A 481,430-nucleotide genomic window follows, 5' to 3' on the forward strand; every position below is an offset into this window, starting at 1 on the left:
GACTTTCAATTGTTTATCGCTTTTAAGCACCGGAATCATTTGAAACAAAAAAAGAAATCTTGGCAAAATGTTCATCTTAACTGCTGCTATTCTTCCAAGTAGAGACAGCTGCAGTTTTTTCCAAGTCTCCATGTCTTTCTGCACCTCTCGCCATAACACCTCATAATTATTTTGACACAATTTCATGTTTGATTCTGCAACCTGAACTCCTAGATATTTTACCTTTGGTACAATCTCAAAACCTGCCCTCCTTTCAAGCTCGTGTTTACGATCTTGTGTCATGTTTTTAGCTATCATTTTAGTCTTTTTTGAATTCAGTCTAAAACCTGAAACTTTACCATAGTCTTGTATAATGTCCTTCATCAGGATTATTGATTCCATTGGCTGTGATAGGGTAACAACCAGATCATCTGCAAATGCCTTTATTCTGTAATCCTCTTGCCTAATCTTTATACCTTTCAGGATATTAGAGTCCCGTATTGTATTTAGCAAGACTTCTAGTGTTAAAATAAATAAAAGTGGGGACAGCGGACATCCCTGTCTTGTTCCTTTTTCAATTTTAAACTCTGTTGTCAAACTTCCATTAATAATGATCTGTGCCTTTTGCTCTTGATAAATTGCTGAAATCGCCTGTATAAATTGATCCCCAAAGTCCATCTTTTTTAAAGTCTTTAGTAGAAAATTCCAATCCACTCTATCAAAGGCCTTCTCTGCATCCAAAAAGACCAGCACTGCAGGAATCTGTTTATTCTTCTCAAGATATTCCAATAAATCTATTACTTGCCTTACATTATCCTTCATGTATCTGCCCTCGATAAATCCCGCTTGATCATCATGAATCACCTTTTGGATTACTGGCATCAGCCTGTTGGCTAATACTTTCGCATAGATTTTATAGTCTGTATTCAAAAGAGATATTGGTCTGTAATTCTCTGGTTTTTTAGGACCGACTTGTTCTTTTGGTATCAAAGATATATAAGCTGTTGTCCATGATGGGGGTATTTTACCCCCTTGTTGTATATTACAAAATAAATCTCTAAGTTGTTCCACCATTTCAGCTTGCAAAGTTTTGTAATACACTGCGGTCAAACCATCCGTGCCAGGAGCTTTGGCTGTTTTTAACTGTTTAATTGCTACTATTATCTCCTCCTCTGTTATAGGATAATTCATTCTTTCCTTTTGTTGATCAGTAATTTTTGTAACTCTTTTATCGTTTAAATATTTTTCTATAAGTCCATTCTGCACCTCCTCTTTGGCGTATAGTTTGGTATAATAGTCCACAAAAGCTTCTTTAATTAATTTTTGTTGAAAAATTTCTTTCCCTCCAATATCAATACTATCAATAGTCCGTATACTCTGTTTTTTCCTCAATGTGTAAGCCAACCATCTGCCCGGTTTATTAGCGTTACAAAATGTATTGTGCTTCGCATATTGTATGTTTGTTGCAACTTGTTCCGCCATAAGCATTTGAAATTGATCTTTCAAAAGTTTTATAGCACCGCATATTCTTTCATCTGTTGGATTTTTAATAAGTAACTGTTCTTTATTCTTTATTTCTATTTCCAATTCAGATCTTTTCTTTTGTCGAATCAGTCTATGTTTAGAGTTCATGTAGATAAGCACCCCTCTCATATAAGCTTTGCTTGCATCCCACACAATTTCTATTGGGGTACCTTTATTCAAATTTATTTCAAAAAATTCTTTCAAGTGCTTTTTAAGTTCTATTGTGTTTTTTTCATATCTGAACAAGTTCTCATTTAATCTCCAAGAACGTCTCTCAATCTTATCCATCTCAATTTCTATCCATACTGGGCTATGGTCAGTCAAAGTCCTTGGAAAAATCTTTGTTCTTTTTGTCTTGACAAGTAAATCATCTGACAACAAAATAAAATCAATCCTAGAGAAGGATCTATGTCTATCTGAAAAAAAAGTATAGTCCAGTTCTTTTGGGTTATGTATTCCTACAAATATCTTTTAGTTCCAAATCTTCTTTCATATCAAAAAAGGTCTGAGGTAACCTAATCCTAGATTTCGCTGAACTCCTTTTGTCTAATTTAGAGTCTATTACTCCATTCCAGTCTCCCATGATTAAAATAGATCTATAATCCCATTGTAGTATTTTGGTATGTAACATTTTATAGAAATAATCCTGTTGTTGGTTGGGAGCATAAATTCCTATCAAAAGAATTTGGCCATATGTTGTAAGTAATTCAATTGCTACAAACCTACCATCTTCATCTGTTTCTATAACTTTAGCCATAAATTTCTTATTTACATAGATAACCACACCATTCTTTTTTTGCAACGTTGAAGATATAAAATGTATTCTTAGTTTGGAGTTTATCAAGTATTTTTGATCTTGAACTGTAATATGCGTTTCTTGTAGACAAATTATATCATTATTAAATTGTTTCAAATATGTAAATAATTTCTTCCTTTTCTGTGCTGAATTCAACCCATTCACATTCCAAGATAAACACTTAAGCGTCATCTTCATCTTTCTGGAGCAAAGAGCAGAATAACCGAATATCATCCAAAATCTTCGGAGTCGCTCCCCCCATGGCTCCAGTCTCTTGTATAGTAGTCTTAGCTCCCTTCTTGTCTTGTCTTTCCTGTTGTTGTTGTTGCTTTTGTTTAAGTAACTTAGATTGAGCTCGAGTTATACGTTGATCCTTAACTTCGATCATCCGAACCGGGTCCAAGATTGGAGAAGATTCCAGCAAAGGCTCATCCAGAAAACCTCCTTCTGCGCCTTGCATTTCCTCTGGTTCCTGCTTAGACTGTTCTTGCAATTCTCGTTGAGGTTGCTTCTCATCACTCTCCTTAATCTCCAAAACTGTAGATGTACGTGGGGATGGTGTTCTTTCCTTAAGAGTAGTAGTGTAGAAGTGCTCTGCCTTCTCCACGGTATTCAAACGATATCTTTCTCCCTTGTATCTCAAAATTATACCAACTGGGGCGTCCCACCGAAATGGTATCTGTTGATTTTGCAATTCTTTAACAAGAAAGCCAAAGTCTTTTCTGGTTTTCAACATTTTAGGAGGTAATTCTTTATAGACTCCAATTTGTGAGCCCCCCACTTGCACAGAAGTGTAAAAGGATTTTTGCAGGATATCATTTCTTATTTCTCTGTCTGTAAAATATATGACCACATCTCTGGGCAATTGTCTTTGTCTGGCCACCCAAGAATTCACTCTGTAAATTTTATCTATTTTGTGAAAAACCACATCAGGATTAACTTTTAAAATCTTAGCCAGAGCCTCAGAACAGACCTGTCTCAAATCCTGTCTATCCTCTTCTCGAATTCCTCGAAGCCGTATTGCAAACTCCATTGCCCTGAATTGTACCATCACGATTTCGTTTTCAACTCTCTGCATTTTATTGTCAACATCAGCAATTTTATAATCATTATCTTTCATCTTATCATTAACTTCTGATTTAAATTCTTCAACTTTAGAATCAACTTTAATAATAAATTCTGCCAGGCCAGACGCCACTTCTGATATTTTTTTGGTCACCTTGTTTTGATTCTGTTTCACCATATCTTTAACTTCATTAATTTCCTGCATAAATTCCTGATGTGACTTTTGAAGTTTGTCATCTATCTCCTGTTGAGATTTTTGAAATTTATCATCCAAAATTTTAGAAATAAATTCTTTTAAATCTCCCACATCAAAATCTTTTTTCTGAGTCTGTGTCTGTTGTGCAGGGGGAGGCTGTGTTTTATGTGTGGGAGATCCACCTCCTGTTGCCTTCGCTTCCTGCTTCTTTGAGGCCATCCTGCCACGTAGGCTGGTTTTACTAAAAAGGGAAGTTCTTCTTCCTCTCCCACCTCCACAAAGACTTCTGAAAAAGTCCCCCAGATTTAATCAAATAAGAACTAAAGTAAAGCAAAGTCCAATATTGAAAAAGGAGAAATTTCTCTCTTATTTCTCTTGTTACAAGCGAAGCAACTTCGTAACAGTTTAGAAACTTTGTGACAAAGCAAGATGAGTTCAGCAATCCACACTCGCCAGCTCGTTAACTCTGAGGCTAAGCGCCATGTTTTTACAGTTCACTTTCACTCATCCGCATTTTTTCACTCAGATTAGAAAGCCAAGAAAACTCTAATACTTGCGATTCCGAGTTTCAGGGTTCAAGTAAAAATATGCTGCTTATTAAGGCTGGTTCCTTTCCTTTCAGTTTGAAGTTTCCTGTAGCCGGCTTGTTCTGCAAAAGCAGACTTGTCCCACGCCGCCCGGAGTTCCAGCAGGTTGAATGGGAGCCGCTCCTGTTCCCTCCCCAGAAACTATTCCCTGGGGGGGTTGCAGGGGCTCAACCTGTGCCCTGCGATCTCTCTTCAAAAATCCTAGGGATTTTGAAGTTTTCAAGCTGCTTCTTAGTCGCGAAGCGGCTCTACAAGCGGCGGGGCTGGCGGAGCTTCAAAAGGCACCGCCGCCGCCCAAGACGAGGAAACCGGAAGTCGAAATAAGCAGTTATTAAATAAGCAGTTTATAAGAGCCAGTTTTTAAAAAGCAGATTTTTTTACATATATAAAATCAAGCTTCTGAATAATTCATCTCCCTCAAAGAGAGGTTCTGGGCAGTGTACAATTTAATTAATAAATTAAAATATTAAAACCTGAATAATTTAGGATTAAAAAATTTAAAAGATGTAAAGCATTATAAAATTACAAAAAAATGAAGAGTTCCAAATGGGGAGACTAGGGGTCTCAGTTAATACCACACTTGTTTTACCTTGTCTTTGCTTGTTATTGCACCTAAAATGTAGTTGTTTCAAATTTTTATACATCCTTACTACCACTCTAACAGTCTAACATACAAAGAATGCAATTTAGAGAAATGACACAGCAGACTAATTCTGATAGAAATATAGGTGAAGATAAGTTTCCAATACAGCTTTGTAAAATACTAATGTATACCAGAGTAGAGACCTTTAGTAGGAAAAAGCCAAGATAACTAAGTACAAATGTAATTTTTTCCCACCCATTTAGAACGTTATTGAACTTTAAAATGGTGCTAAAGTTACAAGACGAGACTGTCCTTGGAAATGAACGATCAGAAAAGACGTAAAGACTTGCTGTAACCATTAACTAGACTGAGCAAGATTTTTAACTTCTATATTTACATGTTTAAGAATCCTGTTTAATGCTACCATTTAAAGAAAATCAAAGGATAAAGTTTATATGCCCAGATTTATAGGAATTTAAATATTTACATTATTTTCCTATTCTGTCAGTGGAAAATATTCTGAATATTTTAAGAAATCATAAGCTTGCATAGTAACTCTACTACATCTGCTGAAGAGAAAAGAACAGAAACAAGCATTTTCATTATTGAGGATTTAATACTTATTTTGTTTTTTTCAAGAGTCTAGTAACCAACATTACCAACCTTAGGGATAATTAAGAGTATAATGGGACCAGTTTTAGTCACCTGTAATGCAACTTGGAACACTCTTAGGTCAATATCATTTTGTTATTTAAAAATCTTGGTTAAACAATGAACAAATATAACATCTGAAGTTATTTTTATACCATCACGTGTTGCAGGAAAGACACATAGACATTAAAAATGTAATTATATGTTATAATCTTCTCACTTTCTATTGCGACATTTTATAAGCAATTCAATTTAAAAGAAGCCGACATGGTTCAGTAGCAAATCTTTTTCATGCTATTATTCCCAGAATTCACAACAGATAAGCAGAATTGACAGTAGACACTTGGATATAAAACATAAAACGTTTTTATTGGAATATGTCAGGAGCAAAGAACTCTTTGTCTGCACGTTATCTAACAGATCTGCAAAGCCTGAAAATTGGACAAGCTGACATAACAATCTCTTCAGTCAACATACTATATACCAAAAACTCAGTTTTAAAGTTTCACTTTTTAAATATAGTTCAGAGGCATTCCTTGTTCAAATATATATCCAAATAATAAAAATGCATAGAAATGTGTATTACTTCAAGACTCTTAGTTGTCCTATGTCAAATGTGCAAATCACAAACAAGAGACTCCCAACCCAACATCAAATTAAAAACAAGTACTGTTCAGGAGACTCATTCATTTTATTCTAGAAACTGGGTTACATTCTCAATTTTTTCAATGTGAACATTCCTTCATCTTGTCTTGATGCTGACTAAGCATTGTCATGATTAGTAGCAGTTCTGGTCTTTTGGAGTAATCCCTTTCAGAAGTTTTCCCGAAGATCAAGGTTTACATTTTACAATTTACACTACCAAATCTTGGAGGAAGCAGGTATCTTGATTTGAAATTCAATGTGAGACAGAATGTATTTTAATAACATATCCCACCCCCAAAGCACAAAACCCACCTAAACTTTGGGAACAAGAAATCTCACAGGCTGACAGATACAGCTCTGGCTGGGCACAAAATTGATTTAAGAACATTTTCCACCCATGAATAAATAACAAAGAATTTAATGTTTTTGACAAATTAGTATCCTGTAAAAAATAAAACACAGAATATTACTTTCAGAAAAGTAAAGAAATGTAAGAAGACTTCTCTTCTGAATCTATTTATTTTAATCCAATCCGGGAGAAAATTCAGAAGTGATGTGTTCATAGTCACCTACTTTCAGACAGGGTTGGGAAGGAGGCAACAATTTCACTCTTTTCTGTCAGGAATTTTTAGAACGAGCATGTACAACAGCAAATGTATGGACGGAAAGTCTTGTGTTTGAGCCCCTGTCCAAAATATCGCAAGATGAGATGACATTTTGCAGAGCCTGAGCATACACTGAAAGAGAAATTAGCTTTATTGGGATATATACAGTTTTGAAGGCAAAAACAATGGAAAGCATGATGTTATGTGCTATTTGGAAATTAAACATTTTGTCCTCTACAATAGTAGAGGCTATACAATCAATGTAGTAGTTCAAACAATGTTTATGGATTTTACTACCAAAAGGTACAATCACAGGTTAATCATTGTTTTATATATATATATATATATATATATATATATATATATATACACACACCGTATTTTCCGGCGTATAAGACGACTGGGCGTATAAGATGACCCCTGACTTTTTCTGTTAAAATATAGGGTTTGGGCTATACTCACCGTATAAGACTACCCCTCTTCCAACATACACCAAATAAAAATTAAAAAACATCAACTGGCTCACCCACAATGTAAAAGCAGCTGTGCTAGACCCAAAATGGCCCCTGTAACAAGCAGGAACCTCACACAGCCACAAAAAGCCCAAAAAAACAACTTTCACACTTTACACACACACAACACAACAGGCTCACCCACAATGTAAAAGCAGCTGTGCTAGACCCAAAATGGCCCCTGCAACAAGCAGGAACCTCACACAGCCACAAAAAGCCCAAAAAAACAACTTTCACACTTTACACACACAAAATTTCACATACAGCTTTGTGAGATTTTGTGTGTTTGTGTAGTTAGAGTGAAACACTACAGAAACACATTAAATCTCAGAAAGCTGCACAAATATTATTTTATTTTTATATGAAAACTAAATTTAAAACTTCCTAAACTTTAAATGGCTAGGTCTAAAAAAGAACAACTAAAACAAAAACCCAATTAACTATTTTTTTTAAAGCTCCCAAAGGGGAAAAAAACTTACCCAATATATCAGGGGTCTCCAACCTTGGCAACTTTAAGACTTGTAGACTTCAACTCCCAGAATTCCTCAGCCAGCTTTGTTTTGCTGGCTGAGGAATTCTGGGAGTTGAAGTCCACAACTCCTGCCTGCTTGATTGCAGGCAGGGAGTGGCTTGCTGATGGAATGGATTCAGGCAAGCGAAGCAAGGCAAGCATTGCGATTAGCAGCTAAGGTAAGCAAGCTGGAGGGGGAAAACTTTTTTCCTTTTACAGGGCTCTGGCGATCCCAGCTGAGTGGGATCGTCAGAGCTTGGATAGATGGCTCTGGCGATCCCAGCTGCATTGCCTGATTGGCAGGCAACTCAGCTGGGATCATCAGAGCTTGCAGAGCCACGTAAAAGGAAAAAATTTTTTTCCTTTTACATGGCTCTGGCATCCCAGCTGAGTTGCCTGATTAGCAGGCAAAGCTGGGATCGTCAGAGCTTGGATCGCCAGAGCCATTTAAGGGTCGTCAGAGTCTTTCGGGCCGGTCTGCCTGGTTATAGGAGAATGACACCCGGCGTATAAGACGACCCCCGACTTTTGAGAAGATTTTCATGTGTTAAAAAGTCATCTTATACGCCGGAAAATATGGTATCAGTATATATATATACATATATATATATATCCCAAAGAGCAGCACAGAATTGCTGTTTGTCAGCAGAAAAAAAGCCCAGAAACTTGACTCAACATGGCAATTTATTTATTAAGAAAATTTATACGGCCACACAACTCACGCATCCTGACTCTAAGACAGTTCAGAGAATTTCTTATCTAACTGCAAGGCTGTGAATTTTATCAGTATGATACAGCAAAATTGTTTCTTTCTTTACATTGCAATGCTTGTCCGTAAGAATCACAATTCAAAGTCTTTGTATTATACACAAAGTCAGGTATTAAAATCTTTTTTTATACAAAGGAGTTTCTTCAAAGGAGAGAACAATAATTAAAAATATTTACTACAGTATGAAGCAGCAGGGATTTTGTGTGACCAAACAGAATGTACAGCTGTAGATAGGCAAAGAATGAAAGTTAAGTTTGAGCAACTTCTATTGTGAAGTACAGTATCCCATCTTCTTCACTTCATTTCAGGAGCTTTGAAAAGATATATTGCTTTAAGTTCTGAATTAACAATACCTGATCACAGCAGGCAATCTTGGGACCTATCTTTGTTTATAATGTACATCTACAGATTTAGAATCTGTCTGTTCAGTTCTTTATGTGGTATTTAATTGCCAATGTTTTTAAGCTGGTTACTGCAACTGTAACTTAGGTTCAAAGCTCTCCCTTTCACAGAACTGAAATACTCTCAAACTGAGCAGAAGTCAAATTTGTTTCAAATCTTATATCTACAATTGCAAGAGAAAAGTGTGGAAGAAAATATTTCCACACAAACTGTAATTAACAATACTTTGCCCAAAGTTATGGCAGATTAGAAAAATTATCTCACTCAATGTCAGTTTGCACATCTGTCACGGACAGTGACATCACCTGTGGTGCACTGAGTTGCCTTCTCTATTGCACCAGCTGTTTTAAAACACACTGAATCAAATCCAAATGAGGAGGGCCGGTACTGAAAGTAATGGAACAAGGGGGACTTCCAAATATGATACCTTTGTGGTTTTTGTAGAACATACAGTTGTTGGCACAGCTATCGGGGTGAGTGTCCCAGAAATCTGACCCACAAAAGCACAAGGGAGGCAAATGTATATTATACATGTCAATCTTCTCTCGCATCTGGGCTCGTAATGCTTCCACATATCTGCAAAACACATTTTTTTCCCTGTTCAGCAACAATTTTAAAGCCTTAGTGCTATAACCAAATTTCCTGGCTGAAATCTGTTCAACATATTTCAACTATTTTTCTTCTGCAACAAACAAACAAACCAAACCAAACCAAACCAGGAGCTATAAGGTCACTTAGGTTTACTGGGACACAAGCTTTTATGGACTAGAATCAAGTTTGCAAGATTCATAAAGTGTCATTTTCAATCGGTGTGCAAATTAACATAAGCTCTTGAAATGTTTAATGATTAAAATTAAAGTAATTAAAGTATTAACATTAGATAATTTAATTTTAATTGTTTTTTAAAAAATACTCTACATCATTACATAGGACATCTTCAATCACATAGTTACAGAAAAGGTATTGAAACCTAATATAACTACAGTAAATTCAAAATACAAGCCTCAGATAAGAATCAGCAATATAATGAAGCCTGGATTTAATAGTTCAGGAAGATGAGACTTATTGTATTTTCATCCGATGTTATATCCAATTTAATGGGCATTCAGAAATAACGGACATTCCCTCTCCCCTACTGTGATCTTTTAAACCTGGGTATACTGCATATCTGAAATGCTTGAAAAAATTCAGGAAGGTCTGTCTTTTATTGATAGCTTCCTCAATTCTAATCATCTGGAGGCCCACAGAAGAGAGCTGCAAGTAAATTGATAGGCTCACAGAGGCAGCCATTTCTCCAAGTGCTTCTTGTATTAATGTTCTACAGTGGATGTGGAGCCTCAGGTGGCCTCTGGTCATTCTGCTTGTCCATAATCACATGCTGCTGCTGCTGCTGTGCCTGACCAATGGGACCATTCCTACAACTGTCAATCCAACAATTATCACCAACTTATTGTAATATCCTGGAGCAAGATAACCAAGTGAAAAGGTTGGTTGGAAGCATCTGCAAGTATTTTGACCAGGTACTGGTTATGTTTGCTGGTTTAGCAACTTGATAGAACTCTTAGAAATATAGGTAGTCCTCGACTTACAAATTTGTTTAGTGACCGTTTGAAGTTTCAATGGCACTGAAGTGACTTATGACCGTTTTTCACACTTACAACCATGAGGCATCCTCATGGTCACGTGATCAAAATTCAGATGCTTGGCAACTGACTCATTTATGACGGTTACAGTGGTCAGGGTCATGTAATCAACTTTTGTGACCTTCTGACAAGCAAAGTCAATGGGGAAACCAGTTTCACTTAACAAATGTATTACTAATTTACCAACAATGGTGATTCACTTAATAACCATGGCAACAAATGTTGTAAAATGGGGCAAAACTCACTTAATGAATGTTTCACATAATGACAGAAATTTGGGCTCAATTGTGGTCGTAAGTTGAGAACTACCTGTACTCAATACCTGGAGAAGTTCAGCTGCCTTTGGTTGTACTGGTGGTGCTCCCCATCATTTATCTCCCAAATAGATACTAGGGACTAAGAAAGACCTTGGCCTTTAGGCTTTATCAGGAGACTGGACTAGGTGAATGTTTGTTCTGGTCTGGCAGTGCTTGTAAATGCATGTTTATTGGATTCCAAACTTTAACTCACCTAGAATATTCTTTATTTTTTTGTACTCTTTCCACTATTTTTTTCTTTTCTTCTGGCTCTTCCAGTTTCAGTTGTTGCAGTTTTTCACAGGCTTTTCCCCTGGGGTTAGCATTTTTTTGTGACGCCATCTCCTGTGTCCTTTTCTCCTTTGCTCGCTGTGCCTCCTGTATCCTCTGTTCCTCTGCACGGCGCTGATACTCCTTTTCTTTCCTAATTCTGTAGCAGACAAAATTTCCAATCATTCAGAATTAGTTATTGGAGTACAGAATCAAATATTAGAGGAACACAGCTGTCCATTCTGTTATGCTATCAAATTTCTATATGAAATAAAAGGAAGATTATAAAATCTGGTTAAAGGCATATTATTGTTACTTTAGTTTCAGCAGACTGAAAACATAACAATCAGCTTGGCATCTTATTTAGCAAGTTTCTGCATGGTATACTTGACTGTGTATTCCACATTACAACTTTTTTCCCCCTTTACCTGCAAATGTTTGGTTTCTAACCAACTATACATTAGAACAAAACAAAAAATCTCCAAACAATAATTAGTATAAAAGAGCTAGGGACAGTGCAAAAGAAAACTGAAGAGAAATAAGAGGTTTCTAACAAAAATATTGACAAAAAGAGTATATCAGCTAGAGAATTCTGTATACAGGTAGTCCTCAACTTACATCAGTTCATTTAGTGACTGTTCAAAGTTACAATGGCACTGGAAAAAGTGACTTATGACCATTTTTCACACTTATGACCGTTGCAGCATCCCCGTGGTCACATGATTTACATACAGATGCTTGACAACTGGTTCATATTTATGACGGTTGCAATGTCTCAGGGTCATGTAATCAACTTTTATGATCTTCTGACAAGAGAAGTTAATGGGGAGACCAGATTCACTTAACAAGTGGGTTACTACCATATTTTTCGGAGTATAAGACGCACCTACCTTTTTTGGTGAGGAAAAGAAGAAAAAGAAATCTCCCTCTGCCTCTGAGCAATTTTGCCTCATTGCAGCAAACAGCCAACAGCCTGCTTTACTTTCATTTTCGTTTTCAGCATAGCTTGATTAGCACAAGGAAAAAAAAATCTGCTCCAGCAATTTGCCTCTTTGCACCAAGCAGCAGAGCCCTGCACAAAACAGCTGAGAACAAATCAGCTGAGAGTCGGGAGGCCGATCCAATCAACTTGTGCTAATTAGTCTGTGCTGAAGCTGAAAGGAGCTGTTTTTTCTTGCTGTTTGCTTGCAAGGAGGTAACTGCTGCAAGGCACAGGCCAAAGGGTAGGGGCCAGTGGGTGGGCGGGGGAAACCTAAATTTTCACCCCCTTTTAGGGGGGAAAAAGGTGTGTCTTATACTCCCAAAAATACGGTAATTTAACAATTGCAGTGATTCATTTAACAAATGTGACAAGAAAAGCTGTAAAAGGGGGCAAAACTCACTTAACAAATTTCTCACTTAGCAACATAAATTCAGGGCTCCATTTTGGTCAAGGACTACCTGTACAGGAATGGTACAAGAGAGCTTTCATTATAAAATCATAAAAGTTCATTCAAATTCAGTCTCTCACAACAGTCTTCAGTCACATAATTAATGGAAATAGTCATATTCAGAAAAAAGATATTCCCAAATATTAGTCAATAGGGCACAAACAAGTTGTTGTGTTTATGCCATATCTAGACTTCCTAGAGGGGTCTGGTTAGTCACTGCATGAAAACAGAATGGTGGGTGAAATCGACCTTCAGCCCAAATCATCAGAGGGTAATTGCGTAGCTGCTGCCAGCTTACTAAATCAAAAGCTCTTCAAATCAATGGAAAAATACAAGAATTTAAAAGGAAAAATATTTGTTTTAGAAAACCACGCTGCTTAAGAAAACGTAGCCATTTAACTCTGTTGTTTTTCTCCCTTGGGCAATCTCTTTAAAACTCAATATTTGTCCAGACTTTACTGCATCATTGTAAAGTTTTCACTAGTAAAACGCTATGGGAGCAAGGGTAAGTTAACCAAAAACTTACAATAAAAGACAGCATTCTCTCCTGCATAAAAAGGCTCTGCCAAGTAATTTATAAGAGAAGATTCCTCATAAGGCAATATATCAGCAACAAACAGCACAAGTAATAATTAATGGTAGTTTAACGGAAACCTTTAATATAGAAAAGGGAACAAGACAAGGATGTCCTTTATCTCCATTGTTTATTATTATTATCCATTATTATTATTGTTTATTTTGACTTTGGAAATTTTGTTGAATAAAATACGTGGTTCAGATAAAATAAGGGGAATTAAAATTAGGAATGAGGATTATAGGGTACGAGCATTCGCAGACGACCTGGTTGTGACTCTGACCCAACCAATAAATTCAGTTATAGGTTTAATGGATATAATTAACCAATATGGACAAGTCTCTGGATTTAAAATTAATGCAGGGAAAACGAAGATAATAATTAAAAATATGGTTACAAGTCAAAAAGAAGAAATTGAAAGAATAACAGGATTTGAATCAGTTAAGGAGGTTAAATATTTAGGGGTTTACAACATCAAAAGCGGGTTTACAACATCAAATGCGAAATTATACAAGTATAATTATGAAGTACTGTGGCAAAAAATCCAGAAAGAGATGGAAAGTTGGAAAAAATTGCAATTATCATTCCTGGGAAAGATAAATATTAAAAAGATAAAGATGAATATTTTGCCAAAATTTTTATTTCTTTTCCAAATGATACCAATACTGAAAAAAGATGGAAATTTGAATGAATGGCAGAAGGGTATTACCAATTTTGTGTGGGCAGGAAAGAGACCAAGGATAAAATGGAAAATAATGCAAGACATACGTGAAAGAGGAGGTCTCAAAATGCCTAATTTAAGATTGTATTATGAGGCAGCTGTGCTCTCAGCAATTAGTGATTGGATTAATTTAACAGAAGAGAGAATATTGAATATTGAAGGGTATGATTTGTTATATGGATGGCATGCATATTTACTATATGATAAAAAGGTGGATAAGAATTTTAAAAGTCATATATTAAGAAATGCATTGTTACGTGTATGGAAAAAGTATCAATATAAATTAAATAACAAATTACCTGTTTGGACAATACCTAGACATATGATAGAAAATATAAGTGTGGAGCAGAAACAAGATGTGACTACCTATAAAGAGCTTCTTATTTTGGAAAGAGGTATATTGCAATTAAAATCTTTAGAGGTATTAAAGGAAGAAAGGAAAATTCAAACCTGGTTTCAATATGGGCAATTGTATACTAGGTGGAAAGAAGATCAGAAAATTGGTATTGTGCAAAATGAAGAAAATTTAATAAAACAAATCAGAGATCAAAGTCCAATGCATATTAAAAGGTTGTATAATGCACTGATAGAAATAGATTCAGAAACTGAGTTAGTGAAGGATTGTATGATAAAATGGGCACAAAACTTTGGGGAATCAATATTTATGGATGTATGGGAGAAAATATGGGTTAGAAATGTGAAGTTTACTCAAGCCCAAAATCTAAGAGAAAATTTTTATAAAATGTTTTATAGATGGCACTTAGATCCCCAAAAGTTAGCCTATATGTACCCGAATTTACAACCTACATGTTGGAGATGTAAATGTGATGATGCAATGTATTTTCATGTATAGTGGACATGTAAGAAAATTAAGGCATTTTGGATTAAGATATGGTGGATTATACAAAATATTCTTAAAAGGAAGATAAAATTTACTCCACAGTTGTTTTTACTGGGTATAATTGAAGGATGTACAGTTATAGAGGCCAATTTGATTTTGAATGTAATAACGGCAGCCAGACTTTTGGTGGCGCAATACTGGAAGAAGGAAGAAATACCTACTATTGAAGAATGGACATTAAAAATAGCCAATCTGGTGGAGATGGCTAAAATTTCTGCATATTTGAAGGACAGTTCGAATGAAAGATATGTACTGGAATGGAGAAGATGGATTGACTATATACAAAACAAATACGGGACTAAAAAGTTGCAAATAGTTTATGAATGAAATATTCAGATGATTTCTTTTCTCTCTCTCTCTCTCTCTCTCTCTCTCTCTCTCTCTCTCTCTCTCTTCTACTTTGACCCATGGTGGAGTTAAAGAGTAAGGGGAAGTTAAGAGTTTATAGTTTGCTGACTTCCGCCGGTGACGTCAACGTGTTAGGGACGAAAGGAACGGTGCTCCGTTTCCAAAGCCCCTAATATCCTCGCTGCGGGCGCTGATTTCAGCGCTACCGACCCCGTAGAGGTCGGTAGAAGAAATTTCTGAGGACCTCGGGGAGGGCGGCAATCCCCCCGAAGGTTCAGGATAACTCCTCTAACTCGGAACGAGGAAGAACCAGCCACCCGGCTGGCCAGAAACGCTGACAGCTGTTAAGAGGGAAGCGAAGATTGAAAAAGAAAAGCATCGGTGAAAACAGAAGTGAGGATTAAAGATTGAAAAGGTATACCTGCATTTTCTAACGGTTGGGAGAAAGCGGGTGGAAGGAACCCTTGAGTAAAAGAGGAGAAAGAGAAGCGGCGACTGATAAGTGGAGTGAAGGGGAGGAATCCATATTGAAAGTGACAGCGCGTAATTTGGTAGTCAGTGGAATCCGAAAGAATCCAGAGGGAATACGGTTGAACGAAGTGTGTGATTGATAACCAGAGCTTCATAACAAAAAGCTGGGAGAGCGAAGGTCTCTGAAAACTTAAAAGACTTAACGGGAGGACTTTTAGAGCCCCGGATATCCATAGAAGAAAGGACGGTGAAGCCATATTGAGCAACAGCAGGGAGAACACAGTCAACTTAGAACTTATAACATTGTTGCCGATACTTACTGGACAATCCAGATAAAGGCTTCCTTAACAGGATCAAGTTTATTGATCGAGTTAATTGGATAATTGGATAATAAAGCAACGGGACTATTGGATTGTGTTATTTGGGGAAGCAGATGCTTGATACTTTTGGCACACGATCGGTGTGTATTGGACAAAAAGTAAAGTAAAGGGAGGAAAAAGTACGATCGGACGTGAAATACATTGGATTTATAATTTTTGTTTCTGCCACGGCTTATCCCGATGAGGACTTGAACTGAGGATTATGGAACAAGTGGATAATACATGGACATATTATATTGAAACTATTGACAGTTGAAAGGAAGTGGACTTGAACTATAATTGGATATTTGATATAAAGATTGCCAGAATACAAGATACTACCAAGACCAACTACTAATTACCAACAGTGACTAAGAAGTAATATTTGGTGTATATATACTCACTGCTTTGGAAATCTATATTTATATGACTGCATAACATTACCTTATACTTATCTTGTACCCATTAAGTGAATTATTGCCTTATTAATTTGTTTTTATATATTTATATACGTAGAATCAGAGATATAGATTTTATTATAGCTAAATATAATTTCTATTAATTTGTCTTTATATAGTTAGAATCTCAATGATTTGTTAATTTGTCTTAATACAACTAGAATCAAAGATCCGGATTATATTATACTTATCATAGCTATATTATAATTACAAAAGTATATCCATATACGTATGTTATATAAATTAAAATAAATTGGATAAATTAGATAAGTAAGATAAATATTTAGACAATTGCTTAAGGAATCTACGTTTGACATTTGATTGCATAGTATGACCTTATTTATAAGAAGTGTATATTTATTTTTTATTTTTATTTTATTTTATTTTATTTTGAATTTGTATACCGCCCTTCTCCCTGAGGACTCAGGGCGGTGAACAGCCAAGTAAAAACATCAAGTACAAATATTAAAATACAGTTAAAATATACATATATAAATTTGGCCCCATTAATTAAAAACAATAAACAAAACACTTAAAAACACTTAAAAAATTAGGCCAGCCCGGCTTGCTGGAAAAGGAAGGTTTTAAGGGCACGGCGGAAGGCACTGAGGTCTTGGATTCTCCTTATCTCTGGAGGCAATTGATTCCAGAGGGTAGGTGCCCCCACAGAGAAGGCCCTCCCCCTGGGGGTCACCAGCCTGCACTGTTTGGCTGATGGCACCCCGAGGAGGCCCTCTCTGTGGGAGCGCACGGGTCGATGGGAGATCGTCGGTGGCAGCAGGCGGTCTCGAAGATAGCTAGGCCCTATGCCATGGAGCGCTTTAAAGGTGATAACCAACACCTTGAAGCGCACCCGGAAGACCACTGGGAGCCAGTGCAGCTTGCGCAGGAGCGGTGTTACATGGGAGCGCCAGGCTGCTCCCGTCACTACCCGCGCTGCTGCATTCTGGACCAGTTGGAGCCTCCGGTTGCTCCTCAAGGGGAGCCCCATGTAGAGAGCGTTGCAGTAGTCAAGGCGAGAGGTGATGAGGGCATGAGTGACTGTGCACAGGGAATCCCGATCAAGAAAGGGCTGCAACTGGCGGATCAGGCGAACCTGACAAAAGGTCCCCCTGGTTACAGCCGTCAGATGTTCCTCCAAGGACAGCTGCCTATCCAGGACGACTCCCAGATTGCGAGCCCTCTCTGTGGGGGCCAACGACTCGCCCCCAATAGTCAGTGATGGAGTCAACTGACTATATCGGGATGCCGGGAGCCACAGCCACTCAGTCTTGGAAGGGTTGAGCCTGAGCCTGTTCCTCCCCATCCAGATCCGCACAGCCTCCAGGCACTGGGACATCACTTCAAGGGCATCGTTGGGGTGGCCTGGGGTGGAGATGTACAGCTGGGTGTCATCAGCGTACTGGTGGTATCTCACCCCAAAGCCACGGATGATCTCGCCCAGCGGCTTCACATAAATGTTGAACAGGAGGGGCGAGAGGACCAACCACTGAGGCACTCCACATATAAGAGGCCTTGAGGTCGACCTCTGCCCCCCTGCCAACACGAACTGCGACCGGTCCGAGAGAAAGGAGGAGAACCACCGTAATACGGTGCCCCCCATCCCCAACTCTTCCAACCGGTGCAGCATGATACCATGGTCGATGGTATCAAAAGCCGCTGAGAGGTCTAACAGGACCAGAACAGAGGAACAACCCCTGTCCCGAGCCCTCCAGAGATCATCAACCAACGCGACCAATGCCGTTTCCGTGCTGTGTCCAGGCCTGAAACCCGACTGGAGGATGTTTCCTCCAAGAATTGTGGAAACTGTCGCGCGACCACACTCTCAACAACCTTCGCCAGGAAGCGAAGGTTGGAGACAGGATGATAGTTGGCCAATATTGCCGGATCCAGGGACGGCTTCTTGAGGAGAGGCCTCACCACCGCTTCTTTCAAGGTGGCAGGGAAGTGACCCTCACTCAACGAAGCGTTGATAACACCCTGGAGCCAGCCTCGTGTAACCTCCCGGGAGGCCAGTACCAACCAGGAGGGACACGGGTCCAGTAAACATGTGGCCGCACTAAGTCTCCCCAAAATCCTGTCCACATCATCCGGAGTCACAGCATCAAACTCCTCCCAGGTAACATTCTCAAGACTATTCCTCGTCACCCTGCCCTGATCTACCCAGTCAGAGTCCAAATCCCCCCGGATCTGACCGATTTTGTCATACAGGTATTGTCCGAAATCCTCCGCCCTGCCTTCCAAGGGATCCTCCCGCGCTCCCGGATGGAGCAGGGAGCGGGTTACCCTGAACAGGGCGGCCGGACGATTCCCTGATGACGCAATAGAGGCGGAAAAGTAGTTAAACTTTGCCGTCTTTATCGCCACTAGGTAGGTCTTAATATGCTACCTTACCAGTGTTCGGTCAGATTCAGCGAGACTGGCCCTCCAACCGCTCTCTAGGCATCTTTTCCGGCGTTTCATCTCCCTCAGCTCCTCGGTGAACCAAGGAGCCGCGAGGGATCGACACCGGGTCAGAGGCCGCAAAGGCACGACTCGATCCAAGGCCCCACCAGCCGCCCGATCCCAGGCAGCTACCAGGTTCTCTGCCGAGTCGTGTGCCAGATCTTCAGGAATTGGCCCAAGCTCCGTCTGGAACCTATCAGGATCCATCAGGCGCCTGGGGCGGATCCATCTAATTGGGTCCGCCTCCCTGCGGCGGGGTGTAGCGGTTCGAAGGTCCAGACGAAGGAGTGAGTGATCTGACCATGACAAGGGTTTCATGTCTATATCCCCTATAATAAGACCACTCAACCACTGGCCAGAGACAAAAATCAGGTCCAGCGTGTGTCCCCCCCCGTGAGTGGGGCCATGAACTAACTGGGTCAGGTCCATGGCCATCATGGAAGCCATGAACTCCCGAGCCATCTCTGACGTTTCACCAACGGACGGCAGATTGAAATCACCCATGACCATAAGCCTGGGTGTATCAACTGCCACCGTGGCTATCACGTCGAGTAGCTCGGGCAGGGCCGTTGCCACACGGCAGAGAGCCAGGTACGTAAGCAGCAAGCCCATCTGAACCCCATGACCCCATCTCACAAAGAGGGACTCACATCCGGCAATCTGAGGCACAGTGGTCTCCCTCGGACCCAGACCTTCGTTAATAATAACCGCCACCCCCCCCTCCCCTCCCCTGGGCCCACGGCTGATGGAATGCTCTGAAGCCTGGTGGACACATCTCAACCAGAGGGACCCCTCCCTCTGGGCCCAACCAGGTCTCCGTAATACCCGCCAGGTCCGCTCCCCCCTCTTGAATAAGATCGTAAATGAGGGGGGCCTTATTTACCACGGACCTGGCGTTGCACAGCATCAGCCGGAGGCCCAGGTCCTGAGTATCTGAGCCACCTAGTATCTGAGGGAAGCCTTGAGGACCGGGGCGTGCAATCGCTCTCAAGTAGCGAGTGCGCACCCCCGGCACAAGATACTAATAGATTAAGTGATATATTAATTTGATCTATATATAGTTAGTATTAAAGATTTAGTCCATAGTATATTAGATACATTTATATTAACTACATCCCTTTACCTTCTGAGAGAAATCATATTGCACTTACTCCCTACTTACTAATATACCACTTACTCAAATACTTAATACCAGGGAGAATTAGCTGATGGATTGCTAGAACGTTACATTTTTCCCTCGACCCTCCCACTTAGCTTCCCATGCTGATTGATTTATAAGTACAAAGGAGCCTGGAAAAAAGCGAAAAATAAATTTGGGTGAAATTCTAAAACAGACCTAGAAATATTGACCAGTATATGAAAATCTGGGAAAGAATAAAAAAAGAGATGATAATGGCGACCACAAGTATAACGACAACAGCTAAAATAAGTAAGAAAACACCATCGGGCCAAATGATACTTATGACCTCACCAGCTCAACAGAAAGTAATTGAAACCACAGAAAAGGAGAAGACGAACCCTGTCCTACAGAACATCCACTCCGCATTAGCAATGATCCAGGAAGGCATGAATAGAATGCAGGAAACCATGGCACATAATCATGAAGAGACCAAGAAAAATCATGAAGAATTGAGGTCAGATGTGAGGGAAATTAAAGATAACATTAAAAATATGGATGAGAAGATAGAACAAATTCAGCAAAACATAACAGAAAACGAGCAGAGGATCCAAAAGGTGGAAGAAAGAGTAGAATATGCGACCAACAGAATGGAAAGAATGGAACAAGATCAAGGGGCATTTAATAAGGAAACTGAGGACGCGTTAACCTATCTGGAAATGGAAAAGGCATCATTCTACTTACGGTTTCAAAATGTAGAAGAGCAGAAGGATGAGGATCTAAGTGAAATAATGATTGAGATACTGGCAAAGGCAACCCAGGTGGATAAGGATGAACTGCGAAACGGAATGGATTAAATATATAGGGTGTACACGAACTACGCAAGAAGAAACAAATTACCCAAAGAAATTCACATAAGATTCACGAAAAAATCTATTAAGGAAGAGATCTACAGGAAGATGAGGGAAGAGACAATCATGCACAAGGGAAGAGAAATCATAACTCTCAAACAAATACCAAGAAGAACGAGAGATCAAAGAAGAAATTATAATTTCCTGACCACCCAGCTAAATAAATTTAAAATAAAATTCCGCTGGCTACTACCGGAAGGCCTACTTATCTCCTGGGATGAAAGAAAGTACAAGATTGATAATCTGGAAAAGGCTCAAGAATTCTTTGACCAGCACTTTACAATGGAAGAGGAACAGGAGACAAGGAGAGAAGCGGAACCCGGGACACGGCGGATGGAGAAGGAAGAAAAAGATCAGGAAGAGGCAAAAAGATTGGAGAGAGAAAGAATGGAGAGAGAGGGAGCGAGGGAAAAGACTCAAAGAGTTACCAGAAACACAACAAAGTTGAAAATCACAAATAGATAAACTCGATAGAGATGGAAGGAGAAATAAAAATTATATCAATTAATATAAACGGACTCAACTCCCCAAGGAAAAGGAAATATATATTTACGAAATTGCAAAAATTGGACTTAGATGTGATAACTTTACAAGAAGTACACATTAAAAGACAGCAACAAATATTGTTGGAGAATCAAAAATTAGGAAAATTATTCACATCCCTAGGAGATAATAAGAAGAGAGGAGTGGCAACTTATGTCAAAAACCATTTAAAAGCTAAACAGATATATACAGATTCGGAAGGACGTATTTTAATAACTGAAATACAAACAGAAACAAGGAAAATATTGCTAGCTTCTATCTATGCACCTAATGGAAACCAGAGAGAATTTTACAAGAAACTACATGATACAATTAAAGATTTGGAGTACGAAAATATCTGTGTTGTCGGAGACTTCAACGCAATCGTGAATATACAAGATGACTATCGAAGTAATAAACAAAGTAAGACTCGAAAAAGAATCTTACCGGATACATTTAAGGATATGACTGAAGAATTGCAATTACATGATGGATGGAGAGAGGCCAACAAACAAACCAAACAATATACCTTCTACTCAAACCCACACCAGTCATGGTCTCGGATTGACATGGCCTGGATGACGCCAGACCTCAGGAAGGATCTACAAGACATCGAAATTATACCGAATACATGGGCCGATCATAATCCTATAAAAATAACATGGAGAGGACAGCGAAAGCAGAAGAGGTGGATGATGGACACCGGAATAATAAAAGATAGAGATTATGTGCAGATGATGGAGAACGAACTTAGAATATTTTATCAAATAAACACAAAGGAGCAGACTTCAGTACAGAATCTGTGGGACACTACTAAGGCCTATATAAGAGGCCTCACAATAGCATACACAGCAAAAAAAAATAAAGATAAACAACAAAAGAGGAAAAAATTAATGGAAGAACTCAACATATATGAGTCACAATTACAGAAACAGCCTGACGACAAAACAACAAGGGAAAAATTGAATCGTACTAAACATGAGTTGAACTTAATTTCACAAGCAGAAATCGCACAGAAAATGAAAATGGTCAAGCAGAAATACTTTGAATATGCAAACAAAACAGGTCGCTGGCTGGCATACAGACTGAAGAAAGAGAGGGAAAAAAGAATAATATACCAATTGCAGGATGAAACAGGACAACTATATAGTATGAATTTAGATAAAAAACGTATAGTAAGGGAATTCTATCAAAACCTCTACACACAAGAAGAGACTCAAGACCAAGATATCATGGAATACCTACAAAAAGCAAATATCCAGAAATTAGAGGAATCCCACAGAGAAATACTGAATAAACCAATAACAATGATGGAGTTGATGGAAGCCCGAAAGAAACAGAAGAACAACAAAGTCCCAGGTCCGGATGGAATTCCAACGGAATTTTATAAAAACTGCCAGTCTGCAATAGACGAACTACTACTACAAGTTCTCAATGAGGCACTGCTGGAAGCAGAAACACCTAAATCTTGGGCCGAAACAATTATCTCACTCATCCCCAAAGAAGATACGGATCCGACTAAAGTCCAAAATTATAGACCCATCTCGCTGTTAAATGTAGATTATAAACTATTCACGACAATTATAGCACAGAGGCTGAAAACAATTATACATAATTATATACACCCCGACCAAAATGGTTTTGTCCCAAGGAGACAAATAAAAAACAACATGAGGACAATAATAAACGTTCTCGAATACTACGAGCAAAACATCAATAATCAGGTAGCGCTAATCTTTCTCGACGCGCAAAAGGCGTTCGACAATTTGAATTGGAAATTCCTTATAGCACAACTGCAGATTATGAATTTCGGCGACAAATTCCTGAAAATGATTAAGAAAATATATTCTTCCCAGACAGCGAGAATTATAATTAATGGAGATATGACCGAAAAAATAAGCATCCAAAAGGGGGTAAGACAAGGATGCCCGATATCGCCTCTACTGTTTATAATCTCACTGGAAGTCCTTCTAAAGGAAGTAAGAAAGGAAGAAGAAATAAAAGGACTGAAGATAAGGAATGAGGAGTATAAACTACAGGCTTTCGCGGATGATGTGGTCTTCATAGTGGAACAACCGGAAGTAGCGGGAGTCAAATTATTAGAGAAGATAGAGGAGTATGGCAAAGTGGCGGGGCTTAAGATCAATAAACAAAAAACCAAAGTCTTGACCAAAAATATGACAATGACACAAGAGGAAAAATTAGAAGAAGAATTAGGAATGCAAATTGCGAAGAAAGTAAAATATTTGGGAATCTGGCTTACTACAAAAGCAACAACTATTAGAGAGGACAATTACACTAAATTGATGAAGCAAATTAGAAAAGACTTGGAAAGATGGAATAAGGTACAACTATCATTTCTTGGCAGAATAGCGTCTGTAAAGATGAACATATTACCAAGACTCCTGTATCTCTTCCAAGTGATACCAATTGGTCCGGGAAAAGATTTCTTTAAGGATCTCAACAAGACAATAATGAAATACATCTGGCAAGGAAAGAAAGCTAGAATTAAAATAAGATGCTTACAGGACACAAAGGAGAAGGGAGGCCTAGGTCTACCAGACTGGGAGCTATATTACAAGGCGGCGGCATTGAATTGGATCAGAGAATGGATAGATCTATCAAATAGGAGAACGCTATACTTGGAGGGATTTGATCTGAGTCGAGGTTGGCATGCCTTTCTGTGGGAAGGCACAGACAAGCAACATCCGTACTTCCAGAGACATGTAATAAGAGGTGCACTATATAAAACATGGCAAGATATCAGAAGGCAACACTATAGTAAAATCCCACGATGGTTGTCGCCTATGGAGGCGCTAATTTATCCAAACACTATAGAAATAGGAAAGATGCGGAAATATCAAGAATTGTTGAGTAGTGAGGGAGACCTACTTACGAGACAAGAACTGGAAAGACGAGGCATTATGATTGATTGGTGGCCATATCTTCAAATTGAGTCAAAATATACAGCAGACCGGAGACATTATGATTTTCAAAGCCAACCAAGTGAACTAGATAAAATTTTAAAAGGCACAGATGAGAAAATAATATCTAAAATTTATGGATATTTAATAAGGTATAAATTAGAGGAGGAAACAGTGAAAGAAAACATGGTAAGCTGGGCAAGAAATATAGGTCACAATATAGAGTTGGATAGATGGGACAAGCTATGGGCAGAAAATTATAAGATGACACTGTCGATTCCATACAAAGAAAATTTATACAAGATATTTTATAGATGGCACCTTCCTCCGGCACGTTTGGCTAAAATGTTTCCAAACACATCACCAATGTGTTGGAAGTGCAAGACACAAATGGGGACATACTACCATCTCTGGTGGTCTTGCAGGAAGGCACAACGCTACTGGCAAGAGATTAAGAGAATAATCGAAGAAACAACGAGGCAAAGTGTAGAAATGAAACCAGAATTCTTTCTATTTGGAATGACAACATCACAGTGTACCAAGGAGATAAAATATCTTACCATCCACATATTGACAGCGGCACGTATAGTGTACGCTCAGAATTGGAAATCCGAGATAATACCAACAGAAGAAAAAATAATAACAAAAATAAATGAATGCGCAGAGATGGATAGGCTCACAAAAGAGCTCCAAGATAAAGAGAACACTGACTTTTATTTAGTTTGGCAAAAATGGTACACATGGTTAGAAAGAAGGATAGGGCCAACAACATAGGACATTAGGAGAACATAACTCAAGAATTGTAGAAATAGATACATGAGATGAGCCGTAGGATTGTATAAATAAATGGTTAATATGTTTGTAGAAAGATACTGCTGAACTTCAATGAATATATTAAGGTATAAGCAAGTGAATTTGTAAATAGTATGATTAAGGAAAATTGGTTAAATGGACATTAATCACCGATGCGAAGGTTTTCTAGAAGTTAGTCGATTGACTCTTTGTTAATGTATAAGTGTTTACATGTATTTGTGTTTTATGTTTGTTTATGTTAATAAAATTAAAAAAAAAAGAGTTTATAGTTTGCTTATGTTAGATTATGTTTGTTAAATGCAATACCCTGTATTTTGCTCTGGGAAGTCGGGGGGGGAGGGGAGGGAGAGGGGAAGGGGGAGGGGAAGGGGTGGGAATTTGTTTGTAAAACATTTTAAAACTTTTCAATAAAAAAAAAAAAGAGAGAAGATTCCTCAGATGTTATGAGAAAGTGAATCTCTGCTTCAATGTACAACTTGCCCAGGTGACCTCTCTAAGATTCTTTACCACTTCATTTTTTAAAAATATATCCAATAAAAAAAAATTCCCCTGGAGCCCAGATATGCTTTTAAAAAATGACAATGGCATAGCTTGGCACCATTTTTTAAAACTTCATTTTACTATAGTTCAAGTGAGATATTATAGCACCAAGGCCCCATAACTATGACAGGAAAAGGAAAGCTATAGGTCAGAACAGCTGTGTTGCCAGCTGTCAGTTATTTCTGACACTCTCCTGGCCACTAAAATTAATGAAATGAGAAGCTGGTATGGTGAACAGTAAAATACCAGTTTCATCTTTATTTTTGAGCTCCATAGAGATATTTTTAGAAATCAAAAATGAGTGGCTACCACCCAATAATTCCTTAGACTTTTTGCTTTCAAAAGTATAGAGCAATGTTAGCAATCATTTTTTTATATTCAAGAGATTATAGGCAAAAAAGAATGGTCATCTACTGAATGTGTACTTGTCCATTTTCCTCTGCCACTCCTTCTGTCTTTGCTGCTCCTTCACTTGCTCTCTTTCGATATCCATGAAGAGGCGCCTATACCTCAGATACTGGCTTTGGTGCTACAGAAAAAGAAGAGTTTCAGTTGGATCCTAATGCTGTATCGTGCTATTCCACGTACCACCAAGGAAATTTTTACTTTATTCTTCTTCCTGACCACAGCAAAGGCAAATAAATACAGCGTGGCCCATACCAGTGATTTAACCTGGACCACCTATCATTTGTGTTCTCAATAGTTGCATTTAGAGTATATTCGCATGAAATAATTAAATGAAGAATTAATACATGATGAACCAGTATATTTTTTTGTTCCTTCGAATCTCATCTGAATCCTATTAGATTGCAAGTCAGTGGACTATGTTTTAAAAATTTTTGCAAGGTTTCTCAAATCATTAAACTCAGACATAATACACAATCTATCTCTAGCTCTATTAACACAAAAATGTAAAATTTTATCTCTTTTTTCCTCCAACCAAGGAACCTGGACATTTCACATATAAGATAGAAAATTTGGAAGTTAAATCTGGCCTATTTTCAAAAATAAAAATTGTCTATTGACAGTTTGGATTTGTTTTTTACATACCTGCTCACACACATGCATGAATTGGGACATTAGCTATCTCTGTGTTATCTTACAGTGTAAGATTTCAGTTTACAGTGTAAGCACTTTTTAGTGCTTGCTCTTTTTAGCGTTCCATAATTAGGGAGTTTCATTGTTACATATTACAAGGTTATACTTGTACTTATATTGTTATAATTTATTGGAGAAGTTCACCAAACAGATCTCTTCAGGTAGACTTCATTCTGCTGGCTTGTAATTAGGCAATTAAATAAAGACACACACAAATCTACTCCTAGCAACTGCACACAGGAATTGTTACAAAAAGTTTTCATATATATTATATATATAAATTTTTCACTATCCGGCCTTGGAATTTTCAGACAGCCTATCCAAGTTGACCTATGCTGATTTTGGTAACATCTGGGATTAGATCAGGCTGCCTAGTGCTGCCACCTATGGATAGAAACAATAATTCTAATCTTTACTCAGGGATCAGCAATGAGATACATAATAAGGTACCTGATCAAAGAATCTCCCTTTCAGTCATGATAGCACTGAATAAGGTGAATTAATGTAAGATTATATACCTGCTTCTTTGATTGTTCCTCCTCTATTCCAGGCCAGAATAAATGAACAGCACGAGTCTCAGTATTAGCTGGATTATTATCTTTCAAGGTATCACTATTTACCTGGAAGAAAAAACAGAGAGTAAACTTTTGAAATAATCATACATGTGATCATAAAAAACTACCATTGAAACCTGGATAGCTTTTTTCATAATTTTTTCAAAATGTTTCTTCTTGCCTGTTATGTAACAGTGCAAGCTTTAACATACCCACACTATCAAGCAAAGAATAAGATCCTGCATCCTATTACTATTATTGGTGACTAAAAATAACTTTTTTTTGGTTTTGATAAAGAGCTATACAGAACTGTACCAAATCCCCAATCTCCGGACAACAGCCTAAAATATGTATGAGAAATAACATGGAAAGCAAAATAGAACACTCCTCTGCACCCCACCAGATTAATTTTTCCCTGAAAAGTGTCTTTATGTTGTGAAGAACACAACTATAAAAACTTTGGTGGCAATCTCATTATATATGAAGGGTCAATTCAGAAAATCTCTTATAACCTTCAGCCCTAACCATGATGTATTTCACTATTATGTTGCAAAATTGTCCATGCAATTTACCTAATATTTACCATATAAAAAGGGTTATATCAGCAATATGCAATTATTGTTATAGGGCAAAAGAAAAATTAATGCATAAAACTTCTGCAATACATCAATAAATGCCTAAATCACATTTCTTGGACCTGTTTTGTTAGGACTAAAAAAAATTGAAAGGTTTTTATATTATAACTGAGCTACAGTAATTTAGCCATATATTGTTTGAATCTTGAGCTACTTGTCTGTACTAAAATAGAAAGCATTTTAATGTTCAGTTCAAGAATTCACAGGCAAATAAGAGAAGCAGCTTTTCACTTCAATAATACAGTCTCTCAACAAAGGTACCAAGAATGCCAATATTTTGCCAAAAGTGTTTAACATAATTCAGATTATTTATTTATATATCAAATTTACATGGCTATTCATCTCACAAGAAATGAGTGTAAATAATAAAACAGAAGATATATATAACATACATATATATAAAACCATCATTATAAAAATTAAAACATATATTAAAATATTATTAAAAATTAAAATATACATTTTAATGGTATTTAATGGTGTGGAGTGATCATATCAACCACAATAGTGGAGCCATCTTAGAATGTTATTGGTTCCCTGAGACTCCCAAGCCTGGTGATATAACCAGATATTGAGGGATTTTTGGAATATTAACAGGGATAGAGTTAACTGAGGGTGGGGCGGGGAGTTGCATAAGGCAGATGACATGGCAGAGAAGGCCCATTTCCTTGGAACTATCAAATGTAAAGCCCTAGCAGATGGTTAGTTGAACTAGATGTTAGTTACAAATCTCATAATTGAGAAGTCTTACTTTTTGAAATTCTGTGTTGTCCCAATTTCCTACCTCTTGTTCTTGAAGTTCAGCTGGAAGATCATGGTGTCCCTTCAGAGGAAGTTCTCCCATATCACCCTCTTTTGGGCTTAGAGTAGTTTTGTTGCAAGGTTCTGCTTGCTGTTAAAAAGCAGGATATAGATATCTAAACAAACATTCAGGTTCAGTAAGGAACTCCTTTGAATCCTGTCTAGGTTTGGGCATAATGAAAGCAAATCAAGCAAATAAAATCTAATGACAGACCTCTGTTCATTGAGGTTTTTTTGCAAATCATGTGGAAATGTGTCCCTCCAAGCTTGCATAATTATTTTGGTGCAAGAAAAATCCTTCTCTAACCTAATAACTTCCACTTGATTTTCAGCTGCATTTGCCAGAATTCTCAACCAGGATATCCACACCTATATTTAGGAGCCATAGTGGTGCAGTGGTTAGAATGCAGTATTGCAGGCTAAATGCCAACAGCCAAGAGTTTGATCCTCAACAGCTCAAGGCTGACTCAGCCTTCCATCCTTCTGAGGTCAGTAAAATAAGGACCCAGATTGTTGGGGGCAATAGGCTGACTGTAGGGTTTGCTTAGAGAGGGTTTTAAAACAGTATGAAGTGTTATATAAGTCTAAGTGGTATTCAAAATGTTCCATTTTCTTGCCATGTCTTGATTTACTGTTTTTAGGGAAAACATAGTAAATGGAAATTTAATTCCCTGCTTTACATGCAAACAAATACTACAGTTCTTAGCATTCATGACATTATAAGCATTTTTGTGCTAATGACCTGTCTTCTTGGAGGATTTTGATGAGCACCTCCTGGATGTTCTGGAGGTTCATTTCCTTCTGGAACAGCTTTTCGAGAAGCTAGTTTGTGACGGACCTGTTGCACCGTTTTCCTTACCTGAAAGAAGAGATTTATACAAAGAAGCAGATAGCACACATTATAAACAGGGTTTACTTGTCATTAGTGTATTAAGTCAGAGAACTGAAAACAGAAAAAAACATTTACTGTTTTGGCTAGCTCCGAAAACTGCTCCGGCATGTAATCAGCTTGCTGTATGTAGGTGACTTTGTCATTAGAATTGCCAATAGCAGAATCTCTGGTATATCTGTAGAGACATGTATTTTTCTTAGGGGTCAACTGCAAAGCAGAATCTGAAAATCCTATAATAACAGAGCTTTCTTTCAGGGCCTGTCAAGAGAAAAAAAGTGTGAAAATGAGATGCATACAAGCTTAAAATGACAATGGAAAAGAAATAGGTATCAAATGATGGAAAAGCATAAATACACTGTATGAAGAGATCACCGATTAAAAATAATCCTTGAAATATTGATTTATTGACAAATGGAGTCCATTAAATTATTTTCTAAAAATTTGGAAAAAAGATAGATATCTGAAAGTTAGATTGCAGTAAATATGAGCTAAAATAATCTCAAAAAGGCTTAACAGCAATAGAATTGCTGTTACATTGAAATATGTAATTAAGTAGCCTGTGGAACTAAGGAGTGGTGTCTTTTAAAATTCAAAAACCAAGATCACCCAACAATTTTGTTATTTATATTAAAATAATTTCATTTATAGGAAAAGAAACAGGCAGATTAAAATAACTACTCTCCAAACTAAATTGATGTTTTTTTTATTGCACAGAAATTCAGCTTTCAAGAAATTCACATTTAAAAGAAATAGAACCTTACAGCTTCGTAAGATGTCTTCAACTGTTGTTTCCTCTTTAGATTAACACATTGGTTCACCCTGCGTTTTACCTCCTGCTGAAAATGTTTCAGTGTTTTCTCTTTTTCTTTTTGTTGTTCTTTGTATTCTTTTTCAATCTGAATAGCTGTAGCCTGTAGAAATAATTAGCATTAAAACAGATAAACAGATCACAAGGGAACCATATTTCAGAACAGCATCAAGCTTGCTGTTAATGCTTACTAAGTTTTGTTAATACAGCACACTTGTCTTCATGAAAGCATTCTTAGGATCACTTTGTATAGATAGATTCTATTGATACTGAAGACACATATTAAGTATATACTTTTGATTTGTACCACTAACACAATGAATAAGGGTTCTAATTAAAACATAATAGCAATTAGTGGCCTTCCAGATGTTAGATTCCAGTATCTCTGGGTCCTACCCAGAATGGCCTATTATCAGAGATGACAGGAATTGCAGGGCCACAGGCACCCCAATTAGCTTAATTAAAAGAAAAGGAATAAATCACAGCCTAAAAGCTATAAGTTGTTTTGATGTTTACCATTCAAAACTATACTACCATTACAGAATTCCTCAGAACAGAAATAGTTGTTAGATAACTACTACAACCTGAAGAAGTTTTAGATTCCATCTCCAACATCTGGAGATTTCAGTGAACCACTGCCAGTTAGAGTAGAAAGTGAACCAGGTGGTTTAATAGTCTGAATTTTTGATATTGATTTAGGTAATTTGAAACTTAATACTCACAAAAACTGGACTCTCTTCTCCATTATCTTGGGCGCTCTCCACCCAGGCCCCAACAGGTGCTATGCACTGAGTTCTTCCTGCTAATACATTCCAGTTGACTGATGGAGGCCTCAAATTAGGCTGGGCAATTTTCTGGGAACCGTGTTGTTGTAGCCCCTTCTTGGGTGGTACCATCTCAGCAACAGGACAGTAAGGCCAAGATTTCCTATGGAAAGACACTGTCATGCTTAATAAGCATTAATTTATAAGAAAAAACCTCTAGCTCTATTTATGTGCCAGAATCATCCTTTAAAGATAACTGCTGCTAATTTAACTGGAAATACAAACTTACTAAAAAAAATAAAACCTGTCTTGCCCTGTTTCTCTCAAAGCCAGCAAAGTTTCTTGTGACATTTTCTAAGAGATCAAGTAGCCCTACAATGCTGAGATCGCCAGAGTCCTCTTATTGCCCTAAAATCATTTTCCTACACGTTAAAATTTAATTTTTCTTGCATAATCATTACAAATATTCACACAATCCCTTGTTTACTTAGTATCATCTATCAATAAAGTCTGTCTCTTATATGAATTCCCCTTAAAAGCTTTAATTAAAGCAGAATTAAGTGTCTCTATCTGGCTGGAACAAAAAAAAATGGGGGTGAGAAGAAGGTATTTTAGTTTTCTCCTGAGTTTTCATCAGCGATTTAAAGATTATGGTTATGGAACTAGAGCTAAATACAATTCTCTTCTTTGTTTGGTAGTGTGTCCTTCTTCCATGTTGTGCTCTATGGCAAAAAGATGGGATGTAACAATTAAAAATTACATAGATGCATTGCTCATTTGCTTGACCGTCTGCAGGTCTGTCCATACACCTGTAAACATCTGAGCAATTCTTAGCATTAAAGGTGACTCTTTCTGCAAGGAACTTTATGAAAGGTGGGGTATATCATATAAATATAGGTAGTCAGGTAAGGACAAGCAGGTGCGGTTGTCACTACATTGGGCCTTCATACTGTTCTGGAACCCCTCAATTACCTCCTTTTGGCCCCCACGCCACCCATCCGAAGTTCTTAAATATGCTTCCTGCCAACCTTTTTAATACCGTAAGGCCATTTTGGCGAGGCTGTAGAATCGTCGCCATCACCAGCCACGGCTCCCGCCGCCCAGAGAACCCACTGGGGAGCCCCTCATTCCGGTCTCAGGCCCGCGGGGAACCTTCCCACCTGTTGGCAACAGCCCCCGCAGGAAAGATCGCGTCCCTCCGGGTTCACACCATCCCAGAGGCCAACCTCCGTCCCGCACCTTCCCGGCTTGGCTAGGATTCGGACTCAACCGCTACCATGGCAACCCCTCCTCCCGCGAGATTTGGCACCGGTACCGCTTGATCTGTAGCGCCGCTGCCATGGCAACCAGCTCCCCCTCCTTTTGTCTCCACGCGCTCACGTCTCTTTCCTCACCCTCAGAAAAAGCCCGCTTGGCTTCTCTCTGCAACCGTCGTTTTAAAACCTCGCGCCGCTTCCGCTTCAACTGCGCGATGGCTCCTCCCCGTCTTTCCCCGGGCACCAATCCGAGCGTAGAAGCGGCAGTGATGTCATAGTAAGACAGGCCGGCCGTGTGATTGGTGGATATTCTTACAGCCTTTGGCCGTGCTTTGGAAGGAGGGTCCGTTTGAAGTTTAACCCCGCCCTTCAACTCAAGGCCGCTCCTATTAAATATTGGTTGCGCCAATCAGCTGCCTGGGTTTAAATTAAAGGCCACATCCCACTTTCGCTGTTGAAGCTGTTAAGTGGAGCTGAGAGGCTTGGTAAGCCCGAAAGCGCAGAGATATTTGGAGATGCTTTAGGAAGGGCGGCAAAAATACAGGCGGCCGCTAGAGGGGACTAGAGAGATTCGGAAAAGTCTCTTGGTCGCCCTCTAGGCATGATTTGGAGTTTTGCAATGCAGCCCAGATTTATTTGCCCCGGTAGAAGTCAGGCATATAAATCATAATTATAACCCTGAATCAGTCTGCTACATAATGCAAATCTCAAGTTGTGTTTCAATTGCTTTGACATCTTGATTCCAGCTAGTATCGTTGAATTGAACTGGACATCATATGCCCAGCATTGCCTGGGACTTTTAAGATCACTTGGTATCTAATTGAAAATTGATGTCCAGTATTGATATGTTTATTTATTTAATTTATTTATTTAATCTAATTTTTATACCACCCTTCTCCCGAAGGACTCAGGGTGGTGCACAGCCAAAGATAAAAACAAGTACCCATATAAAATTTAAAAACAATTTAAAAACACATTAAATAATTTGGCCCCAATGTCATCAAAACATAAACAACCCATTAAAATTAATGTTTAGGCCAACCCAGCTTGTTGGAACAATAATGTCTTGAGGGCACGGCGAAAGGTGCGTAAGTCAGGGATCATCTGTATCTCTGGGGGCAATTCATTCCAGAGGGCGAGTGCCCCCCACAGAGAAGGCTCTCCCCCTGGGTGTCGCCAGTCGACATTGTTTGACTGACGGTACCCTGAGGAGTCCCTCTCTGTGGGAGTGCACTGGCCAGTGGGAGGCTATCGGTAGCAGAAGGCGATCTCGTAAGTACCCAGGTCCTAAGCCATAGAGCGCTCTAAAGATGGTAACCAACACCTTGAATCGCACCCGGAAGACCACCGGGAGCCAGTGCAGCTCGCGCAGGAATGGTGTTACATGGGAGCGCCGTGTCGCTCCCATAATCACCCGTGCGGCTGCATTCTAGACCAGTTGGAGCCTCTGGGTGCTCTTCAAGGGGAGCCCCATGTAGAGAGCGTTACAGTAGTCCAGACGGGAAATGATGAGGGCATGAGTGACTGTGTGCAAGAAGTCCCGATCCAGAAAGAGACGCAACTGGTGAATCAGGCGAACCTGATAAAAAGCCCCCCTGGCCACAGCCGTCACATGATCTTCTAGAGACAGCTGTGCATCCAGGAGGACACCCAAGTTACGAGCCCTCTCTGAGGGGGGCTAAGATCTCACTCCCAATAGTCAGCGATGGAACCAGCTGGCTATAACGGGACGCCAGAAATCACAGCCACTCGGTCTTGGAGGGGTTGAGTCTGAGCCTGTTTCTCCCCATCCAGATCCGCACGGCCTCCAGGCACCGGGACATCACGTCAAGGGCATCATTGGGGTTATGTTGTGCAATGAATGCTGCATTTCCATTTCCTTGAATCTTTTGCTGCGCCTTGGTGGCGCAGCTGACTAAGTGCTGTTAAAGTAGCACCAGCTGCCTGCAATTACTGCAAGTTCAAATCTCACCAGGCTCAAGGTTGAATCAGCCTTCCATCCTTTCGAAGTAGGTAAAATGAGGACCCGGATTGTGTGGGCAATAAACTGACTTTGTATATATATAAAAAAAGAACATTGCTTAGGGGGGGGCGAAAGCCCTACTAAGCAGGTATATACAAAAGTATGAAGGCTATTGCTTAACGCATTGTAAGCCGCCCTGAGTCTCCGGAGAAGGGCGGCATATAAATTGAATCAATCAATAAATAAATAAATAAATTATGTGACATTTTTCTATTGTAGATTGGGATCTATAAATATAAATCCATATATTTCTTTTCTTGTCATGTTTCCTAAACCTAATCCTGTCAGGCATATGTAATTGATTTTATCCTGTTATCTATTGTCTCTAGCCTAGCCTGTCTTTCTTAATGGACTGGTATTGTTTCCACTTTGCTCAATGAATGGGGATAAGGTCCTGTCCTGTCCTTAATCCCATCACCTGGAGCTGAAGTTGTTTTGTTTGTGAATAAGCACATTAAGAAGACTGGGGCTGCTTTCTGCCTCTTAGAACATGTTTTTCCATTTTTCGTTTGGGAAAATATAATATTCTGCCTCTTTTAATTTTCCCCAAAATATTTAATTCTTCTCAGGGGAGAGACTTCCTACAGTATAATATTTCTAAGTCATTGCCTCCTTTTCAGAGGCAATCTTATTACTTTAGGACACTTCTAGGGGAACAGCAGTTAAGCAGATTAAACTCATAGATCAAGATATAATTTTAAAGCATTTGTTCCTGCTGAGTGGCACGCTTATTATTTGGACCAAAGCTTTAGTTACGGTATTTATATCCTCTATTTCTATCCATTTGTACTATCTGGTTGCCTCCACCTTTTCTATCATAATATCTGTGAGATGTGTCAAAGTAGGAGATGACCGTGCCAAATTGTCTCACTGGAGGAGACAAAATCTGAAAGCAGCTTCATTGTAATCCTCTAAGTCTATGCTACATCATGTGCAGTGTTTCCATTTCTACATTGTGGTTTCCTTCTTAGTTCTGGGAATGGGATTTAGTTCATTATACAATCAGAAATACTTTTACCAAAATATTGATAAACTAGTTGAATGCAACTTTCAACAGGATGCTTTACTGTCTTCCTTTGCTATTGACTATGAGTCCCTGACTCTGTGGAGGTACGGTTGCAAATTTCAGTTGGATAAGGTAGCTGTTTCTACAGAAACCTCTGAATAAAATTGAAAAAAAAAGATCTTTCTTCAACAGTCTCTCATAGTTCAAAACATTTGGAAATGGGTTCAGCATCTTGTAAAAGGAAATATTCCCACAGAAGAGACCTTTTACTGCTGGAATTTGGAAGATGTACATAATAAACAATGTTAAGTCAAATGAAGGACATTTGTATCCCCTTTCCCTTTTCTTCTTTTCTTTTCATCAACCATTTTTGAAGAATTGGTATTTTTGCTTGTGCACTAAATATTGAATGTCATTAACGTCAACAAAGCTGCAATCAGCTGGGTTCATTTCAGTCATTGGCACTATCTGCTAACAAGGCCTTATTCAAAAGTTTGGGGATAACAAAAGGAATCTAATTGGCACCCCAAATCTGGAATGCTGGCCTTCTTAGGAAGATGTAGGATTAAGGACTGTGGAAGCAGAGCTGACAATAGAAAAGGTTTAAGGGAGAGAACAACTATATTAAGGTGGCTTTTCTGGCTAGCTACTTGGCAATTGCTTGACATTGCAAAACATTGAAATCTGGAGCTGGCACATGTTGTTTCTAATAACTTCTCAAAGATAGCTGTTTTTATTTTGTTCTTATGAACATTGTTTTCTTTTTAAGATACTTCTAGAATCAATTAACTAGTGAGTGTGGAAATAGGGTTTAGTCAGTGGTGAAATCCTACCGGTTCGCACCAGTTCGGGCGAACCAGTAGTGATAAAAGCTACTGGTTCAGTGAACTGGTAATAAAAAAAAGCTACCGGTTGGTCCAAACCAGTATTTCCGACAATCAGCTGTGACGCGTCATTTATATTCGCTAGAAAGTAGAAAATCCTGCTTTCTAGCAAATCTAAATAGCGCGGGACAGCTGTTCCCCCCCTTGCTGTTCTACTTACCTTGTTAAGTGTCCTTTTTCCACATGAAGTGTGCGTTTGGCGCACACTGTGCATGCTCACGCAGGGTGCGTTTGGCGTGTACCACCCATGCGCAGACAGCGAACAGGTGGCAAACTGCGGAGAATTTCACCACTGGGTATAGTGCTGGAAAGCATAATCTTTTCTTATGCCAAATCCACTTTTTGGGGGTGAATCCTTTGTAATAAAGACCAAGATAAGCCAAGTTTTTCTCAACCTCATTCTGGGCTACGTATGCAAAACATTGAAGGCTGAACTGAGGCCGTAACAAATATACCTACATTTTAAAGCCACAAAATCCAAGCAATTATTTGTTATGTCACATATTGTTGGTACAATGTGACATGCATTTAAGTACTTTTGAAATATAAACTAGGATAGCCTTCTCTGATGTGATTCAATCTAGTACTTCTCAACATATGTGAGACTGTGTAACTTCATCTTGGTTGGGAATGGTTGTGGGGTTTATTCCAGAAGAAGGTGCACTGGGAAAATCTGCTACTGCAGTAATCAGAAATCTTGAGTTTCTGGGTTTTTCTACAATTTTAAATCAGGAATTTCCTGTGAAGCTGCCTTTGAAAGTCAGAAATACAATCTGTGTTGCTTTTAAATATGATTAGCAAATCCTTTGGCACTAAGAATCTCAGCTCACCAAGTCTTAGGTCTGACCCAAAGGAAAGAAAAAAAGGGTAAAAACATAAAATCCAACAAACCCTTCCACAGCAATCCACAACAACACACAGGGCTCTGTCTATTGAAAGGGGACTTGGCAGAGTTCAGTGGTAGCAGAACAAACTCCAAGCCGTACTAAGGGACGTGCTTGGAGTGGACAAAACATGCTAATTGTGTGTGAGAAGGATCTAAAGCTAAACCCAAAATGAAGAGAGAAAGAGAAGCTTTGTCCAGAGTTCTCAGCACTCTGGGTTTCGTACATATCGTTTGCCTTTTTGTAATCTACTATGCAGGTAGGAAACTAGCCTTCTTAAAAACATTTGGGCAAAAGGTATTTGAGTTATGGATCGAGCAATTGCTCCTGTGAAAGCGAGGAAGGTTCTCTTTGGATGCTGAATGCCTGGATGCGAACTGCCCAGCTTCTAGGCAGAGACGTTAGAATGGTCCGAATACCTACTCTTCCCTTCACAGCTCTGTCCCTGAAACGAGATGGCTTTAAATGCATTTCAGTGTCTGTTTTAAAAAATGAGTTTTACACTGTTCTTTATAGAATAGATCTGTGCATCTCTAAACCTAGGGAAGTCTTTGAAGGAATGCATCTTGAATACTGGTTCTGCTCAGGTATGTTTTTAAAACAAGGCAGTTTCGACTTTCAAGCTACACTGGTAATATTTACAGAAAAAGGACTGATAATGGCATAAATAAAAGGATGGATTTTAGCAGTATTTAAATTTCTTATGTGTGTATACAGTACAATATACACCTTGAAGCTTCAGTGAATTTAGTAGAATTTTCTCTTGAATCAGTATGTGGAGGAACTGTGTCTACTTGCTTATTTGGACATTAGGTTTATTGAATTCAGTGGGAGTTCCACTTCTGAGCAATTGTACACAGTGTTGCACTGCTGATTTTGTGATTTGGACTTCCTGGATTATGGAATATGTTAAAATTAAGTTGCTGAGGAGTGGGAAACTATAAAATCCCAATTGTATAGTGAAGATACTTTTTCAGTAGTTTTCCAAGTAGTCTAGTTAGAATTGATATGTGAAAGATTAACATGGAGATAATAACTACTCTGTAATCTGTGGCAGACTTTCCTGGTTGGGATCATTAGCTGGAGAGGATGTTAATCTGTAGGACACTAGCCTCGAAAAGCTGGTTGGTTGGTTGATTGGATGGATGGATGGATGATGGATGATGGATGGATAGATAGATAGATAGATAGATAGATAGATAGATAGATAGATAGATCGATCCTTTAAAGGTAATTATATAATTACACTACACTATAACATATTATGTCAATCTATAATTTAGAAATGTCACTTATCTTGGACACGGAAAAAACATTGCACCAGATTATTTAATGCACATTTCCTTCTTTCCATGCTTATATACTTCTGTAGTCTTTCTATTTATGATGTTTAGGAAAGGAAAAAGCTATTTTTAATTTGAAGTTTATTCAACCTTAACATGATTGTCTCAGGTGAATTATAGGCACCACTAGCCATAATTAGTCAATGAATTATATTATTTCAAAAAGTGTCAGTATTCATTAAGCCATCATTTGTTGCATTCACATAACATACAATCATAAACCATGCATTAGAAGCTGCAATGGAGGAGATACATTCATGTAGCTTTTTATACACCCGGTCTTCCAGGTTGCCAAGTTAATGCTTAGGATTTGTGGCTTTTGCCCTTGAAAGTACTAGATTTGTTTGTTCCTATGTAGTTATGAACAGGTGTAGTCAGGTGGTCTGTTTCTGGGGGAAGCAAACAAGCTAGGAAATTTTCAAATAAATCTCAGGTAGGATCACACCTGAAGAAACAAACAAATTTAGCTCTTTGAAGAGTGAAAGCCACAAATCCTATGCATTAACTCAGGTAAATTAGAAGACCGGGTGCGTAACAAGCCATATGAGCATATTTCTTCACTGCAGTTCCTAACACATGGTTTATGGCTTAGTGTTGTGTGAATCCAGAAAATGAAGGCTTAATGAATATTGGGGCTTTTCTGAAATAATAGCTACATAGGTCGTAGGATCAAGTCTATTCCATTACATGAAATGTTAAAGAAAAAGGCTTCCTTGATTTAAGCAGGATTCCTAACAACTTCATGGACATGTCCATGGCATTTTTTTTGGCAGTGATATGGAAGTGGTCTACCATTGTCTTCTGAATTCCTAGTCCTTTTGACTTTCCAGTATAGTGATAACTCTGGGATTTGCTAGTAGTCCCTCATCCTTGTATTAATCAGGCCCAACCCTTCTTAGCTTTTGTGAAGGCTTAGTCAAGGTAAGCTAGATATTTCCATCAGCTATGTAGTATATTTCTGTTTTTATTACAGTAATTATTCCATGCTAACTAACTAAGATCAATAAATCATCACATTCATTTTATGCAGATTAATGTCTTTTTGTAACCTGGATTATTAAGATTGAATTGCTTTTAATTAATATAATGGGGCATTCCCATCTTTTCTTGGCCAGTTTTAAATTACTTCCTTTTTAGGACTCCAACCTTGTTTTATTTGACCAGCATACGATTTGGGGGAATTTTTTTATTTTTTTATTATTTTTATTAATCATATTTCTATGCCGCCTACTCTCTGAGGACTCTGAGCGGCTTACAACAATCGACAGTATACTAAATAGCATATTGCCCCCAACAATCTGGGTCCTCATTTTACCCACCTCAAAAGGATGGAAGGCTGAGTCAACCTTGAGCCGGTGAGATTTGATCCGCTGATCTGCTGAACTAGCAGTCAGCTGAAGTAGCTGCAGTATAGCACTCTAACCACTGCGCCACCTCGGCTCATATGAAAGTGCATATGAAATGTGCCCTAGGGAAAGGTAACTTGTCTGGATTGCGTATATTCATTACTACAATACAGTAATATAGATGGACTAGAATTCTCTAGGGTAGAAGGACATCAACTTGAAAAACCCAGACTTGAAGCTAAGTGGACCTCAACAGTCTAAATTCTCAGAAACCTATATGGGAACTCACACATTCCTAAAATAGTAGATATGATGAGTGGGAAGCTCTAGCTCACGGATGTCAAACTCGCCACATCATGTTGCCGTCATGTGACGTTTCACAATGTTTTTTCCATTTGTGGAGCTGGGGTGGGTGTGGCCTGCATGTGACGCATCCGGCCCATGGGCCACGAGTTTGAAACCCATGCTCTAGCCTGATGCTTTGTTTTGAACTAGAGCCCCCTTCCCTCTTCAGAAGGGAAAAAAGAACCAAAGAAAACGTTGTAGGCAAGATGACTTTGTGCAGAACTAGACCTAATTTAGCCACCATTTTGATATGACATGCTCTCAAAATTCCAAATGCGTTCATTGGATCAAAACGATTGCCTATTTACACTTCTTCTGATTTAGTTAATGCTAATTTAGCAAATTTAACACTCTCATATTCCCAACAGTGGCTGCTAAAAGCCACGAGCAGGTGCATCGCTCCTAACAAGGCCATTTTGGGTTCTATTGAAGCCACGCCAAACCAGAAGCATCCCTATCTGAGGCTGCCTCTGCTTCCTTTGTCTGGCTGGTGATGTTGCCAAGCCTTTCATGTAACTTGATGAATCAGAAATGCTGCTGTTCCTTATACTACAGCCTTTTAAATTAGAGCCAGGAAGGAGCTAAGCCCCACAACCAAAAGCTTTGTCCTTGGCTCCTGGCAGTCTCGAGTCTGCCCCCAAATGCTGGATCCGATGCCTAGGAGACCAGCACGCCCTCCCTGTTTCCAGCAAAGAAGCTCCTTTGCCCAGGATACAAAATGTACTGGAAGTACACATCTTTCAAAACTTGAATGACTGCCAACTGTTTCCAAACGTCTTTCAGCGAACAAACACTCCTGATTCTATTCATAGTGTCCCAACCCTAGAAGAATTCCCTCAAAGGAACATCTAGGGGGCTAGCTTAGCCCACCTGCAGTGAAGCAGAACCACCCAGTTATTTTGACCTCCCTTCCTCCAGTCGTCTAAACTAGTTTTCTCAACCAGACACCCTCCAGATGGGTTGGGACATCAATTCCCATAACATACAACCAATGGAGAGCATTAGATTGGAGGGAATTAATTGAAGACAAAGCTAGATTTTCTTTATTTAGCCTATGGCATCTACAGAGGTCATTCAATCACTGATATACAGTACATCTATAAATTTAAATAAAGCGTCAGGATGGATGGATGGATGGATGGATAGATAGATAGCTAAACAGCTATCTATTTAGATAGCTAGATACAGTTTTCTGTGTCTCTGTCTGTCTGTCTGTCTATCTATCTATCTATCTATCTATCTATCTATCTATCTATCTATCATCTATCAGCTATCTAAATAGCTAAATAGCTAAATACAATAGCTAGCTAGGTAGATAGCTAGATCAGGGGTCTGCAACCTTAAATACTCAAAGAGCCATTTGGACCCGTTTCCCACAGAAAAGAAAACACCGGGAGCCACAAAACCTGGGTGGGCGTGGCCAACTCAATATCACTCACTTCCACCAGTCACATGACCCCCTAGCCACGCCTATCCAGCTGGACATTATGGCAAAGAACCCATTGTTAAAAAACACCGGGTACCACAAAATCCATTTGACATCTCTCTCCCCTCCCTTTCTCCCCCCTGTCTCCCTCTCTCTCTGTATCTCTCTATGTCTCTCTCTCTCCCCCCCTCTCTGTATCTCCCTGTCTCTGCCCTGGCTGCTTCTCCAACCCCCACTGCCACCCTAACCTTCTCAGGCCAGGCGAGGAGTGACTGGGAGGGGAGGGCGAGGGGTGGGGCCAGCCAATGGTGGGATCACCTGATAAGGAGCCACAGCAGAGGGCCCAAAGAGCCGCATGCGACTCCGGAGCCGCAGGTTGCTGACCCCTGAACTAGATACAGTAGCTAGCTAGGTAGCTAGATGATAGATAGATAGATAGATAGATAGATAGATAGATAGATAGATAGATAGATAGACAGACAGACAGACCGACCAGGGGTGAAATGCTCCTGGTTTGGACTGGATCGCTCGATCCGGTAGCGATGGAGGCGGGTGGTTCGGAGAACTGGTAGCAAAAATCTCTGCCCCCCCCATGCCCAGCTGAGCCGCACAATCATTAGAGGCTTTTTTTTTACTTTTAAAAGCATTTTTTCTACAACCTCTTCGGCCGAAAAAATTCTTTTAAAAGTAAAAAAAAAAGCACCTCTGATGATCATGCGGCTCAGCTGGGATCATCAAAGGCTTTTAAAAGAAAAAAACTTTTTTTTCTTTTAAATGCCTCTAATGATCAGACAACTCAGCTTGGATCGTCAGAGCCTTTTGAAAACTTTTTTTACAATCTCTTTGCCGAAGAGGTTGTAGAAAAAATGGTTTTAAAAGTAAAAAAAAATGGCCACGCCCACCCAGTCACATTACCCCCACACCAAGCCACGCCCACAGAATCAGTAGTAACAAATTTTAGATTTCACCATTGAGATAGACCCTCTCCCAGCTGAGACCCCTGAATGCCATCCGTCCTTCTCAGAGGAGCCTTTCCCCCTGGGGATGATCTGCTTTGAGTTCTTTCTTATAGGGACAGAGAAGAAATCTGTCACCAAGACCCTGGAGACTGAGATTGGCCATGTCCCAGACAAAAGCCACACCTCAATTCTTCTAATTCTAAACGCCTGTAGAAAACAGCATTTTCTGGAAAGATGAATCTTGAATGAAAGCATGACTTAGAAAACTCAATGTTTTTGAACATGTATGAGAAATGTTTGCCTTCTTTAAAGAATATACATGGCCATCACCCAGTCATGGAGTGCGATTTAATAAATAAGCTTTAAAATTGGTTCTTCCCCCCCCATGCACTCACTATTCCTTTCCTTCCTGTGATTAGAATCTTATACTTTGAGCTTATAAATACGACCCAACTTTTCCCCCGATATATGCCACTTGATTTTTAGCTGAATGGCAGGGGAAAAAAATCTATTAATAAATAATTCAATAGGATTCAAATTAGAGAGAAGCAGGTGTTACCAGACAGATAGCAGAGCTCTGGCTGGTGTATCATTTAACACTTCCTAGCAAGAGTAGAAAGACAACTGGTGGTGCTACACAGGAGACAGGATCAACTACTATCTGAAGTTAAAACAGTTTGAGAGTAGTTGATCTTACTTCTGGCTTAGTTATGCCCTCACTAGTAAGTAAAAAAAAGTATTTCTAAAGGTAGAAGGAACTGTATAGTAAAGTCCTTTTTCCTGTTAGATTTATGGAAATCATGCTATAGCCTGAAAATCTGTTTTAATACAGCTGATGAGAAGCATCATTGTTAACTGATCAGGGCTAATAATAAATATGGAATAATATGGAATAATAAATAATAATATTATTTAATAATAAATTAATAAATAATAAATTAATAAAAATGGAATAATAAAAAAAGCAAAATGGCAGCCATGATGCCCATAAAAGAGGCAAGGCTTCAATTACACAATTACATCTTTATTTATTCTTTTACCATGCCCCGTGGATTACTATGCAGTAATTGATTCGGTCTTTGGATGGTCTGAATTTTAAGAGACTTGGAATAAAATTACATACCCCAATAACAAAGTCAGATACTTTGCATCTTTAATGCAATATATATTTTCTCCACTGTACATTTCTGTGAGTTCTACAAACATATACCTTGAGGGTTTTTATAAAAAAACCTAGTTCTATGTTTGCCGTGACTATAAAATTCAAACAGAAATATCAAGGATGTGCACTGATGTAGATCTCTTCTCCTCTTATTCCTGATGATAAGCTATCATACAGCTTATTAGAAAAATTAAAATATTTGTGTAATTTGTAGAATCCTAAAGCTACTATTGACTATCAAGGAACACGTGCATTACTACTCCTTAAAAGTGCCCATCTCATCCTTACTACTTATCATATATTAGTTATATAATGTAATCAAAGCTGCCCTTGATTAATATTCTATGTGTGACCAGTGCTTGTTCTTGGCATTTCTTGGTGAAAGAGACCAATGATTCATTATAAATTGCTAGCTTTGGACTAATAAACAGTGGTTTGAACCCTCTCTGACCAGTTCATTTCCTTTGTGTGTTATTTTGACCACAACACTGTCAATCTTCCATAACCAGGTAAGGAGTACGGTGGCTCGAGTGGTTGGAACATTGGGCAGGAGGTTAACAAGCTCACGTTCGAGACCCATGAGCTGCTGTGGGGCAGGTTTGAGCTCTTCTCCATCACTCCAGTTCTTGCCAAGGACATGAAAAGAGCCCCCAACTGGGCATCCCCAGGGCCACAGTGATGTCACCGTCTAATTCTTTCAACCCAGAAGCCCCTCGGAATTTCTGACATGAATGCAATTGTTGTTGTTAATTGCGAAGTCGTGTCCGACCCATTGCGACTCCATGGACAATGTTCCTCCAGGCATTCCTGTCCTCTACCATCCTCTGGAGTCCATTTAAGCTCATGCCTACTGCTTCAGTGACTCCATCCAGCCACCTCATTCTCTGTTATCCCGTTCTTCTTTTGCCCTCAATCTTTCCCAGCATTAGGCTCTTCTCCAGTGAGTCCTTCCTTCTCATTAGGTGGCCAAAGTATTTGAGTTTCATCTTCAGGATCTGGCCTTCTAAAGAGCAGTCAGGGTTGATCTCCTCTAGGACTGACCAGTTTGATCACCTTGCAATCCAAGGAACTCTCAGGAGTCTTCTTCAGCACCAGAGTTCAAAGGCCTCCATTCTTTGGAACTAAGCCTTTCTTATGGTCCAACTTTCACAGCCATACATTGCAACTGGGAAACCCATAGCCTTGACTATAAGCACTTTTGTTGGCAGGGTGGTGTTTCTGCTTTTTAGTATGCTGTGCTTTAGTATGAGTGCAATAGAAATAAATAAATAACCAGGTAAATCAGAGGGCTAGACCTCTCTTCATGTAAAGAAGGATAGATATCTTTTTGAGGTCCTTTTGAAACAGGTATTGTTACATATCAATACATTGTCTGTTGTTGTACATTTATGTTCCAGTGGTGGAACATGACTGTAAAGGCAATGTTGGCTGAAGTTACGTACAAACATGGCAAGATATATGGAGACCACATAGATCTAAGAAAATAAACCTTAAAAAGCCAATGTTGAGAATGTGGGAAAGTGTCTGGAAAAGTATACATACCAGTGAGTAATTAAAAGCTAAAGATGTCCTTGAGCTGAGCTGAACTCTGGTGAGTCCATTCATTCAGGGGTGGGTTTTTAGTATATTTTTAAACTTCCCAATCTGGCACCTAGCTGTCCTTAGCTGATCTCAAAGTTATCCGGGGTGAAGCTTAGTAGTTGTATGACCTACCTCTTGAGGGAAACCCAGATTGTTTTTTTCCCTTCTTCTAAGAAAAGCCCCAAATAGATCCGAATAAAAGAAAAGCAGCATGAATGAGAGGACACTGCTTTGATTTGCTTTTCCTCCACTGTTTGACATTATTTGTTCTCAACCCAATTGCTTTTGTTCCTGTGCTTCTCCCTGATCTGTGCCCCTTCCACATGGGTGCTTTTACAGAAAGGAAAAAGGAGATCTCCTCAGAAATTTCCCATGATGCAACAAGGAAGTCAATTTAAATCAGAAATGTGGGTTTCCGCACTTTTTTTTTATTGAAAAAGTTTTTCAAATACAGATTTTCCCCCCTTTTCCCCCCCTCCTCCCTAACCCTCCCTCCCCCTCCCCTCCCCCTGTGGCTTCTCCAGAATAAAACCCAAATTAATAACAGATTATATAATACTTTACCATCCTTTTTTGCTCCACCCCCCATATGCTGACCCTTTCTTTCTAACAATATTATTATATACCCCTTATACTATACATTCTAAAGCAACATTCAGCTGTAAAATTATATAACAAATCCTAATTTGGCAATTTCAGCTCATAATCTATCCATTTCCTCCTCCCCCATGCATATATCTCTTAATTCAAATCTTGTATGTATATTAATATAGCATAACATCCCTTTTCCTAAACGAAACAGTCAGTAAGCTAACCTATCTCCACCCTTCTAACAATATCATTATATCCCCCTTATACTATACATTTCAAAGCAACATTCAGCTGTAAAATTATATAATAAATCCTAATTTAGCAATTTCAACTCATAATCTATCCATTTCCTCCTCCCCATGCATATATCTCTTGATTCAAATCTTTTACATATATTAATATAACATAAAATCCTTTTACCTAAACTAAACAATCAGTAAGCTAACCTATCTCCACCCACTTTCCTACAGGTCTACCATACATAATATTTTTGATATCTTTGTTCTTCTGCCCACACCACTAAAATTTTTTTCCATATATAAATAAAATTCTCAAATGACTTAAGCTTGTAATCCATATAATATCTTCTGTGATGTCTTTCAACTGGATTGTTAATTTCATCACCCATGTTAGGGTAACATCAAATTCTAGTTCCAACAGTATGTTCAGTATCTTCAATTACCATCTGCCCCCATCTATAGTAAGTATTTTCGTATAGCAAACAACCACCCGAGTGACTTTATATTTGTATTCCATATAGTGTCTTTTATAATGTCTTTCATCTAGATTATTCATTCCAACCACCGTATTAGGGTAACAACCAGATCTTCTGCATGCCCCAATCCCATAATTCTTTTGCCTTGTAGCTCAGCATAAACGTAATCCATTTGTCAAAAAGTCCAAAATAGAAAGTTCCAATCCACTCAATTTAAGGCCATCTTCCACATCCCAAGAGTACAGCACTGCAGAGATCTGTCACTCTCCTCAAGATAATATAAACCAATACTTTGCCTCAACTATATTTTCATATATTCAATCATCTCTTAAGTAACTGGCATTACACTGTTGTTTAGTCTAAAAATTTTTATTTTTGTAGGACCTGCTTCTTCTTTTCTTAACTTTTTGTGGCTTAGATCTCCATCCTGGTTTCCTTTCTATGAGTTGTATATCAACTGTTTGATTTCCATGCTGGTCTGTAGCTTGTCATCACATTAGAATCCAAAGCTGCCTCTCTTGTATTTATAGGTAATCCAACTATAACCTCTGAAGGAGAATCCAGAAGCGGCTCGTCCACAAAGGCCTCTGTAGCTTGTTGTTTTTCCGTTACCTCCACCACCATTTGCTTAGCCTGAATTTCAATCTCTTGTTGATTTTGCTTTTCTTTATTCCCCTCGTGTGTTATACATGGAGATGTTAAACCCATTTTAAAAACCTTATAGTAAAATTCTTCTGCTTTTTCAACAGTATTTAGTTGATATCTGTGACGAAATGGGGTTGAGGGGTACCCCGGACCGTGAACCAGCTCATGAGTAAACACACTGAGACTGAAATAATTCTGACAGAGGCGTCTTGTGTAAAAATATAATTTACTTTAAAACATTTAAAAAGCACTATGTCTTTAAGAAAACACATTAAAAACAAAGTCTTATCTGGGTATGTGAAGCAAGGCTATCTCCCTAGATCCCTCTCCACAATACCAAAACAGTTCACAAATGAATAAAGCTAGCATGAAGGTAAGCAGCTTCAGCGTCGATACATCATCAAGGCAATCATAATGGGAGCAGCACGAGCTTCACAGCTGAAAGTCACCTGAAGTAAAAACAGTTCAAACAGCAAACATTTCTTGAAGCTTGTGGGAGGAAGAAGGTCCAGCAACAGCAGTCCCGATGATAGCTTGCGTGCTACAAAACAGCAAAAGGCAAGCATCCGTGGGAGTCTCTCTGTAGCGACGTCTGGAGTCCTTATCTGCATTCTTCTCCCATCTGCGGCGTTGCACCAAGCTTCCTGCAGGAGCTGTGCATTTAGGCCTAGAAGACTAGGCCCGAGTAGCAAGCAAAAGGTCCTTGCTTATATAGGGAGTTAACCTGCAATTAACTAGGGCGGGGAAGGCTTGCAGGTAATTGCCAACAGTAGATGGCTTGATTAAAACCATACTGTTTGTGAGTAGGCAGATAGCCACAGCAATCCTGGAAACACTCGTGACAATATCTTTCTCCTTGATATCTCAATATTATACCAACTGGAACATCCCACCTAAATGGGATGTTTTGTTTCTTTAGCTCAGTCAGCAAAAATCCAAAATCCTTTCTATCTTTTAACATCTTGGGCGGTAGCTCTTTAAATATCCAAATCTTCCTTCCATGCATTTCAAGGGTGGAGTTAAAAGACTTTTGCACAATATCATTTCTTATTTCTTTATCAGTAAAGTAGATCACCACATCTCTAGGCAGCTGCCTTTGCTTTGCCACCCAAGAATTAACCCTGTAGGCCTTATCAATCTTGCAGGATATCTCTTCAGGACTAACCTTTAAAATCCCAGCCAGAACTTCAGCAGACATCTTTCTCAAATCTTCTCTTTTATCTTTCTGTATTCCCCTAATTCTGACCACAAATTCCATAAATCTGAATTGCATCATTATGACTTCATTTTCAATCCTTTGTTTTATATTATCTGCATTGTAAGTCTTGTAGTCAGCTTCCTTTATTTTTGGCTCTACTTCTGAGCTATTTTCTTGAATCATTATTAAATCATTTTCAATTCTTTGTATTTTATTATCCAAATTATGAATCTTGTAATCAACTTCCTTCATATTAGACTCTATTTCTGAATTAAACTTTTCATCCATCTTTATCATTGCGTCTAAGAAACTTATCATATGTTGCTTGAATTTATCATACTTTTGTTGAACCAACTCTTTAATTTCCTGTCTAAATTTTTCAAGGTTCTGGTTCACAATCTCATCATGTCTTGCCATCTCCTCCAATACAAATTGCGTTAGATCTTTAAGCCATTCCTCTGCATTTGCAAACTCAAAGCTTGTTCTTGTGGTTTGTGAATGGGGGAGCCCCCCCCACAGCTTCCGGTCTGGCTTCCGTTGCCGCCAGATGGTCCTCTGAGACCGCCAGCCCCGTTGCCTGTAAAGAGCTGCCTTTACACCTGAAAGGCGGCTTGAAAAACTCCGTTTCCGTAAGAAAACGTGAGACAGAGCCGGCGAGGGCAGGTAGAGCCCTCTGTGAAGTCCCCAGAGTTCTTTTTTACCTCTGGGGAGGAAGCAGGATGAGGCTCCCTATTCTCCTTGCCGCTGCTCCGGGCTTCGGGCGAACTCTGCGCTTTGCAGAGCCAGGCGATGGGACCAGACCAACCAACGAAAACTAACAGACTTTCTGAATAAGAAGGATGAAATCTGGACTTGGGACCCTAAACTGCAAGTACTTCTAACAACCCTAAGATTGATTTTAAAAACAAAGAAGAGTGGAAGGGGGGAAAAAAGAAAGTTTAAAATGGCGGCTGGCTGAGGCTTGAGAAGAGCTGAAAGCGAAAGTCCTTCCGTTTGACTAGTTTAATATGTTACAAAGTAACTGAGATAACAGCGCTGGCTAGAAGTGAAGAGAAAAATTCTTATTTCATGCTTCTTTCTTCTTAGAGACTTGATATTGATATTGTTTGGAGAGAAGTTTTCTTCTTTAAAGGGGAAAAAAGGAAAAAAATAAAATAAAATCTGCTTGTGTGGCAGGATGGCGTTAAAACTCACAAAGCCGCACATTTTTTTTTAACCATGTCATTCTTGAGCATTGGATTGCCTTCTGCTTGCCCTGAACTGATAATGTGAGATAAAACAATAGAAGTTTGGGTATCGATAGATCTGATGATCTTGGGATTTATTTAGTCCTTTCCATGCTACATACATAGTTCCTAGTTTAGGACTTGATGGTCCCCCAAACAATCCATATTTCTATCTGCTACATACAGGTCAGGGGTGAAATGCTCCCAGTTCGGACCGGATCGCCTGATCTGGTAGTGATGGTGATGAGTGGTTCAGAGAACCGGTAACAAAAATCCCTGCCCCCCCCATACCCAGCTGAGTCACGCGATCATCAGAGGCTGTTTTTTTACTTTTAAAAGCATTTTTTCTACAACTTCTTCGGCCGAAAAAATGCTTTTAAAAGTTTAAAAAAAAGCCTCTGATGATCGTGCGGCTCAGCTGGGATTGTCAGAGGCTTTTAAAAGCATTTTTTCTGCAACCTCTTCGGCTGAAGAGGTTGTAGAAAATAAAATGCTTTTAAAAGCCTCTGGCGATCCCAGCTGAGTTGCCTGATCGTCAGAGGCTTCTAAAAGCATTTTTTTCTGCAACCTCTTAAGGTTGTAGAAAAAATGCTTTTAAAAGTTAAAAAAAAAAAGTTGGCCACGCCCACCCAGTCACATTATCTCCCCCACCAAGCCACGCCCACAGAACTGGAAGTAACAAATTTTAGATTTCACCCCTGATACAGGTAGTCCTTAACTTTCAATGGTTCATTTAGTGACTGTCCGAAGTTACAACAGCACTGAAAAATGTGACTTATGACCGGTTTTCACATGTACGGCCTTTGCAGCCTCCCCATGGTCACATGATCAAAATTCAGACACTTGACAGCTGTTTCTTTTTTTTTCTCATTAAAAGTTTTTATTTTATAAACAAACAGACAATACATAAACAATCATTCAATATATCTTCTGAATACTTTTTTGTATCTTCTTTTTACTCTTCCAATATTTATCATATCTTAATATTATCATTTCCTTTATTATGACATTTCCCCCACATTTCTTACTTCTCTATTAATACATTTATCTATCTTTTAGTTTTATTAAAAATTAAACAACAATTTTATCCCCAACAACCTTCAACCCCCTCTCCCCTCCCCCACCCTGACTTCCCAGAGCAAAAACAGGGTGTAACATTAAACAAACATAGGCTAAAATATACTAACTTACTACAAGATTCAAAACTCCCTCAAACTCTTTAACTCCTCTTTTAAAAATTATTCATCAGCCTCCCCTTTTAAAATTCTAAATGAAACATTTTAAAACTTTCTTTAAAACATATCTTTTTAAAAGAAAAGAAAAAAATATATTATTTTAAGTTAAACCTTTTAAAATCTCTTAATACCTTTAATAAAACGTTCTTCAAGATATAAGTTTCAAAACTTTTTTTTCCTTCAAAAGGCTATCCATATAATCGTAAAAACACTAATAATCCATTGAGTTAAATTATTTCTAACTCTTGAGTTCATTTTTCAAAATAACAATTTCAAAGCTTTCAGAAAGTTATCAATTAAGTTTAAAGTTAAGCATTTTAATACCTTAATAATTTTTTTTAAAAGCTATCCATTTTTAGTTAAATATTTTTACTTAAACTTAAAAAATCAGTAAACTTTTCAAATTTATTATTAAAATCCTCCCCAAAAGAAACTAATCTTCAATTCTTCCTTTCTTTCTATATTTTTTCCAGTCCTTCTTCTTTAATAGTACTTTCTTCTTCAACATTGCTCCTCCCCCTGCTTTTATTTTTGAAAATTTATGAATATAGATTTGAGGCTGATGCATCTTTAGAAATCGTTCTCTTCTAAAAGTTATCTCCTTCAATTTGAAACCTCCATTTCAACTCTTCCTGCTTATATAATCAGTCACTTCCTTCCTTGAAAATTGATTCTGTCTATCAAGTCAAAAATTGTCACGATAAAGTTTATCAGTCTGCAGGAAAGAGTCTATTTGCTGCTTTTCAGTTAACTGCATAGAAGCTTCTGCCAAAACCTCCATTTTCAGTGTGCTAAATTTCATCGTGATCCTGACAGCCTCTTTTTCCTGCTCCAAAGTCGAAATAGCTTGATTTTCTTCCTCTTTTCCAGCCAGCAAATCATTGTTGTTCTCTAGATTATAATTTTGAATAATCCTTTCAACTGATTCCAATATAACAGAAGTATAAAAATTTAAGAGTTCTTGTAAAACCTTTACAGTCACAACTTGTGAATTTGCTGGCTCATATAATAATGATCCTCCATCCTTGATGTCAGCCATATTTCAATTTCCACTTTAAATTTATTCAGCTGTCAGGTCAATAAGTCCAATAATTTTCCACACAATTTAGAAGTATAAAGTAGTTGGGATCAGTACCATAGACTTTTTCATTCCACTAGCACTTTAAATCTTTTTCTTGCCGCGTAATCCAGTAGCTTTTACAATGTTGCGCTTTAACGATCACTTTCACTAGTAAATTTCGTTTCAATGTCCTTAAGCGCCATCTTTTTTCTTTTAAACGGAGTTAAAGTTTAGTACTTGCATTTTCTGTTCTCCTGATTTTGCTCTGCCAGCGTCCAGGTTCAAATTTTCTCATAATCCTTAAAATTGCTCTGCTGGTGTGGTTGCGACCCATTGTTCTGCATAAAGCAGAATCGTCCCGGATCCGGAGCTCTGAAGGGCTTTCAGGGAGCTCTCACCCTGCAAACCCCAGGCTTAAAAAAAAAGCCTGGGGGTCTAGGGGAGCTCTACCCAGACCCTTCTGCTCTTCTCTCCCCCTTTTTCCCTGGGGGAGAGTTTCGAGCTGCTAGAACAGCTGATTTTCGCTGTTCTAGCGGCAAACGGAATCACAGGGCTGGAGCTCCTAAAGGAGCGTCCATTTGGGGAACGCGGAGCCACCGGAAGTCCTGACAGCTGTTTCATATTTATGACGGTTGCAGAGTCCCATGATCCCCTTTGGCAACCTTCTGACGAGCAAAGTCAATTGGGAAGCCAGATTCACTTCACAACCAGGTTATTGACTTAACAAACGCAGTGATTGACTTAACAACTGTGGCAAGAAAAGTCATAAAATGGGACAAACTCATTTAACAAATTTTTCACTGAGCAAACAGAAATTTTAGGCTCAACTGTGGTCGTAACTCGAGGACTACCTGTATTGCTTCTTGGGCAGCTGAAACTTTCCAAAAATGACACATATGACACTAAATGTGTTTTCTGTCTCAACCTTGTGGTCAAATCTATCCTGGTTTCTTGACTCTCCTTCCATTGTAGGGATATACAGGTAGTCTTCGACTTACGACCACAGGGGAACCCAAAATTTCTGTTTTTTTTTTTATTGCAAAAGTTTTACAATTACATTTTCACCCCTTTTCCCCCCCCCCCCTCAACCCACCCCAGCCTTCCCAACCTCCCTAACCCTCCCTAACCCTCCCCTCCCCCCGGACTTCCACACAGTATACTCATATCAAGTAAAAAAAAAAAACCCTTTGTATAAAACTTATATAAAACTTGAATCCCTCCCTCCCCCATATAATTTTCTTTTTTATCTTCATTACATTAACATATTTCTATCTTAATATATCATTTTCAAATGAAAGCTATTTGATACTTCCTAGTTTGGTATTTGTTCTGAACATAATCTATCCACTTTTTCCATTCCCATTCATAAGTCTCTTGTAAACAGTCTTTTAGATATGCTGAAATCTTCGCCATCTCTGCAAAACTGGCCATCTTCATAGTCCATTCCTCGATAGTGGGCAAAGCTTCATTTTTCCAGTATTTACCTATCAATAATCTTGCTGCTGTTATCATATACAATATCAACTTTGTTTCACCCAATGTAAAACCCTTAACTATACCCAATAAAAACAGTTGTGGAGAAAATTGAATTTTTTTCTTTAAAACATTCTGCATAACCCACCAAATTTTTATCCAAAAAGCCTTAACTTTCCTACAAGTCCACCAAACATGATAATATGTAGCATCTAAACAGTCACATCTCCAACATTTTGGCTGAACATTAGGGTACATACACGACAATTTCTTAGGGTCTAAATGCCATCTATAAAACATTTTATAGAAATTTTCCCTCAGATTTTGCGACTGTGTAAATTTTACATTCTGAACCCAAATTTTTTCCCATGTTTCCAACATCACTGGTTCTTCAAAATTTTGTGCCCACTTAATCATACTATCTTTAACTAACTCTGTTTCTGAATCCCTTTCTAACAAAACATTATAAAGCCTTTTAATATGCATTGGACCTTTCTCTTTTATATGTCTAACCAATTCTTCCTCATGCAACATAATACCAGTTTTTTGGTCCTCTTTCCATCTCAATTGTAGTTGATTATATTGTAGCCAAATTAAGTTAATCCCTTCAGCCAACAGTGTCTGTAGTGTCTTCAGCTGCCATCTGCCCGTATCTGTAAAAAGAACCTCTTTGTATAAACCCCCCCCGAGTGACATTATATTTGTATTCCACAAAGTATGACCAAGATCCAGCCATAGCGGTATTTTATAATCCCATTTGAATCGGTGCTTCTTCCAAACTCTCATCAAAGAGTCTCTAAGTATATGGCTTTTAAATACTTTATCCACTTTGTTGTCATAGAATAAGTAAGCATGCCATCCAAATTCAAGATCAAAACTTTCTATATTCAATATTCCAGTCTTTTTCCTTCCAAACCAATCACTTGTTAGAGTCAAAGCTGCTGCATCATAATATAACTGTAGGTTTGGAAGTTTAAGACCTCCCCTTTCTGGAACATCTTGCATAATTTTCAATTTCACTCTCGGTTTTTTCTCGTTCCAGACAAACTTATTCACTCCAGTTTGCCACACTTTCAGTTGTTTATCACTTTTAAGCACCGGAATCATTTGAAACAAAAAAAGAAATCTTGGCAAAATGTTCATCTTAACTGCTGCTATTCTTCCAAGTAGAGACAGCTGCAGTTTTTTCCAAGTCTCCATATCTTTTTGCAACTCTCGCCACAACACCTCAAAATTATTTTGAAACAATTTCGTGTTTGATTCTGCAACCTGAACTCCTAGATATTTTACCTTTGGTACAATCTCAAAACCTGCCCTCCTCTCAAGCTCGTGTTTATGATCTTGTGTCCTATTTTTAACTATCATCTTAGGTTTTTTTTGATTCAGTCTAAAACCTGAAACTTTACCATAGTCTTGTATAATATCCTTCATCAGGATTATTGATTCCATTGGCTGTGTTAGGGTAACAACCAGATCATCTGCAAATGCCTTTATTCTGTAATCCTCTTGCCTTATCATTATACCTTTCAAGATATTAGAGTCCTGTATTGTATTTAACAAGACTTCTAGTGTTAAAATAAATAAGAATGGGGACAACGGACATCCCTGTCTTGTTCCTTTTTCAATTTTAAACTCTGTTGTCAAACTTCCATTAATAATAATCTGTGCCTTTTGCTCTTGATAAACTGCTGAAATCGCCTGTATAAATTGATCCCCAAAGTCCATCTTTTTTAAAGTCTTTAGTAGAAAATTCCAATCCACTCTATCAAAGGCCTTCTTTGCATCCAAGAAAACCAGCACTGCAGGGATCTGTTTATTCTTCTCAAGATATTCCAATAAATCTATTACTTGCCTTACATTGTCCTTCATGTATCTACCCTCGATAAATCCCACTTGATCATCATGAATCACCTTTTGGATTACTGGCATCAACCTGTTGGCTAATACTTTTGCATAAATTTTGTAATCAGTATTCAGAAGAGATATTGGTCTATAATTCTCCGGTTTTTTAGGACCTGCTTGCTCTTTTGGTATCAGAGATATATAAGCTGTTGTCCATGATGGGGCTATTTTACCCCCTTGTTGAACATTACAAAATAGATCTCTGAGTTGTTCTACCATTTCTGCTTGCAAAGTTTTATAATACACTGCAGTCAAACCGTCCGTTCCAGGAGCTTTGGCTGTTATTAATTGTTTAATTGCTACTAATATCTCCTCCTCTGTTATAGGATAATTCATTCTTTCCTTTTGTTGGTCAGTAATTTTTGTAACTCTTGTATTAACTAAATATTTTTCTATAAGTCCATTCTGCACATCCTCTTTAGCATATAGTTTGGTGTAATAGTCCACAAAAACTTCTTTAATTAATTTTTGTTGAAAAATTTCTTTCCCTCCAATATCAATACTATCAATAGTCCGTATACTCTGTTTTTTCCTCAATGTATAGGCCAACCATCTGCCCGGTTTATTGGCATTACAAAATGTATTATGCTTCGCATATTATAAGTTTGTTGCAACTTGTTCCGCCATAAGCATTTGAAATTGGTCTTTCAAAATTTTTATAGCACCATGTATTCTTTCATCTGTTGGGTTTTTAATAAGTAACTGTTCTTTATTCTTTATTTCTGCTTCCAATTCAAATCTTTTCTTTTGTCGATTCAGTCTATGTTTAGAGTTCATATAAATAAGCACCCCTCTCATATAAGCTTTGCTTGCATCCCACACAATTTCAATTGGGGTACCTTTATTCAAATTTATTTCAAAAAATTCTTTCAGGTACTTTTTAAGTTCTATTATATTTTTTTCATATCTGAACAAGTTCTCATTTAATCTCCAAGAGCGTCTTTCAGTCTTGCCTATCTCAATTTCTATCCATACTGGGCTATGGTCAGTCAAAGTTCTTGGAAAAATCTTTGTTCTTTTTGTCTTGACAAGTAAATCATCTGACAACAAAATGAAGTCAATCCTAGAGAAGGATCTGTGTCTGTCAGAAAAAAAAGTGTAGTCCAATTCTTTTGGATTATGTATTCTCAAAACATCTTTTAGTTCCATATCTTCTTTCATGTCAAAAAAGGTCTGTGGTAATCTGATTCTAGACTTTGCCAAACTCTTTTTATCTAATTTAGAATCAATTACTCCATTCCAGTCTCCCATAATTAAAATAGATCTGTAGTCCCATTGCAGTATTTTAGTATGTAACATTTTATAGAAATGGTCCTGTTGTTGATTGGGAGCATAAATTCCAATCAAAAGAATTTGGCCATTTGCTGTAAGCAATTCAATTGCTACAAACCTACCATCTTCATCTGCTTCTATAACTTTAGCTGTTAACTTTTTATTTACATAAATAACCACACCATTCTTTTTTTGCGAAGTTGAAGATATAAAATGTGTTCCTAATTTGGAATTTATCAAATACTTTTGATCTTGAGTTGTGATATGCGTTTCTTGTAAACAAATTATATCATTATTAAATTGTTTCAAATATGCAAATAATTTCTTCCTTTTCTGTGCTGAATTCAACCCATTCACATTCCAAGATAAACACTTAATCGTCATCTTTATCTTTCTGGAGCAAAGAGCAGAATAACTGAATGTCTTCCAGAATCTTCGGTCTTGCTCCCCCCATGGCTCCAGTCTCTTGTGTACTACTCTTAGCTCCCTTTTTATCTTGTCTTTCCTGTTGTTGCTTTTCTTTAAGTTGCTTAGACTTAGCTCGAGTTATACGCTGATCCTTAACTTCAACCATCTGAACCGGGTCCAAGATTGGAGAAGATTCCAACAAAGGCTCATCCAGAAAACCTCCTTCAGCACCCTGCGTTTCCTCTGGTTCCTGCTTAGACTGTTCTTGAGATTCTTGTTGAAGTTGCTTCTTATCACTCTCCTTAATCTCCAGAACTGTGGATGTACGCGGAGATGGTGTTCTTTCTTTAAAGATAGTAGTATAAAAATGCTCCGCCTTCTCCACAGTGTTCAAACGATGTCTTTCTCCCTTGTATCTCAAAATTATACCAGTTGGGGCATCCCACCGAAATGGTATCTGTTGATTTTGCAATTCTTTAACAAGAAAGCCAAAATCTTTTCTGGTTTTCAACATTTTAGGTGGTAATTCTTTGTAGACTCCAATTTGTGAGCCCCCCACTTGCACAGTAGTATGAAAAGATTTTTGCAGGATGTCATTTCTTATTGCTCTGTCCGTAAAATATATGACCACATCTCTAGGCAGTTGTCTTTGTCTGGCCACCCAAGAATTCACTCTGTAAATTTTATCTATTTTGTAAAAAACCACATCAGGATTAATTTTTAGAATCACAGCCAGTGCCTCAGCGCAGACCTGTCTCAAATCTTGTCTGTCATTTTCTCTGATTCCTTGAAGCCTTATTGCGAATTCCATTGCCCTGAATTGCATCATAACAATTTCATTTTCAACTCTCTGCATTTTATCATCAACATCAGAAATTTTATAATCATTGTCTTTCATCTTAACATTGACTTCTGATTTAAATTCTTCCACTTTAGAATCAACTTTAATAATAAATTCTGCAAGGCCAGACACCACCTCTGATATTTTTTTAGTCACCTTGTTTTGATTCTGTTTCACCATATCTTTAACTTCATTAATTTCCTGCATAATTTCCTGTTGAGACTTTTGAAGTTTATCATCTATTTCCTGTTGGGATTTTTGAAATTTATCATCCAAAACTTTAGAAATAAATTCTTTTAAATCTCCCACATCAAAATCTTTTTTCTGAGTCTGTAACTGTTGAGCAGGGGGAGGCTGCATTGCATGTTTGTGTGTGGGGGATGCCCCCCCTGCTGCCTTCCCTTCTTGCTTCTTTGAGGCCATCCTACCATGTAAGCTAGTTTTTCTGAAGAGGGAAGTTCCTTTTCCTTTCCCACCTCCACAGAGACTTCTAAAAATGTCCCCCAGATTTAATCAAATAGGAACTAAAGTAAAACAAAGTCAAGTATTAAAAAGGGAGAAATTTTTCTCTTGTTTCTCTTGTTACAAGCGAAGCAACTTTGTAACAACTTGGTAACTTTGTAACAAAGCAAGATGACTTCACCAATCCACACTCGCTGGCTCGTTAACTCTAAAGCCGAGCACCATGTTTTTTCAAATCACTTTCACTCATTCACATTTTTTCTCAAGTTAAAGAATCAACAAAGCGCTAATACTTGCAATTCCGAGTTTCAGAGTCCAAGTAAATTTTCGCTACTTATTAAGGTTGGTTCCTTTCGCTTTAAATGTTTCCTGCAGCCGGCTTGTTCTGCAAAGGCAGAATCGTCCCACGCCGCCCGGAGTTTCAGCAGGTTGGGAGGGAGCCGCACCTGTTTCCTCCCCAGAAACAATTCCCTGGGGGGTTACAGGGGCTCGACCTGTGCCCTGCGATCTCTCCTCCAATAATCCTGTGGATTTTGAAGTTTTCAAGCCGCTTCTCGATCGCGAAGCGGCTCTACAAGCGGCGGGGCTGGCGGTCTTTCAAAAGGCACCGCCGTCACCGAAGACAAGGAAACCGGAAGTCAAAATTTCTGTTGTTAAGTGAAACATTTATTAAGTGAATTTTGACCCATTTTACCACATTTCTTGCCTTAATTGTTAAGTGAATCGCTGCAGTTGTTAAATTAGTAACATGATTGTTAAGTGATTCTGGCTTAATGGGGGCATTGACTGTGTGTCAGAAGATCACAAAAGGGGATCACGTGATCTTGGGACACTGCAATGGTCATAAATACGAGTCAGTTGCCAATCCCATGACCATGAGGACACTGCAATGGCTGTAAGTGTAAAAAACGGTCATAAGTCATTTTTTTTCAGTGTCGTTGTAACTTCGAACGGTCACTAAATGAACGGTTGTAAGTCAAGGACTTCCTGTATCCTGCATTCCTCATTCCATCTATGGAAACAGAGTCATAGGAATCAATCCTTCTGAAACTTCAAGATATTCGTTCCAAATGATGTTGGACTGAAAAGCTGACTTAAAACAATAGAATCTCTTTTCTCCCATTCATCTCCCTGTAACATTAAAACATGAGAAACCAGACAAGTTTTGCCTCATCAAAAATTTTAGCCTTTCCAGTCCTGCAGTACTCAGGCAGTACATCAAATCAGAATTGACACTTGTCATGATTTCTTGTACTTTCAATTAAATGTTTCCTCCTCTCCACCTCCATTTTTAACTTCTTCAGTTTAGTGTTCATAGTGAAGCTGTTTCCTTAATTATATCCATATATATGGGATATCGAGTAAATGGGATCAAACTTCACTTCTTACATTTCAGCTGATATCAGCAGAAGGCTGGTGAGATCCACCTTCTAAAAAGAGGTTCAGCAAGTGGTAGGGATGGAGAATAGATTTCACTACCAGTTCTTAATTTAGTTTGAAGGACATTCACCCACTGCTGACTTTTCCTGCAAGACACACGAAGGGTAATCCAGCTCAATCTTTACCAAAGCCTATTGAAATGAAGGAGAGCTTCAGAAAAGCATGTATACGATTAGGTATTTCCAAACAACGTGGAAAAGTTCGAGGCATATAGAATTTTTTGTGGTGCTGGATGCAAAACCTCTGAGCAAATATCTTCTTTTGCCTGTCTTTTTGTCATACTTGTCCATTTGTTTGCTATCGTTCTGACACTTAGCCTAAATGTCAGTGAACTCATTCTTTTACACAAAAGCACACTTCCGAGCCAAGACTGTGACAGTCACCGCATTTCACAGTCTCACTCTTCTGGGTGCTAAGGAAAGGAAAGGTCAACCGTGTTCTATCTCTGACTCTCTTTAAATTATATCAATCCCTGAAGTTAAGAAAGCGAGTTCTGGCAAGTGTCTGAACAGGGTTTAAATTATGTTGCATTTAGGCAGAGTGAATTAATTGTTTGTGCAGCACCCATCAGCACAATCTAGCGTTCAGCCCTTCTGGCTCTTTGCGGCAGGGTCTCATTAAGGCTTCTGTTAGGGAGCTGTAGAAACTCCTGTTAATTAGCCAGTTACATTACCAGCCCTGGAATGAAATGTATGGTCTATAATTAGTGGCTGTGGTTCCTGGCATCCCGATATAGTCAGTTGACTCCATCACTGACTATCGAGGGTGAGTCTTTGGCCCCCGCGGAGAGGGTGTGCCATCTGGGAGTTCTCCTGGATACGTAGCTGTCCTTGGAGGAACATCTGACGGCTGTAGCCAGGGGGACCTTCTGTCAGGTTTGCCTGATTCGCCAGTTGTGGCCCTTTCTTGATCAGGATTCCCTGTGCACAGTCACTCATGCCCTCGTCACCTCTCGCCTGGACTACTGCAACGCTCTCTACATGGGGCTCCCTTTGAAGAGCACCCGGAGGCTCCAACTGGTTCAGAATGCGGTCGCGCAGGTAGTCACGGGAGCCGCATGGCGCTCCCATACAACACCTCTCCTGCGTGAGCTGCACTGGCTCCCAGTGGTCTTCCGGGTGCGCTTCAAGGTGTTGGTTATCACCTTTAAAGCGCTCCATGGCATAGGACCTAGTTATCTTCGAGACCTCCTGCTGCTACCGACGGCCTCCCATCGACCTGTGCACTCCCACAGAGAGGGCCTCCTCGGGGTGCCATCAGCCAAACAATGTAGGCTGGTGACCCCCAGGGGGAGGGCCTTCTCTATGGGGGCACCTACCCTCTGGAATCAGCTGCCCCCATAGATAAGGAGAATCCAAGACCTCGATGCCTTCTGCCATGCCCTTAAAACCTTCTTTTTCCAGCAAGTTGGGCTGGCCTAACACTTTTTAAAATGTTTTTAATTGTTTGTTATTGTTTTTAATCATGGGGCCAAATTTATATATATCTTTTTAATTGTATTTTAATGTTTGTAGTTTATGCTTTTACTTGGCTGTTCACTGCCCTGAGTCCTCAGGGAGAAGGGCGGTATACAAATTTAAAAATAAATAAATAAATAAATTAAACAAGCATGCTGTAATGAACACATCATGCAATGCCAACCGTATCCTATGGCATTCATTAGTGTTTACACTTGAGCATGCACATGACTGCAACCTAAACCTTTATTTTCTATTGAATTAAATTAATTATCCAATGACTTGGTAGACCTCATCCTTGCTCTTTTTCTCCTTTGCATTAATAACACAGATCCTTAAGCCCATCTGGTGATGTTCACACAACAAAAGCTCTATTCATCCAATATTGGTCTCAGTAAGCTTGTAGTTAAATTGGTGCTATGATTTTTAAATGAAATATGAACAACGTGGTACTCCAGTTTTATGTTAGGATATACACTAAGATCAAACATTATATACTTACAGGACAGCAGTGAACTGGGCCCTCACAACTCAACCCTCTTTTCCAAGTGAGTTGCCTTCTGGGTATGTTGGACTGCAGCTCTGTCATCCACATTCAGCATGGTCTTTCTAATTGGGGAGCTCTTGATTATAATCTTATCAGTTCTGGATATTCTCTTGGCTAGCAAGTATTAGTGACTTCAAATAATACATGAAAGCATGTATTAGTGACTTCAAATGAGTTGACAATAGCTATAGTGCTTGGATTTATATGCTGCCCCTTAGTGCTTTACAGCACCCTCTGAATGGTTTACAACCTTAGCATATTGCCTCCAACAATCTGGGTCCTCATTTTATCGACCTTGGAAAGATGAAAGGCTGAGTAAACCTTGAACCAGTCAGGATCGAACTCCAGACCGTGGGCAGAGTTTGCCTGCAATACTGCATTCTAACCAGTGCATCATCAAGGTTCCTTTTTAATGTCAGTTATATTTTCATTTCTTTTTCCCCATTAGAGCTGATAGACGGAGTCAATATCACCAGTCCGGTATTACTGATTCATGGTACAGTCGGGAAGCCCACCCTGCTCTCTGTGAAATACACCAGCACAAGCAATGACAAGCCTGTGATCAAATGGCAAGTGAAACGCAACAAGGCAGCGACAGTGGTGCAATCCATCGGCACAGGGATCATTGGGAACCTACGCCCAGAATATAGAGATCGGATAAAAATCTTTGAAAATGGCTCCCTTCTGATCGATGAGTTGCAGTTATCCGATGAAGGGACCTATGAAGTGGAAATCTCCATCACGGATGACACTTTTACGGGCGAGATGAACATTAATCTTACAGTGGATGGTAGGTTGGTCTTAGAAAAACTAGATTGATTGATTTATATTTACCTTACATACATCCTTGGCCCAAACAACACATCAATTTATTTATTGATTAGATTCTTATCATGCCTTTATTAATTAATTAATTAATTTTATTTGATTTTTATACCGCCCTTCTCCAACAAGACTCAGGGCGGTGAACAGCCGAGATAAAACATAACATATAAAATTTAAAAAACAGTTTAAAAGACATTAAATAATTTCGGCCCTCAATTTAAAACAACCCAGTTAAAACCAATTTCAAATTAAAACCGAAAGGATGGGATCAAGCCAGCCCGGCTAGATGAAATAGATGAGTTAACGAACATACCTAATATTTCTTCCTCCTTCTGTTTTCCCCACAACAACAATCCTGTGAGGTGGGTTGGGCTGAGAGAGAATAGTCTAGGTAACTGATGATGTTACCTACTAGGGTAATGAAATGTCTACAACAAAACAACCAAGGTCAAAGAACCCCAAGTACCCCTCATTTCACACCTTAGCTACAAATATTCTCCTTTACTGAGAGAGAATGACTAGCCCAGAGTCAAGATCGAAGTGGTAGGTAGTCCCTCAAGTAACCAGTTCCTATGCCATATATGGCTTTATAGGTAACACCTGCAGCATGAATCACAACCAGAAGCAAACTGGTAACTGGTGCAGCTTGCAAAGTGGAGCTGTTACATGGGCTTATTGAGATACTGCATATCCATCACTGTTTGTGCTGCTACATTCTGGACCAGTTGGGTGACAGCCCCATGTAAAATGCATTGCAGTAATCAAGTCATGAGGTGTTGTGGGAAGCCCCCCCCCCCCGAAGAATGAAATATTTTGGGAAATATTAAAAAAGGCAGAATATTATATTTCCCTAAAGAAGAAATGGAGAAACGTGTTTTAGAGGCAGAAAGCAGCCCCCAGTCTTTCTCAATAGCCCACAGCAGATGCCAGCACTCAGGAGATAAAGTGCTTATTGAAAGAAGAAGCCAGCTATCTAGATGGCTCTATTCATAAGCAAAGCAAATACTGCAGGCAGAAATCCATTTAAGACAGAATATTTCAAAACTCCTCGCAGCAAAGTTTGACAGAATGGTAGGATTAGTACAGCAGCCCCTCACCCAAGATCCAGCACAGGACGAAAGCCATTAGCCACAATAGGAATTGCCCAATACCCTTTCAGAACACAAATCCCTTCATTGCACAACCCCCTCCCCCTCCTCCAGCAACATTTCAGGACCTGTATAAAAATCCTGGCACTGATCTAGCTAATTGTTCAGCTTACCCAGAACCACAAACCCTGGTGGTTCTGTTCACCAATAAATGGACCTTCTTTCCAATCAGCCTCCAGCCTCCATGTTGTTTCCAGCGTCTTTCTCCCAGTTTGGAACTGAACCAGATGGATTTTCCTTCCAACAGGTGACTAGGGCATGGCTAACTGTCTGAATATACAGTTTATTTCTTGGTGCGTATGGAGTGGATGAGTTCAGAATTGTCTGTTGTTATTTTAGCTTTCCACATTTTTTCTCAACAGTTTTTAATCTGATCTCTGACTCTCAGTATGTGTGTCAACTGATTTTTAATCTCCCTGGTGCATATGTTACCCCATCTTTGGATGAGGATCTCTTGTCCCTCTTTTTAATGTTGCAACAGCTTTTGCACTTCAGAAAGAATCAAATTTATATTGCACATATTAGGAGTCATCAGTCTTTCCCAGGTATGGTATCAGAAGGAAATGCTGTTCCAGACGCTGCAACGAAGCAGCATGTTTTATCTGTTACTCCATGGGAAAGTCATTCTATGTTTCATCAAAATGCCAAGGCTTTAGCGAAACAATTTCACATTCCTTTCGATCATGCTAGAGCGATTATACAACAATGTCCTCAGTGTTCTCAAATCACCCCATCTCCTTCCATTGGGGTGAATCCAAGAGGGCTTAAAGCAAATGAACTTTGGCAAATGGATGTAACTCGATATCCCTCTTTTGCTCCTTGGAAATATCTTCATGTAACCATTGATACTTTTTCTCATTTTATTTGGGCTACTCCTCAGAAAGGAGAAGCCACTAAATATGTTGTTAATCATTGTATTCGAACATTTGCTGTCATGGGTCTGCCTTCTACGTTAAAAAGACAATGGCCCTGCATATTGTAGTTGCTCCTTTGCTGAATTTTGTGGCACATGGCAAATTAAACATCTTTTTGGCATACCTTTTAACTCTACAGGACAACCCATAGGGGAGCGCACAAATTTTACATTAAAGTCTGCTTTGGATAAACACAAACAAACAGGAGGGATTCCTATAGGTCTCCCTGGTAAACAGGAATGGTTAAATAAAGTTCTGTTTACTCTGAATCATCTTAATATCACAAATTTATCAACTCCAGTAGATGATCATTTTGGAAGTAGAATAAGTCATCCCCAGCCACCGGTAATGTATAGATTATTGCCTAACCCCGAATGGCATGGACCTGTTCCCTTATTGATGTGGGGACGGGGCTACGCACTGTGCTTACGCCTACAGGTCCGGTGTGGATCCCTGCTCGGTGTGTGAAACCGTGGAAGGATGGCGTGTCACCAAGGACTGAAAAACCCGATCCTGAACTTCTCACTCAGCCTGCAGAACCCTCAGCAGGATCGGGACCGAGCACCTCGCCAGGCTCATCAAGTGACCTGGGGACAGATTAAAGCCCTTTCTGTTCAATCCACAAAATTGCTACAGGAAAAGAATGTGCCACAGATGCCAGAGAACTTTTTAGTAGCGGCTTTTGCTTGTTTAAATGCTAATTCTGTAACTATTATAATGTGTATTCTTTTTATGTGTATTTTCCCTCCTTGCGCGGCTACGATGACTTTGCAACATGGAATTCCAGAACAAGGTCTTTGGGATCAAAATTCCTATATATGGGATGTGCAGAATATCTCTCGATTAATAGGTAAAACTGATTGCTGGATCTGCATGCACGTTCCCCCACATGCCAGAGGAGGACTTTTAATACATGCTATTCCTTTTAATGAAGCCGGATGGAATTAACATCCTTGGATCCCTGGAATGCTATGAAATGAAAATGTTAATTATCCTATTTAGTTATGCTTTAGATATTATTTTAGCAGCCAAGGGTGGTGTATGTGCTTTGATTCATTCGCATTGTTGTATGTATATTACTGATCATAAAGCAAATATTTCAGCTACAATTGAGCACATGGAAAACATGATTGCAGATAATCCAATTGGCTCCACTATTCCACAATCCCCACGAGAGTGGTTATGGTCTTGGCTCCCAGATTTTGGATGGGTGCGACAAATAGTATCCATTGTTATACTAGTCATCATTGCTTTGATTTGTTGTTACTGTTGCATACAATGTTTGCCTGGGTTATTAGCGATATTTCGTCCAAGAATTCGGCCCTCCAAATCTGAAATTATGTATGCTTGCAAAATATTAAAAAATAAAAAATAAAATAAAAGAGGAGGACATGTGGGGATGGGGTTATCTCAGTGGTTGGCAAACCACGCTGAGTAAACAATGTCAGCACAAAGTCCTAATCTCATCAGGAATGTAAAGACAGGATGTCTGGCAGAGACCCTATCTCAGATATGTAAGGCATGGGGACCCAGCATGTAGACATCATTTGTCACAGGAAGAACATGAGGGAAACACAAGGGGTTCACATGGAATTCACGAGCCTTCTTTAGCCAATCAGTACAAGTAAACGTTGATTAATGTTTTGCCATGGTAGTTGTAAAATGACAATAAAAGGGAGCCTTTTGAATGGGGTCAGTGTGCCTTCCACAAGGTGCCATCCCACCGAGGGGCCTTCCCGTGAATCATCTTCCTGCGTACGGGTCTTTCTTCATCAAAACAACACTGATATAACTTCCACTTGCAAATATTTAATTGGGGTCTTCCATCATCGGAGTTGCATAGTTAGAGATTATGCTAACTATAGTAATGGGTGAGTCCAGGAGAGGAGATGAGGGTAGGTCTTGAGAATATTATCTGGGAGGAGTTTGATCCTGTGGCTCCCGAGGATGTGGACAGGGTTCTGGGTAGGATTAGTGCCGCCACATGTTTATTGGACCCGTGTCCCTCCTGGTTGGTACTGGCCTCCCGGGAGGTTACACGAGGCTGGCTCAAGGAGATTATAAGTGCTTCTCTGAGTGAGGGTGCCTTTCCTGCTGCCTTGAAAGAGGTGGTGGTGAGGCCCCTCCTCAAGAAGCCTTCCCTGGACCCAGCTGAATTAGTCAACTACCGTCCGGTCTCCAACCTTCGTTTTGTGGCAAAGGTTGTTGAGAGTGTGGTGGCACAACAACTGCCCAGGCACCTGGATGAAGCTAAGTATCTGGACCTGTACCAGTCGGGCTTCAGGCAGGGGTACAGCACAGAAATGGCATTGGTCGCATTGGTGGATGATCTCTGGAGGGCTCGGGACAGGGGTTGCTCCTCTGTCCTGGTCCTGTTAGATCTCTCAGCGGCTTTTGATACCATCAACCATGGTATCATGCTGCAGCGGTTGAGGTGGTTAGGAATAGGGGGCACCGTTTTGCGGTGGTTCTCCTCCTTCGTCTCCGACCGCTTGCAGTTCGTGTTGACAGGGGGTCAGAGGTCGACTTCGAGGCGCCTTGCATGGGGAGTGCCACAGGGGCCGGTCCTCTCGCCCCTTCTGTTCAACATTTATGTGAAGCCGCTGGGCGAGATCATCCATGGTTTTGGGGTGAGAGTCCATCTGTACGCTGATGATACTCAGCTGTACATCTCCACCCCAGACCACCCCAACGATGCCCTTGAAGTGATGTCTCACTGCCTGGAGGCTGTGCGGGTCTGAATGGGGAGAAATAGGCTCAGACTCAACCCCTCCAAGACCGAGTGGCTGTGGTTCCCGGTGCCGCGATATAGTCAGCTGGTGCCATTGCTGACTATTGGGGGTGAGTCTTTACCCCCCACAGAGAGGGCCCACAATCTGGGCATCCTCCTGGATGCACGGCTGTCTTTAGAAGAACATATGATGGCCGTGGCCAGGGGAGCTTTTTATCAGGTTCGCCTGATCAGCCAGTTGTGGCCCTTTCTGGACCACGACGCTTTGCGCACAGTCATTCACGCCCTTGTCACCTCCCGACTGGACTACTGCAATGCTCTCTACATGGGGCTCCCCTTGAAAAGCACCCGGAGGCTCCAACTGGTCCAGAATGCAGCCGCACGGGTGGTTATGGGCGCAACTCATTGTGCCCACGTGACACCACTCCTGCGCGAGCTGCACTGGCTCCCAGTGGTCTTCCGGGTGTGATTCAAGGTGTTGGTTACCACCTTTAAAGCGCTGCATGGCATTGGACCTGGAAAACTTCGAGACTGTCTTCTGCCACCAGTAGCCTCCCACCGGCCAGTTCGCTCCCACAGAGAGGGTCTCCTCAGGGTGCCGTCGGCCAAATTATGTCGGCTGGCAACACCCAGGGGGAAGGCCTTCTCTGTGGGAGCCCCTGCCCTTTGGAATGAACTGCCCCCAGAAATCTCTGCCCCCAGTAAAATCTCTGATCTCCGTGTATTTCGCTGTGCCCTCAAAACCATGTTGTTCCGCCAGGCTGGGCTATCAATGTCAAGATTTTAATTGGTTTTAAATGGGATTTTAAATTTGGGGTTTTATAAATTGGGACTATTATTTAATAATTTTAATTATTTTTAAATTTTGTCTGTCTTTGTTTTTTTAATTAGGCTCCCTGAGTCCTTCGAGAGAAGGGCGGTATAGAAATTAAATAAATAAATAAATAAATAAATAAATAAATAAATAAATAAATAAATAAATAAATAAATAACAAGTGCTTTCAGAATATATATTTGAAAAACTGGTACAGTGAAAATATAATGAACATTATTACCAGCACATGCCAGCTGAGAGAAAGGCTGGAGACACCAGACTACTTTGTTTCCTAGATTAGATCCTACAACTGACTTGGCTTTAATTGTAAAAGGTCCATCTGGAATCAGTTTCTGCTCAGCAGACTACATACAATCAAGGTCAATTAAACAATGGCTTTGTGAATTATTGTCTTTCTCTTGGTGATTGGTGAATAATCTATAACGGAAGCAAAAAAAAAAAAAAAGCCTGAATGATTTCACTAAACATGTTTCCCATCAACCCTCTTCCTCATCCATTATCTGCATCTTCAAGACCAACGAGATGCCATTTTATTTCTTTGTTGATTCTAGTTCCGGTTTCAAAGCCTCACGTTGCCTTGGCCTCCTCAACTGTGCTGGAGCTGAGTGAATATTTCTCTTTCAATTGTTCCCACGAGAATGGCACTAAGCCCAGCTATACATGGATGAAGGACAACAAGCCTCTTAGCAATGACTCTCGGCTGATCCTCTCCCATGACCAGAAGATCCTCACCATCACTAGAGTTCTGATGGCCGATGATGACACTTACAGCTGTCTGGTAGAGAACCCCATCAGCAAAGGACAAAGTGTTCCTGTAAAACTGACAGTGTACAGTAAGTATGGGATGCACAAGTCTATACACATGGCAGTAGCACAAAATCTTGAATTTTAATATTGTTATTATTGTTTTAAATTGTTTTTATTATAATATTTATGTATCGTTTTTATGTTTTTCTATATCTATATATCTATATTTCTATATTTGTTCACTGCCCAGAGTCACTCTGTGATGAAGATGGGCAGTAGATAAATGTTATAAAAATATTTTTGGAATAAGTTTTTATTATGTTTTATGTTAGGATAAAAATTAAACAAAAATTAGAAAGAGAAGAGAGAAAAGAGCAAAGAGAGAAAATAAGGAATGACTTCCAATTTTCTTTGGTGCAGTAGATTTCAAAAATAATACAATCTCAACCTTTCGTTACATTTCACAACATTTCAAGCCATTTCTGTAACAATAAAATCATCCTAATCACCAAAACCTAAAATCAAGGTTTCATTTTTTTCAGTTCTGAGAAAAGTCCAGAAGCGGATTCCTAGTAGAAACAAAGCCAAATAAATTCTTTTCTTTAATTAAAGCACTCAATTTCACCATCTCTGCTAACTCCATCACCTTTATCATCTACTCTTCCATTGTGGGAATGACTGTCTTTCCATCTTCATGTTAAGAAATGTTAAGAAAGATATATAAAGACAAAGATAACAATGATGGTGATAATAATGACTTAGAGACTTGGCTAGCTGTTCTGGTAAACTCAGATTAATAAAGTGGTCCTTCTTAATGATACTTCAAATTTGGATTCTGTCTTCTGTTTGTTACTTTCCTCCTCAGCCAGGCCTTTTGAATTGAGGTAATGATGATTATTTAAGTGATGTTTATTGTTTTGAACTAGAGTCTGACTGTTTAATAGCTCTGTGCGAGTGTAGTTTTTATGTATATATTTTGATCTTTTGCTACTTGGAAAGCCTTTGAAAAGACATTTGCAAATTGAAAATAATAGAGTAATGAGAAAGGAGATGCTGTGAGAAGAGTAAAGATTATAGTGGGAGATAAATCTAAAGAATAAAACAGGGGAAACCTTGAGTTGGAAATCAACTTTGGCATTAGCAAAGCGCTTTGGTACCATTGCCAAAAAAACAACAGTGTCTGCATGATTAACAGGAATCAAGTTTGATTCAAGGAAGAATTTATTTTATTGCTCACTTTGCCTTCTTCTCCTAAACCAAAGGTGCTTTTTCAAAAAGCAAGTGGACTTTTCTTTGTTTTTTTCCCTTGAAGAGGTTTTATCTCTCATGCAAGAAGTTTCTTCAGAGCTGAAAAATCTTCTTGGATGAGATGCGAAACATCTTCAAGGAAAAAATAAAGAAAAATTCAGTTGCCTTTTGAAAAAGGACCTTTGGGACAACCATGGCTGGGATGACTGAGAATCTCCATAGACTTCTTCTCCTCACTCACATCCCATGATCATTCCTACGTTTTGTTGCTTTGTGAGAACTTGGAATCTATATAAATATGTATAGAAAGAGAATCTCTGTCAGACCTTCATAACTCTGATATAGCAATAAAGTTCCAGTGCTTATGCAGAGTCTGTTTCCTGACTAAAAGAATTAGAATAGAATAGAATAACAGAGTTGGAAGGGATCTTGGAGGTCTTCTAGTCTAACCCCCTTCTTAGGCAGGAAACTCTACACCACTTCAGACAAATCCAACATCTTCTTAAAAATTTCCAGTGTTGGAGCATTCACAACTTCTGGAGGCAAGTTGTTCCATTGATGAATTGTTCTAACTGTCAGGAAATTTCTCTTTAGTTCTAAGATGCTTCTCTCCTTGATTAGTTTCCACCCATTGCTTCTTGTCCTACCCTCAGATGCTTTGGAGAATAGCTTGACTCCCACTTCTTTGTGGCAGCCCCTGAGATATTGGAACACTGCTATCATGTATCCCCTAGTCCTTCTTTTCATCAAACTAGACATACTTAGTTCCTGCAACCGCTCTTCATATGTTTTAGCCTCCAGTCCCCTAATCATCTTTGTTGCTCTTCTCTGCACTCTTTCTAGAGTCTCAAATCTTTTTTACATCGTGGTGGCCAAAACTGAATGCAGTATTCCAAGTGTGGCCTTATCAAGGCATTATAACGTGGTATTAACATACAGTTGATACAAGCATTTGATGGTTGCATTTGCATTATGGCATCACTGCACAGATACCATCATGTTGGCACCAACCTGATTTGCTGCATTCATTGCAACTTCCATGGAGAAGTGCCCACTCAGCTTTCCACAACTTTCTGTTCTTTTTTTTAAAAAAACAAGTTTTATTTTTTAAAAAATCCTTTCATCATACATATTTTATGAACAGAGTGTTGACCAGGTCAAATCTTATACATCTTATACATAATCAAAATCATCATTATAATATATCTTAATCTTCTTGTTTTTTTCCAATATTTATCTTTTGTGTAGCCTTTATCACAAATTTATCATTTTTCTCCATCTCTTCTTATTTCAACTTCTGCCATATTATTTTCTTTCCATCATTTTTTATCATTTTCAATTTTATATTTAAATCACATCACTTTATGCCTTATGCTTCTTCTCAATTACAATTACTGCAGTTGTTTACATTCTTTCTTCATTTCTGGAAGTGTCTCTCTAATTCCTTCTACCCACTCGTTAACAGTAAAATATTCATCTTAATTTATATTGTTATCAAAATTAATGATATTCTTAGATTACTTATTTTCACCTTTCCATCTGCTGTGGTTTATCACAAACATGTTCTATTCCATCTTCTTTGCAAACATAGTCACTTTCATAATTTCAACATTGTTATTCTCTTTACAATTAACATTTTAAATATTCATTTTAATTTACATTCCTATCAAAATTAATAATATTGTCAAATTGCTTATTTTCACATTTCTGTCTATCTATTTAATGTAGACAAACTCTATTCATTCATCTTTATCATATATTCACTTATAATCATTTTCTGCCATATCATATTTTTTCAACTTCTACCATATTATTCTTGCACATTTCTTTATCATTTCATTTTCACTGCTTTCATCTAGTAACATCACAGTATATTCTATAATTCTTCTACTTACCACTACTATTTTTATCAGGTTCGCCTGATAAGCCAGTTGCGCCCCTTTCTGGATCGGGTCTCCTTATGCACGGTCACTCACGCCCTCGTTACTTCCCGCCTGGACTACTGTAATGCTCTCTACATGGGGCTCCCCTTGAGGAGCACCCGGAGGCTCCAACTGGTCCAGAATACAGCCGTGCTGGTGATTATGGGGGCGACATGGCTCTCCCATGTAACACCTCTCCTGCGCGAGCTGCACTGGCTTCCGGTGGTCTTTGGTGGTAGGACTCAATTCAGCCAGAAAACGAAACTTTTGACACAGAGCTCAGATTTGAAAAGGAAACACATATTCATGTTCCCCACAGTCTGAAAAGCCCAAAACACATTCAATTTTCAAAGGCGAACTTTCCCTAAGGAGTTAGACCAAGCTGTATCTCACAATTACAAGTAGAACTCAATTCAGCCAGAAAACATATCTTTTGACACAGAGCTCATATTTGGAAAAGAAACACATATTCATGTTCCTCAGAGTCTGAAAAGCCCAAAACACATTCAATTTTCAAAGGCGAGCTTTCCCTGAGGAGTTAGACCAAGCTGTATCTCAGAATTACAAGTAGAACTCAATTCAGCCAGAAAACATCAATTGTGAGGTACAGCTTGGTCCAACTCTTCAGGGAAAGCTGAAAATTGAATGTGTTTTAAGCTTTTGAGATTCTGAGGAACATGAATATGTGTTTCTTTTGCAAATCTGAGCTCTGTGTCAAAAGATATGTTTTCTGGCTGAACCTTTCCCTGAGGAGTTAGACCAAGTTGTACCTCAAAATTGGCAGTAGTACTCAATTTAGCCAGAAAACTTAATTGTTGGCACAGAGCTCATATTTGCCAATGAAATACAGATTCATGTTCCTCAGAATCTGAAAAGCAAAAACACATTCAATTTTCAAAGGTGAGCTTTCCCTGTGGAGTTAGACCAAGCTGTATCTCAGAATTACAAGTAAAACTCTATTTAGCCAGAAAACGTAACTGTTGACACAGAGCTCAGATTTCCAAAGGAAACACATATTCATGTTCCTCAGAGTCTGAAAAGCCGAAAACACATTCAATTTTCAAAGTCAAGCTTTCCCTGAAGAGGTAGACCAAGCTGTATCTCAGAACTGGTGTAAGGACTCACTCAATTCAGCCAGAATTGACACAACTTCTGTGTCAAAAGATATGTTTTCTGGCTGAATTGAGTCCTACTGCCAATTGTGAGATACAGCTTGGTCTAACTCCTCAGCGAAAGCTCGCCTTTGAAAACTGAATGTGTTTTGGGCTTTTCAGACTCTGAGAAACATGAATATGTGTTTCTTTTCCAAATCTGAGCTCTGTGCCAACAATTAAGTTGTCTGGCTAAATTGAGTCCTACTGCGAATTCTGAGATACAGCTTGGTCTAACTCCTCAGCGAAAGCTCGCCTTTGAAAATTGAATGTGTTTTGGGCTTTTCAGACTCTGAGGAACATGAATATGTGTTTCTTTTGAAAATCTGAGCTCTGTGTCAACAGTTACATTTTCTGGCTGAATTGAGTTCTACTGCTAAATATGAGTTACAGATTGGTCTAACTCCTCAAGGAAAGCCCGTATTTGAAAACTGAATGTTTTTTTGTGCTTTTCAGACCGTGAGAATAAATATGTCTTTCTTTTGCAAATGTGAGTTCTGTGTCAAAAGTTACGTTTTCTGGCTGAATTGAGATCTACTGCTAAATATGAGTTAGAGATTGGTCTAACTCCTCAGGGAAAGCTCGTATTTGAAAATTGAATGTGTTTTTGTGCTTTTCAGACAGTGAGGAGCCTAAATATCTCTTTCTTTTGCAAATCTGAGTTCTGTGTCAAAACTCAATTCAGCCAGAATTGACACATCTTCTGTGTCAAAAGATATGTTTTCTGGCTGAATTGAGTCCTGCTGCCAATTGTGAGATACAGCTTGGTCTAACTCCTCAGCGAAAGCTCGCCTTTGAAAATTGAATGTGTTTTGGGCTTTTCAGACTCTGAGGAACATGAATATGTGTTTCTTTTGAAAATCTGAGCTCTGTGTCAAAAGTTACGTTTTCTGGCTGAATTGAGTTCTACTGCTAAATATGAGTTACAGCTTGGTCTAACTCCTCAGGGAAAGCTCGTATTTGAAAATTGAATGCGTTTTTGGGCTTTTCAGACCGTGAGGAGCATAAATATGTCTTTCTTTTGCAAATCTGAGTTCTGTGTCAAAACTTACAAATATGAGATATAGATTGGGCTAACTCCTCAGGGAAAGCTCGTATTTGTAAATTGAATGTGTTTTTGTGCTTTTCAGACCGTGAGGAGCCTAAATATGTCTTTCTTTTGCAAATCTGAGTTCTGTGTCAAAACTTACAAATATGACTTACAGATTGGTCTAACTCCTCAGGGAAAGCTAGTTTTGAAAATTGAATGTGTTTTTGTGCTTTTCAGACCGTGAGGAGCAAGAATATGTGTTTCTTTTGCAAATCTGAGTTCTTTGTCAAAAGCTACAAATATGAGATATAGATTGGTCTAACTCCTCAGGGAAAGCTCGTATTTGAAAATTGAATGTGTTTTTGGGCTTTTCAGACCATGAGGAGCATAAATATGTCTTTCTTTTGCAAATCTGAGTTCTTTGTCAAAAGCTACATTTTCTGGCTGAATTGAGTCCTACCACCAATTGTGAGATACTGCTTGGTCTAAGTCGTCAGGGAAAGAACGTATTTGAAAATTGAGTGTGTTTTTGTGCTTTTCAGACCGTGAGGCGCAAGAATATGTGTTTCTTTTGCAAATCTGAGTTCTGTGTCAAATGTTACAAATATGAGTTACAGTTTGGTCTAACTCCTCAGGGAAAGCTCGTATTTGTAAATTGAATGCGTTTTTGGGCTTTTCAGACCGTGAGGAGCATAAATATGTCTTTCTTTTGCAAATCTGAGTTCTGTGTCAAAACTTACAAATATGACTTACAGATTGGTCTAACTCCTCAGGGAAAGCTAGTTTTGAAAATTGAATGTGTTTTTGTGCTTTTCAGACCGTGAGGAGCAAGAATATGTGTTTCTTTTGCAAATCTGAGTTCTTTGTCAAAAGCTACAAATATGAGATATAGATTGGTCTAACTCCTCAGGGAAAGCTCGTATTTGAAAATTGAATGTGTTTTTGGGCTTTTCAGACCATGAGGAGCATAAATATGTCTTTCTTTTGCAAATCTGAGTTCTTTGTCAAAAGCTACATTTTCTGGCTGAATTGAGTCCTACCACCAATTGTGAGATACTGCTTGGTCTAAGTCGTCAGGGAAAGAACATATTTGAAAATTGAGTGTGTTTTTGTGCTTTTCAGACCGTGAGGCGCAAGAATATGTGTTTCTTTTGCAAATCTGAGTTCTGTGTCAAATGTTACAAATATGAGTTACAGTTTGGTCTAACTCCTCAGGGAAAGCTCGTATTTGAAAATTGAATGTGTTTTTGTGCTTTTCAGACCGTGAGGAGCATGAATATTGTCTTTTGCAAATCTGAGTTCCTTGTCAAAAGTTACGTTTACTGGCAAAAGTGATTTCTACTGCTAAATATGAGTTACAGATTGGTATAACTCCTCAGGGAAAGCTCGTATTTGAAAATTGAATGTGTTTTTGGGCTTTTCAGACCGTGAGGAGCCTAAATATGTCTTTCTTTTGCAAATCTGAGCTCTGTGCCAACAATTAAGTTTTCTGGCTAAATTGAGTCCTACTGCCAATTCTGAGATACAGCTTGGTCTAACTCCTCAGGGAAAGCTCGTATTTGAAAACTGAATGTGTTTTGGGGCTTTTCAGACCACGAGGAGCATAAATATGTGTTTCTTTTGCAAATCTGAGCTCTGTGGAAAGCCCAAAACACATTCAATTTTCAAAGGCAAACTTTCCCTGAGGAGTAAGACCAAGCTGTATCTCCGTATTGGTGTAAGGAGTCAATTCAGCCAGAAAACATAACTATTGACACAGAGCTAAGATTTGCAAGGGAGACACATATTCATGATTCTCACAGTCTGAGAAGCCCAAAAAACATTCAATTTTTGAGGCAAGCATTCCCTGAAAAGTTAGACCAAGCTGTATCTCAGGATTCCAAGTAAAACACAATTAAGCCAGAAAACATTATCTTTTGACAAAAAGCTCAGAGTTGCAAAAGAAAGACATATTTATATTCCTGAGTCTGAAAAGCCCAAAAAACATTTAATTTTAAAAGGCAAGCTTTCCCTGAAGCATTAGACCAAGCTGTATATCCCAATTGGTGAAAGACTCAATTCAGCCAGAAAACGTAAGTGTTGACAAAGAGCTCAGATTTGCAAAGGAAACACATATTCATGATTCTCACATTCTGAAAAGCCCAAAACACATTCAATTTTCAAAGGCAAGCGTTCCCTGAAGAGTTAGACCAAGCTGTATATCTCAATTGGTGAAAGGACTCAATTCAGCCAGAAAACTTAACTGTTGGCACAGAGTTCAGATTTGGAAAAGAATTGGTCTGAGATCACAGATCTGAGTTCTGTATCAAAAAATATGTTTTCTGGCTGAATTGAGTTCAACCAAGCTTTATCTCAGAATTCCAAGTAAAACACAATTCAGCCAGAAAACATATCTTTTGACACAGAGCTCAGAGTTGCAAAAGAAACACATATTCATATTCCTCAGAGTCTGAAGAGGCCAAAACACATTTAATTTTCAAAGGCAAGCTTTCCCTGAAGAGTTAGACCAAGCTGTATCTCAGAATTGGTGTAAGGACTCAATTCAGCCCGAAAACTTAACTGTTGGCACAGAGCTCATATTTGCCAATGAAATACAGATTCATGTTCCTCAGAATCTGAAAAGCAAAAACACATTCAATTTTCAAAGGTGAGCTTTCCCTGTGGAGTTAGACCAAGCTGTATCTCAGAATTACAAGTAAAACTCTATTTAGCCAGAAAACGTAACTGTTGACACAGAGCTCAGATTTCCAAAGGAAACACATATTCATGTTCCTCAGAGTCTGAAAAGCCCAAAACACATTCAATTTTCAAAGGCAAACTTTCCCTGAAGAGTTAGACCAAGCTGTACCTCAAAATTACAAGTAGAACTCAATTCAGCCAGAAAATATATTTTTTGACAGAGAGCTCAGATCTGTGATCTCAGACCAATTCCCAATTCAGCCAGAAAACATAACTGTTTTTTTTTTTTTTTTTTTTTATTGAAAAAGTTTTCAAATACAAATTTTTCCCCCTTTTTCCCCCCCCCTCCCCCCCCTCCCTAACCCCCCCTCCCCACCCTTCCCCCCCTGTGACTTCTTCGTAACAAAAAAAAAAACCCTAATTCATAACAGATTACTTACTCCCTCCTCAAAATACTGACCTTTACTTACTAAAAGTATTATAAATCCCCCTTTATCCATACATCTCAGAAAAGAAGAAGAGAAAAAAACAAAACAAAAAACAAACACATTATACTATAACTATTATAAAATAACTTCTAATTTAGCATAATAGTGTTTTATATCTATACATTATTGCAACAATTCAAAACCACCTTCCACTTTAAAACTATACGATAAGTCCTACTTTAATAACATTTCAAAGCGGGCTCCCCATAAAATCTAATTTAACATTTATTCCACTCTATCCATTTCCTCCACTCCCCTAAATGTATCACTTAAAAATCCCTTTTCTTAAACTAATCAATCTGTAGCTAGCTTATTCACCCACTGTCTTACAAATTTACCATACACAACAATTCTTGATATCTTTAATTCACTGCCCACACTACTTAAAAATATATATATATATATATTCCATTATATCTAAATAAAAAAAGAAAAGACAATAACTTTAAATTTATAGTCCATATAATATCTTCTTGAAGTCTTTCCACTGGATTGTTAGAACCAACATCCATAATAGGGTAACATAGCTTGCTGATGCAACAGTTTATTCAAGGTCTCCAATCATATCTGCCCCCATCAGTAGTAAACATCTTCTTATATATATAAAAGTAAAAACAACCACCCGAGTGACATTATAATTATATTCCATATAATAATAATTGTGGGTTTCATCAGGATTATTAATTTCCATCATCGTATTGGGTAACAACCCGATCTTCTGCATGTCCCAATGTGATTCTCTTGCCTTATAATTCAAAATAATTATAATATATTTATCAACACAAAAAGAAGTTTCAAAGTAGATAATTCAAAACCATCAATTTGAGGCTCTTTCCATGTCCCAAAATTACGGCAATGCAGAGATCTGCCACTATCCTCAGGATGATATTGACCAATGTGTCGCCTCCTCTATGTTTTCACATAATCATTCATATTTTAAAATCACTGGCTTCACTGTTGCTTGGGTTAGAAATTTCTATTTTTGCACAACCTATTTCTTTTTTTTGTTTTCTTTTTGTGGGTTTGACTTCCATCCTAATTTTTTGTGTCTCGCGTTTCTTTTTTATCCCTTGTATATCCTCTAATTGGTTTCCATGCTTGTCCTTGCCTTGATAAGTCATCACATTAAAATCAGATGGCACTTCTCTCGAATTTGTAGATAATCCAGCTGGGGTATCCGATAAATCCAAAGGCAATTTATCTGGTACAGTCTCTGTCTTTAGTTCCAGCTCCTTCTGCTTATCCTGTATTATATCTGAAGACGTTAAATTCATTTTCAACCTATTTTGATAAAATTCTTCCGCTCTTTCAACAGTATTTAACTGGTATCTTTCTCCTTGATATCTCAATATAATACCAACTGGGACGTCCCACCGGAATTGAATATTTCTCCTTTTTAACTCAGACACCAGAAAGCCAAATTTCTTCCTTTCCATTAATATCTTAGGTGGGAGTTCCTTGTAAATCCAAATCTTTCTTCCATACAATTGCAAATTAGAATTGAAGGAATTTTGCACAATTTTATTCCTAATTTCTTTATCTGAAAAATAGATTACCACATCTCTAGGCAATTGCCTTTGCTTGGCAGTCCAGGAGTTTATTCGATAAGCTCTGTCAATCCTACAAAACACTTCCTCAGGTTGAATCTTTAAAATCCCAGCTAGAAATTCAGAAGATATTTTCCTTAAGTCATCTCTGTTATTTTCCTGCAAACCTCTAAGTCTTATTGCATATTCTGTAAAATTATATTGTATCTTTAGAACCTCTTTTTCAATCCTCTGTTGCAGAGTTTCTACATTACCAGACTTTTGATCAGCATCCATTTTAAATTTTTCTTCTGAACTATAATCCTGAATATTTAACAAATCATTTTCAATTTTTTGAATTCTATTGTCCAATTTGTCTTGAATTTCATCCATTTTTGACTCTAGTAAATTAGCATTTGTTTCCAACCGAATCATGAATTCTGACATTTTTAAAATTTTTTGCTGCAAAAAGTCAAACTTGGATTTCACCAATTCCTTAGTTTCCTGCTTAAATTTTTCAAGTTGCTGATTCACAATCTCATCCCTTCTTTCAATCTCCTCTAAGAGAAATTCTATTATATTAAAATCAGGTTTCTGGGACTGAAGAGTTAAAACTTGTTCCTTTAAATTCTTAGTGGGGGAATCCCCCCCACCTATTTTTTTGTCTGACTTCACAAGCCTCAGTGCCATGTTTCCGCCTAAGCAGGCTTTGTTAGAAGAAAAAAAAAAACAAGACAAAAGACTTCCAGCCAGCAACAATCAGGCCTCCAGGGGAAAAAGAGAAAAACAAAAACAGGAGCGGAGTTTTGTCTACAAATGTAGCCAGTGGTATTTATTCCGCTACATTGTAAGAATAAAAAACGGAAGAACTTTCCCTCTCAAACTCTTCTCCAGCCGCGGCAGACGCCATTTTAAAAAAAACCTTTTTTCCTCTTTCTCTTCCTCTATTCTCTTAAGTAATTTTTAAAAGATAAGTAAAATACTTGCGCTTCAGTATTACAGGTCCAGCTCACATTTTCTTTGAGTAATCTGTCAAATTCGCAGGCTTGCTTTTGACGCCTAGCTCTGCATTAGCAGAGGTCTCCCAAAGCCCGGAGCAGCGGCTGGGGATATGGGGCATCTCATCCGCTCCATCCCAAAAGTAAAAGAAAAACTTTTGGGACTCTGCAGAGAGTTCTACCCACCCCTGCCGGCTCTATCTCCGTTTCCTCATGGGAACGGAGTTTTTTCGAGCCGCCGTTCCGTTGTGAAGGCGGCTCTGACAGGCTATGGAAGCTGACGATCCCAAAGGAACGTCTGGCGGCGGCCAGCAGCAAACAGGAAGTCCAGAAAACATAACTGTTGACACAGAGCTCAGATTTGCCAATGAAATACATATTCATGTTCCACAGAATCTGAAAAGCGCAAATCACATTCAATTGTCAAACGTGAGCTTTCCCTGAGGAGTTAGACCAAGCTGTACCTCATAATTACAAGTAGAACTCAATTCAGGCAGAAAACATATTTTTTGACAGAGAACTCAGATCTGTGATCTCAGACCAATTCTTTTCCAATTTTCAAAGGTGAGTTTTCCCTGTGGAGTTAGACCAAGCTGTATCTCAGAATTACAAGTAAAACTCTATTTAGCCAGAAAACGTAACTGTTGACACAGAGCTCAGATTTCCAAAGGAAACACATATTCATGTTCCTCAGAGTCTGAAAAACGCAAAACATATTCAATTTTCAAAGGCAAACTTTCCCTGAGGAGTTAGACCAAGCTATATGTCAGAATTACAAGTAGAATTCAATTCAGCCAGAAAACGTATCTTTTGACACAGAGCTCATATTTGCAAAAGAAACACATATTCATGTTTCTCAGAGTCTGAAAAGCCCAAAACACATTCAATTTTCAAAGGCAAGCTTTCCCTGAAGAGTTAGAACAAGCTGTACCTCAAAATTACAAGTAGAACTCAATTCAGCCAGAAAATATATTTTTTGACAGAGAGCTCAGATCTGTGATCTCAGACCAATTCTTTTCCAAATCTGACCTCTGTGCCAACAGTTAAGTTTTCTGGCTGAATTGAGTCCTTTCACCAATTGGGATATACAGCTAGGTCTAACTCTTGAGGGAATGCTTGCCTTTGAAAATTGAATGTGTTTTGGGCTTCTCAGACTGTGAGAATCATGAATATGTGTCTCCCTTGCAAATCTTAGCTCTGTGTCAATAGTTATGTTTTCTGGCTGAATTGAGTCCTTACACCAATAGGGAGATACAACTTGGTCTAATGCTTCAGGGAAAGCTTGCCTTTTAAAATTAAATGTTTTTTGGGCTTTTCAGACTCAGGAATATAAATATATCTTTCTTTTGCAACTCTGAGCTTTTTGTCAAAAGATAATGTTTTCTGGCTGAATTGTGTTTTACTTGGAATCCTGAGATACAGCTTGGTTTAACTTTTCAGGGAATGCTTGCCTCAAAAATTGAATGTGTTTTGGGCTTCTCAGACTGTGAGAATCATGAATATGCAAGATTTGTCCCTTGCAAATCTTAGCTCTATGTCAAGCTGTGTCCGTATTGGTGTAAGAACTCAATTCAACCAGAAAACATAACTATGTTTTCTGGTTGAATTGAGTCCTTACACCAATACGGAGATACAGCTTAGTCTAACTCTTCAGGGAAAGCTTGCCTTTGAAAATTAAATGTGTTTTGGCCTTTTCAGACTCTGAGGAATATGAATATGTGTTTCTTTTGCAACTCTGAGCTCTGTGTCAAAAGATATATTTTCTGGCTGAATTGTGTTTTACTTGGAATTCTGAGATAAAGCTTGGTAGAACTCAATTCAGCCAGAAAACATATTTTTTGACACAGAACTCAGATCTGTGATCTCAGACCAATTCTTTTCCAAATCTGAGCTCTGTGCCAACAGTTAAGTTTTCTGGCTGAATTGAGTCCTTTCACCAATTGGGATATACAGCTTGGTCTAATGCTTCAGGAAAAGCTTGCCTTTTAAAATTAAATGTTTTTTGGGCTTTTCAGACTCAGGAATATAAATATGTCTTTCTTTTGCAACTCTGAGCTCTGTGTCAAAAGATAATGTTTTCTGGCTGAATTGTGTTTTACTTGGAATTCTGAGATACAGCTTGGTCTAACTATTGAGGGAATGCTTGCCTTTGAAAATTGAATGTGTTTTGGGCTTTTCAGAATGTGAGAATCATGAATATGTGTTTCTTTGCAAATCTGAGCTCTTTGTCAACACTTACGTTTTCTGGCTGAATTGAGTCCTTTCACCAATTGGGATATACAGCTTGGTCTAATGCTTCAGGGAAAGCTTGCCTTTTAAAATTAAATGTTTTTTGGGCTTTTCAGACTCAGGAATATAAATATGTCTTTCTTTTGCAACTCTGAGCTCTGTGTCAAAAGATAATGTTTTCTGGCTGAATTGTGTTTTACTTGGAATTCTGAGATACAGCTTGGTCTAACTCTTGAGGGAATGCTTGCCTTTGAAAATTGAATGTGTTTTGGGCTTCTCAGACTGTGAGAACCATGAATATGTGTCTCCCTTGCAAATCTTAGCTCTGTGTCAATAGTTATGTTTTCTGGCTGAATTGACTCCTTACACCAATACGGAGATACAGCTTGGTCTAACTCTTCAGGGAAAGCTTGCCTTTGAAAATTAAATGTGTTTTGGCCTCTTCAGACTCTGAGGAATATGAATATGTGTTTCTTTTGCAACTCTGAGCTCTGTGTCAAAAGATATGTTTTCTGGCTGAATTGTGTTTTACTTGGAATTCTGAGATAAAGCTTGGTTGAACTCAATTCAGCCAGAAAACATATTTTTTGACACAGAACTCAGATCTGTGATCTCAGACCAATTCTTTTCCAAATCTGAGCTCTGTGCCAACAGTTAAGTTTTCTGGCTGAATTGAGTCCTTTCACCAATTGGGATATACAGCTTGGTCTAACTCTTCAGGGAATGCTTGCCTTTGAAAATTGAATGTGTTTTGGGCTTTTCAGAATGTGAGAATCATGAATATGTGTTTCTTTGCAAATCTGAGCTCTTTGTCAACACTTACGTTTTCTGGCTGAATTGAGTCCTTTCACCAATTGGGATATACAGCTTGGTCTAATGCTTCAGGGAAAGCTTGCCTTTTAAAATGAAATGTTTTTTGGGCTTTTCAGACTCAGGAATATAAATATGTCTTTCTTTTGCAACTCTGAGCTCTGTGTCAAAAGATAATGTTTTCTGGCTGAATTGTGTTTTACTTGGAATTCTGAGATACAGCTTGGTCTAACTCTTCAGGGAATGCTTGCTTTTGAAAATTGAATGTGTTTTGGGCTTCTCAGACTGTGAGAACCATGAATATGTGTCTCCCTTGCAAATCTTAGCTCTGTGTCAATAGTTATGTTTTCTGGCTGAATTGACTCCTTACACCAATACGGAGATACAGCTTGGTCTAACTCTTCAGGGAAAGCTTGCCTTTGAAAATTGAATGTGTTTTGCCCTTTTCAGACTCTGAGGAATATGAATATGTGTTTCTTTTGCAACTCTGAGCTCTGTGTCAAAAGATATGTTTTCTGGCTGAATTGTGTTTTACTTGGAATTCTGAGATAAAGCTTGGTTGAACTCAATTCAGCCAGAAAACATATTTTTTGACACAGAATTCAGATCTGTGATCTCAGACCAATTCTTTTCCAAATCTGAGCTCTGTGCCAACAGTTAAGTTTTCTGGCTGAATTGAGTCCTTTCACCAATTGGGATATACAGCTTGGTCTAACTCTTCAGGGAATGCTTGCCTTTGAAAATTGAATGTCTTTTGGGCTTTTCAGAATGTGAGAATCATGAATATGTGTTTCCTTTGCAAATCTGAGCTCTTTGTCAACACTTACGTTTTCTGTCTGAATTGAGTCCTTTCACCAATTGGGATATACAGCTTGGTCTAATGCTTCAGGGAAAGCTTGCCTTTTAAAATTAAATGTTTTTTGGGCTTTTCAGACTCAGGAATATAAATATGTCTTTCTTTTGCAACTCTGAGCTTTTTGTCAAAAGATAATGTTTTCTGGCTGAATTGTGTTTTACTTGGAATCCTGAGATACAGCTTGGTCTAACTTTTCAGGGAATGCTTCCCTCAAAAATTGAATGTGTTTTGGGCTTCTCAGACTGTGAGAATCATGAATATGCAAGATTTGTCCCTTGCAAATCTTAGCTCTATGTCAAGCTGTGTCCGTATTGGTGTAAGGACTCAATTCAACCAGAAAACATAACTATGTTTTCTGGTTGAATTGAGTCCTTACACCAATACGGAGATACAGCTTAGTCTAACTCTTCAGCGAAAGCTTACCTTTGAAAATTAAATGTGTTTTGCCCTTTTCAGACTCTGAGGAATATGAATATGTGTTTCTTTTGCAACTCTGAGCTCTGTGTCAAAAGATATGTTTTCTGGCTTAATTGTGTTTTACTTGGAATTCTGAGATAAAGCTTGGTAGAACGCAATTCAGCCAGAAAACATATTTTTTGACAAAGAACTCAGATCTGTGATCTCAGACCAATTCTTTTCCAAATCTGAGCTCTGGGCCAACAGTTAAGTTTTCTGGCTGAATTGAGTCCTTTCACCAATTGGGATATACAGCTTGGTCTAACTCTTGAGGGAATGATTGCCTTTGAAAATTGAATGTGTTTTGGGCTTTTCAGAATGTGAGAATCATGAATAACTGTTTCCTTTGCAAATCTGAGCTCTTTGTCAACACTTACGTTTTCTGGCTGAATTGAGTCCTTTCACCAATTGGGATATACAGCTTGGTCTAATGCTTCAGGGAAAGCTTGCCTTTTAAAATTAAATGTTTTTTGGGCTTTTCAGACTCAGGAATATAAATATGTCTTTCTTTTGCAACTCTGAGCTCTGTGTCAAAAGATAATGTTTTCTGGCTGAATTGTGTTTTACTTGGAATTCTGAGATACAGCTTGGTCTAACTCTTCAGGGAATGCTTGCCTTTGAAAATTGAATGTGTTTTAGGCTTCTCAGACTGTGAGAATCATGAATATGTGTCTCCCTTGCAAATCTTAGCTCTGTGTCAATAGTTATGTTTTCTGGCTGAATTGAGTCCTTACAACAATACGGAGATACAGCTTGGTCTAACTCTTCAGGGAAAGCTTGCCTTTGAAAATTAAATGTGTTTTGGCCTCTTCAGACTCTGAGGAATATGAATATGTGTTTCTTTTGCAACTCTGAGCTCTGTGTCAAAAGATATGTTTTCTGGCTGAATTGTGTTTTACTTGGAATTCTGAGATAAAGCTTGGTTGAACTCAATTCAGCCAGAAAACATATTTTTTGACACAGAACTCAGATCTGTGATCTCAGACCAATTCTTTTCCAAATCTGAGCTCTGTGCCAACAGTTAAGTTTTCTGGCTGAATTGAGTCCTTTCACCAATTGGGATATACAGCTTGGTCTAACTCTTCAGGGAATGCTTGCCTTTGAAAATTGAATGTGTTTTGGGCTTTTCAGAATGTGAGAATCATGAATATGTGTTTCCTTTGCAAATCTGAGCTCTTTGTCAACACTTACGTTTTCTGGCTGAATTGAGTCCTTTCACCAATACGGAGATACAGCTTGGTCTAACTCTTCAGGGAAAGCTTGCCTTTGAAAATTAAATGTGTTTTGGCCTCTTCAGACTCTGAGGAATATGAATATGTCTTTGTTTTGCAACTTTTAGCTCTGTGTCAAAAGATAATGTTTACTGGCTGAATTGTGTTTTATTTGGAATTCTGAGATACAGCTTTGTAGAACTCAATTCCGCCAGAAGACATATTTTTTGACACAGAACTCAGATCTGTGATCTCAGACCAATTCTTTTCCAAATCTGAGCTCTGTGCCAACAGTTAAGTTTTCTGGCTGAATTGAGTCGTTTCACCAATTGGGATATACAGCTTGGTCTAACTCTTCAGGGAATGCTTGCCTTTGAAAATTGAATGTGTTTTGGGCTTCTCAGACTTTGAGAATCATGAATATGTGTCTCTCTTGCAAATCTTAGCTCATTGTCAATAGTGATGTTTTCTGGCTGAATTGAGTCCTTACACCAATACGGAGATACAGCTTGGTCTAACTCTTCAGGGAATGCTTGCCTTTGAAAATTAAATGTGTTTTGGGATTTTCAGACTCTGAGGAATATGAATATGTGTTTCTTTTGCAACTCTGAGCTCTGTGTCAAAAGATATGTTTTCTGCCTGAATTGTGTTTTACTTGGAATTCTGAGATAAAGCTTAGTAGAACTCAATTCAGCCAGAAAACATATTTTTTGACACAGAACTCAGATCTGTGATCTCAGACCAATTCTTTTCCAAATCTGAGCTCTGTGCCAACAGTTAAGTTTTCTGGCTGAATTGAGTCCTTTCACCAATTGGGATATACAGCTTGGTTTAACTCTTGAGGGAATGCTTGCCTTTGAAAATTGAATGTGTTTTGGGCTTTTCAGAATGTGAGAATCATGAATATGTGTTTCCTTTGCAAATCTGAGCTCTTTGTCAAAGCTTACGTTTTCTGGCTGAATTGAGTCCTTTCACCAATACAGCTTGGTCTAATGCTTCAGGGAAAGCTTGCCTTTTAAAATTAAATGTTTTTTGCGCTTTTCAGACTCAGGAATATAAATATGTCTTTCTTTTGCAACTCTGAGCTCTGTGTCAAAAGATAATGTTTTCTGGCTGAATTGTGTTTTACTTGGAATTCTGAGATACAGCTTGGTCTAACTCTTCAGGGAATGCTTGCCTTTGAAAATTGAATGTGTTTTGGGCTTCTCAGACTGTGAGAATCATGAATATGTGACTCCCTTGCAAATCTTATCTCTGTGTCAATTGTTATGTTTTCTGGTTGAATTGAGTCCTTACACCAATACGGAGATACAGCTTGGTCTAACTCTTCAGGGAAAGCTTGCCTTTGAAAATTAAATGTGTTTTGGCCTCTTCAGACTCTGAGGAATATGAATATGTGTTTCTTTTGCAACTCTGAGCTCTGTGTCAAAAGATATGTTTTCTGGCTGAATTGTGTTTTACTTGGAATTCTGAGATAAAGCTTGGTTGAACTCAATTCAGCCAGAAAAAATATTTTTTGACACAGAACTCAGATCTGTGATCTCAGACCAATTCTTTTCCAAATCTGAGCTCTGTGCCAACAGTTAAGTTTTCTGGCTGAATTGAGTCCTTTCACCAATTGGGATATATAGCTTGGTCTAACTCTTCAGGGAATGCTTGCCTTTGAAAATTGAATGTGTTTTGGGCTTTTCAGAATGTGAGAATCATGAATATGTGTTTCCTTTGCAAATCTGAGCTCTTTGTCAACACTTACGTTTTCTGGCTGAATTGAGTCCTTTCACCAATACGGAGATACAGCTTGGTCTAACTCTTCAGGGAAAGCTTGCCTTTGAAAATTAAATGTGTTTTGGCCTCTTCAGACTCTGAGGAATATGAATATGTCTTTGTTTTGCAACTTTTAGCTCTGTGTCAAAAGATAATGTTTACTGGCTGAATTGTGTTTTATTTGGAATTCTGAGATACAGCTTTGTAGAACTCAATTCCGCCAGAAGACATATTTTTTGACACAGAACTCAGATCTGTGATCTCAGACCAATTCTTTTCCAAATCTGAGCTCTGTGCCAACAGTTAAGTTTTCTGGCTGAATTGAGTCGTTTCACCAATTGGGATATACAGCTTGGTCTAACTCTTCAGGGAATGCTTGCCTTTGAAAATTGAATGTGTTTTGGGCTTCTCAGACTTTGAGAATCATGAATATGTGTCTCTCTTGCAAATCTTAGCTCATTGTCAATAGTGATGTTTTCTGGCTGAATTGAGTCCTTACACCAATACGGAGATACAGCTTGGTCTAACTCTTCAGGGAATGCTTGCCTTTGAAAATTAAATGTGTTTTGGGATTTTCAGACTCTGAGGAATATGAATATGTGTTTCTTTTGCAACTCTGAGCTCTGTGTCAAAAGATATGTTTTCTGCCTGAATTGTGTTTTACTTGGAATTCTGAGATAAAGCTTAGTAGAACTCAATTCAGCCAGAAAACATATTTTTTGACACAGAACTCAGATCTGTGATCTCAGACCAATTCTTTTCCAAATCTGAGCTCTGTGCCAACAGTTAAGTTTTCTGGCTGAATTGAGTCCTTTCACCAATTGGGATATACAGCTTGGTTTAACTCTTGAGGGAATGCTTGCCTTTGAAAATTGAATGTGTTTTGGGCTTTTCAGAATGTGAGAATCATGAATATGTGTTTCCTTTGCAAATCTGAGCTCTTTGTCAAAGCTTACGTTTTCTGGCTGAATTGAGTCCTTTCACCAATACAGCTTGGTCTAATGCTTCAGGGAAAGCTTGCCTTTTAAAATTAAATGTTTTTTGCGCTTTTCAGACTCAGGAATATAAATATGTCTTTCTTTTGCAACTCTGAGCTCTGTGTCAAAAGATAATGTTTTCTGGCTGAATTGTGTTTTACTTGGAATTCTGAGATACAGCTTGGTCTAACTCTTCAGGGAATGCTTGCCTTTGAAAATTGAATGTGTTTTGGGCTTCTCAGACTGTGAGAATCATGAATATGTGACTCCCTTGCAAATCTTATCTCTGTGTCAATTGTTATGTTTTCTGGTTGAATTGAGTCCTTACACCAATACGGAGATACAGCTTGGTCTAACTCTTCAGGGAAAGCTTGCCTTTGAAAATTAAATGTGTTTTGGCCTCTTCAGACTCTGAGGAATATGAATATGTGTTTCTTTTGCAACTCTGAGCTCTGTGTCAAAAGATATGTTTTCTGGCTGAATTGTGTTTTACTTGGAATTCTGAGATAAAGCTTGGTTGAACTCAATTCAGCCAGAAAAAATATTTTTTGACACAGAACTCAGATCTGTGATCTCAGACCAATTCTTTTCCAAATCTGAGCTCTGTGCCAACAGTTAAGTTTTCTGGCTGAATTGAGTCGTTTCACCAATTGGGATATACAGCTTGGTCTAACTCTTCAGGGAATGCTTGCCTTTGAAAATTGAATGTGTTTTGGGCTTCTCAGACTTTGAGAATCATGAATATGTGTCTCTCTTGCAAATCTTAGCTCATTGTCAATAGTGATGTTTTCTGGCTGAATTGAGTCCTTACACCAATACGGAGATACAGCTTGGTCTAACTCTTCAGGGAATGCTTGCCTTTGAAAATTAAATGTGTTTTGGGATTTTCAGACTCTGAGGAATATGAATATGTGTTTCTTTTGCAACTCTGAGCTCTGTGTCAAAAGATATGTTTTCTGCCTGAATTGTGTTTTACTTGGAATTCTGAGATAAAGCTTAGTAGAACTCAATTCAGCCAGAAAACATATTTTTTGACACAGAACTCAGATCTGTGATCTCAGACCAATTCTTTTCCAAATCTGAGCTCTGTGCCAACAGTTAAGTTTTCTGGCTGAATTGAGTCCTTTCACCAATTGGGATATACAGCTTGGTTTAACTCTTGAGGGAATGCTTGCCTTTGAAAATTGAATGTGTTTTGGGCTTTTCAGAATGTGAGAATCATGAATATGTGTTTCCTTTGCAAATCTGAGCTCTTTGTCAAAGCTTACGTTTTCTGGCTGAATTGAGTCCTTTCACCAATACAGCTTGGTCTAATGCTTCAGGGAAAGCTTGCCTTTTAAAATTAAATGTTTTTTGCGCTTTTCAGACTCAGGAATATAAATATGTCTTTCTTTTGCAACTCTGAGCTCTGTGTCAAAAGATAATGTTTTCTGGCTGAATTGTGTTTTACTTGGAATTCTGAGATACAGCTTGGTCTAACTCTTCAGGGAATGCTTGCCTTTGAAAATTGAATGTGTTTTGGGCTTCTCAGACTGTGAGAATCATGAATATGTGACTCCCTTGCAAATCTTATCTCTGTGTCAATTGTTATGTTTTCTGGTTGAATTGAGTCCTTACACCAATACGGAGATACAGCTTGGTCTAACTCTTCAGGGAAAGCTTGCCTTTGAAAATTAAATGTGTTTTGGCCTCTTCAGACTCTGAGGAATATGAATATGTGTTTCTTTTGCAACTCTGAGCTCTGTGTCAAAAGATATGTTTTCTGGCTGAATTGTGTTTTACTTGGAATTCTGAGATAAAGCTTGGTTGAACTCAATTCAGCCAGAAAAAATATTTTTTGACACAGAACTCAGATCTGTGATCTCAGACCAATTCTTTTCCAAATCTGAGCTCTGTGCCAACAGTTAAGTTTTCTGGCTGAATTGAGTCCTTTCACCAATTGGGATATATAGCTTGGTCTAACTCTTCAGGGAATGCTTGCCTTTGAAAATTGAATGTGTTTTGGGCTTTTCAGAATGTGAGAATCATGAATATGTGTTTCCTTTGCAAATCTGAGCTCTTTGTCAACACTTACGTTTTCTGGCTGAATTGAGTCCTTTCACCAATACGGAGATACAGCTTGGTCTAACTCTTCAGGGAAAGCTTGCCTTTGAAAATTAAATGTGTTTTGGCCTCTTCAGACTCTGAGGAATATGAATATGTCTTTGTTTTGCAACTTTTAGCTCTGTGTCAAAAGATAATGTTTACTGGCTGAATTGTGTTTTATTTGGAATTCTGAGATACAGCTTTGTAGAACTCAATTCCGCCAGAAGACATATTTTTTGACACAGAACTCAGATCTGTGATCTCAGACCAATTCTTTTCCAAATCTGAGCTCTGTGCCAACAGTTAAGTTTTCTGGCTGAATTGAGTCGTTTCACCAATTGGGATATACAGCTTGGTCTAACTCTTCAGGGAATGCTTGCCTTTGAAAATTGAATGTGTTTTGGGCTTCTCAGACTTTGAGAATCATGAATATGTGTCTCTCTTGCAAATCTTAGCTCATTGTCAATAGTGATGTTTTCTGGCTGAATTGAGTCCTTACACCAATACGGAGATACAGCTTGGTCTAACTCTTCAGGGAATGCTTGCCTTTGAAAATTAAATGTGTTTTGGGATTTTCAGACTCTGAGGAATATGAATATGTGTTTCTTTTGCAACTCTGAGCTCTGTGTCAAAAGATATGTTTTCTGCCTGAATTGTGTTTTACTTGGAATTCTGAGATAAAGCTTAGTAGAACTCAATTCAGCCAGAAAACATATTTTTTGACACAGAACTCAGATCTGTGATCTCAGACCAATTCTTTTCCAAATCTGAGCTCTGTGCCAACAGTTAAGTTTTCTGGCTGAATTGAGTCCTTTCACCAATTGGGATATACAGCTTGGTTTAACTCTTGAGGGAATGCTTGCCTTTGAAAATTGAATGTGTTTTGGGCTTTTCAGAATGTGAGAATCATGAATATGTGTTTCCTTTGCAAATCTGAGCTCTTTGTCAAAGCTTACGTTTTCTGGCTGAATTGAGTCCTTTCACCAATACAGCTTGGTCTAATGCTTCAGGGAAAGCTTGCCTTTTAAAATTAAATGTTTTTTGCGCTTTTCAGACTCAGGAATATAAATATGTCTTTCTTTTGCAACTCTGAGCTCTGTGTCAAAAGATAATGTTTTCTGGCTGAATTGTGTTTTACTTGGAATTCTGAGATACAGCTTGGTCTAACTCTTCAGGGAATGCTTGCCTTTGAAAATTGAATGTGTTTTGGGCTTCTCAGACTGTGAGAATCATGAATATGTGACTCCCTTGCAAATCTTATCTCTGTGTCAATTGTTATGTTTTCTGGTTGAATTGAGTCCTTACACCAATACGGAGATACAGCTTGGTCTAACTCTTCAGGGAAAGCTTGCCTTTGAAAATTAAATGTGTTTTGGCCTCTTCAGACTCTGAGGAATATGAATATGTGTTTCTTTTGCAACTCTGAGCTCTGTGTCAAAAGATATGTTTTCTGGCTGAATTGTGTTTTACTTGGAATTCTGAGATAAAGCTTGGTTGAACTCAATTCAGCCAGAAAAAATATTTTTTGACACAGAACTCAGATCTGTGATCTCAGACCAATTCTTTTCCAAATCTGAGCTCTGTGCCAACAGTTAAGTTTTCTGGCTGAATTGAGTCCTTTCACCAATTGGGATATATAGCTTGGTCTAACTCTTGAGGGAATGCTTGCCTTTGAAAATTGAATGTGTTTTGGGCTTTTCAGAATGTGAGAATCATGAATATGTGTTTCCTTTGCAAATCTGAGCTCTTTGTCAACACTTACGTTTTCTGGCTGAATTGAGTTCTTTCACCAATACGGAGATACAGCTTGGTCTAACTCTTCAGGGAAAGCTTGCCTTTGAAAATTAAATGTGTTTTGGCCTCTTCAGACTCTGAGGAATATGAATATGTCTTTCTTTTGCAACTTTTAGCTCTGTGTCAAAAGATAATGTTTACTGGCTGAATTGTGTTTTACTTGGAATTATGAGATACAGCTTTGTAGAACTCAATTCCGCCAGAAGACATATTTTTTGACACAGAACTCAGATCTGTGATCTCAGACCAATTCTTTTCCAAATCTGAGCTCTGTGCCAACAGTTAAGTTTTCTGGCTGAATTGAGTCGTTTCACCAATTGGGATATACAGCTTGGTCTAACTCTTCAGGGAATGCTTGCCTTTGAAAATTGAATGTGTTTTGGGCTTTTCAGACTTTGAGAATCATGAATATGTGTCTCTCTTGCAAATCTTAGCTCTTTGTCAATAGTGATGTTTTCTGGCTGAATTGAGTCCTTACACCAATACGGAGATACAGCTTGGTCTAACTCTTCAGGGAATGCTTGCCTTTGAAAATTAAATGTGTTTTGGGATTTTCAGACTCTGAGGAATATGAATATGTGTTTCTTTTGCAACTCTGAGCTCTGTGTCAAAAGATAATGTTTTCTGGCTGAATTGTGTTTTACTTGGAATTCTGAGATACAGCTTGGTCTAATGCTTCAGGAAAAGCTTGCCTTTTAAAATTACATGTTTTTTGGGCTTTTCAGAATGTGAGAATCATGAATATGTGTTTCCTTTGCAAATCTGAGCTCTTTGTCAACGCTTACGTTTTCTGGCTGAATTGAATCCTTTCACCAATTGGGATATACAGCTTGGTCTAATGCTTCAGGGAAATTTGCCTTTTAAAATTACATGTTTTTTCGGCTTTTCAGACTCAGGAATATAAATATGTCTTTCTTTTGCAACTCTGAGCTCTGTGTCAAAAGATAATGTTTTCTGGCTGAATTGTGTTTTACTTGGAATTCTGAGATACAGCTTGGTCTAACTCTTCAGGGAATGCTTGCCTTTGAAAATTGAATGTGTTTTAGGCTTCTCAGACTGTGAGAATCATGAATATGTGTCTCCCTTGCAAATATTAGCTCTGTGTCAATAGTTATGTTTTCTGGCTGAATTGAGTCCTTGCACCAATACGGAGATACAGCTTGGTCTAACTCTTCAGGGAAAGCTTGCCTTTGAAAATTAAATGTGTTTTGGCCTCTTCAGACTCTGAGGAATATGAATATGTGTTTCTTTTGCAACTCTGAGCTCTGTGTCAAAAGATATGTTTTCTGGCTGAATTGTGTTTTACTTGGAATTCTGAGATAAAGCTTAGTAGAACTCAATTCAGCCAGAAAACATATTTTTTGACACAGAACTCAGATCTGTGATCTCAGACCAATTCTTTTCCAAATCTGAGCTCTGTGCCAACAGTTAAGTTTTCTGGCTGAATTGAGTCCTTTCACCAATTGGGATATACAGCTTGGTTTAACTCTTGAGGGAATGCTTGCCTTTGAAAATTGAATGTGTTTTGGGCTTTTCAGAATGTGAGAATCATGAATATGTGTTTCCTTTGAAAATCTGAGCTCTTTGTCAACGCTTACGTTTTCTGGCTGAATTGAGTCCTTTCACCAATTGGGATATACAGCTTGGTCTAATGCTTCAGGGAAATTTGCCTTTTAAAATTACATGTTTTTTGCGCTTTTCAGACTCAGGAATATAAATATGTCTTTCTTTTGCAACTCTGAGCTCTGTGTCAAAAGATAATGTTTTCTGGCTGAATTGTGTTTTACTTGGAATTCTGAGATACAGCTTGGTCTAACTCTTCAGGGAATGCTTGCCTTTGAAAATTGAATGTGTTTTAGGCTTCTCAGACTGTGAGAATCATGAATATGTGTCTCCCTTGCAAATATTAGCTCTGTGTCAATAGTTATGTTTTCTGGCTGAATTGAGTCCTTGCACCAATACGGAGATACAGCTTGGTCTAACTCTTCAGGGAAAGCTTGCCTTTGAAAATTAAATGTGTTTTGGCCTCTTCAGACTCTGAGGAATATGAATATGTGTTTCTTTTGCAACTCTGAGTTCTGTGTCAAAAGATATGTTTTCTGGCTGAATTGTGTTTTACTTGGAATTCTGAGATAAAGCTTAGTAGAACTCAATTCAGCCAGAAAACATATTTTTTGACACAGAACTCAGATCTGTGATCTCAGACCAATTCTTTTCCAAATCTGAGCTCTGTGCCAACAGTTAAGTTTTCTGGCTGAATTGAGTCCTTTCACCAATTGGGATATACAGCTTGGTTTAACTCTTGAGGGAATGCTTGCCTTTGAAAATTGAATGTGTTTTGGGCTTTTCAGAATGTGAGAATCATGAATATGTGTTTCCTTTGAAAATCTGAGCTCTTTGTCAACGCTTACGTTTTCTGGCTGAATTGAGTCCTTTCACCAATTGGGATATACAGCTTGGTCTAATGCTTCAGGGAAAGCTTGCCTTTTAAAATTAAATGTTTTTTGCGCTTTTCAGACTCAAGAATATAAATATGTCTTTCTTTTGCAACTCTGAGCTCTGTGTCAAAAGATAATGTTTTCTGGCTGAATTGAGTCGTTTCACCAATTGGGATATACAGCTTGGTCTAACTCTTCAGGGAATGCTTGCCTTTGAAAATTGAATGTGTTTTGGGCTTCTCAGACTGTGAGAATCATGAATATGTGTCTCCCTTGCAAATCTTAGCTCTGTGTCAATAGTTATGTTTTCTGGCTGAATTGAGTCCTTACACCAATACGGAGATACAGCTTGGTCTAACTCTTCAGGGAATGCTTGCCTTTGAAAATTAAATGTGTTTTGGGATTTTCAGACTCTGAGGAATATGAATATGTGTTTCTTTTGCAACTCTGAGCTCTGTGTCAAAAGATAATGTTTTCTGGCTGAATTGTGTTTTACTTGGAATTCTGAGATACAGCTTGGTCTAATGCTTCAGGGAAAGCTTGCCTTTTAAAATTACATGTTTTTTGGGCTTTTCAGACTCAGGAATATAAATATGTCTTTCTTTTGCAACTCTGAGCTCTGTGTCAAAAGATAATGTTTTCTGGCTGAATTGTGTTATACTTGGAATTCTGAGATACAGCTTGGTCTAACTCTTCTGGGAATGCTTGCCTTTGAAAATTGAATGTGTTTTGGGCTTCTCAGACTGTGAGAATAATGAATATGTGTCTCCTTTGCAAATCTTATCTCTGTGTCAATTGTTATGTTTTCTGGTTGAATTGAGTCCTTACACCAATACGGAGATACAGCTTGGTCTAACTCTTCAGGGAAAGCTTGCCTTTGAAAATTAAATGTGTTTTGGCCTCTTCAGACTCTGAGGAATATGAATATGTGTTTCTTTTGCAACTCTGAGCTCTGTGTCAAAAGATATGTTTTCTGGCTGAATTGTGTTTTACTTGGAATTCTGAGATAAAGCTTGGTTGAACTCAATTCAGCCAGAAAACATATTTTTTGACACAGAACTCAGATCTGTGATCTCAGACCAATTCTTTTCCAAATCTGAGCTCTGTGCCAACAGTTAAGTTTTCTGGCTGAATTGAGTCCTTTCACCAATTGGGATATACAGCTTGGTCTAACTCTTGAGGGAATGCTTGCCTTTGAAAATTGAATGTGTTTTGGGCTTTTCAGAATGTGAGAATCATGAATATGTGTTTCCTTTGCAAATCTGAGCTCTTTGTCAACACTTACGTTTTCTGGCTGAATTGAGTTCTTTCACCAATACGGAGATACAGCTTGGTCTAACTCTTCAGGGAAAGCTTGCCTTTGAAAATTAAATGTGTTTTGGCCTCTTCAGACTCTGAGGAATATGAATATGTCTTTCTTTTGCAACTTTTAGCTCTGTGTCAAAAGATAATGTTTACTGGCTGAATTGTGTTTTACTTGGAATTCTGAGATACAGCTTTGTAGAACTCAATTCCGCCAGAAGACATATTTTTTGACACAGAACTCAGATCTGTGATCTCAGACCAATTCTTTTCCAAATCTGAGCTCTGTGCCAACAGTTAAGTTTTCTGGCTGAATTGAGTCGTTTCACCAATTGGGATATACAGCTTGGTCTAACTCTTCAGGGAATGCTTGCCTTTGAAAATTGAATGTGTTTTGGGCTTCTCAGACTTTGAGAATCATGAATATGTGTCTCTCTTGCAAATCTTAGCTCTTTGTCAATAGTGATGTTTTCTGGCTGAATTGAGTCCTTACACCAATACGGAGATACAGCTTGGTCTAACTCTTCAGGGAATGCTTGCCTTTGAAAATTAAATGTGTTTTGGGATTTTCAGACTCTGAGGAATATGAATATGTGTTTCTTTTGCAACTCTGAGCTCTGTGTCAAAAGATAATGTTTTCTGGCTGAATTGTGTTTTACTTGGAATTCTGAGATACAGCTTGGTCTAATGCTTCAGGAAAAGCTTGCCTTTTAAAATTACATGTTTTTTGGGCTTTTCAGAATGTGAGAATCATGAATATGTGTTTCCTTTGCAAATCTGAGCTCTTTGTCAACGCTTACGTTTTCTGGCTGAATTGAATCCTTTCACCAATTGGGATATACAGCTTGGTCTAATGCTTCAGGGAAATTTGCCTTTTAAAATTACATGTTTTTTGGGCTTTTCAGACTCAGGAATATAAATATGTCTTTCTTTTGCAACTCTGAGCTCTGTGTCAAAAGATAATGTTTTCTGGCTGAATTGTGTTTTACTTGGAATTCTGAGATACAGCTTGGTCTAACTCTTCAGGGAATGCTTGCCTTTGAAAATTGAATGTGTTTTAGGCTTCTCAGACTGTGAGAATCATGAATATGTGTCTCCCTTGCAAATATTAGCTCTGTGTCAATAGTTATGTTTTCTGGCTGAATTGAGTCCTTGCACCAATACGGAGATACAGCTTGGTCTAACTCTTCAGGGAAAGCTTGCCTTTGAAAATTAAATGTGTTTTGGCCTCTTCAGACTCTGAGGAATATGAATATGTGTTTCTTTTGCAACTCTGAGCTCTGTGTCAAAAGATATGTTTTCTGGCTGAATTGTGTTTTACTTGGAATTCTGAGATAAAGCTTAGTAGAACTCAATTCAGCCAGAAAACATATTTTTTGACACAGAACTCAGATCTGTGATCTCAGACCAATTCTTTTCCAAATCTGAGCTCTGTGCCAACAGTTAAGTTTTCTGGCTGAATTGAGTCCTTTCACCAATTGGGATATACAGCTTGGTTTAACTCTTGAGGGAATGCTTGCCTTTGAAAATTGAATGTGTTTTGGGCTTTTCAGAATGTGAGAATCATGAATATGTGTTTCCTTTGAAAATCTGAGCTCTTTGTCAACGCTTACGTTTTCTGGCTGAATTGAGTCCTTTCACCAATTGGGATATACAGCTTGGTCTAATGCTTCAGGGAAAGCTTGCCTTTTAAAATTAAATGTTTTTTGCGCTTTTCAGACTCAGGAATATAAATATGTCTTTCTTTTGCAACTCTGAGCTCTGTGTCAAAAGATAATGTTTTCTGGCTGAATTGAGTCGTTTCACCAATTGGGATATACAGCTTGGTCTAACTCTTCAGGGAATGCTTGCCTTTGAAAATTGAATGTGTTTTGGGCTTCTCAGACTGTGAGAATCATGAATATGTGTCTCCCTTGCAAATCTTAGCTCTGTGTCAATAGTTATGTTTTCTGGCTGAATTGAGTCCTTACACCAATACGGAGATACAGCTTGGTCTAACTCTTCAGGGAATGCTTGCCTTTGAAAATTAAATGTGTTTTGGGATTTTCAGACTCTGAGGAATATGACTATGTGTTTCTTTTGCAACTCTGAGCTCTGTGTCAAAAGATAATGTTTTCTGGCTGAATTGTGTTTTACTTGGAATTCTGAGATACAGCTTGGTCTAATGCTTCAGGGAAAGCTTGCCTTTTAAAATTACATGTTTTTTGGGCTTTTCAGACTCAGGAATATAAATATGTCTTTCTTTTGCAACTCTGAGCTCTGTGTCAAAAGATAATGTTTTCTGGCTGAATTGTGTTATACTTGGAATTCTGAGATACAGCTTGGTCTAACTCTTCTGGGAATGCTTGCCTTTGAAAATTGAATGTGTTTTGGGCTTCTCAGACTGTGAGAATCATGAATATCTGTCTCCCTTGCAAATCTTAGCTCTGTGTCAATAGTTATGTTTTCTGGCTGAATTGAGTCCTTACACCAATACGGAGATACAGCTTGGTCTAACTCTTCAGGGAAAGGTTGCCTTTGAAAATTAAATGTGTTTTGGCCTCTTCAGACTCTGAGGAATATGAATATGTGTTTCTTTTGCAACTCTGAGCTCTGTGTCAAAAGATATGTTTTCTGGCTGAATTGTGTTTTACTTGGAATTCTGAGATAAAGCTTGGTTGAACTCAATTCAGCCAGAAAACATATTTTTTGACACAGAACTCAGATCTGTGATCTCAGACCAATTCTTTTCCAAATCTGAGCTCTGTGCCAACAGTTAAGTTTTCTGGCTGAATTGAGTCCTTTCACCAATTGGGATATACAGCTTGGTCTAACTCTTGAGGGAATGCTTGCCTTTGAAAATTGAATGTGTTTTGGGCTTTTCAGAATGTGAGAATCATGAATATGTGTTTCCTTTGCAAATCTGAGCTCTTTGTCAACACTTACGTTTTCTGGCTGAATTGAGTTCTTTCACCAATACGGAGATACAGCTTGGTCTAACTCTTCAGGGAAAGCTTGCCTTTGAAAATTAAATGTGTTTTGTCCTCTTCAGACTCTGAGGAATATGAATATGTCTTTCTTTTGCAACTTTTAGCTCTGTGTCAAAAGATAATGTTTACTGGCTGAATTGTGTTTTACTTGGAATTCTGAGATACAGCTTTGTAGAACTCAATTCCGCCAGAAGACATATTTTTTGACACAGAACTCAGATCTGTGATCTCAGACCAATTCTTTTCCAAATCTGAACTCTGTGCCAACAGTTAAGTTTTCTGGCTGAATTGAGTCGTTTCACCAATTGGGATATACAGCTTGGTCTAACTCTTCAGGGAATGCTTGCCTTTGAAAATTGAATGTGTTTTGGGCTTCTCAGACTTTGAGAATCATGAATATGTGTCTCTCTTGCAAATCTTAGCTCTTTGTCAATAGTGATGTTTTCTGGCTGAATTGAGTCCTTACACCAATACGGAGATACAGCTTGGTCTAACTCTTCAGGGAATGCTTGCCTTTGAAAATTAAATGTGTTTTGGGATTTTCAGACTCTGAGGAATATGAATATGTGTTTCTTTTGCAACTCTGAGCTCTGTGTCAAAAGATAATGTTTTCTGGCTGAATTGTGTTTTACTTGGAATTCTGAGATACAGCTTGGTCTAATGCTTCAGGGAAAGCTTGCCTTTTAAAATTACATGTTTTTTGGGCTTTTCAGAATGTGAGAATCATGAATATGTGTTTCCTTTGCAAATCTGAGCTCTTTGTCAACGCTTACGTTTTCTGGCTGAATTGAATCCTTTCACCAATTGGGATATACAGCTTGGTCTAATGCTTCAGGGAAAGCTTGCCTTTTAAAATTACATGTTTTTTGGGCTTTTCAGACTCAGGAATATAAATATGTCTTTCTTTTGCAACTCTGAGCTCTGTGTCAAAAGATAATGTTTTCTGGCTGAATTGTGTTATACTTGGAATTCTGAGATACAGCTTGGTCTAACTCTTCTGGGAATGCTTGCCTTTGAAAATTGAATGTGTTTTGGGCTTCTCAGACTGTGAGAATCATGAATATCTGTCTCCCTTGCAAATCTTAGCTCTGTGTCAATAGTTATGTTTTCTGGCTGAATTGAGTCCTTACACCAATACGGAGATACAGCTTGGTCTAACTCTTCAGGGAAAGGTTGCCTTTGAAAATTAAATGTGTTTTGGCCTCTTCAGACTCTGAGGAATATGAATATGTGTTTCTTTTGCAACTCTGAGCTCTGTGTCAAAAGATATGTTTTCTGGCTGAATTGTGTTTTACTTGGAATTCTGAGATAAAGCTTGGTTGAACTCAATTCAGCCAGAAAACATATTTTTTGACACAGAACTCAGATCTGTGATCTCAGACCAATTCTTTTCCAAATCTGAGCTCTGTGCCAACAGTTAAGTTTTCTGGCTGAATTGAGTCCTTTCACCAATTGGGATATACAGCTTGGTCTAACTCTTGAGGGAATGCTTGCCTTTGAAAATTGAATGTGTTTTGGGCTTTTCAGAATGTGAGAATCATGAATATGTGTTTCCTTTGCAAATCTGAGCTCTTTGTCAACACTTACGTTTTCTGGCTGAATTGAGTTCTTTCACCAATACGGAGATACAGCTTGGTCTAACTCTTCAGGGAAAGCTTGCCTTTGAAAATTAAATGTGTTTTGTCCTCTTCAGACTCTGAGGAATATGAATATGTCTTTCTTTTGCAACTTTTAGCTCTGTGTCAAAAGATAATGTTTACTGGCTGAATTGTGTTTTACTTGGAATTCTGAGATACAGCTTTGTAGAACTCAATTCCGCCAGAAGACATATTTTTTGACACAGAACTCAGATCTGTGATCTCAGACCAATTCTTTTCCAAATCTGAACTCTGTGCCAACAGTTAAGTTTTCTGGCTGAATTGAGTCGTTTCACCAATTGGGATATACAGCTTGGTCTAACTCTTCAGGGAATGCTTGCCTTTGAAAATTGAATGTGTTTTGGGCTTCTCAGACTTTGAGAATCATGAATATGTGTCTCTCTTGCAAATCTTAGCTCTTTGTCAATAGTGATGTTTTCTGGCTGAATTGAGTCCTTACACCAATACGGAGATACAGCTTGGTCTAACTCTTCAGGGAATGCTTGCCTTTGAAAATTAAATGTGTTTTGGGATTTTCAGACTCTGAGGAATATGAATATGTGTTTCTTTTGCAACTCTGAGCTCTGTGTCAAAAGATAATGTTTTCTGGCTGAATTGTGTTTTACTTGGAATTCTGAGATACAGCTTGGTCTAATGCTTCAGGGAAAGCTTGCCTTTTAAAATTACATGTTTTTTGGGCTTTTCAGAATGTGAGAATCATGAATATGTGTTTCCTTTGCAAATCTGAGCTCTTTGTCAACGCTTACGTTTTCTGGCTGAATTGAATCCTTTCACCAATTGGGATATACAGCTTGGTCTAATGCTTCAGGGAAAGCTTGCCTTTTAAAATTACATGTTTTTTGGGCTTTTCAGACTCAGGAATATAAATATGTCTTTCTTTTGCAACTCTGAGCTCTGTGTCAAAAGATAATGTTTTCTGGCTGAATTGTGTTTTACTTGGAATTCTGAGATACAGCTTGGTCTAACTCTTCAGGGAATGCTTGCCTTTGAAAATTGAATGTGTTTTGGGCTTCTCAGACTGTGAGAATCATGAATATGTGTCTCCCTTGCAAATATTAGCTCTGTGTCAATAGTTATGTTTTCTGGCTGAATTGAGTCCTTGCACCAATACGGAGATACAGCTTGGTCTAACTCTTCAGGGAAAGCTTGCCTTTGAAAATTAAATGTGTTTTGGCCTCTTCAGACTCTGAGGAATATGAATATGTGTTTCTTTTGCAACTCTGAGCTCTGTGTCAAAAGATATGTTTTCTGGCTGAATTGTGTTTTACTTGGAATTCTGAGATAAAGCTTAGTAGAACTCAATTCAGCCAGAAAACATATTTTTTGACACAGAACTCAGATCTGTGATCTCAGACCAATTCTTTTCCAAATCTGAGCTCTGTGCCAACAGTTAAGTTTTCTGGCTGAATTGAGTCGTTTCACCAATTGGGATATACAGCTTGGTCTAACTCTTCAGGGAATGCTTGCCTTTGAAAATTGAATGTGTTTTGGGCTTCTCAGACTTTGAGAATCATGAATATGTGTCTCCCTTGCAAATCTTAGCTCTTTGTCAATAGTTATGTTTTCTGGCTGAATTGAGTCCTTACACCAATACGGAGATACAGCTTGGTCTAACTCTTCAGGGAATGCTTGCCTTTGAAAATTAAATGTGTTTTGGGATTTTCAGACTCTGAGGAATATGAATATGTGTTTCTTTTGCAACTCTGAGCTCTGTGTCAAAAGATAATGTTTTCTGGCTGAATTGTGTTTTACTTGGAATTCTGAGATACAGCTTGGTCTAACTCTTCAGGGAATGCTTGCCTTTGAAAATTGAATGTGTTTTGGGCTTCTCAGACTGTGAGAATCATGAATATCTGTCTCCCTTGCAAATCTTAGCTCTGTGTCAATACTTATGTTTTCTGGCTGAATTGAGTCCTTGCACCAATACGGAGATACAGCTTGGTCTAACTCTTCAGGGAAAGCTTGCCTTTGAAAATTAAATGTGTTTTGGCCTCTTCAGACTCTGAGGAATATGAATATGTGTTTCTTTTGCAACTCTGAGCTCTGTGTCAAAAGATATGTTTTCTGGCTGAATTGTGTTTTACTTGGAATTCTGAGATAAAGCTTGGTAGAACTCAATTCAGCCAGAAAACATATTTTTTGACACAGAACTCAGATCTGTGATCTCAGACCAATTCTTTTCCAAATCTGAGCTCTGTGCCAACAGTTAAGTTTTCTGGCTGAATTGAGTCCTTTCACCAATTGGGATATACAGCTTGGTCTAACTCTTGAGGGAATGCTTGCCTTTGAAAATTGAATGCGTTTTGGGCTTTTCAGAATGTGAGAATCATGAATATGTGTTTCCTTTGCAAATCTGAGCTCTTTGTCAACGCTTACGTTTTTTGGCTGAATTGAGTCCTTTCACCAATTGGGATATACAGCTTGGTCTAATGCTTCAGGGAAAGCTTGCCTTTTAAAATTAAATGTTTTTTGGGCTTTTCAGACAGGAATATAAATATGTCTTTCTTTTGCAACTCTGAGCTCTGTGTCAAAAGATAATGTTTTCTGGCTGAATTGTGTTTTACTTGGAATTCTGAGATACAGCTTGGTCTAACTCTTCAGGGAATGCTTGCCTTTGAAAATTGAATGTGTTTTGGGCTTCTCAGACTGTGAGAATCATGAATATCTGTCTCCCTTGCAAATCTTAGCTCTGTGTCAATACTTATGTTTTCTGGCTGAATTGAGTCCTTGCACCAATACGGAGATACAGCTTGGTCTAACTCTTCAGGGAAAGATTGCCTTTGAAAATTAAATGTGTTTTGGCCTCTTCAGACTCTGAGGAATATGAATATGTGTTTCTTTTGCAACTCTGAGCTCTGTGTCAAAAGATATGTTTTCTGGCTGAATTGTGTTTTACTTGGAATTCTGAGATAAAGCTTGGTAGAACTCAATTCAGCCAGAAAACATATTTTTTGACACAGAACTCAGATCTGTGATCTCAGACCAATTCTTTTACAAATCTGAGCTCTGTGCCAACAGTTAAGTTTTCTGGCTGAATTGAGTCCTTTCACCAATTGGGATATACAGCTTGGTCTAACTCTTCAGGGAATGCTTGCCTTTGAAAATTGAATGTGTTTTGGGCTTTTCAGAATGTGAGAATCATGAATATGTGTTTCCTTTGCAAATCTGAGCTCTTTGTCAACACTTACGTTTTTTGGCTGAATTGAGTCCTTTCACCAATTGGGCTATACAGCTTGGTCTAATGCTTCAGGGAAAGCTTGCCTTTTAAAATTAAATGTTTTTTGGGCTTTTCAGACTCAGGAATATAAATATGTCTTTCTTTTGCAACTCTGAGCTCTGTGTCAAAAGATAATGTTTTCTGGCTGAATTGTGTTTTACTTGGAATTCTGAGATACAGCTTGGTCTAACTCTTCAGGGAATGCTTGCCTTTGAAAATTGAATGTGTTTTGGGCTTCTCAGACTGTGAGAATCATGAATATGTGTCTCCCTTGCAAATCTTAGCTCTGTGTCAATACTTATGTTTTCTGGCTGAATTGAGTTCTTTCACCAATACGGAGATACAGCTTGGTCTAACTCTTCAGGGAAAGCTTGCCTTTGAAAATTAAATGTGTTTTGGCCTCTTCAGACTCTGAGGAATATGAATATGTCTTTCTTTTGCAACTTTTAGCTCTGTGTCAAAAGATAATGTTTACTGGGTGAATTGTGTTTTACTTGGAATTCTGAGATACAGCTTTGTAGAACTCAATTCCGCCAGAAGACATATTTTTTGACACAGAACTCAGATCTGTGATCTCAGACCTATTCTTTTCCAAATCTGAGCTCTGTGCCAACAGTTAAGTTTTCTGGCTGAATTGAGTCGTTTCACCAATTGGGATATACAGCTTGGTCTAACTCTTCAGGGAATGCTTGCCTTTGAAAATTGAATGTGTTTTGGGCTTCTCAGACTTTGAGAATCATGAATATGTGTCTCCCTTGCAAATCTTAGCTCTTTGTCAATAGTGATGTTTTCTGGCTGAATTGAGTCCTTACACCAATACGGAGATACAGCTTGGTCTAACTCTTCAGGGAATGCTTGCCTTTGAAAATTAAATGTGTTTTGGGATTTTCAGACTCTGAGGAATATGAATATGTGTTTCTTTTGCAACTCTGAGCTCTGTGTCAAAAGATAATGTTTTCTGGCTGAATTGTGTTTTACTTGGAATTCTGAGATACAGCTTTGTAGAACTCAATTCCGCCAGAAGACATATTTTTTGACACAGAACTCAGATCTGTGATCTCAGACCTATTCTTTTCCAAATCTGAGCTCTGTGCCAACAGTTAAGTTTTCTGGCTGAATTGAGTCCTTTCACCAATTGGGCTATACAGCTTGGTCTAATGCTTCAGGGAAAGCTTGCCTTTTAAAATTAAATGTTTTTTGCGCTTTTCAGACTCAGAAATATAAATATGTCTTTCTTTTGCAACTCTGAGCTCTGTGTCAAAAGATAATGTTTTCTGGCTGAATTGTGTTTTACTTGGAATTCTGAGATACAGCTTGGTCTAACTCTTCAGGGAATGCTTGCCTTTGAAAATTGAATGTGTTTTGGGCTTCTCAGACTGTGAGCATCATGAATATGTGTCTCCCTTGCAAATCTTAGCTCTGTGTCAATAGTTATGTTTTCTGGCTGAATTGAGTCCTTACACCAATACGGAGATACAGCTTGGTCTAACTCTTCAGGGAATGCTTGCCTTTGAAAATTAAATGTGTTTTGGGATTTTCAGACTCTGAGGAATATGAATATGTGTTTCTTTTGCAACTCTGAGCTCTGTGTCAAAAGATAATGTTTTCTGGCTGAATTGTGTTTTACTTGGAATTCTGAGATACAGCTTGGTCTAATGCTTCAGGGAAAGCTTGCCTTTTAAAATTACATGTTTTTTGGGCTTTTCAGACTCTGAGGAATATGAATATGTGTTTCTTTTGCAACTCTGAGCTCTGTGTCAAAAGATAATGTTTTCTGGCTGAATTGTGTTTTACTTGGAATTTTGAGATACAGCTTTGTAGAACTCAATTCCGCCAAAAGACATATTTTTTGACACAGAACTCAGATCTGTGATCTCAGACCTATTCTTTTCCAAATCTGAGCTCTGTGCCAACAGTTAAGTTTTCTGGCTGAATTGAGTGGTTTCACCAATTGGGATATACAGCTTGGTCTAACTCTTCAGGGAATGCTTGCCTTTGAAAATTGAATGTGTTTTGGGCTTCTCAGACCTTGAGAATCATGAATATGTGTCTCCCTTGCAAATCTTAGCTCTTTGTCAATAGTGATGTTTTCTGGCTGAATTGAGTCCTTACACCAATACGGAGATACAGCTTGGTCTAACTCTTCAGGGAATGCTTGCCTTTGAAAATTAAATGTTTTTTGCGCTTTTCAGACTCAGGAATATAAATATGTCTTTCTTTTGCAACTCTGAGCTCTGTGTCAAAAGATAATGTTTTCTGGCTGAATTGTGTTTTACTTGGAATTCTGAGATACAGCTTGGTCTAACTCTTCAGGGAATGCTTGCCTTTGAAAATTGAATGTGTTTTGGGCTTCTCAGACTTTGAGAATCATGAATATGTGTCTCTCTTGCAAATCTTAGCTCTTTGTCAATAGTGATGTTTTCTGGCTGAATTGAGTCCTTACACCAATACGGAGATACAGCTTGGTCTAACTCTTCAGGGAATGCTTGCCTTTGAAAATTAAATGTGTTTTGGGATTTTCAGACTCTGAGGAATATGAATATGTGTTTCTTTTGCAACTCTGAGCTCTTTGTCAAAAGATAATGTTTTCTGGCTGAATTGTGTTTTACTTGGAATTCTGAGATACAGCTTGGTCTAATGCTTCAGGGAAAGCTTGCCTTTTAAAATTACATGTTTTTTGGGCTTTTCAGAATGTGAGAATCATGAATATGTGTTTCCTTTGCAAATCTGAGCTCTTTGTCAACGCTTACGTTTTCTGGCTGAATTGAATCCTTTCACCAATTGGGATATACAGCTTGGTCTAATGCTTCAGGGAAATTTGCCTTTTAAAATTACATGTTTTTTGGGCTTTTCAGACTCAGGAATATAAATATGTCTTTCTTTTGCAACTCTGAGCTCTGTGTCAAAAGATAATGTTTTCTGGCTGAATTGTGTTTTACTTGGAATTCTGAGATACAGCTTGGTCTAACTCTTCAGGGAATGCTTGCCTTTGAAAATTGAATGTGTTTTAGGCTTCTCAGACTGTGAGAATCATGAATATGTGTCTCCCTTGCAAATATTAGCTCTGTGTCAATAGTTATGTTTTCTGGCTGAATTGAGTCCTTGCACCAATACGGAGATACAGCTTGGTCTAACTCTTCAGGGAAAGCTTGCCTTTGAAAATTAAATGTGTTTTGGCCTCTTCAGACTCTGAGGAATATGAATATGTGTTTCTTTTGCAACTCTGAGCTCTGTGTCAAAAGATATGTTTTCTGGCTGAATTGTGTTTTACTTGGAATTCTGAGATAAAGCTTAGTAGAACTCAATTCAGCCAGAAAACATATTTTTTGACACAGAACTCAGATCTGTGATCTCAGACCAATTCTTTTCCAAATCTGAGCTCTGTGCCAACAGTTAAGTTTTCTGGCTGAATTGAGTCCTTTCACCAATTGGGATATACAGCTTGGTCTAACTCTTCAGGGAATGCTTGCCTTTGAAAATTGAATGTGTTTTGGGCTTCTCAGACTTTGAGAATCATGAATGTGTGTCTCCCTTGCAAATCTTAGCTCTTTGTCAATAGTGATGTTTTCTGGCTGAATTGAGTCCTTACACCAATACGGAGATACAGCTTGGTCTAACTCTTCAGGGAATGCTTGCCTTTGAAAATTGAATGTGTTTTGGGCTTCTCAGACTGTGAGAATCATGAATATGTGTCTCCCTTGCAAATCTTAGCTCTGTGTCAATACTTATGTTTTCTGGCTGAATTGAGTTCTTTCACCAATACGGAGATACAGCTTGGTCTAACTCTTCAGGGAAAGCTTGCCTTTGAAAATTAAATGTGTTTTGGCCTCTTCAGACTCTGAGGAATATGAATATGTCTTTCTTTTGCAACTTTTAGCTCTGTGTCAAAAGATAATGTTTACTGGCTGAATTGTGTTTTACTTGGAATTCTGAGATACAGCTTTGTAGAACTCAATTCCGCCAGAAGACATATTTTTTGACACAGAACTCAGATCTGTGATCTCAGACCTATTCTTTTCCAAATCTGAGCTCTGTGCCAACAGTTAAGTTTTCTGGCTGAATTGAGTCGTTTCACCAATTGGGATATACAGCTTGGTCTAACTCTTCAGGGAATGCTTGCCTTTGAAAATTGAATGTGTTTTGGGCTTCTCAGACTTTGAGAATCATGAATATGTGTCTCCCTTGCAAATCTTAGCTCTTTGTCAATAGTGATGTTTTCTGGCTGAATTGAGTCCTTACACCAATACGGAGATACAGCTTGGTCTAACTCTTCAGGGAATGCTTGCCTTTGAAAATTAAATGTGTTTTGGGATTTTCAGACTCTGAGGAATATGAATATGTGTTTCTTTTGCAACTCTGAGCTCTGTGTCAAAAGATAATGTTTTCTGGCTGAATTGCGTTTTACTTGGAATTCTGAGATACAGCTTTGTAGAACTCAATTCCGCCAGAAGACATATTTTTTGACACAGAACTCAGATCTGTGATCTCAGACCTATTCTTTTCCAAATCTGAGCTCTGTGCCAACAGTTAAGTTTTCTGGCTGAATTGAGTCCTTTCACCAATTGGGCTATACAGCTTGGTCTAATGCTTCAGGGAAAGCTTGCCTTTTAAAATTAAATGTTTTTTGCGCTTTTCAGACTCAGGAATATAAATATGTCTTTCTTTTGCAACTCTGAGCTCAGTGTCAAAAGATAATGTTTTCTGGCTGAATAGTGTTTTACTTGGAATTCTGAGATACAGCTTAGTAGAACTCAATTCAGCCAGAAAACATATTTTTTGACACAGAACTCAGATCTGTGATCTCAGACCAATTCTTTTCCAAATCTGAGCTCTGTGCCAACAGTTAAGTTTTCTGGCTGAATTGAGTCCTTTCACCAATTGGGATATACAGCTTGGTTTAACTCTTGAGGGAATGCTTGCCTTTGAAAATTGAATGTGTTTTGGGCTTTTCAGAATGTGAGAATCATGAATATGTGTTTCCTTTGAAAATCTGAGCTCTTTGTCAACGCTTACGTTTTCTGGCTGAATTGAGTCCTTTCACCAATTGGGATATACAGCTTGGTCTAATGCTTCAGGGAAAGCTTGCCTTTTAAAATTAAATGTTTTTTGCGCTTTTCAGACTCAGGAATATAAATATGTCTTTCTTTTGCAACTCTGAGCTCTGTGTCAAAAGATAATGTTTTCTGGCTGAATTGTGTTTTACTTGGAATTCTGAGATACAGCTTGGTCTAACTCTTCAGGGAATGCTTGCCTTTGAAAATTGAATGTGTTTTAGGCTTCTCAGACTGTGAGAATCATGAATATGTGTCTCCCTTGCAAATATTAGCTCTGTGTCAATAGTTATGTTTTCTGGCTGAATTGAGTCCTTGCACCAATACGGAGATACAGCTTGGTCTAACTCTTCAGGGAAAGCTTGCCTTTGAAAATTAAATGTGTTTTGGCCTCTTCAGACTCTGAGGAATATGAATATGTGTTTCTTTTGCAACTCTGAGTTCTGTGTCAAAAGATATGTTTTCTGGCTGAATTGTGTTTTACTTGGAATTCTGAGATAAAGCTTAGTAGAACTCAATTCAGCCAGAAAACATATTTTTTGACACAGAACTCAGATCTGTGATCTCAGACCAATTCTTTTCCAAATCTGAGCTCTGTGCCAACAGTTAAGTTTTCTGGCTGAATTGAGTCCTTTCACCAATTGGGATATACAGCTTGGTTTAACTCTTGAGGGAATGCTTGCCTTTGAAAATTGAATGTGTTTTGGGCTTTTCAGAATGTGAGAATCATGAATATGTGTTTCCTTTGAAAATCTGAGCTCTTTGTCAACGCTTACGTTTTCTGGCTGAATTGAGTCCTTTCACCAATTGGGATATACAGCTTGGTCTAATGCTTCAGGGAAAGCTTGCCTTTTAAAATTAAATGTTTTTTGCGCTTTTCAGACTCAGGAATATAAATATGTCTTTCTTTTGCAACTCTGAGCTCTGTGTCAAAAGATAATGTTTTCTGGCTGAATTGTGTTTTACTTGGAATTCTGAGATACAGCTTGGTCTAACTCTTCAGGGAATGCTTGCCTTTGAAAATTGAATGTGTTTTGGGCTTCTCAGACTGTGAGAATCATGAATATGTGTCTCCCTTGCAAATCTTAGCTCTGTGTCAATAGTTATGTTTTCTGGCTGAATTGAGTCCTTACACCAATACGGAGATACAGCTTGGTCTAACTCTTCAGGGAATGCTTGCCTTTGAAAATTGAATGTGTTTTAGGCTTCTCAGACTGTGAGAATCATGAATATGTGTCTCCCTTGCAAATATTAGCTCTGTGTCAATAGTTATGTTTTCTGGCTGAATTGAGTCCTTGCACCAATACGGAGATACAGCTTGGTCTAACTCTTCAGGGAAAGCTTGCCTTTGAAAATTAAATGTGTTTTGGCCTCTTCAGACTCTGAGGAATATGAATATGTGTTTCTTTTGCAACTCTGAGTTCTGTGTCAAAAGATATGTTTTCTGGCTGAATTGTGTTTTACTTGGAATTCTGAGATAAAGCTTAGTAGAACTCAATTCAGCCAGAAAACATATTTTTTGACACAGAACTCAGATCTGTGATCTCAGACCAATTCTTTTCCAAATCTGAGCTCTGTGCCAACAGTTAAGTTTTCTGGCTGAATTGAGTCCTTTCACCAATTGGGATATACAGCTTGGTTTAACTCTTGAGGGAATGCTTGCCTTTGAAAATTGAATGTGTTTTGGGCTTTTCAGAATGTGAGAATCATGAATATGTGTTTCCTTTGAAAATCTGAGCTCTTTGTCAACGCTTACGTTTTCTGGCTGAATTGAGTCCTTTCACCAATTGGGATATACAGCTTGGTCTAATGCTTCAGGGAAAGCTTGCCTTTTAAAATTAAATGTTTTTTGCGCTTTTCAGACTCAGGAATATAAATATGTCTTTCTTTTGCAACTCTGAGCTCTGTGTCAAAAGATAATGTTTTCTGGCTGAATTGTGTTTTACTTGGAATTCTGAGATACAGCTTGGTCTAACTCTTCAGGGAATGCTTGCCTTTGAAAATTGAATGTGTTTTGGGCTTCTCAGACTGTGAGAATCATGAATATGTGTCTCCCTTGCAAATCTTAGCTCTGTGTCAATAGTTATGTTTTCTGGCTGAATTGAGTCCTTACACCAATACGGAGATACAGCTTGGTCTAACTCTTCAGGGAATGCTTGCCTTTGAAAATTAAATGTGTTTTGGGATTTTCAGACTCTGAGGAATATGAATATGTGTTTCTTTTGCAACTCTGAGCTCTGTGTCAAAAGATAATGTTTTCTGGCTGAATTGTGTTTTACTTGGAATTCTGAGATACAGCTTGGTCTAATGCTTCAGGGAAAGCTTGCCTTTTAAAATTACATGTTTTTTGGGCTTTTCAGACTCAGGAATATAAATATGTCTTTCTTTTGCAACTCTGAGCTCTGTGTCAAAAGATAATGTTTTCTGGCTGAATTGTGTTATACTTGGAATTCTGAGATACAGCTTGGTCTAACTCTTCTGGGAATGCTTGCCTTTGAAAATTGAATGTGTTTTGGGCTTCTCAGACTGTGAGAATCATGAATATCTGTCTCCCTTGCAAATCTTAGCTCTGTGTCAATAGTTATGTTTTCTGGCTGAATTGAGTCCTTACACCAATACGGAGATACAGCTTGGTCTAACTCTTCAGGGAAAGGTTGCCTTTGAAAATTAAATGTGTTTTGGCCTCTTCAGACTCTGAGGAATATGAATATGTGTTTCTTTTGCAACTCTGAGCTCTGTGTCAAAAGATATGTTTTCTGGCTGAATTGTGTTTTACTTGGAATTCTGAGATAAAGCTTGGTTGAACTCAATTCAGCCAGAAAACATATTTTTTGACACAGAACTCAGATCTGTGATCTCAGACCAATTCTTTTCCAAATCTGAGCTCTGTGCCAACAGTTAAGTTTTCTGGCTGAATTGAGTCCTTTCACCAATTGGGATATACAGCTTGGTCTAACTCTTGAGGGAATGCTTGCCTTTGAAAATTGAATGTGTTTTGGGCTTTTCAGAATGTGAGAATCATGAATATGTGTTTCCTTTGCAAATCTGAGCTCTTTGTCAACACTTACGTTTTCTGGCTGAATTGAGTTCTTTCACCAATACGGAGATACAGCTTGGTCTAACTCTTCAGGGAAAGCTTGCCTTTGAAAATTAAATGTGTTTTGTCCTCTTCAGACTCTGAGGAATATGAATATGTCTTTCTTTTGCAACTTTTAGCTCTGTGTCAAAAGATAATGTTTACTGGCTGAATTGTGTTTTACTTGGAATTCTGAGATACAGCTTTGTAGAACTCAATTCCGCCAGAAGACATATTTTTTGACACAGAACTCAGATCTGTGATCTCAGACCAATTCTTTTCCAAATCTGAGCTCTGTGCCAACAGTTAAGTTTTCTGGCTGAATTGAGTCGTTTCACCAATTGGGATATACAGCTTGGTCTAACTCTTCAGGGAATGCTTGCCTTTGAAAATTGAATGTGTTTTGGGCTTCTCAGACTTTGAGAATCATGAATATGTGTCTCTCTTGCAAATCTTAGCTCTTTGTCAATAGTGATGTTTTCTGGCTGAATTGAGTCCTTACACCAATACGGAGATACAGCTTGGTCTAACTCTTCAGGGAATGCTTGCCTTTGAAAATTAAATGTGTTTTGGGATTTTCAGACTCTGAGGAATATGAATATGTGTTTCTTTTGCAACTCTGAGCTCTGTGTCAAAAGATAATGTTTTCTGGCTGAATTGTGTTTTACTTGGAATTCTGAGATACAGCTTTGTAGAACTCAATTCCGCCAGAAGACATATTTTTTGACATAGAACTCAGATCTGTGATCTCAGACCTATTCTTTTCCAAATCTGAGCTCTGTGCCAACAGTTAAGTTTTCTGGCTGAATTGAGTCCTTTCACCAATTGGGCTATACAGCTTGGTCTAATGCTTCAGGGAAAGCTTGCCTTTTAAAATTAAATGTTTTTTGCGCTTTTCAGACTCAGGAATATAAATATGTCTTTCTTTTGCAACTCTGAGCTCTGTGTCAAAAGATAATGTTTTCTGGCTGAATTGTGTTTTACTTGGAATTCTGAGATACAGCTTAGTAGAACTCAATTCAGCCAGAAAACATATTTTTTGACACAGAACTCAGATCTGTGATCTCAGACCAATTCTTTTCCAAATCTGAGCTCTGTGCCAACAGTTAAGTTTTCTGGCTGAATTGAGTCCTTTCACCAATTGGGATATACAGCTTGGTTTAACTCTTGAGGGAATGCTTGCCTTTGAAAATTGAATGTGTTTTGGGCTTTTCAGAATGTGAGAATCATGAATATGTGTTTCCTTTGAAAATCTGAGCTCTTTGTCAACACTTACGTTTTCTGGCTGAATTGAGTCCTTTCACCAATTGGGATATACAGCTTGGTCTAATGCTTCAGGGAAAGCTTGCCTTTTTAAATTAAATGTTTTTTGCGCTTTTCAGACTCAGGAATATAAATATGTCTTTCTTTTGCAACTCTGAGCTCTGTGTCAAAAGATAATGTTTTCTGGCTGAATTGTGTTTTACTTGGAATTCTGAGATACAGCTTGGTCTAACTCTTCAGGGAATGCTTGCCTTTGAAAATTGAATGTGTTTTAGGCTTCTCAGACTGTGAGAATCATGAATATGTGTCTCCCTTGCAAATATTAGCTCTGTGTCAATAGTTATGTTTTCTGGCTGAATTGAGTCCTTGCACCAATACGGAGATACAGCTTGGTCTAACTCTTCAGGGAAAGCTTGCCTTTGAAAATTAAATGTGTTTTGGCCTCTTCAGACTCTGAGGAATATGAATATGTGTTTCTTTTGCAACTCTGAGTTCTGTGTCAAAAGATATGTTTTCTGGCTGAATTGTGTTTTACTTGGAATTCTGAGATAAAGCTTAGTAGAACTCAATTCAGCCAGAAAACATATTTTTTGACACAGAACTCAGATCTGTGATCTCAGACCAATTCTTTTCCAAATCTGAGCTCTGTGCCAACAGTTAAGTTTTCTGGCTGAATTGAGTCCTTTCACCAATTGGGATATACAGCTTGGTTTAACTCTTGAGGGAATGCTTGCCTTTGAAAATTGAATGTGTTTTGGGCTTTTCAGAATGTGAGAATCATGAATATGTGTTTCCTTTGAAAATCTGAGCTCTTTGTCAACGCTTACGTTTTCTGGCTGAATTGAGTCCTTTCACCAATTGGGATATACAGCTTGGTCTAATGCTTCAGGGAAAGCTTGCCTTTTAAAATTAAATGTTTTTTGCGCTTTTCAGACTCAGGAATATAAATATGTCTTTCTTTTGCAACTCTGAGCTCTGTGTCAAAAGATAATGTTTTCTGGCTGAATTGTGTTTTACTTGGAATTCTGAGATACAGCTTGGTCTAACTCTTCAGGGAATGCTTGCCTTTGAAAATTGAATGTGTTTTGGGCTTCTCAGACTGTGAGAATCATGAATATGTGTCTCCCTTGCAAATCTTAGCTCTGTGTCAATAGTTATGTTTTCTGGCTGAATTGAGTCCTTACACCAATACGGAGATACAGCTTGGTCTAACTCTTCAGGGAATGCTTGCCTTTGAAAATTAAATGTGTTTTGGGATTTTCAGACTCTGAGGAATATGAATATGTGTTTCTTTTGCAACTCTGAGCTCTGTGTCAAAAGATAATGTTTTCTGGCTGAATTGTGTTTTACTTGGAATTCTGAGATACAGCTTGGTCTAATGCTTCAGGGAAAGCTTGCCTTTTAAAATTACATGTTTTTTGGGCTTTTCAGACTCAGGAATATAAATATGTCTTTCTTTTGCAACTCTGAGCTCTGTGTCAAAAGATAATGTTTTCTGGCTGAATTGTGTTATACTTGGAATTCTGAGATACAGCTTGGTCTAACTCTTCTGGGAATGCTTGCCTTTGAAAATTGAATGTGTTTTGGGCTTCTCAGACTGTGAGAATCATGAATATCTGTCTCCCTTGCAAATCTTAGCTCTGTGTCAATAGTTATGTTTTCTGGCTGAATTGAGTCCTTACACCAATACGGAGATACAGCTTGGTCTAACTCTTCAGGGAAAGGTTGCCTTTGAAAATTAAATGTGTTTTGGCCTCTTCAGACTCTGAGGAATATGAATATGTGTTTCTTTTGCAACTCTGAGCTCTGTGTCAAAAGATATGTTTTCTGGCTGAATTGTGTTTTACTTGGAATTCTGAGATAAAGCTTGGTTGAACTCAATTCAGCCAGAAAACATATTTTTTGACACAGAACTCAGATCTGTGATCTCAGACCAATTCTTTTCCAAATCTGAGCTCTGTGCCAACAGTTAAGTTTTCTGGCTGAATTGAGTCCTTTCACCAATTGGGATATACAGCTTGGTCTAACTCTTGAGGGAATGCTTGCCTTTGAAAATTGAATGTGTTTTGGGCTTTTCAGAATGTGAGAATCATGAATATGTGTTTCCTTTGCAAATCTGAGCTCTTTGTCAACACTTACGTTTTCTGGCTGAATTGAGTTCTTTCACCAATACGGAGATACAGCTTGGTCTAACTCTTCAGGGAAAGCTTGCCTTTGAAAATTAAATGTGTTTTGTCCTCTTCAGACTCTGAGGAATATGAATATGTCTTTCTTTTGCAACTTTTAGCTCTGTGTCAAAAGATAATGTTTACTGGCTGAATTGTGTTTTACTTGGAATTCTGAGATACAGCTTTGTAGAACTCAATTCCGCCAGAAGACATATTTTTTGACACAGAACTCAGATCTGTGATCTCAGACCAATTCTTTTCCAAATCTGAGCTCTGTGCCAACAGTTAAGTTTTCTGGCTGAATTGAGTCGTTTCACCAATTGGGATATACAGCTTGGTCTAACTCTTCAGGGAATGCTTGCCTTTGAAAATTGAATGTGTTTTGGGCTTCTCAGACTTTGAGAATCATGAATATGTGTCTCTCTTGCAAATCTTAGCTCTTTGTCAATAGTGATGTTTTCTGGCTGAATTGAGTCCTTACACCAATACGGAGATACAGCTTGGTCTAACTCTTCAGGGAATGCTTGCCTTTGAAAATTAAATGTGTTTTGGGATTTTCAGACTCTGAGGAATATGAATATGTGTTTCTTTTGCAACTCTGAGCTCTGTGTCAAAAGATAATGTTTTCTGGCTGAATTGTGTTTTACTTGGAATTCTGAGATACAGCTTTGTAGAACTCAATTCCGCCAGAAGACATATTTTTTGACATAGAACTCAGATCTGTGATCTCAGACCTATTCTTTTCCAAATCTGAGCTCTGTGCCAACAGTTAAGTTTTCTGGCTGAATTGAGTCCTTTCACCAATTGGGCTATACAGCTTGGTCTAATGCTTCAGGGAAAGCTTGCCTTTTAAAATTAAATGTTTTTTGCGCTTTTCAGACTCAGGAATATAAATATGTCTTTCTTTTGCAACTCTGAGCTCTGTGTCAAAAGATAATGTTTTCTGGCTGAATTGTGTTTTACTTGGAATTCTGAGATACAGCTTAGTAGAACTCAATTCAGCCAGAAAACATATTTTTTGACACAGAACTCAGATCTGTGATCTCAGACCAATTCTTTTCCAAATCTGAGCTCTGTGCCAACAGTTAAGTTTTCTGGCTGAATTGAGTCCTTTCACCAATTGGGATATACAGCTTGGTTTAACTCTTGAGGGAATGCTTGCCTTTGAAAATTGAATGTGTTTTGGGCTTTTCAGAATGTGAGAATCATGAATATGTGTTTCCTTTGAAAATCTGAGCTCTTTGTCAACACTTACGTTTTCTGGCTGAATTGAGTCCTTTCACCAATTGGGATATACAGCTTGGTCTAATGCTTCAGGGAAAGCTTGCCTTTTTAAATTAAATGTTTTTTGCGCTTTTCAGACTCAGGAATATAAATATGTCTTTCTTTTGCAACTCTGAGCTCTGTGTCAAAAGATAATGTTTTCTGGCTGAATTGTGTTTTACTTGGAATTCTGAGATACAGCTTGGTCTAACTCTTCAGGGAATGCTTGCCTTTGAAAATTGAATGTGTTTTAGGCTTCTCAGACTGTGAGAATCATGAATATGTGTCTCCCTTGCAAATATTAGCTCTGTGTCAATAGTTATGTTTTCTGGCTGAATTGAGTCCTTGCACCAATACGGAGATACAGCTTGGTCTAACTCTTCAGGGAAAGCTTGCCTTTGAAAATTAAATGTGTTTTGGCCTCTTCAGACTCTGAGGAATATGAATATGTGTTTCTTTTGCAACTCTGACTTCTGTGTCAAAAGATATGTTTTCTGGCTGAATTGTGTTTTACTTGGAATTCTGAGATAAAGCTTAGTAGAACTCAATTCAGCCAGAAAACATATTTTTTGACACAGAACTCAGATCTGTGATCTCAGACCAATTCTTTTCCAAATCTGAGCTCTGTGCCAACAGTTAAGTTTTCTGGCTGAATTGAGTCCTTTCACCAATTGGGATATACAGCTTGGTTTAACTCTTGAGGGAATGCTTGCCTTTGAAAATTGAATGTGTTTTGGGCTTTTCAGAATGTGAGAATCATGAATATGTGTTTCCTTTGAAAATCTGAGCTCTTTGTCAACGCTTACGTTTTCTGGCTGAATTGAGTCCTTTCACCAATTGGGATATACAGCTTGGTCTAATGCTTCAGGGAAAGCTTGCCTTTTAAAATTAAATGTTTTTTGCGCTTTTCAGACTCAGGAATATAAATATGTCTTTCTTTTGCAACTCTGAGCTCTGTGTCAAAAGATAATGTTTTCTGGCTGAATTGTGTTTTACTTGGAATTCTGAGATACAGCTTGGTCTAACTCTTCAGGGAATGCTTGCCTTTGAAAATTGAATGTGTTTTGGGCTTCTCAGACTGTGAGCATCATGAATATGTGTCTCCCTTGCAAATCTTAGCTCTTTGTCAATAGTTATGTTTTCTGGCTGAATTGAGTCCTTACACCAATACGGAGATACAGCTTGGTCTAACTCTTCAGGGAATGCTTGCCTTTGAAAATTAAATGTGTTTTGGGATTTTCAGACTCTGAGGAATATGAATATGTGTTTCTTTTGCAACTCTGAGCTCTGTGTCAAAAGATAATGTTTTCTGGCTGAATTGTGTTTTACTTGGAATTCTGAGATACAGCTTGGTCTAATGCTTCAGGGAAAGCTTGCCTTTTAAAATTACATGTTTTTTGGGCTTTTCAGACTCTGAGGAATATGAATATGTGTTTCTTTAGCAACTCTGAGCTCTGTGTCAAAAGATAATGTTTTCTGGCTGAATTGTGTTTTACTTGGAATTCTGAGATACAGCTTGGTCTAACTCTTCAGGGAATGCTTGCCTTTGAAAATTGAATGTGTTTTGGGCTTCTCAGACTGTGAGAATCATAAATATGTGTCTCCCTTGCAAATCTTAGCTCTGTGTCAATAGTTATGTTTTCTGGCTGAATTGAGTCCTTACACCAATACGGAGATACAGCTTGGTCTAACTCTTCAGGGAAAGCTTGCCTTTGAAAATTAAATGTGTTTTGGCCTCTTCAGACTCTGAGGAATATGAATATGTCTTTCTTTTGCAACTTTTAGCTCTGTGTCAAAAGATAATGTTTACTGGCTGAATTGTGTTTTACTTGGAATTCTGAGATACAGCTTTGTAGAACTCAATTCCGCCAGAAGACATATTTTTTGACACAGAACTCAGATCTGTGATCTCAGACCAATTCTTTTCCAAATCTGAGCTCTGTGCCAACAGTTAAGTTTTCTGGCTGAATTGAGTCGTTTCACCAATTGGGATATACAGCTTGGTCTAACTCTTGAGGGAATGCTTGCCTTTGAAAATTGAATGTGTTTTGGGCTTCTCAGACTTTGAGAATCATGAATATGTGTCTCCCTTGCAAATCTTAGGTCTTTGTCAATAGTTATGTTTTCTGGCTGAATTGAGTCCTTACACCAATACGGAGATACAGCTTGGTCTAACTCTTCAGGGAATGCTTGCCTGTGAAAATTAAATGTGTTTTGGGATTTTCAGACTCTGAGGAATATGAATATGTGTTTCTTTTGCAACTCTGAGCTCTGTGTCAAAAGATAATGTTTTCTGGCTGAATTGTGTTTTACTTGGAATTCTGAGATACAGCTTGGTCTAATACTTCAGGGAAAGCTTGCCTTTTAAAATTACATGTTTTTTGGGCTTTTCAGACTCAGGAATATAAATATGTCTTTCTTTTGCCACTCTGAGCTCTGTGTCAAAAGATAATGTTTTCTGGCTGAATTGTGTTTTACTTGGAATTCTGAGATACAGCTTGGTCTAACTCTTCAGGGAATGCTTGCCTTTGAAAATTGAATGTGTTTTGGGCTTCTCAGACTGTGAGAATCATGAATATGTGTTTCCTTTGCAAATCTGAGCTCTTTGTCAACACTTACGTTTTCTGGCTGAATTGAGTCCTTTCACCAATTGGGCTATACAGCTTGGTCTAATGCTTCAGGGAAAGCTTGCCTTTTAAAATTAAATGTTTTTTGGGCTTTTCAGACTCAGGAATATAAATATGTCTTTCTTTTGCAACTCTGAGCTCTGTGTCAAAAGATAATGTTTTCTGGCTGAATTGTGTTTTACTTGGAATTCTGAGAAACAGCTTGGTCTAACTCTTCAGGGAATGCTTGCCTTTGAAAATTGAATGTGTTTTGGGCTTCTCAGACTGTGAGAATCATGAATATGTGTCTCCCTTGCAAATCTTAGCTCTGTGTCAATACTTATGTTTTCTGGCTGAATTGAGTTCTTTCACCAATACGGAGATACAGCTTGGTCTAACTCTTCAGGGAAAGCTTGCCTTTGAAAATTAAATGTGTTTTGGCCTCTTCAGACTCTGAGGAATATGAATATGTCTTTCTTTTGCAACTTTTAGCTCTGTGTCAAAAGATAATGTTTACTGGCTGAATTGTGTTTTACTTGGAATTCTGAGATACAGCTTTGTAGAACTCAATTCCGCCAGAAGACATATTTTTTGACACAGAACTCAGATCTGTGATCTCAGACCTATTCTTTTCCAAATCTTAGCTCTGTGCCAACAGTTAAGTTTTCTGGCTGAATTGAGTCGTTTCACCAATTGGGATATACAGCTTGGTCTAACTCTTCAGGGAATGCTTGCCTTTGAAAATTGAATGTGTTTTGGGCTTCTCAGACTTTGAGAATCATGAATATGTGTCTCCCTTGCAAATCTTAGCTCTTTGTCAATAGTGATGTTTTCTGGCTGAATTGAGTCCTTACACCAATACGGAGATACAGCTTGGTCTAACTCTTCAGGGAATGCTTGCCTTTGAAAATTAAATGTGTTTTGGGATTTTCAGACTCTGAGGAATATGAATATGTGTTTCTTTTGCAACTCTGAGCTCTGTGTCAAAAGATAATGTTTTCTGGCTGAATTGTGTTTTACTTGGAATTCTGAGATACAGCTTGGTCTAATGCTTCAGGGAAAGCTTGCCTTTTAAAATTACATGTTTTTTGGGCTTTTCAGACTCAGGAATATGAATATGTCTTTCTTTTGCAACTCTGAGCTCTGTGTCAAAAGATAATGTTTTCTGGCTGAATTGTGTTTTACTTGGAATTCTGAGATACAGCTTGGTCTAACTCTTCAGGGAATGCTTGCCTTTGAAAATTGAATGTGTTTTGGGCTTCTCAGACTGTGAGAATCATGAATATCTGTCTCCCTTGCAAATCTTAGCTCTGTGTCAATACTTATGTTTTCTGGCTGAATTGAGTCCTTGCACCAATACGGAGATACAGCTTGGTCTAACTCTTCAGGGAAAGCTTGCCTTTGAAAATTAAATGTGTTTTGGCCTCTTCAGACTGGAAGCGAAGATTGCAGAGAGAAACATCGGTATTTGGACTAAACCATCTGAAAAGTGAAGGTATATTTATAAAGATTTAAGGACTTAAAACATCGGCGAAAAGAGGACTCCTAAAAGCGGCGGTAAGATCGCCAGGCAAGCGGCGAGAGACAGTGATCGGAGCGGAAACTAACACTCACAGTGACAGCGCAGATTTGACTGGCGAAAGGACGAGAGACGGAAGGAAAGGATTACAAGCAAGCGGTGGATTATAATTTTATAAATAACGCGTTTTGATTTAACAAGAACAAAGACTATTTGAGAAAGTGATAGTAGAAAGTGAATCTTAAGAATTAAGACTCTTTAAGACTGTTGCGGGCAAAAGGGAATCAGCTGAACGGAGTGGAAGGTGGACTGAGGATCGAGGACTTGGTGAAGGAGGGTTTTTTTTACTTTGTATCCAGCAGTAATAATAAATCCAAACCACAGATAAAGGACTTGTAATAAGACATTGGACACATTTATGCTGTTGGCAGAGGAGTTACAATTTGCTACAAATCGGAACAATTATCTTACTGTTTCAACGGAAGTTATTGCAACAGAACTGTGAAAGCTGGGCGAACTGAAGGCGAACTGAAAAACGAAGGAAGAAGGAAAAGGAAGTAATTCTAATTGGTCTGAAAGTGATTTAATGGAGAACTTTTAACATCAATTATCAAAGATAGTTATTTTATTTATATCACAAAATCCAACTACAGTTTAATTAACTTTGCCTAAATAATACTAATACCAACTTTGAAGTTAATATAATATATATCAAATTGACTTAAGATTAATCTTTTTTTTTTTTCCTTTCTTTATTGTCCTATGGTTTCCCACTCCACTGAAATAAGATAATAGATTCTATAGTAATATATTGATTAAGAGAATTATATTGTGTATTGATTGGAAATTTAGATATTAACATAGACATTGTAAAGAGACTGTTATAGATAATATTAAGGAATAATAAGGAATAATAATTGTGATAATTAATATAAGTACTACATATTGGCAACTGTGATATAACTTAAATACATATAGAACCTAATAGAATATTTTATATGATTTATAGGGAATCTTAGACTACATAGGCTTATTACATAAAGGTATATATGAATTGTTTAGGCTTGAAGTGAATTTAAGTATTGGGAATAAGTATGAGCATTAATGTGATTCAGTATTAATATAACTTTGCATTTAAACATTGACGATATTATACTGCTTAGGAATAAGAATAGGAAAATGAATTGCTAAAACACTGTATTTCCCCTTAACCCCACTGAATTAATCAATTTGACTTCTATATAACGATATTTCAAATACCCCCAATCAGTGTATGAAAATTTGGAAAAAAATAATACAAAAAACGATGGCAACATCCTCAATAACAATAACTAAACAAGGGAAAAAACCAGCACCCATACAATCTTCACCTGCACAACAAAAAACCATAGACACGATGCTAACTACAGACAAGGATAAAGCTGCTACTGCACACAACATACAGAATATACAATCTATATTGGCTATGATTCAGGAGGGGATGAATAAGACCCAAGAAACAATTGCGAATAACCATGAAGAAACAAAAAAGAATCATGAGGAACTGAAATTAGAAGTAGGACAAATAAACGACAATATAAAAAAAATGGACGATAAGATTGAAAGAATACAACAAAACATAGTTAAAAACGAAGAACGAATTCAAAATATGGAAGCCAAAATGGTCCAATCGGAGAAGAAGATGGATAATATCGAACAAAATCAAATGGAGGTAAACAGAGAACTTGAAGAATCAATTACCCATTTAGAATTAGAAAAGGCATCTTTCTTTTTACGGTTTCAAAATATCGCAGAAACAAAGGGAGAAGATCTAAGAGACCTGATGACAGAGATATTAGTTGAGGCTTCCCAAAAGGAAAAAAACGATATTAGTAGGGAAATCGACGAAATTTATAGAGTGCATACGAATTATGCCCGTAGGCACAAACTACCTGGAGAAATACATGTCAGATTTGCACGTAAAACTGTAAAAGAAGAGATTTATACACTAATGAGAGAGGAGAAACCATGCTACAAAGGGAAAGAAATAATAACTTTAAAACAAGTTCCAAGAAGAATAAGAGAATATAGGAAAAACTACAATTTCTTGACAACCCTACTGAACCAACATAAAATAATGTTCCGCTGGCTGGTGCCAGAGGGAATTCTAATATCCTGGGATGACAAAAAATATAAAATTGATACGATAGAGAAGGCACAAGAATTTTTTGACACACATTTCATAATAGAAGAAGAACAGGAAACTAGGTGTGACTCAGATAATACAAACCAGGACCACCCCACGGGGGAAACAAAAAAAGGAAAGGAAGAAAAGGAGTCTAGGGAAAGGGAGAGGATTGAAAGAGAAGGGGCTAGGGGGAAAACACAAATGGTAACAAGAAACACAAGTAAACTCAAACTAACAAAGGGAAACTAAAGGAAATGGGACAAGAGTTGAAATTAATTTCAATTAACATAAATGGCCTTAATTTACCAACCAAAAGAACACATACCTTTAAAAAACTTCAAAAATTAGATACAGACATTATCAACTTACAAGAAGTACATATTAAAAAACAACACAAACAATTATTAGAAAACAGAAAACTTGGATCATTATTTACCTCACTATCAGACCAAAAAAAAAGAGGCATTGCAATATACATTAAAAACCATATTCAGGCAAAACAAATTTACACAGACGGAGAGGGTAGGATATTAATGGTCAACATCAAGACGGAGGCCCGAAATATGCTACTAGTATCAATATACGCTCCAAACGGGAACCAAAAAGAATACTTCAAAAGGCTACACGACAAAATTAAAGAATTAGACTACGAACACATATGTATAATAGGGGACTATAACGCAATTGTAGATATGGACTATGACTACCAAAGTAACAAAAAAAACAAATCTAAGAAAAAGACACTACCGGACACTTTTAAGGACATGACTCAAGAGTTACAACTGAAAGATGCCTGGAGAGAATTGAATAAAACCAAAAAACAGTATACATATTATTCAAATCCCCATCAGTCTTGGTCCAGACTAGACATGGCCTGGATGACGGCAGAACTAAGAGAAAGCATAAAAGAAATTGAAATCACACCGAACATATGGGCGGACCACAGTCCTATAACAATAGTCTGGAAAGCCCGGTTAAAGAGAGGAAGATGGATGATGGATAGAGAAATTACCCAAGACAAAGAATACATAGAGATGATAAAGAAAGAGATGGAGATATTTTTTCAAATAAACAAAAAGGAGCATACATCATTACAAATTCTATGGGATGCCACAAAAGCATATATAAGAGGATTAACAATTTCATTCAAGGTGAAGAAAAACAGAGAGAAACAGCAAAGAAGGAATAACCTAATGGCTGAGCTCGGAAAACAAGAAGCAGAATTACAGAATAGACCAGATGGGAAAGAGATTAAGGAAAAAATAAACCATATCAAACATGAAATAAACTTAATAACAACAACAGAAATAGCTAGGAAGATTAGAATGGCAAAGCAAAACCAATTTGAATTCGCTAATAAAACAGGACGTTGGTTGGCATATAAACTAAAGAAAGAAAAGGAGAAAAGACTAATACACCAACTACAAGACGAACAAGGGCAACTACAGCATATGAATGAGGCAAAAAAGCGAATTGTAAGGAATTTCTATCAGGAACTATATACGCAGGAGGAAATCCAATTGGAGAAAGTAAAAGAATATATAAACAAAGCCAATATCCAAGAAATAAAAGAAACTCAAAGAGAACTCTTGAACAGACCAATATCGATGTTAGAATTAATTGAAGCGAAGAAGAAGCAGAACAACAACAAAACACCAGGCCCAGATGGTATCCCGGCAGAATTCTACAAAATCGAGAATCAGCCAATGGATGACATTCTATTACAAGTCCTGAATGAAGCGATTTTAGAAGCTAAAATTCCCAAATCATGGATAGAGACAATCATTACACTGATACCTAAAGAAGACTCAGACCTAACTCAAACTAAAAACTACAGACCCATATCACTTCTAAACGCAGACTATAAATTATTTACATCGATCATGGCTCAGAGAATGAAGAGAATTATTGTGAACTATATCCATCCAGACCAAAATGGTTTTATTCCAAATAGGCAAATCAACAAGAACACAAGAACAATAATTAATATACTGGAATATTATGAGCAAAAATCAGATGAAAAGATGGCCTTACTCTTCCTCGACGCACAGAAAGCCTTCGACAATCTTAACTGGGGGTTTTTAATATTGCAACTAGAAAAAATGGGAACTGGCGAGAAATTTCTTAATATGATCAAAACAATATATTCAGATCAAATTGCAAGAATATGGATAAATGGAGAGACAACAGACCAATTTAAAATATCCAAAGGAGTGAGACAAGGATGCCCCATCTCTCCTATACTATATATATTAGCACTAGAGCCCCTATTGAATGAAATTAGGAATGACAATGAAATAAAAGGATTAAGAACCAAAAACCAGGAATATAAACTACAAGCATTCGCAGACGACGTAGTATTTATATTAGAGCAACCGAAACATTCAGGATTGAATTTATTAAGGAAGATAGAACAATATGGCAAAGTGGCAGGTTTGAAAATTAATAGACAAAAAACTAAATTACTAACTAAAAATTTGACAAAACCCCAGGAGGAAGAATTGGAAGAGGCACTAGGAATACAAACAACAACCAAAATAAAATATTTAGGAATTTGGCTCACCAATAAAGTATCATCATTAAAAGAAGATAACTACATTAAATTGGCTAAACAGATACAGAAGGACTTAGAGGCATGGAGTAAATTAAAACTATCATTATTAGGCAAAATTGCTTCAATTAAAATGACTATTCTACCAAAAATGTTATATTTATTCAGAACAATACCGATAAATCCGGGGAAAACATATTTTAAAGACCTCGATAAAATGATATCCAAATATATATGGCAGGGGAAGAGAGCCAGGATTAAATTGAAACACCTGCAAGATACCAAAGAAAGAGGCGGCCTGGGATTGCCAGATTGGCAAACCTATTACATTGCAACAGCCCTAACTTGGATCAAGGATTGGATGACACTCAAAGACAAACGAATATTAGCTCTAGAAGGATTCGATCTGTTCAAAGGTTGGCACGCATTCCTATGGGAGGAAAAGCCTAGACAGCATGAGCACTTTAGGAGACACTACATTAGAGGAGCACTGGCAAAAATCTGGATTGAAATAAGAAGGAAACATTATGATAAAATTCCAAGATGGATATCAACCATGGAAGCACAAATCTACCCGAACACAATGGATATGAATAAAATGAAGACCTATGACGAACTGCTGAATACAGAGGGAGATATAAAAACAACAGAGGAATTGAGACAACAGGGCACGGACATTGATTGGTGGACGTATTTACAGATAAAATCAAGATATAAAAGCGATATGAAAAAATTTGGAATCCAAAAAGAAAGAAACGAATTAGACAAAATTATAATGCAATCAGATGATAAATTAATAACTAAAATATACAATTATTTGCTTAAATACAAACTGGAAGAAGAAGTGGTGAAGGAAAATATGATTATTTGGGCTAAAAATTTTGGATATAATATTAATCTAGAAAAATGGGAAAAAATGTGGAAAGTCAATACTAAACTGACAATGTCCGTGCCCTATAAGGAAAATACATATAAGATGTTTTACAGATGGCATCTCCCCCCTGCACGGCTGGCAAAGATGTTCCCCAACACTAATCAGAACTGCTGGAAATGCAAAACACAGAAGGGGACTTACTACCACATGTGGTGGTCATGTCCAAAAGTTAAAAAATTTTGGAAAACAATTCAAAGTCAGTTGGAAGAAATCACCACCCAAAAAGTACCCCTCAGACCGGAAACATACTTATTAGGAATACTCACAAAAGATTATAAAAAAGAGACACAATACCTAATCATACACATCCTAACCGCTGCCAGAATCGCCTTTGCACAGATGTGGAAATTGGAAAATACGCCAACAGAGGAAAAAGTAATACAAAAAACAATGGAATGTGCGGAAATGGATAAACTGACCAAAGAAATTCAGGGAAAAGAAGACTCAGACTATTACCTAATTTGGCAAAAATGGTATAACTGGTTAGAAAAAAAGGACATGAATTAAGGAAATACCATCCAACTATATCCAAATACAGAAATAAAATGAAATATCGTTATATAAATACTGATATATGATGAAGTATAATATGTACAGATATATTGATATATAATTACCGAAGTAACTCTACTTCAAAGCTCAAGTCCCAGGACTTGATTTCATTGTATAGTTAGTTTATGTATAGTTTGTTTAAATGTTTGTGTCTGTCTGTGTATGTTGGACTATAATAAAAATTTAAAAAAAAAAAAAAAGATAATGTTTACTGGCTGAATTGTGTTTTACTTGGAATTCTGAGATACAGCTTTGTAGAACTCAATTCCGCCAGAAGACATATTTTTTGACACAGAACTCAGATCTGTGATCTCAGACCAATTCTTTTCCAAATCTGAGCTCTGTGCCAACAGTTAAGTTTTCTGGCTAATTGAGTCCTTTCACCAATTGGGATATACAGCTTGGTCTAACTCTTCAGGGAAAGCTTGCCTTTGAAAATTGAATGTGTTTTGGGCTTTTCAGAATGTGAGAATCATGAATATGTGTTTCCTTTGCAAATCTGAGCTCTTTGTCAACACTTACGTTTTCTGGCTGAATTGAGTTCTTTCACCAATACGGAGATACAGCTTGGTCTAACTCTTCAGGGAAAGCTTGCCTTTGAAAATTAAATGTGTTTTGGCCTCTTCAGACTCTGAGGAATATGAATATGTCTTTCTTTTGCAACTTTTAGCTCTGTGTCAAAAGATAATGTTTACTGGCTGAATTGTGTTTTACTTGGAATTCTGAGATACAGCTTTGTAGAACTCAATTCCGCCAGAAGAAATATTTTTTGACACAGAACTCAGATCTGTGATCTCAGACCAATTCTTTTCCAAATCTGAGCTCTGTGCCAACAGTTAAGTTTTCTGGCTGAATTGAGTCGTTTCACCAATTGGGATATACAGCTTGGTCTAACTCTTCAGGGAATGCTTGCCTTTGAAAATTGAATGTGTTTTGGGCTTCTCAGACTTTGAGAATCATGAATATGTGTCTCCCTTGCAAATCTTAGCTCTTTGTCAATAGTTATGTTTTCTGGCTGAATTGAGTCCTTACACAAATACGGAGATACAGCTTGGTCTAACTCTTCAGGGAATGCTTGCCTTTGAAAATTAAATGTGTTTTGTGCTTTTCAGACTCTGAGGAATATAAATATGTCTTTCTTTTGCAACTCTGAGCTCTGTGTCAAAAGATAATGTTTTCTGGCTGAATTGTGTTTTACTTGGAATTCTGAGGTACAGCTTGGTCTAACTCTTCAGGGAATGCTTGCCTTTGAAAATTGAATGTGTTTTGGGCTTCTCAGACTGTGAGAATCATGAATATCTGTGTCCCTTGCAAATCTTAGCTCTGTGTCAATACTTATGTTTTCTGGCTGAATTGAGTCCTTGCACCAATATGGAGATACAGCTTGGTCTAACTCTTCAGGGAAAGCTTGCCTTTGAAAATTAAATGTGTTTTTGCCTCTTCAGACTCTGAGGAATATGAATATGTGTTTCTTTTGCAACTCTGAGCTCTGTGTCAAAAGATATGTTTTCTGGCTGAATTGTGTTTTACTTGGAATTCTGAGATAAAGCTTGGTAGAACTCAATTCAGCCAGAAAACATATTTTTTGACACAGAACTCAGATCTGTGATCTCAGACCAATTCTTTTCCAAATCTGAGCTCTGTGCCAACAGTTAAGTTTTCTGGCTGAATTGAGTCCTTTCACCAATTGGGATATACAGCTTGGTCTAACTCTTGAGGGAATGCTTGCCTTTGAAAATTGAATGTGTTTTGGGCTTTTCAGAATGTGAGAATCATGAATATGTGTTTCCTTTGCAAATCTGAGCTCTTTGTCAACGCTTACGTTTTCTGGCTGAATTGAGTCCTTTCACCAATTGGGATATACAGCTTGGTCTAATGCTTCAGGGAAAGCTTGCCTTTGAAAATTAAATGTGTTTTGGCCTCTTCAGACTCTGAGGAATATGAATATGTCTTTCTTTTGCAACTTTTAGCTCTGTGTCAAAAGATAATGTTTACTGGCTGAATTGTGTTTTTCTTGGAATTCTGAGATACAGCTTTGTAGAACTCAATTCCGCCAGAAGACATATTTTTTGACACAGAAATCAGATCTGTGATCTCAGACCAATTCTTTTCCAAATCTGAGCTCTGTGCCAACAGTTAAGTTTTCTGGCTGAATTGAGTCGTTTCACCAATTGGGATATACAGCTTGGTCTAACTCTTCAGGGAATGCTTGCCTTTGAAAATTGAATGTGTTTTGGGCTTCTCAGACTTTGAGAATCATGAATATGTGTCTCCCTTGCAAATCGTAGCTCTTTGTCAATAGTTATGTTTTCTGGCTGAATTGAGTCCTTACACCAATACGGAGATACAGCTTGGTCTAACTCTTCAGGGAATGCTTGCCTTTGAAAATTAAATGTGTTTTGGGATTTTCAGACTCTGAGGAATATGAATATGTGTTTCTTTTGCAACTCTGAGCTCTGTGTCAAAAGATAATGTTTTCTGGCTGAATTGTGTTTTACTTGGAATTCTGAGATACAGCTTGGTCTAATGCTTCAGGGAAAGCTTGCCTTTTAAAATTACATGTTTTTTGGGCTTTTCAGACTCAGGAATATAAATATGTCTTTCTTTTGCAACTCTGAGCTCTGTGTCAAAAGATAATGTTTTCTGGCTGAATTGTGTTTTACTTGGAATTCTGAGATACAGCTTGGTCTAACTCTTCAGGGAATGCTTGCCTTTGAAAATTGAATGTGTTTTGGGCTTCTCAGACTGTGAGAATCATGAATATCTGTCTCCCTTGCAAATCTTAGCTCTGTGTCAATACTTATGTTTTCTGGCTGAATTGAGTCCTTGCACCAATACGGAGATACAGCTTGGTCTAACTCTTCAGGGAAAGCTTGCCTTTGAAAATTAAATGTGTTTTGGCCTCTTCAGACTGGAAGCGAAGATTGCAGAGAGAAACATCGGTATTTGGACTAAACCATCTGAAAAGTGAAGGTATATTTATAAAGATTTAAGGACTTAAAACATCGGCGAAAAGAGGACTCCTAAAAGCGGCGGTAAGATCGCCAGGCAAGCGGCGAGAGACAGTGATCGGAGCGGAAACTAACACTCACAGTGACAGCGCAGATTTGACTGGCGAAAGGACGAGAGACGGAAGGAAAGGATTACAAGCAAGCGGTGGATTATAATTTTATAAATAACGCGTTTTGATTTAACAAGAACAAAGACTATTTGAGAAAGTGATAGTAGAAAGTGAATCTTAAGAATTAAGACTCTTTAAGACTGTTGCGGGCAAAAGGGAATCAGCTGAACGGAGTGGAAGGTGGACTGAGGATCGAGGACTTGGTGAAGGAGGGTTTTTTTTACTTTGTATCCAGCAGTAATAATAAATCCAAACCACAGATAAAGGACTTGTAATAAGACATTGGACACATTTATGCTGTTGGCAGAGGAGTTACAATTTGCTACAAATCGGAACAATTATCTTACTGTTTCAACGGAAGTTATTGCAACAGAACTGTGAAAGCTGGGCGAACTGAAGGCGAACTGAAAAACGAAGGAAGAAGGAAAAGGAAGTAATTCTAATTGGTCTGAAAGTGATTTAATGGAGAACTTTTAACATCAATTATCAAAGATAGTTATTTTATTTATATCACAAAATCCAACTACAGTTTAATTAACTTTGCCTAAATAATACTAATACCAACTTTGAAGTTAATATAATATATATCAAATTGACTTAAGATTAATCTTTTTTTTTTTTCCTTTCTTTATTGTCCTATGGTTTCCCACTCCACTGAAATAAGATAATAGATTCTATAGTAATATATTGATTAAGAGAATTATATTGTGTATTGATTGGAAATTTAGATATTAACATAGACATTGTAAAGAGACTGTTATAGATAATATTAAGGAATAATAAGGAATAATAATTGTGATAATTAATATAAGTACTACATATTGGCAACTGTGATATAACTTAAATACATATAGAACCTAATAGAATATTTTATATGATTTATAGGGAATCTTAGACTACATAGGCTTATTACATAAAGGTATATATGAATTGTTTAGGCTTGAAGTGAATTTAAGTATTGGGAATAAGTATGAGCATTAATGTGATTCAGTATTAATATAACTTTGCATTTAAACATTGACGATATTATACTGCTTAGGAATAAGAATAGGAAAATGAATTGCTAAAACACTGTATTTCCCCTTAACCCCACTGAATTAATCAATTTGACTTCTATATAACGATATTTCAAATACCCCCAATCAGTGTATGAAAATTTGGAAAAAAATAATACAAAAAACGATGGCAACATCCTCAATAACAATAACTAAACAAGGGAAAAAACCAGCACCCATACAATCTTCACCTGCACAACAAAAAACCATAGACACGATGCTAACTACAGACAAGGATAAAGCTGCTACTGCACACAACATACAGAATATACAATCTATATTGGCTATGATTCAGGAGGGGATGAATAAGACCCAAGAAACAATTGCGAATAACCATGAAGAAACAAAAAAGAATCATGAGGAACTGAAATTAGAAGTAGGACAAATAAACGACAATATAAAAAAAATGGACGATAAGATTGAAAGAATACAACAAAACATAGTTAAAAACGAAGAACGAATTCAAAATATGGAAGCCAAAATGGTCCAATCGGAGAAGAAGATGGATAATATCGAACAAAATCAAATGGAGGTAAACAGAGAACTTGAAGAATCAATTACCCATTTAGAATTAGAAAAGGCATCTTTCTTTTTACGGTTTCAAAATATCGCAGAAACAAAGGGAGAAGATCTAAGAGACCTGATGACAGAGATATTAGTTGAGGCTTCCCAAAAGGAAAAAAACGATATTAGTAGGGAAATCGACGAAATTTATAGAGTGCATACGAATTATGCCCGTAGGCACAAACTACCTGGAGAAATACATGTCAGATTTGCACGTAAAACTGTAAAAGAAGAGATTTATACACTAATGAGAGAGGAGAAACCATGCTACAAAGGGAAAGAAATAATAACTTTAAAACAAGTTCCAAGAAGAATAAGAGAATATAGGAAAAACTACAATTTCTTGACAACCCTACTGAACCAACATAAAATAATGTTCCGCTGGCTGGTGCCAGAGGGAATTCTAATATCCTGGGATGACAAAAAATATAAAATTGATACGATAGAGAAGGCACAAGAATTTTTTGACACACATTTCATAATAGAAGAAGAACAGGAAACTAGGTGTGACTCAGATAATACAAACCAGGACCACCCCACGGGGGAAACAAAAAAAGGAAAGGAAGAAAAGGAGTCTAGGGAAAGGGAGAGGATTGAAAGAGAAGGGGCTAGGGGGAAAACACAAATGGTAACAAGAAACACAAGTAAACTCAAACTAACAAAGGGAAACTAAAGGAAATGGGACAAGAGTTGAAATTAATTTCAATTAACATAAATGGCCTTAATTTACCAACCAAAAGAACACATACCTTTAAAAAACTTCAAAAATTAGATACAGACATTATCAACTTACAAGAAGTACATATTAAAAAACAACACAAACAATTATTAGAAAACAGAAAACTTGGATCATTATTTACCTCACTATCAGACCAAAAAAAAAGAGGCATTGCAATATACATTAAAAACCATATTCAGGCAAAACAAATTTACACAGACGGAGAGGGTAGGATATTAATGGTCAACATCAAGACGGAGGCCCGAAATATGCTACTAGTATCAATATACGCTCCAAACGGGAACCAAAAAGAATACTTCAAAAGGCTACACGACAAAATTAAAGAATTAGACTACGAACACATATGTATAATAGGGGACTATAACGCAATTGTAGATATGGACTATGACTACCAAAGTAACAAAAAAAACAAATCTAAGAAAAAGACACTACCGGACACTTTTAAGGACATGACTCAAGAGTTACAACTGAAAGATGCCTGGAGAGAATTGAATAAAACCAAAAAACAGTATACATATTATTCAAATCCCCATCAGTCTTGGTCCAGACTAGACATGGCCTGGATGACGGCAGAACTAAGAGAAAGCATAAAAGAAATTGAAATCACACCGAACATATGGGCGGACCACAGTCCTATAACAATAGTCTGGAAAGCCCGGTTAAAGAGAGGAAGATGGATGATGGATAGAGAAATTACCCAAGACAAAGAATACATAGAGATGATAAAGAAAGAGATGGAGATATTTTTTCAAATAAACAAAAAGGAGCATACATCATTACAAATTCTATGGGATGCCACAAAAGCATATATAAGAGGATTAACAATTTCATTCAAGGTGAAGAAAAACAGAGAGAAACAGCAAAGAAGGAATAACCTAATGGCTGAGCTCGGAAAACAAGAAGCAGAATTACAGAATAGACCAGATGGGAAAGAGATTAAGGAAAAAATAAACCATATCAAACATGAAATAAACTTAATAACAACAACAGAAATAGCTAGGAAGATTAGAATGGCAAAGCAAAACCAATTTGAATTCGCTAATAAAACAGGACGTTGGTTGGCATATAAACTAAAGAAAGAAAAGGAGAAAAGACTAATACACCAACTACAAGACGAACAAGGGCAACTACAGCATATGAATGAGGCAAAAAAAGCGAATTGTAAGGAATTTCTATCAGGAACTATATACGCAGGAGGAAATCCAATTGGAGAAAGTAAAAGAATATATAAACAAAGCCAATATCCAAGAAATAAAAGAAACTCAAAGAGAACTCTTGAACAGACCAATATCGATGTTAGAATTAATTGAAGCGAAGAAGAAGCAGAACAACAACAAAACACCAGGCCCAGATGGTATCCCGGCAGAATTCTACAAAATCGAGAATCAGCCAATGGATGACATTCTATTACAAGTCCTGAATGAAGCGATTTTAGAAGCTAAAATTCCCAAATCATGGATAGAGACAATCATTACACTGATACCTAAAGAAGACTCAGACCTAACTCAAACTAAAAACTACAGACCCATATCACTTCTAAACGCAGACTATAAATTATTTACATCGATCATGGCTCAGAGAATGAAGAGAATTATTGTGAACTATATCCATCCAGACCAAAATGGTTTTATTCCAAATAGGCAAATCAACAAGAACACAAGAACAATAATTAATATACTGGAATATTATGAGCAAAAATCAGATGAAAAGATGGCCTTACTCTTCCTCGACGCACAGAAAGCCTTCGACAATCTTAACTGGGGGTTTTTAATATTGCAACTAGAAAAAATGGGAACTGGCGAGAAATTTCTTAATATGATCAAAACAATATATTCAGATCAAATTGCAAGAATATGGATAAATGGAGAGACAACAGACCAATTTAAAATATCCAAAGGAGTGAGACAAGGATGCCCCATCTCTCCTATACTATATATATTAGCACTAGAGCCCCTATTGAATGAAATTAGGAATGACAATGAAATAAAAGGATTAAGAACCAAAAACCAGGAATATAAACTACAAGCATTCGCAGACGACGTAGTATTTATATTAGAGCAACCGAAACATTCAGGATTGAATTTATTAAGGAAGATAGAACAATATGGCAAAGTGGCAGGTTTGAAAATTAATAGACAAAAAACTAAATTACTAACTAAAAATTTGACAAAACCCCAGGAGGAAGAATTGGAAGAGGCACTAGGAATACAAACAACAACCAAAATAAAATATTTAGGAATTTGGCTCACCAATAAAGTATCATCATTAAAAGAAGATAACTACATTAAATTGGCTAAACAGATACAGAAGGACTTAGAGGCATGGAGTAAATTAAAACTATCATTATTAGGCAAAATTGCTTCAATTAAAATGACTATTCTACCAAAAATGTTATATTTATTCAGAACAATACCGATAAATCCGGGGAAAACATATTTTAAAGACCTCGATAAAATGATATCCAAATATATATGGCAGGGGAAGAGAGCCAGGATTAAATTGAAACACCTGCAAGATACCAAAGAAAGAGGCGGCCTGGGATTGCCAGATTGGCAAACCTATTACATTGCAACAGCCCTAACTTGGATCAAGGATTGGATGACACTCAAAGACAAACGAATATTAGCTCTAGAAGGATTCGATCTGTTCAAAGGTTGGCACGCATTCCTATGGGAGGAAAAGCCTAGACAGCATGAGCACTTTAGGAGACACTACATTAGAGGAGCACTGGCAAAAATCTGGATTGAAATAAGAAGGAAACATTATGATAAAATTCCAAGATGGATATCAACCATGGAAGCACAAATCTACCCGAACACAATGGATATGAATAAAATGAAGACCTATGACGAACTGCTGAATACAGAGGGAGATATAAAAACAACAGAGGAATTGAGACAACAGGGCACGGACATTGATTGGTGGACGTATTTACAGATAAAATCAAGATATAAAAGCGATATGAAAAAATTTGGAATCCAAAAAGAAAGAAACGAATTAGACAAAATTATAATGCAATCAGATGATAAATTAATAACTAAAATATACAATTATTTGCTTAAATACAAACTGGAAGAAGAAGTGGTGAAGGAAAATATGATTATTTGGGCTAAAAATTTTGGATATAATATTAATCTAGAAAAATGGGAAAAAATGTGGAAAGTCAATACTAAACTGACAATGTCCGTGCCCTATAAGGAAAATACATATAAGATGTTTTACAGATGGCATCTCCCCCCTGCACGGCTGGCAAAGATGTTCCCCAACACTAATCAGAACTGCTGGAAATGCAAAACACAGAAGGGGACTTACTACCACATGTGGTGGTCATGTCCAAAAGTTAAAAAATTTTGGAAAACAATTCAAAGTCAGTTGGAAGAAATCACCACCCAAAAAGTACCCCTCAGACCGGAAACATACTTATTAGGAATACTCACAAAAGATTATAAAAAAGAGACACAATACCTAATCATACACATCCTAACCGCTGCCAGAATCGCCTTTGCACAGATGTGGAAATTGGAAAATACGCCAACAGAGGAAAAAGTAATACAAAAAACAATGGAATGTGCGGAAATGGATAAACTGACCAAAGAAATTCAGGGAAAAGAAGACTCAGACTATTACCTAATTTGGCAAAAATGGTATAACTGGTTAGAAAAAAAGGACATGAATTAAGGAAATACCATCCAACTATATCCAAATACAGAAATAAAATGAAATATCGTTATATAAATACTGATATATGATGAAGTATAATATGTACAGATATATTGATATATAATTACCGAAGTAACTCTACTTCAAAGCTCAAGTCCCAGGACTTGATTTCATTGTATAGTTAGTTTATGTATAGTTTGTTTAAATGTTTGTGTCTGTCTGTGTATGTTGGACTATAATAAAAATTTAAAAAAAAAAAAAAAGATAATGTTTACTGGCTGAATTGTGTTTTACTTGGAATTCTGAGATACAGCTTTGTAGAACTCAATTCCGCCAGAAGACATATTTTTTGACACAGAACTCAGATCTGTGATCTCAGACCAATTCTTTTCCAAATCTGAGCTCTGTGCCAACAGTTAAGTTTTCTGGCTAATTGAGTCCTTTCACCAATTGGGATATACAGCTTGGTCTAACTCTTCAGGGAAAGCTTGCCTTTGAAAATTGAATGTGTTTTGGGCTTTTCAGAATGTGAGAATCATGAATATGTGTTTCCTTTGCAAATCTGAGCTCTTTGTCAACACTTACGTTTTCTGGCTGAATTGAGTTCTTTCACCAATACGGAGATACAGCTTGGTCTAACTCTTCAGGGAAAGCTTGCCTTTGAAAATTAAATGTGTTTTGGCCTCTTCAGACTCTGAGGAATATGAATATGTCTTTCTTTTGCAACTTTAAGCTCTGTGTCAAAAGATAATGTTTACTGGCTGAATTGTGTTTTACTTGGAATTCTGAGATACAGCTTTGTAGAACTCAATTCCGCCAGAAGAAATATTTTTTGACACAGAACTCAGATCTGTGATCTCAGACCAATTCTTTTCCAAATCTGAGCTCTGTGCCAACAGTTAAGTTTTCTGGCTGAATTGAGTCGTTTCACCAATTGGGATATACAGCTTGGTCTAACTCTTCAGGGAATGCTTGCCTTTGAAAATTGAATGTGTTTTGGGCTTCTCAGACTTTGAGAATCATGAATATGTGTCTCCCTTGCAAATCTTAGCTCTTTGTCAATAGTTATGTTTTCTGGCTGAATTGAGTCCTTACACAAATACGGAGATACAGCTTGGTCTAACTCTTCAGGGAATGCTTGCCTTTGAAAATTAAATGTGTTTTGTGCTTTTCAGACTCTGAGGAATATAAATATGTCTTTCTTTTGCAACTCTGAGCTCTGTGTCAAAAGATAATGTTTTCTGGCTGAATTGTGTTTTACTTGGAATTCTGAGGTACAGCTTGGTCTAACTCTTCAGGGAATGCTTGCCTTTGAAAATTGAATGTGTTTTGGGCTTCTCAGACTGTGAGAATCATGAATATCTGTGTCCCTTGCAAATCTGAGCTCTTTGTCAACGCTTACGTTTTCTGGCTGAATTGAGTCCTTTCACCAATTGGGATATACAGCTTGGTCTAATGCTTCAGGGAAAGCTTGCCTTTGAAAATTAAATGTGTTTTGGCCTCTTCAGACTCTGAGGAATATGAATATGTCTTTCTTTTGCAACTTTTAGCTCTGTGTCAAAAGATAATGTTTACTGGCTGAATTGTGTTTTTCTTGGAATTCTGAGATACAGCTTTGTAGAACTCAATTCCGCCAGAAGACATATTTTTTGACACAGAAATCAGATCTGTGATCTCAGACCAATTCTTTTCCAAATCTGAGCTCTGTGCCAACAGTTAAGTTTTCTGGCTGAATTGAGTCGTTTCACCAATTGGGATATACAGCTTGGTCTAACTCTTCAGGGAATGCTTGCCTTTGAAAATTGAATGTGTTTTGGGCTTCTCAGACTTTGAGAATCATGAATATGTGTCTCCCTTGCAAATCGTAGCTCTTTGTCAATAGTTATGTTTTCTGGCTGAATTGAGTCCTTACACCAATACGGAGATACAGCTTGGTCTAACTCTTCAGGGAATGCTTGCCTTTGAAAATTAAATGTGTTTTGGGATTTTCAGACTCTGAGGAATATGAATATGTGTTTCTTTTGCAACTCTGAGCTCTGTGTCAAAAGATAATGTTTTCTGGCTGAATTGTGTTTTACTTGGAATTCTGAGATACAGCTTGGTCTAATGCTTCAGGGAAAGCTTGCCTTTTAAAATTACATGTTTTTTGGGCTTTTCAGACTCAGGAATATAAATATGTCTTTCTTTTGCAACTCTGAGCTCTGTGTCAAAAGATAATGTTTTCTGGCTGAATTGTGTTTTACTTGGAATTCTGAGATACAGCTTGGTCTAACTCTTCAGGGAATGCTTGCCTTTGAAAATTGAATGTGTTTTGGGCTTCTCAGACTGTGAGAATCATGAATATCTGTCTCCCTTGCAAATCTTAGCTCTGTGTCAATACTTATGTTTTCTGGCTGAATTGAGTCCTTGCACCAATACGGAGATACAGCTTGGTCTAACTCTTCAGGGAAAGCTTGCCTTTGAAAATTAAATGTGTTTTGGCCTCTTCAGACTCTGAGGAATATGAATATGTGTTTCTTTTGCAACTCTGAGCTCTGTGTCAAAAGATATGTTTTCTGGCTGAATTGTGTTTTACTTGGAATTCTGAGATGAAGCTTGGTAGAACTCAATTCAGCCAGAAAACATATTTTTTGACACAGAACTCAGATCTGTGATCTCAGACCAATTCTTTTCCAAATCTGAGCTCTGTGCCAACAGTTAAGTTTTCTGGCTGAATTGAGTCCTTTCACCAATTGGGATATACAGCTTGGTCTAACTCTTGAGGGAATGCTTGCCTTTGAAAATTGAATGTGTTTTGGGCTTTTCAGAATGTGAGAATCATGAATATGTGTTTCCTTTGCAAATCTGAGCTCTTTGTCAACGCTTACGTTTTCTGGCTGAATTGAGTCCTTTCACCAATTGGGCTATACAGCTTGGTCTAATGCTTCAGGGAAAGCTTGCCTTTTAAAATTAAATGTTTTTTGGGCTTTTCAGACTCAGGAATATAAATATGTCTTTCTTTTGCAACTCTGAGCTCTGTGTCAAAAGATAATGTTTTCTGGCTGAATTGTGTTTTACTTGGAATTCTGAGATACAGCTTGGTCTAACTCTTCAGGGATTGCTTGCCTTTGAAAATTGAATGTGTCTTGGGCTTTTCAGACTGTGAGAATCATGAATATCTGTCTCCCTTGCAAATCTTAGCTCTGTGTCAATACTTATGTTTTCTGGCTGAATTGAGTCCTTGCACCAATACGGAGATACAGCTTGGTCTAACTCTTCAGGGAAAGCTTGCCTTTGAAAATTAAATGTGTTTTTGCCTCTTCAGACTCTGAGGAATATGAATATGTGTTTCTTTTGCAACTCTGAGCTCTGTGTCAAAAGATATGTTTTCTGGCTGAATTGTGTTTTACTTGGAATTCTGAGATAAAGCTTGGTAGAACTCAATTCAGCCAGAAAACATATTTTTTGACACAGAACTCAGATCTGTGATCTCAGACCAATTCTTTTCCAAATCTGAGCTCTGTGCCAACAGTTAAGTTTTCTGGCTGAATTGAGTCCTTTCACCAATTGGGATATACAGCTTGGTCTAACTCTTCAGGGAATGCTTGCCTTTGAAAATTGAATGTGTTTTGGGCTTCTCAGACTTTGAGAATCATGAATATGTGTCTCTCTTGCAAATCTTAGCTCTTTGTCAATAGTGATGTTTTCTGGCTGAATTGAGTCCTTACACCAATACGGAGATACAGCTTGGTCTAACTCTTCAGGGAATGCTTGCCTTTTAAAATTAAATGTTTTTTGGGCTTTTCAGACTCAGGAATATAAATATGTCTTTCTTTTGCAACTCTGAGCTCTGTGTCAAAAGATAATGTTTTCTGGCTGAATTGTGTTTTACTTGGAATTCTGAGATACAGCTTGGTCTAACTCTTCAGGGAATGCTTGCCTTTGAAAATTGAATGTGTTTTGGGCTTCTCAGACTGTGAGAATCATGAATATCTGTCTCCCTTGCAAATCTTAGCTCTGTGTCAATACTTATGTTTTCTGGCTGAATTGAGTTCTTTCACCAATACGGAGATACAGCTTGGTCTAACTCTTCAGGGAAAGCTTGCCTTTGAAAATTAAATGTGTTTTGGCCTCTTCAGACTCTGAGGAATATGAATATGTCTTTCTTTTGCAACTTTTAGCTCTGTGTCAAAAGATAATGTTTACTGGCTGAATTGTGTTTTACTTGGAATTCTGAGATACAGCTTTGTAGAACTCAATTCCGCCAGAAGACATATTTTTGACACAGAACTCAGATCTGTGATCTCAGACCAATTCTTTTCCAAATCTGAGCTCTGTGCCAACAGTTAAGTTTTCTGGCTGAATTGAGTCGTTTCACCAATTGGGATATACAGCTTGGTCTAACTCTTCAGGGAATGCTTGCCTTTGAAAATTGAATGTGTTTTGGGCTTCTCAGACTTTGAGAATCATGAATATGTGTCTCTCTTGCAAATCTTAGCTCTTTGTCAATAGTGATGTTTTCTGGCTGAATTGAGTCCTTACACCAATACGGAGATACAGCTTGGTCTAACTCTTCAGGGAATGCTTGCCTTTGAAAATTAAATGTGTTTTGGGATTTTCAGACTCTGAGGAATATGAATATGTGTTTCTTTTGCAACTCTGAGCTCTGTGTCAAAAGATAATGTTTTCTGGCTGAATTGTGTTTTACTTGGAATTCTGAGATACAGCTTGGTCTAATGCTTCAGGGAAAGCTTGCCTTTTAAAATTACATGTTTTTTGGGCTTTTCAGAATGTGAGAATCATGAATATTTGTTTCCTTTGCAAATCTGAGCTCTTTGTCAACGCTTACGTTTTCTGGCTGAATTGAGTCCTTTCACCAATTGGGATATACAGCTTGGTCTAATGCTTCAGGGAAAGCTTGCCTTTTAAAATTACATGTTTTTTGGGCTTTTCAGACTCAGGAATATAAATATGTCTTTCTTTTGCAACTCTGAGCTCTGTGTCAAAAGATAATGTTTTCTGGCTGAATTGTGTTTTACTTGGAATTCTGAGATACAGCTTGGTCTAACTCTTCAGGTAATGCTTGCCTTTGAAAATTGAATGTGTTTTGGGCTTCTCAGACTGTGAGAATCATGAATATCTGTCTCCCTTGCAAATCTTAGCTCTGTGTCAATACTTATGTTTTCTGGCTGAATTGAGTCCTTGCACCAATACGGAGATACAGCTTGGTCTAACTCTTCAGGGAAAGCTTGCCTTTGAAAATTAAATGTGTTTTGGCCTCTTCAGACTCTGAGGAATATGAATATGTGTTTCTTTTGCAACTCTGAGCTCTGTGTCAAAAGATATGTTTTCTGGCTGAATTGTGTTTTACTTGGAATTCTGTAATAAAGCTTGGTTGAACTCAATTCAGCCAGAAAACATATTTTTTGACACAGAACTCAGACCTGTGATCTCAGACCAATTCTTTTCCAAATCTGAGCTCTGTGCCAACAGTTAAGTTTCCTGGCTGAATTGAGTCCTTTCACCAATTGGGATATACAGCTTGGTCTAACTCTTGAGGGAATGATTGCCTTTGAAAATTGAATGTGTTTTGGACTTTTCAGAATGTGAGAATCATGAATATGTGTTTCCTTTGCAAATCTGAGCTCTTTGTCAACGCTTACGTTTCCTGGCTGAATTGAGTCCTTTCACCAATTGGGCTATACAGCTTGGTCTAATGCTTCAGGGAAAGCTTGCCTTTTAAAATTACATGTTTTTTGGGCTTTTCAGACTCAGGAATATAAATATGTCTTTCTTTTGCAACTCTGAGCTCTTTGTCAAAAGATTATGTTTTCTGGCTGAATTGTGTTTTACTTGGAATTCTGAGATACAGGTTGGTCTAACTCTTCAGGGAATGCTTGCCTTTGAAAATTGAATGTGTTTTGGGCTTCTCAGACTGTGAGAATCATGAATATGTGTCTCCCTTGCAAATCTTAGCTCTGTGTCAATACTTATGTTTTCTGGCTGAATTGAGTCCTTGCACCAATACGGAGATACAGCTTGGTCTAACTCTTCAGGGAAAACTTGCCTTTGAAAATTAAATGTGTTTTGGCCGCTTCAGACTCTGACGAATATGAATATGTGTTTCTTTTGCAACTCTGAGCTCTGTGTCAAAAGATATGTTTTCTGGCTGAATTGTGTTTTACTTGGAATTCTGAGATAAAGCTTGGTAGAACTCAATTCAGCCAGAAAACATATTTTTTGACACAGAACTCAGATCTGTGATCTCAGACCAATTCTTTTCCAAATCTGAGCTCTGTGCCAACAGTTAAGTTTTCTGGCTGAATTGAGTCCTTTCACCAATTGGGATATACAGCTTGGTCTAACTCTTGAGGGAATGCTTGCCTTTGAAAATTGAATGTGTTTTGGGCTTTTCAGAATGTGAGAATCATGAATATGTGTTTCCTTTGCAAATCTGAGCTCTTTGTCAACACTTACGTTTTCTGGCTGAATTGAGTCCTTTCACCAATTGGGATATACAGCTTGGTCTAATGCTTCAGGGAAAGCTTGCCTTTTAAAATTAAATGTTTTTTGGGCTTTTCAGACTCAGGAATATAAATATGTCTTTCTTTTGCAACTCTGAGCTCTGTGTCAAAAGATAATGTTTTCTGGCTGAATTGTGTTTTACTTGGAATTCTGAGATACAGCTTGGTCTAACTCTTCAGGGAATGCTTGCCTTTGAAAATTGAATGTGTTTTGGGCTTCTCAGACTGTGAGAATCATGAATATGTGTCTCCCTTGCAAATCTTAGCTCTGTGTCAATAGTTATGTTTTCTGGTTGAATTGAGTTCTTTCACCAATACGGAGATACAGCTTGGTCTAACTCTTCAGGGAAAGCTTGCCTTTGAAAATTAAATGTGTTTTGGCCTCTTCAGACTCTGAGGAATATGAATATGTCTTTCTTTTGCAACTTTTAGCTCTGTGTCAAAAGATAATGTTTACTGGCTGAATTGTGTTTTACTTGGAATTCTGAGATACAGCTTTGTAGAACTCAATTCCGCCAGAAGACATATTTTTTGACTCAGAACTCAGATCTGTGATCTCAGACCTATTCTTTTCCAAATCTGAGCTCTGTGCCAACAGTTAAGTTTTCTGGCTGAATTGAGTCGTTTCACCAATTGGGATATACAGCTTGGTCTAACTCTTCAGGGAATGCTTGCCTTTGAAAATTGAATGTGTTTTGGGCTTCTCAGACTTTGAGAATCATCAATATGTGTCTCCCTTGCAAATCTTAGCTCGTTGTCAATAGTGATGTTTTCTGGCTGAATTGAGTCCTTACACCAATACGGAGATACAGCTTGGTCTAACTCTTCAGGGAATGCTTGCCTTTGAAAATTAAATGTGTTTTGGGATTTTCAGACTCTGAGGAATATGAATATGTGTTTCTTTTGCAACTCTGAGCTCTGTGTCAAAAGATAATATTTTCTGGCTGAATTGTGTTTTACTTGGAATTCTGAGATACAGCTTGGTCTAATGCTTCAGGGAAAGCTTGCCTTTTAAAATTACATGTTTTTTGGGCTTTTCAGACTCAGGAATATAAATATGTCTTTCTTTTGCAACTCTGAGCTCTGTGTCAAAAGATAATGTTTTCTGGCTGAATTGTGTTTTACTTGGAATTCTGAGATACAGCTTGGTCTAACTCTTCAGGGAATGCTTGCCTTTGAAAATTGAATGTGTTTTGGGCTTCTCAGACTGTGAGAATCATGAATATCTGTCTCCCTTGCAAATCTTAGCTCTGTGTCAATACTTATGTTTTCTGGCTGAATTGAGTCCTTGCACCAATACGGAGATACAGCTTGGTCTAACTCTTCAGGGAAAGCTTGCCTTTGAAAATTAAATGTGTTTTGGCCTCTTCAGACTCTGAGGAATATGAATATGTGTTTCTTTTGCAACTCTGAGCTCTGTGTCAAAAGATATGTTTTCTGGCTGAATTGTATTTTACTTGGAATTCTGAGATAAAGCTTGGTAGAACTCAATTCAGCCAGAAAACATATTTTTTGACACAGAACTCAGATCTGTGATCTCAGACCAATTCTTTTCCAAATCTGAGCTCTGTGCCAACAGTTAAGTTTTCTGGCTGAATTGAGTCCTTTCACCAATTGGGATATACAGCTTGGTCTAACTCTTGAGGGAATGCTTGCCTTTGAAAATTGAATATGTTTTGGGCTTTTCAGAATGTGAGAATCATGAATATGTGTTTCCTTTGCAAATCTGAGCTCTTTGTCAACACTTACGTTTTCCCCCTGAATTGAGTCCTTTCACCAATTGGGCTATACAGCTTGGTCTAATGCTTCAGGGAAAGCTTGCCTTTTAAAATTAAATGTTTTTTGGGCTTTTCAGACTCAGGAATATAAATATGTCTTTCTTTTGCAACTCTGAGCTCTGTGTCAAAAGATAATGTTTTCTGGCTGAATTGTGTTTTACTTGGAATTCTGAGATACAGCTTGGTCTAACTCTTCAGGGAATGCTTGCCTTTGAAAATTGAATGTGTTTTGGGCTTTTCAGAATGTGAGAATCATGAATATGTGTTTCCTTTGCAAATCTGAGCTCTTTGTCAACACTTACGTTTTCTGGCTGAATTGAGTTCTTTCACCAATACGGAGATACAGCTTGGTCTAACTCTTCAGGGAAAGCTTGCCTTTGAAAATTAAATGTGTTTTGGCCTCTTCAGACTCTGAGGAATATGAATATGTCTTTCTTTTGCAACTTTTAGCTCTGTGTCAAAAGATAATGTTTACTGGCTGAATTGTGTTTTACTTGGAATTCTGAGATACAGCTTTGTAGAACTCAATTCCGCCAGAAGACATATTTTTTGACACAGAACTCAGATCTGTGATCTCAGACCAATTCTTTTCCAAATCTGAGCTCTGTGCCAACAGTTAAGTTTTCTGGCTGAATTGAGTCGTTTCACCAATTGGGATATACAGCTTGGTCTAACTCTTCAGGGAATGCTTGCCTTTGAAAATTGAATATGTTTTGGGCTTTTCAGAATGTGAGAATCATGAATATGTGTTTCCTTTGCAAATCTGAGCTCTTTGTCAACACTTACGTTTTCTGGCTGAATTGAGTCCTTTCACCAATTGGGCTATACAGCTTGGTCTAATGCTTCAGGGAAAGCTTGCCTTTTAAAATTAAATGTTTTTTGGGCTTTTCAGACTCAGGAATATAAATATGTCTTTCTTTTGCAACTGTGAGCTCTGTGTCAAAAGATAATGTTTTCTGGCTGAATTGTGTTTTACTTGGAATTCTGAGATACAGCTTGGTCTAACTCTTCAGGGAATGCTTGCCTTTGAAAATTGAATGTGTTTTGGGCTTTTCAGACTGTGAGAATCATGAATATGTGTCTCCCTTGCAAATATTAGCTCTGTGTCAATAGTTATGTTTTCTGGCTGAATTGAGTCCTTGCACCAATACGGAGATACAGCTTGGTCTAACTCTTCAGGGAAAGCTTGCCTTTGAAAATTAAATGTGTTTTGGCCTCTTCAGACTCTGAGGAATATGAATATGTCTTTCTTTTGCAACTTTTAGCTCTGTGTCAAAAGATAATGTTTACTGGCTGAATTGTGTTTTACTTGGAATTCTGAGATACAGCTTTGTAGAACTCAATTCCGCCAGAAGACATATTTTTTGACTCAGAACTCAGATCTGTGATCTCAGACCTATTCTTTTCCAAATCTGAGCTCTGTGCCAACAGTTAAGTTTTCTGGCTGAATTGAGTCGTTTCACCAATTGGGATATACAGCTTGGTCTAACTCTTCAGGGAATGCTTGCCTTTGAAAATTGAATGTGTTTTGGGCTTCTCAGACTTTGAGAATCATCAATATGTGTCTCCCTTGCAAATCTTAGCTCGTTGTCAATAGTGATGTTTTCTGGCTGAATTGAGTCCTTACACCAATACGGAGATACAGCTTGGTCTAACTCTTCAGGGAATGCTTGCCTTTGAAAATTAAATGTGTTTTGGGATTTTCAGACTCTGAGGAATATGAATATGTGTTTCTTTTGCAACTCTGAGCTCTGTGTCAAAAGATAATGTTTTCTGGCTGAATTGTGTTTTACTTGGAATTCTGAGATACAGCTTGGTCTAATGCTTCAGGGAAAGCTTGCCTTTTAAAATTACATGTTTTTTGGGCTTTTCAGACTCAGGAATATAAATATGTCTTTCTTTTGCAACTCTGAGCTCTGTGTCAAAAGATAATGTTTTCTGGCTGAATTGTGTTTTACTTGGAATTCTGAGATACAGCTTGGTCTAACTCTTCAGGGAATGCTTGCCTTTGAAAATTGAATGTGTTTTGGGCTTCTCAGACTGTGAGAATCATGAATATCTGTCTCCCTTGCAAATCTTAGCTCTGTGTCAATACTTATGTTTTCTGGCTGAATTGAGTCCTTGCACCAATACGGAGATACAGCTTGGTCTAACTCTTCAGGGAAAGCTTGCCTTTGAAAATTAAATGTGTTTTGGCCTCTTCAGACTCTGAGGAATATGAATATGTGTTTCTTTTGCAACTCTGAGCTCTGTGTCAAAAGATATGTTTTCTGGCTGAATTGTATTTTACTTGGAATTCTGAGATAAAGCTTGGTAGAACTCAATTCAGCCAGAAAACATATTTTTTGACACAGAACTCAGATCTGTGATCTCAGACCAATTCTTTTCCAAATCTGAGCTCTGTGCCAACAGTTAAGTTTTCTGGCTGAATTGAGTCCTTTCACCAATTGGGATATACAGCTTGGTCTAACTCTTGAGGGAATGCTTGCCTTTGAAAATTGAATATGTTTTGGGCTTTTCAGAATGTGAGAATCATGAATATGTGTTTCCTTTGCAAATCTGAGCTCTTTGTCAACACTTACGTTTTCCCCCTGAATTGAGTCCTTTCACCAATTGGGCTATACAGCTTGGTCTAATGCTTCAGGGAAAGCTTGCCTTTTAAAATTAAATGTTTTTTGGGCTTTTCAGACTCAGGAATATAAATATGTCTTTCTTTTGCAACTCTGAGCTCTGTGTCAAAAGATAATGTTTTCTGGCTGAATTGTGTTTTACTTGGAATTCTGAGATACAGCTTGGTCTAACTCTTCAGGGAATGCTTGCCTTTGAAAATTGAATGTGTTTTGGGCTTTTCAGAATGTGAGAATCATGAATATGTGTTTCCTTTGCAAATCTGAGCTCTTTGTCAACACTTACGTTTTCTGGCTGAATTGAGTTCTTTCACCAATACGGAGATACAGCTTGGTCTAACTCTTCAGGGAAAGCTTGCCTTTGAAAATTAAATGTGTTTTTGCCTCTTCAGACTCTGAGGAATATGAATATGTGTTTCTTTTGCAACTCTGAGCTCTGTGTCAAAAGATATGTTTTCTGGCTGAATTGTGTTTTACTTGGAATTCTGAGATAAAGCTTGGTAGAACTCAATTCAGCCAGAAAACATATTTTTTGACACAGAACTCAGATCTGTGATCTCAGACCAATTCTTTTCCAAATCTGAGCTCTGTGCCAACAGTTAAGTTTTCTGGCTGAATTGAGTCCTTTCACCAATTGGGATATACAGCTTGGTCTAACTCTTCAGGGAATGCTTGCCTTTGAAAATTGAATGTGTTTTGGGCTTCTCAGACTTTGAGAATCATGAATATGTGTCTCTCTTGCAAATCTTAGCTCTTTGTCAATAGTGATGTTTTCTGGCTGAATTGAGTCCTTACACCAATACGGAGATACAGCTTGGTCTAACTCTTCAGGGAATGCTTGCCTTTTAAAATTAAATGTTTTTTGGGCTTTTCAGACTCAGGAATATAAATATGTCTTTCTTTTGCAACTCTGAGCTCTGTGTCAAAAGATAATGTTTTCTGGCTGAATTGTGTTTTACTTGGAATTCTGAGATACAGCTTGGTCTAACTCTTCAGGGAATGCTTGCCTTTGAAAATTGAATGTGTTTTGGGCTTCTCAGACTGTGAGAATCATGAATATCTGTCTCCCTTGCAAATCTTAGCTCTGTGTCAATACTTATGTTTTCTGGCTGAATTGAGTTCTTTCACCAATACGGAGATACAGCTTGGTCTAACTCTTCAGGGAAAGCTTGCCTTTGAAAATTAAATGTGTTTTGGCCTCTTCAGACTCTGAGGAATATGAATATGTCTTTCTTTTGCAACTTTTAGCTCTGTGTCAAAAGATAATGTTTACTGGCTGAATTGTGTTTTACTTGGAATTCTGAGATACAGCTTTGTAGAACTCAATTCCGCCAGAAGACATATTTTTGACACAGAACTCAGATCTGTGATCTCAGACCAATTCTTTTCCAAATCTGAGCTCTGTGCCAACAGTTAAGTTTTCTGGCTGAATTGAGTCGTTTCACCAATTGGGATATACAGCTTGGTCTAACTCTTCAGGGAATGCTTGCCTTTGAAAATTGAATGTGTTTTGGGCTTCTCAGACTTTGAGAATCATGAATATGTGTCTCTCTTGCAAATCTTAGCTCTTTGTCAATAGTGATGTTTTCTGGCTGAATTGAGTCCTTACACCAATACGGAGATACAGCTTGGTCTAACTCTTCAGGGAATGCTTGCCTTTGAAAATTAAATGTGTTTTGGGATTTTCAGACTCTGAGGAATATGAATATGTGTTTCTTTTGCAACTCTGAGCTCTGTGTCAAAAGATAATGTTTTCTGGCTGAATTGTGTTTTACTTGGAATTCTGAGATACAGCTTGGTCTAATGCTTCAGGGAAAGCTTGCCTTTTAAAATTACATGTTTTTTGGGCTTTTCAGAATGTGAGAATCATGAATATTTGTTTCCTTTGCAAATCTGAGCTCTTTGTCAACGCTTACGTTTTCTGGCTGAATTGAGTCCTTTCACCAATTGGGATATACAGCTTGGTCTAATGCTTCAGGGAAAGCTTGCCTTTTAAAATTACATGTTTTTTGGGCTTTTCAGACTCAGGAATATAAATATGTCTTTCTTTTGCAACTCTGAGCTCTGTGTCAAAAGATAATGTTTTCTGGCTGAATTGTGTTTTACTTGGAATTCTGAGATACAGCTTGGTCTAACTCTTCAGGTAATGCTTGCCTTTGAAAATTGAATGTGTTTTGGGCTTCTCAGACTGTGAGAATCATGAATATCTGTCTCCCTTGCAAATCTTAGCTCTGTGTCAATACTTATGTTTTCTGGCTGAATTGAGTCCTTGCACCAATACGGAGATACAGCTTGGTCTAACTCTTCAGGGAAAGCTTGCCTTTGAAAATTAAATGTGTTTTGGCCTCTTCAGACTCTGAGGAATATGAATATGTGTTTCTTTTGCAACTCTGAGCTCTGTGTCAAAAGATATGTTTTCTGGCTGAATTGTGTTTTACTTGGAATTCTGTAATAAAGCTTGGTTGAACTCAATTCAGCCAGAAAACATATTTTTTGACACAGAACTCAGACCTGTGATCTCAGACCAATTCTTTTCCAAATCTGAGCTCTGTGCCAACAGTTAAGTTTCCTGGCTGAATTGAGTCCTTTCACCAATTGGGATATACAGCTTGGTCTAACTCTTGAGGGAATGATTGCCTTTGAAAATTGAATGTGTTTTGGACTTTTCAGAATGTGAGAATCATGAATATGTGTTTCCTTTGCAAATCTGAGCTCTTTGTCAACGCTTACGTTTCCTGGCTGAATTGAGTCCTTTCACCAATTGGGCTATACAGCTTGGTCTAATGCTTCAGGGAAAGCTTGCCTTTTAAAATTACATGTTTTTTGGGCTTTTCAGACTCAGGAATATAAATATGTCTTTCTTTTGCAACTCTGAGCTCTTTGTCAAAAGATTATGTTTTCTGGCTGAATTGTGTTTTACTTGGAATTCTGAGATACAGGTTGGTCTAACTCTTCAGGGAATGCTTGCCTTTGAAAATTGAATGTGTTTTGGGCTTCTCAGACTGTGAGAATCATGAATATGTGTCTCCCTTGCAAATCTTAGCTCTGTGTCAATACTTATGTTTTCTGGCTGAATTGAGTCCTTGCACCAATACGGAGATACAGCTTGGTCTAACTCTTCAGGGAAAACTTGCCTTTGAAAATTAAATGTGTTTTGGCCGCTTCAGACTCTGACGAATATGAATATGTGTTTCTTTTGCAACTCTGAGCTCTGTGTCAAAAGATATGTTTTCTGGCTGAATTGTGTTTTACTTGGAATTCTGAGATAAAGCTTGGTAGAACTCAATTCAGCCAGAAAACATATTTTTTGACACAGAACTCAGATCTGTGATCTCAGACCAATTCTTTTCCAAATCTGAGCTCTGTGCCAACAGTTAAGTTTTCTGGCTGAATTGAGTCCTTTCACCAATTGGGATATACAGCTTGGTCTAACTCTTGAGGGAATGCTTGCCTTTGAAAATTGAATGTGTTTTGGGCTTTTCAGAATGTGAGAATCATGAATATGTGTTTCCTTTGCAAATCTGAGCTCTTTGTCAACACTTACGTTTTCTGGCTGAATTGAGTCCTTTCACCAATTGGGATATACAGCTTGGTCTAATGCTTCAGGGAAAGCTTGCCTTTTAAAATTAAATGTTTTTTGGGCTTTTCAGACTCAGGAATATAAATATGTCTTTCTTTTGCAACTCTGAGCTCTGTGTCAAAAGATAATGTTTTCTGGCTGAATTGTGTTTTACTTGGAATTCTGAGATACAGCTTGGTCTAACTCTTCAGGGAATGCTTGCCTTTGAAAATTGAATGTGTTTTGGGCTTCTCAGACTGTGAGAATCATGAATATGTGTCTCCCTTGCAAATCTTAGCTCTGTGTCAATAGTTATGTTTTCTGGTTGAATTGAGTTCTTTCACCAATACGGAGATACAGCTTGGTCTAACTCTTCAGGGAAAGCTTGCCTTTGAAAATTAAATGTGTTTTGGCCTCTTCAGACTCTGAGGAATATGAATATGTCTTTCTTTTGCAACTTTTAGCTCTGTGTCAAAAGATAATGTTTACTGGCTGAATTGTGTTTTACTTGGAATTCTGAGATACAGCTTTGTAGAACTCAATTCCGCCAGAAGACATATTTTTTGACTCAGAACTCAGATCTGTGATCTCAGACCTATTCTTTTCCAAATCTGAGCTCTGTGCCAACAGTTAAGTTTTCTGGCTGAATTGAGTCGTTTCACCAATTGGGATATACAGCTTGGTCTAACTCTTCAGGGAATGCTTGCCTTTGAAAATTGAATGTGTTTTGGGCTTCTCAGACTTTGAGAATCATCAATATGTGTCTCCCTTGCAAATCTTAGCTCGTTGTCAATAGTGATGTTTTCTGGCTGAATTGAGTCCTTACACCAATACGGAGATACAGCTTGGTCTAACTCTTCAGGGAATGCTTGCCTTTGAAAATTAAATGTGTTTTGGGATTTTCAGACTCTGAGGAATATGAATATGTGTTTCTTTTGCAACTCTGAGCTCTGTGTCAAAAGATAATATTTTCTGGCTGAATTGTGTTTTACTTGGAATTCTGAGATACAGCTTGGTCTAATGCTTCAGGGAAAGCTTGCCTTTTAAAATTACATGTTTTTTGGGCTTTTCAGACTCAGGAATATAAATATGTCTTTCTTTTGCAACTCTGAGCTCTGTGTCAAAAGATAATGTTTTCTGGCTGAATTGTGTTTTACTTGGAATTCTGAGATACAGCTTGGTCTAACTCTTCAGGGAATGCTTGCCTTTGAAAATTGAATGTGTTTTGGGCTTCTCAGACTGTGAGAATCATGAATATCTGTCTCCCTTGCAAATCTTAGCTCTGTGTCAATACTTATGTTTTCTGGCTGAATTGAGTCCTTGCACCAATACGGAGATACAGCTTGGTCTAACTCTTCAGGGAAAGCTTGCCTTTGAAAATTAAATGTGTTTTGGCCTCTTCAGACTCTGAGGAATATGAATATGTGTTTCTTTTGCAACTCTGAGCTCTGTGTCAAAAGATATGTTTTCTGGCTGAATTGTATTTTACTTGGAATTCTGAGATAAAGCTTGGTAGAACTCAATTCAGCCAGAAAACATATTTTTTGACACAGAACTCAGATCTGTGATCTCAGACCAATTCTTTTCCAAATCTGAGCTCTGTGCCAACAGTTAAGTTTTCTGGCTGAATTGAGTCCTTTCACCAATTGGGATATACAGCTTGGTCTAACTCTTGAGGGAATGCTTGCCTTTGAAAATTGAATATGTTTTGGGCTTTTCAGAATGTGAGAATCATGAATATGTGTTTCCTTTGCAAATCTGAGCTCTTTGTCAACACTTACGTTTTCCCCCTGAATTGAGTCCTTTCACCAATTGGGCTATACAGCTTGGTCTAATGCTTCAGGGAAAGCTTGCCTTTTAAAATTAAATGTTTTTTGGGCTTTTCAGACTCAGGAATATAAATATGTCTTTCTTTTGCAACTCTGAGCTCTGTGTCAAAAGATAATGTTTTCTGGCTGAATTGTGTTTTACTTGGAATTCTGAGATACAGCTTGGTCTAACTCTTCAGGGAATGCTTGCCTTTGAAAATTGAATGTGTTTTGGGCTTTTCAGAATGTGAGAATCATGAATATGTGTTTCCTTTGCAAATCTGAGCTCTTTGTCAACACTTACGTTTTCTGGCTGAATTGAGTTCTTTCACCAATACGGAGATACAGCTTGGTCTAACTCTTCAGGGAAAGCTTGCCTTTGAAAATTAAATGTGTTTTGGCCTCTTCAGACTCTGAGGAATATGAATATGTCTTTCTTTTGCAACTTTTAGCTCTGTGTCAAAAGATAATGTTTACTGGCTGAATTGTGTTTTACTTGGAATTCTGAGATACAGCTTTGTAGAACTCAATTCCGCCAGAAGACATATTTTTTGACACAGAACTCAGATCTGTGATCTCAGACCAATTCTTTTCCAAATCTGAGCTCTGTGCCAACAGTTAAGTTTTCTGGCTGAATTGAGTCGTTTCACCAATTGGGATATACAGCTTGGTCTAACTCTTCAGGGAATGCTTGCCTTTGAAAATTGAATATGTTTTGGGCTTTTCAGAATGTGAGAATCATGAATATGTGTTTCCTTTGCAAATCTGAGCTCTTTGTCAACACTTACGTTTTCTGGCTGAATTGAGTCCTTTCACCAATTGGGCTATACAGCTTGGTCTAATGCTTCAGGGAAAGCTTGCCTTTTAAAATTAAATGTTTTTTGGGCTTTTCAGACTCAGGAATATAAATATGTCTTTCTTTTGCAACTGTGAGCTCTGTGTCAAAAGATAATGTTTTCTGGCTGAATTGTGTTTTACTTGGAATTCTGAGATACAGCTTGGTCTAACTCTTCAGGGAATGCTTGCCTTTGAAAATTGAATGTGTTTTGGGCTTTTCAGACTGTGAGAATCATGAATATGTGTCTCCCTTGCAAATATTAGCTCTGTGTCAATAGTTATGTTTTCTGGCTGAATTGAGTCCTTGCACCAATACGGAGATACAGCTTGGTCTAACTCTTCAGGGAAAGCTTGCCTTTGAAAATTAAATGTGTTTTGGCCTCTTCAGACTCTGAGGAATATGAATATGTCTTTCTTTTGCAACTTTTAGCTCTGTGTCAAAAGATAATGTTTACTGGCTGAATTGTGTTTTACTTGGAATTCTGAGATACAGCTTTGTAGAACTCAATTCCGCCAGAAGACATATTTTTTGACTCAGAACTCAGATCTGTGATCTCAGACCTATTCTTTTCCAAATCTGAGCTCTGTGCCAACAGTTAAGTTTTCTGGCTGAATTGAGTCGTTTCACCAATTGGGATATACAGCTTGGTCTAACTCTTCAGGGAATGCTTGCCTTTGAAAATTGAATGTGTTTTGGGCTTCTCAGACTTTGAGAATCATCAATATGTGTCTCCCTTGCAAATCTTAGCTCGTTGTCAATAGTGATGTTTTCTGGCTGAATTGAGTCCTTACACCAATACGGAGATACAGCTTGGTCTAACTCTTCAGGGAATGCTTGCCTTTGAAAATTAAATGTGTTTTGGGATTTTCAGACTCTGAGGAATATGAATATGTGTTTCTTTTGCAACTCTGAGCTCTGTGTCAAAAGATAATGTTTTCTGGCTGAATTGTGTTTTACTTGGAATTCTGAGATACAGCTTGGTCTAATGCTTCAGGGAAAGCTTGCCTTTTAAAATTACATGTTTTTTGGGCTTTTCAGACTCAGGAATATAAATATGTCTTTCTTTTGCAACTCTGAGCTCTGTGTCAAAAGATAATGTTTTCTGGCTGAATTGTGTTTTACTTGGAATTCTGAGATACAGCTTGGTCTAACTCTTCAGGGAATGCTTGCCTTTGAAAATTGAATGTGTTTTGGGCTTCTCAGACTGTGAGAATCATGAATATCTGTCTCCCTTGCAAATCTTAGCTCTGTGTCAATACTTATGTTTTCTGGCTGAATTGAGTCCTTGCACCAATACGGAGATACAGCTTGGTCTAACTCTTCAGGGAAAGCTTGCCTTTGAAAATTAAATGTGTTTTGGCCTCTTCAGACTCTGAGGAATATGAATATGTGTTTCTTTTGCAACTCTGAGCTCTGTGTCAAAAGATATGTTTTCTGGCTGAATTGTATTTTACTTGGAATTCTGAGATAAAGCTTGGTAGAACTCAATTCAGCCAGAAAACATATTTTTTGACACAGAACTCAGATCTGTGATCTCAGACCAATTCTTTTCCAAATCTGAGCTCTGTGCCAACAGTTAAGTTTTCTGGCTGAATTGAGTCCTTTCACCAATTGGGATATACAGCTTGGTCTAACTCTTGAGGGAATGCTTGCCTTTGAAAATTGAATATGTTTTGGGCTTTTCAGAATGTGAGAATCATGAATATGTGTTTCCTTTGCAAATCTGAGCTCTTTGTCAACACTTACGTTTTCCCCCTGAATTGAGTCCTTTCACCAATTGGGCTATACAGCTTGGTCTAATGCTTCAGGGAAAGCTTGCCTTTTAAAATTAAATGTTTTTTGGGCTTTTCAGACTCAGGAATATAAATATGTCTTTCTTTTGCAACTCTGAGCTCTGTGTCAAAAGATAATGTTTTCTGGCTGAATTGTGTTTTACTTGGAATTCTGAGATACAGCTTGGTCTAACTCTTCAGGGAATGCTTGCCTTTGAAAATTGAATGTGTTTTGGGCTTTTCAGAATGTGAGAATCATGAATATGTGTTTCCTTTGCAAATCTGAGCTCTTTGTCAACACTTACGTTTTCTGGCTGAATTGAGTTCTTTCACCAATACGGAGATACAGCTTGGTCTAACTCTTCAGGGAAAGCTTGCCTTTGAAAATTAAATGTGTTTTGGCCTCTTCAGACTCTGAGGAATATGAATATGTCTTTCTTTTGCAACTTTTAGCTCTGTGTCAAAAGATAATGTTTACTGGCTGAATTGTGTTTTACTTGGAATTCTGAGATACAGCTTTGTAGAACTCAATTCCGCAAGAAGACATATTTTTTGACACAGAACTCAGATCTGTGATCTCAGACCAATTCTTTTCCAAATCTGAGCTCTGTGCCAACAGTTAAGTTTTCTGGCTGAATTGAGTCGTTTCACCAATTGGGATATACAGCTTGGTCTAACTCTTCAGGGAATGCTTGCCTTTGAAAATTGAATATGTTTTGGGCTTTTCAGAATGTGAGAATCATGAATATGTGTTTCCTTTGCAAATCTGAGCTCTTTGTCAACACTTACGTTTTCTGGCTGAATTGAGTCCTTTCACCAATTGGGCTATACAGCTTGGTCTAATGCTTCAGGGAAAGCTTGCCTTTTAAAATTAAATGTTTTTTGGGCTTTTCAGACTCAGGAATATAAATATGTCTTTCTTTTGCAACTCTGAGCTCTGTGTCAAAAGATAATGTTTTCTGGCTGAATTGTGTTTTACTTGGAATTCTGAGATACAGCTTGGTCTAACTCTTCAGGGAATGCTTGCCTTTGAAAATTGAATGTGTTTTGGGCTTTTCAGAATGTGAGAATCATGAATATGTGTTTCCTTTGCAAATCTGAGCTCTTTGTCAACACTTACGTTTTCTGGCTGAATTGAGTTCTTTCACCAATACGGAGATACAGCTTGGTCTAACTCTTCAGGGAAAGCTTGCCTTTGAAAATTAAATGTGTTTTGGCCTCTTCAGACTCTGAGGAATATGAATATGTCTTTCTTTTGCAACTTTTAGCTCTGTGTCAAAAGATAATGTTTACTGGCTGAATTGTGTTTTACTTGGAATTCTGAGATACAGCTTTGTAGAACTCAATTCCGCCAGAAGACATATTTTTTGACTCAGAACTCAGATCTGTGATCTCAGACCTATTCTTTTCCAAATCTGAGCTCTGTGCCAACAGTTAAGTTTTCTGGCTGAATTGAGTCGTTTCACCAATTGGGATATACAGCTTGGTCTAACTCTTCAGGGAATGCTTGCCTTTGAAAATTGAATGTGTTTTGGGCTTCTCAGACTTTGAGAATCATCAATATGTGTCTCCCTTGCAAATCTTAGCTCGTTGTCAATAGTGATGTTTTCTGGCTGAATTGAGTCCTTACACCAATACGGAGATACAGCTTGGTCTAACTCTTCAGGGAATGCTTGCCTTTGAAAATTAAATGTGTTTTGGGATTTTCAGACTCTGAGGAATATGAATATGTGTTTCTTTTGCAACTCTGAGCTCTGTGTCAAAAGATAATGTTTTCTGGCTGAATTGTGTTTTACTTGGAATTCTGAGATACAGCTTGGTCTAATGCTTCAGGGAAAGCTTGCCTTTTAAAATTACATGTTTTTTGGGCTTTTCAGACTCAGGAATATAAATATGTCTTTCTTTTGCAACTCTGAGCTCTGTGTCAAAAGATAATGTTTTCTGGCTGAATTGTGTTTTACTTGGAATTCTGAGATACAGCTTGGTCTAACTCTTCAGGGAATGCTTGCCTTTGAAAATTGAATGTGTTTTGGGCTTCTCAGACTGTGAGAATCATGAATATCTGTCTCCCTTGCAAATCTTAGCTCTGTGTCAATACTTATGTTTTCTGGCTGAATTGAGTCCTTGCACCAATACGGAGATACAGCTTGGTCTAACTCTTCAGGGAAAGCTTGCCTTTGAAAATTAAATGTGTTTTGGCCTCTTCAGACTCTGAGGAATATGAATATGTGTTTCTTTTGCAACTCTGAGCTCTGTGTCAAAAGATATGTTTTCTGGCTGAATTGTATTTTACTTGGAATTCTGAGATAAAGCTTGGTAGAACTCAATTCAGCCAGAAAACATATTTTTTGACACAGAACTCAGATCTGTGATCTCAGACCAATTCTTTTCCAAATCTGAGCTCTGTGCCAACAGTTAAGTTTTCTGGCTGAATTGAGTCCTTTCACCAATTGGGATATACAGCTTGGTCTAACTCTTGAGGGAATGCTTGCCTTTGAAAATTGAATATGTTTTGGGCTTTTCAGAATGTGAGAATCATGAATATGTGTTTCCTTTGCAAATCTGAGCTCTTTGTCAACACTTACGTTTTCCCCCTGAATTGAGTCCTTTCACCAATTGGGCTATACAGCTTGGTCTAATGCTTCAGGGAAAGCTTGCCTTTTAAAATTAAATGTTTTTTGGGCTTTTCAGACTCAGGAATATAAATATGTCTTTCTTTTGCAACTCTGAGCTCTGTGTCAAAAGATAATGTTTTCTGGCTGAATTGTGTTTTACTTGGAATTCTGAGATACAGCTTGGTCTAACTCTTCAGGGAATGCTTGCCTTTGAAAATTGAATGTGTTTTGGGCTTTTCAGAATGTGAGAATCATGAATATGTGTTTCCTTTGCAAATCTGAGCTCTTTGTCAACACTTACGTTTTCTGGCTGAATTGAGTTCTTTCACCAATACGGAGATACAGCTTGGTCTAACTCTTCAGGGAAAGCTTGCCTTTGAAAATTAAATGTGTTTTGGCCTCTTCAGACTCTGAGGAATATGAATATGTCTTTCTTTTGCAACTTTTAGCTCTGTGTCAAAAGATAATGTTTACTGGCTGAATTGTGTTTTACTTGGAATTCTGAGATACAGCTTTGTAGAACTCAATTCCGCCAGAAGACATATTTTTTGACACAGAACTCAGATCTGTGATCTCAGACCAATTCTTTTCCAAATCTGAGCTCTGTGCCAACAGTTAAGTTTTCTGGCTGAATTGAGTCGTTTCACCAATTGGGATATACAGCTTGGTCTAACTCTTCAGGGAATGCTTGCCTTTGAAAATTGAATATGTTTTGGGCTTTTCAGAATGTGAGAATCATGAATATGTGTTTCCTTTGCAAATCTGAGCTCTTTGTCAACACTTACGTTTTCTGGCTGAATTGAGTCCTTTCACCAATTGGGCTATACAGCTTGGTCTAATGCTTCAGGGAAAGCTTGCCTTTTAAAATTAAATGTTTTTTGGGCTTTTCAGACTCAGGAATATAAATATGTCTTTCTTTTGCAACTGTGAGCTCTGTGTCAAAAGATAATGTTTTCTGGCTGAATTGTGTTTTACTTGGAATTCTGAGATACAGCTTGGTCTAACTCTTCAGGGAATGCTTGCCTTTGAAAATTGAATGTGTTTTGGGCTTTTCAGACTGTGAGAATCATGAATATGTGTCTCCCTTGCAAATATTAGCTCTGTGTCAATAGTTATGTTTTCTGGCTGAATTGAGTCCTTGCACCAATACGGAGATACAGCTTGGTCTAACTCTTCAGGGAAAGCTTGCCTTTGAAAATTAAATGTGTTTTGGCCTCTTCAGACTCTGAGGAATATGAATATGTCTTTCTTTTGCAACTTTTAGCTCTGTGTCAAAAGATAATGTTTACTGGCTGAATTGTGTTTTACTTGGAATTCTGAGATACAGCTTTGTAGAACTCAATTCCGCCAGAAGACATATTTTTTGACTCAGAACTCAGATCTGTGATCTCAGACCTATTCTTTTCCAAATCTGAGCTCTGTGCCAACAGTTAAGTTTTCTGGCTGAATTGAGTCGTTTCACCAATTGGGATATACAGCTTGGTCTAACTCTTCAGGGAATGCTTGCCTTTGAAAATTGAATGTGTTTTGGGCTTCTCAGACTTTGAGAATCATCAATATGTGTCTCCCTTGCAAATCTTAGCTCGTTGTCAATAGTGATGTTTTCTGGCTGAATTGAGTCCTTACACCAATACGGAGATACAGCTTGGTCTAACTCTTCAGGGAATGCTTGCCTTTGAAAATTAAATGTGTTTTGGGATTTTCAGACTCTGAGGAATATGAATATGTGTTTCTTTTGCAACTCTGAGCTCTGTGTCAAAAGATAATGTTTTCTGGCTGAATTGTGTTTTACTTGGAATTCTGAGATACAGCTTGGTCTAATGCTTCAGGGAAAGCTTGCCTTTTAAAATTACATGTTTTTTGGGCTTTTCAGACTCAGGAATATAAATATGTCTTTCTTTTGCAACTCTGAGCTCTGTGTCAAAAGATAATGTTTTCTGGCTGAATTGTGTTTTACTTGGAATTCTGAGATACAGCTTGGTCTAACTCTTCAGGGAATGCTTGCCTTTGAAAATTGAATGTGTTTTGGGCTTCTCAGACTGTGAGAATCATGAATATCTGTCTCCCTTGCAAATCTTAGCTCTGTGTCAATACTTATGTTTTCTGGCTGAATTGAGTCCTTGCACCAATACGGAGATACAGCTTGGTCTAACTCTTCAGGGAAAGCTTGCCTTTGAAAATTAAATGTGTTTTGGCCTCTTCAGACTCTGAGGAATATGAATATGTCTTTCTTTTGCAACTTTTAGCTCTGTGTCAAAAGATAATGTTTACTGGCTGAATTGTGTTTTACTTGGAATTCTGAGATACAGCTTTGTAGAACTCAATTCCGCCAGAAGACATATTTTTTGACACAGAACTCAGATCTGTGATCTCAGACCAATTCTTTTCCAAATCTGAGCTCTGTGCCAACAGTTAAGTTTTCTGGCTGAATTGAGTCGTTTCACCAATTGGGATATACAGCTTGGTCTAACTCTTCAGGGAATGCTTGCCTTTGAAAATTGAATATGTTTTGGGCTTTTCAGAATGTGAGAATCATGAATATGTGTTTCCTTTGCAAATCTGAGCTCTTTGTCAACACTTACGTTTTCTGGCTGAATTGAGTCCTTTCACCAATTGGGCTATACAGCTTGGTCTAATGCTTCAGGGAAAGCTTGCCTTTTAAAATTAAATGTTTTTTGGGCTTTTCAGACTCAGGAATATAAATATGTCTTTCTTTTGCAACTCTGAGCTCTGTGTCAAAAGATAATGTTTTCTGGCTGAATTGTGTTTTACTTGGAATTCTGAGATACAGCTTGGTCTAACTCTTCAGGGAATGCTTGCCTTTGAAAATTGAATGTGTTTTGGGCTTTTCAGAATGTGAGAATCATGAATATGTGTTTCCTTTGCAAATCTGAGCTCTTTGTCAACACTTACGTTTTCTGGCTGAATTGAGTTCTTTCACCAATACGGAGATACAGCTTGGTCTAACTCTTCAGGGAAAGCTTGCCTTTGAAAATTAAATGTGTTTTGGCCTCTTCAGACTCTGAGGAATATGAATATGTCTTTCTTTTGCAACTTTTAGCTCTGTGTCAAAAGATAATGTTTACTGGCTGAATTGTGTTTTACTTGGAATTCTGAGATACAGCTTTGTAGAACTCAATTCCGCCAGAAGACATATTTTTTGACACAGAACTCAGATCTGTGATCTCAGACCAATTCTTTTCCAAATCTGAGCTCTGTGCCAACAGTTAAGTTTTCTGGCTGAATTGAGTCGTTTCACCAATTGGGATATACAGCTTGGTCTAACTCTTCAGGGAATGCTTGCCTTTGAAAATTGAATATGTTTTGGGCTTTTCAGAATGTGAGAATCATGAATATGTGTTTCCTTTGCAAATCTGAGCTCTTTGTCAACACTTACGTTTTCTGGCTGAATTGAGTCCTTTCACCAATTGGGCTATACAGCTTGGTCTAATGCTTCAGGGAAAGCTTGCCTTTTAAAATTAAATGTTTTTTGGGCTTTTCAGACTCAGGAATATAAATATGTCTTTCTTTTGCAACTGTGAGCTCTGTGTCAAAAGATAATGTTTTCTGGCTGAATTGTGTTTTACTTGGAATTCTGAGATACAGCTTGGTCTAACTCTTCAGGGAATGCTTGCCTTTGAAAATTGAATGTGTTTTGGGCTTTTCAGACTGTGAGAATCATGAATATGTGTCTCCCTTGCAAATATTAGCTCTGTGTCAATAGTTATGTTTTCTGGCTGAATTGAGTCCTTGCACCAATACGGAGATACAGCTTGGTCTAACTCTTCAGGGAAAGCTTGCCTTTGAAAATTAAATGTGTTTTGGCCTCTTCAGACTCTGAGGAATATGAATATGTCTTTCTTTTGCAACTTTTAGCTCTGTGTCAAAAGATAATGTTTACTGGCTGAATTGTGTTTTACTTGGAATTCTGAGATACAGCTTTGTAGAACTCAATTCCGCCAGAAGACATATTTTTTGACTCAGAACTCAGATCTGTGATCTCAGACCTATTCTTTTCCAAATCTGAGCTCTGTGCCAACAGTTAAGTTTTCTGGCTGAATTGAGTCGTTTCACCAATTGGGATATACAGCTTGGTCTAACTCTTCAGGGAATGCTTGCCTTTGAAAATTGAATGTGTTTTGGGCTTCTCAGACTTTGAGAATCATCAATATGTGTCTCCCTTGCAAATCTTAGCTCGTTGTCAATAGTGATGTTTTCTGGCTGAATTGAGTCCTTACACCAATACGGAGATACAGCTTGGTCTAACTCTTCAGGGAATGCTTGCCTTTGAAAATTAAATGTGTTTTGGGATTTTCAGACTCTGAGGAATATGAATATGTGTTTCTTTTGCAACTCTGAGCTCTGTGTCAAAAGATAATGTTTTCTGGCTGAATTGTGTTTTACTTGGAATTCTGAGATACAGCTTGGTCTAATGCTTCAGGGAAAGCTTGCCTTTTAAAATTACATGTTTTTTGGGCTTTTCAGACTCAGGAATATAAATATGTCTTTCTTTTGCAACTCTGAGCTCTGTGTCAAAAGATAATGTTTTCTGGCTGAATTGTGTTTTACTTGGAATTCTGAGATACAGCTTGGTCTAACTCTTCAGGGAATGCTTGCCTTTGAAAATTGAATGTGTTTTGGGCTTCTCAGACTGTGAGAATCATGAATATCTGTCTCCCTTGCAAATCTTAGCTCTGTGTCAATACTTATGTTTTCTGGCTGAATTGAGTCCTTGCACCAATACGGAGATACAGCTTGGTCTAACTCTTCAGGGAAAGCTTGCCTTTGAAAATTAAATGTGTTTTGGCCTCTTCAGACTCTGAGGAATATGAATATGTCTTTCTTTTGCAACTTTTAGCTCTGTGTCAAAAGATAATGTTTACTGGCTGAATTGTGTTTTACTTGGAATTCTGAGATACAGCTTTGTAGAACTCAATTCCGCCAGAAGACATATTTTTTGACACAGAACTCAGATCTGTGATCTCAGACCAATTCTTTTCCAAATCTGAGCTCTGTGCCAACAGTTAAGTTTTCTGGCTGAATTGAGTCGTTTCACCAATTGGGATATACAGCTTGGTCTAACTCTTCAGGGAATGCTTGCCTTTGAAAATTGAATATGTTTTGGGCTTTTCAGAATGTGAGAATCATGAATATGTGTTTCCTTTGCAAATCTGAGCTCTTTGTCAACACTTACGTTTTCTGGCTGAATTGAGTCCTTTCACCAATTGGGCTATACAGCTTGGTCTAATGCTTCAGGGAAAGCTTGCCTTTTAAAATTAAATGTTTTTTGGGCTTTTCAGACTCAGGAATATAAATATGTCTTTCTTTTGCAACTCTGAGCTCTGTGTCAAAAGATAATGTTTTCTGGCTGAATTGTGTTTTACTTGGAATTCTGAGATACAGCTTGGTCTAACTCTTCAGGGAATGCTTGCCTTTGAAAATTGAATGTGTTTTGGGCTTTTCAGAATGTGAGAATCATGAATATGTGTTTCCTTTGCAAATCTGAGCTCTTTGTCAACACTTACGTTTTCTGGCTGAATTGAGTTCTTTCACCAATACGGAGATACAGCTTGGTCTAACTCTTCAGGGAAAGCTTGCCTTTGAAAATTAAATGTGTTTTGGCCTCTTCAGACTCTGAGGAATATGAATATGTCTTTCTTTTGCAACTTTTAGCTCTGTGTCAAAAGATAATGTTTACTGGCTGAATTGTGTTTTACTTGGAATTCTGAGATACAGCTTTGTAGAACTCAATTCCGCCAGAAGACATATTTTTTGACACAGAACTCAGATCTGTGATCTCAGACCAATTCTTTTCCAAATCTGAGCTCTGTGCCAACAGTTAAGTTTTCTGGCTGAATTGAGTCGTTTCACCAATTGGGATATACAGCTTGGTCTAACTCTTCAGGGAATGCTTGCCTTTGAAAATTGAATGTGTTTTGGGCTTCTCAGACTTTGAGAATCATGAATATGTGTCTCTCTTGCAAATCTTAGCTCTTTGTCAATAGTGATGTTTTCTGGCTGAATTGAGTCCTTACACCAATACGGAGATACAGCTTGGTCTAACTCTTCAGGGAATGCTTGCCTTTGAAAATTAAATGTGTTTTGGGATTTTCAGACTCTGAGGAATATGAATATGTGTTTCTTTTGCAACTCTGAGCTCTGTGTCAAAAGATAATGTTTTCTGGCTGAATTGTGTTTTACTTGGAATTCTGAGATACAGCTTGGTCTAATGCTTCAGGGAAAGCTTGCCTTTTAAAATTACATGTTTTTTGGGCTTTTCAGAATGTGAGAATCATGAATATGTGTTTCCTTTGCAAATCTGAGCTCTTTGTCAACGCTTACGTTTTCTGGCTGAATTGAGTCCTTTCACCAATTGGGATATACAGCTTGGTCTAATGCTTCAGGGAAAGCTTGCCTTTTAAAATTAAATGTTTTTTGGGCTTTTCATACTCAGGAATATAAATATGTCTTTCTTTTGCAACTCTGAGCTCTGTGTCAAAAGATAATGTTTTCTGGCTGAATTGTGTTTTACTTGGAATTCTGAGATACAGCTTGGTCTAACTCTTCAGGGAATGCTTGCCTTTGAAAATTGAATGTGTTTTGGGCTTCTCAGACTGTGAGAATCATGAATATGTGTCTCCCTTGCAAATCTTAGCTCTGTGTCAATAGTTATGTTTTCTGGCTGAATTGAGTCCTTACACCAATACGGAGATACAGCTTGGTCTAACTCTTCAGGGAAAGCTTGCCTTTGAAAATTAAATGTGTTTTGGCCTCTTCAGACTCTGAGGAATATGAATATGTCTTTCTTTTGCAACTTTTAGCTCTGTGTCAAAAGATAATGTTTTCTGGCTGAATTGTGTTTTACTTGGAATTCTGAGATACAGCTTTGTAGAACTCAATTCCGCCAGAAGACATATTTTTTGACACAGAACTCAGATCTGTGATCTCAGACCAATTCTTTTCCAAATCTGAGCTCTGTGCCAACAGTTAAGTTTTCTGGCTGAATTGAGTCGTTTCACCAATTGGGATATACAGCTTGGTCTAACTCTTCAGGGAATGCTTGCCTTTGAAAATTGAATGTGTTTTGGGCTTCTCAGACTTTGAGAATCATGAATATGTGTCTCCCTTGCAAATCTTAGCTCTTTGTCAATAGTGATGTTTTCTGGCTGAATTGAGTCCTTACACCAATACGGAGATACAGCTTGGTCTAACTCTTCAGGGAATGCTTGCCTTTGAAAATTGAATGTGTTTTGGGCTTTTCAGAATGTGAGAATCATGAATATGTGTTTCCTTTGCAAATCTGAGCTCTTTGTCAACACTTACGTTTTCTGGCTGAATTGAGTCCTTTCACCAATTGGGCTATACAGCTTGGTCTAATGCTTCAGGGAAAGCTTGCCTTTTAAAATTAAATGTTTTTTGGGCTTTTCAGACTCAGGAATATAAATATGTCTTTCTTTTGCAACTGTGAGCTCTGTGTCAAAAGATAATGTTTTCTGGCTGAATTGTGTTTTACTTGGAATTCTGAGATACAGCTTGGTCTAATGCTTCAGGGAAAGCTTGCCTTTTAAAATTACATGTTTTTTGGGCTTTTCAGACTCAGGAATATAAATATGTCTTTCTTTTGCAACTCTGAGCTCTGTGTCAAAAGATAATGTTTTCTGGCTGAATTGTGTTTTACTTGGAATTCTGAGATACAGCTTGGTCTAACTCTTCAGGGAATGCTTGCCTTTGAAAATTGAATGTGTTTTGGGCTTCTCAGACTGTGAGAATCATGAATATGTGTCTCCCTTGCAAATCTTAGCTCTGTGTCAATACTTATGTTTTCTGGCTGAATTGAGTCCTTGCACCAATACGGAGATACAGCTTGGTCTAACTCTTCAGGGAAAGCTTGCCTTTGAAAATTAAATGTGTTTTGGCTTCTTCAGACTCTGAGGAATATGAATATGTGTTTCTTTTGCAACTCTGAGCTCTGTGTCAAAAGATATGTTTTCTGGCTGAATTGTATTTTACTTGGAATTCTGAGATAAAGCTTGGTAGAACTCAATTCAGCCAGAAAACATATTTTTTGACACAGAACTCAGATCTGTGATCTCAGACCAATTCTTTTCCAAATCTGAGCTCTGTGCCAACAGTTAAGTTTTCTGGCTGAATTGAGTCCTTTCACCAATTGGGATATACAGCTTGGTCTAACTCTTGAGGGAATGCTTGCCTTTGAAAATTGAATATGTTTTGGGCTTTTCAGAATGTGAGAATCATGAATATGTGTTTCCTTTGCAAATCTGAGCTCTTTGTCAACACTTACGTTTTCTGGCTGAATTGAGTCCTTTCACCAATTGGGCTATACAGCTTGGTCTAATGCTTCAGGGAAAGCTTGCCTTTTAAAATTAAATGTTTTTTGGGCTTTTCAGACTCAGGAATATAAATATGTCTTTCTTTTGCAACTCTGAGCTCTGTGTCAAAAGATAATGTTTTCTGGCTGAATTGTGTTTTACTTGGAATTCTGAGATACAGCTTGGTCTAACTCTTCAGGGAATGCTTGCCTTTGAAAATTGAATGTGTTTTGGGCTTTTCAGAATGTGAGAATCATGAATATGTGTTTCCTTTGCAAATCTGAGCTCTTTGTCAACACTTACGTTTTCTGGCTGAATTGAGTTCTTTCACCAATACGGAGATACAGCTTGGTCTAACTCTTCAGGGAAAGCTTGCCTTTGAAAATTAAATGTGTTTTGGCCTCTTCAGACTCTGAGGAATATGAATATGTCTTTCTTTTGCAACTTTTAGCTCTGTGTCAAAAGATAATGTTTACTGGCTGAATTGTGTTTTACTTGGAATTCTGAGATACAGCTTTGTAGAACTCAATTCCGCCAGAAGACATATTTTTTGACACAGAACTCAGATCTGTGATCTCAGACCAATTCTTTTCCAAATCTGAGCTCTGTGCCAACAGTTAAGTTTTCTGGCTGAATTGAGTCGTTTCACCAATTGGGATATACAGCTTGGTCTAACTCTTCAGGGAATGCTTGCCTTTGAAAATTGAATGTGTTTTGGGCTTCTCAGACTTTGAGAATCATGAATATGTGTCTCTCTTGCAAATCTTAGCTCTTTGTCAATAGTGATGTTTTCTGGCTGAATTGAGTCCTTACACCAATACGGAGATACAGCTTGGTCTAACTCTTCAGGGAATGCTTGCCTTTGAAAATTAAATGTGTTTTGGGATTTTCAGACTCTGAGGAATATGAATATGTCTTTCTTTTGCAACTCTGAGCTCTGTGTCAAAAGATAATGTTTTCTGGCTGAATTGTGTTTTACTTGGAATTCTGAGATACAGCTTGGTCTAACTCTTCAGGGAATGCTTGCCTTTGAAAATTGAATGTGTTTTGGGCTTCTCAGACTGTGAGAATCATGAATATGTGTCTCCCTTGCAAATCTTAGCTCTGTGTCAATAGTTATGTTTTCTGGCTGAATTGAGTCCTTACACCAATACGGAGATACAGCTTGGTCTAACTCTTCAGGGAAAGCTTGCCTTTGAAAATTAAATGTGTTTTGGCCTCTTCAGACTCTGAGGAATATGAATATGTCTTTCTTTTGCAACTTTTAGCTCTGTGTCAAAAGATAATGTTTTCTGGCTGAATTGTGTTTTACTTGGAATTCTGAGATACAGCTTTGTAGAACTCAATTCCGCCAGAAGACATATTTTTTGACACAGAACTCAGATCTGTGATCTCAGACCAATTCTTTTCCAAATCTGAGCTCTGTGCCAACAGTTAAGTTTTCTGGCTGAATTGAGTCGTTTCACCAATTGGGATATACAGCTTGGTCTAACTCTTCAGGGAATGCTTGCCTTTGAAAATTGAATGTGTTTTGGGCTTCTCAGACTTTGAGAATCATGAATATGTGTCTCCCTTGCAAATCTTAGCTCTTTGTCAATAGTGATGTTTTCTGGCTGAATTGAGTCCTTACACCAATACGGAGATACAGCTTGGTCTAACTCTTCAGGGAATGCTTGCCTTTGAAAATTAAATGTGTTTTGGGATTTTCAGACTCTGAGGAATATGAATATGTGTTTCTTTTGCAACTCTGAGCTCTGTGTCAAAAGATAATGTTTTCTGGCTGAATTGTGTTTTACTTGGAATTCTGAGATACAGCTTGGTCTAATGCTTCAGGGAAAGCTTGCCTTTTAAATTTACATGTTTTTTGGGCTTTTCAGACTCAGGAATATAAATATGTCTTTCTTTTGCAACTCTGAGCTCTGTGTCAAAAGATAATGTTTTCTGGCTGAATTGTGTTTTACTTGGAATTCTGAGATACAGCTTGGTCTAACTCTTCAGGGAATGCTTGCCTTTGAAAATTGAATGTGTTTTGGGCTTCTCAGACTGTGAGAATCATGAATATGTGTCTCTCTTGCAAATCTTAGCTCTTTGTCAATAGTGATGTTTTCTGGCTGAATTGAGTCCTTACACCAATACGGAGATACAGCTTGGTCTAACTCTTCAGGGAATGCTTGCCTTTGAAAATTAAATGTGTTTTGGGATTTTCAGACTCTGAGGAATATGAATATGTGTTTCTTTTGCAACTCTGAGCTCTGTGTCAAAAGATAATGTTTTCTGGCTGAATTGTGTTTTACTTGGAATTCTGAGATACAGCTTGGTCTAATGCTTCAGGGAAAGCTTGCCTTTTAAAATTACATGTTTTTTGGGCTTTTCAGAATGTGAGAATCATGAATATGTGTTTCCTTTACAAATCTGAGCTCTTTGTCAACGCTTACGTTTTCTGGCTGAATTGAGTCCTTTCACCAATTGGGATATACAGCTTGGTCTAATGCTTCAGGGAAAGCTTGCCTTTTAAAATTACATGTTTTTTGGGCTTTTCATACTCAGGAATATGAATATGTGTTTCTTTTGCAACTCTGAGCTCTGTGTCAAAAGATAATGTTTTCTGGCTGAATTGTGTTTTACTTGGAATTCTGAGATACAGCTTGGTCTAACTCTTCAGGGAATGCTTGCCTTTGAAAATTGAATGTGTTTTGGGCTTCTCAGACTGTGAGAATCATGAATATGTGTCTCCCTTGCAAATCTTAGCTCTTTGTCAATAGTTATGTTTTCTGGCTGAATTGAGTCCTTACACCAATACGGAGATACAGCTTGGTCTAACTCTTCAGGGAAAGCTTGCCTTTGAAAATTAAATTTGTTTTGGCCTCTTCAGACTCTGAGGAATATGAATATGTGTTTCTTTTGCAACTCTGAGCTCTGTGTCAAAAGATATGTTTTCTGGCTGAATTGTGTTTTACTTGGAATTCTGAGATAAAGCTTGGTAGAACTCAATTCAGCCAGAAAACATATTTTTTGACACAGAACTCAGATCTGTGATCTCAGACCAATTCTTTTCCAAATCTGAGCTCTGTGCCAACAGTTAAGTTTTCTGGCTGAATTGAGTCCTTTCACCAATTGGGATATACAGCTTGGTCTAACTCTTGAGGGAATGCTTGCCTTTGAAAATTGAATGTGTTTTGGGCTTTTCAGAATGTGAGAATCATGAATATGTGTTTCCTTTGCAAATCTGAGCTCTTTGTCAACACTTACGTTTTCTGGCTGAATTGAGTCCTTTCACCAATTGGGCTATACAGCTTGGTCTAATGCTTCAGGGAAAGCTTGCCTTTTAAAATTAAATGTTTTTTGGGCTTTTCAGACTCAGGAATATAAATATGTCTTTCTTTTGCAACTGTGAGCTCTGTGTCAAAAGATAATGTTTTCTGGCTGAATTGTGTTTTACTTGGAATTCTGAGATACAGCTTGGTCTAACTCTTCAGGGAATGCTTGCCTTTGAAAATTGAATGTGTTTTGGGCTTCTCAGACTGTGAGAATCATGAATATGTGTCTCCCTTGCAAATCTTAGCTCTGTGTCAATAGTTATGTTTTCTGGTTGAATTGAGTTCTTTCACCAATACGGAGATACAGCTTGGTCTAACTCTTCAGGGAAAGCTTGCCTTTGAAAATTAAATGTGTTTTGGCCTCTTCAGACTCTGAGGAATATGAATATGTCTTTCTTTTGCAACTCTGAGCTCTGTGTCAAAAGATAATGTTTACTGGCTGAATTGTGTTTTACTTGGAATTCTGAGATACAGCTTTGTAGAACTCAATTCCGCCAGAAGACATATTTTTTGACACAGAACTCAGATCTGTGATCTGAGACCTATTCTTTTCCAAATCTGAGCTCTGTGCCAACAGTTAAGTTTTCTGGCTGAATTGAGTCGTTTCACCAATTGGGATATACAGCTTGGTCTAACTCTTCAGGGAATGCTTGCCTTTGAAAATTGAATGTGTTTTGGGCTTCTCAGACTTTGAGAATCATGAATATGTGTCTCCCTTGCAAATCTTAGCTCGTTGTCAATAGTGATGTTTTCTGCTGAATTGAGTCCTTACACCAATACGGAGATACAGCTTGGTCTAACTCTTCAGGGAATGCTTGCCTTTGAAAATTAAATGTGTTTTGGGATTTTCAGACTCTGAGGAATATGAATATGTGTTTCTTTTGCAACTCTGAGCTCTGTGTCAAAAGATAATGTTTTCTGGCTGAATTGTGTTTTACTTGGAATTCTGAGATACAGCTTGGTCTAATGCTTCAGGGAAAGCTTGCCTTTGAAAATTACATGTTTTTTGGGCATTTCAGACTCAGGAATATAAATATGTCTTTCTTTTGCAACTCTGAGCTCTGTGTCAAAAGATAATGTTTTCTGGCTGAATTGTGTTTTACTTGGAATTCTGATTTACAGCTTGGTCTAACTCTTCAGGGAATGCTTGCCTTTGAAAATTGAATGTGTTTTGGGCTTCTCAGACTGTGAGAATCATGAATATCTGTCTCCCTTGCAAATCTTAGCTCTGTGTCAATACTTATGTTTTCTGGCTGAATTGAGTCCTTGCACCAATACGGAGATACAGCTTGGTCTAACTCTTCAGGGAAAGCTTGCCTTTGAAAATTAAATGTGTTTTGGCCTCTTCAGACTCTGAGGAATATGAATATGTGTTTCTTTTGCAACTCTGACCTCTGTGTCAAAAGATATGTTTTCTGGCTGAATTGTGTTTTACTTGGAATTCTGAGATACAGCTTTGTAGAACTCAATTCCGCCAGAAGACATATTTTTTGACACAGAACTCAGATCTGTGATCTCAGACCAATTCTTTTCCAAATCTGAGCTCTGTGCCAACAGTTAAGTTTTCTGGCTGAATTGAGTCGTTTCACCAATTGGGATATACAGCTTGGTCTAACTCTTCAGGGAATGCTTGCCTTTGAAAATTGAATGTGTTTTGGGCTCTCAGACTTTGAGAATCATGAATATGTGTCTCTCTTGCAAATCTTAGCTCTTTGTCAATAGTGATGTTTTCTGGCTGAATTGAGTCCTTACACCAATACGGAGATACAGCTTGGTCTAACTCTTCAGGGAATGCTTGCCTTTGAAAATTAAATGTGTTTTGGGATTTTCAGACTCTGAGGAATATGAATATGTCTTTCTTTTGCAACTCTGAGCTCTGTGTCAAAAGATAATGTTTTCTGGCTGAATTGTGTTTTACTTGGAATTCTGAGATACAGCTTGGTCTAACTCTTCAGGGAATGCTTGCCTTTGAAAATTGAATGTGTTTTGGGCTTCTCAGACTGTGAGAATCATGAATATGTGTCTCCCTTGCAAATCTTAGCTCTGTGTCAATAGTTATGTTTTCTGGCTGAATTGAGTCCTTACACCAATACGGAGATACAGCTTGGTCTAACTCTTCAGGGAAAGCTTGCCTTTGAAAATTAAATGTGTTTTGGCCTCTTCAGACTCTGAGGAATATGAATATGTCTTTCTTTTGCAACTTTTAGCTCTGTGTCAAAAGATAATGTTTTCTGGCTGAATTGTGTTTTACTTGGAATTCTGAGATACAGCTTTGTAGAACTCAATTCCGCCAGAAGACATATTTTTTGACACAGAACTCAGATCTGTGATCTCAGACCAATTCTTTTCCAAATCTGAGCTCTGTGCCAACAGTTAAGTTTTCTGGCTGAATTGAGTCGTTTCACCAATTGGGATATACAGCTTGGTCTAACTCTTCAGGGAATGCTTGCCTTTGAAAATTGAATGTGTTTTGGGCTTCTCAGACTTTGAGAATCATGAATATGTGTCTCCCTTGCAAATCTTAGCTCTTTGTCAATAGTGATGTTTTCTGGCTGAATTGAGTCCTTACACCAATACGGAGATACAGCTTGGTCTAACTCTTCAGGGAATGCTTGCCTTTGAAAATTAAATGTGTTTTGGGATTTTCAGACTCTGAGGAATATGAATATGTGTTTCTTTTGCAACTCTGAGCTCTGTGTCAAAAGATAATGTTTTCTGGCTGAATTGTGTTTTACTTGGAATTCTGAGATACAGCTTGGTCTAATGCTTCAGGGAAAGCTTGCCTTTTAAATTTACATGTTTTTTGGGCTTTTCAGACTCAGGAATATAAATATGTCTTTCTTTTGCAACTCTGAGCTCTGTGTCAAAAGATAATGTTTTCTGGCTGAATTGTGTTTTACTTGGAATTCTGAGATACAGCTTGGTCTAACTCTTCAGGGAATGCTTGCCTTTGAAAATTGAATGTGTTTTGGGCTTCTCAGACTGTGAGAATCATGAATATGTGTCTCTCTTGCAAATCTTAGCTCTTTGTCAATAGTGATGTTTTCTGGCTGAATTGAGTCCTTACACCAATACGGAGATACAGCTTGGTCTAACTCTTCAGGGAATGCTTGCCTTTGAAAATTAAATGTGTTTTGGGATTTTCAGACTCTGAGGAATATGAATATGTGTTTCTTTTGCAACTCTGAGCTCTGTGTCAAAAGATAATGTTTTCTGGCTGAATTGTGTTTTACTTGGAATTCTGAGATACAGCTTGGTCTAACTCTTCAGGGAATGCTTGCCTTTGAAAATTGAATGTGTTTTGGGCTTCTCAGACTGTGAGAATCATGAATATGTGTCTCCCTTGCAAATCTTAGCTCTGTGTCAATAGTTATGTTTTCTGGCTGAATTGAGTCCTTACACCAATACGGAGATACAGCTTGGTCTAACTCTTCAGGGAAAGCTTGCCTTTGAAAATTAAATGTGTTTTGGCCTCTTCAGACTCTGAGGAATATGAATATGTCTTTCTTTTGCAACTTTTAGCTCTGTGTCAAAAGATAATGTTTTCTGGCTGAATTGTGTTTTACTTGGAATTCTGAGATACAGCTTTGTAGAACTCAATTCCGCCAGAAGACATATTTTTTGACACAGAACTCAGATCTGTGATCTCAGACCAATTCTTTTCCAAATCTGAGCTCTGTGCCAACAGTTAAGTTTTCTGGCTGAATTGAGTCGTTTCACCAATTGGGATATACAGCTTGGTCTAACTCTTCAGGGAATGCTTGCCTTTGAAAATTGAATGTGTTTTGGGCTTCTCAGACTTTGAGAATCATGAATATGTGTCTCCCTTGCAAATCTTAGCTCTTTGTCAATAGTGATGTTTTCTGGCTGAATTGAGTCCTTACACCAATACGGAGATACAGCTTGGTCTAACTCTTCAGGGAATGCTTGCCTTTGAAAATTAAATGTGTTTTGGGATTTTCAGACTCTGAGGAATATGAATATGTGTTTCTTTTGCAACTCTGAGCTCTGTGTCAAAAGATAATGTTTTCTGGCTGAATTGTGTTTTACTTGGAATTCTGAGATACAGCTTGGTCTAATGCTTCAGGGAAAGCTTGCCTTTTAAATTTACATGTTTTTTGGGCTTTTCAGACTCAGGAATATAAATATGTCTTTCTTTTGCAACTCTGAGCTCTGTGTCAAAAGATAATGTTTTCTGGCTGAATTGTGTTTTACTTGGAATTCTGAGATACAGCTTGGTCTAACTCTTCAGGGAATGCTTGCCTTTGAAAATTGAATGTGTTTTGGGCTTCTCAGACTGTGAGAATCATGAATATGTGTCTCTCTTGCAAATCTTAGCTCTTTGTCAATAGTGATGTTTTCTGGCTGAATTGAGTCCTTACACCAATACGGAGATACAGCTTGGTCTAACTCTTCAGGGAATGCTTGCCTTTGAAAATTAAATGTGTTTTGGGATTTTCAGACTCTGAGGAATATGAATATGTGTTTCTTTTGCAACTCTGAGCTCTGTGTCAAAAGATAATGTTTTCTGGCTGAATTGTGTTTTACTTGGAATTCTGAGATACAGCTTGGTCTAATGCTTCAGGGAAAGCTTGCCTTTTAAAATTACATGTTTTTTGGGCTTTTCAGAATGTGAGAATCATGAATATGTGTTTCCTTTACAAATCTGAGCTCTTTGTCAACGCTTACGTTTTCTGGCTGAATTGAGTCCTTTCACCAATTGGGATATACAGCTTGGTCTAATGCTTCAGGGAAAGCTTGCCTTTTAAAATTACATGTTTTTTGGGCTTTTCATACTCAGGAATATGAATATGTGTTTCTTTTGCAACTCTGAGCTCTGTGTCAAAAGATAATGTTTTCTGGCTGAATTGTGTTTTACTTGGAATTCTGAGATACAGCTTGGTCTAACTCTTCAGGGAATGCTTGCCTTTGAAAATTGAATGTGTTTTGGGCTTCTCAGACTGTGAGAATCATGAATATGTGTCTCCCTTGCAAATCTTAGCTCTTTGTCAATAGTTATGTTTTCTGGCTGAATTGAGTCCTTACACCAATACGGAGATACAGCTTGGTCTAACTCTTCAGGGAAAGCTTGCCTTTGAAAATTAAATTTGTTTTGGCCTCTTCAGACTCTGAGGAATATGAATATGTGTTTCTTTTGCAACTCTGAGCTCTGTGTCAAAAGATATGTTTTCTGGCTGAATTGTGTTTTACTTGGAATTCTGAGATAAAGCTTGGTAGAACTCAATTCAGCCAGAAAACATATTTTTTGACACAGAACTCAGATCTGTGATCTCAGACCAATTCTTTTCCAAATCTGAGCTCTGTGCCAACAGTTAAGTTTTCTGGCTGAATTGAGTCCTTTCACCAATTGGGATATACAGCTTGGTCTAACTCTTGAGGGAATGCTTGCCTTTGAAAATTGAATGTGTTTTGGGCTTTTCAGAATGTGAGAATCATGAATATGTGTTTCCTTTGCAAATCTGAGCTCTTTGTCAACACTTACGTTTTCTGGCTGAATTGAGTCCTTTCACCAATTGGGCTATACAGCTTGGTCTAATGCTTCAGGGAAAGCTTGCCTTTTAAAATTAAATGTTTTTTGGGCTTTTCAGACTCAGGAATATAAATATGTCTTTCTTTTGCAACTGTGAGCTCTGTGTCAAAAGATAATGTTTTCTGGCTGAATTGTGTTTTACTTGGAATTCTGAGATACAGCTTGGTCTAACTCTTCAGGGAATGCTTGCCTTTGAAAATTGAATGTGTTTTGGGCTTCTCAGACTGTGAGAATCATGAATATGTGTCTCCCTTGCAAATCTTAGCTCTGTGTCAATAGTTATGTTTTCTGGTTGAATTGAGTTCTTTCACCAATACGGAGATACAGCTTGGTCTAACTCTTCAGGGAAAGCTTGCCTTTGAAAATTAAATGTGTTTTGGCCTCTTCAGACTCTGAGGAATATGAATATGTCTTTCTTTTGCAACTCTGAGCTCTGTGTCAAAAGATAATGTTTACTGGCTGAATTGTGTTTTACTTGGAATTCTGAGATACAGCTTTGTAGAACTCAATTCCGCCAGAAGACATATTTTTTGACACAGAACTCAGATCTGTGATCTGAGACCTATTCTTTTCCAAATCTGAGCTCTGTGCCAACAGTTAAGTTTTCTGGCTGAATTGAGTCGTTTCACCAATTGGGATATACAGCTTGGTCTAACTCTTCAGGGAATGCTTGCCTTTGAAAATTGAATGTGTTTTGGGCTTCTCAGACTTTGAGAATCATGAATATGTGTCTCCCTTGCAAATCTTAGCTCGTTGTCAATAGTGATGTTTTCTGCTGAATTGAGTCCTTACACCAATACGGAGATACAGCTTGGTCTAACTCTTCAGGGAATGCTTGCCTTTGAAAATTAAATGTGTTTTGGGATTTTCAGACTCTGAGGAATATGAATATGTGTTTCTTTTGCAACTCTGAGCTCTGTGTCAAAAGATAATGTTTTCTGGCTGAATTGTGTTTTACTTGGAATTCTGAGATACAGCTTGGTCTAATGCTTCAGGGAAAGCTTGCCTTTGAAAATTACATGTTTTTTGGGCATTTCAGACTCAGGAATATAAATATGTCTTTCTTTTGCAACTCTGAGCTCTGTGTCAAAAGATAATGTTTTCTGGCTGAATTGTGTTTTACTTGGAATTCTGATTTACAGCTTGGTCTAACTCTTCAGGGAATGCTTGCCTTTGAAAATTGAATGTGTTTTGGGCTTCTCAGACTGTGAGAATCATGAATATCTGTCTCCCTTGCAAATCTTAGCTCTGTGTCAATACTTATGTTTTCTGGCTGAATTGAGTCCTTGCACCAATACGGAGATACAGCTTGGTCTAACTCTTCAGGGAAAGCTTGCCTTTGAAAATTAAATGTGTTTTGGCCTCTTCAGACTCTGAGGAATATGAATATGTGTTTCTTTTGCAACTCTGAGCTCTGTGTCAAAAGATATGTTTTCTGGCTGAATTGTGTTTTACTTGGAATTCTGAGATACAGCTTTGTAGAACTCAATTCCGCCAGAAGACATATTTTTTGACACAGAACTCAGATCTGTGATCTCAGACCAATTCTTTTCCAAATCTGAGCTCTGTGCCAACAGTTAAGTTTTCTGGCTGAATTGAGTCCTTTCACCAATTGGGATATACAGCTTGGTCTAACTCTTGAGGGAATGCTTGCCTTTGAAAATTGAATGTGTTTTGGGCTTTTCAGAATGTGAGAATCATGAATATGTGTTTCCTTTGCAAATCTGAGCTCTTTGTCAACACTTACGTTTTCTGGCTGAATTGAGTCCTTTCACCAATTGGGCTATACAGCTTGGTCTAATGGTTCAGGGAAAGCTTGCCTTTTAAAATTAAATGTTTTTTGGGCTTTTCAGACTCAGGAATATAAATATGTCTTTCTTTTGCAACTGTGAGCTCTGTGTCAAAAGATAATGTTTTCTGGCTGAATTGTGTTTTACTTGGAATTCTGAGATACAGCTTGGTCTAACTCTTCAGGGAATGCTTGCCTTTGAAAATTGAATGTGTTTTGGGCTTCTCAGACTGTGAGAATCATGAATATGTGTCTCCCTTGCAAATCTTAGCTCTGTGTCAATAGTTATGTTTTCTGGTTGAATTGAGTTCTTTCACCAATACGGAGATACAGCTTGGTCTAACTCTTCAGGGAAAGCTTGCCTTTGAAAATTAAATGTGTTTTGGCCTCTTCAGACTCTGAGGAATATGAATATGTCTTTCTTTTGCAACTCTGAGCTCTGTGTCAAAAGATAATGTTTACTGGCTGAATTGTGTTTTACTTGGAATTCTGAGATACAGCTTTGTAGAACTCAATTCCGCCAGAAGACATATTTTTTGACACAGAACTCAGATCTGTGATCTGAGACCTATTCTTTTCCAAATCTGAGCTCTGTGCCAACAGTTAAGTTTTCTGGCTGAATTGAGTCGTTTCACCAATTGGGATATACAGCTTGGTCTAACTCTTCAGGGAATGCTTGCCTTTGAAAATTGAATGTGTTTTGGGCTTCTCAGACTTTGAGAATCATGAATATGTGTCTCCCTTGCAAATCTTAGCTCGTTGTCAATAGTGATGTTTTCTGCTGAATTGAGTCCTTACACCAATACGGAGATACAGCTTGGTCTAACTCTTCAGGGAATGCTTGCCTTTGAAAATTAAATGTGTTTTGGGATTTTCAGACTCTGAGGAATATGAATATGTGTTTCTTTTGCAACTCTGAGCTCTGTGTCAAAAGATAATGTTTTCTGGCTGAATTGTGTTTTACTTGGAATTCTGAGATACAGCTTGGTCTAATGCTTCAGGGAAAGCTTGCCTTTGAAAATTACATGTTTTTTGGGCATTTCAGACTCAGGAATATAAATATGTCTTTCTTTTGCAACTCTGAGCTCTGTGTCAAAAGATAATGTTTTCTGGCTGAATTGTGTTTTACTTGGAATTCTGATTTACAGCTTGGTCTAACTCTTCAGGGAATGCTTGCCTTTGAAAATTGAATGTGTTTTGGGCTTCTCAGACTGTGAGAATCATGAATATCTGTCTCCCTTGCAAATCTTAGCTCTGTGTCAATACTTATGTTTTCTGGCTGAATTGAGTCCTTGCACCAATACGGAGATACAGCTTGGTCTAACTCTTCAGGGAAAGCTTGCCTTTGAAAATTAAATGTGTTTTGGCCTCTTCAGACTCTGAGGAATATGAATATGTGTTTCTTTTGCAACTCTGAGCTCTGTGTCAAAAGATATGTTTTCTGGCTGAATTGTGTTTTACTTGGAATTCTGAGATACAGCTTTGTAGAACTCAATTCCGCCAGAAGACATATTTTTTGACACAGAACTCAGATCTGTGATCTCAGACCAATTCTTTTCCAAATCTGAGCTCTGTGCCAACAGTTAAGTTTTCTGGCTGAATTGAGTCGTTTCACCAATTGGGATATACAGCTTGGTCTAACTCTTCAGGGAATGCTTGCCTTTGAAAATTGAATGTGTTTTGGGCTTCTCAGACTTTGAGAATCATGAATATGTGTCTCTCTTGCAAATCTTAGCTCTTTGTCAATAGTGATGTTTTCTGGCTGAATTGAGTCCTTACACCAATACGGAGATACAGCTTGGTCTAACTCTTCAGGGAATGCTTGCCTTTGAAAATTAAATGTGTTTTGGGATTTTCAGACTCTGAGGAATATGAATATGTCTTTCTTTTGCAACTCTGAGCTCTGTGTCAAAAGATAATGTTTTCTGGCTGAATTGTGTTTTACTTGGAATTCTGAGATACAGCTTGGTCTAACTCTTCAGGGAATGCTTGCCTTTGAAAATTGAATGTGTTTTGGGCTTCTCAGACTGTGAGAATCATGAATATGTGTCTCCCTTGCAAATCTTAGCTCTGTGTCAATAGTTATGTTTTCTGGCTGAATTGAGTCCTTACACCAATACGGAGATACAGCTTGGTCTAACTCTTCAGGGAAAGCTTGCCTTTGAAAATTAAATGTGTTTTGGCCTCTTCAGACTCTGAGGAATATGAATATGTCTTTCTTTTGCAACTTTTAGCTCTGTGTCAAAAGATAATGTTTTCTGGCTGAATTGTGTTTTACTTGGAATTCTGAGATACAGCTTTGTAGAACTCAATTCCGCCAGAAGACATATTTTTTGACACAGAACTCAGATCTGTGATCTCAGACCAATTCTTTTCCAAATCTGAGCTCTGTGCCAACAGTTAAGTTTTCTGGCTGAATTGAGTCGTTTCACCAATTGGGATATACAGCTTGGTCTAACTCTTCAGGGAATGCTTGCCTTTGAAAATTGAATGTGTTTTGGGCTTCTCAGACTTTGAGAATCATGAATATGTGTCTCCCTTGCAAATCTTAGCTCTTTGTCAATAGTGATGTTTTCTGGCTGAATTGAGTCCTTACACCAATACGGAGATACAGCTTGGTCTAACTCTTCAGGGAATGCTTGCCTTTGAAAATTAAATGTGTTTTGGGATTTTCAGACTCTGAGGAATATGAATATGTGTTTCTTTTGCAACTCTGAGCTCTGTGTCAAAAGATAATGTTTTCTGGCTGAATTGTGTTTTACTTGGAATTCTGAGATACAGCTTGGTCTAATGCTTCAGGGAAAGCTTGCCTTTTAAATTTACATGTTTTTTGGGCTTTTCAGACTCAGGAATATAAATATGTCTTTCTTTTGCAACTCTGAGCTCTGTGTCAAAAGATAATGTTTTCTGGCTGAATTGTGTTTTACTTGGAATTCTGAGATACAGCTTGGTCTAACTCTTCAGGGAATGCTTGCCTTTGAAAATTGAATGTGTTTTGGGCTTCTCAGACTGTGAGAATCATGAATATGTGTCTCTCTTGCAAATCTTAGCTCTTTGTCAATAGTGATGTTTTCTGGCTGAATTGAGTCCTTACACCAATACGGAGATACAGCTTGGTCTAACTCTTCAGGGAATGCTTGCCTTTGAAAATTAAATGTGTTTTGGGATTTTCAGACTCTGAGGAATATGAATATGTGTTTCTTTTGCAACTCTGAGCTCTGTGTCAAAAGATAATGTTTTCTGGCTGAATTGTGTTTTACTTGGAATTCTGAGATACAGCTTGGTCTAACTCTTCAGGGAATGCTTGCCTTTGAAAATTGAATGTGTTTTGGGCTTCTCAGACTGTGAGAATCATGAATATGTGTCTCCCTTGCAAATCTTAGCTCTGTGTCAATAGTTATGTTTTCTGGCTGAATTGAGTCCTTACACCAATACGGAGATACAGCTTGGTCTAACTCTTCAGGGAAAGCTTGCCTTTGAAAATTAAATGTGTTTTGGCCTCTTCAGACTCTGAGGAATATGAATATGTCTTTCTTTTGCAACTTTTAGCTCTGTGTCAAAAGATAATGTTTTCTGGCTGAATTGTGTTTTACTTGGAATTCTGAGATACAGCTTTGTAGAACTCAATTCCGCCAGAAGACATATTTTTTGACACAGAACTCAGATCTGTGATCTCAGACCAATTCTTTTCCAAATCTGAGCTCTGTGCCAACAGTTAAGTTTTCTGGCTGAATTGAGTCGTTTCACCAATTGGGATATACAGCTTGGTCTAACTCTTCAGGGAATGCTTGCCTTTGAAAATTGAATGTGTTTTGGGCTTCTCAGACTTTGAGAATCATGAATATGTGTCTCCCTTGCAAATCTTAGCTCTTTGTCAATAGTGATGTTTTCTGGCTGAATTGAGTCCTTACACCAATACGGAGATACAGCTTGGTCTAACTCTTCAGGGAATGCTTGCCTTTGAAAATTAAATGTGTTTTGGGATTTTCAGACTCTGAGGAATATGAATATGTGTTTCTTTTGCAACTCTGAGCTCTGTGTCAAAAGATAATGTTTTCTGGCTGAATTGTGTTTTACTTGGAATTCTGAGATACAGCTTGGTCTAATGCTTCAGGGAAAGCTTGCCTTTTAAATTTACATGTTTTTTGGGCTTTTCAGACTCAGGAATATAAATATGTCTTTCTTTTGCAACTCTGAGCTCTGTGTCAAAAGATAATGTTTTCTGGCTGAATTGTGTTTTACTTGGAATTCTGAGATACAGCTTGGTCTAACTCTTCAGGGAATGCTTGCCTTTGAAAATTGAATGTGTTTTGGGCTTCTCAGACTGTGAGAATCATGAATATGTGTCTCTCTTGCAAATCTTAGCTCTTTGTCAATAGTGATGTTTTCTGGCTGAATTGAGTCCTTACACCAATACGGAGATACAGCTTGGTCTAACTCTTCAGGGAATGCTTGCCTTTGAAAATTAAATGTGTTTTGGGATTTTCAGACTCTGAGGAATATGAATATGTGTTTCTTTTGCAACTCTGAGCTCTGTGTCAAAAGATAATGTTTTCTGGCTGAATTGTGTTTTACTTGGAATTCTGAGATACAGCTTGGTCTAATGCTTCAGGGAAAGCTTGCCTTTTAAAATTACATGTTTTTTGGGCTTTTCAGAATGTGAGAATCATGAATATGTGTTTCCTTTACAAATCTGAGCTCTTTGTCAACGCTTACGTTTTCTGGCTGAATTGAGTCCTTTCACCAATTGGGATATACAGCTTGGTCTAATGCTTCAGGGAAAGCTTGCCTTTTAAAATTACATGTTTTTTGGGCTTTTCATACTCAGGAATATGAATATGTGTTTCTTTTGCAACTCTGAGCTCTGTGTCAAAAGATAATGTTTTCTGGCTGAATTGTGTTTTACTTGGAATTCTGAGATACAGCTTGGTCTAACTCTTCAGGGAATGCTTGCCTTTGAAAATTGAATGTGTTTTGGGCTTCTCAGACTGTGAGAATCATGAATATGTGTCTCCCTTGCAAATCTTAGCTCTTTGTCAATAGTTATGTTTTCTGGCTGAATTGAGTCCTTACACCAATACGGAGATACAGCTTGGTCTAACTCTTCAGGGAAAGCTTGCCTTTGAAAATTAAATTTGTTTTGGCCTCTTCAGACTCTGAGGAATATGAATATGTGTTTCTTTTGCAACTCTGAGCTCTGTGTCAAAAGATATGTTTTCTGGCTGAATTGTGTTTTACTTGGAATTCTGAGATAAAGCTTGGTAGAACTCAATTCAGCCAGAAAACATATTTTTTGACACAGAACTCAGATCTGTGATCTCAGACCAATTCTTTTCCAAATCTGAGCTCTGTGCCAACAGTTAAGTTTTCTGGCTGAATTGAGTCCTTTCACCAATTGGGATATACAGCTTGGTCTAACTCTTGAGGGAATGCTTGCCTTTGAAAATTGAATGTGTTTTGGGCTTTTCAGAATGTGAGAATCATGAATATGTGTTTCCTTTGCAAATCTGAGCTCTTTGTCAACACTTACGTTTTCTGGCTGAATTGAGTCCTTTCACCAATTGGGCTACACAGCTTGGTCTAATGCTTCAGGGAAAGCTTGCCTTTTAAAATTAAATGTTTTTTGGGCTTTTCAGACTCAGGAATATAAATATGTCTTTCTTTTGCAACTGTGAGCTCTGTGTCAAAAGATAATGTTTTCTGGCTGAATTGTGTTTTACTTGGAATTCTGAGATACAGCTTGGTCTAACTCTTCAGGGAATGCTTGCCTTTGAAAATTGAATGTGTTTTGGGCTTCTCAGACTGTGAGAATCATGAATATGTGTCTCCCTTGCAAATCTTAGCTCTGTGTCAATAGTTATGTTTTCTGGTTGAATTGAGTTCTTTCACCAATACGGAGATACAGCTTGGTCTAACTCTTCAGGGAAAGCTTGCCTTTGAAAATTAAATGTGTTTTGGCCTCTTCAGACTCTGAGGAATATGAATATGTCTTTCTTTTGCAACTCTGAGCTCTGTGTCAAAAGATAATGTTTACTGGCTGAATTGTGTTTTACTTGGAATTCTGAGATACAGCTTTGTAGAACTCAATTCCGCCAGAAGACATATTTTTTGACACAGAACTCAGATCTGTGATCTGAGACCTATTCTTTTCCAAATCTGAGCTCTGTGCCAACAGTTAAGTTTTCTGGCTGAATTGAGTCGTTTCACCAATTGGGATATACAGCTTGGTCTAACTCTTCAGGGAATGCTTGCCTTTGAAAATTGAATGTGTTTTGGGCTTCTCAGACTTTGAGAATCATGAATATGTGTCTCCCTTGCAAATCTTAGCTCGTTGTCAATAGTGATGTTTTCTGCTGAATTGAGTCCTTACACCAATACGGAGATACAGCTTGGTCTAACTCTTCAGGGAATGCTTGCCTTTGAAAATTAAATGTGTTTTGGGATTTTCAGACTCTGAGGAATATGAATATGTGTTTCTTTTGCAACTCTGAGCTCTGTGTCAAAAGATAATGTTTTCTGGCTGAATTGTGTTTTACTTGGAATTCTGAGATACAGCTTGGTCTAATGCTTCAGGGAAAGCTTGCCTTTTAAAATTACATGTTTTTTGGGCATTTCAGACTCAGGAATATAAATATGTCTTTCTTTTGCAACTCTGAGCTCTGTGTCAAAAGATAATGTTTTCTGGCTGAATTGTGTTTTACTTGGAATTCTGAGATACAGCTTGGTCTAACTCTTCAGGGAATGCTTGCCTTTGAAAATTGAATGTGTTTTGGGCTTCTCAGACTGTGAGAATCATGAATATCTGTCTCCCTTGCAAATCTTAGCTCTGTGTCAATACTTATGTTTTCTGGCTGAATTGAGTCCTTGCACCAATACGGAGATACAGCTTGGTCTAACTCTTCAGGGAAAGCTTGCCTTTGAAAATTAAATGTGTTTTGGCCTTTTCAGACTCTGAGGAATATGAATATGTGTTTCTTTTGCAACTCTGAGCTCTGTGTCAAAAGATATGTTTTCTGGCTGAATTGTGTTTTACTTGGAATTCTGAGATAAAGCTTGGTTGAACTCAATTCAGCCAGAAAACATATTTTTTGACACAGAACTCAGATCTGTGATCTCAGACCAATTCTTTTCCAAATCTGAGCTCTGTGCCAACAGTTAAGTTTTCTGGCTGAATTGAGTCCTTTCACCAATTGGTATATACAGCTTGGTCTAACTCTTGAGGGAATGATTGCCTTTGAAAATTGAATGAGTTTTGGGCTTTTCAGAATGTGAGAATCATGAATATGTGTTTCCTTTGCAAATCTGAGCTCTTTGTCAACGCTTACGTTTCCTGGCTGAATTGAGTCCTTTCACCAATTGGGCTATACAGCTTGGTCTAATGCTTCAGGGAAAGCTTGCCTTTTAAAATTAAATGTTTTTTGGGCTTTTCAGACTCAGGAATATAAATATGTCTTTCTTTTGCAACTCTGAGCTCTGTGTCAAAAGATAATGTTTTCTGGCTGAATTGTGTTTTACTTGGAATTCTGAGATACAGCTTGGTCTAACTCTTCAGGGAATGCTTGCCTTTGAAAATTGAATGTGTTTTGGGCTTCTCAGACTGTGAGAATCATGAATATGTGTTTCCTTTGCAAATCTGAGCTCTTTGTCAACACTTACGTTTTCTGGCTGAATTGAGTTCTTTCACCAATACGGAGATACAGCTTGGTCTAACTCTTCAGGGAAAGCTTGCCTTTGAAAATTAAATGTGTTTTGGCCTCTTCAGACTCTGAGGAATATGAATATGTCTTTCTTTTGCAACTTTTAGCTCTGTGTCAAAAGATAATGTTTACTGGCTGAATTGTGTTTTACTTGGAATTCTGAGATACAGCTTTGTAGAACTCAATTTCGCCAGAAGACATATTTTTTGACACAGAACTCAGATCTGTGATCTCAGACCAATTCTTTTCCAAACCTGAGCTCTGTGCCAACAGTTAAGTTTTCTGGCTGAATTGAGTCGTTTCACCAATTGGGATATACAGCTTGGTCTAACTCTTCAGGGAATGCTTGCCTTTGAAAATTGAATGTGTTTTGGGCTTCTCAGACTTTGAGAATCATGAATATGTGTCTCCCTTGCAAATCTTAGCTCTGTGTCAATAGTTATGTTTTCTGGCTGAATTGAGTCCTTACACCAATACGGAGATACAGCTTGGTCTAACTCTTCAGGGAAAGCTTGCCTTTGAAAATTAAATGTGTTTTGGCCTTTTCAGATTCTGAGGAATATGAATATGTGTTTCTTTTGCAACTCTGAGCTCTGTGTCAAAAGATAATGTTTTCTGGCTGAATTGTGTTTTACTTGGAATTCTGAGATACAGCTTTGTAGAACTCAATTCAGACAGAAGACATATTTTTTGACACAGAACTCAGATCTGTGATCTCAGACCAATTCTTTTCCAAATCTGAGCTCTGTGCCAACAGTTAAGTTTTCTGGCTGAATTGAGTCCTTTCACCATTTGGGATATACAGCTTGGTCTAACTCTTCAGGGAATGCTTGCCTTTGAAAATTGAATGTGTTTTGGGCTTTTCAGAATGTGAGAATCATCAATATGTGTTCCCTTTGCAGATCTGAGCTCTTTGTCAAAAGATCATTTTTTCTGGCTGAATTGTGTTTTACTTGGAATTCTGTGATACAGCTTGGTCTAACTCTTCAGGGAATGCTTGCCTTTGAAAATTGAATGTGTTTTGGGCTTCTCAGACTTTGAGAATCATGAATATGTGTCTCCCTTGCAAATCTTAGCTCTTTGTCAATAGTGATGTTTTCTGGCTGAATTGAGTCCTTACACCAATACGGAGATACAGCTTGGTCTAACTCTTCAGGGAATGCTTGCCTTTGAAAATTAAATGTGTTTTGGGATTTTCAGACTCTGAGGAATATGAATATGTGTTTCTTTTGCAACTCTGAGCTCTGTGTCAAAAGATAATGTTTTCTGGCTGAATTGTGTTTTACTTGGAATTCTGAGATACAGCTTGGTCTAATGCTTCAGGGAAAGCTTGCCTTTTAAATTTACATGTTTTTTGGGCTTTTCAGACTCAGGAATATAAATATGTCTTTCTTTTGCAACTCTGAGCTCTGTGTCAAAAGATAATGTTTTCTGGCTGAATTGTGTTTTACTTGGAATTCTGAGATACAGCTTGGTCTAACTCTTCAGGGAATGCTTGCCTTTGAAAATTGAATGTGTTTTGGGCTTCTCAGACTGTGAGAATCATGAATATGTGTCTCTCTTGCAAATCTTAGCTCTTTGTCAATAGTGATGTTTTCTGGCTGAATTGAGTCCTTACACCAATACGGAGATACAGCTTGGTCTAACTCTTCAGGGAATGCTTGCCTTTGAAAATTAAATGTGTTTTGGGATTTTCAGACTCTGAGGAATATGAATATGTGTTTCTTTTGCAACTCTGAGCTCTGTGTCAAAAGATAATGTTTTCTGGCTGAATTGTGTTTTACTTGGAATTCTGAGATACAGCTTGGTCTAATGCTTCAGGGAAAGCTTGCCTTTTAAAATTACATGTTTTTTGGGCTTTTCAGAATGTGAGAATCATGAATATGTGTTTCCTTTACAAATCTGAGCTCTTTGTCAACGCTTACGTTTTCTGGCTGAATTGAGTCCTTTCACCAATTGGGATATACAGCTTGGTCTAATGCTTCAGGGAAAGCTTGCCTTTTAAAATTACATGTTTTTTGGGCTTTTCATACTCAGGAATATGAATATGTGTTTCTTTTGCAACTCTGAGCTCTGTGTCAAAAGATAATGTTTTCTGGCTGAATTGTGTTTTACTTGGAATTCTGAGATACAGCTTGGTCTAACTCTTCAGGGAATGCTTGCCTTTGAAAATTGAATGTGTTTTGGGCTTCTCAGACTGTGAGAATCATGAATATGTGTCTCCCTTGCAAATCTTAGCTCTGTGTCAATAGTTATGTTTTCTGGCTGAATTGAGTCCTTACACCAATACGGAGATACAGCTTGGTCTAACTCTTCAGGGAAAGCTTGCCTTTGAAAATTAAATGTGTTTTGGCCTCTTCAGACTCTGAGGAATATGAATATGTCTTTCTTTTGCAACTCTGAGCTCTGTGTCAAAAGATAATGTTTACTGGCTGAATTGTGTTTTACTTGGAATTCTGAGATACAGCTTTGTAGAACTCAATTCCGCCAGAAGACATATTTTTTGACACAGAACTCAGATCTGTGATCTGAGACCTATTCTTTTCCAAATCTGAGCTCTGTGCCAACAGTTAAGTTTTCTGGCTGAATTGAGTCGTTTCACCAATTGGGATATACAGCTTGGTCTAACTCTTCAGGGAATGCTTGCCTTTGAAAATTGAATGTGTTTTGGGCTTCTCAGACTTTGAGAATCATGAATATGTGTCTCCCTTGCAAATCTTAGCTCGTTGTCAATAGTGATGTTTTCTGCTGAATTGAGTCCTTACACCAATACGGAGATACAGCTTGGTCTAACTCTTCAGGGAATGCTTGCCTTTGAAAATTAAATGTGTTTTGGGATTTTCAGACTCTGAGGAATATGAATATGTGTTTCTTTTGCAACTCTGAGCTCTGTGTCAAAAGATAATGTTTTCTGGCTGAATTGTGTTTTACTTGGAATTCTGAGATACAGCTTGGTCTAACTCTTCAGGGAATGCTTGCCTTTGAAAATTGAATGTGTTTTGGGCTTCTCAGACTGTGAGAATCATGAATATCTGTCTCCCTTGCAAATCTTAGCTCTGTGTCAATACTTATGTTTTCTGGCTGAATTGAGTCCTTGCACCAATACGGAGATACAGCTTGGTCTAACTCTTCAGGGAAAGCTTGCCTTTGAAAATTAAATGTGTTTTGGCCTTTTCAGACTCTGAGGAATATGAATATGTGTTTCTTTTGCAACTCTGAGCTCTGTGTCAAAAGATATGTTTTCTGGCTGAATTGTGTTTTACTTGGAATTCTGAGATAAAGCTTGGTTGAACTCAATTCAGCCAGAAAACATATTTTTTGACACAGAACTCAGATCTGTGATCTCAGACCAATTCTTTTCCAAATCTGAGCTCTGTGCCAACAGTTAAGTTTTCTGGCTGAATTGAGTCCTTTCACCAATTGGTATATACAGCTTGGTCTAACTCTTGAGGGAATGATTGCCTTTGAAAATTGAATGAGTTTTGGGCTTTTCAGAATGTGAGAATCATGAATATGTGTTTCCTTTGCAAATCTGAGCTCTTTGTCAACGCTTACGTTTCCTGGCTGAATTGAGTCCTTTCACCAATTGGGCTATACAGCTTGGTCTAATGCTTCAGGGAAAGCTTGCCTTTTAAAATTAAATGTTTTTTGGGCTTTTCAGACTCAGGAATATAAATATGTCTTTCTTTTGCAACTCTGAGCTCTGTGTCAAAAGATAATGTTTTCTGGCTGAATTGTGTTTTACTTGGAATTCTGAGATACAGCTTGGTCTAACTCTTCAGGGAATGCTTGCCTTTGAAAATTGAATGTGTTTTGGGCTTCTCAGACTGTGAGAATCATGAATATGTGTTTCCTTTGCAAATCTGAGCTCTTTGTCAACACTTACGTTTTCTGGCTGAATTGAGTTCTTTCACCAATACGGAGATACAGCTTGGTCTAACTCTTCAGGGAAAGCTTGCCTTTGAAAATTAAATGTGTTTTGGCCTCTTCAGACTCTGAGGAATATGAATATGTCTTTCTTTTGCAACTTTTAGCTCTGTGTCAAAAGATAATGTTTACTGGCTGAATTGTGTTTTACTTGGAATTCTGAGATACAGCTTTGTAGAACTCAATTTCGCCAGAAGACATATTTTTTGACACAGAACTCAGATCTGTGATCTCAGACCAATTCTTTTCCAAACCTGAGCTCTGTGCCAACAGTTAAGTTTTCTGGCTGAATTGAGTCGTTTCACCAATTGGGATATACAGCTTGGTCTAACTCTTCAGGGAATGCTTGCCTTTGAAAATTGAATGTGTTTTGGGCTTCTCAGACTTTGAGAATCATGAATATGTGTCTCCCTTGCAAATCTTAGCTCTGTGTCAATAGTTATGTTTTCTGGCTGAATTGAGTCCTTACACCAATACGGAGATACAGCTTGGTCTAACTCTTCAGGGAAAGCTTGCCTTTGAAAATTAAATGTGTTTTGGCCTTTTCAGATTCTGAGGAATATGAATATGTGTTTCTTTTGCAACTCTGAGCTCTGTGTCAAAAGATAATGTTTTCTGGCTGAATTGTGTTTTACTTGGAATTCTGAGATACAGCTTTGTAGAACTCAATTCAGACAGAAGACATATTTTTTGACACAGAACTCAGATCTGTGATCTCAGACCAATTCTTTTCCAAATCTGAGCTCTGTGCCAACAGTTAAGTTTTCTGGCTGAATTGAGTCCTTTCACCATTTGGGATATACAGCTTGGTCTAACTCTTCAGGGAATGCTTGCCTTTGAAAATTGAATGTGTTTTGGGCTTTTCAGAATGTGAGAATCATCAATATGTGTTCCCTTTGCAGATCTGAGCTCTTTGTCAAAAGATCATTTTTTCTGGCTGAATTGTGTTTTACTTGGAATTCTGTGATACAGCTTGGTCTAACTCTTCAGGGAATGCTTGCCTTTGAAAATTGAATGTGTTTTGGGCTTCTCAGACTGTGAGAATCATGAATATATGTCTCCCTTGCAAATCTTAGCTCTGTGTCAATAGTTATGTTTTCTGGTTGAATTGAGTCCTTACACCAATACGGAGATACAGCTTGGTCTAACTCTTCAGGGAAAGGTTGCCTTTGAAAATTAAATGTGTTTTGGCCTTTTCAGACTCTGAGGAATATGAATATGTGTTTCTTTTGCAACTCTGAGCTCTGTGTCAAAAGATAATGTTTTCTGGCTGAATTGTGTTTTACTTGGAATTCTGAGATACAGCTTTGTAGAACTCAATTCACACAGAACACATATTTTTTGACACAGAACTCAGATCTTTGATCTCAGACCAATTCTTTTCCAAATCTGAGCTCTGTGCCAACAGTTAAGTTTTCTGGCTGAATTGAGTCCTTTCACCAATTGGGATATACAGCTTGGTCTAACTCTTCAGGGAAAGCTTGCCTTTGAAAATTAAATGTGTTTTGGCCTTTTCAGACTCTGAGTAATATGAATATGTGTTTCTTTTGCAACTCTGAGCTCTGTGTCAAAAGATATGTTTTCTGGCTGAATTGTGTTTTACTTGGAATTCTGAGATACAGCTTGGTCTAACTCTTGAGGGAATGCTTGCCTTTGAAAATTGAATGTGTTTTGGGCTTTTCAGAATGTGAGAATCATGAATATGTGTTCCCTTTGCAGATCTGAGCTCTTTGTCAAAAGATCATTTTTTCTGCCTGAAATGTGTTTTACTTGGAATTCTGAGATACAGCTTGGTCTAACTCTTCAGGGAATGCTTGCCTTTGAAAATTGAATGTGTTTTGCGCTTCTCAGACTGTGAGAATCATGAATATGTGTCTCCCTTGCAAATCTTAGCTCTGTGTCAATAGTTATGTTTTCTGGCTGAATTGAGTCCTTTCACCAATTGGGATATACAGCTTGGTCTAACTCTTCAGGGAATGATTTCCTTTGAAAATTGAATGTGTTTTGTGCTTTTCAGAATGTGAGAATCATCAATATGTGTTCCCTTTGCAGATCTGAGCTCTTTGTCAAAAGATCATTATTTCTGGCTGAATTGTGTTTTAGTTGGAATTCTGAGATACAGGTTGGTCTAACTCTTCAGGGAAAGCTTGCCTTTGAAAATTAAATGTGTTTTGGCCTTTTCAGACTCTGAGTAATATGAATATGTGTTTCTTTTGCAACTCTGAGCTCTGTGTCAAAAGATATGTTTTCTGGCTGAATTGTGTTTTACTTGGAATTCTGAGATACAGCTTGGTCTAACTCTTGAGGGAATGCTTGCCTTTGAAAATTGAATGTGTTTTGGGCTTTTCAGAATGTGAGAATCATGAATATGTGTTCCCTTTGCAGATCTGAGCTCTTTGTCAAAAGATCATTTTTTCTGCCTGAAATGTGTTTTACTTGGAATTCTGAGATACAGCTTGGTCTAACTCTTCAGGGAATGCTTGCCTTTGAAAATTGAATGTGTTTTGCGCTTCTCAGACTGTGAGAATCATGAATATGTGTCTCCCTTGCAAATCTTAGCTCTGTGTCAATAGTTATGTTTTCTGGCTGAATTGAGTCCTTTCACCAATTGGGATATACAGCTTGGTCTAACTCTTCAGGGAATGATTTCCTTTGAAAATTGAATGTGTTTTGTGCTTTTCAGAATGTGAGAATCATCAATATGTGTTCCCTTTGCAGATCTGAGCTCTTTGTCAAAAGATCATTATTTCTGGCTGAATTGTGTTTTAGTTGGAATTCTGAGATACAGGTTGGTCTAACTCTTCAGGGAATGCTTGCCTTTGAAAATTGAATGTGTTTTGGTCTTCTCAGACTGTGAGAATCATGAATATGTGTCTCCCTTGCAAATCTTAGCTCTGTGTCAATAGTTATGTTTTCTGGCTGAATTGAGTCCTTACACCAATACGGAGATACAGCTTGGTCTAACTCTTCAGGGAAAGCTTGCCTTTGAAAATTAAATGTGTTTTGGCCTTTTCAGACTCTGAGGAATATGAATATGTGTTTCTTTTGCAACTCTGAGCTCTGTGTCACAAGATATGTTTTCTGGCTGAATTGTGTTTACTTGGAATTCTGAGATAAAGCTTGGTAGAACTCAATTCCTGCCAGAACACATATTTTTTGACACAGAACTCAGATCTGTGATCTCAGACCAATTCTTTTCCAAATCTGAGCTCTGTGCCAACAGTCAAGTTTTCTGGCTGAATTTAGTCCTTTCACCAATTGGGATATACAGCTTCGTCTAACTCTTCAGGGAATGCTTGCCTTTTAAAATTGAATGTGTTTTGGGCTTTTCAGAATGTGAGAATCATGAATATGTGTTTCCTTTGCAAATCTGAGCTCTTTGTCAACACTTACGTTTTCTGGCTGAATTGAGTCCTTTCACCAATTGGGCTATAGAGCTTGGTCTAATGTTTCAGGGAAAGCTTGCCGTTTAAAATTAAATGTTTTTTGGGCTTTTCAGACTCAGGAATATGAATATGTCTTTCTTTTGAACTCTGAGCTCTGTGTCAAAAGATATGTTTTCTGGCTGAATTGTGTTTTACTTGGAATTCTGAGATACAGCTTGGTCTAACTCTTCAGGGAATGCTTGCCTTTGAAAATTGAATGTGTTTTGGGCTTCTCAGACTGTGAGAATCATGAATATATGTCTCCCTTGCAAATCTTAGCTCTGTGTCAATAGTTATGTTTTCTGGTTGAATTGAGTCCTTACACCAATACGGAGATACAGCTTGGTCTAACTCTTCAGGGAAAGGTTGCCTTTGAAAATTAAATGTGTTTTGGCCTTTTCAGACTCTGAGGAATATGAATATGTGTTTATTTTGCAACTCTGAGCTCTGTGTCAAAAGATAATGTTTTCTGGCTTAATTGTGTTTTACTTGGAATTCTGAGATACAGCTTTGTAGAACTCAATTCACACAGAACACATATTTTTTGACACAGAACTCAGATCTTTGATCTCAGACCAATTCTTTTCCGAATCTGAGCTCTGTGCCAACAGTCAAGTTTTCTGGCTGAATTTAGTCCTTTCACCAATTGGGATATACAGCTTCGTCTAACTCTTCAGGGAATGCTTGCCTTTGAAAATTGAATGTCTTTTGGGCTTTTCAGAATGTGAGAATCATGAATATGTGTTTCCTTTGCAAATCTGAGCTCTTTGTCAACACTTACGTTTTCTGGCTGAATTGAGTCCTTTCACCAATTGGGCTATAGAGCTTGGTCTAACGCTTCAGGGAATGCTTGCCTTTTAAAATTGAATGTGTTTTGGGCTTTTAAGAATATGAGAATCATGAATATGTGTTCCCTTTGCAGATCTGAGCTCTTTGTCAAAAGATCATTTTTTCTGGCTGAATTGTGTTTTACTTGGAATTCTGAGATACAGCTTGGTCTAACTCTTCAGGGAATGCTTGCCTTTGAAAATTGAATGTGTTTTGGGCTCCTCAGACTGTGAGAATCATGAATATATGTCTCCCTTGCAAATCTTAGCTCTGTGTCAATAGTTATGTTTTCTGGTTGAATTGAGTCCTTACACCAATACGGAGATACAGCTTGGTCTAACTCTTCAGGGAAAGGTTGCCTTTGAAAATTAAATGTGTTTTGGCCTTTTCAGACTCTGAGGAATATGAATATGTGTTTCTTTTGCAACTCTGAGCTCTGTGTCAAAAGATAATGTTTTCTGGCTGAATTGTGTTTTACTTGGAATTCTGAGATACAGCTTTGTAGAACTCAATTCACACAGAACACATATTTTTTGACACAGAACTCAGATCTTTGATCTCAGACCAATTCTTTTCCAAATCTGAGCTCTGTGCCAACAGTTAAGTTTTCTGGCTGAATTGAGTCCTTTCACCAATTGGGATATACAGCTTGGTCTAACTCTTCAGGGAAAGCTTGCCTTTGAAAATTAAATGTGTTTTGGCCTTTTCAGACTCTGAGTAATATGAATATGTGTTTCTTTTGCAACTCTGAGCTCTGTGTCAAAAGATATGTTTTCTGGCTGAATTGTGTTTTACTTGGAATTCTGAGATACAGCTTGGTCTAACTCTTGAGGGAATGCTTGCCTTTGAAAATTGAATGTGTTTTGGGCTTTTCAGAATGTGAGAATCATGAATATGTGTTCCCTTTGCAGATCTGAGCTCTTTGTCAAAAGATCATTTTTTCTGCCTGAAATGTGTTTTACTTGGAATTCTGAGATACAGCTTGGTCTAACTCTTCAGGGAATGCTTGCCTTTGAAAATTGAATGTGTTTTGCGCTTCTCAGACTGTGAGAATCATGAATATGTGTCTCCCTTGCAAATCTTAGCTCTGTGTCAATAGTTATGTTTTCTGGCTGAATTGAGTCCTTTCACCAATTGGGATATACAGCTTGGTCTAACTCTTCAGGGAATGATTTCCTTTGAAAATTGAATGTGTTTTGTGCTTTTCAGAATGTGAGAATCATCAATATGTGTTCCCTTTGCAGATCTGAGCTCTTTGTCAAAAGATCATTATTTCTGGCTGAATTGTGTTTTAGTTGGAATTCTGAGATACAGGTTGGTCTAACTCTTCAGGGAAAGCTTGCCTTTGAAAATTAAATGTGTTTTGGCCTTTTCAGACTCTGAGTAATATGAATATGTGTTTCTTTTGCAACTCTGAGCTCTGTGTCAAAAGATATGTTTTCTGGCTGAATTGTGTTTTACTTGGAATTCTGAGATACAGCTTGGTCTAACTCTTGAGGGAATGCTTGCCTTTGAAAATTGAATGTGTTTTGGGCTTTTCAGAATGTGAGAATCATGAATATGTGTTCCCTTTGCAGATCTGAGCTCTTTGTCAAAAGATCATTTTTTCTGCCTGAAATGTGTTTTACTTGGAATTCTGAGATACAGCTTGGTCTAACTCTTCAGGGAATGCTTGCCTTTGAAAATTGAATGTGTTTTGCGCTTCTCAGACTGTGAGAATCATGAATATGTGTCTCCCTTGCAAATCTTAGCTCTGTGTCAATAGTTATGTTTTCTGGCTGAATTGAGTCCTTTCACCAATTGGGATATACAGCTTGGTCTAACTCTTCAGGGAATGATTTCCTTTGAAAATTGAATGTGTTTTGTGCTTTTCAGAATGTGAGAATCATCAATATGTGTTCCCTTTGCAGATCTGAGCTCTTTGTCAAAAGATCATTATTTCTGGCTGAATTGTGTTTTAGTTGGAATTCTGAGATACAGGTTGGTCTAACTCTTCAGGGAATGCTTGCCTTTGAAAATTGAATGTGTTTTGGTCTTCTCAGACTGTGAGAATCATGAATATGTGTCTCCCTTGCAAATCTTAGCTCTGTGTCAATAGTTATGTTTTCTGGCTGAATTGAGTCCTTACACCAATACGGAGATACAGCTTGGTCTAACTCTTCAGGGAAAGCTTGCCTTTGAAAATTAAATGTGTTTTGGCCTTTTCAGACTCTGAGGAATATGAATATGTGTTTCTTTTGCAACTCTGAGCTCTGTGTCACAAGATATGTTTTCTGGCTGAATTGTGTTTACTTGGAATTCTGAGATAAAGCTTGGTAGAACTCAATTCCTGCCAGAACACATATTTTTTGACACAGAACTCAGATCTGTGATCTCAGACCAATTCTTTTCCAAATCTGAGCTCTGTGCCAACAGTCAAGTTTTCTGGCTGAATTTAGTCCTTTCACCAATTGGGATATACAGCTTCGTCTAACTCTTCAGGGAATGCTTGCCTTTTAAAATTGAATGTGTTTTGGGCTTTTCAGAATGTGAGAATCATGAATATGTGTTTCCTTTGCAAATCTGAGCTCTTTGTCAACACTTACGTTTTCTGGCTGAATTGAGTCCTTTCACCAATTGGGCTATAGAGCTTGGTCTAATGTTTCAGGGAAAGCTTGCCGTTTAAAATTAAATGTTTTTTGGGCTTTTCAGACTCAGGAATATGAATATGTCTTTCTTTTGAACTCTGAGCTCTGTGTCAAAAGATATGTTTTCTGGCTGAATTGTGTTTTACTTGGAATTCTGAGATACAGCTTGGTCTAACTCTTCAGGGAATGCTTGCCTTTGAAAATTGAATGTGTTTTGGGCTTCTCAGACTGTGAGAATCATGAATATATGTCTCCCTTGCAAATCTTAGCTCTGTGTCAATAGTTATGTTTTCTGGTTGAATTGAGTCCTTACACCAATACGGAGATACAGCTTGGTCTAACTCTTCAGGGAAAGGTTGCCTTTGAAAATTAAATGTGTTTTGGCCTTTTCAGACTCTGAGGAATATGAATATGTGTTTATTTTGCAACTCTGAGCTCTGTGTCAAAAGATAATGTTTTCTGGCTTAATTGTGTTTTACTTGGAATTCTGAGATACAGCTTTGTAGAACTCAATTCACACAGAACACATATTTTTTGACACAGAACTCAGATCTTTGATCTCAGACCAATTCTTTTCCGAATCTGAGCTCTGTGCCAACAGTCAAGTTTTCTGGCTGAATTTAGTCCTTTCACCAATTGGGATATACAGCTTCGTCTAACTCTTCAGGGAATGCTTGCCTTTGAAAATTGAATGTCTTTTGGGCTTTTCAGAATGTGAGAATCATGAATATGTGTTTCCTTTGCAAATCTGAGCTCTTTGTCAACACTTACGTTTTCTGGCTGAATTGAGTCCTTTCACCAATTGGGCTATAGAGCTTGGTCTAACGCTTCAGGGAATGCTTGCCTTTTAAAATTGAATGTGTTTTGGGCTTTTAAGAATATGAGAATCATGAATATGTGTTCCCTTTGCAGATCTGAGCTCTTTGTCAAAAGATCATTTTTTCTGGCTGAATTGTGTTTTACTTGGAATTCTGAGATACAGCTTGGTCTAACTCTTCAGGGAATGCTTGCCTTTGAAAATTGAATGTGTTTTGGGCTCCTCAGACTGTGAGAATCATGAATATATGTCTCCCTTGCAAATCTTAGCTCTGTGTCAATAGTTATGTTTTCTGGTTGAATTGAGTCCTTACACCAATACGGAGATACAGCTTGGTCTAACTCTTCAGGGAAAGGTTGCCTTTGAAAATTAAATGTGTTTTGGCCTTTTCAGACTCTGAGGAATATGAATATGTGTTTCTTTTGCAACTCTGAGCTCTGTGTCAAAAGATAATGTTTTCTGGCTGAATTGTGTTTTACTTGGAATTCTGAGATACAGCTTTGTAGAACTCAATTCACACAGAACACATATTTTTTGACACAGAACTCAGATCTTTGATCTCAGACCAATTCTTTTCCAAATCTGAGCTCTGTGCCAACAGTTAAGTTTTCTGGCTGAATTGAGTCCTTGCACCAATTGGGATATACAGCTTGGTCTAACTCTTCAGGGAAAGGTTGCCTTTGAAAATTAAATGTGTTTTGGCCTTTTCAGACTGAGGAATATGAATATGTGTTTCTTTTGCAACTCTGAGCTCTGTGTCAAAAGATAATGTTTTCTGGCTGAATTGTGTTTTACTTGGAATTCTGAGATACAGCTTTGTAGAACTCAATTCAGACAGAAGACATATTTTTTGACACAGAACTCAGATCTGTGATCTCAGACCAATTCTTTTCCAAATCTGAGCTCTGTGCCAACAGTTAAGTTTTCTGGCTGAATTGAGTCCTTTCACCAATTGGGATATACAGCTTGGTCTAACACTTCATGGAATGATTGCCTTTGAAAATTGAATGTGTTTTGGGCTTTTCAGAATGTGAGAATCATCAATATGTGTTTCCTTTGCAAATCTGAGCTCTTTGTCAACGCTTACGTTTCCTGGCTGAATTGAGTCCTTTCACCAATTGGGCTATACAGCTTGGTCTAATGCTTCAGGGAAAGCTTGCCTTTTAAAATTAAATGTTTTTTGGGCTTTTCAGACTCAGGAATATAAATATGTCTTTCTTTTGCAACTCTGAGCTCTGTGTCAAAAGATAATGTTTTCTGGCTGAATTGTGTTTTACTTGGAATTCTGAGATACAGCTTGGTCTAACTCTTCAGGGAATGCTTGCCTTTGAAAATTGAATGTGTTTTGGGCTTCTCAGACTGTGAGAATCATGAATATGTGTTTCCTTTGCAAATCTGAGCTCTTTGTCAACACTTACGTTTTCTGGCTGAATTGAGTTCTTTCACCAATACGGAGATACAGCTTGGTCTAACTCTTCAGGGAAAGCTTGCCTTTGAAAATTAAATGTGTTTTGGCCTCTTCAGACTCTGAGGAATATGAATATGTCTTTCTTTTGCAACTTTTAGCTCTGTGTCAAAAGATAATGTTTACTGGCTGAATTGTGTTTTACTTGGAATTCTGAGATACAGCTTTGTAGAACTCAATTTCGCCAGAAGACATATTTTTTGACACAGAACTCAGATCTGTGATCTCAGACCAATTCTTTTCCAAACCTGAGCTCTGTGCCAACAGTTAAGTTTTCTGGCTGAATTGAGTCGTTTCACCAATTGGGATATACAGCTTGGTCTAACTCTTCAGGGAATGCTTGCCTTTGAAAATTGAATGTGTTTTGGGCTTCTCAGACTTTGAGAATCATGAATATGTGTCTCCCTTGCAAATCTTAGCTCTGTGTCAATAGTTATGTTTTCTGGCTGAATTGAGTCCTTACACCAATACGGAGATACAGCTTGGTCTAACTCTTCAGGGAAAGCTTGCCTTTGAAAATTAAATGTGTTTTGGCCTTTTCAGATTCTGAGGAATATGAATATGTGTTTCTTTTGCAACTCTGAGCTCTGTGTCAAAAGATAATGTTTTCTGGCTGAATTGTGTTTTACTTGGAATTCTGAGATACAGCTTTGTAGAACTCAATTCAGACAGAAGACATATTTTTTGACACAGAACTCAGATCTGTGATCTCAGACCAATTCTTTTCCAAATCTGAGCTCTGTGCCAACAGTTAAGTTTTCTGGCTGAATTGAGTCCTTTCACTATTTGGGATATACAGCTTGGTCTAACTCTTCAGGGAATGCTTGCCTTTGAAAATTGAATGTGTTTTGGGCTTTTCAGAATGTGAGAATCATCAATATGTGTTCCCTTTGCAGATCTGAGCTCTTTGTCAAAAGATCATTTTTTCTGGCTGAATTGTGTTTTACTTGGAATTCTGTGATACAGCTTGGTCTAACTCTTCAGGGAATGCTTGCCTTTGAAAATTGAATGTGTTTTGGGCTTCTCAGACTTTGAGAATCATGAATATGTGTCTCCCTTGCAAATCTTAGCTCTTTGTCAATAGTGATGTTTTCTGGCTGAATTGAGTCCTTACACCAATACGGAGATACAGCTTGGTCTAACTCTTCAGGGAATGCTTGCCTTTGAAAATTAAATGTGTTTTGGGATTTTCAGACTCTGAGGAATATGAATATGTGTTTCTTTTGCAACTCTGAGCTCTGTGTCAAAAGATAATGTTTTCTGGCTGAATTGTGTTTTACTTGGAATTCTGAGATACAGCTTGGTCTAATGCTTCAGGGAAAGCTTGCCTTTTAAATTTACATGTTTTTTGGGCTTTTCAGACTCAGGAATATAAATATGTCTTTCTTTTGCAACTCTGAGCTCTGTGTCAAAAGATAATGTTTTCTGGCTGAATTGTGTTTTACTTGGAATTCTGAGATACAGCTTGGTCTAACTCTTCAGGGAATGCTTGCCTTTGAAAATTGAATGTGTTTTGGGCTTCTCAGACTGTGAGAATCATGAATATGTGTCTCTCTTGCAAATCTTAGCTCTTTGTCAATAGTGATGTTTTCTGGCTGAATTGAGTCCTTACACCAATACGGAGATACAGCTTGGTCTAACTCTTCAGGGAATGCTTGCCTTTGAAAATTAAATGTGTTTTGGGATTTTCAGACTCTGAGGAATATGAATATGTGTTTCTTTTGCAACTCTGAGCTCTGTGTCAAAAGATAATGTTTTCTGGCTGAATTGTGTTTTACTTGGAATTCTGAGATACAGCTTGGTCTAATGCTTCAGGGAAAGCTTGCCTTTTAAAATTACATGTTTTTTGGGCATTTCAGACTCAGGAATATAAATATGTCTTTCTTTTGCAACTCTGAGCTCTGTGTCAAAAGATAATGTTTTCTGGCTGAATTGTGTTTTACTTGGAATTCTGAGATACAGCTTGGTCTAACTCTTCAGGGAATGCTTGCCTTTGAAAATTGAATGTGTTTTGGGCTTCTCAGACTGTGAGAATCATGAATATCTGTCTCCCTTGCAAATCTTAGCTCTGTGTTAATACTTATGTTTTCTGGCTGAATTGAGTCCTTGCACCAATACGGAGATACAGCTTGGTCTAACTCTTCAGGGAAAGCTTGCCTTTGAAAATTAAATGTGTTTTGGCCTTTTCAGACTCTGAGGAATATGAATATGTGTTTCTTTTGCAACTCTGAGCTCTGTGTCAAAAGATATGTTTTCTGGCTGAATTGTGTTTTACTTGGAATTCTGAGATACAGCTTTGTAGAACTCAATTCAGCCAGAAAACATATTTTTTGACACAGAACTCAGATCTGTGATCTCAGACCAATTCTTTTCCAAATCTGAGCTCTGTGCCAACAGTTAAGTTTTCTGGCTGAATTGAGTCCTTTCACCAATTGGTATATACAGCTTGGTCTAACTCTTGAGGGAATGATTGCCTTTGAAAATTGAATGAGTTTTGGGCTTTTCAGAATGTGAGAATCATGAATATGTGTTTCCTTTGCAAATCTGAGCTCTTTGTCAACGCTTACGTTTCCTGGCTGAATTGAGTCCTTTCACCAATTGGGCTATACAGCTTGGTCTAATGCTTCAGGGAAAGCTTGCCTTTTAAAATTAAATGTTTTTTGGGCTTTTCAGACTCAGGAATATAAATATGTCTTTCTTTTGCAACTCTGAGCTCTGTGTCAAAAGATAATGTTTTCTGGCTGAATTGTGTTTTACTTGGAATTCTGAGATACAGCTTGGTCTAACTCTTCAGGGAATGCTTGCCTTTGAAAATTGAATGTGTTTTGGGCTTCTCAGACTGTGAGAATCATGAATATGTGTTTCCTTTGCAAATCTGAGCTCTTTGTCAACACTTACGTTTTCTGGCTGAATTGAGTTCTTTCACCAATACGGAGATACAGCTTGGTCTAACTCTTCAGGGAAAGCTTGCCTTTGAAAATTAAATGTGTTTTGGCCTCTTCAGACTCTGAGGAATATGAATATGTCTTTCTTTTGCAACTTTTAGCTCTGTGTCAAAAGATAATGTTTACTGGCTGAATTGTGTTTTACTTGGAATTCTGAGATACAGCTTTGTAGAACTCAATTTCGCCAGAAGACATATTTTTTGACACAGAACTCAGATCTGTGATCTCAGACCAATTCTTTTCCAAACCTGAGCTCTGTGCCAACAGTTAAGTTTTCTGGCTGAATTGAGTCGTTTCACCAATTGGGATATACAGCTTGGTCTAACTCTTCAGGGAATGCTTGCCTTTGAAAATTGAATGTGTTTTGGGCTTCTCAGACTTTGAGAATCATGAATATGTGTCTCCCTTGCAAATCTTAGCTCTGTGTCAATAGTTATGTTTTCTGGCTGAATTGAGTCCTTACACCAATACGGAGATACAGCTTGGTCTAACTCTTCAGGGAAAGCTTGCCTTTGAAAATTAAATGTGTTTTGGCCTTTTCAGATTCTGAGGAATATGAATATGTGTTTCTTTTGCAACTCTGAGCTCTGTGTCAAAAGATAATGTTTTCTGGCTGAATTGTGTTTTACTTGGAATTCTGAGATACAGCTTTGTAGAACTCAATTCAGACAGAAGACATATTTTTTGACACAGAACTCAGATCTGTGATCTCAGACCAATTCTTTTCCAAATCTGAGCTCTGTGCCAACAGTTAAGTTTTCTGGCTGAATTGAGTCCTTTCACCATTTGGGATATACAGCTTGGTCTAACTCTTCAGGGAATGCTTGCCTTTGAAAATTGAATGTGTTTTGGGCTTTTCAGAATGTGAGAATCATCAATATGTGTTCCCTTTGCAGATCTGAGCTCTTTGTCAAAAGATCATTTTTTCTGGCTGAATTGTGTTTTACTTGGAATTCTGTGATACAGCTTGGTCTAACTCTTCAGGGAATGCTTGCCTTTGAAAATTGAATGTGTTTTGGGCTTCTCAGACTGTGAGAATCATGAATATATGTCTCCCTTGCAAATCTTAGCTCTGTGTCAATAGTTATGTTTTCTGGTTGAATTGAGTCCTTACACCAATACGGAGATACAGCTTGGTCTAACTCTTCAGGGAAAGGTTGCCTTTGAAAATTAAATGTGTTTTGGCCTTTTCAGACTCTGAGGAATATGAATATGTGTTTCTTTTGCAACTCTGAGCTCTGTGTCAAAAGATAATGTTTTCTGGCTGAATTGTGTTTTACTTGGAATTCTGAGATACAGCTTTGTAGAACTCAATTCACACAGAACACATATTTTTTGACACAGAACTCAGATCTTTGATCTCAGACCAATTCTTTTCCAAATCTGAGCTCTGTGCCAACAGTTAAGTTTTCTGGCTGAATTGAGTCCTTTCACCAATTGGGATATACAGCTTGGTCTAACTCTTCAGGGAAAGCTTGCCTTTGAAAATTAAATGTGTTTTGGCCTTTTCAGACTCTGAGTAATATGAATATGTGTTTCTTTTGCAACTCTGAGCTCTGTGTCAAAAGATATGTTTTCTGGCTGAATTGTGTTTTACTTGGAATTCTGAGATACAGCTTGGTCTAACTCTTGAGGGAATGCTTGCCTTTGAAAATTGAATGTGTTTTGGGCTTTTCAGAATGTGAGAATCATGAATATGTGTTCCCTTTGCAGATTTGAGCTCTTTGTCAAAAGATCATTTTTTCTGCCTGAAATGTGTTTTACTTGGAATTCTGAGATACAGCTTGGTCTAACTCTTCAGGGAATGCTTGCCTTTGAAAATTGAATGTGTTTTGCGCTTCTCAGACTGTGAGAATCATGAATATGTGTCTCCCTTGCAAATCTTAGCTCTGTGTCAATAGTTATGTTTTCTGGCTGAATTGAGTCCTTTCACCAATTGGGATATACAGCTTGGTCTAACTCTTCAGGGAATGATTTCCTTTGAAAATTGAATGTGTTTTGTGCTTTTCAGAATGTGAGAATCATCAATATGTGTTCCCTTTGCAGATCTGAGCTCTTTGTCAAAAGATCATTATTTCTGGCTGAATTGTGTTTTAGTTGGAATTCTGAGATACAGGTTGGTCTAACTCTTCAGGGAAAGCTTGCCTTTGAAAATTAAATGTGTTTTGGCCTTTTCAGACTCTGAGTAATATGAATATGTGTTTCTTTTGCAACTCTGAGCTCTGTGTCAAAAGATATGTTTTCTGGCTGAATTGTGTTTTACTTGGAATTCTGAGATACAGCTTGGTCTAACTCTTGAGGGAATGCTTGCCTTTGAAAATTGAATGTGTTTTGGGCTTTTCAGAATGTGAGAATCATGAATATGTGTTCCCTTTGCAGATCTGAGCTCTTTGTCAAAAGATCATTTTTTCTGCCTGAAATGTGTTTTACTTGGAATTCTGAGATACAGCTTGGTCTAACTCTTCAGGGAATGCTTGCCTTTGAAAATTGAATGTGTTTTGCGCTTCTCAGACTGTGAGAATCATGAATATGTGTCTCCCTTGCAAATCTTAGCTCTGTGTCAATAGTTATGTTTTCTGGCTGAATTGAGTCCTTTCACCAATTGGGATATACAGCTTGGTCTAACTCTTCAGGGAATGATTTCCTTTGAAAATTGAATGTGTTTTGTGCTTTTCAGAATGTGAGAATCATCAATATGTGTTCCCTTTGCAGATCTGAGCTCTTTGTCAAAAGATCATTATTTCTGGCTGAATTGTGTTTTAGTTGGAATTCTGAGATACAGGTTGGTCTAACTCTTCAGGGAATGCTTGCCTTTGAAAATTGAATGTGTTTTGGTCTTCTCAGACTGTGAGAATCATGAATATGTGTCTCCCTTGCAAATCTTAGCTCTGTGTCAATAGTTATGTTTTCTGGCTGAATTGAGTCCTTACACCAATACGGAGATACAGCTTGGTCTAACTCTTCAGGGAAAGCTTGCCTTTGAAAATTAAATGTGTTTTGGCCTTTTCAGACTCTGAGGAATATGAATATGTGTTTCTTTTGCAACTCTGAGCTCTGTGTCACAAGATATGTTTTCTGGCTGAATTGTGTTTACTTGGAATTCTGAGATAAAGCTTGGTAGAACTCAATTCCTGCCAGAACACATATTTTTTGACACAGAACTCAGATCTGTGATCTCAGACCAATTCTTTTCCAAATCTGAGCTCTGTGCCAACAGTCAAGTTTTCTGGCTGAATTTAGTCCTTTCACCAATTGGGATATACAGCTTCGTCTAACTCTTCAGGGAATGCTTGCCTTTTAAAATTGAATGTGTTTTGGGCTTTTCAGAATGTGAGAATCATGAATATGTGTTTCCTTTGCAAATCTGAGCTCTTTGTCAACACTTACGTTTTCTGGCTGAATTGAGTCCTTTCACCAATTGGGCTATAGAGCTTGGTCTAATGTTTCAGGGAAAGCTTGCCGTTTAAAATTAAATGTTTTTTGGGCTTTTCAGACTCAGGAATATGAATATGTCTTTCTTTTGAACTCTGAGCTCTGTGTCAAAAGATATGTTTTCTGGCTGAATTGTGTTTTACTTGGAATTCTGAGATACAGCTTTGTAGAACTCAATTCACACAGAACACATATTTTTTGACACAGAACTCAGATCTTTGATCTCAGACCAATTCTTTTCCGAATCTGAGCTCTGTGCCAACAGTCAAGTTTTCTGGCTGAATTTAGTCCTTTCACCAATTGGGATATACAGCTTCGTCTAACTCTTCAGGGAATGCTTGCCTTTGAAAATTGAATGTCTTTTGGGCTTTTCAGAATGTGAGAATCATGAATATGTGTTTCCTTTGCAAATCTGAGCTCTTTGTCAACACTTACGTTTTCTGGCTGAATTGAGTCCTTTCACCAATTGGGCTATAGAGCTTGGTCTAACGCTTCAGGGAATGCTTGCCTTTTAAAATTGAATGTGTTTTGGGCTTTTAAGAATATGAGAATCATGAATATGTGTTCCCTTTGCAGATCTGAGCTCTTTGTCAAAAGATCATTTTTTCTGGCTGAATTGTGTTTTACTTGGAATTCTGAGATACAGCTTGGTCTAACTCTTCAGGGAATGCTTGCCTTTGAAAATTGAATGTGTTTTGGGCTCCTCAGACTGTGAGAATCATGAATATATGTCTCCCTTGCAAATCTTAGCTCTGTGTCAATAGTTATGTTTTCTGGTTGAATTGAGTCCTTACACCAATACGGAGATACAGCTTGGTCTAACTCTTCAGGGAAAGGTTGCCTTTGAAAATTAAATGTGTTTTGGCCTTTTCAGACTCTGAGGAATATGAATATGTGTTTCTTTTGCAACTCTGAGCTCTGTGTCAAAAGATAATGTTTTCTGGCTGAATTGTGTTTTACTTGGAATTCTGAGATACAGCTTTGTAGAACTCAATTCACACAGAACACATATTTTTTGACACAGAACTCAGATCTTTGATCTCAGACCAATTCTTTTCCAAATCTGAGCTCTGTGCCAACAGTTAAGTTTTCTGGCTGAATTGAGTCCTTTCACCAATTGGGATATACAGCTTGGTCTAACTCTTCAGGGAAAGGTTGCCTTTGAAAATTAAATGTGTTTTGGCCTTTTCAGACTGAGGAATATGAATATGTGTTTCTTTTGCAACTCTGAGCTCTGTGTCAAAAGATAATGTTTTCTGGCTGAATTGTGTTTTACTTGGAATTCTGAGATACAGCTTTGTAGAACTCAATTCAGACAGAAGACATATTTTTTGACACAGAACTCAGATCTGTGATCTCAGACCAATTCTTTTCCAAATCTGAGCTCTGTGCCAACAGTTAAGTTTTCTGGCTGAATTGAGTCCTTTCACCAATTGGGATATACAGCTTGGTCTAACACTTCAGGGAATGATTGCCTTTGAAAATTGAATGTGTTTTGGGCTTTTCAGAATGTGAGAATCATCAATATGTGTTCCCTTTGCAGATCTGAGCTCTTTGTCAAAAGATCATTATTTCTGGCTGAATTGTGTTTTAGTTGGAATTCTGAGATACAGGTTGGTCTAACTCTTCAGGGAATGCTTGCCTTTGAAAATTGAATGTGTTTTGGTCTTCTCAGACTGTGAGAATCATGAATATCTGTCTCCCTTGCAAATCTTAGCTCTGTGTCAATACTTATGTTTTCTGGCTGAATTGAGTCCTTGCACCAATACGGAGATACAGCTTGGTCTAACTCTTCAGGGAAAGCTTGCCTTTGAAAATTAAATGTGTTTTGGCCTCTTCAGACTCTGAGGAATATGAATATGTGTTTCTTTTGCAACTCTGAGCTCTGTGTCAAAAGATATGTTTTCTGGCTGAATTGTGTTTTACTTGGAATTCTGAGATAAAGCTTGGTAGAACTCAATTCAGCCAGAAAACATATTTTTTGACACAGAACTCAGATCTGTGATCTCAGACCAATTCTTTTCCAAATCTTAGCTCTGTGTCAATACTTATGTTTTCTGGCTGAATTGAGTCCTACACCAATACGGAGATACAGCTTGGTCTAACTCTTCAGGGAAAGCTTGCCTTTGAAAATTGAATGTGTTTTGGGCTTCTCAGACTGTGAGAATCATGAATATCTGTCTCCCTTGCAAATCTTAGCTCTGTGTCAATACTTATGTTTTCTGGCTGAATTGAGTTCTTTCACCAATACGGAGATACAGCTTGGTCTAACTCTTCAGGGAAAGCTTGCCTTTGAAAATTAAATGTGTTTTGGCCTCTTCAGACTCTGAGGAATATGAATATGTCTTTCTTTTGCAACTTTTAGCTCTGTGTCAAAAGATAATGTTTACTGGCTGAATTGTGTTTTACTTGGAATTCTGAGATACAGCTTTGTAGAACTCAATTCCGCCAGAAGACATATTTTTGACACAGAACTCAGATCTGTGATCTCAGACCAATTCTTTTCCAAATCTGAGCTCTGTGCCAACAGTTAAGTTTTCTGGCTGAATTGAGTCGTTTCACCAATTGGGATATACAGCTTGGTCTAACTCTTCAGGGAATGCTTGCCTTTGAAAATTGAATGTGTTTTGGGCTTCTCAGACTTTGAGAATCATGAATATGTGTCTCTCTTGCAAATCTTAGCTCTTTGTCAATAGTGATGTTTTCTGGCTGAATTGAGTCCTTACACCAATACGGAGATACAGCTTGGTCTAACTCTTCAGGGAATGCTTGCCTTTGAAAATTAAATGTGTTTTGGGATTTTCAGACTCTGAGGAATATGAATATGTGTTTCTTTTGCAACTCTGAGCTCTGTGTCAAAAGATAATGTTTTCTGGCTGAATTGTGTTTTACTTGGAATTCTGAGATACAGCTTGGTCTAATGCTTCAGGGAAAGCTTGCCTTTTAAAATTACATGTTTTTTGGGCTTTTCAGAATGTGAGAATCATGAATATTTGTTTCCTTTGCAAATCTGAGCTCTTTGTCAACGCTTACGTTTTCTGGCTGAATTGAGTCCTTTCACCAATTGGGATATACAGCTTGGTCTAATGCTTCAGGGAAAGCTTGCCTTTTAAAATTACATGTTTTTTGGGCTTTTCATACTCAGGAATATAAATATGTGTTTCTTTTGCAACTCTGAGCTCTGTGTCAAAAGATAATGTTTTCTGGCTGAATTGTGTTTTACTTGGAATTCTGAGATACAGCTTTGTAGAACTCAATTCCGCCAGAAGACATATTTTTTGACACAGAACTCAGATCTGTGATCTCAGACCTATTCTTTTCCAAATCTGAGGTCTGTGCCAACAGTTAAGTTTTCTGGCTGAATTGAGTCGTTTCACCAATTGGGATATACAGCTTGGTCTAACTCTTCAGGGAATGCTTGCCTTTGAAAATTGAATGTGTTTTGGGCTTCTCAGACTTTGAGAATCATGAATATGTGTCTCCCTTGCAAATCTTAGCTCGTTGTCAATAGTGATGTTTTCTGGCTGAATTGAGTCCTTACACCAATACGGAGATACAGCTTGGTCTAACTCTTCAGGGAATGCTTGCCTTGGAAAATTAAATGTGTTTTGGGATTTTCAGACTCTGAGGAATATGAATATGTGTTCCTTTTGCAACTCTGAGCTCTGTGTCAAAAGATAATGTTTTCTGGCTGAATTCTGTTTTACTTGGAATTCTGAGATACAGCGTGGTCTAATGCTTCAGGGAAAGCTTGCCTTTTAAAATTACATGTTTTTTGGGCTTTTCAGACTCAGGAATATAAATATGTCTTTCTTTTGCAACTCTGAGCTCTGTGTCAAAAGATAATGTTTTCTGGCTGAATTGTGTTTTACTTGGAATTCTGAGATACAGCTTGGTCTAACTCTTCAGGGAATGCTTGCCTTTGAAAATTGAATGTGTTTTGGGCTTCTCAGACTGTGAGAATCATGAATATGTGTCTCCCTTGCAAATCTTAGCTCTGTGTCAATACTTATGTTTTCTGGCTGAATTGAGTCCTTGCACCAATACGGAGATACAGCTTGGTCTAACTCTTCAGGGAAAACTTGCCTTTGAAAATTAAATGTGTTTTGGCCTCTTCAGACTCTGACGAATATGAATATGTGTTTCTTTTGCAACTCTGAGCTCTGTGTCAAAAGATATGTTTTCTGGCTGAATTGTGTTTTACTTGGAATTCTGAGATAAAGCTTGGTAGAACTCAATTCAGCCAGAAAACATATTTTTTGACACAGAACTCAGATCTGTGATCTCAGACCAATTCTTTTCCAAATCTGAGCTCTGTGCCAACAGTTAAGTTTTCTGGCTGAATTGAGTCCTTTCACCAATTGGGATATACAGCTTGGTCTAACTCTTGAGGGAATGCTTGCCTTTGAAAATTGAATGTGTTTTGGCCTCTTCAGACTCTGACGAATATGAATATGTGTTTCTTTTGCAACTCTGAGCTCTGTGTCAAAAGATAATGTTTTCTGGCTGAATTGTGTTTTACTTGGAATTCTGAGATACAGCTTTGTAGAACTCAATTCACACAGAACACATATTTTTTGACACAGAACTCAGATCTGTGATCTCAGACCAATTCTTTTCCAAATCTGAGCTCTGTGCCAACACTTACGTTTTCTGGCTGAATTGAGTCCTTTCACCAATTGGGATATACAGCTTGGTCTAATGCTTCAGGGAAAGCTTGCCTTTTAAAATTAAATGTTTTTTGGGCTTTTCAGACTCAGGAATATAAATATGTCTTTCTTTTGCAACTCTGAGCTCTGTGTCAAAAGATAATGTTTTCTGGCTGAATTGTGTTTTACTTGGAATTCTGAGATACAGCTTGGTCTAACTCTTCAGGGAATGCTTGCCTTTGAAAATTGAATGTGTTTTGGGCTTCTCAGACTGTGAGAATCATGAATATGTGTCTCCCTTGCAAATCTTAGCTCTGTGTCAATAGTTATGTTTTCTGGTTGAATTGAGTTCTTTCACCAATACGGAGATACAGCTTGGTCTAACTCTTCAGGGAAAGCTTGCCTTTGAAAATTAAATGTGTTTTGGCCTCTTCAGACTCTGAGGAATATGAATATGTCTTTCTTTTGCAACTTTTAGCTCTGTGTCAAAAGATAATGTTTACTGGCTGAATTGTGTTTTACTTGGAATTCTGAGATACAGCTTTGTAGAACTCAATTCCGCCAGAAGACATATTTTTTGACTCAGAACTCAGATCTGTGATCTCAGACCTATTCTTTTCCAAATCTGAGCTCTGTGCCAACAGTTAAGTTTTCTGGCTGAATTGAGTCGTTTCACCAATTGGGATATACAGCTTGGTCTAACTCTTCAGGGAATGCTTGCCTTTGAAAATTGAATGTGTTTTGGGCTTCTCAGACTTTGAGAATCATCAATATGTGTCTCCCTTGCAAATCTTAGCTCGTTGTCAATAGTAATGTTTTCTGGCTGAATTGAGTCCTTACACTAATACGGAGATACAGCTTGGTCTAACTCTTCAGGGAATGCTTGCCTTTGAAAATTAAATGTGTTTTGGGATTTTCAGACTCTGAGGAATATGAATATGTGTTTCTTTTGCAACTCTGAGCTCTGTGTCAAAAGATAATGTTTTCTGGCTGAATTGTGTTTTACTTGGAATTCTGAGATACAGCTTGGTCTAATGCTTCAGGGAAAGCTTGCCTTTTAAAATTACATGTTTTTTGGGCTTTTCAGACTCAGGAATATAAATATGTCTTTCTTTTGCAACTCTGAGCTCTGTGTCAAAAGATAATGTTTTCTGGCTGAATTGTGTTTTACTTGGAATTCTGAGATACAGCTTGGTCTAACTCTTCAGGGAATGCTTGCCTTTGAAAATTGAATGTGTTTTGGGCTTCTCAGACTGTGAGAATCATGAATATCTGTCTCCCTTGCAAATCTTAGCTCTGTGTCAATACTTATGTTTTCTGGCTGAATTGAGTCCTTGCACCAATACGGAGATACAGCTTGGTCTAACTCTTCAGGGAAAGCTTGCCTTTGAAAATTAAATGTGTTTTGGCCTCTTCAGACTCTGAGGAATATTAATATGTGTTTCTTTTGCAACTCTGAGCTCTGTGTCAAAAGATATGTTTTCTGGCTGAATTGTGTTTTACTTGGAATTCTGAGATAAAGCTTGGTTGAACTCAGTTCAGCCAGAAAACATATTTTTTGACACAGAACTCAGATCTGTGATCTCAGACCAATTCTTTTCCAAATCTGAGCTCTGTGCCAACAGTTAAGTTTTCTGGCTGAATTGAGTCCTTTCACCAATTGGGATATACAGCTTGGTCTAACTCTTGAGGGAATGCTTGCCTTTGAAAATTGAATGTGTTTTGGGCTTTTCAGAATGTGAGAATCATGAATATGTGTTTCCTTTGCAAATCTGAGCTCTTTGTCAACGCTGACGTTTCCTGGCTGAATTGAGTCCTTTCACCAATTGGGCTATACAGCTTGGTCTAATGCTTCAGGGAAAGCTTGCCTTTTAAAATTAAATGTTTTTTGGGCTTTTCAGACTCAGGAATATAAATATGTCTTTCGTTTGCAACTCTGAGCTCTGTGTCAAAAGATAATGTTTTCTGGCTGAATTGTGTTTTACTTGGAATTCTGAGATACAGCTTGATCTAACTCTTCAGGGAATGCTTGCCTTTGAAAATTGAATGTGTTTTGGGCGTCTCAGACTGTGAGAATCATGAATATGTGTCTCCCTTGCAAATCTTAGCTCGTTGTCAATAGTGATGTTTTCTGGCTGAATTGAGTCCTTACACAATACGGAGATACAGCTTGGTCTAACTCTTCAGGGAATGCTTGCCTTTGAAAATTAAATGTGTTTTGGGATTTTCAGACTCTGAGGAATATGAATATGTGTTTCTTTTGCAACTCTGAGCTCTGTGTCAAAAGATAATGTTTCCTGGCTGAATTGTGTTTTACTTGGAATTCTGAGATACAGCTTGGTCTAATGCTTCAGGGAAAGCTTGCCTTTTAAAATTACATGTTTTTTGGGCTTTTCAGACTCAGGAATATAAATATGTCTTTCTTTTGCAACTCTGAGCTCTGTGTCAAAAGATAATGTTTTCTGGCTGAATTGTGTTTTACTTGGAATTCTGAGATACAGCTTGGTCTAACTCTTCAGGGAATGCTTGCCTTTGAAAATTGAATGTGTTTTGGGCTTCTCAGACTGTGAGAATCATGAATATGTGTCTCCCTTGCAAATCTTAGCTCTGTGTCAATACTTATGTTTTCTGGCTGAATTGAGTCCTTGCACCAATACGGAGATACAGCTTGGTCTAACTCTTCAGGGAAAGCTTGCCTTTGAAAATTAAATGTGTTTTGGCCTCTTCAGACTCTGAGGAATATGAATATGTGTTTCTTTTGCAACTCTGAGCTCTGTGTCAAAAGATATGTTTTCTGGCTGAATTGTATTTTACTTGGAATTCTGAGATAAAGCTTGGTAGAACTCAATTCAGCCAGAAAACATATTTTTTGACACAGAACTCAGATCTGTGATCTCAGACCAATTCTTTTCCAAATCTGAGCTCTGTGCCAACAGTTAAGTTTTCTGGCTGAATTGAGTCCTTTCACCAATTGGGATATACAGCTTGGTCTAACTCTTGAGGGAATGCTTGCCTTTGAAAATTGAATATGTTTTGGGCTTTTCAGAATGTGAGAATCATGAATATGTGTTTCCTTTGCAAATCTGAGCTCTTTGTCAACACTTACGTTTTCTGGCTGAATTGAGTCCTTTCACCAATTGGGCTATACAGCTTGGTCTAATGCTTCAGGGAAAGCTTGCCTTTTAAAATTAAATGTTTTTTGGGCTTTTCAGACTCAGGAATATAAATATGTCTTTCTTTTGCAACTCTGAGCTCTGTGTCAAAAGATAATGTTTTCTGGCTGAATTGTGTTTTACTTGGAATTCTGAGATACAGCTTGGTCTAACTCTTCAGGGAATGCTTGCCTTTGAAAATTGAATGTGTTTTGGGCTTTTCAGAATGTGAGAATCATGAATATGTGTTTCCTTTGCAAATCTGAGCTCTTTGTCAACACTTACGTTTTCTGGCTGAATTGAGTTCTTTCACCAATACGGAGATACAGCTTGGTCTAACTCTTCAGGGAAAGCTTGCCTTTGAAAATTAAATGTGTTTTGGCCTCTTCAGACTCTGAGGAATATGAATATGTCTTTCTTTTGCAACTTTTAGCTCTGTGTCAAAAGATAATGTTTACTGGCTGAATTGTGTTTTACTTGGAATTCTGAGATACAGCTTTGTAGAACTCAATTCCGCCAGAAGACATATTTTTTGACACAGAACTCAGATCTGTGATCTCAGACCAATTCTTTTCCAAATCTGAGCTCTGTGCCAACAGTTAAGTTTTCTGGCTGAATTGAGTCGTTTCACCAATTGGGATATACAGCTTGGTCTAACTCTTCAGGGAATGCTTGCCTTTGAAAATTGAATGTGTTTTGGGCTTCTCAGACTTTGAGAATCATGAATATGTGTCTCTCTTGCAAATCTTAGCTCTTTGTCAATAGTGATGTTTTCTGGCTGAATTGAGTCCTTACACCAATACGGAGATACAGCTTGGTCTAACTCTTCAGGGAATGCTTGCCTTTGAAAATTAAATGTGTTTTGGGATTTTCAGACTCTGAGGAATATGAATATGTGTTTCTTTTGCAACTCTGAGCTCTGTGTCAAAAGATAATGTTTTCTGGCTGAATTGTGTTTTACTTGGAATTCTGAGATACAGCTTGGTCTAATGCTTCAGGGAAAGCTTGCCTTTTAAAATTACATGTTTTTTGGGCTTTTCAGAATGTGAGAATCATGAATATGTGTTTCCTTTGCAAATCTGAGCTCTTTGTCAACGCTTACGTTTTCTGGCTGAATTGAGTCCTTTCACCAATTGGGATATACAGCTTGGTCTAATGCTTCAGGGAAAGCTTGCCTTTTAAAATTAAATGTTTTTTGGGCTTTTCATACTCAGGAATATAAATATGTCTTTCTTTTGCAACTCTGAGCTCTGTGTCAAAAGATAATGTTTTCTGGCTGAATTGTGTTTTACTTGGAATTCTGAGATACAGCTTGGTCTAACTCTTCAGGGAATGCTTGCCTTTGAAAATTGAATGTGTTTTGGGCTTCTCAGACTGTGAGAATCATGAATATGTGTCTCCCTTGCAAATCTTAGCTCTGTGTCAATAGTTATGTTTTCTGGCTGAATTGAGTCCTTACACCAATACGGAGATACAGCTTGGTCTAACTCTTCAGGGAAAGCTTGCCTTTGAAAATTAAATGTGTTTTGGCCTCTTCAGACTCTGAGGAATATGAATATGTCTTTCTTTTGCAACTTTTAGCTCTGTGTCAAAAGATAATGTTTTCTGGCTGAATTGTGTTTTACTTGGAATTCTGAGATACAGCTTTGTAGAACTCAATTCCGCCAGAAGACATATTTTTTGACACAGAACTCAGATCTGTGATCTCAGACCAATTCTTTTCCAAATCTGAGCTCTGTGCCAACAGTTAAGTTTTCTGGCTGAATTGAGTCGTTTCACCAATTGGGATATACAGCTTGGTCTAACTCTTCAGGGAATGCTTGCCTTTGAAAATTGAATGTGTTTTGGGCTTCTCAGACTTTGAGAATCATGAATATGTGTCTCCCTTGCAAATCTTAGCTCTTTGTCAATAGTGATGTTTTCTGGCTGAATTGAGTCCTTACACCAATACGGAGATACAGCTTGGTCTAACTCTTCAGGGAATGCTTGCCTTTGAAAATTAAATGTGTTTTGGGATTTTCAGACTCTGAGGAATATGAATATGTGTTTCTTTTGCAACTCTGAGCTCTGTGTCAAAAGATAATGTTTTCTGGCTGAATTGTGTTTTACTTGGAATTCTGAGATACAGCTTGGTCTAATGCTTCAGGGAAAGCTTGCCTTTTAAAATTACATGTTTTTTGGGCTTTTCAGACTCAGGAATATAAATATGTCTTTCTTTTGCAACTCTGAGCTCTGTGTCAAAAGATAATGTTTTCTGGCTGAATTGTGTTTTACTTGGAATTCTGAGATACAGCTTGGTCTAACTCTTCAGGGAATGCTTGCCTTTGAAAATTGAATGTGTTTTGGGCTTCTCAGACTGTGAGAATCATGAATATGTGTCTCTCTTGCAAATCTTAGCTCTTTGTCAATAGTGATGTTTTCTGGCTGAATTGAGTCCTTACACCAATACGGAGATACAGCTTGGTCTAACTCTTCAGGGAATGCTTGCCTTTGAAAATTAAATGTGTTTTGGGATTTTCAGACTCTGAGGAATATGAATATGTGTTTCTTTTGCAACTCTGAGCTCTGTGTCAAAAGATAATGTTTTCTGGCTGAATTGTGTTTTACTTGGAATTCTGAGATACAGCTTGGTCTAATGCTTCAGGGAAAGCTTGCCTTTTAAAATTACATGTTTTTTGGGCTTTTCAGAATGTGAGAATCATGAATATGTGTTTCCTTTACAAATCTGAGCTCTTTGTCAACGCTTACGTTTTCTGGCTGAATTGAGTCCTTTCACCAATTGGGATATACAGCTTGGTCTAATGCTTCAGGGAAAGCTTGCCTTTTAAAATTACATGTTTTTTGGGCTTTTCATACTCAGGAATATGAATATGTGTTTCTTTTGCAACTCTGAGCTCTGTGTCAAAAGATAATGTTTTCTGGCTGAATTGTGTTTTACTTGGAATTCTGAGATACAGCTTGGTCTAACTCTTCAGGGAATGCTTGCCTTTGAAAATTGAATGTGTTTTGGGCTTCTCAGACTGTGAGAATCATGAATATGTGTCTCCCTTGCAAATCTTAGCTCTTTGTCAATAGTTATGTTTTCTGGCTGAATTGAGTCCTTACACCAATACGGAGATACAGCTTGGTCTAACTCTTCAGGGAAAGCTTGCCTTTGAAAATTAAATTTGTTTTGGCCTCTTCAGACTCTGAGGAATATGAATATGTGTTTCTTTTGCAACTCTGAGCTCTGTGTCAAAAGATATGTTTTCTGGCTGAATTGTGTTTTACTTGGAATTCTGAGATAAAGCTTGGTAGAACTCAATTCAGCCAGAAAACATATTTTTTGACACAGAACTCAGATCTGTGATCTCAGACCAATTCTTTTCCAAATCTGAGCTCTGTGCCAACAGTTAAGTTTTCTGGCTGAATTGAGTCCTTTCACCAATTGGGATATACAGCTTGGTCTAACTCTTGAGGGAATGCTTGCCTTTGAAAATTGAATGTGTTTTGGGCTTTTCAGAATGTGAGAATCATGAATATGTGTTTCCTTTGCAAATCTGAGCTCTTTGTCAACACTTACGTTTTCTGGCTGAATTGAGTCCTTTCACCAATTGGGCTATACAGCTTGGTCTAATGCTTCAGGGAAAGCTTGCCTTTTAAAATTAAATGTTTTTTGGGCTTTTCAGACTCAGGAATATAAATATGTCTTTCTTTTGCAACTGTGAGCTCTGTGTCAAAAGATAATGTTTTCTGGCTGAATTGTGTTTTACTTGGAATTCTGAGATACAGCTTGGTCTAATGCTTCAGGGAAAGCTTGCCTTTTAAAATTACATGTTTTTTGGGCTTTTCAGACTCAGGAATATAAATATGTCTTTCTTTTGCAACTCTGAGCTCTGTGTCAAAAGATAATGTTTTCTGGCTGAATTGTGTTTTACTTGGAATTCTGAGATACAGCTTGGTCTAACTCTTCAGGGAATGCTTGCCTTTGAAAATTGAATGTGTTTTGGGCTTCTCAGACTGTGAGAATCATGAATATGTGTCTCCCTTGCAAATCTTAGCTCTGTGTCAATACTTATGTTTTCTGGCTGAATTGAGTCCTTGCACCAATACGGAGATACAGCTTGGTCTAACTCTTCAGGGAAAGCTTGCCTTTGAAAATTAAATGTGTTTTGGCCTCTTCAGACTCTGAGGAATATGAATATGTGTTTCTTTTGCAACTCTGAGCTCTGTGTCAAAAGATATGTTTTCTGGCTGAATTGTATTTTACTTGGAATTCTGAGATAAAGCTTGGTAGAACTCAATTCAGCCAGAAAACATATTTTTTGACACAGAACTCAGATCTGTGATCTCAGACCAATTCTTTTCCAAATCTGAGCTCTGTGCCAACAGTTAAGTTTTCTGGCTGAATTGAGTCCTTTCACCAATTGGGATATACAGCTTGGTCTAACTCTTGAGGGAATGCTTGCCTTTGAAAATTGAATATGTTTTGGGCTTTTCAGAATGTGAGAATCATGAATATGTGTTTCCTTTGCAAATCTGAGCTCTTTGTCAACACTTACGTTTTCTGGCTGAATTGAGTCCTTTCACCAATTGGGCTATACAGCTTGGTCTAATGCTTCAGGGAAAGCTTGCCTTTTAAAATTAAATGTTTTTTGGGCTTTTCAGACTCAGGAATATAAATATGTCTTTCTTTTGCAACTCTGAGCTCTGTGTCAAAAGATAATGTTTTCTGGCTGAATTGTGTTTTACTTGGAATTCTGAGATACAGCTTGGTCTAACTCTTCAGGGAATGCTTGCCTTTGAAAATTGAATGTGTTTTGGGCTTCTCAGACTGTGAGAATCATGAATATGTGTCTCCCTTGCAAATATTAGCTCTGTGTCAATAGTTATGTTTTCTGGCTGAATTGAGTCCTTGCACCAATACGGAGATACAGCTTGGTCTAACTCTTCAGGGAAAGCTTGCCTTTGAAAATTAAATGTGTTTTGGCCTCTTCAGACTCTGAGGAATATGAATATGTCTTTCTTTTGCAACTTTTAGCTCTGTGTCAAAAGATAATGTTTACTGGCTGAATTGTGTTTTACTTGGAATTCTGAGATACAGCTTTGTAGAACTCAATTCCGCCAGAAGACATATTTTTTGACACAGAACTCAGATCTGTGATCTCAGACCAATTCTTTTCCAAATCTGAGCTCTGTGCCAACAGTTAAGTTTTCTGGCTGAATTGAGTCGTTTCACCAATTGGGATATACAGCTTGGTCTAACTCTTCAGGGAATGCTTGCCTTTGAAAATTGAATGTGTTTTGGGCTTCTCAGACTTTGAGAATCATGAATATGTGTCTCTCTTGCAAATCTTAGCTCTTTGTCAATAGTGATGTTTTCTGGCTGAATTGAGTCCTTACACCAATACGGAGATACAGCTTGGTCTAACTCTTCAGGGAATGCTTGCCTTTGAAAATTAAATGTGTTTTGGGATTTTCAGACTCTGAGGAATATGAATATGTCTTTCTTTTGCAACTCTGAGCTCTGTGTCAAAAGATAATGTTTTCTGGCTGAATTGTGTTTTACTTGGAATTCTGAGATACAGCTTGGTCTAACTCTTCAGGGAATGCTTGCCTTTGAAAATTGAATGTGTTTTGGGCTTCTCAGACTGTGAGAATCATGAATATGTGTCTCTCTTGCAAATCTTAGCTCTTTGTCAATAGTGATGTTTTCTGGCTGAATTGAGTCCTTACACCAATACGGAGATACAGCTTGGTCTAACTCTTCAGGGAATGCTTGCCTTTGAAAATTAAATGTGTTTTGGGATTTTCAGACTCTGAGGAATATGAATATGTGTTTCTTTTGCAACTCTGAGCTCTGTGTCAAAAGATAATGTTTTCTGGCTGAATTGTGTTTTACTTGGAATTCTGAGATACAGCTTGGTCTAATGCTTCAGGGAAAGCTTGCCTTTTAAAATTACATGTTTTTTGGGCTTTTCAGAATGTGAGAATCATGAATATGTGTTTCCTTTACAAATCTGAGCTCTTTGTCAACGCTTACGTTTTCTGGCTGAATTGAGTCCTTTCACCAATTGGGATATACAGCTTGGTCTAATGCTTCAGGGAAAGCTTGCCTTTTAAAATTACATGTTTTTTGGGCTTTTCATACTCAGGAATATGAATATGTGTTTCTTTTGCAACTCTGAGCTCTGTGTCAAAAGATAATGTTTTCTGGCTGAATTGTGTTTTACTTGGAATTCTGAGATACAGCTTGGTCTAACTCTTCAGGGAATGCTTGCCTTTGAAAATTGAATGTGTTTTGGGCTTCTCAGACTGTGAGAATCATGAATATGTGTCTCCCTTGCAAATCTTAGCTCTTTGTCAATAGTTATGTTTTCTGGCTGAATTGAGTCCTTACACCAATACGGAGATACAGCTTGGTCTAACTCTTCAGGGAAAGCTTGCCTTTGAAAATTAAATTTGTTTTGGCCTCTTCAGACTCTGAGGAATATGAATATGTGTTTCTTTTGCAACTCTGAGCTCTGTGTCAAAAGATATGTTTTCTGGCTGAATTGTGTTTTACTTGGAATTCTGAGATAAAGCTTGGTAGAACTCAATTCAGCCAGAAAACATATTTTTTGACACAGAACTCAGATCTGTGATCTCAGACCAATTCTTTTCCAAATCTGAGCTCTGTGCCAACAGTTAAGTTTTCTGGCTGAATTGAGTCCTTTCACCAATTGGGATATACAGCTTGGTCTAACTCTTGAGGGAATGCTTGCCTTTGAAAATTGAATGTGTTTTGGGCTTTTCAGAATGTGAGAATCATGAATATGTGTTTCCTTTGCAAATCTGAGCTCTTTGTCAACACTTACGTTTTCTGGCTGAATTGAGTCCTTTCACCAATTGGGCTATACAGCTTGGTCTAATGCTTCAGGGAAAGCTTGCCTTTTAAAATTAAATGTTTTTTGGGCTTTTCAGACTCAGGAATATAAATATGTCTTTCTTTTGCAACTGTGAGCTCTGTGTCAAAAGATAATGTTTTCTGGCTGAATTGTGTTTTACTTGGAATTCTGAGATACAGCTTGGTCTAATGCTTCAGGGAAAGCTTGCCTTTTAAAATTACATGTTTTTTGGGCTTTTCAGACTCAGGAATATAAATATGTCTTTCTTTTGCAACTCTGAGCTCTGTGTCAAAAGATAATGTTTTCTGGCTGAATTGTGTTTTACTTGGAATTCTGAGATACAGCTTGGTCTAACTCTTCAGGGAATGCTTGCCTTTGAAAATTGAATGTGTTTTGGGCTTCTCAGACTGTGAGAATCATGAATATGTGTCTCCCTTGCAAATCTTAGCTCTGTGTCAATACTTATGTTTTCTGGCTGAATTGAGTCCTTGCACCAATACGGAGATACAGCTTGGTCTAACTCTTCAGGGAAAGCTTGCCTTTGAAAATTAAATGTGTTTTGGCCTCTTCAGACTCTGAGGAATATGAATATGTGTTTCTTTTGCAACTCTGAGCTCTGTGTCAAAAGATATGTTTTCTGGCTGAATTGTATTTTACTTGGAATTCTGAGATAAAGCTTGGTAGAACTCAATTCAGCCAGAAAACATATTTTTTGACACAGAACTCAGATCTGTGATCTCAGACCAATTCTTTTCCAAATCTGAGCTCTGTGCCAACAGTTAAGTTTTCTGGCTGAATTGAGTCCTTTCACCAATTGGGATATACAGCTTGGTCTAACTCTTGAGGGAATGCTTGCCTTTGAAAATTGAATATGTTTTGGGCTTTTCAGAATGTGAGAATCATGAATATGTGTTTCCTTTGCAAATCTGAGCTCTTTGTCAACACTTACGTTTTCTGGCTGAATTGAGTCCTTTCACCAATTGGGCTATACAGCTTGGTCTAATGCTTCAGGGAAAGCTTGCCTTTTAAAATTAAATGTTTTTTGGGCTTTTCAGACTCAGGAATATAAATATGTCTTTCTTTTGCAACTCTGAGCTCTGTGTCAAAAGATAATGTTTTCTGGCTGAATTGTGTTTTACTTGGAATTCTGAGATACAGCTTGGTCTAACTCTTCAGGGAATGCTTGCCTTTGAAAATTGAATGTGTTTTGGGCTTCTCAGACTGTGAGAATCATGAATATGTGTCTCCCTTGCAAATATTAGCTCTGTGTCAATAGTTATGTTTTCTGGCTGAATTGAGTCCTTGCACCAATACGGAGATACAGCTTGGTCTAACTCTTCAGGGAAAGCTTGCCTTTGAAAATTAAATGTGTTTTGGCCTCTTCAGACTCTGAGGAATATGAATATGTCTTTCTTTTGCAACTTTTAGCTCTGTGTCAAAAGATAATGTTTACTGGCTGAATTGTGTTTTACTTGGAATTCTGAGATACAGCTTTGTAGAACTCAATTCCGCCAGAAGACATATTTTTTGACACAGAACTCAGATCTGTGATCTCAGACCAATTCTTTTCCAAATCTGAGCTCTGTGCCAACAGTTAAGTTTTCTGGCTGAATTGAGTCGTTTCACCAATTGGGATATATAGCTTGGTCTAACTCTTCAGGGAATGCTTGCCTTTGAAAATTGAATGTGTTTTGGGCTTCTCAGACTTTGAGAATCATGAATATGTGTCTCTCTTGCAAATCTTAGCTCTTTGTCAATAGTGATGTTTTCTGGCTGAATTGAGTCCTTACACCAATACGGAGATACAGCTTGGTCTAACTCTTCAGGGAATGCTTGCCTTTGAAAATTAAATGTGTTTTGGGATTTTCAGACTCTGAGGAATATGAATATGTCTTTCTTTTGCAACTCTGAGCTCTGTGTCAAAAGATAATGTTTTCTGGCTGAATTGTGTTTTACTTGGAATTCTGAGATACAGCTTGGTCTAACTCTTCAGGGAATGCTTGCCTTTGAAAATTGAATGTGTTTTGGGCTTCTCAGACTGTGAGAATCATGAATATGTGTCTCCCTTGCAAATCTTAGCTCTGTGTCAATAGTTATGTTTTCTGGCTGAATTGAGTCCTTACACCAATACGGAGATACAGCTTGGTCTAACTCTTCAGGGAAAGCTTGCCTTTGAAAATTAAATGTGTTTTGGCCTCTTCAGACTCTGAGGAATATGAATATGTCTTTCTTTTGCAACTTTTAGCTCTGTGTCAAAAGATAATGTTTTCTGGCTGAATTGTGTTTTACTTGGAATTCTGAGATACAGCTTTGTAGAACTCAATTCCGCCAGAAGACATATTTTTTGACACAGAACTCAGATCTGTGATCTCAGACCAATTCTTTTCCAAATCTGAGCTCTGTGCCAACAGTTAAGTTTTCTGGCTGAATTGAGTCGTTTCACCAATTGGGATATACAGCTTGGTCTAACTCTTCAGGGAATGCTTGCCTTTGAAAATTGAATGTGTTTTGGGCTTCTCAGACTTTGAGAATCATGAATATGTGTCTCCCTTGCAAATCTTAGCTCTTTGTCAATAGTGATGTTTTCTGGCTGAATTGAGTCCTTACACCAATACGGAGATACAGCTTGGTCTAACTCTTCAGGGAATGCTTGCCTTTGAAAATTAAATGTGTTTTGGGATTTTCAGACTCTGAGGAATATGAATATGTGTTTCTTTTGCAACTCTGAGCTCTGTGTCAAAAGATAATGTTTTCTGGCTGAATTGTGTTTTACTTGGAATTCTGAGATACAGCTTGGTCTAACTCTTCAGGGAATGCTTGCCTTTGAAAATTGAATGTGTTTTGGGCTTCTCAGACTGTGAGAATCATGAATATGTGTCTCTCTTGCAAATCTTAGCTCTTTGTCAATAGTGATGTTTTCTGGCTGAATTGAGTCCTTACACCAATACGGAGATACAGCTTGGTCTAACTCTTCAGGGAATGCTTGCCTTTGAAAATTAAATGTGTTTTGGGATTTTCAGACTCTGAGGAATATGAATATGTGTTTCTTTTGCAACTCTGAGCTCTGTGTCAAAAGATAATGTTTTCTGGCTGAATTGTGTTTTACTTGGAATTCTGAGATACAGCTTGGTCTAATGCTTCAGGGAAAGCTTGCCTTTTAAAATTACATGTTTTTTGGGCTTTTCAGAATGTGAGAATCATGAATATGTGTTTCCTTTACAAATCTGAGCTCTTTGTCAACGCTTACGTTTTCTGGCTGAATTGAGTCCTTTCACCAATTGGGATATACAGCTTGGTCTAATGCTTCAGGGAAAGCTTGCCTTTTAAAATTACATGTTTTTTGGGCTTTTCATACTCAGGAATATGAATATGTGTTTCTTTTGCAACTCTGAGCTCTGTGTCAAAAGATAATGTTTTCTGGCTGAATTGTGTTTTACTTGGAATTCTGAGATACAGCTTGGTCTAACTCTTCAGGGAATGCTTGCCTTTGAAAATTGAATGTGTTTTGGGCTTCTCAGACTGTGAGAATCATGAATATGTGTCTCCCTTGCAAATCTTAGCTCTTTGTCAATAGTTATGTTTTCTGGCTGAATTGAGTCCTTACACCAATACGGAGATACAGCTTGGTCTAACTCTTCAGGGAAAGCTTGCCTTTGAAAATTAAATTTGTTTTGGCCTCTTCAGACTCTGAGGAATATGAATATGTGTTTCTTTTGCAACTCTGAGCTCTGTGTCAAAAGATAAGTTTTCTGGCTGAATTGTGTTTTACTTGGAATTCTGAGATAAAGCTTGGTAGAACTCAATTCAGCCAGAAAACATATTTTTTGACACAGAACTCAGATCTGTGATCTCAGACCAATTCTTTTCCAAATCTGAGCTCTGTGCCAACAGTTAAGTTTTCTGGCTGAATTGAGTCCTTTCACCAATTGGGATATACAGCTTGGTCTAACTCTTGAGGGAATGCTTGCCTTTGAAAATTGAATGTGTTTTGGGCTTTTCAGAATGTGAGAATCATGAATATGTGTTTCCTTTGCAAATCTGAGCTCTTTGTCAACACTTACGTTTTCTGGCTGAATTGAGTCCTTTCACCAATTGGGCTATACAGCTTGGTGTAATGCTTCAGGGAAAGCTTGCCTTTTAAAATTAAATGTTTTTTGGGCTTTTCAGACTCAGGAATATAAATATGTCTTTCTTTTGCAACTCTGAGCTCTGTGTCAAAAGATAATGTTTTCTGGCTGAATTGTGTTTTACTTGGAATTCTGAGATACAGCTTGGTCTAACTCTTCAGGGAATGCTTGCCTTTGAAAATTGAATGTGTTTTGGGCTTCTCAGACTGTGAGAATCATGAATATGTGTCTCCCTTGCAAATCTTAGCTCTGTGTCAATAGTTATGTTTTCTGGTTGAATTGAGTTCTTTCACCAATACGGAGATACAGCTTGGTCTAACTCTTCAGGGAAAGCTTGCCTTTGAAAATTAAATGTGTTTTGGCCTCTTCAGACTCTGAGGAATATGAATATGTGTTTCTTTTGCAACTCTGAGCTCTGTGTCAAAAGATAATGTTTACTGGCTGAATTGTGTTTTACTTGGAATTCTGAGATACAGCTTTGTAGAACTCAATTCCGCCAGAAGACATATTTTTTGACACAGAACTCAGATCTGTGATCTGAGACCTATTCTTTTCCAAATCTGAGCTCTGTGCCAACAGTTAAGTTTTCTGGCTGAATTGAGTCGTTTCACCAATTGGGATATACAGCTTGGTCTAACTCTTCAGGGAATGCTTGCCTTTGAAAATTGAATGTGTTTTGGGCTTCTCAGACTTTGAGAATCATGAATATGTGTCTCCCTTGCAAATCTTAGCTCGTTGTCAATAGTGATGTTTTCTGCTGAATTGAGTCCTTACACCAATACGGAGATACAGCTTGGTCTAACTCTTCAGGGAATGCTTGCCTTTGAAAATTAAATGTGTTTTGGGATTTTCAGACTCTGAGGAATATGAATATGTGTTTCTTTTGCAACTCTGAGCTCTGTGTCAAAAGATAATGTTTTCTGGCTGAATTGTGTTTTACTTGGAATTCTGAGATACAGCTTGGTCTAATGCTTCAGGGAAAGCTTGCCTTTTAAAATTACATGTTTTTTGGGCATTTCAGACTCAGGAATATAAATATGTCTTTCTTTTGCAACTCTGAGCTCTGTGTCAAAAGATAATGTTTTCTGGCTGAATTGTGTTTTACTTGGAATTCTGAGATACAGCTTGGTCTAACTCTTCAGGGAATGCTTGCCTTTGAAAATTGAATGTGTTTTGGGCTTCTCAGACTGTGAGAATCATGAATATCTGTCTCCCTTGCAAATCTTAGCTCTGTGTCAATACTTATGTTTTCTGGCTGAATTGAGTCCTTGCACCAATACGGAGATACAGCTTGGTCTAACTCTTCAGGGAAAGCTTGCCTTTGAAAATTAAATGTGTTTTGGCCTCTTCAGACTCTGAGGAATATGAATATGTGTTTCTTTTGCAACTCTGAGCTCTGTGTCAAAAGATATGTTTTCTGGCTGAATTGTGTTTTACTTGGAATTCTGAGATAAAGCTTGGTTGAACTCAATTCAGCCAGAAAACATATTTTTTGACACAGAACTCAGATCTGTGATCTCAGACCAATTCTTTTCCAAATCTGAGCTCTGTGCCAACAGTTAAGTTTTCTGGCTGAATTGAGTCCTTTCACCAATTGGTATATACAGCTTGGTCTAACTCTTGAGGGAATGATTGCCTTTGAAAATTGAATGAGTTTTGGGCTTTTCAGAATGTGAGAATCATGAATATGTGTTTCCTTTGCAAATCTGAGCTCTTTGTCAACGCTTACGTTTCCTGGCTGAATTGAGTCCTTTCACCAATTGGGCTATACAGCTTGGTCTAATGCTTCAGGGAAAGCTTGCCTTTTAAAATTAAATGTTTTTTGGGCTTTTCAGACTCAGGAATATAAATATGTCTTTCTTTTGCAACTCTGAGCTCTGTGTCAAAAGATAATGTTTTCTGGCTGAATTGTGTTTTACTTGGAATTCTGAGATACAGCTTGGTCTAACTCTTCAGGGAATGCTTGCCTTTGAAAATTGAATGTGTTTTGGGCTTCTCAGACTGTGAGAATCATGAATATGTGTCTCCCTTGCAAATCTTAGCTCTGTGTCAATAGTTATGTTTTCTGGCTGAATTGAGTCCTTACACCAATACGGAGATACAGCTTGGTCTAACTCTTCAGGGAAAGCTTGCCTTTGAAAATTAAATGTGTTTTGGCCTCTTCAGACTCTGAGGAATATGAATATGTCTTTCTTTTGCAACTTTTAGCTCTGTGTCAAAAGATAATGTTTTCTGGCTGAATTGTGTTTTACTTGGAATTCTGAGATACAGCTTTGTAGAACTCAATTCCGCCAGAAGACATATTTTTTGACACAGAACTCAGATCTGTGATCTCAGACCAATTCTTTTCCAAATCTGAGCTCTGTGCCAACAGTTAAGTTTTCTGGCTGAATTGAGTCGTTTCACCAATTGGGATATACAGCTTGGTCTAACTCTTCAGGGAATGCTTGCCTTTGAAAATTGAATGTGTTTTGGGCTTCTCAGACTTTGAGAATCATGAATATGTGTCTCCCTTGCAAATCTTAGCTCTTTGTCAATAGTGATGTTTTCTGGCTGAATTGAGTCCTTACACCAATACGGAGATACAGCTTGGTCTAACTCTTCAGGGAATGCTTGCCTTTGAAAATTAAATGTGTTTTGGGATTTTCAGACTCTGAGGAATATGAATATGTGTTTCTTTTGCAACTCTGAGCTCTGTGTCAAAAGATAATGTTTTCTGGCTGAATTGTGTTTTACTTGGAATTCTGAGATACAGCTTGGTCTAACTCTTCAGGGAATGCTTGCCTTTGAAAATTGAATGTGTTTTGGGCTTCTCAGACTGTGAGAATCATGAATATGTGTCTCTCTTGCAAATCTTAGCTCTTTGTCAATAGTGATGTTTTCTGGCTGAATTGAGTCCTTACACCAATACGGAGATACAGCTTGGTCTAACTCTTCAGGGAATGCTTGCCTTTGAAAATTAAATGTGTTTTGGGATTTTCAGACTCTGAGGAATATGAATATGTGTTTCTTTTGCAACTCTGAGCTCTGTGTCAAAAGATAATGTTTTCTGGCTGAATTGTGTTTTACTTGGAATTCTGAGATACAGCTTGGTCTAATGCTTCAGGGAAAGCTTGCCTTTTAAAATTACATGTTTTTTGGGCTTTTCAGAATGTGAGAATCATGAATATGTGTTTCCTTTACAAATCTGAGCTCTTTGTCAACGCTTACGTTTTCTGGCTGAATTGAGTCCTTTCACCAATTGGGATATACAGCTTGGTCTAATGCTTCAGGGAAAGCTTGCCTTTTAAAATTACATGTTTTTTGGGCTTTTCATACTCAGGAATATGAATATGTGTTTCTTTTGCAACTCTGAGCTCTGTGTCAAAAGATAATGTTTTCTGGCTGAATTGTGTTTTACTTGGAATTCTGAGATACAGCTTGGTCTAACTCTTCAGGGAATGCTTGCCTTTGAAAATTGAATGTGTTTTGGGCTTCTCAGACTGTGAGAATCATGAATATGTGTCTCCCTTGCAAATCTTAGCTCTTTGTCAATAGTTATGTTTTCTGGCTGAATTGAGTCCTTACACCAATACGGAGATACAGCTTGGTCTAACTCTTCAGGGAAAGCTTGCCTTTGAAAATTAAATTTGTTTTGGCCTCTTCAGACTCTGAGGAATATGAATATGTGTTTCTTTTGCAACTCTGAGCTCTGTGTCAAAAGATATGTTTTCTTGCTGAATTGTGTTTTACTTGGAATTCTGAGATAAAGCTTGGTAGAACTCAATTCAGCCAGAAAACATATTTTTTGACACAGAACTCAGATCTGTGATCTCAGACCAATTCTTTTCCAAATCTGAGCTCTGTGCCAACAGTTAAGTTTTCTGGCTGAATTGAGTCCTTTCACCAATTGGGATATACAGCTTGGTCTAACTCTTGAGGGAATGCTTGCCTTTGAAAATTGAATGTGTTTTGGGCTTTTCAGAATGTGAGAATCATGAATATGTGTTTCCTTTGCAAATCTGAGCTCTTTGTCAACACTTACGTTTTCTGGCTGAATTGAGTCCTTTCACCAATTGGGATATACAGCTTGGTCTAATGCTTCAGGGAAAGCTTGCCTTTTAAAATTACATGTTTTTTGGGCTTTTCATACTCAGGAATATGAATATGTGTTTCTTTTGCAACTCTGAGCTCTGTGTCAAAAGATAATGTTTTCTGGCTGAATTGTGTTTTACTTGGAATTCTGAGATACAGCTTGGTCTAACTCTTCAGGGAATGCTTGCCTTTGAAAATTGAATGTGTTTTGGGCTTCTCAGACTGTGAGAATCATGAATATGTGTCTCCCTTGCAAATCTTAGCTCTTTGTCAATAGTTATGTTTTCTGGCTGAATTGAGTCCTTACACCAATACGGAGATACAGCTTGGTCTAACTCTTCAGGGAAAGCTTGCCTTTGAAAATTAAATTTGTTTTGGCCTCTTCAGACTCTGAGGAATATGAATATGTGTTTCTTTTGCAACTCTGAGCTCTGTGTCAAAAGATAAGTTTTCTGGCTGAATTGTGTTTTACTTGGAATTCTGAGATAAAGCTTGGTAGAACTCAATTCAGCCAGAAAACATATTTTTTGACACAGAACTCAGATCTGTGATCTCAGACCAATTCTTTTCCAAATCTGAGCTCTGTGCCAACAGTTAAGTTTTCTGGCTGAATTGAGTCCTTTCACCAATTGGGATATACAGCTTGGTCTAACTCTTGAGGGAATGCTTGCCTTTGAAAATTGAATGTGTTTTGGGCTTTTCAGAATGTGAGAATCATGAATATGTGTTTCCTTTGCAAATCTGAGCTCTTTGTCAACACTTACGTTTTCTGGCTGAATTGAGTCCTTTCACCAATTGGGCTATACAGCTTGGTGTAATGCTTCAGGGAAAGCTTGCCTTTTAAAATTAAATGTTTTTTGGGCTTTTCAGACTCAGGAATATAAATATGTCTTTCTTTTGCAACTCTGAGCTCTGTGTCAAAAGATAATGTTTTCTGGCTGAATTGTGTTTTACTTGGAATTCTGAGATACAGCTTGGTCTAACTCTTCAGGGAATGCTTGCCTTTGAAAATTGAATGTGTTTTGGGCTTCTCAGACTGTGAGAATCATGAATATGTGTCTCCCTTGCAAATCTTAGCTCTGTGTCAATAGTTATGTTTTCTGGTTGAATTGAGTTCTTTCACCAATACGGAGATACAGCTTGGTCTAACTCTTCAGGGAAAGCTTGCCTTTGAAAATTAAATGTGTTTTGGCCTCTTCAGACTCTGAGGAATATGAATATGTGTTTCTTTTGCAACTCTGAGCTCTGTGTCAAAAGATAATGTTTACTGGCTGAATTGTGTTTTACTTGGAATTCTGAGATACAGCTTTGTAGAACTCAATTCCGCCAGAAGACATATTTTTTGACACAGAACTCAGATCTGTGATCTGAGACCTATTCTTTTCCAAATCTGAGCTCTGTGCCAACAGTTAAGTTTTCTGGCTGAATTGAGTCGTTTCACCAATTGGGATATACAGCTTGGTCTAACTCTTCAGGGAATGCTTGCCTTTGAAAATTGAATGTGTTTTGGGCTTCTCAGACTTTGAGAATCATGAATATGTGTCTCCCTTGCAAATCTTAGCTCGTTGTCAATAGTGATGTTTTCTGCTGAATTGAGTCCTTACACCAATACGGAGATACAGCTTGGTCTAACTCTTCAGGGAATGCTTGCCTTTGAAAATTAAATGTGTTTTGGGATTTTCAGACTCTGAGGAATATGAATATGTGTTTCTTTTGCAACTCTGAGCTCTGTGTCAAAAGATAATGTTTTCTGGCTGAATTGTGTTTTACTTGGAATTCTGAGATACAGCTTGGTCTAATGCTTCAGGGAAAGCTTGCCTTTTAAAATTACATGTTTTTTGGGCATTTCAGACTCAGGAATATAAATATGTCTTTCTTTTGCAACTCTGAGCTCTGTGTCAAAAGATAATGTTTTCTGGCTGAATTGTGTTTTACTTGGAATTCTGAGATACAGCTTGGTCTAACTCTTCAGGGAATGCTTGCCTTTGAAAATTGAATGTGTTTTGGGCTTCTCAGACTGTGAGAATCATGAATATCTGTCTCCCTTGCAAATCTTAGCTCTGTGTCAATACTTATGTTTTCTGGCTGAATTGAGTCCTTGCACCAATACGGAGATACAGCTTGGTCTAACTCTTCAGGGAAAGCTTGCCTTTGAAAATTAAATGTGTTTTGGCCTCTTCAGACTCTGAGGAATATGAATATGTGTTTCTTTTGCAACTCTGAGCTCTGTGTCAAAAGATATGTTTTCTGGCTGAATTGTGTTTTACTTGGAATTCTGAGATAAAGCTTGGTTGAACTCAATTCAGCCAGAAAACATATTTTTTGACACAGAACTCAGATCTGTGATCTCAGACCAATTCTTTTCCAAATCTGAGCTCTGTGCCAACAGTTAAGTTTTCTGGCTGAATTGAGTCCTTTCACCAATTGGTATATACAGCTTGGTCTAACTCTTGAGGGAATGATTGCCTTTGAAAATTGAATGAGTTTTGGGCTTTTCAGAATGTGAGAATCATGAATATGTGTTTCCTTTGCAAATCTGAGCTCTTTGTCAACGCTTACGTTTCCTGGCTGAATTGAGTCCTTTCACCAATTGGGCTATACAGCTTGGTCTAATGCTTCAGGGAAAGCTTGCCTTTTAAAATTAAATGTTTTTTGGGCTTTTCAGACTCAGGAATATAAATATGTCTTTCTTTTGCAACTCTGAGCTCTGTGTCAAAAGATAATGTTTTCTGGCTGAATTGTGTTTTACTTGGAATTCTGAGATACAGCTTGGTCTAACTCTTCAGGGAATGCTTGCCTTTGAAAATTGAATGTGTTTTGGGCTTCTCAGACTGTGAGAATCATGAATATGTGTCTCCCTTGCAAATCTTAGCTCTGTGTCAATAGTTATGTTTTCTGGCTGAATTGAGTCCTTACACCAATACGGAGATACAGCTTGGTCTAACTCTTCAGGGAAAGCTTGCCTTTGAAAATTAAATGTGTTTTGGCCTCTTCAGACTCTGAGGAATATGAATATGTCTTTCTTTTGCAACTTTTAGCTCTGTGTCAAAAGATAATGTTTTCTGGCTGAATTGTGTTTTACTTGGAATTCTGAGATACAGCTTTGTAGAACTCAATTCCGCCAGAAGACATATTTTTTGACACAGAACTCAGATCTGTGATCTCAGACCAATTCTTTTCCAAATCTGAGCTCTGTGCCAACAGTTAAGTTTTCTGGCTGAATTGAGTCGTTTCACCAATTGGGATATACAGCTTGGTCTAACTCTTCAGGGAATGCTTGCCTTTGAAAATTGAATGTGTTTTGGGCTTCTCAGACTTTGAGAATCATGAATATGTGTCTCCCTTGCAAATCTTAGCTCTTTGTCAATAGTGATGTTTTCTGGCTGAATTGAGTCCTTACACCAATACGGAGATACAGCTTGGTCTAACTCTTCAGGGAATGCTTGCCTTTGAAAATTAAATGTGTTTTGGGATTTTCAGACTCTGAGGAATATGAATATGTGTTTCTTTTGCAACTCTGAGCTCTGTGTCAAAAGATAATGTTTTCTGGCTGAATTGTGTTTTACTTGGAATTCTGAGATACAGCTTGGTCTAACTCTTCAGGGAATGCTTGCCTTTGAAAATTGAATGTGTTTTGGGCTTCTCAGACTGTGAGAATCATGAATATGTGTCTCTCTTGCAAATCTTAGCTCTTTGTCAATAGTGATGTTTTCTGGCTGAATTGAGTCCTTACACCAATACGGAGATACAGCTTGGTCTAACTCTTCAGGGAATGCTTGCCTTTGAAAATTAAATGTGTTTTGGGATTTTCAGACTCTGAGGAATATGAATATGTGTTTCTTTTGCAACTCTGAGCTCTGTGTCAAAAGATAATGTTTTCTGGCTGAATTGTGTTTTACTTGGAATTCTGAGATACAGCTTGGTCTAATGCTTCAGGGAAAGCTTGCCTTTTAAAATTACATGTTTTTTGGGCTTTTCAGAATGTGAGAATCATGAATATGTGTTTCCTTTACAAATCTGAGCTCTTTGTCAACGCTTACGTTTTCTGGCTGAATTGAGTCCTTTCACCAATTGGGATATACAGCTTGGTCTAATGCTTCAGGGAAAGCTTGCCTTTTAAAATTACATGTTTTTTGGGCTTTTCATACTCAGGAATATGAATATGTGTTTCTTTTGCAACTCTGAGCTCTGTGTCAAAAGATAATGTTTTCTGGCTGAATTGTGTTTTACTTGGAATTCTGAGATACAGCTTGGTCTAACTCTTCAGGGAATGCTTGCCTTTGAAAATTGAATGTGTTTTGGGCTTCTCAGACTGTGAGAATCATGAATATGTGTCTCCCTTGCAAATCTTAGCTCTTTGTCAATAGTTATGTTTTCTGGCTGAATTGAGTCCTTACACCAATACGGAGATACAGCTTGGTCTAACTCTTCAGGGAAAGCTTGCCTTTGAAAATTAAATTTGTTTTGGCCTCTTCAGACTCTGAGGAATATGAATATGTGTTTCTTTTGCAACTCTGAGCTCTGTGTCAAAAGATATGTTTTCTTGCTGAATTGTGTTTTACTTGGAATTCTGAGATAAAGCTTGGTAGAACTCAATTCAGCCAGAAAACATATTTTTTGACACAGAACTCAGATCTGTGATCTCAGACCAATTCTTTTCCAAATCTGAGCTCTGTGCCAACAGTTAAGTTTTCTGGCTGAATTGAGTCCTTTCACCAATTGGGATATACAGCTTGGTCTAACTCTTGAGGGAATGCTTGCCTTTGAAAATTGAATGTGTTTTGGGCTTTTCAGAATGTGAGAATCATGAATATGTGTTTCCTTTGCAAATCTGAGCTCTTTGTCAACACTTACGTTTTCTGGCTGAATTGAGTCCTTTCACCAATTGGGCTATACAGCTTGGTCTAATGCTTCAGGGAAAGCTTGCCTTTTAAAATTAAATGTTTTTTGGGCTTTTCAGACTCAGGAATATAAATATGTCTTTCTTTTGCAACTGTGAGCTCTGTGTCAAAAGATAATGTTTTCTGGCTGAATTGTGTTTTACTTGGAATTCTGAGATACAGCTTGGTCTAACTCTTCAGGGAATGCTTGCCTTTGAAAATTGAATGTGTTTTGGGCTTCTCAGACTGTGAGAATCATGAATATGTGTCTCCCTTGCAAATCTTAGCTCTGTGTCAATAGTTATGTTTTCTGGTTGAATTGAGTTCTTTCACCAATACGGAGATACAGCTTGGTCTAACTCTTCAGTGAAAGCTTGCCTTTGAAAATTAAATGTGTTTTGGCCTCTTCAGACTCTGAGGAATATGAATATGTGTTTCTTTTGCAACTCTGAGCTCTGTGTCAAAAGATAATGTTTACTGGCTGAATTGTGTTTTACTTGGAATTCTGAGATACAGCTTTGTAGAACTCAATTCCGCCAGAAGACATATTTTTTGACACAGAACTCAGATCTGTGATCTGAGACCTATTCTTTTCCAAATCTGAGCTCTGTGCCAACAGTTAAGTTTTCTGGCTGAATTGAGTCGTTTCACCAATTGGGATATACAGCTTGGTCTAACTCTTCAGGGAATGCTTGCCTTTGAAAATTGAATGTGTTTTGGGCTTCTCAGACTTTGAGAATCATGAATATGTGTCTCCCTTGCAAATCTTAGCTCGTTGTCAATAGTGATGTTTTCTGCTGAATTGAGTCCTTACACCAATACGGAGATACAGCTTGGTCTAACTCTTCAGGGAATGCTTGCCTTTGAAAATTAAATGTGTTTTGGGATTTTCAGACTCTGAGGAATATGAATATGTGTTTCTTTTGCAACTCTGAGCTCTGTGTCAAAAGATAATGTTTTCTGGCTGAATTGTGTTTTACTTGGAATTCTGAGATACAGCTTGGTCTAATGCTTCAGGGAAAGCTTGCCTTTTAAAATTACATGTTTTTTGGGCATTTCAGACTCAGGAATATAAATATGTCTTTCTTTTGCAACTCTGAGCTCTGTGTCAAAAGATAATGTTTTCTGGCTGAATTGTGTTTTACTTGGAATTCTGAGATACAGCTTGGTCTAACTCTTCAGGGAATGCTTGCCTTTGAAAATTGAATGTGTTTTGGGCTTCTCAGACTGTGAGAATCATGAATATCTGTCTCCCTTGCAAATCTTAGCTCTGTGTCAATACTTATGTTTTCTGGCTGAATTGAGTCCTTGCACCAATACGGAGATACAGCTTGGTCTAACTCTTCAGGGAAAGCTTGCCTTTGAAAATTAAATGTGTTTTGGCCTCTTCAGACTCTGAGGAATATGAATATGTGTTTCTTTTGCAACTCTGAGCTCTGTGTCAAAAGATATGTTTTCTGGCTGAATTGTGTTTTACTTGGAATTCTGAGATAAAGCTTGGTTGAACTCAATTCAGCCAGAAAACATATTTTTTGACACAGAACTCAGATCTGTGATCTCAGACCAATTCTTTTCCAAATCTGAGCTCTGTGCCAACAGTTAAGTTTTCTGGCTGAATTGAGTCCTTTCACCAATTGGTATATACAGCTTGGTCTAACTCTTGAGGGAATGATTGCCTTTGAAAATTGAATGAGTTTTGGGCTTTTCAGAATGTGAGAATCATGAATATGTGTTTCCTTTGCAAATCTGAGCTCTTTGTCAACGCTTACGTTTCCTGGCTGAATTGAGTCCTTTCACCAATTGGGCTATACAGCTTGGTCTAATGCTTCAGGGAAAGCTTGCCTTTTAAAATTAAATGTTTTTTGGGCTTTTCAGACTCAGGAATATAAATATGTCTTTCTTTTGCAACTCTGAGCTCTGTGTCAAAAGATAATGTTTTCTGGCTGAATTGTGTTTTACTTGGAATTCTGAGATACAGCTTGGTCTAACTCTTCAGGGAATGCTTGCCTTTGAAAATTGAATGTGTTTTGGGCTTCTCAGACTGTGAGAATCATGAATATGTGTCTCCCTTGCAAATCTTAGCTCTGTGTCAATAGTTATGTTTTCTGGCTGAATTGAGTCCTTACACCAATACGGAGATACAGCTTGGTCTAACTCTTCAGGGAAAGCTTGCCTTTGAAAATTAAATGTGTTTTGGCCTCTTCAGACTCTGAGGAATATGAATATGTCTTTCTTTTGCAACTTTTAGCTCTGTGTCAAAAGATAATGTTTTCTGGCTGAATTGTGTTTTACTTGGAATTCTGAGATACAGCTTTGTAGAACTCAATTCCGCCAGAAGACATATTTTTTGACACAGAACTCAGATCTGTGATCTCAGACCAATTCTTTTCCAAATCTGAGCTCTGTGCCAACAGTTAAGTTTTCTGGCTGAATTGAGTCGTTTCACCAATTGGGATATACAGCTTGGTCTAACTCTTCAGGGAATGCTTGCCTTTGAAAATTGAATGTGTTTTGGGCTTCTCAGACTTTGAGAATCATGAATATGTGTCTCCCTTGCAAATCTTAGCTCTTTGTCAATAGTGATGTTTTCTGGCTGAATTGAGTCCTTACACCAATACGGAGATACAGCTTGGTCTAACTCTTCAGGGAATGCTTGCCTTTGAAAATTAAATGTGTTTTGGGATTTTCAGACTCTGAGGAATATGAATATGTGTTTCTTTTGCAACTCTGAGCTCTGTGTCAAAAGATAATGTTTTCTGGCTGAATTGTGTTTTACTTGGAATTCTGAGATACAGCTTGGTCTAACTCTTCAGGGAATGCTTGCCTTTGAAAATTGAATGTGTTTTGGGCTTCTCAGACTGTGAGAATCATGAATATGTGTCTCTCTTGCAAATCTTAGCTCTTTGTCAATAGTGATGTTTTCTGGCTGAATTGAGTCCTTACACCAATACGGAGATACAGCTTGGTCTAACTCTTCAGGGAATGCTTGCCTTTGAAAATTAAATGTGTTTTGGGATTTTCAGACTCTGAGGAATATGAATATGTGTTTCTTTTGCAACTCTGAGCTCTGTGTCAAAAGATAATGTTTTCTGGCTGAATTGTGTTTTACTTGGAATTCTGAGATACAGCTTGGTCTAATGCTTCAGGGAAAGCTTGCCTTTTAAAATTACATGTTTTTTGGGCTTTTCAGAATGTGAGAATCATGAATATGTGTTTCCTTTACAAATCTGAGCTCTTTGTCAACGCTTACGTTTTCTGGCTGAATTGAGTCCTTTCACCAATTGGGATATACAGCTTGGTCTAATGCTTCAGGGAAAGCTTGCCTTTTAAAATTACATGTTTTTTGGGCTTTTCATACTCAGGAATATGAATATGTGTTTCTTTTGCAACTCTGAGCTCTGTGTCAAAAGATAATGTTTTCTGGCTGAATTGTGTTTTACTTGGAATTCTGAGATACAGCTTGGTCTAACTCTTCAGGGAATGCTTGCCTTTGAAAATTGAATGTGTTTTGGGCTTCTCAGACTGTGAGAATCATGAATATGTGTCTCCCTTGCAAATCTTAGCTCTTTGTCAATAGTTATGTTTTCTGGCTGAATTGAGTCCTTACACCAATACGGAGATACAGCTTGGTCTAACTCTTCAGGGAAAGCTTGCCTTTGAAAATTAAATTTGTTTTGGCCTCTTCAGACTCTGAGGAATATGAATATGTGTTTCTTTTGCAACTCTGAGCTCTGTGTCAAAAGATATGTTTTCTTGCTGAATTGTGTTTTACTTGGAATTCTGAGATAAAGCTTGGTAGAACTCAATTCAGCCAGAAAACATATTTTTTGACACAGAACTCAGATCTGTGATCTCAGACCAATTCTTTTCCAAATCTGAGCTCTGTGCCAACAGTTAAGTTTTCTGGCTGAATTGAGTCCTTTCACCAATTGGGATATACAGCTTGGTCTAACTCTTGAGGGAATGCTTGCCTTTGAAAATTGAATGTGTTTTGGGCTTTTCAGAATGTGAGAATCATGAATATGTGTTTCCTTTGCAAATCTGAGCTCTTTGTCAACACTTACGTTTTCTGGCTGAATTGAGTCCTTTCACCAATTGGGCTATACAGCTTGGTCTAATGCTTCAGGGAAAGCTTGCCTTTTAAAATTAAATGTTTTTTGGGCTTTTCAGACTCAGGAATATAAATATGTCTTTCTTTTGCAACTGTGAGCTCTGTGTCAAAAGATAATGTTTTCTGGCTGAATTGTGTTTTACTTGGAATTCTGAGATACAGCTTGGTCTAACTCTTCAGGGAATGCTTGCCTTTGAAAATTGAATGTGTTTTGGGCTTCTCAGACTGTGAGAATCATGAATATGTGTCTCCCTTGCAAATCTTAGCTCTGTGTCAATAGTTATGTTTTCTGGTTGAATTGAGTTCTTTCACCAATACGGAGATACAGCTTGGTCTAACTCTTCAGTGAAAGCTTGCCTTTGAAAATTAAATGTGTTTTGGCCTCTTCAGACTCTGAGGAATATGAATATGTGTTTCTTTTGCAACTCTGAGCTCTGTGTCAAAAGATAATGTTTACTGGCTGAATTGTGTTTTACTTGGAATTCTGAGATACAGCTTTGTAGAACTCAATTCCGCCAGAAGACATATTTTTTGACACAGAACTCAGATCTGTGATCTGAGACCTATTCTTTTCCAAATCTGAGCTCTGTGCCAACAGTTAAGTTTTCTGGCTGAATTGAGTCGTTTCACCAATTGGGATATACAGCTTGGTCTAACTCTTCAGGGAATGCTTGCCTTTGAAAATTGAATGTGTTTTGGGCTTCTCAGACTTTGAGAATCATGAATATGTGTCTCCCTTGCAAATCTTAGCTCGTTGTCAATAGTGATGTTTTCTGCTGAATTGAGTCCTTACACCAATACGGAGATACAGCTTGGTCTAACTCTTCAGGGAATGCTTGCCTTTGAAAATTAAATGTGTTTTGGGATTTTCAGACTCTGAGGAATATGAATATGTGTTTCTTTTGCAACTCTGAGCTCTGTGTCAAAAGATAATGTTTTCTGGCTGAATTGTGTTTTACTTGGAATTCTGAGATACAGCTTGGTCTAATGCTTCAGGGAAAGCTTGCCTTTTAAAATTACATGTTTTTTGGGCATTTCAGACTCAGGAATATAAATATGTCTTTCTTTTGCAACTCTGAGCTCTGTGTCAAAAGATAATGTTTTCTGGCTGAATTGTGTTTTACTTGGAATTCTGAGATACAGCTTGGTCTAACTCTTCAGGGAATGCTTGCCTTTGAAAATTGAATGTGTTTTGGGCTTCTCAGACTGTGAGAATCATGAATATCTGTCTCCCTTGCAAATCTTAGCTCTGTGTCAATAGTTATGTTTTCTGGCTGAATTGAGTCCTTGCACCAATACGGAGATACAGCTTGGTCTAACTCTTCAGGGAAAGCTTGCCTTTGAAAATTAAATGTGTTTTGGCCTCTTCAGACTCTGAGGAATATGAATATGTGTTTCTTTTGCAACTCTGAGCTCTGTGTCAAAAGATATGTTTTCTGGCTGAATTGTGTTTTACTTGGAATTCTGAGATAAAGCTTGGTTGAACTCAATTCAGCCAGAAAACATATTTTTTGACACAGAACTCAGATCTGTGATCTCAGACCAATTCTTTTCCAAATCTGAGCTCTGTGCCAACAGTTAAGTTTTCTGGCTGAATTGAGTCCTTTCACCAATTGGTATATACAGCTTGGTCTAACTCTTGAGGGAATGATTGCCTTTGAAAATTGAATGAGTTTTGGGCTTTTCAGAATGTGAGAATCATGAATATGTGTTTCCTTTGCAAATCTGAGCTCTTTGTCAACGCTTACGTTTCCTGGCTGAATTGAGTCCTTTCACCAATTGGGCTATACAGCTTGGTCTAATGCTTCAGGGAAAGCTTGCCTTTTAAAATTAAATGTTTTTTGGGCTTTTCAGACTCAGGAATATAAATATGTCTTTCTTTTGCAACTCTGAGCTCTGTGTCAAAAGATAATGTTTTCTGGCTGAATTGTGTTTTAATTGGAATTCTGAGATACAGCTTGGTCTAACTCTTCAGGGAATGCTTGCCTTTGAAAATTGAATGTGTTTTGGGCTTCTCAGACTGTGAGAATCATGAATATGTGTTTCCTTTGCAAATCTGAGCTCTTTGTCAACACTTACGTTTTCTGGCTGAATTGAGTTCTTTCACCAATACGGAGATACAGCTTGGTCTAACTCTTCAGGGAAAGCTTGCCTTTGAAAATTAAATGTGTTTTGGCCTCTTCAGACTCTGAGGAATATGAATATGTCTTTCTTTTGCAACTTTTAGCTCTGTGTCAAAAGATAATGTTTACTGGCTGAATTGTGTTTTACTTGGAATTCTGAGATACAGCTTTGTAGAACTCAATTTCGCCAGAAGACATATTTTTTGACACAGAACTCAGATCTGTGATCTCAGACCAATTCTTTTCCAAACCTGAGCTCTGTGCCAACAGTTAAGTTTTCTGGCTGAATTGAGTCGTTTCACCAATTGGGATATACAGCTTGGTCTAACTCTTCAGGGAATGCTTGCCTTTGAAAATTGAATGTGTTTTGGGCTTCTCAGACTTTGAGAATCATGAATATGTGTCTCCCTTGCAAATCTTAGCTCTGTGTCAATAGTTATGTTTTCTGGCTGAATTGAGTCCTTACACCAATACGGAGATACAGCTTGGTCTAACTCTTCAGGGAAAGCTTGCCTTTGAAAATTAAATGTGTTTTGGCCTTTTCAGATTCTGAGGAATATGAATATGTGTTTCTTTTGCAACTCTGAGCTCTGTGTCAAAAGATAATGTTTTCTGGCTGAATTGTGTTTTACTTGGAATTCTGAGATACAGCTTTGTAGAACTCAATTCAGACAGAAGACATATTTTTTGACACAGAACTCAGATCTGTGATCTCAGACCAATTCTTTTCCAAATCTGAGCTCTGTGCCAACAGTTAAGTTTTCTGGCTGAATTGAGTCCTTTCACCATTTGGGATATACAGCTTGGTCTAACTCTTCAGGGAATGCTTGCCTTTGAAAATTGAATGTGTTTTGGGCTTTTCAGAATGTGAGAATCATCAATATGTGTTCCCTTTGCAGATCTGAGCTCTTTGTCAAAAGATCATTTTTTCTGGCTGAATTGTGTTTTACTTGGAATTCTGTGATACAGCTTGGTCTAACTCTTCAGGGAATGCTTGCCTTTGAAAATTGAATGTGTTTTGGGCTTCTCAGACTGTGAGAATCATGAATATATGTCTCCCTTGCAAATCTTAGCTCTGTGTCAATAGTTATGTTTTCTGGTTGAATTGAGTCCTTACACCAATACGGAGATACAGCTTGGTCTAACTCTTCAGGGAAAGGTTGCCTTTGAAAATTAAATGTGTTTTGGCCTTTTCAGACTCTGAGGAATATGAATATGTGTTTCTTTTGCAACTCTGAGCTCTGTGTCAAAAGATAATGTTTTCTGGCTGAATTGTGTTTTACTTGGAATTCTGAGATACAGCTTTGTAGAACTCAATTCACACAGAACACATATTTTTTGACACAGAACTCAGATCTTTGATCTCAGACCAATTCTTTTCCAAATCTGAGCTCTGTGCCAACAGTTAAGTTTTCTGGCTGAATTGAGTCCTTTCACCAATTGGGATATACAGCTTGGTCTAACTCTTCAGGGAAAGCTTGCCTTTGAAAATTAAATGTGTTTTGGCCTTTTCAGACTCTGAGTAATATGAATATGTGTTTCTTTTGCAACTCTGAGCTCTGTGTCAAAAGATATGTTTTCTGGCTGAATTGTGTTTTACTTGGAATTCTGAGATACAGCTTGGTCTAACTCTTGAGGGAATGCTTGCCTTTGAAAATTGAATGTGTTTTGGGCTTTTCAGAATGTGAGAATCATGAATATGTGTTCCCTTTGCAGATCTGAGCTCTTTGTTCAAAGATCATTTTTTCTGCCTGAAATGTGTTTTACTTGGAATTCTGAGATACAGCTTGGTCTAACTCTTCAGGGAATGCTTGCCTTTGAAAATTGAATGTGTTTTGCGCTTCTCAGACTGTGAGAATCATGAATATGTGTCTCCCTTGCAAATCTTAGCTCTGTGTCAATAGTTATGTTTTCTGGCTGAATTGAGTCCTTTCACCAATTGGGATATACAGCTTGGTCTAACTCTTCAGGGAATGATTTCCTTTGAAAATTGAATGTGTTTTGTGCTTTTCAGAATGTGAGAATCATCAATATGTGTTCCCTTTGCAGATCTGAGCTCTTTGTCAAAAGATCATTATTTCTGGCTGAATTGTGTTTTAGTTGGAATTCTGAGATACAGGTTGGTCTAACTCTTCAGGGAATGCTTGCCTTTGAAAATTGAATGTGTTTTGGTCTTCTCAGACTGTGAGAATCATGAATATGTGTCTCCCTTGCAAATCTTAGCTCTGTGTCAATAGTTATGTTTTCTGGCTGAATTGAGTCCTTACACCAATACGGAGATACAGCTTGGTCTAACTCTTCAGTGAAAGCTTGCCTTTGAAAATTAAATGTGTTTTGGCCTTTTCAGACTCTGAGGAATATGAATATGTGTTTCTTTTGCAACTCTGAGCTCTGTGTCACAAGATATGTTTTCTGGCTGAATTGTGTTTACTTGGAATTCTGAGATAAAGCTTGGTAGAACTCAATTCCTGCCAGAACACATATTTTTTGACACAGAATTCAGATCTGTGATCTCAGACCAATTCTTTTCCAAATCTGAGCTCTGTGCCAACAGTTAAGTTTTCTGGCTGAATTGAGTCCTTTCACCAATTGGGCTATACAGCTTGGTCTAATGCTTCAGGGAAAGCTTGCCTTTTAAAATTAAATGTTTTTTGGGCTTTTCAGACTCAGGAATATAAATATGTCTTTCTTTTGCAACTGTGAGCTCTGTGTCAAAAGATAATGTTTTCTGGCTGAATTGTGTTTTAGTTGGAATTCTGAGATACAGCTTGGTCTAATGCTTCAGGGAAAGCTTGCCTTTTAAAATTACATGTTTTTTGGGCTTTTCAGAATGTGAGAATCATGAATATGTGTTTCCTTTGCAAATCTGAGCTCTTTGTCAACGCTTACGTTTTCTGGCTGAATTGAGTCCTTTCACCAATTGGGATATACAGCTTGGTCTAATGCTTCAGGGAAAGCTTGCCTTTTAAAATTAAATGTTTTTTGGGCTTTTCATACTCAGGAATATAAATATGTCTTTCTTTTGCAACTCTGTGCTCTGTGTCAAAAGATAATGTTTTCTGGCTGAATTGTGTTTTACTTGGAATTCTGAGATACAGCTTGGTCTAACTCTTCAGGGAATGCTTGCCTTTGAAAATTGAATGTGTTTTGGGCTTCTCAGACTGTGAGAATCATGAATATGTGTCTCCCTTGCAAATCTTAGCTCTGTGTCAATAGTTATGTTTTCTGGCTGAATTGAGTCCTTACACCAATACGGAGATACAGCTTGGTCTAACTCTTCAGGGAAAGCTTGCCTTTGAAAATTAAATGTGTTTTGCCCTCTTCAGACTCTGAGGAATATGAATATGTCTTTCTTTTGCAACTTTTAGCTCTGTGTCAAAAGATAATGTTTTCTGGCTGAATTGTGTTTTACTTGGAATTCTGAGATACAGCTTTGTAGAACTCAATTCCGCCAGAAGACATATTTTTTGACACAGAACTCAGATCTGTGATCTCAGACCAATTCTTTTCCAAATCTGAGCTCTGTGCCAACAGTTAAGTTTTCTGGCTGAATTGAGTCGTTTCACCAATTGGGATATACAGCTTGGTCTAACTCTTCAGGGAATGATTTCCTTTGAAAATTGAATGTGTTTTGTGCTTTTCAGAATGTGAGAATCATCAATATGTGTTCCCTTTGCAGATCTGAGCTCTTTGTCAAAAGATCATTATTTCTGGCTGAATTGTGTTTTAGTTGGAATTCTGAGATACAGGTTGGTCTAACTCTTCAGGGAATGCTTGCCTTTGAAAATTGAATGTGTTTTGGTCTTCTCAGACTGTGAGAATCATGAATATGTGTCTCCCTTGCAAATCTTAGCTCTGTGTCAATAGTTATGTTTTCTGGCTGAATTGAGTCCTTACACCAATACGGAGATACAGCTTGGTCTAACTCTTCAGGGAAAGCTTGCCTTTGAAAATTAAATGTGTTTTGGCCTTTTCAGACTCTGAGGAATATGAATATGTGTTTCTTTTGCAACTCTGAGCTCTGTGTCACAAGATATGTTTTCTGGCTGAATTGTGTTTACTTGGAATTCTGAGATAAAGCTTGGTAGAACTCAATTCCTGCCAGAACACATATTTTTTGACACAGAATTCAGATCTGTGATCTCAGACCAATTCTTTTCCAAATCTGAGCTCTGTGCCAACAGTTAAGTTTTCTGGCTGAATTGAGTCCTTTCACCAATTGGGCTATACAGCTTGGTCTAATGCTTCAGGGAAAGCTTGCCTTTTAAAATTAAATGTTTTTTGGGCTTTTCAGACTCAGGAATATAAATATGTCTTTCTTTTGCAACTGTGAGCTCTGTGTCAAAAGATAATGTTTTCTGGCTGAATTGTGTTTTAGTTGGAATTCTGAGATACAGCTTGGTCTAATGCTTCAGGGAAAGCTTGCCTTTTAAAATTACATGTTTTTTGGGCTTTTCAGAATGTGAGAATCATGAATATGTGTTTCCTTTGCAAATCTGAGCTCTTTGTCAACGCTTACGTTTTCTGGCTGAATTGAGTCCTTTCACCAATTGGGATATACAGCTTGGTCTAATGCTTCAGGGAAAGCTTGCCTTTTAAAATTAAATGTTTTTTGGGCTTTTCATACTCAGGAATATAAATATGTCTTTCTTTTGCAACTCTGAGCTCTGTGTCAAAAGATAATGTTTTCTGGCTGAATTGTGTTTTACTTGGAATTCTGAGATACAGCTTGGTCTAACTCTTCAGGGAATGCTTGCCTTTGAAAATTGAATGTGTTTTGGGCTTCTCAGACTGTGAGAATCATGAATATGTGTCTCCCTTGCAAATCTTAGCTCTGTGTCAATAGTTATGTTTTCTGGCTGAATTGAGTCCTTACACCAATACGGAGATACAGCTTGGTCTAACTCTTCAGGGAAAGCTTGCCTTTGAAAATTAAATATGTTTTGGCCTCTTCAGACTCTGAGGAATATGAATATGTCTTTCTTTTGCAACTTTTAGCTCTGTGTCAAAAGATAATGTTTTCTGGCTGAATTGTGTTTTACTTGGAATTCTGAGATACAGCTTTGTAGAACTCAATTCCGCCAGAAGACATATTTTTTGACACAGAACTCAGATCTGTGATCTCAGACCAATTCTTTTCCAAATCTGAGCTCTGTGCCAACAGTTAAGTTTTCTGGCTGAATTGAGTCGTTTCACCAATTGGGATATACAGCTTGGTCTAACTCTTCAGGGAATGCTTGCCTTTGAAAATTGAATGTGTTTTGGGCTTCTCAGACTTTGAGAATCATGAATATGTGTCTCCCTTGCAAATCTTAGCTCTTTGTCAATAGTGATGTTTTCTGGCTGAATTGAGTCCTTACACCAATACGGAGATACAGCTTGGTCTAACTCTTCAGGGAATGCTTGCCTTTGAAAATTAAATGTGTTTTGGGATTTTCAGACTCTGAGGAATATGAATATGTGTTTCTTTTGCAACTCTGAGCTCTGTGTCAAAAGATAATGTTTTCTGGCTGAATTGTGTTTTACTTGGAATTCTGAGATACAGCTTGGTCTAATGCTTCAGGGAAAGCTTGCCTTTTAAAATTACATGTTTTTTGGGCTTTTCAGACTCAGGAATATAAATATGTCTTTCTTTTGCAACTCTGAGCTCTGTGTCAAAAGATAATGTTTTCTGGCTGAATTGTGTTTTACTTGGAATTCTGAGATACAGCTTGGTCTAACTCTTCAGGGAATGCTTGCCTTTGAAAATTGAATGTGTTTTGGGCTTCTCAGACTGTGAGAATCATGAATATGTGTCTCTCTTGCAAATCTTAGCTCTTTGTCAATAGTGATGTTTTCTGGCTGAATTGAGTCCTTACACCAATACGGAGATACAGCTTGGTCTAACTCTTCAGGGAATGCTTGCCTTTGAAAATTAAATGTGTTTTGGGATTTTCAGACTCTGAGGAATATGAATATGTGTTTCTTTTGCAACTATGAGCTCTGTGTCAAAAGATAATGTTTTCTGGCTGAATTGTGTTTTACTTGGAATTCTGAGATACAGCTTGGTCTAATGCTTCAGGGAAAGCTTGCCTTTTAAAATTACATGTTTTTTGGGCTTTTCAGAATGTGAGAATCATGAATATGTGTTTCCTTTACGAATCTGAGCTCTTTGTCAACGCTTACGTTTTCTGGCTGAATTGAGTCCTTTCACCAATTGGGATATACAGCTTGGTCTAATGCTTCAGGGAAAGCTTGCCTTTTAAAATTACATGTTTTTTGGGCTTTTCATACTCAGGAATATGAATATGTGTTTCTTTTGCAACTCTGAGCTCTGTGTCAAAAGATAATGTTTTCTGGCTGAATTGTGTTTTACTTGGAATTCTGAGATACAGCTTGGTCTAACTCTTCAGGGAATGCTTGCCTTTGAAAATTGAATGTGTTTTGGGCTTCTCAGACTGTGAGAATCATGAATATGTGTCTCCCTTGCAAATCTTAGCTCTTTGTCAATAGTTATGTTTTCTGGCTGAATTGAGTCCTTACACCAATACGGAGATACAGCTTGGTCTAACTCTTCAGGGAAAGCTTGCCTTTGAAAATTAAATTTGTTTTGGCCTCTTCAGACTCTGAGGAATATGAATATGTGTTTCTTTTGCAACTCTGAGCTCTGTGTCAAAAGATATGTTTTCTGGCTGAATTGTGTTTTACTTGGAATTCTGAGATAAAGCTTGGTAGAACTCAATTCAGCCAGAAAACATATTTTTTGACACAGAACTCAGATCTGTGATCTCAGACCAATTCTTTTCCAAATCTGAGCTCTGTGCCAACAGTTAAGTTTTCTGGCTGAATTGAGTCCTTTCACCAATTGGGATATACAGCTTGGTCTAACTCTTGAGGGAATGCTTGCCTTTGAAAATTGAATGTGTTTTGGGCTTTTCAGAATGTGAGAATCATGAATATGTGTTTCCTTTGCAAATCTGAGCTCTTTGTCAACACTTACGTTTTCTGGCTGAATTGAGTCCTTTCACCAATTGGGCTATACAGCTTGGTCTAATGCTTCAGGGAAAGCTTGCCTTTTAAAATTAAATGTTTTTTGGGCTTTTCAGAATGTGAGAATCATGAATATGTGTTTCCTTTGCAAATCTGAGCTCTTTGTCAACGCTTACGTTTTCTGGCTGAATTGAGTCCTTTCACCAATTGGGATATACAGCTTGGTCTAATGCTTCAGGGAAAGCTTGCCTTTTAAAATTAAATGTTTTTTGGGCTTTTCATACTCAGGAATATAAATATGTCTTTCTTTTGCAACTCTGAGCTCTGTGTCAAAAGATAATGTTTTCTGGCTGAATTGTGTTTTACTTGGAATTCTGAGATACAGCTTGGTCTAACTCTTCAGGGAATGCTTGCCTTTGAAAATTGAATGTGTTTTGGGCTTCTCAGACTGTGAGAATCATGAATATGTGTCTCCCTTGCAAATCTTAGCTCTGTGTCAATAGTTATGTTTTCTGGCTGAATTGAGTCCTTACACCAATACGGAGATACAGCTTGGTCTAACTCTTCAGGGAAAGCTTGCCTTTGAAAATTAAATATGTTTTGGCCTCTTCAGACTCTGAGGAATATGAATATGTCTTTCTTTTGCAACTTTTAGCTCTGTGTCAAAAGATAATGTTTTCTGGCTGAATTGTGTTTTACTTGGAATTCTGAGATACAGCTTTGTAGAACTCAATTCCGCCAGAAGACATATTTTTTGACACAGAACTCAGATCTGTGATCTCAGACCAATTCTTTTCCAAATCTGAGCTCTGTGCCAACAGTTAAGTTTTCTGGCTGAATTGAGTCGTTTCACCAATTGGGATATACAGCTTGGTCTAACTCTTCAGGGAATGCTTGCCTTTGAAAATTGAATGTGTTTTGGGCTTCTCAGACTTTGAGAATCATGAATATGTGTCTCCCTTGCAAATCTTAGCTCTTTGTCAATAGTGATGTTTTCTGGCTGAATTGAGTCCTTACACCAATACGGAGATACAGCTTGGTCTAACTCTTCAGGGAATGCTTGCCTTTGAAAATTAAATGTGTTTTGGGATTTTCAGACTCTGAGGAATATGAATATGTGTTTCTTTTGCAACTCTGAGCTCTGTGTCAAAAGATAATGTTTTCTGGCTGAATTGTGTTTTACTTGGAATTCTGAGATACAGCTTGGTCTAATGCTTCAGGGAAAGCTTGCCTTTTAAAATTACATGTTTTTTGGGCTTTTCAGACTCAGGAATATAAATATGTCTTTCTTTTGCAACTCTGAGCTCTGTGTCAAAAGATAATGTTTTCTGGCTGAATTGTGTTTTACTTGGAATTCTGAGATACAGCTTGGTCTAACTCTTCAGGGAATGCTTGCCTTTGAAAATTGAATGTGTTTTGGGCTTCTCAGACTGTGAGAATCATGAATATGTGTCTCTCTTGCAAATCTTAGCTCTTTGTCAATAGTGATGTTTTCTGGCTGAATTGAGTCCTTACACCAATACGGAGATACAGCTTGGTCTAACTCTTCAGGGAATGCTTGCCTTTGAAAATTAAATGTGTTTTGGGATTTTCAGACTCTGAGGAATATGAATATGTGTTTCTTTTGCAACTATGAGCTCTGTGTCAAAAGATAATGTTTTCTGGCTGAATTGTGTTTTACTTGGAATTCTGAGATACAGCTTGGTCTAATGCTTCAGGGAAAGCTTGCCTTTTAAAATTACATGTTTTTTGGGCTTTTCAGAATGTGAGAATCATGAATATGTGTTTCCTTTACGAATCTGAGCTCTTTGTCAACGCTTACGTTTTCTGGCTGAATTGAGTCCTTTCACCAATTGGGATATACAGCTTGGTCTAATGCTTCAGGGAAAGCTTGCCTTTTAAAATTACATGTTTTTTGGGCTTTTCATACTCAGGAATATGAATATGTGTTTCTTTTGCAACTCTGAGCTCTGTGTCAAAAGATAATGTTTTCTGGCTGAATTGTGTTTTACTTGGAATTCTGAGATACAGCTTGGTCTAACTCTTCAGGGAATGCTTGCCTTTGAAAATTGAATGTGTTTTGGGCTTCTCAGACTGTGAGAATCATGAATATGTGTCTCCCTTGCAAATCTTAGCTCTTTGTCAATAGTTATGTTTTCTGGCTGAATTGAGTCCTTACACCAATACGGAGATACAGCTTGGTCTAACTCTTCAGGGAAAGCTTGCCTTTGAAAATTAAATTTGTTTTGGCCTCTTCAGACTCTGAGGAATATGAATATGTGTTTCTTTTGCAACTCTGAGCTCTGTGTCAAAAGATATGTTTTCTGGCTGAATTGTGTTTTACTTGGAATTCTGAGATAAAGCTTGGTAGAACTCAATTCAGCCAGAAAACATATTTTTTGACACAGAACTCAGATCTGTGATCTCAGACCAATTCTTTTCCAAATCTGAGCTCTGTGCCAACAGTTAAGTTTTCTGGCTGAATTGAGTCCTTTCACCAATTGGGATATACAGCTTGGTCTAACTCTTGAGGGAATGCTTGCCTTTGAAAATTGAATGTGTTTTGGGCTTTTCAGAATGTGAGAATCATGAATATGTGTTTCCTTTGCAAATCTGAGCTCTTTGTCAACACTTACGTTTTCTGGCTGAATTGAGTCCTTTCACCAATTGGGCTATACAGCTTGGTCTAATGCTTCAGGGAAAGCTTGCCTTTTAAAATTAAATGTTTTTTGGGCTTTTCAGACTCAGGAATATAAATATGTCTTTCTTTTGCAACTGTGAGCTCTGTGTCAAAAGATAATGTTTTCTGGCTGAATTGTGTTTTACTTGGAATTCTGAGATACAGCTTGGTCTAACTCTTCAGGGAATGCTTGCCTTTGAAAATTGAATGTGTTTTGGGCTTCTCAGACTGTGAGAATCATGAATATGTGTCTCCCTTGCAAATATTAGCTCTGTGTCAATAGTTATGTTTTCTGGCTGAATTGAGTCCTTGCACCAATACGGAGATACAGCTTGGTCTAACTCTTCAGGGAAAGCTTGCCTTTGAAAATTAAATGTGTTTTGGCCTCTTCAGACTCTGAGGAATATGAATATGTCTTTCTTTTGCAACTTTTAGCTCTGTGTCAAAAGATAATGTTTACTGGCTGAATTGTGTTTTACTTGGAATTCTGAGATACAGCTTTGTAGAACTCAATTCCGCCAGAAGACATATTTTTTGACACAGAACTCAGATCTGTGATCTCAGACCAATTCTTTTCCAAATCTGAGCTCTGTGCCAACAGTTAAGTTTTCTGGCTGAATTGAGTCGTTTCACCAATTGGGATATACAGCTTGGTCTAACTCTTCAGGGAATGCTTGCCTTTGAAAATTGAATGTGTTTTGGGCTTCTCAGACTTTGAGAATCATTGAATATGTGTCTCTCTTGCAAATCTTAGCTCTTTGTCAATAGTGATGTTTTCTGGCTGAATTGAGTCCTTACACCAATACGGAGATACAGCTTGGTCTAACTCTTCAGGGAATGCTTGCCTTTGAAAATTAAATGTGTTTTGGGATTTTCAGACTCTGAGGAATATGAATATGTCTTTCTTTTGCAACTCTGAGCTCTGTGTCAAAAGATAATGTTTTCTGGCTGAATTGTGTTTTACTTGGAATTCTGAGATACAGGTTGGTCTAACTCTTCAGGGAATGCTTGCCTTTGAAAATTGAATGTGTTTTGGGCTTCTCAGACTGTGAGAATCATGAATATGTGTCTCCCTTGCAAATCTTAGCTCTGTGTCAATAGTTATGTTTTCTGGCTGAATTGAGTCCTTACACCAATACGGAGATACAGCTTGGTCTAACTCTTCAGGGAAAGCTTGCCTTTGAAAATTAAATGTGTTTTGGCCTCTTCAGACTCTGAGGAATATGAATATGTCTTTCTTTTGCAACTTTTAGCTCTGTGTCAAAAGATAATGTTTTCTGGCTGAATTGTGTTTTACTTGGAATTCTGAGATACAGCTTTGTAGAACTCAATTCCGCCAGAAGACATATTTTTTGACACAGAACTCAGATCTGTGATCTCAGACCAATTCTTTTCCAAATCTGAGCTCTGTGCCAACAGTTAAGTTTTCTGGCTGAATTGAGTCGTTTCACCAATTGGGATATACAGCTTGGTCTAACTCTTCAGGGAATGCTTGCCTTTGAAAATTGAATGTGTTTTGGGCTTCTCAGACTTTGAGAATCATGAATATGTGTCTCCCTTGCAAATCTTAGCTCTTTGTCAATAGTGATGTTTTCTGGCTGAATTGAGTCCTTACACCAATACGGAGATACAGCTTGGTCTAACTCTTCAGGGAATGCTTGCCTTTGAAAATTAAATGTGTTTTGGGATTTTCAGACTCTGAGGAATATGAATATGTGTTTCTTTTGCAACTCTGAGCTCTGTGTCAAAAGATAATGTTTTCTGGCTGAATTGTGTTTTACTTGGAATTCTGAGATACAGCTTGGTCTAACTCTTCAGGGAATGCTTGCCTTTGAAAATTGAATGTGTTTTGGGCTTCTCAGACTGTGAGAATCATGAATATGTGTCTCTCTTGCAAATCTTAGCTCTTTGTCAATAGTGATGTTTTCTGGCTGAATTGAGTCCTTACACCAATACGGAGATACAGCTTGGTCTAACTCTTCAGGGAATGCTTGCCTTTGAAAATTAAATGTGTTTTGGGATTTTCAGACTCTGAGGAATATGAATATGTGTTTCTTTTGCAACTCTGAGCTCTGTGTCAAAAGATAATGTTTTCTGGCTGAATTGTGTTTTACTTGGAATTCTGAGATACAGCTTGGTCTAATGCTTCAGGGAAAGCTTGCCTTTTAAAATTACATGTTTTTTGGGCTTTTCAGAATGTGAGAATCATGAATATGTGTTTCCTTTACAAATCTGAGCTCTTTGTCAACGCTTACGTTTTCTGGCTGAATTGAGTCCTTTCACCAATTGGGATATACAGCTTGGTCTAATGCTTCAGGGAAAGCTTGCCTTTTAAAATTACATGTTTTTTGGGCTTTTCATACTCAGGAATATGAATATGTGTTTCTTTTGCAACTCTGAGCTCTGTGTCAAAAGATAATGTTTTCTGGCTGAATTGTGTTTTACTTGGAATTCTGAGATACAGCTTGGTCTAACTCTTCAGGGAATGCTTGCCTTTGAAAATTGAATGTGTTTTGGGCTTCTCAGACTGTGAGAATCATGAATATGTGTCTCCCTTGCAAATCTTAGCTCTTTCTCAATAGTTATGTTTTCTGGCTGAATTGAGTCCTTACACCAATACGGAGATACAGCTTGGTCTAACTCTTCAGGGAAAGCTTGCCTTTGAAAATTAAATTTGTTTTGGCCTCTTCAGACTCTGAGGAATATGAATATGTGTTTCTTTTGCAACTCTGAGCTCTGTGTCAAAAGATATGTTTTCTGGCTGAATTGTGTTTTACTTGGAATTCTGAGATAAAGCTTGGTAGAACTCAATTCAGCCAGAAAACATATTTTTTGACACAGAACTCAGATCTGTGATCTCAGACCAATTCTTTTCCAAATCTGAGCTCTGTGCCAACAGTTAAGTTTTCTGGCTGAATTGAGTCCTTTCACCAATTGGGATATACAGCTTGGTCTAACTCTTGAGGGAATGCTTGCCTTTGAAAATTGAATGTGTTTTGGGCTTTTCAGAATGTGAGAATCATGAATATGTGTTTCCTTTGCAAATCTGAGCTCTTTGTCAACACTTACGTTTTCTGGCTGAATTGAGTCCTTTCACCAATTGGGCTATACAGCTTGGTCTAATGCTTCAGGGAAAGCTTGCCTTTTAAAATTAAATGTTTTTTGGGCTTTTCAGACTCAGGAATATAAATATGTCTTTCTTTTGCAACTGTGAGCTCTGTGTCAAAAGATAATGTTTTCTGGCTGAATTGTGTTTTACTTGGAATTCTGAGATACAGCTTGGTCTAACTCTTCAGGGAATGCTTGCCTTTGAAAATTGAATGTGTTTTGGGCTTCTCAGACTGTGAGAATCATGAATATGTGTCTCCCTTGCAAATCTTAGCTCTGTGTCAATAGTTATGTTTTCTGGTTGAATTGAGTTCTTTCACCAATACGGAGATACAGCTTGGTCTAACTCTTCAGGGAAAGCTTGCCTTTGAAAATTAAATGTGTTTTGGCCTCTTCAGACTCTGAGGAATATGAATATGTCTTTCTTTTGCAACTTTTAGCTCTGTGTCAAAAGATAATGTTTACTGGCTGAATTGTGTTTTACTTGGAATTCTGAGATACAGCTTTGTAGAACTCAATTCCGCCAGAAGACATATTTTTTGACACAGAACTCAGATCTGTGATCTGAGACCTATTCTTTTCCAAATCTGAGCTCTGTGCCAACAGTTAAGTTTTCTGGCTGAATTGAGTCGTTTCACCAATTGGGATATACAGCTTGGTCTAACTCTTCAGGGAATGCTTGCCTTTGAAAATTGAATGTGTTTTGGGCTTCTCAGACTTTGAGAATCATGAATATGTGTCTCCCTTGCAAATCTTAGCTCGTTGTCAATAGTGATGTTTTCTGCTGAATTGAGTCCTTACACCAATACGGAGATACAGCTTGGTCTAACTCTTCAGGGAATGCTTGCCTTTGAAAATTAAATGTGTTTTGGGATTTTCAGACTCTGAGGAATATGAATATGTGTTTCTTTTGCAACTCTGAGCTCTGTGTCAAAAGATAATGTTTTCTGGCTGAATTGTGTTTTACTTGGAATTCTGAGATACAGCTTGGTCTAATGCTTCAGGGAAAGCTTGCCTTTTAAAATTACATGTTTTTTGGGCATTTCAGACTCAGGAATATAAATATGTCTTTCTTTTGCAACTCTGAGCTCTGTGTCAAAAGATAATGTTTTCTGGCTGAATTGTGTTTTACTTGGAATTCTGAGATACAGCTTGGTCTAACTCTTCAGGGAATGCTTGCCTTTGAAAATTGAATGTGTTTTGGGCTTCTCAGACTGTGAGAATCATGAATATCTGTCTCCCTTGCAAATCTTAGCTCTGTGTCAATACTTATGTTTTCTGGCTGAATTGAGTCCTTGCACCAATACGGAGATACAGCTTGGTCTAACTCTTCAGGGAAAGCTTGCCTTTGAAAATTAAATGTGTTTTGGCCTCTTCAGACTCTGAGGAATATGAATATGTGTTTCTTTTGCAACTCTGAGCTCTGTGTCAAAAGATATGTTTTCTGGCTGAATTGTGTTTTACTTGGAATTCTGAGATAAAGCTTGGTTGAACTCAATTCAGCCAGAAAACATATTTTTTGACACAGAACTCAGATCTGTGATCTCAGACCAATTCTTTTCCAAATCTGAGCTCTGTGCCAACAGTTAAGTTTTCTGGCTGAATTGAGTCCTTTCACCAATTGGTATATACAGCTTGGTCTAACTCTTGAGGGAATGATTGCCTTTGAAAATTGAATGAGTTTTGGGCTTTTCAGAATGTGAGAATCATGAATATGTGTTTCCTTTGCAAATCTGAGCTCTTTGTCAACGCTTACGTTTCCTGGCTGAATTGAGTCCTTTCACCAATTGGGCTATACAGCTTGGTCTAATGCTTCAGGGAAAGCTTGCCTTTTAAAATTAAATGTTTTTTGGGCTTTTCAGACTCAGGAATATAAATATGTTTTTCTTTTGCAACTCTGAGCTCTGTGTCAAAAGATAATGTTTTCTGGCTGAATTGTGTTTTACTTGGAATTCTGAGATACAGCTTGGTCTAACTCTTCAGGGAATGCTTGCCTTTGAAAATTGAATGTGTTTTGGGCTTCTCAGACTGTGAGAATCATGAATATGTGTTTCCTTTGCAAATCTGAGCTCTTTGTCAACACTTATGTTTTCTGGCTGAATTGAGTTCTTTCACCAATACGGAGATACAGCTTGGTCTAACTCTTCAGGGAAAGCTTGCCTTTGAAAATTAAATGTGTTTTGGCCTCTTCAGACTCTGAGGAATATGAATATGTCTTTCTTTTGCAACTTTTAGCTCTGTGTCAAAAGATAATGTTTACTGGCTGAATTGTGTTTTACTTGGAATTCTGAGATACAGCTTTGTAGAACTCAATTTCGCCAGAAGACATATTTTTTGACACAGAACTCAGATCTGTGATCTCAGACCAATTCTTTTCCAAACCTGAGCTCTGTGCCAACAGTTAAGTTTTCTGGCTGAATTGAGTCGTTTCACCAATTGGGATATACAGCTTGGTCTAACTCTTCAGGGAATGCTTGCCTTTGAAAATTGAATGTGTTTTGGGCTTCTCAGACTTTGAGAATCATGAATATGTGTCTCCCTTGCAAATCTTAGCTCTGTGTCAATAGTTATGTTTTCTGGCTGAATTGAGTCCTTACACCAATACGGAGATACAGCTTGGTCTAACTCTTCAGGGAAAGCTTGCCTTTGAAAATTAAATGTGTTTTGGCCTTTTCAGATTCTGAGGAATATGAATATGTGTTTCTTTTGCAACTCTGAGCTCTGTGTCAAAAGATAATGTTTTCTGGCTGAATTGTGTTTTACTTGGAATTCTGAGATACAGCTTTGTAGAACTCAATTCAGACAGAAGACATATTTTTTGACACAGAACTCAGATCTGTGATCTCAGACCAATTCTTTTCCAAATCTGAGCTCTGTGCCAACAGTTAAGTTTTCTGGCTGAATTGAGTCCTTTCACCATTTGGGATATACAGCTTGGTCTGACTCTTCAGGGAATGCTTGCCTTTGAAAATTGAATGTGTTTTGGGCTTTTCAGAATGTGAGAATCATCAATATGTGTTCCCTTTGCAGATCTGAGCTCTTTGTCAAAAGATCATTTTTTCTGGCTGAATTGTGTTTTACTTGGAATTCTGTGATACAGCTTGGTCTAACTCTTCAGGGAATGCTTGCCTTTGAAAATTGAATGTGTTTTGGGCTTCTCAGACTGTGAGAATCATGAATATATGTCTCCCTTGCAAATCTTAGCTCTGTGTCAATAGTTATGTTTTCTGGTTGAATTGAGTCCTTACACCAATACGGAGATACAGCTTGGTCTAACTCTTCAGGGAAAGGTTGCCTTTGAAAATTAAATGTGTTTTGGCCTTTTCAGACTCTGAGGAATATGAATATGTGTTTCTTTTGCAACTCTGAGCTCTGTGTCAAAAGATAATGTTTTCTGGCTGAATTGTGTTTTACTTGGAATTCTGAGATACAGCTTTGTAGAACTCAATTCACACAGAACACATATTTTTTGACACAGAACTCAGATCTTTGATCTCAGACCAATTCTTTTCCAAATCTGAGCTCTGTGCCAACAGTTAAGTTTTCTGGCTGAATTGAGTCCTTTCACCAATTGGGATATACAGCTTGGTCTAACTCTTCAGGGAAAGCTTGCCTTTGAAAATTAAATGTGTTTTGGCCTTTTCAGACTCTGAGTAATATGAATATGTGTTTCTTTTGCAACTCTGAGCTCTGTGTCAAAAGATATGTTTTCTGGCTGAATTGTGTTTTACTTGGAATTCTGAGATACAGCTTGGTCTAACTCTTGAGGGAATGCTTGCCTTTGAAAATTGAATGTGTTTTGGGCTTTTCAGAATGTGAGAATCATGAATATGTGTTCCCTTTGCAGATCTGAGCTCTTTGTCAAAAGATCATTTTTTCTGCCTGAAATGTGTTTTACTTGGAATTCTGAGATACAGCTTGGTCTAACTCTTCAGGGAATGCTTGCCTTTGAAAATTGAATGTGTTTTGCGCTTCTCAGACTGTGAGAATCATGAATATGTGTCTCCCTTGCAAATCTTAGCTCTGTGTCAATAGTTATGTTTTCTGGCTGAATTGAGTCCTTTCACCAATTGGGATATACAGCTTGGTCTAACTCTTCAGGGAATGATTTCCTTTGAAAATTGAATGTGTTTTGTGCTTTTCAGAATGTGAGAATCATCAATATGTGTTCCCTTTGCAGATCTGAGCTCTTTGTCAAAAGATCATTATTTCTGGCTGAATTGTGTTTTAGTTGGAATTCTGAGATACAGGTTGGTCTAACTCTTCAGGGAATGCTTGCCTTTGAAAATTGAATGTGTTTTGGTCTTCTCAGACTGTGAGAATCATGAATATGTGTCTCCCTTGCAAATCTTAGCTCTGTGTCAATAGTTATGTTTTCTGGCTGAATTGAGTCCTTACACCAATACGGAGATACAGCTTGGTCTAACTCTTCAGGGAAAGCTTGCCTTTGAAAATTAAATGTGTTTTGGCCTTTTCAGACTCTGAGGAATATGAATATGTGTTTCTTTTGCAACTCTGAGCTCTGTGTCACAAGATATGTTTTCTGGCTGAATTGTGTTTACTTGGAATTCTGAGATAAAGCTTGGTAGAACTCAATTCCTGCCAGAACACATATTTTTTGACACAGAATTCAGATCTGTGATCTCAGACCAATTCTTTTCCAAATCTGAGCTCTGTGCCAACAGTCAAGTTTTCTGGCTGAATTTAGTCCTTTCACCAATTGGGATATACAGCTTCGTCTAACTCTTCAGGGAATGCTTGCCTTTTAAAATTGAATGTGTTTTGGGCTTTTCAGAATGTGAGAATCATGAATATGTGTTTCCTTTGCAAATCTGAGCTCTTTGTCAACACTTACGATTTCTGGCTGAATTGAGTCCTTTCACCAATTGGGCTATAGAGCTTGGTCTAATGTTTCAGGGAAAGCTTGCCGTTTAAAATTAAATGTTTTGTGGGCTTTTCAGACTCAGGAATATGAATATGTCTTTCTTTTGAACTCTGAGCTCTGTGTCAAAAGATATGTTTTCTGGCTGAATTGTGTTTTACTTGGAATTCTGAGATACAGCTTGGTCTAACTCTTCAGGGAATGCTTGCCTTTGAAAATTGAATGTGTTTTGGGCTTCTCAGACTGTGAGAATCATGAATATATGTCTCCCTTGCAAATCTTAGCTCTGTGTCAATAGTTATGTTTTCTGGTTGAATTGAGTCCTTACACCAATACGGAGATACAGCTTGGTCTAACTCTTCAGGGAAAGGTTGCCTTTGAAAATTAAATGTGTTTTGGCCTTTTCAGACTCTGAGGAATATGAATATGTGTTTATTTTGCAACTCTGAGCTGTGTGTCAAAAGATAATGTTTTCTGGCTTAATTGTGTTTTACTTGGAATTCTGAGATACAGCTTTGTAGAACTCAATTCACACAGAACACATATTTTTTGACACAGAACTCAGATCTTTGATCTCAGACCAATTCTTTTCCGAATCTGAGCTCTGTGCCAACAGTCAAGTTTTCTGGCTGAATTTAGTCCTTTCACCAATTGGGATATACAGCTTCGTCTAACTCTTCAGGGAATGCTTGCCTTTGAAAATTGAATGTCTTTTGGGCTTTTCAGAATGTGAGAATCATGAATATGTGTTTCCTTTGCAAATCTGAGCTCTTTGTCAACACTTACGTTTTCTGGCTGAATTGAGTCCTTTCACCAATTGGGCTATAGAGCTTGGTCTAACGCTTCAGGGAATGCTTGCCTTTTAAAATTGAATGTGTTTTGGGCTTTTAAGAATATGAGAATCATGAATATGTGTTCCCTTTGCAGATCTGAGCTCTTTGTCAAAAGATCATTTTTTCTGGCTGAATTGTGTTTTACTTGGAATTCTGAGATACAGCTTGGTCTAACTCTTCAGGGAATGCTTGCCTTTGAAAATTGAATGTGTTTTGGGCTCCTCAGACTGTGAGAATCATGAATATATGTCTCCCTTGCAAATCTTAGCTCTGTGTCAATAGTTATGTTTTCTGGTTGAATTGAGTCCTTACACCAATACGGAGATACAGCTTGGTCTAACTCTTCAGGGAAAGCTTGCCTTTGAAAATTAAATGTGTTTTGGCCTTTTCAGACTCTGAGGAATATGAATATGTGTTTCTTTTGCAACTCTGAGCTCTGTGTCAAAAGATAATGTTTTCTGGCTGAATTGTGTTTTACTTGGAATTCTGAGATACAGCTTTGTAGAACTCAATTCACACAGAAGACATATTTTTTGACACAGAACTCAGATCTGTGATCTCAGACCAATTCTTTTCCAAATCTGAGCTCTGTGCCAACAGTTAAGTTTTCTGGCTGAATTGAGTCCTTTCACCAATTGGGATATACAGCTTGGTCTAACACTTCAGGGAATGATTGCCTTTGAAAATTGAATGTGTTTTGGGCTTTTCAGAATGTGAGAATCATCAATATGTGTTCCCTTTGCAGATCTGAGCTCTTTGTCAAAAGATCATTATTTCTGGCTGAATTGTGTTTTAGTTGGAATTCTGAGATACAGGTTGGTCTAACTCTTCAGGGAATGCTTGCCTTTGAAAATTGAATGTGTTTTCGTCTTCTCAGACTGTGAGAATCATGAATATGTGTCTCCCTTGCAAATCTTAGCTCTGTGTCAATAGTTATGTTTTCTGGCTGAATTGAGTCCTTACACCAATACGGAGATACAGCTTGGTCTAACTCTTCAGGGAAAGCTTGCCTTTGAAAATTAAATGTGTTTTGGCCTTTTCAGACTCTGAGGAATATGAATATGTGTTTCTTTTGCAACTCTGACCTCTGTGTCACAAGATATGTTTTCTGGCTGAATTGTGTTTACTTGGAATTCTGAGATAAAGCTTGGTAGAACTCAATTCCTGCCAGAACACATATTTTTTTGACACAGAACTCAGATCTGTGATCTCAGACCAATTCTTTTCCAAATCTGAGCTCTGTGCCAACAGTCAAGTTTTCTGGATGAATTGAGTCCTTTCACCAATTGGGATATACAGCTTCGTCTAACTCTTCAGGGAATGCTTGCCTTTGAAAATTGAATGTGTTTTGGGCTTTTCAGAATGTGAGAATCATGAATATGTGTTTCCTTTGCAAATCTGAGCTCTTTGTCAACACTTACGTTTTCTGGCTGAATTGAGTCCTTTCACCAATTGGGCTATAGAGCTTGGTCTAATGTTTCAGGGAAAGCTTGCCTTTTAAAATTAAATGTTTTTTGGGCTTTTCAGACTCAGGAATATGAATATGTCTTTCTTTTGAACTCTGAGCTCTGTGTCAAAAGATAATGTTTTCTGGCTGAATTGTGTTTTACTTGGAATTCTGAGATAAAGCTTGGTCTAACTCTTCAGGGAATGCTTGCCTTTGAAAATTGAATGTGTTTTGGGCTTTTCAGACTCTGAGGAATATGAATATGTGTTTCTTTTGCAACTCTGAGCTCTGTGTCAAAAGATATGTTTTCTGGCTGAATTGTGTTTTACTTGGAATTCTGAGATACAGCTTTGTAGAACTCAATTCACACAGAAGACATATTTTTTGACACAGAACTCAGATCTTTGATCTCAGACCAATTCTTTTCCAAATCTGAGCTCTGTGCCAACAGTTAAGGTTTCTGGCTGAATTGAGTCCTTTCACCAATTGGGATATACAGCTTGGTCTAACGCTTCAGGGAATGCTTGCCTTTTAAAATTGAATGTGTTTTGGGCTTTTAAGAATGTGAGAATCATGAATATGTGTTCACTTTGCAGATCTGAGCTCTTTGTCAAAAGATCATTTTTTCTGGCTGAATTGTGTTTTACTTGGAATTCTGAGATACAGCTTGGTCTAACTCTTCAGGGAATGCTTGCCTTTGAAAATTGAATGTGTTTTGGGCTTCTCAGACTGTGAGAATCATGAATATATGTCTCCCTTGGAAATCTTAGCTCTGTGTCAATAGTTATGTTTTCTGGTTGAATTGAGTCCTTACACCAATACGGAGATACAGTTTGGTCTAACTCTTCAGGGAAAGCTTGCCTTTGAAAATTAAATGTGTTTTGGCCTTTTCAGACTCTGAGGAATATGAATATGTGTTTCTTTTGCAACTCTGAGCTCTGTGTCAAAAGATAATGTTTTCTGGCTGAATTGTGTTTTACTTGGAATTCTGAGATACAGCTTTGTAGAACTCAATTCACACAGAACACATATTTTTTGACACAGAACTCATATCTTTGATCTCAGACCAATTCTTTTCCAAATCTGAGCTCTGTGCCAACAGTCAAGTTTTCTGGCTGAATTTAGTCCTTTCACCAATTGGGATATACAGCTTCGTCTAACTCTTCAGGAAATGCTTGCCTTTGAAAATTGAATGTGTTTTGGGCTTTTCAGAATGTGAGAATCATGAATATGTGTTTCCTTTGCAAATCTGAGCTCTTTGTCAACACTTACGTTTTCTGGCTGAATTGAGTCCTTTCACCAATTGGGCTATAGAGCTTGGTCTAATGTTTCAGGGAAAGCTTGCCTTTTAAAATTAAATGTTTTTTGGGCTTTTCAGACTCAGGAATATGAATATGTCTTTCTTTTGAACTCTGAGCTCTGTGTCAAAAGATATGTTTTCTGGCTGAATTGTGTTTTCTTTGGAATTCTGAGATACAGCTTGGTCTAACTCTTCAGGGAATGCTTGCCTTTGAAAATTGAATGTGTTTTGGGCTTCTCAGACTGTGAGAATCATGAATATATGTCTCCCTTGCAAATCTTAGCTCTGTGTCAATAGTTATGTTTTCTGGTTGAATTGAGTCCTTACACCAATACGGAGATACAGCTTGGTCTAACTCTTCAGGGAAAGGTTGCCTTTGAAAATTAAATGTGTTTTGGCCTTTTCAGACTCTGAGGAATATGAATATGTGTTTCTTTTGCAACTCTGAGCTCTGTGTCAAAAGATAATGTTTTCTGGCTGAATTGTGTTTTACTTGGAATTCTGAGATACAGCTTTGTAGAACTCAATTCACACAGAACACATATTTTTTGACACAGAACTCAGATCTTTGATCTCAGACCAATTCTTTTCCAAATCTGAGCTCTGTGCCAACAGTTAAGTTTTCTGGCTGAATTGAGTCCTTTCACCAATTGGGATATACAGCTTGGTCTAACTCTTCAGGGAAAGGTTGCCTTTGAAAATTAAATGTGTTTTGGCCTTTTCAGACTGAGGAATATGAATATGTGTTTCTTTTGCAACTCTGAGCTCTGTGTCAAAAGATAATGTTTTCTGGCTGAATTGTGTTTTACTTGGAATTCTGAGATACAGCTTTGTAGAACTCAATTCAGACAGAAGACATATTTTTTGACACAGAACTCAGATCTGTGATCTCAGACCAATTCTTTTCCAAATCTGAGCTCTGTGCCAACAGTTAAGTTTTCTGGCTGAATTGAGTCCTTTCACCAATTGGGATATACAGCTTGGTCTAACACTTCAGGGAATGATTGCCTTTGAAAATTGAATGTGTTTTGGGCTTTTCAGAATGTGAGAATCATCAATATGTGTTCCCTTTGCAGATCTGAGCTCTTTGTCAAAAGATCATTATTTCTGGCTGAATTGTGTTTTAGTTGGAATTCTGAGATACAGGTTGGTCTAACTCTTCAGGGAATGCTTGCCTTTGAAAATTGAATGTGTTTTGGTCTTCTCAGACTGTGAGAATCATGAATATGTGTCTCCCTTGCAAATCTTAGCTCTGTGTCAATAGTTATGTTTTCTGGCTGAATTGAGTCCTTACACCAATACGGAGATACAGCTTGGTCTAACTCTTCAGGGAAAGCTTGCCTTTGAAAATTAAATGTGTTTTGGCCTTTTCAGACTCTGAGGAATATGAATATGTGTTTCTTTTGCAACTCTGACCTCTGTGTCACAAGATATGTTTTCTGGCTGAATTGTGTTTACTTGGAATTCTGAGATAAAGCTTGGTAGAACTCAATTCCTGCCAGAACACATATTTTTTTGACACAGAACTCAGATCTGTGATCTCAGACCAATTCTTTTCCAAATCTGAGCTCTGTGCCAACAGTCAAGTTTTCTGGCTGATTGAGTCCTTTCACCAATTGGGATATCCAGCTTCGTCTAACTCTTCAGGGAATGCTTGCCTTTGAAAATTGAATGTGTTTTGGGCTTTTCAGAATGTGAGAATCATGAATATGTGTTTCCTTTGCAAATCTGAGCTCTTTGTCAACACTTACGTTTTCTGGCTGAATTGAGTCCTTTCACCAATTGGGCTATAGAGCTTGGTCTAATGTTTCAGGGAAAGCTTGCCTTTTAAAATTAAATGTTTTTTGGGCTTTTCAGACTCAGGAATATGAATATGTCTTTCTTTTGAACTCTGAGCTCTGTGTCAAAAGATAATGTTTTCTGGCTGAATTGTGTTTTACTTGGAATTCTGAGATAAAGCTTGGTCTAACTCTTCAGGGAATGCTTGCCTTTGAAAATTGAATGTGTTTTGGGCTTTTCAGACTCTGAGGAATATGAATATGTGTTTCTTTTGCAACTCTGAGCTCTGTGTCAAAAGATATGTTTTCTGGCTGAATTGTGTTTTACTTGGAATTCTGAGATACAGCTTGGTCTAACTCTTCAGGGAATTTGAAAATTGAATGTGTTTTGGGCTCCTCAGACTGTGAGAATCATGAATATGTGTTCCCTTTGCAGATCTGAGCTCTTTGTCAAAAGATCATTTTTTCTGGCTGAATTGTGTTTTACATGGAATTCTGAGATACAGCTTGGTCTAACTCTTCAGGGAATGCTTGCCTTTGAAAATTGAATGTGTTTTGGGCTCCTCAGACTGTGAGAATCATGAATATGTGCCTCCCTTGCAAATCTTAGCTCTGTGTCAATAGTTATGTTTTCTGGCTGAATTGAGTCCTTACACCAATAGGGAGATACGGAGATTGGTCTAACTCTTCAGGGAAAGCTTGCCTTTGAAAATTAAATGTGTTTTGGCCTTTTCAGACTCTGAGGAATATGAATATGTGTTTCTTTTGCAACTCTGAGCTCTGTGTCAAAAGATAATGTTTTCTGGCTGAATTGTGTTTTACTTGGAATTCTGAGATACAGCTTTGTAGAACTCAATTCACACAGAAGACATATTTTTTGACACAGAACTCAGATCTTTGATCTCAGACCAATTCTTTTCCAAATCTGAGCTCTGTGCCAACAGTCAAGTTTTCTGGCTGAATTTAGTCCTTTCACCAATTGGGATATACAGCTTCGTCTAACTCTTCAGGAAATGCTTGCCTTTGAAAATTGAATGTGTTTTGGGCTTTTCAGAATGTGAGAATCATGAATATGTGTTTCCTTTGCAAATCTGAGCTCTTTGTCAACACTTACGTTTTCTGGCTGAATTGAGTCCTTTCACCAATTGGGCTATAGAGCTTGGTCTAATGTTTCAGGGAAAGCTTGCCTTTTAAAATTAAATGTTTTTTGGGCTTTTCAGACTCAGGAATATGAATATGGCTTTCTTTTGAACTCTGAGCTCTGTGTCAAAAGATATGTTTTCTGGCTGAATTGTGTTTTCTTTGGAATTCTGAGATACAGCTTGGTCTAACTCTTCAGGGAATGCTTGCCTTTGAAAATTGAATGTGTTTTGGGCTTCTCAGACTGTGAGAATCATGAATATATGTCTCCCTTGCAAATCTTAGCTCTGTGTCAATAGTTATGTTTTCTGGTTGAATTGAGTCCTTACACCAATACGGAGATACAGCTTGGTCTAACTCTTCAGGGAAAGCTTGCCTTTGAAAATTAAATGTGTTTTGGCCTTTTCAGACTATGAGGAATATGAATATGTGTTTATTTTGCAACTCTTAGCTGTGTGTCAAAAGATAATGTTTTCTGGCTTAATTGTGTTTTACTTGGAATTCTGAGATACAGCTTTGTAGAACTCAATTCACACAGAAAACAAATTTTTTGACACAGAACTCAGATCTTTGATGTCAGACCAATTCTTTTCCAAATCTGAGATCTGTGCCAACAGTTAAGTTTTCTGGCTGAATTGAGTCCTTTCACCAATTGGGATATACAGCTTGGTCTAACACTTCAGGGAATGCTTGCCTTTTAAAATTGAATATGTTTTGGGCTTTTAAGAATATGAGAATCATGAATATGTGTTCCCTTTGCAGATCTGAGCTCTTTGTCAAAAGATCATTATTTCTGGCTGAATTGTGTTTTAGTTGGAATTCTGAGATACAGCTTGGTCTAACTCTTCAGGGAATGCTTGCCTTTGAAAATTGAATGTGTTTTGGGCTTCTCAGACTGTGAGAATCATGAATATGTGTCTCCCTTGCAAATCTTAGCTCTGTGTCAATAGTTATGTTTTCTGGCTGAATTGAGTCCTTACACCAATACGGAGATACAGCTTGGTCTAACTCTTCAGGGAAAGCTTGCCTTTGAAAATTAAATGTGTTTTGGCCTTTTCAGACTCTGAGGAATATGAATATGTGTTTCTTTTGCAACTCTGACCTCTGTGTCACAAGATATGTTTTCTGGCTGAATTGTGTTTACTTGGAATTCTGAGATAACGCTTGGTAGAACTCAATTCCTGCCAGAACACATATTTTTTGACACAGAACTCAGATCTGTGATCTCAGACCAATTCTTTTCCAAATCTGAGCTCTGTGCCAACAGTCAAGTTTTCTGGCTGAATTGAGTCCTTTCACCAATTGGGATATACAGCTTCGTCTAACTCTTCAGGGAATGCTTGCCTTTGAAAATTGAATGTGTTTTGGGCTTTTCAGAATGTGAGAATCATGAATATGTGTTTCCTTTGCAAATCTGAGCTCTTTGTCAACACTTACGTTTTCTGGCTGAATTGAGTCCTTTCACCAATTGGGCTATAGAGCTGGGTCTAATGTTTCAGGGAAAGCTTGCCTTTTAAAATTAAATGTTTTTTGGGCTTTTCAGACTCAGGAATATGAATATGTCTTTCTTTTGAACTCTGAGCTCTGTGTCAAAAGATAATGTTTTCTGGCTGAATTGTGTTTTACTTGGAATTCTGAGATAAAGCTTGGTCTAACTCTTCAGGGAATGCTTGCCTTTTGAAATTGAATGTGTTTTGGGCTTTTCAGACTCTGAGGAATATGAATATGTGTTTCTTTTGCAACTCTGAGCTCTGTGTCAAAAGATATGTTTTCTGGCTGAATTGTGTTTTACTTGGAATTCTGAGATACAGTTTGGTCTAACTCTTCAGGGAATGCTTGCCTTTGAAAATTGAATGTGTTTTGGGCTCCTCAGACTGTGAGAATCATGAATATGTGTTCCCTTTGCAGATCTGAGCTCTTTGTCAAAAGATCATTTTTTCTGGCTGAATTGTGTTTTACATGGAATTCTGAGATACAGCTTGGTCTAACTCTTCAGGGAATGCTTGCCTTTGAAAATTGAATGTGTTTTGGGCTCCTCAGACTGTGAGAATCATGAATATGTGCCTCCCTTGCAAATCTTAGCTCTGTGTCAATAGTTATATTTTCTGGCTGAATTGAGTCCTTACACCAATAGGGAGATACGGAGATTGGTCTAACTCTTCAGGGAAAGCTTGCCTTTGAAAATTAAATGTGTTTTGGCCTTTTCAGACTCTGAGGAATATGAATATGTGTTTCTTTTGCAACTCTGAGCTCTGTGTCAAAAGATAATGTTTTCTGGCTGAATTGTGTTTTACTTGGAATTCTGAGATACAGCTTGGTCTAACTCTTCAGGGAATGCTTGCCTTTGAAAATTGAATGTGTTTTGGGCTTCTCAGACTGTGAGAATCATGAATATATGTCTCCCTTGGAAATCTTAGCTCTGTGTCAATAGTTATGTTTTCTGGTTGAATTGAGTCCTTACACCAATACGGAGATACAGCTTGGTCTAACTCTTCAGGGAAAGGTTGCCTTTGAAAATTAAATGTGTTTTGGCCTTTTCAGACTCTGAGGAATATGAATATGTGTTTCTTTTGCAACTCTGAGCTCTGTGTCAAAAGATAATGTTTTCTGGCTGAATTGTGTTTTACTTGGAATTCTGAGATACAGCTTTGTAGAACTCAATTCACACAGAACACATATTTTTTGACACAGAACTCAGATCTTTGATCTCAGACCAATTCTTTTCCAAATCTGAGCTCTGTGCCAACAGTCAAGTTTTCTGGCTGAATTTAGTCCTTTTACCAATTGGGATATACAGCTTCGTCTAACTCTTCAGGGAATGCTTGCCTTTGAAAATTGAATGTGTTTTGGGCTTTTCAGAATGTGAGAATCATGAATATGTGTTTCCTTTGCAAATCTGAGCTCTTTGTCAACACTTACGTTTTCTGGCTGAATTGAGTCCTTTCACCAATTGGGCTATAGAGCTTGGTCTAATGTTTCAGGGAAAGCTTGCCTTTTAAAATTAAATGTTTTTTGGGCTTTTCAGACTCAGGAATATGAATATGTCTTTCTTTTGAACTCTGAGCTCTGTGTCAAAAGATATGTTTTCTGGCTGAATTGTGTTTTCTTTGGAATTCTGAGATACAGCTTGGTCTAACTCTTCAGGGAATGCTTGCCTTTGAAAATTAAATGTGTTTTGGCCTTTTCAGACTCTGAGGAATATGAATATGTGTTTATTTTGCAACTCTGAGCTCTGTGTCAAAAGATAATGTTTTCTGGCTTAATTGTGTTTTACTTGGAATTCTGAGATACAGCTTTGTAGAACTCAATTCACACAGAAAACATATTTTTTGACACAGAACTCAGATCTTTGATCTCAGACCAATCCTTTTCCAAATCTGAGATCTGTGCCAACAGTTAAGTTTTCTGGCTGAATTGAGTCCTTTCACCAATTGGGATATACAGCTTGGTCTAACGCTTCAGGGAATACTTGCCTTTTAAAATTGAATGTGTTTTGGACTTTTAAGAATATGAGAATCATGAATATGTGTTCCCTTTGCAGATCTGAGCTCTTTGTCAAAAGATCATTTTTTCTGGCTGAATTGTGTTTTACTTGGAATTCTGAGATACAGCTTGGTCTAACTCTTGAGGGAATGCTTGCCTTTGAAAATTGAATGTGTTTTGGACTTCTCAGACTGTGAGAATCATGAATATATGTCTCCCTTGCAAATCTTAGCTCTGTGTCAATAGTTATGTTTTCTGGTTGAATTGAGTCCTTACACCAATACGGAGATACAGCTTGGTCTAACTCTTCAGGGAAAGCTTGCCTTTGAAAATTAAATGTGTTTTGGCCTTTTCAGACTCTGAGGAATATGAATATGTGTTTCTTTTGCAACTCTGAGCTCTGTGTCAAAAGATAATGTTTTCTCGCTGAATTGTGTTTTACTTGGAATTCTGAGATACAGCTTTGTAGAACTCAATTCAGACAGAAGACATATTTTTTGACACAGAACTCAGATCTTTGATCTCAGACCAATTCTTTTCCAAATCTGAGCTCTGTGCCAACAGTTAAGGTTTCTGGCTGAATTGAGTCCTTTCACCAATTGGGATATACAGCTTGGTCTAACGCTTCAGGGAATGCTTGCCTTTTAAAATTGAATGTGTTTTGGGCTTTTAAGAATGTGAGAATCATGAATATGTGTTCCCTTTGCAGATCTGAGCTCTTTGTCAAAAGATCATTTTTTCTGGCTGAATTGTGTTTTACTTGGAATTCTGAGATACAGCTTGGTCTAACTCTTCAGGGAATGCTTGCCTTTGAAAATTGAATGTGTTTTGGGCTTCTCAGACTGTGAGAATCATGAATATGTGTTTCCTTTGCAAATCTGAGCTCTTTGTCAACACTTACGTTTTCTGGCTGAATTGAGTCCTTTCACCAATTGGGCTATAGAGCTGGGTCTAATGTTTCAGGGAAAGCTTGCCTTTTAAAATTAAATGTTTTTTGGGCTTTTCAGACTCAGGAATATGAATATGTCTTTCTTTTGAACTCTGAGCTCTGTGTCAAAAGATAATGTTTTCTGGCTGAATTGTGTTTTACTTGGAATTCTGAGATAAAGCTTGGTCTAACTCTTCAGGGAATGCTTGCCTTTGAAAATTGAATGTGTTTTGGGCTTTTCAGACTCTGAGGAATATGAATATGTGTTTCTTTTGCAACTCTGAGCTCTGTGTCAAAAGATATGTTTTCTGGCTGAATTGTGTTTTACTTGGAATTCTGAGATACAGTTTGGTCTAACTCTTCAGGGAATGCTTGCCTTTGAAAATTGAATGTGTTTTGGGCTCCTCAGACTGTGAGAATCATGAATATGTGTTCCCTTTGCAGATCTGAGCTCTTTGTCAAAAGATCATTTTTTCTGGCTGAATTGTGTTTTACATGGAATTCTGAGATACAGCTTGGTCTAACTCTTCAGGGAATGCTTGCCTTTGAAAATTGAATGTGTTTTGGGCTCCTCAGACTGTGAGAATCATGAATATGTGCCTCCCTTGCAAATCTTAGCTCTGTGTCAATAGTTATGTTTTCTGGCTGAATTGAGTCCTTACACCAATAGGGAGATACGGAGATTGGTCTAACTCTTCAGGGAAAGCTTGCCTTTGAAAATTAAATGTGTTTTGGCCTTTTCAGACTCTGAGGAATATGAATATGTGTTTCTTTTGCAACTCTGAGCTCTGTGTCAAAAGATAATGTTTTCTGGCTGAATTGTGTTTTACTTGGAATTCTGAGATACAGCTTGGTCTAACTCTTCAGGGAATGCTTGCCTTTGAAAATTGAATGTGTTTTGGGCTTCTCAGACTGTGAGAATCATGAATATATGTCTCCCTTGGAAATCTTAGCTCTGTGTCAATAGTTATGTTTTCTGGTTGAATTGAGTCCTTACACCAATACGGAAATACAGCTTGGTCTAACTCTTCAGGGAAAGGTTTCCTTTGAAAATTAAATGTGTTTTGGCCTTTTCAGACTCTGAGGAATATGAATATGTGTTTCTTTTGCAACTCTGAGCTCTGTGTCAAAAGATAATGTTTTCTGGCTGAATTGTGTTTTACTTGGAATTCTGAGATACAGCTTTGTAGAACTCAATTCACACAGAACACATATTTTTTGACACAGAACTCAGATCTTTGATCTCAGACCAATTCTTTTCCAAATCTGAGCTCTGTGCCAACAGTCAAGTTTTCTGGCTGAATTTAGTCCTTTTACCAATTGGGATATACAGCTTCGTCTAACTCTTCAGGGAATGCTTGCCTTTGAAAATTGAATGTGTTTTGGGCTTTTCAGAATGTGAGAATCATGAATATGTGTTTCCTTTGCAAATCTGAGCTCTTTGTCAACACTTACGTTTTCTGGCTGAATTGAGTCCTTTCACCAATTGGGCTATAGAGCTTGGTCTAATGTTTCAGGGAAAGCTTGCCTTTTAAAATTAAATGTTTTTTGGGCTTTTCAGACTCAGGAATATGAATATGTCTTTCTTTTGAACTCTGAGCTCTGTGTCAAAAGATATGTTTTCTGGCTGAATTGTGTTTTCTTTGGAATTCTGAGATACAGCTTGGTCTAACTCTTCAGGGAATGCTTGCCTTTGAAAATTAAATGTGTTTTGGCCTTTTCAGACTCTGAGGAATATGAATATGTGTTTATTTTGCAACTCTGAGCTCTGTGTCAAAAGATAATGTTTTCTGGCTTAATTGTGTTTTACTTGGAATTCTGAGATACAGCTTTGTAGAACTCAATTCACACAGAAAACATATTTTTTGACACAGAACTCAGATCTTTGATCTCAGACCAATCCTTTTCCAAATCTGAGATCTGTGCCAACAGTTAAGTTTTCTGGCTGAATTGAGTCCTTTCACCAATTGGGATATACAGCTTGGTCTAACGCTTCAGGGAATACTTGCCTTTTAAAATTGAATGTGTTTTGGACTTTTAAGAATATGAGAATCATGAATATGTGTTCCCTTTGCAGATCTGAGCTCTTTGTCAAAAGATCATTTTTTCTGGCTGAATTGTGTTTTACTTGGAATTCTGAGATACAGCTTGGTCTAACTCTTCAGGGAATGCTTGCCTTTGAAAATTGAATGTGTTTTGGGCTTTTCAGACTGTGAGAATCATGAATATGTGTTTCCTTTGCAAATCTGAGCTCTTTGTCAACAGTTACGTTTTCTGGCTGAATTGAGTCCTTTCACCAGTTGGGATATCCAGCTTGGTCTAACGCTTCAGGGAAAGCTTGCCTTTTAAAATGAAATGTGTTTCGGGCTTTTCAGACTCAGGAATATAAATATGTGTTCCTTTAGCAACTCTGAGCTCTGTGTCAAAAGATCATGTTTTCTGGCTGAATTGTGTTTTACTTGGAATTCTGAGATACAGCTTGGTCTAACTCTTCAGGGAATGCTTGCCTTTGAAAATTGAATGTGTTTTGGGCTTCTCAGACTGTGGGAATCATGAATATGTGTCTCCCTTGCAAATCTGAGCTCTTTGTCAATAGTTATGTTTTCTGGCTGAATTGAGTCCTTACACCAATACGGAGATACAGCTTGGTCTAACTCTTCAGGGAATGCTTGCCTTTGAAAATTAAATGTGTTTTGGGCTTTTCAGACTCTGAGGAATATGAATATGTGTTTCTTTTGCAACTCTGATCTCTGTTTCGAAAGATACGTTTTCTGGTTGAATTGTATTTTACTTGGAATTCTGAGATACAGCTTGGTAGAACTCAATTCAGCCAGAAAACATATTTTTTGACAGAGAGCTCAGATCTGTGATCTCAGACCAATTCTTTTCCAAATGTGAGCTCTGTGCCAACAGTTAAGTTTTCTGGCTGAATTGTGTTTTACTTGGAATTCTGATATACAGCTTGGTCTAACTCCTCAGGGTAAGTTCGCTGTTGAAAATTGAATGTGTTTTGGGCTTTTCAGACTGTGGGGAACAGAAATATGTGTTTCTTTTGCAAATCTGAGTTCTGTGAAAAGCCCAAAACACATTCAATTTTCAAAGGTGAACTTTCCCTCAGGAGTTAGACCAAGATATATCTCAGAATTACAAGTAGAATTCAATTCAGCCAGAAAACATATTTTTTGACAGAGAGCTCAGATTTGGCAAAGAAACACATATTCATGCCCTTGGAGTCTGAAAAGCCCACAACACATTAAGAGTTAGTCGAAGCTGTATCTCAGAATTGGCAGTAGGACTCAAAGAAAACCTAATTGTTGGCACAGAGCTCAGATTTGCAGAGGAAACACATATTCTTGTTCCTCAGAGTGTGAAAAGCCCAAAACACATTCAATTTTCAAAGGCGAAGTTTCCCTGAGGGGTTAGACCAAGCTGTACCTCAAAATTACGAGTAGAACTCAATTCAGCCAGAAAACATATTTTTTGACAGAGAGCTCAGATCTGTGATCTCAGACCAATTCTTTTCCAAATCTGAGCTCTGTGCCAACAGTTAAGTTTTCTGCTTGAAGTTGAGTCCTTACACCAATTCTGAGATACATCTTGGTCTAACTCTTCAGGGAATGTTTGCCTTTGAAAATTGAATGTGTTTTGGGCTTTTCAGACTGTGAGAATCATGAATATGTGTTTCCTTTGCAAATCTGAGCTCTTTGTCAACAGTTACGTTTTCTGGCTGAATTGAGTCCTTTCACCAATTGGGATATCTAGCTTGGTCTAACGCTTCAGGGATAGTTTGCCTTTTAAAATGAAATGTGTTTGGGGCTTTTCAGACTCAGGAATATAAATATGTGTTCCTTTAGCAACTCTGAGCTCTGTGTCAAAAGATAATGTTTTCTGGCTGAATTGTGTTTTACTTGGAATTCTGAGATACAGCTTGGTCTAACTCTTCAGGGAATGCTTGCCTTTGAAAATTGAATGTGTTTTGGGCTTCTCAGACTGTGGGAATCATGAATATGTGTCTCCCTTGCAAATCTTAGCTCTTTGTCAATAGTTATGTTTTCTGGCTGAATTGAGTCCTTACACCAATACGGAGATACAGCTTGGTCTAACTCTTCAGGGAATGCTTGCCTTTGAAAATTAAATGTGTTTTGGGCTTTTCAGACTCTGAGGAATATGAATATGTGTTTCTTTTGCAACTCTGAGCTCTGTGTCGAAAGATACGTTTTCTGGTTGAATTGTATTTTACTTGGAATTCTGAGATACAGCTTGGTAGAACTCAATTCAGCCAGAAAACATATTTTTTGACAGAGAGCTCAGATCTGTGATCTCAGACCAATTCTTTTCCAAATGTGAGCTCTGTGCCAACAGTTAAGTTTTCTGGCTGAATTGTGTTTTACTTGGAATTCTGATATACAGCTTGGTCTAATTCCTCAGGGTAAGTTCGCTGTTGAAAATTGAATGTGTTTTGGGCTTTTCAGACTGTGGGGAACAGAAATATGTGTTTCTTTTGCAAATCTGAGTTCTGTGAAAAGCCCAAAACACATTCAATTTTCAAAGGTGAACTTTCCCTCAGGAGTTAGACCAAGATATATCTCAGAATTACAAGTAGAATTCAATTCAGCCAGAAAACATATCTTTTGACAGAGAGCTCAGATTTGGCAAAGAAACACATATTCACGCCCCTTGGAGTCTGAAAAAGCCCACAACACATTAAGAGTTAGTCGAAGCTGTATCTCAGAATTGGCAGTAGGACTCAACTTAGCCAGAAAACCTAATTGTTGGCACAGAGCTCAGATTTGCAGAGGAAACACATATTCTTGTTCCTCAGAGTGTGAAAAGCCCAAAACACATTCAATTTTGAAAGGCGAAGTTTCCCTGAGGGCTTAGACCAAGCTGTACCTCAAAATTACGAGTAGAACTCAATTCAGCCAGAAAACATATTTTTTGACACAGAACTCAGATCTGTGATCTCAGACCAATTCTTTTCCAAATCTGAGCTCTGTGCCAACAGTTAAGTTTTCTGCTTGAAGTTGAGTCCTTACACCAATTCTGAGATACATCTTGGTCTAACTCTTCAGGGAATGCTTGCCTTTGAAAATTGAATGTGTTTTGGGCTTTTCAGACTGTGAGAATCATGAATATGTGTTTCCTTTGCAAATCTGAGCTCTTTGTCAACAGTTACGTTTTCTGGCTGAATTGAGTCCTTTCACCAATTGGGATATCCAGCTTGGTCTAACGCTTCAGGGAAAGCTTGCCTTTTAAAATGAAATGTGTTTGGGGCTTTTCAGACTCAGGAATATAAATATGTGTTCCTTTAGCAACTCTGAGCTCTGTGTCAAAAGATAATGTTTTCTAGCTGAATTGTGTTTTACTTGGAATTCTGAGATACAGCTTGGTCTAACTCTTCAGGGAATGCTTGCCTTTGAAAATTGAATGTGTTTTGGGCTTCTCAGACTGTGGGAATCATGAATATGTTTCTCCCTTGCAAATCTTAGCTCTTTGTCAATAGTTATGTTTTCTGGCTGAATTGAGTCCTTACACCAATACGGAGAGTCTAACTCTTCAGGGAATGCTTGCCTTTGAAAATTAAATGTGTTTTGGGCTTTTCAGACTCTGAGGAATATGAATATGTGTTTCTTTTGCAACTCTGAGCTCTGTGTCGAAAGATACGTTTTCTGGTTGAATTGTATTTTACTTGGAATTCTGAGATACAGCTTGATAGAATTCAATTCAGCCAGAAAACATATTTTTTGACAGAGAGCTCAGATCTGTGATCTCAGACCAATTCTTTTCCAAATGTGAGCTCTGTGCCAACAGTTAAGTTTTCTGGCTGAATTGTGTTTTACTTGGAATTCTGATATACAGCTTGGTCTAACTCCTCAGGGTAAGTTCGCTGTTGAAAATTGAATGTGTTTTGGGCTTTTCAGACTGTGGGGAACAGAAATATGTGTTTCTTTTGCAAATCTGAGTTCTGTGAAAAGCCCAAAACACATTCAATTTTCAAAGGTGAACTTTCCCTCAAGAGTTAGACCAAGATATATCTCAGAATTACAAGTAGAATTCAATTCAGCCAGAAAACATATCTTTTGACAGAGAGCTCAGATTTGGCAAAGAAACACATATTCACGCCCCTTGGAGTCTGAAAAGCCCACAACACATTAAGAGTTAGTCGAAGCTGTATCTCTGAATTGGCAGTAGGACTCAACTTAGCCAGAAAACCTAATTGTTGGCACAGAGCTCAGATTTGCAGAGGAAACACATATTCTTGTTCCTCAGAGTGTGAAAAGCCCAAAACACATTCAATTTTCAAAGGCGAAGTTTCCCTGAGGGCTTAGACCAAGCTGTACCTCAAAATTACGAGAAGAACTCAATTCAGCCAGAAAACATATTTTTTGACAGAGAGCTCAGATCTGTGATCTCAGACCAATTCTTTTCCAAATCTGAGCTCTGTGCCAACAGTCAAGTTTTCTGCTTGAAGTTGAGTCCTTACACCAATTCTGAGATACATCTTGGTCTAACTCTTCAGGGAATGCTTGCCTTTGAATATTGAATATGTTTTGGGCTTTTCAGACTGTGAGAATCATGAATATGTGTTTCCTTTGCAAATCTGAGCTCTTTGTCAACAGTTACGTTTTCTGGCTGAATTGAGTCCTTTCACCAATTGGGATATCCAGCTTGGTCTAACGCTTCAGGGAAAGCTTGCCTTTTAAAATGAAATGTGTTTGGGGCTTTTCAGACTCAGAAATATAAATATGTGTTCCTTTAGCAACTCTGAGCTCTGTGTCAAAAGATATGTTTTCTGGTTGAATTGTATTTTACTTGGAATTCTGAGATACAGCTTGGTAGAACTCAATTCAGCCAGAAAACATATTTTTTGACAGAGAGCTCAGATCTGTGATCTCAGACCAATTCTTTTCCAAATGTGAGCTCTGTGCCAACAGTTAAGTTTTCTGGCTGAATTGTGTTTTACTTGGAATTCTGATATACAGCTTGGTCTAACTCCTCAGGGTAAGTTCGCTGTTGAAAATTGAATGTGTTTTCGGCTTCTCAGACTGTGAGAATCATGAATATGTGTTTCCTTTGCAAATCTGAGCTCTTTGTCAACAGTTACGTTTTCTGGCTGAATTGAGTCCTTTCACCAATTGGGATATCCAGCTTGGTCTAACGCTTCAGGGAAAGCTTGCCTTTTAAAATGAAATGTGTTTGGGGCTTTTCAGACTCAGAAATATAAATATGTGTTCCTTTAGCAACTCTGAGCTCTGTGTCAAAAGATATGTTTTCTGGCTGAATTGTGTTTTACTTGGAATTCTGAGATACAGCTTGGTCTAACTCTTCAGGGAATGCTTGCCTTTGAAAATTGAATGTGTTTTGGGCTTTTCAGACTGTGAGAATCATGAATATGTGTCTCCCTTGCAAATCTGAGCTCTTTGTCAATAGTTATGTTTTCTGGCTGAGTTGAGTCCTTACACCAATACGGAGATACAGCTTGGTCTAACTCTTCAGGGAATGCTTGCCTTTGAAAATTAAATGTGTTTTGGTCTTTTCAGACTCTGAGGAATATGAATATGTGTTTCTTTTGCAACTCTGAGCTCTGTGTCGAAAGATACGTTTTCTGGTTGAATTGTATTTTACTTGGAATTCTGAGATACAGCTTGGTAGAACTCAATTCAGCCAGAAAACATATTTTTTGACAGAGAGCTCAGATCTGTGATCTCAGACCAATTCTTTTCCAAATGTGAGCTCTGTGCCAACAGTTAAGTTTTCTGGCTGAATTGTGTTTTACTTGGAATTCTGATATACAGCTTGGTCTAACTCCTCAGGGTAAGTTCGCTGTTGAAAATTGAATGTGTTTTGGGCTTTTCAGACTGTGGGGAACAGAAATATGTGTTTCTTTTGCAAATCTGAGTTCTGTGAAAAGCCCAAAACACATTCAATTTTCAAAGGTGAACTTTCCCTCAGGAGTTAGACCAAGATATATCTCAGAATTACAAGTAGAATTCAATTCAGCCAGAAAACATATCTTTTGACAGAGAGCTCAGATTTGGCAAAGAAACACATATTCATGCCCCTTGGAGTCTGAAAAGCCCACAACACATTAAGAGTTAGTCGAAGCTGTATCTCAGAATTGGCAGTAGGACTCAACTTAGCCAGAAAACCTAATTGTTGGCACAGAGCTCAGATTTGCAGAGGAAACACATATTCTTGTTCCTCAGAGTGTGAAAAGCCCAAAACACATTCAATTTTCAAAGGCGAAGTTTCCCTGAGGGGTTAGACCAAGCTGTACCTCAAAATTACGAGTAGAACTCAATTCAGCCAGAAAACATATTTTTTGACAGAGAGCTCAGATCTGTGATCTCAGACCAATTCTTTTCCAAATCTGAGCTCTGTGCCAACAGTTAAGTTTTCTGCTTGAAGTTGAGTCCTTACACCAATTCTGAGATACATCTTGGTCTAACTCTTCAGGGAATGTTTGCCTTTGAAAATTGAATGTGTTTTGGGCTTTTCAGACTGTGAGAATCATGAATATGTGTTTCCTTTGCAAATCTGAGCTCTTTGTCAACAGTTACGTTTTCTGGCTGAATTGAGTCCTTTCACCAATTGGGATATCTAGCTTGGTCTAACGCTTCAGGGATAGTTTGCCTTTTAAAATGAAATGTGTTTGGGGCTTTTCAGACTCAGGAATATAAATATGTGTTCCTTTAGCAACTCTGAGCTCTGTGTCAAAAGATAATGTTTTCTGGCTGAATTGTGTTTTACTTGGAATTCTGAGATACAGCTTGGTCTAACTCTTCAGGGAATGCTTGCCTTTGAAAATTGAATGTGTTTTGGGCTTCTCAGACTGTGGGAATCATGAATATGTGTCTCCCTTGCAAATCTTAGCTCTTTGTCAATAGTTATGTTTTCTGGCTGAATTGAGTCCTTACACCAATACGGAGATACAGCTTGGTCTAACTCTTCAGGGAATGCTTGCCTTTGAAAATTAAATGTGTTTTGGGCTTTTCAGACTCTGAGGAATATGAATATGTGTTTCTTTTGCAACTCTGAGCTCTGTGTCGAAAGATACGTTTTCTGGTTGAATTGTATTTTACTTGGAATTCTGAGATACAGCTTGGTAGAACTCAATTCAGCCAGAAAACATATTTTTTGACAGAGAGCTCAGATCTGTGATCTCAGACCAATTCTTTTCCAAATGTGAGCTCTGTGCCAACAGTTAAGTTTTCTGGCTGAATTGTGTTTTACTTGGAATTCTGATATACAGCTTGGTCTAATTCCTCAGGGTAAGTTCGCTGTTGAAAATTGAATGTGTTTTGGGCTTTTCAGACTGTGGGGAACAGAAATATGTGTTTCTTTTGCAAATCTGAGTTCTGTGAAAAGCCCAAAACACATTCAATTTTCAAAGGTGAACTTTCCCTCAGGAGTTAGACCAAGATATATCTCAGAATTACAAGTAGAATTCAATTCAGCCAGAAAACATATCTTTTGACAGAGAGCTCAGATTTGGCAAAGAAACACATATTCACGCCCCTTGGAGTCTGAAAAGCCCACAACACATTAAGAGTTAGTCGAAGCTGTATCTCAGAATTGGCAGTAGGACTCAACTTAGCCAGAAAACCTAATTGTTGGCACAGAGCTCAGATTTGCAGAGGAAACACATATTCTTGTTCCTCAGAGTGTGAAAAGCCCAAAACACATTCAATTTTGAAAGGCGAAGTTTCCCTGGGGGCTTAGACCAAGCTGTACCTCAAAATTACGAGTAGAACTCAATTCAGCCAGAAAACATATTTTTTGACACAGAACTCAGATCTGTGATCTCAGACCAATTCTTTTCCAAATCTGAGCTCTGTGCCAACAGTTAAGTTTTCTGCTTGAAGTTGAGTCCTTACACCAATTCTGAGATACATCTTGGTCTAACTCTTCAGGGAATGCTTGCCTTTGAAAATTGAATGTGTTTTGGGCTTTTCAGACTGTGAGAATCATGAATATGTGTTTCCTTTGCAAATCTGAGCTCTTTGTCAACAGTTACGTTTTCTGGCTGAATTGAGTCCTTTCACCAATTGGGATATCCAGCTTGGTCTAACGCTTCAGGGAAAGCTTGCCTTTTAAAATGAAATGTGTTTGGGGCTTTTCAGACTCAGGAATATAAATATGTGTTCCTTTAGCAACTCTGAGCTCTGTGTCAAAAGATAATGTTTTCTAGCTGAATTGTGTTTTACTTGGAATTCTGAGATACAGCTTGGTCTAACTCTTCAGGGAATGCTTGCCTTTGAAAATTGAATGTGTTTTGGGCTTCTCAGACTGTGGGAATCATGAATATGTTTCCCCCTTGCAAATCTTAGCTCTTTGTCAATAGTTATGTTTTCTGGCTGAATTGAGTCCTTACACCAATACGGAGAGTCTAACTCTTCAGGGAATGCTTGCCTTTGAAAATTAAATGTGTTTTGGGCTTTTCAGACTCTGAGGAATATGAATATGTGTTTCTTTTGCAACTCTGAGCTCTGTGTTGAAAGATACGTTTTCTGGTTGAATTGTATTTTACTTGGAATTCTGAGATACAGCTTGGTAGAACTCAATTCAGCCAGAAAACATATTTTTTGACAGAGAGCTCAGATCTGTGATCTCAGACCAATTCTTTTCCAAATGTGAGCTCTGTGCCAACAGTTAAGTTTTCTGGCTGAATTGTGTTTTACTTGGAATTCTGATATACAGCTTGGTCTAACTCCTCAGGGTAAGTTCGCTGTTGAAAATTGAATGTGTTTTGGGCTTTTCAGACTGTGGGGAACAGAAATATGTGTTTCTTTTGCAAATCTGAGTTCTGTGAAAAGCCCAAAACACATTCAATTTTCAAAGGTGAACTTTCCCTCAGGAGTTAGACCAAGATATATCTCAGAATTACAAGTAGAATTCAATTCAGCCAGAAAACATATCTTTTGACAGAGAGCTCAGATTTGGCAAAGAAACACATATTCACGCCCCTTGGAGTCTGAAAAGCCCACAACACATTAAGAGTTAGTCGAAGCTGTATCTCTGAATTGGCAGTAGGACTCAACTTAGCCAGAAAACCTAATTGTTGGCACAGAGCTCAGATTTGCAGAGGAAACACATATTCTTGTTCCTCAGAGTGTGAAAAGCCCAAAACACATTCAATTTTCAAAGGCGAAGTTTCCCTGAGGGCTTAGACCAAGCTGTACCTCAAAATTACGAGAAGAACTCAATTCAGCCAGAAAAGATATTTTTTGACACAGAACTCAGATCTGTGATCTCAGACCAATTCTTTTCCAAATCTGAGCTCTGTGCCAACAGTTAAGTTTTCTGCTTGAAGTTGAGTCCTTACACCAATTCTGAGATACATCTTGGTCTAACTCTTCAGGGAATGCTTGCCTTTGAAAATTGAATGTGTTTTGGGCTTTTCAGACTGTGAGAATCATGAATATGTGTTTCCTTTGCAAATCTGAGCTCTTTGTCAACAGTTACGTTTTCTGGCTGAATTGAGTCCTTTCACCAATTGGGATATCCAGCTTGGTCTAACGCTTCAGGGAAAGCTTGCCTTTTAAAATGAAATGTGTTTGGGGCTTTTCAGACTCAGGAATATAAATATGTGTTCCTTTAGCAACTCTGAGCTCTGTGTCAAAAGATAATGTTTTCTGGCTGAATTGTGTTTTACTTGGAATTCTGAGATACAGCTTGGTAGAACTCTTCAGGGAATGCTTGCCTTTGAAAATTGAATGTGTTTTGGGCTTTTCAGACTGTGAGAATCATGAATATGTGTCTCCCTTGCAAATCTGAGCTCTTTGTCAATAGTTATGTTTTCTGGCTGAATTGAGTCCTTACACCAATACGGAGATACAGCTTGGTCTAACTCTTCAGGGAATGCTTGCCTTTGAAAATTAAATGTGTTTTGGTCTTTTCAGACTCTGAGGAATATGAATATGTGTTTCTTTTGCAACTCTGAGCTCTGTGTTGAAAGATACGTTTTCTGGTTGAATTGTATTTTACTTGGAATTCTGAGATACAGCTTGGTAGAACTCAATTCAGCCAGAAAACATATTTTTTGACAGAGAGCTCAGATCTGTGATATCAGACCAATTCTTTTCCAAATGTGAGCTCTGTGCCAACAGTTAAGTTTTCTGGCTGAATTGTGTTTTACTTGGAATTCTGATATACAGCTTGGTCTAACTCCTCAGGGTAAGTTCGCTGTTGAAAATTGAATGTGTTTTGGGCTTTTCAGACTGTGGGGAACAGAAATATGTGTTTCTTTTGCAAATCTGAGTTCTGTGAAAAGCCCAAAACACATTCAATTTTCAAAGGTGAACTTTCCCTCAGGAGTTAGACCAAGATATATCTCAGAATTACAAGTAGAATTCAATTCAGCCAGAAAACATATCTTTTGACAGAGAGCTCAGATTTGGCAAAGAAACACATATTCACGCCCCTTGGAGTCTGAAAAGCCCACAACACATTAAGAGTTAGTCGAAGCTGTATCTCAGAATTGGCAGTAGGACTCAACTTAGCCAGAAAACCTAATTGTTGGCACAGAGCTCAGATTTGCAGAGGAAACACATATTCTTGTTCCTCAGAGTGTGAAAAGCCCAAAACACATTCAATTTTCAAAGGCGAAGTTTCCCTGAGGGGTTAGACCAAGCTGTACCTCAAAATTACGAGTAGAACTCAATTCAGCCAGAAAACATATTTTTTGACAGAGAGCTCAGATCTGTGATCTCAGACCAATTCTTTTCCAAATCTGAGCTCTGTGCCAACAGTTAAGTTTTCTGCTTGAAGTTGAGTCCTTACACCAATTCTGAGATACATCTTGGTCTAACTCTTCAGGGAATGCTTGCCTTTGAAAATTGAATGTGTTTTGGGCTTTTCAGACTGTGAGAATCATGAATATGTGTTTCCTTTGCAAATCTGAGCTCTTTGTCAACAGTTACGTTTTCTGGCTGAATTGAGTCCTTTCACCAACTGGGATATCCAGCTTGGTCTAACGCTTCAGGGAAAGCTTGCCTTTTAAAATGAAATGTGTTTGGGGCTTTTCAGACTCAGGAATATAAATATGTGTTCCTTTAGCAACTCTGAGCTCTGTGTCAAAAGATAATGTTTTCTGGCTGAATTGTGTTTTACTTGGAATTCTGAGATACAGCTTGGTAGAACTCTTCAGGGAATGCTTGCCTTTGAAAATTGAATGTGTTTTGGGCTTTTCAGACTGTGAGAATCATGAATATGTGTCTCCCTTGCAAATCTGAGCTCTTTGTCAATAGTTATGTTTTCTGGCTGAATTGAGTCCTTACACCAATACGGAGATACAGCTTGGTCTAACTCTTCAGGGAATGCTTGCCTTTGAAAATTAAATGTGTTTTGGTCTTTTCAGACTCTGAGGAATATGAATATGTGTTTCTTTTGCAACTCTGAGCTCTGTGTTGAAAGATACGTTTTCTGGTTGAATTGTATTTTACTTGGAATTCTGAGATACAGCTTGGTAGAACTCAATTCAGCCAGAAAACATATTTTTTGACAGAGAGCTCAGATCTGTGATCTCAGACCAATTCTTTTCCAAATGTGAGCTCTGTGCCAACAGTTAAGTTTTCTGGCTGAATTGTGTTTTACTTGGAATTCTGATATACAGCTTGGTCTAACTCCTCAGGGTAAGTTCGCTGTTGAAAATTGAATGTGTTTTGGGCTTTTCAGACTGTGGGGAACAGAAATATGTGTTTCTTTTGCAAATCTGAGTTCTGTGAAAAGCCCAAAACACATTCAATTTTCAAAGGTGAACTTTCCCTCAGGAGTTAGACCAAGATATATCTCAGAATTACAAGTAGAATTCAATTCAGCCAGAAAACATATCTTTTGACAGAGAGCTCAGATTTGGCAAAGAAACACATATTCACGCCCCTTGGAGTCTGAAAAGCCCACAACACATTAAGAGTTAGTCGAAGCTGTATCTCAGAATTGGCAGTAGGACTCAACTTAGCCAGAAAACCTAATTGTTGGCACAGAGCTCAGATTTGCAGAGGAAACACATATTCTTGTTCCTCAGAGTGTGAAAAGCCCAAAACACATTCAATTTTCAAAGGCGAAGTTTCCCTGAGGGGTTAGACCAAGCTGTACCTCAAAATTACGAGTAGAACTCAATTCAGCCAGAAAACATATTTTTTGACAGAGAGCTCAGATCTGTGATCTCAGACCAATTCTTTTCCAAATCTGAGCTCTGTGCCAACAGTTAAGTTTTCTGCTTGAAGTTGAGTCCTTACACCAATTCTGAGATACATCTTGGTCTAACTCTTCAGGGAATGCTTGCCTTTGAAAATTGAATGTGTTTTGGGCTTTTCAGACTGTGAGAATCATGAATATGTGTTTCCTTTGCAAATCTGAGCTCTTTGTCAACAGTTACGTTTTCTGGCTGAATTGAGTCCTTTCACCAACTGGGATATCCAGCTTGGTCTAACGCTTCACGGAAAGCTTGCCTTTTAAAATGAAATGTGTTTGGGGCTTTTCAGACTCAGGAATATAAATATGTGTTCCTTTAGCAACTCTGAGCTCTGTGTCAAAAGATAATGTTTTCTGGTTGAATTGTGTTTTACTTGGAATTCTGAGATACAGCTTGGTCTAACTCTTCAGGGAATGCTTGCCTTTGAAAATTGAATGTGTTTTGGGCTTCTCAGACTGTGGGAATCATGAATATGTTTCTCCCTTGCAAATCTTAGCTCTTTGTCAATAGTTATGTTTTCTGGCTGAATTGAGTCCTTACACCAATACGGAGAGTCTAACTCTTCAGGGAATGCTTGCCTTTGAAAATTAAATGTGTTTTGGGCTTTTCAGACTCTGAGGAATATGAATATGTGTTTCTTTTGCAACTCTGAGCTCTGTGTCGAAAGATACGTTTTCTGGTTGAATTGTATTTTACTTGGAATTCTGAGATACAGCTTGGTAGAATTCAATTCAGCCAGAAAACATATTTTTTGACAGAGAGCTCAGATCTGTGATCTCAGACCAATTCTTTTCCAAATGTGAGCTCTGTGCCAACAGTTAAGTTTTCTGGCTGAATTGTGTTTTACTTGGAATTCTGATATACAGCTTGGTCTAACTCCTCAGGGTAAGTTCGCTGTTGAAAATTGAATGTGTTTTGGGCTTTTCAGACTGTGGGGAACAGAAATATGTGTTTCTTTTGCAAATCTGAGTTCTGTGAAAAGCCCAAAACACATTCAATTTTCAAAGGTGAACTTTCCCTCAGGAGTTAGACCAAGATATATCTCAGAATTACAAGTAGAATTCAATTCAGCCAGAAAACATATCTTTTGACAGAGAGCTCAGATTTGGCAAAGAAACACATATTCACGCCCCTTGGAGTCTGAAAAGCCCACAACACATTAAGAGTTAGTCGAAGCTGTATCTCTGAATTGGCAGTAGGACTCAACTTAGCCAGAAAACCTAATTGTTGGCACAGAGCTCAGATTTGCAGAGGAAACACATATTCTTGTTCCTCAGAGTGTGAAAAGCCCAAAACACATTCAATTTTCAAAGGCGAAGTTTCCCTGAGGGCTTAGACCAAGCTGTACCTCAAAATTACGAGAAGAACTCAATTCAGCCAGAAAAGATATTTTTTGACACAGAACTCAGATCTGTGATCTCAGACCAATTCTTTTCCAAATCTGAGCTCTGTGCCAACAGTTAAGTTTTCTGCTTGAAGTTGAGTCCTTACACCAATTCTGAGATACATCTTGGTCTAACTCTTCAGGGAATGCTTGCCTTTGAAAATTGAATGTGTTTTGGGCTTTTCAGACTGTGAGAATCATGAATATGTGTTTCCTTTGCAAATCTGAGCTCTTTGTCAACAGTTACGTTTTCTGGCTGAATTGAGTCCTTTCACCAATTGGGATATCCAGCTTGGTCTAACGCTTCAGGGAAAGCTTGCCTTTTAAAATGAAATGTGTTTGGGGCTTTTCAGACTCAGGAATATAAATATGTGTTCCTTTAGCAACTCTGAGCTCTGTGTCAAAAGATCATGTTTTCTGGCTGAATTGTGTTTTACTTGGAATTCTGAGATACAGCTTGGTAGAACTCTTCAGGGAATGCTTGCCTTTGAAAATTGAATGTGTTTTGGGCTTTTCAGACTGTGAGAATCATGAATATGTGTCTCCCTTGCAAATCTGAGCTCTTTGTCAATAGTTATGTTTTCTGGCTGAATTGAGTCCTTACACCAATACGGAGATACAGCTTGGTCTAACTCTTCAGGGAATGCTTGCCTTTGAAAATTAAATGTGTTTTGGGCTTTTCAGACTGTGAGAATCATGAATATGTGTTTCCTTTGCAAATCTGAGCTCTTTGTCAACAGTTACGTTTTCTGGCTGAATTGAGTCCTTTCACCAACTGGGATATCCAGCTTGGTCTAACGCTTCACGGAAAGCTTGCCTTTTAAAATGAAATGTGTTTGGGGCTTTTCAGACTCAGGAATATAAATATGTGTTCCTTTAGCAACTCTGAGCTCTGTGTCAAAAGATAATGTTTTCTGGTTGAATTGTGTTTTACTTGGAATTCTGAGATACAGCTTGGTCTAACTCTTCAGGGAATGCTTGCCTTTGAAAATTGAATGTGTTTTGGGCTTCTCAGACTGTGGGAATCATGAATATGTTTCTCCCTTGCAAATCTTAGCTCTTTGTCAATAGTTATGTTTTCTGGCTGAATTGAGTCCTTACACCAATACGGAGAGTCTAACTCTTCAGGGAATGCTTGCCTTTGAAAATTAAATGTGTTTTGGGCTTTTCAGACTCTGAGGAATATGAATATGTGTTTCTTTTGCAACTCTGAGCTCTGTGTCGAAAGATACGTTTTCTGGTTGAATTGTATTTTACTTGGAATTCTGAGATACAGCTTGGTAGAATTCAATTCAGCCAGAAAACATATTTTTTGACAGAGAGCTCAGATCTGTGATCTCAGACCAATTCTTTTCCAAATGTGAGCTCTGTGCCAACAGTTAAGTTTTCTGGCTGAATTGTGTTTTACTTGGAATTCTGATATACAGCTTGGTCTAACTCCTCAGGGTAAGTTCGCTGTTGAAAATTGAATGTGTTTTGGGCTTTTCAGACTGTGGGGAACAGAAATATGTGTTTCTTTTGCAAATCTGAGTTCTGTGAAAAGCCCAAAACACATTCAATTTTCAAAGGTGAACTTTCCCTCAGGAGTTAGACCAAGATATATCTCAGAATTACAAGTAGAATTCAATTCAGCCAGAAAACATATCTTTTGACAGAGAGCTCAGATTTGGCAAAGAAACACATATTCACGCCCCTTGGAGTCTGAAAAGCCCACAACACATTAAGAGTTAGTCGAAGCTGTATCTCTGAATTGGCAGTAGGACTCAACTTAGCCAGAAAACCTAATTGTTGGCACAGAGCTCAGATTTGCAGAGGAAACACATATTCTTGTTCCTCAGAGTGTGAAAAGCCCAAAACACATTCAATTTTCAAAGGCGAAGTTTCCCTGAGGGCTTAGACCAAGCTGTACCTCAAAATTACGAGAAGAACTCAATTCAGCCAGAAAAGATATTTTTTGACACAGAACTCAGATCTGTGATCTCAGACCAATTCTTTTCCAAATCTGAGCTCTGTGCCAACAGTTAAGTTTTCTGCTTGAAGTTGAGTCCTTACACCAATTCTGAGATACATCTTGGTCTAACTCTTCAGGGAATGCTTGCCTTTGAAAATTGAATGTGTTTTGGGCTTTTCAGACTGTGAGAATCATGAATATGTGTTTCCTTTGCAAATCTGAGCTCTTTGTCAACAGTTACGTTTTCTGGCTGAATTGAGTCCTTTCACCAATTGGGATATCCAGCTTGGTCTAACGCTTCAGGGAAAGCTTGCCTTTTAAAATGAAATGTGTTTGGGGCTTTTCAGACTCAGGAATATAAATATGTGTTCCTTTAGCAACTCTGAGCTCTGTGTCAAAAGATCATGTTTTCTGGCTGAATTGTGTTTTACTTGGAATTCTGAGATACAGCTTGGTAGAACTCTTCAGGGAATGCTTGCCTTTGAAAATTGAATGTGTTTTGGGCTTTTCAGACTGTGAGAATCATGAATATGTGTCTCCCTTGCAAATCTGAGCTCTTTGTCAATAGTTATGTTTTCTGGCTGAATTGAGTCCTTACACCAATACGGAGATACAGCTTGGTCTAACTCTTCAGGGAATGCTTGCCTTTGAAAATTAAATGTGTTTTGGTCTTTTCAGACTCTGAGGAATATGAATATGTGTTTCTTTTGCAACTCTGAGCTCTGTGTTGAAAGATACGTTTTCTGGTTGAATTGTATTTTACTTGGAATTCTGAGATACAGCTTGGTAGAACTCAATTCAGCCAGAAAACATATTTTTTGACAGAGAGCTCAGATCTGTGATCTCAGACCAATTCTTTTCCAAATGTGAGCTCTGTGCCAACAGTTAAGTTTTCTGGCTGAATTGTGTTTTACTTGGAATTCTGATATACAGCTTGGTCTAACTCCTCAGGGTAAGTTCGCTGTTGAAAATTGAATGTGTTTTGGGCTTTTCAGACTGTGGGGAACAGAAATATGTGTTTCTTTTGCAAATCTGAGTTCTGTGAAAAGCCCAAAACACATTCAATTTTCAAAGGTGAACTTTCCCTCAGGAGTTAGACCAAGATATATCTCAGAATTACAAGTAGAATTCAATTCAGCCAGAAAACATATCTTTTGACAGAGAGCTCAGATTTGGCAAAGAAACACATATTCACGCCCCTTGGAGTCTGAAAAGCCCACAACACATTAAGAGTTAGTCGAAGCTGTATCTCAGAATTGGCAGTAGGACTCAACTTAGCCAGAAAACCTAATTGTTGGCACAGAGCTCAGATTTGCAGAGGAAACACATATTCTTGTTCCTCAGAGTGTGAAAAGCCCAAAACACATTCAATTTTCAAAGGCGAAGTTTCCCTGAGGGGTTAGACCAAGCTGTACCTCAAAATTACGAGTAGAACTCAATTCAGCCAGAAAACATATTTTTTGACAGAGAGCTCAGATCTGTGATCTCAGACCAATTCTTTTCCAAATCTGAGCTCTGTGCCAACAGTTAAGTTTTCTGCTTGAAGTTGAGTCCTTACACCAATTCTGAGATACATCTTGGTCTAACTCTTCAGGGAATGCTTGCCTTTGAAAATTGAATGTGTTTTGGGCTTTTCAGACTGTGAGAATCATGAATATGTGTTTCCTTTGCAAATCTGAGCTCTTTGTCAACAGTTACGTTTTCTGGCTGAATTGAGTCCTTTCACCAACTGGGATATCCAGCTTGGTCTAACGCTTCAGGGAAAGCTTGCCTTTTAAAATGAAATGTGTTTGGGGCTTTTCAGACTCAGGAATATAAATATGTGTTCCTTTAGCAACTCTGAGCTCTGTGTCAAAAGATCATGTTTTCTGGCTGAATTGTGTTTTACTTGGAATTCTGAGATACAGCTTGGTAGAACTCTTCAGGGAATGCTTGCCTTTGAAAATTGAATGTGTTTTGGGCTTTTCAGACTGTGAGAATCATGAATATGTGTCTCCCTTGCAAATCTGAGCTCTTTGTCAATAGTTATATTTTCTGGCTGAATTGAGTCCTTACACCAATACGGAGATACAGCTTGGTCTAACTCTTCAGGGAATGCTTGCCTTTGAAAATTAAATGTGTTTTGGTCTTTTCAGACTCTGAGGAATATGAATATGTGTTTCTTTTGCAACTCTGAGCTCTGTGTTGAAAGATACGTTTTCTGGTTGAATTGTATTTTACTTGGAATTCTGAGATACAGCTTGGTAGAACTCAATTCAGCCAGAAAACATATTTTTTGACAGAGAGCTCAGATCTGTGATCTCAGACCAATTCTTTTCCAAATGTGAGCTCTGTGCCAACAGTTAAGTTTTCTGGCTGAATTGTGTTTTACTTGGAATTCTGATATACAGCTTGGTCTAACTCCTCAGGGTAAGTTCGCTGTTGAAAATTGAATGTGTTTTGGGCTTTTCAGACTGTGGGGAACAGAAATATGTGTTTCTTTTGCAAATCTGAGTTCTGTGAAAAGCCCAAAACACATTCAATTTTCAAAGGTGAACTTTCCCTCAGGAGTTAGACCAAGATATATCTCAGAATTACAAGTAGAATTCAATTCAGCCAGAAAACATATCTTTTGACAGAGAGCTCAGATTTGGCAAAGAAACACATATTCACGCCCCTTGGAGTCTGAAAAGCCCACAACACATTAAGAGTTAGTCGAAGCTGTATCTCTGAATTGGCAGTAGGACTCAACTTAGCCAGAAAACCTAATTGTTGGCACAGAGCTCAGATTTGCAGAGGAAACACATATTCTTGTTCCTCAGAGTGTGAAAAGCCCAAAACACATTCAATTTTCAAAGGCGAAGTTTCCCTGAGGGCTTAGACCAAGCTGTACCTCAAAATTACGAGAAGAACTCAATTCAGCCAGAAAACATATTTTTTGACAGAGAGCTCAGATCTGTGATCTCAGACCAATTCTTTTCCAAATCTGAGCTCTGTGCCAACAGTTAAGTTTTCTGCTTGAAGTTGAGTCCTTACACCAATTCTGAGATACATCTTGGTCTAACTCTTCAGGGAATGCTTGCCTTTGAAAATTGAATGTGTTTTGGGCTTTTCAGACTGTGAGAATCATGAATATGTGTTTCCTTTGCAAATCTGAGCTCTTTGTCAACAGTTACGTTTTCTGGCTGAATTGAGTCCTTTCACCAACTGGGATATCCAGCTTGGTCTAACGCTTCAGGGAAAGCTTGCCTTTTAAAATGAAATGTGTTTGGGGCTTTTCAGACTCAGGAATATAAATATGTGTTCCTTTAGCAACTCTGAGCTCTGTGTCAAAAGATAATGTTTTCTGGCTGAATTGTGTTTTACTTGGAATTCTGAGATACAGCTTGGTAGAACTCTTCAGGGAATGCTTGCCTTTGAAAATTGAATGTGTTTTGGGCTTTTCAGACTGTGAGAATCATGAATATGTGTCTCCCTTGCAAATCTGAGCTCTTTGTCAATAGTTATGTTTTCTGGCTGAATTGAGTCCTTACACCAATACGGAGATACAGCTTGGTCTAACTCTTCAGGGAATGCTTGCCTTTGAAAATTAAATGTGTTTTGGTCTTTTCAGACTCTGAGGAATATGAATATGTGTTTCTTTTGCAACTCTGAGCTCTGTGTTGAAAGATACGTTTTCTGGTTGAATTGTATTTTACTTGGAATTCTGAGATACAGCTTGGTAGAACTCAATTCAGCCAGAAAACATATTTTTTGACAGAGAGCTCAGATCTGTGATCTCAGACCAATTCTTTTCCAAATGTGAGCTCTGTGCCAACAGTTAAGTTTTCTGGCTGAATTGTGTTTTACTTGGAATTCTGATATACAGCTTGGTCTAACTCCTCAGGGTAAGTTCGCTGTTGAAAATTGAATGTGTTTTGGGCTTTTCAGACTGTGGGGAACAGAAATATGTGTTTCTTTTGCAAATCTGAGTTCTGTGAAAAGCCCAAAACACATTCAATTTTCAAAGGTGAACTTTCCCTCAGGAGTTAGACCAAGATATATCTCAGAATTACAAGTAGAATTCAATTCAGCCAGAAAACATAATCTTTTGACAGAGAGCTCAGATTTGGCAAAGGAAACCATATTCACGCCCCTTGGAGTCTGAAAAGCCCACAACACATTAAGAGTTAGTCGAAGCTGTATCTCAGAATTGGCAGTAGGACTCAACTTAGCCAGAAAACCTAATTGTTGGCACAGAGCTCAGATTTGCAGAGGAAACACATATTCTTGTTCCTCAGAGTGTGAAAAGCCCAAACACATTCAATTTTCAAAGGCGAAGTTTCCCTGAGGGGTTAGACCAAGCTGTACCTCAAAATTACGAGTAGAACTCAATTCAGCCAGAAAACATATTTTTTGACAGAGAGCTCAGATCTGTGATCTCAGACCAATTCTTTTCCAAATCTGAGCTCTGTGCAACAGTTAAGTTTTCTGCTTGAAGTTGAGTCCTTACACCAATTCTGAGATACATCTTGGTCTAACTCTTCAGGGAATGCTTGCCTTTGAAAATTGAATGTGTTTTGGGCTTTTCAGACTGTGAGAATCATGAATATGTGTTTCCTTTGCAAATCTGAGCTCTTTGTCAACAGTTACGTTTTTCTGGCTGAATTGAGTCCTTTCACCAACTGGGATATCCAGCTTGGTCTAACGCTTCAGGGAAAGCTTGCCTTTTAAAATGAAATGTGTTTGGGGCTTTTCAGACTCAGGAATATAAATATGTGTTCCTTTAGCAACTCTGAGCTCTGTGTCAAAAGATAATGTTTTCTGGCTGAATTGTGTTTTACTTGGAATTCTGAGATACAGCTTGGTAGAACTCTTCAGGGAATGCTTGCCTTTGAAAATTGAATGTGTTTTGGGCTTTTCAGACTGTGAGAATCATGAATATGTGTCTCCTTGCAAATCTGAGCTCTTTGTCAATAGTTATGTTTTCTGGCTGAATTGAGTCCTTACACCAATACGGAGATACAGCTTGGTCTAACTCTTCAGGGAATGCTTGCCTTTGAAAATTAAATGTGTTTTGGTCTTTTCAGACTCTGAGGAATATGAATATGTGTTTCTTTTGCAACTCTGAGCTCTGTGTTGAAAGATACGTTTTCTGGTTGAATTGTATTTTACTTGGAATTCTGAGATACAGCTTGGTAGAACTCAATTCAGCCAGAAAACATATTTTTTGACAGAGAGCTCAGATCTGTGATCTCAGACCAATTCTTTTCCAAATGTGAGCTCTGTGCCAACAGTTAAGTTTTCTGGCTGAATTGTGTTTTACTTGGAATTCTGATATACAGCTTGGTCTAACTCCTCAGGGTAAGTTCGCTGTTGAAAATTGAATGTGTTTTGGGCTTTTCAGACTGTGGGGAACAGAAATATGTGTTTCTTTTGCAAATCTGAAGTTCTGTGAAAAGCCCAAAACACATTCAATTTCAAAGGTGAACTTTCCCTCAGGAGTTAGACCAAGATATATCTCAGAATTACAAGTAGAATTCAATTCAGCCAGAAAACATATCTTTTGACAGAGAGCTCAGATTTGGCAAAGAAACACATATTCACGCCCCTTGGAGTCTGAAAAGCCCACAACACATTAAGAGTTAGTCGAAGCTGTATCTCAGAATTGGCAGTAGGACTCAACTTAGCCAGAAAACCTAATTGTTGGCACAGAGCTCAGATTTGCAGAGGAAACACATATTCTTGTTCCTCAGAGTGTGAAAAGCCCAAAACACATTCAATTTTCAAAGGCGAAGTTTCCCTGAGGGGTTAGACCAAGCTGTACCTCAAAATTACGAGTAGAACTCAATTCAGCCAGAAAACATATTTTTTGACAGAGAGCTCAGATCTGTGATCTCAGACCAATTCTTTTCCAAATCTGAGCTCTGTGCCAACAGTTAAGTTTTCTGCTTGAAGTTGAGTCCTTACACCAATTCTGAGATACATCTTGGTCTAACTCTTCAGGGAATGCTTGCCTTTGAAAATTGAATGTGTTTTGGGCTTTTCAGACTGTGAGAATCATGAATATGTGTTTCCTTTGCAAATCTGAGCTCTTTGTCAACAGTTACGTTTTCTGGCTGAATTGAGTCCTTTCACCAACTGGGATATCCAGCTTGGTCTAACGCTTCACGGAAAGCTTGCCTTTTAAAATGAAATGTGTTTGGGGCTTTTCAGACTCAGGAATATAAATATGTGTTCCTTTAGCAACTCTGAGCTCTGTGTCAAAAGATAATGTTTTCTGGTTGAATTGTGTTTTACTTGGAATTCTGAGATACAGCTTGGTCTAACTCTTCAGGGAATGCTTGCCTTTGAAAATTGAATGTGTTTTGGGCTTCTCAGACTGTGGGAATCATGAATATGTTTCTCCCTTGCAAATCTTAGCTCTTTGTCAATAGTTATGTTTTCTGGCTGAATTGAGTCCTTACACCAATACGGAGAGTCTAACTCTTCAGGGAATGCTTGCCTTTGAAAATTAAATGTGTTTTGGGCTTTTCAGACTCTGAGGAATATGAATATGTGTTTCTTTTGCAACTCTGAGCTCTGTGTCGAAAGATACGTTTTCTGGTTGAATTGTATTTTACTTGGAATTCTGAGATACAGCTTGGTAGAATTCAATTCAGCCAGAAAACATATTTTTTGACAGAGAGCTCAGATCTGTGATCTCAGACCAATTCTTTTCCAAATGTGAGCTCTGTGCCAACAGTTAAGTTTTCTGGCTGAATTGTGTTTTACTTGGAATTCTGATATACAGCTTGGTCTAACTCCTCAGGGTAAGTTCGCTGTTGAAAATTGAATGTGTTTTGGGCTTTTCAGACTGTGGGGAACAGAAATATGTGTTTCTTTTGCAAATCTGAGTTCTGTGAAAAGCCCAAAACACATTCAATTTTCAAAGGTGAACTTTCCCTCAGGAGTTAGACCAAGATATATCTCAGAATTACAAGTAGAATTCAATTCAGCCAGAAAACATATCTTTTGACAGAGAGCTCAGATTTGGCAAAGAAACACATATTCACGCCCCTTGGAGTCTGAAAAGCCCACAACACATTAAGAGTTAGTCGAAGCTGTATCTCTGAATTGGCAGTAGGACTCAACTTAGCCAGAAAACCTAATTGTTGGCACAGAGCTCAGATTTGCAGAGGAAACACATATTCTTGTTCCACAGAGTGTGAAAAGCCCAAAACACATTCAATTTTCAAAGGCGAAGTTTCCCTGAGGGCTTAGACCAAGCTGTACCTCAAAATTACGAGAAGAACTCAATTCAGCCAGAAAAGATATTTTTTGACACAGAACTCAGATCTGTGATCTCAGACCAATTCTTTTCCAAATCTGAGCTCTGTGCCAACAGTTAAGTTTTCTGCTTGAAGTTGAGTCCTTACACCAATTCTGAGATACATCTTGGTCTAACTCTTCAGGGAATGCTTGCCTTTGAAAATTGAATGTGTTTTGGGCTTTTCAGACTGTGAGAATCATGAATATGTGTTTCCTTTGCAAATCTGAGCTCTTTGTCAACAGTTACGTTTTCTGGCTGAATTGAGTCCTTTCACCAATTGGGATATCCAGCTTGGTCTAACGCTTCAGGGAAAGCTTGCCTTTTAAAATGAAATGTGTTTGGGGCTTTTCAGACTCAGGAATATAAATATGTGTTCCTTTAGCAACTCTGAGCTCTGTGTCAAAAGATAATGTTTTCTGGCTGAATTGTGTTTTACTTGGAATTCTGAGATACAGCTTGGTAGAACTCTTCAGGGAATGCTTGCCTTTGAAAATTGAATGTGTTTTGGGCTTTTCAGACTGTGAGAATCATGAATATGTGTCTCCCTTGCAAATCTGAGCTCTTTGTCAATAGTTATGTTTTCTGGCTGAATTGAGTCCTTACACCAATACGGAGATACAGCTTGGTCTAACTCTTCAGGGAATGCTTGCCTTTGAAAATTAAATGTGTTTTGGTCTTTTCAGACTCTGAGGAATATGAATATGTGTTTCTTTTGCAACTCTGAGCTCTGTGTTGAAAGATACGTTTTCTGGTTGAATTGTATTTTACTTGGAATTCTGAGATACAGCTTGGTAGAACTCAATTCAGCCAGAAAACATATTTTTTGACAGAGAGCTCAGATCTGTGATCTCAGACCAATTCTTTTCCAAATGTGAGCTCTGTGCCAACAGTTAAGTTTTCTGGCTGAATTGTGTTTTACTTGGAATTCTGATATACAGCTTGGTCTAACTCCTCAGGGTAAGTTCGCTGTTGAAAATTGAATGTGTTTTGGGCTTTTCAGACTGTGGGGAACAGAAATATGTGTTTCTTTTGCAAATCTGAGTTCTGTGAAAAGCCCAAAACACATTCAATTTTCAAAGGTGAACTTTCCCTCAGGAGTTAGACCAAGATATATCTCAGAATTACAAGTAGAATTCAATTCAGCCAGAAAACATATCTTTTGACAGAGAGCTCAGATTTGGCAAAGAAACACATATTCACGCCCCTTGGAGTCTGAAAAGCCCACAACACATTAAGAGTTAGTCGAAGCTGTATCTCAGAATTGGCAGTAGGACTCAACTTAGCCAGAAAACCTAATTGTTGGCACAGAGCTCAGATTTGCAGAGGAAACACATATTCTTGTTCCTCAGAGTGTGAAAAGCCCAAAACACATTCAATTTTCAAAGGCGAAGTTTCCCTGAGGGGTTAGACCAAGCTGTACCTCAAAATTACGAGTAGAACTCAATTCAGCCAGAAAACATATTTTTTGACAGAGAGCTCAGATCTGTGATCTCAGACCAATTCTTTTCCAAATCTGAGCTCTGTGCCAACAGTTAAGTTTTCTGCTTGAAGTTGAGTCCTTACACCAATTCTGAGATACATCTTGGTCTAACTCTTCAGGGAATGCTTGCCTTTGAAAATTGAATGTGTTTTGGGCTTTTCAGACTGTGAGAATCATGAATATGTGTTTCCTTTGCAAATCTGAGCTCTTTGTCAACAGTTACGTTTTCTGGCTGAATTGAGTCCTTTCACCAACTGGGATATCCAGCTTGGTCTAACGCTTCAGGGAAAGCTTGCCTTTTAAAATGAAATGTGTTTGGGGCTTTTCAGACTCAGGAATATAAATATGTGTTCCTTTAGCAACTCTGAGCTCTGTGTCAAAAGATCATGTTTTCTGGCTGAATTGTGTTTTACTTGGAATTCTGAGATACAGCTTGGTAGAACTCTTCAGGGAATGCTTGCCTTTGAAAATTGAATGTGTTTTGGGCTTTTCAGACTGTGAGAATCATGAATATGTGTCTCCCTTGCAAATCTGAGCTCTTTGTCAATAGTTATATTTTCTGGCTGAATTGAGTCCTTACACCAATACGGAGATACAGCTTGGTCTAACTCTTCAGGGAATGCTTGCCTTTGAAAATTAAATGTGTTTTGGTCTTTTCAGACTCTGAGGAATATGAATATGTGTTTCTTTTGCAACTCTGAGCTCTGTGTTGAAAGATACGTTTTCTGGTTGAATTGTATTTTACTTGGAATTCTGAGATACAGCTTGGTAGAACTCAATTCAGCCAGAAAACATATTTTTTGACAGAGAGCTCAGATCTGTGATCTCAGACCAATTCTTTTCCAAATGTGAGCTCTGTGCCAACAGTTAAGTTTTCTGGCTGAATTGTGTTTTACTTGGAATTCTGATATACAGCTTGGTCTAACTCCTCAGGGTAAGTTCGCTGTTGAAAATTGAATGTGTTTTGGGCTTTTCAGACTGTGGGGAACAGAAATATGTGTTTCTTTTGCAAATCTGAGTTCTGTGAAAAGCCCAAAACACATTCAATTTTCAAAGGTGAACTTTCCCTCAGGAGTTAGACCAAGATATATCTCAGAATTACAAGTAGAATTCAATTCAGCCAGAAAACATATCTTTTGACAGAGAGCTCAGATTTGGCAAAGAAACACATATTCATGCCCCTTGGAGTCTGAAAAGCCCACAACACATTAAGAGTTAGTCGAAGCTGTATCTCAGAATTGGCAGTAGGACTCAACTTAGCCAGAAAACCTAATTGTTGGCACAGAGCTCAGATTTGCAGAGGAAACACATATTCTTGTTCCTCAGAGTGTGAAAAGCCCAAAACACATTCAATTTTCAAAGGCGAAGTTTCCCTGAGGGGTTAGACCAAGCTGTACCTCAAAATTACGAGTAGAACTCAATTCAGCCAGAAAACATATTTTTTGACAGAGAGCTCAGATCTGTGATCTCAGACCAATTCTTTTCCAAATCTGAGCTCTGTGCCAACAGTTAAGTTTTCTGCTTGAAGTTGAGTCCTTACACCAATTCTGAGATACATCTTGGTCTAACTCTTCAGGGAATGCTTGCCTTTGAAAATTGAATGTGTTTTGGGCTTTTCAGACTGTGAGAATCATGAATATGTGTTTCCTTTGCAAATCTGAGCTCTTTGTCAACAGTTACGTTTTCTGGCTGAATTGAGTCCTTTCACCAATTGGGATATCTAGCTTGGTCTAACGCTTCAGGGATAGCTTGCCTTTTAAAATGAAATGTGTTTGGGGCTTTTCAGACTCAGGAATATAAATATGTGTTCCTTTAGCAACTCTGAGCTCTGTGTCAAAAGATAATGTTTTCTGGCTGAATTGTGTTTTACTTGGAATTCTGAGATACAGCTTGGTCTAACTCTTCAGGGAATGCTTGCCTTTGAAAATTGAATGTGTTTTGGGCTTCTCAGACTGTGGGAATCATGAATATGTGTCTCCCTTGCAAATCTTAGCTCTTTGTCAATAGTTATGTTTTCTGGCTGAATTGAGTCCTTACACCAATACGGAGATACAGCTTGGTCTAACTCTTCAGGGAATGCTTGCCTTTGAAAATTAAATGTGTTTTGGGCTTTTCAGACTCTGAGGAATATGAATATGTGTTTCTTTTGCAACTCTGAGCTCTGTGTCGAAAGATACGTTTTCTGGTTGAATTGTATTTTACTTGGAATTCTGAGATACAGCTTGGTAGAACTCAATTCAGCCAGAAAACATATTTTTTGACAGAGAGCTCAGATCTGTGATCTCAGACCAATTCTTTTCCAAATGTGAGCTCTGTGCCAACAGTTAAGTTTTCTGGCTGAATTGTGTTTTACTTGGAATTCTGATATACAGCTTGGTCTAACTCCTCAGGGTAAGTTCGCTGTTGAAAATTGAATGTGTTTTGGGCTTTTCAGACTGTGGGGAACAGAAATATGTGTTTCTTTTGCAAATCTGAGTTCTGTGAAAAGCCCAAAACACATTCAATTTTCAAAGGTGAACTTTCCCTCAGGAGTTAGACCAAGATATATCTCAGAATTACAAGTAGAATTCAATTCAGCCAGAAAACATATCTTTTGACAGAGAGCTCAGATTTGGCAAAGAAACACATATTCATGCCCCTTGGAGTCTGAAAAGCCCACAACACATTAAGAGTTAGTCGAAGCTGTATCTCAGAATTGGCAGTAGGACTCAACTTAGCCAGAAAACCTAATTGTTGGCACAGAGCTCAGATTTGCAGAGGAAACACATATTCTTGTTCCTCAGAGTGTGAAAAGCCCAAAACACATTCAATTTTCAAAGGCGAAGTTTCCCTGAGGGGTTAGACCAAGCTGTACCTCAAAATTACGAGTAGAACTCAATTCAGCCAGAAAACATATTTTTTGACAGAGAGCTCAGATCTGTGATCTCAGACCAATTCTTTTCCAAATCTGAGCTCTGTGCCAACAGTTAAGTTTTCTGCTTGAAGTTGAGTCCTTACACCAATTCTGAGATACATCTTGGTCTAACTCTTCAGGGAATGTTTGCCTTTGAAAATTGAATGTGTTTTGGGCTTTTCAGACTGTGAGAATCATGAATATGTGTTTCATTGGAAATCTGAGCTCTTTGTCAACAGTTACGTTTTCTGGCTGAATTGAGTCCTTTCACCAATTGGGATATCTAGCTTGGTCTAACGCTTCAGGGATAGCTTGCCTTTTAAAATGAAATGTGTTTGGGGCTTTTCAGACTCAGGAATATAAATATGTGTTCCTTTAGCAACTCTGAGCTCTGTGTCAAAAGATAATGTTTTCTGGCTGAATTGTGTTTTACTTGGAATTCTGAGATACAGCTTGGTCTAACTCTTCAGGGAATGCTTGCCTTTGAAAATTGAATGTGTTTTGGGCTTCTCAGACTGTGGGAATCATGAATATGTGTCTCCCTTGCAAATCTTAGCTCTTTGTCAATAGTTATGTTTTCTGGCTGAATTGAGTCCTTACACCAATACGGAGATACAGCTTGGTCTAACTCTTCAGGGAATGCTTGCCTTTGAAAATTAAATGTGTTTTGGGCTTTTCAGACTCTGAGGAATATGAATATGTGTTTCTTTTGCAACTCTGAGCTCTGTGTCGAAAGATACGTTTTCTGGTTGAATTGTATTTTACTTGGAATTCTGAGATACAGCTTGGTAGAACTCAATTCAGCCAGAAAACATATTTTTTGACAGAGAGCTCAGATCTGTGATCTCAGACCAATTCTTTTCCAAATGTGAGCTCTGTGCCAACAGTTAAGTTTTCTGGCTGAATTGTGTTTTACTTGGAATTCTGATATACAGCTTGGTCTAATTCCTCAGGGTAAGTTCGCTGTTGAAAATTGAATGTGTTTTGGGCTTTTCAGACTGTGGGGAACAGAAATATGTGTTTCTTTTGCAAATCTGAGTTCTGTGAAAAGCCCAAAACACATTCAATTTTCAAAGGTGAACTTTCCCTCAGGAGTTAGACCAAGATATATCTCAGAATTACAAGTAGAATTCAATTCAGCCAGAAAACATATCTTTTGACAGAGAGCTCAGATTTGGCAAAGAAACACATATTCACGCCCCTTGGAGTCTGAAAAGCCCACAACACATTAAGAGTTAGTCGAAGCTGTATCTCAGAATTGGCAGTAGGACTCAACTTAGCCAGAAAACCTAATTGTTGGCACAGAGCTCAGATTTGCAGAGGAAACACATATTCTTGTTCCTCAGAGTGTGAAAAGCCCAAAACACATTCAATTTTGAAAGGCGAAGTTTCCCTGAGGGCTTAGACCAAGCTGTACCTCAAAATTACGAGTAGAACTCAATTCAGCCAGAAAACATATTTTTTGACACAGAACTCAGATCTGTGATCTCAGACCAATTCTTTTCCAAATCTGAGCTCTGTGCCAACAGTTAAGTTTTCTGCTTGAAGTTGAGTCCTTACACCAATTCTGAGATACATCTTGGTCTAACTCTTCAGGGAATGCTTGCCTTTGAAAATTGAATGTGTTTTGGGCTTTTCAGACTGTGAGAATCATGAATATGTGTTTCCTTTGCAAATCTGAGCTCTTTGTCAACAGTTACGTTTTCTGGCTGAATTGAGTCCTTTCACCAATTGGGATATCCAGCTTGGTCTAACGCTTCAGGGAAAGCTTGCCTTTTAAAATGAAATGTGTTTGGGGCTTTTCAGACTCAGGAATATAAATATGTGTTCCTTTATCAACTCTGAGCTCTGTGTCAAAAGATAATGTTTTCTAGCTGAATTGTGTTTTACTTGGAATTCTGAGATACAGCTTGGTCTAACTCTTCAGGGAATGCTTGCCTTTGAAAATTGAATGTGTTTTGGGCTTCTCAGACTGTGGGAATCATGAATATGTTTCTCCCTTGCAAATCTTAGCTCTTTGTCAATAGTTATGTTTTCTGGCTGAATTGAGTCCTTACACCAATACGGAGAGTCTAACTCTTCAGGGAATGCTTGCCTTTGAAAATTAAATGTGTTTTGGGCTTTTCAGACTCTGAGGAATATGAATATGTGTTTCTTTTGCAACTCTGAGCTCTGTGTCGAAAGATACGTTTTCTGGTTGAATTGTATTTTACTTGGAATTCTGAGATACAGCTTGGTAGAATTCAATTCAGCCAGAAAACATATTTTTTGACAGAGAGCTCAGATCTGTGATCTCAGACCAATTCTTTTCCAAATGTGAGCTCTGTGCCAACAGTTAAGTTTTCTGGCTGAATTGTGTTTTACTTGGAATTCTGATATACAGCTTGGTCTAACTCCTCAGGGTAAGTTCGCTGTTGAAAATTGAATGTGTTTTGGGCTTTTCAGACTGTGGGGAACAGAAATATGTGTTTCTTTTGCAAATCTGAGTTCTGTGAAAAGCCCAAAACACATTCAATTTTCAAAGGTGAACTTTCCCTCAGGAGTTAGACCAAGATATATCTCAGAATTACAAGTAGAATTCAATTCAGCCAGAAAACATATCTTTTGACAGAGAGCTCAGATTTGGCAAAGAAACACATATTCACGCCCCTTGGAGTCTGAAAAGCCCACAACACATTAAGAGTTAGTCGAAGCTGTATCTCTGAATTGGCAGTAGGACTCAACTTAGCCAGAAAACCTAATTGTTGGCACAGAGCTCAGATTTGCAGAGGAAACACATATTCTTGTTCCTCAGAGTGTGAAAAGCCCAAAACACATTCAATTTTCAAAGGCGAAGTTTCCCTGAGGGCTTAGACCAAGCTGTACCTCAAAATTACGAGAAGAACTCAATTCAGCCAGAAAACATATTTTTTGACAGAGAGCTCAGATCTGTGATCTCAGACCAATTCTTTTCCAAATCTGAGCTCTGTGCCAACAGTTAAGTTTTCTGCTTGAAGTTGAGTCCTTACACCAATTCTGAGATACATCTTGGTCTAACTCTTCAGGGAATGCTTGCCTTTGAAAATTGAATGTGTTTTGGGCTTTTCAGACTGTGAGAATCATGAATATGTGTTTCCTTTGCAAATCTGAGCTCTTTGTCAACAGTTACGTTTTCTGGCTGAATTGAGTCCTTTCACCAACTGGGATATCCAGCTTGGTCTAACGCTTCAGGGAAAGCTTGCCTTTTAAAATGAAATGTGTTTGGGGCTTTTCAGACTCAGGAATATAAATATGTGTTCCTTTAGCAACTCTGAGCTCTGTGTCAAAAGATCATGTTTTCTGGCTGAATTGTGTTTTACTTGGAATTCTGAGATACAGCTTGGTAGAACTCTTCAGGGAATGCTTGCCTTTGAAAATTGAATGTGTTTTGGGCTTTTCAGACTGTGAGAATCATGAATATGTGTCTCCCTTGCAAATCTGAGCTCTTTGTCAATAGTTATATTTTCTGGCTGAATTGAGTCCTTACACCAATACGGAGATACAGCTTGGTCTAACTCTTCAGGGAATGCTTGCCTTTGAAAATTAAATGTGTTTTGGTCTTTTCAGACTCTGAGGAATATGAATATGTGTTTCTTTTGCAACTCTGAGCTCTGTGTTGAAAGATACGTTTTCTGGTTGAATTGTATTTTACTTGGAATTCTGAGATACAGCTTGGTAGAACTCAATTCAGCCAGAAAACATATTTTTTGACAGAGAGCTCAGATCTGTGATCTCAGACCAATTCTTTTCCAAATGTGAGCTCTGTGCCAACAGTTAAGTTTTCTGGCTGAATTATGTTTTACTTGGAATTCTGATATACAGCTTGGTCTAACTCCTCAGGGTAAGTTCGCTGTTGAAAATTGAATGTGTTTTGGGCTTTTCAGACTGTGGGGAACAGAAATATGTGTTTCTTTTGCAAATCTGAGTTCTGTGAAAAGCCCAAAACACATTCAATTTTCAAAGGTGAACTTTCCCTCAGGAGTTAGACCAAGATATATCTCAGAATTACAAGTAGAATTCAATTCAGCCAGAAAACATATCTTTTGACAGAGAGCTCAGATTTGGCAAAGAAACACATATTCACGCCCCTTGGAGTCTGAAAAGCCCACAACACATTAAGAGTTAGTCGAAGCTGTATCTCAGAATTGGCAGTAGGACTCAACTTAGCCAGAAAACCTAATTGTTGGCACAGAGCTCAGATTTGCAGAGGAAACACATATTCTTGTTCCTCAGAGTGTGAAAAGCCCAAAACACATTCAATTTTCAAAGGCGAAGTTTCCCTGAGGGGTTAGACCAAGCTGTACCTCAAAATTACGAGTAGAACTCAATTCAGCCAGAAAACATATTTTTTGACAGAGAGCTCAGATCTGTGATCTCAGACCAATTCTTTTCCAAATCTGAGCTCTGTGCCAACAGTTAAGTTTTCTGCTTGAAGTTGAGTCCTTACACCAATTCTGAGATACATCTTGGTCTAACTCTTCAGGGAATGCTTGCCTTTGAAAATTGAATGTGTTTTGGGCTTTTCAGACTGTGAGAATCATGAATATGTGTTTCCTTTGCAAATCTGAGCTCTTTGTCAACAGTTACGTTTTCTGGCTGAATTGAGTCCTTTCACCAACTGGGATATCCAGCTTGGTCTAACGCTTCACGGAAAGCTTGCCTTTTAAAATGAAATGTGTTTGGGGCTTTTCAGACTCAGGAATATAAATATGTGTTCCTTTAGCAACTCTGAGCTCTGTGTCAAAAGATAATGTTTTCTGGTTGAATTGTGTTTTACTTGGAATTCTGAGATACAGCTTGGTCTAACTCTTCAGGGAATGCTTGCCTTTGAAAATTGAATGTGTTTTGGGCTTTTCAGACTGTGGGAATCATGAATATGTGTCTCCCTTGCAAATCTGAGCTCTTTGTCAATAGTTATGTTTTCTGGCTGAATTGAGTCCTTACACCAATACGGAGATAGAGCTTGGTCTAACTCTTCAGGGAATGCTTGCCTTTGAAAATTAAATGTGTTTTGGGCTTTTCAGACTGTGGGGAACAGAAATATGTGTTTCTTTTGCAAATCTGAGTTCTGTGAAAAGCCCAAAACACATTCAATTTTCAAAGGTGAACTTTCCCTCAGGAGTTAGACCAAGATATATCTCAGAATTACAAGTAGAATTCAATTCAGCCAGAAAACATATCTTTTGACAGAGAGCTCAGATTTGGCAAAGAAACACATATTCACGCCCCTTGGAGTCTGAAAAGCCCACAACACATTAAGAGTTAGTCGAAGCTGTATCTCAGAATTGGCAGTAGGACTCAACTTAGCCAGAAAACCTAATTGTTGGCACAGAGCTCAGATTTGCAGAGGAAACACATATTCTTGTTCCTCAGAGTGTGAAAAGCCCAAAACACATTCAATTTTGAAAGGCGAAGTTTCCCTGACGGCTTAGACCAAGCTGTACCTCAAAATTACGAGTAGAACTCAATTCAGCCAGAAAACATATTTTTTGACACAGAACTCAGATCTGTGATCTCAGACCAATTCTTTTCCAAATCTGAGCTCTGTGCCAACAGTTAAGTTTTCTGCTTGAAGTTGAGTCCTTACACCAATTCTGAGATACATCTTGGTCTAACTCTTCAGGGAATGCTTGCCTTTGAAAATTGAATGTGTTTTGGGCTTTTCAGACTGTGAGAATCATGAATATGTGTTTCCTTTGCAAATCTGAGCTCTTTGTCAACAGTTACGTTTTCTGGCTGAATTGAGTCCTTTCACCAATTGGGATATCCAGCTTGGTCTAACGCTTCAGGGAAAGCTTGCCTTTTAAAATGAAATGTGTTTGGGGCTTTTCAGACTCAGGAATATAAATATGTGTTCCTTTAGCAACTCTGAGCTCTGTGTCAAAAGATAATGTTTTCTAGCTGAATTGTGTTTTACTTGGAATTCTGAGATACAGCTTGGTCTAACTCTTCAGGGAATGCTTGCCTTTGAAAATTGAATGTGTTTTGGGCTTCTCAGACTGTGGGAATCATGAATATGTTTCTCCCTTGCAAATCTTAGCTCTTTGTCAATAGTTATGTTTTCTGGCTGAATTGAGTCCTTACACCAATACGGAGAGTCTAACTCTTCAGGGAATGCTTGCCTTTGAAAATTGAATGTGTTTTGGGCTTCTCAGACTGTGAGAATCATGAATATGTGTCTCCCTTGCAAATCTGAGCTCTTTGTCAATAGTTATGTTTTCTGGCTGAATTGAGTCCTTACACCAATACGGAGATACAGCTTGGTCTAACTCTTCAGGGAATGCTTGCCTTTGAAAATTAAATGTGTTTTGGTCTTTTCAGACTCTGAGGAATATGAATATGTGTTTCTTTTGCAACTCTGAGCTCTGTTTTGAAAGATACGTTTTCTGGTTGAATTGTATTTTACTTGGAATTCTGAGATACAGCTTGGTAGAACTCAATTCAGCCAGAAAACATATTTTTTGACAGAGAGCTCAGATCTGTGATCTCAGACCAATTCTTTTCCAAATCTGAGCTCTGTGCCAACAGTTAAGTTTTCTGCTTGAAGTTGAGTCCTTACACCAATTCTGAGATACATCTTGGTCTAACTCTTCAGGGAATGCTTGCCTTTGAAAATTGAATGTGTTTTGGGCTTTTCAGACTGTGAGAATCATGAATATGTGTTTCCTTTGCAAATCTGAGCTCTTTGTCAACAGTTACGTTTTCTGGCTGAATTGAGTCCTTTCACCAATTGGGATATCCAGCTTGGTCTAACGCTTCAGGGAAAGCTTGCCTTTTAAAATGAAATGTGTTTGGGGCTTTTCAGACTCAGGAATATAAATATGTGTTCCTTTAGCAACTCTGAGCTCTGTGTCAAAAGATAATGTTTTCTGGCTGAATTGTGTTTTACTTGGAATTCTGAGATACAGCTTGGTAGAACTCTTCAGGGAATGCTTGCCTTTGAAAATTGAATGTGTTTTGGGCTTCTCAGACTGTGAGAATCATGAATATGTGTCTCCCTTGCAAATCTGAGCTCTTTGTCAATAGTTATGTTTTCTGGCTGAATTGAGTCCTTACACCAATACGGAGATACAGCTTGGTCTAACTCTTCAGGGAATGCTTGCCTTTGAAAATTAAATGTGTTTTGGTCTTTTCAGACTCTGAGGAATATGAATATGTGTTTCTTTTGCAACTCTGAGCTCTGTGTTGAAAGATACGTTTTCTGGTTGAATTGTATTTTACTTGGAATTCTGAGATACAGCTTGGTAGAACTCAATTCAGCCAGAAAACATATTTTTTGACAGAGAGCTCAGATCTGTGATATCAGACCAATTCTTTTCCAAATGTGAGCTCTGTGCCAACAGTTAAGTTTTCTGGCTGAATTGTGTTTTACTTGGAATTCTGATATACAGCTTGGTCTAACTCCTCAGGGTAAGTTCGCTGTTGAAAATTGAATGTGTTTTGGGCTTTTCAGACTGTGGGGAACAGAAATATGTGTTTCTTTTGCAAATCTGAGTTCTGTGAAAAGCCCAAAACACATTCAATTTTCAAAGGTGAACTTTCCCTCAGGAGTTAGACCAAGATATATCTCAGAATTACAAGTAGAATTCAATTCAGCCAGAAAACATATCTTTTGACAGAGAGCTCAGATTTGGCAAAGAAACACATATTCACGCCCCTTGGAGTCTGAAAAGCCCACAACACATTAAGAGTTAGTCGAAGCTGTATCTCAGAATTGGCAGTAGGACTCAACTTAGCCAGAAAACCTAATTGTTGGCACAGAGCTCAGATTTGCAGAGGAAACACATATTCTTGTTCCTCAGAGTGTGAAAAGCCCAAAACACATTCAATTTTCAAAGGCGAAGTTTCCCTGAGGGGTTAGACCAAGCTGTACCTCAAAATTACGAGTAGAACTCAATTCAGCCAGAAAACATATTTTTTGACAGAGAGCTCAGATCTGTGATCTCAGACCAATTCTTTTCCAAATCTGAGCTCTGTGCCAACAGTTAAGTTTTCTGCTTGAAGTTGAGTCCTTACACCAATTCTGAGATACATCTTGGTCTAACTCTTCAGGGAATGCTTGCCTTTGAAAATTGAATGTGTTTTGGGCTTTTCAGACTGTGAGAATCATGAATATGTGTTTCCTTTGCAAATCTGAGCTCTTTGTCAACAGTTACGTTTTCTGGCTGAATTGAGTCCTTTCACCAACTGGGATATCCAGCTTGGTCTAACGCTTCAGGGAAAGCTTGCCTTTTAAAATGAAATGTGTTTGGGGCTTTTCAGACTCAGGAATATAAATATGTGTTCCTTTAGCAACTCTGAGCTCTGTGTCAAAAGATAATGTTTTCTGGCTGAATTGTGTTTTACTTGGAATTCTGAGATACAGCTTGGTAGAACTCTTCAGGGAATGCTTGCCTTTGAAAATTGAATGTGTTTTGGGCTTTTCAGACTGTGAGAATCATGAATATGTGTCTCCCTTGCAAATCTGAGCTCTTTGTCAATAGTTATGTTTTCTGGCTGAATTGAGTCCTTACACCAATACGGAGATACAGCTTGGTCTAACTCTTCAGGGAATGCTTGCCTTTGAAAATTAAATGTGTTTTGGTCTTTTCAGACTCTGAGGAATATGAATATGTGTTTCTTTTGCAACTCTGAGCTCTGTGTTGAAAGATACGTTTTCTGGTTGAATTGTATTTTACTTGGAATTCTGAGATACAGCTTGGTAGAACTCAATTCAGCCAGAAAACATATTTTTTGACAGAGAGCTCAGATCTGTGATCTCAGACCAATTCTTTTCCAAATGTGAGCTCTGTGCCAACAGTTAAGTTTTCTGGCTGAATTGTGTTTTACTTGGAATTCTGATATACAGCTTGGTCTAACTCCTCAGGGTAAGTTCGCTGTTGAAAATTGAATGTGTTTTGGGCTTTTCAGACTGTGGGGAACAGAAATATGTGTTTCTTTTGCAAATCTGAGTTCTGTGAAAAGCCCAAAACACATTCAATTTTCAAAGGTGAACTTTCCCTCAGGAGTTAGACCAAGATATATCTCAGAATTACAAGTAGAATTCAATTCAGCCAGAAAACATATCTTTTGACAGAGAGCTCAGATTTGGCAAAGAAACACATATTCACGCCCCTTGGAGTCTGAAAAGCCCACAACACATTAAGAGTTAGTCGAAGCTGTATCTCAGAATTGGCAGTAGGACTCAACTTAGCCAGAAAACCTAATTGTTGGCACAGAGCTCAGATTTGCAGAGGAAACACATATTCTTGTTCCTCAGAGTGTGAAAAGCCCAAAACACATTCAATTTTCAAAGGCGAAGTTTCCCTGAGGGGTTAGACCAAGCTGTACCTCAAAATTACGAGTAGAACTCAATTCAGCCAGAAAACATATTTTTTGACAGAGAGCTCAGATCTGTGATCTCAGACCAATTCTTTTCCAAATCTGAGCTCTGTGCCAACAGTTAAGTTTTCTGCTTGAAGTTGAGTCCTTACACCAATTCTGAGATACATCTTGTTCTAACTCTTCAGGGAATGCTTGCCTTTGAAAATTGAATGTGTTTTGGGCTTTTCAGACTGTGAGAATCATGAATATGTGTTTCCTTTGCAAATCTGAGCTCTTTGTCAACAGTTACGTTTTCTGGCTGAATTGAGTCCTTTCACCAACTGGGATATCCAGCTTGGTCTAACGCTTCACGGAAAGCTTGCCTTTTAAAATGAAATGTGTTTGGGGCTTTTCAGACTCAGGAATATAAATATGTGTTCCTTTAGCAACTCTGAGCTCTGTGTCAAAAGATAATGTTTTCTGGTTGAATTGTGTTTTACTTGGAATTCTGAGATACAGCTTGGTCTAACTCTTCAGGGAATGCTTGCCTTTGAAAATTGAATGTGTTTTGGGCTTCTCAGACTGTGGGAATCATGAATATGTTTCTCCCTTGCAAATCTTAGCTCTTTGTCAATAGTTATGTTTTCTGGCTGAATTGAGTCCTTACACCAATACGGAGAGTCTAACTCTTCAGGGAATGCTTGCCTTTGAAAATTAAATGTGTTTTGGGCTTTTCAGACTCTGAGGAATATGAATATGTGTTTCTTTTGCAACTCTGAGCTCTGTGTCGAAAGATACGTTTTCTGGTTGAATTGTATTTTACTTGGAATTCTGAGATACAGCTTGGTAGAATTCAATTCAGCCAGAAAACATATTTTTTGACAGAGAGCTCAGATCTGTGATCTCAGACCAATTCTTTTCCAAATGTGAGCTCTGTGCCAACAGTTAAGTTTTCTGGCTGAATTGTGTTTTACTTGGAATTCTGATATACAGCTTGGTCTAACTCCTCAGGGTAAGTTCGCTGTTGAAAATTGAATGTGTTTTGGGCTTTTCAGACTGTGGGGAACAGAAATATGTGTTTCTTTTGCAAATCTGAGTTCTGTGAAAAGCCCAAAACACATTCAATTTTCAAAGGTGAACTTTCCCTCAGGAGTTAGACCAAGATATATCTCAGAATTACAAGTAGAATTCAATTCAGCCAGAAAACATATCTTTTGACAGAGAGCTCAGATTTGGCAAAGAAACACATATTCACGCCCCTTGGAGTCTGAAAAGCCCACAACACATTAAGAGTTAGTCGAAGCTGTATCTCTGAATTGGCAGTAGGACTCAACTTAGCCAGAAAACCTAATTGTTGGCACAGAGCTCAGATTTGCAGAGGAAACACATATTCTTGTTCCTCAGAGTGTGAAAAGCCCAAAACACATTCAATTTTCAAAGGCGAAGTTTCCCTGAGGGCTTAGACCAAGCTGTACCTCAAAATTACGAGAAGAACTCAATTCAGCCAGAAAAGATATTTTTTGACACAGAACTCAGATCTGTGATCTCAGACCAATTCTTTTCCAAATCTGAGCTCTGTGCCAACAGTTAAGTTTTCTGCTTGAAGTTGAGTCCTTACACCAATTCTGAGATACATCTTGGTCTAACTCTTCAGGGAATGCTTGCCTTTGAAAATTGAATGTGTTTTGGGCTTTTCAGACTGTGAGAATCATGAATATGTGTTTCCTTTGCAAATCTGAGCTCTTTGTCAACAGTTACGTTTTCTGGCTGAATTGAGTCCTTTCACCAATTGGGATATCCAGCTTGGTCTAACGCTTCAGGGAAAGCTTGCCTTTTAAAATGAAATGTGTTTGGGGCTTTTCAGACTCAGGAATATAAATATGTGTTCCTTTAGCAACTCTGAGCTCTGTGTCAAAAGATCATGTTTTCTGGCTGAATTGTGTTTTACTTGGAATTCTGAGATACAGCTTGGTAGAACTCTTCAGGGAATGCTTGCCTTTGAAAATTGAATGTGTTTTGGGCTTCTCAGACTGTGAGAATCATGAATATGTGTCTCCCTTGCAAATCTGAGCTCTTTGTCAATAGTTATGTTTTCTGGCTGAATTGAGTCCTTACACCAATACGGAGATACAGCTTGGTCTAACTCTTCAGGGAATGCTTGCCTTTGAAAATTAAATGTGTTTTGGTCTTTTCAGACTCTGAGGAATATGAATATGTGTTTCTTTTGCAACTCTGAGCTCTGTGTTGAAAGATACGTTTTCTGGTTGAATTGTATTTTACTTGGAATTCTGAGATACAGCTTGGTAGAACTCAATTCAGCCAGAAAACATATTTTTTGACAGAGAGCTCAGATCTGTGATATCAGACCAATTCTTTTCCAAATGTGAGCTCTGTGCCAACAGTTAAGTTTTCTGGCTGAATTGTGTTTTACTTGGAATTCTGATATACAGCTTGGTCTAACTCCTCAGGGTAAGTTCGCTGTTGAAAATTGAATGTGTTTTGGGCTTTTCAGACTGTGGGGAACAGAAATATGTGTTTCTTTTGCAAATCTGAGTTCTGTGAAAAGCCCAAAACACATTCAATTTTCAAAGGTGAACTTTCCCTCAGGAGTTAGACCAAGATATATCTCAGAATTACAAGTAGAATTCAATTCAGCCAGAAAACATATCTTTTGACAGAGAGCTCAGATTTGGCAAAGAAACACATATTCACGCCCCTTGGAGTCTGAAAAGCCCACAACACATTAAGAGTTAGTCGAAGCTGTATCTCAGAATTGGCAGTAGGACTCAACTTAGCCAGAAAACCTAATTGTTGGCACAGAGCTCAGATTTGCAGAGGAAACACATATTCTTGTTCCTCAGAGTGTGAAAAGCCCAAAACACATTCAATTTTCAAAGGCGAAGTTTCCCTGAGGGGTTAGACCAAGCTGTACCTCAAAATTACGAGTAGAACTCAATTCAGCCAGAAAACATATTTTTTGACAGAGAGCTCAGATCTGTGATCTCAGACCAATTCTTTTCCAAATCTGAGCTCTGTGCCAACAGTTAAGTTTTCTGCTTGAAGTTGAGTCCTTACACCAATTCTGAGATACATCTTGGTCTAACTCTTCAGGGAATGCTTGCCTTTGAAAATTGAATGTGTTTTGGGCTTTTCAGACTGTGAGAATCATGAATATGTGTTTCCTTTGCAAATCTGAGCTCTTTGTCAACAGTTACGTTTTCTGGCTGAATTGAGTCCTTTCACCAACTGGGATATCCAGCTTGGTCTAACGCTTCAGGGAAAGCTTGCCTTTTAAAATGAAATGTGTTTGGGGCTTTTCAGACTCAGGAATATAAATATGTGTTCCTTTAGCAACTCTGAGCTCTGTGTCAAAAGATAATGTTTTCTGGCTGAATTGTGTTTTACTTGGAATTCTGAGATACAGCTTGGTAGAACTCTTCAGGGAATGCTTGCCTTTGAAAATTGAATGTGTTTTGGGCTTTTCAGACTGTGAGAATCATGAATATGTGTCTCCCTTGCAAATCTGAGCTCTTTGTCAATAGTTATGTTTTCTGGCTGAATTGAGTCCTTACACCAATACGGAGATACAGCTTGGTCTAACTCTTCAGGGAATGCTTGCCTTTGAAAATTAAATGTGTTTTGGTCTTTTCAGACTCTGAGGAATATGAATATGTGTTTCTTTTGCAACTCTGAGCTCTGTGTTGAAAGATACGTTTTCTGGTTGAATTGTATTTTACTTGGAATTCTGAGATACAGCTTGGTAGAACTCAATTCAGCCAGAAAACATATTTTTTGACAGAGAGCTCAGATCTGTGATCTCAGACCAATTCTTTTCCAAATGTGAGCTCTGTGCCAACAGTTAAGTTTTCTGGCTGAATTGTGTTTTACTTGGAATTCTGATATACAGCTTGGTCTAACTCCTCAGGGTAAGTTCGCTGTTGAAAATTGAATGTGTTTTGGGCTTTTCAGACTGTGGGGAACAGAAATATGTGTTTCTTTTGCAAATCTGAGTTCTGTGAAAAGCCCAAAACACATTCAATTTTCAAAGGTGAACTTTCCCTCAGGAGTTAGACCAAGATATATCTCAGAATTACAAGTAGAATTCAATTCAGCCAGAAAACATATCTTTTGACAGAGAGCTCAGATTTGGCAAAGAAACACATATTCACGCCCCTTGGAGTCTGAAAAGCCCACAACACATTAAGAGTTAGTCGAAGCTGTATCTCAGAATTGGCAGTAGGACTCAACTTAGCCAGAAAACCTAATTGTTGGCACAGAGCTCAGATTTGCAGAGGAAACACATATTCTTGTTCCTCAGAGTGTGAAAAGCCCAAAACACATTCAATTTTCAAAGGCGAAGTTTCCCTGAGGGGTTAGACCAAGCTGTACCTCAAAATTACGAGTAGAACTCAATTCAGCCAGAAAACATATTTTTTGACAGAGAGCTCAGATCTGTGATCTCAGACCAATTCTTTTCCAAATCTGAGCTCTGTGCCAACAGTTAAGTTTTCTGCTTGAAGTTGAGTCCTTACACCAATTCTGAGATACATCTTGTTCTAACTCTTCAGGGAATGCTTGCCTTTGAAAATTGAATGTGTTTTGGGCTTTTCAGACTGTGAGAATCATGAATATGTGTTTCCTTTGCAAATCTGAGCTCTTTGTCAACAGTTACGTTTTCTGGCTGAATTGAGTCCTTTCACCAACTGGGATATCCAGCTTGGTCTAACGCTTCACGGAAAGCTTGCCTTTTAAAATGAAATGTGTTTGGGGCTTTTCAGACTCAGGAATATAAATATGTGTTCCTTTAGCAACTCTGAGCTCTGTGTCAAAAGATAATGTTTTCTGGTTGAATTGTGTTTTACTTGGAATTCTGAGATACAGCTTGGTCTAACTCTTCAGGGAATGCTTGCCTTTGAAAATTGAATGTGTTTTGGGCTTCTCAGACTGTGGGAATCATGAATATGTTTCTCCCTTGCAAATCTTAGCTCTTTGTCAATAGTTATGTTTTCTGGCTGAATTGAGTCCTTACACCAATACGGAGAGTCTAACTCTTCAGGGAATGCTTGCCTTTGAAAATTAAATGTGTTTTGGGCTTTTCAGACTCTGAGGAATATGAATATGTGTTTCTTTTGCAACTCTGAGCTCTGTGTTGAAAGATACGTTTTCTGGTTGAATTGTATTTTACTTGGAATTCTGAGATACAGCTTGGTAGAACTCAATTCAGCCAGAAAACATATTTTTTGACAGAGAGCTCAGATCTGTGATCTCAGACCAATTCTTTTCCAAATGTGAGCTCTGTGCCAACAGTTAAGTTTTCTGGCTGAATTGTGTTTTACTTGGAATTCTGATATACAGCTTGGTCTAACTCCTCAGGGTAAGTTCGCTGTTGAAAATTGAATGTGTTTTGGGCTTTTCAGACTGTGGGGAACAGAAATATGTGTTTCTTTTGCAAATCTGAGTTCTGTGAAAAGCCCAAAACACATTCAATTTTCAAAGGTGAACTTTCCCTCAGGAGTTAGACCAAGATATATCTCAGAATTACAAGTAGAATTCAATTCAGCCAGAAAACATATCTTTTGACAGAGAGCTCAGATTTGGCAAAGAAACACATATTCACGCCCCTTGGAGTCTGAAAAGCCCACAACACATTAAGAGTTAGTCGAAGCTGTATCTCAGAATTGGCAGTAGGACTCAACTTAGCCAGAAAACCTAATTGTTGGCACAGAGCTCAGATTTGCAGAGGAAACACATATTCTTGTTCCTCAGAGTGTGAAAAGCCCAAAACACATTCAATTTTCAAAGGCGAAGTTTCCCTGAGGGGTTAGACCAAGCTGTACCTCAAAATTACGAGTAGAACTCAATTCAGCCAGAAAACATATTTTTTGACAGAGAGCTCAGATCTGTGATCTCAGACCAATTCTTTTCCAAATCTGAGCTCTGTGCCAACAGTTAAGTTTTCTGCTTGAAGTTGAGTCCTTACACCAATTCTGAGATACATCTTGGTCTAACTCTTCAGGGAATGCTTGCCTTTGAAAATTGAATGTGTTTTGGGCTTTTCAGACTGTGAGAATCATGAATATGTGTTTCCTTTGCAAATCTGAGCTCTTTGTCAACAGTTACGTTTTCTGGCTGAATTGAGTCCTTTCACCAACTGGGATATCCAGCTTGGTCTAACGCTTCACGGAAAGCTTGCCTTTTAAAATGAAATGTGTTTGGGGCTTTTCAGACTCAGGAATATAAATATGTGTTCCTTTAGCAACTCTGAGCTCTGTGTCAAAAGATAATGTTTTCTGGTTGAATTGTGTTTTACTTGGAATTCTGAGATACAGCTTGGTCTAACTCTTCAGGGAATGCTTGCCTTTGAAAATTGAATGTGTTTTGGGCTTCTCAGACTGTGGGAATCATGAATATGTTTCTCCCTTGCAAATCTTAGCTCTTTGTCAATAGTTATGTTTTCTGGCTGAATTGAGTCCTTACACCAATACGGAGAGTCTAACTCTTCAGGGAATGCTTGCCTTTGAAAATTAAATGTGTTTTGGGCTTTTCAGACTCTGAGGAATATGAATATGTGTTTCTTTTGCAACTCTGAGCTCTGTGTCGAAAGATACGTTTTCTGGTTGAATTGTATTTTACTTGGAATTCTGAGATACAGCTTGGTAGAATTCAATTCAGCCAGAAAACATATTTTTTGACAGAGAGCTCAGATCTGTGATCTCAGACCAATTCTTTTCCAAATGTGAGCTCTGTGCCAACAGTTAAGTTTTCTGGCTGAATTGTGTTTTACTTGGAATTCTGATATACAGCTTGGTCTAACTCCTCAGGGTAAGTTCGCTGTTGAAAATTGAATGTGTTTTGGGCTTTTCAGACTGTGGGGAACAGAAATATGTGTTTCTTTTGCAAATCTGAGTTCTGTGAAAAGCCCAAAACACATTCAATTTTCAAAGGTGAACTTTCCCTCAGGAGTTAGACCAAGATATATCTCAGAATTACAAGTAGAATTCAATTCAGCCAGAAAACATATCTTTTGACAGAGAGCTCAGATTTGGCAAAGAAACACATATTCACGCCCCTTGGAGTCTGAAAAGCCCACAACACATTAAGAGTTAGTCGAAGCTGTATCTCAGAATTGGCAGTAGGACTCAACTTAGCCAGAAAACCTAATTGTTGGCACAGAGCTCAGATTTGCAGAGGAAACACATATTCTTGTTCCTCAGAGTGTGAAAAGCCCAAAACACATTCAATTTTCAAAGGCGAAGTTTCCCTGAGGGCTTAGACCAAGCTGTACCTCAAAATTACGAGAAGAACTCAATTCAGCCAGAAAAGATATTTTTTGACACAGAACTCAGATCTGTGATCTCAGACCAATTCTTTTCCAAATCTGAGCTCTGTGCCAACAGTTAAGTTTTCTGCTTGAAGTTGAGTCCTTACACCAATTCTGAGATACATCTTGGTCTAACTCTTCAGGGAATGCTTGCCTTTGAAAATTGAATGTGTTTTGGGCTTTTCAGACTGTGAGAATCATGAATATGTGTTTCCTTTGCAAATCTGAGCTCTTTGTCAACAGTTACGTTTTCTGGCTGAATTGAGTCCTTTCACCAATTGGGATATCCAGCTTGGTCTAACGCTTCAGGGAAAGCTTGCCTTTTAAAATGAAATGTGTTTGGGGCTTTTCAGACTCAGGAATATAAATATGTGTTCCTTTAGCAACTCTGAGCTCTGTGTCAAAAGATAATGTTTTCTGGTTGAATTGTATTTTACTTGGAATTCTGAGATACAGCTTGGTAGAATTCAATTCAGCCAGAAAACATATTTTTTGACAGAGAGCTCAGATCTGTGATCTCAGACCAATTCTTTTCCAAATGTGAGCTCTGTGCCAACAGTTAAGTTTTCTGGCTGAATTGTGTTTTACTTGGAATTCTGATATACAGCTTGGTCTAACTCCTCAGGGTAAGTTCGCTGTTGAAAATTGAATGTGTTTTGGGCTTTTCAGACTGTGGGGAACAGAAATATGTGTTTCTTTTGCAAATCTGAGTTCTGTGAAAAGCCCAAAACACATTCAATTTTCAAAGGTGAACTTTCCCTCAGGAGTTAGACCAAGATATATCTCAGAATTACAAGTAGAATTCAATTCAGCCAGAAAACATATCTTTTGACAGAGAGCTCAGATTTGGCAAAGAAACACATATTCACGCCCCTTGGAGTCTGAAAAGCCCACAACACATTAAGAGTTAGTCGAAGCTGTATCTCAGAATTGGCAGTAGGACTCAACTTAGCCAGAAAACCTAATTGTTGGCACAGAGCTCAGATTTGCAGAGGAAACACATATTCTTGTTCCTCAGAGTGTGAAAAGCCCAAAACACATTCAATTTTCAAAGGCGAAGTTTCCCTGAGGGCTTAGACCAAGCTGTACCTCAAAATTACGAGAAGAACTCAATTCAGCCAGAAAAGATATTTTTTGACACAGAACTCAGATCTGTGATCTCAGACCAATTCTTTTCCAAATCTGAGCTCTGTGCCAACAGTTAAGTTTTCTGCTTGAAGTTGAGTCCTTACACCAATTCTGAGATACATCTTGGTCTAACTCTTCAGGGAATGCTTGCCTTTGAAAATTGAATGTGTTTTGGGCTTTTCAGACTGTGAGAATCATGAATATGTGTTTCCTTTGCAAATCTGAGCTCTTTGTCAACAGTTACGTTTTCTGGCTGAATTGAGTCCTTTCACCAATTGGGATATCCAGCTTGGTCTAACGCTTCAGGGAAAGCTTGCCTTTTAAAATGAAATGTGTTTGGGGCTTTTCAGACTCAGGAATATAAATATGTGTTCCTTTAGCAACTCTGAGCTCTGTGTCAAAAGATCATGTTTTCTGGCTGAATTGTGTTTTACTTGGAATTCTGAGATACAGCTTGGTAGAACTCTTCAGGGAATGCTTGCCTTTGAAAATTGAATGTGTTTTGGGCTTTTCAGACTGTGAGAATCATGAATATGTGTCTCCCTTGCAAATCTGAGCTCTTTGTCAATAGTTATGTTTTCTGGCTGAATTGAGTCCTTACACCAATACGGAGATACAGCTTGGTCTAACTCTTCAGGGAATGCTTGCCTTTGAAAATTAAATGTGTTTTGGTCTTTTCAGACTCTGAGGAATATGAATATGTGTTTCTTTTGCAACTCTGAGCTCTGTGTTGAAAGATACGTTTTCTGGTTGAATTGTATTTTACTTGGAATTCTGAGATACAGCTTGGTAGAACTCAATTCAGCCAGAAAACATATTTTTTGACAGAGAGCTCAGATCTGTGATCTCAGACCAATTCTTTTCCAAATGTGAGCTCTGTGCCAACAGTTAAGTTTTCTGGCTGAATTGTGTTTTACTTGGAATTCTGATATACAGCTTGGTCTAACTCCTCAGGGTAAGTTCGCTGTTGAAAATTGAATGTGTTTTGGGCTTTTCAGACTGTGGGGAACAGAAATATGTGTTTCTTTTGCAAATCTGAGTTCTGTGAAAAGCCCAAAACACATTCAATTTTCAAAGGTGAACTTTCCCTCAGGAGTTAGACCAAGATATATCTCAGAATTACAAGTAGAATTCAATTCAGCCAGAAAACATATCTTTTGACAGAGAGCTCAGATTTGGCAAAGAAACACATATTCACGCCCCTTGGAGTCTGAAAAGCCCACAACACATTAAGAGTTAGTCGAAGCTGTATCTCTGAATTGGCAGTAGGACTCAACTTAGCCAGAAAACCTAATTGTTGGCACAGAGCTCAGATTTGCAGAGGAAACACATATTCTTGTTCCTCAGAGTGTGAAAAGCCCAAAACACATTCAATTTTCAAAGGCGAAGTTTCCCTGAGGGGTTAGACCAAGCTGTACCTCAAAATTACGAGTAGAACTCAATTCAGCCAGAAAACATATTTTTTGACAGAGAGCTCAGATCTGTGATCTCAGACCAATTCTTTTCCAAATCTGAGCTCTGTGCCAACAGTTAAGTTTTCTGCTTGAAGTTGAGTCCTTACACCAATTCTGAGATACATCTTGGTCTAACTCTTCAGGGAATGCTTGCCTTTGAAAATTGAATGTGTTTTGGGCTTTTCAGACTGTGAGAATCATGAATATGTGTTTCCTTTGCAAATCTGAGCTCTTTGTCAACAGTTACGTTTTCTGGCTGAATTGAGTCCTTTCACCAACTGGGATATCCAGCTTGGTCTAACGCTTCAGGGAAAGCTTGCCTTTTAAAATGAAATGTGTTTGGGGCTTTTCAGACTCAGGAATATAAATATGTGTTCCTTTAGCAACTCTGAGCTCTGTGTCAAAAGATCATGTTTTCTGGCTGAATTGTGTTTTACTTGGAATTCTGAGATACAGCTTGGTAGAACTCTTCAGGGAATGCTTGCCTTTGAAAATTGAATGTGTTTTGGGCTTTTCAGACTGTGAGAATCATGAATATGTGTCTCCCTTGCAAATCTGAGCTCTTTGTCAATAGTTATATTTTCTGGCTGAATTGAGTCCTTACACCAATACGGAGATACAGCTTGGTCTAACTCTTCAGGGAATGCTTGCCTTTGAAAATTAAATGTGTTTTGGTCTTTTCAGACTCTGAGGAATATGAATATGTGTTTCTTTTGCAACTCTGAGCTCTGTGTTGAAAGATACGTTTTCTGGTTGAATTGTATTTTACTTGGAATTCTGAGATACAGCTTGGTAGAACTCAATTCAGCCAGAAAACATATTTTTTGACAGAGAGCTCAGATCTGTGATCTCAGACCAATTCTTTTCCAAATGTGAGCTCTGTGCCAACAGTTAAGTTTTCTGGCTGAATTATGTTTTACTTGGAATTCTGATATACAGCTTGGTCTAACTCCTCAGGGTAAGTTCGCTGTTGAAAATTGAATGTGTTTTGGGCTTTTCAGACTGTGGGGAACAGAAATATGTGTTTCTTTTGCAAATCTGAGTTCTGTGAAAAGCCCAAAACACATTCAATTTTCAAAGGTGAACTTTCCCTCAGGAGTTAGACCAAGATATATCTCAGAATTACAAGTAGAATTCAATTCAGCCAGAAAACATATCTTTTGACAGAGAGCTCAGATTTGGCAAAGAAACACATATTCACGCCCCTTGGAGTCTGAAAAGCCCACAACACATTAAGAGTTAGTCGAAGCTGTATCTCAGAATTGGCAGTAGGACTCAACTTAGCCAGAAAACCTAATTGTTGGCACAGAGCTCAGATTTGCAGAGGAAACACATATTCTTGTTCCTCAGAGTGTGAAAAGCCCAAAACACATTCAATTTTCAAAGGCGAAGTTTCCCTGAGGGGTTAGACCAAGCTGTACCTCAAAATTACGAGTAGAACTCAATTCAGCCAGAAAACATATTTTTTGACAGAGAGCTCAGATCTGTGATCTCAGACCAATTCTTTTCCAAATCTGAGCTCTGTGCCAACAGTTAAGTTTTCTGCTTGAAGTTGAGTCCTTACACCAATTCTGAGATACATCTTGGTCTAACTCTTCAGGGAATGCTTGCCTTTGAAAATTGAATGTGTTTTGGGCTTTTCAGACTGTGAGAATCATGAATATGTGTTTCCTTTGCAAATCTGAGCTCTTTGTCAACAGTTACGTTTTCTGGCTGAATTGAGTCCTTTCACCAACTGGGATATCCAGCTTGGTCTAACGCTTCACGGAAAGCTTGCCTTTTAAAATGAAATGTGTTTGGGGCTTTTCAGACTCAGGAATATAAATATGTGTTCCTTTAGCAACTCTGAGCTCTGTGTCAAAAGATAATGTTTTCTGGTTGAATTGTGTTTTACTTGGAATTCTGAGATACAGCTTGGTCTAACTCTTCAGGGAATGCTTGCCTTTGAAAATTGAATGTGTTTTGGGCTTTTCAGACTGTGGGAATCATGAATATGTGTCTCCCTTGCAAATCTGAGCTCTTTGTCAATAGTTATGTTTTCTGGCTGAATTGAGTCCTTACACCAATACGGAGATAGAGCTTGGTCTAACTCTTCAGGGAATGCTTGCCTTTGAAAATTAAATGTGTTTTGGGCTTTTCAGACTGTGGGGAACAGAAATATGTGTTTCTTTTGCAAATCTGAGTTCTGTGAAAAGCCCAAAACACATTCAATTTTCAAAGGTGAACTTTCCCTCAGGAGTTAGACCAAGATATATCTCAGAATTACAAGTAGAATTCAATTCAGCCAGAAAACATATCTTTTGACAGAGAGCTCAGATTTGGCAAAGAAACACATATTCACGCCCCTTGGAGTCTGAAAAGCCCACAACACATTAAGAGTTAGTCGAAGCTGTATCTCAGAATTGGCAGTAGGACTCAACTTAGCCAGAAAACCTAATTGTTGGCACAGAGCTCAGATTTGCAGAGGAAACACATATTCTTGTTCCTCAGAGTGTGAAAAGCCCAGAACACATTCAATTTTGAAAGGCGAAGTTTCCCTGACGGCTTAGACCAAGCTGTACCTCAAAATTACGAGTAGAACTCAATTCAGCCAGAAAACATATTTTTTGACACAGAACTCAGATCTGTGATCTCAGACCAATTCTTTTCCAAATCTGAGCTCTGTGCCAACAGTTAAGTTTTCTGCTTGAAGTTGAGTCCTTACACCAATTCTGAGATACATCTTGGTCTAACTCTTCAGGGAATGCTTGCCTTTGAAAATTGAATGTGTTTTGGGCTTTTCAGACTGTGAGAATCATGAATATGTGTTTCCTTTGCAAATCTGAGCTCTTTGTCAACAGTTACGTTTTCTGGCTGAATTGAGTCCTTTCACCAATTGGGATATCCAGCTTGGTCTAACGCTTCAGGGAAAGCTTGCCTTTTAAAATGAAATGTGTTTGGGGCTTTTCAGACTCAGGAATATAAATATGTGTTCCTTTAGCAACTCTGAGCTCTGTGTCAAAAGATAATGTTTTCTAGCTGAATTGTGTTTTACTTGGAATTCTGAGATACAGCTTGGTCTAACTCTTCAGGGAATGCTTGCCTTTGAAAATTGAATGTGTTTTGGGCTTCTCAGACTGTGGGAATCATGAATATGTTTCTCCCTTGCAAATCTTAGCTCTTTGTCAATAGTTATGTTTTCTGGCTGAATTGAGTCCTTACACCAATACGGAGAGTCTAACTCTTCAGGGAATGCTTGCCTTTGAAAATTGAATGTGTTTTGGGCTTCTCAGACTGTGAGAATCATGAATATGTGTCTCCCTTGCAAATCTGAGCTCTTTGTCAATAGTTATGTTTTCTGGCTGAATTGAGTCCTTACACCAATACGGAGATACAGCTTGGTCTAACTCTTCAGGGAATGCTTGCCTTTGAAAATTAAATGTGTTTTGGTCTTTTCAGACTCTGAGGAATATGAATATGTGTTTCTTTTGCAACTCTGAGCTCTGTTTTGAAAGATACGTTTTCTGGTTGAATTGTATTTTACTTGGAATTCTGAGATACAGCTTGGTAGAACTCAATTCAGCCAGAAAACATATTTTTTGACAGAGAGCTCAGATCTGTGATCTCAGACCAATTCTTTTCCAAATCTGAGCTCTGTGCCAACAGTTAAGTTTTCTGCTTGAAGTTGAGTCCTTACACCAATTCTGAGATACATCTTGGTCTAACTCTTCAGGGAATGCTTGCCTTTGAAAATTGAATGTGTTTTGGGCTTTTCAGACTGTGAGAATCATGAATATGTGTTTCCTTTGCAAATCTGAGCTCTTTGTCAACAGTTACGTTTTCTGGCTGAATTGAGTCCTTTCACCAACTGGGATATCCAGCTTGGTCTAACGCTTCACGGAAAGCTTGCCTTTTAAAATGAAATGTGTTTGGGGCTTTTCAGACTCAGGAATATAAATATGTGTTCCTTTAGCAACTCTGAGCTCTGTGTCAAAAGATAATGTTTTCTGGTTGAATTGTGTTTTACTTGGAATTCTGAGATACAGCTTGGTCTAACTCTTCAGGGAATGCTTGCCTTTGAAAATTGAATGTGTTTTGGGCTTCTCAGACTGTGGGAATCATGAATATGTTTCTCCCTTGCAAATCTTAGCTCTTTGTCAATAGTTATGTTTTCTGGCTGAATTGAGTCCTTACACCAATACGGAGAGTCTAACTCTTCAGGGAATGCTTGCCTTTGAAAATTAAATGTGTTTTGGGCTTTTCAGACTCTGAGGAATATGAATATGTGTTTCTTTTGCAACTCTGAGCTCTGTGTCGAAAGATACGTTTTCTGGTTGAATTGTATTTTACTTGGAATTCTGAGATACAGCTTGGTAGAATTCAATTCAGCCAGAAAACATATTTTTTGACAGAGAGCTCAGATCTGTGATCTCAGACCAATTCTTTTCCAAATGTGAGCTCTGTGCCAACAGTTAAGTTTTCTGGCTGAATTGTGTTTTACTTGGAATTCTGATATACAGCCTGGTCTAACTCCTCAGGGTAAGTTCGCTGTTGAAAATTGAATGTGTTTTGGGCTTTTCAGACAGTGGGGAACAGAAATATGTGTTTCTTTTGCAAATCTGAGTTCTGTGAAAAGCCCAAAACACATTCAATTTTCAAAGGTGAACTTTCCCTCAGGAGTTAGACCAAGATATATCTCAGAATTACAAGTAGAATTCAATTCAGCCAGAAAACATATCTTTTGACAGAGAGCTCAGATTTGGCAAAGAAACACATATTCACGCCCCTTGGAGTCTGAAAAGCCCACAACACATTAAGAGTTAGTCGAAGCTGTATCTCTGAATTGGCAGTAGGACTCAACTTAGCCAGAAAACCTAATTGTTGGCACAGAGCTCAGATTTGCAGAGGAAACACATATTCTTGTTCCTCAGAGTGTGAAAAGCCCAAAACACATTCAATTTTCAAAGGCGAAGTTTCCCTGAGGGCTTAGACCAAGCTGTACCTCAAAATTACGAGTAGAACTCAATTCAGCCAGAAAAGATATTTTTTGACACAGAACTCAGATCTGTGATCTCAGACCAATTCTTTTCCAAATCTGAACTCTGTGCCAACAGTTAAGTTTTCTGCTTGAAGTTGAGTCCTTACACCAATTCTGAGATACATCTTGGTCTAACTCTTCAGGGAATGCTTGCCTTTGAAAATTGAATGTGTTTTGGGCTTTTCAGACTGTGAGAATCATGAATATGTGTTTCCTTTGCAAATCTGAGCTCTTTGTCAACAGTTACGTTTTCTGGCTGAATTGAGTCCTTTCACCAATTGGGATATCCAGCTTGGTCTAACGCTTCAGGGAAAGCTTGCCTTTTAAAATGAAATGTGTTTGGGGCTTTTCAGACTCAGGAATATAAATATGTGTTCCTTTAGCAACTCTGAGCTCTGTGTCAAAAGATAATGTTTTCTGGCTGAATTGTGTTTTACTTGGAATTCTGAGATACAGCTTGGTAGAACTCTTCAGGGAATGCTTGCCTTTGAAAATTGAATGTGTTTTGGGCTTTTCAGACTGTGGGGAACAGAAATATGTGTTTCTTTTGCAAATCTGAGTTCTGTGAAAAGCCCAAAACACATTCAATTTTCAAAGGTGAACTTTCCCTCAAGAGTTAGACCAAGATATATCTCAGAATTACAAGTAGAATTCAATTCAGCCAGAAAACATATCTTTTGACAGAGAGCTCAGATTTGGCAAAGAAACACATATTCACGCCCCTTGGAGTCTGAAAAGCCCACAACACATTAAGAGTTAGTCGAAGCTGTATCTCAGAATTGGCAGTAGGACTCAACTTAGCCAGAAAACCTAATTGTTGGCACAGAGCTCAGATTTGCAGAGGAAACACATATTCTTGTTCCTCAGAGTGTGAAAAGCCCAAAACCCATTCAATTTTGAAAGGCGAAGTTTCCCTGAGGGCTTAGACCAAGCTGTACCTCAAAATTATGAGTAGAACTCAATTCAGCCAGAAAACATATTTTTTGACACAGAACTCAGATCTGTGATCTCAGACCAATTCTTTTCCAAATCTGAGCTCTGTGCCAACAGTTAAGTTTTCTGCTTGAAGTTGAGTCCTTACACCAATTCTGAGATACATCTTGGTCTAACTCTTCAGGGAATGCTTGCCTTTGAAAATTGAATGTGTTTTGGGCTTTTCAGACTGTGAGAATCATGAATATGTGTTTCCTTTGCAAATCTGAGCTCTTTGTCAACAGTTACGTTTTCTGGCTGAATTGAGTCCTTTCACCAATTGGGATATCCAGCTTGGTCTAACGCTTCAGGGAAAGCTTGCCTTTTAAAATGAAATGTGTTTGGGGCTTTTCAGACTCAGGAATATAAATATGTGTTCCTTTAGCAACTCTGAGCTCTGTGTCAAAAGATAATGTTTTCTAGCTGAATTGTGTTTTACTTGGAATTCTGAGATACAGCTTGGTCTAACTCTTCAGGGAATGCTTGCCTTTGAAAATTGAATGTGTTTTGGGCTTCTCAGACTGTGGGAATCATGAATATGTTTCTCCCTTGCAAATCTTAGCTCTTTGTCAATAGTTATGTTTTCTGGCTGAATTGAGTCCTTACACCAATACGGAGAGTCTAACTCTTCAGGGAATGCTTGCCTTTGAAAATTAAATGTGTTTTGGGCTTTTCAGACTCTGAGGAATATGAATATGTGTTTCTTTTGCAACTCTGAGCTCTGTGTCGAAAGATACGTTTTCTGGTTGAATTGTATTTTACTTGGAATTCTGAGATACAGCTTGGTAGAATTCAATTCAGCCAGAAAACATATTTTTTGACAGAGAGCTCAGATCTGTGATCTCAGACCAATTCTTTTCCAAATGTGAGCTCTGTGCCAACAGTTAAGTTTTCTGGCTGAATTGTGTTTTACTTGGAATTCTGATATACAGCTTGGTCTAACTCCTCAGGGTAAGTTCGCTGTTGAAAATTGAATGTGTTTTGGGCTTTTCAGACTGTGGGGAACAGAAATATGTGTTTCTTTTGCAAATCTGAGTTCTGTGAAAAGCCCAAAACACATTCAATTTTCAAAGGTGAACTTTCCCTCAGGAGTTAGACCAAGATATATCTCAGAATTACAAGTAGAATTCAATTCAGCCAGAAAACATATCTTTTGACAGAGAGCTCAGATTTGGCAAAGAAACACATATTCACGCCCCTTGGAGTCTGAAAAGCCCACAACACATTAAGAGTTAGTCGAAGCTGTATCTCAGAATTGGCAGTAGGACTCAACTTAGCCAGAAAACCTAATTGTTGGCACAGAGCTCAGATTTGCAGAGGAAACACATATTCTTGTTCCTCAGAGTGTGAAAAGCCCAAAACACATTCAATTTTGAAAGGCGAAGTTTCCCTGACGGCTTAGACCAAGCTGTACCTCAAAATTACGAGTAGAACTCAATTCAGCCAGAAAACATATTTTTTGACACAGAACTCAGATCTGTGATCTCAGACCAATTCTTTTCCAAATCTGAGCTCTGTGCCAACAGTTAAGTTTTCTGCTTGAAGTTGAGTCCTTACACCAATTCTGAGATACATCTTGGTCTAACTCTTCAGGGAATGCTTGCCTTTGAAAATTGAATGTGTTTTGGGCTTTTCAGACTGTGAGAATCATGAATATGTGTTTCCTTTGCAAATCTGAGCTCTTTGTCAACAGTTACGTTTTCTGGCTGAATTGAGTCCTTTCACCAATTGGGATATCCAGCTTGGTCTAACGCTTCAGGGAAAGCTTGCCTTTTAAAATGAAATGTGTTTGGGGCTTTTCAGACTCAGGAATATAAATATGTGTTCCTTTAGCAACTCTGAGCTCTGTGTCAAAAGATAATGTTTTCTAGCTGAATTGTGTTTTACTTGGAATTCTGAGATACAGCTTGGTCTAACTCTTCAGGGAATGCTTGCCTTTGAAAATTGAATGTGTTTTGGGCTTCTCAGACTGTGGGAATCATGAATATGTTTCTCCCTTGCAAATCTTAGCTCTTTGTCAATAGTTATGTTTTCTGGCTGAATTGAGTCCTTACACCAATACGGAGAGTCTAACTCTTCAGGGAATGCTTGCCTTTGAAAATTAAATGTGTTTTGGGCTTTTCAGACTCTGAGGAATATGAATATGTGTTTCTTTTGCAACTCTGAGCTCTGTGTCGAAAGATACGTTTTCTGGTTGAATTGTATTTTACTTGGAATTCTGAGATACAGCTTGGTAGAATTCAATTCAGCCAGAAAACATATTTTTTGACAGAGAGCTCAGATCTGTGATCTCAGACCAATTCTTTTCCAAATGTGAGCTCTGTGCCAACAGTTAAGTTTTCTGGCTGAATTGTGTTTTACTTGGAATTCTGATATACAGCTTGGTCTAACTCCTCAGGGTAAGTTCGCTGTTGAAAATTGAATGTGTTTTGGGCTTTTCAGACTGTGGGGAACAGAAATATGTGTTTCTTTTGCAAATCTGAGTTCTGTGAAAAGCCCAAAACACATTCAATTTTCAAAGGTGAACTTTCCCTCAGGAGTTAGACCAAGATATATCTCAGAATTACAAGTAGAATTCAATTCAGCCAGAAAACATATCTTTTGACAGAGAGCTCAGATTTGGCAAAGAAACACATATTCACGCCCCTTGGAGTCTGAAAAGCCCACAACACATTAAGAGTTAGTCGAAGCTGTATCTCTGAATTGGCAGTAGGACTCAACTTAGCCAGAAAACCTAATTGTTGGCACAGAGCTCAGATTTGCAGAGGAAACACATATTCTTGTTCCTCAGAGTGTGAAAAGCCCAAAACACATTCAATTTTCAAAGGCGAAGTTTCCCTGAGGGCTTAGACCAAGCTGTACCTCAAAATTACGAGTAGAACTCAATTCAGCCAGAAAAGATATTTTTTGACACAGAACTCAGATCTGTGATCTCAGACCAATTCTTTTCCAAATCTGAGCTCTGTGCCAACAGTTAAGTTTTCTGCTTGAAGTTGAGTCCTTACACCAATTCTGAGATACATCTTGGTCTAACTCTTCAGGGAATGCTTGCCTTTGAAAATTGAATGTGTTTTGGGCTTTTCAGACTGTGAGAATCATGAATATGTGTTTCCTTTGCAAATCTGAGCTCTTTGTCAACAGTTACGTTTTCTGGCTGAATTGAGTCCTTTCACCAATTGGGATATCCAGCTTGGTCTAACGCTTCAGGGAAAGCTTGCCTTTTAAAATGAAATGTGTTTGGGGCTTTTCAGACTCAGGAATATAAATATGTGTTCCTTTAGCAACTCTGAGCTCTGTGTCAAAAGATCATGTTTTCTGGCTGAATTGTGTTTTACTTGGAATTCTGAGATACAGCTTGGTCTAACTCTTCAGGGAATGCTTGCCTTTGAAAATTGAATGTGTTTTGGGCTTCTCAGACTGGGAATCATGAATATGTTTCTCCCTTGCAAATCTTAGCTCTTTGTCAATAGTTATGTTTTCTGGCTGAATTGAGTTCTTACACCAATACGGAGAGTCTAACTCTTCAGGGAATGCTTGCCTTTGAAAATTAAATGTGTTTTGGGCTTTTCAGACTCTGAGGAATATGAATATGTGTTTCTTTTGCAACTCTGAGCTCTGTGTCGAAAGATACGTTTTCTGGTTGAATTGTATTTTACTTGGAATTCTGAGATACAGCTTGGTAGAATTCAATTCAGCCAGAAAACATATTTTTTGACAGAGAGCTCAGATCTGTGATCTCAGACCAATTCTTTTCCAAATGTGAGCTCTGTGCCAACAGTTAAGTTTTCTGGCTGAATTGTGTTTTACTTGGAATTCTGATATACAGCTTGGTCTAACTCCTCAGGGTAAGTTCGCTGTTGAAAATTGAATGTGTTTTGGGCTTTTCAGACTGTGGGGAACAGAAATATGTGTTTCTTTTGCAAATCTGAGTTCTGTGAAAAGCCCAAAACACATTCAATTTTCAAAGGTGAACTTTCCCTCAGGAGTTAGACCAAGATATATCTCAGAATTACAAGTAGAATTCAATTCAGCCAGAAAACATATCTTTTGACAGAGAGCTCAGATTTGGCAAAGAAACACATATTCACGCCCCTTGGAGTCTGAAAAGCCCACAACACATTAAGAGTTAGTCGAAGCTGTATCTCTGAATTGGCAGTAGGACTCAACTTAGCCAGAAAACCTAATTGTTGGCACAGAGCTCAGATTTGCAGAGGAAACACATATTCTTGTTCCTCAGAGTGTGAAAAGCCCAAAACACATTCAATTTTCAAAGGCGAAGTTTCCCTGAGGGCTTAGACCAAGCTGTACCTCAAAATTACGAGAAGAACTCAATTCAGCCAGAAAAGATATTTTTTGACACAGAACTCAGATCTGTGATCTCAGACCAATTCTTTTCCAAATCTGAGCTCTGTGCCAACAGTTAAGTTTTCTGCTTGAAGTTGAGTCCTTACACCAATTCTGAGATACATCTTGGTCTAACTCTTCAGGGAATGCTTGCCTTTGAAAATTGAATGTGTTTTGGGCTTTTCAGACTGTGAGAATCATGAATATGTGTTTCCTTTGCAAATCTGAGCTCTTTGTCAACAGTTACGTTTTCTGGCTGAATTGAGTCCTTTCACCAATTGGGATATCCAGCTTGGTCTAACGCTTCAGGGAAAGCTTGCCTTTTAAAATGAAATGTGTTTGGGGCTTTTCAGACTCAGGAATATAAATATGTGTTCCTTTAGCAACTCTGAGCTCTGTGTCAAAAGATCATGTTTTCTGGCTGAATTGTGTTTTACTTGGAATTCTGAGATACAGCTTGGTCTAACTCTTCAGGGAATGCTTGCCTTTGAAAATTGAATGTGTTTTGGGCTTCTCAGACTGGGAATCATGAATATGTTTCTCCCTTGCAAATCTTAGCTCTTTGTCAATAGTTATGTTTTCTGGCTGAATTGAGTTCTTACACCAATACGGAGAGTCTAACTCTTCAGGGAATGCTTGCCTTTGAAAATTAAATGTGTTTTGGGCTTTTCAGACTCTGAGGAATATGAATATGTGTTTCTTTTGCAACTCTGAGCTCTGTGTCGAAAGATACGTTTTCTGGTTGAATTGTATTTTACTTGGAATTCTGAGATACAGCTTGGTAGAATTCAATTCAGCCAGAAAACATATTTTTTGACAGAGAGCTCAGATCTGTGATCTCAGACCAATTCTTTTCCAAATGTGAGCTCTGTGCCAACAGTTAAGTTTTCTGGCTGAATTGTGTTTTACTTGGAATTCTGATATACAGCTTGGTCTAACTCCTCAGGGTAAGTTCGCTGTTGAAAATTGAATGTGTTTTGGGCTTTTCAGACTGTGGGGAACAGAAATATGTGTTTCTTTTGCAAATCTGAGTTCTGTGAAAAGCCCAAAACACATTCAATTTTCAAAGGTGAACTTTCCCTCAGGAGTTAGACCAAGATATATCTCAGAATTACAAGTAGAATTCAATTCAGCCAGAAAACATATCTTTTGACAGAGAGCTCAGATTTGGCAAAGAAACACATATTCACGCCCCTTGGAGTCTGAAAAGCCCACAACACATTAAGAGTTAGTCGAAGCTGTATCTCTGAATTGGCAGTAGGACTCAACTTAGCCAGAAAACCTAATTGTTGGCACAGAGCTCAGATTTGCAGAGGAAACACATATTCTTGTTCCTCAGAGTGTGAAAAGCCCAAAACACATTCAATTTTCAAAGGCGAAGTTTCCCTGAGGGCTTAGACCAAGCTGTACCTCAAAATTACGAGAAGAACTCAATTCAGCCAGAAAAGATATTTTTTGACACAGAACTCAGATCTGTGATCTCAGACCAATTCTTTTCCAAATCTGAGCTCTGTGCCAACAGTTAAGTTTTCTGCTTGAAGTTGAGTCCTTACACCAATTCTGAGATACATCTTGGTCTAACTCTTCAGGGAATGCTTGCCTTTGAAAATTGAATGTGTTTTGGGCTTTTCAGACTGTGAGAATCATGAATATGTGTTTCCTTTGCAAATCTGAGCTCTTTGTCAACAGTTACGTTTTCTGGCTGAATTGAGTCCTTTCACCAATTGGGATATCCAGCTTGGTCTAACGCTTCAGGGAAAGCTTGCCTTTTAAAATGAAATGTGTTTGGGGCTTTTCAGACTCAGGAATATAAATATGTGTTCCTTTAGCAACTCTGAGCTCTGTGTCAAAAGATCATGTTTTCTGGCTGAATTGTGTTTTACTTGGAATTCTGAGATACAGCTTGGTCTAACTCTTCAGGGAATGCTTGCCTTTGAAAATTGAATGTGTTTTGGGCTTCTCAGACTGTGGGAATCATGAATATGTGTCTCCCTTGCAAATCTTAGCTCTTTGTCAATAGTTATGTTTTCTGGCTGAATTGAGTCCTTACACCAATACGGAGATACAGCTTGGTCTAACTCTTCAGGGAATGCTTGCCTTTGAAAATTAAATGTGTTTTGGGCTTTTCAGACTCTGAGGAATATGAATATGTGTTTCTTTTGCAACTCTGAGCTCTGTGTCGAAAGATACGTTTTCTGGTTGAATTGTATTTTACTTGGAATTCTGAGATACAGCTTGGTAGAACTCAATTCAGCCAGAAAACATATTTTTTGACAGAGAGCTCAGATCTGTGATCTCAGACCAATTCTTTTCCAAATCTGAGCTCTGTGCCAACAGTTAAGTTTTCTGGCTGAATTGTGTTTTACTTGGAATTCTGATATACAGCTTGGTCTAACTCCTCAGGGTAAGTTCGCTGTTGAAAATTGAATGTGTTTTGGGCTTTTCAGACTGTGGGGAACAGAAATATGTGTTTCTTTTGCAAATCTGAGTTCTGTGAAAAGCCCAAAACACATTCAATTTTCAAAGGTGAACTTTCCCTCAGGAGTTAGACCAAGATATATCTCAGAATTACAAGTAGAATTCAATTCAGCCAGAAAACATATCTTTTGACAGAGAGCTCAGATTTGGCAAAGAAACACATATTCACGCCCCTTGGAGTCTGAAAAGCCCACAACACATTAAGAGTTAGTCGAAGCTGTATCTCAGAATTGGCAGTAGGACTCAACTTAGCCAGAAAACCTAATTGTTGGCACAGAGCTCAGATTTGCAGAGGAAACACATATTCTTGTTCCTCAGAGTGTGAAAAGCCCAAAACACATTCAATTTTGAAAGGCAAAGTTTCCCTGAGGGCTTAGACCAAGCTGTACCTCAAAATTACGAGTAGAACTCAATTCAGCCAGAAAACATATTTTTTGACACAGATCTGTCATCTCAGACCAATTCTTTTCCAGATCTGAGCTCTGTGCCAACAGTTAAGTTTTCTGCTTGAAGTTGAGTCCTTACACCAATTCTGAGATACATCTTGGTCTAACTCTTCAGGGAATGGTTGCCTTTGAAAATTGAATGTGTTTTGGGCTTCTCAGACTGTGAGAATCATGAATATGTGTTTCCCTTGCAAATCTTAGCTCTTTGTCAATAGTTATGTTTTCTGGCTGAATTGAGTCCTTACACCAATACGGAGATACAGCTTGGTCTAACTCTTCAGGGAAAGCTTGCCTTTGAAAATGAAATGTGTTTTGGCCTTTTCAGACTCTGAGGAATATGAATATGTGTTCCTTTAGCAACTCTGAGCTCTGTGTCAAAAGATAATGTTTTCTGGCTGAATTGTGTTTTACTTGGAATTCTGAGATACAGTTTGGTCTAACTCTTCAGGGAATGCTTGCCTTTGAAAATTGAATGTGTTTTGGGCTTCTCAGACTGTGAGAATCATGAATATGTGTCTCCCTTGCAAATCTTAGCTCTTTGTCAATAGTTATGTTTTCTGGCTGAATTGAGTCCTTACACCAATACGGAGATACAGCTTGGTCTAACTCTTCAGGGAATGCTTGCCTTTGAAAATTAAATGTGTTTTGGGCTTTTCAGACTCTGAGGAATATGAATATGTGTTTCTTTTGCAACTCTGAGCTCTGTGTCAAAAGATACGTTTTCTGGTTGAATTGTATTTTACTTTGAATTCTGAGATACAGCTTGGTAGAACTCAATTCAGCCAGAAAACATATTTTTTGACAGAGAGCTCAGATCTGTGATCTCAGACCAATTCTTTTCCAAATGTGAGCTCTGTGCCAACAGTTAAGTTTTCTGGCTGAATTGTGTTTTACTTGGAATTCTGATATACAGCTTGGTCTAACTCCTCAGGGTAAGTTCGCTGTTGAAAATTGAATGTGTTTTGGGCTTTTCAGACTGTGGGGAACAGAAATATGTGTTTCTTTTGCAAATCTGAGTTCTGTGAAAAGCCCAAAACACATTCAATTTTCAAAGGTGAACTTTCCCTCAGGAGTTAGACCAAGATATATCTCAGAATTACAAGTAGAATTCAATTCAGCCAGAAAACATATTTTTTGACAGAGAGCTCAGATTTGGCAAAGAAACACATATTCATGCCCCTTGGAATCTGAAAAGCCCACAACACATTAAGAGTTAGTCGAAGCTGTATCTCAGAATTGGCAGTAGGACTCAACTTAGCCAGAAAACCTAATTGTTGGCACAGAGCTCAGAATTGCAGAGGAAACACATATTCTTGTTCCTCAGAGTGTGAAAAGCCCAAAACACATTCAATTTTCAAAGGCGAAGTTTCCCTGAGGGGTTAGACCAAGCTGTACCTCAAAATTACGAGTAGAACTCAATTCAGCCAGAAAACATATTTTTTGACACAGAACTCAGATCTGTGATCGCAGACCAATTCTTTTCCAAATCTGAGCTCTGTGCCAACAGTTAAGTTTTCTGCTTGAAGTTGAGTCCTTACACCAATTCTGAGATACATCTTGGTCTAACTCTTCAGGGAATGCTTGCCTTTGAAAATTGAATGTGTTTTGGGCTTCTCAGACTGTGAGAATCATGAATATGTGTCTCCCTTACAAATCTTAGCTCTTTGTCAATATTTATGTTTTCTGGCTGAATTGAGTCCTTACACTAATACGGAGATACAGCTTGGTCTAACTCTTCAGGAAATGCTTGCCTTTGAAAATTAAATGTGTTTTGGGCTTTTCAGACTCTGAGGAATATGAATATGTGTTTCTTTTGCAACTCTGAGCTCTGTGTCGAAAGATACGTTTTCTGGCTGAATTGTGGTTTACTTGGAATTCTGAGATACAGCTTGGTCTAACTCTTCAGGGAATGCTTGCCTTTGAAAATTGAATGTGTTTTGGGCTTCTCAGACTGTGAGAATCATGAATATGTGTCTCCCTTGCAAATCTTAGCTCTTTGTCAATAGTTATGTTTTCTGGCTGAATTGAGTCCTTACACCAATACGGAGATACAGCTTGGTCTAACTCTTCAGGGAATGCTTGCCTTTGAAAATTGAATGTGTTTTGGGCTTTTCAGACTGTGAGAATCATGAATATGTGTTTCCTTTGCAAATCTGAGCTCTTTGTCAACAGTTACGTTTTCTGGCTGAATTGAGTCCTTTCACCAATTGGGATATCCAGCTTGGTCTAACGCTTCAGGGAAAGCTTGCCTTTTAAAATGAAATGTGTTTGGGGCTTTTCAGACTCAGGAATATAAATATGTGTTCCTTTAGCAACTCTGAGCTCTGTGTCAAAAGATCATGTTTTCTGGCTGAATTGTGTTTTACTTGGAATTCTGAGATACAGCTTGGTCTAACTCTTCAGGGAATGCTTGCCTTTGAAAATTGAATGTGTTTTGGGCTTCTCAGACTGTGGGAATCATGAATATGTGTATCCCTTGCAAATCTTAGCTCTTTGTCAATAGTTATGTTTTCTGGCTGAATTGAGTCCTTACACCAATACGGAGATACAGCTTGGTCTAACTCTTCAGGGAATGCTTGCCTTTGAAAATTAAATGTGTTTTGGGCTTTTCAGACTCTGAGGAATATGAATATGTGTTTCTTTTGCAACTCTGAGCTCTGTGTCGAAAGATACGTTTTCTGGTTGAATTGTATTTTACTTGGAATTCTGAGATACAGCTTGGTAGAACTCAATTCAGCCAGAAAACATATTTTTTGACAGAGAGCTCAGATCTGTGATCTCAGACCAATTCTTTTCCAAATCTGAGCTCTGTGCCAACAGTTAAGTTTTCTGGCTGAATTGTGTTTTACTTGGAATTCTGATATACAGCTTGGTCTAACTCCTCAGGGTAAGTTCGCTGTTGAAAATTGAATGTGTTTTGGGCTTTTCAGACTGTGGGGAACAGAAATATGTCTTTCTTTTGCAAATCTGAGTTCTGTGAAAAGCCCAAAACACATTCAATTTTCAAAGGTGAACTTTCCCTCAGGAGTTAGACCAAGATATATCTCAGAATTACAAGTAGAATTCAATTCAGCCAGAAAACATATCTTTTGACAGAGAGCTCAGATTTGGCAAAGAAACACATATTCACGCCCCTTGGAGTCTGAAAAGCCCACAACACATTAAGAGTTAGTCGAAGCTGTATCTCAGAATTGGCAGTAGGACTCAACTTAGCCAGAAAACCTAATTGTTGGCACAGAGCTCAGATTTGCAGAGGAAACACATATTCTTGTTCCTCAGAGTGTGAAAAGCCCAAAACCCATTCAATTTTGAAAGGCGAAGTTTCCCTGAGGGCTTAGACCAAGCTGTACCTCAAAATTACGAGTAGAACTCAATTCAGCCAGAAAACATATTTTTTGACACAGATCTGTCATCTCAGACCAATTCTTTTCCAGATCTGAGCTCTGTGCCAACAGTTAAGTTTTCTGCTTGAAGTTGAGTCCTTACACCAATTCTGAGATACATCTTGGTCTAACTCTTCAGGGAATGGTTGCCTTTGAAAATTGAATGTGTTTTGGGCTTTTCAGACTGTGAGAATCATGAATATGTGTTTCCTTTGCAAATCTGAGCTCTTTGTCAACAGTTACGTTTTCTGGCTGAATTGAGTCCTTTCACCAATTGGGATATCCAGCTTGGTCTAACGCTTCAGGGAAAGCTTGCCTTTTAAAATGAAATGTGTTTGGGGCTTTTCAGACTCAGGAATATAAATATGTGTTCCTTTAGCAACTCTGAGCTCTGTGTCAAAAGATCATGTTTTCTGGCTGAATTGTGTTTTACTTGGAATTCTGAGATACAGCTTGGTCTAACTCTTCAGGGAATGCTTGCCTTTGAAAATTGAATGTGTTTTGGGCTTCTCAGACTGTGGGAATCATGAATATGTGTATCCCTTGCAAATCTTAGCTCTTTGTCAATAGTTATGTTTTCTGGCTGAATTGAGTCCTTACACCAATACGGAGATACAGCTTGGTCTAACTCTTCAGGGAATGCTTGCCTTTGAAAATTAAATGTGTTTTGGGCTTTTCAGACTCTGAGGAATATGAATATGTGTTTCTTTTGCAACTCTGAGCTCTGTGTCGAAAGATACGTTTTCTGGTTGAATTGTATTTTACTTGGAATTCTGAGATACAGCTTGGTAGAACTCAATTCAGCCAGAAAACATATTTTTTGACAGAGAGCTCAGATCTGTGATCTCAGACCAATTCTTTTCCAAATCTGAGCTCTGTGCCAACAGTTAAGTTTTCTGGCTGAATTGTGTTTTACTTGGAATTCTGATATACAGCTTGGTCTAACTCCTCAGGGTAAGTTCGCTGTTGAAAATTGAATGTGTTTTGGGCTTTTCAGACTGTGGGGAACAGAAATATGTCTTTCTTTTGCAAATCTGAGTTCTGTGAAAAGCCCAAAACACATTCAATTTTCAAAGGTGAACTTTCCCTCAGGAGTTAGACCAAGATATATCTCAGAATTACAAGTAGAATTCAATTCAGCCAGAAAACATATCTTTTGACAGAGAGCTCAGATTTGGCAAAGAAACACATATTCACGCCCCTTGGAGTCTGAAAAGCCCACAACACATTAAGAGTTAGTCGAAGCTGTATCTCAGAATTGGCAGTAGGACTCAACTTAGCCAGAAAACCTAATTGTTGGCACAGAGCTCAGATTTGCAGAGGAAACACATATTCTTGTTCCTCAGAGTGTGAAAAGCCCAAAACCCATTCAATTTTGAAAGGCGAAGTTTCCCTGAGGGCTTAGACCAAGCTGTACCTCAAAATTACGAGTAGAACTCAATTCAGCCAGAAAACATATTTTTTGACACAGATCTGTCATCTCAGACCAATTCTTTTCCAGATCTGAGCTCTGTGCCAACAGTTAAGTTTTCTGCTTGAAGTTGAGTCCTTACACCAATTCTGAGATACATCTTGGTCTAACTCTTCAGGGAATGGTTGCCTTTGAATATTGAATGTGTTTTGGGCTTTTCAGACTGTGAGAATCATGAATATGTGTTTCCTTTGCAAATCTGAGCTCTTTGTCAACAGTTACGTTTTCTGGCTGAATTGAGTCCTTTCACCAATTGGGATATCCAGCTTGGTCTAACGCTTCAGGGAAAGCATGCCTTTTAAAATGAAATGTGTTTGGGGCTTTTCAGACTCAGGAATATAAATATGTGTTCCTTTAGCAACTCTGAGCTCTGTGTCAAAAGATCATGTTTTCTGGCTGAATTGTGTTTTACTTGGAATTCTGAGATACAGCTTGGTCTAACTCTTCAGGGAATGCTTGCCTTTGAAAATTGAATGTGTTTTGGGCTTCTCAGACTGTGCGAATCATGAATATGTGTCTCCCTTGCAAATCTTAGCTCTTTGTCAATAGTTATGTTTTCTGGCTGAATTGAGTCCTTACACCAATACGGAGATACAGCTTGGTCTAACGCTTCAGGGAATGCTTGCCTTTGAAAATTAAATGTGTTTTGGGCTTTTCAGACTCTGAGGAATATGAATATGTGTTTCTATTGCAACTCTGAGCTCTGTGTCGAAAGATACGTTTTCTGGTTGAATTGTATTTTACTTGGAATTCTGAGATACAGCTTGGTCTAACTCTTCAGGGAATGCTTGCCTTTGAAAATTGAATGTGTTTTGGGCTTCTCAGACTGTGAGAATCATGAATATGTGTCTCCCTTGCAAATCTTAGCTCTTTGTCAATAGTTATGTTTTCTGGCTGAATTGAGTCCTTACACCAATACGGAGAGTCTAACTCTTCAGGGAATGCTTGCCTTTGAAAATTAAATGTGTTTTGGGCTTTTCAGACTCTGAGGAATATGAATATGTGTTTCTTTTGCAACTCTGAGCTCTGTGTCGAAAGATACGTTTTCTGGTTGAATTGTATTTTACTTGGAATTCTGAGATACAGCTTGGTCTAACTCTTCAGGGAATGCTTGCCTTTGAAAATTGAATGTGTTTTGGGCTTCTCAGACTGTGGGAATCATGAATATGTGTATCCCTTGCAAATCTTAGCTCTTTGTCAATAGTTATGTTTTCTGGCTGAATTGAGTCCTTACACCAATACGGAGATACAGCTTGGTCTAACTCTTCAGGGAATGCTTGCCTTTGAAAATTAAATGTGTTTTGGGCTTTTCAGACTCTGAGGAATATGAATATGTGTTTCTTTTGCAACTCTGAGCTCTGTGTCGAAAGATACGTTTTCTGGTTGAATTGTATTTTACTTGGAATTCTGAGATACAGCTTGGTAGAACTCAATTCAGCCAGAAAACATATTTTTTGACAGAGAGCTCAGATCTGTGATCTCAGACCAATTCTTTTCCAAATCTGAGCTCTGTGCCAACAGTTAAGTTTTCTGGCTGAATTGTGTTTTACTTGGAATTCTGATATACAGCTTGGTCTAACTCCTCAGGGTAAGTTCGCTGTTGAAAATTGAATGTGTTTTGGGCTTTTCAGACTGTGGGGAACAGAAATATGTCTTTCTTTTGCAAATCTGAGTTCTGTGAAAAGCCCAAAACACATTCAATTTTCAAAGGTGAACTTTCCCTCAGGAGTTAGACCAAGATATATCTCAGAATTACAAGTAGAATTCAATTCAGCCAGAAAACATATCTTTTGACAGAGAGCTCAGATTTGGCAAAGAAACACATATTCACGCCCCTTGGAGTCTGAAAAGCCCACAACACATTAAGAGTTAGTCGAAGCTGTATCTCAGAATTGGCAGTAGGACTCAACTTAGCCAGAAAACCTAATTGTTGGCACAGAGCTCAGATTTGCAGAGGAAACACATATTCTTGTTCCTCAGAGTGTGAAAAGCCCAAAACCCATTCAATTTTGAAAGGCGAAGTTTCCCTGAGGGCTTAGACCAAGCTGTACCTCAAAATTACGAGTAGAACTCAATTCAGCCAGAAAACATATTTTTTGACACAGATCTGTCATCTCAGACCAATTCTTTTCCAGATCTGAGCTCTGTGCCAACAGTTAAGTTTTCTGCTTGAAGTTGAGTCCTTACACCAATTCTGAGATACATCTTGGTCTAACTCTTCAGGGAATGGTTGCCTTTGAATATTGAATGTGTTTTGGGCTTTTCAGACTGTGAGAATCATGAATATGTGTTTCCTTTGCAAATCTGAGCTCTTTGTCAACAGTTACGTTTTCTGGCTGAATTGAGTCCTTTCACCAATTGGGATATCCAGCTTGGTCTAACGCTTCAGGGAAAGCATGCCTTTTAAAATGAAATGTGTTTGGGGCTTTTCAGACTCAGGAATATAAATATGTGTTCCTTTAGCAACTCTGAGCTCTGTGTCAAAAGATCATGTTTTCTGGCTGAATTGTGTTTTACTTGGAATTCTGAGATACAGCTTGGTCTAACTCTTCAGGGAATGCTTGCCTTTGAAAATTGAATGTGTTTTGGGCTTCTCAGACTGTGCGAATCATGAATATGTGTCTCCCTTGCAAATCTTAGCTCTTTGTCAATAGTTATGTTTTCTGGCTGAATTGAGTCCTTACACCAATACGGAGATACAGCTTGGTCTAACGCTTCAGGGAATGCTTGCCTTTGAAAATTAAATGTGTTTTGGGCTTTTCAGACTCTGAGGAATATGAATATGTGTTTCTATTGCAACTCTGAGCTCTGTGTCGAAAGATACGTTTTCTGGTTGAATTGTATTTTACTTGGAATTCTGAGATACAGCTTGGTCTAACTCTTCAGGGAATGCTTGCCTTTGAAAATTGAATGTGTTTTGGGCTTCTCAGACTGTGAGAATCATGAATATGTGTCTCCCTTGCAAATCTTAGCTCTTTGTCAATAGTTATGTTTTCTGGCTGAATTGAGTCCTTACACCAATACGGAGAGTCTAACTCTTCAGGGAATGCTTGCCTTTGAAAATTAAATGTGTTTTGGGCTTTTCAGACTCTGAGGAATATGAATATGTGTTTCTTTTGCAACTCTGAGCTCTGTGTCGAAAGATACGTTTTCTGGTTGAATTGTATTTTACTTGGAATTCTGAGATACAGCTTGGTAGAATTCAATTCAGCCAGAAAACATATTTTTTGACAGAGAGCTCAGATCTGTGATCTCAGACCAATTCTTTTCCAAATGTGAGCTCTGTGCCAACAGTTAAGTTTTCTGGCTGAATTGTGTTTTACTTGGAATTCTGATATACAGCTTGGTCTAACTCCTCAGGGTAAGTTCGCTGTTGAAAATTGAATGTGTTTTGGGCTTTTCAGACTGTGGGGAACAGAAATATGTGTTTCTTTTGCAAATCTGAGTTCTGTGAAAAGCCCAAAACACATTCAATTTTCAAAGGTGAACTTTCCCTCAGGAGTTAGACCAAGATATATCTCAGAATTACAAGTAGAATTCAATTCAGCCAGAAAACATATCTTTTGACAGAGAGCTCAGATTTGGCAAAGAAACACATATTCACGCCCCTTGGAGTCTGAAAAGCCCACAACACATTAAGAGTTAGTCGAAGCTGTATCTCTGAATTGGCAGTAGGACTCAACTTAGCCAGAAAACCTAATTGTTGGCACAGAGCTCAGATTTGCAGAGGAAACACATATTCTTGTTCCTCAGAGTGTGAAAAGCCCAAAACACATTCAATTTTCAAAGGCGAAGTTTCCCTGAGGGGTTAGACCAAGCTGTACCTCAAAATTACGAGTAGAACTCAATTCAGCCAGAAAAGATATTTTTTGACACAGAACTCAGATCTGTGATCTCAGACCAATTCTTTTCCAAATCTGAGCTCTGTGCCAACAGTTAAGTTTTCTGCTTGAAGTTGAGTCCTTACACCAATTCTGAGATACATCTTGGTCTAACTCTTCAGGGAATGCTTGCCTTTGAAAATTGAATGTGTTTTGGGCTTTTCAGACTGTGAGAATCATGAATATGTGTTTCCTTTGCAAATCTGAGCTCTTTGTCAACAGTTACGTTTTCTGGCTGAATTGAGTCCTTTCACCAATTGGGATATCCAGCTTGGTCTAACGCTTCAGGGAAAGCTTGCCTTTTAAAATGAAATGTGTTTGGGGCTTTTCAGACTCAGGAATATAAATATGTGTTCCTTTAGCAACTCTGAGCTCTGTGTCAAAAGATCATGTTTTCTGGCTGAATTGTGTTTTACTTGGAATTCTGAGATACAGCTTGGTCTAACTCTTCAGGGAATGCTTGCCTTTGAAAATTGAATGTGTTTTGGGCTTCTCAGACTGGGAATCATGAATATGTTTCTCCCTTGCAAATCTTAGCTCTTTGTCAATAGTTATGTTTTCTGGCTGAATTGAGTTCTTACACCAATACGGAGAGTCTAACTCTTCAGGGAATGCTTGCCTTTGAAAATTAAATGTGTTTTGGGCTTTTCAGACTCTGAGGAATATGAATATGTGTTTCTTTTGCAACTCTGAGCTCTGTGTCGAAAGATACGTTTTCTGGTTGAATTGTATTTTACTTGGAATTCTGAGATACAGCTTGGTAGAATTCAATTCAGCCAGAAAACATATTTTTTGACAGAGAGCTCAGATCTGTGATCTCAGACCAATTCTTTTCCAAATGTGAGCTCTGTGCCAACAGTTAAGTTTTCTGGCTGAATTGTGTTTTACTTGGAATTCTGATATACAGCTTGGTCTAACTCCTCAGGGTAAGTTCGCTGTTGAAAATTGAATGTGTTTTGGGCTTTTCAGACTGTGGGGAACAGAAATATGTGTTTCTTTTGCAAATCTGAGTTCTGTGAAAAGCCCAAAACACATTCAATTTTCAAAGGTGAACTTTCCCTCAGGAGTTAGACCAAGATATATCTCAGAATTACAAGTAGAATTCAATTCAGCCAGAAAACATATCTTTTGACAGAGAGCTCAGATTTGGCAAAGAAACACATATTCACGCCCCTTGGAGTGTGAAAAGCCCACAACACATTAAGAGTTAGTCGAAGCTGTATCTCTGAATTGGCAGTAGGACTCAACTTAGCCAGAAAACCTAATTGTTGGCACAGAGCTCAGATTTGCAGAGGAAACACATATTCTTGTTCCTCAGAGTGTGAAAAGCCCAAAACACATTCAATTTTCAAAGGCGAAGTTTCCCTGAGGGCTTAGACCAAGCTGTACCTCAAAATTACGAGAAGAACTCAATTCAGCCAGAAAAGATATTTTTTGACACAGAACTCAGATCTGTGATCTCAGACCAATTCTTTTCCAAATCTGAGCTCTGTGCCAACAGTTAAGTTTTCTGCTTGAAGTTGAGTCCTTACACCAATTCTGAGATACATCTTGGTCTAACTCTTCAGGGAATGCTTGCCTTTGAAAATTGAATGTGTTTTGGGCTTTTCAGACTGTGAGAATCATGAATATGTGTTTCCTTTGCAAATCTGAGCTCTTTGTCAACAGTTACGTTTTCTGGCTGAATTGAGTCCTTTCACCAATTGGGATATCCAGCTTGGTCTAACGCTTCAGGGAAAGCTTGCCTTTTAAAATGAAATGTGTTTGGGGCTTTTCAGACTCAGGAATATAAATATGTGTTCCTTTAGCAACTCTGAGCTCTGTGTCAAAAGATCATGTTTTCTGGCTGAATTGTGTTTTACTTGGAATTCTGAGATACAGCTTGGTCTAACTCTTCAGGGAATGCTTGCCTTTGAAAATTGAATGTGTTTTGGGCTTCTCAGACTGTGGGAATCATGAATATGTGTCTCCCTTGCAAATCTTAGCTCTTTGTCAATAGTTATGTTTTCTGGCTGAATTGAGTCCTTACACCAATACGGAGATACAGCTTGGTCTAACTCTTCAGGGAATGCTTGCCTTTGAAAATTAAATGTGTTTTGGGCTTTTCAGACTCTGAGGAATATGAATATGTGTTTCTTTTGCAACTCTGAGCTCTGTGTCGAAAGATACGTTTTCTGGTTGAATTGTATTTTACTTGGAATTCTGAGATACAGCTTGGTAGAACTCAATTCAGCCAGAAAACATATTTTTTGACAGAGAGCTCAGATCTGTGATCTCAGACCAATTCTTTTCCAAATCTGAGCTCTGTGCCAACAGTTAAGTTTTCTGGCTGAATTGTGTTTTACTTGGAATTCTGATATACAGCTTGGTCTAACTCCTCAGGGTAAGTTCGCTGTTGAAAATTGAATGTGTTTTGGGCTTTTCAGACTGTGGGGAACAGAAATATGTGTTTCTTTTGCAAATCTGAGTTCTGTGAAAAGCCCAAAACACATTCAATTTTCAAAGGTGAACTTTCCCTCAGGAGTTAGACCAAGATATATCTCAGAATTACAAGTAGAATTCAATTCAGCCAGAAAACATATCTTTTGACAGAGAGCTCAGATTTGGCAAAGAAACACATATTCACGCCCCTTGGAGTCTGAAAAGCCCACAACACATTAAGAGTTAGTCGAAGCTGTATCTCAGAATTGGCAGTAGGACTCAACTTAGCCAGAAAACCTAATTGTTGGCACAGAGCTCAGATTTGCAGAGGAAACACATATTCTTGTTCCTCAGAGTGTGAAAAGCCCAAAACACATTCAATTTTGAAAGGCAAAGTTTCCCTGAGGGCTTAGACCAAGCTGTACCTCAAAATTACGAGTAGAACTCAATTCAGCCAGAAAACATATTTTTTGACACAGATCTGTCATCTCAGACCAATTCTTTTCCAGATCTGAGCTCTGTGCCAACAGTTAAGTTTTCTGCTTGAAGTTGAGTCCTTACACCAATTCTGAGATACATCTTGGTCTAACTCTTCAGGGAATGGTTGCCTTTGAAAATTGAATGTGTTTTGGGCTTCTCAGACTGTGAGAATCATGAATATGTGTTTCCCTTGCAAATCTTAGCTCTTTGTCAATAGTTATGTTTTCTGGCTGAATTGAGTCCTTACACCAATACGGAGATACAGCTTGGTCTAACTCTTCAGGGAAAGCTTGCCTTTGAAAATGAAATGTGTTTTGGCCTTTTCAGACTCTGAGGAATATGAATATGTGTTCCTTTAGCAACTCTGAGCTCTGTGTCAAAAGATAATGTTTTCTGGCTGAATTGTGTTTTACTTGGAATTCTGAGATACAGTTTGGTCTAACTCTTCAGGGAATGCTTGCCTTTGAAAATTGAATGTGTTTTGGGCTTCTCAGACTGTGAGAATCATGAATATGTGTCTCCCTTGCAAATCTTAGCTCTTTGTCAATAGTTATGTTTTCTGGCTGAATTGAGTCCTTACACCAATACGGAGATACAGCTTGGTCTAACTCTTCAGGGAATGCTTGCCTTTGAAAATTAAATGTGTTTTGGGCTTTTCAGACTCTGAGGAATATGAATATGTGTTTCTTTTGCAACTCTGAGCTCTGTGTCAAAAGATACGTTTTCTGGTTGAATTGTATTTTACTTTGAATTCTGAGATACAGCTTGGTAGAACTCAATTCAGCCAGAAAACATATTTTTTGACAGAGAGCTCAGATCTGTGATCTCAGACCAATTCTTTTCCAAATGTGAGCTCTGTGCCAACAGTTAAGTTTTCTGGCTGAATTGTGTTTTACTTGGAATTCTGATATACAGCTTGGTCTAACTCCTCAGGGTAAGTTCGCTGTTGAAAATTGAATGTGTTTTGGGCTTTTCAGACTGTGGGGAACAGAAATATGTGTTTCTTTTGCAAATCTGAGTTCTGTGAAAAGCCCAAAACACATTCAATTTTCAAAGGTGAACTTTCCCTCAGGAGTTAGACCAAGATATATCTCAGAATTACAAGTAGAATTCAATTCAGCCAGAAAACATATTTTTTGACAGAGAGCTCAGATTTGGCAAAGAAACACATATTCATGCCCCTTGGAATCTGAAAAGCCCACAACACATTAAGAGTTAGTCGAAGCTGTATCTCAGAATTGGCAGTAGGACTCAACTTAGCCAGAAAACCTAATTGTTGGCACAGAGCTCAGAATTGCAGAGGAAACACATATTCTTGTTCCTCAGAGTGTGAAAAGCCCAAAACACATTCAATTTTCAAAGGCGAAGTTTCCCTGAGGGGTTAGACCAAGCTGTACCTCAAAATTACGAGTAGAACTCAATTCAGCCAGAAAACATATTTTTTGACACAGAACTCAGATCTGTGATCGCAGACCAATTCTTTTCCAAATCTGAGCTCTGTGCCAACAGTTAAGTTTTCTGCTTGAAGTTGAGTCCTTACACCAATTCTGAGATACATCTTGGTCTAACTCTTCAGGGAATGCTTGCCTTTGAAAATTGAATGTGTTTTGGGCTTCTCAGACTGTGAGAATCATGAATATGTGTCTCCCTTGCAAATCTTAGCTCTTTGTCAATATTTATGTTTTCTGGCTGAATTGAGTCCTTACACTAATACGGAGATACAGCTTGGTCTAACTCTTCAGGAAATGCTTGCCTTTGAAAATTAAATGTGTTTTGGGCTTTTCAGACTCTGAGGAATATGAATATGTGTTTCTTTTGCAACTCTGAGCTCTGTGTCGAAAGATACGTTTTCTGGCTGAATTGTGGTTTACTTGGAATTCTGAGATACAGCTTGGTCTAACTCTTCAGGGAATGCTTGCCTTTGAAAATTGAATGTGTTTTGGGCTTCTCAGACTGTGAGAATCATGAATATGTGTCTCCCTTGCAAATCTTAGCTCTTTGTCAATAGTTATGTTTTCTGGCTGAATTGAGTCCTTACACCAATACGGAGATACAGCTTGGTCTAACTCTTCAGGGAATGCTTGCCTTTGAAAATTGAATGTGTTTTGGGCTTTTCAGACTGTGAGAATCATGAATATGTGTTTCCTTTGCAAATCTGAGCTCTTTGTCAACAGTTACGTTTTCTGGCTGAATTGAGTCCTTTCACCAATTGGGATATCCAGCTTGGTCTAACGCTTCAGGGAAAGCTTGCCTTTTAAAATGAAATGTGTTTGGGGCTTTTCAGACTCAGGAATATAAATATGTGTTCCTTTAGCAACTCTGAGCTCTGTGTCAAAAGATCATGTTTTCTGGCTGAATTGTGTTTTACTTGGAATTCTGAGATACAGCTTGGTCTAACTCTTCAGGGAATGCTTGCCTTTGAAAATTGAATGTGTTTTGGGCTTCTCAGACTGTGGGAATCATGAATATGTGTATCCCTTGCAAATCTTAGCTCTTTGTCAATAGTTATGTTTTCTGGCTGAATTGAGTCCTTACACCAATACGGAGATACAGCTTGGTCTAACTCTTCAGGGAATGCTTGCCTTTGAAAATTAAATGTGTTTTGGGCTTTTCAGACTCTGAGGAATATGAATATGTGTTTCTTTTGCAACTCTGAGCTCTGTGTCGAAAGATACGTTTTCTGGTTGAATTGTATTTTACTTGGAATTCTGAGATACAGCTTGGTAGAACTCAATTCAGCCAGAAAACATATTTTTTGACAGAGAGCTCAGATCTGTGATCTCAGACCAATTCTTTTCCAAATCTGAGCTCTGTGCCAACAGTTAAGTTTTCTGGCTGAATTGTGTTTTACTTGGAATTCTGATATACAGCTTGGTCTAACTCCTCAGGGTAAGTTCGCTGTTGAAAATTGAATGTGTTTTGGGCTTTTCAGACTGTGGGGAACAGAAATATGTCTTTCTTTTGCAAATCTGAGTTCTGTGAAAAGCCCAAAACACATTCAATTTTCAAAGGTGAACTTTCCCTCAGGAGTTAGACCAAGATATATCTCAGAATTACAAGTAGAATTCAATTCAGCCAGAAAACATATCTTTTGACAGAGAGCTCAGATTTGGCAAAGAAACACATATTCACGCCCCTTGGAGTCTGAAAAGCCCACAACACATTAAGAGTTAGTCGAAGCTGTATCTCAGAATTGGCAGTAGGACTCAACTTAGCCAGAAAACCTAATTGTTGGCACAGAGCTCAGATTTGCAGAGGAAACACATATTCTTGTTCCTCAGAGTGTGAAAAGCCCAAAACCCATTCAATTTTGAAAGGCGAAGTTTCCCTGAGGGCTTAGACCAAGCTGTACCTCAAAATTACGAGTAGAACTCAATTCAGCCAGAAAACATATTTTTTGACACAGATCTGTCATCTCAGACCAATTCTTTTCCAGATCTGAGCTCTGTGCCAACAGTTAAGTTTTCTGCTTGAAGTTGAGTCCTTACACCAATTCTGAGATACATCTTGGTCTAACTCTTCAGGGAATGGTTGCCTTTGAAAATTGAATGTGTTTTGGGCTTTTCAGACTGTGAGAATCATGAATATGTGTTTCCTTTGCAAATCTGAGCTCTTTGTCAACAGTTACGTTTTCTGGCTGAATTGAGTCCTTTCACCAATTGGGATATCCAGCTTGGTCTAACGCTTCAGGGAAAGCTTGCCTTTTAAAATGAAATGTGTTTGGGGCTTTTCAGACTCAGGAATATAAATATGTGTTCCTTTAGCAACTCTGAGCTCTGTGTCAAAAGATCATGTTTTCTGGCTGAATTGTGTTTTACTTGGAATTCTGAGATACAGCTTGGTCTAACTCTTCAGGGAATGCTTGCCTTTGAAAATTGAATGTGTTTTGGGCTTCTCAGACTGTGCGAATCATGAATATGTGTCTCCCTTGCAAATCTGAGCTCTTTGTCAATAGTTATATTTTCTGGCTGAATTGAGTCCTTACACCAATACGGAGATACAGCTTGGTCTAACGCTTCAGGGAATGCTTGCCTTTGAAAATTAAATGTGTTTTGGGCTTTTCAGACTCTGAGGAATATGAATATGTGTTTCTATTGCAACTCTGAGCTCTGTGTCGAAAGATACGTTTTCTGGTTGAATTGTATTTTACTTGGAATTCTGAGATACAGCTTGGTAGAACTCAATTCAGCCAGAAAACATATTTTTTGACAGAGAGCTCAGATCTGTGATCGCAGACCAATTCTTTTCCAAATCTGAGCTCTGTGCTAACAGTTAAGTTTTCTGGCTGAATTGTGTTTTACTTAGAATTCTGATATACAGCTTGGTCTAACTCGTCAGGGTAAGTTCGCTGTTGAAAATTGAATGTGTTTTGGGCTTTTCAGACTGTGAAAATCATGAATATGTGTTTCCCTTGCAAATCTTAGCTCTTTGTCAATAGTTATGTTTTCTGGCTGAATTGAGTCCTTACACCAATACGGAGATACAGCTTGGTCTAACTCTTCAGGGAAAGCTTGCCTTTGAAAATGAAATGTGTTTTGGCCTTTTCAGACTCTGAGGAATATGAATATGTGTTCCTTTAGCAACTCTGAGCTCTGTGTCAAAAGATAATGTTTTCTGGCTGAATTGTGTTTTACTTGGAATTCTGAGATACAGCTTGGTCTAACTCTTCAGGGAATGCTTGCCTTTGAAAATTGAATGTGTTTTGGGCTTCTCAGACTGTGGGAATCATGAATATGTGTCTCCCTTGCAAATCTTAGCTCTTTGTCAATAGTTATGTTTTCTGGCTGAATTGAGTCCTTACACCAATACGGAGATACAGCTTGGTCTAACTCTTCAGGGAAAACTTGCCTTTGAAAATGAAATGTGTTTTGGCCTTTTCAGACTCTGAGGAATATGAATATGTGTTCCTTTAGCAACTCTGAGCTCTGTGTCAAAAGATAATGTTTTCTGGCTGAATTGTGTTTTACTTGGAATTCTGAGATACAGCTTGGTCTAACTCTTCAGGGAATGCTTGCCTTTGAAAATTGAATGTGGTTTGGGCTTCTCAGACTGTGAGAATCATGAATATGTGTCTCCCTTGCAAATCTTAGCTGTTTGTCAATAGTTATGTTTTCTGGCTGAATTGAGTCCTTACACCAATACGGAGATACAGCTTGGTCTAACTCTTCAGGGAATGCTTGCCTTTGAAAATTAAATGTGTTTTGGGCTTTTCAGACTCTGAGGAATATGAATATGTGTTTCTTTTGCAACTCTGAGCTCTGTGTCGAAAGATACGTTTTCTGGTTGAATTTTATTTTACTTGGAATTCTGAGATACAGCTTGGTAGAACTCAATTCAGCCAGAAAACATATTTTTTGACAGAGAGCTCAGATCTGTGATCTCAGACCAATTCTTTCCCAAATCTGAGCTCTGTGCCAACAGTTAAGTTTTCTGGCTGAATTGTGTTTTACTTGGAATTCTGATATACAGCTTGGTCTAACTCCTCAGGGTAAATTCGCTGTTGAAAATTGAATGTGTTTTGGGCTTTTCAGACTGTGGGGAACAGAAATATGTGTTTCTTTTGCAAATCTGAGCTCTGTGAAAAGCCCAAAACACATTCAATTTTCAAAGGTGAACTTTCCCTCAGGAGTTAGACCAAGATATATCTCAGAATTACAAGTAGAATTCAATTCAGCCAGAAAACATATCTTTTGACAGAGAGCTCAGATTTGGCAAAGAAACACATATTCATGCCCCTTGGAGTCTGAAAAGCCTAGAACACATTAAGAGTTAGTCGAAGCTGTATCTCAGAATTGGCAGTAGGACTCAACTTAGCCAGAAAACCTAATTGTTGGCACAGAGCTCAGATTTGCAGAGGAAACACATATTCTTGTTCCTCAGAGTGTGAATAGCCCAAAACACATTCAATTTTGAAAGGCGAAGTTTCCTTAAGGGGTTAGACCAAGCTGTACCTCAAAATTACGAGTAGAACTCAATTCAGCCAGAAAACATATTTTTTGACAGAGAACTCAGATCTGTGATCTCAGACCAATTCTTTCCCAAATCTGAGCTCTGTGCCAACAGTTAAGTTTTCTGCTTGAAGCTGAGTCCTTACACCAATTCTGAGATACAGCTTGGTTTAACTCTTCAGGGAATGCTTGCCTTTGAAAATTGAATGTGTTTTGGGCTTCTCAGACTGTGAGAATCATGAATATGTGTCTCCCTTGCAAATCTTAGCTCTTTGTCAATAGTTATGTTTTCTGGCTGAATTGAGTCCTTACACCAATACGGAGATACAGCTTGGTCTAACTCTTCAGGGAATGCTTGCCTTTGAAAATTGAATGTGTTTTGGGCTTTTCAGACTGTGAGAATCATGAATATGTGTTTCCTTTGCAAATCTGAGCTCTTTGTCAACAGTTACGTTTTCTGGTTGAATTGAGTCCTTCCACCAATTGGGATATCCAGCTTGGTCTAACGCTTCAGGGAAAGCTTGCCTTTTAAAATGAAATGTGTTTGGGGCTTTTCAGACTCAGGAATATAAATATGTGTTCCTTTAGCAACTCTGCGCTCTGTGTCAAAAGATAATGTTTTCTGGCTGAATTGTGTTTTACTTGGAATTCTGAGATACAGCTTGGTCTAACTCTTCAGGGAATGCTTGCCTTTGAAAATTGAATGTGTTTTGGGCTTCTCAGACTGTGGGAATCATGAATATGTGTCTCCCTTGCAAATCTTAGCTCTTTGTCAATAGTTATGTTTTCTGGCTGAATTGAGTCCTTACACCAATACGGAGATACAGCTTGGTCTAACTCTTCAGGGAAAGCTTGCCTTTGAAAATGAAATGTGTTTTGGCCTTTTCAGACTCTGAGGAATATGAATATGTGTTCCTTTAGCAACTCTGAGCTCTGTGTCAAAAGATAATGTTTTCTGGCTGAATTGTGTTTTACTTGGAATTCTGAGATACAGCTTGGTCTAACTCTTCAGGGAATGCTTGCCTTTGAAAATTGAATGTGGTTTGGGCTTCTCAGACTGTGAGAATCATGAATATGTGTCTCCCTTGCAAATCTTAGCTGTTTGTCAATAGTTATGTTTTCTGGCTGAATTGAGTCCTTACACCAATACGGAGATACAGCTTGGTCTAACTCTTCAGGGAATGCTTGCCTTTGAAAATTAAATGTGTTTTGGGCTTTTCAGACTCTGAGGAATATGAATATGTGTTTCTTTTGCAACTCTGAGCTCTGTGTCGAAAGATACATTTTCTGGTTGAATTTTATTTTACTTGGAATTCTGAGATACAGCTTGGTAGAACTCAATTCAGCCAGAAAACATATTTTGTGACAGAGAGCTCAGATCTGTGATCTCAGACCAATTCTTTCCCAAATCTGAGCTCTGTGCCAACAGTTAAGTTTTCTGGCTGAATTGTGTTTTACTTGGAATTCTGATATACAGCTTGGTCTAACTCCTCAGGGTAAATTCGCTGTTGAAAATTGAATGTGTTTTGGGCTTTTCAGACTGTGGGGAACAGAAATATGTGTTTCTTTTGCAAATCTGAGCTCTGTGAAACGCCCAAAACACATTCACTTTTCAAAGGTGAACTTTCCCTCAGGAGTTAGACCAAGATATATCTCAGAATTACAAGTAGAATTCAATTCAGCCAGAAAACATATCTTTTGACAGAGAGCTCAGATTTGGCAAAGAAACAAATATTCATGCCCCTTGGAGTCTGAAAAGCCCACAACACATTAAGAGTTAGTCGAAGCTGTATCTCAGAATTGGCAGTAGGACTCAACTTAGCCAGAAAACCTAATTGTTGGCACAGAGCTCAGAATTGCAGAGGAAACACATATTCTTGTTCCTCAGAGTGTGAAAAGCCCAAAACACATTCAATTTTGAAAGGCGAAGTTTCCCTGAGGGGTTAGACCAAGCTGTACCTCAAAATTACGAGTAGAACTCAATTCAGCCAGAAAACATATTTTTTGACACAGAACTCAGATCTGTGATCTCAGACCAATTCTTTTCCAAATCTGAGCTCTGTGCCAACAGTTAAGTTTTCTGCTTGAAGTTGAGTCCTTACACCAATTCTGAGATACATCTTGGTCTAACTCTTCAGGGAATGCTTGCCTTTGAAAATTGAATGTGTTTTGGGCTTTTCAGAATGTGAGAATCATGAATATGTGTTTCCTTTGCAAATCTGAGCTCTTTGTCAACACTTACGTTTTCTGGCTGAATTGAGTCCTTTCACCAATTGGGCTATAGAGCTTGGTCTAATGTTTCAGGGAAAGCTTGCCTTTTAAAATTAAATGTTTTTTGGGCTTTTCAGACTCAGGAATATGAATATGTCTTTCTTTTGAACTCTGAGCTCTGTGTCAAAAGATAATGTTTTCTGGCTGAATTGTGTTTTACTTGGAATTCTGAGATACAGCTTGGTCTAACTCTTCAGGGAATGCTTGCCTTTGAAAATTGAATGTGTTTTGGGCTTCTCAGACTGTGGGAATCATGAATATGTGTCTCCCTTGCAAATCTTAGCTCTTTGTCAATAGTTATGTTTTCTGGCTGAATTGAGTCCTTACACCAATACGGAGATACAGCTTGGTCTAACTCTTCAGGGAATGCTTGCCTTTGAAAATTAAATGTGTTTTGGGCTTTTCAGACTCTGAGGAATATGAATATGTGTTTCTATTGCAACTCTGAGCTCTGTGTCGAAAGATACGTTTTCTGGTTGAATTGTATTTTACTTGGAATTCTGAGATACAGCTTGGTAGAACTCAATTCAGCCAGAAAACATATTTTTTGACAGAGAGCTCAGATCTGTGATCTCAGACCAATTCTTTTCCAAATCTGAGCTCTGTGCTAACAGTTAAGTTTTCTGGCTGAATTGTGTTTTACTTAGAATTCTGATATACAGCTTGGTCTAACTCGTCAGGGTAAGTTCGCTGTTGAAAATTGAATGTGTTTTGGGCTTTTCAGACTGTGAAAATCATGAATATGTGTTTCCCTTGCAAATCTTAGCTCTTTGTCAATAGTTATGTTTTCTGGCTGAATTGAGTCCTTACACCAATACGGAGATACAGCTTGGTCTAACTCTTCAGGGAAAGCTTGCCTTTGAAAATGAAATGTGTTTTGGCCTTTTCAGACTCTGAGGAATATGAATATGTGTTCCTTTAGCAACTCTGAGCTCTGTGTCAAAAGATAATGTTTTCTGGCTGAATTGTGTTTTACTTGGAATTCTGAGATACAGCTTGGTCTAACTCTTCAGGGAATGCTTGCCTTTGAAAATTGAATGTGTTTTGGGCTTCTCAGACTGTGAGAATCATGAATATGTGTCTCCCTTGCAAATCTTAGCTCTTTGTCAATAGTTATGTTTTCTGGCTGAATTGAGTCCTTACACCAATACGGAGATACAGCTTGGTCTAACTCTTCAGGGAATGCTTGCCTTTGAAAATTAAATGTGTTTTGGGCTTTTCAGACTCTGAGGAATATGAATATGTGTTTCTTTTGCAACTCTGAGCTCTGTGTCAAAAGATACGTTTTCTGGTTGAATTGTATTTTACTTTGAATTCTGAGATACAGCTTGGTAGAACTCAATTCAGGCAAAAAAATATATTTTTTGACAGAGAGCTCAGATCTGTGATCTCAGACCAATTCTTTTCCAAATCTGAGCTCTGTGCCAACAGTTAAGTTTTCTGGCTGAATTGTGTTTTACTTGGAATTCTGATATACAGCTTGGTCTAACTCCTCAGGGTAAGTTCGCTGTTGAAAATTGAATGTGTTTTGGGCTTTTCAGACTATGGGGGAACAGAAATATGTGTTTCTTTTGCAAATCTGAGTTCTGTGAAAAGCCCAAAACACATTCAATTTTCAAAGGTGAACTTTCCCTCAGGAGTTAGACCAAGATATATCTCAGAATTACAAGTAGAATTCAATTCAGCCAGAAAACATATTTTTTGACAGAGAGCTCAGATTTGGCAAAGAAACACATATTCATGCCCCTTGGAATCTGAAAAGCCCACAACACATTAAGAGTTAGTCGAAGCTGTATCTCAGAATTGGCAGTAGGACTCAACTTAGCCAGAAAACCTAATTGTTGGCACAGAGCTCAGAATTGCAGAGGAAACACATATTCTTGTTCCTCAGAGTGTGAAAAGCCCAAAACACATTCAATTTTCAAAGGCGAAGTTTCCCTGAGGGGTTAGACCAAGCTGTACCTCAAAATTACGAGTAGAACTCAATTCAGCCAGAAAACATATTTTTTGACACAGAACTCAGATCTGTGATCTCAGACCAATTCTTTTCCAAATCTGAGCTCTGTGCCAACAGTTAAGTTTTCTGCTTGAAGTTGAGTCCTTACACCAATTCTGAGATACATCTTGGTCTAACTCTTCAGGGAATGCTTGCCTTTGAAAATTGAATGTGTTTTGGGCTTCTCAGACTGTGAGAATCATGAATATGTGTCTCCCTTGCAAATCTTAGCTCTTTTTCAATAGTTATGTTTTCTGGCTGAATTGAGTCCTTACACCAATACGGAGATACAGCTTGGTCTAACTCTTCAGGGAATGCTTGCCTTTGAAAATTAAATGTGTTTTTGGGCTTTTCAGACTCTGAGGAATATGAATATGTGTTTCTTTTGCAACTCTGAGCTCTGTGTCAAAAGATATGTTTTCTGGCTGAATTGTGTTTTACTTGGAATTCTGAGATAAAGCTTGGTTGAACTCAATTCAGCCAGAAAACATATTTTTTGACACAGAACTCAGATCTGTGATCTCAGACCAATTCTTTCCCAAATCTGAGCTCTGTGCCAACAGTTAAGTTTTCTGCTTGAAGCTGAGTCCTTACACCAATTCTGAGATACAGCTTGGTCTAACTCTTCAGGGAATGCTTGCCTTTGAAAATTGAATGTGTTTTGGGCTTCTCAGACTGTGAGAATCATGAATATGTGTTTCCCTTGCAAATCTTAGCTCGTTGTCAATATTTATGTTTTCTGGCTGAATTGAGTCCTTACACCAATACGGAGATACAGCTTGGTCTAACTCTTCAGGGAATGCTTGCCTTTGAAAATTAAATGTGTTTTGGGCTTTTCAGACTCTGAGGAATATGAATATGTGTTTCTTTTGCAACTCTGAGCTCTGTGTCGAAAGATACGTTTTCTGGCTGAATTGTGGTTTACTTGGAATTCTGAGATACAGCTTGGTCTAACTCTTCAGGGAATGCTTGCCTTTGAAAATTGAATGTGTTTTGGGCTTCTCAGACTGTGAGAATCATGAATATGTGTCTCCCTTGCAAATCTTAGCTCTTTGTCAATAGTTATGTTTTCTGGCTGAATTGAGTCCTTACACCAATACGGAGATACAGCTTGGTCTAACTCTTCAGGGAATGCTTGCCTTTGAAAATTAAATGTGTTTTGGGCTTTTCAGACTCTGAGGAATATGAATATGTGTTTCTTTTGCAACTCTGAGCTCTGTGTCGAAAGATACATTTTCTGGTTGAATTTTAATTTTACTTGGAATTCTGAGATACAGCTTGGTAGAACTCAATTCAGCCAGAAAACATATTTTTTGACAGAGAGCTCAGATCTGTGATCTCAGACCAATTCTTTCCCAAATCTGAGCTCTGTGCCAACAGTTAAGTTTTCTGGCTGAAGTTGAGTCCTTATACCAATTCTGAGATACATCTTGGTCTAACTCTTCAGGGATTGCTTGCCTTTGAAAATTGAATGTGTTTTGGGCTTTTCAGACTGTGAGAATCATGAATATGTGTTTCCTTTTGCAAATCTGAGCTCTTTGTCAACAGTTACGTTTTCTGGCTGAATTGAGTCCTTTCACCAATTGGGATATACAGCTTGGTCTAACGCTTCAGGGAAAGCTTGCCTTTTAAAATTAAATGTGTTTGGGGCTTTTCAGACTCATTAATATAAATATGTGTTTCTTTAGCAACTCTGAGCTCTGTGTCAAAAGATAATGTTTTCTGGCTGAATTGTGTTTTACTTGGAATTCTGATATACAGCTTGGTCGAACTCTTCATGGAATGCTTGCCTTTGAAAATTGAATGTGTTTTGGGCTTCTCAGACTGTGAGAATCGTGAATATGTGTCTCCCTTGCAAATCTTAGCTCTGTGTCAATAGTTTTGTTTTCTGGCTGAATTGAGTCCTTACACCAATACGGAGATAAAGCTTGGTCTAACTCTTCAGGGAATGCTTGCCTTTGAAAATTAAATGTGTTTTGGGCTTTTCAGACTCTGAGGAATATGAATATGTGTTTATTTTGCAACTCTGAGCTCTGTTTCAAAAGATATGTTTTCTGGCTGAATTGTATTTTCCTTGGAATTCTGAGATACAGCTTGCTAGAACTCAATTCAGCCAGAAAACATATTTTTTGACAGAGAGCTCAGATCACAGTCTGAAAAGCCCAAAACACATTCAATTTTCAAAGGCAAGCAATCCCTGAAGAGTTAGACCAAGATGTATCTCAAAATTGGTGGTTGGACTCAATTCAGCCAGAAAACGTAACTTTTGACACAGAGCTAAGATTTGCAAATGAAACACAGATTCATATTCCACACTGTCTGAAAAGCCCAAAACACATTCAATTTTCAAAGGTGAGCTTTCCCTGAAGCGTTAGACCAAGCTGTATCTCCGTATTTGTGTAAGGACTCAATTCAGCCAGAAAAAAATAACTATTGACACAGAGCTAAGATTTGCAAAGGAAACACATATTCATGATTCTCACAGTCTGAAAAGCCCAAAACACATTCAATTTTCAAAGGCAAGCAATCCCTGAAGAGTTAGACCAAGCTGTTTCAGACTCAGGAATATAAATATGTGTTTATTTTGCAACTCTGAGCTCTGTTTCAAAAGATATGTTTTCTGGCTGAATTGTATTTTACTTGGAATTCTGAGATACAGCTTGGTAGAACTCAATTCAGCCAGAAAACATATTTTTTGACAGAGAGCTCAGATCTGTGATCTCAGATCAATTCTTTTCCAAATCTGAGCTCTGTGCAAACAGTTAAGTTTTCTGGCTGAATTGTGTTTTACTTGGAATTCTGATATACAGGTTGGTCTAACTCCTCAGGGAATGCTTGCCTTTGAAAATTGAATGTGTTTTGGGCTTCTCAGACTGTGAGGAATATGAATATGTGTTTCTTTTGCAACTCTGAGCTCTGTGTCAAAAGATATGTTTTCTGGCTGAATTGTATTTTACTTGGAATTCTGAGGTACAGCTTGGTAGAACTCAATTCAGCCAGAAAACATATTTTTTGACACAGAGCTCAGATCTGTGATCTCAGACCAATTCTTTTCCAAATCTGAGCTCTGTGCCAACAGTTAAGTTTTCTGGCTGAATTGTGTTTTACTTGGAATTCTGAGATACAGCTTGGTCTAACTCCTCAAGTAAGCTCGCTGTTGAAAATTGAATGTGTTTTGGGCTTTTCAGACTGTGGGGAACAGAAATATGTGTTTCTTTTGCAAATCTGAGCTCTGTGAAAAGCCCAAAACACATTCAATTTTCAAAGGCAAGCTTTCCCTGAGGAGTTAGACCAAGCTGTACCTCAAAATTACAAGTAGAAGTCAATTCAGCCAGAAAACATATTTTTTGACACAGAGCTCAGATCTGTGATCTCAGACCAATTCTTTTCCAAATCTGAGCTCTGTGCCAACCGTTAAGTTTTCTGGGTGAAGTTGAGTCCTTACACCAATTCTGAGATACATCTTGGTCTAACTCTTCAGGGAATGCTTGCCTTTGAAAATTGAATGTGTTTTGGGCTTCTCAGACTGTGAGAATCATGAATATGTGTCTCCCTTGCAAATCTTAGCTCTTTGTCAATAGTTATGTTTTCTGGCTGAATTGAGTCCTTACACCAATACGGAGATACAGCTTGGTCTAACTCTTCAGGGAATGCTTGCCTTTGAAAATTAAATGTGTTTTGGGCTTTTCAGACTCTGAGGAATATGAATATGTGTTTCTTTTGCAACTCTGAGCTCTGTGTCAAAAGATATGTTTTCTGGCTGAATTGTATTTTCCTTGGAATTCTGAGATACAGCTTGCTAGAACTCAATTCAGCCAGAAAACATATTTTTTGACAGAGAGCTCAGATCACAGTCTGAAAAGCCCAAAACACATTCAATTTTCAAAGGCAAGCAATCCCTGAAGAGTTAGACCAAGATGTATCTCAAAATTGGTGGTTGGACTCAATTCAGCCAGAAAACGTAACTTTTGACACAGAGCTAAGATTTGCAAATGAAACACAGATTCATATTCCACACTGTCTGAAAAGCCCAAAACACATTCAATTTTCAAAGGTGAGCTTTCCCTGAAGCGTTAGACCAAGCTGTATCTCCGTATTTGTGTAAGGACTCAATTCAGCCAGAAAAAATAACTATTGACACAGAGCTAAGATTTGCAAAGGAAACACATATTCATGATTCTCACAGTCTGAAAAGCCCAAAACACATTCAATTTTCAAAGGCAAGCAATCCCTGAAGAGTTAGACCAAGCTGTTTCAGACTCAGGAATATAAATATGTGTTTATTTTGCAACTCTGCGCTCTGTTTCAAAAGATATGTTTTCTGGCTGAATTGTATTTTACTTGGAATTCTGAGATACAGCTTGGTAGAACTCAATTCAGCCAGAAAACATATTTTTTGACAGAGAGCTCAGATCTGTGATCTCAGATCAATTCTTTTCCAAATCTGAGCTCTGTGCAAACAGTTAAGTTTTCTGGCTGAATTGTGTTTTACTTGGAATTCTGATATACAGGTTGGTCTAACTCCTCAGGGAATGCTTGCCTTTGAAAATTGAATGTGTTTTGGGCTTCTCAGACTGTGAGGAATATGAATATGTGTTTCTTTTGCAACTCTGAGCTCTGTGTCAAAAGATATGTTTTCTGGCTGAATTGTATTTTACTTGGAATTCTGAGATACAGCTTGGTAGAACTCAATTCAGCCAGAAAACATATTTTTTGACACAGAGCTCAGATCTGTGATCTCAGACCAATTCTTTTCCAAATCTGAGCTCTGTGCCAACAGTTAAGTTTTCTGGCTGAATTGTGTTTTACTTGGAATTCTGAGATACAGCTTGGTCTAACTCCTCAAGTAAGCTCGCTGTTGAAAATTGAATGTGTTTTGGGCTTTTCAGAATGTGGGGAACAGAAATATGTGTTTCTTTTGCAAATCTGAGCTCTGTGAAAAGCCCAAAACACATTCAATTTTCAAAGGCAAGCTTTCCCTGAGGAGTTAGACCAAGCTGTACCTCAAAATTACAAGTAGAAGTCAATTCAGCCAGAAAACATATTTTTTGACACAGAGCTCAGATCTGTGATCTCAGACCAATTCTTTTCCAAATCTGAGCTCTGTGCCAACCGTTAAGTTTTCTGGGTGAAGTTGAGTCCTTACACCAATTCTGAGATACATCTTGGTCTAACTCTTCAGGGAATGCTTGCCTTTGAAAATTGAATGTGTTTTGGGCTTCTCAGACTGTGAGAATCATGAATATGTGTCTCCCTTGCAAATCTTAGCTCTTTGTCAATAGTTATGTTTTCTGGCTGAATTGAGTCCTTACACCAATACGGAGATACAGCTTGGTCTAACTCTTCAGGGAATGCTTGCCTTTGAAAATTAAATGTGTTTTGGGCTTTTCAGACTCTGAGGAATATGAATATGTGTTTCTTTTGCAACTCTGAGCTCTGTGTCGAAAGATACATTTTCTGGTTGAATTTTATTTTACTTGGAATTCTGAGATACAGCTTGGTAGAACTCAATTCAGCCAGAAAACATATTTTTTGACAGAGAGCTCAGATCTGTGATCTCAGACCAATTCTTTCCCAAATCTGAGCTCTGTGCCAACAGTTAAGTTTTCTGGCTGAAGTTGAGTCCTTATACCAATTCTGAGATACATCTTGGTCTAACTCTTCAGGGATTGCTTGCCTTTGAAAATTGAATGTGTTTTGGGCTTTTCAGACTGTGAGAATCATGAATATGTGTTTCCTTTTGCAAATCTGAGCTCTTTGTCAACAGTTACGTTTTCTGGCTGAATTGAGTCCTTTCACCAATTGGGATATACAGCTTGGTCTAACGCTTCAGGGAAAGCTTGCCTTTTAAAATTAAATGTGTTTGGGGCTTTTCAGACTCAGGAATATAAATATGTGTTTCTTTAGCAACTCTGAGCTCTGTGTCAAAAGATAATGTTTTCTGGCTGAATTGTGTTTTACTTGGAATTCTGATATACAGCTTGGTCGAACTCTTCATGGAATGCTTGCCTTTGAAAATTGAATGTGTTTTGGGCTTCTCAGACTGTGAGAATCGTGAATATGTGTCTCCCTTGCAAATCTTAGCTCTGTGTCAATAGTTTTGTTTTCTGGCTGAATTGAGTCCTTACACCAATACGGAGATAAAGCTTGGTCTAACTCTTCAGGGAATGCTTGACTTTGAAAATTAAATGTGTTTTGGGCTTTTCAGACTCTGAGGAATATGAATATGTGTTTATTTTGCAACTCTGAGCTCTGTTTCAAAAGATATGTTTTCTGGCTGAATTGTATTTTCCTTGGAATTCTGAGATACAGCTTGCTAGAACTCAATTCAGCCAGAAAACATATTTTTTGACAGAGAGCTCAGATCACAGTCTGAAAAGCCCAAAACACATTCAATTTTCAAAGGCAAGCAATCCCTGAAGAGTTAGACCAAGATGTATCTCAAAATTGGTGGTTGGACTCAATTCAGCCAGAAAACGTAACTTTTGACACAGAGCTAAGATTTGGCAAATGAAAACACAGATTCATATTCCACACTGTCTGAAAAGCCCAAAACACATTCAATTTCAAAGGTGAGCTTTCCCTGAAGCGTTAGACCAAGCTGTATCTCCGTATTTGTGTAAGGGACTCAATTCAGCCAGAAAAAATAACTATTGACACAGAGCTAAGATTTGCAAAGGAAACACATATTCATGATTCTCACAGTCTGAAAAGCCCCAAAACACATTCAATTTTCAAAGGCAAGCAATCCCTGAAGAGTTAGACCAAGCTGTTTCAGACTCAGGAATATAAATATGTGTTTATTTTGCAACTCTGCGCTCTGTTTCAAAAGATATGTTTTCTGGCTGAATTGTATTTTACTTGGAATTCTGAGATACAGCTTGGTAGAACTCAATTCAGCCAGAAAACATATTTTTTGACAGAGAGCTCAGATCTGTGATCTCAGACCAATTCTTTCCCAAATCTGAGCTCTGTGCCAACAGTTAAGTTTTCTGGCTGAAGTTGAGTCCTTATACCAATTCTGAGATACATCTTGGTCTAACTCTTCAGGGATTGCTTGCCTTTGAAAATTGAATGTGTTTTGGGCTTTTCAGACTGTGAGAATCATGAATATGTGTTTCCTTTTGCAAATCTGAGCTCTTTGTCAACAGTTACGTTTTCTGGCTGAATTGAGTCCTTTCACCAATTGGGATATACAGCTTGGTCTAACGCTTCAGGGAAAGCTTGCCTTTTAAAATTAAATGTGTTTGGGGCTTTTCAGACTCAGGAATATAAATATGTGTTTCTTTAGCAACTCTGAGCTCTGTGTCAAAAGATAATGTTTTCTGGCTGAATTGTGTTTTACTTGGAATTCTGATATACAGCTTGGTCGAACTCTTCATGGAATGCTTGCCTTTGAAAATTGAATGTGTTTTGGGCTTCTCAGACTGTGAGAATCGTGAATATGTGTCTCCCTTGCAAATCTTAGCTCTGTGTCAATAGTTTTGTTTTCTGGCTGAATTGAGTCCTTACACCAATACGGAGATAAAGCTTGGTCTAACTCTTCAGGGAATGCTTGACTTTGAAAATTAAATGTGTTTTGGGCTTTTCAGACTCTGAGGAATATGAATATGTGTTTATTTTGCAACTCTGAGCTCTGTTTCAAAAGATATGTTTTCTGGCTGAATTGTATTTTCCTTGGAATTCTGAGATACAGCTTGCTAGAACTCAATTCAGCCAGAAAACATATTTTTTGACAGAGAGCTCAGATCACAGTCTGAAAAGCCCAAAACACATTCAATTTTCAAAGGCAAGCAATCCCTGAAGAGTTAGACCAAGATGTATCTCAAAATTGGTGGTTGGACTCAATTCAGCCAGAAAACGTAACTTTTGACACAGAGCTAAGATTTGCAAATGAAACACAGATTCATATTCCACACTGTCTGAAAAGCCCAAAACACATTCAATTTTCAAAGGTGAGCTTTCCCTGAAGCGTTAGACCAAGCTGTATCTCCGTATTTGTGTAAGGACTCAATTCAGCCAGAAAAAATAACTATTGACACAGAGCTAAGATTTGCAAAGGAAACACATATTCATGATTCTCACAGTCTGAAAAGCCCAAAACACATTCAATTTTCAAAGGCAAGCAATCCCTGAAGAGTTAGACCAAGCTGTTTCAGACTCAGGAATATAAATATGTGTTTATTTTGCAACTCTGCGCTCTGTTTCAAAAGATATGTTTTCTGGCTGAATTGTATTTTACTTGGAATTCTGAGATACAGCTTGGTAGAACTCAATTCAGCCAGAAAACATATTTTTTGACAGAGAGCTCAGATCTGTGATCTCAGATCAATTCTTTTCCAAATCTGAGCTCTGTGCAAACAGTTAAGTTTTCTGGCTGAATTGTGTTTTACTTGGAATTCTGATATACAGCTTGGTCTAACTCCTCAGGGAATGCTTGCCTTTGAAAATTGAATGTGTTTTGGGCTTCTCAGACTGTGAGAATCATGAATATGTGTCTCCCTTGCAAATCTTAGCTCTGTGTCAATAGTTATTTTTTCTGGCTGAATTGAGTCCTTACACCAATACGGAGATACAGCTTGGTCTAACTCTTCAGGGAAAGCTTGCCTTTGAAAATTAAATGTGTTTTGGGCTTTTCAGACTCTGAGGAATATGAATATGTGTTTCTTTTGCAACTCTGAGCTCTGTGTCAAAAGATATGTTTTCTGGCTGAATTGTATTTTACTTGGAATTCTGAGATACAGCTTGGTAGAACTCAATTCAGCCAGAAAACATATTTTTTGACACAGAGCTCAGATCTGTGATCTCAGACCAATTCTTTTCCAAATCTGAGCTCTGTGCCAACAGTTAAGTTTTCTGGCTGAATTGTGTTTTACTTGGAATTCTGAGATACAGCTTGGTCTAACTCCTCAAGTAAGCTCGCTGTTGAAAATTGAATGTGTTTTGGGCTTTTCAGACTGTGGGGAACAGAAATATGTGTTTCTTTTGCAAATCTGAGCTCTGTGAAAAGCCCAAAACACATTCAATTTTCAAAGGCAAGCTTTCCCTGAGGAGTTAGACCAAGCTGTACCTCAAAATTACAAGTAGAAGTCAATTCAGCCAGAAAACATATTTTTTGACACAGAGCTCAGATCTGTGATCTCAGACCAATTCTTTTCCAAATCTGAGCTCTGTGCCAACCGTTAAGTTTTCTGGGTGAAATTGAGTCCTTACACCAATTCTGAGATACATCTTGGTCTAACTCTTCTGGGAATGCTTGTCTTTGAAAATTAAATGTGTTTTGGGCTTTTCAGACTCTGAGGAATATGAATATGTGTTTCTTTTGCAACTCTGACCTCTATGTCAAAAGATATGTTTTCTGCCTGAATTGTGTTTTACTTGGAATTCTGAGATACAGCTTGGTCTAACTCCTCAAGGAAGCTCGCCTTTGAAAATTGAATGTATTTTGGGCTTTTCAGACAGTGGGGAATATGAATATGTGTTTCTTTTGCAACTCTGAGCTCTATGTCAAAAATATGTTTTCTGGCTGAATTGTGTTTTACTTGGAATTCTGAGATACAGCTTGGTCTAACTCCTCAGGGTAAGTTCTCTGTTGAAAATTGAATGTGTTTTGGGCTTTTCACAGAGCTCAGATTTGCAAAAGAAACACATATTTCTGTTTCCCACAGTCTGAAAAGTCCAAAACACATTCGATTTTCAAAGGCGAACTTTTCCTGAGGAGTAAAACCAAGCTGTTCCTCAAAATTACAAGTAGAAGTCAATTCAGCCAGAAAACATATTTTTTGACACAGAGCTCAGATCTGTGATCTCAGACCAATTCTTTTCCAAATCTGAGCTCTGTGCCAACAGTTAAGTTTTCTGGCTGAAATTGAGTCCTTTCACCAATTGGGATATACAGGTTGGTCTTCAGGGAATGCTTGCCTTTGAAAATTGAACGTGTTTTGGGCTTTTCAGACTCTGAGAATCATGAATATGTGTTTCCTTTGCAAATCTGAGCTCTGTGTCAAAAATTACGTTTTCTGGCTGAATTGAGTCCAACCACCAATTTTGAGATACATGAATATGTGTTTCTTTTGCAACTCTGAGCTCTATGTCAAAAATATGTTTTCTGGCTGAATTGTGTTTTACTTGGAATTCTGAGATACAGCTTGGTCTAACTCCTCAGGGTAAGTTCTCTGTTGAAAATTGAATGTGTTTTGGGCTTTTCACAGAACTCAGATTTGCAAAAGAAACACATATTCATGTTTCTCAGAGTCTGAAAAGCCCAAAACACATTCAATTTTCAAAGGAAGCTTTCCCTGAAGAGTTAGACCACGCTGTATCTCAAAATTACAAGTAGAATTCAATTCAGCCAGAAAAGATATTTTTTGACACAGAGCTCAACAGTTAAGTTTTCTGGCTGAAATTGAGTCCTTACACTAATTTTGAGATACAGCTTCGTCTAACTCTTCAGGGAATGCTTGCCTTTGAAAATTGAATGTTTTGGGCTTTTCAGACTCTGAGAATCATCAATATGTGTTTCCTTTGCAAATCTGAGCTCTGTGTCAACTGTTACGTTTTCTGGCTGAATTTTGTTTTACTTGGAATTCTGAGATATAGCTTGGTCTAACTCTTCAGGGAATGCTTGACTTTGAAAATTGAATGTGTTTTGGGCTTTTCAGACTCTGAGGAATATGAATATGTGTTCCTTTTGCAACTCTGAGCTCTGTGTCAAAAGATATGTTTTCTGGCTGAATTGTGTTTTACTTGGAATTCTGAGATACAGCTTGGTCTAACTCCTCACGTGCGCATCAAAGTATTGGTACTCATCTTTAAAGCGCTCCATGGCTTAAGGTCTGGGTACCTACAAGACCACCTTCTGCCACTGACAACCTCCCACCGACCAATACGGTCCCACAGAGAGTGTCTCCTCAGGGTTCTGTTGGTCAAGCAATGTCGACTGGCGACCCCCAGGCGGAAAGCCTTCTCTGTGGGGGCACCCGCCCTCTGGAATGAGCTACCCCCAGGAATACGATTGATCCCGAACCGCCATACTTTCTGCCGGGCTCTGAAGACCTTCTTCTTTCAGCAAGCCGGGCTGGCTTAAAATTTTTAATTGTTTTATGGGTAAAGGGTTTTAAATTGGGGAAGCCAAATGGATTTAATTATGTTTTAAATTATTTTAATTTTCATATTGTATGTATTTTAATCCTGGCTGTTCACCGCCCTGAGTCCCTCTGGGAGAAGGGCAGTATAAAAATTTAATAAATTCAATTCAATTCAATTCAATAACAATTAAAATTCCATGCTAATTTTAAAAACTATCAAAAATACAATTATTATTATTATTATTATACTGTCTACTTTTCCATTCCCATTTATTGATCTACCTCATTTATATTTGCCAACTTTTACCCCATCATCCTTCATCTTTAACTATCATCTCTAAATCTTTTTTAGCATTCCCTTTTCTAATAATGTTTTGCATGACCCTTTATCTCGCTCTAACCTCTCAATTCTCTTTTTTATTTTTTTATATATGTTACATTTCAACTTCTGGGTTCCATTTATCTTTTTTTGTTGTGTTTGAACATCCTTCACCAAAGCTTTCACTTGTCTCTTCCAGGTTTTCCCCTTCTTTCCTTTTGCCTGTTTATTTTTTAGGGGGAGTTTTCCCCCTTTCCTCTCAGCTCTTTTTACATTCCCAACCATTTCTATAATGCTCTCTATTTGATTTCTATTTTTTAATATTTTTTCTTCAACATTGTTAATTTCTTGTTTCTCATTTAAATTTCCCTCTTCCAACTTCTCTTCATTTTCTTTTTCTGTATATTTAAATGAATTTTCCATTTCTTTTTGCCTGTTAAAGATTCACACATGCTTTTAAACATCAAAAGTAGCTCTTCATACATCTGCAACTCCATTTTATGACAATTTAAAAGGTTACTAATACTTCCCCAATCTATGCACTTAGCCAAAATTTTGTCTGTATAATTTTCTTATATCTCCTCTTCTTTTCTTCTTTCCTTCTTCAATTATTCCTTTGTTTTTTAAAGTTAAAATGTTCTTCTCAATTATTAATTATTGTCCCAATTCAGCAACAGTCAAATCCAGTTATAAAACTATCTTCCAGAAGAGAAGGGAAATAAAACAACCACCCAGATGTAAAACACAGTGACTCCTTAAATATTCTCACAGTGTCCTAATTATCTTCTTCAATACAGCCAAAGTCAAAATTTCCAGCTGCTATTTCTTCTCTTTTGTCTACTTGAATAGAATGTTATAGTGCTTTTTCTTTCCTCCAGTAGATGGCACTCTCCGTTTCTACTCCGTTACAATGCAGGCTATTTTATCCAATTGTTTGTCAAAATGTCCAATGATTTTTAAAAGTTCTCTTATAAATTATTGTTTTCTTCCTAAAATCATTTTTTCCTTTTAAAAATCTTTTGCTTTTCCCAATTTTCCAAAAACAAGACTTTCTCTTAGTTTCTTTATACTACAGTCCACACCTTCTCTTTTTCCATGTGTATGTTTTTTTCCCCAAATGCCAAATAGCTGCTAGTCAAAGCTCAGAAATTCTTTTAAAACTTCAATTTTAATTTTTCTTAGTATAAATTGGCATTTATCTCACCCAGTTCTAGTACACCATCCAATCGCTACTCCTGCACAATTCTTCGGTTTGGTTGTCCCAGCTTCTAGGGGGCCACCATAAGATGGTCGCCACCCCCACTACTGCTTCAGGAGAGCTGTTTCTGTTTCAGCGAGGAAATTGCCAATTCCTCATGGTCCACAAAATGCCTCACCTTTCTTCACCATCCCTACAAGATGGCTATGGCTCGAAAGCCTCCTGGCAGCGGTTCATCCAGCTGGATTTTGTATGGCTCATCAGAGCTTTCTATTTTCCAGTCTGTTCCCACTGCGACATCAACCGGAAGTTCCATAACTTTCTGTTCTTATTGTTGCGCCAGAGTTAGGTACTTACTATTTCCCCTACAAGAATATGGAGAATAATATCTAAAATAAAACATTATTTTGGTTCAGAAACTTGACCTGACCCAGGCATGACCCTTCCCCCTTCCTTGACAGTATCCTACAAAATAAAAGGGAGCGCAGAAGAATGGAGATATTTTGTTGGCTACTAAGCTAGAATTGGCAGGTAATGCCAAAGAAGGCAGCCACGTCTCCATGGATTCTCTAAAACAAGAGCGTGAAATATTGCCTCTAAATAAAACTCAGGAGGTAGTTATAAATCAAGGGTAAGGCCACAGTTGTACAGACTGTAGCCAGATGGCCCTCGATTCTTGCATGGTGGGAACTTCCAGTTCTTCAAGGAAACACGTTATTTTTGGCTACCCCTTGCTATGTAATATTAAGGTGCTAAGGCACTATTTTGAAAAAATAACAGCTTATAATAGTCTTAGGAAGGGAGGGAGGGAGGGAGGGAGGGAGGGAGGAAGGAAGGAAGGAAGGAAGGAAGGAAGGAAGGAAGGAAGGAAGGAAGGAAGGAAGGAAGGGATTTTAGTTCTCAGCGATTCCAGCCTGCAGTTTAATTTAATTTAATTTAATTTAATTTCGAATTTATATACCGCCCTTCTCCCTGAGGACTCAGGGCGGTGTACAGCCAAGATAAAAAACATAGAATACAAATATTAAAACATTTAAAAATATATATAAAATTTGGCCCAAAAAATTAAAATCGCAGACTAATTAAAAGGATTTAAAAATTTTAAAAATTTCTTCTTAAGCCAACCCGGCTTGCTGAAAAAGATAGGTTTTCAGGGAACGACGGAAGGCATTGAGGTCCTGGATTCTTCTTATCTCCGTGGGCAACTGATTCCAGAGGGTGGGAGCCCCCACAGAGAAAGCCCTCCCCCTGGGGGCCACCAGCCTACATTGTTTGGCTGATGGCACCCTGAGGAGGCCCTCTCTGTGGGAGCGCACGGGTCGATGGGAGGTCATCGGTAGCAGCAGGCGGTCTCGGAGATAGCTAGGCCCTATGCCATGGAGCGCTTTAAAGGTGATAACCAACACCTTGAAGCGCACCCGGAAGACCACCGGGAGCCAGTGCAGCTCGCGCAGGAGTGGTGTTACATGGGAGCGCCATGTTGCTCCCATCACTACCCGCGCTGCTGCATTCTGGACCAGCTGGAGCCTCCGGGTGCTCTTCAAGGGGAGCCCCATGTAGAGAGCGTTACAGTAGTCAAGGCGAGAGGTGACGAGGGCGTGAGTGACTGTGCACAGGGAATCCCGATCAAGAAAGGGCCGCAACTGGCGAATCAGGCGAACCTGATAAAAGGTCCCCCTGGTAACAGCCGTCAGATGTTCCTCCAAAGACAGCTGCCTATCCAGGAGGACTCCCAGATTGCGAGCCCTTTCAGTGGGGGCCAAAGACTCGCCCCCAATAGTCAGTGATGGAGTCAACTGACTATATCGGGATGCCGGGAGCCACAGCCACTCAGTCTTGGAAGGGTTGAGCCTGAGCCTGTTCCTCCCCATCCAGATCCGCACAGCCTCCAGGCACTGGGACATCACTTCAAGGGCATCGTTGGGGTGGCCTGGGGTGGAGATGTACAGCTGGGTGTCATCAGCGTACTGGTGGTATCTCACCCCAAAGCCACGGATGATCTCGCCCAGTGGCTTCACATAAATGTTGAACAGAAGGGGCGAGAGGACCGATCCCTGCGGCACTCCACAAATGAGAGGCCTCGAGGTCGACCTCTGCCCCCCTGCCAACACAAACTGCGACCGGTCGGAGAGAAAGGAGGAGAACCACCGTAACACGGTGCCTCCCACCCCCAACTCTTCCAGCCGGTGCAGCATGATACCATGGTCGATGGTATCAAAAGCCGCTGAGAGATCTAATAGGACCAGAACAGAGGAATAACCCCTGTCCCGAGCCCTCCAGAGATCATCGACCAACGCGACCAATGCCGTTTCCGTGCTGTGCCCAGACCTGAAACCTGACTGGAACGGATCCAGATAGGATGTTTCCTCCAGGAATTGTGGAAACTGTTGCGCGACCACACTCTCAACAACCTTCGCAATGAAGCGAAGGTTGGAGACAGGACGATAGTTAGCCAATATTGCTGGATCCAGGGACGGCTTCTTGAGGAGAGGCCTCACCACCGCCTCTTTCAGGGCAGCGGGGAAGTGACCCTCACTCAAGGAAGCATTAATAACGCCCTGGAGCCAGCCTCGTGTAACCTCCCGGGAAGCCAGTACCAACCAGGAGGGACACGGGTCCAGTAAACATGTGGCCGCACTAAGTCTCCCCAAAATCCTGTCCACATCATCGGGAGTCACAGCATCAAACTCCTCCCAGATAACATTCTCAAGACTGTTCCTCGTCACCCTGCCCTGATCTACCCAGTCAGAGTCCAAATCCCCCCGGATCTGAGCGATTTTGTCATACAGGTATTGTCCGAAATCCTCCGCCCTGCCTTCTAAGGGATCCTCCCGCACTCCCAGATGGAGCAGGGCGCGGGTCACCCTAAACAGGGCGGCCGGACGATTCCCTGATGACGCAATAGAGGCGGAAAAGTAGTTAGACTTTGCCGTCTTTATCGCCACTAGGTAGGCCTTAATATGCGACCTTACCAGTGTTCGATCAGATTCAGCGAGACTGGCCCTCCAACCGCTCTCCAGGCGTCTTTTCCGGCGCTTCATTTCCCTCAGCTCCTCAGTAAACCAAGGAGCCACCCGGGATCGGCATCGGGTCAGAGGCCGCAAAGGCACAACTCGGTCCAAGGCCCCACCAGCCGCCCGATCCCAGGCGGCTACCAGGTCCTCGGCCGAGTCATGTGCTAGATCCTCAGGAAATGGCCCAAGCTCCGTCTGGAACCTATCAGGATCCATCAGGCGCCTGGGGCGGATCCATCTAATTGGGTCCGCCTCCCTGCGGCGAGGGGTCGCGGTTCGAAGATCTAGGCGAAGGAGTGAGTGGTCAGTCCATGACAAGGGTTCCATGTCTATATCCCCTATAACAAGACCACTCAACCACTGGCCAGAGACAAAAATCAGATCCAGAGTGTGACCTCCCCTGTGAGTAGGGCCATGAACTAACTGGGTCAGGTCCATGGCCGTCATGGAAGCCATGAACTCCCGAGCCACCTCAGACGTTTCACCGACAGATGGCAAGTTGAAATCACCCATGACTAAAAGCCTGGGTGTATCTACTGCCACCGTGGCTATCACGTCGAGTAGCTCAGGAAGGGCTGTTGCCACGCGGCAGGGAGCCAGGTACGTAAGCAACAAGCCCATCTGAACCCCACGGCCCCACCTCACAAGGAGGGACTCACATCCGGCTATCTGAGGCACAGTGGTCTCCCTCGGATCCAGATCCTCGTTAATAATAACCGCCACCCCCCCGCCCCTCCCCTGGGCCCTCGGCTGATGGAATGCTCTGAAGCCTGGTGGGCACATTTCAACCAGAGGGACGCCACCCTCCGGGCCCAACCAGGTCTCCGTAATATATGTGTATATGTGTATGTACAATATGTGTACAAGTATAAAAGCAGAAGCTTTCATTAAACATCTTCCTGATAATGTTACCTTTCCTCTCAGAAATCAGAAACTCAGCATAAAGCCAGAACCTTTTAGTTTAATCCTTGAGGTTTAGGCGAATCTCAAGTGTTACTCTTTTCATTTAATTAATCACATCTCTAATTCAATTTTTGTCTTTTCGTAGGAAGGAGCTCCCTCTATATAATCCTGTCCACCGGGGGAATTTTCCTTCTGGGTACCTTAGTGACCGTTTGTGCCTGCTGGAAACCATCCAAGAAGTATGAACCTGAATGCATATTATCTATATCTACATAATGTCTCTATTGGGAAATATAGACCTGCTCATTATCTACAATTACCAATGTCCTCAATTTTTCCCCCAAATGAAATGAGACACATTTTAAGACAAGCCATTTCCTAATAGCAAATGGTTTAATTTTTGCTTTACTGTAACCTTGGTGAAACTGTGCTGGCTCTGGTACTGGGGTGGTATCAAATCTAGCCACTTACTTGAGATCTGAAAAAATCCTACTTTCAAAATGATGCACCCATTTCTCCATTTTTCCCAGCAAAATCGCAAAGGGAAATTATCGATTTGCCTTGGAACAATCCAAAGAAAACCAATCCATGCTTTTAGAAGGCATTTAGCAGTGCAGCCCAAGGTATATTTAATAAATCAATCCTATTAATCACATTGAAGGATCAGCCAATCAAGGGAAGTGAAACTGGGGTTCAGAGATCCATTCTGCAAAACTGTTTCTGTTCAAATGAAAGTCATTTTCATCATTGCTTGCTCTCTTTGTCACTTCTCATTGTGTGTATCTCTTCAGCAGCTTCAAATATGTACAGCTGGGTTCTTTATAAGGTTGTACATATAACTGGAGCAAACCTAAGATCCTGACGTGGAAAGAAATAATTTACCACAGGTTTTCTTTTTCCTTGGATTAGAGTAGATGGATGTGAAACTGCTTCCTGATAATGCATGCTAGTGAAATTCTGGATGAAATAAAATCCTTTATGATGATTAAAGATCAGAGCTCTATATAATAATATTTCAGTTAATGAGAGGTAGCCTAACATTTCAAAATAGGAACTGTAAAATGAAATTAAAGTTAGCTGAAGAAATCAGCAATTATCTTCTCTTCATTACAGCTGGATAATAGATGGCAACACTCTATTGTTGTATCTTGATTGGTATCTGACAGCAGCAGTTTAGTGTAAAACTCATCTGTTTTGTAGGATGGGTGACAGTGCTAAGTAGGGTTCTGGAGAGTCACAACCAAGGACCACATGCTGAACTGTCTGTCTCTGCAGTCACACAGGCATAGAGATTTTGTTACAAACTCCAGATCCAATTCATTTCTTCAAATCTCTGGAGAATGGCAAAGCATGGTAGACTAGACCCACTCTTGGCTGATCCAGAATAGACTGTTAGTCTCTGCATACTATAATTCCTGGATAAATAGTGTTTGAGTTGTCCTTAAAAAGAATCCATAGTTTGTATATACATTAATTCCTACGGTACAATTTTAGCTTAATGAGTCCTTCTTCATGAGACTCCAAAAATGTTGGCTAAAGGCTCTTATACAAAAGACAGGCCATCTCTTTTAGGTAAGAGCCTTGGCCATCTGTACCCTGCACCATGATTTTTCTAATTTTTCTCCAGTGTTTTGTTTTCAGTAGGGGATGTATCAGCAGATATTGGGTACTAGTAGAAAACATATATGTGTATGAGAGAGTTTCTTAATTTTTTCCCCCCTTGTAGTAATTTCTTCCCAAATTTATGTTGCTTCATCAAGAAAAAGACTTGTTAGTTGCTCTTTCTGGTTGGTGGAACACTGAACAAATCTGGAAAGAGTGCGGCATACAAGTCTGGCATTTCCCACAGGTCATCATGGGACACATTTTGCTCAGCTTCATTGGAAGGTAGCATTTGAGACTGAAATGCCAGCTGTCCATTGTATGTGGTATCTCATCCATAGAATATCAAGATGGCTTTACCATAAGCAAGGAATATCACTAAGACAAGCTCTTGGGCTCTCTTTCATTGTAGGAACAAAAGGAAACTAGAGAAGGAAAGTTCCTCAGAATACCTGGACCAGAACGAAGAACGCTTAAAACACGATGGTAAAATAATTCTCCCATACTACACTGGGATCTTTCTATGACAACCTTTCCCATCTGATGCTCTCCAGATGTGCGGGGTCACAATATCCAGAACTCCTAGTCAGCATATTATTGACATCCCATCTTACTAATATCCGGCATAGTTGTGAGAAGGATTCTTAATTTACAGAACTTCTTAATGAGGTTTACACAAATGTATAGAGGATGGTTTTTATCAATGAGAATGAAAAATGGAACCTTGCTTTAATTTGGAGATATGGGGTTTATGCTGCTGAAAAAGTAAAGGAAGAGACAGGCTATTTTAGACAAATTCAATTGAAGTAACCCAGTCAAGTACATCAAATTGGGTCAACAAGAGTGCCAGAGGTCAAGGCAGGCTACTTGACTGCAGATTCAGTCTTGGTAAGTAAAGATGCAAATCAGCCACAACCATAGATATATATTAACAGAGATGGACAAAGATGTTGCGGGAAAGATCTATAACAACAGAGATCTTAATGCAATGATAGAACTTGGTCTTTTTACCAACAAGGTATCCTGTTTTCCCCAAAATAAAACATCCCCTGATAATAAGCCCAATCGGGCTTTTAAACGCATGGCAATAAGGCCAAGCACTTATTTCAGGGTTCAAAAAAATGTATTTATTTATTTATTTATTGGTTCGATTTATATGCCGCCCTTCTCTGGAGACTCAGGGCGGCTTACAATACATTAAGCAATAGCCTTCATACTTTTGTATATACCTGCTTAGTAGTGCTTTTGCCCCCCCTAAGCGATGTTCTTTTTTAATACAAAGTCAGCTTATTGCCCCCACAAACCGGGTCCTCATTTTACCTACCTCGAAAGGATGGAAGGCTGAGTCAACCTTGAGCCTGGTGAGATTTGAACTTGCAGTAATTGCAGGCAGCTGGCAACTAAGTGCTACTTTAACAGCACTTAGTCCACTGCGCCACCAAGGCTCTTCTTAAATATAAGACAGGGTCTTATTTTCGGAGAAACACGGTACTTATAAGCTGCCTATCACTGGCACATTCCCAACTTGTTCACAGGAGTTGTTTTTACACATTAAAAAGACCCTGAAATAATATCAATTTCCATTTTTGCTTTGTTATGCAGTTGAGGTTGTTCCTAGAAGCAGTGAACATGAACGCAAGAATCCAGTGGCTTTGTATATCCTGAAGGACAAGGTACGGTATATTGCATGCTGTGTGGTTTGGGGACTGCTTTAACTCACATGTCAACAGTTAACCTTCATACAGATGATATCAGCAAGCCTACTGAAAGATTCAACATTATAACGTGAGGTCTTCTAGGATTGATGTGAACCTGGAAAAGATTGTGGCTTTATCTCTTTTTGCTATTGGAGACAACCTTGTTTTCCTTGGAGGTTTTAAAGAAGAGATTGGACAACCATTCTGAACTGTTGTAGGGTTTCCTGCTTGAGCAGAGCAGAGGGTTGGATTAGAAGACCTCCAAGGCTCCTTCCAATTCTGGTATTCTGTTATTCAATATTAATAATATAACAAACCATTTCCCTATGGCCAGCAAATTCTTAATTGATTTATTTACTTATTTAAAGAACTGATATGACCGCCTGAACCAGCTAGTGATCTCATCTGGTAAGCAGCTCAGAACAACCAATAAAAACAATGGAATAAAAATAAAAATACCTTTTCAACTTCCAACCAAACTACTGACCTCCTGACAGCCCCATCCCAGCCCAACATTTGTGGGGAGAGGCAGGTTTTCACAGTCTCCTGAAAGTCTAAAAGAATGGAGGCCCCTCACCCAGGTGTAAGGTTATTCCAAAGGGTTGGGTTGGCTAGAGAGAATCTAATTGTAGATGATGTCCCAAAGGTGCTTTTTTTCCAAAAGGCAACTAGACTTCCTTGCTTTGAAAATGTCTTGCTTCTCATCCAAGAAGCTTCTTCAGCTCTCAGTGCATTTCTCTTCAGAACTGAAGAAGATTCTTGGATGAGAAGAGAAACATTTTCAAAGCAAGAAAGTCCTTTTGTGCCTTTTGGAAAAAGCACCTTTGGGACCTGGATAATTCAGAATTTCCATAGACAACTGTCAATTACCCACAGATGATATTGTAGTAGTGGTTACATACCGCTTTTCCTCTTAAAGCAAGCTAATAGTAAAAATTCAGAGGTTAATTTGGGAATCTGGATCATAAATGAATGGTATATGCAATTGCTTAAATACTAATAAATGCATGAATTCAATCTGCTTTTCTAACAGTTGTCAGCATGCATGAGGATGTTGGAGTCTATTTTTTATTTCTGACTACAGCTTCCTGTATTTTCCTGTTTTTCAAAGGATTCTCCTGAAGCTGAAGTGGAATCCATCCCTGACTCCAGAGAAGCTATTCAACCTTTACCACCCAGTTATTCCAGTTCTCCACCTCCTCCTGCAAGATCCCCTGGACTGCCTGTTTGGGCTGCCCGTAGACACCATCGCTCCCCTGCCAGGTCTCCGGTCACTTCCAGAACACAGAGCTCCCCCACCAGGCCCCCCAGCTCACCTGGACGGGCCCCAAACGCCACTCGCTTGGTTCGGACTGCAGGGCCCCATCTTATCCGAGAGCAACAGGGGGAGCCCAACATCATGGAAATCAATGCTTAAAGACAGCTGGCAGAGTGTATATATGTGCCTGTGTATATAGAGACAGCTCCCTTTCCTGTGACTGTTTCCAGAGATAGCAGTAAGTCAACTCTAGGCATTTTTGCACATGCCAATGGGTTTTGCCTAGTAAATGGAAGAAGTTTGGATCCTGCTTCTAGATTAAAAAGTGAACCCCAGTGTTTCCACTGATTGCCTGGACTTGCTTTATGTAATTATGGTAGGTTTGATGCTCCAAAGTTCTGCATGTTTCAAAGAGCACTAACTTGCTATATGTAACATCCGCCAAACAGCATACAATTATTGCTTCAGCTTTTTTTATTTGCAAAAAAATGGTGATGACCAACTAGTTGCCATAAAATCTGGTGATTCCATCCAAACCTTGTGAGACTTATGAATGTATTGCTAATAGGTAGGAGAACTGAAAGACTACACAATTGCTATTTCTAACAGTGAAAAAAGTATGTTTGGATTGCAGTTTTATCTATGTTTATTCCTAGATGTTGCATTCAATCCTGTCTGAGTTATACATAGTTAAGAGTTTCAGGATTACAACCATAAATAATTTTGCTTATAAAAGACAGATTTCATCAACTAGATAGTCATCTACTGCAGCCAACATGGTGAAGCATTGTGAGACATCTTAAACTTTAACATATGTTTTTCTTCACCTGAGCCCTTTTCATAAAGCATATTAAATATTTTATAACATTCCTCCTCCTCCTCCCTCTCCTCCTCCTCCCTCTCCTCCTCCTCCTCCTCCTCCTCCTCCTCCTCCTCCTCCTTCTCTTTCTCTTTCTCTTTCTCTTCCTCTTTCTCTCTGTTTCTCAATAAATAAATAGTTCAGCCATTATGTGATACATAGAGTACCTCTTTAAACACACAAGTCTTTCTTATCTTAACACTTTCCAGGTTCCTTGGAATCCACAGTGATAATTCTGGAAGTTGAAACACAACATATCTAGAAGAAATTAGATTGTAGAAAATTATGTAAGAGGTTTAATGATTTATTCATAACAAACTTGTTTGAAGACACTAGGTGGCAGTCTTGTATAAACTGATACGGAGCACTGATCCAACATGTTCTTATGCTTCTGGTATGGGTTGCTAACTCTTATGGATAAATTAAAAGTGGGGCTGCTGGGCAGACCTATGATTACGATCCAGCAGGTCTTGTCATGTGCTCTGATGTTGCAAGATGGATTTGCAAACAAGTAAATCCTATAGTAGGAGCTGATGACGATAAAACCTTTGCAAAATCAAAGGTCCTTCAGGCCAGCCAAGTCCAAAGTAGAGAAATGCCAATCTGTGATCAGCAGTGTTTAGCATACTTCTCTACACTGTAATTCAGATTTTGACTCTATAATGAAATTGGGTTAAACTGCATTAGAAAAGATAGTTTGACAACAGTACAACATAGAGCTATCTCTTGCTCTATGTTCTACTTGTAAGAGCTGTGGTGGTGCAATGGTTAGAATGCAGTACTGCAGGTTAATTCAGCTGACTGCTGACTGCCAGCAGTTTGGTAGTTCAATTCCCACTCGCTCAAGCCTTCCATCAGCCTTCCATCCTTCTGAGGTTGGTAAAATGAGGGCCCAGATTGTTGGGGGCAATATGCCCACTCTGTAAACCTCTTAGAGAGGCTGTAAAGCACTGTGAAGCGGTATATAAGTCTAAGTGCCATTGCTGTTGCTATTGCTCTGCCACAAATGGCCACAAGTGGATTATACTTAAACTAGGCTGGTCTTCCCCAACCTAAAGCCCTCCAAAAATGTTGAGTTAAATTTCAGTTCCCGGAATTACTTGCTAGCATTAGTTACATGAGACAATTAAGTCTCAAATCATTTAGGAGAAAAATGCTGGATGTGATCTTTGCAGACTTTTCCCATCTAATTTAGAATGTGAAAGGAATAGTGATTGGATTTAAAAGGTGGATGATATGCAGCATAAACCTATACAACGTGTATACAAAGTAGACCCTATTGATGGCATTGTATGTATATAGGCATGCGGGAAGAGAGGGAGGGAGAGAGAGAGAGAGAGAGAGAGAGACGAAGAATGCAGCTCTGGATGTGCTAATAGGTGCTTTTATTTTGATTGGCCTTAAGTATGCGAAAAATGACTGGTCCTCACATTTACAACCATGGCAGCATCCTCACGGTCATGCGATTAAAATTTGAGCGCTTAGCAACTAGCATGGATTTCTGACAGTTGCAGCATCCTGGGGTCATCTGATCACCATTTGAGAACTTCCCAGCCAGCTTCCAACAAGCAAAGTCAATGGGGGAAACCCAATTCACTTAGCAATTGCCTGATTCATTTAATGACTGCAGCGATTCACTTAATAACCATGGCAAAAAGGCAAAAAGGTAATAAAATTGGGCATGACTTACTTAAAAATCACCTTCTTTAGCAATGGAAATTCTGGTTCCAATTGTGGTCATAAGTTGGGACTACCTGTCATTTTTCATATAAAGGAATTCAAGTATCTCTTTGTACCACCCACTGGTGGTTAGAAGGCATCTGATCCAGGGATGTTATTCATCCTTGGCCCAGAATAAGGTTCTTAGAGAAGAATCCTTTTGGTTCAATCCTATAAAGGAAGTCATTTAGGATAGGTATCATTGCCCAGTTCTTCCCTTCTTTCATGTTTAGCTATCATTTCAACACTTCACTGCTCTTCAACTCATTTGTTCTGACCTAGGCTTCCTGAGTCATTAAAACACACAAGTAATCCCAAAAATCTCTTTTATTGCAACAGCTGTGAATTCTCTTCATTCACAGATGAGTCCCAATTAGTTATAAAGAGTCTTTCAGGAGAAGTCTTTCAGGATAATCACCCACCTTTATCTCCCTTGACACGCTACCAAAGACCTAATTGGCAAAGCCACATGGAGTCCAGAATCAAACAGAGCTTCAGGCTTTAAGCTGAACTGAATGAACAAATGTTGCTTCCTGCAAAGGCTCATGTGCCTTTCTCCTCTCTTAAGTCTTATGGGAGGGGCCAATCATCGCCCAGACCTACTCCTGAGTCATCCCTTTTGTTTTAGCTGTTCTTGCCTTCTGGCAGCTCTGCGCATGCACACACTGGGAACAGGCTCCCCCTGTTCGTCTGCCTCACTGAGGTCTGGCTCTGGAGGCTCCGGAGGCAACACGTACCTCCCAGATGGCCCTTTCTCTGCCTCCGACACAGAGCCCTTGTCCCAGCCTTCCCCAGAGTCCAGGACTGGCCCGTGGTCCTCCCCAGCCTCCTCACTGTCCAACTCTGCTACCAGCTCTGCAGGCTGCTGCTGAACATTATTAGAATTTCCGCTGGCCGCATAGAGAAGGGGCAACAAGTGAATTTTAAAGCCGATGAAACGGCTGACCTTGCATGAGGGAAAAGAATATGGGTATGGGAGGAGGAGGAGGAGGCAGAGGGGGAGGTGCGCTATTTAATCTTTTCCTACAACCCCGCCCCCCCAGCCCCTTGGCAGACTCGAGTGCCTCCTGTCCTGTGTCTGGCTTGAAGAGTGCATCGGCGGTTCATATTAGCTCACTGCATTTCTTAATCCATGATAAATGTGGGGTAAGATGTGTTACGTGTGGTGGAAATCCCCTCAGAACACATGAAAGGAAATTAATGAAACAGAGTCGATCCTATTAGTTCCAGATTGAGAGAGAGAGAGAGAGAGAGAGAGAGAGAGAGAGAGAGAGAGAGAGAGAGATGTGGAGGAATGGAGAAGGGGAGGGTGAGGAAGGCTTGTCAGTTTGATTTATTTATTTATTTCTAAAATGCATTCCTCTCCCACTAGACACAGCTCTTCAAGTTAAAAAAAAAACAGGCTTCAAAATAGCAAATTTAGGCAGAGTAAAATGAAATACAAGCAAGCATTTGAGAGAAGAGCTAAGCAGAAAAATGAAAAAAAACCCAGCATTTTTTAAAAAAGTAATGACCCGATTGCAGCACAGAAGAAGATTAAAATTAATAAAAGAGGAGGGTGTGTCAAAAAGTTTCTGGTGTGGGAATTCTGTAGCTAAGAAGGCCATAATTGAGAACGTTTCGTTCAAGAAGCTCTGCTTGTACGAGACATTTACTAATGATTCATTTAATGGATCTGATTCTGAGGGCTTGCAAACCACAACAATGCAGTCAGACTGGTTGAGGGCAAAATCTCCATTCCCCCCACCCCACCCTCATTTTGTGGGTGTTGGAGGGAATTCTTGAAGACACCAGGAGTGTCAAACTCAATTTCATTGTAGGCCGCATCAGGGTTGTGTTTGACCTTGGGGACTGGGTGGGCATGGCCAGGGTGGGTATGGCCAGCTCGACGTCACTCGTGTCGGGGGCGCCTGTGGTGGCCCAAGCCCAAACGGAGCTTGGGAGGCTGCGATGGCCTCCTGCAATCCTCTGCCAGTGAAAATGGAGCGGCCCTCCCAAGCTCCGTTTTCACTGGCAGAGGCACTGCATGCCGGTCCTTCGCTGTTTCCAGGGCGGCCCTACAGGCCAGATTTAAGCACCTCATGGGCCGAATTCAGCTTCTGGGCCTTGAATTCGACAGCCCTTCCTTACACTATAAAATGGGCAGAGTCATCAATATTACCAGTTGACTACTAACTTTCAGCCTGTGATCCTGAGGGCTTCTGGATGGCCTACCAACCACGAGGATTCCAAAGAGACTAAGCCCAAACAAACCTCATTATAGGTTTGTCAGCACTATTTTAAGACCAGGACTTAAGTTGGTTAAATCTACAGTAGCTACTAGCACAGGAACTAATGTTCTAGTTTTATCAACTTGATAACTTTGTGGAGAAAAAAGATCCCAAAACATGCCCAAGCATTTATGGATTGATTGTGAGATCTACTAGGTCAGCAAATGAAAATAGGAGGCATACAGGTAGTTCTCGACTTACAACCGTTCATTTAGTGACCATTCAAAGTTATAACTGCACTGCAAAAAGTGACTTATGGCCATTTTTCACACTTATGACTATTGCAGAGTCCCCATGGTCATGTGATCAAAATTCAGACACTTGGCAACTGGCATGTATTTATGACGATCGCAGCATCCCGGGCTTACGTGATCCCCTTTTGCGACCTTCCAACAAGCAAAGTCAATGAGCAAGCCAGATTCACTTAACAACCATGTTACTAGCTTAACAACTGCAATGATTCATGTAACAACTGTGGCAAGAAAGGTTATAAAATGGGGCAAAATGTGTACTTAAGAAATGTGTCACTTAACAACAGAAATGTTAGGCTCAATTGTGGTCCTAAGTTGAGGACTACCTGGTTACATTTCTGAACCAACCAAAGGACATGTTTTACCCATCACATTTGATTATAATATGGTTTGTTTGGCATGTTTATGATATTTACAAACCACTGTGGCATACAGATAGTCCTCGATTTACAACCATTCATTTACAAACCATTTAAAATTACACCATGGTGGCGCAGTGGTTAGAATGCAGTATTGCAGGCTAATTCTGCCCACTGCCAGGAGTTCGATCCTGACTTGCTTAAGGTTGACTCAGCCTTCCATCCTTCCGAGGTTGGTAAAATGAGGACCCAGATTGTTGGGGGAAATAGGCTGACTCTGAAAACTGTTTAGAGAGTGCTATAAAGCATGGTAACAGCATCCCAGGATCGCATCATAATTTGTGTCCTTTCCAACTGGTTTCCGATAAGCAAAGTCAACAGGGGAAGCCTAATTCCTCTAACAACCATAGAGAAAAAATAGGTTGTAAAATCGCATGATGACTCACTTAATGACCACATCGCTTAGCGATGGAGGTTCTAATCCCAGTTGTGACTGTAAATCAAGATCTACCTATACTGTTACCATTGGGTCTTATTCAACAAACAGTAAGGCAAAGCACAGCTTTGCGTAAGAAGGGGAAATTCTTGTTTGGATTCAGTCATGATTGGAATGATGGGCAAATGGTCAGAGAGGAAAGCAAACTATGCCAGTTAAATATAAGGAAGTATAAGGAGTCAGACTCAACATCAGTACCACTTTCTTGGGCAATTGAAGTCCTCCTCCACCACCACCAACACTACAGAGTCCATTGCCACCAATGCAAGCCAGGTCAACAATGAGCTAGATGTTTATTGGAAGCCTGCTCAGACCTGGCGCCAGTCTAGAAAGGGACATCAAAGAGATCCCAGCTATTTTCTTTTATACTGGCTCAACTGTTGAGAAGCAACAGCAAACTATGGGACTGCACAGTCCTTTTGATCATCCTGTTAAGAAGAGGCTCAAAAACAGTTCCAGAATGCAGGATAAGGTCAGCCCTTTCTTCATCCCCCTTCCTAAACGACCCATACTACCAGTCCCTAAGCTAGGGGCTGTTTCTAATGCCCTTTCCGTTTTTCCATGAAAACGTGCTGAAAAGCAGCCCACCGCCACTCCTCTCTCTCTCCCCCCACCCAGATCACTCTTCCCTGAGTGGGAAAATAGCTGGAACAAAGCCAGGCTGCATTGGTATTGGGGGGGGGGTCTGAGCAGCTCCCTTTTTGTCTAAGACCAGCTGGGAATGTGGGATAAAGAGAAGCCCCCTTCTTTTACAGCCCGGGCCATTTCCATTGAGCAGCAATCAAGCAGAATCCAGCTCCGATTCTTGCTTCTTTATTTCCTTCCTACTCCTCTTCTCTCCCCCCCCCACTTCTTCTCCATCCACCCTGCAACCCGACAATAACACCCCCTCATCTCCCCCGCCCGCCTGCTCTTTTTTCTTTGACATCCTCCCCTTTCAGGGGGCCAACCCTACAAATGAGTTGTACTTTCTGATTTAACTAACTTGGGGAAACAACTTTGGACTCTATCTTTCTTTTCACAGGGGGGAAGCTGGCAGCCAAAGGGATGCGAGGGAGCTGGAAAAGCAAGGGACTGGGGCAGGAGGGGGCAGACTGAGGGGGGCGGCTTATAGGGGAAAGGTGGTTGCTACGGGGATGATGCGCAGGCTGCCAAGAGATGGGGTAGAGCAAAGGGGACCATCAGACTTAGAGAAAGACCTGTCCATCAACACAGCTCACCTGCAGGGAAAAGGTAGGAGGTACGCTGCGAGGTAGAGCTCTCTCTCTCCCCCCTCTCTTTTTCTCTTTCTCAGATATATTTTTTTTTTAAAAAAAAAACAGCCCTGATGTGCTCCACTTCCCACTTTGTTGCTGTCAAAAGCCTCCACGAATGCAAACCAGGCCTGACAATGGCTTCCTTGCTGGAGATGGGCGTGAGGAGAAGGCAACGCCTCAGGACGTCTTGAAAGAGGCCTGTCCTCCTGTAGGGATGATTAGGGGCCAATGTAAAGGTCATTTGGGCAGAAAAAAAGGCCCACGCTGGTTGCGGTTATGCCGGGACTACCTGCCTACTAGGCAGGAGTGTGCCTGGGCAGCCCCCACTGGGCTGGGGTTCACAGGTGAAAAAGAGAGGGGCTGCAAACACACTGTTGTGATGGCCCTGTGCCAAGATGAAGCACCATGGACTTTCAATGGTTGCCTTCGTTTGTTGCAGAAGCTCCTTTCTCGGTCCTCACTGGAGCCACTTCTGGATGAATTATTATTTATATACAAACAAATGGGTGGGGAGGAGATTTGGTGAAGGGCACTTCAGGCCTCATACAGTCCCTTCCAAAGGGGCTGCATACCTTTTTCTAATGGATAAGTCAACCATGCATTCCTTGGTCCAGCCATTTGTGGAAGCTTACACAGAACCATCAGCTAACCGTACAGGCCTGGCTTGGGAAACATGGGAGCTAAAATGGAACTAACTAGTTTGTGGTTTAATGTGACAAGTAAATGCAGCTTGTTCAAATTTAATGCCAGACTATACCATGTTTAGCTAGTCTAATACACACTGTATATTTCTGTACTGTATATTTCTGCTGGGTGTATGCTACTGCACATCACACCCAGGGCCACTCTTTGAGGGAAGAAGACCACAAGAAACACAAAATACATAAGTAAGTAAATAAATAAATTGTTGACAAAAGCGGCTTTCTGTTCTGTTCTGTTGTTTTATTCTTTATTCTATTCTAAACCATTCAGAAATGCTAAAAACAACAAACAACTCCAAACAAAACTCAAACACTACCCTATAAAGAAATAGCAACTTCAGAGATGGTTCACCGAAAGGAAATGTAGTAAGTTAAACTATAAAAAGGTTAGTAAGGAGGGACCAGGCTAACAAATAAAGCAAGCAAGCAAGCAAACCAAGACTGCTTTACTATTCAGCTAGAGGCCAAAGAAATGTAAATGCTTTGATTAATAGCATGCAAAAGTGGCAACACTCACACAAAGACTGTAAATCCTTTTGGGGGAGGGTGTGAGGCGTGACTGGACTTTTTTTTTTTTTTTTACACAAAGTAGCTGCATTGTGCATTATTAAATAAGGCCCTGCAAAAGAACCACACTTTTCAAGTTTTTCAAACAATTTTTTGGTCAGGCAATAGTTAGAAACATTACCAGTACAATAAAAATGCTTTTTACAGATATTTTATTAGGTTATCAAAATATAAAATAAAATGAAGTACAAAGAAAATGAAAATAATGGAGGAGAGAGGGGAGAGAGAAAAGTATTAACGTAAAACCTCATCTTTTTAGTTTTATATAATATATGTACTAGTCATTTCTATAGCAACATGTCTATCTAAAACGCAAAATCAAAATGAAAACGCTATCTTGAAATACATTACATAATACATACCCCCCCAAATTAAGTTTCTCGTACATGACAGAGTGGTTCATACTAATCCAAAATGGATGCTGAACATACCTTAACATGACCTTAACCTTAACATAACTTTCGTCTGTGATTTAGCAGCACATTTGAAGACACCCTCCTAACTGGCTGCTCTGTTATTAACATGCAATCAGTATTATTTCCCCTGTCCTTCTGTTGAGGAACAAAGCGCCCCCACATAGCTGGATCCCAAAGATGGGAAGAGGCTACGGTTGTGGGTTTTCTCCTTGCCCAGCATGAGGAAGAAATAATTCAATAGCCTGAGGAGGGGAACTGAGGAGCATGTGAGCCATTCATGTATGTCCCCATCTTTGTCACTAGACAAGTTGTCTTAGCTAGGAATGCAAGACCTTGGTGATTTACAACAGAATCTGCAGCCCATCCAGATCCAAGGCTCACCCAAGCAGGGGTGAACCAGTTTTGGTCCATTTTTTATGTCTATATCCATGCATTTTTCTTAGTAGTGTGACACAAAATTCATTTCCTTCATCCAAAACAATTTTTAATTTCCCAACTGTAACCCTAGCCAGCAGAGGAATTCCCAGTTAATTCTTCCATGAAAGTGTGAACCTGGTCTGGAGGCTTTCAAGAAGAGCCTGGAGGCTTTCAAGAAGAGATTGGACTGCCATTTGTCAGAAATGGGGTAGGGTCTCCTGCTTGGGCAGGGGGTTGGACTAGATGACCTGTAAAGTCCCTTCCAACTCTGTTAATGTAATCTGGTCTGATACTGGAGCCCGTTGATCTAGTGATTAAGGCATGAGGCTAGAAATTGAGAGACAGTGAGTTCTAGTCCCATTTTAGGCATAAAAGCTGGCTGGGTGACTTTGGGCCAATCACCAAGAGATTGTGAGTTCTAGTCCTGCCTTAGCCATGAAAGCCAAGTGACCTTGAGCCAAACACCAGGATAATATGAGTTCTAGTCCCATTTTAAGCATAATAGACAAGCAAACACTTGGAAGTACAGGCAGCTCCCATTAAGAATGAGTTCCATTCCTAAATCTAGGTTAGTCAAGTTCAGTAGGTGCTACCTACTAAGGCAGGTATATAATAAAGAGCAAACTTTTTCAAAAGCTCAGTTTCAATGAACATGAGCCATGCGCCATTTGAGCACTTCTGCTTCAGAAGCTGAATTCCTATTGCAGGGGCATCTATTACAACCCACAATGTGGGCTAAATGAAAACATGTGTTGTGACAGCAGTCAAATGGTGCAACAGGCTGTCCACCGGCTGTCCACCGGTCTGACTTATGGATAACTCCTACTTATGAGAAATACCTTCTATTACTAAAAGTGGCAAACATCATTCTTTTTTCTTGAACCAACAAACTGCTGGAGCCATGCAATGTTTTTATGAACTATTGGGTTCATAACTGGGTGTTTTGTTAATATGATTTATTGGGTTAGGGATTTTCTATCTTCACCGTGTTGGGGAGGTGGGGTGCACTGAGGGAGCTCAACCAATCTCATTGTACATATGTTGTGCACTGGCAATAAAGATTTGAAATTTGAAATGAACTGTTGAAATCACACGTTTTTAATATGCAGCCTGTTTGTAATCATTCTTGAAAGCATTGCACGGCTTCAGCAGGTCATTGGCTTAAGGGAGGAGAACACCATCCGCCATTTTTAGTAACAAACAGCCTGTCTATAAGGATGAGTTCTGTGGTACATACAAAGCTGGGTTAAAGACAGAATTAGAAGCAGAGTTCATTTTAAACTTGGGGACTGCCTGTACTTCCAAGTGTTTGTTTGTTTGTTTGTTTGTTTTCCCATACTTTAGTTTTATAAATAATTCAAGATGGCGGACATACCTAGCACTCCTTCTTCCTCCTATTTTCCCTTCAACAACAACTCCTGGAGTAACAAGTCAGCTGTTGTGCCTAACGTGGGACTAGAACTCAATTTGTCTCTCAATTTCTAGCCTTGTGCCTTAACCACTAGACCAATTGGCTCCAGTATGTAAGCTGTGCCATTGCCATGATATTATTTACCCCTCACTGCTCTTTATCCTTCCGTCCATACTCTAATGCCAGCTATTAGCTAACAGCCCTTATATTTCTGGCTTTCGCTCATGTTTCCATCTGTTTGGTTATAATGGTACTAATGAAACCTTATGTTTTTTAAGTACTAAAATAGTCAATTAAAAATTGAATAAATTGTTTTTTGGGTAATGCATCTTGATATATTTACAAGCAAAATGGGTTTGTTAATTTCTCCTGTACAGATATAAATAGTTCAACAATCTTAATTCTATTAAAAATGAATAATCCTATATTTATTGCTATAAAACATCAAAATACATGTCACTAATACTTGTTTATTTGTTCCAGCATGGCTGCATCCCTTGGTCAAAACATTACACTATGATAGAACAGCCAAGATGGGGTTAAATTAAGGCTAATTCTGTCCGGTAAATATGAACCCTGATAACAACATCTTACCTAAATTTTCCCAATGATTCAAGAAATATGATGTATTATTCTCCTAAACTGCTCCTAGGAGGGATATTAAGGGCAGGTAGATGCAGATTATTATCAAAGAGATTTTGAAAACGGTGCCTCCTTTTGCTGCACAGTCAAAAGCAGGGAAGAAAACCTGCTAATACCCACCTTTTCCCAGACAACGATTCAAATCAAGGCAATTTCTTTACACAAACACACATACACCCTCAAACACAAAATACCTATTCAGAAGTAATGACTATTTCTCAAAGAGTTGCATTCAGAAAGTGCATACAGTGATAGTGCTTTAAAAATGGCACTTTTTAAAATGCAGATTCTGGTGGGAGAAGAATCTTTCTGGGAAACCTACAGAAAATAAAAAAAAGCTCTGTCTATTGTGGAAAGCGGTGACTAAGAAAAGAAAGACCAGAATGCTACCTTATTAATGCAAATAAGAAATGGACTGGGTTAAAACTGATCAATGCTTTTTTAGCCTCGAATAAAGAGACTGGTGGGCTATTATAAGGGACAAAGACAAACAGCAATTCAAGAAAGGGGGCAGGAGGTCCATAAGAAGGCCAGGGGTCCTGTCACTTTGCTATCTACCTACCTATAATTTCTTGGTGATCATGCTACGATTGGAAGATTTGCATTCCAGCAAAAGTGATCTGGGAAGACCCTGAACAACATCAGATCTAACTTCCAAAGACTCTCTTCTCTCCCAGCATTGCCTTTGCAATCATTAGACTGACCGTAACATGACCCTAAGCAAAACAAGGACTAAACCACTTAATCTTTAGTGGGGTTCATTGATGCCTCTTTAAAATGCCAGCCTCTCTGCATCCTGGCAGCCCCCCCTCTGGCCATGACCTGAAGCTGATGAATTTTGACCTTTATGTTGATCTTTCTACTAGATACAACCCAGCTGGACTAGGAGATGTGATATAAAAGGAAGAGGTCATTTCATGTCCACAGCTACAGTCCTAGTTCCCACATCTGTCAGGTTTTGGGGGACAGGGTGGGAGACAGCAAGCCTTTAACACAGTGTGCATGGAACCTCTAAAGAAATAGTCACAATGCTAGAATGGCCACCTTTGCGTCATCTTTGTTTGGCTCTGATCAAAGCTGTTCAGAAACATGTCCTATGCCTGGTAGAAATCACCTTACAATACCAACAACTATTGAGGCTTGCAAGAAATCACAGTAAAAATCAGAAGTGAAGGTAAGAAGTGATAACTGATTTCAGATTACTAGATTAGGATCAGGCTTTAAGAACAAACCATGGGTTTGCGAGGAGCAGAGACCAGCAATCCCTTTGGACATGGGAGACTTGCAGAAAATTGCTCGTATGTCTTGCTACTTCACCTTTCTCATCAGACTACATTTCTTCGTAAGGTTATTCATAAAAAAACACTGTTTTCAAGGTAGAACTGTAGGTCAAAAGCCTAGATAGAGAAGAGCTCTCAAACATAGCAGAATTTTCCATTCATGCTCCATGGTATGTGAAGTAATACTTTCTAAATTCCCATTAACCAATCAATCAACATTTGATAGTTAGGGGTCACTGATGAACTTTATAAAAAAAATTCTGCTTGGACTTTATGGTAATAAGGATGCTAGCTGAGGTAGTCTTTTGGTCAAGTCTAGTGCTGAAAATAAGGTTTTCCTTGAGTCCAACATGACTTTGGGTGATTTCAGGGATGTAGCTTTCTTGTCTATGAAAAATGATTTGCTATTTATTTATTTATTCTTTAAACATCTCAGGGTTCTCTGGAATTGGAGCAGGTGATAAATATTGTAAATAAATAAATAAAACCCCAAATCACCCCAAAACCCTGTTATTCTTTGATGGTCTTCCATCCTAACAAGAACTGTATCTGAAAGTATTTAACTTTGTAATATCAGCCAAAATCAGTTGCACGATTCTCCTTAAATTCTTATTTCCCAACACAGGTATCGTTGAACCCAAGCAAGGAAGAGGGAATGACTATAACTTGTTCACTAGGAAGGGCAGTTAAGTCAGCTCGTGGTTAAAAACATAATTAGGCAGCCCAGACGGGTGAGTTTAATGGGGGGGGGGGGTAGATGGGGGTGAGAAATTCCTGCTAATTGAAAGTTGCTAAAGTGGGTGGGCAGGGAGACACGGGAGTGAGCAACACAGCTTGGAAAGAGTAAGAATGATAAATGGCTCTTGCATTGGAGTTAAATGGCAGCAAATTTCTTTAGGCCAATTAAGTTGGTTAAATCTGTTTTGAATCAATAAAAAAAAAATCTCGAAAAGCAGGTTGTAAGAGGAAAGGGAGGAGGCCATGGAGAAAACTAGGTACAGTAACAGCCATGTCAATAATAATGGATGCAGAGCGGTTTCCTATTCTGAAATGATGAAATAATTGGCAATCATGCAATAAATGTAATTGTAACCATCCCAAACACTGTGAGCCTTTGTGGATAAATGAAAATGTTCCAGGCCCCCTTCGGGGCACCCTGTTTCCCCACCGGACTGACAAAGGGTTTGCCGACAGGCGGTTAAATCTATCAAGAGATGGTCAATTTTGTTTGAAAACAGTCCTTTCTCTCCCCCCTCCCTCTCCCAAAGTGGTGAGCCTTCTTTTATGCAGTCAATCTCCTCTTGCTGAGATGGCTTGAAATCAACTTTTTCCTTGCCTGTTCCCAAAGAGAGGAGCGGAAGAAAGAGAGGGCATTTTTCACGGAACAGTTTTTAAAACTCCCCCACAAAGTTTATTGGGGGAGGAGAGGGGGGGGAAAGGTTGGGGAGAGGGTCCTGAGATGAGAAATGTCTGGCCATCCAGAGAGAATCCACAAAGAATGTTTCTCTTTTCTTCGGTGATCATTTAATTTAGTTCTTCACAATATTGTGGGAAGGGCCAGCCGGCCGGGGTGTGGGGAGAGAAAGACCCCAAAGAGAAAAATCTGGTGGGGATGCCCCCCTCCCTGCTTTCTGATGTCACAGATGGTGCAGAGAGGCAGTCTGCTCACAGCATGGTGTCTATATGCTTTTCTCCCCCATTGTTTGCCAAGTTAAAAAAGAAGGGGGGGAGACACAAAAGCTGTTGGAAAACATGCTTAATAACAAATTCCAAATAATTTCCCCAAACAGAGGACTTGAGCTAAGCAGAAGGGAGCATTGTTCGGACCGAAGGAGAGAAGGAGGAGGGAATCACCTGCCCCTGAGGCTGTCCAACAAGAGATTCTTTGAATGCTACCACTGAGAAATTGTTGGGCTCTTCCCCCCCGGAGCCATCTCTCCCTTGTTGCCTTTCTCCTCCACAGGATGCTTCCTGGATTGCTCCTGCTGAGCTTTATGTCCTTACCCTGGATTTGGGGGGCTCAGGTGTGTCAGTGCCACTGCACCTGCCTGCCAGGACACACCAAGAAGGTCTTGCGGGGACCAAGGAAGCAGAACTGGCAGCTTCCACACAGCTCTCCTCCTAGACACAGGCTAAGAGGTAAGAGATCCACCAACAACCTCCTAAACCAAATGGGATCCCAAGAGTCCTGGGCTGCCTTCCTCCTTGGCTTTCAGACCCACACCTGCTTCAGCCTGCTCAGGGTGGGGATGGGGAGAGTCCAACAACCTGAAGCATCCCAAGAGATGGATCTTGGTGTTGGGGATGGCAAAGCTGAAGCTACTTCAGTGACCTGTGCAAAGCTTGTAGTTGCTAGGAACAAAGATACTGGAGATGGGAGATATGGAAGGGCCATGGAGAGGGATGTTCAGGGTGGCAACTGGCAGAATTAAATAGCATGAACGGACCTTGCTTGGTAGCTAAGGCTGAATCAAAGTCTAGAATGAAAAGCAGAAAAATAACTTTTCAGTAAAGAAAATGCACATGGAGCCCAGATGAGGAAAGGATGGTTTCAGGATACCCTTTCTATTGCTTGCATGTCTTAGGCACCTTTCTGCATTATTTGTGAGGATTGTAAGACTTTGGGGGCACAGACTAAAGGAAGAAGCTAAGATGACAGGACATGTGAAGAATAGGTGGATTCAGAAAAAAACAGTGTAGGAATTCAACCCCAGTTTCTCCTGTGGGACGAAGGTCTGAACTTGCATGAAGGAGATAGTGGCTAGCCTGCTTGCATGAACTTGCATGAAGGGATGGCTAGCCTGCTGCAATATAGGCCAACTGGAAGAAAAGAGCCATAGAAATCCTCTTAACACCTAACAAATACAATTACTGGTGCAGGGTCTCAGCTCACAGACATCAAAAGGGGCTTTGATCAACTCCTTGAAAATGACTTTTTTGGTTTTTTTTTGTAGAAAACCTAGAATTGCCTTAACTGTTGTTTAACCTTCTTGCTTGAAAGGTTGGGTGTGAGTAATGCTGTTCAGTCCCAGACTCAGTGCATTTAAAGAAAGGAAGGAAGAATTAACACATGCTTTTCAACAAAGCAGCCACGGAAACAATGTTCAATTTATAACGTTCTTTTAATATAATGGACAGAAAGGTAATAAGGGGATAGGAATGATTTAAAAGGAAAAGATCTGCAGCCCCATCTGTACTTTGAAAATTAATGAAGAGACAGATTTTATTTTGTAATGCTTTGTTTTCTTTGGATATTCTTGCTGACCCCATAAACATTTTATTCTCTTGCCAAATAAATAATAATTTTCTATTCTTTGGGTTGAGTGCATTCTTCATAAATTCGAAGGACCCAGTTTTAAGTTTCTAGGAAAATCAACAGCCCTACAGAAAATAAAGACAGTCAATATAGTCTAATTACATGGTTTCTTTCTTACATTACATCTGCCACTATCTGTAAGAAGCTCAAGAAGACACTTCCGAGGTCCCTTCTCATTTTATCCTTTCACAAATGATCATCCCAAATTCATCCTGTGAGTTAAGCATGGACTTAAACTTGAGTCTTTTTGGTCCAGCATACTAACTCCTTCATTGCGTTGGCTCTCTTAATTCAGGGGAGCTTTTCTGAGGTTCACTTGGATGTATTCTGAAATTGGGTTGTTTGAGAATTTTAGGTTTATTCAATTTATAACACATAGTGGCCACACTCCTGGTACTTTTCTTGAGATTTTATTACAATGCAAAGCATGTTCATTGACAACTCCATAGAATGAACCAATCCATTTTCTTGAGTGGTTCTATTGATTTTCAGGAACTGGTTCTGAAAAGCTGCATTTTCTGTGCCTAGACTAAAATACCAGATATCATGCTTCCCAGGAGTAGATGAAATACGCACAAACAAGTAGACAAATATTTTCATCCACTGTCTGTAGATTTCACAACCCTTACAGAAGCGTCAATGGTAGTTGAGCTATTTCATGGAGAAGTAACGAGACAGGACATCATCCTGAGGATTTGTTTCCCCAGTGTTGCAATGCTTTATGGGCTGACCTCAAAGTGCCATCTCATGGCTTCCAGTGGACACTGCAGCCTCCAACAAACCATATTTCAATAACTGTTATATCACCTAATCAATCTGTTCTTCATATATTTGGCAGATTGACTTAGAGAAACAGATATTCTATGTGTAACTTCTAGTTCTTGAGCAAAAAAGTTCCATACTATTAGAGGATATAAAATCTTCTGGATATGATGGTCATTCACACAGAGCAAAAAGAGGAAACAGCTTTCCATAACAGCTGCATTTTGAAATCTTTGCAGAAACATAAATATAAATCCAATAAATATCACTTTGAATGAGTCACCTGTGTACCTACTTAACTTCTTAGAGATTAACTCTTGGTGAGCACCTTGAAATATTCTGCTGCCTCTTTTTATGCTCTTTAATAATAGAAGTCTTTATTGGCCAACTGTGATTGGACACACAAGGAATCTGTCTTTGCTCTCACTGTACATAAAAGAAAAAAACATTCATCAAGAATCATAAAATACAATAGTGATAGTCAGAAGTTACTAATAAGCAATCAAATCATACTAAGAAACAAATAAAACAATATAAGTTGTAAAGATACAAGCAACATGGTTATAGTCATAAGTGGGAAGAGATACGTAATAGGAAGGATGAGAATAGTAATACAGTCTTAGTATTGACAGTGCTGTGGGAATTACTTGTTTGGCAGAGAGATGGCATTGGGGAAAAACTGTCCTTGTGTCTAGTTGTTCTGGTGTGCAGTGCCCTATAGCATTGTTTTGAGGGTAGAAGTTTATCTTCAGTTCTAATTACTGTATCTGTTGAAGTCTGTGTCTGTCTTGTTGGGTTGCAGAACCAAACCAGACAGTTATACAGGTGCAGATGACAGACTCAATAATTCCTCTGTAGAATTGAATCAGCATCTCCTTGGGCAGTTTGAGCTTTCTGAGTTGGTGCAGAAAGAACCTTCTTTGCTGTGCTTTTTTGATGACATTTTTGATGTTAGGTGTCCATTTTAAGTCTTGAGATATTATAGAACCTAGAAACTTGAAGGTCTCTACTGTTGATACTGTGTTGTCTAGTATTGTAAGAGGTGAGAGTATGGAGGGTTTCTCCTAAAATCTACCACTGTTTCTACTCTTTTGAATGTGTTTAGTTCAAGATTGTTCTGGTTGCACCACAAGACTAGTTGTTCAACCTCCTGTCTGTATGCAGATTCATCATTGTCTCGAATGAGACCAATCACTGTTGTGTCATCTGTAAACTTCAGTACTTTTAGAGAGGGATCTTTTGAGATGCAGTCATTGGTATATAGAGGGAAGAAAAATGGAGAGAGCACACAGCCCTGGGTGGCTCTTGTGCTAATTTTACAGGTATCTGATGTGATTTTGCCTAGCTTCACCTGCTGCTTCCTGTCTGTTAGGAAGCTTATGATCCATTTAAAAGTGTGGTCAGGTACAGCTAGCTGATTTAACTTAGTTAGAAGAATATCTGGAATGATGGTACTGAATGCTGAGCTGAAGTCTACAAAGAGGACTCTTGCATAGGTCTTTGGAGATCAAGATGTTGTAGGATGTAGTGCAGAGCAATAGTGGGTTTCAATTTTGGCTGCTATCAGTTTGTTCGTGGGCGTGCGTGCATGCAACACTTCTGCACATGTGTAGAAGTTTCTGCGCATGCACAGAGATATCTGGGCGGATGGGGAGAGCCTCCTGCCACTACCGGTTCACCCAATCCTGATGAACCAGTAGCAATCCACCACTGGTGCAGAGACATATTAACAGCATCATCTGTCAATCTATTTGCTCGGTAGGCAAATTGCAAGGGGTCTAAAAGCGGATCCATGATGGTTTTCAGGTGGGCCAGCACTAGCCTTTCAAAAGTTTTCATAACTAACAGATGTTAGAGCAACTGGTCTGATGTCATTCAGTTCCTTGATGGAGGGTTTCTTTGGCACTGGGATGATAGTAGAGCATTTTAAGCAAGAAGGAACATAGCACATCTCTAGTGATTTATTAAAGATGCGGGTGAAGATGGGGGCCAGTTGATCAGCACAAGCTTTTAAGCAAGAAGGAGTTATCTTGTCTGGACCTGGTGCTTTTCCAGGCTTTTGTCTGTGAAATAGACCTTGAACCTCATTTTCTGTAATCACCAGAGGTGGTGGGCCAGTGGTGGAATTCAATTTTTTTTACTACTGGTTCTGTAACTGTGGCTTGGTGGGCATGGTGTGGCTTGGTGGGCATGGATTGGTGGGCGTGGCAGGGGAAGGATACTGCAAAATCTCCATTTCCACCCCACTCCAGGGGAAGGATACTGCAAAATCCCCATTCCCACCCTACTCTGGGGCCAGCCAGAGGTGGTATTTGCTGGTTCTCCGAACTACTCAAAATGTCTGCTACCAGTTCTCCAGAACCTGTCAGAACCTGCTGAATTTCACCCCTATGGTGGGCCCAATGGGATGGGGTCAGTTGTAGGAGGCTTGGCTGTTGTTGATGTGTCTGAGATGGGGGTTGTGGAGATGGGTGGCAGTAGTTTTCTCTCAAACCGACAGTAAAACACATTCAGGTCATATGCCACTTGTTGATTTCTTTCAGCATGGGAAGGAGGTTTGCTGTAACCGGTGATATTTTTATGAGTTTTCCACATGTTTGCTGGTTCATTTGTTGAGATATATATTTATAACTGATAATTTATAAGGTTATAAATTCATACATAGATAAACAAACACGACTAAATAATGTTAATTTTTCCGGATGTGATTCATAGTATTCTAGAGTGTTAAGTATTATTCTCATGTCCCGGCAAAAATCCATTTTGGTCTGCATGTATGTATGTATTTAGTACTAATTTAATTTGCTCGGCCAGAATTGCTGCAAATATTTTGTAATCGGTGTTCAGTAATGAGATAGGTCTATAGTTTTGAATTTGCTGGAGATCTGTATCTTCTTTTGGTATGATTGTGATTATTGCTTCTGTCCATGTCTTTGGAATTTTAGCTTTCTCCATGGCTTCATTGTATAACATCAACATATTTTCTCCCAGTGCTTCTTGCATTGTTTTATATATTTCCACCGGTAGCCCGTCGGGTCCTGGTGTTTTGTTATTTTTTTTGCTTTTTCAGTACTTCACCTAATTCGGATTTAGTTATTGGCCTATTGAGCATTTCTCTTTGATCTTCTGTAATTTTTGGCATGTCGGATTTTCCTATATATTGTTTTATCTTTTCTTCTTCTACTTCTTCTTGTTTATATAAATTTGCATAGAATTTCTTAATAATTTCTTTTTTGGCCTCTCTTTTATGTTGGATTTCCCCTTTATCGTCTCTCAATTGATGTATCATTCTTTTATTCCTTTCTTTCTTCAGTTTATAGGCTAACTACCTGCCTGTCTTGTTTGCATATTCAAAATAATTTTGTTTCGCCATTTTTATTTTTTGGGCTAATTCCCTTTGGTTTATCAGATTCAGTTGATGTTTAATTATTTTCCATTCTTCTTTTATTGTTTTATCTTGGGTTTTTTTCTGCAGTTTTTGTTCTATTTGTTTTAGGTCTTTCTCTAATTTGTCTAATTGTTGTTTCTTTTCTTTATTTTTCTTCCCCGTATATGCAATTACCAGGCCCCTTATGTATGCTTTTAAAGTATCCCATGTATTTTGTAAGGAAGTTTCCTCTTTTTTATTTATCTGAAAGAATATTTTAATTTCCTTTTCTAACATCAAATTAAATTCTTTTTCTTTACATATTCTTTGATTCATCGTCCATCTCTTGAATCTCTTTTCCCCTTTCCAATTTATGAGTAGTGGACTGTGATCTGCCCATTGGTTTATGCCTATCTCCATTGATTCTACCATTGTTTGAATATTTGGGGTCATCCAGGCCATGTCCAATCTTGACCACGAGTTGTGTGGGTGGGAGTAAAAAGTGTACTGGGCCTCATCTTCATGTATTTCCCTCCAAGCGTCTCTCAAGTTTAATTCTTCAGCCATTTTAAAAAAATTCTTTTGGAAGTATATACTTTTTCTTTTGTTTTTTTTTTGTCAGTTTTGTAATCTTTGTTTACATTTACTATTCCATTGTAGTCCCCTATTAAACAGATGTTTTCACATTCTAGTTCTGCTAATTTTGTATGTAGATCTTTAAAAAATTCCTGTTGTTTTTGGTTGGGTGTATATATCACTGCTATTAACATTTTTCCCTTTCCTGTTCCTAATTCTATTATCACCACTCTACCACTCTACCAGGAGATAGGTAGTGATGCTTTCCAGATGTTCAAGATTTCACCTCCAGCCAAGATGGCCAGTTGAAAGTGTTTGTGTGAACCATAATTCAGACTTGATGTTGGGCACCATGTAGCCCAATTCATACCTGATTAGAATTTTTGCATTTAAATCTCATGCTGTATTTCAATCAGGTTGCCTTGACATTATTATTCAAGGTTGAATAGTTGTATTGTCTAGTTTTGATAATTGTGTTGTTTTCCAATTAATGTGCTACTTTGGAATCCAAGGGTGGTGGACCTGGCCCTGTTTGGCATTTCCCCAAATATCTGTCTGAATGCATCATTTCTTTTACTGTTGTGGAGGCAATTTGTGCCTGGGAATTATTCTTTTGACTTATTCTTCTGAGGGTCAATAGCTCACTGGCAAAACATATACTATACATATAAAGAGTCAAGATTTAAACTCTACAACCTGTAGTTAAATAGCAGAACATCTATATGGTGCAAAACCATATGAACAAAAGTGACCTATAGCTACAAGTAGACATGGCTGCAGATGACAATTTTTGGCAACTTCTCTTTTTCAAAACTTTTCTGAATGTTGGGATGGATACTCTGGAAGGTGGGAATGGGAGGTAGCTCTCAGGATAATATGGGAATTTGGCAAAAACTGTTCCCCATTCTTATAGTTACAACAGAATCAAATTTTTAATAGAACATGAGATCCATCTCTTTGACTTTTTAAAAAATTATTAGTTTTGTGAATGATTGCTAATAGTCTTATACTGTGCATCTTTATGTTAGAAATATGCATTTTTTATTAAAAGTATGCAATACAGATGGAGATTCTCCAGCCAAAGATTTAAGGAAGACTTCTATTGATGGATCTTAGGATTCCCCAGTTCACCTCTCAACACCAACATTGCAACGCTAAATGGTAGTACTGCAGAAAAATTCTACATTCTTTCAGCTGAACAGAGGATTTTCTTTTGAATTTTCATTTATAGGATAGGATAAGATTGGTGAGATTTTCTATAGCAAGGTTGATGTCTTTAGGAATGTTTTGTTATAATGATGAGCCTGTTTTTTTTTAAAGAAGCTGCTATTGACCAAGAAATATGGAGTGTTGTCCATCATGAGTGATGACCATCACCATCCAGCCACCAATCAGGATTCAGCTTTAAAAGTTTGGCTGGGATCAAGTCCCACCCATTCCCCTTCCTTCCGCTGAAGGCATACATTATGGATTTCAGGGAGAGACACTGAGGGCCAATTTGGAACATAACCTGAAGGTAACTCAAATAAGATTTAATACTCAGTTCATAGATGTATTCAACCCAAACCTCAAGAGAGATCAATCTTGCCAAGCCAGATGAGTCAGAGGCTTAGGAATTCTTACATTTGAATATCTGAGCTAGCTTAATACTAATTATCTAATAGGACCCATCCTTAGCAATGGGATTTATAAGATTCTTTCAGCTCAAGAGCTAATTCGCATAGTTGCTTACCATCATTAGCTCCAGAAGCCCTATAAAAATGGACTAATTCGGCCTTAGCTATAGTAGGTGTCCTAATGAAACAGGGCTTGGAGTTGGACCCAAGTCTGAAATTCTTCACTGACATATTAGCCATTAACAACTTCTGTAAATTACTTTTCAACCCTCTTTGTCTGGAAGGAACTATCAAAAGCTGTCACTGAACAGACCCATAGGACCAACATTGCAGTTCTGTACTTCGTAGATAGTAAAGGCAGTAATTACATGCCTGCTACTATAAACAGCTATAAAGCCAAAGTAATTAGTCCTATGCTTTATAAGACTTGTTCTTATAAAACCCAAGTTTCCTTGAGTTGGTCCAATCAGAACTTTAAAGATCTGAAGTCCAAGTGTCTTGTGTATTGTCTGCATCTCAAACTGAAACGCAAACGGTCTTGCAGTCTGCAATTTTTTCTGGAAATCCATTCATACTCCTTCACCATTTGAAAGGTGTTCATCCCAAAGTGCACAGCTAAATGTCTATGGAGATTCTCAGTCATTCAGGTCATGGTTGTCTCAAAGGTGCTTTTTCAAGAAGCAACTGGACTTTCTTGTTTTAATATACATCCTTCATCACCACCATTCAGTCAGAGCTGAAGAAGCTTCCTGGATGAGAAGCAAAATGTCAAAAACAAGAAAAACAAGAAAGTCCAATTGACTCTTCCTTTTCCTCATTTGGACAACCATGAACTGGGTGACTGAGATTCTCCATAGACATTTGGGACAAATTCTAATCATTTTGGGAAAAAAACCCTATGGAACTTAATCATGTTTTCAATCCAATACTTTGTTCCATTAAGGTAGTGCTTCCCAACCTTGGCAACTTTAAGATGGGTGGATTACAGCTCCCAGAATTCCCCTGCCAGCAAGGTCAAGGCTTGTCAAGACTGAGAAACACTGCATTAGGGTTTGAGAAAGTTGTTCTCAAATCAAAATAAAGTATTTTTTATCATTCCTCTATTATGCATTTGGAGGAAAATAGATTTCTAACAGCAAAAGCAAATGTCTCTTTCTTGCCTATCGCCATTTGAGAATGCAGAAGAACTAGGTATCTAAATCTGCAAAGACAATGTCAAACTGATAGAGAAACAGAAAGAAACTAGAATCACTATATTTAGCGCATTCTTCATTTATGCAACTTGGCAATCAGATCTGCTGTTATACTCACTTTCCTAATCAGGCACAGAGAAAACTCACCTCCTTTTAACTGATGGATTTGCAAAAATATTTAGAACTGTAGCCACATTTTGTGTTATTGCTATTTCTACAGTAGATGCCACTGTTTAGGTTTTCCAAACATAAACCTTCTATACAAACTATTTTTTTCATACCATGCATACTTCTAATCCTTAGGAATGTATATTGTTTGGGCAGCTGGTATATGACTGTTCTATAAATTGAAATTAACTTTTTTTTTGTACACTTAGTAAGTTACCAGTTCTTGCAATTCAGTGTCTATCAGCTGTTCACCTGATATAAGAAGCCCCATGGATGCTTGTTTTAAGTCTTTATCCATAATTCTGCAAATGTCTGAGTCTTTTGGGGGGTTAATCTCTTATTTCTTAAACCTCTCTGTCTGTCTGTCTGTCTGTCTGTCTGTCTGTCTGTCTGTCTGTCTGTCTCTCTCTCTGTGTGTGTGTTTGTGTGTGTGTGTGTGTGTGTGTGTGTGTGTGTGTGTGTGTGTTTGTTTGTTTCAAATAACTTTCTGCCTCCTTTGCTGCATCCGACTATTATTTAGCTCTACATTCCTGGCAAACTCTGGCTTTTTCTAAGGCATTGTATTAAAACTTAGTGGGGAATTAAAAACAAAACAAAGAAACCAATGTGTTTAAAATCTCTATGGACCTGGTGCAATCCAGAGATATTTACAGGATATGATAAAAAAAGTTAAGATGGCAAACAAAATGCATTTTATGCTCTGTGTGCCCCCCCCACCTTATGTGTGTGTCTTTAGAATTGATTTTTTTTTATCCTACCTTTATTATTTTTATAAGTAACCTAAGGCAGTGAACTTACATAATCATTCTTTCTCCTCCTATTTTCCTCACAACAACAATCCTGTGAAGTAAGTTGGGCTGAGAGAGAGTGACTGGCCTAAAGTTACCCAACTAACTTTCATGCCTAGGGCAGGACTAGAACTCACAGTCTCCTGGTTTCTGTCCTGATGCCTTAATCACCAGACAGGCTAATTCTTGTTACATGTAAAGGTTTAAAGGTTTTCTCTGTCCAGTCTTGACCAACTCAAGAGATTGTGTGCTCATCTCTGATATGAAATGACTCAGGAGCCTGCGTTGTCTGAGAGATGTTTTTGTCATCATCAGGCCAGCATGAAAATACAGAATGCAGTAACATTCCCACTGAAGTGGTACCAATTTATCTATTCACATTTGTATGCTTTTGAACTGCTAGGTTTGGGGTGAGTAAGGGTGCTCATCCTGTCATGTGGCACTTGGGTCTCGAACCTGGGCTATCAGCTTTCTGGTTGACAAGCACATTGTTTTAATGATAGGCCATCACATCACCCTCTTGTTGTATGAATGCAGTATTGCAGGCTAATTCTGCTGACTGCCAGCAGTTCGATTCTCACTGGCTCTGTTATGAATAAATGTCTAACCTTGTATATGGCAGTGCATGGGTTAACCCCACCTTCCTCACCTAGCCCTTCCCTTGACCCCTCCTTACCTTGACTCCACCTCCGTGGTACATAAGTCCATGCCCAGGGACTGACCAAGGCAGTTCCAGATGTTCACCTGAAAAGAGAAGACATGGTATAAATAAATGCTTTTGAAATAAAGACAAATCGTATTTGTGATTATTGGGCAAGGTCCTTGGAAAACAATTAACAAGATGGTAGCAGAGGATGGTTATGCCCAATAACCCAAGAATAATAACTGAAATACAACTTACCCTGAGATGGAAGAAAGAATGAACACGAGGTCCATCACCAGACTAATGGCAGAGCTGCAGGAATCTGAAGGCGCCACAGCAAGAATTCCAACTGCCATGGAAGTGAGAGACCTGGACCAGACAGACAGGAGCGTGAGACCACGAAAAAATGCAGCCAGAGGTTTTTAATTTTAATTTGAGGTTGATGTAACTGCAAAGATTGTCCCCTTTTTGAGAAAATTTCCTCTGATTTAGAGCCCCCATATTGCCTCTTCTTGCTTATATAGATCAGTTCATTCCTTCGTCTGTAAAACCAAAGATTGTCAAGAGTTTGTGAAAAAAAGTTCAGTTGTTTCTTTTCTATTAAATGTATAAATACCACTGGCAAATCTCCTTCATCTTCTAAAACTTCGGAAGTCTGATCATTTACTACTTTCTTCCAAACCAAGTCATAATTTTGAAAGATTCTGTCAATTTTTTCAAAAAGAGCAGAGAATAAGCTTGAAAATTCTTGAGAAAATTCTTGAGAACCAACCCGTTCCACCTTCTCTGCTTCAATCAAAATGTCTCCTGGATTGTCATCATGCTCCGTACTTGCTTTTGTCTCCTCCATCATTTCTGTTGTTATCCCTTTGAGAATTGCTATTTGATTACTTATAGCTGCAGTATGATTATTCATGGCTTCTTTTATAAATTCTGTAAATTCTGCATTAGGATCCTTGTAGTTCTGTAAGTCAGACAACTGTTTCATTTCTGACACCTCCAAATAGCTTCTAGCACTTTCAAAATCTCCTTTCTTGGAAGCCATTTTATTTTAAAAAGATTTTCTTTCTTTCCACAACCATAAAGTCATAAAGTCACAGCCATCCTCTTGAGCAACTTTCAGCAATTTCTTTATAATTCACCAAAATAATCTTTTCCCAAACAGCTCTTTAAAATCTAATCCAGCAATTTAAAGCCAGTCTCTGAGCATGAGTCTATTAGCAGGCACTTTCCTTTCTAGCTTTCACTTTTAAAATCGCAACAATAACGCCATCTTTACTTCCAGCTCAGAAAATTCAATTAGAAACATTGTATCCCCGGAGTTAAGCATTATACTTGCAAAAAGCTTGTCCTCCTGCTTCCGTTCCGCCTGCTTTTTTGAAATCATTTAATCTTCTATTTGACAGCAGAAATTGGATGCGACGCCTAGCTCTGTAAAAAACAGAGTCCCCCCGGATCCAGAGCTTCAGCTGGCTAAACGGGGAGCTCTCGCCCTCCGAACCCCTGGAATTAATCCAGGGGTTTTCGGGGAGCTCTACCCTCACCCACCAGCTCTCCTCCCCTTCTTTTCCCGAAGGGGAGATTTTCAAGCCGTTTGACAGCTGATTAGCGCTGTCAGAACGGCTCAACGGGATCGCAGGGGCGGCGGTCTAAAAAGACCGTCCATGGCGCCGCGGAGCCAACCCGGAAATGTACAAACTTAAATAATAATAATGGCTAAAAATGATTATGTTTTAGGAGTTAAAAGTTGGAGGGAGGAAAAAAGATTGAGGGGGTAAACGTACAGATTATGATTAATTAAGGTTTATTTTTTGTTTTAAGATTTTTAAAATATTCGAGAGTAAGAATATAAGATTAATCTTTTTTGGTTTTCTAGTTTATATATTAATGGTTAATTAAAATGCTGATGTTTATGTTTTAAAATTTTAAAAGTTGGAGGGAGGAACAACGAAGGGGAAAAATGTAGAAATTTTAACTATTGAATATTTAAGGTTTACTTTTTGTTATAAGATTTCAAAATATCTGAATTTTGAGAAAAGTAGGAGGGGGAAAAATGTTTATGTAAATGAATTGAATACCTTATTGATATATTAAGAGATTTTTTTAAGGTTTGAATGCTTAATATTTGTTAATGGTTTTAAAACTCTTAGAGTTATTGGATTATATGCTACTTTGAGTCTATAAAAAGGGAGGTTGATGAAATTGTAAAAGGGGAGTTAAGGGGTCTTGGGAGCTATTAAATCTTGCAGTTAGCTAGTTTATTTTAGCGAATGTTTGGTGAAATCTATGCCCTGTTTTTGTTCTGGGAAGTCGGGGGTGGGGGGTGGTGAGGAGGGGTTGAAGATTGAGTTTAGAGATGGATTATGGATTAATTTTTTTTTCTTGATGATAGTTCGAATGATTGCTTATATTGTATACTTGTTTGATCATAAAATAAAAACCTTTAAAAAAAAAGAAAGCCAAAAATTGCACACTTGCACATATTTGGGGTCACGGCGGATGTACATATCCACAGACAGCTGAGGCAAAAGGGAGACAAGGTCTCAAAGAGATTAAGGTTCATGGGGTATGAGCCCGGCACAAAAGGATACAGATTCATCAACAGGGACAATAGGTTTATCATATCCAGGACCGCGGTGTTCCATGAGAACACCAACTGGTCAAAGATACATCTCAACGAGATACTCATCAGACAGGAAGACACAGACAACATAAGGGATAAGGGCAAACATACCACAATAGAAACGAAAACACAGGAAAGGCACAAACCTAGACACCATGAGATAGTCACAAAAGGGTGGAAGGAAGATCACCCCATCATTAAGGTAGATGCAGTCACAGAGAAAGAAGCCAAATACATGCACGACACAGAAGCACGACCAAACAGGCCCATAAGACACAACAGAAATAGAATGCCAAAGAGATTTGAGGATTATATTATGTCCATACACCCAAATAAAATGACCCCCAACTCATACGAGGAAGTAATCAGACTGCCACAGGAAGAGAGAAGTAGGTGGGAACAGGCTATGGAGAAGGAGATGGCTAGCCTAAGGGAACTAAATGTGTACACCCCCTCTAAGGTCCCAGCCGACAAAACACTCATAGGTACAAAATGGGTTTTCAAAATTAAGGAACTCAAAGACAACAAGACTCTCTATAAGGCTAGGCTCGTAGCCCAGGGATTCGCACAAAGGTATCCAGACGACTACATAGATACTTATTCACCAACAGTTAGGGCCGAAAGTGTCAAAAGCGCCCTAGTAATAGCATCCATCTTAGGCCTAGAAGTCTATCAATTTGACATTCAGACTGCCTACCTCCATGCAAAGCTAGACAAAGAAATCTATGTCAGGGCACCCCAGGGAAGGACACAAAAAAGGAAGACACTTGGTTATTGAACAAAAGCCTGTACGGATTAAAGAAGTCGGGAAAAAGATGGTATGAGTTTCTAGCCAAAACGCTCAGGGACATGGGTTTCACCGCCACCTCAGCGGACCTCTGCCTCTTCGTCAAGAGGGAGGGCACGTCAGTCGAGTACGCACTCATTTACATAGATGACATTCTATACTTAGGACAACACAAACGGAAATGTGATGAATTTGCCGAGAAACTGGGAGAACATTTCACACTCAAGACCCTAGGGAGAGTCAACAAATATCTAGGGGTACAAATCGAAAAAACAGACAACGGGTTCAGGGTCTCACAGAAAGAAAAGATATTAGAACTTGTACACAGGTGTAACATAAGGACGCCAAACCATGTGGGACACCCATGCAAACAGACTTCCTGAAACATATGCACGAAGAAGGGGAGTCATTTAAGGACAACACTCTGTACAGATCTGTTATTAGATCCCTTCTATACATAGCCAATTGGACGAGGCCAGATATCAGCTTAGCAGTAAACCTGTTGTCTAGGTATGTCAGTGATCCAAAAATATACCACTGGGAAGGTGTAAAACGGATAATCAGGTATCTGAAATATAGCATAGATGCATACCTATGTCTAGAACCGACAAGTTCCAATGAACCTGTATTGACCTGCTATGCGGACGCTGACTGGGCAGGTGACACAAAGAGTAGAAAAAGCACCTCTGGTTATATATTTCTCATCAATAACTGCCCAGTACACTGGTACACCGGAAAACAGAACTTGGTTGCCACGTCCACAGTGGAAGCAGAGTACATCTGTCTGTCAAAAGCAGCCAACAATTTAGTATGATTCGATGATCTACTTTCCAACATATGGACCGAACCAGCTTATCCAATAACAATTCACGAGGACAATAAAGCGGCCATAGACATTTCCAACGCAGACGCAGTAGGCTAAAGATCCAGACACATCGACATCAAGCACAAACACGTCAGACAGTTATCGAACGTAGGCTTCAGCAGAGCCGTACATTGTGAGACCTCTGAACAAATCGCAGATATCCTAACAAAACCATTACCAAAGAAACAACACGCGTATCTGACATCAAAGCTAGGAGTGGCTATGCATTGTACGTAGTCAACTCCAAATGTTAGACATTTAGAGGGGGATTTGTTATGAATAAATGTCTAACCTTGTATATGGCAGTGCATGGGTTAACCCCACCTTCCTCACCTAGCCCTTTCCTTGACCCCTCCTTACCTTGACTCCACCTCCGTGGTACATAAATCCATGCCCAGGGACTCACCAAGGCAGTTCCAGATGTTCACCTGAAAAGAGAAGACATGGTATAAATAAATGCTTTTGAAATAAAGACAAATCGTATTTGTGATTATTGGGCAAGGTCCTTGGAAAACAATTAACAGGCTCAAGATTGACTCAGCCTTCCATCCTTCTGAGGTGAGTAAAATGAGAACCCAGATTGTTGGGGGCAATATGCTGACCCTGTAAACTGCTTAGAGAGAGCTATAAAGCACAGTGAAGTGGTATATAAGTGCTAAAAATGGAACTTTGAAAACACCATTGTGGATCCCATTTTGACTTTATGATCCTATTCTGCAAATGTTCCTAGGGGATCTGTGTCTTGCAAAGAAAAATGTTGTTCTGGAATTAAAGGCTGAGCACATTGTAAGCCGCCCTGAGTCTTCGGAGAAGGGCGGCATATAAATCAAATTAAAAAAAAAAAAAAAAAAAAAAAGGCGATGCACAAAATGCTTAACAGCCTCATATTTTCATACAGTTCTTAAAGAGTGTGATTATATCTTGATGAACAGCTTACTGGCTCATGAGAAGTGAATTTCAGAACCAGCAAAGCTTTCAGGCAGCTGACATTATCATGTAATTGTACCTTGTATTGTGTATATTCAACTACTGTATAAAAAGTAAATACATATTAACATTTTGAAACGTAGGACGCACTACAATTTAGAGATAAGTGAGCGCTATATAATCAAATCCTGGACCCTGTGGTGTTTCTGAGTGCCACCAACCACTGCCTTAGTCTCATCATATGTCTAACTGTAAATGCCTACTACACTTTTAGTAAAACAAGAAGAATCCAGATTTTGGGGAGGAGGGTATGAAATTATAGTTTGGGTTTTTACATAGGCAAAGTGCTTAGCTTGATGATTAGAACCCATTGTGCTACAAAAACCATTTGTATTTTCACAGTATTGTTTGACCTATATGCACAAAACAGGGTTGAAGTAGAAATAATTGAAGAAAGGGAAATGGGAAGGGGAAGAGTAAAACAATCTGCTTGAAGAAAAGTTCTTTTTTTTCTGTTTAAAAATAGGACAGGGTCCCACTGTGAAGCAGGAAGAAACTAGAATGCTTGTGTATAGACTCATTTTTGTGCAAAAGTGTGATTTTTAGGCAGCTGTGCTTTCAAACTGGAGTTGGAAGATAGCTGCAGCTGAAATTCACACCCAGTACCACCCCTTCCTGTATCCTGTGGCCAGGAAAGGAAAAATATACGGACATGGACTTATTAATTGGGAGGACGTCAGGAGTTGAGGAGAACTGTTTGTAGTGGGTGAAACTTTGTGTGAGTGTGATGTGTGTAGGACTAAACAACCTAAAAGTTCTGGGGGTACAATGGAGCGGCAGTAAGCAGGGTCTCATCCCGTGACTCTCTTTGGATGACAGCTGCACAACAACTAGGCAACCATGTCAAGACGAAAGCACATTGAGCCCTCAAGGCTCTGGATTTGGGCATCATTTCTATTAATGGAAGGTGAGTGGACCGATTTCATGGGTAGAATGTCATGGGTTTACAGAAAGAATCATCTCTATCCTTGCTTCTGAGTCAAAGTGTTTAAGGAATTTGGGGAGTTTGGATAGATGAGTAACTCAACAGCTCTTAAATTTACATATTCCTCGCATCCTAATAACTTGGCCATGAGGTTGGTTCTCCCTTGATGTAATTGATATTCTGGCATGGTGTTTACAGGCACTTTAGGTTTCAAAGGATTTCTATGCTGTTATAGGTATGAAGTAGAATAATTTCAGTTCCAAATCAATTGTTCTGTGCTATGTTGGGTGCTTTGCATTTAAATTTTCTTTATTTGGGGCATTATATATTTGTGACATCTGGGCCCTTGCAATCCATAATCTGGAGCTCAGCAGGAAGCAGAGATGGCAGCTTCTTGCCATCTGCTGTTTCTCTCCTACCACGAAAAACAAGTTTTTAATATCTTGAGCATCAGAAAAATCCAGTACTTCATAAGGCAAGTTAGCTTAGACTTCAGCAGTTCTAAAACCAGCGAAAACAATGTTTGCAATATGGTTGCATGGAAGAGGATCAGTGGTTGCAAAAGGGTGATTTGCTTAATGCATGGTTTTAGAACTATTAGAACTCTAAGCTGAGTTCACTTATTACACAAATTCATGGACTATGGTTTATAGATTAGAATACAGAATAACAGAGTTGGAAGGGACCTTGAAGGTCTTCTAGTCCAACCCCCTGCTCAGACAGGAAACCCTATACCATTTCAGACAAGTCGTTGTCCAATCTCTTCTTTAAAAACCTCCAATGATGGAGCACCCACAACTTCTGGAGGCAAGTTGTTCCACTGATTATTAATACTGATACTAAATACTAAAAAATTGATGTTCTAACTGTCAGGAAATTCCACCTTAGTTCTAGATTGGACCTCTCCTTGATTAGTTTCCACCCATTGTTTCTTGTCCTGCCTTCAGGTGCTTTGGAAAATAGGTCGCCCCCCCCCTCTTCTTTGTGGCAGCCCCTCAAATACTGGAACACTGCTATTATGTCACTCCTAGTCCTTTTCATTAATCTAGACACCCAATTCCTGCAGTCGTTCTTCACGTTTTAGCCTCCAGTCCAGTCCAGTTTGGTGTATTCCAGTTTGGTGTATTCATACAATACACCAAACCAAAATTATATTATCTTAGTTTATATCACATTACCAGCTTGATCATTTGACAGAAGTTGAATATTTGTACTAGTGGGAAAACTATGATTGGCTTTGTTTATTTTTCTGGATTTTTTAAAATTAAAAGACAGCATGTTCTGTACACATTATTTTCATATCCTTTATCTAGAATTGCGTACTAGGTTAGGTGGGATGAGGATCCTGATTCATTGCTTGTTTCTAGTTGGATTTGTTCATGGACTAGAGATAGGGTCCCACCTAGTTTTTTTTAAATCTCAGGCAGCAAACTTTATTGAATTGGCCAGCACGTTTATCTCTGTATTCTTTCCCCAGTTTGATTTATTTTGAATTTATGCAAATAACAGCTCATTTCTTCTATTTGTAATGGTATGTGGGCATGATTTTGGGAGACAGGAGGAAGAGCCGCAGATTAGACAAGAGTCAGGTGAGTCCTCAGAAAGAATGGGTTTGTGGCAAACATCTCAGAAGGGACCCTCCCTACTTTCTTGGAGAGATGTATTTCCAGACTTTCAAGATTCTGTTAATGTAAAATTACAATAAAGGTAGAGCTGGATGTGTTTCTTGTCTGGATTACCTCACAAAGCTGATACTAAGCTTTGGAGTCTGATAAAGGAGTCTTTCTCTATTCCTTAGACCAGGGGTGTCAAACTCCATTTCATCGAGGGCCACATCAGGGTTGTGTTTGACCTCGGGGAGCCAGGATGAGTGTGGCCAGCTAGACATCACTCATGTTGGGGTGCCTGTGGTGGCTCGAGCGCTCTGCCAGCAAAAACAGGCTCCCAAGCCCCGTTTTTGGCTGCGATGGATTCCTGCAACCCTCTGTCAGCGAAAACAGCTCTGTTTTCATTGGCAGAGGCACCGTGGGCCGGTTCTTTGCTGTTTCCAGGGCAGCCCCATGGGCCAGATCTAAGCATCCCTTGAGTTTGACACTCCTGCCTTAGGCCAAGGTGATTCTGTAACTCAAGAATTCCCATGCTTCTGTTCAAGGCCCAGGTAGTGGATTGATGTAAAAAGTTATTTATCTTTACAAGAAGTAGGTAAAAGTATTTAGATTAATACTTATTGGGATCCCTGTATCTGTCATGTGCTGTGGCCTAGGACCTGAGCAAAATTTACAGGCATACATGCACATACACACAGTACGTACACATAAGTACATATGGGTTTGTCCTATACTTTTGGCAAACTGAACTGCTATTTCCTTCTCACCATATTATTGCCAAGAAAGAAAAGCAAATACATCCTTTTAAAATATGGCATTTTTTTAAAAAAAATAAGGAGGTCATTTTAAGCACTGTGATAAACTTAAGGACAATTTTTATGAAGTCATGATTGGGAAAATTAGCTGCACCTGGACTAGAGGAACAGTGAGAGCCTATTGTATTTGAAAGACCCAAGAGACTTTTCATTGTGGCTGGTGGTCCATGACTCTCAGTCTCCTCCAAGGTGACAATGTCAGGAAGCTTTGCAGGGGAAGTTCCAGAAGAAGGACCGTGGGCGATAACAATGAGTTAGGTTTTCAGAGAATTCATAGTCATAGAATATCATTGTACATACAAAGTGTTGGAAAATAGATGAAGCTTTTACCAGCTCTCATTAAATCCTGATGCTTGAAGGCAAGATGTATATTTCTTTCTCTCTTTTTTTGAATGGCTGTTGTTTAATAATATTCTTTGGAACACTAAAAACACAGTTGTTATCTCAGGACTTCATCTTTAGATTTTTTATAAGTGTACTCCACTTTTCTCCATTTTATTCAAGGGTGCATCCATTATCTTCTAACGTTTAATGTCAAGCATAAGAAATTGAGAGCCAGAAGGTTCAGATGAATACAAGTTTATTGTATTCTAAAGCTCTCTACAAGAATCTGAACTACTAATGGTCAAAGCAAATTGGCGATAGATAAGAATCAACAATGGGCTGAACTTAGATCTCTTATGGGCACAAAGGGACTCGAGGCTGAGGATGTGCTTGACCCCTCCCTCAGGTTCAGCCTCTTTATCTCCTATATCTAACTTCATAATAACCCTGGGAATCAAGTTACACAGGCAGCAGTCTGGCTATGCCATAATTTATAAGTTATGGAGATACATGGGTCCATAAATTCTTTAGAGAGATCGTATCTCCTGTCCTCCACCCCCTTTCAGTATCAAAAGCTCTTACCTTTCAGCAGCAACTGTTCAGAGGTAAAGCTTTTGCGCTTCTTACCTTAATATGTTCTTTGTTCACCACCATAATCTTATCACCGTAATAAAGGAGGAAGAACGGAAGATTAGTAAGGAACAAAAATGCATTCCAGCTCTTCCCATTTAGACTAACAGAGGAACAGAGGCTGCCATCACAATGGAACTCTAGCAATTGCAAAGTCATAACACAGAGGAGATGCTGCTGCTACCAACAAAAAGTAGAGCAAGGTGAAGAGAAGAGATTGACTGGAGTAAAAAATGACCAGTATGTTTCTGCTTCCCCTCTCCTTTCTCCTTCTTCCAGGTTCAAGGTCTCACTCCATGGAATTTGCCCCACAGATTCTTGATCACCCCTCCAACCTTGTGGTAGGTAAGGACCAACCAGCCACTCTGAACTGCCGTGCTGATGGAAATCCAGCTCCCACCATTGAATGGTATCGCAATGGAAAGTACGTGAAACCCAGCAAAGATGATGCTACTTCCCAGCCTACCCTTCTGCCAGATGGGTCCCTCTTCTTCCTCCGACTCAGCCAGGAGAAAGGAAAATCAGATGAGGGTGTATACCATTGCCTGGCCAGGAATCATCTGGGTAAAGCCATGAGTAAAAATGCATCACTCTATTTAGAAGGTAAGGCATTGAAAGTTCCTGGAGTATTTGTAGTAGTAGTAATATTCAGGAAGAAGCCTTGTTTATACCACATCCCAGCACTTTGTGCTGAGTTTGTTTCTTTGAGCCTATTCAATATGAAGAGATACTACTGTCCTTTCTGTATTGTTTTAGTCAGGGCAAAGAGACAGCTATGTATCAACTGCAGTGGTTGTTGGCGATTTATTTCAGGTTCCTCTCCCTGTAATGGAATGCATGAGTGACCTTGAAGAAAGGGAAGAAGAAACCATCAGACAAGAGCAGCAGGAATCCCCTGTGCCTTAATGGTCAGAGAAAGAAACTTAGGAAGGACCCCCCCCTAATTACATAATGGTTACCTTCCCTTCACTATGCCTCTCAAGGGATCAGCAAAGACAGCAAATTGGGGTGATAAAATGCAGAACATCCTACAAACTCATAAAGTTCCTTCATTAATCCCCTCCTTCAGTTATCCTGTGGGAAAGACCTTGGGAGAAATGTGGGAAAGACCTTGGGAGACGTGGCAAAGGAAATGGTCAGATATAGAGACAGCATAGGAAAATGCACATGGCAAGGACCTGTCTCAATAAAGCAAGCAGTTAAAAGTGGAGGGAGGGAAGTTTGTACTTTCAAACTTGCAATATTCTGTTAATGCAATAAAGTAGATTTAGCTCACCTAGTCATGTTTCCTGTCTGGTTTACCCGAGAAGGTCAATATCAAATTGCAAGTCTGAAAGTTCAGGCTTTCCAACCTCCACTTTTAACTGCTCGCTCCATTAGATCCTTCCTAAGTTTCCTTCTGTGACCATTTAGCCACTGGGGGCTCCTGTCTCTTCTGTCTGATGTTTTCCTAAACAGCATCTCTTCTATCTTTTCCTCAAGGTCACCCATGACCAATTTGTTTCTTCCTGGGGCACAATGATACATAAGAAACACAAGGCATTTCCTTCATTCAAGTGTGCATGCTGGGGCAAGAATATACAATAGAGGCAACCAAGCAGCATCTCAAGGATATCGGCAATCAAGCAGACTTCATGTCCTTCCCCAAAGAAATTTTTTTAAGTAGCCCTCACATTTCTTACTGTCCTGCTGGATACTTAAATCAAATCACCATTCCTAAACTAAGCCAGGCCATGAGCTTCACACAGTTTGACATGCTTCTGTCAGTGATGGAAAGGGATTCAAAGGGATTCCATTCGAATCCTGGGTCTGCCCATATGGCAAAGGAGCCATTCAAACCATCACATGCGCCTTACTGTGCTGTCCATTTTATGCTGATGCTTGCTGCCAGTTGCTAATTCCACACTTAATTAAATATCCCAGTGACTCTGATCTGTTCTGTTTAAACCTCTTACTGTCAGATTCAAATGACTCTTATCTCTTTAAGTGTGGCTAAACTCTGCAACATGATATGTAAGATGTGGAGCAATCTGGCTGACAAATCTGTTCATCTAAGCTGCCTAATCAATATTAGTTAGGATAATGGATTTGGATGGTGAGATGGGCAGCATATATATTCAATAAACAAAACAAACAAGTACATTTTATGCATCCAAGTGTTTTAGGGACTGGAAATGTTCTGTTATGTTCTATTCAAGTTGTCACCTTCAATCTCAGTGCACCCCAAGGCAGAATCCTGTCCTAAGAGATGAATCCAGCATCAGATTTTGGCCCTCTCTGTTCCCAGGTTTACATGGCTGTTTTTTCCTAACCTTCAGGGTTTTTGAGATCCAAAGGTACTCATCAGGCAGAAGGTGCATGGAACCTTAATGCATCCCTTTCGTCCCCCTACTAGTTCTCCAACCTGGGGAGAAAGTTAATCAAGCCATTAAAAAGCAACACCCCCAAATTATACATCTTTCTGTTCTCAATTAAGCTCTGCCAATCTGCAGCCAGGAGAGTTCTGTGCTTGTGGAACATGTTGACTTTGTAGCCTTAAGACATTAAAGCTATTTCACTTCCTAAAGAACTTGGGAGCTGGCTAATTAAAATATGGTTACTTTGTTCATTTTTGTATCTCATTTGCATTTTCCTTCTGGGTCATTGTTAATCCACAGGAAGATGCTTTTTGTGTCCAGGCCCTGTATGTGGAACTCTCTGCTCCAAGAGAGGACTTCCCACCCTATTTAAAATGAAATGAACGTTGAATTTGGTTCTTCGGTGGAATCAGTTTCTTCTTTCCATGTCTTTATTTTTAGAATTTTAAAAATGTAGCTAACAAAATTCAGCTACTTTGTTTATGTCCCTTTACAAAAAAAAAAAAAAAAAAATCTGCTTTATGTTTTATAAGCCACCTTGTGGATTGTTTTCTCCCCTCCTTTGCAATGAAGAAAACGAGGTAGCAATTTCTGTAGAAATAAATAAATAATGCAGAGGCCTCAGGGAGAGAGTAAGCAATGTATTAAGAATAATAAATCAGTTGACAGAAAATAACAAAAGAATAATTGGAACACAAGGTATGGGATATATTCTCTCTCTCTCTCTCTGCCAGCCCCCCCCACCCCGTGTGTTTGTGTGTGTATGTGTATATGTTTGTGGGTCTCTGTGCACTAAGCTACATTTTTGCTTCCTTGCAACTCACACACAATCATATATATAATATGGGCTGGATACCACACAGCCCATGTCTACTACCGTCAGTCCACATTTTCTCCACCTTGGCATCTAAAATGTCTCTCCTGTAGAGTTGTGCAGCTCAAATTATTAATGCAATTAGAATTCTTCTTTAATAAGCAGGCCTGGAATCTCTCCAATTAACACTTCATTACTGATCAGATTCCCTTCAGCTCCCGTGGTCCGTCAGGAAGGCTCATGGTGATGTTTGTCAGCTATAAATATTCATACAAGTAACGATGACTTAGGAGATGCTTCCGCTAGCCAGGCTCAATCAAGTGTGCCAGAAGAGGCTGCCTTTTTGGTACATTTCTTGCAGAGAACTGCCCTCTCTGGCTGGCTGTGAGGCCAAGCCAGAAAAGGATGCCAAATAGGTGCTCCAGGAGTCAGCAAAGGCGGCATTTTCTTTTTTTCCAGCTTCCTTCTCAATGCATCCCTTCCAAACAAAATCAGCAGGGAAGTAGATGTTGTTTTGGCATTTTGCTAGAAGTGTGAATCTCCCTCTGAGCAAATTGGCTACAAATGTGTGAAAACTGGGATGGGAGGATCCTAGCCTGGAACATTTCAGACAGCAGATACGAGAACACTGTTTCATGTATCCAGATTCTTTTTTAAAATGCCACTTTTTAGCTGTCTCAAACATTTTATTTGGTTAAATCATGCTGGCTGGGTAATTCTGGGAGTTGAAGTCCCTGAGTCTTAAAGTTGCCAAGTTTGGAGACCCCTAGGTCAAATCTTTGACAAAATGTTGGAGTACTAACTTTTTTGTGCAATGATTACTCAGATGCAGAGCTTTTCCTTTGTCCCTTGAAGTTTACAACTCTGCCCCAATATCTCTCAACGTTGACAAGCTTAAGATGCGTGGACTTCTACACCCAGAATTCCCTAGCCGGCAAGCTTCAAGCCAGCTGGGGAATTCTGGGAATTGAAACTCACACATCTTAAAGTTGCCAAGACTGAGAAATAATGTGTTAGAGTAGGGGTGTAAAACTCAAGACCTGCGGGCCCGATCCTGCCCATGGAGTGCTTAGATCTGGCCGTGGGCCTGCCCTGGAAACAGTGAAGGACTGGCCTGTAGTGCCTCTGCCAGCAAAAATGGAGCTTATGAGAGCTGCGCACGGCCGTCCTGGGCTCCATTTTCGGCCGCAATGATCTCCTGCAACCTTCTGCCAGTGAAAACGGAGCTCAGGGAGGCTGCATGTAGCCCACTCAGGTTCCGTTTTCAACTGCAATGGCTTCCTGGAGCCCTCTGCCAGTGCGCGGCCTCCCAGAGTTCTGTTTCACGCCCACCCTGGCCATGTCCTCTCCACCCCCACTCCCCTGGGCTTCCGAGGTCAAACACAGCTCTGATGCAACCTCAATGAAATTGAGTTTGACACTCCTATATTAGACTAATCAGTAGCTTAGCATTGCAAAGACTTATGCTTGACAAGTTGAAGAGCTGTTCCTAAGATCCTTCAGCTTTCCAGAATGTTCTCTAGAACAGGGATCCCCAACCCGTAGACTGCAGCTTGGTACTGGGCTGCAGCCCATTCAGAACCGGGCCACACAAGCGGCAGGCGAGTGAGCATGCCTGCTGCTTGCGTGGGACCATTTCCTCTCCCTCTCCCCCAATTGCCGGTCTGCAAAGCTGGAAAGATTGGGGACTTCTCCTCTAGAAAGCCATTTTTTCTCTTTTTCCGAGTGCTCTTCCAAACAAAACATAGATTGAAGCAGTCAGTTACCTTCTAAAAATACCTATGAGATTTATGTGAGGGCCAAAGGCATTCTTGAACATAAAGATCAAGCTGGACATTCCTGTTTTAATTTTCAGTATACTTGCTTCCATTTAACTTTTTAATTAACATGATTTTAGAAACTTCCTGCTGGAGCGATCTTAAAATATCTAGGAAGAATAATATCCTAAGGTAGGAACCCTGCATGTAAGCATTTGACTCATCGCCTGGAGTTTTGATTGTATCACAAAAGATTCACATCCTCCACGGGGAACAAATGCAGGAAACAGGCAACATTAAAAAAAGGCTGAATGGCAAAGGATAAAGAATTCCCTGTTTTTCCTCTCTGCAGGGTTTAGCTTTCAGATTGCCTTTCCAGTTCAGGCTGTCAAGGCAATTATTATCTTTAAGGGAGACAAACCAACTAAAGCATTTCCCTATTACAGCTACTCCAGCTCTTGTTTCATTGCCACAGGATGTTGTGGGGATGACCTCCAGTGAGATGGTCTTTTTAAAGGGTTCCTTGAAAGGAATTTATCTCTCCAGAAAAGTTCACCCACAAAGGACAAAGTCAATTGATGACATCTAAAATGTGCTAAGCCATGGTTTGCTAAGCTAGTCAAGCAGCCTGGTGTACACAATTTCAATCCATCAACCATGGTTTTCCAAAATGTCTGGGTTAACATAATTCATTAGATCTTACTCAATAAGATATGTTACTACAAACCCTGATTAATTATTATATATAAATACATAACACACATCTGTGAAATGTTTAAAAACCTCAAGATTTACTATCAAGAGTCAGATAGGAACTGGATCTCCTTAGAATTAAATCAGGATGGTGCTGTACTATGGAATCAGTTTTGGGTACCAACTAATCTTGGGATAGTTGATGTTGTTGTTATATTTTTGCCATTTTTTTCAAAGTTTTAAAAAAATGAAGCTCATTAGATGCTATCGTTGCCTATAAGATCATTGTCTACTGATAAGAAACAATTCTGGCATCACATAGTCTTGGAAGGCTATTTCCTCATTCCAGTACCTTGGCCACTGATGTCAAAATTATTATTTTTCTACAAGTTTCTGAGAATGAATTAAAAATGGGGTGAGAGGATGAAATCCACCTATCAAAGATTATTTTTGAATGCTTTTTTTTTTTTTGTAGTCCTAGAAGAGGAATTCCGACTTCATCCTAGTGACTTGAAGGTGACAATTGGGGAATCGTGGTTGTTGGAGTGTGTGCCTCCACTGGGACATCCTGAGCCCACCATCTCATGGAAGAAGAATGGAGTGCCCATAAGTGCAGAAAATGGCCATTATGAGGTAGCCAACTGGTACCTACCTCTTATTGTAGTCAGCATTTAGATTTAAGAAGCTTAGAGGCAGACTAACAGAATACAGAGGTGGAAGGGACCTTGGAGATCAACTAGTCCAACTCCTTGCTCAGGCAGGAATCCCTGTACCATTTCAGATAAATGGTTGCCCAATTTCTTCTTAAAAAACATCCAGTGTTGGAGCACCTACACCTTCTGGAGGCAAGTCGTTCCACTGATTAATTGTTCTAACAATTAATTAATTAATTGTTCTGACTTCCTGAAATCAATGGGACAAATTGGTAATGATTAACAGTCTCAATTACAGTAAATGTATAGAAATAAATGGGATTTAAGTTGCTGCATCGCCACCATTTACTGTATAGGTACTATAAACACAAGTTAATAAAATGCCATGACTTTTTTAATGTAATAAACAATACCCTCACAATCATAATGATGGTTTAAAGCAATAGCCTGATTCACACAACATGTTAAGACAGGGGCGTCAAACTCACAGCCCGCGGGCCGAATGCGTCACATGATGGCCACACCCATCCCCATTTTAGCAAAGGGGGAAAATGTCGTGATACGTCATATGATGACGTGATGATGTGAGTTTGACACCTCTGTGTTAAGACAAAGGCAATTTTGGGAGAGGCTGCTGAGGTAACTTTGGAGATTGTGCACCCTTAACTTATAAATTGCGTTCTTCTAATTTTGAAAATATTGCTAAACCTTGTTTGAAGAATAAACTTTCCTTTTCCAAGACATAAAAAAATCAGGAGATTCTTTTCTTCAACTGTCCAGTAAGGTCATTATCACCTCTAATATTCCAAATTCTCCTTCCTCCCCCCACCCTGTATTTCCGCAGTTCTCAAAAGAAAAAATTCTGGTAGCCCATGCTCAGAAGAGTGATGCAGGAGCATATACCTGTCTAGCTGTCAATCAAGTAGGAGAGCAAGTGAGCAGAGCAGCCATGGTCATTGTCTTTGGTAAGAAAACCCACAACCATTAGAGGTCATCTAAGCTTTGTTTTGCACTTGAAGGGCCATTATTTAAGATAATTCGGAACAATGCACGAACATCTCCTTAAGATGGCACCTATTAAAATTGGTAACTGTCAGCCTGCCAAATTGGGATTGAGGAAACATTCTGCTTCTTCCATTGTAGAGAGGCCAACATTCACTCGGAGACCCAATGATGTTGTAGCCAGTGTTGGCAGTAGTGTTCAGTTCATTTGTGGAATCCGTGGAGACCCAAAACTTGTTGTACAGTGGTATAAAGAAGATGGAGAGCTCCCTCCAGGGAGGCAAGTATAACTTTCTAGATTCTGAAGATAAGTTCCAATTCTATTCATCTTTAGATTTGTAGGTGAGACAACGATTCTATAATCATTCTTCAGAATCCACCATCACAGCTGGATTTATTTCTCAGGCTTTGCCCTTGGGGCACCTAACTTTGTCTAATAAATTCATGGGGTAAAAAATGGTCTTAGGCAGGACTAGTCCCATTCAGTTCCTTACTGCAAATTATCATCATCCCTCAAGAAGTTTAGGGATTTTTCCTTTGCCATTTCATTCTCCCAAGAATTCTGAAAGATAAATTGGGTGGTGAGAGACATGATCCTCAAGCAAACTTCACTGGAGAGAACAGTGCTGAGTATTCATTTCATGTATGACTGCTATTTCTTCGTAAGAAGATCAGAAATGTTTAAGAAGATCAGACAAGATGGCTATTATAATAAAGAACAAACAAACGAACAAACCAAAGTTCACAGCAGCCAACATAAAAGAGTCCAGGGCTGTTTTTAACTAAATGCAAGCAGTAGGGTGTTGTATGGCTCTCTAGATTTCTTCTAAGGAAACTTAACTTCTTGACAGAAATTTTCATCAATTTATGCAAGAATGAATGAAGAATTGGAGGATCCCCACCACCACCACTTCATATCTTTAGAGCCCTGGTAGACAGTGGTTAAAAGGCTAACTTTGCCTGGAGTTTGTCTGGAATTCAATCCTGATAGGCTCAAGGTTGACTCAGCCTTCCATCCTTTCGAGGTCAATAAAATGTGGACCCAGATTATTGGGGGCAATATGGAAATAATGCTTCTACATTGTAAACCACCCAAAGAGTGCTGTTAAGTTCCAGGGGGTGATATATTAGCCTAAATGCTATTGCTAAATTGTATATCACGTATTAATATATCTTGGGAGATGTCCAGTAAAGTTTGATAGATGGCAGATTCATGGTGGACCAAATAATATTGCCATTCAATGCATTATCTATTTTTTTTTAAGTATTCCTGGGAATGGGGGACTATCACACAATGTATTATTGAGTTTCTGAAAGTATTCCTAGGAAGGAGAGAAAAACCAATTCTGGCTTATTTCTTGTTATGTAAATAAGGTCCCTGTGGCCAGCTGAGAGTTCTGGACCTTTCCTCACAGGTATGAAGTAGACCAAGAAAATGTCCTTCAAATTCACCATCTTACAATATGTGATGCTGGGAAATATATCTGTGCTGCTTACAGCCATGGAGGGACCATCTTTGCCAAGGCAACTTTAACTGTGGAAGGTGAGCTCTACAAGACCATCAAGAAAAAAAAAAGTCCTGTGTTGACTAAATGCCAGAGTTATCCTTCACAAGCATTTACCAAAATCCACTATTTTGTTCTTAGAATAACAGCCCCCTATCCCACAAGATTATTTTTCAGCTACAATAAAAAAAGCTTTTCCCCCAGATGAACCACTAAATGATGACTTAACTCCCCAATTAATTCCTCTAGAGCAGATATATACAGATTATTTAAGGGTGATCTGTTAAAAGCTGTGTAATGAGCATGGGGGAAGAAGAGGACAAAGAGCGTTTACAAGAGTCAGGGGTAGGGTGAGCAGGGGTGGGGATGGGGGATGAGGTTGTTAAAAGTAGGCAATGGATCATATGGAATTAGATTAAAGGCTTCATGTTGTCCTAGGCTGACTACTTTCCACTAAAATAAGGCCAGATCACATCCAAACACAAGGAAACCATTGGTATCATTCTCCATTAGAGATTCTATGGAGATTCTCAGTCATCCAGGTTATGGTTGTCCCAAATGTGATTTTTCAAAAGGCAACTGGGCTTTCTTTGTTTTTTCTTGAAGACGTTTCGCTTCTCATCCAGGAAGCTTCTTCAGTTTTGACTGAATGGTGGAGAATGGAAGGATTTATATTTCTTGTAGTGGTCTGGTTGTTAGTACTCTCTCAATGATTCTCAGAATTGTTTTTTTTCTTCAAGGAAAAACCAAAGAAGGTCCAGTTGCCTTTTAAAAAATCACTTTGGGATGTCCTTCAAGTACTTTAAAATTGAGGTTCACACATATATTTTGGGTTTTTTTTCTGGCCTTTAGATCCACTAGATACCAGGCAGAAGGAATGGAACAGGCCAAAAGATGTTACAAAGGAACTGATGGATATCAGAATTTGCCTAGTAAATGTGACTATTGTCCCCTCTGCTCCAGCTGCCCATCTGCATTGGAAGGTGAGTTAGAAATACCAAAGGGTGACTTGAGAAGTGATAATAGATCAAAATCTAGATATTCTTGATGACGAGGAGTTATGATCTAAAATGACTTTAATTAACATACTTGTTTCTATAAATAAAGTGAACTCCAACTATTTTTAGATTGGTGGGTTCATTTGTAAACAACAAAGTAATGGCAGGAACCAGGCGTGGTCAGAGGGTTAGAAATGAGAAGCAGAGCAATAGTTCCTACAAAGAGTGATGTAGCCCAAAGCAGGCAAATATAATAAACAAATAATTTTAAAGCAAGATCTAACAATCAGGATGCAAAAGAGAGGGGGAAGGAGGGAGACAGATTGAGAGATGGTCTTGGATTCACAGGAATCAAGTTTCAAAAAGAATGAAATTCAGCTTGGCAAGATTTCCCCAAACGAATATATTATTCATCCACTCCAGAGACCAGTTAGATTCAAAACTGCAATAATAATTGTAATCCTAATTGTGCAAATCCTCATAGCTCTTCCTTGCAATAATTCACTTTATATTCTCCATTTTACTTCCTTTTTTACAAATGTTCTTCATCACCACTTTTTATTTCAAAGGGTTTTGAATCATTTTATTTCACTTACTGCATTTTTTTTTCAGCCAGGTTCTGCGTCAACAGTATTGGGCCCAAATCAAATGTGAAATTCAGAACTTTGGGCTAACATTACAAATGTTTCATAATTCAAAACTAGGGTGAAGATTCTGGGTTAGCTCCCATTTTGCTTACATTTCTTGCTTTGCCTTCTTAGCTCCCTTCCCTTCCCTTCCCTTCCCTTCCCTCCCTCCCTCCCTTCCTTCCTCCCTCCCTCCCTCCCTCCCTCCCTCCCTCGCTCCCTCCCTGGACATGGTGACTCTAAGTGGCTTACAACATTAAACAAATGTTCTTTTCATCCAGAAGGAATACACTAAAGCACATTTCCAATTACTGTATTGCTTGAAGGTCACTCCAACTTCCCAGCCCATAGAGGCTTACAAGGTATTCTATCATTCTCTGCTGCCCACAAAAGTACACTGGGCTGAATGGGATGTCCCAAGAGACCAGCAGACTATTATTCCTGGACTTGAAAGAGGTTACAAGTATGAATTCAAGGTGCGACCGTATTTGGGGAAGATCCATGGCATAGACAGCAACGTGAGGCAACTGTACATCCCAGAGGAAGGTGCAAAAACCTATCACCATGTTTTGACCAATATTGTTAATTTAATAGCTTGCAGGAAAACCTTTTTAGTTTAAAAACTGTACTTAATTTTGGAAAGAAATCAGAGCCCACATTTCAAAGCTGTGGGTCCACCTGCTTTCTTTTTCTTCTCATTTTCTTTTCTCCTGCTTTTATTTTGTTGTATTTATCTTCAGGTAGCCTTGAGTGGGATGTAGAAGAGCTAGATTTTTTTGGGGGGGGGGTTGGGTAGGAGTTTATTATTCTTATAGGGAAAAATGATCTGAAATTTCTTCACCTTTCCCTCTGGATCTATTGGAGAAGCATTGGGTGGTTGAAGAGACAAGGAGTGTCACAATAGACATGAAATAATGGACGGATGGGTCCTGTGTTCCCAAACAGCTTAAGGGGTGGGTGGTCTTGGTTCTGCTAAATATTTTCAACTAGTGTTCCAAAGGGTTTTTTTCCCCAAAAGGCAACGGGACTTACTTGTTTCTGTTCTTCCTTGAAAATGTTTCACTTCTAATTCAAGATGTTTCTTAGCTGAGAAGTGAAATGTATTCATGGGGAAAACAAACAAACAAACAAGAAAATTCAGCTGCCTTTTAGAAAAGCAGTTTCGGGACAACCATGACCTGGATGATTGAGAATATCCATACACTTTCCAACCAGTGCTGTCTCTTTTCCTCAGTGCCAAGTGCTGCTCCACAAATCATCAGTATCACCGTGTCCAGAGGTGGGAATAGCACTGTGATCCTTCATTGGGAGCCCCCTCCACCAGATACCCACAACGGCATCATTAAGGCTTATCAGGTATGGTATTGAGTTATTGACTACTGAGGAGATGTGGTGGCTCAGCGGCTAAGACGCTGGGCTTGTCGATCGAAAGGTTGGCAGTTCAGTGGTTCGAATCTTTAGTGCCACCTAATGGGGTGAGCTCCTGTTACTTGTCCCAGCTTCTGCCAACCTAGCATTTCGAAAGCATGTAAAAAATGCAAGTAGAAAAATAGGAACCACCTTTGGTGGGAAGGTAACAAAGTTCTGTGTGCCCTTGGCATTGAGTCATGCCAGCCACATGACCACGGAGATGTCTTCGGACAGCGCTGGCTCTTCGGCTTTAAAACAGATGAGCACCGCCCCCTAGAGTCAGGAATGCCTAGCACATATGTGCAAGGGGAACCTTTTACTGAGGAGATATTGGAAGGATGGAAGCAACCTCAGAGATGGATGATGCAAAAGATGTTAAGGAGTGGAGGATTTGGAATCTTGACAATGAATGTCTTTATAGGAAGGAAAGCAAGACTGATTGTGTTGTTTTGTTATTTTTTTGCTTTGTTCTGTGTAGTTATACATGTAAAGCAGGTCATATGGAGCTATGACAATTCACCACAGCCAATTTGTCATAGACAACTCATCACGGGGCAACTGGCCAGAGCCAACTGACTGTGGGACAATTCACTGCGGAACAAGAGTTACACTGATATCAAAGAAATTGTGAATCATTAAAGAAAGGATGCAAAAGGAAGGACAGAATCAGGGGTGAAATGCTCCCAGTTTGGACCGGATTACCTGATCCGGTAGCGATGGAGGCGGGTGGTTCGGAGAACCAGTAGCAAAAATCCCTGCCCCCCCCATGCCCAGCTGAGCTGCACAATCATCAGAGGCTTTTTTTAACTTTTAAAGGCATTTTTTCTACAACTTCTTCCGCTGAAAAAATGCTTTTAAAAGTTAAAAAAAAAAGCCTCTGATGATCGCGCAGCTCAGCTGGGATCTCAGAGGCTTTTCAAAGCATTTTTTTCTGCAACCTCTTCCGGGGAAGAGGTGGTTTAAAAAATGCTTTGAAAAGGCTCTGATGATCCCAGCTGAGTTGCTTGATCTTGAGAGAGACTTTTCAAAGCATTTTTTAAAACGATCGTCCTGGATCCAGAGCTTCACTGGGTTGACTGGGGAGCTCTTGCCCTCCAAGCCTCTGGAATTATTCCAGGAGGCTTACGGGGAGCTCTACCCACACTCACCAGCTCTCCTCTCCTTCTTCTCCCAATGGAGAGGTTTTCAAACTGCCAGACAGCTGCTTAACGCTGTCAAAGCGGCTTTTACGGGATCACGGGGCCGGCGGTCCAGAGAGACCGTCCACAACGCCGGCGGTGCCAACCGGAAGTCCTCTACAGACTTCTAAAATATTTTTTATTTATTTTAAATAATTAAATCGAATAGTTAAGTTGTCCCATGGTGAGTTGGCTGTGGCAAGTTGTCTCATTCTGATAATAACATTCCCTTTCAAGTGTTACATTTGCTTGTTATTTTAGCTTGGCTTCTGTTCGCTAAGCAGCTACAACAATTTCCTCACTATTTATCAGACTGAATGGAGCTGCTGGATACTTTGTTTCAGCAACTTTTGGCCTCCCAGAGATTTAAGGACCATTGTCCTTCAGTTTTGCAGAAAATAACTTGCTTTATGTGATCCAGGAGAGCTACCTTTGTCTCTTCCTTCCCCACCCCCCAGGTCTGGTTCCTTGGCAATGAAACTCATCCAGGATTTAACAGGACAGTAGATGGAGACACATATAGCCTGGAAACAATAAGACTCCCAAGTGGGCATAAATATTGTGTGAAGATAGCCGCAATCAATGGAGCAGGTGTTGGAGTAGCTAGCAATCCTGTATGTGGCACTGCAGGTCAGAAGTGGCTATTTTATCATTTCTTGAGACATAGATAACTGTATTTCGGAAATTGTCTCCTTGCACTTTTCTTATTTTACAGTAGTGTCCGTATAGTGGGGCACCCTTTGAGGGCATCCTTTTGGTTGAAGAGGCTACATTTTACTTTACTTTACTTTACTTTAATTTGATTTATATACCGCCCTACTCCCGAAGGACTCAGGGCGGTGAACAGCCAACAATAAAATACATACATACAAAATTTAAAAAGCAGAGATAAAATTGAATTAAATAGTTTGGCCCAGATAGATTTAAACCCCAATCAATTTAAAACAAATTTAAACTTTGAATATTAAAAATATTAAAAAATATTAAAAATGTTTAAAAAGAGGGAGAAAGTTAGGCCAGGCCCGCCTGGTGAAATAAAAAGGTCTTTAGAGCGTGGCGGAAGGTGCGCAGATCCGGGATCCTCCGTATCTCCGGGGGGAGCTCGTTTCAGATAGTAGGTGCCCCCACAGAGAAGGCTCTCCCCCTGGGGGCTGCCAGTCGACATTATTTGGCCGATGGCACATGGAGGAGCCCCTCTCTATGAGAGTGTACCGGCCGGTGGGAGGCTATTGGTGGTAGTAGGCAGTCCCACAAGTACCCAGGTCCTGAGCCATGGAGCACTTTAAAGGTGGTAACCAAAACCTTGAAGCATACCCGGAAGACCACCGGGAGCCAGTGCAGCTCGCGCAGGAGAGGTGTTACATGGGAACGCCATGTCGCTCCCATTACCACCTGCGCGGCCGCACTCTGTGCCAGTTGGAGCCTCCGGGTGCTCCTCAAAGGGAGCCCCATGTAGAGAGCATTACAATAGTCCAGGCGGGAGGTGACGAGGGCATGAGTGACCATGCGTAAGGAGTCCTGATCCAGAAAGGGACGCAACTGGTGAATCAGGCGAACCTGATGAAAAATCCTCCCGGTCACGGCCGTCAAGTCCTCTTCTAAAGACAACCATGAATCCAGGAGGACGCCCAAGTTGCGCGCCCTCTCTGTGGGGGCCAATGATTCACCCCCAATAGTCAGTGATGGCACCAACTGACTATATTGGGACATCGCAAACCACAGCCACTCGGTCTTGGATGGGTTGAGCCTGAGCCTATTCCTCCCTAAGATATTTTAATATCTTAGTGTAATCGCAGATGTGATGCTAATATGATATGTGCCAGCTACAGCTAGTCCTTGACTTACAAACATTCATTTAGCAACTGTTCAAAGTTACAGCCATAAAAAAAAGTGACTTACAACTTGTCCTCACACTTACACAACCATCTCAGCATCCACTTGGTCACGTTGTCAAATTTCGGGCACTTGGCAACTGATATTTATTTATGATGGTTGCAGCATCCCAGGTGTCAGTGTTCCAAGAAATGCACCCATAGAAAGTAGAACTCCGAGGCAGGTAGATTCCTCAAAGAACAATTTTATTGGATACATCATATTGGCATAACTGGTGAAAACCGACTCTGAAACTTCCTGTGGTTTTCACCTAATTAAAAGAAAGTTTTCCCCCTTTCCCCAAGTCATCAGTCACATGGTCCAATCGAGGTGCTGGCTTGATTACTTTGCTCCTTCTCTCACAGCCACCTGTTGGAATGATCTTGGTTCCCACAGGAACACTTTTTATTTTGACTGCAAAGCCCCAGCTAACTATTTCCCTCCCCCTCCCATCTAGTGGCAACCCTGAAGCAGCAAAAATGGGCCCAGCCAGGTTTGCTTCAGAGTTGACAGTAGGATCTGTGATTTCCATTGCAACCTTCCCAGCCAGCTTTCGACAAGCAAAGTCAAAGGAGAAAGCCAGATTTATGTGATAACTGCATGATTCACTTAACAACTGCAGTGATTCGCTTAACAGCCATAGCAAAAAAGTTGTAAAATTGGGCATGACTCACTTAACAACTGCCTTATTTAGCAATGGAAAGTCTGGTCCCAATTTTGGTTGTAAGTAGAGGACTTACATGTGCTTACATATATCTTGTGCTTTAGGTGAGGTTTTTTTTTACTCTGAACTTGTGAGAACATTTTATTATTATTTTTTACAAAAACTGATATTAAGCTCCTCTAATCCACTACACCGCCATTAGTTCTTCAGTGTCAACAGCGTTCCTCCATCCGTGTCAACTGCTTTTAACTGGAGTCTTTTTGCATGTATATGGGTTCATAGTTTTCAGCATGGATGTTGAGGATGCTAGAGCCTACACTTTCTTCAGGATGTGTATTCAGTGTCACACTATTCCATCACCTAAACTTATTTCATTCCAGACCCCATGGTGGAGAAGATGGCGAACAGCCCAGACTTTCTGTCAGCTAACTACATGCTGGAAGTAGTACGTCAGCCTGTCTTCATTGCCAGCATAGGTTCGGCACTCTGGATCATGTTGATGGTGCTGGCAGTTTATGTCTGCCAGCAACAAGCCAGGCAGTTTGGTGGCAGAAGAGGGTACGCTCTTGGAGAAGGTAAGGGAGGCTGCCTTTGGCTGGGTTCAGATGACACAGTCAGGGCTCACAAAGGTCAGTCAAAAGATTTAGCATTTCCGTAGATTCCTTTGGAACCATAGAAGGGGAAAATGCCACTTAAAAGTGATGGAGGATTATCTGCAGTGGGGAGTACAAAGAAAGGATTAAATGTCCCACCAATGCCTGTTGTTTTCTCAAATTCCTTGAATAATTTAATCACCTCTCTCTGCATAAATGGTGCTACTGGAGGAAATGTATGGTTGGCCTGCAGATAAAAAAATTGCTTATTCCTGAAAAAGAAGGTTTATTCAGAATAGCAGAGAGTGCTGTTGTCAGCCACGACACAAACATTGTAAAGAGACTCTTAGTAAGAACAGGGAGCCATAGTATCTTACTCTACACTTTCTTCTTTTCAGGACTGTACCGGAATGCAAGTGATGACACCATCATCAAACATAGGTGAGAGAGAGCTGGAATTGTATGGATTCAGGATGCTTGTTTCTTTTTGAATATCTATTCTTGGGGTTAAATGTCAAAGAATGTATTATGCTATTAAGAGGGAGGGCTGGAATGAGTTATGGCTGGCCCTGTTTTGGGGAAAAGATAATGTTTTAATTCTTTTTGTTTCTGTTTTTGTAAAGTGAAATCAGTGTAAAATTATGAGAATTCACCCGAATAATATAACTAGAAAACCTTTGCCATTAACCAAAGTAACCTGAGAGTTAAAACTCTTGTAGATGTCATACACTTTTATAATTTCACAGTCTCCTGGGCATAAATAAATAAATATTGCAGACATTTATGGCCAAACTACTGATGAAGACACAGTATTTAATTTAATGACTCATCTTCTTGTCAAATTTCTCCCTGGCAGGCTAGATAAGAAACAGTTAAACAAATGCACAAGAATCCAGAAACTTCTAAAAGTAGTTTTACTACTTTTAATTCATAAATGTTACTTCATAAATGTCATTATGATACTTTTAGTTCATAAATGTTACTTCATAAATGTCATTATGATAGAATTCCAGCAACTACTGCTTATCAGTAGTTGCTTGAATTCTATCATAATGGTTTCTTAGCTTTTCTGTAATAAAACTATTTTTAGAAGTTTCTGGATTGTTGTGCATTTGTTTAACTGTTTTTTTAATCTAGCCTGCCAGGGAGAAGTTTGACAAGAGGATGGAAAGGAAAGGAAACAAATATTTATCAATGTCTGTCCTGCTTACACTAAAACTATTGTTGAATTTTTGTGTATGTTTCTTCTTCCCTGCTATTCAACATGCTGGACAGTTGTCTCTTTGGCCTGGTTTACATCTGTCTCTTATTTTGGTAACAGGATGATCTGATGTTAGGTTATTTTCCTTTGGCTGGGCAAAAAATAACTCTCAAAGCTATCATCCTGAACCATGTACATGAAGTTATATATATTTTCCCCTTGACTACAGGGTAGACTCCAGTGATTCTCCTTGGCTTTCAAATACATGGAAATCCACATCTGGTTCCAAGAATCACAGTACCAGCAGCAGTCTCAGTAGCCAACTTCTGTGGATGGAATCCAAAGACAGCCAAGAATTCCACAAATCTAGTATACATTTTCTTCTTCTTCTTCATTCATGGCCAAGTTGAAAGTCTTGTTTCTATCTTTATTATATTGCACTACCTTTTAATTGACCTTGTGGGTAGTTTGTGGAGATCCAGATAAAATCAAAGAATGTGCATACGAAATTCAAGAAAAGCAACATAAAGCCAGTAATAGATTTAGTGTGCAAGGCAATTACCTTTTATGTTACTTGGGTAATTCTTTAATCCCACACCCCATGCAAAAGATGTCCTGTTGAAACTGAATCTAGAACAGGGCTGGGGAGCTAAACCTTGCAGAAGCTCTGGGCTTCTTTCCAGCATGCTACCCCTATGGGCTGGATGCTGTCCATGGTATAGGAAAAGTATCTTCCTCTGTTTTTTCTTGCATAATCCCTCAAAGTGGAGGAAGGAAATCCTTTCTCCAAAAAGGAGATGGAAGAGGTGGGACATGCGCATTCTGTGACTCCTTTTGCACCAGCACCTTCCTATAAAAATTAATAAATTGATATATGGTTTTCAAGAAAATAAACAATATTTACATGAAGCAAATATATTTTAATGTTCTCCTCCTTCTCCTTCCTCTTTCTCTTCTTTTTCTTCTTTTTCTTCTTTTTCTTCTTCTTTTTCTTCTTTTTCTTCTTCTTCTTCTTCTTCTTCTTCTTCTTCTTCTTCTTCTTCTTCTTCTTCTTCTTCTTCTTCTTCTTCTTCCTCCTCCTCCTCCTCCTCTTCCTCCTCCTCCTCCTCCTCCTCCTCCTCCTCCTCCTCCTCCTCCTCCTGGTATCAAGGGATATACAAAGTTCTGGTTCTTGCTTTTCTGGCAGCCTCACTAATTGTTAATTGAAGTTGTTGTAGTATTTCTTTCATGTCTCTCCATCTTCTTCTGGGTCTATCCTGTGGTCTTTGCCCCTCTTCTCTTTTTGTATAGGCCTTGTACAGTATGGATTGGGCCTTACCAATCTTGCCAATTAATTGTTCACTACTGTAGGGATTTGACTGTAAAGTCAGAAAATCACATGCATCTCTTTTTGCCTTTGTGTCTTCATCCCCACAGCAGTGTCCTTTGATAGGCAGAGTCAAGGATCACGAATCCAGACTGTACCTTTGGTGCCTGATAGCAGCAATAGTAATCCATATGGTTCTTTCTGCATGAACTTTCCAGCAAAAGATCTCAAGACCTTCTACAGTTCTTTGCCATACCTTTCCAATCCTAACCTACAAAGAATGGAGTTAACACAAGTTGGTGAGCTCATGTCTCATGGCAGCCAGAACCTGAGGACTGATCGTGCTAGTGGCCAAGGAAGAACACAACAAGGGCCATGGAAGGCAGCTGGTTCCCTCTCCCCAAATCGTACCATCAGAGGATCCTGGGCCAAATATGACAAAAAGGGTAAGGCAAAGCCCATTCCCCAAATAACTGACACGTATCTAAAGCGGTCTCTGACTATTGATAAATCTTTGTCAAAAGCTTCCTTGAAAGAAATCAAAATTGATATCCATCATTACCTCTATAAACTATAATGATAGAAGCAATATACAAATTCCACAAATGAATAAACATTTTTTAAAAAAGCAGTCCAAATCTTGCAAGTTCAGATTCAGGAGGTGATCCCAGATTCTAAAACATGTCTCTCTCCATCTTTTCATGTCATGTGGGGTTTTATATATGGTTAACGTCATTTTTAACCTAGAGACTTAATGTTACAGTATTTCCTCGTAGAAGACCTGCTGTAGCCCCAAATAAGCTTTAATGGTCTTTTTCTGTATCCTGTCAGGCTGCAATATCCTTTTTGAGGTGTAATGACCAGAAATGTCATTCCAGCTGCAATCTTATCAAAGTATTATAGAAGGTCATTGCTAGGTTAGTTCTCATCTCGATTTCCTTCTTAAGGATTTCTTGAGTGAAATGGGTCTGTTTCCCTCCCCACCAAGGCTATGCATTGGATTGTCATCTGTATTTACTTCTATACCATAGCTCCAAGATCTCTTTGGTGGCCAATCACTGTTGCCATCTTAGATTCCATTAGTATGCATGTGAAATTGAATTTTTTCCTCTCAAATGTGCGTGACTTTGCATTGCATTGTACTAATCAGCCATTTTCAATCCCTCTGGGAGCTCTTTGCACTCTTTCTCTTCTCTTTTACTGCCCCAAATAAGTTAATATCATCTGCAATTTAATTACTTGAGCTACCCAGTTCCAAACAACTGAAAACGTTTTGGTGCCAATGCAGATCTTTGTGGCAGGGATGCCCATACACTATACACCTCTCCATTGTGGAAATTGTGGAAGTCCTTATTACCTGCTTCCTGTCCTTTCACTTCTTGAACCAGTTATGTGTCTGTGAGAAGTCTTGTCCAACTCAAAAAGTCAGGGGTGCCTTCACTGATTGTTGCCTTCACCCACAAGATCATGAAAATGAATAAGGGAATCGATCTAAATGTCAAGAGAATTCCTGCAGGTAACCAGGAAATGGAAAAAGCTGAGTTCTCCTTGGTTGTAGCATCTCCCCCCCCTTCCTCTTTGCAAGGGGATTTAATTGAATTATCTCCAAAGTTCAGGTACAGATTTAATGCCATGGCTTTTGTGGAATGTAATAGAAAGCCTCATTTGCTTGCTGCAGCTGCTAATTGCCAGGAGCAATGCAGAGCGACGCATCCACTCTGTTAAGGACACAGCAAGGGCTGAGTTACTTGGAAATTAACTTGGCAGCTCAAAGAGCCTCCCTATCTGGAGAGCCTGTTATAGTTTTGGCCTCCATAGTCATCTCTACCATGTCAGAGCCTTTGGCCACCAGCTGTGGTTTTATGAATTGAAGGAAATAAGATTTGTGTACATGTAGGACTCATATGTGTAAATGCCTACTCAGGAACATGCATGTACTTACATGGTTGTATAGATATGATTTCTCACTTCTTATGCTTAGAATAATGCATAGTCCTTTGATGGGCTCTTGAAATGCATACCATCTGATATTTGGAAGAAATGTGTTTGTAAGGGCTGGCTAGGCTACCCATCTATTACATTTCACTGAAGGCTTTTTCACCTCATTGTGGACCATATGCAATTTGACTGAAGTAGCTCATGCTCCTCTTACTGGAAAATGTTGACTGTCACCAGATGTGGACCCCAAATCTTTCATGGGCAGCGGTTTCATCTGATCCATCAAGATTTATGACTTGGAGTATCTTCCTGGACAAGTAATAACTTCAGTAAAATGGCTGAAAATGACTACAAACTTATGCGGTTTGAATCCCCCCCCCTCCTTCCTTCAGACTGAGTTTTGGCCTATTGGCCTACTACGATCATAGCTTCCCATCCATCTTGGCCTGCTGAACTACTCCTAATTTTTTCCCATTTCCATCTGGCCTGTCTGGATTCCCTACCATGTAGAACTTCTCTGACGAACATCTACGAACTTAAACCTCCTTTGAGCTGGATATTGGATTCCCTGATGCTGCTAATCCCAGGAGGGATACTGGTTCTATGGATATGGGGCAGAGGAGGCGGAATATGGCTATCCTCACCCTTGAGCTTTCTTTCAAAAAAGAGAAAGAGCTTTCTTTCTCTGTGGGGGCACCTACCCTCTGGAATCAGCTCCCCCCAGAGATAAGGAGAATCCAAGACCTCAGTGCCTTCCGTCGCGCCCTTAAAACCCATTTATTTAAACAAGCCGGGCTGGCTTAAGATGAAATTTTTAACTGTTTTTTAAATGTTTTAAACGTTTTTAATTGGTAAATGAGTTTTAATTGGGCCAAATTTATATATCTTTTAATTGTTTTTAATATTTGTTCTGCATGTTTTTTAATCTGGCTGTACACCGCCCTGAGTCCTCAGGGAGAAGGGCGGTATAGAAATCCAATATAAAATAAAATAAAATAAAAGTATCTGGATCATCCTAGCTTGACCAATGGTTGATCATTGTAACAGCATGAATTCAGGTTAATCTAACAGGCACATACTATCATGAAAATCTCTTTCTCTTTCAGAGCTGCAACAGGTACACAGCACACCCTTGTCCCCATCTGGATTCTCAGCAGATTGGAGCAACCATAGTAGCTCAAGGAGTGTTGTCAGTTCTGGAAAGCACCAAAGAGTCCATGGTAGGAGAAGAAACTTTTGCCTTAGAGTTTGGGGGAAAGACCCAATCAGTTGTAGATATTTTGTTAGACTGGAATCCACCATTTGATTTCTAAGACATTGTCATGACTTATCTGAACTGATCTCAGTAGGATAGAAGGCCAAGCAGAGTCCTCTTCAAGCATGATATATGGGAAGAAGTAACATGAATAGGGACTGAGAACAAGGCATTTAACGTGGTCCTTGGCTCATGCGATTGTTCTCTGCTGCTTAGGGGCATAATCAGGTATAATAGGCACTTAGTTCTTCCAGGTGAGATCTCTTTAAACACTTAGATCCCAACAGATGTAATCTTGGCTGGCCATGCCGAGTTTCTGTCATTTTTGTGCTCACAGGCAATTACTTACCCCCTTTCTGTCTCCTATTTCCCTCTTTCCATCTGCTGAAAGAATGGCATCCTTTTTAATATCACAAGCCTAGCTGTGGAGACAAATAGGAAAGAAGAGAAGCAGTTAGTATTTCAGAAACCAATCTGCTCAAAGAGAAAGTTTGACATGCCCTTAATATTGTCTTCAATATTTCATTTTCACATACACCAGCCGGAAAAATGGAAAGAAATTTGTATTCTAGATGCAAGCCAGTTACTGGGGTAAAAGACTACTTTTTACATCTTGTCAGAGAGAAGCTACTCAGAGAGAAGGCCAGTGCAATGAGCCCTATTTCTGACTGGTGCAGCAGAGCCACTAACCTAGTTTTAGTTAGGGAACCAAAATGAAAACTGAAGCCCAACTATCTTTCCAAATATTTTCCCTAAATCTGGCAGTGTGGTTTTCCAGCTTAAAAGAAGAGGTTTTTTTTAAAAAAATCCCTTGATAGTGCAAGATGATGTACCACAACCTATATGTTATAACAATTAACTTTATTTCTAAGTTACCCAGTAACTGATGTTAGTTTTAACAACATTGAACAATGCTTTGTTCTAGAAATATGGGGTGTGTAATGTATGTGCGTGCATGAGTATGGGATAAGAAAATGCATATATGCATGATAGCTTGGTCTAGTGATTAAGACATCAGGCTAAAAACTGGGAGTACATGAGTTCTAGTTCCACCTTAGCCATGGAAGCCAACTGGGCAATCATGGGCCAATTACCAGGAGACTGTGAGTTCTAGTCTGCCTTAGGCATGAAAGCCAGCTAGGTGACTCTGACCCAATCACCAGGAAACTGTGAGTTCTAGTCTTGCCTTAGCCAAAAAAGGCTGGCTGGGTGACCCTGGCCCAGTCACTCTCTCTCAGACCAACTCACCTCATAGGCATATTGTTGTGGGAGTTGTAGGAGGAAGAAGGAGCGTTACATATATTCTACATCTTAAATTGTTTATTTAAAAAATACTAAAGGCAGGATATAAAAAATAAATGACTATTTTAAAATGAAGTTTAAAAAACTTTCACAGATGTCACAAACCAAATTTATGTGGGAAAAATGAAAAAAAAATTATAAGAAAAGTCATATTTGACACCCTTCTATTTTTCCTACTGTCATCTCTGGCTTTAGTGCTTTGCAATCTGATTTAAAATTCTGAAAATAAGCAAAGCTGTTAGCTAGTCTAGGTAAAGATATAGTGGTGGGATTGGTTTGGTAGACTTTTAAAATAATGTCATCTCACTTCTTGTTTTTGTAAGGGTTCTTCTTACTGGGTTCATGTCTAAGCTGTTTCCATCTCTTTCTCTATTCCAGTAGAGAGCAGCAGAGTATCACTGGATATCCAGTGAAACCTCAGAAAACCTTTTTTAAATAGGAGGGTCATTTTAGATTCAGCTGGAAATATTTTAATAGAAAAGGGATGATAGGGTTCCCCCCCCTCTTTAATTCTTCTTTTGGAGGTGGTGGAAGGAGGGAGAAATCATTTTAAACTCAGGCTCATCAAATGCTTTTATTTATTCTGGTCCCCTGGAAGCTTTATTACCATATCACCGTATGATTTTGCCTGTAGAGAAGCTGCTTTTTCTATTGTGATTTATCATCCCACAATAAATGCTGAAAAGTTGAGCATGGCAGTGGAAAAAAAAAATTAAGGACAGGAGAGCTAATCTCTGTGGTGCCTTCCTTCCTAGTGCCATAAGCTTATGTTTATTTTACTTAATGACTAATTCTGGACTGCCGCAGGCAACTTGCTTTTCCTTTGAGTCTTTGACAGCATATGTGAGACAATATGAAAGCAGTTTCTATTCTTCTACTTCATTCTCTGATTGTTTTTGTGCTACTTTTATTGTTGCAAGATGATCAAGGACTTCCTTCCTTCCTTCCTTCCTTCCTTCCTTCCTTCCTTCCTTCCTTCCTTCCTTCCTTCCTTCCTTCTTTCCTTCCTTCCACCATCCATCCATCCATCCATCCATCCATCCATCCATCCATCCGCCTATAGCCTCCCATGCTGCCTTCTGCTATCTGATTGGAAAAAGTCTCCAAGAATGATGCTCATCGAATGGAAGTGTAGAAAGTCAAGATGACTGAAGAACAATAGGTAGTTAATTGTACATGACATCTACCTATATCCCTGATGAAGTTCATAAATAAGTGCCAATGTTTTGGAGGCCATCCATGACAATCAGTTCTCCAGATGGGAAGGGAGGAAGGAAGGAAGGAAGGAAGGAAGGCTTTCTTTTTCTATCTACAGCAAAATAAAAAGATCAGGAAAGAAAAATTCCATGGAATTGTTTAATAGATCTAAATGCAAAGCTTGTATGCTTGCAAAGAATCAAGGTCTCTCCCTCTTTAATGTTTGTTGAACTCTGTTGTTTAAATACTGGCCTGATTCTCAATAGTTCAGCTTTAAAGAGCTCTAAAACTGAAGGTAAGACTATTAGATACTATTTGAACAGTGTGTTTATATAGTCTGCTCTAGTGTTAAATATATGCAACTCCTTGTGTACTTCTGTGCTTTGCTGCCATTGCTTTATTATGGGATTCTCACTGCCAGATGAGCCTTGAGCCGACAAGGTGGCTCTCCAACCAAGAGGGCATTCGGAAGCCCTTTCAACTGCTTAATGAGGCACCAGCATTACTGCTGATGAGGATTTTCCTTGTAATCTATGTACAAGGCCTCCATCACACTTTTCCCAAATATCCTGTGTCCATAGATCCTCCTCAGTTACTCACGAAGTAGTGTCTGCAATGAATAGCCAATCTGGCCAAGTTGGACCTTCTAGGAGAAAAGATGTAATGGTGTGACTCACAAAAGGGCTTTACAAATGGTTGTGATGCTGGTTTGTATTATGTGTGCTGCTCTTAGAGCACTCAAATGCCCTGATGAAAGGCCAGTTTATATTTCCAGGACAATCAATCAATAAAGCTTTCCTTGAAATTTACTACTTCAGATTGCAGGCAGTGTGGGGTGTAATGGCTAAGATACTGGAGTGGGAGTGGAGAGACCCAGTTCGCGTCCCACCTTAGGCATGGAAGCCAACTGGGAGACTCTGGGCTAGTCACTCTCTCTCAGCCACAGACTGGAAAGTGAATATATCTGTTTGTCCATTCATCCATCCATGAAGAAGACAATGACAAATCCAAATTTAAGATGCATTTAAGGGTAAGATCAAAAGAATAATTATGTGATAAAATGAGTGGTTCATAAATCAAGAAGAATTATAGAATCTGCAGAATTGTGTTGAAAAGCTAAAAGAAAGCTGGTGAACCCTCCCCAGATGCACCTTAGGGCCATTACAAAAAGGGTGACCCACTCTTTTACTGACCCACCAATGCAATGAGCAGATTAAAAAGGTCTCTGTTGATACATTCCAAGGGCAGCCAGCAAGAGAGGAAATTGCTTCTTTGAGTAATCTGGTGTCAAATCAAAAACTCAGCCAGAAGCAGAAGAATGAACCAAATTACTACTTTAATACTAGATGCTCTCCTGAAAGACTAGCTTCACACACACCATTTAACATATTTTAAATTTTATTTCCTTCTGCTGATAAGCAAGCTAAGAAAATGTCTCAGGCTTGTATTCACAAATTTATTTCTTTAGAAGATCTATAAGACTATTTTTTCTTAAGAAAGAACACTCAAGAGGACAAGAGGATAGAGTCCATAGTTTGGGAAAGCCACTGGAGAAGATCTTCTTCTGCATTATCTTCCGCAGATGATACAAATTAGCCTGTGACCAGGAGGACACCATCAGAGGGACCTCTGCATATCTAAATGGCCAGTCAGGTTCATAATAAGAGAGGCAATCTCTTAGATAGTTGGCCATCAAGTCGTTTAGACTTCAAAGATTAATACTGGATTGAATAATGCTTTGGAAGAACTGATAAAGTTGTGGAAATCTTTCATTGTGGCATGCAGGATCCCATATCTTGCATATCTTGCTAGCAGCTAGCTGCTATGTCTTTCATCACTTAAAATCCCTGACATTTTTCAAAGGGAGAAAATGTTTTATTTATTTATTAAATCTGAAAACTGCCTATCTCACTCTCAAGAGCATCTGTTGCCATCATAATTGCAGAAGATCAGTTTCCAGAATCATTTCAACCTCCCTATACTGTTTAGTTTATGGAGTCCTCCATGAGTAAATTTCTCTTTCACCTTGATCTGTTTAATTTTGCTCTTTATGATTGCAGTTGTCCAGGTTGTATTTTGTTTTTATTGCTGCTTTTTTTTTTTTTTTTGCATTTATAAATTGGGGCAAATCACTGCTAGAGAACCCAAGAGAAGTCCCAAATTCAGTCTGCTTCTTTAGGAACTACTGAAAAAGCTCCAGTCTGAATTTTTGGAGGACAGCTAACTATGTGAACAAGTGTTGAGCCTAGAGGGTCTCCAATTCTTAAAGTATGCTCCAAACTCCTCGAACATGGATGGAGAACATAGTCAGACATTGTCATTGGTGCAGGATTCTATTGTCAATCTGCTTCTTTCTTGTCCAGCAAAACTGACAGGGCTTTCCCATGACCTTGTCTGTTTAAGTGGCCAATAGAAAGATAGGTAAAGAAGACAGCAGCAATTAACACCAATTTGAGACTTACTCAGGGGACTGTATCAGGGTGTTGCACGTGGGTTGGGCAGGTAATGAAGCATCTGGGGTCAGCATCTGGTGTAGAATAGCCAAGGGAATATTTCCTCCTGGTGCCTTCTAAAACAGGGATAACAGAACATGGAAATGGTGGCAACACACCTTAATTGACGTGTAGGAGTGCTAATTAAAGCAGTTTAAAAATGCATGTGTGATTTCAGCCTAAATGTCACAAGCAAAGAAAATCTTCCCAAGGCACGACTCACATTCTTTCCTTATGCTTCCTTCGATTTAAAACTGGTTTGACACCAGTTACTTGCTGAAGTCCAGAGCTGAACACATAATACACAGACCTGATTTGTGACAGGTCTGGTCTGAGGGGAGAGTCCTCTGGCTTAAAAAATCAAGGAAGGTACTGTATCTGATTTAGCAAACAAGCAAGCAATGACAGATAAGTTATAGCCCATACTATGTTACAGACTCTATTTCTTGAACCTCTATGGGCATCTCCTCTAGATCTACAGAAGACACCTAATTGTAGAAACCAGTTTGTGAGAAATGCTGTAAAGCAGTGGTTCTCAACCTTCCTAATGCCACGACCCTTTAATACAGTTCCTCATGTTATGGTGACCCCCAACCATAAAATTATTCCTAAAACTATTGAAAATATGTGTTTTCCGATGGTCTTAGGCGACCCCTGGGAAAGGGTCATTTGACCCTCCAAGGGGTCGCAACCCACAGGTTGAAAACCACTACTGTAAAGTGTTATGGCTTTAATCTTTTCCCCATAACTGCAGGAAACTATATGCCTATCAGTTTGTCCAAGACTCGGTTGGCATTTATTTCGAGCTTTCCTCTTCTTTCTTTGATGGACTCATAAGGTGTATCCTAATCTGGATTGGATCCACCCACCCAGAGAGGCTTTGGATGGCTATTTAATGAGCTTTTCAGGGGAAACATGTTTGCAGTTTTAAATTGGCTCATCTCTCGTTTACTGGAGATGGGAAGGAAGCAAACCAATTCATGTGCTTATCCAATGATTGTGTGTGTCTGTGTTTGTGTATTTCCCAACTTGTTGTTATTATTGTATTTGGTCCTGTACTGTTACTCCTTTTCAAAACTCTTTTAAGCCATTGTGCACTGCTCAATGATTTTGATCATTTTGGTAAGGTGCATTATACATAGATACACGTATAATAGTAATAGTAATAATTTAAAGGGACTAAACTGTAAGGATTTATTTTGATTTGGATGTCAACAAGGGAGCTAATTGTTTGAGCCAGTTGTCCAATATGGATGAAGCGAGGATGGTGGAAAAGTTGCCATTTGTTGACCTTTTCTCTCTCTTTATGTTCCTTCTTAGGGAGGACAAAAAAGGTGCTAAAAACTTACAGCTCCTCCAAGTTCTCACTGTGCAGTTCACAAAATGGCTGTTCACTGCCACCACCTCCTCCTATTCCACCCGGTTTTCAAGCTCTCCGAGATTCCAACACCAAGCAAGAGTAAGATGGGATCTGAATATTTTGGTTGTTTATCTTAATCTCAGAGCCTCTTTCTGCAACCCTCTTTCTACCTGGTACATAAGATTAAGACGATGTAAACCTCAGAGATGCTGGATTATTTGAGACTGAAGCAGTATAGAACTCATAGCAATTATACATAGCAAAAATACTCCGAGACAGGATCCTAAATATTATTGATTGCATTTTTAAACCAAGTACCAAAATTAAAATAAAAAAACACCTTGAATTCAATTAAGATGGAATAGAAATGAATATATGTAGATCAAGATTAAATTATGGAATATTTGGTGGTCTCTAAAGTTGGTGGTTTGCTTGCAGATGTTTCATTACCTGACTAGGAAGCATCATCAGTGCTAGTGAGTGTGGGGTTAGCTCCTTGCATATACAGTGGCTTGCCCTGCCAGTGTTGTTGAAGGTGTGGTTTTCTTCTTGGTAAAGAGGAGGAGCTAACCAAGAAGAAACCCACATCCCCACCAACATTGGCAATGCAAGCTACTGTACATACAGGGAGCAAACCCCACATTCACTAGCACTGATGATATTCCCTAGTTTGGTAATGAAATATCTACATGCAAACAACCAAGCTCTGAGCAGGGGGATGGACTAGAACCGTGATGGCAAACCTATGGCACGGGTTCCACATGTGGCACACGGAGCCATATCAGTGGGCATGCAAGCATTGCCGTAGCTCAGCTCCAGCGCGCATGCGTGCACTGGCCAGCAGATTTTTGGGCCTTCCGGTCCCACTGGAAGTTGGGAAATGAGCTGCTTCCCACCTCCGGAGGGCCTCCGGGGTGGGTGGGGAAGGCCGTTTTTTGCCCTCCCCAGGCTCCTAGAAAGCCTCTAGAGCCTGGGGAGGGTGAAAAACGGGCCTACCGGGCCCACCGTGCCATCACGTGTTAAAAGCAGGGGAGGTGTGCACACATGTGTGGGGTGCATTGAATTATGGGTGTGAGCATGCACATGGGTGACCTCCCCGCTTTTGGCACATGACGGCAAAAAGGTTAGCCATCACTGGATTAAAAGAACTCCAACTCTGTTATTTTGTTAATAATGCTGTTAAACAGCACTAAAAAGACATCATTTTTAAAACACTTTCAGGAAAGCACGATCAGGAACATGGAGCTTCCCCCCCCTCCTTCTCCTAACAAGCCGTTTGGCTGCAGCACTTCCCCCAAACCCACCCCTGCAATTGATCGCACCATGGCTTCTGGCTGCCAGCATTAGCAACTAGCTGATTGGCTAGTGGCTAACTGACCTGGCTGGCCAAAAAGCTGGGACGAACACTGTGTCATCAAATGGGCCACGCCAAAGCATGTGGGACAGAGGGGCCATGGCCCAGTGGCCAGGGTGAACAACTAGGGCAGGGGTCCTCAAACTTTTTGAACAGGGGGCCAATTCCTCAGTCCCTCAAATTGTTGGGGGGCCAGACTGGCTGAGTGGGTGTGGCTAGGTGGTCATGTGACTGGGTGGGGGTGGCCAATTTAGCAGTCCATTTTGCCTTTGTCCTTGCTGTACTTGCTCAACCCAAGAAATCTATTTACTTAAGACCCCCCCCCCAAAGGGAAAAAGAAGGGCGGCATATAAATCAAATAAAAAAAAAAGAGTGCAAACTTTCTTGCCACTTGCCTAACTTCATTACAACAGCAGCTTCAGGCTTCTTAAAATAGGCCATTAAAAAAAAAGAATAAAACAAACAGTATTTCCTTCAAAATAACTCCTGATCATATGTTTCAGATGACCTGTGAGTGCCTGCCAGCAAGGGAGGCAGCCAGGGAAGGGATAGGAGATCAGCTTCCTTTTTTGAATTATTTGGGATTACAGGGCAGTCTTTTAAGCCTGGAGGAGAATTCAGAAACTGATTTGCTTTTTGCCACACTTGTGCATGTGTATACACACACATGAATATCTACCAAAATTGTTCAGCAACCAATTTGGCGGATGTACTTTATATATGGCAAGAATCAAAGCAGTGGGTGAAATCTCCTTCAGGCATTATACTGAAGTTGCATTTGAATTTGTTACGATATTTTCAGGATCAGACTCAATAAATAAGTTGAGAATTAGAAGTTCAAATAAAGCACTGTTTATTTACATAAGGCATTCTATATTCACTGAATAATCACAGATAGAAGCATAGAAGGAATGCATACAGCTCCTTATATACACAATGGGTGGAGCTAGATATGGGAGTGGTGAAATATGAATACATTAAGTAGTGAAGAATAAGTTAACCCCTGATACCCTGGTCATGTACTATTTACATAATGAAGAATAAGGCATTTACTTGTGACAAATTCCCCTCTAAATGCCGATTCGATATATTACAACAATTACATTCAGATTCAGAACAATATAAAACTTGTAACTTAGAAGTCAAGTATTTATGCTGCTTAGAAGGCAAAGGCTTTGTTAATATGTCAGCTATTTGCTCTGATGTTTCGCAATGAACTGCTTTAATAAATCCATCCTGAGATAACTGTCTCACATGTTTGAATTTTATATCTATATGTCTGGACCTTTGTCCAATAGCATCAGATCTAGATATTTCAATAGCAGCCTTGTTATCTTCATGCATGATAAATGGTAAAGTGGGTTTCTTCCAAGTGTCTGATAGTAAGTCATTAAACCATATAAGGTTATTTGAGGCCTTAGATAGACAAACATATTCTGCCTCAGTCGTTGAGGTGGCTACTAAATCTTGTTTACCAGTATACCAGTAAATTGGACAATCATTAAGAAAAAATATATAACCAGATGTGCTTTTTCTACATGTGGTATCGCCAGCCCAATCCGCATCGGCGTAACATGTGAGGATGGGCTCCTTGACATTATTAGGTTCCAATAACAAACAGAAGTCTAAACTATTCTTTAAATATCTTAATATTCTTTTGACAGCTTCCCAATGATATAGTAACGGTTTGCTGACATGTCTAGACAGTAAGTTGAGAGGCAAAGCAATATCAGGTCTAGTCCAATTGGAAATATATAGAAGGGAACCTATGACTGATCTGTAAAGCGTATTATCTTTAAATTCAGGGGATGACTCGTCTGTGTTCTTCAAAAAATCAGTTTGCATGGGAGTGTCACAGGGCTTAGCATTATTTAAATTACATTTATTCAGAAGTTCTATGATTTTGTCTCTTTGAGAAAGTTTGAATCCCCTTTTTGTTTTACTGATTTGAACTCCAAGATACTTATTTACCTTACCTAATGATTTCAAAGAGAAATGTTCATTTAGTTTTGTTACAAATGTCTCTCTCCTCTCTTTATGTTTACCTATATACAAAATATCATCCACATAAATCAATACAAATTCTAGAGAATCACCCTCTTTTTTAACAAAGAAACAGTTATCAGCAGTAGTAGCATTGAAATTCATAGTTTTGAGTACTTTTACTAAACATTCATACCATCGTTTACCAGATTGTTTCAACCCGTATAAACTTTTGTTTAGCAACCAAGTTTCATTTTTGTTTGTGTATTGACTATGAGGTGCTCTTACATATATTTCTTTATCTAATTTTGCGTGTAGATATGCAGTCTGTATGTCGTATTGGAATACATCAAGGTTGAGTGCTGATGCTATAACCAGAGCTGTCTTAACACTCTCTGTTCTTACTGTGGGAGAGTATGTGTCTGTATAATCCTCGGGATATTTTTGTGCATAACCTTGTGCAACTAGTCTAGCTTTGTATAAGGTGTTGCCTCCCTCTAAGTTTTTAATTTTATATATCCACCTAGTGCCAATAATAGTTTTGTCCTTTGGTGCAGGTGTAGGTGTGAATACATTTAGCTCTCGTAAACTATCCATCTCTTTAGTCATGGCTGATTCCCACTTTTTCTTTTCTTCAGGGGGAAGCTTTAACACTTCCTCATATGTGTTAGGTGTTGATGTTTCTCCATCCATATACATTACATAATCTTTGTATTTGTTTGGCACTTGATTTCTGTTACTTCTGATTGTTCTTTCTGGTTTACTATCATTGTCATGTAAATACCTTGCTTCCTTTTTAGTTAATGAATCTGTCTTTATTTTGTGTTGACTGTTTGTCCATGTTTTGATTTTATTTTTATGTGTGTTGTGATTGTATTCTTCTCTAGTCTTTTTTTCTTGAGGTTTAGTGTCTGGATTGGTGTTTGGGAATATTTCATTAAGATGTATTTTAGACCAGTTGGCCTGTTCATGGAACACAGCCGTTCTGGAAACTATAAATTTGTTATTATTATCGATAAATCTGTATCCTTTTGTGCCTGTTTCGTATCCCATGAACCTAAGTCTTCTGGATACGTTCTCACCTTTGCGTCTCAATTGTTTAGGTATGTGTACGTCTGCAGTGACTCCAAATATGTGCATGTGTGCTATTTTTGGTTTCCTATTATACATTACTTCATATGGTGTCTTGTTTACAATGCTGGACCAAGTTCTATTTTGTGTGTAATTGGAATATTGTAAGGCTTCTGCCCAGAATTATTTACCTAAGCCAGCATCTTCTAATGTGCATCTAATCATGGTTTGTAATGTTAAGTTCTTTCTCTCTACCACTCCATTCTGGAATGCAGAGAAAGGGCTAGATGTGTAATGTAACATTCCTTTGTCTTTTAGCCATTGGGAGAATTCCTTTGACATGAATTCACATCCCCTATCTGTCATGATTTGTTTTATTTTAATATTGTGTTGTGTTTCTACACGTTTGTAGAACTCCTTAAATTTTTGAAAAGTTTCATCTTTGTGTTTTAATGTATAAACAAACCCATAACGACTATAGTCATCCACAATGGTTAGAAAATAACGTTTTTTATATGTGATTGATGGCGTTAATGGACCAACTAGATCCATGTGTACCAAATCAAAAATTTTGTTGGTTGATCTTGTTGACTTTCTGGGTTTGGGACTAGTTTTGAGTTTTGTAGATTTACATACTGAGCATTCCAAATAGTTTTCACAATTTTTTATTTTAACACCTTCAGCATGTTCAGTCATCTTTTGTACTACAGGAAAACTGGCATGTCCTAATTTCCTATGTAAGACATGAGCACACTCATCATGAATTGGTTTACCTATTTTAGGTTTTTTTTCATTGGGTGTGTCTTTGTGATTATGAATTATCTCATGTTCCTCATTGTCACTATTACTATTGTCTCCATTACCTATGTCATTGTTATCTTCCATATTGGAATCAATGTTGTGTAACCATTTTTCCTTTGTCATTAAATAAGGTAGACCTCCTTTGATAATTACAGTACCTATACTTATTCTGTTTTTCTCTAATGTTGCTCTTCCTTTTGAGAACACAATATTAATGTCAGAATCTCTGCTTAGTTTTATTGCACTAAGTATGTTATGAGGTATTTCAGGTATTAATAATACCCCCTCTATTTTTCCTAGACCAGGTAAGGTTACATTCCCTCTACCTATGACTTGAACCTTTTCTTGATTAGCTACTTTAATTACAAATTTATCTTCTACAAATGAAGATAATATATTTTTATTATTTGTAGTGTGATTAGTTGCTCCAGAATCAATAAGCCAATTGTTGTTCTCTGGTTGTTGTATGTTAGTGTTGTTATGTTTGTTTAACCCATTCAGTGAACCAGACCTTCTATCCTTTGAATTATCTCTGCCCCCTCTATGTTCTCTATAGTTGGGTGGACTTCTATATCTATGTCTATCAATGGATGACTGTCTGTTGTGGTATCTATTTCTATATTCTGATCTTTGTCTTTCTCTTATGAGTTTAGGACAATCCCTCCTATTATGTTCCTTGGATCCACAATTGTGGCACCCAATTGGTTCATGATATCTTTCTTGAAATGCTACCTTCTTATATTGTTTATGTTCCATGTGATTGTTACAACGACTCCTTCTTGAATTGTCTTCAGCTATTAGCTTATTAGATAGATTTTCTATGGATAAATATCCTAAATTGATTGTGTCTAAATGTGATATATAATTATCCCACGATGGGTCTAGTGAGTTAATGATAACACTCTTCATTGTTTGATCTGAAATTATCTCCCCCCTTAAATGCAGTTCTGCTCTAATTTTGTTTAAAGATATTAAATGTTCACTTATGGTAACCCCTGGCTTTATCCTAGATGAGAAGAAATCTTTAGACATTCTTGTAGTAGTGGCTACACTTTCACTGTGAAACAATTTAAACATGCATTGAATAATTTCTGAGACAGTCAGATTTTGCTTAATACTGTGATACATGGCAGGAGATATACTTGAAATTAATAAGAAAAATGCTTTATGGTGTAGGCAATCTAATTTTAGAGTCCAAGGTCTTTTTGGGGGGTTAGTAATAAAGAACAGTAAGTTTTCTTTTAGAAAGACAACCTGGAGCTGCTGATACCATTCTTGCAAATTAATACCATCTATTCTCAGTTTTGGGAAGTCATTGGGCAAATTCTCAACATTGTTGGGTCCATTACTTACAACCGGGGGTAGTCCGTGATCTTGTAAATGTTGAAAGTTGCAAAATGGCGTGGGGATGCTCGCAACGAGTCTGAATGGCTCTCTCCGTTCCTCATGTCCTCCGAAGTTGTCTGCGTAGTCTTGCACATGCGCGTTGTTCATTTCGCTCCTGAAGCCATCGTGAGAGGTTCTCGCTGCTGCAGCTCCCTCGCATTGCTCTTCTTCCGAGGAATCGGTCTCCGGCTCGATCTTGGGAGTCCTGGTGATAGTGGGCACTCGTTTTCTTTCGTTGAGGACGCTGGTCCTTGGGTTCGTCTGTGGCGTGGGATGGTATCTGCAGGGCTCTCTGGGTTCAGGCGTCGGTGCTCTCGCCGTTTGGATAGAGGCGGGTAGATTTTGAGGTGTTTGCTCGCTTGCTTGTCTTTTCGTTGATTCTTTAGTGATTTTCAATTTTGGTCCAAATGCTGCAAAGAGCGTTTTCATTGCTGACTTTACTCGCATATCTATTGAAGCTTCTTCGATTTCTGTGTCTGATTCTTCTGAGGTGTAAATTTTCTCTCTTTCATTTCTTGCATCGAGTAAGGCTTTTCGCGCCAGATATTTTGAATCCCGCTTTCTGATTGGCTCTGCTTCGCTCATCTTAGGGGTCTGTTGAAACCAAGATGGCTGCCATTCGAAATTTTGCGCGGGACTGTTGGTTTTCTTCTTCGCTGTATTTTTATCTGCAAGCAGATCGCTCACCGTTTTTGAGTCTTTAGATTTGTCAGTAGCGATGCGCTTCTCTCTTGCTGCTCTGTTGTTTTTTAATATATCTTAGAGGTTCGCGACAAGATTTTCATCGTTCTTTTGGCTTTTTAAGAGTTTTAGTATCTCTGACCTGAGTTCGTTGTTTTCTATTTCGTTTTCTTCTTGTTCATCAGTTTCATCTATTATTTCTTCGTCGTCTGTAGTGCATTCTTCAGATTCTCTCGATATTGCATTCGTGAACTCATCGATTATTTCTTGATCCGCTTCCATTTCTTTGCTGTATGCCCTGGTGTTGGGCCTATCTCTTTTGTTCCTGGAGTTTTCTCTCTCAGACATGTTTAAGATTTTATTGAGTCAATTCAACCATCCTCTGCTACCAGATTGTTACGATATTTTCAGGATCAGACTCAATAAATAAGTTGAGAATTAGAAGTTCAAATAAAGCACTGTTTATTTACATAAGGCATTCTATATTCACTGAATAATCACAGATAGAAGCATAGAAGGAATGCATACAGCTCCTTATATATACAATGGGTGGAGCTAGATATGGGAGTGGTGAAATATGAATACATTAAGTAGTGAAGAATAAGTTAACCCCTGATACCCTGGTCATGTACTATTTACATAATGAAGAATAAGGCATTTACTTGTGACAGAATTAGTGTTAGCCAACTTCAGCTGATTTTGAAAAAGCTAGGAGACATGGAGACATGTCCCCCACCCACCCACCCACTTTTAAAGGGCTACTTTAAAAACAGCCCCTCCCCTACTCAACCCACTGGCCCTGGATCACGTGGCTGTGAAAAACACCCTGAAAGGCTGTTTTAAAAGATTTTTAAAACACTACTTTACAAGTTGGAAGCTGCTTTTCAAACCAGCAGCAACCCCTCCCCTACTCCCCCCCCATCATGTGGCTGTGAAAAACACCCTGAAAGGCTGTTATAAAAGCATTTTTAAAACATTTTAAAGACTTTTAAAGCACTACTTTACATGCTGGCATCTGCTTTTCAAGCTGGCAGCAACCTCTTCCCTACTCACTCCACCCTTGATCACGTGGCTGCACTGGCGAGATCATCCCTCAGTCAGCTGGCTCTCCCCCCCACACCCTTCGGCCTTACCTTCGACAGCAGCATGTGATCAGTAGTGCAGCTCAACCGGTAAAATAACTAACCAAAAGTGCAGCTGGAGTGGATGATCGGTGGAAGATAAGGCCGATGATGAGGGTTGGGGTGAGGGGCGGGGCTGAATCCCACCACTCCGCGGGCCGGATAGTTTGCATTGGCGGGCCGTATCCGGCCCACGGGCCGTAGTTTGAGGATGCCTGAACTAGGGGCATGCTAGCTGAGGAGAAAAACTAGAGGTGAATATGTGGAGGCAGAACCCTGGTGGAGAAACAGGCACAGCCAAGGGTAGGAGCCGAAAAGTCCTAGACCCGACTAGACGAACTCCAACTCTATTATTTTGTTAATAACTCTGTTAAAGGGCACTAAGAAGACATCATTTTAAAAACACTTTCCCTCCCAGTCAGTTAGGCTAACAACTGATGACCCAATACTTAAATTGTTTTGCTCATGATACTTAAAGAAAGCTCAGATGAGAATTATCAAGATGGTGGTTGGCTTGCAACCCCTTGCAGAACAGGATTTCTTCTGCTTCTCCTCTAACTTTTGATAGAGAGCCACCTTGCAGAAAACTCAGAGTTCACCCTATGCTGACTCATTTTCTGGTTGTGCCAGATAGTAGAATAAATTGCCTGCTCCTTCCTCTAGCACCAAGTAGGGAAATCTACATACTTTGCATATTATTCAGAGGCACCCTTATGATGGATCATCAGGATGGCAGGAACAAATGTGGCTGGGAAATGAATCCCAACTATCCTGTCTCCCTATTTTGCACTTAAAAAGCTACAAATCATGGGATGATTCTGTGCCTGGCTAGAAGGGAGCATTTCTCATTGAATGGGGCAGGCCTCTGTACAAGTGCCCAGCTATTTAAGTAAATGGGCAATTATCATTCCAGGCAAGTAAATCAATCCATTAGTGAAATATCAGCTGACTCCATCCTTTTTTGCTGCCCCTTTGAATCCCACATTTATGTAGAGAAAAACATTGTCCTTGGATCTTGCATGAAATAATTTTGGTGTCATTCTAAATTTATGGGCAATTACACAATAATTGACTGCTCTATTGAAAATTCATTTGGTTGCAAAGGAGAGCAGAGTAGAATTTGTGTAAGAGGAGTGGCTGAAATACATTTCCCGGGGTTTCTCCTTTCTTTGACAACAGGCTCCTGTGCATGTCCCAAACTTTTCTTTCTGGTCCTGGAGAAGAAAAGCTTGGCGTGTCCACCCACTTCAGATGATCCCAAGATTACAGATACACTCAAATAAGAGGAAAAGGAGCAGATCTCATTTCACATAAAACACTTGCTTCTTTTGTTCAGCAGGCAAAATACGTTTGCTTGCCAAAAGGGCTGCTTGAGCGTGGAGCTAAACTCTGAGCTCATGGATGAATTTCAATGTCTATACATCTGATTAGGATTAGATAGGTTAAACAGAGTAAATTTACATGATTCTACATCTTGCTTCTCTATTTACAAGGCATGATATCTGTCTTACATGTGTAAATTCTGTGATGGCCATTTATTTCTTCTTTCTTTCTTTCTTTCTTTCTTTCTTTCTTTCTTTCTTTCTTTCTTTCTTTCTTTCTTTCTTTCTTTCCTCCTCCTCCTCCTCCCTCCCTCCCTCCCTCCTCCTCCTTCTCCCCATTCTTGAACTCAATTTTTCTCCCCCTGCAATAGATTTGGGGCCACACTAATCAATCACGAGAGTTATTGTGCTGATAAATAGATGGAGAAATGGACAGTATCCTGAACCTCTTTACATAGTTTATTTTCATCACTTAAACATATTCATGTAATTACCAAGAGTCCAGCTCAATTCATAGGAAGCTTCATCTACTGTACTTTTAACTGCAACACATAGACACATAAACCCACAGCAGCTGTATGGTGGCTGGAATGGGAGGTTCAGAAGGGACCCTCCTCCTTTGTTTATCAGTATGTAAAGGAGACAGTAGAAGATTTGTACTTTCAGACTTGCAAAATTCTGTTAACATAATTTTAGAATAAAGTTATCAGGCCCACACCTAAAGACAACAGTGAAATCCTATCAACTCCAATCCTTTATTAGTCTTCTTCTAAATGGCAGAATTTTGCCAAACTAAAGTTATGACTTTCTACCCTAATACATATTATTAGGGTGGATGGACTAGAAGACCTCCAAGGTTCCTTCCAACTCTGTTATTCTGTTATAAGATAGATTGAATGATGGGATTTCCTTTTTTTGACTTTTTTTCTACTCACTAACACATAATCTTAGGAATTTGGGTAGCATTGGATATAAGAACCTAAAAACTAAACTTCTAATATAAAGAAATGGTACATGAACTGAAGTATCACCACCCATTTTGATTGCTTCTCTCTCTAAAACTGTCTAGAAGATGTTTAGAAGGGAACATACTGCTGCCTCTTAGTGACTCTGCCCTATTTCCCTTTGGTTTTCTGACACTGCAGTGTTTTTTTAGCAGAGAGGAAATGCAGTTATTTAATTTTATTTATTGATTTAAAAATCTTTCTAAGTCACTTATGGTTAGAATAAATCCTTTCTGATGTACCAAGTAAAAATATAAAACATGTTAAGCCATTACATTAAATCCAATAGAAGCATCCATATAATGTTGCTAAACTCAAGACAAGCAACAAATATCCAGGGATGGGCTTGAGCAGAGAGAGATGTCTTAAGGACAAAGCAGACTCATTTTAATTTCCTCCAAGAATTATCTTGTTGAGTGGATATCTGTGTGATGTCCCTTGGAATGTAAGTTGGCAGCTGTAGCTGAAATTTGAGTGGGTGTTGTGCTGTCTAGCGTGCCTGCTCAACTAAGAGGTGTATGTTTTGTTTTGTTAGAACAAGTGGATGACTTCTAGATAATAACAGCAGCCTGGTAGTGTCTGTGCTGCCTGAATGATCTTCACTATCTCTGCCCATTATTATGGGAGCTAGCAAGATGTTGACTTTAAAACTAACCAAGGAGAGAACCAAGCTAGAACTAAGGAGAAATTTCCTGACAGTTAGAGCAATTAATCAGTGGAACAACTTGCCTCCAGAAGTTGTGAATGCTCCAACACTGAAAGTTTTTAAGAAAGATTGGACAACCATTTGTCTGAAATGGTATAGGGCTGTGTTGGCGAACCTATGCACGCGTGCCAGAGGTGGCACCCAGCACCCTCCCTGTGGGCACATGAGCCATCGCCCCAGTTCAGCTCCACCATGCATGCGCGCCTCCCGCCGGTCAGCTCTTCAGGTCTCTGCCACACATGCGTGGAGGGCAGGAGGCATGCAGGGAGCTGGGCACCGGGGGACCACATGCGCATGTGTGAGGGGCGGGGCACCAAGGGGGTCACGCATGCATGCATGGGGGCAGGGCGTGTGTGGGAAGCTGTGCACGCATGCAGGGGGGCATATGTGGGGGTTGTGTGCATGCGTAGGGGCAGGGCATATGTGGATGCCCATGCGCTTTTGGCACTTGGTCCGGAAAAGATTAGCTATCACTGGTATAGGGTTTCCTGCCTGAGCAGGGGACTGGACTAGAAGACCTCCAAGGTCCCTTCCAACTCTGTTATTCTATTCTATTCTATTCTATTCTATTCTATTCTATTCTATTCTATTCTATTCTATTCTATTCTATTCTACTCTATTCTATTCTATTCTATTCTATTCTATTCTATTCTATTCTATTCTATTCTATTCTTCTGAGATCTATTCCTAACAATATAAATGAAACACATACATGAATAAGTATCATTTTCAGTTCTTTGAGAATAACAGTAGCAACACCTGGAAGCTTTTATCGGACACTGAACTGAAGTTCACACAGGAATGCTATTTTTAAGGTGCTTGTTTCAGGTTTGTGTAAAGTGACAGGCACAATGTACTGACATACAAGTGACAATGGCTGTTGCTAACTTTGCCTGCTCTTTGGGGGTAGGGAGAGGTAGAGAGGAAGGCTGAAGGAGAGCTTTGCAAATGATGGTGCAGCTCCTGACATGGAAATGGGCATGCTTCCGGTTCTGAAATCACTCACAGCTTCTGGCAGACTTGTAAAAGGGAGATATTCAGTTCAGGAAATCTGCTAGAAAGATGTAATTGGGCCAAGTAGGTGAGAATGGTAGGCTGGGTTCACTGTCAGGGGCTTGCTACCTAGCTTGATCTGCTGGGGTGGAGAAAGGAGACACTGCGGATTTTATCCCGCTAGTCATTGCTGACTCTAGGGGACAGAGCTCATCTCTGTTTCAAGGCCGTTGAGCCAGCGCTGTCCAAAGACATTTCTGCAATCATGTGGCCAGCATGACATCATGGAGCTCTGTTACCTTCCCATCAAAGTGGTACCTATTTATCTACTCACATTTGTATGATTTCAAACTTCTAGGTTGGCAGAATCTGGGGCAAGTAACGGGAGCTCGCCCCATCATGAGCAGTGGTGGGTTTCAAAAATTTTTGATACCGGTTTGGTGGATGTGGCTAGGTGGGGGGCCTGTGACTAAGTGGGCATGGCCAACTTGATGTCACTCATACCTATGACCACTCACATGACCCCTCCACCTAGCCACGCCCACAGGAAAAGGTAGGAAATTTTTTGGAATTTCCACCTATCTACCTCTACCCTCCCTTTGCCAGTTGCCCCCGTTTCCTCTCCTTTGGCGGCCCCGGACCTAGCCCACTTCCTCCCCCCCCACCACTTATCAGGCTGCTTATCTTCTGCGGCGGCTGGTCCAGAGTCCAGAAGGCAAGCTGAGCGGAGTTTTCAGTGGCCTGCAGCCAGCCGCTGCTGCTGGACAGCAGCTGGCAAAGAAGCCTCCCAGCTGCTGCCTCTTTGAGAGCCACTTTGTAGCTGCGGTGGCTGGCCACAGGCCCCCGAAAAGTACCAGAGGTCGTGGAAAAAGCTGCTGCCATCGCCGCTATGTTCTTCGCACATGCGCATCCCATTGGACTTGCAAGGCAATGAGATGCATGTGCACGAAGAACATGGCAGTGCCAAACATGGTGGGCAGGGCATGGCCAGCCAGCCATCGCTACCGGTTCAGCAACCTTGGCCAAATTTCTGCCAACGGTTTGCGCAAACTGGTGCGAACTGGCTGAATACCACCTTTGGTCATGTGGTGCTCAGGTCTCAAACCTGGGCAGTTGACTTTCCAGCTGACAAAACAAGCATCTTAACCACTGAGCCCTTGTGCTGCCCCTGAAAACAAGAAAAGGGGTGGATTCCCCCCCCCACATTTCTAAGTTCTGATGGCATGGAATCAGGAGAGGCAAATGGAACTCTTGGATGCCAGCAGCATCTCTCTTGGGCCTCCCAGGTTCCTTACTTGCTAGCCTGAAACATTGCCCTCATTTCCAAGAATGTTCTTGGTCCCCTTGCTGGATGTATAGAAAGCAAAAATGGTGGAAATGATAGTCTACCCAGGGATTTATCTGCAAATCTCTCTACTTGTCTAACAAAAAAGAGAAGATTAAGTAGTGTAGTGAGGCACGAAGATTTTTCTTTCTGGAAAGAAGCATTAGGCACATTCTAACCAGTCTACCTCCTGGTACAAAGTTCAAAGTTCAGTAATAAGAGTTTATGGGGCAACAGGCATAAATGGTACATGGGGTCTTTCCTAATAGGCCATGTTCACCATAGCAATAGCATTAAGGCTTATATAACTGCTCCATAGAGTTTTATAGCACTTTGGGTGGTTTACAATGTCAAAGCACTATTTGCATATTGCCTCCAACAATCTGGGTCCACATTTTAATGATCTCAGAAGCATCCTTCTGAGTAACCTTGAGCCCTGTCAGGATCCAGGATCCAGGCTATGAGAAGAGTTTGCCTGCAATACTGCACTTGTGTCATCAGAGCTCTTGTGTACCAACTCCCCACTTGATAACCATTTTGTGAGAATGCTTAACAATCTGCAGCTGACATTCCAGTTGCAGCCACCAAACAACAATTGCTGGGGAAGGGAATTGATCTTCAAGGGTTTTTTAGGTACTGAAACCAGAGGATTGCGATTAGAAAATCGAAGTCAGCAATATCCTTTTTGTTTCCCCTAAAGACTCAGATGCTCATAAGTGAGAGGACCTGAAGGAGTCTGAACTCTAAGATGCTAGATCAGCCTTCTCTGGTACCCTCCAATTTTGAAATCAAGACCACAAACCCTACGATTCCCACTCACATGCACCAAAACGTGTATGTACACTCCTCAAAACAAAATTAGCTAAAAGCATAGAGAAATGGCCTCTTTTCTCAGATTTTGAGTTGTTCTTTTGTCATTTTTTAAAAGAGAGAAATTATTTGCCAGTCATTTACTATATGTACTTGTTGCCTGTTTCTCAGGTGCTCCTGTACATGCTATCTTGATCCCCCAGAGGACTTCATGAACCAGCAGACAGACAAGGATTCTCTAAAGACGGTCATAGAATCTCTGGATGAAAACCAGTCCTTCCCCACCTTGCCTTACAACCAGCTTTCCTCAGCTTCAGTTCCTGTATCTCTCAGCGATGACCAGGAGACAGTTCTCACCCCAGAAGAGGTGGCAGAATACCTAGAACTCAGCACAGAAACTGATTGTCAAAGGTAAACATCTACCAAACATCAAAGTTCATTAAGAAGAGTTTATGTGAGGACAGGCATAAATAGTCCAGAATAGGGCAACTTTGTGAAGCCAACTCACCAGGGCCAGCTCTCCTTGGCCAACTCACGGCAGGAGAATTTGTGGCTGGCCAATTCAACAATTCAATTTAAATATTTAAAATAATTTTTAAAATATTTTAAATTTTTTCATTCACCTTTCATTTTGACCCTCCTTTTGTATCCTTTAATTATTCTATTCCACCATTTCTTTGATATTAGTGTCCTGTCCTTGTCCTGTGTTGGCCATGGTGAGTTGTCCCACAGTGACTTGGCTGCAGTGAGTTGGCCATGGTAAGTTGGCCACACTGAGTTGGCTATGGCAAGTTGGCCATGCTGAATTGTCCTACACCCTAAACAGTTTACCCCTTGGATAAACTGTCCCTCATTGCGTTGAGAAACATAGAGTTTGACATATCTTTCAGATTTAGTATTCCCTTCATGTCCTCTTCAACTAATCCTATTTTTGCTTCAAGAGCTTCATTTTTAAATGAGTGCACATAAGATGGCATATGGCAGATTTATTTTAATGTATTATTTTGTCCAATATGTTCTCTTTTTTTGCATGCTATACATTTTAAGGTTATTTTTAATTCCCAGTTACGTGCCTACATGCAGATTCCATCTAATATGTGTATTTATAGTCAGAAAAAAAGGAGATCATTGGAAACAATGAGAATATTAAAATTGAAAATTGATTATTCTTTAAAATTCCCAACACAAAGTTGCAGTTGAGTCAAGCTCTCCCTGGCAAGCTGGATGGGAAGAAATAAAAGGATTTATTGTAGAAAAGTAAAGAAGCCATTATAAACATTTCTCCTACTCATGATTAAAACCAACTCTAGGACAGACAAATTTCATCTATTCTTTGTTTTGTGAATAGCCAGATAACTACCAGATCTGGTTATCATGTTGTTTATTCTTGACCATGTGAGAACTAGCCGTCACTGGTGGTTTTATGGGCACATTCTGGCCTACAACACTGAGATTTCTTGTTGATCTCTCATCTATGTATATCAGGTCAGGTCCACTTTTCTGAGATCAGCCTACATCAATGATATGCTGTCAACCAAAAGTACACATATAGACTGAGTGAAACCAGGCTTAATAGCAGTAATTTGTGAGAGGGATCTTAGACAGTGAGAACAATCAACCAGTGGAACAGCTTGCCTTCCATTGAAGTTGTGGGAACCTCAGCACTGGAAACTTTCAAGAAGAGACTGGTGTTCTAACATTCTCTGTTAGAAATGGTGTAGGGTCTGCTTGGGCATGGGGTTGGACTAGATGACCTACACTGTTAATCTGTAATCAGTAATCCAGCTCAGCATAACATTCATGCAGCAATCTTGCAAAATACAAATAAACTGAAAGAAAAATTAATAGTCCAGAGTCATCCTAGGAATGAGCATGAATTGACTCAAGATCTATAGTAGGTGCACTAATCCTTAATATCCATTGCCCATGTCCAAATCAAGGAGGTTTCCTTGGACTAGTTATGGTAAAAAAGAATGGAGCTGTACAGCAGAAAACACTTTTGCTCTCATTTCAATATTCATAACAAAGGAATGCAGAAGTGGTCACTGGTACATCTGGCCTTGTGGCTTCAGGATTATCTGTGAATATTGACCACATCCCAGTCTGATTCTATGCCTCTTTCTCTTCACCTTGTATGTCTATGGAGATTTTCAGTCATCCAGATCACGGCTATAAATATGAATATTTACAACACGGTCCTTTCAGCAGTTCCAAGAAGGTTCCATGCCCATTTGCACTATTCAGGGCACTATTCCTGAGGGCACAAATAAACCTTCAAGGACTCTCAGAAAGAGTGCTAATGACTAGATTACTGCAAGGGATATAAATCCTTCCATTCTTCACTATTCAGTCAGAACTGAAGAAGCTTCTTGGATGAGAAGTGAAATGTTTTCAAGCAAAAACAAAGTCCAATTGCCTTTTGAAAAAACACTTTTGGGATTTTGTCTTATAGACAGGCAAGATTCAATGGAGATACAAAGACCTGGACTTAAGGAAACTGCACATAAAGCTCCAGCTTCAGCCTGCCAACTGCTAAAACAAATATCCCATTAACTGCTGCTTTGGTGGTTTGAGGACAGCTTGTCCCATAAGGCTGACTCCTTACACTTTGGTAACTGGGGCTGGGACATGAAGTAGCAGATTTTATGGGAAGCACAGTGACTCCACTGAGATAATTACAGCTCTTCTTAAAGACTAAGTGGGCTAACCGGCAGCCAACTCAATGTTTTCAGCAATGTTTAACAATCTTCCACTGGTTCTGGGTGCCAGTGACATCGCCTTCCAGTTCCAAGCCACATCTCCTCTTCAGGCACTGAAAAATGTACTAGTATACTTCCTTTGTGACTGAAGTGGCAGGGTTATTTTAGTTTTGACAAATGTAAAACTCTGCCTTCGGCAGGGAGAAACTAGATGATTTCTGTGAGGAAAAAAAAGTATTTGTAGCCTAAGCATTCAAAAGCTATGCAGATGCCTAACATAACTTTATTGCAAAACACACATTTTGGTTAATAGAACTACAGTTACTAGAAGACTTACTATTAGTTATTGTCTTTGTGACCTCCCACTCCATCTCCTATCCATAGAACAGTGTTTTTCAATCTTGGCAATGTTAAGAGGTGTGGACTTCAACTCCCAGAATTCCCCAGCCAAAGCATGCTGGGACTTGAAGTCCACACCTCTTTACGTTAGAATAGAATAGAATAGAATTCTTTATTGGCCAAGAGTGATTGGACACACAAGGAATTTGTCTTGGTGCATACACTCTCAGACTACCTAAAAGAAAAGATACATTCATCAAAAATCATAAGATACAACACTTAAAGCTAGTCATAGGGAAACAGTCAATATAAATCTTAAGGATACTAGCAACAAGGTTACAGTCATACAGTCATAAGTGGGAGGAGATGGGTGATAGGAACGATGAGAAGATTAATAGTAATGCAAACTTAGTAACTAGTTTGACAGTGTTGAGGGAATTATTTGTTTAGCAGAGTGATGGCGTTCGGGAAAAAACTGTTCTTGTGTCTAGTTGGGTAGGAGTTGAAACAGTTTATGTCCAGGATGTGAGGGGTCTGTAAATATTTTCACAGCCCTCTTTTTGAGTCGTGCAGTACAGGTCCTCCATGGAAGGCAGGTTGGTAGTAATTGTTTTTTCTGCAGTTCTAATTATCCTCTGAAGTCTGTCTCTGTCTTGTTGGGTTGCAGAACCAAACCAGACAGTTATAGAAGTGCAGATGACAGACTCAATAATTCCTCTGTAGAACTGGATCAGCAGCTCTTTGGGCAGTTTGAGCTTTCTGAGTTGGCACAGAAAGAACATTCTTTGTTGTGCTTTTTTGATGACGTTTTTGACATTGGGTGTCCATTTTAGATCATGAGATTTGATAGAACCTAGAAATTTGAAGGTCTCTAAATTTGAAGTTGCCATGGTTAAGAAACACTGCCATGGAGTTTTACATTCCTTCTAAACAGTTTTAGGAAATGGGCTGCTTTAATTAATTTCTCATGGATGATGGAAACTTCAGAGATAATCTTTGGACTCATCTGACTGCTTATGAATGTACAAGGTGAAGCAGATACCACCATCTGAAAGCATCCATGTAAGTAGGCAGAACTGGATTTAGAAATAACACAGTTCTGAAATCCAAACAATTATGAAGCCAGAGTTGGTTAGAGTTCTTGTATTAACTGTTCTTTCTACATGTGTACAATCCATTTGGAATAGAAGTTCCAGAGCACTTACAAAAAAGAGGGGTACTTGATCAACCATTCTCAGAGCTCTTTTTACCTTAAATTACCTTACTACATTATAATCTAGTTCAGGGGTGTCAAACTCAAGTTCATTGAGGGCCGCATCAGGGTTGTGTTTGACCTGCGGGGGTGGGGTGGGGGTGGGTGGCCAGGGGTGTGTATCCAGCTTGATGTCACTGGTGTCGGAGGTGCCTGTGGCCCAAGCGCTCTGCCACTAAAAACGGGCTCCCGAGCTCTGTTTTTGGCCGTGATGGCCTCCTGCAGCCCTCTGCCAGTGAAAATGGAGCCCCCTGAGCTCCATTTTTGCTGCCAGAGTGCTGCAGGAGGCCATTGTAGCTGAAAATAGAGCTTGTGAGGGCTGCACACAGCCTTTCTGAGCTCCTTTTTTGCTGTCAGAGGCATCGCGGGCCAGACCTTCATTGTTTCCAGGGCGACCCTGCAGGCCACATCTAAGCACCCTGTGAGCCGGATGTGGCCCACGGGCCTTGAGTGACACCTCTGATCTAGAGTCTCCAAAATACAACTGCTGGATAAGAAAGCTGATATTTTATTTTAACACATTCTTCTTATTCCAAACATTTTTTGAATGAGTTGCAAAAAAACTGTGGTTTGGTCTCTCACTGTAAGTCTTGAAGAATTCCACATGGCCAAGTACTGAGACACAACGCAGGCAAATTAAACAAGCCTGCACCATCTTGTTTGCCCCTTTGTCGTTCACGAGGATAGGCCCAGTCTTAGAAGCCCTTGTGGTTTTTCTCACCTCTGAGGTGGGCTTTCTGGAGCATTTGCCACACCTTCTTTTAATGCTAGACTGCTATTTCTGAAAACTTTTGGGCAGGATGTGGGTTTAATGCAGTGTTTGATCTGGAAGCCGTTGCATTCAGGGCTGGTGGCAAAATGTTTCCCATCCCTTAGATCTGAGCTGAGGTTATGGAGTGGTGAAAAAAACATCAGACGGTTATTCACACATATATTGTGCCCTATAGATTAGTAAGGCAGGGGAAGGAGTGGATTTGGTTGCCATGCAAATGCCTCCCTGGATAAGTGAAAAATCCAACAACGTTTAAAACTTTTAACTTGGATTTTGAGGGATTTTTGTTAGATCTGGCATCAGGGCCATTTTAACAGCATTATGGGCCCCGGGCAAAGCAGGGTACTGGGGCCCTACGACAACTACTCACAGGAATAAAAATGTAAATGGTCGATAAAATTAAACATATATTTATTTTATTGGCACTTCCAACAAAATCGATACTGAAACATTAAAAACATGTTGTGCAGCAACAACTAATCAACATAATAAATGAACAATACACGAGGCTTGAAAAACACAATAACATTCAGTAAGCCATACAGTTGCTGTATTTATGTGATACAAGGTGCATTGAAGGGTTAACATACACAGATTAGTATGGGGCCCGTATGCATGTAGGGCCCACAGGCAAGTGCCCATCAAGCCCATGCATTAAGACAGACCTGTCTGGCATCTAGAAGCTGAAGACCTGCTAGGTCAGAATGAAAAGGGCCATGAGCTCTTTCTTTCTAGGTAGAATTTGGGGGGGCAAATATCCAGGAGGTTCTACTTTAGCAAAGGTCCCCCATCTGTGGATGGATTCCTCTATCACGTTTAAAGTGAATTTACCTGTCAAAGAAAGGTAGAACTCTGTAAAACTTCCTTTCCTAGCTCCATAAGTGGAGTATTATGAGCGGCAAGGTCTTCTCACCAGAACGGCAAGATGATTATGCAGTGAATTAGACTGAAGTATAGTAATACTGTTGTTGTTCAGTCACTAAGTCATGTCCGGCTCTTTGTGACCCCATGGATCGTCCCCCCATCCTCCACTGTCTCCTGTAGTTTGCCAAAGTTTATGTTCATTGCGTTGATGATGCTATCTAATCATGGCACTATCTAATCATTTTATCATCTCATCCTCATCCTCCCTTTCTCCTTTTGCCTTCAATCTTTCCCAACATCAGGGTCTTTTCCAATGAGAGGAATATTGAAAGTATTCAACTATGGATTATCCCAGGAATTAGGGTCAGAAAGTTAGTGGAACATAATATGTATGTTCTTATCTTGTTAACTGGTTATGCAAGGCCTTTGTTGTATGTTGCTCATCCTTTTAATTATATTTTTTGTTTTGTTCTATAGAGTTTTATCATACTGGGTTTTTTTTCCTTCTGTCTTGATGGCCAGCCTCCCAGAGTTATTTATTTAAGAAGGGCGCCCTGTACATTTTCTAAATAAAGAAATGAAGTGAAGAACAACATGTCCTTGTTTAAGTGGCATCCATCTTGTTAATTTAACATCTTCAGTGACCTTGTATTTTAACTGAGCTGATGAGGAATCCAGACATGAAGACTCACACAATTGCTAGCCAAAACAGCCCTCTATGATATTGGTTTTCCTTTCTGGGTCTCTGTAGCTGAGCCAGCAGTTTCACCTACATTTCTCCTTTCTTCAGAAAACAACAACGTTATTTCTACTGAGGTCTGTGGCCAGTCTCTACCACGGGACTATTTGCATTTGCTTAAGACAATGTTTTCCAACCTTGCTAACTAGAAGATGCATGGATTTCAATTCCCAGAATTTCCCAGTCAGCTGGCTGGGGAATTCTGGGAGCTGAAGTCCACATATTTTCCAGTTAAGAGACACTGGCTTATGAGGTAATGCATGCTTAGTAGAAAGGTTCAATTTCTTCTCAGATCTACCAGTTATTTATTGGGCAGAATTGACTACAGAAACCAACAAGAAAATGAAGATAGCTAAGCAGACAATATAATAAAAACCCATTATGAGCCACGGTGGCACAGTGGTTAGAGTGCAGTACTGCAGGCTACTTCTGCTGAGTGCCGGCTGCCTGCAATTTGGCAGTTCAAATCTCACCAGGCTCAAAGTTGACTCAGCCTTCTATCCTTCCAAGGTGGGTAAAATGAGGACCCAGATTGTTGGGGGCAATAGGCTGACTCTGTAAACTGCTTAGAGAGGGCTGTAAAGCACTGTGAAGCAGTATATAAGTCTAAGTGCTATTGCTATTTATTATTTTTCCAATAAGGCTTTTAAGGAGAGCATTACTCGGGAGGGTTTGCTCCCAGGATCCATAACAAAAAGGGTATAGTTTTTAAGGGGAAAAAAAGATTTTATCCATGAAGTGTTTTGGCAGGAAAACAGTTTTTTAATGGCATGAGTTTTGAGCAGTGTATGTTGGTGGAAAGTCTTGGTATGGATAGAATAAATAATAGGAATAAAGATAGCAGGTAACCCTTAAGGCTGTTTGTCAGCACTGTAATGTGCTGTTGCTTGTTTCATTCCATTTTTGTAAATAAGCAACACACACACATATCCCTCATCCATTCAGTTCATCTGGGTTTGCATGGGAGACAGACGCACAACTGATTTTCTTTTATTTTCTGCTGTTTAATCCGTGGAGTTATGACAGAATGAATCCAAACAACTCATCACATGGAGTGATATGTGTTCCTTCTTCACCACTGACTGAAGACCTCCAGCAATGAAGTGGGAAGGAAAAGATGGCTCTATCTGGTTCCCTTCACTACTGCACCCCCTACCCTATCTGAAACTGTGTGTGTGTGTGTGTGTGTGTGTGTATGAGAGAGAGAGAGAGAGAGAGAAAGAGGGAGAGGGAGAGGGAAAGAGAGAGATCCTTTTGATTGACAGCATCAGAATTGGTGGTGGAAAAGCTGCACAAAAGAGGAACAATAGAGAAGTCCTCTTTCTCTGGTGATGACTACCATGGATGGACACTACTATAATATTTCCAGGCTGAAATCTGTCCTCTAATTTGGCTACCCTCCTTTGAAAATGTCTATGTGGATTCTCAATCATCCAGGTTATGGTTGTCCCAAAGGTGCTTTTTCCAAAAGGCAACTGGACTTTCCTGGTTTTTTCCTAGAAAACATTTCACTTCTCATCCAAGAAGCTTCTTTGGTTCTGACTGAATAGTGGGAAACTTTTGTTTTTCTGGCGCATTCACAAGATGCATTTTTATTTATGTTATGTTATGTTATGTTATGTTATGTTATGTTATGTTATGTTATGTTATGTTATGTTATGTTATGTTATGTTATGTTATGTTAATCTTGATGCAGTGGTATTAAAATACAGTGCATGTTTTTTTTTTTCTTTTGACCCTAATTAATTGCAATTTTTTTGTTTTATTTGCTGGTTTATGACTGGATTAAAAACTGAATGATTGAAGCTTGAGCTCAGGTTGCTCCAAGGATGAAAATTAGCAATTCCCCTCTCACCATTCGCTGCAGGCCCAATCACCATCCATTTGCCATTTTTAGAAACTGTAATCAATGCCAAAACATATTTAGTGCCTTTGCTCATAGGATGCTGAACTCTTTGTCCTAATTTTGTTCATTCACTACTGCAGCTGTTATAGCTGTTGCTATTACGGTTTGTTGCACAGTCAGCCAGATGTTTAGACTGAATTTGGCATTTTTATCTACCTATTGAGTCCTCCCCAAGGACCCACGATAGCGAAATGTTGCTGTTTGATATTGGTGTTCAAAGGTATTGTGGCAGGATGTAAGCTGTTATAAGTAAAGCTGTCTTTTGTAATTGACTGATGGTGATTTTGTCAATGTCACTGACGGTGTTCAAGAGGCTCTCCAGTTATTTTGGGATTTTGTTTTGTTCATTTGCTATTGCAGTTGTTGTAGTGGTTGGAACACAGGCTAACTCACTGCTCACTGACAGGAGTTTGATTCTGACCTGCTCAAGGTTGACTCAGCCTTCCATTCTTCTGAGGTCAGTAAAATGAGGACCCAGATTGTTGGGGGCAATGTGCTGACTCTGTAAACTGTTTAGAGAGGGCTGTAAAGCACTGTGAAGCAGTATATAAGTCTAAGTGCCATTGCTATTGCTGCTGTTGCTGCTATTATCATTATTATTCAGGTTCTAACACCAGCACGGTCCCCTTTCTCTTTCAAGGGAGCCAGATGACAGTGACTCAACCACTTCCCACATCCTCTTTCCATCCCATAGCTATGGCTATATCTGTGGTCCTCTGGCCATTGAGCTGCTGGAAAACGATGTGTTGGAGGAAGATGAGGATCCCAACATGGTGGAAGGTCCCTGTTCATCCACCAAATTCTTCCACAGTTCCTGCCAAACCCCATCGTCCAGCCTGAGTGAAGACGAGGCCTCCCTGGGAGGCTCCCTGGTGAATGGCTGGGGATCTGTTTCAGAGGACAATGGCCCCAGCACTCGCTGCAGCCTGGTCAGCTCTTCAGATGGTTCCTTCCTATTGGATGCCAACTTTGCTCAAGCCCTGGCAGTGGCAGTGGACAGTTTCTGCTTTGGGCTGACAAAGAAGGAGGTTGACAGGCCTCTGACAGGTAATGGCATGTGGCCCTTCCCTTCATCACATTGGATGGAACCCCAAACTATGTTTGGATGTTATCTGTGCTCCATTAAAGGACAAGAGAAATATACCTTCCTTTCACTGCAAAGACAATGAGTCTATGGAGAAAGCCTCTTTGATCATCTGGGATTCCAGCACAGTTCCAGTTCCGGTCCATCTGGGCAATCTGGTCTACCCAAATATGGGACGGAGCATACTGCTTCTACTTTTGCCTTTCAGCCTCGATCCGGGGGCCTTCGCAGGCAGTCGCTTTTGCGAAAAACTATTTTTGTGTTGAATTTATATTTACTGACAAAGAAATAAAGGGAAACTATTATAGATCTATTTCAAGCTATTTAACTCTCATCAGTTAGCAATACCCTTCTGGGATTTGAACCCAGGCTAATTTAGCTTTTAATTTTACACTAATATTATCCTAATATTGTGTGCCTGAGAAACAAACTTCTGTTTCCTATTTTAATCCCAGTAGGTTTAAGAATGACGTTTCTACTTCTCTTGGTGACATTTGTAAACTGACATTATTGTTGGAGGTGGGGGAGAATGCTTCTCTAGGGCGCTTTGCTATTAACCATCCTCCAAGACTCTGAGGTTCCCTATATCTAAAACAAAGAAAAAAAATCTGCAACCCCCCCCCCCAAAAAAAAACTCTAGGAAGAGACCATTAATAATAATGGTTGTTTTTTTTTTTTTCTTCATTTTTTAAAATGAAGGTATGGAAAACCAGGGTGGTAAATTGACCATTGAAAACCAGGTTTCATTTCTAGTCCATTTCATTACTAAGCGTGAGAATAACAAATTCTAGTCATAAGAAATTCACTGACATTCTCTTTTCCTTTGAAAGAAATGTCAAAAGCAAGCTCACTTTCATCTAATGGATGAGAACCAGTAGAAAACATTTTCGGATGTTTTCTGCATGGCATTCATTTATCCCCCCCCCAAAGAAGTTAAAAGTACTAGAAAACAAGAGCAGAATGAAGAATTGGAGAAAAGCTTGATAGGAGGGCACTTACTTTGCATCCAGAGGGATCTGAGAAAAATCTCCTGCCTGAAACTCTGAAGAATCATTACCTGTCAGGCACAACAATATTAGGATAAAGGAACCCAGTTAAAAACAAGTGTTCTGTTTTCCTGCCCAGCATGAATCATTGAGGCTAGATTATGAACAGATATAGCAAGGCAAATGATTTTTCTTGTGCTATAAAAGCTGAAGATTTGCAACTTGTGGAGAAGTAAAACATTCCAATGCACTTTAGTTTGCTTCAGTTCAATAACATTGACATCCTTACCAGTTGTTGCAACACCATTCATTGTTAGTTAACTTGGTGGCCAAGATGTTGGCAGGTGAAACCAGGGCCTCCCCCCCCCCCCCGTGAGTTGAAAAATCCTACGAGTGTAGGAGTAGAATCAGCATGCTCCCTTGACCTCCTGAAGGATGGTCTCTGGGGCAATGAAATCCAGATACTGAATTTCAGGGTTTTGTGTGTGTGCTCCAGAAAAAACAGAATGTTTGATTTATATGGTATCTTCTGTTCAGGTTTGAGCACTTCCATTCAATCTCTGTTCCTGATAATAATGTAGGTAGCCAGGAAAGCAGAACTTGATTTATCACTGCAGTAATTCTCTGTTGCTGTTAGAATAAGGATTTTGCTTTGGGCTTTCCCCGCCCCCTTCTCCTTCTATACATTTTGAGAGAGCTAAACATGCCAAAACTGATGGCACAAGCAAGGAAGCAAATAAATAAAATAAATAAATATGGGGGCAAATTCAGAAAAAGGAGAAGAAGGAGCAAAAAAGGCTTCCAGACACAATTATGCAGTCCTGGAACAAAACAGCCAGATGGCTGCTCTTATGCTCCTTTCCTCAAAGGCAAAGACGAGATTTCCACCTTCTCTAATTGATTCCTTTGAAGCTTTCCCAAGCTCTGTCAGTTACTCAGCCAGATCCCCCTTTGTCATCCAGACTTAAGCTGCTTGATCCTTACGGCTCTCTCTATCTCACAACCAGATTCCTGTATTTTGTGTTCCCGTCCCTGCAGTGGAAAACACAAAGGGATTTAGGATCAGGGCATCTTGAAATTTCCAGGGGGAAAATGAGGGGTTTCAGCCTTTGAATGTCTCTTCTTTATCCAGGACCACTTTACATAAAGCATCCAGACTGGATCGCCTGAAATAGCAGCATTTCCAGAAGACATTAGATCACTTTATTCTTCAATCCATTACAATTGCTGGGGTTCCATTTTAGTCTCTTTTGCCTTGTTGCCTCCATATGTAACTTGAGAAATAACTGGGCAAATATTAAGTTAACTTTCCCTAAAATCACCTTTCCCTGAATACACAAACGTGCATACTTTTTTCCCTACTGGGCCAAGAATTGTACTGCAAATTGCAGAAAAGTGCACCATTATCTGCCCATCTATATATTAACAATGGATTGGTTCACATGTTTACACACAGCGCAAACAAAGGAAAATGAAAAAATAATAATAATACATGATGGCATCCAATTGGTTTTCAGCTGCAGCCATCAGTGGAATGGAAACATGAACTGAAAGCCTCGGGCATCTGTAATTTGCTAGCTATAAATTAATTGTGACTTGAATTTTACCCTGTTGATCATTTCCTTGAAATGCACACATATATCCACTTGGAATCCATTATAGATACTCAAGGTACTTTGCAGTTGTGGTTGTTTTTTTCTCTTCTGCCTTTTTGCCGGCATAAATTTATGTTCTGCATGAAACGCTCCTTAGAAACAGAGGAACTATTTGTGGTCCCAAAATATTCCATATATTTAGCTCTTCCCCCATTCCAGGAATTATTCTAAGAATCCTAGTCAACCTTGTAAATTAGTTAGAGGGTTCTAAAGCATCTCTGCCTGGGAATGTTGGGATTTGAAGTCCTGGATTGTTGAAGACTAAACAAAATAGTGCCTATTTCTGTACAGACCATGTGTTTCCCCTGGGTGCACTTATGCAGACAGTTGAAGCTTCGCCTGAGCTATAATGGGCCATTATAGTTATTTGTTGCTTTTATGTCCTCCAGAAGCTCAAGGTGGTGGACATACTAATTTTGCACTTCCAATAACCCAGGGAAGCTGCCTGAGCTGAGAGATAGCAGAATGTTCTCAATCAATCCATAAGCTTCATGATGGAGAGAGGATTTGGCTCTCTCGGTCCTAATCCAAATGACATGGCTTGATATCACAGTTCTCACACTACATTGGGGGTTCTTGAAAGTTCCACTTCTTATCTTCTGGTGCATAGGTGGTGAACATGTGCCTGTTCTCTTCTCCCCTGCAGATTTTTTGCCTCCTGTATCTCCTCTGGATGGTCTTCTGCATCCTCAGGCTCTCATGAAGAGCTCAGAAGAAGTGCAACAGAGGCTTGGATCGCAGCCCCTTCCTGTGTGGGAATGGAGCACTGATTGGGTGGATGAGATGGAAGCCAAGTATATGCAACCAGCTGAGGGCTGGGAGGCTGCTGTTAAGCCAGGGAAAGTCAGGATAGCTGCACCAGAAGAAGCCCAGCTGGTCCCTACTTCTATCCAACAGGGAATGAATGACAAGTGTTGTTGCTCCAAAGTGGAGGGCCACCTACCAGGAATCCTAAAGTAGTAGCTGTCCTGCTTTGGTTGGAGTTTGGTGTTTGGAATTTGATGAATTTTGAATTCTTTTTCAGTGCTAGGAGTCTAATTCAGGAAAGCCATGGTCCCTATCAATCATCTGTAGAAATGGACAACTCGTCAACTTTCATCTTTTTAGAAAAGGGAAAATGCTTATCTTCTTTCCATCCTATTTTTGATTTGATTTTTAGAAGAAACCAGACTCAATTTTCACCTATCTTCCCTGGGCAAATTCAATAGGCCCAGGTAGCATTTCTTGGTGTGGAAAAGAATAAGTTGTACCTGTCTACTCTCAAAATTGAGGAACTGGTCAGAAAGCAACTCTGATTCCGGGCTGAAGTCACTTGGATTTGGACTAGGACTTTAAAATGGTACATGTTTTCTTTTGCATTCTGACGGGGGCTAAAGACATGGTGTCCAGGTCAGAATGCAGATAGGGAAATATCAGTTGGATTGACTAGGCAAATATTATTTTAAGACCAAGATTTCTGGTCAGTTGAAGCTCAAGGCCCAGGAAAAGGAGATTCTAAATCCAGAAAAAGTAGGGTGTGCTTAGGTCTCTATCCTAAGGTTTAGATAACAAATAGCAGAAGTTGCTTTTTTTTTAACTTTATCGCTACGTTATTTATAGGATGGGGCACCTAGCAAATGTTCTTCAAGTGGTCAGTGTGACATGGGAGGTTTTTGAAGCTTCAAAAACCTTTTTAGATAAAAGGATGATGGCTGTTGAGGTTTCAAACTCATGCCAAGCTGTGACTTAGCAAGCTGCTGTACCTGTCAACCTCCCCCCACCATTTCGTCTGTTGCAAAAGGCACATGAGCTTGGTTGGTCAGGTGCAACAGGCTCATCTTACCTGACCCATTTCTGCCATGTTGCACTTGGGACCCACTGAAATAGGTTACTCTGAACAATGTTTTATTCATTATTATTCCCAGTGGTTTTGTTTTCTTTGTTTTGGGTAGTTTTGCTCAAAGTCATCTGATTTTGAAGGAGGGAACTTCACTTTTCCTGTCCCTTCTGCTTGTGTGAGTCTCTGTGAGTCCAAATAACCAAAGACTCAATGAATGTCACCCCGAACCTGCAGCCCTAGGCTGCTTCAAGTTTTAACAAACGGAGAGGGAGGAGGGAAGAAAGACCTATTGATTTCCAATGCTGCAACTGACTGATGGGAGCCTTTCAACCTCCCACACCTTTGCGCCTCAGTGAGCAGGCAAGAGAGATTCAATTAGTTGAATGCCTTGTCTGATGGAAATATCTAGCCCGGCCTTTGCTCTCTGCCACACTCACTTTGGATCAGAGCTTTATTTGGCATTAGAAGGATGGCTGCTTTTCAGCTGCATTCTAGCATTCCGTAAAATAGAGTTGAAGGATGCTTTATAGACCAGAGCAAATGACTCATCCATAGGCACTGAAGAGCCCACCTGGATAGAGCCAGAGACCATTTGGTCCAACATTTTGGGTCCCACAGTGGCCAGCCAGATCAATTCAAGAGCCTAGCAAGCGTCAACAAGAGGAAAATTGCTCACTTCTACTGTTACTCCCCAATAGATGGTGTTTAAGATCTGCTTCTTTTGAGTTAGTAAGCATCCATTAAGTCCAATAACTTTTGGTAGCCCTTCAATGAAATGAACTTGGCAATGGCCATCACTGCAGCCCATGGTAATGAATTCTGTAATTCAGTCTTGTTTTGAATGTAGACATGATTTCAGAAGCAACTTTGTGGGGCCCAGTATCTCTCACAAAGGAGGCATTAGATAACCTTGTTTGTTCATGCAGTGAAATGACTGGGTTATTAGTAAAGAACATTTCTAATAATACTATTATCAGTGTAAGAAGGGTAGTAGCTCAGTAATAAAGCATATACTCTGTGTGTCAGTGATCCAGATTTCAGGTGTTCGTGTGGGATTGAGGAAGACTCCCATTGAAGCTTTGGTGAGCTGCTTCCAATTATTATAAACCAGGATTTTCAATCCTCTCCAAATGTACTGAGAGTACAACTCTCTTAAGATTTGGTAATAATGATGTCAATTCTTTCTTTTTGCCCAAATTATTTTTGTGTGAATCCTGGATTTTGATCTTGACATGCATGTTGGATACCACCAGTAAAAAAAATACAGAAATTGAAAAGTGTTTGTTCCCATTTCTATACTAAAGCAACCACTCTTTTCATTTGCTCTGTTGTAAATCTTGAACATGCATCTTCTGATGTTCCAGGTAGAATGATTCAAAGGTCTGATCCATCTATTCCTGACATGATGCTGCTGCTGGAAAAAGCTATGGTGTTACCGAGAGCAGAAAAGCCTTGGCCAATTAAAATGCTGTCAACTTTTAAAGACTGTCCCTTTTCATGACAATCAAAAGGATGCCTCCTCTCTTGAACTGAACCATTTCAATGTTCAAGGTTGTGAAGTTTTATTCTTGCTTAGCTGAGAAATGATGCATTTCTAAGCGGTAGATCCTATTGATCAACAGATGCCAGATCAATCTATAATAACCCTACTGGAGATAAATAGATTTTGTCTGCATTTCAGCCAAGTTCCAAGATCCATTACTTGGATTATTATAGGACTCTTTCTTCCATTGGTATATCAGGGAGCTGGAATAATAAAAAAAAGTTTTTTAGCTTTTCAGATTTGTCCCATCCCATCTCCAAATCCATTAATAGTGAAAGTTGTTGTTATTATTATCTCTTTTATTCATTAAACATGAAACTCAGTCAACTGAACATTTAAACATGTATCACAAATATCATTGACTGGTGCTGATGGTTGATACGGGTTGCTGCCAGCACCCTAGGTATCAACTAAATATCTTCTTAAGAAGTACAATATTCTGAGTAGCACATTTTTTTGCAGTTCTGCTGATGTTATTGCAGGAAGTTGCAATTTCTTGATGTATTTTGTAAAATTCTTGGACATGGTACCAAATGCTCTGATGACAATGGGTATCACTGTTACACGTTTCATCCATGGCCATCAAAACTACGCAATTATGAATGAAACGTGTATCAGTGATACCAGTGATGAAATCCTACCAGTTCGCACTGGTTCGGGCGAACCGGTAGTGATAAAAGCTACCGGTTCAGCTACCGGTTGGTCTGAACTGGTATTTCCAATGATCAGCTGTGCTGCACAATTTAAAATAGCTAGAAAGCAGGAAATCCTGCTTTCTAGTAAAACTAAATTGTACGGCTCAGCTGTTCCCCCCATCCTGTTCTACTTACCTTCTGAAGCCTCCTTTTTCCGCATGCAGCAACCTCTTTCCCACTATCAGTCATGCCCTGTGCAGTGCTATTACTGCTCTCCCTCTTTGTGGTGTGAAGTCAATGTGTCCACAGCCACTTCCTCTTTTCCTTTAAAACAGTAAAGGTTTCTGACCCAGGGTCCAGAGGACTAACCAAAGCAGACTGGACAACATTGACCATCCAGTCTGTGTAATTGATAGAGTTGGACACTTGGGTCCTGGAAATCAACATCATCATCATCATCAACAACAACAACCAAGTATCTCCTTAAAATGTATGATGTTCCGAGTAGCGCAGTTTTTTGCAGTCTGCTGGTGTTATTGCAGGAAGCTGCAATTTCTTGATGTATTTTGTAAAATTCTTGGACATGGTACCAAGTGCCCCAATGACAATGGATATCACTCAGTGGTGAAATCTTCCCTGGTTTGTCACCAGTTCGCTGCCCGCGCATGCACAGTGCGTGCCAAGTGTGTGCTGCGCATGCATACATTTAGAACATTTAGAATGCACTGCACATGTTCATTGAAGGTGTTCAAAAACCAGAGTTTTTAACTACGTTGGCATCCTTGGCTTTCCTTATTGGAATCATAGTCCTGGAAATGCATTCTCTTGCTGGTCTATTAAGTTTCATCAACGTAGACATGGGTTGACAAGTGTCCTCCTTTCTTCTCAGTTATTGAGCTTATTCCTTATGCAATCTTCAGAGACCTCTAAGGTTTCTGCCAATGGTTTAGACCAGTGGTGGGTTGCTCCCGGTTTGCCCCAGTTTGGGCAAACCATTGGCGGCAGCGGGAGGCTCTACCCACCTGCCCAGATGTGATCAAAAATGCTCTGCACATGCGCAGAAGTGCCACACATTACCGATAGTGAATCAGTAGCACCGGGATTTGAAACCCACTACTGGTCTATACTCTAGGACCATGATGGCGAACCTATGGCATGCATGCCACAGGTGGCACATGGAACCATGTCGTCTGGCACGCCAGCTTAGCTCCGGGAGTCTCTGGAGGAAGGGGACAGCAAAAAACATCACTTCCTGTCCAACTGGAAGTTGGGAAATGGGCTGTTTTGGGCCTCCGGAGGGTCTCCGAGAGGGTGGGGAAGGGTGTTTTTGCCCTCCCCAGATGCATAGAGAGGATCTGGAGCCAGGTGAGAAAGAAAAACGGGCCATTACGTTCCAAGAGTTGGGGGGGGACGATGACACGGGGGGGTCGTGTGTGGGGCGGGGCGCATAGAATTATGGGTGTGGGCACGTGTGCACGCAAACCTCCCCTACCTCCACCCTTCCTGGCACGTGATGGCAAAAAGGTTAGCCATCACTGCTCTAGGAAATCAAAATTGACATAGGAGAAATGATGGTGTGGCTATTTTTAATAAACTAGTTTTCCAGTTTGGGGTGTTAAATATTCCCCACTCTGATAATTTCAATTATTGAAGTATCCATTTTGGGTCAACCTCTTCCATGTATGGTGCTCACTGACTCCACGTCAAAGGCCTTCCATGATAGTAAAGTGTTTTGCAATCTTTTCACTAGCCTCCTCCCAACAATTCTAGTATAATATTATTTATAGGGTGAACATAAGATGTAATCAGCCCACATCACATCTGGTTTGCTTGTTTGCTGATTAGCTGGAATGATGACACATCCTCACAGGAACATTTACCCTGCAGGAAGCTATGATGAGACTAGAGTGCCTATAAGCCATTCTCTCACATGTCTCCTTATCTTTTGCTGGCAGAGGCCTAGGTTTGCCAACATTTGAGCCATAGCTTGGTTGAACTGTGCTCTCCAAGGAGATCTCATTTAGCTCTGCCCAATCCTGCCATCTGCATTTTAAATTCACTTTAAAGCTAGAACTCCTTTTGTCAGTTGATTACCTCCAGATACACTGTAATATACATGTCATAGTTCTTAGCCTGCTAGTTTCATTTCATGGTATTGGAAGTTGAGATATAAAGATAATTGTTGACAATTGCAGAATTGCCCTATGTAGTTAGCCTGTTCAGGATTTTGGCCAGCTCTTTCCTGCTCCAGATTATTCAATTTTCCCCCCTACCTGCAGATTTCTGGAGCATTTGATTGGTTTAACAGAGAAATAAGTAACCGGAGGAGCACTGATTTGGTTTGAGGAGCAGAGTTTTTCACATCTCGCCTCAGAAATGTAGGAATTAAAAGGGGAAAATTATTAATTTAAGTTTTAGAAGATTAAAAACTTTAATAAAAACATAACTTTATATAGTTTTAGCCTAATCCCGGGCCACATTGATGGCAGGGATATTTTTGAGCAGTTAGTCATTCTGTGGGCATGTTGATCCTAGGAGGAACTGTAAAACAGCGGCCCCCAACTTTTTTGGAACTAGTTTAGTGGAAGACAATTTTTCACCTGGGGGAGTGCAGGAGGAGTGCACACAACCTAGATAATTTGCATGCGTATGCTCGCTTGCCTGCTGCTTACCTCCAGCTGTGCAGCTCAGTCCCTAACAGGCTATAGATCGGTACCAGTCCATGGCCCAGGAGGTGGGGACCCTTGCAGTAAAAGATAGATAGTTGCAAACATATTAACAGAGTTGGAAAGGACCTTGTAGGTCATCTAATCCAACCTTTCACCCAAGCAGGAGACCCTACATCATTTCTGACAAATGGCAGTCCAATCTTCCCTTGAAAGTCCCCAGTGATGAAACTCGCACAACTTCTTAAAGCAAGCTGTTCCATTGGTTGGTTGTTCTCACTGTCAGAAAATTTCTCCTTCTTTCCAGGTTGAATCTCTCCTTGATCAGTTTCCATCCATTATTCCTTGTCTGGCCTTCAGATGCCTTGGAAAATAGCTTGAAAGCTTCCTCTCTGTGGCAGCCCCTCAAAAATTGGAACACTGCTATCATGTCTCCCCTGGTCTTTCTCTTCATTAGACTAGCCATGCCCAGTTCCTGCAACCACTCATTGTGTGTTTTAGGCCCCAGTCCCCTAATCATCTTGGTTGCTCTTCTTTGCACCCTTTCTAGAGTCTCAACATCTTCTTTGTCTAAAATGTTGCTTGAATAGTGCCACAATCACAGTAAATATCATTATTCACAGTAAGTAGTTTTTCTCATATTAATTCTTTATTAACCTTAACAATGGCAGGGGTAGTGTGTTCACTGTTTTTGCCCTGGTTTTTCACTCGTAGCATCTTGAGATGAATGTCACATCTTTGTTCCTTCATCTTTCCCCAGGCTTGAAGTTAAGTCAGAGTGAAAGTTGGCCTCGGGAGTTTTGTATTCCAGTCAGTCCCGCTGCACTCAGTGAGCCAGATGGGGTCAGAGAGTTAAGTGCCTGTGGATAGTTTTAAAAGGATGGATAATTTTATGGCTGTGACAATAATTTTATGAGCTTTTGCTTCTTAAGATGAACTAATTAGAATTGGTATTTCGGAACATCAGCAGACCACTGGCAAAACGGGGTGTAAAGTTTGGTGAATATATTTTATCTTTGGGAGTGACAGCATGATTTGCTTAGCATTCAGTCCTCTCCTGCAGCATCTCATTGGCTTTCTGAAAGTTTGTTCATTCATCCATTTTATTCATCATGATACTACCAAACTACTCAGGCTAAAGCTCTAATTAGGATAATATTATTAAAAAAAAAACTTGTAGAAATCATGAGAACTCTATTCTCAGTACTCAGCCACCACTATAAGTTAAAAATGACATCATTCCATAAAACAGAAAGTCTGTGCGTAAAATAAGCTACACAAGCATTATACACACACATACACACACGTTATTATCAGGGAGCAGATTGCTGAAGCATAGAAATTAGAGTTCATTGCTTGTTTATTTCCAGTATTTCTGCACCACCACAATTACGCATCTTTAGATGGTCCACAAATCAAATGATAAAAATAATAAATGACATCAATCTCACAAAACATCATTAAAATTTGCTTCCTGTCCACTGCCATTTGGATGGGAAGCAAAATGTTCAAGTCTGTCAGAAATGCCATGCTTTAACCTTAAGAAGGCTAAAGTAGGGATGAACTAATGTGGATAGTAACAGAAAAACGGGGCTTATGGGTATTGGTTCCTTTCAGTGCCTAACCTGAAGGAAACGGAAGCATCTCTTCCCAAGCAGAATGGACAAGTCAGGTGCAGTCAACCTGGCAGAGATGGTCTCATAAATAATGTAGTAAAAGGTAAAAAAGGTAAAGGAGTCCCTGTGGATTTTATTCTGCTGGTCACTGTGGTGGTGCTCATCTCTGTTTCAAGGCCATTGAGCTAGCACTGTCAGAAGATATTTCCATGGTCATGTGGCCAGCACAATGTCATGGAGCACTGTTAACTTCTTCCCACCAAAGTGGTACCTATTTATCTACTCACATTCTTTTGAACTGCTAGGTTGGCAGGAGCCAGGGTGAGGATGAAAGCTTACCTTGTCACGTGGCGCTCATGTTGGCTCTCCAACTGACAAGCCCAGCATCTTAACCATTTTGAACCACCATACCGTCCAAGTAACATGGACTCTTACTGAAAACGGCTTTATTTGAATTCATGTACTACTGTGGTGGCGCAGTGGTTAGAATGCAGTACTGCAGGATAGGTCTGCTGCAGAGGTGGGTTCTACTTACCTTTACTACCTGCTTGCAATGAGAGCATGCGCATGCACTTGCACTTCTGCATGATCGTCAATTATGACGTCTGGGCAGGTGGGCAGAACCTCCCGCCGCTTTTACTACCGGTTCTAAAGAACCGGACAGAACCAGGAGCAACCCATCACTGGTCTGCTGACTGCCAGCTTCCAGCAATTTGGCAGTTCGATTCTCACCAGCTCAAGGTTGACTCAGCCATCCATCCTTCCAAGGTCGGTAAAATGAGGACCCAGATTGTTGGGGCAATATGCTAACTCTGTAAACTGTGTTAGAGAGGGCTGTAAAGCACTGTGAAGCGGTATATAAGTTTAAGTGCTATTGCTTGTAATATATTCCATGGGCTCAAATCACTGCACAATGTCTAATAAAAATAATAAATGTCACAGATTGACTACACACGAAAACCTGAAAAAAATAGCAAACATGTCATATTGGAAGAGCTGCAAGAAATACCTTTGCCTGCAAGCAGGAACTGATGGGATCACAAAAATAGACAAAGTAATAGAAAATGAAGAAACTAAAGTGCTTCCAGATAACACCCCAGACTGAACAATTGTTGATAAGACAAAAGTCTAGATCAGCGATTCTCAACCTGGGGGTCGCGATCCCTTTGGGGGTCGAACAGCCATTTCACAGGGGTCGCCAAAGCCCTCTCTCGCCCCCCCCACACCTTCACTCACCCTCACCCTCACCCTCACCCTCTGCCTCTGTTGGATCGCCCGGTCACCGTTCGCTTACCCAGCCCACTCCCAATCTATTGCTGCCTCCGGAGTCCCAGCTGATGGCTAGAGGGAAAAAAAACTTTAAATTCTTGCCACGGGGCTTCAAAGAGCTAGCTGCAAAGAGGTAAATTCCTGGAGCAAGTTTTTTTCCCCCTAGCTATGCTGAAAAGAGAAAGCGAAAGCAGGGTCTTAGCTGCAACGTGACAAAATGAGGCAGAGAGATTTCTTTTTCTTTTTCCTCACCAAAAAAGGTAGGTACAAAACTGCAAACAATGGGAAATTTAGGGCAAGAGGAGGTTCAAGATTTTAAAACACAAAAGAAAAAAAGCTCTATTTAACTAGGGAATTGTAATAATTGAGATACTATTAATTGTATATTGTGTTGAAAGCAGAAACGGTTAAGTTGTGGTTTGGAGGAATATATGGGGGAAATTATTTGGTTTATTATTATTGATAAATATAATTAATTGATTTGTAAGAAATTGGATTGCATGGAAATAATTGGAATATTCATGTTCATATTGATTAATATACAAAAAAAGATAGTTATATAACTTTGATTTATATTAAAATGTTGAATTTGTATTAAACAACTGTATTACATAATTAACCAATGTGAGGATGGATATGAAAATAGATGACAATGCGAAGGGGTATAATATAGAATAGAAGGGAAAAATTGAATTTGATTAAGATTAGAGATGAGGATGAAGGGTAATATTGGTTTTTTAAAAAAAATAGATGAGGAATAAATATGGTAAAAAGGAAATATAGAAATTGTAAATTTAATTGAAATGACTAAATACTGTGTTGGAAGAAATATCCTTCTGGGTTCTGCTCCAAGTGGGGAAAAAGACACTGGAAACATGGAGACTGTTTGGAAAGATGTTTTAATGGTGGACAGGATCACATGGCTTGATGGGGCCCATTGTTTTAGTTTCTGTTGCTATTGTGTTGCAAATGTCCTTTGACAAAGGATTGACTTTCTGCCTCTGGCCCATTAACAAAGGGTGGGGGGCAGGAAGGTGGGAGCTGCTTTGTAAAATATGCTTCTCCATTTCTCATCCAGGGAAATATAATATTTTGCCTTTTTAATATTTCCCAAAATAGTTCATTCTTCTAGGAAAGGGGTGGGTGCTAACCTCCTACAACTGTTTAAATTTGTGGACTGGCCAAATACTCTGTTCAAAGAAAATATGTTGTATGTTTGTATGTGTGTTTCTAATTATTGCTATTTATTCCTATTTGTTCTCTTTTATTCTTTAAAGTTTAACAATTCATTCTTTATCTTAATATCTTTATATTTGTTTGGGGTTGGCTTTCTTCCCTTTCATCTTTTTTATTGTACAGCAATCTTTCTCCTCAAACCTACCACCTCTGTCTTTTCTTTCCTTCTTACTTTCTCTTCCCCCCCTTCTTCTTCTCCCTACTTCCTCTTCCTTTCTCCTTCCCCTCCTCTCTTCCTCCCTCTCTTACCCTCACTCCTACTCTAATTTCCCTTCCCTTCCTTCATCCCTCTCTATTGCTGTATCCTTTTATGCATATGGACTACTCAGAGGGCTGAAAAAGTTATTTTTGACTGGTCCTCGCACTTTTGACCAGTCCTCGAACTTACGACTGTCCTCACAATTTATGTTTTTGCCCTATCTTGTCACCATGGTGAAGAGAAGCAGTTGTGAAATGAGTGACACGGTTGTTAAGAATGGTACAATGGGCATAAATGATGACCAGTCATAACTGCGAAGACCGGTCAAAAGTGCGAGGACCTGTCAGAAATCACATTTTTCAGCCGTCTGGGTAGTCCTTTTGTGCACAGGGATTTACGACTGTCAAATTTACGACTGTCCTCACATTTTACGTTTTTTGCCCTGTTTTATACCATGTTGAAGAGAAGCAGTTGTGAAATGAGTGACATGGTTGTTAAGAATGCTGCACAGGCATAAATGTGAGGATGGTCATAAGTGTGAGGACCAGTCAAAAGTGCGAGGACCTGTCAGAAATGACTTTTTTCAGCCCTCTAAGTAGTCCCTATACACATAGCCATGGCCACCTGGTCACATGACCAGCTAGCCATGCCCACCCAGTCACATGGCCTCCAAGCCACGCCCACAAAATAAGCCATGCCCACAGAACCGGTAGTAAAAAAAAAATTTAGAACCCACCCCTGGTTGGGGGTCACCACAACATGAGGAACTGTATTAAAGGGTCGCGGCATTAGGAAGGTTGAGAACCACTGGTCTAGATAGTAGATGTGTTAGTGCCTGGAGATAGCAGAATAGAAGATGTTGGGGTCAGGGATGTAGGTGACCAGGAGGAATTTCATGCTTAAAAATGGTGATGGTTGAGGCTTCCGGTTTGGCTTCCGTCGTCGCTAGATGGTCTTTTGGGACTGCCACCCCTGCCGCCCGTAAAGAGATGCCCTTACAGCTGGGAGGCGGCTCGAAAAACTCTGTTTCCTTAAGGAAATGTGAGGTGAGCCGGTGAGAGCAGGTAGAGCCCTCTGCGAAGTCCCCAGAAGTTTTTTTTTTACTCTTGGGGAGGAAGCAGGATGAGGCTCCCTATCCAGCTCACCGCTGCTCCGGGCTGCGGGAGAACTCTGCGCTTTGCAGAGCTAGACGATGTGACCAACGTAATCAGCGAAAACTAACAGATTGATTGAATAAGCAGGATGAAATCCGGATTTGGGACTCTAAATCGCAAGTATTTGTAACAACCCTATGATTGATTTTAAGAATGAAGAAAGAGTGAAAAGGGGGGGGGAGTTTAAAATGGCGGCTGGCTGAGGCTTGAGAAGAAAGCTGAAAGCGAAAGTCTTTCCGTTTGAATGGCTTAATATGTTACAAAGTATCTAGCAATAGCGCTGGCTACAAGAGAAGGAAAAAAAATTTCTGTTTTATGCTTCTTCCTTTCTTAGAGACTTGATATTGATATTGTGTGGAGAGAAGACTTTTGCTTTAAAAAGAATCTGTGTGTGTGGCAGGATGGCGTTAAAACTGACAAAGCCAGACAACCAAGCTGTGGGGGGGGGGGCTCCCCCATTTATAAATCACAAGAGCAATTTTTGAGCTCGCAGATGCAGAAAGATTTAAAGGAATTTGTTGTGGAGGAGATGGCAAGACATGATGAGATTATGAATCAGAACCTTGAAAAATTTAGACAGGAAATTAAAGAGTTGGTTCAACAAAAGTATGATAACCTGAAGCGATATATTGTAACAGCTTTGAAAAGTTTCTCAGAAATAATTCTAAAGATGGATAAAGATATCAATTTAGAAATAGAGTCTAAAATGAAGGAAGCTGATCATAAGATTCATAATCTGGATAATAAAATACAAAGAATTGAAAATGATTTGACAATGATTCAAGAAAATAGCTCAGAAGTAGAGTCTAAAATGAAGGAAGCTGATCACAAGACTTACAATGCAGATAATATAAAGCAAAGGATTGAAAATGAAGTTACAATGATGCAATTTAGATCCATGGAATTTGCGATCAGAATGAAAGGAATACAGGAAAATAACAGAGACTTGAGAAAGATGTCTGCTGAAGTTCTGGCTGTGATCTTAAAGGTCAGCGTTGAAGAAGTACTCTGTAAGATTGATAAGGCCTACAGAGTAAATTCTTGGGTGGCAAAGCAAAGACAATTGCCTAGAGATGTGGTGATTTATTTTACTGATAAAGGAATAAGAAATGATATTGTGCAAAAGTCTTTCAACTCCACGCTAGAAATGAATGGAATGAAGATTTGGATATATAAAGAGCTGCCGTCCAAGATGTTAAAAGATAGAAAGGACTTTGGATTTTTGGTGACTGAGCTAAAGAAACAAAACATCCCATTTAGGTGGGATGCTCCAGTTGGTATAATATTGAGATATCAAGGAGAAAGATATCAATTAAACACTGTTGAAAAAGCGGAATAATTTTACTACAAGGTTTTTAAAATGGGCCCAACATCTCCACGTATGTCATCAGTGTCAGGAATACAGGAAGGGGATAAAGATAAGCAAAATGAACAAAAGATTGAAACTCAGGCCAAGCAGATGGAGATGGAGGTAATGGAAAAACAACAAGTTATAGAGGGCTTTTTGGATGAGCTGCTTTTGGATTCTCCTTCAGAGGCTATAGCTGGATTACCTATAAATAGGCGGCTTTGGATCTCGATTTGATGTTTTATCAAGTTAAAGACCAGCATGTAATTCAATCAGCTGACATACAAGTCCTAGAAAGGCAACCAGGGTGGAGACCTAAACCACAACAAGTTAAGAAAAGAAGAAGCAGGTTCTACAAAACTAAAAAATTTTAAACTACAATTTATTTTTTTTAGCCAACAGACTAATGCCAGTTATTTAAGAGATGATTAAATAAAATAAGCGGGATTTATAGAAGGCTGATACATGAAAATACAGTTGAGGCAAATTACAGACTTATACTATTTTGAGAAGAATAACAGATCTCTGCAGTGCTGGTGTTTTTAGGATGTGGAAGATGGCCTGTGATTGAGTGGATTGGAACTTTCTATTTTGGACTCTCTGAAAAATGGATTACGTATATGTTGAGCTATAAGGCAAAAGAACTATGGAATTGGGGCATGCAGATGATCTGGCTGTTATCCTAACGTGATTGTCGGAATTAATAATCTAGACAAAAGACATCACAGAAGATACTATATGGAATATAAATATAAAGTCACTCGGGTTTTTTTTTTATATATACAGAAATACTTATTAATGATGGGGGCAGATGGTAATTGAAGATACTGAAAATACTGTTGGAAGCAGGACTTGATGTTACCCTAACATGGTCGATGGAATTAACAATCTAGTTGAAAGACATTACAGAAGATACTATATGGAATACAAATTTAAAGTCATATGAGGGTTTTACTTATATATGGAAATATCTTTTAGTGATATGGGCAGAAGAATAAAGATATTAAATATATTATGTATGGTAGACCTGTAGGAAAGTGGGTGAAATAAAATTGATATGGTATAAAGTGATAGGTAACGTTACTGATTGTTTAGTTTAGGAAAAGGGATGTTATGTTTAGATATTAATATACTTAAAAGATTTGAATTAAGAGATATATGTATGGGGGTGGAGGAAATGGGTAGATTGTGAGCAGAATAAATGCCAAATTAGGATCTATTATATAGTTTTATAGCCGAATGCTGTTTTGAAATGTATAGTATACAGGGGACATAATAATAATGTTAGAAAGAAATGCTAAGCACATAGGGGGTGGTGTAAAAGGGTGGTAAAGTATTATATAATGTGATATTAATTTGGATTTCATCTTGTAGAAGCCATGGGGGGAGGGAAGAGGGAGGGGGGTTAGGGAGCGGGGGCGGGGAGAAGGGGGAAAAATTTGTATTTGAAAAACTTTTTCAATAAAAAAAAATGGTGATGGTTGCTTTTAAAAATTGGCCATATTGGGTGCCCCGAGAAGAAAATTCCTGATGCCGGGATTTGGGATGGGAGTGGCAGAACTTTTTCATGTGAACCAGAGGTGGGTTTCAGCAGGTTCTGACCAGTTCTGGAGAACTGGTAGCGGAAATTTAGAGTAGTTTGGAGAACCGGTAAATACCACCTCTGACTGGCCCCATCCCCATCTATTCTCTGCCTCCCGAGTCCCAGCTGATTGGGAGGAAATGGGGATTTTGCAGTAACCTTCCCCTGGAGTGGGGAGGGAATGGAGGTTTTATAGTGTCCTTCCCCTGCGATGCCCACCCAGCCACGCCCACAGAACCGGTAATAAAATTTTTTGAATCCCACCACTGAATTGTGAACACAAGGACAGATGCCAGGACAAGATTCAGAGTGGAAGTTATGCTTTAAAATGGTGCTGGTTTCTGTTTATGAACCTTGTCCACATAGAGTGCTTGTGCACGAAAATTTTGGTGCTGGGGTCAGGGACACAGGAAGCTGGGAGGCCAAAATTTTTTTCAATCAGAATGCAACAACAGATGATGGGACACAATTCGGGGTGGAATTTCATGCTTAAAAATGTTGCTGGTTGCTGTTTTTAAAAATCAACGCTATTGGATGCCTGGGGAAGAAAATTTCTGATGTCAGGGACATGGGAGGCCAGGAGGCCAAACCTTTTTTGAATCTGAATGCAGAAAATGGATGCCGTGTCAAGATTCAAATACCAGCAAATAGAAGTAGAATGACTGTGGCAAAAGGAATAAAAGATAATTCCAATAGTGACAGGTGCTTTAGGTGCAATTCGAAAATATCTGGAGCAACACCATTGACGTTGACCATCATCAGTATTGACCACCAACATTGTCCGTCAAGTACAAAAGGCAGCTTTATTTGGAATAGTTTACATCCTGACACAATACCTTTAATACCATCAAACAACATTGGTCAAAAATGTCAAACCCATTCTAAATATTTAACTAATTAGACGAATAATAAAGAGCAAAGTTTTAGTTTTCTGTAGGTTTGCCTACCAAGTTTTCAGAATTACCATCCCCCTCTCTCTCATCAAAGTTATCTTGCTGATGGCCACAAACTGGAGAATCAAAGATAAACTATAGAGCCCTCTGACTAGCTAGAATAAGGGACAGAATCATCACTGAATGGAAGAGAACTACTGTAGAAATATGCAGCTTCTTATGCAGTGTGCTTGGTTTTTGTATCCTTAATTACCAGCTGTGCAAAGCATGGTTAAAATTTAACCACCATTGTGTCAGCCTATCCAATTACAGGGTAAATAAGCTTATACTTAGGCAGTACTCAAATGCACTCTATAGTTTGTTCAAGATATCATGTTCAATCAAAAGCCAAGAGGAATAAGGTGGAACCTTTCAAGATTAACAAACTGTATTGGAAGGGACAGATTTGAAAAGATGCTCCCAGATTTCTTCTGATTTTGGGCTATTATAGACTTCCCTACATCAAGCAGGTTAAGATGAAGTGTGACCCAACCAATCTGTAATGATATGTAGGAATAATCTTCAAAGATGGGTTGCTTAGCCCTACAGCAGAAATGTGGGTGTGGCAAACATATCAAAAGAGACCTTCCCTTGTTTCTTGGAGTGTAAAAGAAAAATGGGGGAAAGTGTAATTTCAGACTTGCAAGCCTCTATTAATTAAACTTGCTCTAGAGTAGAATTGGATGGTGTGATGACTCAGCAGGTAAGACGCTGGACTTGGCAGCTGGAAGGCCGGCAGCCAAGTTTCAAGACTGAACATTGTGTGACAGGGGTTAGCATCCGTCATCACCTAGCTCCTGCCCACCGAGCAGTTCAAAAGCATGCAGATGCGAGTAGATAAATAGGTACCACTTCCTCTCCTTTCCTCTCCTTTCCTTCCTCTCCTCCCCTCCCTTCCCCTCTCCATTCCTCTCCCCTCCCTTCCCCACCCCTCCCCTCCCCTCCTCTCCTTTCCATTCCTTCTTTCCTTCTCTTCCTTTCCCTTTCCTTCTTTTAGAATTAGTTCATCTGGACACGTTTCTTGCCTTGACCACCTTGTAGGGCTGATCCCTTCCTTCCACTTCAGTAAATTTGGATCAAGATGTGGTCAACCGTTTTCTAGAAACAGGAAATGAAAGCTTTGGGAAAGATAGTCAATGCAAGCATCTATACCAGTTGAATTTACCCTCCTAAGCCTTGTTCCACTCTTCCAAACCACTCCTGCCTTTGCTTATAGGAGGAAATGCACTTTGGGCAAACACTGGAAGAGGAGCTCTTAACAGCTGCTTCCTGGTACAGTTGAGATTCAGAGTCATATAAGGCAAAGCTCTACGTGGCCTTTCGCCAGGCATCCTACACAGCTCGGCTACATTTGTGGCCCCTTCTGGTTTAATCAGGGAACTCCAGGGGGGTTTCCTGTCAAAGAGGGGTAAGTAAACATAGACAGCTGCTAAGCAGGGAGCCTGGAAACCCAAACCTTTTGTGTTTGTTAAGTGTGGCTGAGGCCCCATTTCCTTCAATATATTACATAAACATCCCTTCCATCTCAGAACAGAAGCCTCATATGGTCCGCAGTGATGAGTTTAGCATATGCAGCAGGAAGATCTATGAGCTCAGTAGATTTGACTGCAACTTTGGGAACAGCAGCTGCCATAAATGTGGATGAAGTCATTGGCTTCTTTTGTTGAATCAGCTTGGTGGAATCAGAAGCTGGTTGGGCTGGAGACTTGGCCCAGCCCAGGTTGGCAGGACAATTGGAAATTGTGTCTCTGGCTGGTACCCCACATGATTTATATGAATGGCTGATTGCAATGAAGTGACAAGGCGCTCCCATGAGTCCCATTGCATTCATATATATTCTGAATGCGTATATTTGGAAGAATGGGGAACAAGATTGAGCAGCAAATGAGAAGGAGAAGCTGAGGGTCAGCCAGCATATTTTTACTTGCATGGATAAATGGATAAACACTTTCTATTAGGAATTTGCAAAACCCCTACGCCTACCCTGTTCGTGAACATTCCTAGTTTTGCATATTGTATTCTAGATGGTTAAAGACATTGAGCTTGTGAGCTGGAAAATTGACAGCCTGGGTTCGAGTTCTGAGTGCTGTGTGACGGGGTGAGCTCCTGTTGCTCACCCCAGTTCCTGCCCATGTAGCAGTTTGAAAGCATGCAAATGCAAATAGATAAATAGGTACTATTTTGGTGGGAAGAATGTTCTTTGTGTCTTTGGCATATAGCCCTGCTGGCCACATGACCACGGAAAATGTCTTCAGACAATGCTGGTTCCCTCAGCTAAGAAACAGAAATGAGAACACAATTGGACAGGGAAAATCTTTACTGGAATTCTGGAAATAATAGCAAATATTGTTTGTGACCCTATGCCTGGTTTTTTTTTTTTTTTTTTTGAGCTTTGGACTTTTATCTCATCTTATATCTAATTCCCACAGGACTGTCTTATGTCTATTTACCCATGTAGTATGGCTGTATTATTATTATCCTTCTCATCTTCTCTACTACCTTCTTTTATTGGCATCATCATCATCATCATCATCATCATGATTATCACCTTTGGTTATCACCTTTAAAGCGCTCCATGGCATAGGGCCTAGCTATCTCCGAGACCGCCTGCTGCTACCGACGACCTCCCATCGATCCGTGCGCTCCCACAGAGAGGGCCTCCTCAGGGTGCCATCAGCCAAACAATGTAGGCTGGTGGCCCCCAGCGGGATGGCCTTCTCTGTGGGGGCTCCCACCCTCTGGAATCAGTTGCCCCCGGAGATAAGAAGAATCCAGGACCTCAATGCCTTCCGTCGTTCCCTGAAAACCCATCTTTTTCAGCAAGCCGGGTTGGCTTAAGAAGAAATTTTTAAATTCTTTTAATTAGTCTGTGATTCTTAACTTTCGGGCCAAAATTTATATATATTTTTAAATGTTTTAATATTTGTATTCTATGTTTTTTATCTTGGCTGTACACCGCCCTGAGTCCTCAGGGAGAAGGGCGGTATATAAATTGGAAATTAAATTAAATCATCATCATCATCATCATTTTTTATTCATTAAACATGAAACTCAGTCAACTGAACATTTAAAAACATATCACAAATATCATTGACTTGATTATAATATAATAATATAATTATTATTATTATTATTCTGTATTTTGCATGTACATTGAGAGCTTCTGCATCAGAAACAAATTCCTTGTGTGTCTAATTACACTTGGACAAATAAAACTTCTATCTATTCTATTCTATTCTATTCTATTCTATTCTATTCTATTCTATTCTATTCTATTCTATTCTATTCTATTCTATTCTATTCTATTCTATTCATTATTTCTATTTCTATTATTTCTATTTCTATTCCTATTCCTAATTGAATTGCAGGTTTGTTTTGTTCTAAATGATGCCTGTTCTCCAGCTGGGCAGCCCTGTCCCTATGATGTTGTTGTACTGTGGCTCTTCCCGTCTCCCGAAGCTCATTAGAGGAAACCTTGATGCAAAGGAAAAAAACCCATAAATCCTACTGAATGGGCTTTTCTTCTACTCCTGCTTTATGGCCTAGTTGCAATAGACTTCTTTGAAGACATGTCAGAATAACTTGAAGAGGAGTGGATTGCAGGGAAGAAGTTCAAGGCTCAATTTGATTTCTCACCTCCCAAAATGAAAGAGGCAATCATTGTTTATTTGGCCCTAGGTAGATATGTATTCTGAAAGAGTGTGCTGGAAATTGTTTTGTGGCAAACAAACCCCACCTTTGCAGACCATAAACCTCCTCTTCCTGGGAAAGCAGTCAGACAGTTTCTTGAACAAAATTTCTCCTTGATTTACAGACTATAAGCTCATTCATCACTAAGAGCAGAAGGATGAGGTTGGTGGGTGTGGTCATGTATTCCCACCAGGAGGATAAATTGAAAATATTACTTCCCTGAACAAATCACTCCCAATTTTTTTTATAGCCCAGCTCTCTGGCATCTTGCACACCAATTTGCACAAGCTGACTCTGATGTACCTGGGAAAGGTAGACTGGGGTAATGGGTATTGCAATTTACAGTAATATCACACCACAGTGGGCAAGGAGAAGACCGTGACCGAGATACCTGCTCAGTTTGCCACCCAAGGATGTTCTTAATTGGCAATTTCAAATCATTTTAATTGATCACATCCCTTCAAAGAAAACAGAAATAGAACATAGGCTTAGGATGCCTATGGGGACCCAAAGTTATGAGGATTCCAATCAATCAATCAATCAATCAATCAATCAATCATAATAGAGCTGGAAGGGACCTTGGAGGTCTTCTAGTCCAACCCCCTGCTCAAGCAGGTGACCCTATACCATTTCAGACAGGTGGCTGTTCAGTCTTTTCTTAAAAAACCTCCAGTGATGAAGCACCTACAACTTCTGAAGGCAAGCTGTTCCACTGGTTAATTATTCTCGCTGACATTTCTCCTTAATTCCAGGTTGCTTCTCTCCTTGAGTAGTTTCCATCCATTGTTTCCTGCCTTGCTTTCTGGTGCTTTGGAAAATAGGTTGGACTCCCCTGCCTTTAGAGCAGGAATGTCTATCTTGGCAACTTTAAGACCTGTGGATTTCAACACCAAGAATTCCCCAGCCAGCATGTTAAAGTTGCCAAGGTTGGAGACCTTTACTTTTGAGTAAAATAAAGAGACCTGTTTGCAAATAGCCTTGTACGGCTTCATTTCCCTAGTTCTTCTCTTGGGGTCTTTTGGAACTTGCCGCTTGGCTGACGCCGGGCACTGATTTTACTTTCTAATGTGCTATCTTCAATTTGGTTCAACTCAGAAGCCCTTTTGGCCAGAAAAACTACAGAAATGCTCTTGTGTCAGGGGCAGCTGCTTATGGCCACAAGGAGTTGATGCATTTTCTTCAGCCATCAGGCAATAGGCTTGATGGGCTTA

At 38.8% G+C, this 481,430-nt stretch overlaps 3 protein-coding genes across 3 annotated transcripts; 2 read left to right on the plus strand and 1 right to left on the minus strand.

Moving 5' to 3' along the window:
- Nucleotides 1–5,989: 5,989 nt before the first annotated feature.
- CCDC15 (coiled-coil domain containing 15) lies at nucleotides 5,990–31,303 on the minus strand. Its single transcript, XM_070952596.1, has 10 exons — nucleotides 31,079–31,303; nucleotides 30,310–30,459; nucleotides 29,624–29,806; nucleotides 29,399–29,515; nucleotides 28,640–28,747; nucleotides 27,185–27,286; nucleotides 25,983–26,097; nucleotides 10,979–11,194; nucleotides 9,253–9,401; nucleotides 5,990–6,763 (listed from the first exon to the last, which is right to left on the minus strand). The coding sequence occupies exons 1-8, from the start codon at nucleotides 31,301–31,303 to the stop codon at nucleotides 11,046–11,048; spliced, it is 1,149 nt and encodes a 382-aa protein (XP_070808697.1). The 3' UTR covers nucleotides 5,990–6,763; nucleotides 9,253–9,401; nucleotides 10,979–11,045.
- Nucleotides 31,304–37,344: 6,041 nt separating this feature from the next.
- HEPACAM (hepatic and glial cell adhesion molecule) lies at nucleotides 37,345–371,029 on the plus strand. Its single transcript, XM_070952470.1, has 7 exons — nucleotides 37,345–37,432; nucleotides 62,256–62,597; nucleotides 68,812–69,093; nucleotides 366,458–366,551; nucleotides 368,327–368,400; nucleotides 369,517–369,587; nucleotides 370,723–371,029. The coding sequence occupies exons 1-7, from the start codon at nucleotides 37,345–37,347 to the stop codon at nucleotides 371,026–371,028; spliced, it is 1,257 nt and encodes a 418-aa protein (XP_070808571.1). The 3' UTR covers nucleotide 371,029.
- Nucleotides 371,030–402,044: 31,015 nt separating this feature from the next.
- ROBO4 (roundabout guidance receptor 4) lies at nucleotides 402,045–461,614 on the plus strand. Its single transcript, XM_070952498.1, has 19 exons — nucleotides 402,045–402,111; nucleotides 405,785–406,108; nucleotides 411,602–411,759; nucleotides 412,624–412,744; nucleotides 412,923–413,061; nucleotides 414,197–414,324; nucleotides 415,139–415,269; nucleotides 416,237–416,456; nucleotides 417,145–417,266; nucleotides 418,957–419,128; nucleotides 421,415–421,609; nucleotides 422,026–422,068; nucleotides 423,058–423,197; nucleotides 424,245–424,580; nucleotides 427,179–427,292; nucleotides 433,639–433,777; nucleotides 448,406–448,645; nucleotides 457,446–457,852; nucleotides 461,177–461,614. The coding sequence occupies exons 1-19, from the start codon at nucleotides 402,045–402,047 to the stop codon at nucleotides 461,488–461,490; spliced, it is 3,510 nt and encodes a 1,169-aa protein (XP_070808599.1). The 3' UTR covers nucleotides 461,491–461,614.
- The last annotated feature ends 19,816 nt before the right edge of the window (nucleotides 461,615–481,430 follow it).

Source organism: Pituophis catenifer, unplaced genomic scaffold (assembly GCF_029215685.1).
Source record: "Pituophis catenifer annectens isolate HBS135680 unplaced genomic scaffold, rPitCat1.0.hap2 SCAF_12, whole genome shotgun sequence".
In the NCBI taxonomy this organism is placed as follows: Eukaryota; Metazoa; Chordata; class Lepidosauria; order Squamata; family Colubridae; genus Pituophis; species Pituophis catenifer.

Coding starts and splice junctions, on each gene's coding strand:
- ROBO4 (XM_070952498.1), top strand. CDS start 402,045: ATGTCAAGACGAAAGCACATTGAGCCCTCAAGGCTCTGGATTTGGGCA. Junction 416,457..417,144: donor ACTGTACATCCCAGAGGAAG/GTGCAAAAACCT, acceptor TCTTTTCCTCAG/TGCCAAGTGCTGCTCCACAA. Junction 448,646..457,445: donor ACAGAAACTGATTGTCAAAG/GTAAACATCTAC, acceptor TTCTCTTTCAAG/GGAGCCAGATGACAGTGACT.
- HEPACAM (XM_070952470.1), top strand. CDS start 37,345: ATGAAGAGAGAAAGAGAAGCTTTGTCCAGAGTTCTCAGCACTCTGGGT. Junction 69,094..366,457: donor TGTAAAACTGACAGTGTACA/GTAAGTATGGGA, acceptor GTCTTTTCGTAG/GAAGGAGCTCCCTCTATATA. Junction 366,552..368,326: donor TGCTGGAAACCATCCAAGAA/GTATGAACCTGA, acceptor CTTTCATTGTAG/GAACAAAAGGAAACTAGAGA.
- CCDC15 (XM_070952596.1), bottom strand. CDS start 31,303: ATGACAGTGTCTTTCCATAGGAAATCTTGGCCTTACTGTCCTGTTGCT. Junction 29,807..30,309: donor TGAAGACATCTTACGAAGCT/GTAAGGTTCTAT, acceptor TTCTCTTGACAG/GCCCTGAAAGAAAGCTCTGT. Junction 27,287..28,639: donor CTGAACTTCAAGAACAAGAG/GTAGGAAATTGG, acceptor TTTTTCTTCCAG/GTAAATAGTGATACCTTGAA.